This window comes from Spermophilus citellus, assembly GCF_964194105.1.
Source record: "Spermophilus citellus genome assembly, chromosome: 3".
Classification (NCBI taxonomy): Eukaryota; Metazoa; Chordata; class Mammalia; order Rodentia; family Sciuridae; genus Spermophilus; species Spermophilus citellus.
In genome coordinates this window covers 176,114,657-176,675,223 of record NC_138184.1, presented here as the reverse complement: position 1 = coordinate 176,675,223, position 560,567 = coordinate 176,114,657, and the positions used below count along the sequence as shown (strand labels likewise).

Genomic DNA, 560,567 nt, shown 5'->3' with positions numbered 1-560,567 from the left:
TTTGACAAAACATTATATTGTTATTTTGATTGGGCAAAAGCAAGTCTTTGAAACACACACATACTAAAAATGATATAACATGGATCTACATTAATCAGGTAGTAAATCATCAGTGCATTCTGATCAATAAATTGAACACAAAAATATTTCTTGATGACTCCAGAAAATTTAACTCCTAAGATGATTATTGAAAGACAAAATTTAACAAATCTTTTAAAACAAGAACTTTTTCTTTTTGCAGGTACCACTTGAAACAAAATTCTAATCAAAATATAATTCAGAGGGACCCTCATCTGGCTGTCACATAAAGAACAACTTTATACCCAGAAAGTTATTGATAAGTTCATACATTGTATGAAGAATATTTGTATTTGACAGAATTATGTTTCAAACTTTGGAACGAGATTGTTCTAGCATGGTATATTTTTCACATATCTATATAAAATTATGTAAATACTCTTTAATTTTATACCTGTAGATTTATCAAAGGAAAATTATTTTGTATATATGTATTTTTGTAGCACTGTCAGATTTCCATTCAAGTCAGAACTTTCACAACGCTTTGCAGTGTCTTTATACCACTGCTTTGAATCTCATAATTTATACAGGTCATGCTAATATTTCTCCATTTTAAAAAATTCAGTTGTACAGCAAATGTGTTGTTTTATTAAATTTGTTATAAGCTTTCTGATACATGCTTGCTGTGGGTCCTTTTTATAGTGGTCTGAGTAGAAAACTGCTACATGAGAATCTTTTAACAAAACTCCTGTGATGAGACTTCTCTGCACAGATTTTATGACTGCTCCTCCAGCTTTTTAAAATATCTAACCTACTATCCAGATTGACACAATTCTCCTAATGTCATATGTGTAACTATAATTAGCTTTTGAGGCAAATCCTTATTTTCCCCTTCTTACTATGAAAAATGTATAGGCTAATGTGGGCTATAAAATGACAAAGCAAGGTAAAAAGAGAGACCATGATGGATAGATAGCCAATTTTTCCTGGCCTCAATGGGAAGAAAACAAGTGGTAGGAAAAGGGATGACTCTTTTCTTTTTTCACTGCTGGTCATTGCAACTGAAAGGGCAGAATAACATCTTTCCAGCTCAATTTCACTGGAGAATGAGATTCAGTACCCAGGCTTCTTTCTCACTGGCATTGTTCCAAACATCTTGTCAATGGGAAAAGCTGTCTCAACTGTTTTAGATTTATCTTTCAACATTTATTGTCAAAATACTCTTTCATCCTTTGTTAACAGTGTCTTATACTGAGAGGGTTTGTTTACTGGATGTAAGCCCAAATAGAGAAAAGCATAATAAAGGTTATTAACATAGCTGATCTTAAATCAAACTATAATATCAGTACTCTTTACAGTGTTTCTTAAACAGTTTGAATCATGAACATCTCATACAGTTTTATGCACCTTGTGGATTTTAGGGGAAAAAAATATATACACATGTATGTGTGCCCTACAAACCTCAGAATAAGATCTTTTCCTTGATATAAGGTATAGACTAGAAATTGAAAACAGGAGTCTATTTAAGTGATCGTTTGACTTGAGCAGGGGACAAACGCTTTATATAGGGCTGTGGCCGAAGGCTACAGTATCTTCCCAGGAACTGATGCCCTCCACATTCTTGCCAACCAAGATCACAGGGAACAGGCACAGGTGCTTCAGTTGTCAGGCCCACATCACCATACATTCAACCTTTATATCCTGAAATGTTTCTTTTCTTCTAGGTCTCTAAGGTGGATATGCTTTGAGTAGTGGGAACATGTGGGCCTGGGCCTCTACTTAGTAAGCAGTAGAATTTATTTACTAGTACAGAAATCTGATCCCTGATTTAGGATGAGGATAGGAGATCACGATGCAAGATAGAAATAAAATTATGTAAACTAGAGGAAGATTGAAGGAGAAAATACAATTGGGAGAGAGAACCACCTTGAGGAGATACAAATACATTATTGAAATTAAAAAGTTTGAAGCTATACATGTTGAGCAGTTTGTCTTATAATTAATTAAACATTTGATAAATATTTGTAATAAGTTGCCACTTAGAAACATAAATAAAATGCTTTAAACAAAAGTCTGACTATTCACTGTATGAACAAGAATAGAAGAGGAATAATTAATTCACTTTTTTTGGTACTTCCTCCTGGATTTCACCTTGTTGAAACTGATCTGCTCCCCTTATTGTGTTCTACCAGGATATTTTCTGACTCTGTGATTTTACAACTCCACTCTTCAGGCTGCTCAGGCTGACAAATCTGTCAGGAAGTCCTATTGACTATGTAAACATACAATCAATTAATTCTCAAAATAGCCCTTACAGGTAGAGACTATGATTATGCTGACTTTGTAACAAAGTAAAACAAGGCTCAACAAGGATACAAAAACTAGTCTAAGGTATATAGTTGCAGAAACCTGTCCAGAAATCCAACTTCAGAGCCCAGGTTTTTAATTAGGAAATATTACTTCCCAAAGGAAATTAAGACCTGTCTAAAAACTAATCTATTTCAAAGCAGGACATTTTTTAAGGTAAAAAAAAAAAAATCCTTCCACTATAACTTGAAAAATACATAAAAGAAAATCTATTGAGAAAATCTTAGGGATGACTATCAAGGACAATTCCAAGACAAGTTAAATTGTGAGCCCCTAAGGGGCAGGGACTGTATCTTTTTTGTTCATTACTACATACCCACATCTAATACATATTAGGTGCTTAATTTTTATGCATATTTATTTATATACATATATGTATCCTTCCACAAGTCACCCAGTTCTTAATGCCTACAATGCTACCACCATCATCTCTTGTGTAAAGTATTAGAACACCCTTCTGACTGGTCTCTGCCAGATTCTCCACTCTTTTAGTCAGGAGGCTACAATGGCTTCTCAAATCTATCGGAGCAGAGTCAAAGCCTACAAGGCCTATTATTTCCCTATTCCATTATTATCTCTGACTCCCCCCGCCACACACACACACACACACACACACACACAAAACTGGCTATTAAACTCAAGGTCTTTCTTGTACATGCTAAGAAAGTGCTCTACCACTGGCCTAAAACCCCAGTCTTTGACCTCCTAGTATCTCATTTATTCTACTCCAGACTCCTTGCTTCTCCTCAAATATGCAAGGTGCAATCTCATTTCAGGCCTTTACAAACTGCGCACTATGCTTCAAAAACTCTGAACTACATTATCTGACTTTCACTCAATATTTTTCATCAAATGTCACTTTTTCAATGAGTTCTACCTAGTCCATTTTACTTAAAATCACAAACACCTAGTCCAATTACCCTTTTTCTTTTTTGCATAAGATTTTACCACATGGTCTACAATCTCATGTTTATAAATCACTTTGTCTCTTTTAAAGATTGTGCATCCCACCTATCTGGAGCAGGGTCAAATTCTTTATTAAGGCCTTTCCATCACTGAAAAATACTTTGAGAATGCTTAAAATAACACTTGTGTTACAAGTTTAAAACTTTACTTAGTGCTTACTTAGCACTATGTCTAGTGCATAAATATTTGAATGAATCTTCATATTCCACAATAGGAACTCAGTATATAATTATTGAATAGAGGTTATGAAATTTACATTTGGCATGGATTAAGATGCTTACCAGCTGAGCATATCTATTTAAATATCAGATCTATAAAAGATTAGTCATACAAGTCAGTTTTAACAAGACTTATCAGAAGCTCACTGGGCAAGTGATTGAAGGTATCTCTGCCTTTATTTGTAATATTAGTTTGTTTCCCCACAGGATATCATACCTGTGTAACTGAAAGTGACTAAAATTTTTTTAAAAATAAAAGATTTTAAACAAGGAAGTAAAGTAAAATGGAGCAGGAAATTTCCAATCTGAAGGCAAAAGGACAATTTAACAGAAAATGTGCCGCAGTCCAGCTGGGCACAATAACCAGGAGGTGAAAAGCGACTTGAAGGTTGAAACGGGAACTGCTTTATTTCGGGGAAACTCAGCGGGAACTGAGCGGGAACTCAAGGTAGCGGGCACCCAAGGTAGCAGGAGCCACTTTTATTACAAAACAGCAGAGGTACATATACCTGATTACACACAGCTTGACTCAATTAGCATCATCCAGTTACAGCAATCAGCCAATAAGGAATCTCCACCAACTTAATGGCTCAGTGGCGTTGCCTCACAAACCACTCCTCCTGGCAAACTGCCAGGCGCCATCTTGACTTGATTTGTGGTCCCCAACAAAAATGGGCTTAAATTCAATATGACAGGGCTACCTAAAATAGAAATGACAGATATTCTTGGGTCATAGAAAATATTTTGTAATGAGTTATTTTTTTAAAAGATGATCCTGAACAATGTGAGAACCAAACCCATTACTTACTTTTCAATACTATGATTTTTGTAAAGCCTAAAAATTCATAATTTTTAAAGATGGGGAAATTAAGCTTTAACACAAGTGTTATTTTGAGCAATCACCCTTAAAGTATTTTTCGACGATGGAAAATCCAAGGTGTATGAATCAAAACAAGGTGTTTGAAAAGCCAAGAAAATTCTTATTAGTACTACCTAACATTTCATCCGGAATAATTCCCATTCCTCTTTCAGCTTAGTGTATTATCTAAACACTGCTTTACTAGAGTGTGCATTTATTGTAGTAAGTAAATTCTGCTTGGTTTCTAGGCCATACTCATACAATACGGACAAATTACTCACAAAAAGTAAATTCCCTTCAATCCGGCTATAATGTTTGAATATGATTATGTCAAATTTCATTTAATATTGATCTACTGATTTGATGGCTAATCTGAGAAGTATATTTTTTAGATATTTGTGTTTTTTCATGTACTTATAAGACTATTTTTAAAAATTCATGAAAGACAGCAGTGTAGGTCTTTTTCAAAAAGATACTCTCCCAGAATATCATTCAGAACAAAACTTTAAAGCAGTTCTATATATTTCATAAATAGCCACTTATTTTTGAGTTTTTAAATTAGGCTCAAATCTCTTTTCTACTTATATTTTGGCTAGATATGATTAGTAATTATACAATTTTGAATAAAATGGATAGTTTCTTAAGGTCTTTGCAACAGATTGTTCCCCAAATACTATACTGTACAAACATGCACCAAAGAAATATAACAATTTGTTGGTTTTAATCTTTAAAAAAGTGAACCTAATTTTGCTGTGGAAAGTTATAACATAAACATCGAAAATTTTGTATTCTCCCAAGCATGTCATCATTAGGTAAAAACTCATCTAGGCAAAATAGTATTTATGCTTCCATTTTATTGTTTTTAAGAATTAAACTGCCACCTCAGTAGTCTTAAGAGCAATATAATGAAACATACATACATTTAGACTTATGTCCATCATAGCTTCAAAGGCTTCCCTGAAATAAGGCTGGGATTCACATCTTTTTCCTTAAGAAAAGAAACACTAACAGTAATTTTGTTTTCCTTCTACCCACCCACCCTCATTCAAACAATGAACTGATGAATTCAAGTCTAACACCATTTAAAATTTTTGTCCGCTACAAGACATTCATCTGATCTGCCTCCCTGCATATTTATTAAACATAACTGAAAAATAAATCATTTTTAAAAGCCTATAAGAATTATTAATGTGGAATTTCAGCATGATAATATTTTTTTTTATCCAAAACACAAAGTGGTTTCTTGCCACATTCAATGCTAGTGAATTTCAATAAGCGCAGGAGAGCTTTTCATAAATAGTTGAGAAGCTCTAAAGTGAATTTGGCTATTTTTCTAATTACAAGAAACAAAGAACGGTTGGGATTTAAACAGTAATATTTTAACAGCTCCTAAACAGGGGCATGAAAAGGAATCAAGTTTGCACCAGTCCAAGTACCTACAGTAATATGATAGAAGCACTCACCACCATTTCACACTATTTCACTCCCATGCTTCTAATAACAAGAATTTCTCGCTAGAAATAGTGCATTAACAAACTAGACTTTCAAACTGCTAAGTGTGAAAAACCACTTGCTTAAGAAAAAAGTGTATTACTTATTTTCAGCCAAAGTTGAAATGGCCATTTGTATTATTTCTAAATTCTGCTCTAAGTTCAGAAATGATTTTGCATCTGATTATCCAAGAATTGTGTTTTGCCTGTTCCTGACAGAATCAAATGGTAAATTAGCAATCAGTTTATCCTTTGTCAAAAAGAAATGTTCTAAATTTATATACTATACAAACTATCTAATAAATGATATCTGCATTCTACACATCATGTTTATGTTATGCACCATTTTAGGGGGGAGGAAAAACTTCACAGGGTTTATTCAAAGGATATACAATAATATCCTAAGAAGATTGATTTATACATATGAGATCTGTATAAACTGTAAGTGGTCATCTCAGCTGGACTGTACAAGCCCCTATAATGCAAAAGCTGACTCTAAAGGCACCTTATAAAGCACTGAAATTCACAATTTAGTCATTACTTTTCTCTTCTCCAATACAAAATTATCTGGTAGTCTTTACTGTTGACTCCATGCTAACATATTCCAAGTTTAGACTGTTTTACCAACCAAAGGGAAAGAAATAGTTTTTAAATTTCAAGTTAGAGGAAACCCCCTTATTACACAGCAATGAAACCTGAGCAAATGCTAGTTTGTGATTACAAGAAAACATCCTTCATTAATACATTATTTAAATTCCTCTACAACATTCAAATTGTAGTTTAAAATCCAATAAATGAGAATCCACATAAGCACAGAATTAAGCTACCATGAAACGAGGATTTATATAAAGTCTATTTAGCCCTAAATATTTAGCTTAAGACAATGAACAGAGTAGAACACACTTCATCTAAATAACACCATTTAAACAGTTCTATAAAATAATGTTACTTAAGATTAATAAGTGTGGTACATCATGTGATTCCAACCATTCACTAAAAAAGCATTAATAAGTAACAGTATCCCCCCACCAGCTTGGAGCCTACAGTGTTGAATCCTTTGGCCATATCTTTTCAAATAATTAGAATATTTTTTAATATTACAAACATAAATATATCTTAGTATTGGAATTCCAATGTATTTTGGTGCTCCTGAGGCTGCCTAAACATAAAAAGGCATCCAAGTGAAGTGTATTACATACTTATGATATCGCAAAATTTCAGTGCCTAAAATGTGAAATAATTCTCTATCGTTTAACAGTCTGCCCTTATAGCAAATTCTAGCAAATTTTTACTTCTAGGATTTTATTGTAACTTTGGGAAATTAGTGGTAAAACATATGGTTTTATAAAACAGTATGTGGCTGCACTTAAATTCACATAAAAATAGCATTTTTACAACCATATTGAAATTTAATCCTTTTACACAGGTTAACAAAAATGTATCACAAGAAAAACTAAACATTGGGTTTAACAAAAGCAATACTTTTGAAAGTGGAACAGTGAAAATTTTTTTTTCAAAAAAATTTTTTTTCTTACAAATGGTCTCTTCTGGGTCAATTTACCACCTAGGGAACAAAGTTGTTAAAATATAGCTGTGCTCAACTGAGCAACTCATCTGCACTATAGCATAGTACTTGAAATCAATCCTAAGGTCAAGATTTAAAACCATTTTAGAGACAAGACCCTACATGTTTTTTATAGTCACCTCAGAGGTACTTTTCCTTCCCCAAACAGTCAAAGCTTAATTAAAAGATTGACTACACGTTTTTTTTCCTCATCATATCTTCAGTTCAAAATACTATTATCATTGGTAATAAGGTCTGTATCTTGTCTGATCTGGATGATGTGGTCCAGGAAGTGGGGTTTGAGAAGGCGGACCCTGCATTCGTGGAGGAGGAGGTGGCCCTCTTGGTGCAGGCCATATACCAGGACTCATTCCCCCTGGTTGTGTAAATGGAGGGCTCAGAGTTCCTTGATCTTCAGTAAATTGGGGTAAAGAATTTGGATTATAATGGTGAGGAGGGGGAGCAGTTACAGGTGGACCACCATGTTGAGGTGGGGGAGGTCCTGGAGGAGGATGATTCATATAAGGTGGCATCTGGGCAATAATATGTCCAGGGGGAGGGGTTATTGGTGGTGGAGCAGAGGTCATTGGTGGAGGTGGAGCTTGGCTATACACCAAGTGAGGAGTACCTGCAGCCTGGGGAGGATGTGGCATTGGATGGCTTATTGGTGGTGGAGGAGGTGGGGGTGGTGCATAATGTTGTTGTGGAGGCATAATATGATGAGGGTGCGATACCACTGGTTGACCCTGATATTCAGGATGATGGTGAGCAGGTGCTGGGGCAGGAGGTGGTGGTTCTCTAGCACCTGAATTTGAGTCATCCTGAATAGGGACAGTTATTAAATTGCTGTGTTTTCTTGTTGAAATGCGAAAGGTTTCCTGACTGACCGAACGAGGTGGAGGTGGAGCCATGGACAATTCTGCTGGAGGAGCACGAATATCCTCATGTGGCTGATTATAGTGCTCATGAGGCACATGTTGCAAAGGAGGTGGTGGCATCATGATGTGCTGCTTTGGCGGAATATGACTCATATGGTGCTTGTCTGGTGGCATTATAAAACGATCAGGGATGTCGGTTGGTGGTGGGGCAATAGGAGGATGAACATTTTCAAGTGAAGCACGGGTAACAGGTTTTCCAGCTCTCATATGACGATGGTTGATATGAGCCTGTAAGTCTCTCTGAGACAAATACGTTCTCTTGCACCCTTGAACAATGCTACACATGAAGAGAGAACCTCGTGTACACTGTTCAATTCGCTGCACAGGATCACTACAGCTAAATTAGAAGGGAAAAAATTTGATTTACTAAAAAGGTAAATATAATGCACTTATTTTTAAAAATATACCTACTTTTAAAATGTTACATAAACAGCAAAAGTGTACATTAAAAGTTATAGTTATTCTAAGTAACTTTAATCTCCCCTACCTTGTTTCTAATCATTATTTCTGTCAACCCTGAACTCTTCGTGGTATTACCAGAATATATCTTAAAAGGAGACCTTATACTTTCCAACACCCTGAACTGATTTTATAAGTGGCTTTTTATTCATTTGTAAAAATAATAATAATAATAATAATCCAGAAAGAACTAAGCCAAGGACCTGTCACAACCAAAGGAATTCAGACCTTGAATTACTGAGCAGTATTTGCTGAACAAATACTACTAAATGGAGAACAGTAAGTGGAAGATGCTGCAAGGACAATAACAATGGGTAAGATCATCCTAACCATTAGTGTTCTTAACATTAAATATAAAAAACTTAAATTTAAACCTTGACTATCAGGGTCCCTTTAGGAAAGGAATTTTTTTGAATTGGGAAGTCATTGACCTATTTTGAATGTTTCCTCATTTGTCAAGTGAAATTAAATTATGTACTCTAACTCACAATGTTGTTATATCTATTTCACCTTAAAAGAGTGTTCTTAAGATCAAATAATGAAAGTGACAGTATTTAATCACCGGTTAAGTGATATTGTTTAGATACAAGCTGTTAACAATGACTATGTGTGTCAACTGTCATTCTTATTAAATATATATTTTTTTGGTACTAGGGGTTGAACCTGGGGTACTTTACCCACTGAGCTACACCCCCAGACCTTTCTAGTTTTTTGAGATACTAAGATGATGAAGCTGGTCTCAAGTTTGTGATTCTCCTGCCTCAGCCCCCATAATCACTGGGATTACAGGTGTATGCCAATAAGTTAGGTTAAATGGCTCTATACTCTTGAAGTTGAGTTCTATTTCTCCATCCTGCAATAAGGCTGGCAATTCCTGTTGATACTAAAATACTTCCCTTGAGTGACTATATAACATACTTCTAATTTTTCATTATAAACTCAGAAACATCCCTACATTAAGAGGATGTGAGACACTTTCTCTGGGTGATGCCTAACAGCAGTAATATATAATGTTTATATTAACTCTGGTTATCATTTCTTCACTTCCTGATCTGGGTATATTAATCCAGATAGGCTTATGTCCTAAAATAGCTAAGGACAGCACAGGTGAGGTGCTTACTAGAATTATATTTAATGCCTTGAAAACCAAATTTCCTGTTAAACATTATCACTGGAACCCTTATGTAAAAGAGGAAACTTCTTAATGTCCTTTACATACTGTTTTATCACATATGAAACCCTTTATCCAAAGGAAGCAATCTAAATTTACTACATAACTTAATGTACATGGGGTTGAAAAATTAGGCATTAGAGAAAATAACCAAAACAAGCAATATAAGCTTCTAATTTCATAACTCTCTTGAATTACAATTTTACAGAATACTGTTTTAACCCCCAGTACAAATTTTATAATGTTACTTCAAGCCAAGAAAATCAGTTGTCATTGGGTTCTCAATGAATCATTCCTTTCTCAGTAATGCCAATTTCCTACACCAAAAAGGGAATCACCCCATGCAATCATTCATAGCTTTGTTAGCAACCAATACTACAAGCCTTGGAGTGCTTCAAATAGAGGTTATAAGGAATCTAAGAAGCCTAAGGCTGGGACTGGAGTTGTAGCTCAGTTGAGCGCTTGACTAGCATGTGTGACGCACTGGGTTCAATCCGCAGAACCACATAAAAATAAAAATAAATAAAGACGTTGTGCTCCATATACAACTTACAATCAATCAATCAATCACCTAAGGCTGTTCCAAGGAAGTTTCTATTAATCTTTCTCAAGCCTGCCTTATGAGGGGTTCTAAACTGATATAAAAATTCCTACTTTATTCTCAATTCTTTTAAACTATACCAAAATGGACCTACCTCTTCATAACTTGTCTGGGTCTATGTCACAACTGTGTTTAATTCGTTTCCTCATGTGTTAAATGAAGTTATATAATAATCATATTTGAATAGCTTACTATATGTATATAGTGCTTTGTTCTATCAATCAATCAGTCTTTGATGCATCCTAAAAATAATCTAGGAAGGTCAGTATAATTACCAGTCCCATTTTATAGATAAAAAATAGCTTATATCACATAGCCATTAAATGGCCGAACAGGGATTTGAATTTTAAGAATTCTAATACCAGGAGTCTCTGTTCTTAATCACTAACCCATACACTACCTCTCTAGTGAGGAAGAGGGAAAGAACAACCAAAAGAAAACGAAAGACTGACTATCCCAAAATGGACTTAGTTCTTCATAACTTGTTTTGAGACTATGAAAAGCAAACAAAAAAATAATTGCTTCTGGTTTAGAATACTAATTCTCTGATGGCATACAGATTTTATCATGTGGGTCAGTTTAAGTTGACCGATGGTGACTGCCCATCATCTTGAAAAGGCTAAAGCCAACTCTGGGCTCACAAAGATTAGCCATGTCTACATATTTGATATTTTTGCCTGGTTTACATCACACCCTGACCTTTAACCCTTTATAAATCATTACACCACAAACTTTACCAATTAAAAAAGTAAAAATGAAAAAAAAAAAAAGTAAAAATGACCTTATCTTACCCTGGACACATCTTATCTCCTTTTTTTTCATGTAAAATAGCACAGTCATAGCAAAAAACATGCTTGCATGGAATCTGTAAACAAAGACATTATAGTTAAGCACACTGGAACAACTTAAAATATTTCCGTAAAAAAAACAATAAGCATAGTGATCTATATCTAGAAAGCATATGAAAACTGTTCAAATGAACATTTAATAAGTACTAACCATATAAAAGCAATAGTTAACACTCTTTTTAATCACAAAGGCTTTGAGAATGTGTTAAAACTTTGATCCCTTTTTTAATAATGTATATATACACATACATCTGTTTACATTTTCTAGATGTGTAAGTCCTATAAATTTCTAACACAGTCCCTGCTGGTTAAAAGCTCCTGAAAACCACTGTTAACACATTTTATCTTATCTTGTTTCTCCTGAAACTATTCCAAAGTAATAAATAACAATTATATTAAATTTGTTGTATTCCCTTCATTAAAATTTCACTTATGGGGCTGGCATTGTGCCTCAGTGGTACAGCACTTGCCTAGCACACATAAGGCACTGGGTTCAAACCCCAGCACCACATTTAAAAAAAAAAAAAAAAAAAAAAAAGACTAAACAACAAAATAAAGGTATTAAAAAAAAGATTCACTATGATGGAAATATTTCATGCTCTTAAAAATTAAAGAAACAAAACTTTGCTTACATATTTCATACTTAAATGTTACAAACATAGTTATTAAAGAATGAAAAACTCTTGTCTACTTAAATTTTTCAGAATTCTATCTCTACACAAATGCTTACATTCACAAAAACAGAATTTAAGTTAAATTACACTTACCATTCGCCCATAGATTTTAATAGGCAATCCACATTTGTCACAGAAATGAACTGGTGTATCATCCTTTTCACCTAAGATGTTGATCTGTTGAAATGATATAATTAAAATTTTCTTTTTATGAATTCACAGTGGTATGGTTAGAATTTTATAAACACTGTTATAACAATTAGAAATAGAGGTTTCTTAGTTTAATCCTCACATATTACCCACCATTAGTTTGTTTTTCTTCTTAAATAGTGGTTATTGATCTTATTTGACTTCAATGAACATCACCTCAAATTATTTTTGAAAATAACAGAAACCTGGCATTAATAAGCAAGTGATTTGTGTATGATGAAAAAGTCACGGATATTAAAAATTCATAACATTCTTCACATATTATGCATTTCAATTATTTAATACTTAATAATTTATTTTTAATTATACCTTAAAGTCCCAAAAAAGGTGTCCAGGAAATCTTCGCTGATTTCCAAACAGTTCGCCCCCTTTACAGTCATACCGCTCTTCTTCATTATAATCAAATCCTTCTGAGGAAAAAAGAACGTTACCCATTTACTTTTCAAATCTTAAATTTCATTTGGGAACCATATGTATATGACAAAATAGGCCTATTTACTAAAAAGTCCATCTTATGTCTTTCAAAGTTCTTCTAAAAATAAGGTAATTAAGACTAGTTTAAAACACCAGGTAAAAATGATCATATAGTCCATCCTATTACTTTATAATTGACTGCAGAATACTCAATAATTCAACATACAAGATTAGTGGCAGAGCTAGGCATGGTGTAACACACCTGTAATTCCAGCTACCAGGGAGGCTGAAACAGAATAAGTTCAAGGCTAACTCCAACAACCTAGCAAGACCCTGCCTCAAAATAAAAAAAGGACTAAGGATGTAACTAAGTGGTAGAGTGCCCCTGGGTTCCATCTTGTGTATGGGGTGGGGGGGGGGCGCCCACAGGGCAGGGGTGTAATTAACAGCAAAATCAATCTCAACTCCCATTCAAGTGCTCTTATCAAGTATAACCATCATGCTTGCTGCATAATATTTTAAGATATCATATTTATTCTAATATCTACAAAAGTAGATACAAGGCTGCAAGAAACTAATTTTATTGCCAAAAGAACATAATGAAAAAGAGCAAATTCTGAAGATTTTCTATGACAAGATTTTTCTTTGTTTTTTTTATTTTTTATTTTTTTTATTTATTTTAATTAATTACACATGACAGTACAATGATCTTGACATATCACACATTTGAATCAGATGGGATAATTCTCATTTTTCTGAGTGTACAGGTTGCAGAATTATATTGGTCATGCAGTCACATAAGATTTCTCTTCTGAAGATTTTCTTAGGAATCCTTCTTACCCACACACTGGGCATGACTTTAGAATCAACATATTCATACTTCATCCTTTCAATTAAAACCTCTCCCTGGTTAATCACCCAAATAGCAGGAGCTGTATGATTATTATCTATAAACTTGAGATAATAAAAAGATCAAATAGTCTCACCTTCTCTCGCCTAATTTAAAAAGTTGAGATAGCATTCCTCTCAATCCTTTCATCTCATACAAAAGCACAGAAAACCAATGAATAGTCTGATGGAAATTCTAGGTAGAATCCAATTTCCTAAAGTAAAGCTGAGAAGACAAATATATCCCTCCTTCAAAGCTTCTCATGACTCCTTTGGCCCACGAACTGGTAAACAAAGTAGCCAAAACACTTTTAATCTTACCCACATAGCTAAATACCAGCACCTATGGACAGATGGATAGACAGGCGCGCACACACACACACACACACACATGTGCGCGCACACACACAGTGACGCAAGAGTTTTGTGAATACTCCAATATACTATTTAATTACCTCTAACACAAATGTATAGTTCAAAGTCAGGGTTTTCTTATCATTTATACCCAAGCTCTTGTATGGCCACTTACACCTCATAAAAGCTGGGGTCATTTAAAATTCAAAATAAAGAAAATCATTGCTGGAAACCCAGAAAATTACCAAGATGAATGACCAACGAAATGAGAAATATATAATAATTTTTCAGAGTGGCTTAACCAGTAATCCTATCATTAAATTATATATCTGTGCAGATAATATACTAGCACCCAAAACTCACTATTTTGATTAATGCCTTAGGGGGAAAAATAATTTCTTAAGAATACCATATAAGTGAACCTAAATATCCAATAATTACCTTCAACCTAAGTTAATGCTATTAAGAGAGACTTGTAACAGTAATTCCCTCTAGAAAGAGCTGTAGGATTGAGGTTGAGTGAGGCCATACCTAAGAGGAAACATGAGCGCATTTATTTATTTTTTTTTTGCATTGTTTGGATTAGTATTAAGACAGAGCTATTGTACATCATGTTTAGTTTAAAATATTACTTAACAAAAAAAGGGGAGAAGGGGAGCCTATATAGTAGAGTAGCTGCCCTAGGCTGTAACTACTGTGATTTTTCATTGATTTATTGGTGCTAGGATTCCAGCCTAGGACCTTGAATATGCTAAATATGTTCTACCATTTAACCATACCCCAGTTTTAACACCACGATTTACCATGTTTCAACTTCAAGTAGACTTCTTTAGGCAGAAGAGAAACCCTATGGTAAAAGGAACCATTTTATAAGGTAACTAAAGCAGTCTGATACTTTAAAAAATAATAATAATAATATGCAGTCAGATTGCTAGAATACGATAGAAAATCTAGAAATATACCTACTTTAAGAACTTTAACGTATGTTAATGGCAAGATTCCAAGTCAGCAAAAAAAAAAAAAATAGAGAGAGAAGACTAGTAAATGGTTGGCAAAATGGCTAGCTGCTATGGAGAAAAATAAGTAAGACCTCACTTTCTGTTAGGCTTTTCATTTGCTTGTTTTTAATAAACTAACACAGAGAATGGTGACACACATCTATAATCCCAGCAACTTGTGAGGCTTAAGTTTGAGGCTAACCTGAGCCATTTAGCAACGCCCTAAGCAACTTAGTGAGATCCTCTCTCAAAATTAAAAAAAAAAAAAAACACAAGTGGGGGGGCAGCCCCTAGGGATATTGCTTATGGTAAAGTACCCTGGGTTCAATCCTGGTACCAAAAAAATTAAAATATCAACAACCACAACTAAACTCATATCCATAAATGTCCCAAAACAGGGGTTAGCAAACTTTTTCTGTAAAAGCCCAGACAATAAATATTTTAGAGTTTGTAGGCCATATTGTCTCTATCACAAATACTCAGCTCTGCCATTATAGGAGGAAAGCAAAACAGCCACCAATAAAAATTACATGAACAATCATGGTTGTGTTGTAAACTTTATTTATAAAAACAGGGCCAGATTTGGCCCACTGGCCAGTTTACTGACCTCTACTAAATAGTAAAATAGGAAAACTTATATTCATGGAATAAGGAATTCCATTTAAAGAATCTCTTAAAACCCAAAAGTCCTAAGAGCAAGACTAATTATCTGGCTACACAGAGTCTTCAAGATCTTTACAAATAAAAATTTTACTCAAATAAAATTCAAAAGACAAGTGGAGAATACAGACAATATATAACAAATGGCTAATTGCATTAATTTATAAAAATTGGAGAAAAGACTGCCAAACAAAAAAACTGGAAAAGAATATGAATGGGAAAAAAACCTAGGCAAAAGAAATGACCAATACTATGAAAAGATATACTATGAAAAGATATATATAATATATAAAACCTTACATATAATGAAAGAAATATATATGAAAAGAAAAAAAATAAGTTAATAATACCAGGAATCGATGTGTGGGAATATAAGCTAATGTACCTTTCCTGAAAAGCAATTTGACAATATCTGACAAATTCTAAAATGTACATTATCATCAAGTTTTTAAATGTCCAAAGTTTTTGCAAAGTATAAATTTTACAAAATAATCATATTAAGCCATATACACAAGGATATTTGCTGTACTATTATTAGAGGAAAAAAACTAAAAAATTTGCTAAATAAATTATGGTATATCATAAATGAAATATCCAAACCTATTTCTTTTTTCTATTTTTGGTACCAAGAATTGAACCCAGGGGCACTTTACCACTAAGCCATATCCCCAGCCCTTTCATATATTTATTTAGAAACAGGGTCTTGCTGAGTTGCTTAGGGCCTCACTAAATTGCTGAGGCTAGCTTTGAACTTACATTCCTCCTGCCTCTGCCTCCTGAGCCACTGTCCAAACCAATTTTTTTTTAAATTATGTACATCTGAATGTACTGATAAGGCAAAATTTCAAATGCACTTTACATGAAAAACTACCTAGGAAAAAACTGTACTTTTGTACAAAAGTCTTAATAAGATTATCTTTGGAAAGAAGGATTATAGAGGGAGCTATTTTACTTATGCTATGCTTTCTGGAATACCATTTAGGTTTATTTTTAAAGGGGAAACTTATAAAGGGAGAAAAAAATATAAAATACACCAAAATGAAATAAAAAGGCTGAAAAGAGCATGTAAGATTAAAGTAGCCATAAGTAAATAAGATCACAGACGTATGGTGCAATGAGATAAACAAAAAGACTATTGAACATATTAGTTAAACAAATTACCTTCATCACCAGGTGGAGCCTTTGCAGGCATCCTGTTTATAGTCCTTTGAGTTCGAGGTGCAGGTTTGGCTTTGTTTGCTTGTTTGGAGATGAGTTTTATAGGAATTCGTCTGCGAACATCAAGACCACCCAATGATCCAGAACTATTAGTGCCTTGTAACTCATTGTCTATGTTAGAGGAAAAAAAAATTAATTTCTTTTAGTTTTTCTTTTAAGATTATTTCATCTCAGGTATTAAAACAACATAACCAACATTATCAAGGGTTAACAATATTAGTCCTGATTTTAAATATTACACTAACACAAATTTACTGCTAATTTTCTTTATTTTAGATAAACTTTTAAAGCAACGCTTTTTGAGACATGGAACCCTATTAGAAACTGACAAAGCTATAGTACTTTTATCTCTCTTACAGAAGTGAACAATAAAAATTTTCACTAATTCCACAGTTTACAGAAAAATAAAAAACTTCATGAACCCAAGATAAGAACCTCTGTCTTAAACTATAAGAATTTCTTAGAGGTAAATGAGAACACTGATACAACATATCAAAATCTCTGGGACACTATGAAGGCAGTACTAAGAGGAAAGTTCATTGCATGGAGTTCATTCCTTAAAAGAAGAAAAAGTCAACAAATAAATAACATAACATTACACCTCAAAGCCCTAGAAAAAAGAACAACAAATCAACACCAAAAACAGTAGAAAATAGGAAATAATTAAAATTAGAGCTGAAATCAATGAAATTGAAATAATTGAAAAAAACTGACAAAACAAAAACTTGGTTCTTTGAAAAATTAAATAAAATTGATAAACCCTTAGCCATGCTAATGAAGAGAAGGAGAGAGAAAACTCAAATTACTAAAATTTGTGATGAAAAAGGAAATATCACAATAGAAACTACAGAAATACAGAAAATAATTAGAAATTATTTTGAAATTTATACTCCAGTAAAATAGAAAATATCAAAGACAAATTTCTAGAATCATATGATTTTCCTAAACTGAATAAGGACAATATACACAAGTTAAACAGATCAATTTCAAGCAATGAAATAGAAGACGCCATCAGAAGCCTATCAACCAAGAAAAGCCCAGGTCCAGATGGATACACAGCTGAGTTCTACAAGACCTTCAAAGAAGAACTAAAACCAACACTCCTCAAATTATTCTATGACTTAGAAAAAGAGGGAACACTTCTAAACTTATTCGATGAGGCCAGTATCAAAGGCCTGATTCCAAAACCAGACAAAGACACATCAAAAAAAAGAAAATTTCAGACTGATATCTCTAATAAACATAGATGCAAAAATTATTAGTAAAATTCTGGCAAATCAAATACAAAAACATATTAAAAAGATAGTGCACCACAATTAAGTGGGGTTCATCCTAGGGATACAAGGTTGATTCAACACATAGAAATCAATAAATGTAATTCATCACATCAATATATCTAAAGAATCATATGATCATCTCAAGAGATGCAGAAAAAGCATTTGACAAATACAGTACCCCTTTATGTTCAAAACACTAGAAAAACTAGAGGTAAGAGGACCATATCTCAACATTGTAAAAGCTATCTATGCTAAGCCCTAGGCCAACATCATTCTAAATGGAGAAAAATTGAAAGCATTCCTTCTAAAAACTGGAACAAGTCAGGGATGCCCTCTTTCACCACTTCTATTTAACATAGTTCTTGAAAACCTAGCCAGAGCAATTATACAGATGGAAGAAATTAAAGGGATATGGATGGGAAAAGAAGAACTCAAACTATCACTATTTGCTGATGACATGATTCTATACCTAGAGGATCCAAAAAATTCCACCAGAATACTTCTAGAACTAATAAATGAATTCAGCAAAGTAGCAAGATATAAAAATCAACACCAATAAATCAAAGGCATTTCTGTATAGTGACAAAGCCTCTGAAAGAGAAACTAGGAAAATCACCCCATTTACAATAGCCTCAAAAAAAAAAAAAAACCCTAAAATATGTGGGAATCAACTTAACAAAAGAGGTGAAAGGCCTCTACAATGAAAACTACAGAACACTAAAGAAAGAAATTGAAGAAGACCTTAGAAGATAGAAATATCTCCCTTGTTCTTGGATAGGCAGAATTAATATTGTCAAAATGACCATTACCAAAAGTACTATACAGATTTAATGCAATTCCAATTGAAATCCCAATACATTTCTCATAGAAAAAGAAGTCATGAAATTCATCTGGAAAAATAAGAGACCCAGAATAGCCAAACGAATCCTTAGCAAGAAGAATGAAGCAGGTGGCATCACTATACCAGACCTTAAACTATACTACAGAGTAATAGTAACAAAAAAGGCATGGTATTGGCACCAAAATAGACTTGTAGACCAATGGTACAGAATAGAGGACACAGAGACAAACCCACATAAATACAGTTATCTCACACTAGAAAAAGGTGCCAAAAACTTATATTGAAGAAAAGATAGCCTCTTCAACAGATAGTGCTGGGAAAACTGAAAATTCACATGCAGCAAAATGAAAATAAACCCCTCTCACCACACACAAAACTCAACTCAAAATGGATCAAGGACCTAGGAATTAGTCCAGAGACCCTTCGCCTAATAGAAGAAAAAGTAGGCCCAAGTCTTTATCATGTTGGATTAGGCCCCGACTTCCTTAACAAGACTCCTATAGCACAAGAAATAAAATCCAAAAACAATACATGGGCTGAATTCAAATTGAAAAGCTTCCTCTCAGCAAAAGAAACAATCAGTGAGGTGAAGAGAGAGCCTACAAAATGGGAGCAAATTTTTAGCACACACACATCAAATAGAGCACTAATCTCTAGAATATATAAGGAACTCAAAAAACCTAACACCCCAAAAATAATAATAATAATCCAATCAATAAATGGGCTAAGGAGCTGAACAGACACTTCTCAGAAGATGATATGCAATCAATCAACAAATATATGATAAAATGTTCAACATCTCTAGCAATTAGAGAAATGCAAATCAAAACTACTCTAAGATTTCATCTAACTCCAGTCAGAATGGCACCTATTAAGAATTTAAACAACAATAAATGTTGACAAGGATGTGGGAAAAAAGGCATACTCATACATTACTGGTGGGATTGCAAATTGGTCCAACCAATCTGGAAAGCAGTATGGAGACTCCTTAGAAAACTTGGAATGGAACTACCAATTGACCCAGCTATCCCATTCCTTGGTTTATACCCAAAGGACTTAAAAACAGCATACTATAGTGACACAACCACACCAATGTTTATAGCAGCACAATTCACAACTAAATTGTGGAACCAACCTAGATACCCTTCAACAGATGGATAAATAAACTGTGGTATATATACAATGGAATATTACTCAGCATTAAGAGAGAATAAAGTCATGTCATTTGCTGCTAAATGGATGGGGTTGGAGAATATCATGTCAAATGTTTTCTCTGCTATGCGGATGCTGATCCATAATGGGGGTGGGGGGGGAGGATGGAAGGAATAGAGGAACTTTGATTAGGACAAAGGGAGGGAAGGAAAGGGAGGGGGACTGGGGGTAGGAAAGATGATGGAATGAGATGGACATTATTACCCTAAGTACATGTATGAAGACACAAATGGTGTGACTCTACTTTGTGTACAACCAGAGATATGAAAAATTGTGCTCTATGTGTACTATGAATTCAAATGCATTCGGCTGTCATGTAAAACAAATCAAATTTTTTTTTAAAAAAAGTAACTATGAGAATTAAAAAAAAATGAAAAAGGAAAAGAAACAAAACCATCCCTATCTCCTGTCAAGCTTGCCACGTAGACAGTCAATAAAGTTGCTAAGTTTACATTAGGGTAACCAATAAAACTGAAAAAAAAAAAACTAACCCTGATGAAGGCAAAATTAAATAATGCATCTGAAAATGAAGTCAGTTTTAAAGAGATTATTTCCTTCAGCCTAAAATGGTTCTTCTAAAAAGGGTTGAGCGATAAAGTAAAAATTTATTATACCCTGTAATAACAGAAACATGCAATAATTTATACTACAACATTTCTAGAGATACACTGAGTTATTCTTAGCACTGTATTGGAAAATTATAATATAGGAGGATGCAAGGTTTCTAACTCCATCTAAGTTTAAACAAATGACACCTCTGCTTGTTATCATCTATGAAACAAATTAACTTATGTTCCATTATTATTTCATAGAACCAACTCATGTAGAGCTTAAAGAGTTACCTTTGTTCAAGTAAATGAAAAGATATTATAACACAGAAAATAATCAACTTTACCTAGAGTCAAAAAGGAAAATGCTCTAAAATGAGATATACAAAGAAACAAAAATTTTAAATTATGTTTTAAACATAAGCTATTGAACAAAGTTGTATAACTGCCCCTGCAAACAATATTACAATCAAAACAAATAAATAAACTGTCCATATTAATTATGAGTAGACAAAAGTAATAACAGTACCAATGACCTCCAAGGCTGTATTACATGTACACTTTTTGTGTTAAAATAGGTCCTGAATGATTATTTTGAATTTTTTCTGTCTACTTTCTACTTTTTTAACAGGTAATCTTGTAGGGGGATATGAAAAAGGGATTACATGGTTAGCTAAACTCTTGATTAGAATAAATTCAACTTTTCCAACTTTATCAATTTTCAACACTTCACTAAATGAACTAACAAGCTGATTAATGTATTTCATTCATTTTCAATGCATTTGCTTATTTATGTCAATAAATAAAGCAATGCAACAGCCAAAAGGCAGATATTTCTAAATAACATTTTTCTTAAAAAGTATTCCTGACTTTACAATTATTAAAAAAGAGCTAATATTGTCCTTCAGCTATCAAAAGTATTCTTAAGGGTTTTACCTTTGTGAATGAAAATACCAACACTTCATTACAAGTTCTTTTCACACCACCCTGAACACGTGAGGTCTCTTATTGTTGATCACATAGCCAGCTTGCCATGTGCAAGAGCCTGCTGCCCCTTAAAACTTTGCTGTTTGCTTCAAAAATTTCAAGTTACAAAGTAGAACACTTCACAGTGACAACAATCTGGGATTGTTTGAGGAACTTTTTTTTGGTTTGTGTCTTTTTAAAATTAAGGATCAAAACATACAATTTCCTTTTGAATATAATAACTAAACTTATTGTCCATAGTAACAAAGTCCTTGGATATTACTCAAAGAGAAAACTAAGGATAACTGGCCATTTATGGTGAATTCACCTTACAAGAAAGAGCATTTTTTATTATGTAGCTTAAAAAGGTTTAGGATTTTTATCTTGAATAAAAGGAACAAAGAAATATTTTACAAAATTTAGGTTACTTTACAAAGGTGCTAATTCAACAATGCATATGAGTGACCAAAGAATGAATCAAGTGTTAACTGTTTCATGGAAAATTTTTTCTCCTTAAAACACTTCATTTTACATTTCAATTTTACACATGACCATATATACAATGGGTCATTTTTGCACTAATATTCAAGGGTTTCACCAATTTTTCCAAAGAGATCCTTTGATATTAAAATCATTCTCAAGATGCCTATTCTGTCATGATGTCTTCAATTAACTAGCTAACAGCATTTCCTCATTTGTCAATGGCTTATTTGTGATTGTCATCAAATTCATGTTTATGAACTTTGATATCTGAAACTTTCACAAAAGTTTCTTCCTCACAATCAGTGTATAGCAATTGGTACTGTCTTCTGATATGAAACATTAAGGAGAAGGTCTCACAAAGAAATTAACTTTTATTTCCCATGCAAACTTTTAAAAGTTTAAAATTAGGATAATAAAGCCTCTTACACACCCATCCATTTTCAGATTTCCTAATATAACAACTTCTAAACTGTAAAAGGGACTTCACTCCCAGTTCCGATAACAGGATAAAGGAGAAACTAAAATTCCACATTTGTTACCCCTACCCTCAAGATTCCAGAGTTTCAACTCATATATTTTCCAAACTCTGGAATTCCTTAAAGCCTGGTTCTAGGCCCTCTTCTTTTCTATATGCCTCTCACTAAATGATCTCTCCCATGCTCATGCTTTAAAGAGATCAACTATAAGGTATTAACTCCCAAATATATATTTTTGGTTCATATCTTTCCTCTGAGCTCCATTTAGTACCGCCCATCCTATATCAATATACATCTCATACCCAGCAGTCCAAAACCAAATTCTTGTTCCCAAATTCCTAACTTCCACTGAAACCAGAAGCCCAGGCATTTCTCTCCCATACCCCCAAATCAATTCATTAGAAGGTGCTTGAGCTCTACCACCAAAACATTTATTCCATCTGCCCTTTCTCGCCCCTCATCCCACCTCTCTCCACCTTTTGTTGTTGTAGTGGTGGTGGTGCAGGGGATTCAAACCAGAGCCTTGTAAACTGCATGTTAGGCAAGTACTCCATCACTTCATTTTCACTAAACCAAGCCTTCCTTCTGGTCTACTACAATGACCTCCTAAATTGTCTATTTTCTATTATTCTTGACTTCCACAAAACAGTCCATTACATATTTAAGACTATGTTCCTTCTTTTACTTCTATTCAGAGACTTCATATTCACTCAAACAAAAATTAAACTCTTTAATGTACCTTTCAAAGTCCTGAAGGTGGTGACTTAGACTTCCTCTGCAACCTCAACTTAGGGCTCTTTTTCCCTTGCCAACTAGGCCACAACCAACTGGCATTCTCTCCATTTTCCTATCCTGGAGTCTTTGAACTTGCTGAAAATGTTCCTTCTGTTTTATTTCATGGCTAGATTCTTCTTATACATGAGTCTCAACTACTAACCTTTCCCAGAAGACCTTCCCTGCCCATTCTCTCTGAAACTTCCTACTCCACAGCATTTGTTTTCCTTGAAGGCATTCACCAATCTGTAATAATCTGTAAACGAGTTTTATATATATATGGGGGTGGGGGGAATGAGAATGTGTGTGACTGTCTGTCTTCCCCAGCAGTATGTAATGTCCACGAGGAAAAGAACCCAGTTCTATTGTTAACCCTTCCATCATTCCATCTTCAGGCCTGCAAGTATCTAGACATATCCGGCATAAATAAACATGTATGTACACACACTCAATAAATATGTAGCTGATGATTGAGAACATTCAGATCAATGCTTAAGAAAAAGTCTATTCCCCCTACGTGTGCTATGATCGATGTAACTGAAGCACTTACTAACTTCAAGTGCCTCATTCAACATCCAAGAACCACAAGAAAGCAAAGCACATAACACCTAACAAGAGGTGGAGCTACCCTTGGCGAAAGGGATGAGAATGTCTTGATCTTTTGTGTTCCCATATAAGTGGCCTCAACTGATGATGAGAAAAGACCACAGCCGAAGCATAGGCATGCTTTGGGCTTAGGTGGAAATTTCTAGCTGCTCTGTTTATGAATTGGAAAACTATATCCGACTCCCTTCTGTAACCTCTAGTCCATGATGGACCGAAGAGACAAACAAGAAATAACTGCAGCACCCGCCTAAAGCTGAGAGCAGGAAGTCTTCAACTAACTACCAGAGCAAGGAGACTTCAATCACCGCTGGTATCCACCCACCAGTACCCCATAACCTGGGGCAGAGCAACTGTGTTGAGTTTAAATAAATAAAAGATACGGCGCTCTCCCCTTGCCAGGAAGCCTACGCCACCCACTGTCCCAGCTGGGAGCTCAGCAAAACCAGACACAGAAGCGGTTGTTGCCGGCACCGAGGATGGAGGTACCGCACCGGAGGGTAGGCCGAAAAGCAGCAGGCCCTGCGGGGCACGGGAAGAGGGTCTATGAGATTTCTTCCTCACCGCCACACCCCAGTGCTGTGGGGCAAGCGTAACCCCTTTTGCCCGCTGGACGACCAGTCCCAGACTAGCCAAGGGGGCATGAAACTGGGACCCCCACTGCCTCCGCCTCCTTACCAGTGTGATCCATGATTCGGCTCGCAGGGCACAGTGGGAGCGGAAGTCAACCGAGCCGAAGTCGCAACGAGCGCGTGCGCGCTACCTTCCGGAGCCCAGAAGACGGAAGTGTGGCCGGTTTGCCCCACTTTGCCCTGCGAGAGCTCCCTTCTCGCGCCTCCACCACCCTTCTCTGATGAGGGAGTCAGGCATAGTCCAGGCAGAGGCAAGCGGAGCCAGGAGCTTCGGTATTGAGATTGTTAAGGCTTCCCGTTTGCCTCAAGAGGAAGTAGCCTTTAGCGTGGGAAGGGAATAGATGGGGCCAGAGAGTTGGGGGGCGGCGGCGGCCGGAGAGCGGTAGTAGCTAGAGGAATAAGCTTGGGGCAGCTAAGGCAGACGCCCGCCCACGCGGAGCGTTGCCTTGTGGGACTTGTAGTGTCCTGGAACCGGCTGGCTTAGCGCGCATGCTCGGCCGTTGGGATGGCCCCACCCCAGCGGGCGGAGTAACGGTTTGGAATCCCCCCGGGTCCGCGAGGGCTGCTTTCCTCCTCCTGGTCTAGGGAAGGTGTAAACAGCGCGCTCCTGCAAGCGTCCTCCAGTGGGAGGTTGCCCAGGGAATCGCTGAGCTGGGGGAAGCTCCCGGCTAGAGGGAAGCTCTGTGCTTATAGTCTAAATTTCGCTTTGTCCTGACGGGCTGCCTAGACCCACGCAGAGCAGTTCCCGGTTCCCACCTCCGAAGTTCCTCTAACAGTTGAAACACGTTTACAGTGCTTGACTACCATTCATTATCTAGGGAAACTCCGGCGGCGCTTCGAACCCTCCGGACGCTTAAAGGACACAAGGACGAGCGAGGCGCCCTTGCCAACCCTTACAGGGACACCTAGCCGTAACGTGCAGAGTGAGACTGAAGAAGAGAGGATCAAGACCAGTGGGGTGAAGAGAGCACTAGGGCTTGGCCGGAAGAGAGGTTAAAGAGGAAAGGCCTCACTGGAGAAAGAGAGAGTTAAACCACAACAGGCAGTACCTAGTTCCAGTTCTTGGTCCCAGGGGTTTGTGGTTGCTGCTTTCATCTTGCTCAGCCAAAACAAAAGGAAAGTGTCAAATGGCGATTCCTTAGGACTTCCAGTGCAGTCTCCACCTCACAGATTTGGCTTATTTGTGTCCACTCCTTTCCCTAACCCTTTATACTTGATGCTCTCAGATGAGTAGAAAGGAGCACAATTAATGGAAAACACAGCTTGGGAGTCAAGGGATTTGGGTTCTATTCTTGTCCCTTGGTGACGACATCATTACTTTGGGTTATTCACACTTTCAGTGCCAGAATTCCTAGATCGATAAAAGATTATTATATTGACCTCTTATAGAAATGTTTTGACGATACTGAATTCCTAATAAAGTTGTGTAACAATGACCTATATCTGTGTAGTTGTACTGTAACAGCTATGAATAACTATGATGATCAGTACTGTAACTGCACCATGTTATTGGTGATTGTTTTAGTGGGATCTTTTAAAGTCTCACTTTATTTCCCTCTTATATACAAGATTGTACTTATATTCTGGACTAGATGGACATTTATGAACACAAGTCATTATTAATTTTGTTAAAATGTGAAGTTCTTTCTACTAAGTGTTTTTTAGGATGCTTTCAATTGCTGGCATTTTTGCTTGGGGTCTGGAGGAAACTTAAAACACTTCCTCCATACCTTCCTATTTCTCTAAATATGATACTGATGTGGTTGAGTATTATTCACCAATTTAGGGTTTTCTGGGAGATAGTTTCCACCCAGAAAGTGCTCTTTTTTTCTTCCCCTATCAAACTGATCTCTATCGATTAAACTTAAGGTTGATGCAAATCTAGGTTCAGAATGATGTTATCATTAGTGTCCACTGGTGCTAAAGAATTAAATTGTACTTGAGGAGGTGGTACTGGTAATTGAACCCAGAGGTGCTTAACCTCTGAGCCACATCCCCATCCCTTTTAATTTTTTATTTTGAGACAGGGTCTCCCTAAGACATTGCTAAATTACTAAGGCTGGTCTTGAACTTGCAATCCTCAGCCTCCCAAGTTGCTGGGGTTAGAGGCTTGCATCACTGCTTACAACCTAAATTGTATTTTATGTAATTTAATCAGCAAATCAGAAGTTTTGTAAGCCTTTTATAATGTATTAAGTTATGAAATTGGCTGAAGCAAGAGTTACTTATTTTAAATTTGATCAAATATTAAATATTTTATTCAAAATCTGTCATTTTTATGCTTTGGTTTTGAATTATGCTCTATAATCATCCCCCCACCTTAATTGTGGTTGCCTCACTTTACCAATGCAGTAGCACTGTGACAAATTGATAAGTGAGACTGTACAGAGAATTTTATTACTACCCACTAACATCCCTTATTACTGGCCTGTAAGTTGTAATCAGTCACAATTTTTTTCTTAAGAGTTGATGTTAACATTTATTTTTATAGAATGATACTGACGTAAAGTTTATAAAAGTGAAAAGTCAATGTGCAGTGGACAATATGAAGCACTGAGGTGCATATTTTCCTTTTTTTTTTTTTTTTGTTTAGTTTGGTTTGGTACTGGAGATTAAACCCAGGGGTTCATAACTACTGAACCACATCCCCAGCCCTTTTTTATATTTTATTTAGAGACTGTGTCTCATCAAGTTGCTTAGAGCCTTACTAAATTGCTGAGGCTGGCTTTGAACCCACAATCCTGCCTCAGTCTCCTGAGCTGCTGGGATTACAGGTGCCTGGCCCCATTTTCCTCTTATTGACAGACTACTAATCTACAAACTATAAGATAATGGTCTTCAAGATGTCTTGGTAGCCTTCCATTTACCTAGTACTGTTTATGCTATGAGAAAAATAGAGTGAATATCAGAGAGTTACTGAGGAGTAGCTTGTTTCCTCAGTGCCAAGTCAGGACAATAATCTTCATTTCCTACTGCTCTTTCAATTTTTGTACAAAGGCAAGAGCTGTGTAAATAATAGTCCCTACCTTACGGACCACACAGCATAGCATTTATAGAAATTGTTGAAGACCCATATAATTAAATGTTTCAAGGAAATGCAGTGCTGCCCACTTTTAGAGAAAGTAGTAAGCAGTGGGATTGAGAGTATTAAAGTAGATTTATGAAGTAACTTAAGCTGAACCTTGATGAACAGATAAAATTTGGAGAAGAAGAGAGCAGTGACCGGCATATCATTCAGGGAAGAGAATGGGTACAGACGTGAGAATTGTTATGGCTTATATTAAGGGCTGTGATCAGCTTGACTTGTACTTTTGATCCATGTTTGGGAGTAGTAAAAATAAGGTAAGATTGTAGGGAACTTGGAAAAGTGAGATTTCAGAGTAAGATTTAGAAAATAGAATATATAATAAAGCCTAGGATGGTGTGGTCATATAAACAACATAATTCAACAAGATACATTAAAAAACAAAAAGCAAATTTTAAATTTGGGAAGGAGGTAGTAAATCAATACTATTAGACTAAGAGAAAAATAGTTGACCAGGAAACCATGGACAAAATGCTGGCACTTCTTAATGAACAGTTCATAAAAGAACCGATGGAACTCGGTATAATGTCACAAGCCTGTAATACCAGCCACTTAGGCAGCCGAGGCAGAAGGATCACAAGTTTAAGGCTAGCCTGGGTAAATTGGCAAGGCCCTGTCTCAAAATTTTAAAAAGGGCCGAGCATATATTTAGCCTCACGTATGCAAGGCTCTAGGTTCAATCCTCAGTAACACCAAAAAAAAAAAAAAAAGAGAGAGATCAGGATAAATAATATTTACCATATGTTAACATAGTTATTATATGTTTGATTAAAATGGATGAGCAAGGTGCACTGGTTAGATGGATGCCTTATCAATGTATGGCAGTCAGCTTTCTACACACCATCAGATAATGGCCAAAAGACAAATTCAGAGATTAAGATAGAAGGCTGGGGGTGTGGCTCAGCAGTAGCCCTGGGTTTGATCCTCAGCACCACATAAAAATAAACAAACAGATAAATAAAACATTTTAAAAAGAGAGATAGAAATGAAGACTAATAGAAATGAATGCTGATGGTTGAAGGCATTTTCCCATTTATCTCTTTAAGGAGATTACATCCTTTGGGGCTGGAACTGTATGTACCCATTTGGAAAGGATCTTTTTGAATTAGCAAAATCCTGCACCCTGCCTCCTTTTTTGAGAAGAAAAATTTTGCTGTGGATATCCTTTGAACTGGATAGACCTGTACCTCTATAGAGTTTCTCTGCTAAGAGATGATTGCCTTGCTTTTTTTCTACCCATTTCTATTCAGCTCACTCCTGAAAAAAAAAATGCTTAGGGTATTGCTGTGGTTTGAATATGTTTGTCCTCAAAGGTTCATGTACTAGAAGCTTGATCCCCATTGTGAAGGTACTGGAATATGGTGTCTTTCTGAGGGTATTAGGTAATTAAGAGGGATGGATGTTTTTTCTCATAGGAGTGAGCTCTTGATATTGTAGAACTAGATCAGTTACCACAAAAGTGAGTTGTTATAAAGCAAGTTGGGCTTCTTCTTTCTTGCTGCTTCTCTCACCATGTGATATCTCCCCACCATGCCTGTGGCCTGCTCTTTACCATGAGATATTATGTATCATGAGGCCCTTACCAGAAGCCAATGTTGGCACTATGTCCTTGGACCTACAGAGCTATGAACTAAACCTCTTTTCTTCATAAAGTATTTAGTCTCTGATATTTTGGTATAGTAACAAAGCAGGGTAAGACAGGTATTAAACTGCTCTATAGCTATGCCAATTATGCTGTAAATAAATAGTCTTTGATACTGCTTTCTGTATTTGAGAAAATTTTGCCCAAACACTTCCTGACCTTAAACTTAGATGTTACTTCATTCCAGTTGGAAAAACCATGCAGTTTTCTCTAATTATACATTTTGAATATATGTGTTCCTCCAAAATTCATATGTGACACTTAAACCCTAAGATGGTGGTATTAAGAGGTGGTGATCTTTGGAGAAGTGATTAAGTCATGAGATTTATGCTCTTATAAAAGATGCTTCAAAGAACTGCCTGTCCCCTTTGCCCTTCAGCTGTGCAAAGTCACAGTGTTCTCCTTTCTAATTCTTTCTACCATGTGAGGGTGGAGCAACAATGTGCCATCTTAGAAGCAAAGACTTACCAGATACTGAATTTGTTGATCTCTTTACTTTGGACTTCCTAGCCTTCAGAACTGTTGGGTAATATGTTTCTGTTTATAGATTATTCAGTCTCAGATTTTTTTTAGGGTAGCACAAATGGACTAAAACATCTGGTAAATTTGGTTTATAAATAAAACTTTCTCATTATCAGGAGTACATTTTACATTATAGCCCAGTACCATAATCACAAATTCATGTACCTAAATATATTCGTAAGTGTCATGAAATTTCCTTTTATGCAATCGTCTCTGCTCTTTTTATTTTGACATTTTTTTAAAATGTCGATTATACTGCCCTAAGCTAACTATATGGTTGTAATTTAAGTTTAAAAACCAATGATTTACATTGAGAGGGGAGCTATAGATCAGCGGTAGAGCATTTGTAAGAATTATGTGTCTCCATTGAGAATTTCAGGTGTAGATTTATAATTCTTATTCCACCTTAATACCGACCTATCTTTTAAGATATGTGCTCATATGCCACCTCCACCAAGCTTTGTCTGAATAGATAATATAAAGAAAGAGCTTTGTATCCAGGCAGAACTGTATTAAAATCTCAAATCTCCCTGTATGATATTAGGCAGTTACTTAAATTCAATTTGTATCAGTAAAATGGGGGCAGTGACAGCTTTCCTCAGAGTTGTCCTAAAGATCAAAGTAGATGACATCTCTAAAGGTTCTTTATTGCTTACCAAATAACAGGCCTTCAGTAATTGTTCATTTCCTTCATTCCTCTTGAGAATTACTACCCCTTCAGAACACCCAAGCATTGTTTCTTTCCTTTTTTTAAAATTTTTTTTGTAATTGTAGATGGACTTTATTTTATTTGTTATTTTTATGTGGTGCTGAGGATCAAATCCAGTGTCTCACACATGCTAGGCAAGCACTTTGCCACTGAGCTACAGCCCCAGCCCCAAGCATTGTTTCTTTTAAGACACGATTCTCTACTTCTTTGTAGCAGAATATTTATTTTAGCCATTCTACAAGTCAAGCTTGTTGAGGATGGGGTCAGTTGGTTATCCGTATTTGTATACATAGTATTTAGCAGAAGAGACTCACAGAATATTTGTTGACCTACTGCAGAATGTCATCAAAGAGAAAAATGGCCATGTCAAAATTTTAGGAAAAAATGTAACTTTTGCACATGAATGTGACAACTAGCTAAAAGCTTCCAAGAAAAAAAATGTGATAAAAAGCACTAATTAGTAGTGTATCCAGGCAGAACTGTATTAGTAGTTATTATAAATAAACTGTATTAGTAGTTATTATAATAAATTAGTAGTAATTTGTTATACCAATCAATATTTAGCATTCACTCAATAAAATAAGCAAAGAGCATCTAATGTCAGAAGATAATAGCCAATGTGTACAGAGCTTCTGCCGGGGGAATTATGACAAAGAATAGTAGTTTCAGCTTTCAGAACTGTGAGAAAATGAGTTTCTGTTATTTATGCCACCCAGTATATTGTTATGACAACCCAAGCTAATACAGATTTTGATACTGAGATTTGGGGTTGAGAAACTAATGTGACTCCATTTTTGAGAAACCAGCTTCTACCTCAAGGCCTGTCCAGAGGGAGGGGGCAGGACCCTTGTCCTTGGAAAGTGGCTTTCATCAAGGACAGAGTAAACACAGTTCAGATGATGGTTCTGCGTACCCACTATCAAACTCTAGACCCAGAAGAAGAATCTTACAAAGATGTAGGGCCTGCCCAAATAGACCCCCAACTGAGGGAACCATGATTGGTTCCCAAGTTTCCAGACAAAGGGGGGAATGAGAAACTGATGTGATTCCATTTTTGAGAAACCAGCTTCTACCTTAAGGCCTGTCCAGAGGGTTTGAGAAACCAGCTTCTACCTTAAGGCCTGTCCAGAGGGAGGGGGCGTGACCCTTAGCCTTGGAAAAACCCACAGAACGCTCCTAGGCACATACCCACCCTGCTGAGTTGTTTAACCTGAGAGATCTTCCGTGCTAGGTGTCCCTGACTCAGTTATGTTAAGTGAGGATCCATAGCAACTCCCTAGCAACTACCAATTAGGGAAAATATCTGAAATGCCAGGTGACCCTCCCAGTAGTTTTGGTATTGATAACAAGATTTGGCCACCCTGCAGTTCAGCATATACACTCTTGCAACCCCTCGTGGCCTAAACCAATCCGTTCAAATGTATCCGCCCCTTGAACTAACCAATCACGCTTACCCAACTTGTTCCCGCCAGTGAATGTGCTAATCAATGTTAAGAGTTGTTGTTTGATTTTCCCGCAGTATGAAATTATTTGCTGTGTGATGTTGTGACACATAGAGTATCCCCCCCCCAAAAAAAAAACCCCTATAAATCCTCACTGAACTAAGGGCCAGGACTCATTCCCTGGGATCGCTGCGTCCAGCTCGATGAGTCCAGGTTCGAGCTTGCAATAAAGACTCTTGTGTGATTGCATCGGATTCGGCTCCTGGAGATCTATTGGGGTCCCACGAATCTGGCATTAGTAATACTATAAAAAAATATAAGTATATAGAAACATCTCTGAAACTAGGTAACGAGTAAAGAATGGAAGAGTTATTTGTATATTTTTTTTTAAAGATAGAGTGAGAGAGGGGAGAGAGAGAGAATTTTTTAATATTTATTTTTTAGTTATCGGCGGACACAACATCTTTGTATGTGGTGCTGAGTATCGAACCCGGGCTGCACGCATGCCAGGCGAGCGCGCTACCGCTTGAGCCACATCCCCAGCCCAAGAATGAAAGAGTTTTGTGATATTCTAGAAATATGGATGGTAAGGGTATTTCTGGTGAGATCTCAAATGGGAATAAGGAACATATTGATGGAGGAACTTGTTAATTGGAGGAAAGTTGATCTTTGTCATAAAGTGGCAAAGAATTTGGCTCAACAGTGGACTACTGTTTTGTGGGAGGTAAAACATGCGAGACTTGAAATTGGATATGTAGCTGAGTAAGTTTCAAAGGATTCCTCCTGACTGCTTACGGTAAAATGTGACAGAAGAAGGAATTGTTAAGCAAAGGGAACCTGAACTTGAAGATTTGAAAACTTCTTAGCCTATCAATATTACAAAAAGTGATTAAACTTTTTCTGCGAATACTAAAAGTGTGGCCAAACTGTTACCAAAAGCATGGGTTTTTGTTTTTTCCTCACTTCAGGATAGAAATGAAAAGACAAAGTAGAGCTCTTTGATATTACCATCTTATTTGGTATTTCAGCTTTTAGTTTCACCAGCTTATTCGAGGGTTCTTTTGCTCAACTAGAGGCAGACATCAACAAGAAGCAAGCAATACCATATGAACGAGGCTTTATGGGGCTTGTGCTCAAGCACAAGGGAAACAGCACATAGGTTAGAATCCCCACACTGCTCCCCGAGGACACAGTAAAGCTTATATAGACAGAAAAAGGCAGGCTTGCACAGGCACACAATCAGCTGTTGCCCATGATCCCAAGGTTTCTGCACACATCTTGTTAGTTCTTTGCTCTCAGCACTGCACCAGATTTGTTCAACAAGGCAATTTGCATGCAGGTTGGGTTCATCTGCACCTGGCTCCATAAAGATGGGGGAGTGCTCATTATTGCCACTCCAGGAACGTTCATGTATTGTTGAAGTTCAGGCCTAGTCACATGTGGGGCTGCGAATTGTGGTAAGGTTTGGGGGAGTCAGCAGCTCCTGAACCTGGTTGTTGGTGAAAACAATTATTTCAAAGAAGCTTGCATTCACTGGGAAACCTAGATGGGGGAATCAGGAGCCTTCCCTGCTTTGTCTCAAATCAGCCAGTTGATGAAAGGTGTGATATTGGACTTAATCAGCCACTTAAAGAGAAATCAGGAATAGGGATGGTATTATACCAAGAGAGACATTGCCAGTTTGAGCTGAAGGGGACAAAGAAGTCAAGACAAAATGAAAAGCTGGATGTGGTCAAACACACCTGTAATCCTGGCAGTTTGGGAGGCGGAGACAGGAGAATTGTTGAATTCAAAGCCAGCCTCAGCAATTTAGCGAGGCCCTAAGCAACTAAGCAACTCTGTAAATAAAATACAAAAAAATGGCTGGGGACGTGGCTCGGTAGTTAAGTGCCCCTGAGTTCAATCCCTGGTTTAAAAAAAAAAAAAAAAAGCAATAAAGGAATGCTGTCAAGACTTCTTGGATTTTTCTAGAACAAGTCCATACAGCTATTTAGCTATGAACACATTATTTTAATAGAAAAGGGAAGACATATGTTAAAGGTAATTCAGAAATTAGGGCTGCCCTTTCCACCACAGGCCCAAAGTGTTGCTGAAGCCACCCAGTCTGTGGTATTTTATTATGGCAGCCCCAGCTAACTAATATGTCTGGGAATGACTTAATTTTCCTGAGTTACACAGGAAATTCTTAACAATGTCCTGAAGGTCTACTCAGCAGAAAGAAAGAATGTGCACTCAAGTGTGATGAACTTCTCATTTGGAGGCAAGAAAATGACATACTCTCCTTTTATCAAGAGTATGCGCTTCACGTTGTCAGAACAGAGTCTGAACTTTCTTGTTTGCTGTAGGAAGAGAGCATCAGTCTTCACTGTACTTCAGCTCTTCCATTTATTGCTACATTTGTTACTGTTTGCTTATCTGCTACAATAAGAGACAATAAAATTGATAACCTAGTCCACCTTCACCCTTCCCAGAATCACCGGAGGAATTCAGAACAAATCTTATCTACCCAGGATTTAGTGCAGGACATTTCTTGGCTCCTTCTTAATGACCCAGGAGATAGGCAAACTGCTTCCTTGGAACCTGTTAGTACTTAACTCTTCTTCAAGCATCTCCAGGGTACAGAACCACACCATCAACATCCACTTACCTCCCAATATTGTACTGATTTCTCTAATTGAAGAGGTGACCCAGTGTTTTAGTATAGCAGTATAGCAGTGGGCTCTGGAATTTTATCCTTGCCATTTACTTCCTGAGTGACCTTAGATAATTCTTGACTTAGTTTCCATTATCTGTAAAATGGGGATAGTTGTTCCCACCACCATAATGTTGTTTTGGATACTAAATTAGTCAATAAATTTAAATAAATTAATGCTACACCTAACACAATGCCTAACATAAATAAGCGTTTAATGAATTTTGGCTATCTTCATCAACATTGCCAAATAGATAAAAATTCTAGACTCAACACTGTTTAAATGATGCCCACTAGGTGGCACCAGTCACGGGTAAATAAAATCTTACAAATATATTGTACTTCATCAAAAGTTTGGAAATTTTTGAGTTCTTTATAAATCCTAGAGATTAGTGCTCTATCCGACATGTGGGGGAGCAAAAATTTGCTCCCAAAATGTAGACTCTCTGTTCACCTCATTGATTGTTTCTTTTGCTAAGAAGCTTTTTAGTGTGAGTCCATCCCATTTATTAATTCTTGATTTTATTTCTAGTGCTTTAGGAGTCTTGTTAAGGAAGTTGGTACCTAATCCCACATGATGAAAATTTGGGCCTACTTTTTCCTCTATTAGGCATAGGGTCTGGACCAATTCCTAGGTCCTTGATCCACTTTGAGTTGAGTTTTGTGTGTGATAGGGGTTTATTTTCATTTTGCTGCATATGGATTTCCAGTTCTACCAGCACCATTTGTTGAAGAAGCTATCTTTTCTCCAATATATGTTTTTGGTATCTTTGTCTATTATGAGATAACTGTATTTATGTGGGTTTGTCTCTGTGTCCTCTGTTCTGTACCACTGGTCTTCAAGTCTATTTGGGTGCAAATACCATGCCTTTTTTGTTATTATAGCTTTGTAGTGTAGTTTAAGGTCTGGTATTGTGATGCCTCCTGCTTCACTCTTCTTGCTAAGGATTGCTTTGGCTAGTCTAGGTCTTTTATTTTTCCAAGTGAATTTCATGATTGCTTTTTCTATTTCTATAAGAAATGATGTTAGGATTTTAATTGGAATCCCATTGAATCTGTATAGCACTTTGGGTAGTATGGCCATTTTAACAATATTAATTTTGCCCATCCAAGAGCATGGGAGATATTTCCATCTTCTAAGGTCTTCTTCAATTTCTTTCTTTAGTGTTTTGTAGTTTTCATTGTAGAGGTTTTTAACCTATTTTGTTAAGTTGATTCCCAAGTATTTTAGTTTTCTTTTCTTTTCTTTTCTTTTTCTTTTTTTTTTTTTTTTTTGAGGCTATTATGAATGGGGTAGTTTTCCTAATTTCTCTTTCAGAGGATTCATTACTAATGTATAGAAATGCATTTGACTGATGAGTGTTGATTTTATATCCTGCTACTTTGTTGAATTCATTAATTAATTCTAGAAGTTTTCTGGTGGAGTTTTTGGATCCTCTAAGTATAGAATCATGTCATCAGCAAATAATGATAGTTTGAGTTCTTCTTTTCCTATTCGTGTCCCTTTAATTTCTTTCATCTCATTGCTCTGTCTAGAGTTTCAAGGACTATGTTGAATAGAAGTGATGAAAGAAGGCATCCCTGTCTTCTTCCAGTTTTTAGAGGAAATGCTTCCAATTTTTCTCCATTTAGAATGATGTTGGCATTGGATTTAACATGGATAGCTTTTACAATTCTGAGGTTTGTCCCTACTATCCCTAGTTTTTCTAGTGTTTTAAACATGAAAGGGTGCTGTATTTTGTCAAATGCTTTCTCTGTATCAATTGATATAATCATATGGTTTTTATCTTTAAATCTATAACCCAGTCAATGAATGGGCTAAGGAGCTGAACAGACATTTCTCAGAAGATATACATTCGATCAACAAATACATGAAAAAATGTTCAACATCTCCAGTAATTAGAGATATAGAAATCAAAACTACTCTGAGATTTCATCTTAATGCCACTCAAAGTAGCAGTTATCAACAATACAGACAACAACAAATGTGGGTGAATATGTGGGGGAAAAGACATACTCATACATTGCTGGTGGGACTGCAAATTGATGCAACCAATCTGGAAAGCAGTATGAAGATTCCTTAGAAAACTTAGATAGCTTTGACTCAGCTATCCCACTCCTCAGTGTATATCCATAGGACTTAAAATCAGCATACTATAGTTACACAGCCACATCAATGTTCATAGCAGCTCAATTCACAATAGCTAAACTCTGGAAGCAAACTAGATGTCCTCCAATAGATGAATGGATAAAGAAACTGTGATATATGTACACAATGGAATTACTCAGCATTAAAAGAGAATACAATTATGGCATTTGCAGCTAAATGAATGGAATTGGAGAATATCATGCTAAGCAGAGTAAGCCAATTCCAAAAAGCCAAAGGTGGAATTTTCTCTCTGATAGTGGATGCTGATCCACAACGGGGAGAGGGGAGGCATGGGGAAAATGGAGAAATTTTTTTTAATATTTATTTTTTAGTTTTAGGTGGATACAATATCTTTATTTTATTTTTATGTGGTGGTGAGGATCAAACCCAGTGCCTCACACGTTTTAGGCAAGCACTCTACCACTGAGCCACAACCCCAGCCCCATAATGGAGGAATTTTGATTGGGCAAAGGGGAGGGAGAGTACATGGGGGCAGGAAAGATGGTGGAATGAGATGGACATCATTACCCTAGGTACATGTATGATTGCAAATACAGTGCGATGCTACATCATATACAACTATAGAAATGTAAAGTTGTGTTGCACTTGTGTACAATGAATCAAAACACATTCTGCTGTCATATATACTTAATTAAAATAAATAATTTAAAAAATGATTTAAAAATGGGCCACAGGTCTAAATGCAAAACTACAAAACTCCTAGAAGATAACACAAAGCGGTAGGACAGGACAAACAGGTGAGAATAGAGAATGGAGGAATGAACTGGCAAACTACAGAGGATTTTTATAGCAATGAAACTACTCTGTATAAGGGCCAGGGTTGTGGCTCAGTGGTAGAGCACTTGCCTAGCACGTGTGAGGCACTGGGTTCGATCCTCAGCACCACATATAAATAAATGAATAAAATAAACGTCTATCAACAACCAAAAACAAATATTTTTTTTAAAAAAGAAACTATTCTGTATGATACTATAACGGTCAATATATGTCATTTCAAATTTGTCCAAACCCATAGAGTGAATGTACACCACTAATACTGAAACGTAAGGTAAAGCATGGATGGGGGCAATAATAAAGGGTCAATGTAGTTTCATCAGTTGTAATAAATATACCCTTTGGTGGGGATGATGCTAAGGGGTAGGCTGTCCACTTGTGGGGGCAGGGCTTATGTGGGAAGTCTCTGTACCTTCCTTGCAATTTTCCTGTGAACATAAAACTTCTAAAAAAAATGTCTATTTTTTAAAAAAAAAAGTCAAAAAATAAATAAAGTTGGGGAGTCATGATGAGACAAATAATAATAACACAATGTGTTCAAATAAGTATAAATATATTGTGGCCTCCAAACTAAGAACTGAATCCATAATAATTACCCAAAGCACGCCTTACAAGTCAAATATTGTGTTTGTGATTCCCAGACCCTATTTGATGCCGGGGTTAGCAAACTGAGAAACCCTCTGATTCTGTATCCAAGTATGGTGAGACAAACAACTGAGGCTTTCATTTTGTAGAAATCTGTTCCTCCAAATTCTATGGTATGGTATGATTTGGAGAAGACCCTGCTGAATGCCAGAGATTTTTGTACAACCTTTGTCTTCACAGAACTTTATTCAGTAACCATTAAACACTTAACTCAACACTGTTCTGTATACTATGATGTACAGATAAATGAGGTGCTGCCTTAAGGGTGTAGTCAACTTATAACAGCAGGGTTATCTGACCTGGGGCCCAAACAAGTAGGATACTGAGCCTTATAATGTTGGTTGGTAGGTCAAGTACTACCCTTTGGCTACTGTGCTGTCACAACCTGATTTTCTGACTGCTTGCTCAAATGCTATTTCATCATAGTATTAACAATTTTCCTATCAACATATTGTCCTAAAATTGCCGAAAAGGTGACCCTTTGGGAGGAACTAACCACTCTTTATGGTTCCCAACCTTATCTTCCGCCCCAAGTAAGCTTTCCTTATATTCTCTTGGAGCTTGCTCTCTAGTGGGGTGAAACTGATAGTTTACATGTAAACAAATAATGATTTCAGATCATTGTAAATACTGTGAAGTAAATAAAGCAGGGAGATGTGATAGAGCAGGGCGAGTTGGTTTATATAGAATCATCAAAGAATGCCTCTTTACGAAGATGATATATATTAATCTGAGACCTGAAATATGAAAAAGAATTAATCTTCAGTACAACCTGGGTAGGAGGGGAAGCTAGGTGGTGAGAAGAGTTTAGTGCAAAGGTACTGAAGAATATGGAATGTTGAAAGAATTGGAAAAATAGCCATAAACTTTGTGATATAATGGTGGTTAGAACAAGAGGGAAAGGTGACACTCTAATCAGAATGGCAGTTATCAAGAATACAAGCAACAGTAAGTTTGGCAAGGATGCAGGGGAAAAGGTACACTGCTGGTGACACTTTAAATTGGTGCCACCACTCTGGAAAGCAGTATGCAGATTTCCTTAGAAAAGTTGGAATGGAACCACCATTTGACCCCACTATCCCTCAGTCTATACCCAAAGGACTAAAAATCAGCATATTATAGTAATGCAGCCACATCAATGTTTATAGCAGCTCAATTCACAATAGCTAAACTGTGGAAGCAAACTAGATGCCCTTCAAAAGATGAATGGATAAAGAAACTGTAGTATATGTATGTACACAATGGAATATTACTCAGCATTAAAAGAGATTACAATTATGGCATTTGCAGCTAAATGGATGGAGTTGGAGAATATCATACTAAGCGAAATAAGCCAATCCCCCCAAACCAAATGTCAGATATTTTCTCTGATCTGTGGATGTTGATCCACAGTGGGTGGGGGCAGGGAAAGAATGGAGGAACTTTGGATTGGACAGATGGGAGTAGGGGAAGGGAGAAGGTATGGGGGTGGGAAAGATGGTAGAATGAGAAGGTCATCATTACCCTAGGTACATGTATGATTGCACAAATGGTGTGACTCTATCGTGTACAACCAGAGAAGTGAAAAGTTGTGCTCCATTTGTGTACAAGGAATCAAAATGCATTCTGCTATCATGTATAATTAATTAGAACTTCTTTTTTTAAAAAAAGGGAAGAGGTGAGTCTTGCTTTATAAAATGGGAGATGTTAATACACCATGTTTAAGTGCTAGCAGTTATGATTCAGCAGAGAAGGAAGAATCAGGAGGCAGGAGAAGGATCCCTTGCCCAAGTGGAGGAGGCTATTTTGATAAGAGCCAAACACATAGCTTTTAAAGCTCTTTTCCCTTAGTTTTAATGTCAGTCTTTCCTCTCCCACTCTTTTTTACAGTGCTAGGGATTGAACCCACAGCCTTGTGGGATAGGCAAGCACTCCATCACAGAGCCACATACAGCCTTCCACAACTTTCAGTAGTCTTACCCCTAACCACACCAATATATATCACTAGATTTCATACTCCTATCCAACTTCAGATACTTGCTTTAATCTTCCAGGTTTATATCTACAGTCCTTGTCTGTCTTCTGAGCTTTTGATTTAGCTGCTTATTTGACACCTTCACTTGCGCAAAGGCATCTTGAATTTTTTTTAAATTAGTTAATTAATTAATTTGTTCTAGGGCATCTTGAGTTGCACATGTTCAGAATTGGAATTCTCATGTATGCACACACACAACCCAACACTGACCAGCAGGTTGCCATGTCTTCTCATAACCCCTACCCCATTCTTTGATACATAGATAAAATGTCATTGACAAACTTTATTTGTGTTCACAATATTTTTAATTCTCTTTCCCTTCCTAGACATTTGGAAGGATTATATTTATTCACCTCCTTTACTTTGGCCACTGAAATATAAATGAAAGTTACATGTTGCTTCTGGACAGAACTCTTTAAAGCAGCTCCCCACTCTCTCACCTCCCCAACCCCAACCTCTACCCCTCCCCCACTTTCCCACCCACCCCACCTTCTTTTGTACCAAGGAGATTATGTAGATGTCTAAAAGCTAAACAACCTGGAATGTTGAGGCATGCTGTGAAGTAACAGAATATCCCTAAGAGTCACTTGGACCTGCAGAAAAGTTTGAGCAAGAAAAAAAAAATCTTTGTTATATGGATCATTAAGGTTTTTGCTTTTTTTAGTTCGGAAGCATGGTGTACACGTGTGTGTTTTAGGTTACTGCAGTATAATAAATCCTATCCTGCTGATATAAATGCTATTTAAATGGAAATGGAAGGAGACCCTCAGGGTTATACAAAATTACATACAAGAGGAAGTGAGGGGAAAAGGAAAAATAATACAAGGGGGAGAAATGAATTACAGTAGAGGGGGTAGAGAGAGAAGAGGGGAGGGGAGGGGAGGGGAGGGGGGATAGTAGAGGATAGGAAAGGCAGCAGAATACAACAGACACTAGTATGGCAATATGTAAATCAATGGAAGTGTAACTGATGTGATTCTGCAATCTGTATATGGGGTAAAAATGGGAGTTCATAACCCACTTGAATCAAAGTGTGAAATATGATATGTCAAGAACTATGTAATGTTTTGAACAACCAACAATAAAAAAAAGTCACTCAGAAAAAAAATTAAATGCACATTCAATACACATCTCTCTTAGCCTCTACTTCCAACTAGCTAGTCACCCATAAGCCACTCTAAACAGAAATTCCAGAGCTGTGTGTCCCAAACTCCCTTTTCAGCTCTTCCCAATTTCAGTAATTATCATCTCCATTTACTTAGTTGCTCAATCCAGAATCTTCAAGCAAGGAGGGAAGATTTTTTTCCTTTTCCTCAATCCCTCCCCCTTTTCTCTCCTCTTTGATCACTAAATTAGTTCCTGAGTATGTTTCACATACCTTGGACTTCTACCATAGCCTACTTCCTGTTCCTTTTCCCAGCCTTGGAATACATGTGCTTTTCCATGTTACAGAATCAGGAGTTATTAAAGAGTCAACAGTAAAATTCTGCTTCCCACTCTGTCCCCTGCCACCCAGTTTGTTCTGTTCCTTGTATATCCTGTGGGAGATAACATTCTGCACATAGTAACAGACAAGTCTGAATTTCTCTCAGAATAATCTTTTAAAATGCTAATCTAACCATATTTTTCCCAGTGTAAAGCCTCTTACTGCCTTCTGGTTAACAAGCTTTTCGAGGCCAAGGATTCTGCCTTCGCAGCCCCCTCACCTTCCCTTCCTCTCACTACATTCCAGACCTGCTGATCTTTCCTTTCCTATCAACACCCCTCCCAATTGACTTCTTTCCTGTCTCAAAATCCTGTTCAGTTCCCTCTGTTTTAAGAGCTCCGCCCCCACCCCCTCTACACACTAATCCTCCCATAAATACTCTCTCCACTGGGAGTAAGCTTAGTCCTTCCACCCTTGTTATTTTTGATCATTGCCCTCCATGTGTCATCTTCAAAGCCTCTACCACACATGTCATTTATACAGTCAGCCCTCTATATTCACTGGCTCTGCATCCATGGAGTCAACTAATGTTCATTTGATTAAACTAGAGTCCATGTGCCTTGTGTTACATTGTTTATTATATGGTTCAATTGTTGACAACAATTCATTGTATATTTTAAAAGGGGGGGGGGGAGAGAGAGAATATTTTATGTTCCCACCACGAAGAAATGATCAATGTTTGAGGTGATGGGTTATGCCAGTTATCTTGACCTGATAGTTACATATTGTATACATGTGTTAAAATACCACATTGTACCCCATAAATATGTGCAGTTTTGTGTCAAATAAAAATAAAAAATGGTGGGTAAGGTGGTGCACACCTATAATCCCAGCAGCTCTGGAAGCTGAGGCAGGAGGACTTCATGTTCAAAGGCAGCCTCAGTAATTTAGTGAGGCCCTAAACAACTTAGTGAGACCCTGTCTCAAAATAAAGAAAAAAAATGAAAAAATGGGCTGGGGATGTGGCTCAGTGGTTAAGCACCCCTGGGTTCAATACCTAGTACCAAAAGAGGGGGAGGAGGAGGAAGAGGAGGGGGAGGAGGAGGAGGAGAAGGAGGAAGAGGAGGAGGAGGAGGAGGAGGAGGAGGAGGAGGAGGAGGAGAAACTGTGTCTTATGTACAGACTTCTCTTGTAATTATTTCCTAAACAAAATAACAGTAAAACCACTATATTTACATAGCATGTACGTTGTATTAAGTATTATAATTAATATAGAGTTGATTTAAAGTATATAGGAGGATGTGTGTAGGTTATCTGTAAATATTACACCATTTACAGAGGGGACTTGAGCATCTATGGATTTTGATATCTGTGGAAGTCTGGAACTAATCCTCTGTTGTTTACTTCTTTGTTGATCACTTCACATTAAAGTTTCATGAGAAAAGAGACTGGAGAACAGTCTCTTACACAGCCCCTACTTCTGTGCCTGTCATAAAATAGGTGCACAGTAAACATTTGATGAATGAATGAGGAATTGCTGGAAAAACTAGTGTCCTGGGGGTGAGGATGGGTGGAAGCAGATGAAACAAAAAAGAGCAAATACCCTCTATGACTTGAGCAGGCAAATTTGGCCTCTGTCTTTCCTCACTCTGACCCCAGAGATTTTGATACCAAGCTTCCTCACACTGTGTGGCTGGCCATGTGGCCAGCCACCCAGCATGGAGAAGAGGGGCTGAGGAAAGGCAGAGCCGAGTGTCACTCCCAAAGTTTGAAGCTCTTTAATTCCTTGGGATGAGGTGGCAGCAAACACAGAGCCCTCATTTGCCAGAGCTGGTATTCTGTCACAGACATTTAATAACTGGTTTAAACAGAAATATTAAGCAACCATTCTTCCTTTGTTTTAGGGACTGAATGTTCTTTTTTTTTTTTTTTACAAGCAAATAAAACCAGAAGAAGACAGTGACTCCCACATAGAAACAACAACATATTTATAAGGAAATACTAACTCCATCATCTCAAATCAGATTCTGATTTTGCTTTATATATTTTAAATTCTACATATTTATTTTTCTGATCATAAAATAAGGTCTCGTGTAATTATAAATAATGTAATACTGCAATTATCTTAAAAGGATGAACTATAGAAATGAAAATCACCATCATGGAACAAGGCCTTTGTTTCAAAATCACAAAAGCTTTCATCTCTTACTCTGTCCTTGGAAACTAAAACACAAAAGCCCCATTCATTCAGTTTAATTTCACCTTCTGAATTTATTTCTAGGTACCTAGATCAGCTGATTGGATTAGTCAGGTAATGTAACCCAACCATTTTTGCCTTTATCTCTTACCAGAAAAGAGGATAAAATCCAAGCTCCTTAATGTAGTATACAAGACCCCTCATTATCTGGCCCCAGGCCAGTCTCTAGTCTTGTTTCTCACTACTTCCTTCCCTGACCAACTAAATGAGGAGCTTACTGGAGAACGGCCATGTGTTTTAATGATCCAGACCTCTCCTATTCATGATATACTTCTGGGCCAGAGTATAGAAGGATTCCCAGCTCTTTCTTTTGTATATGGTACAAGCTTGGGGGGAATAATTTAAAGGATCCTGCTGTGCTGATTCACAAATTGATGCACTAGAAATGAATCCAACTGGGGAAAGTAGGCTTGGCTATTTTGATCATCATGCAGAGATAAGAACCATCCTCCTTATATCAAAGAAGACATTTGGCATTTGTTTTTTAGGGATTGGCTAGCTTCACTTAGCATAATCTGCTCTGATGCCATCCATTTCCTTGCAAATGCCATGATCTTGTCATTTTTTAGTGCAGAGTAATACTCCATTGTGTATAAATGCCACATTTTTTTTTTTATCCATCCATCTATTGAAGGGCATCTAGGTTGGTTACACAGCTAGCTATTGTGAATTGTGCTGCTATGAACATCGATGTAGCAGTATCCCTATAGTACGCTCTTTTAAGGTCTTCTTTGATATAAAGAGAGCAACTAAGAACAGAGCAGGGAGGAAGAGCATGAGAAGAAGATTAACATTAAACAGGGACGAGAGGTGAGAGGGAAAGGGAGAGAGAAGGGAAATTGCATGGAAATGGAAGGAGACCCTCATTGTTATACAAAATTACATATAAGAGGAAGTGAGGGAAAGGGAAAAAAAACAAGGGAGATAAATGAACTACTGTAGATGGGGTAGAGAGAGAAGATGGGAAGGGAGGAGAGGGGAGGGGAGGGGGGATAGTAGAGGATAGGAAAGGCAGCAGAATACAACAGACACTAGTATGGCAGTATGTAAAAACGTGGATGTGTAACCCATGTGATTCTGCAATCTGTATACGGGGTAAAAATGGGAGTTCATAACCCACTTGAATCAAAGTGTGAAATATGATATGTCAAGAACTATGTAATGTTTTGAACAACTAATAATAATAATAAAAAAGAACCATCCTCAACTGTTGGGGCAGTGCCACCTGGTTCACAGATGCCTTAAAGAAAACCTCTTCTCTGAAGACTCCCCTAGCTTGCAGTACTGTTTGGTCAAGGACTTTTAGCATTTCATCACATGTAAAAAGTGACATTTAGATGTTCCTGCTATATGGCCTAGAGCTCCTCCATGCCTGGGATAGTAGTGGGTAGAAATGAAGTTGCAGAGGAAAAATATTTTCTCATTGGAGGCTCACTAGAAATCATTGCAAACAAGTTTTTAAATTTTTTAAATTAATTTTAGTTATAAATAATATTAGGATTCATTTTGACATAATCATACAAACATGAAATACAATTGGCTTCAATTCAGTCCCCAGTACCTCACCTTTCAGTATAGTACAGTATAATGCAGTAGAGTAGCAGGCATTCAACCTAACCTGGCCACAGGAAGGCTAATACCAGAGGTGCTCTTCCAATTCAAAATGTTCTTGTTCACACCATGGTGGTGTGATGGTGGCAAGGTGTATCTGCACTTAGAAGTGCTTTTTGAAAAGGGCTCTGAGGAAGAACTGGGAATGAATCTGACCTAACTTTCCTATGTCCAGATATGAATATACCACAGTGAACCTCACTTTCATATACATCCACAAGGCACTAATTAAAAAAAAACAACTATAAATAAGTGTATCAGTAGAGGAAAGGGAACAGGGGAGAGAAGAGGGATGGAAAGGGGAAGTACTGGGGACTGAATTGTAGTAAATTATCTTGTATAATTATGTCAAAGTGAACCCTAATATTATTTATAACCAAAATGAACTAATAAAAAAATAAAATATTTTTAAAAAGGGAATCCTCAGAAGAAGTCTTTTGTTGACAGGATAGTTAAGCTTGATTGTTTATATGAAGTTGTGCAAGGGATAACGTTGCATAGAGATACACACATCTGAGTGTATGTGTAACTGATAAAATATGAATAAGCTCTATGGTTTGTACAACACCAATCTCCTGGGTTTATATTATACAGTCACTATGCAAGATGTTAACATGGGGGAGATGGAGAAATGAGTGCCCTTGGAAAGTTTTAAATGAGGACAAAGGAGCTCAATACTGGAGCAAATGATCTTAAAAAAAAATGCACTGGGAATGATCTCGAAGCTAGAAAATCTTATACAAAAAACAATATCTCCATGTCCAGACCCAAAGATGTTCCTGAAGAAAAAGAGAGTGGGCTACCTTGTTCAGCGTATTCAAAATGAGTACAAAGTCTAAAAGACCTTCAACAGCATGCTCTCTGTTAGTAGCTAAATGATTTGCCAGCCCCTTTCCTGGAATCTAGTAAGTAAGCAGCAAGAATGAGTTATTGCCGTAGGCCTCAGAAATAGTCTTGAAAGCTGGCGAAACACTGCATGTTCTTATATATTTTGAAGACTAATATTCTCAAACCATGTTAGCCTGATTCAGCATCACTAACTGCAGCTTAATTCAGCCATTCAGCAATATTTGTTGAGCACCTAATGTGTGACTGGCCCTTCTGACACTTCTAAGTGCTGGTGTTATGTCCAGGAACAAAACAAGAACTCTGCCCTGGAAAAGCTTATGTTCTAGCATAGAGGAGGAAACAGGAAGAGAAAAACAACTAACATAAGTGAATTATAGGGCAAACCAAAAGATGATAACTATATGGGGTGAGGGAACAGACCCAGGTAAAGAGGACCAAGAGAGGGTATGGTGTGTAGGACAAGGAGTGTCACTCACTTCTCTTGAGTTCTTAAAGGATGTTTGTATTGAAATCAACCCTCTATTTGAATTTTCTTTTCCTGCTGCCAAATTCTCTATCTCTTATTCCTTTCCTAATTTTTTTTTTTTTTCAGAACTGGGGATCAAACCCAGGGCCTCACGCATGCTGGGCAAGTGTTGTACCACTGAGCTATAAGCACAGCTCTCTTTATTTTGAGATAAGATCTTAGTAAGTTACTCAGGCTGGCCTTGAATTTGGGATCCTCCTGCCTCAGCCTCCTGGGAAGCTGGAGTTACAAGTATGCACCACTGAGTTCAGCCCTCTAATGACATTTTCTTCATCAGTGACTCTCCCCCTTTTTACTCTTTTACTCCTCTGACCTTCCTTTCCTCTTTCCCTTACATTTGTTTTTCTCTCTCCCCCATTCATTTTGTCCCATTCACTTGTTCTTATGTAGTTTTCTTTTGGAACTAATGTTCATTTGATTAAACTAGAGTCCACGTGCCTTGTGTTACATTGTTTATTATATTGTTCACTTGACAAATGCTTTTTATTCTAACTGATGTAGTCAGAGATTAATCCTACTTCCACTGACTCTCATCTCTTATGGCCACGCCCCATATAGAGGACCCCACCCCAGATATTTCTGGAACCTGGAGGAGCACCTCACAAGAATGTTCAGAGCAGTCCTATTCATGAAAGCCCATGGATAAATAAGTATTTAGATAGTGGGATACTATACAGCAGAACAAATTAATGAATGGTTGCTGCATGCATAAACAGGGATGGAACTGATGATAACATTGAGTAAAAGAAAACACACAAAAGTGAAGGAGGAAAATACTCTTTGCTTCCATTTATTGCCATTTCAAAAAAATAGGTTTTATGACTGAGGACAGTGATTACCCTTGGCTTTACTAGGCAGGAGGAGTTTGGGAGGGCTGCAGGGCACTGATTCTATTCTGCTTGTTGATGTGGGACTGGCTGACTGGTGTGCTTATGAAAATTCTTTAAGAATACACTAGGATTTGTATTCTTTTTATATGTATGTTGAACTAGAATGAAGAGTTTGCTTAAAATAATGAAAACCATTGTACAAAATAAGCTGTAAATATTTGGTTAAGTATTACGGATTTTACTGAGATTTGTGAATAACATTATTTATGCATTGATAAACCTACAAAAAAAATTACCTACAAATGGAATTAGGGCTATGAAGAATAATCAAAATGATGACTGATAAAAGTAATGGCAAGGGCTGGGATTGTGGCTCAGTAGTAGAGTGCTCCCCTGGTATGGGCGGGACCCGGGTTCGATCCTCAGCACCACATAAAAATAAAGGCATTGTGTTGTGTCTATCTACATTTTTTTTTAAGTAATGGCAAACTTGGAATATGGGATTTTAAAATTATATTTTATAGTTTTTCTCAGAAAGGACACACATCAGCAAAAGGCAACTTTGCATTTATTAAATTTATGTGTAAATATTTTCAAATTTATATTATTTAAGGTTTTTCTTTTTTTTTAAGAGAGAGTGAGAGAGGGGGGAGAGAGAGAGAGAGAGAGAGAGAGAGAGAGAGAGAGAGAATTTTTAATATTTATTTTTTAGTTTTCGGCGGACACAACACCTTTGTTTGTATGTGGTGCTGAGGATCGAACCCGGGCCGCACGCATGCCAGGCGAGCACGCTACCGCTTGAGCCACATCCCCAGCCCTAAGGTTTTTCTTAATAACACTCCTTTGGCACACAAATTAAAATCAAGAATCAATAAATGGGATGGACTCAAACTAAAAAGTTTCTTCTCAGCAAAAGAAACAATCTGTGAGGTGAATAGAGAGCCTACATCTTGGGAGCAAATATTTACCCCTCACATATCAGATAGAGCACTAGGGTATATAAAGAACTCAAAAAGCTAAGCACCAAAAAAAAGCAAATAACCCAATCAATAAATGGGCCAAGTACCTGAACAGACACTTTTCAGAAGAGGATATACAATCAATCAACAAATATATTTAAAAATGTTCATCATCACTAGCGATTAGAGAAATGCAAATCAAAACCACTTTAAGATTTCATCTTGCTTCAGTCAGAATGGCAGCTATTATGAAGACAAACAACAATAAGTGTTGGTGAGGACGTGGGGAAAAGGTACACTCATACATTGCTGGTGGGACTGCAAATCGGTGCACCCAATTATGGAAAGCAGTATGGAGATTTCTTGGAAAATTGGGAATGGAACCACCATTTGACCCAGCTATCCCTCTCCTCGGTCTATACCCAAAGGACTTAAAAAGAGCATACTACAGGGACACAGCCACATCAATGTTTATAGCAGCACAATTCACAATAGCTAAACTGTGGAACCAACCTAGATGCCCTTCAATATATGAATGGATAAAAAAAAGTGGCATATATACACAATGGAATATTATTCAGCAATAAAAGAGAATAAAATCATGGCATTTGCAGGTAAATGGATGGAGTTAGAGAAGATAATGCCAAGTGAAGTTAGCCAATCCCAAAACAACAAATGCCAAATGTTTTCTCTGATATAAGGAGGCTGATTCATAATGGGGTAGGGAGGGGGAGCATGGGAAGAATAGACAAACTCTAGATAGGACAGAGGGGTGGGAGGGGAAGGGAGGGGGGGATGGGGTTAGAATAATGGTGGAATGTGATGGTCATTATTATCTAAAATACATGTATGAAGACACAAATTGGTATGAATATACTGTGCATACAACCAGAGATATGAAATATTGTGCTCTACATGTGAAATAAGAATTGTAACGCATTCCACTCTCATATATTAATTTAAATAAATAAATAAATAAAACATGGAAAAAAAGTAATGACAAACTTGGAATATGGGATTTTAAAATTATGTTTAATAGTTTTTCTCAGAAAAGACACACTTCAGCAAAAGGCAACTTTGAAATTATTAAATATATGTGTAAATATTTTCAAATTTACATGATTTAAGGTTTTCACTTGCTATTAAAATTCATATGTAATACTATAATCATCCTATAGGTTAAGAATATGACAGAGACAGTTTTAATTTCAAGTAAAATTTCCATAGACAATGCAGAATTAAGGGTATACTTGCTATTCACAAAATACATAGGAGAGTATTTCTAGAGTGTGCAGGTGAAACAAGTAAGACTGGTCTTCATAGTCGCAAATGGACCCAAGATTTTACAAAAATCTAGCTTATAAAATGGAACTTTGGTATCTCCTTTAAAAAAAAAGAGAAAGAGAGAGAGCAGTGCACATTCCCTCTATTGAACAGAGGTATTCTTTCATTTTCTGCAAGACTATTACATTCACTCTTTAGAGATAATTTTTGCCCTTATAATCAGGTATCACTATGAAAATGAGATAGCATTATAATTCTGGTTTTGCCACAACTAGATATAATCACAATTCAGGATCACCTAATTTTATATTATCACTGATCATCTTCCTTCAGAAGTGGGAACATGGTTTCTGATTTTATTTAAGAAAAAAAAAACAGAGATGACACATTGTACCTTTGGATAACCAAACACATTTGGGAATTTCACACACCTGTGCTAAAGGGAAATATAGCCCTCAATCAAGCAGGACACTGGCTCAACTGAAGACCTGAGTACTTATTTGTTTCTGGAAATGGTGACTTCACTCCAACCTATACATTATACATTAATACCTAGAACTGTGTTTGGAAAAGACTAAGTAAAAATGAAAGATAAAATTTGCTGGCTTAAGATATGGATTTTTTTAAAGTATCTATTTCCAAAGTGTATATTCCAAACCATTTTTTCCTTTTGAGTTAACTCATTTTAAGTACAGACTACTATAGACATTTTATTTGTAGATTTCTTTTGAAAAGTAGTTAGAATTCAATTAAATATTACTTTAAGTACTGATAAGTGGAGAAAAATATAAGCTAATTTTAATCATCATGATCTTATATCAAAATTGGTTTTGCTCATAATAGCAGTTTTCAATATATCATACCTATATAAAGTTTCACACAATGAGCATTTCTATAAGGATAAGTTAAAACTTCATTTTTAAGCTAGTCTGTCTCATATTTTATTTTCTTTGATCTTAATTGTGATCTATGATGTTATCATATCAAAAAATTATTTCTATAAGCCATGAAAATCTCACTTCTCTGGCCCAATATTTTTAAAATATATGAGCCCCATTCTAATAGTTTTTAAGTGAACCATGTCCAGCATTAAAGAGATCCTAAATTCTGGTTATATATCTGGTCACATATAACAACACTTCATTACTAAGTACTAACCAAACTTGCATTTTAAAAACTTTGACTTATTTTGCAAAAAGGCTATTATTGATAAAAGCATGAATAATTGCATTTCAGCATTTTCTGAATGTGCCTTTACTCTGTGATCAGTGCAGCTCATGGATATCAAGGTCAATCAGAAACATCTTTCTTTATGATTAGTCCTTCCTGACTCACCCGCCCACAGAAGCTATTAGGTCAACACTTACTCTGATTGAACAGAGATATGCCAGTAACCTGGTGCACATTGCTAGTTCACCTGCATGACAGATTTGCAGCATCTTACAATGTCAGCAGATCCTGGACATTACCAATTTGCCTGGGCAATTCTCCTTGCCACTTTGCACATTTTAGAGGTAAGCTGCTTATTAAATAAATAAGGCACAGAAATTATCTAAATGTTTTCATCATTTAATGACTAAGAGGTTAAAAAACTCAATGACTTAAAAAAATGCAAAGGAAAAGAATGAAGTGTTTCAAGTCCAAAGAAATAATCAATGCAGAAAATGTTTGCATAGAATGATATTGTTGGGTAAATTATGCCTTGCAGTCCTTGTTTACAGTGAGTGACCTCCTGATCCCACTTTCAGGAAGCAAGTCTACGCATAGCCTGTGGAAACAAAAGGGAAACAGTATTGGTGCAACTTGTGTCTACATCATCCTCTTACAAATAACGTTTTTATGGTATTGGTTGCTTAATTTTATACATCTTAGGTACATATTGTCACAATAAAAGTAGAATAAAACTTAATGACCTTCATCACACTTTAATTGGATTTATATAAAAGCAATAATTACTATTTATTGAGCACTTACTATACATAAGACACTGCTCTTGTTATTTCACATGCATCCTTCAATTTTTAGAACTCTGTGGTATTTTCTATTTTACATGCAGATACCAAAATAAAGACAGGGTAAGTAATTTACCCTGGGCTGTACAGCCAATAAATCGCAGAATCAGGACTAGCCTGCAGATCTGTCTGGTCCTAAAGCCCATGCCATTGAAACTGCTGTGCCAGATTGCTTCACCACCTATAGAAGCCTAAATGAATGATCCTTTTATGTGGTAGTCAAAAAAATCCTATAATATGACAGCTTCTTCTTAAGTTCCAGTTTTGATAGGAGTTTTTACTCAAACTAAGGCTGCCCTATATCCATAGAGTCATAAGTTACTAAAACTGGAAGAAATTCTCAGCTCATAATGACTTTCCTAGGCTTATTAAGCTGGTGGGCTAAGATGCAGGGCCTGTGATTCTCACTCTTTGTCTCTATTGCCTGATTTTATGACAGGGGTTTGGATGTTATTCTTTTTTAAAAATATTATTTATTCTGTGTGGGAGGCCGTCACTCTATGTTACCAGCATTTTCCCTCCCTGATTAGTTGAGGCTCTGTTGGTCACTTCCAAGTGATTTGGCCACATCAAAGTGGCCCTAGATGGCTGCCCCGATCTTGGAAGTCACAAAATGTCACAAAATGTGTTTTCATGTGTAGGCGTGCCTTCTTGCAGCCCCTTGGGTTGAGCTATGCTCAACTGTTTCTTTGTGATATTACCCCTTTGCCCTGTTTGGGATAGAATGTTCCACAGAAATGCCCTTTGTGTGTCCGCTTCTCTTGCTCTGCCTTTGGGTGTGGCTTTCCTAGATGTCAGTCAACCTGCTGACAGCAGACATCATGAAGCTAGACTCAGCCCCTTGAAACTTGACCCTTTGCCTCATTTGAATGGCATCTCCTCAATAAAAGGGGTCAGCACGAGCTCACGCATTCTCTCTCTCTTTCTGCGGACCCTTAAGGTCAGAAGAGCATCACAGGACCCCCAAAGAAAAAGGTATCTCTGTCTCTTGTGTGGTTATTTCCTCAGCCCAGTTCCCCTGGAGTGACCCTGAGTGTTTTTGTCGCCGGGAATGCGACAATTCTAATTTGTTATACATGACAGCAGAATGCATTTCAATTCATAGTACACATATAGAGCACAATTTTTCCCTTCTCTGGTTGTACACAAAATATAGTCACACCATTTGTGTCTTCATACATGTACTTGAGGTAATGATATCCATCTCATTCCACCATCTTTGCTACCTCCTGCCCCCTCCTTTCCTTTCCCTCCCCTTTGCCATATCTAAAGTTCCTGCATCACACCCATGCTCCCCCCCCCTCCAGTCCCCATCTTCATATCAGAGAAAACTATTCTTATCAACAATTTTTATCAAGACCTGGAAAAAGGCAGAGAAGTCATGCTTATCTGATTTGTCTATTTTATAGGTTGAGTTGGGGAGTTGATTGATAGATTCAAGTTGCCAAACTGTTTCAATAAACTGGAACCATAAGGTACAATCTAGCAGAAATATGTCTAATCTTACATTTGGGCCCAAAATCAATGACAAATATACATGAACACCCCCGCTAGACCACAGTTTGTATGAAAATGTCTTTAGTTGACCCTGTTGGGTAGATGCTAAGATTTGCATGCAGCTACAGTGAAAGCAGACATTTTAAAGTTACAGTAATAAAAAGATCTTGATTGGCTGGGGTTGTGGCTCAGTGGTAAAGAGCTCGCCTCACATGTGCAGGGTTCTGGGTTCAATCACCAGCACCACATAAAAATAAATAAATAAAATAAAGGTATTGTGTCCAACTACAACTAAAAAGAGATTTTTTTTAAAAAAGATCTTGATGAGATCAAGTTAAGTAGTGGTTGTATAATGTCCATCTGGGTCTGACCACCTTTAGAACTTTCTGTTCCCATCTTGGACAGTGAAATATTGACAAACTTCATGTCTGTGAGGAACAGTAGAATAAATTGGAGGAGTTTTCCTGGAGGAGAGTCTGGAAGAGACATAAGAGCTATTCTCTGTTAAGTGGGAAGGTTTGTGTTGCTAAGGAAGGCAGATCTCATTCTCACTAGGTGGTTATTATGGAAAAGCCAAATTCAGTTTTGTAAACACAGCTAACATTTAGAAACTTGTATCCATGTAGCAAACTCCATTGAGCATCCCTTGTTGCCTATTTTTGGAAATGTTCACACAAAAGTAAACATCCATCAAGAATGGTGCAGGAGGGACTTCTACATAGGAGGGATTGAACTTAGGGACACTCTACCACTGAACTGACCTACATCCCTAGCCCTTTTTGTTTATTTTGAGCCAGGGTCTTGCTAAACTGCGGAGGTTGGCCTTGAACTTATGTCCCTCCTGCCTCAACTTCCCAAATAGCTGGGATTACAGGCATGTGCCACCATATACCCAGCTAACTTCATTTTTAAGAAATCTTCCAACTTTAAAATTCTCTGATCTTGGGGCTGGGGTTGTAGCTCAGTGGTAGCGTGCTTGCCTAGCAAATGTGAGGCACTGGATTTAATCTTCAGAATCACATAAAAATATAAATAAATAAAATAAAGGTATTGTATCCATATACAACCAAAAAAATTTCTTTTTTTAATTCTATGATCTTCCATTGTTGCTATTTTACTCAGGGGTGGAACCACAAAGCTTATTCAGACATTAGAAGTTCAGGCAAGTTTCCTAGGAATAGTCCGATGCCACAGAGCATCTGAAATTCATAGAATCAGCCTCCAGTGGAGTATCTTTTTTAAGCCCTTATCAGTCAGACGAAGAAAAGTCATAAGGTTTCTATTCCTTATGTACTATCCTGAAAAGTGAAAAGTCATAAGGTTTCTATTTCTTATGTACTATTCCTGAAGCTTATGAAATTCCTGGATTAGGAATTCCTCCATTCACTTTCTCCCTATCCCATGGCCTCAGGTCTCTGAACAATATTTTGTTGGGTTAGGTATAAAATCAAGATGCAGTGCATTAGCTACTGCAAGTTGCTGATCATCTCAATATGCTTGAGACAAAACGTTGTCAAGTATTTCATGTCTTCAAGGGAGAATTCTTGTTTTCTATTTTTCCCTCCTTTAAAGCCATCCTCTTTTTTAAAATCTTTTTTTAATATTTATTTTTTAGTTTTCGGCAGACACAACATCTTTGTTTGTATATGGTGCTGAGGATCGAACCCCTGCCGCACGCATGCCAGGCAAGCATGCTCTGCTTGAGCCACATCTCCAGCCCTCAAGCCATCCTTTTTATATTTTTTGGAACTCTTTTCCCTGAATGGTTCTTTTTTTAAAAATATTTATTTTTTAGTTGTAGATGGACACAATATCTTTATTTTATTTTACTTATTTTTTTTATGTGGTGCCGAGGAGCAAATCCAGGACTTCGCACATGCTAGGTGAGAGCTCTACCACTGAGCCACAATCCCGGTCCCCTGAATGGTTCTTAATCAGACATACTCACTACTTGCCTTATTCGGTTTACTCAAAATTTAATCCAAATTATTTTCTTCAGGAGAAAATAAGTATCATACCTCATCCTGGACATCAAGTTCTTCCTCAGTCAACTCTGCTTCCATTAATTCAAGAGGATCTTTACAATCTTGAATGAGGGTGATCTTGACAAAGAGAACACAAAGTATTTATTGGCAATATAATAGCATTCATCCACCTGATACCACACTGAAAATTTGAAGTTCTGCTGGTGCTTCTCATCTCTAATCCCAGACTTCAGAATCCTCTTCAGATTTCTTCTGCTTTTTTTTTTTTTTTAATTTCCCACCTTACCATTTTTTCACATTCAAGTGTGAAATAGAGAACTGGAGTTCTCTATTGTCCAAATTCCGTTTCAGCAGTCTTCCCCAACATCTGAAGTGCATGCCTCTCAACAGGACAACCCCTGCCTAAAGGACTGAGCAGTCAGTAGCTCTCTTTCAAAAGCTAAGCTAAGAGCACTCCGTGCAGCACTGAGCAAGCAGTGAATGCACTGTGAAGGGCTCGTGACTCAGGTCATTAAATGGTCCCAACTTGAATTGGATGGAAATTAATTTTATTGGAGATGGAAACCAACAATCTATAGACCAAGCTGGCTGTTCCAGAAAGCTCTGCTTTTTAAGGGTAATACATAATTTAATCTGCATAAGGGAGAACAATAATCTAGGCATTAATGCATGAAGGACATTTCCAAAGCAACTCCAAATACATGCCAAGGATAAAATGTCATCTTGTGGTGCTACTTTGCTCTTTTTCATCTCACAAACAACCCAGTTATATTTTTTAGTAGGGAAATCAATTAAAAGATTAAGTTGCTATGGTCATGACAGAATGGGAAAGGTACAGTGAAGTGTAGCTACAAGTTGGGACTGTTCTGGGGGAAGAAAAGGGATAGGAGAGGATCATATTGCTGCTTCTACAGTGTCCTTAATATACAAGTGACTGTTCTTGAAAAAAAGGAAAGTAGCACAGGTGAGGTTTGTCATCATTTACCATTTATCTATCATGGATGGAGCTTTGTGCTAGACCCTAAGGAGACACAGAAGTATAAGGCTCCTGATCTCACCGGCCACAGTAATGCTCAGCCTACTCTTCAGTGAACAAGGAAGTATGTCCTGCAAGCATTCAGTTACACTCAACCTAACATATTCGGGGAAAAAAAAAATTCATCCCAGCCACTCACAGTGTCTCTGTGATTGCAAATAAGATGGATCCTAATACGGTGGGTGTACTCTTTTTTTTTAATATATATATATTTTTTAGTTGTCAATGGATCTTTTTATTTTATCTGTCTATTTGTTTATTTATATGCAGTGCTGAGGATAGAACCCAGGGCCTCACATCTGCTAGGCAAGCGCTCTACCACTGAGCCACAACCCCAGCCCCAGTGGGTGAGTTCTTGGTGAGTGGGTTTTGTGACATTCACTGCCTAGGATTTTAGATCAACTGTGTGTTAACAAAAATAACTATTTTCTTGTTGATAAAGAACTCAATACCTTGGTTTTGCTTTTATCTTTAAAGTGGAATCTTTTTTAGCTATATGATCCTTTTTTCGCTTAGAGAATTTTAAATTGAATAGAAAAAGGTTTATGTGTTTTCAAAGATGAGCAGCTTCCATGTAAATGTTTTAAAAATATATTTATGGTTTTACTACTTTTTCTCTTTTTCATATTTAAAATTAACACTTCAGTATTTAGGGCCTCTCTTTTTTCCCCTGGAACCATTAAGCAGAACAACCTCTCCACTGACAGAAGCTGAAATAGAATATACAATACTTTATAAATTAGTTTACTTCAAACATCAACTTCCAATCTACAATAAAGATCTACTTATCCCAATTTTATAACAATGAGAAGCAATTTAATATTCTTTATGCCCCTAGAATCATCATCATCATATTTTTGTTGGTATTGGTTCTAGTTTCCCAAATTCACTGTGAAAAGGTCAAGGTCAAAGAGAAAGGAGGATCTTGTTCCAGGCCTATCAGTAGCCTCATGCAATGAACTAGACCAGAATGTTCTCCTCTCCTAGATATTTGATAAGAGAACTGACAAAATAAAACCAATAGGAAATTAAGGCCTATTCTGTTTTGTGGGAGAAAATTCACCCTGGGTTTATTTGTGACCTTAGTATTTTTTTTTTTAAAGATCACTTATAAACGAATGGATCCTATTTAAAGATATTTATAATACAAGGATTTCCAGATTGCTAAACTTTATCTTGCATTTATATATACAAATCATGGAAGATCCAGGACTCAGTGCTATCTTATAAAAAGGCATTATAGCTAATGCCCACTTTTATTAGTAAACCGAAACATTGTAGAACTATTACACACTAGGCATCCCAGGTATGTTCGTATAAAATATCTCATTTAGTCCTCATGTCTACTCAGCAAGGTAAATATTTTTACTTCCATTTCACAGATGAGAAACTGAGCCTCTGAGAAGTTATGCAGCTAGCCTAAAATCCAACAATTAGGCTGGATTTCAAACTATATTTGTATAATTTTTGCAGTTTATAGAAAACCTGATAGTTTAGGAAAGATACAGATGCAGAAAAATTAAATACTTACTGTTTCTAAAATGGAATCTTGTCCATCTTGGGATTTAACCTGGTTCTGTATATGGATTATAGCATCATGAACAGTCAGAAAGAATGTGTCCTTTCTAATGTTATCATCAAAGAAGCCACATTGCTCCATCTTCTCTATCACATGATCTACAGAAGAAAGAGATAATGGTTAGTAGTTGATAGGAAAGGTATTTTTATAACATCTACCAATACTGGTTTTGTAGCTCCTTTCTTTTTTTCTTTCTCATTTCCAGAATGTGACCCTTTTCTACACTGACTGAGATTTTTTTTTCCCAGTAGCACACATAATGATTATCCCATAACTGCTTATAGATGGCCTTAGTCCATGTACCTTTTGCCAAATCAGTGTACCAGTTGCTGTGAGCCTGGCTGCTAACGGTTCACAGCTCTGCTCTTCTCTGGGTAATTTTCCTTGGCCAATAGGAGCTGTTTTGCCTGAAGAGGCCTGGAGGCTATACCTGTATCTAAGGGGGATCTGCATCATCGATTAACTATAATGAGAATACAAAGGCGGGCCCCTTGCTCAAGACGGCATAACCTCTGGTGTTCTTCCTGCTGTGGAGCTCCCTATGCAATCAGGAATCTAATGTCAAACTTCTGAAACTACTTCCATGACCAGCCTCTCCTGCCCTGTCCTGCTTTCTTCACTTCTTCAGCTACTAACGCAAGAATCCCTGTCTCAGGCTCTGCTTCTAGAGAACTCAGTCTAAACATTATCACTTTCCTACACACATAAGTTTCTATACATTCCCAGCTCTGTGACACAAATTCAAGGTATTATCTTTGACATAAAAAATGTTCTCAGAATTACTGTGTCATTGGTACAGAGCTTCTGTTTGTGATGATGAAAAATTCTGGAAATAGTGATGTTTATAAACATTGTGAAGATAACGAATGCTAGTGGATTAACTATACACTTAAAAGTGACTAAAATGGCAAATTTTCTTACACATTCTTTATAACAATATTAAAGAGTTTTTTTTTTTTTTAAAAAAAAGACCTTCAGACATTATGTGCCCGTATTCCAAGGTAGGAGAGAAAGGACTTAGGGAAAAGTCTTATAGATTGGCACATAGATGCACTTACCTTGAAGTGATGCAAAGTACACATTCACATCAATTCTTTGGAATTCTTTGACAATCTAAAAGTAAAAACAAATTTGTAACATCAGACAGGTAAGCATCAGAAAGGTAAGCAGACTAAGGCATGACAATCAAATGTAATAATATGAAGCAGATTTCTAACAGAGGTTTAGCTTAGCTGGGGGCTTTGGGCTACATCTGCAAGGACAGGAAATAATTCCAGGGTGTGAGTACTACGTAGGTAAGATAGAGAAGTAATTATGCTTGGCAAAAGTGTGTGAGAATATGCTGAAAGGTTCTGTTCTCTTAGCACATCTGGTTATTAGCTCTCTGGAGAACACACATTTGTTCTTTGTTGTTCATTTCACTCTAAGCATTGGTTTAGATCCATTTTAGATTGTAATGGCCCAAGGGTTTAATGAATTACTTTTAAAGAAAGTCTAACATATTTAATGCCAGAATATTTCCCATACTTTAATAGTTGCTTTCAAATACAATGATGATTATATAGAATATATCGCTCATAGTTCTAGTGCATTGACTTTTTAAGATTAAATGTTTTTTGGGGCTGGGGATGTGGCTCAAGCAGTAGCGCGCTGGCCTGGCATGCGTGCAGCCCCGGTTCGATCCTCAGCACCACATACCAACAAAGATGTTGTGTCCGCCGAGAACTAAAAAATAAATATTAAAAATTCTCTCTCTCTCTCTCCTCTCTCACTCTCTCTTTAAAAAAAATTGAGTTTAAAAAAAAAGATTAAATGTTTTATGATCATTGTAAATGTAGTTGTAAGGAATAGTAGAGAGATTTTATGTACCCTGTTCCCAGTTTCTCCCAATAGTAATATTTCATAAAACTACAATACAAAAATTACTGTCAAGATTCTGACATTGATATATTCATAACAGAGATCTTGATGTCTACCAGAAGTTTCACCTAAACTTGAAACCTAAAGGTGACACTCTCTTTAAAGACTTCTTCGGAGCACTTAATACAGTTGTTAAATTATAAGATTACTTAATGTTTGCCTTCCCTCCTAGACTGCTTAGTCCCATGAGGGTAGAGACCATGGTTACTTCATCACTAGTCTCTTGTGCCTGGAAGAGTGCTTAGCACATATAAGGCATTTAACATCTACTTGAAAGAAGGTGTGAACTTGAGCTTGCATAACTGCTTTCTGAAATCATGGATGTTTTCACCCTGCATGCTTCTCAACTCTTGCCTTGACTTCCTACATGCCTGACTATTCTAACCTCTTAATAATGCCTAGCTTTTCGAGTCCTACCATGTACCTGGTGCTCCTTATACTGCGGCTATTCACATAAAAAGTAGAATAATAATGACACAAACTTTGCCCATTTTCCCTTCTTTTCATATTCCATTTCTTATACATTCTCAGAAAAATAAAACACAATAAATGTTCATAGCTGGGTACAATGGTATTCACCTGTAATCCCAGCACCTTGAGAGGCTGATGCAGGAGGACTGCAAGTTCAAGGCCAGCCTCAGCAATTTAGCAAGGCCCTAAGAAACTTAGCCAGAACCTGTCTCAAAAAGAAACAAAAAAAGGTCTGGAGTTGTGGCTCAGTGGTAGAGAACTTGCCTGGCATGTATTGAAGCACTGGTTTTGATTCTCAGCACCACATATAAATAAATAAAATTAAAGTATTGTACCCATCTACAATTAAAAATATTTATAAAATAAAAAAGGGTCTGAGGATATAGCTCATTGGTAGTAGACCCTTGGGTTCAATTCCCTGTACAAAAAAGAAGTCACTCTTCTAAATATTCATAATTGCTAAGGGGTAGTATGTGCCAGTCACTCTTCTAAATTCTTTGCATTTATTATCTTATTTAATCTTCATAACACTTCAGTGAAGCAGATACAATCTTTACCCACCCCTCTATTACAATGAAGAAATAGAGACACAGACAGATCAAGCAACTTGTTCAAGGTCACACTGCTAGTGCTAGTGATGAAGCCAGAATTCAACTCTGGCTCCAGAGCTTATCCTTTTAAATATCACACTCTTTAGAAGAAGGAGATCAAGGGGGAGGGAGGAGGGAAGGGAAAGGGGAGGAAATGTGGAACGAATTTAACAGAATCACATTATTTGCATATGCAAGTATATCACAGGGAATTTAAACCTTTATGCATATGTAGAAAGCACCAATCAAAAATAAGTGAATGGGGCTGGGGTTGTGGCTCAGTGGTAGAGCGCTGGCCTGGCATGTGTGAGGCACTGGGTTCGATTCTCAGCACCACATATAAATAAATAAATTAAATAAAGGTCTAACAACAACAACGACGACAACAACAAAATATTTTAAACAAATAAGTGAATGAATGTAAGGAAGATCAGTAGAGGAAGGAAAATAGGAAGAGGGTGGAGGGAAAGAGGAAAATAGGAAGAGGGAATCGGGACTGAAATGGAGTAAATCAAATGCATAATTTTGTTAAAATGAACCTAGCTTCTATGTAAAACTATACTGCTCTAATAAAGTAAAAAAAATTGCATTCTATCACAAAAGTATTCACTTGGAAAAATTATAGAGCCCATGCATTAACTCTTTTGCAAAACAGGGTAACCTATTTTACTCTTGTCAAATCTCCAAGTTTATAGTTCAAATAAACAGAATCTTACCAGCCGCAATGACCTCACTCCAACGACATCCAGGAAAGATATAGCTCCACAATCAAGCACAAGGCTATGGATTGGTACCTTGGGAACATTCACTTTGACTGGAAGCTCAGAGTTCCAATCCACTTGAACCTCGATTTCCTTGGTTGGGATATCAAGTTCTTCAGGATCTTCAATATCTTCATCAGGCTCGAAAGCATTATTTGATGAACCAGCATCACTAACGATGCCATTCTAAATAAAGAAAACTCTGCCAACTTAATTGCCATTGATTTGAAATGTCTTTCAACCATTCATTTCAAATTATTTAAAAGTCCTGCATACAGTGTTCCTTGGTAAACAAAAATGTCAAGAGAATGAACTCTTTTTTTGTGGCGGGGGTGGGGGGTAGGGATTGAATCCATGGTGCTTAACCACTGAGCCACATCCCCAGCTTTTTTTATTTTGAGACAGGATCTTGCTAACTTAAGTTACTGAATCTGGTTTCGAACTTGCAATCCTCCTGCCTCAGCCTCCTGAGCTACTGGGATTGCAGGTGTGTGCCACCACACCCAGCAAGGGAATGAGCTTTTAAGGAAAGAATTTTACCTCAGCCCAAACTTTGGTGTTCTCTAGGAAAAAATGGAAAAACAAGGAGTCAAAATATTCTAGATTTCTGGAAGATAACAGAACTTTGTCAAGAGAGATAATGGTAGGAAAATCTAAGCAGAAGTTAATAGCTCTGAAAGTTTATGAACTTACTGCCTTCTATTATAGTTTTCTGGCATTGAATTATTACTTTTGTTCCTTTAAAATTATTTTTGAAGAAAAATCCTTATTTTTAAAATAAGGTTTTAAAATTAATACAGATGATGTTCATGATGAAAAAAAAAATCACACCCTGTGTTTTGAGGGAGCCCTGCTGGTTTCATTTTATTCCTACCCATTCCTCTTGCCTACAAGGACAGCTCAGCTGTTCTCTGACATACATATGTCATCCGTTCCTACACATCTGGATTCTAAAGGGGATAGATTTAATTTTAGACCATCTGACTACTTTCATGGAGAAAGGAAAAAATTTAAGGGAGAGGGCTGGGGTTATGGCTCAGTGGCAGAATGCCTGCCTGGCACATGTGAGGCACTGGGTTTGATCCTCAGCACCATATAAAAATAAATAAATAAATGTTTAAAAAAATAATTTAGGGGGGGGAGAAAGATGGAGCCTCACCTTTGTTGCCCTTAACTGTCCTTTTTTGATGAGTTTCTGTATTCTCCTCAATGCCTTCAGCCTCTTATTATATACTCTAATGGCATCAAATCCAACCTTTGGAGATAAATGTCAGGTTACTTAAAATGTCTGGTTCCCAATGCTCATTAGTGGCAATTGTTATCTGAACAGTTATTTCTCAAAAGATATTGTTTCTTTGAGACACCCTGCCAAAAAAGAAATTGTGCATTCTGATGGAGTAGATCCCCTCTACTACCAGGTCACCCAACCCCCACCAGAGACTTGGGGAAGACAACAGCATATTAAAAGTTCCAAGAGAGTTAAAAAAAAAAAAAAAAGACAAAATGGTAAAAAGTAATCTCTTAGCTTTAAAACTCTCTTTTCCAAATTTCCGTTACATCACAGAGCCCTTTTGTTATTTGCAAATTCTATGAACATTCCTATGAACCAGTTTGCCCTGGAGCTCGCTTAGGAAAACACTGGAGGCAAATTCCAAGTTCAAGTTCGAAGTTTAGAGATGCTCACATGACTCCCAAGCACCTGACATGATCCTCTTTTCCTTATCCCAGCTGTCTAGTTTGTCCAACTATCTTGGACATCTCTCCCTTCTATGAACATTTTTTCACTTTTAAAACTATTTGTTAATTTAAAATAATCAAAATAAACCCAATATGTGTCAACAAAAATACGTTTTATTTTTAATGAAGGAAACTATTTTTCCAAATAAAAATATTTACAGCAGTGGCATTGTTTTGCATAGTTATTTATCTCTTCAATATCTGCCTTCCCTATCTGCTCCTCTGGGCAGTCTGTTGCACAACACAATTTACATCGCCTCTGGAAAACTCCGCAAAAAAACTCTGCAACTGGACCTTCTGCCTGTTGGAATCCCAAAGTCCTAGGCAGCGGCCCAGGGCAGCAGTGCAGGTTCCTGGGGCCACTCCCTGGGCGGCTCCTGGGTGGCTACAGTTCCTTGGTGCCCGCAGCGATTATAACGTCCTGGGAACTTGGCCCAACTTGCCAGTCCTGTCCCGGTAGTGTAGCCAGCAGTCCACAAAGGAGCACTTAACACTTTCTATGCTATTTGTTTAGAATTCACTAAATTCTGACTGGACTCACCTCTAGCGTTTTTTTGCCTGGCAATTGTTGCTAGATTAACATGTGGATTAAAATTCCCAATAGATGGTAAACCACTTATTTTTCCTCCCTATATAGTTTTTGAGGGGAAGGATATTATATAAAATGTCCATCATAAAAGGAATAGTGCATAGGGCCTTATTCCCAGTTGGAGCCCAACAAATAAATGAGTGAAATCTCAAGGTTAGAAACCAGACTTTGAGGGATCAAACACTTACTGTAGACTTGATACATTTTTTAAAACCATCAACGTTGCCATAAAAAATAGGACTCGAAAATCTAAGAATCTTCACTCCTTCAAGTTCTTCAATCTGGAATTTGAGGAAAAAAAAAACTTTTTGAGGTTAAATAATTCTGGCATCAAATCATCCATTAGATTTCTGGTTATTCTGCAAGGAGCCAGGACAGAATTGCTTAGGGGAGCTGGGTGGCAACCCCCAACTATTCTTTTTTTTCTTTTTTTTTTTTTTTTTGAGAGCTATGTAACAGGATTTCCTAGAGTAATAGAAAGAAAGAAAAGAAAGCTCTCAAAGGTGAGGAGTCCCAAGAGATGGATACCCAACACTCAACTTCCCACAAATAGGGACTTGCTTCATCCCATTTGGGAAGTAATAGATGGCCAAAGCTCCGGGACTTCCACAATACCAAAAAAGGTCAAGTCTGAAAGGGCACAAAGAAACTGGGGCTCAAAATGGTGAAATGATTTGTCTCCAGTTCATACCGCTGACCCTCTAGATTTTTCTAAAATTCTTTGAGTAGTTTGGGAGGCAGGGGGGCAAAATCAGGGTTTTGTAGAAACTGAAACCTGTGGTGTCATCTGCTTATTCGTACCCTGACACACAGTGGCCATGCAAAGAGTAGAATCCACAGAATCAGAATCAGGCTTTTCTGTTCTTTAGGAATCATAGCAGTATTAATCTGGCCCTTTTGGGTGAGAAAATTGAGGCCCTGAGAGGCTGAGTGACTTGGACAGTCTCACCAAGATGGAGCCTAGATTTTAGAACTCCCAAAATTCAGGCTAGGGTTCCCTGCTCCAGAGTCCAAAATCATTTTTAGCTCTTGATGCACTTGGTTCAACATAACAAAAAGATTGTGAAAATAAAATAGCAGCTACAGAAATTCCAAGTTCAGTGTCCAGTAATTCTTTAATATTAACATAAAATTAGACTATAACTTCCTAGGGCTCACATTTATGCCTTATATGTTACATATATGCACATATGCATATATACATATACACATATAAATATGCATAAGTATGGTTTTGTTTTATTTGTTTGTTGCTAAATTTCTGTTTTCTTTAATTTACTTTTTCCACTTTTTCATCTGTTTCCTTTAGTGGTCACTAAGAAATTGTATTTGCAGGCAACACAAACCCATTAGCTTGATTTGTTTGTTTTTCATTTCCTGTGTCCCAATATTTCTTCCAATTTCAAGGATAAAGCAACATATCAAATAAGCTCTTGATGACAGAGAACTTGAAAATCTCTTGCTAGAACTGAAAGAAGAACATCTTACAGGGATTTCAGGCATTTTCATAGAGGCTAACAGTTACATAACAGAGAAAAAAATTTTTGATTAAACACCCGGGAATAATCAAATTGCCTATTATTTAAAATTTCTTCCTGCAATGGTTTTTACATTAAAATGACATTCAACTAGCACAGAGTTCAAATAATCCATATGTCAAAAGACACATTGAATCAAAAGTTCTTATGACATTTCCAGTATACTAAGGACTTTCCCAGCAGAAGTCTCCATCTTTGATCACCATGTTATGAACATGATAAGAGAGAACTATGTGACTCCTAGATTGCAGGCTAGCAGACCCATATCTACCAAAAATATCACAAAGGCACTTACATTTTTGTAATGCTTGATACTTTTGTAGATGTCTGTACTAGGGATGCTTCCAAGGCCATTCCATGAAGGACTAAAAGAAGAGAAGTTAACATCAGGGGTTTTTTGGAACAGCCATATTTTGCACTAAGAAGTTGGTTTTTTTTTTTTTTTTTTAAATAACAGCTACTGAAGAGCCCATCATTCTGGTGTTTTGGACTCTGTCTTTATTGCAGGTGACATTTTCCCAAAACTAACTCTGAAATGAACAGCTGGTATTTTCGTTGAACTGGAAAAGGAACTAACTATGACTCTCTTCTGATAGCTCAGAGAAATAATGAGCATCATGCTTTCACGTGCCTAACAATTTATAGGATAAGCAGAGAGCTTTCTCACATGTTAAATCTATTTGAAGCTCTACCATAACCTTGAAAGATCAGTGGTGCAATTCTTACTTTTATTAGTGAGTAAAATGAGGTTTAGAGAAATTAGAAAAGGCCCAGGGGTAAAGAACAGCATAGCCTCTGTCTCTTAACCATGTTTCTTTGGTGTCTGGTACTTATCTGTGACTTATGGCAACTTCCTGATGAAATATGGAGAATCTGCGGGTGATCAAATTAGTCTCTTTTTATAGAAACAGCAGCCTGGGAAGACCAGAAATAAGTCCTTCCTGTCAACCAGACTGTTGATTTCCTGTTCCCAATGCAATCAGATAAATTCCACGTTTCTTCAAGTGTGACTAGGGACATATGCTAAATGCAACTCCTAAAGAAAGACTATCTGTTTGGGGTCCTTTCAGCATTGTGCTTTCTGGATCAGCATTATAATTACTGAAAATTAAATACTGTGGAGTATACTACTTTTTGATGGCTAAAAGTCTAGTTACCAAACCAGCAGCTAAACTGTACCACCAATTTTTATTTGACCTGCTATGTTGTGCTGATCTTTAACATAATACTCATAATGTAGTCTTCTCCAAAACCCTTCTGTCTCAACCTCACTCACATAAGAAAAGAAAAAGACACTGAGGCAGATATAGGAAGAGACATAGCATTCCCACACCCTCTTTTCTTTCTTTTTTCTTTTTCTTTTCTTTTCTTTTTTTTCAGCACTGGGGATGGAACCCATGGGTACTTTACTACTAAGCTACCCTTCAGTTCGTTTTTATTTTTTGTTTTGAGACAGGGTCTTGCTAAGTAGCTGAGGCTAGTCTCAAACCTGCAATTCTTCTGGCTCAGCCTTCCGAGTCCCTGGGATTACAGGTATATCTACTTTGCTTGACTGAAAGGCAGCATCTACTAATGGCAATTTCTGAGATATTTCCTAGCAGCAAATGAGGCACTCTGGAATATCATGTGCCCTTTCAGGTCCCTGGGCTCCTAGGGTGCTGAGGCAGAAAGCCACAGGCCTTTTGAGTAGATGTGAAGTGCTAGGGAAGGGAGGGAGGATAAGAAGAACTGTTGAAGGAATAGGAGATGTGAGCCTTTGCTAAGCTGAAAACATCTATGTTGATGTTTTTCCAGGTTTCTTCTTCCTTCATGGCCCAAACACAGGCAGAGAAGAGGCCAGAAATCTGGAAAGACAATGGGAGAATTGAGGAGAGAGAGAGAAGCTCTGTTTCCCTCAAGGCCCAGGAGGACACATTACCAAACCCTCTCCAGAGTCAAAATAAAACCAAGGACACCTTCAAGCTCCCTGACCTGCCCACACAGATTGTTTTCCTTTATTTAACTTGTCTTTGCTGCTTTTACTCTGTATATGAACTAATTATGTTTACTTCTCAGAATTATGTGACTTTGGGGTTTGTGCCTTATTTGACAGATTTGAATGAATTCTGGCTATAATTAGCTGTTCTAAAGTTCCCCTGTACTGAGTTGCATAAATTTTGGGTTACTAGCTTCAAAAGAGGAAAATGAGCTATAAATTTAGCAGTTGCTTTGCCTGACCTTGGACCCAGTGCCCACCTTGCATCTTATTTAAAGAAAAAAATGACAAAATAACTTGGGACTTTGGCTGAACCATGTTTCTTTTAGTCTGACCATGGCTAAAAGGAGAGCACAGCCGTGGAGCATGTGACTACATGCCTGGACTTTGGGGTGAGGTAATCTGGGTTCAAATCTTAGCTCTGCCAATTGGTAACTGTGTGACCTTAGGAAAGGTCCTTTGGCTTTCTGAGCCTAAATTTTCTAACCTGTAAAATGAGAATAAGCCATCTTATTCATAGGATATTTTTGAAAATTAAGTATGGTAAAGTTTATAAAGCACTAGGTGCTTAATTCATAGAATCTCTCAATATATAATAACTACTATCAAAGGAAGAAGTTTCATGTAAACATAGGAAAGTAGAGGATGTGTTGTCCCATTCATAGAAAATCTGGATTTTAAATACTCACAATTGAACTCGCAAGACCACGGTCAATAGTCCAAATAGAAGGCCAGCTAGTAAGCCCAGGTCCAACCCCAGAATGATGGACATGATGCATGTAAATACCCAGATAACCTACAGGGGAATGGAAATGAAAAGAATTACATTGATTCATAGGGTACTGTCAAATGTTAGGCTACCTATAACAATAAAATCAATCATTCACAATTATACCTTTTAAAAAATATTCTGACATCATTCATTTTATCCATCCATTTATTCATATTTAAGTGAAACTGGAGTTGGCCTTCCCAATACAGACCAACTGTCCCATTTTATTTGTTTTTAAATATTTGAATAGGGCTCAAAAGAGAATTAATTTTAAGAGCTTTACAGTGAAAACTCTTGCTCACAATTTCTCTCCTCTCTCTACCCATTCCCAATCACCCTCCCTACATGTAGTCTCTTCATTTTTGTGTGTATGCACACACACACACACACACACACACACACACACACACACACACTTTTCCCCAGCATTTCTATTCTGGTCTCTTTTTTACACATCAATATATAGGAAGTTTTCTCTGTGCATGTGTGTGTCTAAATTAGAGTAAACTACAGAGGACTCATTTCTGGCTTTTGTAATTCCTCAGAATAGTTGTGAAGGACACTTTAGTCACAAAGTCAGCATGGGGTTTTGTATTTTTTTTTTTTAATTTGTCCTTTAAACTAGGTTTTAAAGAAAATGTGGTGTGTTGTGTTTTGCTTTGTTTTGGCTTGAGAAGGCCCAGGGCCTTATATGGGATTCTTGTTAGAAATCAGTCTTCTCAGAGATAGAGGAGCTTCACTAATACAGTTCACATAGAATACATCAAGGCTTTTGTTTATACACACAATTCTAATTTCTGCTCTGAGGTTTCCAAAGTGCAGGTAAGATTTAGGAAACGGGGAGACTTAGTGATATGACAGGAAGCATACGAAAACCAAATCTTATTTCAGAGAATGGGTGGTGGGTGACTTACAGCATCAGTCTTATTCTGCCTCCACAAACGAGGAACATCACACACCTGCATAAACATCCCTTTCAGGTTGGCAATTACAACAGCTGCCAGGACTGACTGCCAAGAGAGACAGGGAAGGCTGTGTTATTCAGGGGAATAGCTTTCCATGTGATGATTTTTAAATCCTCTGTTATTTCTCTGGTAGCAGAGTGGTGACAGGAAATTATGCAATCAGTATACAGAGAAGCAGGGTTTTACCTTCTGCAAGGGTTCCAGAAGCTTCCCCAGGGCAACAATGGCGATCATCACAATCCCAGCAGAGATGATGCCAGCAATCTGAAAGACATACACCTTGAATGAAGAGGGTTCATCCTCCTCCCTAGTGTCTTTCAGCTCACCACATGATCACGAAAGATCCTGCATACAGGCTTATTTGGTGCTTCTCTGATTCCTCTCCTCCCCCAGCTTCTGCTCAATATTGGGAGAAAAGAGCATCATTTGCTAAATCAATACAAAACTGAAAAAAAAAAGAAAAAACATATATATGTGTGGAAATGTGTGTGTGTGTGTGTGTGTGTGTGTGTGTGTGTGTGTATGCTATTGCAGAGAAATTAAAGAAAATGTGGAAAGTGGGCCTGCTGAAGTAAAGCTACTTTAATGTGGATTTCATCGGATAGATTATACCTATAGTTTTAGTGTCAATTCTGGAGGCCAACCTTCTAGTAGTTGCCAAGCCATGAAACATACCAACTCCCTCCCTAACAACAGAGATTATTATCATGTTCTTGGGAAATAAATCTCACAGCATGTATCTGATTGTTTTACACTGTTGAAGCAGTGACCACAATAGCCACTCTGATAACATGTTGTACTTGTAGCACACGGTTCCCATGAAAGTCTCAGAGAAAATAAGTTTATCCATTTAATTGCCAATTCATAGTGCCACACTGGCATGCTGAGAGGTGGGACCCTGTCTCCTGCTTCCTCTGATATTTGCATAGGTGCAGGCTCCGAATTTGCCCCAAAGCAGCTACAGTGTGGAGCAATAGCAGGGGTAAAGAAGTCCAGAAATTTTACCTTCACTGGAAAATAAAAAAGAGCTCTCCTTAGGTCCACAGATAGGAGAGAGACTGAGGGGGCGGGGGACTATTCTCTGGTTTGATCAGATGATCAATGAATTCTCTCTTGAGACAGCTGGGGCAGGGCCAAGGTGAAGACTAGAAGCTCTGAAACAGAGGAGAAAAGAAGACAGGAAACCAGAAGCAAAGCTGTCAGAGAGGAATCAACAGGGAAGATGATGTTGAGTACAAGCATTGCCTAGTACAAGAAATCTGAGTTAAAGGAGGAGGCAGTCACAGCAAATAGAAAAAGGAAATTAGCATACTTAATTAGAAAGTATTTGCTTCAACTGGCAAATGATATTCAGCTTATGTTCATTTATGTTCGGCTTATGGCTGGGTCAGTCTGGGCATACCTGTGATGTATGAAAATGCTCACTTTGTTTATCGAGCTCCCTACTCTATGCCTTTCCGGGCACCATGCCTCCAGGTTCCCAGCACCTTGGTGAGCTTTCCTCTTTCCTAACTAAGCAAAGAAGTTAGTACCTTTCCAATGACTCATGCACTATTCACTGAGTCACTTGCATCTCATTGTAGATAAAGGCATCTGTGAAACGGTGAGAGAGATGGAGATTTGCAGACAAGAACCATAGCCTGCTGCCCAACTCAGGACAAGAAAGCATCCTCTATTCACCAGTATATATAATAAGCCTCCAAATATGGGGGTCTAGGCTAGTTTTGAACACTGTTAAGATCTGTGAGGGATCAATTACTTGTACTTATGGTATAAAGGCTGGCTTGTGGGAAACTCTGTAGATTTTATATCTATGAGCAGATTCAATTACCAGGGAATTAATTATTCTGTTAAGTGAGAGAGTAATAAGAGCTACAGAGTAGTTTGTAATCAGAATTACTTTTTTATGAATCGATAGGAGTAAGATAGAGTGAAAGAAAGAACACATGGCCAATGTTCAGCTCTTCTACATTGTGGAGATGTGCTGAAAACACCACAAATAACTATGAAAGAGAACAACTGAGAAAACACTTTTCTTCTATTCATTCCTTCAGCTAATATATGCTAGGTGCTTCTTACATGCCAGGAAAAATACATGTATCAGAGATGCTAAGATGCCATTCCTACCTTGAGCCCAGCAATCAGCACTTACTGGTATTTGCTTCACAAACACTTCTGAATCTAATCCTCTCACTATTCCTATAGATGGATACAACTATTTGTCCATTTTATAGGTGCTGAAACTGAGGCTTCAACAGAAGAAAAAAAATATGAGAAGCCACACAACAGAAGACCTGCCAGTTTATTTGGTCACGGTCCAGGCACATTGACATTGAACCCCAGAACTTAGAATACATTTCAGTAATTAAATATCAAGCCATTTCTACACTTGTTTCCTTCTTCAGTGCTGAAATCCTGGCATCCATCATTCCTAAATATAATACACGCCAGTGTGTGGCAGAGGATATTAGCTTACCAGAATGCCATTATCCCCCAAGCCCTTTGCCAAGAAGGTCACTTTACATGGGCATTCTTACTGGGGCAGCCAGCCCATGACTCATTTGAGCTTTTGCACTGTCTGGTGAGCAGCACATCTGCAACTCTCATAAAAAGTTTTTCTGTGTTTGGAGGAAACAGCAGGAGAATGGACACCAGCAGTTCAGGATTTGCCTGCACCCTTTTAGGACCACGTGCCCTGGAGAGCTTATCAATACTCTGTCTTCAATGCAAGCAGCAAGAACTTCTGCTGCTGACAGCTGCGGCATAAAATGGGCACAGCTTTGGAAATTAGCTCTGACCTCTTCCCCTCAACAACAGATCTCTGGCTGGTTATGCCTCCTGGTTTGGACTATATTATTTTACCTGCTCCCTCAGAGGTAGAAATGCTTGCAAAAACAATTTAAGAAAAATTCTGAGAATTAACAATAAATTCTTGTTTCAAAGGAGCCCAGACATTGGAAGAGGTCAATTCTTCCAACTCTGTAATTATCACAATCCATTATAAATAGGAGAGGAACAACCTGTGTACCATGGGGACAATTAAAACTCTCTCTAGGCAAGCCACTGTTGGAGTCTTTTGTTTTCTCAGTTGTTCTCTTTCATAGTTATTTGTGTGTGTGTGTCTCTGCCTTAATAAAATGCTGTAAGAAGATGCTGTGTGTGTTTTACACTATTTAGTTTGGATCTGTTTTACTTTTAGAGTCTGAATGCACTTTTACTTTTAAATAATGCTTCTTCCTGTGTTGGGAGAATAAAACCCTTCAGGCATAAAAGAGGCACAATTCCTAACTCTGTCCCTAGCCCAAGGTCACTGGTTTGGCATATCTGATTCTGTGCCTGGCTTTGAGAACCATTCCTGAGCTTTCTGACTCACTGGGACTGAGGGGTTATCCAAAGATTAAGTGGGATGCTGGTTCTATGGTCATCTCATGAAGACAACTGACAGCCACATTTAAAAAGGCAAGATTAAGTACACATTCAGAACTTCAAGAACAAAAATCATACTCGGGAATAAATGCCAAAATGTGATAATACAAGATATTTTTGGCTATCAAACTCCTATTCTATGGGACCAAAGGCCTCTGGAGGAGGTTCCTGATCCTGGTAAAGGAAATGTGAAGAGAAGTTTTCACTTTCCTGAAAGCATAATAACACAAAGCCATGAAGTGCTTTTACTGGGCCTTCACTTTCCCCAGGTTAGAAATTACTAACAACCAGCATTCTTCATCTCCATCCTTGGCAGTAGCCAATGTCCCTAGAAAATCACTCTAAGTGCAGTGCTACATGAGCATTGACACAAAGGTTTATAAGAATTGCCATCTCAGGAAATCATAAATGTTGCTTTTCAAGAGGTTTTTGATGGGGGTGATTCAAACAGATGAACAGGCCCAAGTTGGATCCAACGAGGAAACACAAGTCCCTCTCTTCTCAAAGGTCAACTATTGCAAGCCTTTCTGAGCTGCCATTCCTTGGCATGTTCTATGTGATTAATGTTATCTGCTGTCATTCCATACCTGTGTCTTTCCCCCAGTGCTCTCTTGGACAGCTGTCCGGGACAAGGCAGTGGTGGCCACAAAACAAGAGAAGAATCCTGAGAAGATGTTGCTGATCCCAAAGGCAATGAATTCCTAAGGGAGAGAATGGATGACGTAATACTACAAATAGACTCTTTGCAAGACCCTCACCTCATGTTCAAAGGAAACTGCTAAATCAATCCTGCCTGGTGGTCCAATTTCATTTTTACCTTTAAAGGTATATGAGGATCTTATAAAACATCTGGGGTTTGGACTCCATAGAATCTAAAAGAAACTTCACAGCTGTTGATTGTACTAAAGGTTGACAAGAAATAGTAACTTGTGATCCTTTGCTAAGATGCTTTTACACTGCCTGGTGAGCAGCACATCTGCAACTCTCATAAAAAGTTTTCTGTGTTTGGATATTTGCTATAAAACATAATATAACTAGCAGAGCTATTATTCTGCTTGATTACTAGTCATTTAGCTGTAATTGCTATGCTGCTTTCAGAAACATCCAACCACAAAACCTGCAGCCACCTGACAATGTATCATATGCTTACAAAAATTGTCCTGTATTTATTAATTGCACTGTGAACTACCACAACATAAAGTGGTCATAACTATTAATTGTATTTTACCTTGTTTTGTCATATTGTGCTGCCATTAAAAAAGAAATGACCAGAAAGAGTTCTCATTCTGATCTAACATGATAACTTTGAGGGTTCGTTGTGTCCTGATTGAATTAGCTCTTTTAAGATTAGGGTTATTTCAACCTGTTTCTTAAAAAGCAAAGTGATTTGGGGGTGGGGTTGTGGCTCAGTGGTAGAGTGCTCACCTAGTATGCTTGAGGCACTGAGTTTGATCCTCAGAACCATATAAATATATTGTGTCCACTTAAAACTAAAAAATAATTTTTTTTAAAAAGCAAAGTGATTCAGCATGCATATTTCAAAATAATTTCTTATTAGGAAGCCCAAGAGAAAACCCAACTCATTAAGGACTGCTGGAAAAATCCAAGTCTTTCTTTAGCAGAGATCAAAGTTATTCCTGTTTATGTGTCTTTCTTATTTTCTGCTCTATAAAAGCAGCTCAGCAAAGGGCTCGCATACCTGGTTCCCATCAATGGTATAGTCGTGCTTGATGGCATAGACTTTTCCTACAGATACCGCAATAGCATAAGCCACCACAGCGATGGAAAATGATGCAGTCAGCATCTTGGAAAACAAGTTCACCGGGGGGAGTGCAGGAGGCAGAAACCTAGGAGTTTTAAAATGAAAAATGCAGTGAAGATTTGACAACAGCTCCTTTTTCCCACCTCACCAAATGCTGCATCCACTCAGGCACATGAAAGAATGAAAGGTCATGATCCAAGAGAATGAAGAGCACATATAATGCATGAATGGCAGCATCCATATCCACACTTTTAAATCAGAAGTCAGTGCTATCTCACTGGCTGCTTTCTTTGAAAGTCTCTCCTAAACCTCTGACATGAATAAATCTGCCTTGACTGATTGATTCTTCAAGGTCATACGGCTCCATCTGTGACACTTCACATGTTAGAATTTCTCCTTTCACAATTTAAGCTTAAAGGTCTTTGAACTTAAAAGATATTCTAACCACAATATGAGATTTACTCATGTGAAGAGATATTATTTTGGTTAAAGAGACTAATGTATGATATTAAAAGAGTTCAGTGGAAAAACTGGGTGTGATGGTGCATGTCTGGAATCCCAGTGATTCAGGCAGCTGAGGCAGGAGGATTGCAAGTTCAAGGCCAGTCTGGGCAATTTAGTGAGTAAAATATCCCAATGAGTGTGTGGTTAAATGACTACTGTTTGACAAAACTAGAAGTGATCTATTAAACTACATAAATAAACCTATAATTTTATAATCAAGAGATTGTCCCCAAATGTGTAAATTTGGGGGATGGCCTTCAAGTACCCATAGCTTGATAACTATCCATATGGTGTAATTTCAGACCCCCAACCATAAAAATATCTCTCCACCTACCTCATTTACGCCTGAATAAAGATAAAGTGGAAAATTAGATTCTTAGAGAAAACCACAGATAAATTTAGAGTTAACAAGCATCCTAGATATTGCTTAATCTACCTCTTTCATTTTGTTGATAAGGGAACTGAGACCCTGAAAGGTCTAGATATGAGAGTTAGATAGTGTGACTTTCTAGGTAACAAGATCTTTCTGGTTCTCTGCTCTCATTAGGCTTTCTCTTCCCAAGGGAAGAGGCTTAGTTTTTAGATGCCTTTTCTTCCCATATCCCATCCTACCTAGGTGTAGGCTCTAGCATGCACCCCATCTGTAGGCAGGCAGACAGGACATTGGAAACCCTGAGTGACTCACCATTATATCATCAGCTAATCTGGATATGACCTTGGACCTCACTTCTTAAAACCAGGCTTCGTGGGGCTGGGATTGTAGTTCAGTGGTAGAGCACTTGCCTAGTATGTGTGAGGCCCTGGGTTTGATCCCCAACACCACATAAAATAAATAAACAAAATAAAGCATTGTTTCCATCTACAACTAAAAAAATATTTTTAAAAAAAAGGTTTCTTTTTTCTGAGACCCAGTCAACCCTACTTCAGGTAACTATGGAGCCTCAGGATAACTTTCCAGCCCCGCAAAGAATTTAGTTTTCATAGTCCCCTAATGTCCATTGCCTACCCACTGCTTCCTTCTCCAAATATTACCTGATCCTTGATTGTTCAGGGTCACAAAGGTAAGGGGAAAACTTGAAATCAAAGGACCTCAATCACTCTGTGAGTAACTTTATGACTTGGGCATGTTGTTTAAACCTGCCAAGTCTCAGTTTTTTGGCCATCTAGTTAGGACTATGCATTGTTCTCATAGAATTAATTGCAATATGACATAGTGAGGAATTAGTTCCTACACACATATTAGGTGCAGTTTAAATGGGGAGAATCTAAATCTGTTATATTTCTGCCACCTTTCATACTGTCTTGTTGGACCTTAGTGTTATCAATTATTTGCCCCAAGTCAACTAAAGCCCTGGCTTCTGATGACCTCTGCGTAAGCCTTTCCTCTAGTACTTGTCCTCCTTCAGTGGATATAACTCTTTACAAGTTGTGTGCTCACTCAGGGGGCTTGTTTGGCCCCAGCCAACCCTGTCTGACCTGATCATGAGATAACACTACCAAGAGCCTGAAGGGGAGAGGGCATATGAAAACCCACTGATTTGAAGATGAGGATGGGAAGGCGTGAGCCCTGAGGTGCCACAGAACCCATGAAGAAAGTCAGGCATGTAAACATGGTGCTACTTCCAGTTGGACCTCAACATTTGACAAAAGTGCCAGTGCTCCAGCTAAAGGAGGAAAATGGCCCTCGGAAATCAGTCAGGAGAAGAACTTCCAGAATTTTGTTGGCCACTCTCCCCACTCTGTGTCCTTCCCTGGACCACACTTCCAAGTACAATCACAAAACATATCACTTAAAAGCAGTGGTAGCAAATAGCATGACAGGGAGGAGCCCTGGTGAGGAGAGGACCAGTCACTGCTGAGAGATGAGGCAGGAATTTACATAGGGATTAAAATTTAGAGAATAGGAGCTGGAATTGTAGCTCAGTGGCAGAGCGCTTGCCTAACAAGTGAGAGGCACTGGGTTCGATCCTTAGCACCATATAAAAATAAATAAAATAAAGGTATAATTTCCATCTATAACTAAAAATATTTTTTAAAAATTAGAGGACAGAGAAGAAAACTGTGTTACAGCTTAAAATACAAGCAGTGACATGTGCCTGTAATCCCAGTGACTCAGGAGGCAGGAGCATTGCAAGTTCAAGGCCAGCCTGGGGAATTTACAGAAACCCTGTCTCAAAATAGAATAAAAAGGGATGGAGATGTAGCTCAGTGGTGGCACATTCCTGAATTCAGTCCCCAGTAACACAAAAACACAGCCCACCACACACAACCATGATGACAGAGGGGTAAATGAAAAGCCCAGGTTGTGATAAGTAAGAGACTGGACACATTAATAGCTATAGGATTGGGCTCAGTTGTATAAGGAGAAAGGCAGGCTGTGATTGCTCTCTTGGAACGGGAGCTCCCAGTTTGAGTGAATCCTCAAAGGCTGACTGGACATAGGCTGGTATCACCACCTATCCTAGCTGGCAACCTAATTCTGGGTTCACAAAATCTGACTATTCCAATAACTTAAGAAAATGGCAAAGAAAGCACACAAACACACAGAAGTACCTTTTCAAAATCCGGGGATAGTTCTGTGACCTTAGAGTTTTGTGGAAAGAGCCACTGGCATTCTTTATTCTTAAATAGGGGACACACAAGGGGAGGTTCCATGGAACATTCTATCCCAGAAAGAGCAAAAGGGTAGGATGACAAAGGAACGGGTGACTGTAACTCAACCCCACCTGGTGACACCTACTCCTGGAGCCATGCCTCATTATCTGAGCGAAGGTAAAGCCCAAGTTATTGCAGGGTGCAATAATTGTTCAGTATCTCTTGCTCAGGACTTAAGGGCGTGTATTTCCGGACTGGCTCCCGACAGGCTTATTTATTTATTTTTTAGTTGTAGATAGATACAATACATATATTTTATTTATTTTTATGTGGTGCTGAGGATTGAACCCAGTACCTTACATGTGCTAGGCAAGTGCTCTACCACTGAGCCCCAGCCCAGACAAGCATATTTTTACCAGGAAGGGAGTGGAGAAAAGGACAAGGAGTCACAGCTTTTGTCAGTCTAGTGTGACATTTTTATTGGGAACCAAGCAATCCTAACATATGGCTCTGACCCTGAATAGGATGAAAGCAAGCTGCCAACAGCAGCCTGATTGGAGGCATGAGGCAGGGAGGAGATGAGAAGGTGGCACACCCCCCTTTCTCCCTCTCTGTTCTTTGGCCTTTCCCAGGACTCACCTCAGCCACTAGAACATTCTCTTTCACTTGCTCTTTTCCAATGTCTCAGTGCTACTCTTTCTTTCTCAGGTTTATTAATATTAGAATTGTTTTTATGCTACCAAGTGACATCAGATAACAAAGGCCTTTCTTGTGGCTTGTGTATAATGACACGGGCCTTGGTATTTTATCCCTTCAACAAATATTTTCTGAGAGTCTTCTGTGAGATAGGTACAGTGCTAGGGAGACAGAGCTGAGCAACACAAATGGGTTTATTGTCCTGTTGGAAGAGCTGATAGTCCTCACAGCCAGCAGGCTGTTAGCTGACCAGGCTGACCAGATGGTCTGTCAGAGGATTCAGCTTGATTAAACCCAAGGTAAGAGGCTCGGGATCCATTCTCAGGAGAAGCCAGTCAGGAAAGCTTAGTAGAAGGCCGGGAAGGACAACTAAGAGCAGCAATCAACTAATAGAATATGGATTTGGGGGGCAGGGCATATGCTGCCCCCCCATAACCACCTATAGTTTGTTACATATTAGGGGGCCCGACAAAAGGGATCTATGAAATACAGTTTTGTATAATTTTTATAACTACCCCCAAAATTGAATATTAGGGTAAAAACTCCATAACTCAAGTAGCCACATTGCAATTTTTTATCATTAAATTCCTCTCAGCTTTAGAATTCACTACTAAAATTCAGATCTTCTAATACAGAGTTTCCCATATTTACCTGATCAGAAGACTCATTTGAGACAGTTTTGAAAAATAATAATTTTCAGTCCCCTATTCTGGGAAGCTTGATTCAATAGTTTCGGGGTGGGAACCAGGAATCTTTGTAAAGAAGGTCTCACATGATTCTTAAATGTGTAAGTTTGAGAAATGCTATTATGGGTAATATGTAACTCAAGTCCCATGTAGCTAGTTGTTTGTTTTGCAGTAATGGGGATTGGACCCAGGGGCTCTCTACCAATGAGCTATACTCCAGTCCTTTTTTTTTTTTTTTTTTTTGGTACCAGGGATTAAACTCAGGGGCACTTGACCACTGAGCCACATCCCCAGCCCTATTTTGTATTTTATTTGGAGACAGGGTCTCACAGAGTTGCTTAGCACCTTGCCACCAAAGGGATCTATGAAATATAGTTTTGTATAATTTTTATAACTAAAAATTGGAGATTGTAGATAGATACAATACATATATTTTATTTATTTTTATGTGGTGTGCCACTGCTGAGGCTGGCTTTAAACTCACGATCCTCCTGCTTCACACTCCCAAGCCGCTGGGATTACAGGCGTGGGACACATGCCTAGCTAACTCTCCCTTATTTATTTATTTATTTTTATTTTGAAATGGGGTCTTGGCCAAATTGCCAAGGCTGACCTTGAAATTGGTGTCCTCCTGCCCCAGCCTACTGAGTCTCTGGGATTACAGCCCTGTGCCACCAGGCCCAGCCATTTTTCAAATATTTTTTGAGGTGGAAGAAAGTTGGAAGAAATTGTGAGATTAATCAAATGGGAAGGTAGCAGTTTCCTGTGGAACAAGCAGTAGGAATTAGCTCGCTTGAGTAGTTTCTATCAGGATCATGGAAAAACAAAGACCAGCACAAGGTGCCTCAGCTAAGATTAAGCGAAGGGAAACCAGTACTTACCAATCAGCAGCAAGTCTAGTCATAAATGCTATAAGTTAATGTTACATATGTGATAAACATCTGGGATTCTTTTTTAACACCATATAACAAATTTATAGTGTAAAACGCTTTTTCCACTCTGCATTTTATGAGAGCTCTCACTGGCATTTCACAAGCTTGAACTGAGGCTTCAGTTGTTGTAATTACCCTTCACATATAACTACACAGTGACAGAGATGGAAACTACCAAACTTATTTAAAACTCCCCTTAAAGGGCTGGGGATGTGGCTCAAGTGGTAGCGCGCTCGCCTGGCATGCGTGCGGCCCGGGTTCTATCCTCAGCACCACATACAAACAAAGCTGTTGTGTCTGCCGAAAACTAAAAAATAAATATTAAAAGTTCTCTCTCTCTAAAAAAAAATGTTCTTTTAAAACTCCCCTTAAAGATAATGCAACTTATGTATAGATACAAAAGATATAATTATTATCTAAGCTAGATTAAATGGTAGAGAATTTATGCCAGATGACCCTGACTTCTCAAGCAAATTGTTCACAGTGCAATAAATGCTACTGATCAAAACTGTGTAATTCTATTGTGTTGTAATTATACATATGAGTTTAAACCAGGATTCTGGTGTTAAATGTACACATCCTGCCGCATTTTAAGAAAATGAAGGGAAAAGAACATATATAGGGACTACTTTTAAACAAATGGCTTGAAATTTATCCATGCATGTGCTGTTTGTCTGATGCTTTGCACAAATAGGTGTTTCTTTAAGACCATACACAAATAGGACTACTGAAAAAGCACCAGTAAAGTAAGGCTTGTAATAAAAGGTTTCATTTAAATAGAAAGTACTGGCTTTATATGTTAGCATTATCTAAGAGGAACGTCATACTCACCCCCTTGGGATGGATTTAACAATACCAGCATTGTAATTTTTTTCTAAGTTGGCTCCATATGAAATGGCAGTGGCAATTATGGTCTGAAATAAAATAAAAGAAGTTATGAAACAAAAAAATCCACAATCCTTCACTTGTCAACATAATTAATGCTGAATTTTCTAACTATATGTTCTACTTACCACAATTACTTCTATAGGAATAGGAACTGGGATTTTGTGTTTAAATCGATCATTTAATTCCTTAACTGCCATACAGATGACAATGGTGAGTAATCCAGCAATGAAATCAGCAAGATTTGTCTCACCGATATTTTGAAAAATCTCTACCAGAGTCTGTAAAGGGAAAATGATTTTATATACTTCCTGTTGCAGAGACATAAACATACATAAAATCAATTCTCCCCTGGATTTTCCCACATGAAAAATCAGATCATCAAACAATATGTGAACATTTTATGTTAAATCATAATAATGTGTTGGTTAATACAGGGACCATTAAGTACATGCTGTCTTCTGCTAAGTGTAGATATATACATGTGTATATGTAAATATAACCAAATATATATATATATGTACATGTATGAGTATACACTAATGACAGTCTACTTGAAGAAGTAAAACTATGGGTGGTTTCTACATTCTTATTTTTTATAATAAAAAGTGAAGAGCTTTTGGGGGGCTGGGATTGTGTAAGAGTGCTTGCCTCGCATACATGAGGCACTGGGTTCGATCCTCAGCCCCACTTAAAAATAAAATAAAGATATTGTGTCCACCTATAACTAAAAAATAAATGCTTTTTTTAAAAAAGTGAAGAGCTTTTTAAAAATGTCATTATATTCTTGTTCTTGCTGACAAGCTTCAAAAGTTTATATCTTAAACTGTTTTTTTCAGGTGTTATTAAGTGGCCTAATTTTCACTAGGTGGATAAGGAATTATTGAGACTAAAAGCTAACAAACAAAAAAGTCCCATTTGTTTTCTTTTGGGGTGGAGGGTGGGGGTCTCAATTAGCCAGCAGCTTAAATAATGCTTTTCCCTAAACCCAAATAATACAGGTAATAAAAATAAATAAATAATCCTAAAATACATCCATATGTAGATACAAGAGCACTGATTTATTCTTTCTTTCTCTTCTTTTTTTCTAACTGGATATCAGACCCCCAGGGGTGCTGTACCAGTGAGCTACATCCTCAGCCCTTTTTATTTTTTATTTTAAGACAGGCTCTCACTAAATTGCCAAGTCGGGCATTAAACTTTCTTTCTTTATTTTCTTCCTTTTTTTTAAGAGAGAGAGAGAATTTTAGTATTTATTATTTTTTTTTTTTAGTTTTTTCGGCGGACACAACATCTTTGTTTGTATGTGGTGCTGAGGATCGAACCCGAGCCGCATGCATGCCAGGCGAGCGCGCTACTGCTTGAGCCACATCCCCAGCCCTGGCATTGAACTTTCAATCCTCCTGCCTCAGCCTCCCAAGTCACTGGGATTACAGGTGTGCACCACAGCATCTGACTGATTCATTCTTCATGGCAAAGGCTATTAAATTGATCTGTAGGCCAAGTATACATATTTTGAAATTAATTTGGTACATAGTTTAAACTTGAACTAAGATAACCACTACAGATAATTCTTTCCAAGTGAGCAGAGAAGCCAGGTCAAGAAATGTAAGTTTATTCCAACATGGTGGCGGGCGCAGAGAGATCAAGTCCCTGACCTCTTCAGCTGTGCAGGCATAGGGAGTCGTAAACAACCTAAATCTGTTTGCTCAGGATCACTAGGCAATGCTGAGCTGACGTGGATCTGGGGTGAACAGTCTGGGCTTCTCAGAACACACACTGAGCCCGGATTGGCTGAATTCAAGCTCCCATTCGCCTGCTTCCCGCAGACAAACAGCTGTGACTCAGCACTAATCCATCCGGCTGAAACAACTGGTCAGCCCTTCTGATCTAACAGAGGTAAATGCCTACCGAGCCTTCATAGGTAGTGGCCACAGGTTTGAAACGGGGCTTAGGAGAGACAGTAAGGACCCACCCGTTGCATTGGTCACCCAGCAAAGGGAAACGAACTGTCGCCATTTACAAGAGACACCACCATGGCAGAGAACTGACGTCATCAGACTGCGGCGGAGGAGATAACTTCATTGAAACCTGCGGCTACAGGTGTGTAATTCCCTAGCCTTCCCTCTCCACACATCGGGGAAAACCTTAAGGGCCCCTCCCAGTTCTCCCGTAAGGGCCCCTCCCAGCTCTCCCGTGAGCGCGATAGCCAGACGGAGGGAATCAGAGGTGGCGCGGGACCCGAGGCGCGGAACTACCACTCCCACCAGTGCTGACAGCTGAGGCCTCTTGCACCAGCTACCAGGGGCGTGGCTACCGGAGGGCAAGTAAAATTCGCTGAGGATTCTCAGCCCCAAGCTCTACAAACTTAGGGTCTGAGGGAATGGCAAACTGGAAGAGTGTGCCCAGTCGTTCATGAAAACAGGGCTCCCGGGAGCAGCAGACCTGGCATGTAGCCAGTATTGTGGTGAGCGGCACCCGTGAGAGGGGCCTGGCTAGAGGAAAAGTGGGAAGTGACTAGACACAAGAGGAGGCCCTAGGCACTCAGGATTGGAGACTCGCCCAGTCTGGGAGGAGCTGCTGCACAGTGATTGGTTCCCGCATATTGACAGGAGAAACTTGGCCTGGTGGGCATAGCGCCACCTACTGGAAGAGAAGTTAATCAAACTCTAAGACTGCATTTATTAGTTTTTTTTTTCTTTTTTTCTTTTCTCTTTTTTTTTTGATTTGGGTTTTTCTTTCATTTTCATTTTTCTTTCTTGTTGTTTTTTTTAAAATTTTTTTACAATTTTTTTTAATTTTTTTTCTTCTAATTTTAATTTTAATTTTTTTAAATTATTTTAAAAAAACATTTTTTTTCTTTTTTTATTTCCTATTTTTTTCTTCTTTTGTCTTTCCTTTCTTTTCAATTATCTTATCCCCCCTTCCTTGAATTCTACCTGCTTACTCTCATTCTCTTTAGTGACTTCTTCCCTTCCCTTCTAATACCTTTCCTCCCAAGCATCAAATAAATTTATAGGAGTAAACAGTAACTCAGCAGTCAAACAGAACAAGAAGTAACATGATCAGCTTCAAAAAGCAAGGAAGAAAAGGAGTACAAACAATGCAGGACAGCCTAAATATTCAGGAGGACCTAGAGTCATCAGAAAAATGGTCATATAAAGAACTCAAGGAACACCTTAGACAGATGGAATGGAACCTTAAAGAGGATACGAGACAGCAAATTCAAGCAGCGAAAGAACACATTGAGAATGAATTACATAAACAGATAAAAGAAGAAGTTAAGCATCTTTATCAGGAGATAGAGATTATAAAAAATAATCAAACAATAATTCTAGAAATGAAGGAAACGATAAACCAAATTAAAAACTCAATTGAGAGTATCACTAACAGAGTGGAGCAAGTAGAAGCCAGAATGTCAGATAATGAAGACAAAATATATCATCTTGAAAAGAGTCTAGCCAACTCAGAAAGGCTGGTAAAAAATCACGAGAAAAACATCCAAGAGTTATGGGATAACATAAAAAAACCAAACTTACGAGTCATCGGGATAGAAGAAGGTACAGAGATTCAAACCAAGGGAATGAGTAACCTGATGAATGAAATAATTACAGAAAACTTTCCAGAAATAAAAAAGGAAACAGATATACAAATTGAAGATGCATACAGGACACCGAGCACAGAAAATCACAGTAGACCAACGCCAAGACACATTGTTATGAAGATATCCAATATACAGAACAAAGAGAAAATATTAAAAGCTACAAGAGAAAGGAGGCAGATTACATTCAGGGGTAAACCAATAAGGTTAACAACGGATTTTTCATCACAGACACTGAAAGCATGAAGGTCATGGAACAATGTATTTCAAACACTGAAAGACAATGGATGCCAACCAAGAATTCTGTATCCAGCAAAATTAAGCTTCAGGTATGACAACGAAATAAAAATCTTTCATGATAAACAAAAGTTAAAAGAATTTGCAGCCAGAAAACCAGCATTGCAAAGCATTTTGAGCAAAACACTACACGAGGAAGAAATGAAAAACAATAACCAAAACCATCAGTGGGAAGTGCCTCAGTAAAGACAGAGGGCGAGGGGGAAGATAATCATGGAGAAACAAACTAAATTTTTTTAAAAAAGGATAAATAGTCAAACATGGATGGAAGTACAAACCATATATCAATAGTAACTCTGAATGTTAATGGCTTAAACTCTCCAATAAAGCGACATAGGCTGGTATCATGGATTAAAAAAACAAATCCAACAATATGCTGCCTCCATGAGACACATCTGATTGGAAAAGACATACACAGGCTGAAGGTGAAAGGATGGGAAAAAATATACCATGCACACGGTCCTCATAAGCAAGCAGGGGTGGCCATCGTCATATCGAATAAAATCGACTTCAAGACTAAGTTAATCAAAAGGGATAAAGAAGGTCATTATATACTGTTAAAAGGATCCATTCACCAGCAAGACATAACAATTATCAATACTTATGCACCAAATAATGGTGCTGCGACATTCATAAAACAAATTCTCCTCAAGTTCAAGAATCAAATAGACCACAACACAATAATTATGGGTGACTTCAACACACCTCTCTCACCATTGGACAGATCCTCCAAACAAAAGTTGAATAAAGAAACTATAGAACTCAATATCACAATCAATAACATAGACTTAACTGACATATATAGAATATATCAACCATCATCAAATGGATATACTTTTTTCTCAGCAGCACATGGATCCTTCTCAAAAATAGACCATATATTATGCCATAGGGCAACCCTCAGTAAATATAAAGGGGTGGAGATAATACCATGCATTTTATCTGATCATAATGGAATGAAACTGGAAATCAATGATAAAAGAAGGAAGGAAAAATCCTACATCACATGGAAAATGAACAATATGTTACTGAATGATCAGTGGGTTACAGAAGACATAAAGGAGGAAATCAAAAAATTCTTAGAGATAAATGAAAATACAGACACAACATATCGGAATCTATGGGACACAATGAAAGCAGTTTTAAGAGGAAAATTCATCGCCTGGTGGTCATTCCTCAAAAAAAGAAAAAACCAACAAATAAATGAGCTCACACTTCATCTCAAAGCCCTAGAAAAGGAAGAGCAAAACAACAGCAAATGTAGCAGAAGGCAAGAAATAATTAAAATCAGAGCGGAAATCAATGAAATTGAAACAAAAGAAACTATTGAAAAAATTAACAAAACTAAAAGTTAGTTCTTCGAAAAAATAAATAAGATCAACAGACCTTTAGCCATGCTAATGAAGAGAAGAAGAGAGAGAACTCAAATTACTAGCATATGGGATGAAAAAGGCAATATCACAACAGACACTTCTGAAATACAGAAGATAATTAGAAATTATTTTGAATCCTTATACTCCAATAAAATAGAAGATAGTGAAGACATCGATAAATTTCTTAAGTCATATGATTTGCCCAGACTGAGTCAGGAGGATACACACAATTTGAACAGACCAATATCAATGGATGAAATTGAAGAAGCCATCAAAAGACTACCAACCAAGAAAAGCCCAGGACCGGATGGGTATACAGCAGAGTTTTACAAAACCATTAAAGAAGAATTAATACCAATACTTTTCAAGTTATTTCAGGAAATAGAAAAAGAGGGAGCTCTTCCAAATTCATTCTATGAGGCCAACATCACCCTGATTCCAAAACCAGACAAAGACACCTCAAAGAAAGAAAACTACAGACCAATATCTCTAATGAACCTTGATGCAAAAATCCTCAATAAAATTCTGGCGAATCGAATACAAAAACACATCAAAAAAATTGTGTACCATGATCAAGTAGGATTCATCCCTGGGATGCAAGGATGGTTCAATATACGGAAATCAATAAATGTTATTCACCACATCAATAGACTTAAAGATAAGAACCATATGATCATCTCGATAGACGCAGAGAAAGCATTCGACAAAGTACAGCATCCCTTTATGTTCAAAACATCAGAAAAACTAGGGATAACAGGAACTTACCTTGACATTGTAAAAGCTATCTATGCTAAGCCTCAGGCTAGCATCATTCTGAATGGACAAAAGTTAAAGGCATTCCCTCTAAAATCTGGAACAAGACAGGGATGCCCTCTATCACCACTTCTATTCAATATAGTTCTCGAAACAATTAGACAGACGAAAGAAATTAAAGGCATAAAAATAGGAAAAGAAGAAATTAAATTATCACTATTTGCAGATGACATGATTCTATACCTAGAAGACCCAAAAGGGTCTACAAAGAAACTACTAGAACTAATAAATGAATTCAGCAAAGTGGCAGGATATAAAATCAACACGCATAAATCAAAGGCATTTCTGTATATCAGCGACAAAACTTCTGAAACGGAAATGAGGAAAAACACTCCATTCACAATATCCTCAAAAAAAAAATACTTGGGAATCAACCTAACAAAAGAGGTGAAAGATTTATACAATGAAAACTACAGAACCCTAAAGAGAGAAGTAGAAGAAGATCTTAGAAGATGGAAAAATATACCCTGTTCATGGATAGGCAGAACTAACATCACCAAAATGGCGATATTACCAAAAGTTCTCTATAGGTTTAATGCAATTTTTGCCAATCAAAATCCCAACGGCATTTCTTGTAGAAATAGATAAAGCAATCATGAAATTCATATGGAAAAATAAAAGACCCAGAATAGCAAAAGCAATTCTAAGCAGGAAGTGTGAATCAGGCGGTATAGCGATACCAGATTTCAAACTATATTACAGAGCAATAGTGACAAAAACAGCATGGTACTGGTACCAAAACAGGCGGGTGGACCAATGGTATAGAATAGAGGACACAGAGACTAATCCACAAAGTTACAACTATCTTATATTTGATAAAGGGGCTTAAAAGCATGTAATGGAGGAAGGATAGCATCTTCAACAAATGGTGTTGGGAAAACTGGAAATCCATATGCAACAAAATGAAACTGAATCCCTTTCTCTCACCATGCACAAAAGTTAACTCAAATGGATCAAGGAGCTTGATATTAAATCAGAGACTCTGCGTCTGATAGAAGAAAAAGTTGGCTCTGATCTACATATTGTGGGGTCGGGCTCCAAATTCCTTAATAGGACACCCATAGCTCAAGAGTTAATAACAAGAATCAACAAATGGGACTTACTTAAACTAAAAAGGTTTTTCTCAGCAAGAGAAACAATAAGAGAGGTAAATAGGGAGCCTACATCATGGGAACAAATTTTTACTCCTCACACTTCAGATAGAGCCCTAATATCCAGAGTATACAAAGAATTCAAAAAATTAAACAATAAGATAACAAATAACCCAATCAACAAATGGGCCAAGGACCTGAACAGACACTTCTCAGAGGAGGACACACAATCAATCAACAAGTACATGAAAAAATGCTCACCATCTCTAGCAGTCAGAGAAATGCAAATCAAAACCACCCTAAGATACCATCTCACTCCAGTAAGATTGGCAGCCACTATGAAGTCAAACAACAACAAGTGCTGGCGAGGATGTGGAGAAAAGGGTACACTTGTACATTGCTGGTGGGACTGCAAATTGGTGCAGCCAATTTGGAAAGCAGTATGGAGATTCCTGGGAAAGCTGGGAATGGAACTACCATTTGACCCAGCTATTGCCCTTCTTAGACTATTCCCTGAAGACCTTAAAAGAGCATGCTACAGGGATACTGCCACATGGATGTTCATAGCAGCACAATTCACAATAGGTAGACTGTGGAACCAACCCAGATGCCCTTCAATAGATGAATGGATAAAAAAATGTGGCATTTGTACACCATGGAGTACTATGCAGCAATAAAAAATGACAAAATCATGGAATTTGCAGGGAAATGGATGGCACTAAAGCAGATTATGCTTAGTGAAGCTAGCCAATCCCTAAAAAACAAATACCAAATGTCTTCTTTGATAATAATGAGAGCAACTATGAACAGAGCAGGGAGGAAGAGCAGGAAGAAAAGATTAACATTAAACAGAGACATGAGATGGGAGGGAAAGGGAGAGAAAAGGGAAATTGCATGGAAATGAAGGGAGACCCTCATTGCTATACAAAATTACATATAAGAGGTTGTGAGGGGAATGGGAAAATAAACAAGGAGAGAAATGAATTACAGTAGATGGGGTAGAGAGAGAAGATGGGAGGGGAGGGGAGGGGGGATAGTAGGGGATAGGAAAGGTAGCAGAATACAACAATTACTAATAGGGCATTATGTAAAATTGTGGATGTGTAACCGACATGATTCTGCAATCTGCATTTGGAGTAAAATTGGGGGTTCATAACCCACTTCAATCTAATGTATGAAATATGATATGTCAAGATCTTTGTAATGTTGTGAACAACCAATAAAAAAAAGAAATGTAAGTTTTGTTTTGTAAATAAGAAGTTTTGGGAACTGAGGGTATTCTTAAAGGAAATTAGCAAAGGAGTCTGCAGGAAAGAACACTAACATCTTTGTTATATTTGTCTTGTGTAAGTCACAACTTAAGAAGACATCCCTTAAATCTTTGAGATTTGTGATCTCTCAGTGAAGCTTACTTTTCTTTGAATAAATCTTTATATAAAGATAAAGGAATGGAACATCTTAGAGTTCACAACAGATACCTTGTTGATTTTTGTAGGTAAGTAAAATTCTTAAAATAATTATAATCTGGTAACCGTTATATAAAGAACACAAAGTCACTTAAGAATCATTTTGCGAGCAACCTCAACTCTGGAACACATTCAAGAGTGAGGGAATGAGGGAGTATTTTGCAAACAGAATACATTCCACCAAGAGCTTGGGTGGGAGTTCAAACATTGAGCTTGTAGGAAGCCTTTTGGACTTTCACTCAAAGAGGATTTTTGTTCTTATTTTAAACCCTGTACTCCTAGCAGGTACTGGGCTGTCTGCTTTCCAGAATCACTGAGAATTGCTGGAGGCAGATAGGCTGACAGAACAAGATTTAGCCAGCAGCCCCACGGTGGAAGAGAAAGGGAACTTTCAGGAGCAGAAGCAACAAGAGTTTTGGCCATCACACACAGGAGCCAACCGCCCTACTCCTTACACAGAGGCTTGAAGGCTGTCATTGCTGTTTGACTTTAGGAAATCAATTTTCTAATGAGGACCTTCATTAATTCATGAGCTAGGTATAATATTTTGATTAACTGTCTATATAATAAAGGTTGACTTTCCAACTCAGCATGGGAAAATTCCAACTTAAAAAACAAAACATTTGGACTAATTATCCTAACCACACAAATATTTTCACATTATAAAAATCAGTACAGAAGAGCTCAGGGGTAGACCCCTTGCTTAGCATGTGCAAGGCCTTGTGTTCAATCCACTACACCACCAAAAAAAAAAAAAAAATCACTATAGGATAGTCCCATTTAATCTAAGAGACACTTAGACCTTTGAATAAAAAGCACTTCTTGCAGGGTACAGTGGTACATGCCTGTAATCCCAGCTATTCGGAATGCAGAGGCAGAAAGATCACAAGTTCCAGGCCAGCCCAGGCAACTTAGCAAGACCCTGTCTCAAAAGAAAAAAAAAGGGGGCTGGGGATGTAGCTCAGTGCTAGAATGCCCCTGAGTTCAAGCCCTAGTACCACCACCAAAAACAAAAGAAAACAAAACAACTCTGTTGTGTCAAAAATGTAATATGAGCGGCAAAAATAAAAATCAGTTTATATTATACAATTGTTTCAGCAAAGCATATATATATTAGGTTTCCTACACACTAAGTAATCATTCAGGATTTCTTATGAAAAGTTCTACAGTAGAAACCTTAGTCTATATAGAAATAAAACTCAGGGCTGGGGTTGTGGCTCAGTGATAGAGCTCTCGCCTAGCACATGAGAGACCCTGGGTTCGATCCTCAGCACCACAAAAAAATAAATAAGTGAAATAAAAGTATTGTGTCCAAGTACAACTAAAATAAATAAATAAATATTTAAACAAACAAAAAAGAAATAAAAGTCAGCCATATAAACTGAAATAGTCAGGAAAAACAGTGGAATGAATCTGACATAACTTCCTATGTACATATATGAATATACCACAATGAATCTCAACATTATGTACATTCACAAGACTGGGATCCTAAATAGAATACGATACATTCCATGCTTGTATAAATATATCGAAATAGATCCTACTGCCATGTATAACTAAAAAGAATAAAATTAAAAATAAACAGAAATAGAATGTACTCAAAGAGAGAAGAGACACTCCAAGGATGTACTGAACAATAATGCTAATTGAGTTTTCTATAAAATACTAAAATTTGGATAAATATATGATCCTGTATTTTAGTCTAGAATTCTAACATAGTTCCAATCATGTTATTGACTTTTCAGTAATGTATAATATTTCACTATATTTCTTATGACTTTGGGGGAATTTTAGGACCATTTCATTTAGATAACTATTCTTGCCCAGCATTACCTAGGTGTAAAGCCATAGGGAAAAAATTACATCTGATCTTGTATATAATGAAATTTACTGGTTAACTTTGAAACTGAATTTATTTTAGTTTACCTTATCTCCATGAATATAACAAACCTTCATAATCACCTCTTGCCTTCAGGAACTTTCTGCTATCAGATATTTTGTGTATATGTATATTACCCTTTAGTATGACTTTATGCTTTATTAAGGGTGTAAATTTAACATACTGAAGTAAGTGACAAGTTTGATCAAGCTAAGCTATGGCTTTCAAAACTCAGCTTTGGACAGAACTTCAGTGCATTCTTCTTCCTCACCTTGAAGCAAGTAGCATGAATTTAGTAAGCAAACAAAGAGACAAATCATTCAAAGTGAATGGAGGAAAACAACCACTTTACTTTAGCTACATGGTAGCATTAGTATTATTAATTAATTAGTATTATTAACTCTGAATTGCTGCCAATATTTGGGTATAGAATGCTCACTTCTGCATTCTATATCCAAGCATCTCTGGCATTTGTGAACTAAAGGTTTTTCTTTCATTCCTAATAGTTCCTCCTTCAAATTTTTGTATTCATTACTTCTAGTTATCAGTACGTCTTTGAAGGACAGGCTGGAACAAACCAAAATACATTCTTACAATAAAAATATTTTAATTTGTACATGATGTTGTAATAAGTTAATCACATTCCAGGCAAAGTATTTTATAATAATCCTATAATCTTTCCTAGAAGAATCCACTATTGCTGAATTTATTGAAGGAGACTCTTATAAATGCTTACAATAGTAATGTCATAAGCATGGGTCCATTCAGGGACCAAGTGGCTCTTTGAACTTCATGCAATAATTTCTAGACCTGTTCATTCTTTTTTTTTCCCCCAGAATAGAATGCTTGCCGGGCATAGTGACACATGCCTGTAATCTCAGCTACTTGGAAAGCTGAGGCAGGAATATCTCAAGTTCAAACCAGCCTGGGCAATTTAGGAGGATCTTGTCTCATAAATACAATTTTTTAAAAGAGATTGGGATGTAGCTCAGTGATACAGCACTTCCATAGCATGCGTGAGGCCCTAGTTCAATTCCTAATACCACAGACTTTTCAGAATAGAAAGTTTATATTTACTATCAAATAGGGGTAATTGAAATCTTTCATCATACTTGACTGGCCTATAAGGAATTTCCTGCAAAATTCTACAACAGTAGGCTCATCAGTTATAAGAAATGTACCACTCCAGTGCAATATATGATGTTAATAGTGGGAAGGTTGGGGATGAACAGTGGGTATATGGGAACTCTATACTTTCTGCTCAATCTTTCTGTGAGCCTAAAGCTTCTCTGAAAAGTAAAGTCCATTAGAAAAAAACCCTATGGCACATGCTAAACTGAAACTTCAGGAATAATATTCAATAGGAAATAAGTGACACAATGATCATGTTTGGTTTTAAAATTATGTTTGACCTTGGTCTTACATGTCCATGTTGCTTTAGTCCCTGTGAAACTGGGACCATTAGCATCAAGTTTCTTCTTAAAATAGTCCTAAAAGATTATATGAATCATTTCTCCTGTTCTCCAGATGTCCAGCAATGGCCAGTATCCCTGGTCAAGGGCTGGCTTATGCCTCCCGTGATCTGAGTGGATGTAGGCCTAGCACTGTTCTCGGAAGGCGGTGAGCATAGTAAGAGATGTCTTGGTGGGTTTGTACTGGGAGTGAACAGTAACTGGCACATTTGGTAGCTATTCAATAAATCTTATTGCATAGGTCAATTGAATGGATGAAAATGAAGGAATAGATGAAGTGTTGATGGAGAAAGTGTGAAAGCAGCCAAAGATATGTGAGGGGCTGCAAAAGTGACAGAGCCTGTCTGAATAAGAAGTCTGAAGTTCTCAAAAAGAACTGAGGACTTAGAAAGGGGAAGAAAATAATTCTGAATCAGAAAGGAGGCTATACTAATAACATTTTCTCATAGGCTGGTTCTCTGGGAGGTAAATAGTAACCTCCATGAGGTCTATTCTTCCATGATAATGAAAATAATAAAAACAATAAACTGAGTTCTTAGTATATGCTAGATATTATTTTTAATGCCTCACCCAAATTTTCTTTTAAAATCCTCTGAGAGATAGATATTACTATACTCTGAGAGATAGATATTACTATCACTCCATTTTATAATTAAGGACATGAAAGTTTAGGGAAGTTAATTTTTTTTTTGTTTTTGTTTTTTTTTTGATTGATGGTATTTTTATTTGTTTGCTTATTTTGCAATACTGGGGATTGGACCCAGGGTAACCTAGCAATGAGATACACCACTGTTCTTGTAAAATTTTTTATTTTGAGACAAAGCCTCATTAAATTGATAGGACTAGCCTTGAACTTGGGGTCCTCTTGCCTCAGCCTCCCGAGTAGCTGGTATTACAGGCATGATCCACTACACCCAGCTAGGGAAATTCGTAGTAACATAACCAGTCTCATAGATAGGTGGTAGAAACAAGACTCCAACTCAGGTTTGTTGAAGTTTAAAGTCCATGATCTTAATCACTATGTTGTTCTCCATGATCTCAACCACTATGTTGTGGGTAATGAAAGGATTCAAACCCCACTGGTACCTTATTTTTGCATGGTATAATTCCCCTCAAGCTAGAGTGACATCATGTTACTATTATCACCCATTTTTTCAAGCATTAGTAACAGGCTTTATATAGAATATATATTTAGATCCAAGAACTTCTTCAAATCTAATTAGTGTGATCTATATCCTTCTTTTGCATCTCTTTTGCATGTTGAGTCATCATGAATTTAATGTTCCTTTTCATTTATAATTGCTGAAACATTTGCATTATGCATTTTATGGACTCTCATAATTAGAAAGGGCTAGAGAAATACATCACCAATCATTTCATTTTTAAAATAAGACAGAAAAGAAGCCTTGAAATAATAATTTCAAAATAACAACTTTTTAGTATTTGCTATGTGTTAGCCCCTGAACCAAGTGCTCCTCATCTGTTCTTTTGTGTGTGAGCCTGTGTAGTACTGGGTTTAACCCAGGGCCTCTGACATGCTAGGCAAGCACTCCACCACTGAGCTATGTCCCCACCCTTCTCTTTTATTCCTATTTAACAATCCAATCAGGTAGATACCATTAACAACCCTATTTTACAGAAAAGGAAACTGAGGCATGGTGAGTTGCTCATGGTAAGTAGCAGAGTCAGAATTTGAATCCAGGTCCATACAATTTTAAACCTGAACTTTCAGCCATTACCTTCCTTGATGTATTCAAGGTCATTTATCTTGTCATAGCAAAGCAGAGACTAGAGTTCCAGTCTATTGCACCCCAGAACTGTCTTTATTTCAGCATATTGCTTTCTTCACGAATGTTTTTAGGTACAGTAACATTTCAGAAACCATTCTGACCAGTTGAGAACAAGGATTTGCAAAATCTGCCTTCTTCGATGTTATTTCTAATTCTATTTCTTCTTTCAGAGAAAAATGTTTTCAGTGGTTACAAAAGTATATATGGGGACTGGGATTGTGGCTCAGTGGCAGAGTGCTTGCCTCATATGTATGAGGCACTGGGATTGATCCTCAGCACCACATACAAATAAATAAATAAATAAGTATGTATGGAAAACAGGTTATCCAGGCTCAAGTTAAATGGAGAAAGAACAGTGACCCATCCCCAGAATAAAAAGCAGCACTTACATAGATAATGGAGAGAACTCCGTTATAGTTTTTTGTTGAAACGTTGAGGACAATCTTTAGCTGCGAGACCAGTACCTGGAAGGCAGCAGCTGTTGTAAATCCTCCAACCAATGGATCTGCCAAGTACCTCACTATGAATCCAATCTGCAAACCTCCAAATACCAGCTAGGATGAGAAGAGAGTAAAAAGTTAAAATGTTTTCCTGAGAAGCTAGGTTTGTGGCACACACCTATAATCTCAGCAACTCAGGAGGCTGAGGCAGGAAGAGAATCATTAAGTTCAGGGCAAGCCTCAGCAACTTAACAAGACCCTATAAAACTTAGTGAGACACTGTCTCAAAATTTTTTAAAAAAGAAAAGGGTTGGGGATATGGCTCAGTGGTTAAGCACCCCTGAGTTCATTCCCCAGTATATAAAAAAAAAAGTCTGAGAAAAGAACCAGTTTTCTGGAAATATTGATAAATTAAGTTTAATATCAATCAAAACACCTTGAAATATAAACCTCAAAGTATTTCTGTGTATGTACTAAGAAAAGCAAACATCATGTAGATTTTTTCTGTGACTTCCAGGTCTCGTGGCTCCGCTCACCAGTATATATACTTTATTTCTCTCATCCTCAACTGAATCAGGCATTTTCATCTGCTTTTTTCCCCCCTTCTATCTCTACTTTTGATAGTAAGTAAATCTTAATAAGTGAGGTCTTGCAAACTATCTCAACATCTGGCTAAGACAATGTACTTGGAAAATAACTTTTGGGTCCCGGAAATTACTTTGTTTTCCTTTTAGATGAAACTTTATGTTCACATGTTTTGAAGTTACTTATTGCAAATAAGAATCACACAGTGGAGTTGGGGCTGGGGCTTAGTGGCAGAGTGCTTGCCTAGCATGTGTGAGGCACTGGGCTGGATCCTTAACACTTCATAAAAATAAATAAATAAAACAATTATTTAAAAAAAAGAGAGGGGTGGGGCGGCTGGGGTTGTGGCTCAGCAGTGGAGTGCTTTCCTAGCATGTGCGAGGCCTTGGGTTTGATCCTCAGCATCACAAATAATTAAATAAATGAAATAAAGGTATTGTGTCAACTACAACTAAAAAAAAATATAAAAAAAAAGAGAGGGAGAGAGAATCACACCAATCTATATTTTACTTGTATGACCATTACCTGTATGATTCCAACCAAAAGGGTAAGGGTGCTTGCAATCATTACTCTTGCAGTATCTCTGGCTGTTGTATCTAGCATGGTAGTATTCAAGGTACTTCCATTATTGCTGGACATGAGAAATTGTTCGTCGGGGGCCATACTTAGAACAACAGATCCCACCATTAAACTGACCACAGGGAAAGGTCCTGGGGAAAAAGTCTCTTATCATTAATCAGTTATTAATCACAAATATTTAGACTCAACACGTCTATGTAGGATTATAAAAATGAAATAATTAGCTGTGGCTAGGAAAATATTGCTTATTCACAAAAGAAGTTGAGAAGTAGATATCTCAAGTCATTCATGATCCAGAAATGGCCACCAGACATGTCAGTAAGTGATCATGATACCCATTCAGGATGCTTTGTGAATACATAGGAAAAGTGTTTAGCTAATTCTGTGTGTGATCCTCTTGTACATGGGGGATGAAAGTTGGGGTGGGAGTTGTCAATTAAAGCTTTCCAGACAAAGGCATCATATAAATTGAATTCTTACTTGTTCCACCTAATTGTTAATCCATAAAATAATATTAACTTCCTCATGTGTCCAGTATCCTGATCTCTGAATCCAAGTGCCTTGATCAATATCACAGGGTCCAAATTGGCAAAGGAAGTATGTAGTTTCTCTTTCTGTCTTTGCAAGATAAATTATTTTTTCATGTCAAATGCCAGTCTGTAAGATTGTAAGTTTAAAAAAGCTCTGATTTCTCAAGGGTTATGTTTTCTCTTATATGTGGAAGCTAGAGAAGAAAAAGGAAAAGAAAGTTGGAGTGGGGATCTAATTAAAATCAAAGGGAGATCAGTAGACTAGAGAAAGGAACTACTGGGAGGAAGAAGGGGAGGAACATGGGAAGTACTGGAAAATGATATTGGCCAAATTATATTGTTACATTGTGTGCATGTACCAATATGTAACAACAAATCCCTCCATTGTGTGCAACTACAATACACCCATTAAAAATGTGGGAGAAAAAACCTGATTTCTTCCAGGACGTGTTCCATTCACTACTGATATTTATACCCAAGATGATCCTATTATTTGACCAACAAAGGGATTTGTTGTTGGGAGAACTCAGTACCTAAACCCAGTAACATGGAATGTCTAAATGTAGAGAACACTGAGGAAAAAATAAACTCTTTTTTAAAAATGTTCCTTGCATTTGACACTGATGGATCTCCAAGATGAGAAAGTTCTTTCATTTAATAACCTCTTTCTGGTATCCTCCAGACAAGGCAATGAACTAGATAATGGAAGAGATACAACTAAACACAGGGACATGGGTGGTAGGTAGAGTAGATGGTTATATTTGTTTCAAGAGGATCATCCAGGTAGACATGTCTAGCCAACAGATGGATACAGGAACAAAACTATCTTTAGTGTAAATGTCAAATTTGCACGAAATAGCATTAAAACATTCATTTACTAGAACATTCTAACAAAAGAGAACTTAAATTTTAGAAATGGCAGGAAAACCTTTTATGAGCCTTGCCAAGAAGAAAAATCAAGCTTGGTTTCTACATTTTTTGGCAAGATTTTGCTAGTCTTCCAATTTTAGTAACTTAAAAATCAGTATGCTCTTTAATTTAATGAATATGTATTTGATGAGTATAATTTAATAAATGCTAAGTTAATCTAGTAAAATACTGATTCAAAGACCTTGCGAAGATTTGTTACCTTGTCATTTTATATTTGGGAGAACAATTTCTAAATATAGAGTCAAATTTATTACATTTTTAAAATCAAAACATACTAAGATCTAAAGGCAGGATTTTTCAGTCTTTCAAATTTATCCTCTTAATTTTAAAAAGGTATGTATACAGTTAACTAATATCATTGACTAGGAAGAGTAGACAAAGCATCAAAGCCTGATTTCCTTGGAAAGTATTAACAAAGATAAAGAAGACTGATGCATATAATATAGCTAAACACTTTGAACATGAATGAAGACAATTATAAAATATGCTTATATTTACCAACTGAGGGGCTGTGGTTGTAACTCAGTGGTAGAGTTCTTGCTTAGCAAGTATGAGGCACTGGGTTTGATCCTCAGCACCACATAAAGATAAATAAATAAAATAAAGGTATTGTGTCCATTATTAAAAAAAAAATTTACCAACTGAAATGTGTCTTGATGTTCCAAAGATGAAGTATGTCAGGATAGGAAAAAAAGCAGAGTAGAGGCCATATCCAATAGGAACTGCAGCCAGCAAAGCATATGCCATTCCTGAAATTACATTCAAAGTGATTAAATTCACAAACAAAAGTTACAGTATATTTAGATATGTAAGACTTTTCATTGATGCTCTCAATTTTGGGGTTCAAAACATCAGCCTGTCCTGAGTGGTTTCTTTACTTGCATATAGACTGTGCCTAGGCTACCATGCAGCATACGATTTAAATCAGAATAATGATTTCATCTATGTGCCTTACCTGCTCAAATGAACAGACTTGATCAGTATTTCCATCATTGACTGATCATATCAAGTCAGATATTGACTAAGAACTTAGTAAATTCAGGGCTGGGGCTGTAGCTCAGTGGTAGAACACTTGCCTAGCACATGTGAGGCACTGGGTTCGGTCCTCAGCACCACATGAAAATAAATAAATCAAATAAAGGCATCTACAACTAAAAAAAAAATTAAGAAAAAAAAATCTTAGTATATTTAATGAAGGATCAGACCAGTTTTTGCATGTGGACAATTTTGTCTGAGTTCATTCACTGTCCCTCCATGTTCAGTCACTGTTGCATTTACCCTTCTCTTTTCTTTTTGGGGAGCAGATGTTAGATACAAAGCAAAACCAAAAAAAAAAAAAAAAGACAATTGTACTTAGCAGCAGGCAAGATAACTCTATCCTGGTAAGGGAAAACAATTCCACCAGTAGGCTATGCCAGCAGCCTGTGGGCCCACAAATGTTAAGCTATAGAGAAATCAACATTTCGGTGTATATGAGGGTTGGAAGAGGATCATGACACATTCTTTTTCTTGGTTAAATACTTAGGCAGTCAGTATAGCTTAATCCATAGTACCTCCCCACCCTTCAGTCTCAACAAGAGAGAGTCAAGTCTTTTGACCCTGAGTTGTTAGTAAAGGACTATAACAATTTTTTTTTTTAACAGTAATAGCAACCCAACCCAAATGATCTGGCCAACAGGCACTCAAACTATTTTCTGAATGAATATCTTCAAATAGGAAATGGCTAGTTAAATTATACTTCATCTATGGTATTTCTAAGTTGTTGATTTTGGGGGTGGGGTGGGCAGGGGGAATGCATGTAATTCCATGAGATGTAATTGATGTGATGTATAGCAGGACATGGAAAACTGTGAAGTAAATTTTTTTATAAAGTGAGAAAAATAAAGATTAAAAACTGATAGTGAAGGCATGTTCCCACTCTTATTAAATTATTTGTTTAAAATATATATTTTAATATAAATTCAGATATGCAAAAAGATAATGAATATTAAAACACTCATGTATCTATAATCTAGCTTAAGAAATGTTATTGACAGTACCACTGAACCTCTCTGTATCCTCTTCCTCAATCACATTCCCTTTTCTCCCTCCATCCTCAAAAGGCAAACATTATCCTGAATCTGGTGCTTATTAGTCCCGGGCATTTTGTATACTCTTATATAGATATGCATTTTTGTGTTTAGTACAATAGTTACTAACATATGAATGGGTTATATGGTAGGATCAGAAAAGACTTCCAGTTTATAGAAGTGATTTTTTTTCATGTTCCTTATATATATATTTTCTAGTTTTCTACATAAGTATTCATTCATTCAACAACTATTGATTATACACATATCAGGTATGGTACTACTGAGGTCTCTGCCTTGTGGAATTTGCATTCTAGAAAAATATGTATTATTGGTGTAATCGTTTTAATAGGTAAATTACAATAAGGAGTTACAACAACCAATAGTTCTAGGAACATGGATTTAGAATAAAAAGATGACTCCTCAAAAGGAAGACAATAAAGGAAGGAGGAGGGAATTAAAGCACAACCTGTTTCTAATGGACATTCTTCAAGTTCTTCTCAAAGTGTTTCATTTCCCTAAACTGGGCTCTGTAGTTTAAAATATATATATATATATATATATTTGTAGTTGGACACAATACCTTTTATTTTATTTATTTATTTATTATGTGGTGCTGAGAATTGAACCCAGCGCCTTGCACATGCTAGGTGAGTGCTCTACCACTGAGCCACAACCCCAGCCCTCTGTAGTTTTTAGTATGCCTGGAAAAATGGGGACTTTTTCAATATCTGTTTAGAAACACCTGCTACTCAAGTATATTGCAATCATCTTTATTACAAAGGAACTTGGTACAATAACTTTTAAAAGTATTCAGTTTGTAAAGAAACCTAAGCCATTAATTTAAATTATGAAATCTCTTTGTTGGTCCTATGATGTGTAGGATGGTGGTATCAACTGCTAAAGCAGGTGCTACTAAACATTTGGAAACACCCAAAAGGCAAGTCCTCCCACTATGTGAGGACACAGTGGTCCCTCACCAGAAACTACAGGGGCCCTCATGTTAGACTTCTTACCTACTACAGGGGCCCTCATGTTAGACTTCTTACCCTCAAGAACTACAAGAAACAAATTCCTACGTTTATTAAATAAGTAAATGTCAAAGATAGAAAGTAGATAGCAAAGGAGGGTCCAAAATTGCATATTAGAAGCACATAGCACAGCTGGACCTGATGGTGCATGCCTATAATCCCAGAACTCAGGAGGTTGGGACAGGAGGATCACAAGTTCAAAGCCATCCTCAGCAAAAAGCTATCCTCAGCAAAAGCAAGGTGCTAAGCAACTCAGTGAGACCCTGTCTCCAAATAAAATGCAAAATAGGGCTGGGGATGTGGCTCAGTGGTCAAGTACCTCCGAGTTCAATCCTCAGTACCCATTCCCCAAAAGAAGCATCTAGCACTTGCCCAATTCACCTGGGTTAAATCTCTAGGAGTGTGTGCGTGCACACACACACACACACACACACACACACACAACAACAACAACAACAACTGAACTGCAAGGCATAAGGGAACAAAAGTTTACCCTTCAAAACTGTGGTTTGGAGAGCCAGCTGTAAGAGTCCAGGGGAATAAGCAGCTATGTGTGATTTCACTTGGGAGCTAAGTCACACTAAGTAGAATCACGAGCAGTACATTGTGAGGGGACTGCCCACCGCTTTCCCCACAATAGATATTTGTGATTATATAGCTTCTTCCTGCACCAGTATACACTACTTATTTCTTGGCTCACCTCCCATGGTCCAGAAGAGGCAGCAGAGGCCATTTACTCTGTCACCTTTGTTTATTCCTAAGCTTTTTGAATTCTGGATATTAATCCTCTGTCAGAAGAACCCCAGATAGACATAACCAGAAAAGAATGTCTCCATAAGATATAGTTAAACAAAGTACAAAACAAATACATAATATTAAAAGCTGCAAAAGAGAAGCATAAAGTCACATTTAAAGGCAGACCCATCAGAATTAATTTCTCTGTAGAAACTCAAAAGTCCAGGAGAGCATGGAATGATGTACCAAGAAGATATAATGATTATAAATATAGAGAGATATATGCTGAATCAGAGAATCCAATGTTATAAAACAAAAACTACTAGACATAAAGGGAGAGATGGGCCACAATGAAATAATAGTTGGTGACTTCAAAACTTCACATCATCAACAGAACATCCAGATTAATAAAAGAAAAAGAAAAAAAATCAACAAAGAAACATTGAGTTACGGATCAAATGGAATTAAGAGATATCTATAGAATATCCCATCCAATAGCTGTGGGATACACATTCTTTTCATAAGCACATGGAACTTTTCCTAGAATAGATTAGATATTAGAACATAAAATAAGTCATAATATTTTTTTAAAAAATTGGAATAACTTCTTGCATATTATCAGATGATAATGGAATGCAACTATAAATCAACAGCAAGACAAACTCCAGAAATTATACAAACACATGAATAATTTAAAATACACTTTGAATGAACAATAGGTTATTGAAGAACTTGGGGAGGGGTGGAATTAAAAATTCCTAGAATAAAATGAAAATGGAAACTCAATCTACCAGAAACTATGGTATACAGTGAAAGCAGTACTAGTAATGAAGTTTATATCTATGATTGCCTACATTAAAGAGAGAGAGAGAGAGAGAGAGAGAGAGAGAGAGAGATATCTCAAATAATAACCTAATGATGTATCTCAAAGTCTTAGAAAAACAAGGGAAAACTAAACCCAAAACTAGAAGAAGGGAAAAATAGTATAGATCAGGCAGAAATAAATGAAAAGAGACTAAAAGAACAATACAAAGAATCAATGAAACAAAGGTGGATTTTTAAAATTTGTTTTTTGTGGTATTGGGGATTGAACTCAGGGTCTCAATGTTAGGCAAGTTCTCTTCCAAAGAGCAACACCCCCAGAAGAACTAATGAACAAATTCAGCAAAGAAGCAGAATGCAAAATCAACATTAAAAAATCAGTAGCTTTTCTATATTCCAATAATGAACTCACTGAGAAACAGGAAAGCAATCTGATTTACAATAGCCTCAAAAGAAAAACAAAAACCCAAAGAGTAGTAAACTTAACCAAAGAGGCAAAAGATCTCTACAAGGAAATGGTACTGGGGAAAGTGGATATCCACATGTAGAAGATTGAAACTTGACCTTTATCTATCAACTTGTACAAAAATCAAATCATAATGGACCAAAGAGACCTCAATGTAAGACCTGAAACTTTGAAACTGCTAGAAGAAAACTTACAGGAAACATTTAAAGATATTGGCACAGGAATAATTTCCTGAATAGAACTCCAATAGCTCAGGTAACAAAAGCAAGAACTGACAAATGGAGATTACATCAAATTAAAAACTTCTTCATTGCAAAGGAAACAATCTACAGAGTAAAAGAGAACCTACGATTGGGCAAACAACTTTGCCAACTATTCTTCTGACAGAGGATTAATATTCAGAACTCAAAATCGTAACAACCTAAGAACAAATAATCCAATAGTAGAAGCGAAGGTGGGAGTGAGGTGAGCCTCTGTAGTCAGGCTGAACGGCCTCTGCTACCTCTGCCAAACCATGGGAGGTGAGCCAAGAAGTCAGACCACTCAGGACACAGAGGTGGTGAGGTGGTGGTGTGGGCAGCCGTCAGGGACTGAGTGTGGGGAGCCTGCTGGCTGCTGGCCTGGCCTGGCCAAACTGGAATTGCTATTCTTGGCCACCGCAGGGCAGTCCACACTGTCTTCTGGAATCCTTATCACACAGGAAGAACATTTTCCTGACATTTAGGTGCTTTTATATTCATCTCAAAACACATCCTGAACTCAGGGCCTGGCAGGTATTCTTACGTTGTCTTCTATAGTAGGTAGTCCTGCTTCTCTCATCCAGCCACTTTCCCTGTTGAAACATGGATATCTTTCTACACATTACCTCCATGGTTTGGAATGGAAAAGACTGCTTTTCTTTTGTTCCACCTTTCAGATTCAATACAGAAAGAAGCCCTTTGGATGCAGTTATCCTTCATCAGGAAGGAAAAAAAAAGTAAGCAACTGATAATGGGTCATCTTCTGCAGTTTGCTAATTATTGAGAAATTATTCTGCAAGCTGAAGGCTGATGTTTAATTTGAAATAGGTGCTTAGGATGTGGTACTGCCTGGAGAGCCAATTCCTCAGGAATTGTGCTTTTCTCTCAGACAACTTCTAAAACCTCCCCTACTTTCCTCAATAAGACCATTTCTCTCTTCACCAGAGTAGAAGAGGCACATCTTACCTTTTCATTGAAAACATGGAATCCAGGAGAGATGCTCCCAGGTTGCTTTTCATCGGAATTTCAAGCCTCTCTGAATCTGTACACTTTGAACCAACTATCTTCCTTTGAAATGGAGGAAATCTCCTCCTTCTCCTTAAAGAGTAATATTCCCACTTCTGTCCAGCAACCTATCCATATTTGCCTCCTTCTCATGAATTTGCTTCTAGAAATTTCTCCTTTACTTCTTGAATCACAGATCTCTTTCTTTCTATGAGGTTATTCCTTCCAATTCACAAATAAATTCTAGTAGCTCTTGTATTAAAAGGAAAGCAGATCTGTCCTTCACTCCACCTGTATTCTTTATCTCCCTCCAATTCACAGCAAAACTTGCTAAAAGCAGTCCTGAATTTCCATGGGAAGCTTTATCCTTTTTTGTTTTAAACTTTTCTCTTTCCTTCTGGTTCCTCATTCCTTTGATTGTATCTTTTTCTCCAGCTTTCTGAGTCCAACTTCCTCAAGTGGTTTCTTATCCCTTCTCATTTTCCTGACCTCTAAGTACACCAGCCCTCTTCTCCCCATCAGCCCTTCTTTCCTAAGTAATTGCAGACATTTCCATTCCTTTAATTCCGCCCCCCCCACCGCCTTTTTTTAAGGTACCAGGAAGTGAACCCAGGGCCTTGTGCATGCTACATAAGTGTTTTACCACTAAGCTACATTCCCAGCCTGTCCTGACACCTGTTCCTTTAAATATCACCTCTAAAGTGATGTCACATTCAGCCCAGGCCTCAACTTTGATCTTTATACTTGTAAGAGTTCCAACTTCTGTTTGGAATCTCTATTTAGATGTCTCGTGTGCATCTCAAACCTAGACCATCCAAAAGGAAACCCTTGGTTTGTCATTCCAAACCTGCTTCACAGCCAGTTTTTGTATGTATTGGTATGTATTCTACCACTGGGCTACATCCCCAGCCCTTTTTAAAATTTCATTGAATCAGAGTCTCCCTAAGTTGCCAAGACTGGCTTTGAAGTTGTGATTCTCCTGAGTAGCTGGGATGACCACCAAGCCTGGCTCAGTCTTTGCCTTTTTGTTTGTTTGTTTGTTTTCTGTACTGAGGATTGAACTCTGGGGCACTCAACCACTGAGCCACATACCCCAGCCCTATTTTGTATTTTTTTTTCTTTTTTTTATTGGTTGTTCAAAACATTACAAAGCTCTTGACACATCATATTTCATACATTAGATTTTATTTAGAGACAGCAACTCATGTTCACTGAGGCTAGCTTTGAATTTGCCATTCTTTGGCCTCAGCCTCCTGAGCCGCAGGGATTATAGGCATGAGCCACTGCTCCTGGCAATCTTTGCCATTTTAATAAATGACATAACCATCCACCCAGTTGCACAAGTCAACAACCAAGGAGTTGTCAGTGGTTTTTATATGCACTTATCAGTTAGACTGGTGAGTTCTTGCTGCAAAAAAATACTTCAGATGTTGCAGATCTCACCATGTTCTGCTTGATCTGGTTCAAGCCGAATCACCTATCCTAAGGGCTGGGTTTGGGGTGAAGCAAGTGAGGAGCCTAGGGCACAATATTTAAGGAGGCTCCCTGGGAGTGAATGACCCTCTTGCCTGGCCCTAAACCCTGGCCTTCCTAACCTTATCTCATCATTACCCACCCTCCCTAGCTGTACTCCACCTAGACCAGAATTTTTCCTGCTCCTCCCAGATCTAGCCCAGGCCCTGGAAAGAACTAAGCACTTTTTGCCTTCATGGATTTTGCATCTTTACCTGGTGCCCTCTTCCTCCTACTCAGCACCTGGCTGCCTCCTTCTCTTCTTCTGGTCTCTGTCTATAATTCTACTTCTTCAACTTGGCCTTTTTTGACCATTGTATCTAAAATAGACCTTTCCTCCCAAATTAATTCCTATTTTTGGCATTTCAACTCCACCAAAATGGTTGTCACAATCTATAAAATATTTTTTATTTATACACTTAATTATTTAATTCCCAGAACTACCACTAGAAAGGAGCTCCATGAGGTCAGTACCCGTACCTGTTAATAAATCACTGAATCTCATGGCTCAATACCTGGCATACAGAATTAGTCTACAAATATTGATTACACAAATGAATAATAAACAAATATATGAATGAGCCAGACTACCCTCCCAGAAAGTTATCTTATAAAGATAATGTTTCTGGAAAAACCACATATAAAGTAAAGAACATACAATGTACAAGTTAAGATCTTAGAAATTAGACTCTGAATTCAAATTCAGCTCTACCACTTGCAGCTCCCTGAACTTGGGGAAGATTTAATAGATTTCTCATCTATTGAAAAAGGAGATGATAATAGTACCTACCTTGCAGGGTTGGTGTGAGGATTAAATGAGATAACTAGGCAAAGTCCTTTGTATAGTTTCTAATACATACTAAATAAAATTAATCCATAGACTAAATACTTGTCTATGAAAACTCAGGAGACCTGGAGCTTGAACTACTATTTTCATATATAAAGACAATTAGTTATCAACAATTCAATCCTCTTCACTAAATATTTATAGGGCCATCTATTATATACCAATTTCTATGCTAGGCAAACATGAACTGCTAACCAACTGCTAAGCAAACATGAACTAGACATGCATGGTTCCTGTTCCCAGGAGCACTGGATGTTGCTTTGTCACAGTCATTAGAGCCAGCTGCATAGAGCAATGCCCCATTCTGTTCTCCCTCCTATGGCTTTGGGAGTGAGACCCCACATTGGGACCAATAGAACATTCTCCCCTGTGGGAATCTACCTGGCCTGCTCTGAATAATCTGGAGTGCTCCATAACCAAATTTTAACTCAACACAATATTGTTTACCATGTATTACTAACTTCAAAGTAGTCTGTTTTCAAGCCACCTTTCTACACACAGCCATACCCTCCACTACTTCCCATCAGCTGAGACTCAGACTTAACCTTCAGGGAAACAGCTTTGAGAACTCAAGTTCCAGGAAGCCATTCCCAATCCCCTGATTGGGTTGTGGGCTCCTCGATGGCACCCCATTAGCAGGCAATGTTGCCTCTGCCACAGCCTTTAGCACACTAAATTGTGAGCCTCCACTTCTCCACTAAACTATGAACCCCTTGAAAACAGGTGGCACATCTTATTCTTGTCAGTGTACATCCTAGGTGATCCATAAAATTATAATAAATAATGAGACTTCTTTTCCATGACTTGGAGGCTTTGAGGGATTGGACAGGGTAGTGGTGCCAGTAGTACTGAAACAAGATCGTGAGGATGAGGGGCAGAGGAGAATATCTATACTGTTACACACAAACTATGCAACAGATTTCTAAAATGCTTATGGAAATATTATGGAATAAATCAAGTTCCAAAATAAAACAAAAAAATCTCACCTGTGTTGGAACATTTTTCCAGAAGATTAAAATAAGAGGATGGATAAAAGGGGGGTGGAATACTCATGTATGTCCAAGCTAAGACACTTTGTTTTTAATTTCCTTTAAACCAATTTTCACACTACAGGTGAACATCCATGTGTAAAATGTATAATAATTTAATGAGCTAAAATAATAATTTTTAAAAACCAGACTAGAATAGGACATATTAGAAGGTATTAATACAGTGAGAATAAACATTGTTTCACAAAAATTTAATGATGTTTATATAGATTCTGATATAATGCATATTTATTACTATAAGTTGTGGTTTATAGGGGCTGGGATGGTGGCTCAGCGGTAGAGTGCTCACCTAGCACATGTGAGGACCTGGGTTTGATCCTCAGTACCACATAAAAATAAATAAACAAAATAAAGATATTGTGTTCAACTACAACTAAAAAAAATAAATAAATATTTTAAAATGTTGTGGTTTATAAATGTGGAAAGCCACTGTTTGGTATATGCTTCTAAGTTGGAGCCACACAACTAGAGAAGCTATAGCATTTCCCAGGAAAAGAACTCAATGGAAGAGGAGAAAAGAGGTGAATCTTCCCACTGAGGGACTCTAGAGGAAAGATGTAGGCCTTGAAGAGGGAGTAAGCATTTGGTACAGAGCCATGGTACAAGGAGTGGGGCCAGGCCATTGTGGACTACAGCAGGAGACAGTATCTCTCAACTACTTGAGACCCAGCCCACCAACATCTTACCTTGCAGTGTACCCACAAGTCCAGTACTAACTCCTGAAATGATATCACTGAGCAGCCATTCCTTGATTCGGTATTTGGGGAGCCAGTCCAAGATGGGCAAGAGAGACTTTAGCACACCAAAAGCTCTCTTTCTTGAACAACTGTCAAAAAATGAGAAAGCTGGATTTCCAATTCAATTTCAGTCATAACCAATTATAAATCCTAGAATTATAGAATGAACTCCTCTGATGTTTATAACCATTTAGAAAAATAATTTATGGAAAATACTAGCACTGGAGAGCTACCACGATTTTGCCAAGAATTGTAGCTATCCTTTTAAGTGCACTGTACTAGGAAACACAGGATTAAATGTCCCCTCCTCTCCTCCACCTTTTTAATCCTGTGAGAAAATATCCCTACACAAGAACCCATTTTCTGGTCCAGCCAAAAAGGGATCAATGTGGAGTCTCTAAGTGGAGATTAATTTTTAGACTTCTAACCTAGGTACCGCCTTCTTTTCTTTAAACAAAAATAAACACACTGAATATTTTGGCAATACAAGCTTGGAGTCAGTTAAGAAAACCTTAACATAATAAATGTATACCTTGTAGCAACTTTAAATTCAACAACCTACACACATAAGAGGAAAAATATCAACAATAATAGGTAAACATTTGACTCATAATAGAAAATTGTGTTTTTAAAAATTATAACATTTATGAAACAATTGGAAATGTTTAATGCTGAGCCAATGTTTTTATGTTAAGGAATTGGTTTTAGGTAGATAACAATATGTGGATATATAGAAAGAATATATATATATATATATATATATATATATTATACATTACATATAAGTTATACATATATATTTTATATATAATTTTATGCATTTTTTTTCATTCTGGAAAATGAACCCAGAGGGGCACAAGCCAAACCCAGACAGGGCCTTCCTAAATTACTGAAGCTGACCTCAAACTTGTGATCTTCCTGTGTCAGACTCCCAAGTCTCTGGGATTACTGGACTGGGACACCACACCTGGCTTGTGGTTATATTTTTAAAGAGTTATTAGAGGTACATACTAAAAGATATATACAGTGGGCCCTCCTTTTCCATGCATTCTGAGTCAACCACAGATCAAAAATCAGGGGGAAAAATTGTGTCTATATTGAACATATGTAGATTCTTACTTCCTAAGTAGCACACTATAACAACCATTTACACAGCATTTACATATGTCGGTATAACAAGTAATTTATATATATTATAGCCATTTTATATAAGGGACTTGAGCATCCTTAGATTTTGGTATCTTCCAGATTCCTGGAGCCAATCTCCTATGGATGTCAGGGTAGAACTGTAACTGAAAAAGATACTACGTGGGATTTCCTTCAAAATATTGGAGGGGTAAGGGAATTGTTGTAGGTAAAATAAGATTAACTGAGTTGGTCATTGTTGAAGCTAGGTGATGAGTAAAAACTTCGCAGGGGGGATTATTATACCTTTCCATATAATTTAAGTGTTGCGTAATAAAAGGGTAAAACAAAAAGAAAAGAAAATTTTGCAATTAGTTGACTGTTTTCTAAGTTCTTCATGTTTGGATTTTCTAATTCTGTGTGGCACATTTGGGCTTAGAGACAAGGTGGTTCTCTGTAGGGGTCCCCCCTGTCTCCTGGTGAAGTAATTGGAGTACACCACTTGGAGCTGTTTTCTTTCATCCAGGTCTCTAACTAAATGGTATCAAGCCCGCATTCTCTTGAGGGTTTCAAGGACTCCTGGCCTGGTGGTGGGTTTATCCACCATTTCCTTTAAATGAGCCGTTTTCTTCCCTTCTTTCCTCATGCTTCCTTCAAAAGAAGGCAACACAGAGACCCACAGTACCTCAAGGTACACTCCAGGTTTCATCAAGAAAAAAGAGATGGGGCTCCGGGAATCCACTCCCTCCGAAGGCGAGTTTCCCCAGGCAAGAGTTACAGTGATTCCTGGCGGGAGACTGATGGAGCCACCGTCGGACAAGGGAAGGTGGCATTGTGGTGGTGAGACTCAGAATCAAGTCTCTCAGAGAAGCGCCGGGCAGTGCCGCGGGTAGGGCGGGAGTCCCCCACCCCGCACACCCAGACGCCCCGCTCCACTTCTCTCCACGCCTCTGGCCAACTACCTGCAGCTCTTGGCCAGGCTCTCCCGCAGAGTCCTGCGCTCCTGCAGGCGCCGCTCGTGCTGTTGCTGGAAGGCGAGCTCGTTGTAGACCGGCCGCGACACCACGTAGCTGCAGCTGTACTCTGGTAGCTGCCGCGGATCCGACCTGCTGCCCGGCGCTGCCATGACCTGCGAACCCGAGGACAACCAAGAGGGAGGAGAAGCGGCAAGGGAGGACAATCGGAGTTGAAGAGCAAGAAACAGGCTGTTAGCATCTGTTAGCTGCCTCTGGGCGCCACCTGTTGTGGCTGACCGTGGCGAGCCTGGTCTGCGTCCTGCAGCCCTCCGCGCCAGTGACACGCAGTTCCACGGCACACACGGCCAACCTGGAGTGGGGCACCTGAGCACCTTCGTGTCCCGTGGCCTGCACCTACTGCCGGGGACTGCCCCACTCTGAAGAGAGGGATCCTTATTCTGAGGGCTTCCAGATTTGGAACAAGTCGCCGCCTCGGGCAGCTGGGGCGCTGTCCGCGTCCTGAAATCTCTACAAACCACCCTTCGGATAGGGGCCTCAAGAGCTTGCCAGGGGAAAAGCGCCCTCCCTTCCTGTACCAGACCCAGGGCACTGTTCCAGGCACGTAGTGGGAGGGCTGCACCAAGCAGGGCGTGGGACCCCCAAGATATGCTCCTGAGGTCCAGAGGTTGCCTACGCTGCAGGCAAATTCCAACGATAGGTCCCAGCTCTCCTGCGGGGTAGAGGAGGAGGACCCCACGTCTTGTTTTCTAATCCCCTTACTCTCAGCTTCTCAGAAAGAAGGCTGTACTGCCCCCTGCCCGCCCGCAGCTGCCCCTAGACTAGTCTCGTCCCAGGGAGTTGTGCGAGGGCGGGGCGGAGTGAGGTAGTCTTCAGCGGTGAACTCACCTGCTTCGCTCCTGCGCTCAGCCCGGAATGCCCGGGGACAGCCGCTCCGCAGCCTTTATAGCACAGACAGAAGTCGGTGAGACGTTTTATTTATGGAGCAACAGAGACACCTTGGTCAAAAGGAAGGACACAAGGACTGCGGCCTTTCCCCACGGACCCTACCGGGAAAGAAATCCTTTCCCTGCCGCGTTCTTTCCCTTTCCCGAACCTGGAGGGCTGAGTGTGTTACTGGCTGTCACACAGGGGCCACCCAGATCTTCACTCACCCCCCAATTACTAAGGCGGGTGGTGAGGTCAGGGGCGGGGCAGCCCCTGTGGTATTCTTTTCCGGAGAGCAGCACCAGCTGGGAGGGCTGACCTTGATTCCTAGGTTGTGTGAATCCACGCTCCACAGTCTAGCACAGGTGCTCTCATGGGGTGTGGGGGGCGGGGAGGAGAGGAGGAGTGGTTGGTTTTGTGTATTAATAAGACTTTGGATTTCTAGAAAGTATTTAGGAGTACTCAGTGGGTGATGGTTAGAGTGTTCATAATTTACTTGTAGATTTAGGTACATGTTCTGTGTACATATTTCACAAAGTCAAGTGTTCAGGTGGCCCCTCTGGTTCTTTATTTTTTCTCATGCACCTGGACAATCAGGGAGGGAATAAGCTGGACTAGACAGGAATCAAGACTCAAGGGTGAGGGGCAGTCAGATCTATTCTACCTCATCAGTGTGTTGTCTTCTGTGGGTAAGTACATGCTGGGATAAATCTTGCAAAAACTAATACATGATTAAGATGAACATCAAAGGAAGGATTATCACCTGAGTTTCAATGTTTTGAGGTAAATGAAGAAGAGGCTTCAAAATATGGACCTTCTGGACACTGTCAGTTACCCATATTGAAAATACAGAATATGACTCATCTTTCGGCTCCTGGAAACAGTACTCCTCAGTGTAAATTCCCTAGTCAACACCATGCAAGCATGCGTGTTTTTCTGAGGTATGACTCAACAGCTTTCAACAGATTTTCAAAGACTTTCTTGACCCAAGGAAGTTAAGAACTAGCTGGGTGTGGTGGCTCTGGCCAGTAGGCCCAGACACTCAGGAGGCTGAGGTGGAAGGATCACTTGAGCTGGTGAGTTCAAGACCAGCTTGGGCAACACAGTGAGCCTCTGTCTCTGAGAGGAAGAAAAAGGCCACTGAAGAAGGAACCTAAAAAACAATTGAGGTCATGAAGTGAATTCTTATCCACTTGCAGAGAAGAGGGAAAGAATCACTTGTGTGTTGTGGTTTCATATACCAGAGTTGCTTAACTAAAGGCTATTTTGCCCCCTCCCACCCATGACAATATTAAGAGACATTCTTGGTTTTCACATCTGGAAGAATGTTACTGAGATCTATTGGGTAGAGGTCAGGGGTGCTTCTAAACATCCAATAGTGGAGTTCATCATCCTGCTAAGGTTTTGTGTATGATTCAACTTTTACATTTACTAATAATTTCCCACCTGTATTAAATATACTCATCTTTCCATATATTTGTATGTGTGTATGTATTTCTTACAAATAGCACGTTGTGGTTGAATATATAACTCAGCTCCACTGAAACAGAGATAAATGTTTATTTTAAAGTAGATTCTGAGTATGCCTACATTATATATCCTTACACATACTTTCAAGGTCCAGTTAAAATGCCATCTTTTCCATCAACATTCCTTGATGCTTTCAGTCAGAATTAATATAACCCTTTTTGTGGTTTCTCTTGGCACCTTATCTGATTCTCAAGATGTCTCTCATAATTACCTTAGTATCATATTTGTATTTACCAATAAGTCTTACCTTCCTCATTAAACAAAAACTTCTTGAGGACAAGCAATATATCTCCCTCCAACAATTATTACCTTCTATCATGTTCTCTTAACAGACTTACTTATAGCCCAAACATGTTTTTTAAAACTAAAAATTATATTACATGTTTGTCTACATTTTGTTTTTCAGGTAAGATTATGATATAGGTAAGTACATGTGGATTTTTCTAGCCTGGGCCAATGGCTATCTAGGATTCCAGAATATCAACTCATATATACAACTTCACAGAAAATCACCTAGATGATTCAAGCCTTTCTTTAATTTAGGGGAATTCTGTACAAACATAAAGACAACCATATATTTATTTTAGTCTGGTCCAGTCAGTCCTCTGAGCCACTTTGCTTCAGGACTTGGCAATGGTTTGGTGGTGATAGTGATTCAGAGGATTAAGGAGTGAGATAGAGATGGCAGAAGGACAGAGGAGAAAACAGACTATCAAATAACACCAGGAGTGAACAGTGTTAATTCTCTTGACGAATAAACAGAATTTTTGGAAAGGCAAATGTATAAGAATTCCATTCAGTAATCACTATATGTCCTGCATGTAAATGGATGAAGATATTGCTTCTTTTTTCTATTAAATACTTTTACTATAGCAGAAATAAATAGTGCATGAACAGAATAGCATTTCCATTACAAAATTCTATAAGAGGATAAAACTTCTTTTCTCATAGGTAAGAGTCTGTGAAGTTGGCTTTATTTTAAAAACAGAGAAGAGTAGGAGGTGATAACAGTTTTCTCTCCTCACACAATTTACTTGTTATATTAAACACATAAGATTACTCACTTGGGCTTTACAAATCAAGCTTCACCTATTTTACATAGAGGTGGGTGGTTCTTATTTATCAGAATTTAATCATATCCAGGATTCTTTCCAAGAGATAGATGTGTCACTTCAAAATAAATGTCAGACAATAATACTGCTACTTTAGATTTTTAATTAGCAGATAATGATGATTTAAAATGTATATTCTGATTTATCATATCATTTTGGGTGTTAGATATACACATTCATTCTTTCGTTCACTCAAGGGTTTATTAAAAATTTTTTTGTTGGTCATGGATAGAATGTTGAACAAAGTCATGCACCTAGCCTCATTTGTGGATGTAGCAGATACTTACCAAATGGTCACAACAAATATATACTATTTCAATGATTTTAAAAATGCATATTTTCTACAATTTATCAGGATTCATCTTACAATTGATGATGTGCAATGGTTCAATTGGCAACATTTTTTTCTCTCTTAGTCAAAAATAATTTTGAGCTTTATAATCAATGGCATCCTAAAACTAATGAAATATATATTTCTATACTTTCATAGTATATCTATGCCTTTAAGTGACTATTTGTGCTACAAGAATGATTAGATTCCTTTGTTTATTTAAGTGCAGCTTAATTTGGTTACATTTTCCTTATCTAAACAGGAATATAGTGAAAATTTTTTTTCATTTTCACAACATAAGAAGTTCTGTAATCAAGAATTGCAGAAGAAACATTCAAATAATGCCCAAAATGCTATTTTAAAAAGCAACCTAGAGATTGATTTTTATTATTTTCTACATTTGAAGTGTGATGTATAAAGCCTATTTATTATTTTTTATGTGAAGTTGAATCATTTTTGCTGGGAGGCAGTGTTTGGAATTCTAGGGATGAAAACCAGGGCCTCCTACATGATAGGCAAGCACTCTACCATTGAGCTATATCCCCAGCCCGTTATCCACACTTAAAACTGAAACCCTGCTCACATTGCAGATTGGCATTCATGGTCAATAGAAAACCCCAAAAATCAGTAGGGAAAGAGGTAATTTTCCCCCAGGAAAATTTAACCCTAATTTTGATCTTTTATTTTTATTATGGTTGTTAAGTTTCTTCTCTCAATTTTCCTGACTTCTCCTGCTCTGAACAATTTTCTGAGCTTATTGTCAATAACCATACAGTTTTGCCCTCAATTGTTTTGTTTCCTGCATGTTACTTTAAAAAAAAACAATATCTTTATTTATTATTTTTATGTGATTGGAGCTGAGGATCGAATCCAGGGCCTCACATGTTCTAGGCGAGTGTTCTACCGCTGAGCCACAACCTCAGCCCAGTGCGTGTTACTGTTTTTTCCTCTCTCCAGTTATAAGATATGCTCCTTAAGGATATAAATAACATATATCTTTTATGGTATGAAAAAATAAGATGTGTCTATAGTAGAAAATTTGGGAGGGCTGGGGTTGTGGCTCAGTGGTAGAGCGCTCATCTAGCATGTGCGAGGCCCTGGGTTCAATCCTCAGCATCAAGTAAAAATAAATAAAGGTATTTAAAAAAAGAAAAGAAAATTTAGGAAATATATTAAATTAAAATTAAAAATGGCAATCACTTCTTATCACATTGCTCACATAATAACAGTTATGAATTTTGCTTATTTCCTTTGTCTTTTTTCCTCTGTGCATACAAAGGTGTTCCCTCCCTCCCTCCCTCCCTCCCTCTTCTTTTCTTTCTCTCTCTCTCTTTCCCTCCTTCCCCCCTTTCTCTCCCTCCCTCCCTCTCTCTTTCCTTCTTTCTTTCCCAGTGGCACTTGACCACTGAGCCACATCCCCAGCCCAATTTTGTATTTTATTTGGAGACAGAGTCTCACCAAGTTGCTTAGTCCCTCACTCCTCCTGCCTCAGCCTCCTGAGGTGCTGGGATTGCAGGCATGCACCACCGCTCCCAGCAAAGGCGTGCATTTTAATTAAGATTATAATGTTAGGGGCTAGGGCTGTGGCTCAGTAGTAGCATGCTTGCCTAGCATGTGTGAGGCACTGGGTTCGATTCTCAGCACCATATATAAATAAATAAATGAATAAAGGTCCATCAATAACTAATAACGATTAAAAAATATTATAATGTTAGCCTGTTTTGTTTCCTACCTTGGCAAATTATGATAATATAATAGGAACTGGATAAATACTTGCTTGATTGATTGGCTGATGATAGAATGTTAAGTAATCACTAGATAGGAATAAAAGTAATTTTATTTTAAATGTTTTTAAGAGACAGAATCTCATTATGTTGTTCCAGCTGATCCTGAACCCCTGATCTCAAGTGATCCTCCTTCCTTAGCCTCCTAGGTAACTGGGAGTAGAGGTGTATGCCACCATGCCCAGATTCAAATTAAACTAACTTTAAAAGGTGAGAATCCACCCTTTGAAAAAAATTCTTTGTAATCCTTATCTGGCAATCTTTGCAGTTTAAAGCAAATTTAGTGTGACTAAAATTACAATTCAATAAATTTCTCAGGCTATAGGGGAGATCCTGCTTTTTGGGGGGAGGGTAATGAAAATTTAACCCCAGGGGCACTTTACTACTGAGCTAAATCCCCAGCCCTTTTTATTTTTTATTTTTAGACAACATTTCCCTAAATCGCCTAGGGCCTCACTAAGTTGCTGAGGCTGGCTTTGAATTTGTGATCCTCCTGCCTCAGCCTCCCGAGTTGCTGGTATTACATTCTTACATTCTTTAATATGAATCCAAACTTAAATTTACTGCTATTAAAAATATTCTAAGATACATTAATAGAAAAAAATAAACAAGTTACAATATAAAAGAAATCTAAATTTAATATGTAGTTTAGTAGATTTGTCTCTTCCTACCATAAAACAATGGGATAGTTATTCCTTTTTTTTTTCAATGTGGTGCTAGGGAGTGAACCCAGAGAGTTCTTCGGTGGTCTTCCTGCACTTAAAACTTACTTTCCAAGTGACCAAAAAGAGTTTTAGAAATGCATATCTGGTCAGGTGCATCTATCCTTAATTTAAAACCTTTCAAAATGGCTCTCCATTGTCATTAGTCTCCTCCTTCTATGAACTCATAGTACTAAGCTCTCTTTTATCTCTGGATTTGGTGACCTGCTTCTTTCTTAGTTTAGTTATCCCTTTTGATAATGGCTTTCATAATAGGCAAAGGTAAAGTTAGATGTTCTTCCTATACATGTCCTTAGCACTCTTACTGTGTGCACTTCCCACACTGAATCCAGTATTTTCTAAAACCAGTATTAGGCCTTAAATTCCTTGAGAGTAAACACTATTTAGAATGTTGTGGAGTCTGACTGAGTTTCAATCTAGGCTCTATAGTTTTTTACCTGTGTGACCTTGAGGAAGTTATTTGGTTTTCCCTGGACTCAATTGCATCAATTTTAAAATAAGACTATGTGAGAATAGTATTATCTCATAATGTTGGAGTATTAAATGCCCATGCCTGGCACATAGTAAGCATTTGATAAATGTTAGCTATTATACTTGAGTTTCAGAGCCCTAGAGAGCCATTTAAGTTAGATCTTGGTGTATTTTGAGCTTCATTCCAGAAAAAGGTACATGGGTGTATGTATACGTTATTTAATGTTGCCAGGAATAGCTAATTTTATCTGTCAAAAATTTCTTTTTAGCACGCTCTTTTGAGTCATGGATTTTGGCTTTTAAGTAAGCTAAAGGTTGTTAATTGGGAAAAGGGCCAGAAGAACTTATCCACAGCTTTGGAATCACATGTTGAACAAATCTGGCATCACAAGCGTCAAGCTGCCTTCTGTTTCTAATCGTTTTTCTTTCTAATTTAGTTTCTCCCACTCAAAGGGATTATAATTTATTTTCATTGCAGAGTCCATGAAGATGTCACAAGATGTGAAGGCAATCATTTTCAAGTAGATGAAACCCATATTTGCTGAACATCATAGTTGGCTTTATCCCAAGTGCTAAGCAGTAGCAATACTTCCCCGGATTGAGAAAACATGTTACTGATCTACAGAGCCTGGCAAGGATCCTTAGCTGACATCTCATCTATACCTCTGAAAAAAAAAATGTATATATACAATATATACATGTATATAAATTTTACATATACAAAGCAAGTGGCAGCATCTAATTTTTGAAAGTGTGTAAGAGTAGGTCAGCAGAGTCTGGGCTACGAAAGCTTTGAACCTGTCATATTTCAAAATCTTCTCCCAGGGAATTTCACTTTTCTTCCCTTTCCTCTCTCCATTTTCCAATAGCTAGCATGCCACCCTTTACTTTAACTTAACAGAACAACCTCCTTCTTCATGTCCCATATTCTGCTCTATCACCCACATGCATTTTCTACACATAGGCTCTGAAATTCCTATAAAACGAGGTGACTGGAAATGCTTTTTGTCAGTCCCAAAGGCCTTAGGTCACAAACTCTTTTTCCCTCCAGGAAGTCCCACCAGCATCTCCTTTGTACTGAACACACTTTCCTTGGAGATCTTTCTGTTTTATTTCTACTACAGATTTGACATCATCTTTTGCCAGTTCCTTCTGTGTTTGTGGAAACCCTCCAGTATAAAGAAATGTTTCTGGAGGGTTTAAAGCTTAATTCTGTGACCTTGAACAAGTTCCCAAACCTCCTTCACAAGTATAATGAAGTAACAGTCATTCATTACATTGTCATGGTAATTAAATACAATGACAAACTTGCTGGACCATAGTAAAATGCTCAATGAAGTTAATCCTCTTCCCTTTTTTCCTAGTTTTTTTGTTTCCTTCATAGTGCCTCACTGGCCAGTGGGAGGTAACCCTGAACGCTGATTCACAGTATGGGTTCTGGGTTTGATTTTCTGCTTAGCCACTCCCTAAGGAATTAAGGAAACATAATCTCTTTATACCTAATTTTCCTTGTCTGCAATTTGGGGATAATACTAGCATTTACTTCGGAGGGTTAGCTGCAATGATTAAATGACAGAGAGAGGTGTAGCACATGGTGAGTACTCAAGGAATGCCTGCTGACACTATCACAATGCGCAGTGATAGTAGGTGCCTAAAAATGCAATGAATTGAGAAAAAAAATCAGAATAGATTAACTGAGATAATATTGGTTGCTGTTCTCTACCCAATGGTTGTCTTCTTTTCTATTTAGTTTGCCCAATGCATTTTATACCTGGATTTTACAAAAGATTTACTGGGCTGGTTCAAACTGTATTCAAGTCATAAAAATCATAAAAATATATATATTTTTTGTACTGGAGATTGAAGCCAGGGGCACTTTACCACTGAGCTATATCCCAATCCTCTTAATTTTTTATTTTGACACAGGGTCTTGCTAAGTTGCTGAGACTGGCCTGGAACTTGTAATCCTCCTTCTTCAGTCTCCTGATTAACTGGGAGTACAGGTATATACCATAGAAAAATAAAAAAAATTGGAAGACAAAAGCCAGAAGGAATCGTTAAGTAGAATCATAACAAAGTAGGAAAGATGTTTTATGAGGGTGAATGAGCAATTTCTAGGGTTATACATGTTATTATTTAAATTTAGCTGATGTAATGTTAATATAATTATATTAGGAACATTAAACTAAGAACATCAGAAGTATAAATAAGCTTTTTATTCCTCCCTCTAACAGGCTAATAATGTATTATAAACATCTCATTAATCTGCAGTGTTTCTAGAAAAGTAAGGTATTTAATTCAGAAATATTGCTTTTTTAAAAAAGTGTTAATTTCATCAGTCTTATAATTTAAGGAATCAACTATTTCTACAAGGACAAATACCAAAAATTACAGTCCTCAGCCTCCTTCTCTCAGTTCCCCTCCCTAAAGTAACCACATTCAAATTCATTACCTGAGTCTTAGATATGTATGTCCCTATCTCTAAATAATATTCATGTATATGTTTTTCTTATTTTGTGAGATAAAGATTTAGCTCTCTTTCCTGTATTCTCACCACCACCAAAGCTCTGTGAATTCGTCATTGCCTCATCCTCCCAATACAGCATCATAAATTTGGTTAGATCAACAGTTAGTATTTATATTGTTAATACTTCTGTTTTCTGTATAGAGTAGAGCTATGTGGAAAATCACTATTAACTTTTTATTTCCTGGACTGCTTGTGTTTCCTTGCATTCTAATTGTCTTGCTTTTTTGTTTCCTCATTTTGTGTTACTTGCTTTGTTTTCTATGACCACTAACACTTATCACTATTTAACCCTAAACTGACTTCCAGCTTCTACATGGCTCAGTATGGTTATTCATACCAGCTATCTGATCAACTTCATCTTCTAGAAAAATTCTTTCTCGGAGTTGTCTGAGCTGCTTTGTAACTAGCTAACAATCTCTCTTAACCAACATCCTGGGGATTTTCTCTGCTTCTTCCCTGTATGGATCTCCTTTTTCCTGGTTACAATCTTCCTTTTTCTTGGTTTACTCATCCTTTAGGTGGAGTATATCCTCCCTCTAGTAGCTTCTTAAGGATAGATGTGTAGGAGGTAAATTTTTTTGGAGAACTTGCAAGCCTAAAAAATGTCCTCACTCATATTTGGCTTATAACGTGACTATAGAGTACTAGGTTGGATATATTTTTTTTAGTCAGAATTTTGAAAACATTGCTCTCTTGTTTTCTATTTTCCTAAGTTTCTTTTGAGAAACCTGAATTTATCCAGATGCATAATCTTTGTGTTTTTCTGGATACCTGTAGAATCTTCTTTTTGTACTCAGTTCACTGGTTTGAATGTTTCCCCACCAAAATTCAGTTGAAATTTGATGGCCAATGTGGTATTAAGGAGTGGAGTCTTTAAGGAGTGATTATGTGATAACCTCTCATGAATGGGATTTGATGCCTTTATATAAGGGCTTAATTGAGGAAATTCATCACTTCTTGCCTGTGTGTCTTCTGCCACATGAGGACACAGACTCTTTCCCCTCTGGAGAATACTGCATGAAGGTCCCATCTTAGAAGCAGACAATAGCCTTCACCAGACCTGAATCTGTTGCTGCCTTGATCTTGAGCATTTCCATCTCCAGGACCATGGGGAATAAATTTTGTTTTTTATATATTAGTCTCAGCTATTTTGCTATGGTAACTCAAACAGAATAAGAGCTGATTTTTAGGCATTGTGTTGATATTTTAAGTGGGCCCCTCATTTTTCTTCCAATAGCTCTTTTTTATTTTCCAAAAAAAATTTTTAAAAAGTTTCCAATTCTGATTTTATGAGTGCATTGAGATAAGAATCCATGGCGTCTCTGAAGACATTGAGAGCTTTGCTGTTATTCTTCCTATACACTTTCTGTTTTCATCACATTAAAAAATTCTTTTCAGGCTTTTCTCAGACCTCTTCATGCTTGATTGCCTGCTCATACTGAGGGCCTCAAGAGCTGCCTGTAAGCTTTAAATGAGTGGGTGAGGTTTGTTCATGAGGAGATTTCCTGTAGGGTGAGTTATTACCCTGTGTCTGTGGTTGGGGAACCTTTGATGTCAACATCCATGTCTCTTTGGGCCCTTCCTCTTGGGTCTGATGAATTCCCACCAAGGAAATACACTTTGGTTTCCTGCAGGTAAAGGACTTGATTGCCATCATTCTGGGGTGAGGAAGAAACTCAGCACTTAGTATGCAGGCATCATTTACCTAATTCTCCCATTTTCTCTGTTTATGAAAACAGACCTCTGTTTTACTTTCTTCAGAGAGGAAACCTGTCTTCTGCTGGTCCGGGGAGGGGAGCCATCCAGCATTCTGGAGAAAGAGGGGCATCCAGGGATCAGATTGTTCAGACAGCTTCCGACCAACATGCTCCTCTTTTCAGGGAGTAGTAGTGTCAACACCTGAGCCTTCATTATTTGGTGGTTTAAATTGACCTGATTCTTGGCTTTCTCTAAGACCTAAGATATTCAATTTGATTTTTCATCAGTACCATTTGTTCATCTGCTTGGTAGCTGTTTCTTTTCATGTTCACTTTATCCTTGTACCTTTATGCCTTAAAAAATCCCTTTATAATTTGGCCAATATCACTATACTGATCTCCTTTTGATTTTCATGAGATCCTTTCCCCCCTCCCAACTTTCTTTTCCTTTTTCCTCTCTAGCTTCCCCATTTAAGAGAAACTGTACAACCCTTGACCTTTTAAGTCTGGCTTATTTCAAGTGCAGTTTAAAAGAAAGTAAAAGTGTATTTTCAATTAGCCATCCTTTGCAAGTTTGCTTTCCCTAGGTGAAAAATCCTACACTGGATATTTTCTAGTGTTTGGAGAGTTTTACAATTGCCTGCACTTAAAAAAAACCACAGGCAGCAGACTCTGGGCATGCTTTGCTGGGAGGAACTCCTCTTTAAACCCAAAATGTAGGAGTTTGTTTGCTTCTCTTACCAGTTAAAAATAAAAATTCTCCAAATCAAGAACCAAGAAAAAGTTATGGGAATCTGATTGCAAAAAGCATTTTCAAAAGTATAAGCATTCTCTCTAGGTGTCCATTGACAGATGAATGGCTAAAGAAAATATGGTATATATATACAATGGAATTTGATTCAGCCATAAAGATGAAAATTATGTCATCTGTAGGAAAACAGAACCAACATTATTCACTTAACATTATGTTAAGTGAAATAAGCCAGACTTAGAAGATCAAGGGTTGTACAGTTTCTCTCAATGGGGAAGCTAGAGAGGAAAAAGTCAAAAGAAAGGTGGGAGTGGGGCAGGAACTGTATGAAAATCAAAAGGAGATCAGTAGGGAAAGGACTAGAGGGTATGAGGTGGGGAGAAAGAGGGGAAGTGTTGGGGAGTGATATTGGCCAAGTTATAATTATATTGTATGTATATATGTAACAACAAATCCCATCATTATGTAACTATAATGCATCAATAAAAACTGTGAAAAGAGAGGAAAAAAAGAAAAAGGTATTTAGCATTATCAAAAAGCTGTGGGATTTTAAAGCTTTTACCAAAGAAGTTTGAGTAAATATGTTTTAACTAATTTAAACATTATACAACGTACACACATATCCATTACAAGGTGTCCCATTAGTATGTACAATTTTATGTTTTTATCAGTTAAAAATAAATTCAATTAAAAAGAAGTGAAGGGGCTGGGGATGTGGCTCAAGTGGTAGTGCACTCACCTAGAATGCGTGAGGCACTGGGTTTGATTCTCAGCACCACATAAAAATAAATAAAGATATTGTGTCCACCTAAAACTAAAAAAATAAATATTAAAAAAAGAAGTGAAGACAAAAGTTAAAAAATAAAAAAACCCAAAGTGCCCTTTTAAAAACATATTTAGTATTCAAATAACTTACTCATTGTGGTAGAAAGAATAATGGCCTCTCAAATATTTCTACATCCTAATTCTTGGAACCTATGACTGTGTTGAGTTACATAGCAAAGGGAAATTAAGGTGGCTAATCAGTTAAATTATATAGATTGTCTACATGAACCTAATGTAATCACGAGGATTCTTAATGTGGAAGAAGGAAGCAGAAGGGTCTGTGTCAGAATATGATGTTAGAAAGATATGACCAACCATTGCTAGCTTAGAAGAGGGAAAGGGCCATAAGCCAATAAATATGGTCAACCTCTAGAAGCTGGAAAAGGAAAGAAAACATTCTCCTCCAGAGCCTCCTGAAGGAGCTCTGCTAGAAAAGGAAAGATTCTCCTTCAGAGCCTCCTGAAAGAGCTGGAATGACATTTTGCCTTTAGCCCAATAAGCCTAATTTTGGACTTCTGACCTTCAGAACAGTAAGATAATAAATTTGTGTTGTTTTGAACCATTAAGCTTTCTCATAATAGGTAACAGCACCAATAGGAAATGAATATACTCACTACAATTTTTTTTAAAGTGAGTCATACTTTAAGGTTTCAGCAAGTTAATTCCATTCCTTACCTAGAGGCAGACTAACTTGGAAGTAATGAAGTTTAAGCTTCAGGGCTCTGGATACAGAGATCCCTTTGAATACTGGAGTTGAAGAGTATCCTAGGTAGAAAGGAGAAACCACGTTGCAACTAGGAAGCATTCCTGATAAAAACGCCCTAAGAGAGCTTAGAAGATAGATCAAAATCTCTACAGCTACATGATTTGTGATTTCTGTTCTTATTCTGAGTAAATTATTGCATTCATACCTAACTTTATTTTGGTATTTTTGTATTTATTTTTATATAGAGAACTCCCTACTCTAGGCCTTCAGAAAAATTAGATCTGCCCACTCTTGCCTTTTAAAAAGTCAAAAATGTTATATATATTGTATAGACATAATTATATGTAATTATTATTTTTAACTATTGGGAAAGGGAAAAAATGCTGTTAAGGCTGAAGTGGCTAATAAATGCCCCCAACCCAGGCCCTTCCACAATATCAAATCTGCCAATGAGATTTTAAGGGAAATACATCAGTTCCTAGAATACATAGGGAATTATTAATATTTTAAGATGGTTAAAATTGTATCTGATCATGTAATAATCTTACTATAAGAGGGCACACTCTAAAGACAGGGAATGGGAAGTCACTTGAAAAGAATCAGATGCACTAGAACTGAACTGAATACAACCCCCAAAATGATTATTTATTGCATATGGAAGCACATTGGGTACTGTGCTTTGTTTGGGGTGGGAAAAGAGGACACCAGAGGGCATTTTTATTACATAGAAATAGGGGGTCCTCCTTCTACCTTTCCCCCCATTGTTTTTGTATTGTGGTAAAATAAGCAAAACAAAATTTTCTATCCTAAATCTTTTATGAGTGTAGTTAATTAGTATTGTCTACATTCACATTGTTGTGCAATCACCACTGACTTATCTCCAGAACATTTTACTTTTCAGACCTATTCATACATTTCTATCAGATTTTTAAACAATGGGGACAATTCACCATTTGAACATTAGTGTATAACAGAGTAACTTACCACCAGATACTACTTTACATGTATTAACTCAATGAATTCTGTTAAGAAGTGCATGGAATAGAGCTCTAACCACCTTGAGGATGAAGAAAGTGAAAGTCATAATATAAATGGGAACTGAACCTAGGTAGTTTATGCATGTAACCACTATGCCCTATGGTTTCCCCAGATCATTTTCTGCCAATAAATATTCTCATGAAAAGTCAACATCAGGGGATAGGTTAAATACACTATGCCATAGGAAGTCTTAGTCCCCTTCTTCGCTCCCAGTGGTGATGGGCTCGGTTTCATTGCTAACGATGGTTACTTGGCTCAGTAATTGTCAATGGGGGCAGTGGTGAATAGGGCTTATGAAAAACTACTGGCCCCTCAGATGATGTTTATATGACCTGTTATAGGTAAGTTGTACACTCTTTTCATAGAATATTTTATTGACATGAGGGGAAAAGCAGGTTATGGTGGAGTATGTATCAAAATGATATTGTTTTTGTAAATATTTGTGTGGATGTATACATATAAGAAAATTAACCAAACTGTTAACTAATTTTTTCTGAAATTTTTACATTCCCTACATATTGATTTGATTGATTGAGTTGGGGGCAGGGGGAGAAACACTTTCATGAAGTAAAGCTTCATGGAAGGTTATGCCAAGAAGCCCTTAGCTAAAAGTGATATTCTATGCCTCTTTGTACTCCAGGAAATTGGCAGTTTTTAGAAGAGAAGGAAATTTTTACCACAGGTGGTGCTTCTCACAGAACAAGGTTTTTAAAGGCACACTAGAGAGAGACCTAGCATAACCAAGAAGACGCCTGGTTTGAGAGTCAAAGCCAAAACTTCAAATACATTTTTTGCTCAAATCTAGGAAGAGGGATGATTACCAAGATCACCACCCTATAAGAAACTTGCTTCTCCTAATTTATTAGGCTTACACATCAAGCTTTTATATGCTACCTTTTAATATGTGATGTAGCTGGATGTTTTTGTGCTTGTAGTGCAGGCTCTCCTTATGGTGTACATCATGCTAATGACAAGACATGGAAGAAGAGACCATGGTCTATTCTCTTGTAAACTCTTATAGTGTGAAATGTATAGGCACTGAATGATGTTGACGGACTCGTAATAGTTAAATATAACATACTTAATATGCAGAGACAGTAGGGATGTAATTTTTAATTTAAGATCCCAACACAGAAGGCAGGGTACAGAGGCTAATGGCTTTGTGCCACGTAGGAGACATTTATGGCTTTTTATTCATGTTTAGGATGTTAAGAGATACAACATATCAAAGATATCTAGTGTCATTCATTTATTCAAGAACTTATGGGAAGTAATTCAGGACAGGAGTGGTACTATGTTATCGGGGGAATAGTTTTCTTCTCTCTTGTTTCTCCACTTTGCATGGCCTCAAACTCTTGATCTAAGAGAACAGTGTCTGCTTCAGGAAGAAGGGAAGAGGAAGAAAAAAATAAATTGCCACCACATGACATTCCTATTTCCACTTATTAGAAGGACGTGGAAAATGTTTTTATGCTTGGTAACTATATGAAATAAAATCTGGGTGTCTGTACCACAGTTAAATAAAATAATTAGAAGATGGCAATTAGTATCCTCTGCCATAAGCACCAATTTAACCTTGGTGATGTGGATGTTTTGGGTCAGACTAATTCTGTTGTGGGTATCCTGTGCATTATAGAGTGGGATTAGCAGCATCCCTGGCTTGTGTCCACTAGTAGCATCCTGATTGTGATTACCAAAAATATCTCTATGTACTGCCAAATATTCTTTGAGGAGGTCCTTTCCACTCCTTGTTGTGAACCATTGATTTACTGTGTGTAGGAACTGTGTTAGTCACTGGGAAGAAGACAAAAACAAACCATAAGTGAGACAGTTTCCAACAGTGGTAAATGTTCAGATGAAAATAAAATAGGGTAAAAAGTCAAGATAAGGTCTTGGCACTGTGATGCATGCCTGTAATCCCAGCGTATCAGGAGGTAGTGAAAGGAGGATCCCAAGTTTGAGGCCAGCCTCTGGAATTTAGTGTGATCCTGTCACAAGATAAAAAAAATTAAAAGGGCTGGGGATATATCTCAGTGGTAGAGAGCCCCTGGGTTCAATGCTCAGTCCTGAGGGGGGAAAAAAAAAACAAAAGCCAGTTGAGTGAGATGTAGGGAAGGTGGACTGACAGGATGCTGGACATTAGGTGGGAGTCTGATGAAATCTTGGGGGTTTCAGGTGATTTCAGGTGCAATTGAAAATATTTGGAAAACTTTAAACAGGGAATGACATAATGACATGATCTTTGATCTTTTTAAAAATTAAAAAAAAATCAGGTAGTTGCTGAGAATGTGTATGAAAGGGTTAGGAGAAGATCCAGGGAGATTAGAAAAAGTTTGTCATAATAGTTCAAGTGAGAGTTGATGGTGGCTTGCAATTTTGAGTGGCAGAGGAATAGAGAAATAAAATTCAAGGAGAAAAAATTAACAAAAACAGGAGATGGCTAAGGCAATCTTTGATTTGTCCAAATGGCTAACAGGCAGCCTAAGTAGTGGTTTTCCACACATTTTGAAATTCAGTCCAGGCCTGTATAGATTAGTCTTGTCTATTTCTGTATTAGCTTCCCCTAGCAGCTGTAACAAGTCACCATAAACTTGGTAGCTTGAATCATCATATTTATTCTCATAGTCCTGGAGGCTAGAAGTTCACTATCAGTTTCACAGAAAGGTATGCAGTGTCATGATCCAGCACAGACTCTAAGGGAGAATTTGCTCCTTGCCTCTTCCAGTTTTTGGTGGCTACTGGCATTCCTTCACTGTGGATATCACTCTAATCACTGCCTCTGTGGTCATACTGCCACTTCCTTTAATGCTTGGTGGTATCTTCCTTTATTGCTCTAATAAGGATAATTGTGATTATAGTTAGGACTTAGCCAGTTCTCAGATTATATAACCTCTCCATCTCAAGAGCCTTCATTTAATCACATATTTTATCTTCTGCCATAGAAGAAAATACTTCCAGAATCCAGGGATTAAGACATGGATATTTCCTGGGAGGCTGGAATTCAGTCTGTCACACACAATTCCTTAAGTATTTGAAATCACTTTTGGCTAGAGAAAGAGGGACTGAAAGTCACATGTTTCTTTAGAGATCAAAGTGAAAAGCAACACTGTGAGACAATAATAAATAAAATGCTCTTCAGTAAACAAACAGAAAAATCTTAAGAAAAATAAATTTTCATAAGTGGATTTTCAAGATTTCTAGGAAACAGGATGAGTGATTTAAAAAAATATAGACATGCTTCATAGACTTTAGACAGTCATTCTAGACTAGACACTAAAAAGCCAATGCTTGAAAGAATTTCTATATTTATACATTTGGTAATGGACACTCAAATGCATGATACATCACATGTCTGGAGGGCTTGGCTGGGCCATTCAGTTGTGGTGGTACCCAGATTAGAGAGACACTGAGAAGGCAATAGACACCAAAAAGAAAATGAGAAGGCAGAACTAGGCTAATCCACAGAGGCAGGGCAAGATAACAGGCACAAATAACTTGGCAGCTGTGGTTGGGAGCTCTAGATTGGGGTTCAGGGACAGGACTTTGTCACTGGAAAGGGATCCTAGTTCCGAACATAGTATAATAAGTAACTAGGAGAGGAATTTAGGCCTTAGGGAACAAGTGATTGGGCTGGGGACTTAGTTCAATGGCAGGGAATTTGCCTAATATATGTGAGGTCTTAGGTTTGAGCCCTAGCACTGCAAAGAAAAAAAAAGGAACAAGGAAATTACAAGTATTGGAGTTCAACATTGAGCTGTATAAGCAACAAAGATGACTCCTGTGGAATTCTAGAATGCTCAGCTAGAAGATAAGTGCTACTTCCTAGAGACCAAAAACTCAGGCAGATGTTTAAGTAGGAAGTCTGACAAACCTATGTAATTCTGATGGAAAAAGGGAAAAATAACAGTCCTGTGTATGAATTTATAATGCCGTTCAAGACATAAAGAAGTCATTACTGATAATGAGAAGAAAAACAATTTAATATGCAGTGTAACTAAATTCATGTAATACATATTTCCTCACATGACAGAAATTGCTAAGTACCTAAAGAGAGTTAGGAAGAACTAACAAATACGATGTGTGAGACAGTTTGGTACAGTGGTAAAGCATACAGATTCTGTAGCCAGACTCCCTGGTTCAAACACTGGCAAAACATGGCAATGTTTTCAATTTAGCAAATTACAGTCAGTTGTGAATGAATATCTAGGGAAACTAGATACATGAATTCTAGACTCAAATCCTTATCCTCAAATCCTTTCCTTGGGACAAAGGATCAAACTTTCAAAGTCTCTAGTTGAAGATCTGCAAAATTGAGTGTTGAGGTTTAAGATCCCCTATATGTAAACATTAAAAAGTTTTGCAAATCCTCATGCTTGTCAAAAAGTACCCAGACTCCTTACTATACAGTTTGAACAACTTTGAGAATCACTGTGTAATCTTAGTTTGTATAGCAATCCTTATCAAATTTTATTATTCCCATTTTGGAGATGAAAATGGAGGCCTAGCAAATTTGAAAAACTTAGAAATCACATGGCTACATACATGATGACGTTGGGATTTTGGTTCTTCCAGTTCTAAAGATGTGTACTTTTCTCCATTTTTTTGCATGTTATTCTGACTTTAGACTTGATTTTTGTAGACTAGGCCAAGATCACACACATTCAATATCTATGTATTTACCCATATAGATCTCACTTTGATATTTCTATGTCTCTACTTTGAGCTGTCATTTGTTCATTTCTCTCCTATTTCAGCACTCCCTTTCCTTGTTATTTATGGTGTTGTTAGACCATATGGGCTAACTCCTATTTCTTACTCCTGTTAAATGTCTCCTTCATATCTGTTTTCTAGCAGTAACACTTGACTTTTACTTGAAATGATATTATACACCTTACAATAAAAAGTCAAATACACACAAAATTAAAATACACATTAAAATTACAATGAACAACAGCTGGGTGCTGTGGTGTACGCCTGTGACCTCAGCAACTTGGGACACTGAGGCAGGAGGACTGCAAATTTGATGCAGCCTGGACAACTTAGTGAGTCCTGTCTAAGATTAAAATTAAAAAGAGTGGGCTAGAGAGTACCTGCTTAGCATGCAAGAAGGCCCTGGGTTCAATCCCAAGTACTAAAAAAAAAAAAAAAAAACAACCAAAAAAAGAGGATGAGGGCTGGGGATGTGGCTCAAGCCACATGTTTGCCTGGGTTCGATCCTCAGCACCACATACAAATAAAATAAAGATGTTGTGTCCGCCGAAAACTAAACAATAAATATTTTTAAAAAATATCTCTCTCTTTTAAAAAAAAAGGGAGTATCATGTATATTCAATAGCAAAATAGTTTCCACAAATAGATACTAATTTAAGCTCTTTTTGAGTTAATGGTTATTCATTTGTTTTAAATGTTCATCAAACATTTAAACAGTTATTTTTCATTTTCTTTTATATTTAGGTCTTTATGAGACAAGGAAATAAATTTTCATGTCTAAACACTGAAACCTAAATCGTTAACTAAATTGTTACTCTTACAATCACTATCTCTAAATGAATATTTGAAAGGAAAGCAGCATTTAATATTTAGCTTCTAGAATACAGAAATGTCTCAGAAACTGTGGACACCAGTGTATGAATATTTGAGGTAATATCTGTGTAATTTGTAGCTCTCACAAACATAAAAACCACTGCTTTTTGGATATGTTATACATTAACTTTTTAAGTCAATAATTCCACATTGTAAAATAAGTTCAGTCCAATGCTATGATAGTTAATGCAAACAGTTGTAATTGTAATCTCTATTAATAGATGATCTTGAAAAGGTAGAATTCTTTTTTTTTTTTTTTTTTTGAACCAGGGATTGAACCTAGGGGCACTTAACCACTGAGCCACAATCCCAGCCCTTTTTTATATTTTATTTAGATACAGGGTCTCACTGAGTTGCTTAGGGCCTTGCTAAATTACTGAGATTGACCTTGAACTCATGCTCCTCTAGCCTCAGCCTCCAGAGCTGGGATTACAGGCGTATGCCATGATGCTGAGTGAAAAGGTGGAATTCGTAACAATTTTTGTGTTACTAACACAAATGTCAATTAAAAAACAGTATGACAGGTGTAAAAGTGCAATAACAAAAATATATCAATAGTCTTATTTGAGTAAACCATAGTAAGATCAAGCTTAAAAAAAAACATTGTCATTGTTTTCACTGTTGTTGGTGACTCTTCTCTATAAATACAGTGGTTAATATTTATCATTTATCCTTATTTAAATTTCCTATGAATAAATTTTCCAATACTGAATACTATTTTCAAACACATCATTATCAGCAACTGATTAAATAGATTATTACTGAAAACTCATCAAAGCTTTCAAGGCTATTAATAGTTTCATGCAACTTTAAAACGTCTAAATTTGGAAGTAACTGGCTAATCAATGAACCTTTTATTGGTAAAGAGCCACCATTGCACCAATGTCTATCAATATGTAAATATGGGTTTTAACATGCTTATATATTTTTTAAAGAGCTGGAATATACTCTTTGTAATATATTTGAAACATTATCAAATATTTTGAAAATTTCACTACTACCTAGTCTATGTGTGGCATTAAAAAACACTATTAGCCAGTCATAGTACATTTTTCTAAATTGAATTTTAAATTTTCTAGTGGCTACCATGATAACAAATTTATTATCTTGACACGGTGTATCAGAATCTTCTTCCATTAAGTTCACAGATCTTTCTTATTGTCTCTTTCTAAACGATTCTATAAGAAAAAAGATAACATATAGTAAAGAGAAACAGATTCACAGACAAAAATATCTAAAAAAACTCTTCTGTGTATAACAATTAATTATACAACTAATCATGTGTGAAAAATGAATTAGGAAAGTCTCAAATTATAAAAACTATAAAATTTGAGTTTTGCTTGAAAAAACCTTACAGGGCCAAAATAATACCCTTGTATAAGTTCATTTTTTTTTCCATTTCTTAATCTATTTTGCTTTTGTTTCACAGGTGATCCAGGAAAACAAAATTTTTAAAATTCCCCTACAGTAAACCCAATTAAGATTTTTTGGCAAGGAAAGAATGAAGGGAAGCAAAAACCCAGTTGGAATGGCTTTTCTTTTTTGTCTTTTTCAAATTAGAACTGGCTTCACAAATTATGCTTTCCTGATCATGTTATAAAGATGACTATAATATGTCACTTAAAACTGAAGGAAAATTGCAGAGAAATTAACCTTAAGAGATCACTTGAACTAAGAAATCTCTTAAGAGGAACTGCAGAGTATTATTACTTGTACACAAAACTCTTGTTCAGTTTGAGCATTAATGCTTTCAGAGCAACTTAAATAACATTAACAATCAAAAAGACAATGGGATTAGAGGAGGTATCTTGAATAATAACATACCACTTTTACACAGTTATTTATACCTAACCAATTTAGGTAAAAAATCACAGCTTTAATGGAACTATTAAGGACAAGTCCTTTAAGCAAATGGTGATTTTTCCAAAATGAAATTTAAAAACTGTCAAGTGCTAATGGGTTTGTGCTGCCAAAAATCCCTAATCAGTTCTTTTTCTTTTCTAAGAAGAAAGTCAGGGCAAATAAGGAAAGTAAAGATTACATGTTTTGAAGGAACTGTATTCTAATATTTACTTAGTGCCTATATAAGGGACAGGAACCAGATGGGAAAATCCAAATGGATTTAAAAGATGCAAAATGAGATTTGACTGTGGAAAAGAAACCAGGTTTCCCTTATTTTTATTTTGTTTCTTTAATATTTTAATTATCCTTTATAATAGCTTGTTTTATTTGAACACCTCAATAATGTAAAATTAAGAAACTCATAAGTTTTCCAGAGAATCTTGGAATATAATTCAATTACTAAGGTTGGTTTTTGACAACAGAAAATATTCATGAGGTTAAACTCATAAGGTATAGTTCTTATTTAAGTAATGGAGTTAGTTGAGGTACATGGATGTCTGATAATTCACCTGAGGGTCATAGAAGCTGGGATTTTTTTTCCCAACCCTTTGAACAGAGATATTTATTATTGGGAGCTGGTTTCACATGTGATGAGAATAGTTGTACCAAATATTGAGGTAAGGCACTTCAAGGATTAGCAACAGCAAAAATCCACCACTACTCCTTGGGCTGAAGAGACAAAGGAGGTTATAGTTAAGGGGCTCAAGACTGAGGGCCAGCAGGTAGAACTGGAACTATTGCCCAGTGGGGAACTAGAACCATGTAGGGAGGGAATTAGAGCCATGAAGGAGATGATACCCAAAGGAAGTGGGTAGGGGGAGGAGTTCTTGGTTTTCTTTTTCCTCTTGCTTTTAGCCTGGGAAATTATGTCTCTGAGACATGGAGTAGAGCAGCAATGGGAAGAGAATGGATCAAGAACACATAGTCTAATCAATGACCAGCAAAGGCCAAAGAACCTGGTTAATAATGAAAGTTCTAGAGAAAGATTTTCTGACTTTGAATCCCAACATTAAATCTATCACCTTCTCGTTTACTTTGGGTGAATTATATAACACTTCTGGTTCTTGTTTGTCCACAAAAATGTGGATATTAATATATTTTAACTTACTGAGTTGCCATGGGGGAGTAAGCATATATGAAGCCAAGTGTTATGTCTATTGCACATTCTCAGTAAATGTAATCTATTAAGAATTTTAAAAAGTAGAAATTAGATTAAGGCCTAAAGATGCTATCAAACAAGGCCCAACTTCCAGACTGGTACTTGGTATATCTAGGAAGGGGTCCTTTTCCAAAGAAATGGATATTAACTATTTTCTGGGGAAAGAATTACTCAGAAAAGCTGTCTACATATTTTGCCAAGAATATAGAAGTTCCAAGCTGAAGGTACTTTTTTTTTTTTGTAGGGGGGGCACGGGGTGGGAAGGGAGGTGGACAGGTTGGGGAAATCTTACTGTTATATATTCTTTAGGGATTAAGAGAGTTGCCCTTTGCTATTGCTGTTACTACAATGGAGACATTGAGCAATGAATGCTGTTTATAAGAAATTGAGGGTATGTCCTGTTTTTCTTTTCTCCATTCAATGGTCTAAGCATTTTTCAGACCCTGGTCAAGTCCACAGATATTGAAATATCCTGGTTGAGGACACCTTGAATTCACAGGAGGAAAAAAAAATGTAGGTACAAGGCCTTTGAAATGACTTCTCCACTTCCCATGGTGGATCTTGATTTCATGGAGTAATTCTTATCATGCCCTGAGGAGGTAAGCAATTTCACAAACTGTACTATACTGAGGGGAAGGGCAGTCTTGATGGAAATCTGTCTACTCCAAACCTATTGGAACTGAGCCCTTAGTGTCCTGGGACTGGGACACATAGGATATCTATCCTTCTCTAGGCTGCCCAGTCTTCTTATTGTTCTTGTCAAAATAGGCTAGTTGAATCAAACATGCAAACCAACTGGGAATGCTGGATTACAAATATGCTTTGGAATGCTTCTTAACTAACCCAAGACCAAAGTGTATGGCTGAGAATAAGATATTCTTCAGTAAAAAGAAAGTGAATCTCAGAGAGATAATATAATCTCCAAAAATCGAAAAGCTAATATAATACTAAGATATTCTAGGTATTATTTTTTATATATACATAAAAATAATATATAGGTATTCCAGGTCTTTGACTCCAAAGTCTATTAAGTATAATGTCTCTGGAGTGGTCTCTTTCACATATGATCAAAGTATGGTTAGGAAATCACTTCAGGTTATTGCATGGCAACTAAAGAGAGGGACAAAGATAAGCCCAATATGGATGAATGTTTGGAAATAACTCTATAAAGGGGCATAATGTCTGCAAGAAGAGTAGAGATGGAAAACCTATGGCTCAGAACTGACTATGACTTTAACAACAGAGAGATGTTTTTTCCTCCTATTTCCATTGTTCGAATCAACTGTACAGGCAAATCATGTTATGTATTTTGAATGCCACAGTCTTTTGTCCTAAGGTATCTAGAATACCTGGGACATTTGGCCTCACTTTGGCACAAATACTGCAAACATTCCACAGTGAAACTCCAGATTTTCCAGAGCCAGTATATTTTCAATGCCGAATTTTTTTTGCCTCAATTCTTTCACCTAACATTTCATCCAAATTGAGATATTAAGTTACATGTCAACATTCTTTATGTGATGACTACCTTGTATTTTGCTGCAATGTCCTAATCTTCACCCTCTAGGTAAATCTGCCTTCTTCAATCATTTAATAAAGCCAGGATTAAGTATCTCATTTTAAATTTAGAAGGACAAATATTGATTACTATTTCAAAAAATTTAGGTGAGGTGTATGTTACCCACCTGAAGTTCTGAGTGCTCTTTCAGGAGTTGATCATATTCTTTTGAAAGTCTCTCTGACTGTGTCTTCATTGTCATCACATCACTCTGTGCCTTATAAAGGGCTAGAAAATATCAAATAGAATTTTATTGTAAAAGAATTTGAAATTTACAGAAGTGCTGCAAGACTTATATAGAATTTGTATAGTCTTTACTCAAATTTACCAATTGTTAATGTTGTACTACATAGGTTATCATTTTCTCTCTTTCTCTTTCTTTTTTTTTTTTTTTTTGATGGTAGTGGGAATTGAATCCAGGGGTGCTTTACTACTAAGCCACAACCCAAGTAGTTTTTTTTTTTTGTTTTTTTTTTTTTGAGCTACGCTCTTGCTACTATGCTGAGGCTGGCTTCAAACTTGAGATCCTCCTGCTTCAGTCAGGATCCCGAGTCTCTGGGATTATAGGTGTGCACCATCATACTAGGTGAGCACACTGTTACACATGATTATTTTCTTCAATCACTTGACAGTAAATTGCAGACATCATGCCTCTTTACTCTTTAAAATTTTACTGTGTATTTCCTAAGAATATTCTCTAACATAATCATAGTATAGTTACTAAATTTAGGAAATTTAACATCAATGCAATACCTTTAATTTACCACCCATATTCTGGCAACTATCCCAATTATCCCAAGTATGCCCCTTTTAGCTTTTTATTTTCTTCCTATTTCTAGTCCAGGATAGTCTTGGATAACATACTACATTTAGTTGTTGGGTGTCTTTAGTTTTCTTTATTCTGGAATAGTTCCTCAATCTTCCTCCAGCCCTTCTATCTCCATCTTTTGTGACACTGGCATTTTAAAAAATATAGCCCACTTTTGGGAGCTCAGTGGTACAGTGTTTGCATGGCATGCATGAGGCCCTTGGATCAATCCCAGCACTGTTTTTTTTAAAAAAGAGTGAGTTTTAAAATAGAACAGTTCATTTTGGTTTGGTTTTAAAATAGAACATTCATTTTGGTTTGGTTTTGACTGACTTTTCTCATGATTAAGTTCAGGTCATGCATCCCACTTACTTATGAACATAAGAAATGTTTAATTTATTAGGATATTTAGAGGCTTATCACATCTAAAGATCCTTTGCCCCTCACTGCTTTTTCCGTTTTAAAGTTGATACTTTTCCCCTTGTAACTAAAGCAGCAATATATGGGAAGATAATTTCAATAATGTAAACATATTGCTCCTCTTAAAATATCTCCCCTATATCCCACTGATAATTCTTGCCTAAATCAATCCTCATTATGTCAGTTGCAAAATGGTGATTTTACCTACTTCACCATCCCATGCACATTAATGTCAGCATTCTACTGTAAGGAAGAATCTTTTTTTTTGCTCTCCACCCATTTATTTGTCAATTCCATCCATCTGTATGAACTTGTAGCTTTATATTTTTTCAATGACTTACAATTAATTTCTATATTTAATTATTTTGATGCTCAAACTTCCCTAGAATTTTTCAGTGTGAACTTCTTCATGCTGGCTCCTAGTTCCATTGACATGTCTCCACTTAATTTATTTATTTAGATTATTTGGGTACTTTCTGGCACAACATGTCTAAGGCTCTCCTAAATCTTCCCTAGCTCAGCATTATAGAAGAAGTATCAGAAGGGTCTGCTTCCAAAAACATGGATAGAAAAACTATTTTATCATTCTTGCTAAGAGATGGACAACTATATCTCACAAAGTTAAAAGTATGGGGTATATAATTAATGCTTAAAAGGTTTTAACTGAAGATAATGACACACAAAATGGCTATATATGGGCCTCTGTTGACCAAGAAACTACAGTTATAAGTCATCACATTAAAGTCCTTAGAAAAAACAAAACAAAACAAAGCAAAAAAACTAAATATATAATAACACAGTTTGGAGAAGATAATGAGCAAAACATACAGAAGAGAAGAGTAGCCTAAATAGGCAATTGACAAATTAAAATTGACATACTTGAAATTTTCTCTTAATGTTTTTAGAAATTAGTTTTCCAAAATCTGGGAATACTGAAGAAGTTCTCTATATAATACTATATAAGTAGTCTTTGGAAGTTCTGCATTTGTTAATCTTTTAGGGTAAGAGTTTTAGGGAAGAATGTGGGATTTATAAGTTTAAAATTACTTTATTGTCACAATGAAATTGTCTTATTATAAACAATCTAAATGCCTTCTTGAGAAATCATTTTGTGGACATTTTTACATAAACATATAAGCCATTATCAATTAAAATGCTTTATGTCTTAGTACTTTGTTAGTTGTCAATACGGAAGTAATTACCTAAAGTAATTACCTATGCACAGCTAGGGTGTGCTTTAAATGCAGCCAGTACAATTAAGGAAGAATTCAATTTTAATTTTATTTTTCATTAAATTTCAATTTATTTATTTATTTTTTTTAAAGAGAGAGTGAGAGAGGGAGAGAGAGAAAGAGAGAATTTTAATATTTATTTTTTAGTTATTGGCGGACACAACATCTTTGTTTGTATGTGGTGCTGAGAATCGAACCCGGGCCGCACGCATGCCAGGCGCTTGAGCCACATCCCCAGCCCCAAATTTCAATTTAAATAGCCAAATGTGCCTAGTGGCTAGCCATATTAAATAGCACAACTCCATAATTTCTTTTTTATTCTTTTATAAAGTCACAATTCCAAATTAGGTATTAAAACTGATTTTGACAAACTTAATGTAATATTACTTGGTAAAGGTAAACAGATTTTTTTGGTGGTAGTTAGATTTCATTAGGACAGCTACAATATAGAGTTACATATTAATTTTCAATTTGGATTCTATCAGAAAGGCATTTCCAGAGGCTACCTGAAAATAAGAAACATGGGGTAGGGAGGGGGAGCATGGGAAGAATAGAAGAATTCTATATAGGGAAGAGGGGTGGGAGGGAAAGGGAGGGGGCAGGAGATTAGCAAAGATGGTGGAATGTGATGGACATCATTATCTAAAGTACATGTATGAAGACACAAATTGGGTGTCAACATACTTTATATACAAATAGATATATGAAAAATTGTGGTATATATGTGTAATAAGAATTGTAATGCAAAAAACCACAAAGTACATGTACAAAGACATGAAATGGCATGAATATACTTATATACAAAGACATGAAAAACTGTGCTCTATATGTGTAATAAAAATTGCAATGCATTTTGCTGTTATTTAAAAAAATAAAATCAATTAAAAAAAAGAAAATAAGAAATATGGTTGGTGTTATCTTTAGGACTTAATAAAAATGCTTAAGAGCCCATATTTCTGGTATTTAAAAAGCAAAGTAGATTTCACAATCTAATAATGCCTGACTAGCCTTCGTAGGTTTTAAGGATGTTGATGTAACAATCTAAATGTTTCTTTGCTCCTAAAAGTCATATGTGAAACTTAACCACAATGTCATGGTATGAAGAGGTGGGGCTGGGAAGTGATTAGGTCATGAAGGTGAAGCCCTCATGAATAAGATTAGTGCCTAAAGGTCATAGAGAGCAGTCGTCTCTCTTCCCTCATTTGAAGACAGGTGAGAGGACTCCATTTATAAACCAAAAAAACAGGAACTCACCAGACACTGAATCTGTACTGCCTTGATCTTGAACTTCCCAGCCCACAGAACTATTCGAAAGAAATTTAAGTTGTTTGTCAGCTAATATGGGTCTTTGTTATAGCATACCAAACAGACTAAGACAGTTGGTCAGGAGCTTGCATTGAACAGGGGGTTTGGTCTTAAGGTTAAAAATAATTTAAATTTCTGACAAGAATAAATTACTTAGGAAATTTAAGACATCTAAGAAGCTATAATCTACTCAAGAGTTTCCTCAGGTTATTACTGGTATAAAGCTATAATAAAACAACAATGTGTAAATGTTGTTTCTCTGCCACGTCAAGCCAAGGTATGAACTGTGTTTTTGTTTTTGTGTTTCAGTGGATATCAATAAGCTTAATGATTACTCTCCTACTGAATTCACTCCAATTAGGGAAGATTATTACTGTCTATAAGCCTCTTGGACTGTTTCCTAGTTCTTTTCTACCTCTAATTTTATAAAAATTACAATACTGTGTTTTGGATGCTTTCCACCCCCTTCTGGAACTGCATCTGTAACTAAGGGATTATATAAACTTGCCATCTGACATGTGAGTATGCTTGTTTTATTTTGAGCCATATTATTTTGGAAACAGCATATATAGGAAAAACATAATTGGACAAGGAGGTTCGAGGTGACAAATCTAAACTGCTGTATCAATTTTTGTATCTGCAAAAATGGATTGCTATCACTTGCCAGTAGCTTTGCAGAAATGCTGAGGTATTTCATGAGAATCTGGCAGATTAAACTAGAGACTAGGTTTGGAGTCACTAGGAACTTAAGGCACATACATCATTTATTAATATAGAAAATAACCACAATAAATATTACAGTGATGTATATTAAGCCAATATTTTGTGCAAAATGACATATAAACAGGTCAAAAATATATGTGGTCTTTCCAAGTGCTAAACTACTACATTTTTGAGGCTACTGGCACAGTGGGAGGAGCTAGTGATACTAACCTACTGTGTAAATGTATTATATTACTATGATTTCTACCAGAGATAACAGAGACAGTTAAGTCTTGCCAGGAAATGAAAGAGAATAATTTTTAGAGGCATTGGCATGGTATATAAAGTTGGGCTACTATACAATAGCTGGAAGGATTGAGCCAGAGGAAAACATATCTTATTTGAAAATTTTCCATATGTCTAGTGTTGTTTTCTTTTCACTTAATTTGGTTCTGTTTTTGAGAACTCAAGAGTGCAATACATTGGAGTTATCCAGTAGTTAGGCTTTGTATGTACTATTCTTTTTCCCTTTATCTATTACTGTACATTAAACCACTGTAATGCTTCCAAGATGCTTAGAGAATAGACACACAAACTTTTGTTCACTAAGGAACATAAACTGTAACTTTAATTATATTAATTTATATATATGCCTATAGTGTCAGATCCATGTATATAAGGTCTATGTTGTATTAACCATTTCATTGATTACCTACTGTCTCTCTTTTGATACTGGGGATTGAATCCAGGGCTTTGCATGTGCTGATAGGCAAGCACTCTACCACTCAGCTACATTCCCAACCCTTTCTAAAACTTATTTTGAGACAGGGTCTTGCTAAGTTGCCAAGGCCGGCTTTGAACTTGAGATCCTCCTGCCTCCCCAGTAGCTGGGGTTACCATGCCCAGTTGGTATTTAGTTCCCTCTTTTTTGGGGAGGAGGGGGAATATCAGGGGCTGAACTCAGGGGCACTCAACCACTGAGCCATATCCCCAGTCCTTTTTTGTATTTTATTAGAGACAGGGTTTCATTGAGTTGCTTAGGGTCTCAGTAAGTTCCTGAGGCTGGCTTTGAATTTGGGATCCTCCTGATTTAGCCTCCCTAGCTGCTGGGATCACAGGCAATGTGCCAGAACCCAGCTCAGATCTCTTAATCTCACATTCATCTGCTAATTAGGTTTGTTGATTGTATTTTATTTATATCCATTCCACCTCTGTACATTCTTTTCATCTCTAACTTAGATTACTCAATCTTAGATTCCTCACCTAGTTGTTCAGCTCCTCTAATTCACTGTCACAATGCTGACAAAGTGATTGCTCTCATGCTTAACAACCACCCTGCAATAGTGTCTCCAAAATGTTAACATATAAACATGACTGACATATGAGGTGATTCAAGATAATTCTTATGCCTGCTGCTCAACTTTCTGCCTTATTTTATGCTGCAGTTGCAATGGGCTTCTTATAGTACCTTCAAAATGCCATACTCATTCAGTTATGTGCTGCTCATTTGGTTAAAACATCTGTCCATCTCCCTTTATCTCCCTGCTTCACTCATTCTCTCACATTTCATTTGGCTCATTAACATCATCCTTCAAAACACTGAGGAATTGTCTTGTTCTCCAGTGTGGGCTTCAAATGCATCTCAAGCTTACCATCATCACAGCACTTGTCATGCTGAAGGACAACTATGTCCTCACTAGACGAGGGACTATTACTCAAGAAACAGAGCTGTGACTTGTGTCTCTCTCTGAACATGCAGCACACTGCCTACCACATGGCAGGTGCTTAAAATATGTTCACTGAAGGAAAGAAAAAAGTTAAATGTAAAGTGTAAGCTTTAAGCATTTGAAAAATTCTGTGAAATCAGTTCATTTTCTACAGATGAGATGTCACTTTAGTTACTTAAAGGGAATCTTAGTTGCAACAAGATAAAAACAACTATCTCTTCAATCAAAAAACAAAATATTCAACATAGCTGGAGAGCCACAAAATAAACATATGAAATATATATTTTATGAAAATATACTCATGTTACAAATATTTCATGCTACTCCAGAATTAAAACAAAATGCAAATAAATAGTATATCAGAATACAATTCAGTTAATTAAAAAAATCTATAATAATGAAAATCCACAATAATGGGGATATATCCAAGGGACACAAGAGCCAACCAAGAGTCCTCAGTGGTTGAAGTTGGGCAACCTGGGCAACAAAACGTAAGTAATATTAAAGCATAACCCAAAGTTTAAGATAAATATTTATGAGTTCATACTGATGTAAAATAAACAAATGGTAGAGAAATGACAAATTTGTGCAGAATAATTCCCAATAATATACACAGATACTCTGTTCTAAGGAGGTAGAGTATGATTCCCCATTTCTTAAGTGTGGACTATGAACATGACTTCCTTCCAAAGATAGAGGGGGAAAAAGTAACTTTACAGTACAGAAACCTGACAAACATAATTTCTTTCAGGTGATCAAGTTATCATCAATAGTGATAATCATGTTAATAGTATATACTAGAAATAATGTGATGAAAATGTCACTTTACCCCTATATTTAAACTGTAGTTATATATTCCAATGATAAGAAAAACAAAAGATAAATCCAATTGAGGCTCGTTTTATAAAATAAAAGATCAGTGCTTTTCAAAAATGTCAAGGTTAAGAATAAGGAAAATCTGAAAAACTATTCTTGTCAAAAGGAGCCTAGGGGTGATAGGATTACTAAATGTAATATGATATCCTCAGTGAGATCGTAGGATAGAAGAAAGACATTAAGTAAAAACTAAATCTGAATAAATCATGGACTTCAGTCAAAAATATTATGTGAATATTGGTTTAATAATTATATGTATGTACCAGATTAATGTAAGGCATTAATAATGGGAAAACTGGGTGTGGGAAATATGGAAATTCTCTATATTATCTTTAACTAACTAGATATTAGTTAAAATATCTGAACTGTTTTAACATAAGAAGTTTATCTGAAAAACACAATGGGAAAAAACCCCCAAAATACTATGTATCTAGGACCAGATACAATAAAATTCACTAAGTCTATCCAAGTTTCTAAGAGTCTATTGAAATGACCTTCAAGGACAAGATATGATTCAAGGGTAAAACAAGGAGATACCCAAGCCAGGGTATCTCCTTAAAATTTTTGTTCTAAAAATGCACATTAATCGCTTCTCGGCCTTTTGGCTAAGATCAAGTGTAAAAATGCACATTAAAATGACAAAAATATGTATATGTTCATATAGATTTACTGTCCACTAAGCAGAACCAAAACTGGACTAAAAACTAAGTATCTCTTGGGTTAAACACTAAAGTCTGGGGTTTATTTGTTCCAGAAATTTTTTTTTATGTAAGTAGTGTACTATGGATATTTTTAGTCATGTTAAAAGCAGCATGCAGAAACATATTCTTTGGAATAAAATTTATAGTAGTGAAACATCAGAAATCATAAGAGTTTAGTAAATAAATATGCATAAAATTGATGTCTTATTACTCATTGAAAATTATAGTTGAAAAATGACATAAAAGGGCTGAGGTTGTAGCTCAGTGGTAGAGCACTTACTTGGCACATGTACGGCATCAAGTTAAATCCTCAGCACCATATGAAATAAATAAAATAAAGGTACTGTGTCCATCTACAACTAAAAATATATTTTTAAAAAATGACATAAAAGGTTTTAATATTAACTGTAACAAATTTAAGAACTAAAAAAATCCCAAATGGCCTTCTAAATTCATTTAAATAGATAAAATGTTAATTAAAAATTGTACAAAATTTTCCGATGTTTTGAAATTATGTGGTATAGTGTTACAGTATATATTTTTAAAAAACTGGAATCAAATGGTAATATTAAGAAAGATCAGTGAGTGGGCAGTGAGAAGATGGACATGAGAAAAGCAGATTGAATGCATTTCAAAAATGTCAAAGTATAGGGAACAACTTCTATGAACACATCTTATATAAGAGAAGGGTTGAGAGGCAATATAGTTATAAATATCTTAAAATATATTTTAAAAAATTCATAAAAAAGTTTTTATGAAATCATACATTATGGTAAAAAAGTGCAACACACATAGAAGGGCTGTGAAAATGAAAATCCTTAGTAAGAGCAATGATAAGTCTTTACTGTTTTAAGAATATGAGAAGGGCAGTTTTTCTCCTGGACTCTAAGAACTGTTACTCCATAAGTACATACCAAAAGTTTCCCTTTCTGTTCAACAACTTCTGAAATGCCTACTTTCATTCATTTTCTAAATGTGGAGCATACTGCGAAAAGATAGCTAGGGTCTTTGCTCTCATTTTCTATGAGGGGAAAGAGATATACAAACAAAGAAACCGAACAGTGATAGTGATAAGTGCCACACAGAAAGGTAAAACAGGGTAAATGGGCTAGAGAATGACTATGTAACTTTCTCAAATAGAGTAGTAACAAAGTTTCTGTACAGAGAAGAAATTTAAGCTAAAATCCTTTTGTCTGTTTAGAGGGCTGAGAAAGAATGATACTCCAGTAGCACTGAGCACATGTAGGATCTGCATCTTATTTTCTAAATGCCATTCTTTACTTAAAGGCCAATTCAAGGACTGGGAAAAGGGGCTGGGGATATGGCTCAAGCGGTAGCGCGCTCGCCTGGCATGCGTGTGGCCCGGGTTCGATCCTCAGCACCACATACAAACAAGGATGTTGTGTCCGCCGAAAACTAAAAAAAAAAAAATATTAAAAAAAAGGACTGGGAAAAGTGCTAAGATGAACCTGGAACATCTTTCTTGCTATACCAGAAAACTTACAATAGAATGACATCTAATAAAAGGGGGAGGAATGAGGGAATTAGAAAATCACCACTGGAAAATATCAAAATAATAAGTGAGAAAAATACGGAGAGAGAAAATGTTAAAATGAAGGGTATAGGAGAAATTGTTTTTTATTATTCTTGTGCCTTTTCTGTGAGATTAATATTATGTCTGAACAAGAATTTAAAAGAAAAAATTAGAAAATTTTCTAAGTAGAGCAGAGAATTGGGGTAGTTGCTGGGCATGGTGGGGGGTGGGATGAAGGAATTTTTTTTTTTTTTTTTTTTGGCATAGGAGATCCCAGAGAATGTTTGTAGGGAAGTAAAGGAGTTTAGGGAGAAATAAAGTCCTTGAGAAGGTTAGTGAGGTTGGGATTCAAAGTACCAGAGAAAAGACTGAAACTTCATTCAAGGGCAGCGAGAGGGTGACACTAGCTATGGGGGATTGAGAGGTGGAATAGTGGTTTTGGTGGTGGGAAGATAAAAGTTGTTTTTGTGTGATTCATTCTGTGTCCAATGAAACAGGGTATATTTAGAAGTTTGAAGTTGACACAAGATCTAAACAGTTTTGGAAAATGAAAAAGTAAAGAGTTAAGAGTTCAATGGGATTATCACACAGTGTTGAGGGCAAATTTAAATGTAATGACTATTTATTTAATATAGCCAGGTCTTTCTGAAACCTATGGAGGGAAGAAGGAGAAGCAAGAGAGCGGGGAAAGAGAGCAGATAATAAGTTTTCAAGAACATAACTATGATGAATCATGAAATCCTAAACTGGATAAGGAGAGAAGAGAAATCAATGTTTGTGGGTGAGATTTATCAATATGTTATTATATGCCAGATCAGGAACAGTAGTGAATGCTGGAGACACACAGATGTCTTAGAAGCAGTATTTGCCTTCATAGCACTTACCGTCTAGTATGAAAGTCAAGGAAATAAAAAAATAATTTCTGTGGCATACTCAATAAGTAAGTAGGGCATTCTAGACAGGCAAACCTGTAGTACTACACAAAGGTGAAAAATAATGAAACACCACTATTACAACTACCAACTATGATAATTAATAAAGTAGGAGTGTAAAATTTAAATTGGACAAGGTTGGAGATGACATTGGGGGCCAGATCACAGAGGGCCACATCTGTAACCTTGGGGAGCTATAAAGGTAACAGAAGCCAATAAAGAATTTTTTAAAAAATATTTTTTTAGTTATACATGGATACAATATGTTTTTTTATTTTTATGTGGTGCTGAGGATTGAACCCAGTGCCTCACATGTACAAGGCAAGCGTTCTGCCACTGAGCCACAACTCCAGCCCCCAATAAAGAATTTTAAATAGTGCAAAGGTATAAGTGTGGTTTTAGAAACTGTTCTAGTCTGGAATGGCAGCACCTGCCTTTAATCAGATTGCAAGTTCAAAGCCAGCCTCAGCAACTTAGTGAGGCCCTGTTTCTTAAAAAAAAAAAAAAAAAAAAAAAAAAAAAAAGTTGGGGATGTTGCTGAGTAGTTAAGGTGCCCCTAGGTTCAATCCCCCAAACTAAAACAAAACAAACAACAACAAAACTACTCTAATGGCAATATGAAGAGGCCAAACTAATGATTAACAGAGATTAAACTGGGACATATATTAGGAGACTGCTTGCTCAGCAAGAGGAGTCAGACATTTTTGGAGTAGAAAATAAAGCTGCATAATTACATTACAGAACAAACATTAATGAATAAAGCCAAATATAATTCTCTTTTTATATGCAAGGAACAAAGGGGACAAGGAACAAAATTCCTTTTATTTTTCTTTCCTTTTTTCCATTGTCTCAATCTCTCAAACTTCTGGACTTTGGAAAATATATAAGGTGCATGGGCAAAGTGGCAAAGTACTTCTGGGTTTTAGAAAAGAAATGAGTTAAGGCATGCTGACACTTAAACTGATGATTGGTACTCTGGGCCAGGGAAATGATAAACAAGCTTTCTAATTTAATAAATAAAATATTCACTATTGGTAAAAGAAACATGATAAACACATGATGAAGACTTCATTAATCTTAGGTTAAAGTAATGTGTTTAAGAAAATAATTCTGTATGTATTACTGAGCAAAAATATTATAAACTGTATTAATGTGCTAGACCTTAAAAATAAAGATGTACTTTTTAGGCAAAGCACTAGGTAATTACAGATTATAGGAGATGCTTTGAAAAGAGAACACTTTTTTTAAAAAATCATTTTTTAGTTGTAGTTGGACACAATGCCTTTATTTTATTTACTTATTTTTACGTGGTGCTGAGGATCAAACCCAGGGCCTTGCACGTGCTAGGTGAGCGCTTTACCCCTGAGCCACGACCCTAGCCCTGAAAAGAGAACACATTTATAAAGCAATTTTATGTGTATACAGAATTGATGTGAAATCTATAATTACCAACCCATCATATATGAAAACTGAAGGTAAATCTGCTTTGTCTATAAGCACATATAATTTCTAAAATTATCTCATCAATATTGATTCGGCAAGCACTTAAGTGCACAGCAGATTTTATAACATTATTAGTGGCAGAAACCAATCTTTTCAGCATATTCTCATTTATAGTAAAAAGATACTTTCTTTATCTGAAGACTCTAATGGCCAATATTTCTGCAAAGGGCCAGAAAGTAGGTATATTTAGTTTTCCAGGTCATATAATCTCTCCAATTACTAAACTCTGCAGCCATAGAAATCATGTAAAAAAATGGGCACAGCTTTGTTCCAATAAAATTTAATTTATAAAAAAAGGCAGCAGGTTGAATTTAGTTCATGGGAAATAATTTGGTAACCCCTGTCCTAAAACAACATTTGCAAGCTTTGTCATTTTATCATAGATTATAAGTTTACTCAAAAGACCCATAAAATAATGTCAGAACATGAGAGAGAATGGTCCAAATTATACTGCAAAATATTAAGAAAACTACTATAAAGTCTTTTTTTTTTAATCTCAATTTTCCTTATAGAAAAAATAAAGGCTACACAGGGGATGTTGTAATGGGATTTACTTTTAGAAAGAAAGTGTTTTTTTACTCCTGTAATTTTTTTCAGCTGAACTTTTTCGTAGCTGATTGTTTCTTTTGACTGAATCAGGAACCAAAAGTGAGGATATTTGAAGGGGAAGGAGAATATAAGTTAATATGAGACTGTGCCTAGATTTTCACATGGTATTGCTCTCATCAGGTGACTCTAATGCCAAAACTCACACTCTAAAATAAAAACTAACTCATTTTATTTGTGTTCATCACTTTTAAATACTGGGTGATTAATACACTGGTGCCTAATTAATCTATTCCCAAGACCCTAATTATACAAAACAGTACTATTATTATTATTTGAGTTTATAAACCAACCCCAGATTTAATTAGCAAATGAACAACTCAAACATCTAACATTGCCTGTTTCATTACTGATCAAGTTTTGAGAGGTCTTCTCTTTCAATGAAGAAAGCCTGTAAAAGATTTTGTATTAAATCCCACTACATCCTCACTAGGCTACAGGAGAAAGGCAATATTAAAAAAATTAACCCTAAACTTGAGAAAAATATTTTAGTTATGATAATTTTTTTTCTAAGTTGACAGTTAAAAGCTAAACTTTTCTTTTTATTTCAGTCATTTCCTATTAACTTGGAAAAGTTTTATAATAGAAATAATAATAATAATGATAATAGTCTTAAGGTTTTTTTTTTAGTTGTAGGTGGACACAATATCTTCATTTTAAAAAATTTATTTTTATGTGGTGCTGAAGATCAATCCCAGTCTCTCACGAGGCAAGCACTCTTGTCACTGAGTCACAATCCCAGCCCAGTTAGTGAGTCTTAACACTGAATTATGTGCTCTGTATTCATGACAACTCCATGAAGAACTACTAACTTCCTCAAGGCCAAAATTCTGTTGCTGTTTCTGTACTTTCACGAGAATACATTTTTGACTCTAAACATGGTACTCAAGCACTCCCACATCTTGTCTGTTTTCTTGCCAGCCTCATCATTCCCATTCTATTCTACCATCAGCTTCAAGCTTTGCCACAATGGCTTTTCATTCTTGGTTTGTGTGTATTCTTAAGACTAGGGGAATACACTCAATGCTCATTTTTGCTTCTGAAAGAAATACCACTGAAGCCTGCAGCTCAGTTGAAATGATACCTCTTCACTAATTTCCCAAGTGTTTCAGTAAGAAAATCATGAGCTCCTTTGTATTATAACTTTACTTTGACTTTTATGACCCCTCACCTTACATTTTTAGTATCAATGAATTTGTCTATCTTCCTCATCATACATTCTTGAAGACTGGGATGACTATGTATTTATTCATCTTGGTGTCCTTATAGAATCCAACAAAATAAGTTGCAGATGGGCAGATACAATTACAAGTTTAAAAACAGAACTGAGCAAAGTTATATATTGCTTATGTTCCTTTACTTGCAATCCTTTGACCATTTGCAGTATTTCAAGTCCCAGGAGCTGATACTACAAAAACTGTTACGGAATACTTGGTTCAAAACAGTTGTAGCCACATTCTACGAAGCAGAAGAATATGCTATTGATTCAGTGTATAAGTCAAAGAAAATCAATTTATGAGAAGGTTTACTGAAATGAAATACCAATTTTCACATACGGTGGGTACAAAAATTTTACCTGACAGCAATATTTTAACATTTAAGAAAGCAAAGCAAGATGGAAAGAGAGGAAATGAGGAAAATGCTGTCAAGCTCTGAAGAAAATACCAAGTCATGGAAGTAGTCCAAGGGAGAGGGGAGGGGGTTCAGAGAGCAATGACATTTGCTTTCCAATTTCAGTTTCTTCATAAATCCTAATCTCTCTTCTCAATTATCTTCTTTGTCAATCCTATCAACATTCTAGGACTACCTTTCTTCTGAATTTTCAAATTTTCATTTCCAATTATTCTTTAGGCATTTTCACTCGAATATCCAAACATAGTATATTTATAACCAAACTCATTATTTCTACCTCCCCCTCATGAATAAAATAAAGCACCCCACTACTCCTCTGGTTCTTATCCCTGTTAAAAGCATTATCTAGTCAACCAAACTAGAAAACTGGAGTCAACTTGAACTTTTATTCTCTCTTATACAAAAAATCCTGTTGAAATCATCTTCTTTATATTTCTCAAGGTGAGATTTTACATCCCCAAGGACAGAAAAAAGATTACACAAGCTTCCTGAAGGCAAAACAAGACAAAGCAGGAGCTCAGGATGTAGCTCAATGGTATAGTATGTGCCTTCCATGCAGAGGCCCTAGGTTTAGTCTCTAGCACTATAAAACAAAAGACAACAACAAACAGACCACATACATACAGAAAGTAAAATGACTCTGACCATGCTCAACAGAAACAATGGATGCCAGAGATAATGGAACATCATCTTCAAATTTCTGAGGTTAAACAGTTTTTAATCAAGTGTAAAAGGAAAGTAATATTTTGAGACATTCAGGCTTTAAATTGTTTATTACTCATCTATATTTTTCCTCCAGGAGCCACTGTATGATATGCTTTACCAAAAAGGAGAATAAACAAAGAGTATAAAACATGGAATCTAAGAAAGGCAAAGGGAACTAGTCAATAACACAATGTAATAAAAATTATGATATGCTTATATTAAAGGATGGAGGGGGATAGATGAGGAAATTGTATAAGGAGTTGGGTGAAATAACAGATGTAAGGCCTTTTCTTTCATATAAGAAAGTCAAAGATAATATTCCACACTGTAAGGCAAATATCAGAATAGTCCAATGAATTGAATATATTTGCTTCTGGGCAGAGGTGCCTCATAAGAACTCCTCAGGAAGAACATCAGGAGACTGTTATTGTTCACTATAAGTCTCATATTACTATTTATCCTTTCAAATTATGTATATGTAAAATTTTGATAGAGTAAAAAAATATAAAGGTACTCTATTCCCTTTACATGGCACTACAGTGACTACTTAGAGTTATATTTCTATAAGTAAAGGCTCTCAGAGCTGGAAAGATCTCTAGAGATTTAGTCTTTTTTTTAAAAATATTTTTTAGTTGCAGATAAACATACAATACCTTTATTTATTTTTATGTGGTGCTGAGGATCAAACCCAGTGTCTCATGCATGTGAGGCAAGTACTTTACCATTGGGCTACAGCCCCAGCCCGTAGAGTCTTATTTTTAATAATGAAAAAAAAAAAAAAACCATGCTGATTTCTTTTTTCAAAATCACTTCTCTTTTCCTGTGAAGGTTTACTATTCCATATCAACAGATCCAAAAGATGTTCTAAACAACCAACCATATTCTTAACACTAATGAGAAATTGTTATGTTAGCACATGCCCTCTTTTTCTTCCCAATGTTCCACCCAAGAGAGTTAAATATTCAAGATTGTGAGCTAACAGATGGATAAAACATGCCAGGTCCTGTCTTAATGACAGCACGAGACATCTTTCTGAAGTGAAGAATATGATTTAATTAACCACCTGCTGAACTTAAGTTTGAGGGAAAGGGAAGTTACTGTGTAAAGTTCTCTCTCATGAAAAATAAACATAATTTAAGAATCAAAAAGCCAACAGTGAAAATAGTTCTTGATGGTCATTTATGCTTCTTGATTATGCTATTGGGGGGTGATATAAAAATTACAACTAGTTATTCCCTTGTTTAATGGAAAACTGTTGCCAAAAATGGTTAATGACTGGACCAAAGTTATTCAGTGTATTCTCACAGACTTTGAAAAGTAAAATTCATATAATAGAAGTTTAACTACTTCTCATATTTAGGGTCCACTCTCAAAGTACAATTGGGAATAGTCCATTAATTAGGTAATTCAAGCAAAACATCTACTGCCTCACAACTACCAGGATATTTGGAAGAGAGGTTAAAAAAAACAATAAAAATCTTTCTCATTATATATATGTATTATACATGTATTATAGAAAACAATTTAAAATCCAGAAAAGTCATTTATTATACATTCCAAAGATGACCATTTGTATATTAATAGTTTGGTGTATGTTTTTCCTAAGTGTTTTTATACTAGATTTGCCCAGTTTAATTTCTGTACCTCATTTGGCAATAAACATAAATTGCTAAAAGCTCATACATTTATTATAAAAGTACTTTATAATAAATGTATATAAAAATGTATATAAAAGGTCTAGTGAACATGCACAGCTAGGCAGGAAACAGGCAGGAAGAAAGAATACCAAGGTATTCAAATTAATCATCCTCCTTTAGGAGATCCATCAATCGACTCCTCAACTTTACAGCATTATCGTTTATTGCTTCCTAGTGTGACCATCAACTTCTAACTGACCAGTCTGCTATATATATTGCTCCTCTTACTCAGAAGAGTAAAGCCATTTCACTCAATTTTCTGCCATTCTAAGTTCATCAAAACATTTAGAGAACTGTGATTTTTATCCTTATTCCCTGGAGCATTCCTATATTCTGTATGCATTTAGCACTCTCCACTCATATTTTTGTGATATACTAATCTATGTATCCTATGTATGTATGTTTAATCCACACATCTGGACTACAAACACTTCAGGAAACAATCTACTTTCTCTTGCTTTAATGTCTACTTTGTAAAGATTATAATAGCTTTTCCTTAGGACAGATTATCAGTTTTGCTTGCTGGGATTGTTAATAACACATAAGGTATCCTTGAATTTCTGTCTTAATATCTTCTCCACAGCTTTTCCTCCCATTCATGGAAGACAAATAGTTTCAGGCTTTGGGAATAGATAAAAAGCTCACAAAAAAGGAAAATAATTACAACTAAATGGTAATGTAATAAGGAACCATATAGAATAAAATATCAACATTGCGTATTCATTTCAGGAAAGTAATTCTATAGAAAGCAAGACTCTTTTTGCTGTTTAACAATAACATTAACTGTAAGAGGAGATAATACAGTTAAGTAATAAAAACTAATAAATCCTTTATTTACTTAACTAAAAGGCTTGGTCATAGATTTTGCTTTAAAAATTAATATACTACAAATTACATATTGCCTACTGCTATATCCATCCAATAAATATACAAAGGCTTCACACACGGTACGCAAGTACTCTACCACTGAGGTATACCTCTAACCCTATGGTATTCCTTTTTTTGTGGGGGTGGATATTGGGGATTGAAATCAGGGGCACTGGACCACTGAGCCACATCCCCAGCCCTATTTTGTATTTTATTTAGAGACAGGGTCTCACTGAATTGCTTAGTGTTTCATTTTTGCTGAGGCTGGCTTTGAACTTAAATTCTCCTGCTTCAGCCTTCCGAGCTGCAGGGAGTGTGGCAAAGCCACAGGTATGTGGCAAAGGATGATTATTTTTAGCTCCAATATATTCAAGGTAGTAAAAGGAAATTTTATTTATTTTCAAGGCAGGTCAAGGTGATATGAAGGTATTTATTTAGGAAGATAGTTGAATTAACAGTATTTCAAATAGGGGACTAAAATATTTTGTTTCTTGGTTCAAATGTAAGGTCCCTGTTATATTCTGCCAATACTTAGGCATACTTAATACACTTTTATATTCACCTTAAATTGTGTTTGCATACAATTTTTTTAGAAAACTGACTTAAAATTTGCTTTTTCCTCAACAGATACACTTTTTAAGGAAAATATTAGTTATGCTTCATGTCCAATTATTTTGTAATGAATGAATTATTGAAAATTTATTTTAAAAATTGTTGATAATTTATTTTGGTTATATATATATATATATATATATATATTTTTTTTTTTTTTTTTTTTTTTTTTTGTGGTGCTGGGGATCAAACCCAGAGCCTTATACATGCAAGGCAAGCACTCTACCAACTGAGCTATATCCCCAGCTCAAGTTCACAATAGCTAAATTGTGGAACCAACCTAGATGCCCTTCAATAGATGAATGGATAAAAAAATGTGGCATATATACACAATGGAAAATTACTCAGCAATAAAAGAGAATAAAAATAATGGCATTTGCAGGTAAATGGATGGAGTTGAGAATATCATGCTAAGCAAAATAAGCCAATCCCAAAAAACCAAATGCCAAATGTTTTCTCTGATATAAGGAGGCTGATTCATAGTGGGATAGGGAGAGGGAGCATGGGAGGAATAGACGGACTCTAGATAGGGCAGAGGGGTTGGAGGGGAAGGGAGGGGACATGGGGTTATTAATGATGGTGGAATGTGATGATCATTATTATCCAAAGTACAGGTATGAAGACACGAATTGGTGTGAAAATACTATATATACAACCAGAGATATGAAAAATTCTGCTCTGTATGTGTAATAAGAGTGGTAATGCATTCTGCTGTCACATATAAATCAAAATAAATAAATAAAAAATTTGTTGATGAAAGAAAGGCAGGAATGCAGGCAGAGTCAAGGAATTTGCCTTAGTCACTTTGCTTTTTGTAGGAGATATACACTACTATACAACCTATACATCCTTTATTATAAGATTGGCAGCCCTAAAAATTCCTTTTTTAAAAAAATATTTATTTTTAGTTGTAGTTGGACACAATGCCTTTATTTACTTATTTTTATGTGGTGCTGAGGATCGAACCCAGGGCCTTACACTTGCTAGGCGAGCACTCTACTGCTGACCCACAACCCCAGGCCAAGAATTCCTTTTTTAACATAGCATGTGATAGATGTATTCCTGTCCCTGAAGGAATGAGGGGCAGATATTTCTATAAGCAGCTCAATCACTATTTAATCATATTTACCCTTTCCTAGATGCATGCAATGATTGAGTGTTGCATGTTTCCTTAAGTTTCAAGAATAAATACTGGGAAAATATTTATTTATAAGAACAAGTAACAACAGTTTTCCTGGATGTGTCCTTTGAAGTCAATCTCCTTGGACGATAGGTTTTTTATAAAGTTCTATTTCTGTTATAAAAGCTTATGAGACAGACTGTAAATTCCTTAAAACTTAGGCTATCATTTTTCATGGCAGTGCTCTTTCTCAAATACTCCACACTCTGGGATATCAGAGTCATTGTTAAATGGATTATTAAAATGACAGACGAGGTCCTTACACATGACTAAGTAGTCCTGAGTATAAATTAGGTGCTTTGGGATATGTATGCTCTCTTTCATATCTCTAGAGTGATATTACTACATTGAAGTACAGGAATAGTTTACTAACTGGTCAAATCTAAGCTGGTAACTAAAAACTGATGAAGTTTGGCACTACGATAGAACATTTTTAATAACTGCCTTCAGAATGCCACTTTTCTAATTTGGAGCTTATCAATTTACATAAAACTTTGTATTTACAATTCCACTAATATACTTGGGAGAAAATGTTTCACTTAAATTTAAGAAACACCAAAGGCAAGAAAATTCATATGGAAAATATCTTTGCCTCTCTCAACATTTGCAAATATAAAAGTCTTTACTGAAAACTTTTCAAACACTTTTCACCTTAATATCCTAAATTTTTAGGAATCAATGAATATTTTTGAGTGATATTATATATAAAATATATTGCTGCATGAATCTAAATCCACAATTCTAATTGACACAATTTCTTTATTCTTGCTTTCATGAATCTTACTGGTTGAAGAGAACATGGTAAAAAAAAATGCCTTCTTTAGAAATGGGACCTTTGAGTTTTTCAAGGTTATTAAGAATATTAAAAAAGTAACTTTGGGTAAATAAGACGTTTTCATAAAATATCACATATCTTGCAGGAACCAAACCAGGCATACTCAAACAGGTAAAATCCGCTTTTATCTCAATACTTTCTCACTTTGAAAGGAGTTATGTAGTCTACATTTCAAACACGGAAGTTGGTGTTTCTTGTTATCAGATTACAAATACAAAAATGCCTATATTATCAAAGAGTTCATTTTCTCCAAACACCAAATTTGTCTTTTAAAGAAATACTCATATAGTGTTAAGTTGATTTTTATGTCAGACTTAGGAAACTAATTAAAGCTTCCTGAGAGGGGTCAAGAGAGGCATACAAAGCCTACAGCTTATTCTTGTCTTATTTTTGTACCACCTGTTTATAAGAAAAGGAATCAATAACCTTCCTATATTCATATATAAATACATGACTATTAGAACTCCACAGCATGTACAATCACAAAAATGGAAAGTCATACTCCATGCACATTTGATATGTCAAAATACATTCTACTGTCATATATAACTAAAAAGAACAAATAAAAAAAGAGATCCTTGGCTGATATAAAAGAAAGTAAGATTTTGAAACAATTTTCTTCCTTCTTTTCCTTTTCTTTTTACTCATTTAAGGTGGCTTGGAAATGGCTCCATGAATTCTCTAAACGTATTAGCAATAACATTTTATGGTAAGTAAAAAAAAATGAATACTACTCTCTTTTCTGAAATGACTACTGCAGAGGGTAGGTGACTACTGAATTTTTATGTAAATGTTAAAATTTTTTTTATCATGTCCAGACTTTTTGTAACTGTAGAATATTTATCACTACCAACTATATGATTCCTCAAATTTGAGCTATACCATACCAACCAAATATTCCACTTTGTCTAGAAGGGTAATTTATTTATTTATTTACTTAAATTTTTTTTTTAAACTTCAGTTTATTTATTTATTTTATGTGGTGCTGAGAATCAAACCTTTACCAATGAGCCACACCACCAGCCTAGGTAATTTATTTTAACTTACTGCCTCTAAACTGTCCTTTTTAAAAAAACTTTAAATAACAGAAAAAAATATGCTTAAAGAATTTTTGCATCATAAAATATCCTGTGAATTTTCATATTATTTATAGAATTAGCTTTTATCTTTGGGCTTTCAATTTAAAATTCAAATTTATCTTGATGCAGTAAATCTCATCCAAAGAATGTAAACAGATGTTTAACAATAACATGTTATATTTCAAGGAACTTTTATTGTACTGAGACCTACTAAAAGGAAACCTAAACTTACAAATGGCAGAAAATAGGTAAATTCAGTCACCAAATATTCTCCAACTTATCTCCAATTTAAAGTAGAAGTGATTTGAAATTGGACATGGTCTATGCATTCATATTACCTTGATCCTGACTGGAAGACAAGTTCCCCAGAATCTAGCTAACAGGTTAGGAACAATTGTTCCTATATGCAGAAATGTGCCAGAGGTTAAGCTATACACTTACAACATGAGTTTTCTATAATGACACTGGATTTGGGATGTCTACTTTTCTGTGCTATGCAGCTGCAGGGAATATTATTTTGTTTTTTGGTTAGGAAGAAAATACTGTTAGAATACTTTTTTTCTTTTAATGTAGAAGAAACAGCTGCCTTCATGGAAATGGAATTGGGGATACTCCAATTCAAGCCTACAGTGCAATGTATTTTGGAATGGAGCACTTGAATTCTCAGCTGCCATCCCAGATTATTGCTTCTGCGTCTATCCATCTCTTTCAAGGAATGCTTTCCTTTTATCTAGTGGGTAGGAAATATTAGAACTTGGGATAAGCAATATATCTTTTTGTAACCAAAACTAACCTTAGTGACTTGTTTCTATGAAATTAGTAATACATGATGATAGAAAAATGGGACTCATTTTACAAAAATGTATTTACAAGCAACTTTTTAGGAACATAGCTCTTCTACTAAGGCACGAACATTTGTATTTACAACACAGATATGAAACACCTACATGTTTCTCTACATAACAGAACATGTTTCTCTTGGCTGATGCAATGTTTTATCTTCATATTTGAGCAGGAATTTATAAATAGGTCATTCTTGGTATTTTGGCCAAAAGGACATTTAGGCATGAGTTTTGTTTTAGGAAAAACATTGAAGTGTAACAGCATAAAATATGCTAGTCTTTTCACTTTTTTACATGCACACAAAGTTACCATCTACAGTCTTCTTTAATTCAGCTTTCAGTTTTTCCTGGTCTTCTACTAGTTTTTTATTTTCTGTTTCCAAAGTGTGTTCTTCATCTGTGGTTTTCAAAATCTATCACAAAAGAGAGGTACAGGAAGAAGTAAGCTTAGATTAAGATAGCTAGATAGATAGCTAGATAGCTTAATTAAAGCTCTACTGAATATATTATATAATCTTAAAATCATGTTTGGGAAATAAGGATTAAAATATATTCTGGAACTAAAGGAGACTCAAAATTTTGAAATTAAAAATAATTTTTTAAAAATCAAGACAAGAGGGGCTGGGGATGTGGCTCAAGCGGTAGCGCGCTCGCCTGGCATGCGTGCAGCCCGGGTTCAATCCTCGGCACCACATACAAACAAAGATGTTGTGTCTGCCGAAAACTAATAAATAAATACATATTTAAAAAAAAAAATCAAGACAAGAAAAAAAATTTATAGGAAGGGAAATAAGTAATCTATCTAAAGCTATTGGTTTTTATTTTATTCTTTGTCCTTTTAGATATTTTATAATTTTCTATAAGGTTACCATTTTCTTTTTTTATAATTTTCTTTTGCTAACAGAAACTTGATAATTGACAAACACAAAAAACATTTCTTTGTATTATGGCTAAAATATCTGAAATGAAAATAAGAATTTCTTGATAAGGTACAATTAGAATTATGTTTTAAAAATTATTCAGGTAAATAACATGAATCTCTCTTCCTCAATTAAGTGCATGGCATAAATCTAAGGAAATAAGAGGTTGATAGTAATTAGAAAACCATTGTGTTCTGGTTGCAAAGCTGTCCACTCAAGACTACTTTTTTATACAGACAAATTTATAAGTATAAAGTTGTCAGGGTGGAGACGGATAAGTGGAAAATGACAGGGCCATATCTATGGCTGGAAAATTCTATCTAATTTTCATTGAGCAGTCCCCAAATTATTTTTACTCAGCAATTAATTCTTTACAATGTTATTTATATTTTGAAATCTATTCTGGCTTTTAGAAAAATTGTAGCTTATCTTTTCTAGGCAGGAAAAATTAAGATCTCAACAGTGAAACAACTGATTAAAATAAAAACATCATGAAGTAAAAAATTCCATAATTTGTATGGATACAAACTATCACTGTTACTAGAACTAGGAAGCTGACTTAAAGAAATATTAAGGAATTTAAGTTACTAATATAAATAAATGAATATTTAAAAACTAAAATATGTAACCTCTAGCATGGGTTAGTGGACTAAATAAAGTGGCAACAACTTAATACTGACAGCTTCCACAGTCTGGTAAAAGAGCAACTCACAAGAATTTTACACAGACTGAGGTTAAGAATTTCAAGGGCAGGGTGATTCATTTTTTAATGTAAGTTGATATGGTCAACAAACAAAACTTACAAATTTCCACTGAGCAATGACTATAGGCAAATATTTTATAATCCAAGGTGCTGTAAGAGAAACATGATTCCTACTCTTAGGTAACTTTAGTAGAAATGAAAAGATGAGCATAAAAACTGTTGCACAAGACCAAATACAGTACTAATGCACTATAACAAAAATTAGGCAGGTCAGAGGAGGAATTAAAGCTCTACTGAATATATCATATAATCTTAAAATCAAGTTTGGGAAATATTCTGGAACTAAAGGAGACTCAAAAGTTTGAAATTAAAAAATAATAATTTAAAAATCAAGACAAGAAAAAAAAATTTCTCCAAACCTTTTAATTTGTTGCTTAGTTCAAGTTCAAAACAATTATAGCTGTTACTTCATTGAATTCAGTTCATAAAATCTCTAGTGATTACTCAAATTGGAAAAGAATCACTGAGTTGCAGGAATGTTTATAGTGACTACTTGAATTATTATGGCAATGATTTGGAAAAGCTGGATTTGTGTTAGTCTTGTAAATAAGCTTTCATTACTGCACCTGTAAAATCATCCAAATTTATTATGTGTAACTTCACCTTGGAGACAGACCAGGGATCCTAGAATCTGAAATTCAATAGCTACCAGCTACATGAACATGAGTATTCTCTGTCCCACTCACCTCATCCCACCTTGGTAAGTGACTGGAACAAAAAGTCTGTGCAAGGTAAAACTCCATTCTGGTTTTTTTTTTTTTTTTTTTAAATTTTAAAGCACTTAAATTAAAAGTGAGTTTTTTTTCTTAGTTTTAGTTTTATTTTTGTAATTATTTCCTTTAACTGAGAGGCAGAACAGAAAAGGCACAAACTTCATTTTTTTAAAACAATTTTTTTTTAGTTGTTGATCAATCTTTATTTTATTCCTTTATTTATATGTGGAGCTGAGAATCGAATCCAGTGCCTCACACATGCAAGGCAAGCACTCTGAGCACAACCTCAGCCCACTACAAGTCATTTTAATAACAGGATAGGAATTGAGGGCAGAAAACAAAGTGGTTTTAAATGTGGATTCTAGTGTCAGGCTGCTTAGTTTCCAATTTTCTGAGTAACAGAAAACTTGATTTTGTGCAAGTTACTTAGCCTTTCTAGGCCTGTTTCTTCATCTATAAAATGCAGATAATAAAATATAAAACTCACAGGATTGTTGTGAGAATTGAGAGAGTTAATACCTTACTGTCTAGCATTTGAAGCAATACTTGACATGTTGTTAACTATTATTTACAGATAAGGAAACTTTAAGACCAGAACACACAGGTAACATCCCAGGTCACATTGCTAATTACTTAATTACTTACTTAATTAATTACTTAATTAATTGCTAATTACTTAATTGCAGGGACTGGTACCCAAGTCTCTTAGATCTCAAGATAATGAGCTTTCTGCTACATAATATGCCTCTGATAGAGAACAAAGAGAAAATTTTATTTTTCCTTAGCTAATATTTCAAAATCCACAAGTACCTGAAATCAAAGCCATCCTTTATATTTTCACCTATGGCTTTTATTTTATTGGTCAATTAGTTACATTCTGAGCACTGAGAGTATTTTGGTCTAGTTCACAGACTTTCGTCCCATTGTATACTAGCCTTAGTCCTGCATTATCTGTGCTTCATCTGATGATCCAGCACCACTGAATAGGTCTCAGCTATGTAGGAAGCAGGGAACCAGGACAGCATGGAACCAAAAGAAAGGAAAATAAAAAAAGAAGAAACTGTGGGAGGTCAAGGAATCAGTGACCATAAAATAGATTTCCTTCCTTTTGGTAACAGACTTGAAAACAATTTCCAAAAGCAAAGCTCCAAAAATATTTTGAGGAAAGTGATTTTTTTTTTTAAATAAGGGAAATTTAAGTACACTAATTATGGTGTACATGGGAAAAGTAACAGTTTCAAAACTTTAAATACTTTACATTTTTGTAGAGTTGAGGAGTAAACAGAAAGACAACTGAAGATGAAAAAGTAAGTGTCCTTACAGTAGTTATAATTCATTACTCTGATATGATGTATATAATTTGCAATCAATATGAGCATCCAAGAAATCTTTTCATAAAAATAAGGCTATGTACTTTTGAATTTAGCCATCATATGTTAATCAAAGCTAAGAGGACTTTGCTTTTGTTTTTTAGTATTGGGAAATGAGATCAAAGGATAAAAAAATGATGCAAGTAACATTAAAGCACAAAATAAAGTGCTTGACTGTGCTGCTGATACATTCCAAAAAAGAAAATGACATATTGCTTGCTTCTGAATACAGAAAATACCAAAGCAAATTTACAAGACTTTGATAGATCAATGACTTTTTGAAATAGAGCAAATCAAAATATAAACTGGTTCTTGTACTCCAAAAGTTTCCTTAAAACATGCTAACAATCTACTCAAAAGAAACACTTTTGAATTCTGTTTCTATGAACAGAGATCTTTCTTTACCTTTTTTGTTACAGTATAAATGATGCAGATATAAAAAATAAAATATGGGCTTTGAAGAGGTGACCATAATAATGGAGAATCATTACAATTTTTTGCAATTAGTTGTTGCCTCATTTAATAGGTTTTAGAAAGCTTTATACTGTATCATGTATAGCTAACTTATTTAGAATTGATGAAAGGGGGTGCTAATTATCCTTTCTGTAAGAGACTGAACATTAGGATTTAGACAAGGACTTTAATTTTCTATTGCTTGACTCAAAATACTTTTTTACCTAACTATAACTTGGTGTAATGATAACGACTGTTTGCATTTCTTTAATTCACAAGAGAAAAATAATTTTGGGATGGGGATGTGGATCAGTGGTAGAGCGCTTGCCTAACATGTGTAAGGCACTGGGTTCCATCCCTGGCACCACAAAAATAAATAAATAAATAAAACAAAGTAAAGGTATTTGTCCATCTACAATTTAAAAAATATTAAAAAAATAATATTATTGCATTATTTTAGGAATGTTTTCTTCAAGAAAATGTGTTTCTCTTCTCTTTTTTCTAAGGAGAATGAGTGACACTAATGGGACTTAATATGAACTGACAACACTGAAGCATTGAAACCTGACTCCTAAATTTTAAATTTCTTTAGAAAAAAAGATATCCAAAGTAATTTTGTATCTTTCATTTTTCCATTTGTTCTTTTTGGTCAGTGGAAAAAACACTAGTACCTAATCCACACTGAATATAAGGGGAAGGATAATATAGGATTCTCAAAGTAGGAATATCAGTAGCATCACCAAAATAAAGATTTAAACTATTATGCACAATCATCAATCTACAATCAATGACCTCTCTCTGCTTTTTATACAACCAATCATACTTTAACTGAAAAAGAAAAGGAAACAGAATCACAAAGATTTAGTTTGGGTAATGAAGTAAGATTAATGGTAATGAAGAAATTAAAATTCATAACCTCAGAATGTTTTCTTTTTGAATCATAAGAAATAGGTCCAAAGATATTAATTTACTATGGACGAGAACGTGAGAACAAGTAAACTAAGAGAATAGTAAAGGTACTTTAGATACAGTCATTCCACAGAACATTATTGTTCAACAACAATATTCATATGAACTGTTACAAAAAAGATTAAATACCCTTTTTAGTTTTTCATTCTCTTCCATGAATCTTTTGGCAGCCTTATTAGTATTTTCTGCTTGACTTTTAAGCACTCCTTTGTTTGATAGTTCTTTTGCCAGCTGAGTTATAAGTGTAACCAGACGTCTCAACACTCTAAGGAAAAAAAATCATAATAATGCATCACTAGATCAATCAGTAACTGTGACTTTAAATCAAAGAGCCATTATCAAATGATTCCCTATAAGGTACACAGGTGTGAGTGGTGGAGAAAGTGATGTTTAAATGGAATATATATATATATATATACACACACACACACACACATACATACATATGTATATTTATTTATATATATATATATTTTTAATATGTATGTATATAAGTACATATATATTTAATCCAAGTCTCTTGGTTAAAACAAGCCTGTGTCTTATTCCTGTGAAATCTCTGTTAGAAGACTAGCATTTAGAAAAGTTTCAGTGGTACTTTTTTCTCTTATTTTGTTTTGCAGTGCTGGAGACAGAACCCAGGGCCTTGTGCATACAGTGATACTTTTCAAATTATTTTTCTAGTACAGCTCTTTAGCATGAATATAAGACAGTACGGCCAGAATGAAAACCCTTTTTTTTCTGACCAGTTCAAAAAATGGTATTTAAAGGCATTGTATACATTTGACAGAGCCTAAAAACTGCTCATTCACATCTGTTCATGGTAACTTCCATTGTTAGAAATTATAATTGATCTCTTCAATTATTCATTCAGTGATATTTACTGAGGAACTGCTAAGTATTAAACACTATGCTAGGCACTCGGGACACAGCAGAAAATGAATTAAGTCCCTGCCTTCAAAGAGTTTAGGTTCTAGTTGGAGGACCAAAATAGTATTTAATTACAATTGTAAATGATACTAGGAACAAAAGTATATACATGTAAGAGAGAATATAACAGAAGACCTACCTACTTTTTGGGGGACTGATGGCCACAGAGGGCTTCTCTGAGAAAGTCTAAAGAATGAGCAAGGGAAAGGAAAACAGGGAAAGGAAAGGGTGTTCTGGTAGAAGAAATAGCTTGTGTGAAGACCCTAACATGGAAAGGAGCTGGCTACACCACAACTCATTTGTTCTAAGAATGAGTGAATAGTGAAGGTGAGTGTGGCTGGAATGTATGGTAAGTATTAGAGAAGAGTAGAAAGAAAGGCTAGACAGAGAGAGACAGGGGCCAGATCAAGCAAGGTCCTATGGAATTAGCAAACCTATAAACAGTAACAATTACTTGCCATTTGGTTATTTCACCTGAGTTCCTTTATGAAGATATTAGTAAAAAAAAAGTCTTCACATATGTGGAAAAAGTGAGAGAGAGAAAGAAACCTAAACAATGTGTTAAAATTGTGATTCAACTTTTTTTTTTTTTTTACTTACAGCCAAAAAAATAATGAAAATCCAGAAATGTAAAGATTTCTTTGAGACCTAAAAAGTTTCATCTGTGTATGTTCATAGGCACCAAGTTTGCTAGTTGAGCTCTTGTCAATGGTATGAATAGAGGAATATTTCCTTACTTCTCTCACAGCATCTATTATAGTAAAAGAGAAAATACTTTGTTTTTAAGAATATAAAATCATTAAAGAAAGAGAAGCAGTTTTAGAGTAACTGATCAAACTTTTTAATAATTGACTTTATGTAGGGGGCTCTCTTTCCTTTTTTAGCACCTGGAGGGTAAGCAAGTAGTGATTGTGATAGATTAGACATTATAGAAATGTCTGTTTAGTTCCTTCATTCATTTTTGAATTGGGTTATCTGGCTTTTCATTTGTCCCCAAGATGTCTTTTGTAGATTTTTTTTTTCAAGCCAAGAATTACATAATGGACATTCATCAAATGATTACATCTCTGTGTTTTGGAATATATAATACTTAAATTGGGTATATTTCTGATTGGATCAGTTCAATAATTTTGGTAGGTTACTATAGCATTAAAAAAAAATCCAGCATGGACTGTCATTGGTCATTGTATTATCTTTCTAGCTATACTACAAACTTTTACCTTTTACTCTATCCTTAAGAATGACGAAAATTTCACCTATTGACAGTAATTTAATGCAATATCCCATTACCATCAACTCCAAGAGACGATCCTATTTTTCTTATAGTATTAGCATTTTTAGTAGCTACTATTACTTTAAATAACGACAATTTTAGAAATATTTAACAGGTTTGTTAAAATGGGATTTGATCTATGGTGGCATATACTATATATCTATATGGTGGCATATACTTCCCTGACCAACAATTGGATTACACCTATTACTGGAAATTTTCAAATAGCTGTTCCTTTGATTTTTTCAGTTCTGACAGGTCTCAGTTCTAGGGGAACTATTTCTTTCTAGTGCAAAATAGATACCAGCACATATGTTTAGTGCATTTTAAAATTAGAATTTCATAGTTATTTAGTTATTCTTTTTTTTAAATTTTTTTTAACACACACACAAACAACTTTATTAAAATATATAAACTGTTATGCAAAGTCTTTAACATATACAAAAAACTCTATTAAAATATATATCTCCTCCAAGAGGTTTTATCAAAAGATGCACCTCACTCACATTGGCTGTTTGTTGATATTTGTCCAAAAAACACTACACTTTGCTCTATAATTATTTTATTTTATTTTTTTTATTGATTGTTCAAAACATTACAGAGCTCATGATATATCATCTTTCATACATTAGACTCAATTGGGTTTTGAACTCCCATTTTTACCCCAAATACAGATTGCAGAATCACAACTGTTACATACTCACATTATTACATAATGGCATATTAGTGACTGTTGTATTCTGCTACCTTTCCTATCCCCTACTATCCCCCCTCCCCTCCCCTTAAAGGGGAGAGAATTTAGTTATTCTTAATCACTGGATTCTTTCGTGTTCTAGAGAAGGCAACCATCTTAAATGTTTTAAAGCCAAAAGAGGTACAAGTTCGAATGCTCCCTTCATGTGACCATTAGCATTCCTGGGGAAGTTGTGCCACATGAGAAAAGAGATTCCAGTTCGAAAATTGAGGCCATTTTGACAATCATTTGAATTTATTTTTTATAACACTTTGAGACAAAATTCACAGTCTGTTTGAACTCAGTTACTTCTAAAAAACATGGTGATTATGAAGACTTACAGAATTTGTTTTGATTAAAAACTTTAAAGCCCTTTTAACTTCTAAAATAAAAATTTCAAACATGATGAAAACTATCACCAGTTAGAGTGTCCTTAATCTGAAATGCTTATATTCAGAAGTATTTGGGATTTACTCATTTTAAATATTTGCATGTACATGTTAAGATATTTTAAAGTCACATGAGATTCATTTAATTTTTATACAAACCTTATGCACATAGCCTGAAGCCAATTACATACAATTTGCTTAGGTTTTAAAATTATTTGTAATAGGCACATTATAATGATACATACTAGTGGGATTTGTTATCTCTCTCTTTATATATGCATATAATTTGATCAATCTCAGTCCTCACCACCTTCCCTTTTCTCTCCTCCCCCAATTTGCTTGCTGTACTGATCTCCCTTCTATTATTATAATGTATTATAATCATATATATAAGTGGGTTCATTGTGGTATATTCGTATGTGAATATAGCATAATTTGACAAATTTCTTCCCCCCCTCTGTCTCCCTCCCTCTGGATCCCCTTCTTATACTCTAATGGTGTTCTTCCTATTTTTGTTTTTCATTTGTGTGTGTGTGTGTGTGTGTGTGTGTGTGTGTGTGTGTGTTTGTGTTTTGACTCCAACACATGAGGTCAGGTGTGGAAGTTTCCACTGTGGTGTCATGTTGGTCTTCAAAGTTCCAGATTTTGGAATGTTTTGGATTTAAAATTTTCAAATTAAGGATGCTCAATCTTTCCAAAAAACATTTATAATCCCATTACATCGATTCAACAATTATTAACAATCTGCCATATCTGTCTTTTAAAAAGTATTTGAAAGTGAAGTTGCAATAATCATGACACTTTACTCCTAAATACTTCAGCATGCATTTCCTCAAATTAAAAACCCATTCCTCCTACATAAATTAGTAATTTTTTAAAATAGAGTTTTGTTTTAGATCTTATCGATACAACTATCCAGCTCTGCAGTTATCTGTGGAAATAGGCATAGATAATATGAGAACAAATAGGAATTGAAATATTTCAATAAAACTTTATTAAGCTGTAAATTGAAATACAAAAATGTTGCTATCATAAATAAAAAAAAAACAAAAAACAAAAACAAAAACAAAACCCCTAACATCTAACAATTACTCTAAGTTCAAATTTTGGCAGTAGTCTCTAAATCTGTGGTGATATCATTTTTTTTTTAAACCGGGATTTAATCAAGATGCACAGTCCACATCTAAGAATCCTTTTGAGAGTTTAAAGATTCTATTTCTTTGTTCCCTAGCAGCTGAGCCCTTGGATGCTTAGGATACCACTTTAACAGAGGAGTGTATAACTGGATGCCATGAGAAACAGTATCTGATAACTCTGAAAAGTGGGATATGCATTATTGCTTTTTAACCTTCAAATAAAGTAAGAGGTTAATAAGAATCCCTGTACTTCCCTGAAATTAATGCCTCTGTATACAGAATATCAAATGTGTATCAAAATATCAATATCTGCTGATCTCCTCTTGATTTTTAGAAATCCACCCCACCTTTTTCTTTTATCCTCTCTAGCTTCCAAATATGAGAAAAATATATGACCCTTGACCTTCTGAGTTTGACTTATTTAGCTTAACAAGTTCCATCCTGCAAATGGCATAATTTCATTTTTCTTTATGGTTGAATAAAATTCCATTGTGTATATATGCCACATTTTCTTTCTTTAGTTATAGATGGACACAATACCTTTATCTTTATTTATTTAATGTGGTGCTGAGAATTGAGCCTGGTGCCTCGCAAATGCCAGGCAATGTCACAATGCCAGGCAATGACCACCAGCCCATGTCACATTTTCTTTAACCACTCATTTGTTGACAGACACCTAGGCTAATTTGGCTATTGTGAATTGTGCTGCTATAAACTTGAGTGTCAAAGAGAGATCAATAGAAGAAAGGGAACAATGGGTGGGAGGAAGTGCTGAGGAGTGACACTGGCCAAATTATATTGTTATACTGTATGTACGAATATGTAACAGCAAATCCCATTATTATGTACAACTGTAGTGGACCAATAAAAATTGTGGCAAAAAATCAATATCTATCAATATAATATATAAATTCAACTACATGCCAATATCAACATCAACATAACTAAAAATCAAGAAATTCATTAAAAAACAACTAGAGTTATGCTTATTCAAAGGAGGGATCAGTACTAGTACTTACCTAGAAACAGAACAATCAATAGGATTATAATGGTAAGAAAAGCCTTGTTCCAAAAAATTGCAATTTTACCCCAAACATTAAATGAAAAAATCTTCTGCCATCTGCAAAGCAATATAATTACATTAGGTATATATTTTTTTTAAAAAAGGCGGTTTTGAAATACTTTCTAAATAAGTAACATTTTATGGTAGTGTGACAAGTAAAAACAAATAGAGGGCTGGGATTGTGGCACAGTGGTACAGTGCTTGCCTAATGTGTGAGGCACTGGGTTCAATCCTCACCACTGCATAGAAATAAATAAATAAAATCAAGGTCCATCAACTGAGTCCAAGGGATACAAATAAAGATAGAAAAAAAGAAATAGAGAAATTTAATATTTATGAAATAGAGAACTCTCTCAAATTTAATAATAATCTGACATTTGATTATCTTCTGTCTGGCAGCTTAAAAAAAAAAGGCTTTGTTTTTTTGGATACAGTAATGCAATGTTGCCCAGGCTGTCCCTAAAATTGAGATCATCTTGCTTCATCCTCCCGAGCAGCTGGGATTATAGGTGTGTACCACCACACCCAATTAAAAAAAGGAATTCTTAACAGTAAAATGTTGTATTGTTGATCAAAGCTATTTATATCATCTTTCCTAGTCAGAGTGATGACTCAGAAATGACAAAAGTCTATTGGTCCAAAAATTAGCACCATTTCAGGAGTAAGAAGTTTCTCTGTATATTTATTTTTATATAGTATACTTTTAATATCTACTCCAAATAAAGATGTTTCTCTATTTTAATCATGAGAGAATTAAAAAAATTGAGGTACTAAATATATAAAAAGTGAAAAAAATCTTATATAGCTTGATAAATTTTTACATATGTTTATATCTATGTAATTTACCTACAACCCAGATCAAGATCTGAACACAGAGGAATGAGATGAGGGAAACAGTCTAGGTGGAATAGGCAGTAGAAGTAAACACAAGAGTTAAGAAGGAATGAGCAATAAATGGCAAAGAGTGACAAAATGATCCATCTTATAATTTGAAAGGTAACAAACTTTGTATAAGAGGATTTTAAATTAAAAAACACATTAACTGAGTCCAAAGGAGACAAATAAAGGTAGGAAGCATTAAATACATTTCAAGCAACTTATAATCTTTAAAAAGAATTTTAATTTAAGATTATGACAAATTATTCACTGGTAAAATTTGTAAACAACTCTAAATATTAATGACTTGAAGTTGATGGGAAAAGGGACTGATAACAGATGGAACAATTTTTGCCTCTATACTTTCTTTTTATTTAATTTTTTATTTGTTCTAAATTAGTTCTAAGAATATACTTCTATACTTAGTTCTATACTTAGAATTAAGTATTTTTATACAGGTGTTATTCAAATTCTATATTACAAAACTTTTATTTTATATTACAAAACTCTTTTAAAACAAGAACATAAGTGGTAATACTTTGATCTATGTCCAAATGTAAATTCACTTAACCTCATCTCAAAGGTCAATACAAGAGGGAATGGAAGTGACTCTCTCTACGGAACAACCAGCAATAGGAAGACTCAATTCAAGAGCACCTAAACCTTGCTATATTATTGGTTCTAAGCAATCCTACACAGCTATCCTACTTAATTAATACAATTACCATATGAGGTATTATCACTTCAGGAGTAAGAGGTCTTATTATATAATATACTTTTATATAATATAATATTATATAATAGACAGTACTATTTCTATTTTATAGAAGGGGAAACTAGCTGGAGAGAGTCAATAACTTACCCAATGTCACACAATTAATAAATAATACCAGAGAACTGGGATACATACCCAGGGAGTGATTTTGAGCCTGTGCCTTTTATGACTGGGTTATATGAGAAAAGACCAAGATTATGAAGATACACATATAAAAGGTCAAAAGATGTGTATACCCAAAGAAAAGGGACATAGTATAAGTTATTTGTGTGTAAATATGCCATATTTTCTTATGTGTATTTGTACATGAGAATATTTATACATCATGTGTCCAAACACCCACATCAATGTAACAGCTTCTTGATCCTGATGGATATAAAAAATATTTGGAAGAAAGAAAAAGGCTGATCTCAAATTATGAATCACTTTGATGGAGACAGATCAACTGAAGCAGCACTGTTTTTTTTTTTTTTTCTTTGCAAATCTTCAAACCTTACTTGTATATTGGATGTTCCTAAACAAGATCTTTCTCTTGTATATATAAATGAAGCAAATTTTGAATATATAGGAATCCATTGCTGCAAATACTAACAAAAATCAAAAGAGGCATTATGGAGGGTTTAAAATGAGAGGCAGTATGATGAAGCAGCAGCACTGGACTGAAAGCAAGATTCTTGTTTGTAATTTACTGCTGACCACGTAGGTGATCTTGGTTAGGTCATTTGCCTTCTCTGGGTCTCAGTATGTGATCTAAGGAATGAGTTGGGTTGGATGAGATAACTGAAGATTCCCTCCCCACTTACGATTTTTCTCTTTAGTAAGGAAAAAAAACCCCAACAATAACAAAACAACAATAGGCAAAGACAGAAGTGAGTTGAACCAGGTAGATAATGAGCAAGTAGAGTTGTGAAAGACTACCTAGATCTCGAGCCATGGTAAAACTTTCTAAAGTTTCATCCAGTCCCATTATTTTACTACAGTGCAGTTTAAGAAGATATTTCTAGGATCTCACTTATGAAATATTTTCTTGTAAGTCATGAGTATAAACAAATATCTTGCAACATTTTATTACAAATCTGTTTTACTATCCATACCATCAAGTTCCTGGACCTAAAACTAACCCCCTAATGAGTAGATTATTAAAGGTAAAGTGTGTTAACGCTTGGGTTGAAATTTCTGTTCTTAAAGATCTTAAAAGGTCCTTTACTAAAGAAATAATGTTAATACATTGTCTGATAGCTTTCACATTTGGCCCTTTTAATACATTGAGTGGAATAAAAAGTAATGAAATGCCATCATTTTACATAGTTTACATAATGCCAAAACTAAAGAACTTACAGGCTTTGGTTTCTAAATTGCCATTCCACTGCCTCAATTTAACATTTTTTAAAATACATGCTGTATTGTAAATATAATTTAAAAAAAATTTTTTTATTCCACTGCTTCAATTCAGGGCAATAAAACAAAGGTTAAAACCTCATGACAAGACAGGGCAAGTATCAAAAGTATGTAATCAACAGAATCACAAGTACTCGCACTCGGCTTGTTTCCTTTGAGAAAGGAGGAAAAAAATTATCATTTGTACACATAATAAAGTTTTATAAATTTTAAATAGATATTGTCATGAAACAGTTCTAACCTGTTAAGTAAGTTTTTAAAAGAATACCCTTTGCACAGCGGGCTCTGAAAACTTTTCAATCTTAAGAAAACCTTTCCGTATCACACTGCAGCCTAAAGGAGCTAATCCAATATTTAGTATTTTTAAGATTTGAAAGTTTCCTACCTCTGAGGAGGAATAAAAGGTAGACAGAAGAGTAAAATGAGTCCTATTTCGGCATAAAGAAAGGTTGCAACTGCCACCCATTGGATTGTCATTTTTTTCTTCACACCTGAACGGAGAAACATTTATTTTACTTCATTTGAAAGAAAACTGGGCTGAAGGCCCCGGGGCACACTGCTTCGTCATAGGGCTGTACCCGCACACACCCCGGAATGGACCGGACAGGAAGAGATGGGACTAGACCGGACGAGACCCGGCCCGGGCGTCTCCACCTCTTTGGCGAGCCGCGCGGAACCCTAGAGGCGGCCAAACGGCGCCAATGACTTCCTCTCTGGCCGGCCGCTGCACCTACAGTCCAACGCCTCTCTCCTCTAACGCTTTGCGGCCCTCCCGCCCCCCGAAAGCCACGGGCCAGCCGGCTCCGCTGGGTTTTTCAGCCCACAGCCTCGCGGCCCGCGGGTCTTGCCCGGCCTTACCGCGCTACGGCCCGCCTGACTCTCCGCGCAGCTCCGCCGCCCCGACGCGCTGGACGTCAGACGCCGCGACGGGGAGGGGGAGGGGGAGAGAAGTGGGGGGCAGGGAAGGGGGAGTGGGGAGCGGCGGGCGAGCCGGCTTCCCCCCGCCTTAGGCTGCCGTCCTGTTAAGGTCACCGGCGGCGAGGCCACGTTTATTGGTAATAATTGTTTCCTAATTGGCGATGCAGTCTAAGACGACTCAGGCTCGGGGCTCGCAAGTGCAACTTCTTCCGGAGGGCGGGCTCGCGTTTCTCCAGCGCGCCACCGCTTTTGGAGGAGCGGCGAAGGCCCAGATCTGGAAACCACTAAAGTGGGCTGCGCAAACCCAGTGTCTGCGGCGAACTCTTTTCCAGTTGGGGCTCTCTCGGAGGTTAAAACTTTCAAGTGTCCAGAATTAAACTGTACAAGAGCCAAGACTGGGTGGTCGTGTAGCATTGTTTTTGAAACCATAGGAGAATCTGTAGCATTACAACATATTCTATCCGTTTTCCCGGTTCTTTTCCATGGTCTAGGAAAAGGCAATACCCTTTGAGGTGTTCTTTGGGGACCCAGAAAAGGTGGCCGTATTTATTCACTATACATTTCCCAGGTTTTCAAGTTGCCTGAAAAACATTCGAGTTATATAAGATTTTTTTTTTCTGTATTGACAACGTATCAGGAATGTAAATAAAGTATCACTTCTCGGAGACAGTTATTTTGGGACCATTAAACAAATGTTGAGAATAATTATACAATGTACAACACATTTAAGTCGGTGCTTCTTCTTAATTACATATAGACTTGACCATATATAAACAGGAAGAAGTGTGTGTGGGGGGAAGGACTTTGAACACAAATTAACCATAGGGAAGTTATTTTTAACCCAATACCTGACTCTTGGAACACTGGTACCTTCCCTATGCTGTGCATCTTAACTCTAGTGGTGCTGCTGTGCTTCAGTTAGTGTAATTCACTCCAAAGTTAATTTACCGACATCAAAATGATATATATCTCCCTGTTTGCTAATATATTATTTCTATTCTATTAAAATTTCAGTAACTGAGAAGTGAAAGCGCAGAAGAAAAAATGTGGCAGTTTAGTGTTCATGTTCAAATTGATTCATTTAATATTCCCAAACTCGAATTAATGAATAAACAGGTTTAGAGAACTCCTTAATTTTTGTGTTGATCATAAAGAATATTTGAGGTATAAATTATTTTCACTGAAATACTTCTGTACTCACATTAACCAATAACAAAATCTATTAGTAACACTCTCAAACCATGGGAATTTAAATTACAATTATCAATTAGAGAGGCATAAAAATAATGTCACTAATAACAAAATATGAAAAGTTGTTTTTAAATTAAAATCTAGCTACTCTTCTCTACTGAATAGTAGAGAAATATATCATTTCTCTGGATAAATACTATTTGGAGATATGTAATCATTAGCTACGAATTCTTTTTTTATAGTTAAGATGTGTGGGGACACAATTACTTTTAATCTTTTTAGATTCAGGTGTGTTTATCGAATTTGCAATCTTCTAAGGATCTAGAAGGCTTAAAATGCACAAAGTCTAATATTAAAGAATTCCATGAAATCTAGGCAAAGGAACTGAACAGGCACTTCACAGAACAAAAAATACGATCAGTCAACAAATATATGAAATAATGTTCAACCTCTCTAGCAATTAGAGAAATACAAATTAAAACTACACTCAGATTTCATCTCACTTCAATCAGAATGGCAATTATCAAGAATATAAGTAACAAAAAATGTTGGCAAGGATATAGGGAAAAAGGTACACTCATATATTGCTGGTAGGACTGAAAATTGGCGCAACCAATCTGGAAAGCAGTATGGAGATTTCCTCAGAAAACTTGGAATGGAACCACCTTTTGACCCAGCTATCCCACTTCTCAGTATAAATCCCAAAAGAATTAAAATCAGCATATTACAGTGAAGCTGCCACATCAATGTTTATAGAAGCTCAATTCACAATAGCTAAGCTACGGAACCAGCTTAGGTGCCTTTGAACAGATGAATGGATTAAAGAAAATGTGGTATATATACATGATGGAATATTACTCAGCCATAAAGAGAAATGAAATTATGACATTTGCCAGTAAATGGATGGAATTGGAGACTATTATGCCAAGTGAAATGAGAGAATCTCAAAAGAACCCAAAGGTCGAATGTTCTGATATGTGGATGCTAACTAACAATGAGGTGGGGGGGAAGAAGGGAAGAATAAAAGTACTTTGGATTAGACAAAGGGAAATGAAGGGAGGGGGAATGAAAAAAGGAAAGCTAGTAGAATGAATTGGACATTACCTTCCAAAGTTCACATCTGACTACATGATCAATTTAATTCCATATCATATACAACCAGAAGAACAGAAGTTGTATGCCACATATGTATATCAAAATACATTCTACTGTCATGTATAACTAAAAATAAAAAATTAGAATTCCATGCAATCTTAGTTCTAAATTCCAGATAACATATCTAATAAATTTTTGTTATGTACAATTTAAAACAAATATCTTGAGGTGTAAAATTCAACTAGGAAGTGTACCAGTTTGACATTCCAATTTTAAGTTTTAATGTTAAGCCCTGAGAATAATTCTATTTAAGAGTTTCTTGTTCATTTTATCTGATGTTAGCTTTTATTCTACCAGAACTCTGCACTTACTTTTATTAAAAATGTACTTCTCGTTAAGGTACAGATATTATATAAGTCATACCTTGTTAGTATTAAAATAAAAAGTTTTTATTTAAAAATGTTAAAAACATTTCCTTTAGAGAAACCCTCCTCCCCCAACCATAACAAGATTCTGAACAGTTTGTCTGTGTTTGGACCTAGAGCCACTGATTTAAAGTAAAAACAAAGATGCAACCTTATATTTTATAAAGATAAAACAGAGTATATATTAATATAATTTAGGAAGTCCAGTCAAATGCCATAATGCTCTGTAAGGTAATCTAAGACTGCTGATGCGCTTGACAGTGCATTAAATACTCTTCTTTCCTGCTTTGAAGTTATCTTTTCCATCATGTACATTAAATGTTGATGGAAACACATGTAAGGAGTTCCAAGTTCAAGAGCGATGTCAACCCAGTCCCAGATGCATTTCAATGGGGTTTTCTCATATCCAGCAAACATGGCTGGGTTTGCTAAGAGTCCTCTTGCAACCATCACACCTACAAATTAAAGCAGACCATGTTTGTCCATACCTTAAGTGCCCATGATTATTAGTTCAAACTCAATGAAACAAACGTAGAATATTAAAAAACAAGTTATGACTAAAGATTTTCACAATGCTCTATTTACATTAGTCTGTTTAATTCAATAATTTAAAATATTTATTTTAGTACCTTTTGAAAATGAATGAAATTAAATGTATTTAACTTCTTCATTTTTTAAGGCTTCTACATTACAAAATTAGTTTTTAGTTTTTCTTTAGGGTAAACCCACAGTGTCATAAATCAGAAGGTTTTCAGTTAAAGTTTATCTGCATTCTCCCCTATGGTAAATTATTACAGTGCTTGGCTTGGTATACCAATAATTTAAAGGATAATGAAACCACATAGGGTTCCTTTGGCTTCTCTGATTACTCCTGAGTTTATTAACTCCATTCTATTCCAGATGCTTTTTTTTTAACTAATAGGTTATTGGGAAATTTCCTAATTAGTCACTAGATATGATGGTGGAAGACAAGTAACTTAATTTATCCCCATTAAAATAATATAGTTTCTAAGCAGGAGAATGAATAGCATTTTAATAGATTGCTTAGCTTAAATCGGTATGATGGGAAAATGTAGCCCAATATTAAAAGAAAATAATGAAAATCAAATTAACATTACTACCTTATCCTTTTTTTTCCTAATTAAAAGATAAACAAAGCACTTTTTTCTTACCATCTGTCCCAGTAATCTGCCACACATTTTCAGCTTCTTTTAAACTCCTGATATCTCCGTTAGCAATTACAGGTATAGACATATTTTCCTTTATTATTTTAATGGCATCATAGTGGACTGGCTGGTGTCTTTCTTCAACAGTTCTTCCATGGACTGTAATCCAGGAAACTCCAGTTGCTTCAGCCTTTCGGCAAAGATCTACGGTTCTGGTAAGGTCATCATGGATCCTATAATTTCAAAATTACACCTATCTGTTCATATCAAACAAATCTTAATACTAAAATTCACTAAAAAATGGTATTTTATATACTACATTGTTTAGTTATGTTATAATGTCATGCCACTATCAGGAAGGATCTTTTCAGGGATTATTCCCAGCCAAGACCTCAAATTTATTTACTTTGCCATTGGCAACAACAGGACAACAAATGAGTTTTATCTTACCTATTGCTTCTCCCTTTTGGCTTTGATAATGAAAGAGTCATCAAAATACTAAGATAGATGAAGTGAAAGATGCTACATTAACCCACTAAGTCCAAAGTTTTCAATTTTATATAGGACTGTGGAACATAATGGGTCAAGATTTGATATGAATGCCCTAATCCCCAAGTGGAAGAACATACTACTTTATCTGTTAAATATGTTTTTAACTTTTCACCAAAAACACATTACTATAGTTTATTTTTATTGTAATATTTTAGTGCAAATATCTTTTCATTTTTATTCTTGGTGCTAGGAATATTTCTTTAGTGTTAATTAAAGAGAACTTGGAAAAAGTTGAGGGAATGGTGAAATCTTTTAATAAAGGGAGGTTTAATTTTTGTTAAAAAAAAGGTGTTCAGGATTATAAACAGAAGGGTATATATTTGTTTACTAAATGTATTGTTTCAAAAATTCCATAAACCAACTACCAATTTATTTAGGACAGATATTCCCAAATCACCAAACAAAAGAAATATTCTTAATCATTAGATTATTTTGTCAACAGACTAAAATATTGACTTTACCTTATTTTAATAGAAACTGAAAATTTGGGGTTTTCCACTTGATTTCTTACTTGTTTCACCATATCTCGAATAAGCTCTGGCTTATTTATTAAGCAAGCTCCATAACCTTCTGCCATTGCCCACCTTCGTAAAACAAAAATAACAACAAATGAATTACAAACAGGTGGAAGAGAAGATAAAAATTTAAAAAGCACTGAAATGTAAATGTATTTGTATATTTCTTTATTTAGTGATCTGGAATGAATCAGATTTTAAAAACTCATAGATCAATAAAATTAGGAAAACAACCTATGGGGAAAAAAAAAGATAATGATAAGGATAAGGAAAACATGTTCCCAGATCAAAACCAAACCAAACAACTCCAGGGAAATAGTTTCCGTTGGCAAATCAGAATACTAAATTAGAATTAGTTCAACCAAAACAGATTAAAATATTTGTAATTAACTGCAATTACTTCAGATATTTTAAATTCCAAATTTGATGCTTATTGTACATAACAAGAGGTTTTATTAAGTTTCAAAATTTTTGGCTTACAGCACTAAATAGCTTCTTTAACTCTTCTAATGAGTATACAATACGTCTAATCTGGTTTGGATTATGATGCACTTAAAAACTTGATTTAATTCTTTGGATGCATTTTGAATTGACAGATAAGCTAGTACAGTAGGGATACTGTTGGCAGCTTACTCAAATCCAGTTACTTAAACCCAACCAAATAACTCTGGCATGAGAAAGGAAAAAAAAAAAAAAGAAAAGAATGATTATAATAAGGTATTTTTTAAAGGAAAATAAGAAGAAAACAGGCAGTTTCTATCAAATCATAGAAACACTTTTTAGAGCAAGAATATATATCACATGATAGTAAAATACATTTTAGGGATTATTGTAGTCGCTACATTTCTCATATAATTTTGGATAAGGTTCAAGCAGACCTACACAAAAATGTTATTGATAAGGGGAGACAAAATACTTTTCAAAGGTCTACACATCATTTCAGTCATCAGATAGATCTTTGAATTTATGTTTCTAAATATTTTTTCCTTCCTTCTTTTGTAGAATCCTGGTAGTTTAATTCTATGTTCTTACTTTTTAATTTTTGGAAAACTAGAAAGAAATTTTACCATGTTCATAAAGTTTTTTCTAATCTTTTTGAAAACTCTTCCAACTTCTTTGAGCTTTACCTCTGAGGGCAACCACAGTTAATGTCTATTCCATTCGCATAAGGACAGACTATACGAGCAGCATCAGATAAAAGTCTTGCATCGTTGGCAGCAAACTGAACAATCAATGGGCAATCACCTGATAAAATGAATAGCTCAACATTAAAATCCATAGGAAAACACACACACACACACACACACAGAGGAAACTCTAATGTTTGTACAGGATAAAATAGCAATAAATATTTTTAGCAGAAGGAACATCTTATTCAAATAAGGTAATATTCAAAAAGATTTATTTAAAATTGAAATAAATTTACACAAATTATTCAAACAGCACAAAATTAGATAAAATTAAAAGTATTCCAGTACTTTTTGACGAAAATACCCACTTCCTAAATATGGGAGTTAGTTTATTATATCTCAGCAATTTTATATGTAAACCTTTTATATGTAAACAAATTAATGTGAACAATTCCACATACGTTGCTATGCCTACCACTCTACTTTTCTTGATCTGGGATATGTACTCAGATGTAATTTCTCTAATATTCCACTGTACAGATGAACCATACACAATTTAGATTGCTTCTTATTTGTGGCTCTTGCAAATACAGCTACAATAGGGATAGTTTTGCATTTATGTTTTTTGTGAAAATATTCATAGAATGGATAAATTACTAGATGTATAACTGCTGAATAGGCATTTAACATTGACAGATATTACAAAATTATCTTGCAAGAGTTTATCAGTACTGATACATAGCAATATGGTTCTTTCTTCACAACTTATCCTACAGTGCATATCTTAACATTTGTATATCTTTGTGAGCTCTTTTCATGTTTGTAAATTTTTCTGTGTAATTTTATTAGTTATTCCTTTTTTACTATCATTTGTAATTTAAAAAATAAATTAGTTTTACTATTAATCAGAGTGTTTTTATTTTTCTAGTTCTTTATCTCTATTTGTATATTTATATATAAAAGTTTAAATTTTAATGTAGCTAAAGATATCATAGCTTTCCTAGGTTTTAAATAACATGATAAACTCTGAATAGATTTAAATTTTTCTGAGGACTACCAATATAAGATTCACTGGGTGTTTATAAAAATTTCTGGACATCGCCATAGTTGTACTGATTCAAGATCTCTAGGGCAATCCACTGACTTGTGATTATGATGGGGTAGAATTTGCTTTTTTATTCATGTGGACATAGGGTGCTATTCCCTTTTCTACTTTGTTATAGAATTTCAACTTAACAACCATTTATTGGGCAAACAGATTTCACATTGTGTTAGTTCTTGAGGACAAACATCAAGCTATGTTTATAGCTTGAGCCCTCAAAGAACCCATCATCTAGTGGGAAAGAGTAGCACAATTAATGAAGATATTATAAAAAATAGGATTAAGTGCAATAAGAGGAGATAGGGCACAAGTGGAGAATGATTAGGAAAGGTTCCCTGGCTACAAACTTTGATTACTGAATTAAGAATCATGAACTGAAATTTGCCTTAGGCTCCCAAGTCACTAACATTACAGGTGCAATATTCTAGGTAGGGAAGTGTGAGAGAACAAGGTATATTCAGACACATAAAATAATGCAGTGTTTTTTTAAAAAAAATATTTTTACTTGTAGATGGACACAATAACTTAAATTGTTTTATTTTTTTATGTGGTGCGGATGATGGAATCCAGTGCCTCATACATATTACACAAGTGCTCTACCAGTGAGTTACAACCCCAACCCTAATGTAGTATTTTTGAAGAATAAAGTTGTGGGCTATGGGAAGAAACTAATGGAAGTTAAGGCTGCAGAAGATTTATTCACAGGCTAGTAGGTCATGAAGGACTTGGCATCTTATCCTCAGGTGCAGAAATTTTAGTCTTTAAGTCAAGGATTCTCAAACTTTGGCAAGTTCAGAATTATTTGAACACTTTTCAAAATAGATTGCAGGACCACATACCCATAGTTTTTGATTCAGTAGGATTGGGGTGAAGCCTAAAAACTTTCATTACCCTTTTTTTTTTTTTTGAGACAAGATCTTACTGTTGTTCATGCTGTCAAATTGACACTTTGACACTTTAGATAGGTCACTTTGAGCAGTATGGAGATAGTTTGGAATGGTACAACACTATAGACTGTAAGACAGAGATCTATTCTGATAGTCCAGGGGAGAGGCTGGACACCTGAAGAAAGGCTGACCATATAATTTGGTAGATCACCAATAATCTATAAAGCTCTCTGTATTATATGTAAAATACTAAAGGCATTTAAAAATGAAAGGATTTTGGGGCTGGGATTGTGGCTTAGTGGTAGAGCACATGCCTAGCATGTGCCAGGTCCTAGGTTCGATCCTCAGCACCACATAAAAATAAGTAAAATAAAGGTATTGTGTCCAAATACAACTAAAAAAAAAAAAAAAAAAAAAAAAAGAAAGGATTTTATCATATAAACTAAGATATGTTGTGTCTGATTAGATAAGTAGCTGAGTTACAAACAAAATTTTTTTTGGTAAGTTTTACAAAGTAAACAAACTATGGGTTTCACATACCTTGGTTTGTGGTAAATTCACTGTCTCTGGCTTTTATAGATCTGACAAAATCAGCGGCAACTATCATTGGTGTATAACACAGATCACAACAGTATTTTCTTACTAGTGTTCTAAAAGCCAACCTGTGAGCATATAAAACTTAAATTATGCATTTAGAAAACACCAATAATCATATCTATTTATAAGTTTAATTTAGTTGATTATTAAATATTTATTAGGGAGAGTTCTGTCCATGAGAAGACAGAGTAGCTGTATTTTTTCCTATTCTTCCTACTAAATATAACTAAAACCCCTTTATATTATATGTAAAATAAACACAGGAAATTCTGAAAAGTTAAAAGAGGCTGCCAGGTTAAAATAAGAGGTGGTAAGCTCCTTCAATTTTATAAACTCAAATACCCCAGCCTTGGGACTGAAGAAGCTGATCTGGAATCACCAGTGGGTGCTGAATAGCCTACGGAAGTCCGTCTAGTTAAAAGACCAGGAAAGGGGAAGCCAAGCATGACACAAAACTTTTTTATGGTAATAGTTCAAATTCAGTCAAACATTACAGAAAAAAGCTATGGCCTCACCTCCACTAGAAAAGGTCAAGCGGGGACTTCTACCCCCCTCCAATGTTGTAACAAGGTGCTCCAACATCCCACAGTGGTGGTGTTCAAGAGGACCTGGTAGGGATCTGAGACTTTCATCCCTATTGACCTGTGAGGGCCCCAATTTTAGTGGTAGTAGTGTAGACCACATGAGGAGCACAGACTTCCATGTTTACTCAGCAGTAATAAGGCACTCTCTTCCTTGGGTGTGTTGTCAGAGACCATGTGGAAAGCCAGGACTTTTAGTATTGCCCAGTAGTTATGAGGCCACCCCCACCAAAAGGAATTGGAACTCTCATGCCTTCCTACAGCAACAAGGAGGCCAAGAACCTAGACTTACTACTGACAGCAAGGAGATGGTGCCCTTCTCCCCACCTTTGCCTGCTAGAGAAGGTTAAATATTCAAAATCCATCAGTATGAACTATCATATTAATATGCTAAAGAAAAAACACATAATTATGAGTTTAGCAGAAAAAGCATTTGACAAGATACACTCATTCGTGATAAAAAAAAATTCTCAGAAAAACAGAAATAGAGGGAAACTCCTTAACTTGAAAAAGAATATTCACAAAAAATTCGATAGAACACTTTCCTCCTAAATAGGAAAAAGGAATGGATGTCTGCTCTCATCACTCACATTCAACATATAGATGGAACTTCTAGATAAGTGCAATGAGTAAGGCATGGGAAAGAAATGAAAGGCACTGACCAAAATAAAGAAATAAAACTAAATCTGTTTGTAGATGACACGGTTGTTTATATAATCCCAAGGAATTTACAAATAGCAAACAAAACAAACTCTCAGAATTAGGAAGAGGGCTCAAGAACTTTGTAGGATATAAGATCAACATACAAAAATTAATTGTATTTCTATATACTACTAGTAATGACCACATGGACACAAAATTAAAAATACAATAATACCATAAACAACAACAATAACAAAACTGGTACCAAGTTTTCCAAAAGATGTACAGAACTTGTATGCTGAAAACCACACAATGCTGATGAAAGAAATCAGAGAAAATCTGTATCAATGAAGAGAAACATCATATTTATGGATTGTGAGATTCAACATAGATAGATGTCAATTCTCTCCAAATTGATATGTAGGTTTCATTCAATTCTTATGGAAATTCCACAAGTTTTTTTTTTTTTTTTTTTTGTAAATACACAAAGATCATTCTAAAATTAAGTGGAAAACAAAGCAACTAGAATCAGGAGGTTATCAGTCCCTTGATTCCAAAACTTATTATATAGCTACAATAAATAATCTACATACTGTGGAAATGGTGAAGGGATAGACACATAAATCAATGAAACAAAATACAAAACACTGATTTTTTTTTTTTTTTAAGTGAAGTAGCAGAAGTAATTCAATCGAGTAAAAATAGACTTCTCAACAAATAGGGCTAGAGTAACTGGACATTTCTAGGAAAAAAAAAGAACTATCTAACTCTCAAACTTACATTAAAATCAATATAATTGAATCATGATCTTAAATGTAAAGCATAAAATTATAAAAAACTTTTAGGAAAAATCTTTGAAGAAAATCTTCAGAATCTGGAGCTACACAAAGATACCTTACACTTGACACCAAAAGCAAAATTTATACAAGGAAAAACTGATAAAATGGACTTCATCATAATAAAAAACTTTTGCTTTGCAAAACACCCTGTAAAGAAAATAAACTATATAATCTGAGAAAATATTTGCAAGCCACATAGTTGACAAAGAAGTCATATCAAGACATCTCAACACTTAATAGTAAACAAAAATATAAATTCGGGGCTGGGATAGTGGCTCAGCGGTGGAGTGCTCGCCTAGCATGGGCGGGGCCTGGGTTCCATCCTGAGCACCACATAAAAATAAAGGCATTGTGTTGTGTCCATCTACACCTAAAAAATAAATATTAAAAAAAAAACCCTATTCAAAAATGGGCAAAACGTTGAATAGATATTTCTACAATGAAGATATACAATTGGCCAATAAGAAAAGATGCTCATGTCACTAACCATTATGGAAATGAAAATCAAAATTACGATGAGATCCACATTATACCCAGTAGGATGGGATAGGATAAGTTTTGAAAATTCCAGAAAATGATGAGTTGGCAAGGGTGTGAAGAAATTAAGGACTCTTGTGTAATGCTGGTGAAAAGGTAACATGGTATGGTTTCTATGGAAAATAGTATGAAGGTTCCTCAAAAAGCATAACACAATTACCATGTGATCCAGCAATTCCACTTCTGAATATATAGTCAAAAAGAATTGAGATATTTGTGCATCCATGTTCATAACAGCATTATTTGCAATAGCTAAAATATGAAAGCAATATTTTATCGATCAATGAATGGACAAAGAAAATGTAGCATTCATGTACAATGGACAGAAGGAGCTGGGCATGGTGACTCATGCCTGTAATCCTAGCAGCTCTAGAGGCTGAGGCAGGAGGATCTTAAATTCAAACCCAGCCTCAGCAAAATCGAGGTGCTAAACAAGTCAGTGAGACCCTGTTTCTAAATAAAATACAAAATAGGGCTGGGGATGTGTCCCAGAATTCAATCCCTGGTATCCTGCGCCCCCCTCCCGTCTTGAAAAAAAAAAAGAAAGGAAAAATCTGGAATCTGGTGTATGTTACAATATGAATGGACATTGAAAATATGCTAAGTAAAAAACAAGTCTCAACCACTATATGATTCCACCTACAGTACTTCAGATAAGTAGAATCATAAGAAAAAGTAGAGAAACAGTAGAATAATGGTTGCCAGGGTTTAGGTGGGGAGAGGAATGGAGTTATTGCTTAAGGGTTTTTTAAGAATAGAGAGTTTCAAAGATCAGATGCATGATATGGAACATAATTAACAGTGCTGAACTTTACACATAAAAATAAATTATAAAAAGATAAATATTAATGTATTTTATAATAATTTAAAAAACCACAAGAGTAAAAGAGCAATATTAGGATATGGGCAAAAAGCATTAAGAAACATTTCCTCAAAACTATACAGTTGCCAAATAAGCATATGAAAAGAAGTTTAACATCACATACAGGACATGTAGAAATTAGAAACACAATGAGATATCACTATATACCATTAAAACAGTTAAGAACAAAAAACCAAAACACTGCCATTATCAAAAGTAGGTTAGAATGAGGAGAAACTGGATTTCTCATATGGTGCTGGGTAGAAGGGTCAAATAGTATTGCTACTCTAGAAAAGTTTGGCAGTTTTTTCAAAAACTAAACATCTTATGATCCAGCAATTACATTCTCATACATTTGTCTCAAGACACATATTCAAACAAAAACCTGTGCATAAATGTTTATATCCATTTAATATCTACTATACCTTATAGATGGGAGTTATAAATGCCACCATTTATAAAAACAAAAAATGTGACACTTGCAGAGATGATTTACTCAGGCACGTGCACACACACATATACTAGGCACCAGGAGTCATTTCTAGATCATGATTCCAAAACTAGGAATTGAAGAGTCCATGTTGTGGTCTTACAGTACTTAAAAAAGGCAGAATGTAAAAGGGAAATTATGCCTCAGTTCATTAACATTTAACAACACTTACTTTGAATATCGAACCATTGGGGCACAGATTTTCACCAGCTGCCCAGAATGAAACATTTCTATTGGATCTTTTTTTCTTTCTTGACATTTTGTAGTTTGTATGGAGTCACACTTCATGAATATAGATTTATTTCAAATCTGAAAAAGACAATCCATTTGCACTTGGAATATCCTTTCTCTAGGTGAATTCTCATCATTCTAAATTTCAATTGCCAATGATATTTATTTTTCATCAGGTTTGTGGGATCAGAATTTGTTTTAGCTTCTTTTCATATTATTAAATAGACTCTCTCTGTCTCTGTCTCTCTCTCTCTCTCTCTCTCTCACACACACACACAATGGGATATTACTCATCCATAAAGAAGAATGAAATTATGGCATTTGTTGGTAAATGGATGGAACTGAAGATGACCATGCTAAACGAAATAAGCCAATCTCCCAAAATCAAAGGTTGAAACTTCTCTCTGATATGCAGAGGCTAACACACAATAAGGTGGTGGTGGTAGGGAAACAAGTTCATTGGATAAGACAGAGGGGAATGAAGGAAAGGGAGGGGGAATGGGAATCGGAAAGAAAGTAGAATGATTCCTAACAACTTTCCTAAATTCACATATGAATACACGAACAGTATAACTCCACATCATGTTCAACCACAAGGATGAGATCCTTAGAAGTAGAAAGTTATATTCCATTATGTATAATATGTCAAAATACATTCTACTGTCATGTATATCTAAAAAGAATAAAAAATAAGATAAATAATAAAAAAGGAATACCACAGAATTCTACTTCTAAGATAAATCAAAGTTGAAAACTACATGACATAGTTGTAGAAAAACAAGATAGAAAAACTACAAGATTTTTTCTAGTATACCATATTTATTATTTTTTTTCCGTTTTATTTTCTTTGGCATTGATAAATCAAGGTATTTGATTTGAATAATTTCCTACAAAATACTGTGTATGTCTGGTACTCTGAAATATCCTGTTTTATTCAGGAAAATTAAATGCCATTATAAGAACAACTCTAAATAGCACGTCAAAACATAACCTGGAATTTTTATTCTTTATGTGCATCATAAGGCAAAAAAAAAAAAAAAAAAAAAAAAGTGCAGTTTGGGACATGCCAAAACACTAGTTTGGTTTTTTATGGATAATGAAACATAATGTGAAACTGAGCACACTGTCCCAGGCAATTCATGGGACCTTCACTCAGAACACTGACCCCATTCGTATAATTGAGATAAAATTATATTAAGGAAAACCCTCTGAAATAAAGTCAAGTCAAAGGATAATGCGCAGTAGCGTGAGACTAGCTCACCTGAGTGGTTACGAGTATTAAATGAATTTAGATTCACAAAATAATTTAGAACACCCTTTAGCAACTTTCGTTCCCAAGCTTTTCCCGCCTGTTTTTATCCCTGGATTGCCAATCAAGGCGTGGGGCAGTTACTAACACCCGCCTGCCTAGAGAGTGCAGTACCAGCGAAGCTCCCAGAAACCTCCACTATTGTCTCTTGCCCTGCGTCGCAAGGCCCGGGTTCTTAGGTTTAATACTTGCTTTATCTTTTCTTTCTAAAGTATGCGCCACGGTCACGTTCCGGCGCCCACCTTCTCCTCAGTCTGAGGAACAACTCCAGCCACTGGGGCAAGGCTCCGAACTGCAAAGCGAGACAGCGAATAAGCCCGGGGCGGACCCGGCTTCCTAGACTGCGTGGCCGAGCACCGGGTCCTCAGCGCACGAGGGCTCCGGTTCCCACACCACTCCCAGCCCGGGTCTGTCAGCCGCGTGAGCAGCGTTGGGATTACCAGGCGGGCCAAGGCCGCGGTCTGTGAAGGCGGGCGGCGCCAGGATTCTGCGTCAACCTGGGCGGGGCCTCCTCTCACTGACGCCATCAACCCGGTACCTGCCAACATGGAAGGTGGCGACAGCGGCGCCACTATGGCTGGTTTTGGGGCTCTGGGTTCTGGAGCGGCTGCAGCGACAGTGCGGGAGCTTTTGCAGGACGGTAAGTAGTCGGGTACTGGCCAGGCTGCAGGGAGGGAGGGAATATCCTGCTCGGTGCCTGGGCCAAGGTGGTGGACTCAACCCTCGCTTTGCCCAAAGTTTTCTGGTCTCGACTTGACCACTCCCCTCCGCCCGGCCCCCTGACGGCCGGGTGCTACCCAAGCCAACTTATTCCCCCTCTTCGTTTCCGGTGTCCTAGGAACTCCTGGTTTTGAGTTGCTCCTCTTCTCAACTCCGACCCCCTTGTGTTTGGGCTTCCCTGAAGTTTTAGGACCTCACACCCAGTGACCCGCCTTGGCAGCCGCGGTACCGCCTGCTGCCGCACTTTTGACGAAAAGATGAAGCATTCTAGCCCATGAAAAGTGTAAGACCTAGAACAGATAACAGACACTTATTGAAAGGAGTTCTTTTTAAAGTAGAGTTGGAAACACCTCCTCCGTTAAATTATTGGGGTATACAGGTGTCCCTTCTTGCAGTCTTGTGTTTCTTTGAGGAGGCAGTTATTCACAATTAGACAAGCAGGAGGGTTTATACTCTTAGTTCAGGCAGGGGTTAGCTATTCGTACAGAAAACAGCAGTCAGATTTATTGGTAGTCAGTTTTGAAGAGAAGTTATCCCCAGTAAGTTTAATATAGTGTAGTTGAAAAGCACATTCAGTTGTAGTCCAGTTAACGTGCTGAGTCTCATCATTCAGAATAAAATTCAGATTTCTGAGGGTAAACATAAGCTTCTTAGTGTTTTCCCTAATGGATATAACGTTCTACCTTGTATTAAAATCATTTGTATACTTACCTTAATCTCTTCTGCTCTATAGTAAACCCCTATGCCCTCTTTTTTTTTTTCTTTCTTTCTTGGTATTGGGGATTGAACCCAGGGGCCCTTTACCACTGAGCACATATACTCAGCCCCCATCCCTTTGTTACTTTTTGAGATGTTGTTTCGCTGAGACTCGAGATCTCTCAAGTCGCCCAGTGTGCACCACCACGCCCTCCGTAAAATCCTTTTTTAACTCCACAATGTTAATAGCCCTATCTTACATACAGTAGGCCCAGAAAGATTTTTTAAAATTGAACATTACTGTAAGTGTATTATAAAAGGTTAAAAGTTTTAAATTGTTTTTTTCTGTTGAGTATTTTTATTGATTTTTCATGACAATCTATATACTTTTTTTTTTTTTGTCAAAATTAAGGGTATTTTCAGGACTAGACTGTTGAATCCTTTAGGTTAGGTTCCCTGTGTAATACATCTTTGTATTTTAATTGAAATTCAATTTAACCAAGTTTTGAACTCTTGTGAGACTGTCTCTATTTTTTTATTCTCAAGTAGCTCACCATCTAGTAGGGGAGAATGGGCTGGGGTTGTGGCTCAGTGGTCCAGCGCTTGCCTAGCACGCATGAGGCACTGGATTCAATCCCCAGCACCACATAAAAAAATGAACAAATAAAATAAAGGTATTGTATCCATCTACAACTAAAAAAAATTTTAAAAAGTTCATAATCTTGTTGAGCTCTAAAAGTAAGTATTATAATAGTGTTGTAATAGTAGCATTAGAACTGTGTACAAAGTAAACCATTAGTTCAGAGGATGATAACTAGAGATTAGGGATTGGTCAGACAGTGTCAAGAAAAACCTTTCTAGGATTAGTTTTTTTTTTTTCCCCAGTGATTACATTTGTTTTATTTTTTAAATCAGACATTGTAATTATACATAGCAGTGAGTTCATTTTGGAAAAAAAACCATACAAGCAAGGAATTTGATTTTAATCCCCATTCTTTCCTCCCTTTGGTCACCCACTTCCTTCCCTATTCTCACTCTTCTACTCAAATGATCTTCCTTTCATTACTTTATTTATTTTTGATTGGTACTTTCTACATATACATAAAGGTGAAATTCCCTTTGGTACATTTAGACATGCATATAACATTATTTTGTTATATTCATTCCTTCTTTTCTATTCCCATAATTTCTCCCTTCTTCTTGTTCTCCTCCTTCTCTTCTAGTGATTTTCCCTATATATTTATGATATCTGAACACCCCCGCCCCCCAATAGCTGTCTTTGCTTTACTTTTTTCTAGTTTCCCTATACCAGAGAAAACATTCCACCTTTGATTTTCTGAGTCTGGCTTATTTCATTTAGTATAATGTTCTCCGTTTCCATCCATTTACTGACAAATGCTATGATTTCATTCTTTTTTATGGATGAGTAAAACTTGATTGTGTGTATATTCCACATTTTCTTCAACAGGCATTTGGGCTGATTCTATAATTTGGCTATTGTGAATGGTGCTGCTATAAATACTGTAGTGACTATATCACTGTAGAATGTTGAATTTAGTTCTTTTGGATAAATATTAAGGAGTGGGTTAGCTGGGTCATATGGTAGTTCCATTCCTGATTTTTTTGAGGAATGTCCATACTACTTTTCAAGTGGTTGTACTAATTTGCAGTCCCACCAGCAATGTATGAGTGTATCTTTCCCCCTACATTTTTGTCAGCTTTTACTATGATTTGTGTTCTTGATCTTTTGTGTTCATGATCCATTCAGATCATTCTTGATCTGAATGGAGTGAGATAAAATCTTTTTGTAGTTTTGGTTTGCATTTCTTTGATTACTACAGATGTTGAACATTTTTTTTTTTTCATATATTGTTGGCCATTTGTGTTTCTTTTGAGAAATTTCTGGCTGGGCATGGTGGTGCATGCCTGTAATCCCATCAACTCAGGAGGCTAGGCAGGAGAATTGCGAGTTTGAGGCCAGTCTCAGCAACTAAGGCCCTGAGCAACTTAGTGAGATGCTGTTTCAAAATAAAAAAGTAAAAAATAAAAATAATGGCCTGGGGATATGGCTTAGTAGTAAAGTGCATCTGGGTTCAAGTCCCGGTACAAAAATTAAAAATAAATAAAAAATAAAAACCAACAAACCCAACCAAACAAACAAAAAGCAAGAGAAAGAGAGTGAGGGAGAGAGAGAATTTCTGTTTAGTTCTTTTGCCCATTTATTGATTGGGTTATTTGGTTTTCTGGAATTGAGTTTTTTTTTTTTTTTTTTTTAGTTCTTTATCTCTTCTGGATATAATCCCCTGTTAGAGGAGTAGCTGGCAAAGATTTTTTCCCATTCCATAGGCTCTCTTTTCTTAATCATTTCCTTTGCTGTGCATAAGCTTTTTAATTTGATGGCATTCTATTTATTGATTCTTGTTTTTATTTCTTGAGCTTTAGGCATCTGGTTAAGGAAGTCAGTGCTTGCCACTTTATGATGGATTGTTGACCCTGTTTTGTTTTTTTTTTTTGAAAAGAGAGAGAGAGAATTTTTTAATATTTATTTTTTCTTTAGTTTTTGGTGGACATAATATCTTTATTTTATTTTTATATGGTGCTGAGGATCCAACCCAGCGACCCATGTATGCCAGGCAAGCGCACTACCGCTTGAGCCACATCCCCAGCCTGACCCTGTGTTTTCATCTAGCAGTTGCATTGTTTCTGGTCTAACTCCTAAGTCTTTGATCTTTCATGTTTCTTTCAAGTCTTTCATGTTTCTCTTCCTTTTTTCCTGAGCATTCTTTAGTCTCTGATTTATATTATTTCCTTTATCCGTCTCTGAATTTTTGGTGCCCCCCCTCCCCTACTGCTTCTAAAGCCTATTTCCCCTATTTCCCTGTTTATTTTTTATTTTTGTGCATTCAAAATTTTTTTCATAAATCATCTACTCTTTTTGTTAGCCATCTTCTGAATTATAGAACTACATTTTCAAATGTGTACTGGAATTTTGTCTTGATATTGAACAAGCAGTACCAGTTCTACATATGAAAACCTACACATAAACAAATAGTACAAATTCTACATACAAAAAAATGAAATAGTTTTTTTTCTTCTACTTCTGTCTCCTAATTTTTTCCTCTGGTAGATTCTGTTTCCATTTATTATATGTAGGTAGGTAAAGCCTGCGTGTTCCTTATGTAGATTATGAATTCCTTGGCGGCTGGTGTTTGTTTATGTTCATCTTTGCATATTTAATACCTAGTGGTCTAGCTTAATGCAAAACTGAATTCCCTATTTCAGTTACTTAATCAAGAAACTTGGAAATCATCCTTGATTTGCTGCAACTAATAGCCCATTTTCAACTTTTCACTAAGTCCTAAACAGTGTGTTTATCTGATTATTTGTTACTCTTATCAATTCCTTGACATTCTTAGTGACACTATCATTCATGCCTTCCTTATGTCACTTGGGCTATTACCATAGTACTGTACTTTACTGTACTTTGTGGCTCTTCTTTATGGGTGGCATATACCGGTTATCTGTTGCAGTAGTAAATCAGCTTTCTGGGAAAATAGAAAAGGTCCTTATTTTATAGTATCTGCCTATTTCCATAGTGTAAATACCCTCCCCCTGGTCAATTTTAAGATATGCACATGTGATGTCAACTGGCTTACAGAATTCCTGAAAATGTAATAGCTTGCTGCCAAAAGGCAACAAGAGCCAATTATAGCAAACTGTTGTGTAACTAATCCCTTTTTAGTCATCCTCCATACCACTGCCAAGATTATTGTTCTAGAACACAAAGCTGACTGTGCTCCTTCTTGTCTTCAAAACCTTAAATGGGATATAATTTGACTATTTTGGGTATCTTAGAGGCCTCTTTTCAAACTGCCTTCCAACTTCATCTCTCATTCTTTACCTTTTCTGCCTAGCAGATACATTCTATGATGTAGACATACCAAAGTTAGTATTTTCCATATTTGTTAAAACATACCATGGTACTTGCTGTTGCTAAGTCTTCCATTTGCTTGAAATGGCCTTTTCCAGTTTGTCTGTCTGACAGGATTATTCTGAGAACCACTGGGCAGATTGGAAGGAAATGTGGTTCTCAGAATTAAGGCCGAAATAGCAGTATTCTTCTTTTACTTCACTTCATTTTGAGAGTAGTCAAGAATATGAGTCTTTGCTTTTAGCAGAATAATACTTTCAGTTGATATACAGATTAATTAACTCAACCAATGCTGCACATGTGACCATGTGTCCCATTTTTTTAGGGCTTGGGGATGTAGTAGGAAACAACACAACGATCTTATCCTCATGGATCATACATTATAGTAGGTGTAAACATGGATCATACATTACAGTAGGTGTAAACAGCTCAAGTGTTATTAAATACTTTGTTTTGCTTGTTGGTTTGTTTTGCTTTATAATGTCTGTCAAGGCAACCCTATCTCTATCTCACATACAGTTAGGAGGCGGTGGTATATATCTACCTTGAGATTATTTTTATGATTTTTTTTTGGTTGGGGGGGTACTGGGAATTAAATTCAGGGGTATTTAACCACTGAGCCACAAGACCTTTTTGTTTTTCATTTTGAGACAGGGTCTAAGTTGCTGAGACTGGCTTCGAACTCACTATCCTGCCTTAGCCTCCCAAGTTGCTGGGATTACAGGCATGTGCTGCTATGCCTAGCTCTGTATATCTACTTTTATCTCTTAATTTTCTCCATTTTTTAATCACTCACAAATTTGTGGGTTCTTTATAGAAAGTTATCTTTTTAACACATAGTATCAGTTCTTTTACCTATTTACTTATTTTGCCTGGAAATCCTAAATTTCAGTAACACTTATAAGTTTCCTTGCCTATTCTCTTAAAATTCAAGATTCACTTTATTATAACAGTATTCATGCACTGATCTAGAAAGATCTGAGGCCATACATATTATATATAAATAGCCAATTTTCCTATTGTGTTCTCCCTGGCAATGACCTTGTTTTCTTGGAAAAAAGACTATGGTTGGTAGTTATGTTTCAATATTTTACTCAGTGTTTTCCTTCCTTTTGATTCATTAAAAAAGTAAGCATTTAACAGTATAGCAGAGCGGTTCAGAACTTGGGCTCTGCACTTAGACTTCCTGGTTTGAAATTGCAGAGAGTAATGTTGGATAAGTTGCAGGCCCTGTCTGTGCTTGTTCCTCATCTGTGAAATGGGGAAAAGGATAGCTCCAACAGGGTAGCGCAAGTATTGAATGAGTTTGTATATGTTAAGTACTTAAATCAGTGCCTGGCATGTAGTGGACTTGAGTATTCTCACTGCTCTTCAGCTGTTGCCTGCTCCACTCCTTCCTCATTATTATAGGGAAGCATTTATTACAGATCCCAGTGTACAGGAAGATGTCAGAATATGTTAGTTATAATTGTTGTGTTTAATAACTGTGCTTTAGGACAGGATATATAAAGAGTTGTCCTGATTTTTTTTCCTCCAGAGTGTTATAGTGACTTTTTAAATGAAGATTTTGATGTGAAGACTTATACTTCCCAATCTATTCATCAAGCTGTAATTGCTGAACAACTAGCAAAACTTGCCCAAGGGATCAGTCAGTTGGATAAAGAACTACACCTACAGGTAATTCAGTTCTATTAGATCATACAGATTATTCAGCCTAATATGATAATTTAGCCTTTTTGTACAATCATTATTGTTAAATTTAAGTGCATGTTTGTATGAATAAATGCATATCTTACCAGTGACTTATTTTTCAAACTACATTTTTGCTTTTTGCAGAGTTTTCCATATATACCTGTCTAAAACATTTTATTTATTCTTACTGTTAACACATAAATTGATGTGCAGTGACTAATGAGCAAAAAAAAAAATTAGAATGTCTTTGATTAAAAATAATAGAAAATGGAATTTTAGAAAGATAATAATGAGAAAAATTGGGATGTTATGTTGTGTTTGTAAACACAAAGGTAAAAAAAAAAAACCTTTACTGAAATTAAAGAAAGTTGATAAATATGATAAATATTGTGGTGGGTAGAATACAACCGGAACAGTTAGGAGATGGGTCTTAATGTCTGATGTGTAGTTAACTGAATTTTATATCATTTATCATCTTTGAGTTTTTTTTTTGTTTGTCTTTTAAATCTATGAAATGGGTTGGAATGACTAAGAGGAGGAGATTGCAGTAGATAATCTTGTAGGTTCCTTCCTCTTGTACAATTCTGTAATTTTTTTTTAGTACCCAGGATTGAACTCAGGGACGCTGGACCATTGAATCACATCCCCAGCCCTATTTTGTATTTTATTTAGAGACGGGGTCTCACTGAGTTGCTTAGTTAGTGCCTCACTTTTGATGAGGCTGGCTTTGAACTTGCGATCCTCCTGCCTCAGCCTCCCGAGCCATTGTGATTACAAGTGTGCACCATTGTACTGGCCAATTCTGTAATTTTCATAGGGTAGTTTTACTATATATTTCTGGTATTGCATTTTGCTTGAATAGGGACTTAATAAATAATTTTTTAGATAATGAAAAAAATATTCAAATAAATGGACCATGTACCATGAGACATGTCTACTTAAACTTTTTGTGTCTTAGTTTCTTAAATAAAATAGCAGGTTAGAGGATTTGTATGACTTTCTAATGTTCCTTTAACTTAAATTTTTTTTATTATATACAGTTCAATATTTATTGTCAAATATTTAGAAGACACTTTTAATTGTCATGTTTTGTGTCAGGCTGTGGGGATAGAGAAACACATTTCCTGACTTTCCAGGGACTCTTAGATCAGTGGCAGACAGACAGAAGTAATGGCGAACAGATGATGCTTATTTTAATTAGAATAGTACAAGGTGTTTGTGAGATAAGGGAGAATGTAGTTAACTATGTATGTAGTTCTAAGGTGTTGGCATTTTGCAAGAGTCATCTGAAATTCTTTCTGCCTGCTTATGCTTATTTTCTCTATTTTTGCACATAATACATTCTCTGTAGGAATCAGTATGAATTTAAAATTTAACATTTCATAGATAGGACAAGTTACACTGTTAAGTTTAGGATGTGAGAGGAAATCTCTGAATTATAGTATGAGATCTGAACATGCTATAAGTGGTGTTTTTACAGAAGCAAAATTGAGATAATACTAATTAATAAAATAAATACAATAAAATTAATTTGTCAGTGAGATGATTAATATTGCAAAAGATTTACTAGTAGTTAGGGCATGAGGAAAATTCAGATGTCTTCTGGTAACCTCAGAGGTTAAATTAGACTAACACTTGGATAAGAGAGGAAGAGACTTGATAGAATGACAGTGATATCTGAAATAGGACAAAGTGGAGGGTGTCAATGAATGAATCTTTGCTGATTAGGAACGTAAGTTTACCAAGATAGCTTTAGTTCTTTGTAGATACGAATAAGAAACTTTTTATTCATTGGAATTAAGTGTAAAAAATGATAAGGATTTTTCATTCTAAAGATTTGCATAATTTCTTAATGTTCTTAGGAATCGCTTGCCAGTGAATTTTAACTTTTTTTTTTTTTTTTTTGGTACCAGGCATTGAATCCAGAGGTGCTCATCCACTGAGCCATGTTCCTCAGCCCTTGTTATATTTTTTTACATTGAGACAGGGCCTCACCACATTGCTTAGGTCCTTGTTAAATTTCCGAGGCTGGCCTTGAACTTGCAATCTTCCTGCTTGAGCCTCCTGAGCTGCTGGGATTATAGGTGTGTGCCACTGTGCCCAGCATGACCTTTAACTCTTAACCTTCTTTACTTTTGTTGTGGTCATCTACACTGCCCTAATTTTCTTATATAAAAATGTCAGTCTTTTGTGAGGAAGAGGATTTGCTGTGACACCAGGAAACTGGAAGCAGGGATATATTTAAGTATAGATAGGCACCAAGCGCCTTATCTGTCCATATTAGGATATAGCTTTGACGGTACTGAATTAAGTTCAAGAACTAAGAAAACCTGATGTTTGAAAACATTCTTTAAAGAGAAAGAAGAATAACCTGTCAAGAACTAGCTGATTTTTCCATTTTTGGTACAACTCCACTTACGTATCTCATTAGGGAAACCAGGGGCTTCCTATGGTCTGAGAGTTCTTATTTCTTTTTCTTTTTTTTTTTTTTTATTTTTGCAAGATTTTCTTTTCTTTTTTTTTTTAAAATTATTTTATTGTTGGTTGTTCAAAACATTACATAGTTCTTAATATACCATATTTCACAGATTGATTCAAGTGGGTTATGAACTCCCATTTTTACCCCGTATACAGATTGCTGTGTCACATCAGTTACATTTCCATTGATTTACAAATTGCCCTTCTGGTGACTGATGTATTCTGCTGTCTATCCCATTCTCCACTGTCCCCCCTCCCCTCCCCTCCCCTCCCCTCCCATCCCCTCCCCTTCTCTCTCTCCATCCCCTCTACTATAAATCGTTTCTTCCACTTATATAATTTTTCTCCTACTCCTCCTTTCCTCTTATATGTAGTTGTGTATAACCCTGAGGCTCACCTTCCAATTCCATGCAATTTCCCTTACCTCTCACTTTCCCTCCCGCCTATCATCCCTGTTTAATGTTAATCTTCTTCTCAAGCTCTTCGTCTCTACCCTGTCCTTGGTTACTCCCCTTATATCAAAGAAGACATTTGGCATTTGTTTTTTAAGGATTGGCTAGCTTCACTTAGCATAATCTGCTCTAATGCCATCCATTTCCCTCCAAATTCTATGATTTTGTCATTTCTTATTGCAGAGTAATACTCCATTGTGTATAAATGCCACATTTTTTTAATCCATTCATCTATTGAGAGTTCTTATTTCTGAAGAATTAATGTAATGTGTTGAAGCTTAATCTCCAATGTAATAACATTAAGAGTTGAGGGAGTTTTGGGAGAGTAGTAGGGCCCTTATTAGTGAGGGCCAGGGGAGCTGTTCAGGTTTCCTACCATTGAAGACACAGAAGGCACTGTTTATAAGGAATGGGTGTTTACTAGACACCCACCACATTTGCCTGCACCTTGATCTTGGACTCAAAGAACTCCAGAACTATGGACAATAAATCTGTGTTTGTGAAATTACCAGTCTGTGGTATTTTGTTTAGCACCCCAAATAGACTAAGACAGAGCTAGTGAAAAGGCAATATCTCCTCCTGTTCTATTAAACTATAAACAGATGTATGTGTTCCCACTAGTAACTCATTTTAAGCACACTTCCACAACCTCATAACCTTTAAGTGTTTGTCCCATTTATACACCAAGAAAGAGCTTCGGTTCTTTATTGTGGTAACCAAGAAAAATACATTATAGAGCAATTGTTGATTATTCATTCTTCATTTTCAGGTTGTTGCAAGACATGAAGATTTACTGGCACAAGCTACAGGGATTGAGTCTTTGGAAGGTACAGTTTATCAGCTACCACAGATTAAGTATGTTCTTGGGGATGTTAAGAACCTTTAAGTGCAGATGGACCTAATATTAGAAATTGAGATGGGATAGAGTGGAGAGGATTATGCTTTTTGATGACGTTGGGGTGGGACAGAAATTAATCTTGGGCATCTTAAATTTAACATAGCAGAGTTCAGGGCTCAAAATTGTATGTGTATGTGTACATAGTTTGCTACAAAGAAAATCAACGTATATATACATATATATGTGCATAATATGTGCATATGTACATAAGTATACACACATATGTATATATCAATATTTTATTGAACAGAGAGTATTTAAACATTGGGATTGAATGAAATCCCCAAAAGATTATAGATGGAATAGAGAAGATTTCTGAGAATCAAGTCTTGGGAGGTACTCCAACATGTAGAGATCTAGCAGAGGAAAGAAGAGTAGGATCGACAAACTCAAGGGTGTGATGACTTGAAGCCTAGAGAAAAATGTATTTTAGGGAGGGAGTGATGAAGTATGTCTGTGACCCTAAAGACAAAATTGACTATTGAATTTGGCAACTTGGAGATTTCAAGTGGCCTTGATAAGATCTATTTCAGTGGAGTATTAATGAAAACTGATTAAGAGTAGATTGTGAAGAGAATAAGATGTAAGGAAATGCTGACAACCAAGACAAGTAGGGGAATGAACCATGAAACCAGCAAAAAGAAAGGAAAAAAAAAAATCCTCAGGTCCTTGTTAGATTCTGTTGGACTGAACTATATTAATGTATCATTGTATGCTGATAGGAATGTTTTATTAGTTCTAATGTTACTTTATTTAGAATATGAAAGGATGTCTATACTTAAATTTATTTAGATTGCTATGTTTTCAAAATGTGACTGTGCCAGTTGAATATAGAAACTGAGTTTTAAGGAGTAGAATTCAAAATAATTGAATCACAATAATGGAAAGCCTAAATAATGAAGTTTAAGTTCTCTCTGAAAACACTAATAATTTTGTAGTTTTTTCATCATGTTGTAAACCTGGATTATAAAGGCAGTAATATACTTGCTGTCCATGTTTATTTGTATAATACATAATTCATTAATTCAAAAAATATTTATCATGGGGCTGGGGATGTGGCTCAAGCGGTAGCATGCTCATCTGGCATGCGTGCGGCCTGGGTTCGATCCTCAGCACCACATACAAACAAAGATGTTGTGTCCGCCAAAAAAAACTAAAAATAAATAAATATTAAAAAAAATTATTTCTCTCCTCTCTCTCTCTCTCTCTCTCTCTCTTAAAAAATATTTATCATGTACCTGCTAATGATTCTGAGTTAGGCTTTGGTTGGAATAAAAAAGATACTTTCCTTAATATCAGGAATTTATATCCTGGCAGGGGAGTAAAACATTAAACATATACAACTAAATATGTAATTACTTAATATAATTGTGCCATAAAGTAAAAATACAATATCTATACAAGTGAATAAAAAAGGGAATCTAAATTAGTAGGGGATCTTGTTAGTAATTGTTTCTGTTAAGCACAAGTCTTGAAGAAATAGTAGGAATTATCTTATAGGAAATTAAGGGCTAGCTAGAGTAAGCACTCTATTTCCAGATAATGTGGGATCTAACAGACCAAGCTATGGACTATAGTTTTAATATAATAGTGAAGAGGAGACCACAGACAGGTTTTAAGCAGAAGAATAGTATGATACAATTTGAACTTTTGAAGATTTCAAGGCTTTGTTTTTATAGTAGTAAAGTACATGTAATAAAATTTACTATTTTAACCATTTTAAAGTATACAAATTAGTGGCATTAAGTACATTTACACTATTCAAGAACTGTACCACTACCTAGTTCAAGAACTGTTTCACCACCCCAAATGAAAACCCAATACTCATTAAGCAGTCATACTCAGGTCCCTCAGATTTCTTTTGTGGGATAAGCATTGAAGGGGGAAGCTAGTTATAGGTTTTCATAACAGTGCAAGTAAAAGATATTGGTTGCTTGGATTAGGGTGGTGGCAGAAAATGTTAAAATTAGATTTGTATATATATTAATTTTATTTAATTAATTTATTTTTACCCAGTGTGAATCCTTGTACTTGTAATGCCAATATAAGTTGTTGTTTTCCCAGGTGTTCTTCAGATGATGCAGACAAGAATTGGGGCTTTACAAGGAGCTGTGGATAGGTACTGTTATTCATTTTATAAATATATGGTATGAAATGATTTGTTTATATTTTGAAAATGATTTTTTTTTTTTTTGTGGTGCTTGGGATTGAACCCAGGTACTTGTGCATGTGAGGCAAGTACTGTACCAACTGAGCTATATTCCCAGCCCTTTGAAGATGATTTTGTTCTTATTTCTCTTTCTCTTTTTTCCTCTCTTAGGATGAAAGCAAAAATTGTGGAGCCATACAATAAAATAGTAGCCCGCACGGCACAATTAGCAAGGCTTCAGGTAGGTTCTCACTTTTATTTTTATAAACTTTATTATTATTATTTATGTTGTTTTTATAAATTTTATTTCTATAAACTTTATTATTATTTATGTTGTTTTTATAAATTTTATTTCTATAAACTTTATTATTATTATTCATGTTGTTTTATAAATGCACTTATTTAAAGAATATATATCCTGCAGAAATAAAAGAATTGGATAGAACATGAGAGAAAAGGGGACGAAGTAATAAATAGCCCTAGAAGATATCCAGTTTAAAAAAACATAAATCCAAATTGTTAAAGTGAATTATTTTAATTCTCATTATTGCTGTTTAATAAATCATTTACTGTTTTATTTTCATCTTCAATTTCTTTCATCATTTTTTATGGTTTTTGTTGTATAGATCTTTTACCTACTTAGTAAATTTGTTCCTAAGTATTTTATTTCATTTTTGTAGCTGTTAAAAATTGGAGTATTTTCTGGATTTATTTTTCATTTTCAGTGTTCAGAAATACTACTGATTTTTTTGAGAATTTTAAAATATTTTTTAGTTTTCGGTGGACACAACATCTTTATTTTATTTTTATGTGGTGCTGAGGATCGAACCCAGCGACCCGCACATGCCAGGCAAGCGCGCTACCGCTTGAGCCACATCCTCAGCCCAGTACTACTTATTTTTGTATGTTGGTTTTTGTATCCTGCAACTTTATCAGATTCATTTTCTGTTTTTGGTGGAATATCAAGGGTTTTCTACATATTAGATCATAGCTGCAAATAGGGATGATTCTTCCTTTTGGGCTTGGATGCTTTTATTTCTCTTTCCTCATATCTCTGGCTAAGACTTTCAGTATTGTGTTGAATAGGAGTGGTAAGAGTAGATATCCTTCCTCTGTTCCTGATCTTAGAGTAAAAGCTTTGAACATTTTACCAGTGAGTACAATGTTACCTTTGGTATTGTATATGTATTATATATGGTGTCTATTGTGTTGAAGCACACTCTTTTGACAGCTAATTTGTTGAGAGTTGTTTTTACATTATGAAAGGATGTTGAATTTTGCCAAATGGCTTTTCTGCACATGTTGACAGGATCATATGTTTTTTTTTCTTCAATGTGTTAATGTGATCAATCACTTTCATTGATTTGTGTATGTTGAACCGTCTTTGTATCCCAAGGATAAATACCCTTTGGTCATTGTAATGATCCTTATAATATGTTGTTGAATTTGATAGTATTTTGTTGAGAATTTTGCATCTATATTGATTAGGGATATTGACCTGTAATTTTCTCTTCTTGTAGTGTCTTTGCTTGGTCTTGGTATCAGGGTATGCTAACCTCAAAAAATGAGTTTAAAAGCATCCCCTCCTCTTCTGTGTTTTGAAAGAGGGAGAACAATTGGTGTTAATCTTTAAATGTTTGTCAGAATTTCATAAGTGAAAGTGTTAAGTTCCTGAACTTTGCTTTGATGGGATACTTTTTATTATAGATTCAATTTTGTTACTTATTATTGGTCTGTTCAGATTTTGTTTCCTCATGATTTAGTCTTGGTAGGTTGTATATGTCTAGGAATTTATTCAATTTGTTGCTCTATAATTTTTCATAAATTATGATCCTTGTATTTCTGAGGTATCAATTGTAATTTGAGCCCTTTTTTTTCCTTAGTCTAATTAAAGTTTTTTTGAATTTGTGTATCTTTTCAAAACATCAGTTCTTAGTTTTGTTGATTTGAGGGGCAGTTCTGGGGATTGAACTCAAGGCCTCATGCATTGCTAGGTGTGAACTGAACTATACCTTAGTTGATCTTTCCTATTCTTTTTTTTTCCTTATACATTTATTTATTTATTTATTTATATTTATTTTTTAGGTGTAGATGGACACAACACAATGTCTTTATTTTTTTTATGAGGTGCTGAGGATCAAACCCGGGTCCTGCCTGTGCTAGGGGGGCGCTCTACTGCTGAGCCACAATCCCAGCACCTATTTATTTATTTTATTGGGTTTATTTTATTTTATTTTAAGGTTTGAACCCAGTGCCTCACACGTGCTAGGCAAGTACTCTACCACTGAGCCACAACCCCAGCGCCTCCTATTATGTTTTTAATCTTTTATTTCTTCTATTTCTGCTTTGATCTGTATTATTTTCTTTCATCTAATAACTTTAGGCTTAGTTTTTTTTTTTTCCTAGTTCTTGAGATTTAATGTTACTAGCTCATTTGAGATTTTCTATTTTGATGTGGGTGTTTATTGCTATAGAATTCCATCTCAGAATTACTTTTGCTTTATCCCATAAGTTTTGGTATGTTGTGTATTGTCCATTTTTGTTTTTCTAGAGATATTTTAAAATTTCCCTTTTAATTTCTTTTTTTGATCCATGGTTGTTTGGGATCATGCTGTTTAATTTCCACATTTGTAAATTTTCCAGAATTTAACCTGTTATTGATTTCTAGTTTCATATCATTGTGATCAGAAGAGATACTTGGTATAATTTTAGTTTTCTTCTATTTTTTAAGACTTGTTTTGTGGCCTAACATATGATCTATCTTGAGGAGTGTTCCTTTGAAGTTGAGAAGAATATATATTCTGCTGCTCTTGGATGGAATGTTCTATAAATGTCTGTTAGATCCATTTGGTGTACAGTGTGGTTCAGGTCTGCTATTTCCTTACTTCTTGGTGATCTGTACATTGCTTAAGGTGGGGTATTGAAGTCCCCTATTATTTGGCATTTCTCTCTCTCTCTTGCTCACTCAATTGATAGATTGGTATTAGCTTTAAATATTAAGGTACCTCTATGTATTGTGCATATATAATTATGGTTTTTATGTCATCTTACTGAATTGACCTCCTTTATCTTTATAAAATGATTTGTCTCTTTTTACGGTTTTTGGCCTATAGCCTGTTTTATCAATGTAGCTGTAGCTAGCTCTTGTCTCTTTAGTTTCCATTTTTATTTTCTACTTCTTCATGTTCCTCACGTTCAGTCTGTGTATATTCCTAAAAGTGAAATGAGTGTCTTAGGGAATGCATAGTTGGGTCTTTTGTTTTTATAAAAAATTTATTCAGTCACTGTGTCTTTTGACTGTGATAGTTGACTGTGATACTGTTGTTACTTTGTTGATTGTTTTCTGTTTCTTTTGTGGGTCCTTTACTCCTTTCTTGCTGTCTTTCTTTATGATAAGGTGATTTTAAAATTTTTGAGATACTTTGATTTCTTTTCATTTATTTTTTGGGACTCTAGGGATTGAACCCAGGGCCTTTTGAATGCTAAACCCATGTTGTACCACCGAGCTACATCCCAAATCCTCTTATTTTTTATTCTTTTAATGTATCTATGAACAGATCTTGATGATTATCATGAGACTTTTTCGTAAAACACCCTATAGTTATAACAAGTTATTTTACACTGATCACAATTGAACTTTGCACAAAACCTTTTTATTTACTCCACCCTGTATTTTATATTTTGATGTACCCATTTATATCTTATTATTGCATATTTCTTAAAAATTATTGTAGCCATGATTTAATTTTTTTTTTCTTTTAACCTTCCTGCTAAAGATACATGTGACTTGCATACCACCATTACAATATTAACGTACAGTAGTTCTCCATCTATTGTTTGGATTTCTGTGGTTTCACTTGTCGGTGATCAACTATGGTCCAAACATATTAATTGGAAATTTTCAGAAATAAACAATTTATGTTTTAAGTTGCACATTGTTTTAAGTAGCAGGATTAAATCTTGTACTATTCTGCTCCATTCTGTGCAGGATATGAATTATCTCTTTGTCTAGTATATCCATAGTGTATATGCTATACACACCTTTTAGTTACTTAGTCTCATCAGATTGACTATTATGACATTGCAGTACTTGTATTTGGGGTACATTTCATCTGTGGATTAAGGCATTCAACAGGAATTCTCAGACTGTATTTCTCATGGATAATGGGACTGACTACGTGTTCTGAATTTGAATGTGTACTTGCTTTTATCAGTGCTTTCTACTTTCATATATTTTCATGTCACTAATTATCATCTTTTGTTGAAAAACTCCCTTTAGCATTTCTTGTAAGGCAGTCTAGTGGTGATGAACTTTCTCAGCTTTTGTTAGGGAAAGCTAATTTTTTTCCTTAATTTCTGAAGGATAGTTTTGCTGATAAAAGTATTTTTAGTTGGCAGTATTTTTCTTTTAGCATGTTGAATTGATCTCTCCTGGCCTGTATGGCTTCTGCTGGAAAATCTGCTTTTTAGTTGTATTGAAATTCCTTTGTATACAATATGCCTCTTTGCTCTTGCTGCTTTCAAGATCTTGGTTTTATCTTTGATTTTTAAAGTTTATTTTGCTCTGGTGAAATTGGGGATCTTTTAGAGATTCCTGTCCTTGGATTTTTGTCTTTCCTAGAATTGGTAAGCTTGTCATCTTTTCTGCCCATTTCTCTGCCTCTTCTGGCCTACATTGGTGTGTTTGATGGTAACTACTATAAGCTTTTTTTGCTTTTTAAAATTCTTTTATCTTTATATTTGTCTGATTCAGTAGTTAAACCTGTCTCTGAGGTCACTGATTCTTTCCTTTGCATGATCAAGTCAGCTGTTGAAATGTATGGATATTTTCTCATTATTGTGTTCTTTTTTATAGTTTCAATTAATTGTTGAAATTCTCATTTTGTTTTTTTGTCCTTTCTCTCATTCCATTTAGCTGTGTTTTTTGGTTGCTTTCTGAGCTGCTTTAAGGTGATTATTTTGAATTCTTTGGAAGTATGTAAATCTCTATTCCTTAATGGTTGGTTATTGGTGCTTTATTTTGTTTTCTTTGATGGTTTCCCTGATTATTAGTGATCCTTGTTGCCTTGTGTTGGTATCTGCACATTTAAAGAATTAGGACTTATTCCTGTCTATGCAGACTATATTTGACTGGGAACGCCTTTCCGCATTGAGCCTGTTCAGAGATTGTGGGTAGAGCATCTGGTGTGGTTCAGGTGCAGGCTTGTTGCTGGGGTCCTTGGGGTAGGCTGTTTTGGTACCTGATCATCAGTTGGACAAGTTTGGCTTCAGGGCCCAAAGCATTGGATCTGGAGCCTATGTCCAATGAGGAAGGTCTTTGAGATCTTTTCAGATTTTGGAGATCTTTGAGATTCCTGTCCTTGGATATTTGTCTTTCCTAGAATTGGCAAGCTGTTGTCATAAATTTTCTGCCCCTGTTTCTCTGCTTTTTCTGGCCTACATTGGTGTGTTTGATGGTGTTTCATTACTACTCTAAGTTTTTTGTTTTTGATGAAAGAACAAACAAGGCTTGTCGTTGGAGCAAATGCCTGTTTATTGAGGAACAGCTCTGCATATTTATAGAGCCAGGGGTGGTTTGACAGTTGGCATGGGGTGCTTTTTGATTGGAGGGTAAGGATCAGGTGAGTCAGCAGGGCTAGTCTGATTGGTGGGTAGGATCAGGTGAGCCAGCAGGGCTCTGATTGGTGGGTAAGGATCATGTGAGCCAGCAGGGCTCACCATTGGACGGCTCTTCTTGGGGGATGGGGGAAGTTAGTCTTTGGAGCCGGTGCAACTCCCAACAGTTTGTAAATTTGTATCAGCTTGGGTCTGCTGGTTTAGGCCTTCATCCTGGGTCCGTAGTGCTAGGTTAGCTCCCACTGTGGTGGATCTGTTGACTTAGCTTTACTCTTACGTGACTGGAGCCTGTATTTGTGAGGGCCAGCCTGAAACCTATTTCCTTGGACACTGATCTGATACTGGGACTGACTCAGAGCCTGAATCTGCAAGATGAAGCTAAGTGCTAGAACATTCTGGTACCCAGATCCTCTGGGACAGATTTGAAACCTGAATCCATGGGTGTGGCCTGGATTTGTGGTGAGTCTGGGTTGTAAGTCTGTGGGTTGGGTCTTTGTCCTGAGTCTACTAGGGGTAGCCTGGGGCATGAATGAATCTATAGGGGAGTTTCTGGACCTCTTTTATATATAGTATTGGCCTGGAATGTAGGTCTGTGAGGGTTGGCCTGGAGCTTGGGTAATAAGGACAGGTCTAAGTTATGGTTTTGTGACTCGGTGTTGTGTTCTACTGGCATGGGCCTAGACACTTGGTCTGCTGGAGCAGACTGGGATGCTGGGTTTGCTGAAAAGTGGGGCCACAGTGGCAGATCTGGAGTTTTTCTCTGGTGTCTGGCTTTGTCTGAGGCTATAGATGCCTATATGGTATTGTGGTGGGCCTGAACTGGGGCCACGTGATCTGGTTTGGGGCATGATGCTGCGGGGGCTTGCCTGATTCTAGTGTCTCTGGGTGCTAAGCTGATGCAGAGGGCAGACTTGAAGCCTAGCTAGGTCTGTGGTGCTGTCTGGTGCTGAATTAGTCCTGGAGATAAGTCTGTAATGCTAACCTGGAGTCTGGGCCACAGGGTTGGCTTATTGCTTGAATAGACCCAAAATATGGGGCTACTCAGAGACTGTGTTTTTGGGGTATTAACCTGGTGGTGGGATGGGTCAGGAGGTCTGGTCTGCAAGTGCTGGCACAGAATGTGGGATATTAGGGTTTGTCTGATACTGGCTTTCACTGTTGAATGCTTGCTGTTAGGGTCCAAGCCAAAATCCAGTGCTCATTTCTTTCTCTGTCCCTCTCCCAGAAGGTATTTTTGTGCCAAGGTGCCTGGGGTGGGGAAAGGGTACATGGCCATTTCTATTAATGTGTCATTTCTTATTTCTGTGCTATACTCAGATTCTGTAATGTCTCACCTGCTTTTCTTTGATCTTGTGAAGGTATTTTTGTGCTTGGAAAAATTATGCAAATTATTGTGGCTGCAAGCAGAAATGCTGGAAATTATGTTATCTTGCTGACATAATTCTTCAACATCTCGTGTTGATTTTTTTTGTTTTTTTATGTTATCTAAAACTGCAGTACCCAACTTTTTGAAAATAGTATGCCTTTAAAAAATGATTCTCCATGTTGATTGTTTAGTTGCTTAATTTTTATTGCTGTAGAATATTCTGCCGATTTCATATAAATGGATCATACATCTGAGGCATTTTATGTTTGGCTTCCTTCATTTGGCATAGTATTTTCAAGATTTATTCATTTTGCAGGATAGATCATTCATCCTTTATTTTAAAGACTAATAGTATTTCATTGTGTGAGTATGCCACTTTTTGTTTATCTATTGGTTGATGGACATTTTTTCTGCTTTTTAGCAATTATAAATTAAGGCTGCTATGAACAAGTTTTGTGTCTAATTTTTTTGTGTGGACATATTTAAACAAATTCTCTTGGATATGTTTATTCCTAAGAATATCTATGACAGGTCATATAACTCTATGTGTAACATTTTGAGGGATGCCAAACTGTTTACAAGGCATCTGTACTATTTTCTATTCCCATCAGGAATGTGTGAAGGTTCTAAGTTTTCTATTTCTTTCCAATGTTTTTCTTTTTAATAGAGCAGTTGTATTGGATGTGGAAAAAGTATCTCAATCCAGGTATAGATATTCATGCCTGTAATCCCAGTGTCTTGGGAGGCTGAGGCAGGAGGATTGTGAGTTCGAGGCCAGTCTCAGTAACTTATAGAGGCTCTAAGCAACTCAGCAAGATCCTGTCTCTAATAGAATACAAAAAGGGGCTAAGGATGTAGCTCAGTGGTAAAGCACCTCTGGGTTCAATCCCCAGTACCTAAAACAAAACAAAACAGAAACTCATTGTCATTTTAATTTACATTTCCCTAATAACTAATGATATTGACTGTGTCTTATTGTGCCTATTGACCACTTATATATGTTCTTTAGAGGAATGTCTATTCAAACCCTTTGCCCATTTTTAAATTGGGTATCTGTCCCTCTTCCCTTTGTGTTAGCTTTCTGTTACTGTAAGAAAACTCTAAGAAGTCAGATTTTAAAGAGAAAAAGTTTATTTTTATATTTGATCATAGTTTTGGGGGTATCACCGTGACTGGTTGGCCTCATTGCTTTGGGCCTGTGGGGACACAGCACATAATGGTGGGAGTGTATGATAGAGGTCATTCACCTCTTGGTGGGGAAGTGAAGAAGGGAGAGAAAGACACCAGAGTTGTATAGCCCCCTTGAAGGCATGTCCCCACTGACTTAAGATCTCCTACGAAGTCCTACCTCTTGAAGTTTTCTACCACCTTTCAATAGCACCAACTTGAGAACTCACTGAACAGGCTCTGGGGGACACTCCACAACCACACTATATCACTCTTCCATTCTTCCTTATAGAATTAATTCTTATTAGTTTTTTTCATGTAGAAGATATCATCCCATTGTATTCTGGCTTCTAAATGAGTTATGAGAAATTGTCAGGACTATGATTTGCTGTTTCCTTTGGCTGCTGCTGCTGCTGCTGCTGCTGCTGCCGCCTTTTTTTTTTTTGGTACTAGGGATTGAATTTAGGGGCACTGTACCACTGAGCTATGGATGTGCTCAGTGTTAAAGCACCTCAGCCTTTTTATTTTGTATTTTTTTTTTTAAAGAGAGAGAGGATTTTTTTTAATATTTATTTTTTAGTTTTAGAGGACACGACATCTTTGTTTGTATGTGATGCTGAGGATTGAACCCGGGCCACACGCATGCCAGGCAAGCGCGCTACCGCTTGAGCCACCTCCCCAGCCCCTTTATTTTGTATTTTGAAATAGGGTCTTGCTAAATTGTTGAAACTGGCCTCAAATTTTCGATCCTCTTGTCCAGCTCTCAAAGTCACTGACATTACAGTCATGTGCCATCGTACTCGGCTCCTTTGGCATCTTTTAAGATTTTCTTCCTTTTTGATTCCTCTCAGTATCAGAAAGCGGTTTCTTTTACTCATCTCATTTGCAATTCGTTTTCTATGTTCATTGTATGAATTTGTCTCCTTTATTTCTTTTTTTTTCAAGAAATGTCAACATTTTAATTTTTTTTCTCTTTTTTATTTATTTATTTATTTATTTTTTAATTGGTTGTTCACAACATTACAAAGCTCTTGACATATCATATTTCATACATTAGATTGAAGTGGGTTATGAACTCCCAATTTTACCCCAAATGCAGATTGCAGAATCACGTCGTGATATAATGAGAGCAACTATGAACAGAGTAGGGAGGAAGAGCAGGAAGAAAAGATTAACTTTAAACAGAGACATGAGATGGGAGGGAAAGAGAGAGAAAAGGGAAATTGCATGGAAATGAAGGGAGACCCTCATTGCTATACAAAATTACATATAAGAGGTTGTGAGGGGAATGGGAAAATAAACAAGGAGAGAAATGAATTACAGCAGATGGGGTAGAGAGAGAAGATATGAGGGAAGGGGAGGGGGATAGTAGAGGATAGGAAAGGTAGCAGAATACAACAATTACTAATAGGGCGTTATGTAAAATTGTGGATGTGTAACCGACGTGATTCTCCTTTATTTCTAACCTGTGATTTCTTCAAGTCTACACTGTTCTGTTTCTTGAGATTGTGATTAAATTTACGCTCAAGGGCTGGGGGTTTGTCTCAAGCAGTAGCACGCTCGCCTGGCATGTGCGGGGCGCTGGGTTCAATCCTCAGCACCACATAAAAATAAAATAAAGATGTTGTGTCCACCGGAAACTAAAAATAAATATTAAAAAATTCTCTCTCTTTTTCTCTCTTTTAAAAAAATTTACACTCAATTATTGTTATAAGTTCTTTACCCCCTTTATTTTATATTTTTGTTTCTCCCTGCTGTTTTCTGAAGTGTTTTTTTTCCTTCCCTCTAAATTAGATGATCTTCCATTCTATTAATTTTTTCTTTAGCAACTGATAGATTGTGGATAAGCTAATCTAAGTAATACTATTTTGCTAAATCTTGGTCATTATTTAATTTTTATTTATTTATTTTTCTTCATTGTGTAATTTTTTAGAAGTTTGATTTTTTTCTTTTCCTAAAATGCTGCATCAACTCTCATATTTCCTGTTTCTTGAACATATTCTATTGAGGTTTTTTGTTATCTGAATTCAGTAGGACAGTGTTATTGGTTTTTACAAATTTATCTTAGTGTTGTTTGTTAGCTCTGTCTACTGTAAGTCCAGTTTCCCTATTTGCCTGGTTGTGTTTTGCTATGGGTTGGATATTTTACTTGAGAGATCTTTTTTTTTTTTTTTTAATATCTGAGTCTTTCAGAGAGGATTTATTTCTCTTAAAATAAGCATTAAACTCAGTTTTAGCCCCTGTCCCCTACTTTGCCTCAGAGGCTATCAAGATTCATCTGGAATTAGCAAGTATTTTAAGATTACAAGTGCATTTGCTTCTTTATTCTTTGGGTTCACTTCTTTTGCTTCACATTTGGTCTGATATTTGTGTTATCATTTCATTGCTCTTTTGAAATGTCTTTATGTTTGAGAAAACATTTTTAGTTGTTTTCCGTGGGAAGCAAATACCTAGCCTGCCTTTACTGAAAATAGGAAAACTGCATACTTCATCTTTCTAAAACCACATCAGGTTGTTTTTTTCCACTTGATATAATTATTCAGTTGTTTCTCATTAAGAAATAGAATGAAGGCCCTTGTCTTTAATGGGCATGAGCCACTTCATGATGTGGCCTCTTTTTAACTTTATCAACTTTGCCTTTTGTCATTCTAAAAATATTTACCATGGATACTATTTAATTCTAAACTACTTATTATTTCTGAGTGTGCAAGAGATTCTCACATTTATTCATTTGCACATTTTCTCTTTCCTAACTCAGAATGTTCTTGATACTTAACATATTTCATTGGGTATGTCAGCTCTTGTGAGTTCTGTTCTCCTTACTCTGGCAAAGCGTAATATTTATTTTTCATTATTTGATTCCTTTAATAGTCACATAAATATTTTCATATAGCTCTTTCTGCATAACTTTGCCTTTCTTTAAACTCTTCCATAAGACTGAATTCCTTGAAGGTTATGATAATACATTAATATTTGAATCACAACCTTAGCAGAGTATTATGTACCAAGCACTTATACTTATTAAAAAAATGAATAAAATGGCTGGGTGCAGTTGTGCATCCCTGTAATCTGAGAGACTCAGAAAACTGAGGCAGGAGGATCACAAGTTCAAGGCCATCCACAGCAACTTAGTAAGACCTTCAGCAGCTTAGTGAGAACTGTCTTAAAGCAAAAAATAAAATAAAGTGGTGATGCAGTTCAGTGGTTACTGGGTTCAATCCCTATTACCAAAAAAAAAAAAAAAAAAAAAAGGACTACAATAATTTTTTTCCATAGCACATTTGTGTTTTTTTCAAACATGTGGCATGTGATTAAAACAAAACATGTTATTTTTAATGTATTTGTACTTGTCTCGTATTACAGTTTGAGAAATAGAGCATGCAAGAAGAGTTTGAATGTCTTTTTCAGATGGTGGAGATGAGATATTTTCAAATTATTTTGGGGACAGCCAGCCAGCAATAGATACATTTTTGGTCAGTGAGAATGCAGAGGAACCTTTCTCATAGGTATAATGGAGAGTGGAACATTGTTCAATCTGTAATATCAACCTAGCACCTGTTCTTAAACCTCAGTTCCTGAATTTTTGCTTCTTTTTCTGTTACTGTGGGCTTTTTCTTACTTGTGCTGTGGATTAAGCGTCAGTCTTTTCACTTGCTCATTTTTCTGTTTACTCATTCTTGTATCTCAAAGCTTCTGCTTATTGCTGCCTCAGGCTCTACCTTTTCTTGTATTCATACTTTTATAAAAAGAATAGCATGTACAATCAATTCACAGTCTGGGAGGTTCTTATGGTAGGTAATGGAATTGGTAACTAGTGACAGACTTTGTATGGCTTCCTTTAAGCTAGCATTGTTTCCCTGATTTAATCAATTTTGGCTTGGGTTGCAAGGTCATATGGCTTGGAATATGGTGAACCTCTAAAGAAATGCTCAAACTATTTTTCTGATAAGGTTCATGCACTCTTAAGTGCTCAGAGCATTGGAAGAGTTCTCTCTAGGGAGCTAGTGTTTTACTTTTATGTTAAAATACATATCAAAACAATACTCCCCGTAGTTAAACTGAAATGTAAATGTTGCTTTTTAGGATTTTTTGGATACCTTTCTCATTTTATTTTAAAAACATGGCATTAAATTTCATTGGAAGTCATTTTCTTACTGAAAGAATGGATTAACATGCAAATATGGTGTTTTTAATTAAGAAAAATTATTGTGTTTATGTGTTTACAAACTTGCCCTAATAAAGTTAATTTTTCTTTCTTTCTTTTTTTTTTTTTTTGATATTGGGGATTAAACCTAGATCTTCATACATTCTAACCATGCACTTTATTGCTGAGATGTACAGTAGCCCTAAAATGAAATTCTGTTCTTTTGGAAAAAGAATGGAAGTTAACTTTGACTTAGTATACTTTAAAATATTTTTTGCATATGAAGACATAGGCCTATTTTTTTTTTTTAGTGCACTTGTCCGAGACTTGTCTTCATTATATTATATTGTTATTTTGATTTGCAGCTCATTGTTTAATTTTGGTGAAACAGTTGAAATTAATTTAATTAAAATTTAATTTCAATTAACTTCTTTGCACTCTAACACCAGATCTTAAACATGCTAGAACCATGCATTTATTTTTTCTCTCCTTTGTTGAATCTTTTGAAAGTAATTTTCAAGAATCTTCCTTATTATTGTAACTATTATTATTTTTTTGGTACCAGGGATTAAACCCAGAGTTGCCTTACCACTGAGCCACATCCCCATTCCTTTTTAAAATTTTAAATTTTGTTTTAAATTTTGAGACAGGATCTTGCTTAGTAGCTTAGGGCCTCACTAAGTTGCTGTAGCTGGCCTTGAACTTGCAATCCTCCTGCCTCAGCCTCAGTTGCTGGGATTACAAGTATACACCATGTCTGGCTAAGAATCTTTCTTATTTTTGCCACCTATCTGGTTATTAGTGATTTAAAAAAAAATCATGGTTATTTAGGACTTAGCAGTTTATAAGACATTTCAAAATGTTCTAAATCACTAAACTTTTATAATTATATTTGAAAATTACTTTATGGGTGAGTCATCTTTTATGGGTCAACAAGTGGAAATTCTGAAAGTTATGTGCTGAAGTTCATATAGCTGCTCTGCAGCAGAGTTAAGACTGTGCTCTGCAGCAGAGTTAAGACTGTGAGAGTGTTTCTTTCTTTGTTTTGATTCAGTGAAATATATTTTTAAAAGGGAAAAAAAGCAGAAAATATGATTCCTGTTATTTTTTTCCAAAGTTTGCTGTACTTAAAGAAAGCAAAACCAGGGGCCTGGGTTGTAGCTCAGTGGTAAAGTACTTGCCTAGCACATGTGAGGCACTGGGTTCAATCCTCAGCACCACATAAAAATAAATAAATAAAACAAAGGCATTGTGTTCATCTATAACTTTAAAAAAAAGAAGAAGAAAGAAAAAAGAAAAGCAAAAATCAAAAGCAGGTTCACAAAGAAAAGATGAAGCATTGTATCTTCAAAGAGCACTACAGCTCTCAATCCCTCTAACTAGCTGCATGAAAAGGAACAAACTTGAGTATCATTTTTTATAGTGAAAGTTCAAACTGGATCTGTGTTCTTTTCTAGCTGTAAAATGCTATGATTCTATGAAGTTGTGATAGCTTATTTTATTAATTTTTGAAGATGTTTATGCAAGAATGAGAGGTCAGGATTGTTCATTTTAAGATTAACATTTTATTTATTTTTTATTGTTTTTTCTTAGTTATACATGACAGAATCCATTTTGATAGAATTATACAAGCATAGATTATATCTTATTCTAATTGGGACCACATTCTTGTTGGTGGGCATGATGGTAGGATTCATTTAGGTATTTTCATATGTGTACATAATAGGTAAATTATGTTAGATTTATTCTACTCTTTTCTATTCCTATCCCCCTCCTTCCTTTCGTTCCCTTTTGTCTAATCTACTGAACTTCTCTTCTTCCCTTGTCCTCCTTTATTGTGATTTAGCTTCTACATATCAGTGAAAACATTTGACCTTTGTTTTTTTGGGATTGGCTCATTTCACTTAGAACAATATTCTCCAGATCTATCCATTTACTGGCAAATATCATAAAGTCATTCTTCTTTCATGGCTGAATAATATTCCATTTGTGTGTGTGTGTGTGTGTGTGTGTGTGTGTGTATGTATCACAATTTCTTTATCCATTCATCTGATGACCATCTAGGTTGGTTCCATAGCTTAGCTATTGTGAATTGTGCTGCTATGTGTGTAATGTGGTTGTGTCACTGTAGTATGCTGATTTTTAAATCCTTTGGATATATGCCTAGGAGTTAAATGGTGGTTCCATTTTTAGTGAGTGAGATTTGCATTTCCCTGATAGCTAGAGATGTTGAACATTTTTTCTTATATTTGTTGATCATTCATAGTTATTCTTTTGAGAAGAGTTTGTTCAGTTTCTTTGCCCATTTATTGATTGGGTTATTACTATTATTATTGGCATTACGCTTTTTGAGTTATTTGTATATCCTGGAAATTAACACCCTGAGTTGTGGGGGTGGCACAGATTTTCTCTCCTCCTGTAGGTTCTCTCTTCATGTTCTTGATTGTTTCTTTCTTTTTAAAAAAATGTTTTTGGAGTTGTAATTGGACAGTGTGCCTTTATTTTATTTGTTTATTTTTATGTTTTTTTAAAGATTTTTTTATTCTAATTTGTTATATATGACAGCAGAATGCTGCCTCACACATGCTAGGCACATGCTCTGCCACTGAGCTACAATTCCATCCCTCTTGATTGTTTCTTTTGGTGTAAGAAACAATTATTTTTATTGTTAAATATTAATCCTCATTTTCTATACTACTTTGTTGTTTAAAAAAAAGAAGACACCATAAAGATAGCTGAGTAGAGGGGCTGGGGTTGTAGCTCAGTGGTTGAGTGCTTGCCTCACATGTGTGAGGCACTGAGTTCAATCCTCAGCACCACATACTTAAATAAAATAAAGATATTTAAAAAAAAGATAGCTGAGTTGAATAAATTTGGTCAAGTTATTCCAAAGTTAAGAAAGAAAGGAAGGAAGAGAAAAGAAAAATGTACTCAGGTACATTTTAATATCTTTATTTCCAGTACAGTATTTAAATTTTCCTGGTTCAACTTATACTCAGTTTTAACTTAGAAGGAAGTTTGTTTTAGAAACTTGTTGCCTTTCGAACAGGTCCTACAGCTCTTTGGAATCTCACTTGTGTTTCAGTCTCTGGTTTTCTGTTCACTTTGTCAGCCATTTCCATTATAAACATTGAGGAATTTTAATGTTTTTGTTTAATCTATTTCTTATTTGAGCTCCTGATTAATGATAGATAAAGGCAAGAAAGAAATAGTTATGAAGGATGTTTTTTCCTTGAACATAAACTTGCTAAGATACTATCTCCAATTAGAAGAAAGGATTTTTATACCTATTCTTCTTCTTTTTTTTTAATCCCCATTTTACTCTCTTCTCCGAAAGCCTTTTCTTCCTGAAGCAGAAGCTTCTGGCTTCATTTATATCCATCACCCCAAAGATTATGTCTGTCTTCATTCATTTTAGTAATATTGTTTGCTTATGAATTGTGTTTTCCAGAAAAAATTTTGAAAAGCTTATTTTCCTTTAAACAGAACATTTACATTTAAAAAATTTTAAACGATCAAAGAATAATTGAGTTAACTTTCAAGTTCTATAAGTTTTTAACTCTTAATTATGTTTTAAATATATAATCAATTTATTGAGATGTAATTCACATAAGTTTTCTTTTTATCTTTAAAGTCATAAGTAATAGGGCTGGGGTTGTGGCTCGGTGGTAGAATGCTCACCTAGCATGCGTGGGGTACTGGGTTTGATTCTCAGCACCACATAAAAATAAAGATATTGTGTCCACCTAAAACTAAAAAAATAAATATAAAAAAATCATAAGTAAGAGAGTTTGTGAAAGTTTGGAATGAAAGAAGAAATCATCCATGAAACCTTTTCTCATTTTTATACATATAATTATATATATATGTTTTTCATTATGTAACTTTGTAGGGTTTTAAAAAATTTTTCGGTTGTTGTATCAAATAATTTAATGTACCTTTTAATGAAATACAAACCTATTTTACTTGCTTTATAATTATCCTTTGAACAAGTAAATGTATCAGGAAGGAAAGAAGAAGCAAGATGGTAACAGTAACATAAAAATGCCAGTGAATTTAAACCCTATAAAAACAGAGCAACTAGGATAGCAAAACACTAAAAACCCATACTGATGGAAGTGATGCTGCTTTAGTTTGAGGCCTAGCCTTTAAGGAACTTTTATTTCTCCTCTGCAAAAACCTGTGTCCATGTAAGAAGTCCAGCTACCTATTACCACCATGCTATGAAGAAAGCTATATGAATCTGATGAGTGAGAAGCACCCAGTGAAGCCTTCTTGGTCCAGATCAGCTTAGTTGTTAGCCGAATGAAGCACAGCGAGTAGTTCCAAGTGAGACCACCTGGAGTACTGGGACCCTTCCTAAACTTTTAACCCATGGAGTATGAAATAGTTTTCAGCCACGAAATTTTAGGCTGGTTTCTTGTGCAGCAGCAGAGAATTGATAGACCAACCAAAGTGATTTTCATTTATAGACTCCTATCAACCTATGTCAATGCAGGGAATATTGTTTTTATAAACTTTTCTTAGGAAACTAGTAGTGTTTTTCAGATACCAAAATGATTAGAGAAATACCAGTGTAAAGACTTTCGGTGAGCATTAGAACTAAGATAAATAGGGCCGGAAAGGAATGTATAGTAGGTGATAACTGTATGCTTTGATAAAGAAATAGAATCCAGAAAAAATTTAGATCATTTTCAACAATCATAGTTTTATTATGGTGTTGGTTTTGTTAGATACTGTTTTCTGTGTATTGTGCAGTTAAGCAAATAAATTATTTTAAGTTATCACCCGTATCCTTAAGAAACAAGAGTCTCAGCATGGAAATAATGATATACTGATATAATATAGAAGGTTAAATAAATAAATAGCCTGTTCTTTTGATCTTTAATTGGAAGTTATCCTTAGGAACTTGAGATATTTTAATTTTATTTTAAAAGAGTGCAAAATTATATATTTCTCTGTATATATTTATACATATGTATATGTATAATGTTAATCTGAGAAGTCTATATTGTAGATTAAAGCAAATGAATATTTATGCTATATTTTAATCATGACATTTCCTAGCTATATCTATGGAAAATTCTCAGAAATGAACAAAACTAGTTCCGAGAATGTGGTCTTGAAATGCTATTTCTTCCTAAAAGAAACAAGGGCTTCTTTGAGAACTCTTTGATTCCAGGTCTGGGACATGAAATATATAAAATGATTTTGAAACATTTTTTATACCAGATACCAAAGAAGATATTGGTGACTACTATGTCTATGACAAAAGAAATCAGAAGCCAATTTAAAGATGCCCGAGGTTGCTCAACTATCTCACTTTCAGCCCTAAAAATCCTAAATTTGGGAGATTTTAGTCTCAGACAGTGTGGTACAGTTGATCACTCTGAGGCTCCCACTAGCCACAATGGGTCAATTTGAGTACCAATAAGGATAATAGCTCACAACAAATTGACATATTATGTTTACATTTATGAATTCATTTATAATGGAAATAAAAACAAACTAAGAACAAATTCTTGTTGTTTGTTCATCATTAGTGGATATTAGGAAACCCTTCCTTTTGGAAATACAAGCTGAGAGGAAGATAAGTATTTATGCTTACTTTCCCGTATGAGCTGTACCCTTAAGGATAGACAAATATACTTAAGGTAAAAAAATTTTCATAGAGAAATTTTTATGTGCTAGCAAACAAAGATTAAATAATTATACATCATTTTGCATTTACTCAGGTTTTAATGAATTTTGATGTTTAATATCAGTGGTTGCTAATAATAAAAGAAAATCGAACGTATGACTTTATTATTGGTTGCTAATAACACAAGAGAAAATCATACATGTGATTTATTACCACTTAATGATAACTTGCCAGAAATGATAAACCTAAATCTGAAGAACCTGTCTACATCCTGTTTGTAGGAAATGTAGAAGATTGAGGAATTTCTTAAACTACACTATGGGAATAGAGTCAACAAAACCCATTCTGTGGAAACTGTAGTTGAGATGATCCAATATATTCAATATATTACAAAGAATAAAAGGTGGTGAGGAAACCCACAGATCAAAAAAGGGTGACATTGCAACACTTTAGGTATATATGTTTCTGTAATAAAAATATGGAAGTGATTCCCATAGAAGTGAGAATAGTAATTTCTCTTGGGCGGGGTGATAGACAGTGACATGATTGGGAGGGAGCGTAAGAGGGGCTTCTGTGCTAGCTCACACAATTCTGTTTCCTTTCTGTGGGTGGTTCCCAGTTCATTGTACTAATGCAAGTAAAATAGCAATAGTCATGCAGTAGGACAGTCAGTAAAACTTGGTGACAGATTAAGTATGATTGTGAAAAATAAAAACATTAAAAATAAACTCAAAGATGTTATTATTTTTCACAATCATACTTAATCTGTCACCTGTGGTTATTAAATAAACTGATGCTTGATTATCACCCCTAGAGATGTCCAGATCTTTAATTTCTGGAGAGAAATTCTGATTTTGTAATCTTTATTGTTTTAAGTACCTCATACTGTAGTTAACTCTGAGAACCAGTCAAGTAAACATGTTTAATACTCCGGTGTCTATGACTTGCGTATGTTTGTAAACATTATATGTTTTTGTGCATGTATGTGTAGCTTGTGGGTGCATGAATATGGCTGAGTGTGGCTCTTATATATTATGTGTTTCATCCATGAAAGAAAACTTACAGCTGGAGGCTCAGGATTCTCATTTTCCTGGATCTTTTAATTCTTTACTGCCACCATTTAGGATTTTCTTCTTTAGGCAGAGATCATGTCTTTGCTTTTCAACTAGCTTTGGCACTGCTCAAAGATTGTGGTGATGAGCAGCATAGACTGTTTCTTTTTTCTTTGTTATTACTAAGGCTAAAGATCACTATATATTCTTTATTTCTATGGACTCCCTTCATCTCACTCTGGCAACTGTTCTGGATCCAATTTCTGTAACAGAGTGTCCTGAAATATACGAATCTTTCTTAATTAGCCTGATGGTAGGAGATAGACATGAGCAGTGGGGACATGGAGATTAAGTGGTTACATCTATGCAATCCTTTGGATAGGTAATAAGCCTTTAGATAGGTTAAGACTTACTATTAGATCTAGGAGAGAAAAGGGAATAGGAGGTGATGAGAAATTATGTGAGAGTTTTTCTTTCTTTTTTTTTAGGTAACTATTTTTTTTTTTTTTTTTTTAGTGATAAAAACCATTAGGGAAATCCAAGTGGGGTATATTTATTCTTTATGGCTGGTGAAATTGGGAGAAGTTTGAAGACTGTTCAGATAGGCACCTAGAAAAGAGAAACCAGGGTTGGAGAGAGTTAAGCAGTAGGAAGCCTAGCACAGTGGCTGTCCACTTTGGCTGCTGTGGGTATTAAATAAACCTATGGATAGTAAATAAACTGATGCTTGATTATCACCCCTAGAGATTCTGATGTAATTGTCAGGGATACCACCTGTCAGTGTTGAATATCATTGATTTAGAGCAGAAAACTGGTCTAAGACTACAAAAAATCTTTGGCTTGCACAGTGTCTCAATCCCAGATTAATTCTATCTGGGATAAATTGGAGTTTATTGTGAAGGGTAACTATGGTACAGTGGGTTGCTCCCTAGAAGATTTGATATTTTTTTAAGATTTGTATTTATTTAGAGAAGTAAGGCATGAATGAGTCTTTAGCATCTGGAAAGAATGGACAGATTAAGGGCTGGGGTTGTGGCTCAGTGGTAAAGCGCTTGCCTAGCATGTGTGAGGCACTGGGTTTGATTCTCAGCACCGCATATAAAGAAATAAAATAAAGGTCCATTGACATTAAAAAAAAAAGAATGGACAAATAACATATTATTAGTAATTACAATGAAACTTGATTGGATCTGCTACACATATTTAACATTGTGATATTTGCACAGGTTGCCTGTGATTTGCTTCGGAGAATTATTCGCATCTTGTATCTCAGTAAGAGACTCCAAGGACAACTGCAAGGGGGAAGTAGAGAGATAACAAAAGCTGCTCAGAGTCTCAATGAACTTGGTAAGTCCTTTTCTGATTATTTAAATAGAGGTTTAAAGATTTTAAGTTTTAGATTTATTGATATTTATTATTACCGTTAACAAATATTATTGAGCAAGTTTTTGAAAAGTTGGCTGTAGATAGCATTGTCACATTTTTCAGAATTGGTTAGTAAAATAATTTGCTTTCTTGAATGTCTGTTACTTTTAAAATTATATCATAAATTGGTCCTTTTTCATATATAGATCTGTAGATTTTGACATTTGTGGATTCATGTAACCACCACCACAGTCATGATATAGAATAGTTCCTTTATTGCCCCAAATTTGCTCATCAACACTTGATAATCACATACAGACCATCTGCCTCTAATGCAGGCAACCACTGATCTTTATTGTTGTGTTTCATCTTTTTAAGAAAGTCAAGTAAATGAAATTATAAAGTATGTAATCTTTTGAGGTTGGCTTCTTTTACTTGGCATAACACCTCTGAGATTTATCCAAGTTGTTGTGTGTACCACTGGTTTGTTACTTTATATTTGTTGGACTATCATTCTGTGGATGTGCTGTGGGTTGTTTATTGATTCACTAATTGGACATTTGTGTTCTTTCCAGTTTTTGGTGATTATAAGTAGAACTGCCATAAATCCTTGTGTTTTCATGAGAGCTTAATTTTTCATTTCTCTAGGGGAAATGTCAAAGAGAAATGCTGTTTCTAGGTGACAATTCCTATGTTCATATTTTGCCTACATTCCTTATTTGTTCATTCTATACTCAGACATTTATAGCAGGCCCTTAGCATTCAGGGGTTTAGTGTTCATGGTTCTGACTGCTAACAAGCTTTAAGGTCCATTATATAGCAATTCATAATTTTTCTGGGAAAATTTTTTAATAGTGAATACACATAGAAATGCTCACACCTGTGGTTTATTTTTATTTTTATTTTTGTTTATTTATGACAGTGGAACACATTACAATTCTTATTACACATATATATGGTTGTATATAAAGTATGTTGACACCCAATTTGAGTCTTCATATATGTACTTTGGATAATAATGATCATCACATTTCCACCATCCTTGTTAATCCCCTGCCCCCTCCTTTTCCCTCCCATCCCTCTTCCCTATCTAGAATTCAACTAATACTCCCATGCTTTCCCTCCCTACCCCACTATGAATCAGCCTTCTTGTATCAGAGAAAACATTCGGCATTTGTTTTTTTGGGATTGGCTAACTTCACTTAGCATTATCTTCTCTAACTCCATCCATTTACCTGCAAATGACATGATTTTATTCTCTTTTAATGCTGAGTAAAATTCCATTGTGTGTATATGCCACATTTATTTTATTCATTCATCCACTGAAGGGCATGTAGGTTGGCTCCACTAAACTATAGTTTAGCTATTGTGAATTGTGCTGCTATATACATTGATGTGGCTGTGTCCCTGTAGTATGCTGTTTTTAAGTCCTTTGGGTATAGGAGAGGGATAGCTGGGTCAAATGGTAGTTCCTTTCCCAGATTTCCAAGGAATCTCCATACTGCTTTCCATATTGGCTGTGCTAATTTGCAGTCCTACCAGCAGTGTATGAGTGTACCTGTTCCCCCACATTCTCGCCCAAACTTGTTGTTTGTCTTCACCATAGCTGCCATTCTGACTGGAGTGAGATGATATCTTAAAGTAGTTTTGATTTGCATTTCTCTGATTGCTAGAGATGATGAGCATTTTTTTAAAATATATTTGTTGATTGATTGTATATCCTTTCCTGAGAAGTGTTTGTTCAGGTCCTTGGCTCATTTATTGATTGGTTATTTGTTTTTTTGGTGCTTAGCTTTTTGAGTTCTTTATATATCCTAGAGATTAGTGCTCTATCTGATGTGTAAGGGATAAAAATTTGCTCCCAGGATGTAGGCTCTCTGTTCACCTGACATATTTTTTTTTTTTTCTGAGAAGAAACTTTTTTGTTTGATTCCATCCCATTTATTGATTCTTGGTTTTAATTCTTGTGCTATAGAAGTCTTATTAAGGTAATTAGGGCCTAATTCCATATGATGAGATTAGGGACTACTTTTTATTCTATTAGATGCAGAGTCTCTGTTTTAATTCCTAGGTCCTTGATCCATTTTGAGTTAAGTTTTGTCCATGGTGAGAGATAGGGGTTGGTTTAATTTCATTTTGTTGCATATGAATTTCCAGTTTTCCCAGGACCATTTGTTGAAGATATTATCTTTTCTCTGTGCATGTTTTTGGCAACTTTGTCTAATATAAGATAATTGTAATTTTGTAGGTTAGTCTCTGTGTCCTCTATTCTGTACCAGTTTGTTTTGGTCTACCAGTCTGTTTTGGTTACTATTTGGTTACTATGCTGTTTTTGTTATTATTGCTCTATAATATAGTTTAAGGTCTGGTATCGTGATGCTACCTGCTTCACTCTTCCTTCTAAGGATTGCTTTAGCTATTCTGGGTCTCTTATTTTTCCAGATGAATTTCATGATTTCTTTTTCTCTTTCTATGAGGAATGCCATTGGGATTTTGATCAGAATTGCATTAAATCTTTATAGTGCTTTTGGTAGTATGGTCATTTTGATACTATTAATTCTGCCTATCCAAGAGCAAGGTAGATCTTTCCATCTTCTAAAGACGGTTTTCTTTGATTTCTCTCTTTAGGGTTCTATAGTTTTTATTGTATAGATCTTTCACCTTTTTAGTTGGTTTAAGTGGTACCTTGTGGTTTTCTTTGGAGCACTCATGTAAAAGAAACAAACAAAATAACACTTGAAGGGATGTTAGCAGTCATTTAAAGGGGTAGCAGATTATTTCCTTGCAAGCATGTGTGGTTGTTCTTAAAAGTTTTTGCCTAGCAGCTAATACTTAGAGTAAAACAAGTACAGTAGTAATACCTATATTATAATTCACACTCCTAAAATTAAGTTAAAAGTGATCTGCCAACCATATGACGTTTTGAATTAGTGTGACTAGACAAAATACATTGACAAATAGAAATGAAGTATATTCTGAGGGATTAAGGATGTGTCAAGTGATTACTGTTGGATACAACTTTCTTTTTTGGGGTTATGAAAATGTTCTGAAATTAGTATTGTATAGAGTTGTCTATGTACTATAAACTGTTGATGTGAACACTTTGAAGGAATGAATTTTAAGTTATATAAGATATATATGTACTTTGAGCATCCATAATTGAAAAACCCAGAATTCAAAATGCTTCAAAATCAAACTTTTGAACACTGATATAACACTACAAGTGGAAAATGGCACATTTGACCTCTTGTGATGGGTCACAGTCAAAATGTAGGTATACCACATACATTTGTATAAAATTGTCTATAGGCTATGTGTATAAATGATATATGAAATATGAACAAATTTTGTGTTAGACTTGGTCACATGACCAAGATATCTCATTACATAAGTTAAAATGTTCCAAAATCCTAAACCCAAAACACTTCTGGTTTCAAGCATTTTGGATAAGCAATTCAGCTGTATTAATTTAAAACACATATTTTGAATATCTAGTGATAATTATACTCTCCCTTTCTTTCATCTTTCCTTCCTTCCTTCTGTGACATAATAAACTCATATATTGAAAATACGTAATTTTGACATGTGGCATCACGAATAACAAGACAGTGAACATAGTATCACTCTCCAGAGTTTCCTCTTGACTCCTGGTATTCTCTCTTCAAGTGTTTACTGATTTATTTTCTGTATATAGATTAGTTTCCACTTGTATGCTTTGTATGTGTTTTTTCCAAGCTTCTTTCGGTTGTCATAATTATTGTGAAATGCATCAGTATTATGTGTATCAATATATTATTTTATTTATTTGTTTTTTGGAACTGGGGCTTGAATTCAGGGGCACTTAACCACTAAGCCACATCCTCAGCCCTTTTTGTATTTTATTTAGAGCAGGGTCTCCCTGAGTTGCTTAGGGCCTTGCTAAGTTGCTGAGGATGGAATTGAACTGACAATCCTCCTGCCTTAGCCTCCCAGCTGCTGGGATTACGGGCTTGCCCCACGATTCCAGGCTAATAATTTATCTCTTTTTATTGCAAAGTAATGTTCCTTTGATAGATCCCAGTTGTTTTTATCCATTCATCTGTTGGTGGACATTTGGGTTATTCCTAATTTTTGGATATTAAAAATCAAGTGTTATGAACTTTTATGTACAGATCTTTGTATCTTCATTTCTTGTTAATTACCTAGGAGCGGAGGGTTTGCATCATTTGGTAGGTGTGTGTTTAACTTTTAAAAAAATTATTGAAGTGTTTTCAAAGTAGTTGTAATACTTTACATTCTTATCATTACTGTGTTTATATTCTACTTCCCCTACATCCTTGCCAACATTTATTGTTTTCTTAAATTGAGCCTTTCAAATTAGTTATATTTGAAAACACATTTCACCAGAGAATATTTTAAATGGCACATATGTATATGAAAATATGCTCAACATTTTTATAATTTAGGAAAATTAAGATTAAAATTAAAATCATACCATTATCAAATTGACAAGAATTATTTTAGTGTAGACTTGTACTTTTTTAATCAGGTTGTTATTGTGTATTGATTTAAAAAAATAAAACTACATAGTGTGTTTTGCAAAATTACATTTTATCATTTTTTATTTCTAATTTTTCTTTAAAAACAGCCCCTTTTAGGGGAGGGTTCTTGGATTGAGCTCAAGGTCTTGTGCATGCTAGACAAGCACTCTATCCTTGAGCCTGATCTCTAGCTCAAGAAGTTTTGAGACTAGACAAAATGTATGTGGCTCATACTACAAAACAATAACATTTTTAAAACACTAGTAAGATAAAATACTTGGGAAAATGTTTATTTTATCATACTACTACTTTTTCCAGCTATTATTAACCCATTTGAGCAGAATTTCTACATAATTTTAAATTTAAAAGTTTTCAGAATATTTTTGAATAGCTGGATAAACTATCATTGTAAGCCCAGAGGATGGCAACTTTTTAAATTCAATGAGTGTCTCAAAACACTTAACATGAGGGCTGGGGATGTGGCTCAAGGGGTAGCGTACTCGCCTGGCATGCGTGCGGCCCGGGTTCGATCCTCAACACCACATACAAAAAAACAAAGATGTTGTGTCCGCTGATAACTAAAAAATAAATATTTAAATTCTCTCTCTCTCTCTCTCTCTCTCTCTCTCTCTCTCTCTCTCTCTCTCTGTCTCACACTCTCTCTTAAAAACAAAACAAAAAAAATGAAAAAAAAAAACACTTAACATGATTCTGGGTCAGGTTGAGTAACAGATTTGCTTGTTCCATGAAATGCATTCCTGCTTTATCCATGTTGAATTGAAGAAGCTGCATTGTTAAAAGGAGAATGTGCTATATTTCTATAATCAACATTAGCACTTTCTGATTTTTCCTTTGTGGTGTTATTAGGTATTCCACCTATAATACAGCCATTGGTGAACAATTGGATGTAGTCTTTGGTTCAGTATTATCAATGCTAAATTTGGCTGGGTATTGTTGATCTGAATATTTAAATATAGAGAAAATGAAAGATATAAATCTACTATTTGGAATTTGGCCAGATGATTCTTTTCTTGTATACTGATTGCCATGAATTTTAGAGAAATTCATTTTGTACTTAGTTCTTCACTATCTGTGACTTCTTTCTTTTGATTAATTGTACATGTTTATGGGATATTTGTTATAATTTGGTACATGTGTACAGTGTAATGAGATCTAATTGTGGTAATTAGCATTTCAGTCTCTCTAAATATTTATTATTTCTTTATGTTGGGAACCTCTGAACCCAACTCTTCTAATTCTTTATAAAAATATTATTAGTTGTAAACCATAGGCACCCTACTGTGCTGTACAAAGTACTAGAACCCTGAACTTTTTATTCCTCCTCACTATGTTTCAGTATCCATTTTCTGACCTTTCTGTATATCCTTTCTCCCCTACTCTTCTAGTTTCTAGTGATTACTATTTCACTTTCTACTTCTGTGAAATTAACTTTTTTGGCTTCCATATATGAGTAAGACTATGTCTATTTGCCTTTCTGTGTCTGACTTCCTTCATTTATGTCCTATAGTTTCATCTGTATTGCCACAAATGACAGGATTTTATTCTTTTTATGGCTGACTAATATTTTATTGTGTGTATGTGTATATATACATATATATATATATATATATATATATATGTATATATACACATATCAATCACAATTTCTTTATTCGGTCCTTCATCAGTGGACACCGCTTAATTCCATATCGTGGCTTATTGTGGATAGTGCTGCAATAAGCCTCATTGTGCAAGTATCTGATAAACTGATTTAATTTTCTTTGGATATATACCTCGTAGTGCAATAGCTGTATCATATTTTACTTTTTTGAATGTTTTCCATAATGGTTGTACATTGCCTCCAACAGTGTATAAGTGTTCCTTTTTCTCCATAGCCTTACTAGCATTTGGGGTGTGTGTCTGAGTGTGTGAGTGTGTGTGTGTGTGTGTGTGTGTGTGATTTTTGATCATAGCACTTGTTAAGTGGGGTGAGATAATCTCTCATTGTGATTTTGATTTACATTTCCCTGATGATGAGTGTTGCTGAACATTTTCCATATAGTTGCCATTTATAGATCTTCTTTTGAGAAATGTCTCTTCAAATCATTCATTCATTTTAAAAATCAGATTATTAATTTCTTTTTTGGTTGTTGAATTTTGAGTTTATAATATATTCTGAAAATTAATCCCTTGCCTGATGAATAGTTTCCACGTTTCCTCCCATTCCTTAGATTGTCTCTTCACTTTGTTTGTTGTTTCTGTTGCTGGTGAGAAGGTTTGTGTTTTATATCTCATTTGTCTGTTTTTGTTCCTGTTGCTTGTGCTTCTGAAGTCTTATTAAAAAAAAAAAAATTGTGTGCTGGGGTTGTGGCTCAGCGGTAGAGCCCTCGCCTAGCACAAGTGAGGCCCTGGGTTCAATCTTCAGGACCACATAAAAATAAATATAATAAAAGCATTGTGTTCAACTACAACTTAAAAATAAATTAAAAAAATTGCCTATACCAATGATTTAAAATGTTTGTTTCTCCTATATTTCCTTCCAATAGTTTCAGGTTTTACATTAAAATCTGTATCCATTTCAAATTGATTTTTATGTATGATGAGAGAGACAGGTCTAGTTTCAGTCTTTACTATGGATATCCAGTTTTCCCAACACCATTTATGGAAGAGATTGTCCTTTTTCCAATGTACGTTTTGGGTACCTTTGTTGAAGATCAGGTAGCTGTAGATGGGTGTATTTATTTCTGGGTTCTTCATTCTTATTTATTGGTCTATGTGTCTGTTTTTATGCCAGTATCAAGTGTTTTGGGTAACTATAGTTTAGTAGTATATTTTGAAATCAGATATTGTGATGTCTGCCTATGATATTTTTCAATTACTTTCCTTTTATTTCTCCATATTTATATTAGAAAGATATTTAAAAAGTTAATCTTTTTATTAGTGTCTTAACATTTAGAAGATATTTTTGAAATTCATGACTGTGTGTTCATCATAACTGAGGATCTGTTTCTGGTTCAGAAGTTTTATTTTACTGACACCAAAACTTAATTTAATAGATGTTTATGGATATTTTATTGCCTTGTTCTAAAGAAGGCATTAATTTGACTCAGTTATTCATAAGAACTAACAACATATCAAAAAGAATGGAAAAGCCTAGCAACAAAAGCAAATGAGGGATTGTTTGCAGGGGATTCACATAAGCAGCCCATCTTTTAGATTGAAGTCCTTAATTGAGGTAGGAGGATTCATTTATTGTCCTTTCTCCCTCCTTTTAGTGGGTATTATTTTCACTCTACTTTTGAGGGGAAATAGAATATGGGATTAATAGACAGGATGGCTGGTTCTCCATATACTATAAAGATAACTCATTCTTCTAAAATTTTCCCAATTCTGTACAAACCAATTTCATAAGAGAAGGATTTATAATCTAGAGCACTAATAATTCATTAACTTGCATTGAGGCGCATGCTATCCTTTGACTGAAAACAGTATGATTTTTCTTTCTGCACAGATGAAATGGAAACATATTCATAATTAGCAACTTGTTTGGTAAAATTTGAGTTAAAGCTGGGGAAGATCATTGTGTGATGTCATGTGATTAACAATATATATACTTTACCTGGAATACTAAATAAAAATCTTGGGTCATGGAGAGCTCTCTGATTATTGCTAATCTCTTTATATGTAGTTTTTATTTATTCTTAATGCTGTTGACTATCCTCTTTTGGTCTACAGTTTTCTCCAATTAGAATAGAACAAAATTGATTAGGTTTCTGCTTCTGGTTAAAATTATATTTCAGAGCTTATATTCCTGACATGAATTGGAATTTTGAATGTTTCCTAAATTTCAGTCATGCATTTTATCTCTTGACTGTTAAACTGAGTGATTTGCTATTAATACCACTTGCTAAAACAAATGTTAGTATTTGAAATTTACAGATCAATGTGATAAACTTTGGATCTTTTTATAATATTGATGCTTTTGCAACTGAAATGTCTTTTCACTTTTAAAATATCCTTTTATATCTTTAAAGGTTTTCATTTAAAGTTTCTTTTTTATTAAAAATAATATATTGGGAGCTGGGGCTTGGGCTGTGGTAGAGCGCTTGCCTAGCATGCCTGAGGCACTGGGTTCGATCCTCAGCACTACATAAAAAACTAAATAAACAAAATGAAGGTATTAAAAATTAATTAAAAAAACCCCAGATCATACTTTTTGCTTCTGATACTCTGATCTGTTTATGAAAATCATGATTTATAATTTATTTATCAAATATTAGGTTTCAACATCTGTAATCCCTGTACATTGTTAGGAACCTGATATAAAATGAATGAATACTTGTAACTTTATTTGAACAGAGAAGTTCAGGCTCTGTTCTTTTATTTCTTTAAGCATAAAACTCACACAACAGCAACAATAACAATAATAATGATGATATCCATGGGGAAAAACCCTGTCCTCCAGTTTTTGCATTGGGACTCATCTGTATTTTCCTTGAAGTAATATGAAAAGAACTTCCTTGAGTCCTCTTACTGTATGACTTAGATAAATTTATTCATTTATTCTGCAAGTAATATATTGAATACCTACTGTGTGTGCCATGTACTGTCCTGGACATTGAAGCTACATTACTGAACAAAACAAAATCCCCTACTCTTTTTATAGCTTATATTTCCATAGATCTTAAGGTCACATATCTAATGTATCTGTAAAAATCTGATTGTAGATATCTTAAACCACTAATGCTGTATTCTTTCCTTAAATTCTGTGGCAGCATTTAATTGGTTTGCAAAGGAGATTGTTGCCATTGTTAGAAGTCCCAATATCTCTTTTTTTAAAGGAGAAAATTCACATATTCTACTGTATATGTATACCTTGAATATAAAAGTAGTATAAAATTAGATGAAAATGATAAAATGACCTCTAAGTATGATAGCCTCATATTTAAAGCCAAAAATAAAATATTTTAATATTTATATGAATGATATAAAGATATTATATAATAAAGATATCTAATGAAGCAACTGTGGATTGACTTAATATTCTATATTAAAGATACTGAATTAAAGATCCTTTTTTTTAAATATAATTAAGCAGTAAAAAATAATGAAGTAATTGCATATATTGGAAAGTATTCCCTCCAATAATTTTTATTACTTATGTTCTATCTTCTGAGTTTTACATTTTTTATTCCTAATCTATGATATATTATTATGAGAGAATATTCTTTGCCGCAGTCTGGCTGGGCACAAAATCACGAGCCACTCACACCTTGTAGATTCAAACAGCAACTCTTTATTCTCGAACTGTCACCGGCACTTTACACACACGTTCTGGGCAAAATCCATGTTCTGGGCAAAATTCATGTACTCCACCATGTTCTGGGCAAAATTCACTACTCCACCAGGCTCTGAATCCCAAATACTTTCTGAATCCCGTGAGAACTCAACGGGAACTCAAGGAGCAGGCGGGGCTTCAGGCAGCAGGATACGCCCTATTCCCAGCAGGGTACACCTTAAACCTGGAATCACCCTAAACCCAAGGAGCAGGATACTCCCTAATCCCAGCAGGATACACCCTAAACCTGGATCTGCCCTGGTCCTTGAGCAAGGTCACCTTACTCAAGCATACATGCAATGTCACTGCAAATGACCTGGGTCCAAAGGCAAGCCCATTTCCACAATGGAGAGTCCTTCCTCTAAGCAACATGGAGTAGACTGACAAAGAAATTGCCATGCGTCATTCCTACTTGGCAATGGCTCTCAGCAATTCTTAAAATATTCTCTTATATTTTTAAAATATTCTTTTATATTCATAAAAGTATTTATGATATATACAGTCTCATCCATTAGTGCTCTTATTGTAGCTGTGGTATTTTCTTAATTTGATAAAATAATGCATTTATTGGCAAACATTTCTGATTCATGCACAGGTGAGAAAAGTAAGATTTATATTATTTTTGGTATCCAATAGTTACTACACAAATTAATGTTATAAGATATTTTAGTTGGTGAAAATTTTAGAAACTTTTATTTCAGGCCTATTAAAAATTGTGTATTGATAGATTATAAATATGCCATGAAACTGTTTCTAGTATTAAATTAGTTTCTTTCTTATAGGTCTTAGGTGATTTGTTTCTTAAATGCATTGAATAGTGTGTGTGTGTGTGTGTGTGTGTGTGTGTGTGTGTGATAGAGAGAGAGAGAGAGAGAGAGAGAGAGAGAGAGAGAGAGAACTTTGTTATAAGGAATTCAATTTGCATTTAAAAATCTACAATGTAATGACATATAGACATTTGCAGTAAGTATGTTTGAATTAGATTTTTATGTCTCTAAATTATTTACTTATGTGACTGGGTTTAGCTACCACCAGGTGGGGGTGATGTTGTGCTCAGATCCAAATGGTCAGAAAGGTCTACCTTTAGATGTGAGTTTGCCTGTTAGAGGTAAATATGCAATTACACACTCACACAAAATTCTCTTCTTTTTTTAAACTTACTGAATTTATTGTTACTAAAATTTATATTGGATAGATAATACCCATGTAGCATTAATCATATTTTATTAGTTTTATCTTTCCTCATACAGTGTCAAAAATTCAGGATAATGTTTATACAACAACAAGTGGAGTACTTATTAGAAACTTTAGTCCGTTGTTTTTCATACATTTAAAAGTTATGGTAGCATTTCTATGTTTTATTCCATATGGTTGGTTAGGAATGCTAATGGAAAGCTATATATTTTACCTACTGTCACCCATTGCTGGAACATTTATCACTGTTTAATTTATTTAGTGAAGGTTTTTGTTTTGTGTGTGTGTGTATGAGTGTGTAGTGGTGGGTATTGAACCCAGGTGCTCTACCATTGAACTATGTCCCCCACTCCTAGTGTAAGGTTCTTTAAACTAGTAATTATAAAACTATTTCAGTTTGCTGGTTCTAAAGGATTTTCTATTTGAACGCTGAAGCCAGTAGTGTTCAACGTCTTTTCCATTTTAGCATATATCATTATAATATTAATTTTTGAAAATTAAAATGTGTCTTAAATATACACAAACATTGCCTCTGACTCTAGGCTTATTTTGTTGACTGTTCCTTTTAAAATGGTGTTAGTTTTCTTCTTAATGAAATGCAACTTAGAGTCTCTAAGTCAAATATTGTACAGGAACCCTAGGAAAGTTGTTGTACTTTTTATTGCCACAATTATAATTCATTACTCTGTGAATAGAAAATCTAAGAACAATAGGAAATAATTTAAAAATACTCTTTGGTCTGATAATTTTAAATTAGCAATGGGTTAAGTTAGAAAGACTCAATGTAAATTTGTAATTATAGATATATTTACAGAATTCTACATTTTAGTACTGGGTAAACAATAGGGTAGGCAGGTATGACCTTCTGAGAGACATATTCAGTAAGATTGAATCTAGTTTTATTCATTCGTTTTAATTTCTGTGTTAGAGACTTGACCTTTTGATTGTTGGAAATATGTTCTTTTGTTATATATAAATGGAAAATAATGCTGATAATATAGTTTAGGGTTAGTGTTAGGTTTAGGGTTAGGGTTAGGGTTAGTGTTAGGGTTAGAGTTAATAATGCTGATAATATAGTTTTATCATCACAACTAGGAATATATTCAGTGGTTGGGGTGATGATCTAGATTGATGTTTCTGTATTGATTATGGTAAAATAAACATAAACACTTCACTTTGAAAAATAATTTCTCAAACTCATTATATCTGACAAACCATTTTCTAACATCTGAAGTTTGTACCATGTTAGCTCAAAATGGCCAAATTAGTTATCTAGGGATATAAATCTTGTGGCTAATTTATTCTAGTGGGTACATCAAGAAGGCATGATGCTCAGAATGAGGTAGTTCATAAAAATTTATGAAGGTTTTTCTGTGGTAGTTGCTTTGAAGTATCTGTATCTAAATTAAATGGTTTGTATCTTGGGTAATTTAATTGTTTACTTCTCAGGTTTATCCAGAGCTACTTCTTGAGGAAAATGCTGACATTGCCAGCCAGTATTCTTGAATACCTTCTTCATATGTTCTAGAACATAGTACATTTGGTAGTATTTTTATTTTTCAATATAGAGTGCTCTCACATTCTCAATGGGTTTCCAAAACATATTCATCTATACTTATTGTGGATCTACACACTGATTGGCTTCTGCAGTGTTTTGAATATGGATTGTTCCATTCTGAAATTCATGTAGGAATTTTATTTCCATTATGGCAGAGTTGGGAGGTTAGGTTTCTAAGAGGTAATTAGGTCATTAAGAGGATTAAGGCAGTTCTTGGGAGCCTGAGTTAGTGTTGCCTTTTTTTTTTTTTTTTTTTTTTTTGCATATACCCACATGTCTTTCTGCCTTTCCATTAAGAGTTTCCATTAAAAGTTGAAGCAGCCTAAGTTTCTTACTAGATGCTATTGCCATGTTCTTGCCCATTCCAAGGGCAATATCTGTTGACTATCTATTTTTTTTTGTCCCCATGAATCTGATCACATTTTTTGCATATAAAGTAAAGTTTGGTTGAAAACTAAACATTATATAGATAGTACATTCTAGTGATTTTAAATTCTGTTTTGAGAATTGTTCTGTTGTTTTTGTTCTAACTTGTGGGTAACCTGGTCTCAAACTGTATATTTTTTCCTTTGCCTTGTGCAGTTGCTGTTTTTGCTCAGTTCTTTTTTAAGTTATAAATGCTATATTTGTAGTGTGGTACTCTATGGATTCCCCCATACCCAAATAGTTTGCTATTACTAAGAATTTTGGCAGAATTGATAAATGATTATGGCTTTCACCTGTTTTTTTTTTTTTCTTTTCCCTTTTCAGTGTTTCTGCTTAGTTTTCCAACTGTACTGATAGCTATGAGTTATCTTCTGATATCTCAACTTAGTAAGAACCAAGCTTTCTGCTACGTGAGCTGTGTGTTATCACTCAGGGAAAATTGTCACTTTGTAAAAGGAGCAAATTCACCTTCTTTCAAGGGTAGGCTTTTCTCTGACTTTTGCTTGCTTTTTTCCTCCTGAATCAACCCTACCCTTCTTGTCTCTTCTCAACTTTTTCTTCTTTTCCTTTCTCTTCTTCCTTCCATACTAGGGATGGCACCCAGGGGTGTTCTACCATTGAGCTATATCCTCAGCCCTTTTTAATTTTGAGACAGGGTCTTAGTTGCTAAAGCTGACCTCAAACTTGGAATTCTTCTACTAGGTTGCTGGGATTATAGGTGTGCACCACTGACTGTAAACCTGTATGTGTGTGTGTGTATGTATATTTGATATATAAAATATACTTATATTACATATATGTATATTTTTTTTTCTGTAAAATCTGTGGGGATTAAGATGGAACTGTTGGTAGGAGTTATGGTAGTAAATGCCATAAGGCAAAAAGACACTAATCTTGGAATTCTTATCCATTGAAACTTCTCTAATTCAAAGGTAAATCTTCCTCTAGTATATTCTTGCCTGTGTTTATTTTCCAGTTCCTTCAAATAGTGTATTTTTAAAAAGCTTTATCTAGATTTGAAATTATCTGCAGGAAACTATACCTGACTAGTTCACTGTGCCATTAATGGAATTTCCACTAACTTAATTTTTATTTGCCTGTTTCTTATGTACACTCAAAGTCTGTGAAATTGAATGAGTGTTGTAAATTTGAATCACTATCTGTATATATTGAGAATTCATGCATTGCTTTGTAAATACAATTAGAAGTAATACTTAATGGAGACTGACATTTTTTGCATATAAAAGTTCTGTATTCCCAAAGAATGAATAGATATAAGAATGTTTCATATAGCCTAAGTACCTTTCAAACTTAGGACAGTAAAGTTGCCAAGTCATTTTACTTTGACTTTCAGAGTCTGGTACTATTAAAAGGTTTGAAAATATGAAATGCTTAATGGAAATATTTAAAAAATCTGAAAATAGTTTCATGTGATCATTTTCCTCCTATTTAATAACAGCCTGTTTTTCTATGGCAGAGAAGAGCAGCAGAAACATTATACCCATAGAAGTTATTCTTTTTGTCAAAACTAATTTGAAGTAGTAACACTTTCCATTGTTTTCAGACATTTAATATGGGGATTCTAAAAGATCTGGATATTGTGAATTATACTCATGAATCTTGTTATCATTTGACTAAATTTGCTTTCTATCACATGAAGCATAGTGTTGTTTTTCCAGATCCCATTAAACCTGTGTATCTTCTATTATGACTTGGTGGGAAGATTATTTCAGAGTAAAGATTTGTGGGTTGTAGAGACAGTGAAGCAGAGAGAGAGAGGAGTCTAAAGGTAGAAACAAGTGCTATTTTATAGTAAGAAGTTTAATTTATTCAGCTTTGAATAAGTTATGTTTAGATGTGTTTTAGTTAACTTTTTTATCACTGTGACCAAAATACCTAATAAGAACAATTTAAAGGAAGAAAATTTCTTTGGGGTTGATAGTTTCAGAGGCTTCCATTCGTAGATGGCTGACTCCATTGCTGTGATGAGCTCAAGGTGAGGTACCACATCATGGGGGAAAGGCACAGCAGAGGAAAACTGCTCAGCTCATGGCAGAGTTAGGAAGGAAAGTGAGCGAGTGAGGGGAGGTGGAAGAAGGGGCCACAGGGAAATTGTACCCTTTTAGGGCATACCCTCAGTGACCTACCTTTTCTAGCCTTGCTCCACCTGCCTGAAGTTACCACCCAGTCAGTCCATTCAAACCTGTATGGACTAATTAGGGTACAGCTCTCCTAATCTAATCATTTTACCTCTGAATATTTCTACATGAAGAGGAACTTTTGGGGGATACCTCATATCTAAATCATATTGGATATTTAAAAAGAAGTAAAAATGTAGTGATAATATCAATCAAAAAGACGGAATTTTTAAAGGTAGTATTTAATGAAGCAATTACTCAGCATTTTGAATGCCAATGCTTCTGATACTAACAACTTTTGCGGCTAAAATAGTGTTGTATTAGCCAGTTTTTAATTGCTGTGACCCAAGTACTGGGCATAAACAATGTAGAGGAGGAAACATTTCTTTTGGCTCATCAGAGTGGTTTCAGTCCATGATCGGATAATTTCATTTCTTTTGCCTAAGATGAGATAGACTATCATGGAGAAAGATAGCTAGCTACTCAGCTCATGGCAGCCAGAAAGGTGTGGGAGAGGGAGAAGTTGGAGGGATAGGGACAAGATATGATCCTAAGCACATGCCCCCAGTGACATACTTCCTCCATACATAACCCATCGGCCTACAGTTTCCTCTTCCTTCTCCCAGTAGTCCATTTAAATTATTAATCCACTAATGGATTAATCCACTGTCATTAGACCACTCATAATCCAATCATTTCCTAAAAGCCCTGCTTCTGGACATTGCTGCATTGGGGACCAAGTCTTCAACAGCTGAGCCTTTACAGAGCCATTCCAGATCCAAACTGTAACAAGTGTTTTAGTTCATTTTGTGCTGCTATCATAGAATACAACAGAGTGAATGATTTATAAAGAACTCACAGTTCTGGAGGCTGCAAAATCAAAGATCAAGGCACTGGCATATGATGAGGGCTACTTGCTGAGTCATCACATGCTTTAAGGGTCAGTAAGATGAACTCTTTGTCTTCACATGGTGGAAGAACAAAAGAGAGAGAACCCACTCCCAGAGTCTTTTTTATAGTATTATTAATCCATTCACAAGGGCACAGCCCTCATAACCTAACCATCTTCCAAGAGACTTTACCTCCCAACACTGTTTAATTGGAGAGTAAGTTTCCAATATATACATTTTGAGGGACATATTTTACCATAGGAGATAGTGACATGCTTTGTGGTTTTGTTCCAGACTTCAAATCAGTGTAACTCAATAAGTATGGCATGACAGCAGAATAATGTTCCCCCCAAAGATGTTCATGTTCTAACCCACAGAACCAATGAATTTGTTACTTTGCATGACAAAAAGGACTTTGCTGTTTTGATTAAGGCTGTAAGTTTTAAGATTGGACCCATTCTCAATACATCAGTTCTTTTTTTTTCCTGTATTTTTTTAGTGATTTTATTTTTTAAATACATGACAGTGGAATGCATTACAATTCTTATTACACATACAGAGCACAATTTTTCATATCTGTTTGTTTATAAAGTATATTCACACCAATTCATACATGTACTTTGGATAATGATGTCCATCACATTCCACCATCTTTGCTAACCCCTTGACCCCTCCCTTCCCACCCCTCTGCCCTATCTAGAATTCATCTATTCCTCCCATGCTCCCCCTCCCTACCCCATTATGGGTCAGTCACCTTATATCAGAGAAAACATCAGTTCTTGAAAGTGGAAGAGGAAGGTAACAAAATGAGTCAGAGGATAGAAGCGGAGACTGGGATCTGAAGAATGAGAAGTGCCCTATCTGCCATTGTTGGTTTTCAAGATTAAGGAAAAGGTTTATGATTCACAGCATGGAGATGTCCTTTAGAAGCTGGGAACTGCCTTCAGCTCATAGCCAGAAAGGAAATGGGATCTCAATCCTAAAACCACAGGGAACTCTGAATTCTGTAAATGAGCAAGGAAAGATTCTGCCTTAGAGCTTCCAGAAGGGAACTCAGCCACATTGATTTTAGCCCATTGATACCTATTTAGTCCTCATGGAATAAGAAAGTGCCAGAGTTAATATGACTTTTACTGACAGAACTAGACATTTTTTAAATTTAAAGATATGAAACATTAACTGACAATCAACAAGTAAACAAATGCAATGTTTTAGTCAGCTTTCTTCGCTGCTGTGACTAAAGGACCCAGCTGGAACAAGGAAAAGTTTATTTGAGTGTTCACAGGTTCAGAGGTCTTAGTCCATAGAAGACTGGCTCCATTCCTTGGGGCTCACAGTGAGGCTGAACAATCATGGTGGAAGAGCATGGCAGATAGAAGCAGCTCACATCTGATCAAGAACCAGAGAGAGAATTCACTTTCCAGATACAAGTATATACCATAAAGCCATGCCCAATTCCCACCTCCTCCAGTCACACCCTACCACTTTAGTTAGTACTTGGTTAATCCCTCTCAGGGGATTAAATCACTGATTGGGTTAAGGCTCTCGTAACCCAATCATTTCTTCTGTACCTTCTTGCATTGTCTTGCTTTGGGGGGACACCTCACATCCAAACCACAACATAATGAGATATTGCTTATGAAACATATTCTTTTGGTATCTTGGCAAGTATTGCACAATAATACCCCACCCCCATTACTCTTAAAGAACAGAAGCAAAAACAAATAATGACACATTAAAGATTTTTAGAAAAAATTGAAGAAATTGAAAATTGAAGAAAATGGCTTTTTATTCTAACCAGACTTACACGTTCAATTCTATGCTGATCATATGTTTTAAATCCAGTCTTTTTTAATGTGCTCATCTGTTTATGTGTCTGTTTGTTTTATAGTTTACATAAATAAATTAATAAAGCCCATTCTTGATCTTTGGGACATCTGTAGGATATTATCTCAGGTATGGATACTGGTATAGAGTGAGTCTGGTTATGAGTCATAGTTACTTAATAATACAAATAAAATATTTAGTCAGGATTTCATTACAGTGAGTGGGAAATTTTTCATGAAGTTTCCTTTATAGGCTACTAATTTAAAATCATGTTTGTTTCACACTGTGTTCTGCAGAATCCTTGTGATTTGAAGAGAATGTTGAGGTATTTAACTCTGGTCCCCTAATTTTATTTCATTGAAAGTACTGTGCTTCAAAAAAGAAAGAAAAAAAGAAAGAAGTCTGCTTTTATTTTGCTTATAAATTTGGCTGTTTTATTTGAAAGTTCTCTTACTAGAAAAAGTTTGAAAATGAAAGTCATTGTTTCTTAAAAATATAGTAAAACATTGAGGCCATTACAGGATCTAAGTCTTCATTAAGGAAGAAAGAGTCTTGGGGAACTTGAATTTTTGGACAAGTTACTCTTCAAGGATAGAAGAGTACCTAGAGATTGCCCTGTCATTTTCCATTTATCCATCTCCACTTGAAAACTTTGTATTCTTCAAAATTCGTCTGTATAAAAAATAGAATAGAGGACACAGAGACTAATCCACAAAGTTACAACTATCTTATATTTGATAAAGGGGCTAAAAGCATGCAATGGAGGAAGGACAGCATCTTCAACAAATGGTGTTGGGAAAACTGGAAATCCATATGCAACAAAATGAAACTGAATCCCTTTCTCTCGCCATGCACAAAAGTTAACTCAAAATGGATCAAGGAGCTTGATATCAAATCAGAGACTCTGCGTCTGATAGAAGAAAAAGTTGGCTCTGATCTACATATTGTGGGGTCGGGCTCCAAATTCCTTAATAGGACACCCATAGCACAAGAGTTAATAACAAGAATCAACAAATGGGACTTACTTAAACTAAAAAGTTTTTTCTCAGCAAGAGAAACAATAAGAGAGGTAAATAGGGAGCCTACATCCTGGGAACAAATTTTTACTCCTCACACTTCAGATAGAGCCCTAATATCCAGAGTATACAAAGAACTCAAAAAATTAGACAATAAGATAACAAATAACCCAATCAACAAATGGGCCAAGGACCTGAACAGACACTTCTCAGAGGAGGACATACAATCAATCAACAAGTACATGAAAAAATGCTCACCATCTCTAGCAGTCAGAGAAATGCAAATCAAAACCACCCTAAGATACCATCTCACTCCAGTGAGATTGGCAGCCACTATGAAGTCAAACAACAACAAGTGCTGGCGAGGATGTGGAGAAAAGGGTACACTTGTACATTGCTGGTGGGACTGCAAATTGGTGCGGCCAATTTGGAAAGCAGTTTGGAGATTCCTGGGAAAGCTGGGAATGGAATCACCATTTGACCCTGCTATTGCCCTTCTCGGACTATTCCCTGAAGACCTTAAAAGAGCATGCTACAGGGATACTGCCACATGGATGTTCATAGCAGCACAATTCACAATAGCTAGACTGTGGAACCAACCCAGATGCCCTTCAATAGATGAATGGATAAAAAAAAATGTGGCATCTATACACAATGGAGTACTATGCAGCAATAAAAAATGACAAAATCATAGAATTTGCAGGGAAATGGATGGCACTAGAGCAGATTATGTTTAGTGAAGCTAGCCAATCCCTAAAAAATAAATACCAAATGTCTTCTTTGATATAATGAGAGCAACTATGAACAGAGCAGGGAGGAAGAGTAGGAAGAAAAGTTTAACATTAAACAGAGACATGAGATGGGAGGGAAAGGGAGAGAAAAGGGAAATTGCATGGAAATGAAGGGAGACCCTCATTGCTATACAAAATTACATATAAGAGGTTGTGAGGGAGAGAAATGAATTACAGTAGATGGGGTAGAGAGAGAAGATGGGAGGGGAGGGGAGGGGGGATAGTAGGGGATAGGAAAGGTAGCAGAATACAACAATTACCAATAGGGCATTATGTAAAATTGTGGATGTGTAACCGACATGATTCTGCAATATGCATTTGGGGTAAAATTGGGGGTTCATAACCCACTTCAATCTAATGTATGAAATATGATATGTCAAGAGCTTTGTAACGTTGTGAACAACCAATAAAAAAAATAAAATAAAAAAAGAAAATTATTAGACTCAAATGAAAATAGTGGTACAACATACTGGATCCTCTGGGACACTATGAAGCTAATTCTAAGAGGCGAGTTTATAGCTATGAGTGCCTAAATAAGAAAATCAGAAAAAAAGTCCCAATAAACAATCTAATGTTGCATCTCAAGGTCTTTGAAAAAGAAGAACAAATCAGTCCTAAAACCAGAAGACAGAAGTAAATAATTAATATCAGAGACAAAGTAAATGAAATTGAGAATAAAAAAATACAAAGATCAAATATGGCAGGGAATGAGTATTTTGTACAGAAATAAAAAACATAAAACTAAAGATGAGAGCAGAGAAGACCTGGATATTGATAACTCAGACTAAAGTTTGACAGTACCTTTGTGATAAAAATCTTTTTTTTCTAAATATTATATCCATGTGACTGATTAACTTGACCTTCATAGGCTCAATTTTTCTTATATATATTTCTTTAATAATATGACTTTATACTCATATTTGGTGAGCATGAGGAAGATCCTAAATGTAGCTGAGAAAGGGATTTTTATAAGGCCTGCTATATGCTGTGTATCTTTTTTTATTAAATGAATTCAGAATAGTTATCTCATTTCTGTTATTTACAGAATTAAATATGATATTCTTCTCAGTGGTTTAATAAAATGTTTTTATAAGCCTTTTAAATTTGTAGCTATATTAAAAATATGTGTTCATTGTGAAAGTTAGAAAATTGATGTATATTGCTAAAAACTAAAAAATCAGGTGTTACCTAGAATCACTATCAGTATTTTGGTTATATAAACTCCCAGTGTTTGGCTTATACATTGCTGTTTATTGTACATATTATTTTGTGTTTAATATTACATTATGGACATGTTTCTATGTTAATAAACATAAATCTGTCTACATTTTAGTGGCTGGTGCTATGGTTTGAATATGGTTTGTCCCTTACTAAATTTGTTGAAATTTAATTGCCATTGTGGCTATGTTGTGAAGTGGGACCTTTAAGAATTGATTATTCTTTCTTAAGAGTAATTAATGTCTTCATTGTGAGAGTGTTTTTCATAAAGTGAGGCCATGCCTCATGTTTGATCCGTTTTCTACAAGTTCTCTTCCTCTTTCACCTTTTTGCCGTGTATGTGATGCAGTACAAGGCTCTCATCAGTTGTAGCCACTTGATCTTGGACTTGTAGCCTCTGCAACTGTGGGCAAATAAACTTCCTTGCTTTGTAAATTATCCATCTCAGGTATTCTGTTATAACAATAGAAAATGGACCATGTGAATTGGCTAATATTTAGTTGAAAATGATCCAATAATTTATATAAATAATCTATTATTACCTATTTTGGTCATTTATCTTTTTTTACTGGTGTAATCAGTGTTTTGATAACCATAAAAATTCAAGCTATCCTTGAATATGGATCCTTGCACAACTGTTTTATTGCTTTCTTAGAATACATTTTATAAGTTAATTCTTGGTCATTGGTTGGTTTAATGTTTCAAAATGAAAAATATTACTAATAGTAATGTGAAATAGTATAACCAAATTAGTAGTTACCGTCATTTAAAAATTATTTGTCAGTCTTATATGTGAAAATTGGTATGGTTGTTTTAAAATTTATTCTAATTTGCATGCTTTTGCTGTCTGTCTTAAACAGTCTTATGCTTGTCATTTGATTTTCATCGGTGAGTTACCTGTTTGTGTCCTTTTGCCATGTTGGCTTGTAACTATTCTTTACGAAACAAAGGTGCATTTGCTTTATTTTGTAGGCTGGAAATATGTTCTGAGTTTTATTTCATTCTTTGATTCTTTTAAATGTCTAATTTAAAAAGTTTCTAATCTCACGTGTTAATCTTATACTTAATAAGTTACTTTAGTTCTTTACCCATAATATTAGAAGTATTCACCTCTATAATATTCTTCAAATATTTTAGTTTTATTTTTATTAGTATGTAATTTATTTCGATATAACTTGTGTACATAGCAACCACATCTCACATCTTCCAGGCAGTACCATTTATTGTCACCTAGAATATAATGTGAAGTACATACAACCCAAACATTTTATGAAATGTTCAAATTAGGCGTGAGGGCTAAGTGCAGCCGAAATGAATCATTTAGAAGTACTTTTATAATTTTTTTTTTGTTTTTAGTGCTTACAAGATAACAGACCTGTATGTTCTAGTAACTAGGATTTATGATTGATGATACAATTTTGTTAGTGCTTACAAGATAATAGACTTGTATACTATAGTAACTAGGATTTATGATTACTGCTGTTTGACAGTACTGAGCATTTTATGAATCTGCCTACCAGATCCTGTGACATGTGTTATTAAGAAACATTCATGTTGAGACATTATGTTGTAAAACCAATAAGCATTTTTGTTAATGTAGATGGTACTGATAAAGGAATGCTCTATTTAAAAATAAGAGTGTCTTATATCTTATTAACTGTATTTAAACAGTGATAAAATATTTATATGGTGTCATTATGTAGCTGAGAACATGGTTCTTTTTTTTCCCTCTTTTTTTTAGGTCTTATTGTATCTACTGTAATTGTATCTTTGAATCATCAGTAGAATGATATTTTAATGAGAACCAGAAGTGTCAAGCAAAATAGATTTTTCTTTTAAGTTAATGAAAATTGAATTTTTTAACTTGTCATTTCAGAATTTGGTAACAGCCAGCTTTGCCAAAGAACAAGGTGGCTTTCTAGGGGTTTTAATCTTTCTCTAAACTCAGGTGGCTATTCTGATTTATAGTGTGTGCTTAATCATTTCTCTGCTGATCAATTTCTTCAAAGTTTTGTTGTAAAAGCATATTTCTGGGCAGTTTTTCTGAAGGCTCATCTGTCATGCATTTCTCCTAGTGAATTTCTGAAGTTGGTAGGTGTAAGGGAGAGAGAAAGGAGGAGTATGTACATTAGAATCACCTGTAGACCATTTTTGTTTTAAAAATACCTGTCTTCTTTTTAGTTGAAAGTACTGTTGTTCCTTTTCTCTCAGGTTTGATTGACCCCTTAAACGTGTTACAAAATGGTTGAGATTCACTACTTTAATATTGTACAATGTATCCTTGGATTAAACTAGCATTACTGGAAAAAAAAAAACTAGCATTACTGAAGGTTTTATATCTGGACAACATAATATTTATTCCCATGTAATTATTTTTATCAGTTTTTTCTGTAGTTGATATTATTAAACAAAGATGAAAATTATAATCATCAGTCTTAGGAAACTTCTCTTTACTTTTTCTGTAAGAGTGTTTGGGCCATTTGAATACATTGAGGGATATAAGAAATAATCATATAAGACTTACATTATCTTTATAGTTTTAGAAAACATTCTTTTTTTTTTTAAAGAGAGAGTGAGAGAGGAGAGAGAGAGAGTTCTCGGCGGACACAACATCTTTGTTGGTATGTGGTGCTGAGGATCCAACCCGGGCCGCACGCATGCCAGGCGAGCGCACTACCACTTGAGCCACATCCCCAGCCCCAGAAAACATTCTTTACACATTATGTATTTTAAAAAAATTTGGGGGGGGTTGTGTATAGACACAATACCTTTATTTATTTATATGTGGTGCTGAGGATTGGACCCAGTGCCCCACACGTGCAAGGCGAGTGCTCTACCACTAAGCCAAAATCCCACCCCCTACATCATGTATTTTTGGAGAAGACCAGTGAGAAGACAGTGCTCTCTGGTCTTAGTACCAATAGTTTGCATTTCTACTGAGCAGCTAGATGATTTTTATCTTTCAATTCTGAGCCATGTAATCAGTTCCTTTTTCCTCCTTAAATGACCTAGTATTAAGCACAGGGAACAATTTATGGCTCACCTCTTGCAGAACTTAATAAGTTATCATAAGTGAAGTTCATTTCATAAAGGTTTTTTAAATTTTTTTTTAATTTTTGTCATCTTCTTTGCTCTGATTTTATTAATTATTATCCCACTTTGTTGAACTGTATCTAATATTCTTTTTTTTAAATGTATATATTGTTTTACAGTGCTGATAACGTCAAGGTCGCGGGTTCGTTCCCCATATGGGCACCAAATGCTGCAGTCTGTCTGGGCACAATTCAGGAGCCACTTGTCAAAAGAAACGAACTTTATTTTTAGAACCACACATGCCAAACCACACAGCTCCTCAGGAAAAACCTTCAGAGCCCAACTGCCACCACAGGCTTCCCACAAGCCTCTCAACCTCCTCCACTCCTGCTGCTCTTGAGGCTGATTGGCTGGGTTGCCTGGGCAGAGCCAAAAAAAGTCCCCCAATGAGCAGCTCCCTGGTCTGAAAGGGCGGGGAAACAGCCCAATGAACATCACCACAGAGGAGCCAATCAGTTGGCAGCTAGAAGTTTGCTGGGGCTGCTGTGAGCCAATCATCAGCTGGCAGCTGGAAGTTTGCTGGCAGGTGGAAGTTTGCTGGGGCCCCTTGGGCTGTGGCTCTCAACATCTTGTAGAGGGACACACAATATCGTTGTTTATTAATTTATTTTTTAGTGGTGCTGAGGATCAAACCAGTGCCTTCACACATTCTAGGCAAGCACCCTGCCATTGAGCTACAACCCCAGTCCCTGTATCTAATAACTTTTTGAAGTTGTCTTATGTAGATGCTTCTCAACCTAAAATGATGTTACATTCTGGTTACCCATTTTAAGTTTAAAATATCTTAAGTCAAACATGAATTTAATCCACCTAACCTACTGAATATTTTAGCTTAGCCTAGCCTACTTGAAACATGTTCAGAATGTTAACATTAGCCTCCAATTAGGCAAAGTCATCTAACAAAAAGCCTACTTTATAATTGTGTGGGGTATCTCATGTCATTTATTGAATACCTGTATTTGGCAACAGAGTACAGTGTAGAGTGTCAGTTGTTGTGTATAACATTTATCAATTTTGTTTACCTACTTTCTTCCTAATAGCTATGATAAAATTTGTTTTAGTTTTGGATTATACAGCTAGTTTTGTATTGTATTATATTGACTGAATTTGTAAATCTTTTCTCCAATATACATATACAAATCTATGTCATTTTGATTCCAGTTGCAGGGGATTTACAGACCTCCAGGAAATCCTGTAGCAGTCATTGTTTATCAAGGATATATTATTTGGCAAATGCTTTTCTATAAGGTAGCCATATCCAATGCCTGAACTCTTGTCTTTTTATTTTTAAATTATATTCCCTAGAAGCACATTTTCAACAATAGTAAGCTGTTATAGATTGGTTCTATGCTTCAGTTAATGAAAATGTTAAAAATCAAAAGAATTATAACAGAAGATAATGTCAGTGTTAGAAAAAAATTCAGCAAAAGAGTTAATGAGAAGTGTTCATAGGGTAGTGTTTCTGTAACATTTCATATATTATCAAGTATCAGTGTTACTTAAACTATTTTGAAAGAATAGAAAATTCAGGAATGTCACAAAATTATCATTGAATATGTGATGAATACTTTGTAAATTTTGTTGAGGCTACAAAGGAAATAATAACAAAGGAAAACTGTTTAATTTCAGACTTCCTAACTTGAGTGACAGCTGTTTAAAATATACACATTTTATAGTTTTTCAATATTTTCATTGCAGATTTATTTTAGAAGTAATTCTTATCCTCTGTGTCCAGTATTATATTTTAATATATGTTTGTATTGAAATGAACAGATATACACAAGATAGTACTTAACGTATGGTCAGAAAAAGAAAATATAATGACAAACATTAGCCATGAAATTATATGAGTAACTATTTTGGTTGAGTGAAATAAAAGTGTATAGTAGTTTATGGTATCATGTTTCATTTTTTGTACAATTTTGTCTTCTGAGAGTATATGGTTTTTAAAGTAAAACTTTTGGGTTGGGAGTATAGATAAGAGGCACATGCACTAGGTGCTGGGTTTCATCCCCAACACTGGAGGTGGGGAAATGAGGGAACCAACTAGAAGATTTTTTGATAATTTCTTAAAAACAACTACAACATTGTTTTCATCTTTAGGAATCTTATGACCTACTAGATTATAGTATGTATAATCCAATGAAAATTTAATTAGTTAAAATGAATTGTTAAATTTTTTTTCTCTTTTGAAAGGCACTATGATTTGAATTATTTTCAGTGCTGTGTGTGTATAATTTTATTTATTAGCTGCCTGAATGTACGTAGTCTATCTATCCAAAGTATTGCTTCTTTTGGAGTTGGGTCTTGCTGTGTTTCCTAGGAGGACCTTGAACTCATGGGTTCAAGTGATATTCCTGCCTCCGCTTCCTGACTGGGAGGTAGCTGGAACTACAAGTATGAGCCACAAAGACTGGCTTTTAAAGAAGTGGTTCTTAAACTGTAGCATGAAAATCACCAGAAAGTACTATTTAACACAGATTTTTCAGGGTTGCAACTCTAGAGATTCTAATTCAGTAAGTTAGAGATAGGGCCTTTGTGATTGGTATTTTAAACAAGCTCTATAGAGGGCTCTGATATAGGTGAATTGCATTTTGAAAACACCATTCTAAACAAGATGCAACAGTAAGTTGAGAAACTTAAAATTTATTTACTTTCAATTCTACTAATACTTACTCTGATCAGTTAGTGTGAATCAGGGACTTTTGGGGGAAAGCACTACATCATAGTTAGTATAGCTGTTATTATAGTGTATGGAATAGACAGTTTTATAGTGTTAGGTAGCCTATAGTTTATTAATATTTTTTTCAATAGCAAAAGAAAAGACAATTTTTTTTTTAAGAATTGGGATGAAAACACTGTAGAGTATGTAAGTTTGATTTTCTTTACATTTTTCATTTGATCTAAGGTATTATCAATATTATAGTGAAATACATATCTTTTAGTTGTTCTCTCTTTAATCTATGTACAACACCACATACCCAATCAAAATAACCGGTCTATAGTAAAAGATATGGATCATGTGTAATATTACTGACTTGAATATATGTATCTAATCTCATGACAGTCCCAAGTGTATTTCTTATTCCTGCAGTCTATATTTAATGTGGCCAAAGCCCTCATTTGTTAGCATAAACATTGAAACATTTTTATATTAAATTAAAAAAATTAATTTTCTATCTGTTGCATTATACATCCACAGCTGTCTGAAGGGAAAACAGTTTCTTTATATCCTGTCATCCTGTCTGCTGCTTTTTGTTTTCATCCTGAAAAACTGGTGGAGGTGCTTTGGTAGTTTGCCTTGTTTAATACCTCTTAGAAAAATATGACATATCACTTTCATGGAAACAGAGTAAGGAAAATGACCTTAATTCCAGACAGACTCAGCTCTCCTGCTTTATCGTACTTGATGCTTCAGGGTTTGATAGTGGCAGAGAGCTGATGTTGGTGGCAGTGACAGGAATGACAGCCCTTTTTACCACTTGCTGGTGGAAGTACAAAGCTGTCATGCTTGAAAGCCATGGATACAGCTTATTGGGATCTGTAAACAATGTGTGGCTAGAATGGTAGAGATATGGGTATTGTCACATGTTATTTTATCATGAGCAAGAGGAGAAATATTATTGTAGTTTGCTTAACTCTTTTTCTTCTGCAAAATGGATATTCCTTATATGATGATAGCTTTTATATTAGTACTAAGCCCATTTTCTATTTCTATATCTCAGTACCACTGTGTTCCAAACACCTACGAATTGTTTGGTAATATTTTTATATTTATTCTGTTTATGAGGTAGTATGTGTTATTAGATTTTTAATATGTACAGACTGTCAACTGGAGTGTCTTTGCATTATTTTTAATTGAATTTTGAATTATTGCTCTTTAGCAAAAAAAAAAAAAAAAAAGAAAAAGAAAGAAAAAGAAATAAAAAGCCCAGAAGAAAACTTAATTTGAAGACTAACCTATGATTCTGTGTTCTATTTGTATTTTTCTAGTAGCTGAACACCTATTTTTACGTCTTTTTCAGTTTTATCTGGGTTTTATTATCTCCTGAATTTTCTCTTATATGATTCTATCTGTGATCCCTTTTTTCTCCCTAATATTTACACAAGTCAACTCATCTTTAATTTCCTTGAAGTTCATGTGCTTCCTGAGGGGACTTGCTTTCAAAGAATGTACAGAGAGTACAAAGAAGTGTCCATCTCTAAAATGTAAAGAAAATAGTCTCCAAAAATTACCATATTTCTCATTTTATTTGGAGGAAAGGAACACAGTATTTTGTACCTTTTCCTTGCTTTTTTGCCTCCATCCAAAAAAAATGACCTGCTTTATTTGCAAAGAAATATAAACCTTCCTTATATTTTCTAAGGAATCTTGAAGTATAGTTTGAAGCCACTGATTATAATATAAACAGGTTGCATTACTATCTTTTAGATATTATTTATGTATTTAAACTTTTTAAATTTAGAAATTATCTTTTTCTCACCTTTAACAAAGAATTTGGAAGATATGTTTATAATAAAGTAAGTGGATGTTCATAATTAATTATTAGGGGGGAATACAAAGGATAATATTTGTATTTTTCCCTGTGTATATGTTGGCATTTTTTCACTGTTTATAATTTCTTTAAAATTAAAATTACTGAAAAAGATATGTTTAATGGGAAAATGGAATAAACCAATTGCACAATGTTAAGTATACAACTTAAAATATTCATTTTAAAATTTCATTTTGAAATGAAATCTAGTAACTAAGAACATTCTTTAACAATATTATTTGTTTTACTTTATTACATTTTTCTTCTTTTAAGTTTTCTTCTGAGCTTCTTTATTAAATTTTCTTCTTTTTTTTTTGGCCCTGTTATGTACTTTATGCAAAGCATAATTAAATAGTTCTTCCATCATTGAGGATAATCTAGTTTCTTATGATCTTCCTTGTGGCTATTATTTTCAGTTTCTTATACCACTTGGCTTTCTAGTCAGTTGGCACACCTTGTTGATTCTGTCTTCATTTGTCTCTCACACAACTAACTGTACACTTGTTTGCCAGTTTGCCATCATTAGTTTTTCTTCTTCTTTTTCTTTTCTTTCTTTCTTTTTTTTTTTTTTTTTTTTTTTTTTTTTAGTACTAGAGATTTAAATCAGGAGTGCTTTACCACTGAACCATGTTCCCAGCCTTTTTGTTTTTTATTTTGAAATAGGATCTCACTAAGTTGCTTAGGCTGCAGTTCTCCTCTCAGCCTCCAGAGTTGCTAGGATTACAGATGTATGCCAAGAGGTCTGGCTATTGTCATCATTTTTTAGCCTACATATCCAGGTGATGGCAATAACTTTCTGTCTTCTGTGTCTTACATAATCAGCTGTCTCTACATATTGCATTCAAGTTCTTTTGGAAGCTCATTCTCATTTTGTTATATCTCCTGTTCAGATATCTCTGCTGGCATTTTGGGCCTATGCTTATGGCCCCAAGTTAACATTTTAGATAACTTCTCACTTCTGCTTTACTTTCCTTCCAAACAACATTTTGCTCTTATCAAAATATGCTTTAGTAGTTTTTCTCAACAATACTTTTGTTTATATTTTTCTTAAATTCAGTACAATCCTCTTCTTATTAAGAAATTGAATATTCTTTTTATAGCATTTACCACATTCTGTTTCTTCTTTCAGGTGTTTTTATACTTTATAATATGGCTTTGAGCTTCCCCAGCCTAAAATTCCAAAATGCTCCAAAATCCAAAGCTTGTTGACCATAAACATGACACTTCAAGGGAAAAATTCTGCTACTTGCTCTCATGTGATGGATTTTAGTTGAAATGCAAGTGGACCGAAAGTATTGTGTAAAATTATCGTAAGGCTATGTGTGTAAAATTTATATGAAACATAAATGAATTTTGTGTTTAGGCTTGGGTTCCTCCCACAAGATATGTCTTATACATATACAAATATTACAAATCTGATAAAAATCTGAAGTTTGCATTTCATGTAAGGGATACTTGACCTGAACTTTGATTATAGATTTCAAGCTTTTGAGGGTAATAACTCTATTTATGTAATCCAATATTCTGTCATAATACTGCCTTCTATATGTAAGAATTCAAAGTTTAGTTGGATTACAATGCTTACTTAAATTTATAATTATAAAATGTAATAAAATAAAAATATTATTGACTTTGGAAAATAGTCTTGAAATTATTGTAGTTAAATAAAGCCTTACCTTATAAAGGGTCTATTACTTATAATTTTAGATTTTCATCCTTAAGTCTAACAGCATTTAAATGAGGAATCTGATTTTTAATGCCTAGAGAAGTGAGATTTTGCTATAATATTTAGGGAATGAAAAAACAGACCACATGTGTAAAAAATTGACTTACCATGGTTGCAAAACCAAAATGATTGTGAATGGCATTTTTTTAAAAAAAGCATAATTGTAAATAATTTAATTATCATAATAAGTTTGAACATCATTTCTAGGTAGTAGTTGGTAGAATAATAACCTCCTTAAATGAGCAAACAGAACTAAGAAGGCAGTGAAATTTTCCAAACCTCTTGGAACTCAGGTTAGTTTTTAAGGAAAGAATTCCAATTCTTATCTTTTTGAAAAATTGACTCAATTTGCATATGGAAATTCATATTTGTGTTTCTGATTTATAGCACATGGATATAAAATTAGTTTTAAGAAGTGTATCAAGTTTACTGTTGTCTATATTGCATTTGCTTTTAGAACTTATATTCTAACAGGAAAAAGTTAGCAAAACAAAAAAATGCTTTTTTGGGGGGTAAAATTATTAGTAATAAGGTGAAATTTTTACATACTGGTACAGTGGCCATCCTCAAGAAAGTGAAGTTTCATCTTTTCATAGAATTAACATTTAATAAAAAATAAAAGTTGTCTAAGCTTATTTTCTCATTTATCTCTGTATTTGAAAACATTTGTGACTTGTTTTTGAAAGCTGAATTTTTGATACGTAAGTATTATCTACATTCACATATTATGGACTCTTTATTACGTTAAAAAGCTATTAGCGGTTGTCTGATAGGTATGACTTTTCTTTGTTGTAAATCAGTGGGTGCACTTTGTATATTTGAAACATCTCTACAGGTGGGCAAAATGCTTGTGAACTGTTTACTCCAATGTCAAGTGCAGAAATAGTAGCTTTTAGGGCAAAGCTATAACATCGTCATTTATTTTTTATTTTGTTATTACAGAAGATGAGAATGCATGAAAGCTATTAGGCTAATATATTAGAAATCTGTTTTTATACTTTTTTTTGGCATGCTTATAAACATGAAGATTAAAAGTATTTAAAACACAAAGAGTTTTTTCTTAACATGAAGACTTTAAATATAGTTTTAATTTTTATTAAAAGTATAAAATTAAATATTAAAAGTTTTATTTATACTTGGAAGTTTAAGTATAAAATGCATTTTACATTTACAAATGAAGATATCAGGAGATATTGTGGCAAATATATTTATTGAATAAAGCTTTCCTTAATACTTGTGTCCACGATGTTAGTTTCTCTTCAGGGTTTCAAAAAATAAGTCTTACTTGCTTATGCTACATTTCATCAAATTGAAGCATTTCTTTAATTCCATAAAACGGTAGAAAATACAGCAGAAGGAAACTGGGCCTTTGCCAAGATTTGACATTATGTTAGCATTATTATCAGAAATAAATTGCTATTTAATTTGCTAGTAATCTCAGTGAATTCAAACTATTGCATGGTTCTCATTTCCCAGGGATTAGGGTATTTAGTAAACTAGATTGAATGAACCCCATTTATTTATATAAAAGTGATATATTATTGAATCTATATTTTTAAATGTAAAAATGAATTATTACTTGATTTAGTGGATACAGTGTTAAAAAATAGAATAACCATTGTTTAGCTAACCAATTACAGTATAGCAGGTACTTGCCTATTTTGTATAACCTATTGCTAACTTTCTCATAGTGATATTACTTCTCATTGCCAGATTATTACATTACACCAGTTGGAAAATATGTTTGATATGAAATTTCCAATCCTTATCATCTGTAGTTAGAATTGGTAATTTCATATCTTCCTTACATGAATTCAGGATTGGAGAGAAAAATTCATAAAGTTAAATTATGTGTGATGGAGTAGAAAAAGTGAGATTTGTTGTTCCTTAACGATTTTCATTGTGGAAACAATGATATTTTGAAGAGCTAGGAGCTATGATTGTTTAAGAACATTGTGTAAATTTGTATTGCTCTAAAGTTGCTATGTATCTAAAGTTAGAAACAGGTGGCTTTGTTAGGCTTTCCTACAATGATATAAAAGTCTTTTTTTCTCTTCCTAATAGTTAGATTTGTATAATTAACTTGTTATGCAAACAGAATTGAGTTGAATAAAGTTCAAAAGTAACTTTATTTTAATGCACTGTTTTTCACCAGTATTCTGTGTTTACCTAGAACATTTGGCTTAGAATCAAGCAAAGTGAAGAAGGAAGCTTTGTAGCTTTTTCTTCCTTCCCTTTGTTGTCAGTTCATTTGTACTTTATAGGTATAGTATCCTTGATCTAGGAAATCAGTCTTTTCTTTTTAATAGTAAACTTGAATTTTAAAATTTCCATATGTTGGTGTGCATATATGGGGATGTTTGGTTTTTGGTGTATGAATTTTAAAATACTAATAAATCCTATGATTTTCTACATTCAAAAGAAAGAATGAAGTTTTAACCACACTTCATTATTTTGGATGCATCAAACATTATAGCAAGTATACTCTATCAGGAAATATAACCTAGAAAATCTTGAATTGTTTTGAGCCTATAATTTTTGTTTTTATGTTAAATGCTATTCCAGTTGTCATCATATAAATATATCTTTATAGTTTGTGGCTTAGAAACAATACGCTTCATATATTTTTTTAAAAAGTAAATACCTGTGTCAGTTACTTTTTAAAGTTATACACTGTTTTAAGGCTATGTATTTATTCTTTAGAAAATATGACTTACATGAATATCTTCTGATGGACATAATATTGACAAAATATACACATGATATTTACTTTAACAAACTGCCATGCAACAAATACATTAAGTAATGAAGAAATTGAATATATATGAGCTAATCTAATTGACATTCACATTGAAAATTTACAACATAACCGTTACTTAAAATGTTTTTTTTTTTTATATTTGGCAGTAAGATCATTTTTTTTTTTTTAACAATTCAAATCTAAAACTCCTCTGAATGTGGATTTGGTGAAAATTAGACTTTTCCCTAGTCTGTGACAACCTGAGGTACTAAACATTTCTCTCTTATTTCACTATCTTCATATGTAATCTTTCTATTTCTTTTAGGATCTATCCAAGAGTTGTGTATTACAGCATTATTAGGCATGGGATCAGCTTCCACAATGGAAACAACTCTTTTTTTCATTTTACTTTTCAAGACTTTTTGAAATTTTTGTCTAGTGAATGCATATAGTAGAGGATGAAATATAGTAGTTCCATAAGCCATGACTAGAAAACACAATCTTAATTTTACTAAAAGGTCACTTGGGCCTAAACATAAAATAGTGGTATTTAAAACAGAAATTGGTGTCCAACAGAGAAGAAATGTAGAAATAATCAGTAATGACATTCTGAAGACTCTTTTCTGCCTTTCTCGCCGTTCACGGTGTCGTTTCACAGCTCGCCGGAGGGCAATTATTACAGAAACTGAAGTTCTTACACCAAAGACTACATTTCTCCCACCACTGCTTTGTGACATGTCTGTAGTCTCATGTTGTGTTGTTAGAGAAATCGTCTTTTTCTTTCTTGCTTTCTTCTTCTGCCCTGTTGAAAATCTTGTGCCTATTCGAATATTAAGAGCCTGAAGTATCTTGGTGTATGTGATTAACATTACTATAACTGTGAAAAAGAATATTGGGATCTGTACTAGAAGGTGATAATACATTCCAAGTTCAGTGTAGTATTCATTTGTACTGACACACAAAAGTGTCTTGTTTTCCCATGTATTTCCACTTTGAAGACTGAAAAAATTTACTTCCATAAAGGGAATTAAGAATGAGAAAAAAGAAAAAATCCAAATGGATATCATTAACATTACAGCTCTGCCCATCGTCAGAATTCGGTTTGCAGGTTTTACAGAGATGTCATATCTGTCCAAGGTGATAGCAAAAACGTTGATTGCTGTTGAGACACTTGCAAAAGAAACACAAGCCTCATGGAAACAGCAGATGAGAGCTGTGTTACTCTCCAGTGAAAGCAGAAGGATAACTATAGTTAGAGGAATACATCCCACACAAATTATTACATCAAGTACATGAAGATTCATTGTAATAATGTTACTGACAGAGTTGATTAAGTTGGATTTCATGCAGTAAAGTACCAATACGGTGAGGTTGCTGCCAAGTCCCAGCACAATTTCTAACATAAGAAATCCTGTGAGAGACACTTGAAAGCTTAGTGGATATGATAGTGCTTGGTACATATTGGTATTGATGTCATCAATGTCATCTCGCACTGTAATGTTAGATTCAGACTGCATGTTGATTTCCAGAATGGGAGAAAAACACATTCTTTTGGAGCAGTTGGCTTTTTCCCTAGAAAGTGAAATAAAATAAACTCTTTGATATTTGGCAACTTAAATGACGTATAAAACATGTATTCTTTGTAATCAAAAAACCTTTATTGTGTATTTAGTTTAATTTTTATGTTTGTATGCTATTAATGGAAAATGTACAATTAAGAAACCATCAAGACTGCATTGCTTTGTTATAAAAGGAAATTGTATTCTCCTTTCAGAGGAATACTTTATGGGGATTATTCCCCTATAGTGCAAAATTACTTAATGTACTAAAAGGGTTTTCCTCCTTTGGAAATAAATGAGACATTTATTCTTGAGAGAAGGCATATTTTTTGTATATTAAACTATCCAGTATGCAAAACTAAGTTTAGCCTATTTTAAAATTTCATTTTAAAATGTTTTGAATAGATAGAAAATATATGCTATTTTAATATGCTCTAGCATGATTAGTGTTGTGTAATTATTCCTGTGAGATTTTAAACGAACAGGGAAAGTGTTCATTTAAAAGGGCTAATGGTACAGAGCACTGATTTGTTTCAAACTGTCATATCTATTGCTTTTGATAGTCAAAAGTTAACAGTGTGCTAGGGGATATTCGGAGTAATTTACCACAAAAATAGGCAAGTGGCAAGTATTTTACATATCACGGTGAATATGCTCACTGAATTTTTTCAGTATGCAAACTTAAAAAATTAGAAGACAAGGGAGATTAGCCAAAGCAAAAAGCCACAAAGCTTGATAAAAGAGTACTAATCATTCCTATGAATGATTTATTTTGTGACCACACCCTCTTGTATCTTATAGAAAGAGAAAATTGAAATTTAATACATATTAAGAAATAGCCATTTTTGAAGTGGTTTAAAAGAATATATTAGTTGAGTTTATTTGTTTAAACAGCTTTTAAAGTAAAAAATTAAATTCTAAGGAAAAGGAGTATGTAAAACCCATTTTTTGAGGAAGCTTTTAAAGTTGCACATTACCTCTGAAACCTTTTTTTATGTATCACCCAGTGTTTAATTTTGAAGAAAATTTTGAAAATAAACAAGTTCTTTTGCTAAAATTCATGCAGATCTATATTTTAATATATAGGGGTTTAGAGTAATTTATAAAAATAATACCTGATTTTTCTAGGCTGAAAAGTCTAATCAACGTATTCAAATTGTTATTAAAGTTAAAATTGGATATCATAAAACCACTTATAACATTTCAGGTACATCCCTAAAATTACATTTCAAACATAAAATTATAAAAGTTATTTTCAGAATTTATGTTACCCTTTTACTTGGTTTACTTTGACAAGTTTTAGAATATAATTTTATTTCTGCATGTTATTTTGGGATAATGTTCCAGAAACAAATGATAATATTAATTTCTTTTGAGTGGTATGAGTATTAATAGAAGCATATTCACGTAAATGAAGATCTTCGCTAACACTGAAATCTTATGAAAATGGAAAATTCTAAGTGTGCCAAGTTTTTTGAACTGACAAATTAAACATCAGGTCTTTGTCACATGAGTTATGTTTACAATTAAATAAAACAGAAATGTTAAAGTTTGATGATAATTAAGAAAAATTATCTAATTTCTTTTGTAAATGTTAACCAGTGTGGTGGGGTGCATGCATTTTCTGACCTACCTGTTTGCTGATGCCTTATGGGCCTTTTGGTTCACTATGGCAAATTTTCACAATTTGATACATGATATCATTGACAGATTTTGACATGAATTTTTACCTGACAGCAGTGAAGTAGCTGTGTTTTATTTCATGTCTTGTAGGAATTCTTTCATTTTCTCTCCAGTACTTCAACTGCATAAATTATGAAATTTAGTTAGCTGATGGATTTCTAAAGAACAGTACATAATATTTGTGTTAGTTTTGCCTTAGAAAGTCACGACCAAGAGAAACTTCCTCAAATGATAGAAATTTTCCTTTGAGGGAATATATGATAGTGTCCCTTTATTTTCCAGAATATGTGAAAACAAAAAAGGAAATGTAAGTTTTCTAGCTTCTAAAATGTATTTAGACATCCTTTTGTTACATTTGTAAATCTTTTTATATACCAGTCCTCATGGTTTTGAAATTACTTCTTGATCACATAATTTCTTTATATTAAAATCCAGTCCAGGTTGTTTTGATGAAAACCATGTGCTATTTAATTTGGTTTGTTTTCATTAGAAGAGGATACATAATTGGTCATAAAGCTCAGATGGAAAAATCCATTAGTCACATCAATTGATATGAATAGCTGAATAGTGTAGAAAACATAAGGTTCATTTTGCTTGTTGGTGAAATTAGTCATTCTGTTTTTTGAAACTCATGTTTCATTGTTTCTTCAGGAATCCATAGCTTCCACAATTCTGGTGTGTTAAACTCCCCCTTTAAAAATGCTCACCATTTTCACCCCAGGCTTTTGTAATCATATTGTGTTTCCTTTTGTGGTTATTATTTGTAGCATCTTCTTAGTATACTGTAGATTTGTTATATTCCAGCAGTAATATAGAGCTATTCCCTGGTTTTAACTCCTTAGTTTCTTAGGAGAAATATCTTGTAGTTTGCGGTTCAGAGAGCTAGGGAGATTCTCAGTCAGTTGCAATCTTCAGATTGTTGGTTGTAAATACTGAATTAGCTGCTATGGGCCCTTGTGAAAAGGAAAACAAATGGTTAAGAAATAGGGTTCTTAACAATTTCTAATTACTTGAAAGTTACTTCAGTTTTTTTTTAAATTTAAAGCCATATAGTATTTGTTCTCTAAGTAAGGAAACTGTATTGCTAGAGCCATAGCTATATGCATACAATTAAATTTCTTGAAATAAAATACTCCCTTGTCCTGGCAGAAATTGTATTACTTAATGGTAGAGTTAAGCATTATAAATATAACCTGAGAGAAAGGCTGTATTTTAAAAGTATTTCTGCTCTCTTCTTAGACGTTAACTAGTATTTTCAGATTATAAACAGTTGTATACTCTAAACATACTGCCATTCCCTTGTCTTTATAATAAATTTAACATATACAGCTGTAAAAAGGTAGCTTGCTTAATTATTAGCACATGGTGTGAATTATAACTCATTAAGATAGATTCTATGATAAGACACTCTAAATTTCCATTGATAAATTACTCATGTGGTTGAAATATAAAAGGCAATACCAAAATGTAACTGCAAATTAGATAATTTTCAATGTCCATGCCCAATAATAATGTTAACATAAAATTGAGTAATAAATAACAATTAAATGGTAAACATGGTTCTTATAAGAAATATAAGCACTTTTTGGACACTTAAGAGAAACTGTACTGATCACATTAAGAATATTTAGTATGTCTGAGGTGATTTAAAAGCTGATGTCTTTGTAGGTAATTAACAGACCATTCTTCAATTTAACAGTACATCCTAAAAATTGCATTTAAATATATATCATGTCTTAAATGAAATAGATCTAAAAATTACAAATCTAGCATTGAGTAGAAATAAACACATAAACTTTAAATTTAGACTGAAAAATTTCAAAACAATTTTACCCCACTATGCCAATTTCAAAAGCAGCTGTATATTATAAGAAGGAACACATCTTACCTTTGCTAAGGATTTGATAAATTCTTGATGTAGTTGAAGCATTTCCAGTTTTGATTGATTCATTTTGTTCACTTGTTTGTAGAGAACTGGGGGAAGAGGGTTATAAACACCTCTTCAGAAATGACCTTAATGAAAATATGTGTCTGTACTGTGCCATTGTTTCAGCAGTACTGCTAATGTATGGAACGTGTAAGGCTGCTTAGAGGCTGCTGCAGTCTCTCACTCTTCCTACTGTGGAATCAATAAGCATCCGAAAATACATAATAAAGTCATTTAACATACTGAAGGCTTCTTGTCTCCAGAGACAACGTTTAGATTCAGTCTTTATAAAAAGGAACCGCACTGCTTTTCAGAGGAAAGCCTGTTCTGAGCAGCTTTTGCAGAATGACAGCCTACCTTGTCGCTTCTCTTCACTGCAGAGAGATGCAGTGCATTCACTAATTTTGATTGGTCAGTTGTATCGAGCTTAAACTGTGCTTCATATGTATAGCCGGGATTCCCTCCCCCCCCCCACTGTTTTATGTAAGGATGTTTTTTAAAAAGACTGAATTTATAAGTGATTGCATGTTGTTCTTAAATAGAACATGAGTAAATTAGTCTTTTAAAATCTGTATTCTATTCTGGTTTGTTGGTCACTTATGCCAAACATTAGAAAATGCAGGGAGGCGTGGGTGGATGGGTAGAGGGGAGATTTACATAGTAAAAAAATATTGTATTCTTTTTAAAGCCTTGATAATTGTACTTGTGAATATTTTAGTAGTTATATATGTTTTTGGTTGAGGTTCTTTGTTCTACAAATAGAAACCCACTGCATCTCGACACTGAACCACATTGAATTTCAACTAGTTTGTATTTAAGTCGTCTCTGTATATTCCAAATTGTTGTGAACATCTCAAGGTGTTATATGTTGTCACAATTTCAGTATTCATTCAGCTATTTCTTCGTTTCATTCATTCAAAATATTAATTGGGTTGATCTAGGGTGATTTTCCCCTAAGATTTTTTTTAAACATTCCATTGCTAATGGCACAGTTTTAGTGATTAAAACTTGAGTTATTTACTTTCACCTTTCATAACTCTTTTACTTAGTAGATATATACTGATCATTTGTTATTAATATTTTATTTCAGTTGGCTAGTTTTTATTTTTTGATGGGGGTATATTTATTAGTGGATTGCAGTTTTGTAAATATTTTATGTAGCTATATGTTAATGTTGGTAAATATATGGGCAAAGGAAGGAGGAAGCTACATGTCCTCATAAATTATAAAACGAAATTATTTTTAGATATGCTTTCAAAATAATAAAACAGTGGTATGAGTATTGAACCAAAATACTAAAATTAAATTTTTATTAATTTTAGAATACATTTCTATTCTCAGTCATGTGGAGGATAAGTATTCTTTTAGACATGAGTTTATATAGAAGCTGGATTCTATATTGACAAAATTGAAGGCATTGCCAATGGTTGAGTTATTGGAATATTAATTGTTACCTATTTCCTTCATTTTAAGAATATTATTATTATTATTTTTTTGTTGGTCATTCAAAACATTACATAGTTCTTGATATATCATATTTCACATTCTGCTGTCGTGTATTTAAAAAATAAAAGCAATTTAAAAAAAAAGAATATTAGTGATCTTTACCTTTCAAAATATTTTATCCTAAGTTTTTAATTTGTCATTAGAATTATGCTCTTACAGTTTTGAAAAGCAATGTGCATTTTTATAATTGTTCAGACTGTGGTTTTTAAAGGGGAATAGCTGATGAGCACATGAATTTTACATTGCATTCCTACAGAAATTGAGAATAATGTGAAAAATTTTGTTGTGAGTTTCTAAAATTTTCCCCACCCAAAGCTTTGGGTGACAAGGCTTTGGTAATAATAAAAATGAAAATGTTGTATTACTGTTTATGCATTTTGAAAGTTGGGGAAAAGGATCTTTCTACAATGCCAGCCACATTAAAAGATAGCTGATAATCACAAAATATTATTTTAAGCTTAAAACTAAAATCATAGAAAGCATGATAGTATAAGGTGTAGTATAAGGTGAAATTTGTATTGGGAACAAAGAAATTTATTAGTATAATGAAAATATAGATATTTTTCTGCCAGAGTTAAGTATTTGGTTAGGTTTATTGTCAGAATATCCCCGTGAAATAGAAGAAAATAAGGTACAGAGAAATTTGTTGACTTGAAAAAGTCTAGATAAGTTAACTATTAGAGTCAGTGTTAGAACTCTGCAAACCCCACCCTACTAGGTAGCTAGCTCTCTCTTTGGAAAATTATGAAAGTATTGGACTTAAAATTGGATAATCTAGGTTCAGTCACTGATTATTCGTTATATAACATTTGGTGAATCAAGCTTTCTTTGGATCATAGAGTAGCTTTGATTCTTTTTGTTGGAAACATATTTCTTTGCTTTGCTTATCTCTTTGTGAGACAGTGTTTCCACATTATATTCAAATTATTTCTAAGAAACAAAATCTGAGGTTTCTGTAAGCAGTAATGGTAGCAAAAAATGCTAAGGCCCGGATATTGCTGTTTATCCTGTGTATAGGTGACTGTGGCTAAAGATGCATAAGATTTCACAAACAATAATTTTAAAAAATGAATTCAATGCTTAGTCTTATTTTATTTCTTTTCAAAAATCAGAAATTTATTTGGTGCTTACAAGTTACTCATATGTTCACAGAATATTCCTAACATTCCCTGTTTTTAACAAATATGCTATTAGATTGAGAATCAGATTATGTTACTTTCATGAAGAAATTATTCAAATTACATATCAGAATTTATAGATTCTTGTTTCCATAGTAACACATTTTCCAAACTTGTGCATTTAGTATGTTTTATATTCATATAGGTAACTGATTTTGAAGAATGCTACAATTGGTTATTTGAATGAAATCTTATATTATAAATAATTTTGTAGATTAATTTTTTACTTAATAAGCTGGGAAAGCACTTTGGCTTTCCCAGTGATAATTGAAAAAAAAAAACAACAAATGTGTATCTAATCTCAAAACATAGCTCACTTAAATCCTTTTTCAAAAGTTATGCTTTTAGTTTTAAATATTTTGATTGCTTATCTCTTTTAATTCTAAAAAGTCCTGATATAGGGTCTTTGACTTTTAATTTTATACATTTGTCTTCTTAAATTTGGACAACTGCCACTGTTTATATTGCATTATTCATATCAAAACATTCTTGTCCAGCTTGTGGGTCATTCTGATTCTCTTGAGTGTCTAAGTAAAAAACTCAACTTGATGATATATTGGAATTAACTAAAAGTGCTTTCAAACTGTTTACAAAGTATATAAACAAAAGTAGGGTTTAATTGTGGAAAATCAGTTTTTAAACTGTATTGTTTTAGAAAGGGTGCTTTTTCAATGAATACTTAATATAGTTAACTCTGAACTCTCTGATACTGGAACCTAGGGAAAATCAATTTAAAAATTTCATTTGGCTTCTCAACTTTAAATTTCTTTCACAATGAATGTTTTATCAGAAAGATAGAAATGGACCATCTGCTGAAACCTTCTTCAAGTGGGGCAAAGCCAAGGTAGTAGAGAGTCAATAACAGTGATGATTCATTATCTATAAGAGAATAATTGAAAACTAATCAAATTGGATAAAGTGCATGCATCAGAATTGAATATTTTTAGGAGATAGAAAATGCCACAAGCTTTTCTTTCCTCTTCTTCCTTACCCCAACTAAGTGGAACAATTAAAATTTTTAATTTTTATTTTTACAATATTTATTTGTAGTTGTGTCTTTTGCTAGCATGGCATACATTACAAAAATAAATATCTGGCATTTCTTTCTGTTTTTTTCATTTGAACCTAGATTTTGGATACTGTGACTATTACTATAGTCTATCCTCCCTCTGTTATATTACTGTTGGCATGTCTGGGGCTTTGTCCAAATTATTACTTCACCCCCAATTTTATGGATTACTGTTTTGACTGCTTTTTATCTGTCTTTGCATCCTCTAAATATTAAGCATTTTGCTGAAGTTTCTCCTCTTTTATTTTAATCAAAGAATTATACAAACAGCCATGTTTGTGCTTCTGCTCCCACTGTTTTTTTTCTGTTGTTTCCTTTTCTTTGCATAATTCTTCTCTTAATTTCTTTGTTTTGAGGCCAAATCATTTATGAGCTGGATTATATATTTAACAAAGCTATGTCAATTCCCCTCTTCTGGGCTGAGTCTTATGCTTGATGAGAGACACAGTTGAATGGCTGACTGTAATCTTGTGGATTCAGTAACATCCGTTGTACAACTTGGTTATTCATTTGGGAGAATGAATGTATTTTAAGAGTTTACTATTAACCTCTAATGAATGTCATCCCAGGTGACTTTCTGCTAGTTATATTCAGCAATATATCTTCAGTTACTACTACCTTCTAGTTTCCATTTTAGGGCCATGCTACCTACAAAAAATCATGTTATTTTGATTTTACAGAATTTAGCTACAGATGGATTTTGGGAAAACTGTCAACATTATTGAGTCTTCCAACTTATGGACACAATCTCTTTCTTTTTTTTAATGTTATATATTTGATTTCTTTTATCCATGTTATTTAGGTCTTTTGCTATACATCTTGCATATATTTTGTTAGATTTGTTTCTACTTAATTTCTTTATTGAAAATAACACCTAACTTTAAAAATCCAATTGTTTGTTGTTAGTAAATATAATTTCAATTGGTTTTTGTATGTTGACCTTGTAGCCTGCAACTTTGCTAAATTTTTTTTATTAATCTAAAAACTTTTAATAATGAATTCCAGAGGGTGCGATTGGTGTACACCTGTAATCCCAATGGCTTAGGAGGTTGAGATAGGAGGATTTAGAGTTCAAAGCCAGCCTCAGCAAAAGTGAGGCACTAAGCAACTCAGTGAGCCCCCCCCCCCCATCTCTATAAAATATAAAATAGGGGTAGGGATGTGGCTCAGTGGTCATATGAACTCTGAGTTCAATCTCTGGTACCAAAAAAAAAAAAAAAAAAGAATTCTACGATCTTTTTGATGTAAATAATTAATGTTGTGTGTAAATAAAGGTAGTTTGCTTCTTGAAATGTAACACATTATATTTTTGCTCTGGGGTTAGATTGAATAGGATTGTGTTGGGTGATTTAGTCTTCCATGAGCCCTAAGCATCCCTGAAAAAGTTTGTACTGGGTATGCCAGGAATGCAGACCTGGCTACTATGTTTGTTGTTAGCACCTTTGAGAGATGATGTAATAACTCCTCAGAAAAAAGAGCAGATAAAAAACCTTCTTCTGTTTATTATAAAAAATGATAATTTCCCCAAGCTTATTGTTCTTCAGCTGTGATGGAAACCCACCTAGTAATAGAGTGTCCACTAATGCATGCATCTCTGTCAGGAGAACTTAAAGAGGAAGGTGAACTGTCACTGACATGATGCTCATAACTGTTTGCTATATTATGGATAATAAAGTCTTTTGACCCAGCATCTTATATCTTCTATTTTTGTCCATGAAACAGTAACAGGCTAACTAGCTTCATAGCTTGTAAGTAGGGTAAAATCCCAGACCCTTAGCAATTTTTGATATTTTTGGTGACAAGGATGTGATGTTGAAGACATGGGGCTTCCTGCAAGAAAAAGTATAGGGCTCCTGAGGGCTGGTCTAGGGGATAAGAGATAAATAGTAGCAAATGTTCTTTTTTAATTTGGTGGAGCAGTATTAAGAATTAAATGAAATAGCTGGATTGATGCTTTGTCTGTTGCTCACTTTCTAGGCTGGAGGAGGAAGGAATATTATCACATCAATGAGGCAGCAAGCTTCAGGGCAATAGGCAAAAGGCAGTGTTGTAGCTATTGAATCAGGGGTTTCCAAGAGCTAACATAAAAGCTGTCAGCAATGAGGATGCTGAACTTTGGATAGACTAAACACATTATAGGTTCATTTGTTGAGTCTGAGTGGGCTACCACTTGAAATTGAATGTAAATGCAGAGCCTTTTTGATACAGTGCTACTGTACTGATTCTTTCTCTCTCCCCTTTGTCTAATCTCAAGTGCTTAAGATAAAACCCAAGTAAGGTAGAGAACCTCAAGGAGGAAAAAGAACATAACTTTTCTAGTTCTGTTGGACAGAGCTGCTCAAGTCATCATCCTACCAGTCCTGTGGTGAAAAGCACAGTAGGTAGAAAGGGAGGCTGAAGGCACTGAGCACTGTAGGGTGGAGCTGCAGTGGCATGCACAGGGGCAAACTAGAGATTCTGAGGCTCAGGCCCTTGCAGGAACTTGGGGTAGAAGAGGGAGGAAGTGAGGAACCCTGGAGTGAGGAGCCAAATCAAAACAAAACCCTTCTCACTGCCACAGATCTTCCCTGCAGGCTGGCTCCCCCTTCTCCATCATGCCCCACACTTCTGAACAGGAAATAATGTAGTCTCCTGACAGCTATGCCTGGAGTTGCTTTTGTGTGTCTGTTAAGTTCTTTGATTTCTGTTCCTGCAGGTGGTGGGTAAACACTCAAATACAAAGAGTTGAAGTGTGGGTGGAGACCCTGGGCCTATTCACTGTACTGTTCTGGCTTCCTTTGCTAAATGTCTTATTGGTATTGATGTTTTCACGTTTTTATACTAAGAATGCTTATAGATTTAAAACAGATTCTCCCATTCACTGCATTCGTTGCTCTATGTAGCCAGGTGATCCAACAAAAACAATAATATATCATACTAGAAGGAAAGAAAAGAAATCACAGTTTTAGTTAGGGCTTGGTGGCTGCTGGAGGACTTAGACCATTTCCCAGTACAGCAGTGCCACCTGCCTGACCCAGTTACCAAATGCACCCTTAATCTTGAGGCAGGGTCTTCCTCTATTGCCCAGATTGGCCTCAAACACCTAGCATGCCTGGCTAAAGGTGTGTGTGTGTATGTGTGTGTGTGTGTGTGTGTGTGTGTGTGTGTGTGTGTGTTTTGCTGGAGATTAAACTCAGGCCTCAGGAATGCTGGACAAACCCTTTACTGTTGATCCCTACTACATCCCTACCAAGTGTACTTTTTTTGAAAAGTGGATAGTTCTTTGCCAATTACCAATAACTTTGCTCTTGTTAAGACCCAAGGATGCTTTGAGTTGTCTGGTGTAATGTTTCTTTTAGAGCATAAGTTAATGTGGTCTTCATGGTTAACAAAGAAAAAGCCCAGTGGATCTTATTTATCGAATGAAAATAGTTTTTGCAAGGATACACTGGTCTGGACTTAATGTCATTTTGGCTTTTCATGAAGGGGTGGAAGCTACCCCTTTTGGAGAAAAACTTACCTTTCACTTCAACATTTGAAGCAAAGCCACTGGCCCATTGGGACTGGGCCAGGTTACTGATGGTTCAGCTAAGTTGAGAGCTGATGCCATTGTGCTGTGTCAATGCCAGCTACAGAAAACAGACTGGATGGGATCACTCTATTCTCATAGTTCTTTTGAGTATTTCCTTTGTTTGATTTTGTTATTGACTTCTGATCTATTGGCAATAACTTAACTTCAGGTCTGTGTGTTAGAAGATGGGCAGACAAAACTTCTTTCTTTGGGACTTAAAACTATGAAAACAAATTATATCTGCCACTTATTCACTCTGGCTTACTCATGCTTGCACTTCACAGATTTCCATTTCTACCCAGATCCATTATTGTACTGGATATTGCAACATTACTAATAGATAGGTAACCACTATGTGCTAGGTTTTGGAAATGGATACTTCTCAGTGTTCCTGTCAGCTTCCATGTATAAGAATTCCTTTTCCATAGTCAGGGCTAGAGGATTTTCCCCCTCTTGTTTCTTTTCCTAGCTCAAATGGATTTTCAGCAATGTCCAGAGTGAGAGGAATTCTTACCCTTTCCTCATTGGTTTTAAGACCACGCCCACCTCTCCTGGTCCCTTGCCTTATTAATGTTGGTAGAAAGGATCCAGGCTGGACTCCATGCTTTTCTCTTAGTGGCTGCTCTGTCAAGTCTGTACTATGACGGAGGTTTTCTTGGGCTTTTCACTTTATATGTTTTCTTAGTGAACTTTTAGTGAGGTTTGTGAAGAAGAACCCTTGAATGGACATGAATTCCCTTTGTTCATGTTCTCTCCATGGGTTCTGTATTATCTTGCTAGTGCACACTTGGCCTTCAGCAATTCATTAACAATTTTAGTTAGTCTTCTGGGTGTCCTGTAGACTTTCTCCAGTACTCAAGTGTTCATGCCCAACATGTTCTTCTAGACAACCATCTTTCCTCAGAGTTTGGGTTTCCTTAGCTTTCTGATGATTTCAAATAAAGTTTATATTTGTAGATTTTTTTTTCTTGTTCTTTTGTTGTCAGAGTGTAAACTATGTTCTTTAGAGCTTTCCACATTCCATGTGGAAACCAGAAAAATAACCTGCTGAGATATTGTTTGGCATTGCATTGAATCTATAGATCTGTTGGTGAATATTCACATCTTTATGTTGAGTCTTCTGATCTACAAGCATGGTATATCTGCATTTGCTGAGATTGTCTTTAATTTCTCTAATGTAATAAATGTAGCTTTCAGCGTAGTAATCTCATGCATGTTGTGTCAAATTTGACAGTGCTGGACTCATAATATTTTTTGATGCTATTATAAACATTACTATTTTAAAGTATTTAATATTTTTGATTTGAACTGTATGCAAATACTGTTGAATTTTTAAAAAATTGTTTTTAGTTGTAGATGAACACACAGTATCTTTATTTATTTTTATGTGGTGCTGAGGATCAAACCCAGTGCCTCACACATGCAAGGCAAGCACTTTACCACTGATCTCTAGCTCCAGCCCACTGTTGAATTTTTTTTTTTTTATATTGGACTTAAACCTCATGATCTTGCCAGCCTATTTATTAGTTTATTTTATTGATTTCTTATGCTTTTCTTCTTCCCAGTAATTAAATTTGAATAAATAGAGGTTTATAACATCCTTTTCAATCTTTACACTTTGTTTTTTTTTTTTTTGGCTTGTTTTATTGCCATAGTTAAGATCACAAGTAAAGTGTTTGGTGAGAATGGGCATCATTGTTTTTCTCAAGATCTTTGGGTAAAAAGCATTCAATCTTTCTCTGTTAGAGTTGACTTTATATACAGATTTTTCATAGATGTCATATTTCATGAGAAGTTTCCCCTTTTTTTCTTAATTTGTTGAGAATTTTTATCAGGACTGCTTATTTAAAATGTTAAATGATTTTTTTTTGCATTTACTGGAAGTTCATATGGTTTTTCTTATTTAATCCACTAATTTAGCAAATTATGTTGGTTTGGGGATGTTAAATTAGCTTTGCATTTTGGAAGTAAACTCCATTTGGTCATAACAAATTACCCTTTTAAATATTGCATAATTTCATTTGAAATTATTCTGATAAAATTTTTTTTGCCTATGTGTTCATGATGGCTATTGGTATATCATTTTTCTTTTATTGTAAGGTTTTTGATCTGTATTTAGAAAATGAGTTGAAAAATGTTCCTCTTTCCCTAACTCCTGAAAAAGTTTGTGGAAGAGTAGCATAAGTCCTTCTTTAAATGTTTCATAGAATTCTTGAAAGAAGACATTTGAGCCAGGAGGTTTTATATTGGTGCAAGTTTATAATTTCCACTGGTTCCTTCCATCTTTTGTGCTGATTTTTCTTTTACTTACATACTTCATAATACATTGTTGTTATGTTAGTTTTAAATATCCAATTCTCTTTTATTTTATTTATATATATATTTATTTTTAAAATATTATTATTATTATTATTATTTTAGTTTTAGGTGGACACAATATCTTTATTTTATTTTTATGTGGTGCTGAGGATCGAACCCAGTGCCTTGCACATGCCAGGCGAGTGCACAACTACTTGAGCCACATCCCCAGCCCCTCCAATTCTCTTTTAAATAAGCCTTAAATATAAAAACTTATTTATTTATTTACTGAGTGCCGGGTTTCAGTTCTTGGGACTAAAAGGCTCAGGGGTCACTCCAGGTAAACTGGGTTAACTGGGCTGTGCAAAATAACCACACAAGAGACACAAATACCTTTTTCTTTGGGGTCGCTGTGACGGCTCCTCTGACCTTAAGGGTCCACAGGAAGAGAGAAGAGAGAGAGAGAGAGAGAGAGAGAGAGAGAGAGAGAGAGAGAGAGCCCATGCCAGCATGTACTGACCCTTTTTATTGAGGAGAAGCTATTCAAATGAGGCAAGGGGTCAAGTTTCAGGGTCTTGAGTCTATCTTCATGATGTCCACTGTCAGCAGGTTGACTGACATCTGGGTAGGCTACACCCAAGGGCACAGGGCAAGGGGTTATATTACAAAGGAACAGGTGAGCATAGTTCCACCCATGGTGCTGTAGCAAGACACACCCATGCAGGAGACACTGACCCTCAAACCCAAGAAGGATGGGGAAATCTCTGCCACATTTCTGTAACTGAGCGCCTCAGCACCCAGCCAGGGAGTGTGACTCAGTCACGTGTAAAGTTGGTCTCCCACAACTGGGCACCAGGGATTGAACTCAGGGGTACACTCCTGAGCCACATCCCTATCTCTTTTTAATATTTTATTTGGAGACAGGCTCTCTCTGAGTTGCTTAGGGCCTCGCTAAGTTGCTGAGGCTGGCTTTAAACTCGAGATCCTCATGCCTCAGTCGCCTGAAGCACTGGGATTACAGGCATGTTCCACTGTACCTGGCTTTCTTATGCATTTATTTGTAATTTCTTGTCCTTTCATTTCTTCTTGTACATCAGATTTATCCTGGTATTATTTTCTGTCAGTCTGAATAATTTCCTGTGACTGTTTTTTCTATGAAGGATTGTTGGGAACAAATTCTTTCTGCTTTTGTTATCAGAAATGTACTCATAGGTTCTTCATTTTTTATGCACTTTCACTTGATGTAGAGTTACTTATTATTTCTCTTTAAAATATTTTGTTATTTTCTGCCATTTGTAGTTTCTGACAAGGAATCTAGTCATTATTCTTTATTCCTCAGCTATATATTATGTCTTTTTTTTTCTTTGACTCCTTTTAAGAGTTCCTTTTTGTTTCATTGTTTCATTGTGTTGTGATTTGCTATGACCTCTTTGTTTTTTTTTTTTTTTAAAGAGAGAGTGAGAGAGGAGAGAGAGAGAGAGAGAATTTTTAATATTTATTTTTTAGTTCTCGGCGGACACAACATCTTTTGTTGGTATGTGGTGCTGAGGATCGAACCTGGGCCGCACGCATGCCAGGCGAGCGCGCTACCGCTTGAGCCACATCCCCAGCTATGACCTCTTTGTATTTGTTATCTTTCCTTGCTGGGGGTTCACTAATATTCTTGAATCTGAGTTTTTGTTTTGGTTATTCTTGCTGATGCTCCTGCTGTTTGTATTTGAAAAAATTCCATCGTATATTCAAATGTTTTTTTTTGTTTTCTTTTGCATTTACTTATATTTGCTATTTCCCTAATTTTATATATTATTTAGAAATAAAGGTAAGACATCTTATTATTTCACTCATAAATAGAAAAGTAGGACAATATTATTATCGTGCAAATAACAGTGAATTTTTTTTTTCAGTATTGGCATCAAATGTATTTTCTTTATCACAACTTTCATCTCCTTTTTGGACTGTTAACATATATTTTGGTATTATCTCACATGTCATTAAGATTTAGTCTGGGTGGTTTTACTTGCTCTGATTCTAAGTTAACCAGTCTTTTCTTTCATTGTGTTTAAGGTGGTCTTAAATCCTTCTAAAAATTATTTAATTTTAATTGTGTTTCATTCCTAGAAATTTTATTTGCTCAGTTTTTAAAATTTTAATTTGTTATACATGACAGCAGAATGCATTTCAATTCATATTACACATATAGAGCACAACTTTTAATGTCTCTGTACACAAAGTAGAGTCATCATACCATTTGTGTCTTCATAAATGTACTTAGGGTAATGATGTCCATCTTATTTGCTCAATTTTTATAGTATGATTTCTCCCTTAATTGTGTTCATGTTTTTCTTTAAATCTGTGAATATAGTTGTAATAGACATTTTGATATCTTTGTCTCCTAATTCCATTATCCTTTTGCATCTTGTTACTTCTAATAATTTTTTTCTATTGGATACTGGCCTTTGTATTTGAACATTGTGAGTGAATTTTTATCTTCCTTTATTAACTGTTGCACTTTGTTTTGTCAGTCAAGTTACTTGTGGATCAACTTAATACCCTCATGCTTGTTTTTAAGCTGTATTAGGCAGCTTTAGAGGAAGCTTTATTAAGACTGGTTAGCCTGGTTATTAAAATAAAACTTTTTATAAATCATATAAAATATTCCTGAGTTCTGTGACATCTCCCCATTTGGCTTTCAAAGCTAGAATACTTTGCAGCATACTGTGAGTACAAGAATTTATCAGTATGCAGGCTTTCTGGTGTTAGTTCTTTCTGTAGCCTTTCTGAGTCTCGTTGTACTCATTTATAACTTAGTATTCCTTTGAATATTCAATGGACCCTGTATAGAAATTGATGAAACTATTTTTCTGTTCAACCTTTTTCTGCAAAAGGGCCTATATAGAATTTTGTGGAAATTTCTCTGTTTAGCTTTCTCTTTTTTTCTTCCTCTTCTTCTGTTATTCTGGCCTGAGAATTCTTCTTCAGTCTTCTCTAACTCAAATTTGTTGCTTCAACCCATTGAATTCTGCTGTTTTTTTTTTCTTTTCTTTTTTTTTTTTAAGGTTTATTTTATTTTATTTTTTAAAGAGAGAGTGAGAGAGGAGAGAGAGAGAGAGAGAGAGAGAGAGAGAGAGAGAGAATTTTTAACATTTATTTTATTTTTTAGTTCTCGGCGGACACAACATCTTTGTTGGTATGTGGTGCTGAGGATCGAACCCGGGACGCACGCATGCCAGGCGAGCGCGCTACCGCTTGAGCCACATCCCCAGCCCTTTTTTTTCTTTTCTTACACAGTAGGAAAAGATATACTTAGCTCACTTTATTTATAGGGATTACAGTGCTGCATTGCCTATTGTCCAGTGTCGGAAAATAGTAGTTCCATAAATTTTGTTCAGTTTTCTAGTTGCTAGGGTAAATCCAATATCAGTCACTGTTAGGTTGGAAGCAGAAGTTCCAAATCTATACTTAAAACTTAATTATCATGGATCTTATTTTAGTAGTTAATTATGATCTATCTGGTGGCATTTCTTACACTGCTATCTTAAAGTTAATTCTTAAAGTCATTAAAATCTTTGTTGTTTTACTTCTTATGCTTTTATTTCTTATGTTAGAGCCTAATAAATAGACTAATAATCTGTATCATATAATTCAAACTCTTGGTCTTTAAAATACCTTCTGTGGACAATTTTCTTTCATAAATGTTTTCATTATTTTTTCCTTTTGGAAAAAAGATCACACTAACAGAGAAAAGATCATACTGCTCAATACATTGATGACTTTTCAGATTTATTTCTTCAGATCTCTAGTAATTTTTCTCTGCTTCACAGGTGATATTATTTAGACCCAGGGTCATCAAATTTTTTCTTTAAAGGAGCAGATAGTAAATATTTTACACTTTGTGGGCCATATATAGTCTGTATCATATTCTTCTCTTGTTTTTCCCCCCAAACCCTTAAAAACGTTGGCTTGAGATGCAATTATCCCTTTTTAATCATATATACTGTAGCTTGACAGTTGCTTTGTATCTTGAATATTAATCGCTTGTTTTTGTCTTATTTGATTCTATATAGGCCCTTTTGCAGAAAAAGGTTAAACATTTGACCCATAGGTCTTAAGTTTGGTGACTCTTGATGTATTATATCACTACTTCATTAAAAGACCCCCCCCCTTCCCATTTTTACTAAAAGATTTCACTTTTTACTTATTTGAAAAAACTGGAGGATTGAATTTTATGAATTTCTTGCTTCCTATGTGTTTTTCCCTAAAAATGTATTTATATCTTTAGTTATTTGTTCATTTTTCATTCTTGTGTGAAGCAAAAATGTATGCGTTTCCTTTCATTTAAGGCTACTATGTGCATTTGTGCTTTGGTTCTCTTCCAAATGCATTCACACTTTGTTCCATTTTGCTCTCATATGTATTACCTTCCCTGACTCTTCCAATTGTATTCTTTCAACCTGTATAGTTCTCACTACTCCTGCTTCTTTTTATTTTGTACCTATGCCATCTCAAACTGTTGATTTTCAGGAAGAAGCAAAACCAGCACAACAGTTTATCTGAAGTATTTTTATATGAGTTTAAATTGCGAATGGAAAGAAAATGTTTTTAAGCTGTAATAACATACACAGGTGTAAGGTGGTTTTATGATGAATACTCATTTCTGAGTCATTCTTGGCCATGTTTTTCTTTTTCATAAATTAATGCCTCCCTACACCATATTAAAGCCAATTAATTAGAGCATCTAAAGCAAAAATATTTTTTTGGTGGGGAGGGAATACAGCACTCTAAAAGTCAAAACATCAAGAACAGAATTTTTTTTCTTTAATTTTAGGAATTAGATCAGATCTAGGCATTTTTGTGTCGCAGGCATCACCTCACAAATCTACCATTGTATGTGCTTTATGAGTTCCAACACAGCTGCTATCCTAACCACTCTCTTTTCCTTTTCTCCTTGGTACTGGTTTATATTGGTGTTTTGGTTTAGGTTGGGGAAGAAAGCAAACATTAAAAAATCCCTTCCTCATTATTTTTATAATATTAAGGGTTTAAAAGAAACTGTAAATGGGTTAAGTAGCAGAGGATTTTGAAGAATAATTCTTATCCTAAGAAACATGATGGGCATTAGGTCTTTTAAATATAGATGAATCTATTTATATTAAAAAAACTCTAAAGAATAAGATTACTTGTAAAGAATAAAGATACATAAAAAAAACTACATGTTCTTACAACAATTTGTTCTATTCTCTTTTTCCTATAACACAGTTATTCCACCCCCGCTCCCCACACAACAGATTTGTAGTGTAAGAATAGAATCATGGTGCAGCCTGTAACTCCCAGAGGTAAAACACACAGTACTAAATTTCCATCTGTAGATTTTACTTTTCAGATTTCATGTCTTTTTCTTTTTTCAGAGTTAAACTCAAATTGAAATAATTTTTTAAGCTTTCAAGAACCGAATTTATGTTAGGTTGTTTTCTTAAATGGTTTCATCATATGCTAGTTATTTATATTCTGTATTTAGATTAAATATTTTGTTAGGTGCAATTATTCCTTTTTAATCATACATACTGTAGCTTGGCAGTTGCTTTGTATCTTGAATTTTAATCGCTTGTTTTTGTCTTATTTGATTAGTTTTGAAATGGTCTTTTCTCTTGAATTTTGCATATTTTGGGACAGACTTACAATAGCATCATTAAAGGGTATCTAATCTATTTGAGAAAATTTCTAAAATTAGTTTTGATTTGGATATTTTAGATATGTCAGTATAACTAAATTGAATAAAATAGTTTGAATGACCTGGATGAATTACTAATACAGTTATATAATATTTTTAAACACATGCCACTTATTAAACTTGGATGTGAGAGTATTTAGCCCAGAGTAATGAAAAGTTATTACTGATATCAAAATAGCTGTGTCAATTATTTGAATCTGTTGAATCACAGAGGAAGTCTGATACTAGTAGAATCAAAATTGCCATATTGCCCTCTCTTTTTGAACATGTGATGTAATGAAGATATTTCAGATAAGTTAAAAATACAAGTGTATTATTAGCTTTACAAAGGAGAATATGTATTATTACATTCATTTGTTATCTGGTATTTTATTCCATGAAACATGAGGTGATTTAACATTTGAAGTTTAGTTTCTTATTTGTTTGGAAGATCCTTGGTTTGTAGTAATTTATTTGCTGAGGCAAGAGTACAAAACACATGTTGGTGTAGCTGATGTTCAGGAAGGGAGTCACTGAGCTAATGTGTCAGCTTAATCTGATATCTCAATCTCTTAGTTTTCTATATTCCGCAGATGATGATGATGATGATGATGATTCTTATTATTATTATTTAGTTGTTGAGGGTCTTTAATTTAATTTAATTTAATTTATATATGGTGTGAGAATTGAATCCAAAGCCCCATACATGCTTGGCCAATATTCTACCCCTGAGCTACAATCTTAGCCGAGATTCCCATTATTGCATATGTAGTAACTCTGAAGAGTCATATTTAAAAACTGGGAAATTCTTGAAGTTCCTATCATTTATATGTACTGACATATTACTATGAGAGATTTGACTCTTGTACTTAGATCTGTAATTCTTTTATGTTGTGGTGATGTGACTTGTTCAGGATATGGATATCAAAATCACTATGGTAATGTTTGATTGCTTGGTTAGACATTTAAGAGCTATTTAGTACATTCTTTGAGACACATGCTTTCTGTCACAAATAAATGTGCCATAACAGTATACAGTAAGCGCAATATTAAGGGTTAAGTATAAGATGCTAAGAAATCGCATAGGAAAGGCACTAATTTAGAGGGACGTGAGGGATATGACCAAGAAAATTCTTTCAGAGGAAATAGATAGGCTGAGATATGAATTATATACAAGTATTAGGTAGATCAAGGAGATAGGTGTTAGTTGAGATTGGTAAAAGTGTACCAGGCATCCTTTCTCTGAAGAAATTTGAGGTGGGGAAGATAAGAGAAGTGCAGAGAAGTATTGATAGGAAGAGAAGACAGATAGGAAATGGTTGTGCAAGCCATTTTAGAAAATTACAGGAGAGCTGTAATGACTCCATTAATGAGAGTAATGAAATCAGGCTTAAATTTTAGAAAGATGACTCTGATAGCAATGTCAAATGGATTGGAATATGGGAGCATAATTAGAGATAGGGAATCTCAGTTTGCTACTTAGCATTTGATGCTGGTAAGAATTAAAGGAGAAGCATCGAGGATGGAAAAAGTAGTGGATTCATTTTAAGAGGATATGGAAGCAGTGAGGTTTGAGAGAAGCAGGATTGACTTGTCAAATTAAGTGGCTGGAGGAGCTTCTCACTGAGTGACAGCTTTTAGGAGGAATGGTTTTGTGACAGATATTTGTAAGTAATAGAACATGTTGAATTTGAGGTCTTCTTGGACTCCCAAGTATAGATACTCCAGATGTGGATTTGGAGTCCAGGAGAAAGAAAGGAACAGAAGATACAGATTTGAGAGCTGCCACATACAAAAGGCAATTGAATATGAAAAAGTATGGAGTTGTATCCGCCCTAAAATGGTGAAAATAAAGCCCTTGAGTTACTCTAATATAGAGCAGATGAGCATAGGAGAAGACGATGATAAAAGTGGCTAAGAGGCAGTGGCAAGTGAGGTGGGATGATATGAGTAGATGGAAGCCAAGAAAAGATGGTAGTCAATCTGCTATCTGTTCTGAGACTTCAGATAAGATGAATTGAAAAGTGGGCTTAGGATTTAGGAAAAAGGAATTGATAACCTCAGGAAAATAGCATTGGGAATATGCTACTCATCTAAGCATTGGGATGAAGGTGAATACTAGTGTAATTGCATTTTCCATATGACCCTTTCAGTGAACAAGTGATTTCAGTTTTCAAGTTCAGCAATAAAATATTTCATGTTTATTTGAAGACAAAGGTATCAATAAGAATAAAATAAATTTGTGGAAACCTACTTTTGAAGACATTAAAATTAGAATAAAAATCTAATTCTTAAAATGTCATAACTTGAAACTTTATAAGAGAAAAAGAGAAGTAGGTGTTGAGAGCCACAGTCGAAGGGGCCCCAGCAAACTTCCAGCTGCCGCCTGATGATTGGCTCACAGCGGCCCCAGCAACATCTAGCTGATTGGCTCCTCTGTGGTGATGCTCATTGGAGATGCTCATTGAGCTGTTTCCCCGCCCTTTCAGACTGCCAGCTGATGATTGGCTCACAGCGGCCCCAGCAACATCTTGTTGATTGGCTCCTCTGCGGTGATGCTCATTGGGCTGTTTCCCTGCCCTTTCAGACCACGGAGCTGCTCATTGGGGGACTTTTTTGGCTCCGCCCACGTGACCCAGCCAATCGGCCTCAAGAGCAGGAGGATTGTGGGAGGGGGAGAGACTTGTGGGAAGCCGGTGGTGGCAGTTGGGCTCTGAAGGTTTTCCTGAGGAGCTGTTTTGTTTGGCGTGTGTGGTTCTAAAAATAAAGTTCGTTTCTTTTGACAAGTGGCTCCTAAATTGTGCCCAGCCAGACTGTGGCATTTGGTGGCTCGCATGGGGAAGACTGAGGGTAAGTGATAAGGTAAACTGCTCGCCCCTGAGGGCAGGGCGAGAGGATGGGTAGCCATTTTAAGATTCCTCTTTTGTTTTGCTTCACTTTTGTTTTAAGTTGCCTGTCCCTGGAGATGTGTAAGATGGAAGAAAAACCGCTCACATCTGAGGAACAGATAGAGAGAAAGGACCGATGGACATTTCAGGAGGATAGAAAGGCTATAATGATTTTCTGTTGTTCCAATTTTGTTTCACTCTGTTTCAGTTTTGTTTGGCGTTATCTTCTTGGGTTGTATTATAGTTATAGTAGAAATATTCAAGTAAAAGAGAAGGTTTCTCGAGCTAGTTAGACAGAGAAAAAATTCAAGTAAAAAAGAAGGTCTCTCGAGCTAGTCAGATAGAGAAAGAAAGTGTAAAGCAGAAAAAGCCATCAGGGGGAAAGTTACAACAGGAGACTACTACTAACACCTTTCTATCACCAGAGGGTGTAAGTGTCCAACCAACAGCACCACCTCTGCAGGATACTGCTACTAACACCTTTCTATCACCAGAGGACGTAAGTGTCCAACTAACAAGGCCACCTCCATATGCTGGGAGGCTCCCAACCCCCGCAGTTGATAGTTGGGATCCTGAGACAGGATCTCAAATATTAACATGCCCTGTATTTGAGGCAGGAGGGCAGCGAATTCACCATGCTTTAAATTTCAAAACAGTGAAGCAGCTAAAAGAGGCTGTAACAACCTATGGTCCTCAAGCACCCTTCACTGTAAGCTTGGTCAAATCCATTAACAACTTGAACATGACGCCAGCAGATTGGGCTAATATGTGTAAAGCTGTGCGAAATGGAGGTCAATACCTGTTATGGAAGGTTGCCAATGAGGAATTTTGCAAGGAGATGGCTAGGCGAAATGCAGCAGCTGGTTATCCTCAGAGAAATCTAGATATGTTGTTAGGAAAGGGACCTTATGAGGATCAGCAGCAACAAATTGCATATGATCCTGGCGTATACGCACAAATTGCTGCAGAGGCGGTTAGGGCATGGAAGACTTTGCAAGGACATGGAGGTTTACAAGGTCAATTATCTAAGATAATACAAGGAGCTAATGAATCTTACGCTGAATTTGTAGATAGGCTTATTCAAACAGCTGTTTGGCGTGTGTGGTTCTAAAAATAAAGTTCGTTTCTTTTGACAAGTGGCTCCTTAATTGTGCCCAGCCAGACTGCGGCAAGTAGGTATCATAAATGTAGCTTCAATTTGAAATAACTGGGATTTACTCTAAACTCTACCAATGACTAGGAGTTTTATCTTGTAAATAATAATATATGGTTATTGATAAAATTTACAAGATACCATATAAGAAAATGCTTAGCATAATACCTGTCAGGTATGTGTATGTATGTATGAAATATGTGACATTTTGTACACCTTATATGTAACTCTATGTGTTTATAATTTAAGGTATTTTTCTCTTGGTATGTGTATTAGTATCTGTTACTGTGTAACAAATGAAAAAGTTTAAAGCAACAAGGATTTATTAAATCACGCTGTTCCTTAAGGTATGGTAGGGAGAATAATGTCCTTCTAAAATGTTCATGTCCTATTTCCCAAAACCTGTGGGCAAAGAGACTTTAAAAATATTATTATGATGATTATAGACCCTGAGATGAGGAGATGATCCTGGATCATCTGTGTGGGTGCAGTCTAGTATGTAAGACCTTAAATATGGGGAATTTTTCCTAGTAGAAATCAGAGAGATGAAGCATTTGACGTTCAAAGTGTGAAATGTGAAATGGAGGTAGGGGGCAATGCACCAAGGAATGTGAGTGGTCACTGGAAGCTGAGAATATCCCTAGTTGACAGCTAGTCAAGAAAGTTTTTTTCCTTACAACTACATGGGATGAATTCTGCCAGAACCCTGAATGAACAGATTTTCTCTCCCAGGGCCTCAAGTAAGTAAAGGAGTTAGCCAACACCTTGATTTTAGGCTGTGACACCCAGAGCAGAGAAAGCAAGTTGAGCCTACTGGACTTCTACAGAACTGTGAGATAGTAAATTATATTGTTTAAAACCACTAGTTACAATTTGTCATGGCAGGAATAGTTAGAGGTTAGGGATCCAGAAGCATTGACTGGGTGGTTATGGCTCAGGGTTTCTCATGAGGTTGCAGTGAAGCTAGAAGCCAAGGTTTTAATCACCTGGAGGCTTGACTGGAGCTAGAGGATATACTTTCAAGCTCATTCATGTGGTTATTGGTAAGCCTCAGTTCCTTATCATGAGGGCTCACAACATGGCAGATGACTTCTCCCACTTTGAGGTGGGCAGGTAGAGAATAAATGGGTACCTAGTATAGAAGCCATGATGCCCTTTATAGTCAAATCTCAAATGTTATGTACTATCATGTGTGCCGTATTCTGTTATACCAATTCTAGTTTGAGTTACAAAGAAAAATGTGATTACCTGGAGGCAGGAATTATTAGGGGATCATGTTGGAGGTAGACTATCATAGGTTATATGTCTAAGATGACAAACTTTTAGTTCCATATTATCTCATTAGATGTATATTGTTTCGGGTCTGCAGTATAACTTTAAGCAACTTATTTGGCCTTTTTAAAACTGAAATTATTCATTCAGAATTGAAATTAGCTTGATATATCAGCATTAGAAATCAACTTAAGCAAGTTTAAGCAAGTAAAGTTTATCATATAGGCCCTAGCATTTACCATTTTTGAATGTGCTGTTTTATTTCTTTATTTTTTATTTTTATATGACAGTGGAATGCATTACAACTCTTATTACACATATAGAGTACAATTTTTCATATCTCCGGTTGTATACATAGTATATTTATACCAATTCCTTTCCTCATATATGTACTTTGGATAATAATGATCATCCCATTTTCACCATCATTAATAACCCCATGCTCCCTCCCTTCCCCTCCAACCCCTCTGCCCTATCTAGAGTTCGTCTATTCCTCCCACGCTCCCGTCCCTATCCCTCTATGAATCATCCTCCTTATATCAAAGAAAACATTTGGCATTTAGTTTTTTGGGATTGGCTAACTTCACTTAGCATTATGTTCTCCAACTCCATCCATTTACCTGAAAATGCCATGATTTTGTTCTCTTTTATTGCTGAGTAATATTCCATTGTTTATATATGCCACTTTTTTTTATCCATTCATCTATTGAAGGGCATCTAGGTTGGTTCCACAGTTTAGCTATTGTGAATTGTGCTGCTATAAACATTGGTGTGGCTGTGTCCCTGTAGTATGCTGTTTTTAAGTCCTTTGGGTATAGTCCGAGGAGAGGGATAGCTGGGTCAAATGGTGGTTTCATTCTCAATTTTCCAAGAAGTCTCCATACTGCTTTCCATAATGTCTGCACCATTGCAGTCCCACCAGAATGTATAAGTGAACCTTTTCCTCCATATCCTCGCCAACACTTATTGTTGTTTGTCTTCATAATAGCTGCCATTCTGACTGGAGTGAGATGAAATATTAGGGTGGTTTTGATTTGCATTTCTCTAGTGATGATGAACATTTTTTTTTTAAAAAGAGAGAGAGAGAGAGAGAGAGAGAGAGAGAGAGAGAGAGAGAGAATTTTTTTTAATATTTATTTTTTAGTTATTGGCGGACACAACATCTTTGTTGGTATGTGGTGCTGAGGATCGAACCCGGGCCGCACGCGTGCCAGGCGAGCGTGCTACCGCTTGAGCCACATCCCCAGCCCGATGATGAACATTTTTTCATGTATTTGTTGATTGATTGTATATCATCTTCTGAGAAGTGTCTGTTCAGGTCCTTGGCCCATTTATTGATTGGGCTATTTATTTATTTATTTTTTGGTGTTTAACTTTTTTAGTTCTTTATATACCCTACAGATTAGTGCTCTATCTGATGTGTGAGAGGTAAAGATTTGCTCCCAGAATGTTGGCTCTCTATTCACCTCACAGATTGTTTCTTTTGCTGAGAAGAAACTTTTTAGTTTGAGTCGATCCCATTTATTGATTTTTGATTTTAATTCTTGCGCCACAGGAGTCTTATTAAGGAAGTTGGGGCCTAATGGCTTATGATGGAGATTAGGGCCTATTTTTTCTTCTATTAGACACAGGGTTTCTGGTTGTATTCCTAAGTCCTTGATCCATTTTGAGTTGAGTTTTGTGCATGGTGAGAGATAGGGCTTTAATCTCATTCTGTTGCATATGGATTTCCAGTTTTCCCAGCACCATTTGTTGAAGAGGCTATCTTTTCTCCAGTGCATGTTCTTGACACTTTTGTCTAATATAAGATAATTGTAGTTTTGTGGGTTAGTCTCTATATCCTCTATTCTGTACCATTGGTCTGCCAGTCTGTTTTGGTGCCAATACTATACTGTTTTTGTTACTATTGCTCAGTAGTACCGTTTAAGTTCTGGTATAGTGATGAATTTATTTACTAGTTTTAGAAGTTTTCTTATGGAATTTTTGGGTCTTCTAGGTATAGAGTCGTATCGTCCTCAAATAGTGCTAATTTGAGTTCTTATTTACCTACCCATATCCCTTTAATTTCTTTCATCTAATTGTTCTGGTCAGTGTTTCAAGAACCATGTTAAATAGAAGTGGTGAAAGAAGGCATCCTGTCTTGCTTCAGTTTTTAGAGGGAATGCCTGTAATTTTTTCTCCATTTAGAATGATGTTGGCCTGGGCTTAGCATAGAAACCCTTTATGATGTTGAACTATGTTCCTGTTATCCCTAGTTTTTCTAGTGTTTTGAACATAATGGGGTGCTATATGTTGTCAAATGCTTTTTCTGCGTCTATTGAGATGATCATATGATTCTTATGTTTAAGTCTATTGATGTGAATGTGCTGTTTTAAATAAGAGTCTTTAGTTACTTTTTTCTTTCTTGTTTTTCTTTTTCTTTTTCTGTGTGTGTGTATGTGCGTCCTCGCGCGCGTGCATGCATGCATGCTCGTGCGCTGGGGATTGAACTCATGACCTTGTGCATTTGAGATTTTTTTCTGACAAATTAAAGAAGTGTTTGAAGATAGAACACTATCACTTAGATGATAATTTGTTGCTCCTTGCAACAAAGGCAAGTGGGAGACATGCAGGACCAGCCTGTTGTCTCTGAGGGGCTGAGCGAGAGGGTAAGTGTGTGACCCGGCCCGCCACCCAGCCTGGCCAAGAATCACACTGAGTCTGGAGTTGAGTCAACCATAGAGGTGCAGCAATCTCAACTTTATTGTGTCAGGGACAAGATTATATAGTGATAGGAGGGGGTAAGAAGAGACAGTATCGAGAACCAATAAGGGGCAGTTAAGTCACTATCACTAAGGGGCCTAGGCAGATTTCAGATTAAACCATTAGGCAGGGCTTCGGTCAAAAAAGCCTGCATGTGCCAATCCAGCCAGGTCACATATATATGGAAAATGCTCTGGAAGAACCCTTTAGGCCACCTCAGCCAACACCCAATAATGGCTGCGGTCCCAAAGGAGGTAAAAGGTTCCAACAATAATTCTTGAAGTAGTACAGTTTGATCCTATTTTATGATCATGTCATTGCCCTTTGAATTATATGGATTGCAGGGCAGTTTCCTAGAAGGGTTCCTCAATGGTGCCACTATTGTAAGGGCCCTATTTTCAATGTTATGCATATGAGCAACACATGTAAAGTTGTGCAGTGGAGTCTGTATTGGAATCTGTAGATATACATGGTGGTTCTGTCGTCATGTACTTTTTAGTTTTAGGACTTGAGCCAATGGATACAAGCATCTCTATTTTCATTTTTGTGTGTTGTAGCATGGTGCCTTATACAATATTGCACAGTAAACATTTTTAGGTGTATGAATGAGTGAATGGTTGATTTAGCAGTATAACCACCATTCTAGTATTTAAATGTTTATTAGCATATACTGTAATGATAATATTGTAGTGATAGTATTGTTGATTTATACCCTATGTAATGATATGGAGAAGATTTTCTTTGTTATTAAAAAATTGATGGAAACAATCAAAATTATAAAGAGACAGCCTATAGAATACAAGAAAATATTTATAAACTACTTCTGACCAGGGGTTAATGTCCAGAGTATATAAAGAACTCAATAGTAAAAACACAGAAACAAAAACAAAACAAAATCTATTAATAACCGGTAATAGACCCAAACAGACATTTCTCAAAAAAAGATATACTATGGCCAACAGGTACATGAAAAAAAAGCTCAATGTCACTAATATCAGGGAAATGCATATCAAACAACAATGAGATATCATCTTACTCCAGTTAGAATGGCTGTTATAAGAAAGACAAAATGTAAAAAGTATTGCTGAGAATACAGAAAAGGAAACTCTGTACACAGTTGGTTGAAATGTAATTTAATTAAAACTTTTTGGAAAACAATATGGTGTTTTTTCAAAAAATTAAGAATATATAGAATTGCAATGTGATACTGAAGTGCCACTGTTGGGTATATATCCAAAGGAAATAAAATTATATGTTGAAGAGACAACTGCAGCTGTATGTTTATTTTAGCACTACACCCAATAGCCAAGAAATATAATTACCTCATGTATCCATCAATTGATGAATAAATAGAGAAGCTGTGGAACATAATTAATACAATGGAATACCATTTGGCCATAAAAAAGAATGAAATCCTTTGTTGTAGCAACATGAATGGACTGGAGGTCATCATGTTACATGAAATAAGCCAGACACAGAAAGAAAAATACTGCATGATCTTATACAGAATCTAAGAGTGTGAAATAGTGGTCACCAGAAGCTGGGCAAAGGAGGGTGGCCAGGGTAAGCAAACATTGATTAATTATTACTAACTTAACATTAGATAGGAGAAAGAAATTCTGCTGGTATCTTGCATAGTAGGGTAGCTATACATAATGATAATGATAATGTCATATATTTTTTATAAACTAGAAGGATTTTTTAAGTTTCAATATAAAGAAATGATAAGGGTTGGAGGAGATTGGTATGTTTGCCTTGATTTAAACATTACATACTGTAGATAGGTAACTCCATAAATATATATAATTTTTATCTATTAGTTGAAAACAAAATAATATAGATAGGTAACTCCATAAAAAACAAAATAATATAAATAGGTAACTCCATAAATATATATAATTTTTATCTATTAGTTGAAAACAAAATAATACAGTATTTTTAAATTACAAAAAGGATGGAACAGTTTATGAAATATTTAAATTAGTGAAGGTATAATTTTGACTAAAGGAAATCTTCCAATTTATCTTTCAACATTCAAGTTCAAAATGGAGTTAGCAGTAAACCCATTTTCAAATAGCTGTGTATATAAGCTCATCATAAATTCTGAAAAGTTTAATAATCTTAAATATTTTATTTTTAGCATGTAAACAAGTAAGTTTTATCTTAAGGAATAATGCTATTGTCTCACAGCTACATTTTTGGTAGTATATATGGTTTAAACAGTAATTTAACAAAAACTTACCAAGCATTTTATGGTTTTTGTTTTGTTTTTTGATTTAATCTCACAGATATTTATTAGTTTTATTTCTACTGATTAGTGTCAGAGTTCTAAGTATGAATGTCAGAAGTCAAAGAAAGTTTAAGTATTGGTTACTGGTACTCTTTTAAATTGTATTTTTAGTTGTCCAGGAGAGTCATTTTATTCTATTCAGTTCAGTATAATATCGATATGTTCTCTATGTGGAAATTGTTATCCCACTATTATAGTTTTAAAACTATTATGCTATTATATGTAATATAATATATGCTATATGTTCTGTTACAGATTATATTATATATTATACTATGATGATGATGATGATATGTTCTGTTACAGATTATATTATATATTATACTATGATGATGATGATGATGATACAGATTATATTATATATTATACTATGATGATGATGATGATGATGATAATAATAATAATAAGCAGCTGTGGAAAGAGACCATCTGGTTTGAAAGTTCTAAATAGGTTTTATTAAATAGGAAGGAGGTAAGAAAGAACAGGCACAATTTTGAAAAATATAATTGGGGTAAATGGAGAAAATTTAGGTAAAGTGCAGATACTTTGAGCTTGTGGTATTAAAATCCTGAACTGTTTGGGCTGTGTTACTTTACCTGGATGATTTCTTTTAATTGCTAAGAATGAATGATGATGAGATGAACTTGAATAATTTATACTTTGGAAAAATAAACCTGAATAATTTAGACTCTATTTTAAAAATAAATTTTATTATTAATGTACTGCCATAGCATGCAACCAACTAGTTAATTAAGAAAAGGAGAATTGTTTGCAGTGTTGACTAGACTGGAGGATGGCGTAAAATACACAAACTAATATAATTGGAAAGGACAAAAGAGACAACTTAGTTTACGTCATTTTGAAAATACAGAACCAGGAACAGAAAGATGAAAAGGCCGGGTTTTCTACACACTTTTACCATGATTGAGTTGGTCCCATATAGGTTCATGTCTTGTAACAGTAGTCCATTAGGATTGTTTGAAACAGGCCTCTAATTTATTTGTTGAGGTAACTGAACATGAAATATTTAATTTGTAGGAATCTGTAGAGCCCACAAACAAATTGGTCCAGATCTCCCCCTGCTTTCTGCCTCTCTTTTCTAGAGGCCTTAATTTTCTTTTTCTTAGAAGACAGTAAAGGATATGTGAAATAGTGTTAATTTGTCAGTAAAAGAGACTGTGAATAAGATGGGTAGGAATATAATAATGCCAGTTGGCATATGTTCTTTATGATACATAAATATAGGGGAAATCCTAGACTTCCCTGAAATAGGAAGATATGGAATCTACCATAAACTAAAACTAGGATTTCTAACAAAACAAAACAAAAAGTTGAGGAATATCAGTAAAGTCATTCAGATTTTAAGGTTTTTTTTTCTTTATTGGCATGATACTTTTAGATCTTTTCCCCACATTCTTGCTAACATTTATTATTTTCTGTATTCTTGGTAACTGCCATTCTGACTAGTGTGAGATGAAATCTTAAGAATAGTTTTGATTTGCATTTATCTAATTACTAGAGATGGTGAACATTTTTTCATATATTTCTTAATCAAATGTATAGCTTCTTCTGAGAAATGTCTGTTCAGCTCCTTAGCCCATTTTTTAAAAATTTATTTTTTATTCTAATTTGTTATATATGACAGCAGAATGCATTACAATTCATATTCATATTGAACACAAATTTTTATCTCTGGTTTTACACAAAGTATAGTCACACCATTCATGTCTTTATACATGTATTTAGGCCACTGATGTCTATCTCATTCCAGAGTCTTTTGTACCCCATGCCTTCTCCCTTCTCCTCCTACCCCTTTACCATATCTAGAGTTTATCTAATCCTCTCATGCTCCACCCCCCAATCCCATTATGAATCAGCATTCTTATTTCAAAGCAAACATTTGGCATTTGGTTTTTGGGGATTGGCTAACTTCACTTAGCATTATATTCTCCAACACAAGCCATTTACCTGCAAATGCTGTGATTTTATTCTTTTTTATTGCTGAGTAATATTCCATTGTGTATATATGCCACATGGGCCTCTATCTTGGTTCCACAGTTTAGCTATTGTGAATTGTGCTGCTATAAACATGTGGCTGTGTCCCTGTAGTATGCTGTTTTTAAGACCTTTGTGTATAGAGGAGTGGGATAGCTGGGTCAAATACTTAGTCCATTTATTGATAAAATGGTTTGGATTTTTTTGGTGTTAAGTTTTTTGAGTTCTTTTATATCCTGGAAATCTGATGTGTGCATGGCAAAAATTTGCTCCCAAAATGTAGGCTCTCTATTCACCTCATTGATTGTTTCTTTTGCTGAGAGGAAACTTTTCAATTTGAATCCATCCATTTATTGATTCTTGATTTTATTTCTTGCACTATAGGAGTCTTGTTAAGGAAGTTGGGGCCTAATCCGACATGATGAAGATTTTGGCCTGCTTTTTCCTCTATTAGGCACAGGGTGTCTGGACTAATTCCTAGATCCTTGATCCACTTTGAGTTGAGTTTTGTGCATGGTGAGAGTTAGGGGTTTATTTTCGTTTTGCTGCAAATGGATTTCCAGTTCTCCCAGCATTTGTTAAAGAGGCTTACTTTTCTCCATTGTATGTTTTTGGCACCTTTGTCTAGTATGTATAATTGTATTTATGTGGGTTTGTCTCTGTGTCCTCTATTTTGTACCATTGGTCTCCATGTCTATTTTGGTGCCAATACCATGCCATTTTTGTTCCTATAACTTTGTAGTATCGTTTAACGTCTGGTGTTGTATTGCCTCCTGCTTCACTCTTCTTGCTAAGGATAATCTATGTCTCTTATTTTTCCAAATGAATTTCATGATTGCCTTTTCTATTTGTATAAGGAATGACATTGGGATTTTAATTGGAATCACATTGAATCTCTATAGTGCTTTGGGTAGTATGGCCATTTTGAGAATATTAATTTTGCCTTTCCAAGAGCATGGGAGATCTTTCCATCTTCAATTTCTTTGTTTAGTGTTTTGTAGTTTTCATTGTGGAAGTCTTTGATCTCTTTTGTTGATTCCCAAGTACTTTATTTTATTTTTTGAGGCTATTTTGAATGGGGTAATTTTCCACTGATTTTTAATCCTTTACGTATATACCAAGGAGTGGGATAGCTGGGTCATATGGTGGATCCATTCCTAGTTTTTTGGAATCGCCATACCAAGTGGTTATCAAGTGGTTACACTAATTTGCAGTCCTACCAACAATGTGCCTTTCCCCCTATATCCTCACCAACATTTGTTATTTGTATTCTTGATAATTGTTATTCTGACTGGAATGAAATCTCAATGTAGTTTTAATTTGCATTTTCCTAATTGCTAGAGACATGGAAAATTTTTCCATATATTTGTTGACCATTTGTATTTTTTGAGAACTGTCTTTTTAGTTCCTTAGCCCATTTATTGATTGGATTGTTTTTTGGTATTAAGTTTTTAAGAAATGTTCTTTGCATATCCTGGATATTAATGCTATATCTGAGGATTAGTTGGCAAAGGTTTTCTCACATTCTGGTATCTCTTCGTGCTCCTGTTCTCCCCCCCCCCCATAGATGCTTTTTAATTTGATGCCATAAAATCACTACTTAGTGATTTTATCTCTTGTGCTTTAGGAGTCTTGTTAAGGAAGTTATTTCCTGAGCCAATATGTTGGATGGAGTTTTGGGCTTAATTTTCTTCTAGTAGGTTCAGGGTTTCTGGTATAATTCTCAGGTCTTTGATCCACTTTGAGTTTTGTGCAAGGTGAGAGATGGGGTTAAATTTTACACATGGATTTCCATTTTACCCATCACCATTTTTTAAAATGGCTCTTTTTTTTTTCAGTGTGTGTTTTTGGCTTCTTTGTATTAGTATGAAGTAATTTTGTTTATGTGGATTATTCTCTGTGTCCTCTGTTTTCTTCCATTGGTCTTCATATTTGTTTTGGTGCTACCATGCTGTTTTTGTTTCCATAACTCTGTAAGATAATTTGAGTTCCAGTATTGTGATGTCTCCTGCTTCTCTTTTCTTCCTAAGGGTTGCTTTGGCTATTCTGGGCCTCTTATTTGTCCTAATGAATTTTATAACTCCTTTTTCTAGTTCTGTGAAGAACATCATTGAAATTTTGATGGGAATTGCATTGAATTTGTATAGTACTTTTGGTGTTATGGTCATTTTGACAATGTAAATTCTGTCTATCCAAGAACATGGGAGGTCTTCCCATCTTCTAAGGCTTTTTCAATTTCTTTCTTTATTGTTGTGTAGTTTTCACTGTAGAGATCTTTCACCTCTTGTTAGATTGATTTCCAAATATCTTATTTTTTTAGGATATTATGAATAGGATAATTCTCCTAATTTCTCCTGTAGTTGATTCATCACTGATATGTAGGAATGCAGTTGATTTATGGGTGTTAATTTTATGTCCTCAACTTTGCTGAATTCACTTATGAGTTCTAGAAGTTTTCTAGTGTAGTTTTTTTTTTTTTTTTTTGGTCTTCTAAATTTAGAATCATGTTGTTCCCAAAGAGGGATAGTTTGAGCTCTTCTTTTCTTATTCGTTTCCCTTTAGTTTCTTTTGTCTGTCTAATTTCATTGGCTAGAGTTTACAGTACTATGTTGAATAGAAGTGGTAAAAAGTGGCATCCGTGTCTTATTCCAGTATTTAGAGGGAATGTTTTTAATTTTTCTCCTTTTAGAATGATGGTGACCTTGAATTTAACATAGATAGCTTTTACAATGTTAAGGTATATTTCTACTTTCCCTAGTTTTTCTAGTGTTTTGAACATGAATGGATGCTGTATTTTGTCAAATGTGTTTTCTACATGTATTGAGATAATCATGTGATTTTTGTCTCTTAGTCTCTTGACATGATGATGAATTATGTTTATTGATTTTCAAGTGTTGAACCAGCTTTACATCAATAGGATGAACCCCACTTGATCATGATGCACTATCTTTTTCGTATGTTTTTATAAATGATTGCCGAACTTTTCTTGAGGATTTTTGCATTTGCGTTCATCAAGGATATTGGCCTGAAGTTTTCTTTGTTTTATGTGTCTTTGTGTGGTTGTGGTATGAGGGTGAATACTAGCTCCATAGAATGAGTATGAAAGGGTTTCCTCCTTTTCTGTTTCATGGAATAATTTGAGGAGTATTAATTCTCTAAAGGTCTTGTGGAATTCAGCTTAGAATCCATCTGGTCCTGGGCTTTTCTTAGTTGGTAGGCTTTTCATGGCATCTTCAGTTTCATTGCTTGAAATTGATCTGTTTAAATTTTCTGTGTCCTGATTCAATTTGGGTAGGCTGTATGTCTCTAGAATTTTGTCGATGTCTTCAAGATTTTTTATTGTGTTAGAATATAAATTTTTAAAATAGTCTCTGTTTATGTTCTGTATTTCAGTAGTATCTGTTGTGATATTTTTTTTTCATCATGAATTTTAGTAATTTGTGTTTTCTCTCTCTTTGTTAATGTGGCTAAGGCTTTATCAATTTATTTATTTATTTTTTCAAAAAACAACTTTTTTTTTCATCTTGCTTTGAATTTTTTTGTTCTTGTTTCAATTTCATTGATTTCAGCTCTGATTCTAATTATTTTCTGTCTGTACTGCTTTTGGTGTTAACTTGTTTTTCTTTTTCTCAGGCTTTGGGATGTAAACTTAGGATATTTATTTGTTGACTTTCTATTCTTTTAGTGAATAAACTCAGTGGAGTGAACTTTCTTCTTAGAACTGCCTTTATAGTGTCTCAGTGGTTTTGATATGTTGTATCACTATTCTCATTTACCTCTAAGTGTTTTTTTTTGTTTTATCCTGATTTCTTCTGCTATTCATTAGTCATTCAATAGCATATTATTTAGTAGCTTCTATTTTTAATTTTCTCATTGATTTTAGATTTCATTACAGTATGATTTGATTGAATGCAAGGTATTATAGCTATTTTTTCTTTTGTATTTGCTAGGAGTTGCTTTGTGGCCTAAGGTATGGTTTATTTTAGAGAAGAATCCGTGTGCTGCTGAGAAGAAAGCATATTCAGTTATTGATTGATGAAATATTCTATATATGTCTTTAAAATCTAAAGTCTAAAAGTAAATTGTATTTTTTATTTTTATAGCTTCTTTATTTAGTCTTTGTTTGGAGCATCTATTCAGTGGTGAGAGAGAGAGAGATGTTAAAATCATCCAGTATTATTATTATTGTTGTAGTTTGTTTGACTCTTTTTTTTTTGTTTGACTCTTGAAATTGAGAAGGGTATGTTTGATGTATGTAAATGCTCCATTGTTTGGGGCACAAATATTTATGATTGTTATGTCTTGTTGATGTACAGTTACCTTAAGCAGTATGAAATGTCCTTCTTTTTCCCTTTTTATTAATTTTGGCTTGAAGTCCACTTTATCTGATATGAGGCTAGAAACCCCTGCTCTTTTACAGAATCTGAATGAATGATAAGTTTTTTTCCCCCCAGTCTGTGGATTTCTTTGCCTATGAGTCAAGTCTCTTGGAGATAGCACATTATTGGCTCTTGTTTTTTAATCCAATCTGGCAGTCTGTGTTTTGATTGATGAGTTCAGGCCATTTACATTCAGTGTTGTTACTGAGAAATGATTTTTATTCCCTGAAATTTTGATTTATTTCTGATTTTTATTTGAATTAATTTCTCCTTTCATTGACTATTCTTGCAATGTAGTTCCTCCCTTTGCTGGTTTTCACTTTTATTTTTCATTACTTCTTCATGAAATATTTTATTGAGTATTTTTTGCAGTGCAGGCTTTCTAGTTATGAATTCCTTTTTTAAATGTTTTTATTTAGTTGTAGATGGACACAACACTTTTATTTTTATGTGATACTAAGGATTGAACCCAGTGCCTCACATGTGCTAAGCAAGTACTCTACCACTGCACCACAGCCCCAGTCTAGTTGTGAATTCTTTTTTTTTAAAATTTGTTTTAATTAGTTACACATGACAGTACAATGATCTTGACATATCATACATATGAATCAGATGGGATATAATTTCTCATTTTTCTGAGTGTTCAGGTTGCAGAATTACATTGGTCATGCAGTCACATATAGACCCACAGCACCTTTTTTTAAATTTATTTTTTACTTGTAGATGGACACAATATCTTTATTTAATTATTTTTATGTGGTTTTGAGGATTGAACCCAGTGTCTCATGCTTGTGAGGCAAGCGCTCTACCACTAAGCTTAAAATCACAGCCCAAGTTGTGAATTCTTTTAACTTTTGTTCATCAGGGAAACTTTTCATTTCATTATCAGTTCTGAAGCTTAATTTTGCTGGGTATATTATTCTTGGCTGGCATCTATTGACTTTCAAAGCTTGGTATATAATATTCTAAGACTTAGCTTTGAGGGTCTGACTTGAGTAATCAGCTGAGATCCAGATGGATTCCCTCTGTATGTGACCTAATGTTTTGCCTGGCAGCCTTTTTCTGTATGTTAGTCATTTTCATAATAATGTGCCTTCATCTATGCCTGTTGTAATAATTTTGTATATTTGGGGTCCTGTAAGCTTCCTGTATCTGACTTTTTGTCTCATTCTTTATTTTTGGGAACTTTCTGATATGATTTCATTGAAAAGATTGTGCATTCCTTTGGTTTGTTTCTTGATCCTTTGTCTATCTTGATAAATCTAATATTTGGTCTTTTCACGTTATCCCATATTCAAGTTCTGTTCACGGTTTCTTAACATCTTTTATGTATGGTCGACTTTATTTTCAAAATTATATTCTTTGTCTTTGAGGATTGAAAATCATCTTTAGAGTGGTGTAATCTATTAATAATGCTTGCCACTGAATTTTTCATTTGGTTTATTGATTCTTTCATTCCAAGGATTTCTGTTTGTTTCTTTTTCAGATTTATATCTCTTTATTGAAATAATTTTTCATTTTCTGTATTTGCTCTCTGATTTTACTCTTTCCATCTTCTTTTCATTCATAGAAAAATTTAACTATGAACTTTCTAAATCCTTCTCTGACATTGCCTCAACTGTAGTTTCAATTAAGTCTGTTGTTGTAGCATGATGGCCTGTTTAGGATAGTTTGTTTTCTTGCTTTTTCACATTGTCTGTATGTCTACCCATGTATAGGTATAGCCTGTCTTCTTATTTTAAGCAAAGGACTATTTTGTGAACTTCTTTCTCTTAAGACCCCTGGGTTGGGTGAATCTCCAGATAATAATATTTTAAGTCAGTGTGGGACCTCTTCATCAGCACTACTTGAAGAGAGATACCACTGAACCCTATTTACTATAATCACTTTACAACCAAGCCTTGTTCTTCATCATAATAAAAAATAAAAACGTGGGCTGGGGTTATAGCTCAGTGGAAGAGCACTTGCCTAGTACGTGACACATCTGGTTCGATGCTCAGCACCACATGTAAATAAATAAATAAAAAATAAAGGTCCATAAACAACTAAAAAAAATATTTAAAAAATATTTATATTTTAGCTGTAGTTGGATACAATACCTTTATTTTATTTATTTATTTTCATGTGGTGCTAAGGATTGAACCTAGGGCCTCAAATGTGAGGCAAGCAGTCTACCGCTGAGCCACAACTCCAGCCCACTAAGAAATATTTTAATAAAAGAAATAAAAATGTGTTAGTATTGTTCTTCATGGTTTCTCAAATCTAGTTATAAATATGTAATAAGGTTCTGAAATAGGTTAAAAATTGGTTATTAAGTTCAGTAATCTTACTATAAACTTATATGAGGGCTAAAAGTGGGGACAGGAAGAGAGATTGGGAAAAAAGAGGAAAAAAGAGAGTCTGAAAGAAGAAACGAAACAAAAAGGAGTAAAAGACTAATTCATACCAAGGTAAAAAGGAGAAATAGATGAATGCATGGTATTTGAGGTAGTAGCTGATAATGGAAGAGGTTGAGTAGCAGACAAGAGGAGGGGAAAACAAGGATTATTGATTCCAATTAGTGCTTTATGTCATTAGATGACATGCATTCAAATCAGTGAAGGTACTGTGTTTGCTGTTGGGGTAACAATTATTATTCAAGTTAAAGAGTTATTGATATGATCAAAGTTGATGTTAGAGTTTATAGTAAACCATGTCAAGGTGAAAATAATTCTGTTGAATCTTGGGTTTGGGTTTCATTGGGGGTTGGACATATAGCAGATATCCATTAGTCTTTGGCTTTGGATCTCTCCAGTTACAGGGATAAAGGAGCCAGTTCCTAATTACTATGAATCTCCTACCAGCTGCTTCTGGTTTGTCAGCTCAGGGGCCTGCAACTGATTGTTTGGAGGGTGCTCTGTTGTCCTTTGGTTGTTTCTATTGTGTGCTGTAGTTCAGGATGCAGGCTCTGCATTGTCCCTGTGATTTCTGTGGGTCACCATATATATGCTCCCCTCTATAAGATCCTTTTCATTGTGGTGTAGATCCTGGTAGCTGTCTGTGAGCATAGGATCTCTGGTTGTGGATTTTCTGCAGGTGTTCTGTGATGCAAAAGTATTTCCCTGGCTGATGCCACTCTCAGGAGTACCTATTGAAGGTGGTTCACCTAGACTGTAGTTTCTCTTACATGAGGTTTTTAATAGCTGGCATTGATTCCACGTGTTTACTATGTCTGATGTGACGTCTTGTCAATATCCAAACTGTTCTTTCTTTACTTGCCAGTTGTGATCACAAGTCAGGCTGGGCTCAGTTAAGGCTGGGAGCAGCCACTTCCTATTATCTTCACTCTTGTAATTTTCTTTCTTTGCCTTCAGCTGGGGTATTCAAGGAACTTATTCTTGCAGCCCTCTGTGGGCAACTGCCATCATGCTGGACCTGGTACTCCATGTAAGTGGCTATTCAGGCAGCTTCCCTCTGGTATGGCCCTGTGATCCCTGGACTTTCCATGGTACCCCCTCCCCCTCTGTGTCAGTGGATGGGGCCTGGTGAATCTACTCTCCTCTTTTAGGGGCCAAAGCTGCTTTGTTGCTAGCTCTGTCTGATCTAGCCAATGACCTGCATAGAGCTCTCCACCCTTATCCTAGTCACAGATTCTGGTTAGGCACCATTCCCGGCACAGGTCCCTAGCACCCCAATCCCCTTGTTCGCACTGAGGGGAAGGGAGAAGGAGCTTCAGTGATTGTTGGTTAGTAGTGATCTTTCTAGAAGTTCTTTTTGACTGGATTCTTAAGAGGTCTTACAGTGGGGGACTTCCTTCTGTTTAAATTTCTAGCTGTCATGGAATCATGCTGGTGTTGATTTAAGGGGGTGACTGAGTGACTGAGGGCTCCACCAGATGGCTCATTCTTATTTTGATCAACTGTACTGTTGATGCTTTCTATTGCATTTTTAATATTGGTCTGTATTTTTTATCTCTAGAACTTCTGTTTAATCTTTAAAACTTATTCAACTTCTCTAATTTTTGAATTGTTTCTCTGTATTTTCTTGAAGTTCACTGAACTTTCTGAACACAGGTATTTTTAATTCCTTATCTGACAGATCAAGCAGCTCAATTTGTTTGGGGTCTATTACTGGCATCTTATTTTGTCAGTTTGGCAAGAACATGATTTCCTGATTGTTCTTGATGCTTGTAGACAAACTTTAGTGTCTGGATGTTGAAAAATTATATATTTATTCCAGTGTAGCTTTTTATACTCTCCTTCTTCAATAAGCCTATCTAGAAATCTCAGCAGACTTTTGTTAGTACCTATGACTGCTATAGCCATTTTAGTCCTGGAAGATTCCCTAAACCTAGGTTTGCCACAGGTCTCATGAGGGTGCCAAGGTTGGTGCAAAGTCTTGGCCTGGATGAACTTAGGGGAGATTCAAGAGGCTACCCAGGTTATAAGAAAATGTTGCCAGTCACCCGAGTCCAGAAGTCTGTCATGTATACCCAAATGAGCATGTTCCCTAAAAGTACCCTGCATGGGTGCAGTAGTTCTCTAAATGCAGTTGGAGGTGAGACTGGGCACCCTCTGGCTCTGCTGTGGAAAGGAGGCTGGCAAACCTGCCCTGTTTGCTCACATATGTGCATATTTCACAGTTATTTCCTGCACAGGCAAAATAGTACCCCTGGTACTGTGACAGGGCTGAAATGAGAATGGGCTCCTCAGGATCTAGTGTGGAATATAGGCTAGCAAGTCATTCATGGAAACTTGGATAAACAGGTAATCCCCAGCCTTCAAGATATGGATGGTTCTCCCTCTAGGTCCTTTTTTTCTTTTGTTGGTGGATAAGTAACTAGGTATTGAACTCAGTGGTGCTTGGCCACTAAGCTACATCCCCAGCTATATTTTATTTTGTCTTTTATTTAGAGATAGGGTCTCACTAAGTTGCCAAGCACCTAGCTTTTGCTGAGGCTGGCTTTGAACTCAAGATCCTCCTGCCTCAGCCTCCCGCTGGGATTACAGGCCTGAGCCACAGGCCCTTTAGGTCTTTTTGTGAACAGTTCTACATTGGGACCTCAGCTAAGGGGAGCGGAAGCTGAGTCACAGGGTAACCTTCAGATTCATTGTTGGGATCACTGTCGGTAGGCAGATAGACCTTTCTGCCAAGAGACTGCCAAGAATCTGCATGATTCTTCCTGAACCCTTTGGCAGATAGCTTTGGTTCTGGCTCAGGGCCAAATAGGCTGTAGCCAAGCTCTTTGGAGAAAAAGAGTTATTTCTGTGGTTTTGTGGTTAGAATTCAGGAGCATAGTTGGCAGGTCTGCTACCTGGGTGCTGGTCTGTACTCTCAAAATACTCTTCCTTTGTTTTGGGCTCTTCTGTGATTTTATAGCCTCCTACCTGAATTCTAAGGCTCCTTCAGAGAGCCTTTTTTGTATGTGAACAGGCACCAAATTCTTATTGTTTGGGGAAGATAAGAGTGGGGACTTCATATTCCTCTATCTTGCTGGCTAGAGTATTTGTACTTTTAAAAGTTAACTTGTTTCACTAAATAAATCGCTGATTGATGGAATTTAAAGTGTTTTGATAAAGTGAATAACTTTGGGCAGTGGGGGAGATTTTTGAGCATTAGTCATTAAAATTTAGCACATATGGTCTAATTAAATGCCAGAAGACATGCAAGAAATGTGTTGTGAAAATTTAGAAGATAGATAAATTGTTTACAGTTTGGGAGATTCGAAAGGAAAAAAGAAAGGATGTTGTGTGTAAGTAGCACTTGAACTGAGTATTGAAAGATAAGGTTTTATTGGGATGTTTGGAGCTTGAGAAGGTGCAAATGTTTGAAGAGGAGCAGTTTGTATTGTAGTTTGACCAAAATAAATATAAGTTCTGGATTAATGGTCAAATATATTTGAATACATGAGCACCTTTATATCTACTTCCTCCTTAGAGTTTACTAAAATGACCAAAGAGGGTTAAATGTTCTAATTCTACAAGGAGAGAAAACGCATGAAGAGACCCAGCAGATGAGAGATAATTTATTAGAACAACTCATGGAACCCAGGAAAGTGTTTACCTTACTATTATTATAGTTTGATATATAGGATACTATAAGTGCATGGTGCACAAATGACAGAGGCAGGACACAGGAAGCAAACCTAGGATCAGCAAGGTTTCTTGTATTCTGCCGCAAAGTCAATTGATTAGGCATGGAGAGCTCATTTTCTTGGTATGGAGATGGGAGTTACAGAAGGAGTCTGGGTTTTATAGTTTACGATGAGGGTGAATTAATCATTGGAGACTGAGGATGTGCTGTTTGGACAGTCAGGGACCTAGCTGTGCAGGTTAACTCAGAAGGCAATTGTAAAAGTTTGAAACTCACAATTCGATGTTCACTGCTTATCTTCTTTTTTTCTGGAACCCGTTGTTGTTACCTAGGGCTTCACATTTTGCTTTTCTCCTTCCAAGACTCATCTGCAATGGGAAAGGGTAAAAGTACAGGGCTCAGCTTTTCAGTATTGCCTCCTCCTTTCAGGACCTATTGTGATGGGAAGGGTTAAATGCTTGCTTTTGGTGGAGAAGCTGGGGATGAACCCGGGCAGGGATGAAAGTTTGCTTTTTCTCTCGGGCCCATTATTACTGGGAAAGGATGTACTGGGAGAGGTTTAATGTCTAGCTAATTTCCCCTCCCAATCACATGTCTCTCAGTTTTTCTGGGGGAACTATCTTGTAGGAATATTATTTTCTATAACCCTTCAGATACAACTTGGGAATGGTAAAAGAGAAGAGATGTAAGGGTTACATTTGGGGGAAGAACCAAATGTAACTGCCTTCTTTGATGGGTCATTGTCTAAACACTTTGATATAGTCATAAACTCAGATGCTTTTTGAACCCTGTTAGAGGTTTTTATGGGAATTCCATTACATAGGCAGTCGATTAAATCATAACCATTGGTAATTAATTTCATCTCCAGTCTCTCTCCACTCACCTGAAAGGGATGAGGTTGAAAGTTCCAATCTTCCAATCTTTTTGGTGATCAGCACCTGAAGCTTCTGGTGGTTTCAGCCACTGGTTATTTCCTTAGCATACAAAAGATTCTTGTTTTTCCTCTGTTTATTTTTTTTGGGTGCTGACAATTGAACCCGGGACCTTATACATGCTAAGCATCCATGTGCACACACATACATATGTTACCCATAAGCCATACATTTTTTATAATTCTGTAGATTCTAAAAGTTTGAGAGGCATAGAACAATACCTAGGATACTTGTTTTTTCTTTTTTTCTGGTAACTACTATACTCCTTTCAACTTCTTTTACCAGGAGGGAAAACCAAAAATAGGCTATTTTATAGCTGCTGGAAGTTCTTTTTTTTTAATATTTATTTTTTAGTTGTAGTTGGTTGGACACAATACCTTTATTTTATTTATTTTTATGTGGTGCTGAGGATCAAACCCAGGGCCTCGAATATGATAGGTGAGCGCTGTACCAGTAAGCCACAACCCCAGCCCCTGGAAGTTCTTATTCTTTTACTGATTCTGTTGTGTTCAGAATTAAGACTACTAGAATTAGTCTTCTGATAATTCATCCAGATAAGTATTTATTTAAGTGCTCCTATATCCTAGATATTGCTCTAAGCACTAGAGATATAATAGCCAAATTTCTGCTTTCAGGAAGGTTATGGAGAATATTTTATGGGAATGTTAGACAATTCATTTGTGATATCATTTACTAAATGAAGAGCAGTTTTATGGGGGAAATAATGATGCTAAGTTGCTTTTTAGGTAACCCAGAAATCATATATGAATTAGAAATTCATGGAGGAAATAGGACATTAGGTTATAAATTCAGATTCTATAGTGTGTAAATGATAATTACCTTAGAAGCTAAGGTCCTTATTACCAAAAACATAGGCCCGCCTCCTGGCCCCCTCATCCATAGCCTTTCCCCTTTACAGTTCACGTTCCCCAAACTAGATACTTGCTCCACCATCCAGTTTGTTCCATTATTGAAATATCATTTTGGCATAGAAATTCTCTTTCTTTTGCCTAAGCTTTCTGTTCCTGATAAAGTATAATCCATTCTCAGAATCAGGGATAGTCTCTCAGAAGTTTCAATTTGTTATCACCATGGTGATTTTTACTAATTTGTAATTGTTCAGAATAGTATTTTCTCTCTTTTTTTAAATAGAATTTTATTTTTATTTTATTTATTTTTTAGGTGTAGGTGGACACAACACAATGCCTTTATTTTTATGTGGTGCTGAGGATCAAACCTGGGTCCCACCTGTGCTAGGCGAGTGCTCTACCGCTGAGCCACAATCCCAGCTAATATTTTCTCTTGACCTACCAGTATAAACTTCTACTCTCTGAAAACTGAATAAATGAAGGAACAACTTTTTGCCTGTGTTGAATGATCTGCTTATAGATATTGAGTTTGAGAACTCAGACTAACTCTAGCCTTTGGGTATAAATTTTGGAAAATGCGGCTTTATTTATTTATTTATTGATTGATTGATTCTTTTAGCTGGACACAACACCTTTATCTGTCTATCTATCTATCTATCTATCTATCTATCTATCTATCTATCTATCTATTTTTATATGGTACTGAGGATCGAACCCAGTGCCTCATGCATGGGAGGCAACCGTTCTGCCCCTGAGCCAGAATCTGAGCCTGGAAAATGTGGTTTTAGGGGTTATAAAAGAATAATGTAGTATCTGGAAATGTTTAAGAATGGTACAATATAAGGAGAAAGTTGGGTTTATTTGAGGATGCAAATTTAATTCAAGATAATACATTAATTAAATTAACAGTTTAAAGGCAAATTATTATATCAGTAGAGAAAAAAATATTTGCTATGTTTGACTTTTTTTAAATAAAAAGTTATCATATGGAAAGAATTAAGTGAAGAGCAATTTTATGGGAGATTAAGAAATAGTAGGGGCATCCTTAATCAGATTGTGGGTTTCTATGAAGTAAGTATCATATTCATTATTGCAATTTTTTTCATACTAGAAATCTAAGGTTAGTAGGATAAGGAAAAGAAAAAAATAGTAGAAAAATGGAGAAGAAAGGAGCAATATTGTCTTTATTTGCAGATGATAGTCTACATAGAAAAATTAAAATAATTTATTCTAAATTAGAATCTCATTATTATAATTAATCATAATAAATATATTTAATAATTATAATTACTGACATATATAGTTATATATGTGATATTATAATTAATAGAATTTAGCCAAATTGATGGAAATAATATATTTATGTTTTTCTAAATATAACACATACAGTTAGAAATATAATTTTTAATGAAAATATATTGAAATAGCAACAAAAAGGTAATTTTAAGAAAAGAGCGGTTAATGTGGTATGGGAGGAGTGAATGACTGTTTTCAGTAGGTGCAAGACAGAATGTGAGGAAAAAAAATATTAGATTCCTTATTGGTGGAATTTTGCTTTGAAGTACAGTAGAGAAACTATTAGTAATTGGAAAAGGACATATAGTCAAAAATTTTTTTAAGCAAGAGAAATTTGTGTTATGATTATATGTGGATGGGAATGAGTGACTCAATAGAGAAGGGAAAAATTATAGGAAATGTCCTGGAAGACTGTCTTTGGGCTGGAGAGTGTAGCTCAGTGGTAGAGCACTTGCCTAGCATGCATGAGGCCCTGAGTTCAATCCCCAAGACCACAAGAAAAGAAAAGAAAAGTTCTTGACAAGGCAGGAAGGGATTCTAGCATACAGAATGGAGAGGTTGCCCTGAAGGTATGACCATAGACTTGGGTAGCAGAGAATAGGTGAAATATAAGCTCATTATGCATTATGGGAGAGAAGTTCATGGAGTAGTAATGAATGGCATAATTTGATGACTTGAAATTCACAATTGGGGTTCTTTGGGATGGAGGGAGAATGTTGAGAAGTTTTAAGAAGCAAAGTGGACTACCATTAATCTCCAGGCCAGATTACAGAAGGGATCAGGAGAAAACAGTTACTACTTGAGAATTGCAGGAAGAGAAACAGATTTATTTTTGACTTTCTGATCTAAATTATATTCCTTCTCATAGTCTTTCAAGCAATTAACTCACAGGTTATATTTATTAACAAGTACCATTTACTAGTACTTTGGCTCTGTCATGCAGTGACTTAAAAGTAACATGCATCTTTCTCATGTAACAGTCAAGAGGTGTTGTATTTGCTTACAAATGATGTTAAGAAACTAAGTTTTTTTCTCTCTTTCTACTCCACCATTCTTATTTTCATCTGGAGGGCCTCAGTAAGATTGCTGCACCTTTGAGCATTGAATATACTTACTTGGTAGGAAAAAGTTACAAGTGCAAGAAAGAAGAGGAGTTGATTACCTGGGGAAGTGAAACTTTCCCAGATATTCTTGATGGACAGAAATGTACATTTCATTGGCCACCTTTAGAAAGCTAACTGTGGCCAGTAGATGTATTTTGCCTTAAAAGTTTATTTAGGTGGAACTTTGTTACCTACAACAAAACTGGATTTTGATTAATGATGAAGGAAACATGATATTGATTTGACAAGTTGGAGTGACTGCAATGGGAAAACCCTTGGTATACTACTGTTATGGCAAGCAAGAATTTCTGTTTTTATGTGGAATGTGTGATTGTATTATTGTTTAAAAATGCATATTAAAATGCACATTAAAATGTTTAATTAATGTATAACAGTAGAAATAAATAAAACATGGAATGTAAAATGTATATTAAAATCTTATAGTTTCTCTCTTGGCACTGGGACTTTACATATCTTAAGAGAGCACATGTCACAAAGTGACCATTCTTTCGCAGGCACTAGCACTTTGTATCTTCAGCTGAAAATATCACAGAAGCAAAAATAAGATGCCCAGGTTTCTGTTCATTCTAAAAGTGATATAATAGATTGATATCAAACAGAATGTATTAAGGCTAGATATTTGCCTTTCTTTTTTTTATTTTTTAAAACTTTATTTGTGCATAATAATTATACAGATTAATAGAGATCACTGTGACATATTTGTTCATGCTCATAATTTGATCAGATTCATTCCCCAATACCTCCATTTGTCCTCCTCTCCTGCCTCCCCCGGATTGCCTTTCTCTACCATATTAATCTTGATTTTCATGAGAACCTTTTTTATCTTTCTCTCTCAAGCTTCCATATGTATTGTTTATGCCAGTATCCTGCTAGTTTTGTTAGTGTATATTTTGAAGCCAGGTACTGTGATGCCTCCAGTATTGTTTTTTTTTTTTAACCACTGAGTCATATCCCCAGCATTTTATTTTATTTATTTACTATTTAATTTTTTTGAGACAAGAGTCTCACTAACTTGCCTTGCTAAGTTGCTGAGGCTGGCCTTGAACTTATAATCTTTTTTAAAAATAAATTAATTTATTTTAACTAGGTATATATGAAAGCACAATGCATTTTGATTTATTATACACAATTGCAACACAACTTTTCATTTTTCTGATTGTACATGATGTAGCATTGTACCATATGTGCAGTCATACGTGTACGATATTTGCCTTTCTTGAAATTGAGTAGGCGGAGGAGAATGTACTTGGGGATATAAAATAGGAAAGAAGTCAGAATGTGGTAATATTTCATTGTTTCCCATGTTTGCTTAATACAGTTTCTGATTATAATACCTTGCATTTGTGTACAACACTGATATTTTGTAGGAGATTTCACAAATGAAACACATTTCTCATATGAAACTCATACTAATCCGTAGAGGAGCAAAATGAGGCTCAGAAAGTTCCTTTTCTGAAATTTGATGGCCTATAAATGAAGCTGAATTTAGATCTCCACTTCTTAACTTAAGGTCTAATTTTTGAGTAATATGTGGCTATTTGACCTTAATGTCATTGGACTTTCTTTTATTAATCAGTTCAGATATTACTGGAAATGGACATTCATTCCCTTGAGGACAGTTCAATGTTTGCCTTAAAAATACAGTCATATTATTTGCTTTAATTATTACATAATACACTTCTTCTTATCTTTAGGACACATACTGAGTCTTGGGGCATTTGCTGAGCACCCTCAATCCAACAGTGCTTTAATTCTCTATTGCTTTGGGATTTTCATTATATTTCTTTTCTCCACCTTTTAAGTCAGTTTTCTGTCAGTTGCAAGCAAAAATAAACATTTTAACAACTCGACCAACAAAAGTTTAAAAGTAATTCTATATTCCAAATAGAAAGTTTTGTGGCAAAATATACAGAATGAAAATTTCTATTTTAAATAATTTTAAGTGTATGGTTCTAACACAGTAGGGATATACACATAGTTGTGTAACCATCATAACCATACATCTTCAGAACTTTTTCATCTGTATGAAACTGAAACTTTGTGTTCATGAAACACTAACTACCCTTTCCCTCCTCCTCCTGGCCACTGGCAAACACCATTCTTTTTATTTCGATAATTTTGACTGCTTCAGCTACCTCATATAAGAGGAATCTCATATTATTTGTGACCAATTCATTTCATTTAATTGTCTTTAAGTTTCATCTGTATTGAAACATGTCAGAACTTCTTTCTGTTTAAAGACTGGATAATATTCCATTATGTCTGTCTGTATACCACATTTTCTATATTCATTCATCCAGTCAGTGAACACTTGAGTTGGTCCCACCTTATGGGTATTGTGAATAATGCTGGTGTGATCATGGTTTTAAAAATATCTGTTCATGTTGCTACTTGAAATCTTATGGGGTGTGTGTAATATATATATATATATATATATATGTGTGTGTGTGTGTGTGTGTGTATAAATGTAAAATGGGTAGACCATATGGTAATTCTGTGTTTACTTTTTGGAGAAACTGTCATATTGTTTTTCACTCTGTACCATTTTATTTACCTAACAGCGATTTGTGAAGGGTCCCCCAGCACTTTAAGATTTTGTTGTTTTTTTATATTGTGACAAAAAGCACATAAAATTTAACCACTTTGACCATTTTTGAATGTATTATAGTTTGGTGGTGTTAACTATATTCACATTATTATGCAAGAAATCTCTAGAACTTTTTCATCATGTAAAATGGAAATGCTGTACACATTGAACAACTCCTCATCTTCCTTTCCACTAACCTCTGGCACCCTGTTTTCTACTCTCTAAGAGTTTGACTATGTCATTGTCAGGATTTGGATCTTAAATGCCATCCAAAGGCCCATATGCTAAAGATTTCATCATCAGTCTGTGGTATTAGGAGGTGGTAGAGCCTTTAGGAGGTGGGGCCTAATGGAAGAAAGTTAGGTTATGGGGAATGCCCTTAATAGGGATCTCGGGATACTCCTTTTTCCCTCTGTCACTTCCTGGATGCCATGAGATAAATAGCCTACTCTACCTCCATAAATCTAAAGCAACAGGCCAAAGTGACCATGGACTGAAACCTCTGAATTCATGAGCCCAAATAAAGTTTTTTTTTCTTTTAAGTTGATTATCTGAAGTATTTTGTCACAGTAATGGAAAGCTGATATAACACAGTTGATAGTTTGTGTAAGTGGAATCATACAGTGTATCTTTTTGTGACTGACTTTACTGAGCATTTCTCAAGGTTCATTTATGTCAGACTGGGATAGGATTTTATTCTTTTTTTCAAGGTGGAGTAATCTTCCATTTTGTATATATGCCACATTTTCTTTATGTGTTCATTTGTCAAAGGGTATTTGGTGTTCTTGTGAATAATGCTGCAGTGAACATGGATGTGCAAGTATTTCTTTGAGATCCTGCTTTAAGTTCTTTTGGGTATATTTCCCAAACTACATCATATTGTGATTTAGTTTTTAATTTTTTTTGGTGGGGAGAGGGGCAGGGTACAGGGAATTGAACCCAGGGCCTCAAACATTCTAAACATACACTGCATCACCAAGCTACCCGTCCCCCATCTTCCTAGTTTTAATTTTTTTTTTTTTAGGAACCTCTATGGCTTTTATGAAAGCTGTGCAATTTTATATTTTCTGCAATAGTGCACAAGGGTTCTAGTTTCTCTACATCGTTTTCAACAGGTATTACTTTTTTTGTTTTGTCTTGATAGTGACCATTTTAGTGGGCATGAGATGATAAATGATTGTTATGGATCTGCATTTCTCTAATGATTATTGATGATGAACATCTTTTCATGTGTTTGTTGACCATCCATTTGTCTTCTTTGAGAAATGTCTATTCAAGTTTCTTGCCTATTTTTAAATCAAGCATTTTGTTGTTCTTTTGTTGTATGATTTCTAAAATATGTTCTAACTTCTTATCAGATTTATGATTTGCAAATATTATCTAATTTTATAGGTTGCCTTTTTGCTGTATTGTGTTGTTTAATGCCCCAAAGATTTTAATTTTGATGTATTACAGTTTAGCTATTTTTCTTTAGTTATTTCTGCTTTTGGCATCATGTTCAAAAAAATCTTTGCCAGATGCAGTTCCATGAAGTATTTCCCTTATTTTTTTAAAGAATTTTATAGCTCTAACCTGTATTTTTAAGTCTTTGATTGATTTTGAGTTAAATTTTGTATATTCTGAAAGATACACATACAGTTTCATCACTTTGCATGTGAATATTTAGTTTTCTCAGCACCATTTATTGAATAGATTGTTCTTCCTCACCTTGATTTGTCTTGGCATTCTTGCCAAAAAAAAATTTGACCATATATGCAATAGTTTATTTCTGAGTTCTTTTTTTCTGTTCCATTAATCTAAATGTCTGTCACCATGCCAATACTGCACAGTTTGGTACTGCAGCTTTGAAATATGTTTTGAAATCAGGAAGTATGAGACCTTCAACTTTGTTCTTTTTAGAGTTTGTTTTCTCTATTCAGAGTCCATTGAGATTCCATTTAATTTTAGGATAACTTTGCTCATTTCTGCAAAAAATATTTTTGGGATTTTTATAGGGATTCCACTAAATCTGTAGATCACTTTGGATAGTATTGACATCTTAATGATATTAAGTATTCCAGTCTGTGAACAGGAAATATTTGGTTCTCTCTTGTAAACATTTTTTTTTAGTATGTGTTATTCTTAAATTCCTGAAATGTTTTTCAGCCTGATATCTTTTATCACCTTGAATTTTATTTTAATGTAACTGTTAAACCTCCTTGTGTTTAGTAGTTTACTATAAAGCAGTTTTTGTTATTATTATTATTCTGTGGTTTTTGGGGATTGGGCTAACACAACTGGGTAAGTGCTCTACCACTGAGCTACACCCATAATCTTTCTTAAAAATTTGATCTTGAGAGAGGGTCTTACTACATTGCCCGATTTGGGCCTTGAAGTTACGATCCTCTCCCTCACCCTTATGAGTAACTGGGATTATAGGTATGCATCACTGTGCTGGCCTAAAGCACTTAGTTTTTCACTTGACATATTCTTCCTGATGATGCTTTCTGTTTTTAAGATTTAATGATTATTTTGGAATATATGTGCAAAAAGAATCTGAGGCTTACCTTAAATATTCCAGCAAAAGGCTGGTGATATGACTCAGTGGTAGAGTGCTTGCCTAGCATGCATGCGGTCCTCATTGGATCCCTAGCACCAAAACAAAACAAAACAAAAAAACTCCAGCAAAACAAACCAAAGTGTTGGGGGTATAGACAAAATAAGATTTGTAAAATGATAAAATTGTTGATGCTCACAAGGTAGAACAGATTACCATTCTCTCTTCTTTTTATAGTGCTTAAAAAACCCACAAAATTCCAGAATAACAATTTTCTACACTGTGTTTGGAGAATGACTTTTATTTAAAAAGCAGTGCAGTGATAACATTTTTTATAGTAAAACTTTCTTTATGGTAAGATAATCAAGTTTGATGATGTTCCAGATAAAAATATATACATTTTATGTATTTGTGTGTATACATCAATATATATATATTAATGTATGTATATATCAGTGATTTTTCCCCAGTTTTTTAAAAAAATAGATATTAGACTAAAAAAAGTTGGAAGACTAACAAAATGAACACTTTTAGTCATAATGTAAATATGACTGTAAAAGTTTTGCCACATTAGTGTTTTATCTCTCTATAGATACCAGTACTGATTTTCTGTCTGCCTGTTCTATCAATTATTCAGAGAAGTATATATAAATATTTGACTCATCATATGTTTTTCTGGTTCTTTCATTTTTATTAGTTTTTTTCCCACATATATATTGAACTCTGTTGTGTGCAAAAATCTACTAGGAATGCTTGAAGTGTATTAGATTACTATGGTGATTATAACAAATTATCACAAATTTGGTGGCTTAAAATACCACAAATTTGTTCTTTAACAGACTCTGAAATTAATTGGGAAACTATAATCAAAATGTCATAAGAGTAGTTTCCTTCTGGAGGCTCTAGAGGAGAATTCATTTCCTTGCTTTCCCTATCTTCTGGGAAGTTGTCCTCATTCCTTGGCTCATGGCCCTGTGTCATATTTCCCTTTCTCCCCCTGCTTCCATTCTTAAACAGCTTCTTTCTTTACTAAATGTACTGCTGCTTCCATCTTATAAGGGCACTAGTGATTTCACTGGACCATACCCACGTAATTCAGGATAATTTCACAACCTCAAGATCCCTAATCATACCTGCACTATCCTTTTGGCCACGTAAGGTAAGATTTCACAAATTCTGAGGATTAGGATGTGGGGTGCCTTTACTCTGCCTACTGCAGATGGCAACACTGCCCAAATTGATTTATAGATTCTTTGCCTTCCCCAGAATCCAAATTGGCAATGTGTGCAGAAATTCTAAGGCATTCCTAAAATTCATTTGAAATAAAAGCAATGTAGGATAGCTAAAACAAATTTGAAAGGTATTAGCCAACTAAACTTGAAAAAAAAAAAACAAAGCTAGAGGAATCGTACTTACTCATTTCAAAACTTATTACAGAATTGTAGTAATTAAGACAGTCTGGCACTGGCATAAGGATAGATATATAGATCCAATGGAATGGACTTAAGAATCCAGAAATATACTGTCATGTTTACATTCAGTTGATATTTAACAAGGGTATGAGGACAATTCAGTTGATAATGACTAGTCTTTTCAACAAATGGTACTGGGACAATTGGTATACATATATAAAAAGTATGAATATATATCATAACATGTTAAAAAGGAACTCATAGGTGTAAGATCTAAACCTATACTTTTAGAAGAAAGCTTAAGAGTACATTGTTATGAACTTAGTTTCTCAGATATAACACCAAAAGGATAACCAACAAAAGAAAAAAATAAATTATGATTCATCAAAATTAAAATCTTTAGTATATCCAAGGACACCATCAGCAGTGTGAAAAGACTACTCACAGAATGAGAAAAGATATTTGCCATTTATCTGACACAAGGTACTTATGTGCAGAATATAAAGAACTCTTAGATCTCAAAATGAAAAAGACAAGTAATTCAACTTAAAAATAGGTAAAGGACTTGAATAGATTTTTTTCCCCTAAAGAAGATAAAAAAAATAGTGGATAAACACACAAAAAGATGGTCAGTATTATTAGTCACTATGGAAATACAAATCAAAAACAATAGTAACATACTACTTCACAACCCCAGAAAGGATTAAAAAACTCACACACACTAACATTCCATTACTTCAAAGTATTACATTCATATTGTGCTATCAGAGATTGACTAAGATCATAGCTTAGTTGTTTTGAAAAATTGACTAAAATAATGTTCCTTGAAGATCCTTTATAGTAAGGGACAGCCAAAGTAGTTTAGGTAAAATTTTGAATTGTACTCTTAGTAATATTTATTTTACTTGGTTTATTTCATTATAGAGTTGGTTTGATATGCACACATTCTCACATTTTTTTTAAATGATGAGCAGATAGACAAGAAATGCTAATGATAGAATTGACAAGGTGACGTCCATTATATTTTACAAATTATCTGGTGCCTGTGCTTCAAGCCCAAAGAGTTCTTTGTTCTACTTTCCTAACTCCTCTTTTAGAAGCATATATATTCATTGTGCAAATTCTGTTCAGTAGTTCAAGAGCTCTGGAGCTAAGAGAACATGGGAACTTGCTGGTAATGTGCCAGTGAATATTGTATAGAAGATTAAATGGTTCATCTTGCAGCTGCTCTGCATGTGGAACTTTCATTGACTTTAATTCTCTATTATCTCATTTGTTCTATAGCTTCAGGCCTGAATTGGAGATTGACTGTAGTTGGAAAAAGTGGACGTATCAGAGAGAATATGTTTTAGTTTCCTGAGGTCCCTGTAACAAATTACCACAAACAAAGTGATCAAAAAAAAAAAAAAAAGGAACTTAATCTTACACAGTTCTGGAGACTAGAATTCTGAAATTAAGGGGTTGGCCAAGGTCATGCTCTGTCTGAAGGTTCTATAGGGAGAATACTTCCTTGCCTCTCCTAGCTTTTTGGTGGCTGTGGCAGTCTTTGGTGTTCCTTGACTTATAGGTGAATAATATTATTTTGCCTCTGTCTTCACATGTCCTTCTCTCCTGTGGATCTTTATCTTCATATGGTATTCTCCTCTTTATGTGTCTCTGTCAAGATTTTCTTCATTGTCTTAGGGCCCATTCTAATTCAGAATGACCTCATTTTACCTCAATTAATGGAAAGACTCTACTTCCAAATAAGATCCCATTTGTAGGTACTAAGAGTTTAAGACTATAACACATCTTTTTTTCCAGGGTATAAATTCATCCCATAACAAAACAGTGTTTTTTGTTTTAAAATATATGTCACTTTCCAAATCCTGCTTTACCACTTAATAAATAATTGGGAAATTGGGCAAATTAATTAACTACATGGTGCCTCAGTTTCATCATCTCTAAAGTGGAACAGATACAAATGTACCTAACTAAAAGGTGGTTGTATTTAATGAGTATATATAGTTTCTTATAAAGGTGCCTAGATACATAGAGTATTAGTTTGCTAGGGCTGCTGTAACAAAATATCATACACTGGGTAGCTTAAAGAACAGAAATTTGTTGTCTCTGAATTCTGGAAGCTAGAAATCCAAAATCAAGGGGCCAGTAGGTTTGTTTCCTTTGAGGTCCATGAAAAAGAATCTATTCCATACCTCTCTCCTAGTTTTGAGGATTAATTCACTGATTGGGTTAAGGGCTCACAACCCAATCATTTCCCCTCTGAACTATCTCTCATTGTCTCATACATGAGCTTTTGGGAGACACCTCACATCCAAATCATAAATTCTGCTCCTGGCCTTCAAAAGCTTATACACATGTCAACACAAAATACATGTTGTCCATTTCCAAGAGTCCTCATAGTCTCAACAGTTTAAGGTTTCCCCAAAAGTTCAAGTCTAAAATCTCCTCTGAGACTTATGGCAAACTTGGAACATGAGTTCCTGTAAAAATCAAAACCCTTCATCAGATAGAGCTCTTATCTCTAGAGTATACAAAGAACTCAAAAAGTTAAATAACAACAACAACAACAAAAAACAACCCAATCAACAAATGGGCCAAGGACCTGAACAGGAGGATATACAATCAATCTACAAATACATGAAAAAATGCTCGCCATCTCTAGCAATCAGAGAAATGCAATTAAACTACTCTAAGATACCATCTCACAACTTGTTGTCAAACAACAACAAGTGCTAGAGAGGATGGGGGGGGAGGGGAGGTACACTCATACATTGCTGGTGGGACTGCAAATTGGTGCAGCCAATTTGGAAAGCAGTACGGAGATTCCTTGGAAAGCTGGGAATGGAACCACCATTTGACCCAGCTATTCCCCTTCTCGGACTATACCCAAAAGACCTAAAAAGAGCATACTACAGGGACACAGCCACATCAATGTTTATAGCAGCATAATTCACAATAGCTAGGCTGTGGAACCAACCTAGATGCCCTTCAATAGATGAGGGGATTAAAAAAATGTGGCATTTATACACAATGGAATATTACTCAGCATTAGAAAATAACAAGATCATGGCATTTGCAGGGAAATGGATGGCATTAGAGCAGATTATGCTAAGTGAAGTTAGCCAATCCCTAAAAAACAAATGCTGAATGTCTTCTCTGATATAAGGGGGGTGACTCAAAATGAGATCTGGAGGAAGAGCATGAGAAGAAGATTACCACTAAATAGGGAAGAGAAGTGGGATGGAAAGGGAGGGAGGGAGAAGTGAATTGCATGGAAGATGGAAAGAGACCCCAAAATACATATATGATGGTGTGAGGGGGAAAAAAAAGAAGCGTGTCACATTAGATTGGGTAGAAAGAAGTGATGGGAGGGGAGAGGAGTGGAAGGGGGGATAGGAAGGGCAGCAGAAAAAAATAGACACTAGTATTGCTGTATATATATATATATATATATATATATATATATATGTGAATGTATAACCAATGTGATTCTGCAACCTGTACACTCAGAAAAATGAGAAATTATGCCCCATTTGATTCAAATGTATGATATGTCAAGATCATTGTACTGTCATGTGTAACTAATAAAAAATTAGCAAAAATAAATAAATAAATAAAAAGCTATTTACAAGTATCCAGTATATAAAGGTGCAGAATAAACATTTCAATTTACAAAAATAGGGGCATAGAAAGAAGGGATGGGACCAAATGAAGACTGAAATCCATCTGCGCAAACAAGTCCTGTAGCTCCATGTCTAACATATGGGCACATGGCATGGTAATGTTCTGTACAAAGGGTTTGTGTAGCTCTGCCCCTGTAGCCTTCTTTGCTTCAGCCCAAGTTGGCTTGTGTCAGCTCAATCCCTGCAGCTTTTAAAGGATGATATCCCATATTACTGGCATTTCTTAATCTCAGGAGTCTCCATTGCAGCTTTGGCTTCTTCCTCACATCTCCACACTTTGCCCTCTCAGGAGGTTCCCACAGGGCCTCCAACCTTGCTGTACTTTGCCTGGCTTCTCAGGTGTTCCTTTGAAATCAGGGTGGAATCTTCCATGACCCCCTAACTCCAGCATCCTGCAATCCTGCAGAACCAGCAACAAGTAGTTGACATCAAGTTCTGTTGCCATCCTGAGCAGTAGCCAAGCCTCCAGGGACCCTGGCTGCGGCAGCCTTAGAGACTTCCTAGGCCCCCTTGTGCAAGAAGGGTGCCCCACTGGTCTCTTCCAAAGAGAACTTTTAATCCTGTTCTGTAAAATTCTTACAGTAAAAATGAATATGGTTGGAAGTTTTTAGGGTATCATATATGGTATCATATCTATATATGTATATGAAATTCTATAGTCATACATTTTTATATGCTGAGTGTCATTTTTATGTGAATAAGAAACAGATATGTATCTTCTTCATCTTGTATATTATTGTTTGTGAGTACTTTATACTACTTAAATAAGATCTTTTATTGACCCAAATTTTGAAGAGGTAAACAAATCACTTTTCACAGTTGGTTGATGTGGATTTTGTTTCTTTTATTATTTCAAGTGAACCAATATGATATACTCACTGTGTTTTTCTAAGTGTGTTCATTCCATGGATGATGTCCTATTAGGTGTTTTGAAATCTGAGGGGGAAATTGTGGGGTGTGGATGGTATCCTGTGGATAATTAAAGTTTGGGAAATTTTATGTATTTATAACATTCTGAAGAGAATTATAGTAAAGAAATTTACATTATTTTGTGTTTAGCCCAGCATTTCCTAAAGTTGTTCATTGTAAACCAACCTATTGATATAATTAGAGTCAGTGTGCACTAAGTATTTAATCCTTTGGTGTGCCTGCACCTAAATAAGAGAAAACAGTCCCTCCAGTATTAATGATTAAGAATTAAGTCTGTCAGATGCCTATAGCACCATCCACTTGGGAGAATTGCTTGAGGCAAGGAATTTGATGTTAGCCTGGGCGATACAGTGAGACCTTATCTGAATGAGAGAATGAATAGAAAAAAGGAGAGAGAAAGTGGTGGAGGAAGGAATAAAAGAAGAAAGAAATCATTGTTTTTAGCTCTTAGTGAAGAAATCTTTTTAATGTATATGTTTCTTGTCTTGACTTTTTGGATAAAGAACTACCTTGCTTAGAATTCTCTTTTCTAGTTTGGTGACCAAGTCTGATGTAAATGTAGGATTGGTGTTACTTATGTATGTTTGGATGGTACCTAGCAGATAAGCATATTTAAATGGCTGTTTGAAAGAGGAAATCGAAGTCATACAGATCATTCTTGATGTCTTTCATAATTATAGTGAAGAGGGAAAATGATTTTTTCTTGTTTTTGAATAAGCCCTGAAATTCTTTTTGATGTATTTCTGTCGTAGATTTTCTCCTCCTCCTCCTCCTCCTCCTTCTCTTCCTCCTCCTCCTCCTCCTCCTCCTCCTCCTCCTCCTCCTCACAGTTTTACCAAGTGTAACTGATATATAGTAACCTCACTTAAAGTGTTTCTTTTTTTGGGGGGAATGGTGGAGTTTGAACTTAGGGGTACTCAACCACTGAGCCATATCCCCCTTTTTTGTATTTTATTTAGAGGCAGGGTCTCATTGAGTTGCTTCATGCCCTGCCATTGCTGAGGCAGGCTTTGAGCTTGCAATCCTTCTTCTTCAGTCTCCCGAACCGTTGAGATTATAGGTAGAGCCACTGTGTCCAGCTAAGGTGTACACTTGATAAATTTTGGCATATTTATATGCCTGAAAAACAAACCATCAGCAAAATCAAGATAAACATTCATTATTCCTATAAGTTTCTGTGTGAGATCTCTCTGCTACCTATTTCCCAAATCTCCTGCCATCCTCAGGGAATTACTGACCTACATTCTAGCTTGCATTTTCTGGAGTTTTTCTATCTGTATCATGTGTTTATTGTTTTTCTTTTTCTCTTTTTCTGTATTCCTTTGTATTGAGTATTTTTTATGATTGTGTTTTTTTTCCTCATTTGTTGGCTTGTTAGTTATAAAGTCTGTGTCTTTATTTGTTGTTTAAGAGCCCATAGTAAACGTTTAAATTATCAATGTTTATTTTCCACTGCATTCCAAGTAGAAACCCCCATGGTCATGGCATATTATTATTTTCATATGTTGAAAGATTCCATTTGCCTTTCATTTTATTAATGATTTTGTATCTGTGCTCAGGAGGTATATTTTCTCCAGGTTTTTGTTTTGTTTTTTAATCTTTGTTGGGCTTTCCTACTAGTGCAATCACTTTAGTATTTTGAAGAATTTCATGTCTAGGTCTAGAGGAATATTCATGTTTTTTGGCAGTCTTTCTTTCTTTTTCTTTTTTCTTTTCTTCTCTACTTTAAGAAGTTACTGCTTCCTTGATTGTATGGAATTTGTTTCTTTTTCCGTGATAGTGAAAATACCTAGGCCTGTAGATTTCTTACTCAGAATGTTTTAAACTACAAGTTTAGTTTCTTTCATAGTTTAGATCTATTCAGTTTACTTGTATGAATTCTGATAGTTTCTTCTGTTATTCCAGTATGAATTCTATTCCATTATCTTTTTAGTACCCATGAAATCTACAATGATAATCTCTTTTTATTTCCTGATATTAGCAATTTTGTTTTCATCTTTTTTTCTTTGTTGCTTTTACTCTAAGAATTTTGGAATTTTATTGATGCTCTCAAAGAATCAACTTTCAGTTTTTCCCTTTTTCTGTTTTCAGTTTCTTGTATTTATTAATTCTCTTCCAATTGATTTGGGTTTATTTTCCTTAGATTTTTTTAGTTTCCTTTTGTTTTTTATTTGCTTGTTTGGGGAGAGGAGGCACTGGGGATTGGACCCAGAGGTGCACTTTACCACTGAGCTGTACCCACAGTTTTTTTTTATATATTTTTTTATTTTAAGACAGTCTCAGTAAGTTGTGTAGGGCCTTGCTAAATATCTGAGGCTGTCTCCTTGAACTTGTGATCCTCCTGCTTCAGCCACTGGGATTATAAGCATGTACTGGATTTTTCTAGTTTCTTGTTGCTTGCATTGTTGATTTGGTGCTTATTTATTGATTAGGTGCTTGCATTATTGATTTGTGACCTTTTTTATAATAATATATTTTTTTAAGAAAAAGATTTATTACATTCTCTAGTTGTTTCTTTAGTTGCATCCAAAGACTTTTTTTTTTTTTTAAATACAGGGAATTGAACCCAAGATTGCTTAACCACTAAGTCACATCCCCAGCCTTTTGTTCGTTTGTTTAATTTTGAGACAGAGTCTTAATAAGTTCTTAGGGTCTTGCTAAATTGCTAAAGCTGGTCTTGAGCTTGAAATGATCCTACCTCAGCCTCCTGCATTGTTGGGATTATAGGCGTGTGCCACTATAACCGGGGTATCCCAAAGATTTTGATGTTTTATTTTAATTTTCTTGCAGTTCAGTATTTAAATTTTTTTCTGAGATCCTTTGTGAGCCATTTATTATTTAGAAATATGTTGGTTAATTTTCAAAGTTTGGTGGAAAATTCCTTGGTTTGATCTATTATGATCAAAGAACATACTTTGTATGATTATAGTTCTTTTAAATATAAAAAGTTTGTTTTGTAACTCAGGTCATGGTGATCTATCCTGGTTAATGTTCCATGTGTAGTTGAGCAGAAATTGTATTCTGTCTTTGTTAAGTGTTCTGTGGTTTTCAGATGCCTTTGGTTTATGATATTGTTCATTTGTTTTGTTTTTGCTGATTTTATCTAGGACATCTGACTTTTAGGAATTTGTGGCTAGGTGTAAATTGGAAGGTAGCTCTAAATTAAGCACCCAAGATACCTTTCTGTGGAGAAAAAAAGAAGGTTTTGTATAAATTCATCTTCTAAAATTGTAATGTCATATGAATATTATCATAGTTAGAAAATCAGGAGAAAAAGAAAATTCTGCCCAGAGGAACAGATGGACAGTACACTGTCTGTTGGCCCTGGCCATTTTTTTTTTCTTTTTTTAAGCTGGAACAGACACAGAATAAGACTTAGGAAAGGAAACCTCCTCCTCCCTACTTTTAATGCTAAGATTTGTTCCTTTGCCCTGTAGTAAGTCAGAGAGAAAAAAAGAAGTAAGACTTTTGATGCTAAATTTCCCTGAAGCTTTGAAAGAATACAGAAGAGCAAATATGCCCCTAGAAAGTGCTTAGGACTTGAAATATAAAGACTCAGTCAAGGGAGTTTACTTAGGCCTAAGGCTATTCTGTGCATAATTTAGGTGGTAATAACAATTAATGTACAAAAATTTAACCTATGTTTATCTGTTCTTCAGGATCTTTTTTCTCCTTACCCCCTTCAAAAGGACAGGGGTTAGCAAGGAATATCTCAGTATGAAGCTAATAGCTTACTTATATGTAATGGATTTGTGTGTGTATGTGTGTGGTTAAAAAACATACTTCATGCATATTACCTCATTTATCTATACAACTGTTCTTGGTTTGAACATAGGTATTTTAATGTTTCCTTTGGAGGCTCAGTGATTTTTCTCAGATTGTACAATTGAGTGGAATTAAAGTATAGGTATTTTCATTACTAGTTCAACATTGTTTTGATGATACTCTGCTTCTGAAAAGAGGTACCTCTTTTTTTGGTAAAATTTAGTAAGAATTAACTTTTAAGTAAGATATTTTTGGTGTTGGGAATGTAGCTCAGTGTAGAGTGCTTGCCTAGTATATGCAAGGCCCTGGATTCTTGAAAACAACAACAACAAAAAGTTAAAGGTGTTTTAAAGATTTTAAAGGTGCTTCAGTGAATATCTACTATTCAGTCTTACATAAAAATAAGCTTCAAAGATTATAAAAAAGTTTAATAGGTTTTTGCACATTAACGTATTAGTTTTTATATGAACTTATTGTTTTTTGGTTATTTACCCACTGGAAACAATAAATTATTTATATGGTTTTGATAATAATTTACCTGTTTCATTTATGCAAATATTCCCTCCATTCTTTTTTTCCTTAGGATGTTCAATGGGTTATCCTAGACATTAGTAACTCCGTCCTAATTTTGGAATTCCATCTTAAACCAAAACCGAAACTTATAAACTGCTAAGAAAAACTTAAGATACCCTGTTCCCATACCCCCCCGCCCCACCCCCAGTCCCTAAATACAAAAATCTGTTGTTATTGTGTGGTTGACCTGCACTCAAGGTCAATTCTACCTTGCTGCATCCAAGACCATTTCCACCTTGCTAAAAGATACATGAACCTCTATTCCATTATCTGGCTGCTACACCACTCAACTGGGTAGCATGGCAGGCCTTCCCTGTCAATAAACTTTGCTTTCTGAGCATGAGATCCTGTCTGGAGAGATTATCTTTGAGCCTTCTGTCCTAACAACGTTATTACTGTTTTTTATTGGTAAAAGTCAGAAATTTGTCAAATATTTCTTATAATCCAGTCATTCTTATGAAAGGGTAAAGTTATTTTTCTCTATTAGTTGGAATAAGTATTCTATTTTGCTTTTTAACTTTTTATATGATTGGTTTAACATCTTCAGAGCTTTTGTTTGTCAACATTTTTCTATTTTAGGTTTAGGTTATCTATCATTAAAATCTTCCACATTTTAAGTTCGTGCTTTTATGTTCTGTGTTCTGTGTAAGTAATTATATATTCTTTTGTGCAAGTATCACAAGACTTTAAAAACTTAGCTTTATAATTTCATTATGTTTTCCATTCATTGCATATTACTAGAATTATTCTGCAATTATATATAAGATTTTTTCTTTAAAATATTTTTTTCTCTGGGACGGGAAATGTGGCATAGTAATAAGGTGCTTACCTAGCATGCACAAGGCACTGTGTTCAATTCCCAATACCATGAAAAAAAAAATCATTGCAGGTATGTTTTCTCATAAGAGTCAAAATATGCACTTCAATATATTTAAAAGAAACCAAATATAAAAAATAAGACACTATTTACACCCATAATAAGAAATAAAAATCAATGTGTATATAACTGTTGTTGTTGGAATTTTGGATGGCTTTTAACTTTTTTCTAGCTTTACATGTTCTCTGAGGTTTCCTTAGTGAAAATGATTGTTTAAAATTGAGTCGTGACTGTGTGTCTATATATCTTTAAAATAAAAATTGGGACCGGTGCTCTAGCTCATTGGTAGAGTGCTCGCCTTGCACGTGTGAGGCACTGGGTTTGATCCTCAGCACCACATAAAAATAAATAAAGATATTGTGTCCAACTACAACTAAAAAAATATTAAAATAAAATAAAAAATATTGGAGTAACTTTAGGTAGAACTCCTTGGCTTCTGGAATATTATTTTTATTTTTGTTGTTGTTGTTTGGGTAAGTGAAAGCTCAGATTTTATTTTTGATTGGACACATTAGTTATGTCAGTTTTTTACAGTATACCATCCATGTTGCTTTGTGTTATTTTATAGTTGTTTGTTTTGTCCTATTTTAAAGTTGTTATTTAGCCCAGTATTTTCTTCCTTATAAAATTTTTAAAATTTATTCTAATTAGTTATACATGACATTAGAATGCATTTTTTTAAAGAGAGAGAGAATTTTTAAAATATTTGTTTTTAGTTTTCGGTGGACACAACATCTTTTTTTTTTTTGTATTGTGGTGCTGAGGATTGAACCCGGCTGCAAGCAAGCATGCCAGGCAAGCTCGCTACTGCTTGAGCCACATCCCCAGCCCTAGAATACATTTTGACACATTGTACACAAATGGAGCAAAACTTCTCATTCCTCTGGCTGTATATGGTACAGAGTCACACCAGTATTGTAATTATGCATGTATATAGGGGAATAATGTCTATCTCATTCTACTGTTCTTTCTATCCCCACAGCTCCACTCCTTCCCTCACTCCCCTCTGCACAATCCAACTTCCTTCATTCTTTCCTATCCCTGCGTTATGGATCAGCATCTGCTTATCAGAGGAAACATTTGGCCTTTGCTTTTTTTGGGTTTTGGCTTATTTTACTTAGCATAATATTCTCTAGTTCCATCCATTTACCTGCAAATGTCATAACTTCATTCTTTTTTAAGGATGAATAATATTCCATTGTGTATGTGTACCACATTTTCTTTATCCATTCATCTGTTGAAGGGCATAAGTTGGTTCTATAGCTTAGCTATTGTGAATTGAGCTGCTATAAACCTTGATATGGCTACATAACTATAGTATGATGATTTTAGTTTTAAGTCCTTTGGGTATAAACTGAGGAGTAGGATAGCTGAGTCAAATGGTGGATCCATTCCAAGTTTTCTGAGGAATCTCTGTACTGCTTTCCATAGTGGTTGTACCACTTTGCATTCCTACCAGCAATGTATGAGTGTACCTTTCCCCCTATATCCTCGCCAACACTTATTATTGCTTATATTCTTTTTTTTTTAAAGATAGAGTGAGAAAGGAGAGAGAGAGAGAGAGAGAGAGAGAGAGAGAGAAAATTTTTTAATATTTATTTTTTAGTTATCGGCGGACACAACATCTTTGTTTGTATGTGGTGCTGAGGATCGAACCCGGGCCGCACGCATGCCAGGCGAGCGCGCTACCGCTTGAGCCACATCCTCAGCCCCTTGCTTATATTCTTGATAATTTTGACTGGATAAAATCTTAGAGTACTTTTGATTTGCATTTCTCTAATTGCTAGAGATGATGAACATTTTTCATGTTTATTGATTGATTGTATTTCTTCTTCTGTGAAGTATCTATTCATTTCCTTAGCTCATTTATTGATTGGGTTATTATTATTATTTTTTGGTGTTGAGTTTTTTGAGTTCTTTATATATCTTGGAGATTAGTGCTGAACCTGAGATGCATGTTGTAAACATTTTTCCCCATTCTGTAGGCTCTCTCTTCATGATATTGATTTTTTTTTTCTGAGAAGAAGCTTTTTAGTTTGAATTCATCCCATTTATTGATTCTTGATTTTACTTCTTGGAATTTAGGAATCTTGTTAAGAAAGTTAGGTCCTTAAGCTGACATTATAAAGATTCAGGTCTACATTTTCTTCTATTAGGCATAAGGTCTCTGTTCTAGCGCCTCCGTCTTTGATCCACTTTGAGTTGATTTTTGTGCAGGGTGAAAGAGGTTTAATTTCATTTTGCTTCATATGGATTTCCAGTTTTCCCACCACCATTTATTTAGGCTTTTAGACAATGTTTGTTTAATAGGCTTTTCTTCAGTGTATGTATTTTGTGCCTTTGTCTAGTATAACAGTATTTATGTGGGTTTATATCTGTGTCTTCTGTTCTGTACCATTGATCTACATATCTATTTTGATACCAATACCATGCCGTTTTTGTTGTTTTTGTTACTGTTGCTCAGTAGTATAGTTTATGGTCTGGTATTGTGATGCCTCTTGCTTTGCTCTTTTTGCAAAGGATTGCTTTGGCTATTCTGGGTCTCTTAGTTTTTCCAGTGGATTTCATAATTGCTTTTTCTAATTCTATGAATAATGTCATTGGGATTTTAATAAGAATTTCATTAGTGTGTATAATAATTTTGATAGTATAGCTCAGTATTTTCTAGTAAATGTATCCTTTATGTAATGTCTAAGATGGTAGCAAAGAAGACTGATGTCCAGAATAGCTTAAAGTGTGTTCGCGATAAGTCCCAATTGTTATAATACAATGTATTGTAAATTCAAAGATAAAATTTTTGTTGAAGGGTTCTAAACGGCGGGTTTCCATGTTATATTTATCAGTCTTTTAGGTAACCCTTTGTAAAGCACAGTTTTTTTTTTTTTTTAAACATTGTTGATACTTGTTTTTGTACTGACAGGTCTTAAGTCTAAATTCCTGAATTGGGACACAGGTATATGGAAAAATCAAATATGGGACTTAAAAAAAAAAGTTTTAGTTGTAGATGGACACTATACCTTCATTTTGTTTATTTAGGTTTTTTGTTTGTTTGTTTGTTTGTTTGTTTTGTTTTAATGTGGTGCTAGGGATCAAACCTAGTATCTCACATGTGCTAGGCATAAACTCTACCACTGAGCCATAACCCCAGCCCTCAAATGTGGAACTTTTTAAAGTTAGTTTCAGCATTATGTTCCAAGAATGATCTGAAGAAATAATATATAAATATAACTAAAGAGTAAATATTGAACAGACTGTAAAAATGCTCATAGCAAATATTATTAGAAAAAACATAAATATAACTAATATAATTAATGCAAGATGATGTAAGAGAAAGATGAGGAAGGAAAAAATATGTAGATTTTCTTGAAAGGAGTGTCATCACTTAAAAATTCATATTAGACCATCAGTAAGAACATATATCTTATATCATCCTGTAGTATGTTGAAATCTTATAGTAATAAGCAGTGCTTCCTGTGGTTAGATGACTCCCATGGATGATCAAGAAAAAAATGTATGAAATGGGATATTCTTTTTGAAAAGTGTTTTAATAATTTGTATCAAGAAACTTATGAGTATTTCTTTGATCCAATGTTTATGCCTTTGATTCTTTCTCGAGGAAATAATTCTAGATATTCATAACCTGCATAAAGATATTTAATTATTAGTGATAACAAACATCCTGTCTGAAGGAGTAGGCCAAGTAGTAGTTGTAAGTAAGTAAGTTGTATTTCACTTACATGATAGTTGTCAAAAATTGGTATTTATAGAGACAGCAATAGGGTGGGTCAGTGCTTATAAACAAAAATATATTGTAGGGCTGGGAGGTGTTCATAGATAACATGAGTGAGACCCTGTGTTCAGTATCCAACACACACACACACACACACGTACACACACGTACACACACGTACACACACATACACACACACAAAGGAAAAAAAATATAAATAAAAAGAACAAAATAATTAATGGATGAGTTAAAAAAGAAGATAGATTTTTTTAAAGAATATTGTAGATATTTACCTTAATGCTAAATCAAGATTTTATGTATTTTAGAAACAAGTGAATGATATTTGTTATTTTGCTGAACCATATACATGAATGGACCTCTTTGCAAAGTCATGTATAGGATGCAGTCACTTTTGTTGATAAGTGACTGTTCAGTTCCTGTATGTTGGGTTTTGCTTCCCCTCTTTCTCACATAAACATCCAGGGATGGGACATGTGCTAATTTTTGGCTGGTTGAGAATTTGGGTGATTCATTAATTTCTCAGACTCATGAAAATTTCACTTTATAGTGAGTAGATGCCTCTATGTTGTGGGGTTTACCTCTCTTTTAAGTGTTTTTTTTTTTTTTTTAATTTCCCCAAGTCTTTGATAAACATGGAATTTTAAAAGTTTTTATCTAGTTGCCAGCTAATAATCTTTATATCAAAGTATTTTTTTCTGAGATATAATGTATTCCACTTTTCTTAAAATCTCTCACCTGCTGATAATCCCATCCAGGCACTATGTATTTCACCTTTAAAAGTTCTTTGTATGTCTTAATTAATGGCCCATTACTTAGCATGTTCAGTCTTGTCTTCTTTTCTTCTCTTTTCTCGTCCCTCCCTTCCTCCCTTTCTTTCTCAAATAGAGTCATAATAATTTTTGAGAGGTCCTTATCTAATAATACCAATACCATAATTTGTGCCATAAATTTATACTCAGTCTTGGAAGTGAAAATATAAAAATACATTTTAAATATAAAATGTAAGCTGCAGTTAGTCTCCACCAAACTTAAGAATTGATTATTTAAAACACAATGTATCACCTTTCTCTATTAACTTCTAGTTTTTTGTTATTTTTTAAATGTGTTTCATATAATGTTTAGTTTTATATTTCTTTTTTTTGAAAGAGAGAGAGAGAGAGAGAGAGAGAGAGAGAGAGAGAGAGAGAATTTTTTAATATTTATTGTTGAGAGTCACAGCGGAAGGGGCCCCAGCACACTTCCAGCTGATTGGCTCACAGTGGCCCCAGCAAACTTCCAGCTGATTGGCTCACAGTGGCCCCAACAAACTTCTAGCTGCCAGTTGATTGGCTCCTCTGCGGTGATGCTCATTGGGCTGTTTCCCCGCCCTTTCAGACCACGGAGCTGCTCATTGGGGGACTCTTTTGGCCCCGCCCACGTGACCCAGCCAATCGCCCTCAAGAGCAGGAGGAGTGGGGGGTTGAGAGGCTCATGGGAAGCCGGTGGTGGCAGTTGGGCTCTGAGGAAATTCCTGAAGAGCTCCTGTGGTGTGGCTCTTGTGTGTGTGTGTGTGTGTGTGTGTGTGTGTGTGTGTGTGTGTATTTTCTAAAAATAAAGTTTGTTTCTGCTTGATAAGTGGCTTGTGAATTGTGCCCAGCCAGACTGCGGCAATTTATTTTTTAGTTTTCCGTGGACACAACATCTTTATTTTTATGTGGTGCTGAGGATCGAATCCAGCACCTTGCCCATGCGCTACTGCTTGAGCCACATCCCCAGCCCAGTCTTATATTTCTTAAAACTTCATATGAATTGTCCCTTGCTGTGTATATTCTTCTAAAAAAAAACTTGTTTTTTTTCCCTTCACATTATGTTATTCAGTATTGATATGTATATACCTGTTATTTGTTTTTACTCTTCCATAGTAGTTATTTAAAGTTTTGGTTGTTTTATTTGTTTGATTTTTTTTTTTTTTTTGAGATGTGTTTTTACCATGTTACCCAGGCTGATCTTCAACTTGTGAGTTCAATCTTGTCTCAGCTTCCCAAGTAGCTGGGGCTGTTGACTTGTGCCACCATGCTCAGCCTATAGTAGCAATTTGAATGTACTATTATATTAATCTCTTCTTTAGTTGATGGTCATTTGAGTTTTCACCTTTGTTTTTTAACAATGTTACTCGGAATATTCTTGTGCATGTTTTCTGATATCTACATGTATGTGTTTCTCTGTGTATCATGTAAGTGAACTTCTCAGTTATATTCCCAGAAATGTATTTTGCTAAAAGGGATACTCACATGGAACCTTATTAGATAATTTCAAATTGTTTTCCAGAGTAGATTTACTAGTTTATATATAATATTCATATTTATTCCCAGATGCAGAATCATTGTTTTAGAAGATATGATTTTTAAAAAAATTAAGCTAGTAACTGTATTTTGTTTTCATGACTTCTCATTTACTTTTTAAATTTGCTGTTATGAAAATTATACATGTATAATATTCTTAAATAGTTTAAGGTTTGCTATCTAAAATGGTATTCCCACAACCTCTTCTACTTTCCATTTACTGTTCCCCAGAGGCAATCATTATTAGCATTTTTAAGATGACTCTTTTATTATTTTCTCTCATATGTGTATATAACCTGCTTGTATTCTGCCTTTTAATTTTTAACTGTTTTGACTTGTCATTATAGAGCATGAAGACTTATCCTCCTTTATTTCTTCCAACTTCTAGTACATCCCAACTTCACATATACACTCTAATCTCTTTTTTTCAAACTATAATTGTACTTCTTTTATTTTTTTTTAAACAAGGAAGGAGGCTAGTATAGGAAGAGAGAATGAGGATTTTGGAATCACTTAAGATTTTATATTGCAAAATAGAACAAGATGGTCAACAGGAGGCAATAGCTTCATCAGTGGTAAAGAAGATGATATTTGAATAGTAGTCATGTGTAGTACTGATTAGAATAATGAAGGCTTGGTAAATGACTGGCATGTATTTTAGTGGGAAATAATTTTTATGTCACCCAAGTATTGGTTTAGCTTGAAATCTAAAGAGACAAAAATAAGTTGAAAATCAAGGAAATAATACAAGTACCAATTATTGAGACCAAGTAACTCCTTAGAAAAGGGGAATGAAGAGAAGGGAGAGGGTACAGGAATAGAAAAGACAGTGGAATGAATCTCATATAGCTTTCCTGTGTACATATATGAATACACCACAGTGAATCTCCACATCATGTACAACACAAGAATGAGTTCTTAATTAGAATAAGATATACTCCATGTTTGTATAAATACGTCAAAATATACTCTACTATCATGGATAACTGATTTAAAAAAAAAAAAGATTTAGTCCTGTGAGACCAGGACATTGATAATAGGGGAAGACAGAGTTCACTTTGTGATATCTTAAATTTCAAAGAATTGAGTATATTTGACAAAAAATATTTTTATGCCCATTGTTATCTATCCTATTCATATCTGTGTCCAGTCCTTTAGTTGAGTTTCTTTTTGTCTAATGGATTAATTTTTCTGCAGTTTAAATAACGATGATTAATGACATTTCTTTTCCAGTAAAACCACCAGCTTTATTATTTTCTCACTTCTAAGTAGAAGTTGATAAATACATAAAATCCAAATAGATCAATTTAATTTGCTTACATTTAAAAAATGTTTTTGTTGGTTTATTATTATACATATATAATACTAGGATGCATTATGACATATTTATGCATGTAGAAAACATAATTTGATGAATTTCAATCCCGAGTATTCACTGCTCCCCTCCCTTTCACCTTCCCTCTGACTCTCTGATCCCATCCCATTCCTATATTCTACTGGTCTTGATTTTTTTTTTTTTAAATACATGAAGAGATTTAACAGGTACTGACATTGAGTAGCTTGAAAGTTAATTCTGGCCATGTACTCCACATTTATTAAGGTTTAATTGTCATAATAAAGCACATTTAAAAATTGGCATTTTATGTTTTTAGATGTTCACTTATTGAGATTAAATTCAGAATATTTATTTAATATTACCAGTGTTCTAAACTGGCTAAATTTAATTCTCTGATAATGATTTTGATATTTTATACTTTCAACAAGCAAATTTGAAGATATAGGAAGAATATCTGTCCTTTGATTTGATTCTGATAATAGTCTGAAGAGTATGAAGGGAATGAATTATAAATTGTTACGATTTTATAGGTGAGAAAAACCTGAAGCTCATAGAGACTTTGACAAGATCACTTGTCTATGATCACATCAAAGTTGAAATGGTTTGCTGGCATTTTCAGTGAACGTTTCACTGAATAAATCTTTTATCCTTTTGGATATACACATTTAAAAAAATGCTTGTGGTTGTAATATAATTAAAAATAACTATAGTATTTAACTGTAGTTTAACACAGTATTGCTACTTTTGTATTCTTTTGTCCTTGTGTGTAAAACTAAACTTATGTAGTGTTCAAATATCAAATATATTTGAGTGCTGATATGTGTTAACATTGTATTGCCTATTCTAATGTCATTTAACCTATGTCCCATGTTGTGACCAACTGAATTTAAACCATGATACTATGTAATTACTAGACATATATTTTAATAAGACCAAAGATAAACAGAAATTCTAATTAAGAATATGTATGAAATACATTTGATATTCTAATAACTGGCAAAATTAAGTCTTCCATCTAAGTAAATTTTACTTTTTAGAAATAATTTGTCCTGTTAAAATAGAAAGCATGAGTTATAGAACTCTGTCTAAACTCAAATTAAACTTTGATCTTTGTTACTTGCATTTTAATTACCTTCAATATGTTTAAGAGTAAGAAAAAAAAAAGGAAGAAAGAAAAATTTCCCCAATTCTAAGCATGCAGACACTGTTAAGGTCTTAGTAGAATGTTTTTACAGTTCTTACCGTGCGAATTTGTCCTATAGAAATAGTTAATTCACCAATATAGTTTTTTTTTCATTCATTAATATGAAAATTCTAAAATTAAACAGTTAGGTTTACTTGATGATGTAAACTGGCAAAATGCTAAGTTTTACATAATTTATGAATCTTGTTACATAATTCATTAATCTTATTCTCCAAATGCTGAACATTTATTTCAGATGTTTTAATCTTATAGAATAACTTTTATTTTTTTTTATTTTTTTTGATATTTTTTTATTGATTATTTAAAGCATTACATAGCTCATGATATATCATCTTTCATGCATTTGACTCAAATTGTGTTTTGAACTCCCATTTTCACCCCAAATACAGATTGCAGAATCACATCTGTTACATATTCACATTTTTACATAATGCCATATTAGTGACTGTTGTATTCTGCCACCTTTCCTATCCCCTACTATCCCCCCTCCCCTCCCCTCCCCTCCCATCTTCCCTCTCTACCTCCCCTGCTGTTGTTCAATTCTCTCCTTTTTTTTTCCCTCCCCCTTGCCCCTCATGACCTCTTATAATTTTATGTATCATTGAAGGTCTCCTACCATTTCCATATGCTTTCCCTTCTCTCTCCGTTTCTCTCCCCCCATTCGTCTTTGTTTACTGTAGTCTCTTCCTCATGCTCTTCCTTCCTGTTCTGTTCTTAGTTGCTCTCTTTATATCAAAGCAGACATTTGGCATTTGTTTTTTAGGGCTTGGCTAGCTTCGCTTAGCATAATCTGCTCTAATGCCATCCATTTCCCTGCAAATTCTATGATTTTGTCATTTCTTAGTGCTGCATAATACTCCATTGTGTATAGATGCCACATTTTTTTTTTATCCATTCATCTATTGAGGGGCATCTAGGTTGGTTCCACAGTCTAGCTATTGTGAATTGTGCCGCTATAATCATTGATGTGGCCATATCCCTATAGTGCGCTCTTTTAAAGTCCTCAGGGAATAGTCCGAGAAGTGCGATAGCTGGGTCAAATGGTGGATCCATTCCCAGCTTTCCCAGAAATCTCCATACTGCTTTCCAAATTGGCCTCACCATTTTGCAGCCCCACCAGCAGTGTACAAGTGTACCCTTTTCCCCACATCCCCGCCAACACTTATTGTTGTTTGACTTCATAATGGCTTCCAATCTTACTGGCGTGAGATGGTATCTTAGGGTGGTTTTGATTTGCATTTCTCTGATTGCTAGAGATGGTGAGCATTTTTTCATGTACTTGTTGATTGATTGTATGTCCTCCTCTGAGAAGTGTCTGTTCAGGTCCTTGGCCCATTTGTTCATTGGGTTATTTGTTATCTTATTGTTTAATTTTTTAAGTTCTTTGTACATTCTGGATATTAGGGCTCTATCTGAGGTGTGGGGGGTAAAAATTTGTTCCCAGGATGTAGGCTCTCTATTTACCTCTTTTATTGTTTCTCTTGCTGAGAAAAAACTTTTTAGTTTAAGTAAGTCCCATTTGTTTATTCTTGTTATTAACTCTTGGGCTATGGGTGTCCTATTAAGGAATTTGGAGCCCGACCCCACAATATGTAGATAGTAGCCAACTTTTTCTTCTATCAGACGCAGTGTCTCTGATTTGATATCTAGCTCCTTGATCCATTTTGAGTTAACTTTTGTGGATGGCGAGAGAAAGGGATTCAATTTCATTTTGTTGCATATGGATTTCCAATTTTCCCAGCACCATTTGTTGAAGATGCTATCCTTCCTTCATTGCATGCTTTTAGCCCCTTTATCAAATATAAGATAGTTGTAACTTTGTGGATTAGTCTCTGTGTCCTCTATTCTGTACCATTGGTCCACATGCCTGTTTTGGTACCAGTACCATGCTGTTTTTGTTACTATTGCTTTGTAGTACAGTTTGACCTCTGGTATCGCTATACCTCCAGATTCACACTTCCTGCTTAGAATTGCTTTTGCTATTCTGGGTCTTTTGTTTTTCCATATGAATTTCATGATTGCTTTGTCTATTTCTACAAGAAATGCCGTTGGGATTTTGATTGGCATCACATTAAACCTGTAGAGAACTTTGGGTAATATCGCCATTTTGATGATATTAGTTCTGCCTATCCATGAACAGGGTACATTTTTCCATCTTCTAAGATCTTCTTCTATCTCTCTCTTTAGGGTTCTGTAGTTTTCATTGTATAAATCTTTCACCTCTTTTGTTAGGTTGATTCCCAAGTATCTTATTTTCTTTGAGGATATTGTGAATGGAGTGGTTTTCCTTATTTCCATTTCAGAGGTTTTGTTGCTGATATACAGGAATGCCTTTGATTTATGCGTGTTGATTTTATAACCTGCCACTTTGCTGAGTTCATTTATTAACTGTAGCAGCTTCTTTGTAGACTCTTTTGGTTCTGTTAAGTACATTATCATGTCATCCGCAAATAGCGATAATTTAATTTCTTCTTTTCCTATTTTTATGCCTTTAATTTCTTTTGTCTGTCTAATTGCTCTGGCTAGTACTTCGAGAACTAAATTGAATAGAAGTGGTGATAGAGGGCATCCCTGTCTTGTTCCAGATTTTAGAGGGAGTGCCTTCAGTTTTTCTCCGTTTAGGATGATGCTAGCCTGAGGTTTAGCATATATAGCTTTTACAATGTTGAGGTAAGTTCCTGTTATCCCTAGTTTTTCTAGTGTTTTGAACATAAAGGGATGCTGTACTTTGTCAAATGCTTTTTCTGCATCCATCGAGATGATCATATGGTTCTTGTTTTAAGTCTATTGATGTGGTGAATAGCATTTATTGATTTCCGTATATTGAACCAGCCTTGCATCCCAGGAATGAATCCTACTTGATCATGGTGCACAAGTTTTTTGATATGTTTTTGTATTCGATTCGCCAGAATTTTATTGAGAATTTTTGCATCCAAGTTCATTAGAGATATTGGTCTGTAGTTTTCTTTCTTTGAAGTATCTTTGTCTGGTTTTGGGATCAAAGTGATGTTGGCCTCATAGAATGAATTTGGAAGAGCTCCTTCTTTTTCTATTTCTTGAAATAGCTTGAAAAGTATTGGTATTAATTCTTTTTTGAAGGTTTTGTAGAACTCCGCTGTATACCCATCCGGTCCAGGGCTTTTCTTGGTTGGTAGTCTTTTGATGGCTTCTTCTATTTCTTCTTTTGTTATTGGTCTGTTTAAATTGTGTGTGTCTTCCTGTCTCAATCTGGGCAAATCATATGCCTTAAGAAATTTATCGATATCTTCACTATCTTCTATTTTATTGGAATATAGGGTTTCAAAATACTTTCTAATTATCTTCTGTATTTCTGTAGTGTCTGTTGTGATGTTGCCTTTTTCATCCCGTATGTTAGTAATTTGAGTTCTCTCTCTTCTTCTTTTCGTTAGCATGGCTAAGGGCTTGTCTATCTTATTTATTTTTTCAAAGAACCAACTTTTAGTTTTATCAATTTTTTCAATGGTTTCTTTTGTTTCAATTTCGTTGATTTCTGCTCTAATTTTAATTATTTCTTGTCTTCTACTACATTTGCTGTTGTTTTGCTCTTCCTTTTCTAGGTTATTGAGGTGTTGTGTGAGTTCATTTATTTGTTGGTTTTTTTCTTTTTTTGAGGTAAGAACTCCAAGAAATGAATTTCCCTCTTAAAACTGCTTTCATTGTGTCCCATAGATTCTGGTATGTTGTGTCTGTATTATCATTTGACTGTAAGAATTTTTTCATCTCCTCCTTTATGTCTTCTATAACCCATTGATCATTCAATAACATATTGTTCATTTTCCATGTGATGTAGGATTTTTCCTTCCTTCTTTTATCATTGATTTCCAATTTCATTCCATTGTGATCAGATATGGTGTATGGTATTATCTCCACGCCTTTATATTTACTAAGCGTTGCCTTATGGCATAATATATGGTCTATCTTTGAGTAGGATCCATGTGCTGCTGAGAAGAACGTGTATCCACTTGATGATGGTTGATATATTCTATATATGTCGGTTAAGTCTAGGTTATTGATTGTGCTGTTGAGTTCTATAGTTTCTTTATTCAGTTTTTGTCTGGAGGATCTGTCTAATGGCGAGAGCGGTGTGTTGAAGTCACCCATAATTATTGTGTTGTGGTCTATTTGACTCTTGAACTGGAGGAGAGTTTGTTTTATGAACGTTGCAGCTCCATTGTTTGGTGCATACAAATTGATGATTGTTATGTCTTGTTGGTGGATGGTTCCTTTTAACAGTATATAGTGTCCTTCTTTATCCTTCTTGATTAACTTAGGTTTGAAGTTGATTTTATTCCATATGAATATGGCCACTCCTGCTTGCTTCCGAGGGCCATGTGAGTGGTCTGATTTTTCCCAACCTTTTACCTTCAGCCTGTGTATGTCTTTTCCTATCATATGAGTCTCCTGAAGGCAGCATATTGTTGGATTTGTTTTTTTGATCCAGGTTACTAGCCTATGTCTCTTGATTGGTGAGTTTAGGCCATTAACATTTAAGGTTACAATTGAGATATGATTTGTACTTCCAGTCATGCTTCTTTATTTATTTATTTTAGTTTGGCTAGTTTTACTTTTTGGTTACTTTCCTCTCCCTTTACTGAGATACCTCCTGCTGTTAGTTTTGGGCACTATTTTTCAATTCTTCTTCTTGTAGTGTTTTGCTCAAAATGCTTTGCCGAGCTGGTTTTCTTGCTGCAAATTATTTTAGCTTTTGTTTATCATGAAAGGTTTTAATTTCATTGTCAAATTTGAAGCTCAGTTTTGCTGGATACAGTATTCTTGGTTGGAATCCATTATTTTTCAGCATTTGAAATACATTGTTCTAGGATCTTCTCGCTTTCAAAGTCTGTGATGAGAAATCGGTCGTTCACCTAATTGGTTTACCCCTGAATGTAATCTGCCTCTTTTCTCTCTTAGCTTTTAATATTCTCTCCTTGTTCTGTACGTTGGCTATCTTCATAATTATATGTCTTGGAGTTGGTCTATTATGGTTTTGAATGTTTGGGGTCCTGTAGGCTTCCAGGATTTGGCAATCCATTCCATCTTTCATCTCTGGGAAGTTTTCTAGAATTTTTTCATTTAATATGCTGTCCATTCCTTTGGTTTGAATCTCTGTGCCTTCTTCTATCCCTATGACTCTCAAATTTGTTTTTTTTTTGACATCCCATAATTCTTGAATAGATTGCTCGTGGGATTTAAGCAACTTTTCTGTGTTGACTATATTCTTTTCAAGTTGATAAACCTTGTCTTCATTATCTGATATTCTGACTTCTACTTGATCAAGTCTATTTGTAATATCCTCGTTTGAGTTTTTAATTTGGTTTATAGTTTCCTGCAATTCTAGGATTATTGTTTGATTTTTTTTTAAGATCTCTATCTCCTGGTAGAGCTCGTTCTTTGCCATTTGAATTTGTTTGTTTAATTCATTTTCAAAATATACTTTTATTTCTTGGACTTGGTGTCTCATGTCTTCTCTAATATTCCTTTCCATTCGAGTTAGGTATGCCTTGAGTTCTTTCCCTATCCCTGTTTCTGATGTTTCTATGTCCTCCTGTAGAACTGAGTTGTCTTGCATTGTTTGTAATCCTTTTTTCCCTTGTTTTCTCATGTTGTCCACGTTACTTTCCAGCTCTATTTGATTGTCGTGTTTCTGCTCTCTTCTATAGATTTTTTTTGTTTCTGTATTACTCTGATGTCTCTCCTTTGTGTTGTTAGACTATGCCTGCTAACGTGGATTCCGCTGGGAAGGAATTCCGACGTCCGAGCTCCAGTGACGACACTACTCTGCTATGATGGGCCCCAGTCTCCTTGCCGGGGTGTCCTAATGGGGATGTGTGACTGGACTGTCTCTGTTTGGTTTCAGCTCCCGGTCGTGGCAGGTGGGCGGTCTCCAGCCGCCCAGTATCACAGGCCGCGGGCAGGTGATCAGTCGCCAGCGGGCGGGCGTTCTCCTACCGCCCAGTTACGCGGGCAGTGGGTGAACTGTCACCGGCGGGCCTGCAGTTTCCAGCCGCCCAGTCGTGAGGGCCTTGCCTCTAGTCCCCTGGTTTCTCCTGCTAGACCAGATTTCCCCTGAGTGATGGTTCTCGGCAGTTCAAACTGTACTCTGGGCCTGCCATTTGTTGGGTGTGGAGGGTGGCTATTGGGAACCCCGCCACTCTATTGTTTTGTTTCCCTTGTGGAGGATAGAACTGTACCGCTTCCTTCCCCGTCAGAAATCCCAAACTCAGCCCGGGGGTCAGTGCGGGCTTGGCTGGCGGGATTCCACTGTGTCGCAGCCACTTATCTTCCTGCTTGCTAGTTAATCCCTTCTCTGCAGCGCCACGCCTTCTGTAGCCATGGGGCAGGCCACGCGAATCAGACAGCCTGGATCTCCGGGGTCACACAGTTGGATTTTGGGATCCCCGGCACTCTATGGTTTTGATTTTTTCTGCTTGCCCCTCCCCCAGCGCTGGCTAGACAGGTTTTGTTTTGGCTGCTGATGGGAGGGGGGGTTGAAGGTCCGGTGCCTCTAGTTTCCCCTTAGTCTTTATGCAGGCTCACTCTGATACTCCCTCCCCCGGAAAGTCTAGGAGAGATTTTATGCGAAATCCCCCTATGTATGGGGGCTGAGCTGAGTGACACACACCTGTTTTGTTGTTGCAATCTGTCGGAGAGTGGCGGTGGATACTTCAGCTCTCCAAGATGGTGGCCGCTTATTGCCTTAGTGGAGTGTCCCTTGTGGGGGATGGGACTGTACCGCTTCCTTCCCCGTCCGAAATCCCGAACTCAGCCCTGGGGTCAGTGCGGGCTTGGCACTTATCTCCCTGCTTACTAGTTAGTCCCTTCTCTGCGACGCCACGCCTTCTGTAGCCGCGGGGCAGGCCGCGCGAATCAGACAGCCTGGATCTCCGGGGTCACACAGTTGGCTTTTGGGATCGAGAATAACTTTTAAATCTGCATTGCAACTTGAGAAATTTCTGGAAGTACCAAGATACTTATTTATATTAAAACAAATTTGAAACTTTTTAATGTAATCTAATGACTTTGCTTGAACTTGAAGTAATCATAATTTAAGTTTTCATTTTACCAACTGTTTCTTATTTGGGACATTTGCCTCCAAAGTGAAATGTGTTTATTAAGTAAAAAAAAAAAACTTGGGAAACTCTTACTTTTTAAAATATGGATTTTTGAATAGTTAATTTATAATATTTTTGAAAAACTTATTCATGATATGTTGATGCCTTGATATTTGATATTGAAATATTTTAAATGTGTTTTTTTCCAATAGATTATCTTTCTCAAGGAATAGATCTTTCTGGAATAGAAGTAATAGAAAATGATCTACTTTTTATTGCAAGAGCTCGACTTGAAGTGGAAAATCAAGCTAAGCGCCTGCTGGAGCAGGGTGTAGAGACTCAGGTAATAGAAATGTTATTTTTTATGTGAAATATGTCATAATATTGACAGATTTTGACTTTGCATCCAAAATAGTAATTATTATCTTTATTACTGAGGAACTATGCCTACAATTAAACTGGATAGTAGGACACATATAAATACAGGTAAATTTTAATATGTTTTGATATATTTAATTCTAAATTAGGCCTAAGTTTTCTATGTATATAATATGAAATCATTTTATATGATGTACATTTTATGTATGATAGATAATAGTTATATCTGTAAAATGTGTCTGCTTTGTTCAAGGTATCCTTTCAACCACAGTATAGTTGGTATTATTGTTATTTCCGTCTTACAGATGATGAAACACAGCTTAAATAATTTGTTGAAGATATATAGCTAGTAAATTAAATGGTTTGGATCCAAATTTTAATTTCTAGTCCCCATGCCTTATACCATTGCTGTTTCATAATTTTTAAAAAAGGATTTGAAATTTTTCCCTAACGTATCTCATTCTTATGCTTAATTTTCTTGATTAAACTTATAAAATCGAATATTGTGTACATTTTGAAAAATGAACAAGTCAAAAATGTACCTATAGAATGAAATACTACAGTGTGAACATATGTGTGAAATCAAAACTCACATCATGACATAGAACATTCCTGCTGTCTTAGAGTCTGTGTTTCTCACAATTATTACTTTGTCCTTTTTTCCCGGTGGTAAGGGTTATCATAACTTCTAACTCTAGAGATCAATTTTGTCTGTCTATGAGGACAAAATATGTATATTATTTTGAAAAATAATATTTTTGTTTCTACATTACATGTGAGAGATACCTTTTTAGATCCTTAAAAGGTAAGGATTTAAAACACAACTTTGTTAATCTGATTGTCTGCCCTGAATGAAACATGAAAGGGGTGTTGCCTTTCTACAGAATAGCTTCTGGGTTTGATTTTGTAATCTTCTAGTCTATATAAATTATACCTTGGGTTTTAGACTGGGGATATACTTCCTTTGTCTAATGTCCTATTCTTTACGTGGTTGATTGTATCTAATAACACCTTTATCTTTCCCATGTATTCATTCAGGATTTAGGTGGAACTGTTTTCTCTTTATCTTAAAATCCCATAATTCCATGTTGTTAGTGATTGTGAATATTTTTATACATTGGCTATACAGCTTTTTGATGTTTACTTGCTCAAACATGAAATCTGGTACCCTTCCTTTCTCTTCTACTTTTGCATCTTTTTCCCATTAATAATCTTGGTCTGTCATCTTTTGCACATATCCAATGTCTCAGTCTTTGGCCATGGGCTCCTTATTTTTTTTCTGCCTTTTCCCTGTTCCTATTATAAAACAGAATTCTTTTATTCATTGAGAACACCAGTCTTTTCATGTATTTAGAACATCAGTTGTCTTCACTACTTGGTTTTCTACTCTGTCAATCATGTCTGTCCTCTTCTCTGTCTCTACAATTTTTCTATATTACGTTGATCTGAGATTTGTATTTTATCTGTTCCTCTGACTTCATCTGTTCTAAAACTTTAGCATGCATCAAAGTTGCTGGGAGGCCTTTTAAAAACAGAGAGCTGAGCCTAATGCCCGAAGTTTCTGATTCAGTAGGACTTGAAAGAACTGTTGCTCTTGATGATACTGTCAAATTCTTTTACTCCTGCCTTTATACTCAGCTTTCATGTCACAGTGCCATTTGTGGGTCATTGAACATCTAGCTTTATTTATTACTCCATGCTAGCCTTTTCAGTGCCAAGTAAAAATCAAATAATTATAAGATTGATGTAATTAAATTTTTGATTTTTAAATATATCTGGGATCTCATTATTTTTTAGTGTATACAGTTCCCTTTCATTTCACAAATGACTGTTTACAATCTTTATTTCCTGTGAATCTTTAATCCAATCCCTTCTTTTCTATTGTAATAACAGAATCTTGTCTCATTCCTCATTAAGAAAATCAAGACCAATGAAACTGAGGTTTTTTTCAACTTCTGTCAACATCAGTCTTAAATGTCCATCTCTATTAAATATTTTACCTTCCTGTTAAAGGCTAATTTCCCATCTCCCTGGCTGCCTTGCTTTTGTACTTTGCTCTTTTCCTTTTCTGAATCTTCAGCCTTCTCTGTTCTACTAGCAGCATACAAAGATAGTCAAGTTTTTCCTACATGATAGGAAAAAGGAATCTTCAGTTTTAAATATTCTTTATGGCTACAAACAACATGTAGATATTTCCTTGTTTCTTTACTTCACAACCAAACTATTTGGAAGAATAGACTATTCTTACTACTGCCTCCTTTTCTTGATTTTTCATGTAGTCCCTAGATTATTCTGGCTTCTAATATACCCTCTTCAGTAAATCTTCATTTATGTCTCCAAATTTCCCCAAAGTCTTTCACCTTTTTGCTCCTCTCATTTTTTTTTTTTTTTTTTTTTTTACTTTGGTGATCATTTCAACTTCTTGATACCCCCTTTCTTTCAGTTTCTCTAACCCCAAATTTCCCCTGGTTTCTTTTTCTTTTTCTTTTTTTTTCTCTTGACCTTGGTTGTGATTTTTTCCTCATTCTTAACAACTTCAGCCACTTCATTGATGTTTGTCTTTCCTTTATCTGTTTGACTTATTTTTACTTCACATGTTTTTTCATTGGTGGTCTCATATATTTCTGTTTGCTGATAACTTTCAAATTTCAATCTGAATCCTAGAACCTTTTTTTTTCTAATTCTTGATCTGTATATGTATGCATCAGGATTGTTAGTGTTTGCTTGAAAATAGAATCTACTTCTAGCTAATTTTAACAAACGGATTTATTATAAGATATCATAGGGAAGGCTCAAGAAAAAGGCTGTAAGTTGAGCTTACTCTTTTCATTGGCTGTTACAGAGTAGCCTTATTTACCTGGGAAACTTGGGAATCAGGAACTATGTAGTATGCAAAATTAGGCAACTTGGTATGGTATTGATCCCTGTATGTTGGAAACTGCCTGCTGTTTTGGTTATTGTTCAGTTCAGTTGATAGTTTTAGAAGCATATGGCCTCTGACATGATCTGGATCAACAAAGTCAGTGCCAGTGTTTTACTTATCAACATTCATGAAGCTAGGACCCAGGCATTAGAGCCTTTTAGAGACAACAGAGAAAAATGTTTACACATGTATGATCAAACTTGCCAGGAAAAACAGTAAATGTCGGAAAAGTACAGTCTCTGCCTTCTAAATTTTATACAGGTGCTACAGTTTACAAAACCTAAGTCATATCTGAAACCTTTTACACAATGGGGTCTCTCACTGCTTCCACAGAAAAAGCATACTTAAAAGTAAGCCAGAATGTATGTTAAGTAAGTTCATTTATGGAATCATTTACATTATTCCAAGTGGATATTACAATGACCTTGTAACTCAAAAAATTAAAAAAGAAATGTCATATGTATCTCCTGTAAACTGTTTGTGCACTGTTAGAGAACTGCACCTTTCACCTGGGAAACTTGGGAATGAGCTATTCAAAAGATCAGGACATTTTCTGCAAAAAGCCAGACAGCAATTAGTTTAGACTTTGTGGGCTATTCTGTTTTAGTCATACTACTGAATTCTGTTGTGGTCAGAAAGCAGCCACAGGCAATATGTAAATGAATATTCCAGTAAAATTTTATTTGTAAAAATAGCATGTGGGTTAGACCCTAGGCAAACATATTTACTTATTTTTAAAGGATAACTTTTTTTAAAAAAAACTTTATTTTATTTATTTATTTTTATGTGGTGCTGAGGATCAAACCCAGAGCCTCACACTTGCAAGGCAAGCACTCTACCACTGAGCCACAAGCTCAGCCCAAACCCATTTATTTTTATTTTCACATTTTATGCTTTTAGCTTTCTCTCCTAGATTACTATAGTTGTTAGTGGCCCTAATTTTAATTTGATATTCATACTGCTTTCAAAATGATCTTAATGAAAGGGAATTTAAGCATATCCATGCATGACATAGACTCTTTCAACAGCTTGGTTCATTATAAATCTTATATTCCTTGTGCTGCTTGCAATCTCACCACATCCCCAGAGGACACTTAGGTGTGATTGCCTTTGGTTCTCTGATCAGGACCAGGGTTTGTTTAGTCTCTGTGTTTGCATTCAATATTAACTATTTCTTGAACATATTTAATGGTCTAATTCTTCTGCTTATTTGTTTTGTATTGATTCTTCAATACTCAACTTTTTGGTAATTTCTTCACAAAGCCCTTCCTTCTGGGTTTGTTTAGAACCTTTATTTAGGGTTGTAATAACATCCTTAAGACGAAATTGATTAATTAAGGTTATATAATTATTTGGGTATTTTATTTATTATAGATATAATACATATATTTCTGATGAACTCATTGGATTGAGTTTCATTAAGAACTAGAACTATATATTTTTTCTCCTTCCTCTTATTGCTCAGTAAAATACTTATTAAATAAGTAATTGCATTAAATAATTGAGTACAACACCATATTACAATCTTGGTGTTTCTTTTGAAGGATAATTTCACAGTCCTTATCTTCTCAAAGAAATTATTAAGAAATTCCAAATCAAATGTAAATAAGAACAGGTATTTCTGTAGAACATTGAAAAGAGGTGGCAATTAACATTTCAGAAAATATTATTATAAAATATAATATTTTATATGAATAGTCTAATAGGCATATTATCACCTCATGAATGAGTTAAAATTTTATTGCATATCTATTTTTATTCTTCTAACTTTTGAAGTGTTTATCCCCCTTCTACACATACATAAGTTAACCAAACATATCTGCGGTTCCATGTCTGCAGATTCAATCAACTGCTGATCAAAGGTAATTTTTTTAAAATTCCAACAAATTCCAAAAAGCAAAACTTGAATTTGTTACATGCTGACCATAACACTGTATCAATGCAAATGAAGTGATGTGTAGGCCTCACTTACTGTGGCCTCCCACCACTTTATACATCTTTAGCCTTCCAAACACAATTGTATGAGTATCGTTTGCCTCGTGTCTTAGTCTTATGTACTCTGTAGTTAAGCCTATAGTTGAATGTGTGCAGACTTTTTTTTTCATTGTTTCCTAAATTGTAAAGTATGACAATTATGTGCCTAGTATTTACATTTTATAAGTAATCATAACATGATAACTGGAAGGATGTGTGTAAGCTATATGCAAATGCTATACCATTTTATATAAGGAACTTGAGCATCCACTGATTTTGGCATCTTTGAGTGGGAGGTATACTGGAGCCAATTCCCTGTGAATACCAAGGGATGACAATATGTCTGTATAGAACTTTAATTTACACAGTTCTTAATATTTCACTATATTTTAGAGTAATGGGACTCAAACCAAATAGTTGTTTTTACAAAATGCCAAAGTTTGTAAAAACAAATACTATTTTCAGTAAGTAGAAGTGATTTTAACATGTCATAAAGGAATGATGATTTTAAAATGATTTTCCTCATATAGTTAAAGTAAGAAGGCATTTTCAAGGGTACTAAGTATGTTTAGATATTGTTTTGTACATATTTAAGCAGTTGTTACATTTGATTTTGTTTCAATTTTTAAATTCATATAAAAATTCAAAGGAAATTTTATTTGTGAAATTAATATTCCTCAAATGTTGATTGATTATATGTCCAGACTATGTAAATTTATCAAAAGATGATTGAAGTAGATGATCTTCTTTTATAGCCAAAGTCTTCTTCTTAACCAATGAGATTAAGTTAGAAAGATAAAAAGGAAAAAACATGTAAAAGTAATTTGTGTCTGTACGGGTAGATATGGAATGATATGCATAATCTTAGAAATACATAAGTCAGAGAGCTTTAATTTTGCTTTAGGTTTCAGGATGGTTCAGAGAAAGGTAGATACTGTCCAGTAGATAGGAATATTATCTTTTTGTAAGGCAGTATATGTCATATTATCATAGTTTGTTGACCTTAGTCATTACTATCCAAATCACTTGTCTGAGTTAGATGTAGAAAGTAACCTTTTGAGTATAATTTGGTTTCTGTCTCAGTCTCTTTGGCCTGCTATAACAAAATGCTGTAAACTGGGTTGCCACAGTCTGGATGGGCACAATCAGGAGCCACTTGTCAAAAGAAACTAACTTTATTTTTTGAACCACACACGCCAAACAAAACAGCTCCTCAGGAAAAACCCTCAGAGCGCAACTGCCACCACAGGCTTCCCACAAGCCTCTCCCAAAACCACAAGCCTCTCCCAAAACCTCAAGCCTCTCCCACTCCCACAATCCTCCTGCTCTTGAGGCCGATTGGCTGGGTCGTGTGGGCGGAGCCAAAAAAGTCCCCCAATGAGCAGCTCCGTAGTCTGAAAGGGCAGGGAAACAGCCCAATGAGCATCACTGCAGAGGAGCCAATGAGCTAGAAGTTGGTGGGGCCGCTGTGAGCCAATCATCAGCTGGCAGTCTGAAAGGGCAGGGAAACAGCCCAATGAGCATCACCACAGAGGAGCCAATCAGCTAGAAGTTGCTGGTGCCATTGTGAGCTAATCATCAGCTGGCAGTCTGAAAGTTTGCTGGGGCCCCTTTGGCTGTGGCTCTCAACATCTCCCCCTCTCTGTTTAAAAAACAAGCATGTGGCTTAGGGGACCGTGCCTGCCTTAGGCTGTCCAATAGTACATATGGTCCTTACTCGTTATCGGATGAGCTGACCTCAAGGCATCAGCCTCCTGTCTTAGGTTGGTACCATTGCAATTGCATCTTACCCGTCACAGACTACCGGTCCAGTGTACAGCTACACCTGTGGATAGGTCTTTGTACCAGCGGGGGGGTGGGGTGAGGTTCTTTGCCTCACCTCTGTTGGCCCCCAAATTTTAGCTGAACGACCATGACAAGCAGAAGGGAGGAAGATTTACCAAGCCAATTGACGGCTCCTTTTGGAAAAATTGTGCCACCGATGACATCATCAGCAAAAATACCCCAACACTACCACAAGTCGCTGCACCAACAGATAGTTCACAATGCATACAAGTGATACATAGTCCAGGCAAGTTCTACAAGCAGTTCAGTGATGGCTATTTCAGAAGCTGTAGATTGGTTTTATCTTTGTCTTCACCAGCACTGGGATGAAGATAGGAATTCTGGCAATAATGGCTAAAGAAAAAATTATGTAATATTCCAGAAGGCACTAAAAGAAAACAATTTAACAATTTACAATATCTTGAAGAGAATTATTAAATATAATGATCTGTTAACCTCCTTTTTTGTTCACATATTAAAACAATCCTCAAAAGCTATTTACCCAATTTAAATTAAACCATTTAAATCACCTGAATAAAAAAAAATATTTGGATCCAGTTTTTCATGAGTGCTCATCATATATGATATATGGACATATGTACATTCAAACATATAACAGAAAACACAAGTGTGCACACATAATATAATACATACAACACATAACATAATAGTAAAGGCCTTATAACTTTTTACAGGTGAAATCTCCATTGCAATGTTTAAAAACTCTATAGTCAAAAAATAGAACTGATCAGCAAAACATTAACCTAAGTCTGTATGAGCTCAAGAAAACAAAATAGAACTTCATGATGTGGGAAAAAGCAATAATAAAATAGATACTGAAAAAAGCATCCTGGTTCTGTCTCAGATGTAAGGATAGCCAAACTGGAGTTTTGGATATCAGCTGTTATGGATTTGAGCCAAATCATCTTCTTTTTGGTCTTTAGTTAATCTCTCTGGAATTCAAATCGGCTGCTGTTCTCCCTGTGGAAACACACAAACAGACCCCCGACTCCAGACAATTACTGGGTCAGGATCTTTCCATTGTCCTGTTAGAATATCCTTCCAAAGTACCTTGGGCTTATGCACATTTTTTGGACACATATGCCTTTCCGCAGCACTAAGTCCTGATGAATCCAAATTTAAAAAGTTCAGAGTAAAAAGGGTTATTTTAAGTTTATCTTTGGGGAATATATACCCTTTCCCAATTCCTTCTTTTTGCTTTAATAAGTACATTTTAATAGTTTGATGAGCTCTTTCAACTATGCCTTGTCCCTGTGGATTGTATGGGATTTCTGTTATATGAGTAATGCCAAATGTTGAACAAAATTGTTTAAAAGAGTAGAAGTATAACCAGGGGCATTATCTGTTTTTAACTGTTTTGGAATGCCCACAGTGGCAAAGTTTTGTAAGCAATGAGCTATAACATCTTTAGTTTTTTCTCCGGCGTGAAGGGAGCCCATCAAAAATCCAGAAGAAGTATCCACTGTAACATGCAAAGATTTTAATTTTCCAAATTCTGGCAAGTGTGTGACGTCCATCTGCCAAATATGGTTAGGTATCAGTCCTCTAGGATTGACTCCAAGATTAAGTTGTGGTAAAAATGTCACACAATTTTGACATTGTTTTATTATTTGTCTAGCTTGTTCCTTAGTTATTTTAAAACACTTTTGTAAAGTATTAGCATTAACATGGAACTTTTTATGAAAATTTATAGCTTCTTCTAGTGTAGACAAAATATGTAAGTCATGTGTAGTTTTATCTGCTAAATCATTGCCCAAACTAAGAGCTCCAGGCAATCCTGTATGTGCCCTGATATGTCCTATAAAGAATGGATATTTTCTGTCCCAGATTAGACTTTGTATAGTGGAAAGCAAAGAGAAAACAGTAGAGGAAGGGGAAATCCTACCAACATCTTCAAGGGATACTATAGCATTAACTATATACTGACTATTGGAAAATAAATTAAATACAGAATCTTTAAACATCACAAAAGATTGTAATACTGCATTAAGCTCTACCTTTTGAGCTGATTGTTTGGGTACTAAAAATGTAAAGGTTTGATCAGGTGTAACTACTGCTGCTGTACCATTATTTGACCCATCAGTGAATATATTTGGGGCGTTCATGATAGGTATTTTTCTTGTCATTTTTGGAAAAATTACAGGATGCGATGACCAAAAAGACAATAAAGGATTAGATGGTAAGTGGTTATCAAATGAAACATTAGATTTGCACATGATTATTGCCCAAGTATTTAACTCATTAGCTAACTCATCAATTTGATTCATAGTATATGGAGTAATAATTTTATTGGGAGAAATTCCAAACACTCCCTTTGCTGCTTTTATTCCTTTGAGTATTAATTGTCCTACAGCCTCAGGATACCTAGTAAGAATAGTGTTAGGAGAATAAGATAAATGTATCCACAATAATGGACCTTCTTGCCAAAATACTCCTGTAGGAATATTTTTTGTTGGTAGTACAATAAATAATAAAGGCAAACTTATATCAATTCTATCCAAATGCATATTTTCCATATATGTTTCAATGATTTTTAATGCCTTTCTTGCTTCAAGCGTTAACATTCGGGGTGAATTTGGATCTGATGGACCTTTTAGGATATCAAATAAAGGTTCCAACTTTCCTGTTGGTATACCTAGATAAGGCCTTATCCAATTTCTGTCTCCTGATAACTTTTGAAAGTCGTTTAGTGATTTGAGTTGATCTACTCGTATTTGAATTTTTGGTGGACGGACCATGGTTGAAGATAATAGAACTCCTAAATAATTAATTGGAAAATTTAATTGTACCTTATCTATTGCTATCTCTAGATTATAATTTTTTAATAAGTTTGTGTGGCATAACATTCTAGCAAATGTGTTTTTATCTTTGTGTGCTAATAATACATCATCCATATAATGAAATATTGTAGTTCAGGATTTTGATTTCTAAGTGGCTGGATTACTTTGTTAACATAAATTTGACACATAGTCTGGCTGTTAGTCATCCCTTGAGGGAGTACTTTCCACTCATATCTCTGTTCAGGACCTTCATGATTCAGTGCAGGGATGGTAAATGCAAAACGTGGACTATCCTCAGGATGAATTGAAATTGAAAAAAAAAACAATCTTTAATATCTATAACTAAAACATACCAAGTTTTTGGCAAAGCAGCCAATTGAGGAATCCCCGATTGAGCAGGTCTCATAATAACCATCTCATTATTAATGGCTCTTAAATCTTGCAATAATCTCCATTTACCAGATTTCTTTTTGATGACAAAAATGGGAGTATTATGGGGAGATACGGAAGGTTGTATATGTCCTTCCGCTAATTGTTGTTTGACCAGGTCATGGGCTGCTTGTATCTTTTCTTTAGTCAGGGGCCACTGAGGAACCCATACTGGTCTTTTTGATTTCCACGTAATTTTTATTGTCTCAGTGGCCCTTTCTGAAAATCCAACCCATGTCTGTCTGTTCCTTGATCTATTTGTATTGGTGCTGCTATACCTTGTTCTTGTTTTTCTAATCTTTTTCCTTTCCTAAAACCTTGTCTAGTCATAATAGTGGGTGCATTTTGGTTGATGTTATTTGTTAATGTCAAACCTAATTGATATAGGACATCTCGTCCCCATAAATTTACGGGAAGATGATCCAATACATATGGCTGTATAGTTCCTTCACATCCTTCAGGATCCTTCCAATCTAATACCATTGCACTTCTATGGGGATTAGTCGCCACTCCTAGGCCTCGAAGTGTTTGAGTGGCTTGTTGTAATGGCCAATGTTTTGGCCATTCTTGATGAGGGATGATGCAAAGGTCTGCACCTGTATCCAGTAGCCCATTAAATTCATGTCCTTGAATATTTAGTTTTAACATGGGGCGAGAATCTAAATTTAAAGAAAGCATAGCCCAATCTACACCTGTGGAGCCTAATCCCTTGGAACCTCTTTCTACAGTACAACTGGAAAATTTATCATGTAGGCTGGGTATTATTAGTAACTGTGCTATTCTATCTCCTGGTGAAATTACTGATATACCCTTTGGAGAACTGGCTATAATTTTTATTTCACCTTCATAATCGGGATCAATTTCCCCAGGACTTATCATAAGTCCTTTTAGAGTAGAAGAGCTGCATCCCAGTAATAAGCATACTGTTCCATTGGGAAGAGGTCCTTTTACCCCTGTGGGAATGATTTGAACTCCCATCTCTAGAGTTAGTACTGCTCTGGCGGAGGTGCAGATGTCCAACCCTGCGCTCCCTCTGGTTTGTCTGATGAGGGATCTGATGGACAATTTGTCCTGGGCACTACCCTGATGGGGTTGCTGGGTTCCTCCAGTACTCCGTATATTTGTGGTGTTGGGCCGCGGAGCATTGGGCCCCCCGTCCATTTTTTGGAAACGGAGCCCAATGCCTTTCTCCACGATATCGTGGATAAACACCTGGTCCTTGTTCGTTTTTTGATAATGGAGTACCCTCTATGGTGGTTTGAGAATGGCATTCATTAGCCCAATGTCTCCCTGTACGGCATCATGGGCAAATACCTGGTATTCTACTGTTTTCATACCTAGTTTTGTTAAACCCTCCTCCTATGGGGCAATTCCTTTTAAAATGTTCTGTTTGTTCACAATTGTAGCATGTTCTTGGCCTGGCATCTAAAGCCTGTTTTACTGCAGCTGCTACGATTTGCCGTTGTTCATTAATGTCTCTGGCATGTAAAGCCTGTTTTACTGCAGCTGCTACGATTTGCCCTTGTTCATTAATGTCTCTGGCATCTAAAGCCTGTTTTACTGCAGCTGCGACAATTTGCCCTTGTTCAATAATGTCTCTGGCATCTAAAGCCTGTTTTACTGCAGCTGCCACGACTTGCTCTTGTTCATTAATGTCTCTACATAATTTAATATATGTGTTTAAATCTTCATGTTTCCATGGTCTAATGATTTCTCTGCACCAATTATTCGCTTGGTCATAAGCCAGTTGTTTTATTAATGGCATTGGTTGTTCTGTATTCCCAAAAACTCTGGTAGCTGTTTGAATAAGCCTATCTACAAATTCAGTGTAAGATTCATTAGTTCCTTGTATTACCTTAGATAATTGACCTTGTAAATCTCCATACCCCTGTAAAGTTTTCCATGCCCTAACTGCATCTACAGCAATTTGTGCGTATACGCCAGGATCATATGTAATTTGTTGCTGCTGATCCTCATAAGGTCCCTTTCCTAACAACATATCTAGATTTCTCTGAGGATAACCAGCTGCTGCATTTCGCCTAGCCATCTCCTTGCAAAATTCCTCATTGGCAACCTTCCATAACAGGTATTGTCCTCCATTTCGCACAGCTTTACACATATTGGCCCAATCTGCTGGTGTCATGTTCAAGTTGTTAATGGATTCCACCAAGCTTACAGTGAAGGGTGCTTGAGGACCATAGGTTGTTACAGCTTCTTTTAGCTGCTTCACTGTTTTGAAATTTAAAGCATGGTGAACTCGCTGCCCTCCTGCCTCAAATACAGGGCATGTTAATATTTGAGATCCTGTCTCAGGATCCCAACTATCAACTGCGGGGGTTGGGAGCCTCCCAGCATATGGAGGTGGTGCTGTTGGTTGGACATTTATGCCCTCTGGTGATAGAAAGGTGTAGTCTCCTGTAGAGGTGGTGCTGTTGGTTGGACACTTATGCTCTCTGTTGATAGAAAGGTGTTAGTAGCAGTCTCCTGATGGCTTTTTCTGCTCTAAACTTCCTTCCTCTGACTTGCTCGAAAGACCTTCTCTTTTACTTGAATCTTTTCCTCTTTCTGACTAACTTGAGAGACCTTCTCTTTTACTTGAATCAATATGTCTTCTTCTTCCTCTATCTTTGTCTGAACTGAAGGCTTTGGACTAAGCAAACAAGATATAAACGTCCACAATGGCAATGTGCCAACTGGCAGAGTCCCTGGGCTTTTCTTTTCTATTCTTTTTAAATCTTCACCATTATGGTTCCATTGTGATATATTCAACAACTCCTCCTTAAAAAGCCACGGGCTACATTTTTGTATTGTATCAACGTATGCCCTGACTGCTCTTGATTTTACTGGGATGCCTCCTTCCTCTAACAATTTACTTAACACTCTTTTGGTTTGTTTTTTATTAATTTCTGATCTCATATTTCTAATATAGTACAACCCAACAAGATGATGCCAAACAAAACCGAGACATAATGAAATAAAAATGGAACAAAAAATCATTATAGTCTTTCTATCCTCCTGAAATGTGCATCCGTCCTTTCTCCCTATCTGTTCTTCAGACGTAAATAGTTTTTCCTCAGATGTGAGCGGTTTTTCTTCTGTCTCACTCATCTCCAGGGACAGGCAACTTAAAACAAAAGTGAAGCAAAACAAAAGAGGAATCTTAAAATGGCTACCCATCCTCTCGCCCTGTCCTCAGGGGCGAGCAGTTTACCTTATCACTTACCCTCAGTTGCTCCCCATGCGAGCCACCAAATGCCACATTCTGGCTGGGCACAATCAGGAGCCACTTGTCAAAAGAAACTAACTTTATTTTTTGAACCACACACGCCAAACAAAACAGCTCCTCAGGAAAAACCCTCAGAGCGCAACTGCCACCACAGGCTTCCCACAATCCTCTCCCAAAACCACAAGCCTCTCCCACTCCCACAATCCTCCTGCTCTTGTGGCCGATTGGCTGGGTCGCGTTGGCGGTGCCAAAAAAAGTCCCCCAGTGAGCAGCTCCATAGTCTGAAAGGGCAGGGAAACAGCCCAATGAGCATCACTGCAGAGGAGCCAATGAGCTAGAAGTTGCTGGGGCCGCTGTGAGCCAATCATCAGCTGGCAGTCTGAAAGTTTGCTGGGTTCCCTTCGGCTGTGGCTCTCAACACTGGGTAACTTACAAACAACAGAAATTTGTTTCAAGTCCAAGATCAAGATCAGCAGATTGGGTGTCTGGTGATACCCCACTTTCTGTTTCACAGAAGGCACCTTCTCCTTATTTCCTCACATGGTTCAAGGAGTGAAGGAGCACTGTGGAATTTCTCTTACTACAGAAACTTATGACCTAATCTGCCCCCAAATACCCCACCTCCTAATAGTATCATCTTAAAGGTTAGGATTTCAACATATGAATTTGGGGAGGGACACAAACATTTAGACCATAGCAGCTTCTTACATAATTTTCCTAAAGGGAGAAAAATGTACTGATTTATAAGTATTAACATTCTGGTTTGATTCAGAGTTTACTATATTTCTTGTCTGTAAATTAATATTTATGTTTATAAACTTACTTATTTCTGAATTTAATTTTGTGTGTATTTTTTTCTCAGTCTGGGTCCTCTGGCTTATTTTCATGAAGTCTGGTTTCTGGCTGTGCAGAGCTAAGAGGGTTAAGCCCTTAATAATGATGCCACTGGGATCATTATTGGGCAGGAGAGTGTCTTTTGGAGAGAGCCTGTGTTTTGGAGCTAATGCCTCTTCTTCTTGGAGAGCAATACCTTGTCAGCAGGCAGTTTAGGGATTAAGAATGAAACTTTTATTAAATGTTCTTACTTGCCAGGCTTTGTTAGTAACTTTGTGTTGATTATAAATCATAATAACAAATATGTAAGGAAGAAATAATTACCAACTTTCTACATAGGTAAGTATGGAAGATATGGAAGTATGGAAGATATAGGAAAGATATGGAAAGCCTAGAAAATTAACTGATAAGTATATAGCTGGCAAGTGGCAGAATCATGATCAGGAGCTCCTACTTTTCCCCTTTCTTTATTAAGCCAAGCACTTTCTTCTGATTTTGTTAAATAATTACATTGAAGACTATTAGATAATTTGTGTCGTAGTTCATATTGTAAAATAAATTTTTATGGCATTTTTTTCATTTTTAATGTAAAAATGAGTTTAGGAAGTCTCCATATGATGTCTGATCCTAACTGGTCACTCAGTATTCCTCAGAATTTTTGTTCTCTGGCTTTTTATATTTTCATGATCTGAAATTACTTCTTTAGACTTTTCGATCTTCTATCAGCCTTCCCCCTCTTACTTCTACCCTCTGAGCAGATGCCCTTAATTTCTACTTCATAGAGAAGACTTCCACATCTAGATCTATTTTATTTTGTTAGAACCTTATGTTGTTGATATTTCTATTTCTTATTTATATCATCATCTCATCCTTTCGCTTTTACTAGCTCCGTATCAGCATTTAAACATGTTTGTTTTATACCACTCTCTCCTTTTCAGCCCTACAGCTTTCTTTTAGTTTTCCTTTCTCCATTAAGGACTTTGTGTTTTTTTTGGTTGTTGATGTTGTTTTATTTTTTGGGTTTTTTTTTGTCCTTGAAATACTCTCTTCACTTCTTATTACAACATATACTGCAGCATTTATCTATCTATCTATCTATCTATCTGTCTGTCTATTTATTTACTTATTTTTGGTACTGGGGATTGAACTCAAGGACACTTAACCACTGAACCACATCTCCAGGCCCTTTTTGTATTTTATTTACAGACAGGGTCTCAGTGAGTTGCTTATTAGCTCCTTGCTAAATTGATGAGGCTGGCTTTGAACTTGTGAAACTCCTGTATCAGCCTCTGGAGCCACAGGGATTACAGGCATGCACCACTGCGCCCGTCTTATTTATCTTTTTTTTTTCTTTTATATATATATAAATGTATATTTGGTAGTTGTAGATGGACAGAATGCCTTTAATTTTTTTATTTGTTTATTTATTTTTTTATGTGGTGCTAAGGATTGAACTCAGTGCCTCACACATGCTATTGCTCTGCTATTGAGCTATAGCCCCAGCCCTATTTATCTTTCTTAAATTATATTCTCTCACTTATCCGAGATCATTGATATAATTAACTATATAATTAATATTTAGTATATATAGCTACTAAAAGAAATAATTTTGAGATACTATTACAGTCATAAAATATTGTACTCTTAAGTACTTTATGAGCTCATAGTATGAAGAGATGCTCAGTAAAGAAAGATTATATCCTGTCATCACTTGCATTTAATAATCAATTTCTGATACTAATTTGATTTCTCAAAATTATTGGTGATCCTCTTTATTGAGTATGTAGTTGATGGCCATCATTTTTATTATCAATTTTTTTGTATGTTTCTGGGGGAATATCAATTAATTGTAAAACTACAATTGTGGAAGAAACTTTTTTCTTTTTTATTCTTTTTAGATATATATGATAGTAGAGTATATTTTGACATATTATAGTATAACTTATTCTAATTAGGATCCCAGTCTTGTGGTTGTACATTATGTAGAGTTTTACTGGTAGTGTATTCATAGATGAATATAGGAAAGTTTTAGCATAAGAATCATTGTTATCTTTACCAGTTGTTGAATTCACAGTAGTTAAGAGCAACAAAAATGTTCATCTTCCTTGTTGTCAGTGATTTTGGATGATTTGGCAGTTGACTGATAAGTCAAATAGATTTTTTTCACAAAATCAAATTGTGGAGGTGGGGTTATAGCTCAGCAGTGGAGCACTTGCATCACCCATGCGAGGCACTGGGTTAATCCTCATCATCACATTAAAAAAATAAATAATATAAATAAAGGAAAGATATAAAAAATCAAATTGTTGTTGTCTGATAGAATCACTTTCAAGAAACAGATGCTGTTTCTACCACTTCTTTGTATTCCACCCTTAATAAAATAACAGTAATAATGATGATAATTACCAAACTGTAATTTGCAGATAAGTTGTCACTTCTGTTGAATGGCTGCTGTGCTATGCATAAATTTGTGCCTTCCTCCCAGTTTATATGTTGAAATCCTAACATCTGTGGTTATGATATTAAGAGGTTGGGTCATTGGGAAGTGTAAATTAGCTCATGAAGGTGGAGGAGTCCTGATAAGTGGGATTAGTGCCCTTACAGGAGACATTCTCAACTTTTCATCAACCATATCCTCTTATCCCACTTCTCATTTTACTGAGAGAACTCTCTTTTTACTTGACTGAGAGAACTCCCATTCTTTTTGCCATATAAGATTATAACTAGGGGTTGGGGTTATAGCTCAGTGGTAGGGTGCTTGCTTGCCTTGCACATGTGAGGCACTGGGTTCGATCCTCAGTAGTACCACATTTAAAAAATGAATAAAATAAATAAAGATATTATGTCCATTAAAAAAATAAAAAGAAAAGGTTACAGCTGAAAGATATTCTTGTATGAATTCAAAGGCATGCCCTCACTGAGTACCCCATCTTTTGGCACTTTGATTTGGACTTCCCAATTCCAAAATTGTGAGAAATAAATCTCTTTTGTTTCATAAGTCATCCAGCTTATGGTATTTTGTTATAGCAGTCCAAAGAGTCTAAGACAGTAGCCAGTCTTTCATTATCTGAAACAGCTGTTTAATAAAAGAAAGTTAGTGTAATTTATTTAGCATTCCTTTTCATACCTCATTTTTTTTTTTTTTAGTTAATGCAGGTATCTGTTCAATAGTTACCCTCTTTTTTCCTTGTTAATTGACTAAGTGTGTTTCATTAACATTTGTAAGTGTTAAATTGTTATGTAGTATTACAAAATCCCTACTGCACTGATATAAAATTTCAGTTTTCAAACTTACACACTAAATGACTACTTATATACAGAGAAACTGTTACTTCTTCCTACATAATGTATATAAATAAATTTCCAACTTCAATCTTGTTATTTCTATATGGAAAAGCCTTTTAGAAAGGCTTATTATTATTTCTATGTGGAAAAAATTTATAGTAGTACCACTGCCACTTTTCAGATATTTGGAAGGACCGATGGTTTAGAGCAAGCACATCTTCTGGGCAATTGTAGTATATTACCTTTTTGGAAAGACATTCCATAGGCAGGTATTGTCACTGTAAGGGCTATCACTGTATGAAGCACCTGCTTCCCTGACTCCTGTTTCTTTCTGTTTTGTAATAACCCTTGGAATCTTTCACTGACAGGAGATTTTATATATATATATATATATATATATATATATATATATATATGTATATATATATATATACATATATATATATATATATATATATATATATATTAAAGGATAGAAGTGGACTCCATTACTTCAAGCTTTAACCAGCTTTCAAAAATAGGTGATAGATTTTGATCTGGATGAGTTCCTGCATCACCATAGATACGAGGCCCCCACAGTGAAATTGTGACATTTTAATTAGTAGGATGGTTTTAACTTGTGAATTATAAGATTTCCTAGTAAACAGTACAGAATTTTGTGGAGATTCAAAGTGGAGGATGATGATGTACTTACTTATCTTGAGAGGTCATCATGAAAGAGGGTCTTTGCATTTAGTTCTTTTAAAGATTAGTATATGGCTTTACTCTGTTCTGTGGTAACTGTTGCTAACAAAGTAACTACATATCCATGAATTTGCTTTTTCCTAAAGCAGAAACCTCCTCAAATGAAGCCTATGGTCCTGGTGCTTATTATTTGTCAGCCAATAGTACCTACCATGACAATATAATCTAGATGGGGTTCTCTTAGATGACAGAGTAGAATTGAAGTTTATTAGATAAATGCCTACATAGCATACCATATGTGATTATGATATTATGAACTCTTTTTGTGATTAAAAATTCTGAGTGTGTTAAATGGAGTATTAGATGTTAAGCATTTACTTGAGCTTTAAAGAGAAGTTCCTGGCCATGTTGAATACATAAACTATGTAGTTCATACAACATCATTTCTTTTGTTCTCTCTCTCTCTTATGGATCCAACAAACATCAATAGCATTTGTCAGTTGATTTTTCAAGCTTAAGAAGACTTTCTATTGCTATATACTAGAATTTTTTTCTGACTCATCTCATAAATTCTAGAATAATTTTGAGTTTACAGAAACTCCTCTTGTCTGTTCTATTTCAATATTTTTTTTCAATAGTTTTTAGGTTTTTCCCTTTTTAGAGACATAATATTTGTATATCTTTATAGGGTACACTGTAGCAATTTGACACATGTATATAATGTACAATAATCAAATTGGGGTAATAAGCATTTTCATCTCCTTAAAAAATAATTTTTAATGTGTTGGGAGTTTTGTACTTTTCTAGAAATTTTGAAATAATATAGATTGTTTTAAAAAATAGTGCTATAGAAAAACCCTCCTCTTAACAGTGTTTTGGAGCAGCCCCTTTTAAACTTCTTGGGCTGGGGATGTGGCTCAAGTGGTAACATGGTCGCTTGGCATGCGATGGGCGCTGGGTTCGATCCTCAGCATTCTGTCCTCCCTCCTTGTACCCTTTCTAGTTTCTAGTGACCAGTATTTCATTCTGTGCTTCTAAGAGATCACTTTTTTTTTTTTTTTGGTTTATAAAAAAGAGTGAAATATATAGTTTTTATGTTTGTCTGTTTGGCTATTTCAAAGATTTAGAAAATGACTTTATTTTATCCACATTCCTGAATTGACAGGTTTTCATTCTTTTCTGTGGCCGAGTACTATTATTCCCTTTTGCATATATACTGCATTTTCTTTATTCATTCATCCACTGATGGGCAACTAAGTAGATTTCCAAATTTTAGCTGTTGTGAATAGTATTGCAGAAAACATGGGAGTGCAAGTATTTTTTGGGGGGGTGGGTATAATGAGTTTATCTCCTTTGGATATATACACAGTATTGGAATAGGTAGATCTTGTGGTAGTTCCATTTGTAGGTTTTTTTTTTTTTTTGGCAGAATCTCCATACTATTTTCCATAGTGTACTAATTTAGTTTTCTACCAATAGTATATAAGAGTTCTGCTTTCACCACATCCTCACCAGCATTTGTTACTTTTTGCCTTTTTTGATGATAGCCATTCAGATTGGGTTGAGATAATATCTGATTGTGCTTCTGAGATACATTTTCCTGATATTCCCTGATGATTAGTGAGACTGAGAATTTTTTCCACATACTTGTCATTTGTATATCATCCTTTGAGAAGTGTCTGTTCAGTTCTTTAGGCTATTTTTAATTAACTTTTTTTTGGTGGGGGTGGTAATCAGCTTTTTGAGTTTCTTATATATTCGGGTTAACCCCTTATTGGATAACTAGTTTGCAGATATTTTCTCCTATTCTGTAGCTTGTCTCTTAACCATGTTGATTTATTGTTGATTTATGATATGTAGAAGCTTCTTAGTTTGATATAATCCCATTTGTTGACAATGGGGATATGGCTCAGTGGTACACCACTAGCTTAGTATGTACAACCCTGGGTTTGATTCCCACTACCCTCTTTTCCTCCCCCAAATGGATAATCCCATTTATCTAATTTTACTTTTGTTGCATGTGCCTTTGGAAATCTACCCCCCCCCAAAAAAAAAAAAAATTTCATACCCAAATGTCTTAGTGTTTCCCTGTTTTCTTGCAGTAATTTTGTAATTTCAATATTTTAGGTTTTGCATTTAGGTCTTTGATTCAGAGTGTGTGTGTGTGTGTGTGTGTGTGTGTGTGTGTGTGTGTGTGTTTTGCTTAGTGTTTGTTTTGGTACCAAGGATGGAACCCAGGGGTGCTTAACCACTGAGTCACATCCCAGTACCCCACCTCCATCCACCACCCTTTTTGAGACTAGGTCTCACTAGGTTGCTTATGGTCTCACTAAATTGCCAAGGCTGGCTTCAAATCTGTAATACTCCTTCCTCAGCCTCCTGAGCTGCTGGGATTACAGGCATGCGCCACCATGCCTGGCTCAGTTTGTGTTTATTTTTGTATGACCTGTGAGAGAAGGGATCTAGTTTTGTTCTTCTGAATATGTATATACAATTTTGCCAGCATCATATTATTGAAGAGACTATTTTTTCCTTCACTGATTTTCAGCACCTTTGTCAAAAATCAGTTCTGTGAACATGCTTTAAATTTCTGGGTTTTTTATTCTGTTCCATTGGTCTATGTGTCTGTTTTTATGACAGTACCATGCTGTTTTGATTATTATAGCTTTGTTATATGTTTTGAAGTCATTTATTGTGATGTTCCCAGCATGATTTTTGCCCCCTGAAGATTGCTTTGGCTATTTTGGATCCTTTGTAGTTCCATTTGAATTTTAGGATTGTATTTTGTCTACCTGTGAAAAAAGTCATTAATATTTTGATGGGAATTTCATTGACTCTGTAGGTTGCTTTGGATAGTATGGTCATTTAATAATATTCATTCTTATAATCTATAAACACAGGATGTTTTTCCATTTTTGTGTGTCCTATATAATTTTTTCTTCATTGTTTTATAATTTTTATTGTACGGATCTTTCACTTCCTTGGTTAATTTATTCCTAAATTTTTTGCAGTTGTTTTAAATAGGATTACTTTCTTAATTTCTTTTACATTAGCAAAAGTTTCTTTTTTCTTTTTTTTAGAAAAAAAATGAAATGCTGCTTTTTTTGTATGTTGATTTTGTACTCTATAACTTTACTGAATTTGTTTATCAGTTCCAACAATTTTTTCATGAAATATTTAGGATTTCTGTGTATAAAATCATGTTATCTGCAAAACATGGATAATTTAACTTCTTCCTTTCCAATTCAAATACCCTTTATTTCTTTCTATTGCCCAGTTGGTCTTACTCAGATTTTCAGTACTCTATAAATAAGTATGGTGAAAGTGGGCATCCTTGTCATGTTCCTGATCTTACAGGAAATACTTGGTTTCCTCTAAGTACCATATTTACTGTGGGCTCTTCATACATAGCCTTTAGTATTTTCAGATACATTTCTTCTATACCTAATTTGTTGTGAATTTTTATCATGAATGGATGTTGAATCATGTTTTGTTTATTTGTTCACTGAACAGATATCTATTTAACATTAAATAATAGCCCCACTTTTCTAGATACTTGGAATACTTTAATGAACAAAATCGAGCAATTCTATGCCCTCTTTAGCCTTACATTTTAGTGATGTTAGATAGTAAACAGAGAAAGCTTGACGAGAATTTATGTATATATTCTCAATGGATAAATACAATGGAAATGTACATATATGTTTATATAAATTATATAGGAGCAGTAGCTAAGGTGCTGAGAGCCATAGCCAAGTAGGAATGACACAAGGCATTTTTGGTTGAAAAGGTGAGGCCAGCAAGCCATTGAGATGATAATGGTTATGTTAAGATGTGTATTCAATTGGATATTAGACCCCTGCTGTCTGCCTTGGCCTGCTACTTTGGAGCTCTCTGGGATTCTGGGAGAGTTCCCATTGGTTGGGGAAGTGGGGTAGGAGGGATTTCCGGTTGGTGTGGTGTGTCCCAGGAGAAGGCCCTGTGCATGGCGTTCGTGGGAGTTTCAGAAATAAAGTTTTTTCCTGCTTGAGTGGCTAGTGATTTTGTGCCTAGCCAGACTGCGGCACTAAGGAAGCTTCTGGTATGGAAAGAATATGTTTCAGTCTGATTTTCTGGTGACAGGATGGGTGGTAGCTTCTCTGGCAAAAGGAATATGTATAGGACTTCTTTTGTGTGAATTCTGTCAGAAGCCTCAGGTTGGTTTTGTGGATAAAGGTCTTTACACATGAAAAATCTTTTTACTCTGCACATGAAAGGCTTTTCCTTTGTGTGACTCATCTGATGTACATGCAAGTCTGATGTCTGGAAGAAGCTGTTTTGACACTTAGTATGAACAAATGACCTAAAAACCTTGGGACATTTCTCTCACTTGTATGATTTTGGGGCTTCATGGAATTTCTCTTGATGTCCCTCACATGTGGAAGTTCCCTCCTTGCTCAGGTAGGTAGGGACAGGCTTAGAGGAGGACTGTCTGGCTTAGAGAGAAGTGTAGGTTGCACCTCCACAGTGATGTTTTGATAAGAAGATCATTTCAGGGACCCTTTCTGGGAATTAGAGGTACCTACCCTTGCTCTTCTGGAGTTGTGTGAGTATCTCACAACAAACATCTTTCTCTTTAGACCTAGGATAGTCCTCTTCCTGGAAATTGAACAGGGAAAATATGTGAGTCCCTTAACTATTAACAGTGTCATTTACTTGAGCATTTTTCCAGGAATTGTTATACCCATCTTCTTTATCTCCTTGTCTTTTTTCCAAGTAAGTATCTGGAGATTTCTCAAAGGGTATTGGTATTTCTCTGCTGTTGTGTTCTGCTGACAAAGGGTTTTTGAGATGAATAAGGACTTCTCTTAAGGGCATAGTCTCAGAACAAAAGGGTTTCCTGTCCCTGCATGGGAACATGGACTATGACAAGTGGCTTCACACAATCATAGATCAGTTCTTCCATTAAATCTCCAGATTCTGCCATTGATTCCTATTTCCCTTTCAAAGTGAATTTGTCCCCGCAGTTTCCATTAATCATAAACTGCTCCAGGACCAGTTGAGAAATAATTTAATCCTTACTATGCTTTTCTGGTTGCACCCATGAATGAAAAATCTCATGGAATCTTTGCAGTTTTTGCCTTGCACATGAGTTATTGCTTATTAAAATGAGTTGAGCTGAGAGCTTGAGAACTCAAGAAATCTCCTCTCCCTTCTGAACAGCAGATCCTTGGGTTGGTCTAAATTTTATATTTTCTAATCAACATCATATTGGGGTGTTTCACATTGAAATGAATTTCTGAGATGTAATGTCATTCTTAGCAAAAGTTCTCAGAAAAACTCAGCTTTGGTGATTTAGTCTGAGGATCTGTTTTAAATATTGGTGGATGTTTAAATGTTGTAAGTTCCTTCTCTGTTGAACTTCAAATGGAGTAATCTTGGCCTGCACACTGAACTGAGATGTGACTTAGCTTTCTGCTGAGTTAATCTGGTATGTTGAATCTTACCAAATGCTTTTTGTATGCGTATATTTATTGAGATGATCACCAGGTTTTTGTCCTTCATTCTCTTGATATATTGATTTGGGTATGTTGAATCATTCTTGAATCTTAGGAGGAAGCCTGTTTGTTCATGGTGTATGATATTTTTTTATGTGCTGTTAAATTTGTTTTGCTAGTATTTAATTGAGAATTTTTGCATGTATGTTTATCAGCAATATGATTTATAGTTCTTTCTGTTGTAACTTTGTCAGGTTTTTGTATCAGGGTAATGCTAGCCTCATAAAAACAGTTTGTCAGAGTGCCTTCTATTTCAGTTTTTTTGAAATGGTTTAAGAAGAATTGGAATTAGTTATCCTTCAGATGTTTTGTAAAATTAAGCAAGTAAGGCCATCAGATCCTGGACTATTTTTGGGATTGTGAGGGAGGCTTCTAATTACTGCTTCAGTCTGATTACTCATTATTGGTCTGTTTAGATTTTTTTATTTCTTCAATTTTGGTAAGTTGTGTGTGATCAGGAATTTATCCATTTCTTCTAGGTTTCCCAGTTTTTTTTTTTTAGTATATAATTGTTCATCGTAGTTTCTTGTGAGACTTTGTATTTCTGTGGAATCAGTTTAAACATCTCTTTTTTCATCTGTGATTTCATTTATAATTTTTAAACTGTTGGAGAAATAAACAAGCAATATATATATCAGTCACTGTATGTAGCATGCAAAACCTTTACTATCATGCACTTTTTAATGTATGCTGATCTTGTCTTAAGTAACTGTATTTTTTTTTTTTGGTGAGCTCTTTAATCCTTTCCTCCTTCCCTCTCCACTCTTATTTGCAATATTTTAATTACCATATGTTCTGTGTCTATATTTTGTTTTATACCAAATGTAAAGTAGTATTGTTATTCTAGGGTTTTCACAGTCATGTTATTGTCTTGTTCTTTGCCAGATTCTCTTATCATGGACCGACCACAGGAACATTTGTTATTGTATTATTTTTTTGCCATCTTGCAGTATAGATTCACATCTAATTAACTTTCTGCTTTTAGCCGTAGGGTCTTTTGGATTATTGCTTTCCATAATTTCCAGTTCACTGAATGACATTTTATTTTCATTTTGCTCTGTGAATAATTTTTCAGTAGTTGACTAAATTTTTATTGTATTTTTTACAGAATTCTATCACTGTTCTTTGATTAAAATTTTGTGATTACTCTTTAGTCTAGGTATAATTGTTCTCTTTCTCAAAAATTTCACCAAAATGTGTTTGCATTTGGGTAATTCTAAGAGATTTTATTTATACAGTGTTGTGATAGACTTTTATTTTAGTAAATACTAAGATTTTTATTTTGTAATTCAGAGAAAATGAAAACCTAGGTAAATACTTTGGGCCATTATAGATTAATTTGTATTTTCCAAAGTTTTATATAATTGTCTCTGGATTAATTTACTCAACATAATTGATATTCATCTGTATTATATGTTTGGTATTTTGTTCCTATCTTATTGTTTTTATTTATTAATTGTTTTTCATTCATTCATTCATTCATTCATTTGTTCATTCATTCATTCTCTTGGCACTGGGGATTGGACCTAGGGTGCTTAACCTCTGAGCTACATCCCCCTTTCCCTCATTTTTATTTTTTATTTTGTGGTCTTGCTAAATTGCTTAGGGCTTTGCTAAGTTGCTGCAGCTGGTCTTGAACCTGTGATCTTCCTGCCTCAGCCTCCTGAGTTGCTGGGATTACACCAGCACCCACTTCTTATTACTTTTAATATTTTATTTTATGAAAGTAATCTTTATTCATTCACCTATTGATAGCCTTTTAGGTTATTTTGAGTTTAGCCCTGTGGTAAAAAAAAAAGCTACATGAACACTCAAGTGTAAGTCTTAGTGTCAGTAGGTGTTTAAATCTCTGATGGATAAATATCTAACGCAAAATGGCTAGGTTATTGCAAAGAATATTATGGTTTCTTTTTTGCATCCCTCCACCTCCTCACCTCAATTTTTGGTTCTGAGGATTGAACCCAGGGCCTCACACATGTATAGTATATAGGTAATTTTACCTCTACCCCATGGACTATGTACTCTCAGCATTATTATAGTTACTTTTTTAATTTTAATTTTTGTGGTTGGTACTAGGGATTGAACCCAGGGGCCCCTTACAGCTTAGCTATAGCACTGGCATATTTTATTGATTATTTTGTGATGGCCTTGCAAAGTTGCTTAGGATCTCACTAAGCTGCGGAAGCTGACCTAGAACTTTTGAGCTTCCTGTCCCAGCCTTCAGAGTTTCTGGGATCACAGGCATGTGCCTACGTGGCTATGATTACTTTTTAAAGAGACTGTAAGTTGTGGAAAGTGGCTCTGTTGTTTTACATCCCCATGTCATAAGCTTAGAATTCTAGTTTCTCTAAATCCTTGCCACAGTTTGATTTTGGCAGTCTTTTTCATTTTTACCTTTGTAGTAAGTGTGTTGAAGATTCTCATGTGCAATTGTAATTTGCTGTTTTAATATCTGAAGATGTGAACAATTTTTCAAATACATATTGTGAAGGGTCTTTGTCCAAGTTTTAAAGGGTATATTGTCTTCTCATTATTGAATTGAAAGAATTCTTAATAAATTCTGCATGCAAGTCTTTTGTCATATCTATGTATTATAGATGTTTTTTCATTTGTGGTTTCTCTTTTCCCCTTAGTGTTGTTATTGAGGTGTAACATACATTTCATAATATTCATGCCATTAAGTTTATAGTTTTGATGAGTTTTAGTAAATTTATATAGTTGATAACTCAGGTTAGAATACTGTTATCACCCCCAAAAAGATTCCCTCATGCCTATTTGTACTCACTTTGTCCTTCTGCCTCTAAGGCTTGGTAATTACTAATTCTTCATTGCTTCTATAGATTTTCATATAAATACAATCAAAAGACAGATAATCTTATGGTTCCAGTTTCTGTCACTTAGCACAGTGTTTTATTTAGGTTCCTCCATCTTGCAGTAGTATATGTAAGTAGTCCTTTGTGGAGTAATATTCCATTCTATGGATATTCTGTTTGTTTATGTCTTGATAGGTTGATGATTATTAATTTAGTTATAATTCTTTGTCTGTTAAGAATGATACTACCTTTTCCCCTTTGTTTTTATTTTTTATTTTTTGGGTACTGGGGATTGAACTCAGGGACACTTAAGCACTGAGCAACATCTCTAGCCAATATTTTGTATTTTATTTAGATATAGGGTCTCACTGAGTTGTTTAGTGCATTGTTGTTCCTGAGACTGGCTTTGAACTTGCGATTTTCCTGCTTCAGCCTCCTGAGCCTCTGGGATTACAGATGTGTGCCACCCACCGCACCCAGCTGGTATTATCTTTTTGAAAAGCAAAGAAATTTTTTAGTTTTGATAAAATCCAGTTTTATTCATTCTTTCTTTTGTATATGATTTTAAAAGTTATACATACTAAAGTTATAAAGATTCTTCATATATATTCTCTTAGAAGTTTTATCTTTCAGGTCTTTTTTTTTTTAAAGTACCTGGGATTGAACCAATGGTGTTCTACCATTGAGTTACATCCCTATCCCTTTTTATTTTTTTTTTATTTTGTTTATTTTTAATTGGTTCTTTTTAGTTACATATGATGGTAGAATTCGTTTTGAAAAAAAATTATACAAGCATAGATTTTATCTTATTTTAACTAGTACAGCATTCTTATGGATATACACAATAGTGAGATTCACTTAGGTATTTTCACATATCTATATAGGAAAATTATGTCCTATTCATTCCACTGTCTTTCCTATTCCCATATTCTATTCCCTTCCCTTCATTCCCCTTTGTCTGATTTGAGACAAGCTCTTGCTAAATTGCTGAGTTTTTATGTGCAGTATGAATTTCATTTGTTTCTGTGGATTTAGTTATTTGAGCACCTTTTGTTGAAAATGACTTTTCCCTTCCCTCAGTTATTAATACATTACGAATTTGTGCATACTTTGACATGTCAGGGTTTTTAGCCCACCACCCTCCCACCCCCATTTCCTCCTGACCTGCCTGAGAGATGGGGAAAGCATGCCCCAATCAGGACAAGCCAAGAAAGGCAAAGGTCAACTGGCCATCTGCACCCAGCCCTCCCCGGCAGGAGGACAATCAGATGTGTCAGGGAGACCAGTCAAAGCAGGATCTTGTTTATTGAGAAAACACACACAGCTAATATAATGTACAGGAGTCAATCAGGATAAAGGTCAGCAGGGTGGGGAGAGTTCACATGTACACCCATCCTACAGGCAGTAGTGGGAGACACAACCTGTCCATGAGGGCAGAAGAGTCCTGGACCTATCCTAGAGGTGGTCTTTTTTTTCCATCACCACCCACAGCACCACCTCCTGGCTGATCGCCAGGTGCCATCCTAGCCAGGTGCCATCCTAGCCATGTGTGGCCCCAAGACTAGGAAGTGGGCAGCAAGTCAGCAAGCTAGGTTTCCTCCTAGCAACATGCCTCACATGCCACATCATGCCCTACATGGACATCTTGAGAATATTTAATTCTTTGTCAGTCTTTCTCCTAATGATTTTAACATGCTTAATAATTTTTCAATTTTTAACTAAATCTTTCTCCCCCCACCCCGCTCTCTCTCTCTGGTGCTGGGGATTAAACTGGCTTCTTGTGCACGCTAAGCCTGTCTTCTATTACTCTGTTGACTCTGCCTAAATCTTTAAATGTCTTTCATCAGAAATTGTGAAAAGGTTATTTTCTACTTTGTTATTTCTCTGTATTTATTAGTTGTGATTCTTTTGTAAAAAGGGCTTTAACTCAGCAACTATAGGTATTTGGTTACTCTGAACAGCAGTATCTTTTGAAAATGAATAGTCAACAGATACATTTAAAAATGTTCACCATCTCTAGCAATTAGAGAAACACCAATTAAAACTACACTGAGATTCTATTTCACTCCAATCAGAATGGCAATTATCAAGAATATAAGTGACATCAGGAGACAGAGGCAGGAGGATCACAAGTTCAAAGCCAGCTTCAGCAACAGTGAGGCACTAAATCACTCAGTGAGATCCTGTCTCTAAGTAATTTTACAAAATAGGGCTGGGGAATGTGGCTTAGTGGTCAAGTGCCCCTGAGTTCAATCCCAGGTACCCCTCCACCCCTCAAAAAAAGGATACAAGTGCCATAAATGTTGGTGAGGATGTGGGGGAAAAGATTCACTTATACATTGCTGGTGGGACTTGCAATACTCTGGAAAGCAATATGGAGATTCCTCAGAAAAGTTGAAATGGAACCACCATTTGACCCAGATGTCCCACTCCTTGGTGTATACCCACAGGACTTACAGTCAGCATAATAACAGTGACACAGCTACCCCAATGTTTATAGCAGCTCAGTTTACAATAGCTTAGCTGTGGAACCAACCTAGGTACCCTTCAAAAGATGATTGGAAAAAGAACATGTGGTACATATACAAAAAGGAATACTATCCATGCATAAAGAAGAATGAAATATTGGCATTTGGCTGTGAATGGATGGAACTAGAGATTATCATGTTAAGTGAAATAAGCCAAACCCCAGAAACCAAAGGCCAAATGTCCTCTTTGATATGCAGATGTTGACTCATATTAAGAGAGGGTATAGAAGTTCACTGGCTTAGACAAAGGGGGATGAAGGAAGGGAGGGGGAATAGGAATAGGGAAGACAGTGGAATGAATAGGACATAACTTTCCAGTGTTCTTATATGAATATACAATCAGTGTAACTTCACCTCATATATCACCACAAACATGGGAAGTTATACTCCATGTATGTATGATATATCAAAATACATTCTACTGTCATGTATAACTACAAAGAACAAATAAAAATTGAAAAGAAAGAAAGTGATTTTCGTCCTTCACTGCCTATGTTCATAGTAACCAGTTAATGTAATAGTTACTACCAATGGTAGCAGATGATTTTGTTCTTTTTCTCCTTTTTTAAAAAAAGTATTATTATGGGCTCATATATTTTTGCATATTGTTTGATGTGACAGCTAGAACTCTAACAATAAGCTAGGTTAACAATGACTTATACAGACATTTGTCTGGATATATACCATGCTAGCATTGTTTCAGCTATCCAGGATCTTTTTTTTTCTTTAACATTTTATTATTTTCTTAGACAATTATTATTTTTATTCATTTGCTTGTTCCATTATGGTTACAAGGTAGCTGTCACATCCCTAGGCATTAGGTCTGTGTTGAAGGTAGGCTAGTGCCAGTTGCCAGCCAAAAAGGCAGTTTTATAAAATCCTTTTCCAAAATTGCCTCAGCAAACCTGTCCTTATGTCTCCTTGGCAACACCCCAGCTGTCAGCAGGACTGTGCAAGCAAATATCTGGCAAAGAGGAACAGAACTGCCAACAATGGCTTAGGCTTCTCATGAGGTATATACCTTGCCACTCGTAAAGGATTTTACTTATAAGAAGGAAAGGAGAATTTGTAGGGGTACATAGCTAATAAATCTTGCCACAAATATCTTTGATAAAGCATAGAATGACTAGAATTATTCCATTATATAGTTGTTGGGAATTGGTTCCCAGACCTCTATACTGAAATGGTAGCACACTTATACTTTGAACTGTCTCTATATTACGTATAACACCTAACAGTGTAAGTGCTATGTAAGCAGTTGTTATCCTGTATTATTTGGTTTAGAGAATAACAAGAAGAAAATAATCTGTATGTATTCAATAACAGACGTGTGTGTGTGTGTGTGTGTATGCATTCATATATATATATATATATATATATATATAATATATTATTATATATATATATAAAAACACCTTTTTTTTTCTTGTATAAGGATTTAATCCAGGGGTGCTTTACTACTGAGCTCTATCCCCAGTCCTTTTTTTATTTTTTATTTTGAGACAGGGTCTAACTAACTTGCTGAAGGTATTGCTAAATTGCTGAGGCTGGCCTTCAACTTGTGAACCTCCTGCCTGTGCCTCTCAACACACTGGGATAACAGGCAGGTGTCTCTGTGTCCAGCTACAGACACAATTTAAACAAATATGGATCTGTGGTTGATTGAGTTTATAAATATGGAATTCATGCATATAGAGGGCTAACTATATTATTTTATTTAAAAGTAAGATCTATTTATATATTTACTTAAAACATTTACATTCAAGCATTAAAGTTTTGGGGCTTGCCACATCAATTTGTCATGATTATTTTTCCTATAAATTTCATCTTGTTGAAGGCATATGTAGTATCCTTGAAATACTAGTTATTGTTTTCTAATATCATGGGAATGCTATTCCAAATATAGATATCATTTGAAAACTTCAGTGCCAAACTATGGATTTTTATATATGTGTTCTTCAGATTAATTTTATAAAAATATTTGGAAGCTAAAATAGCCCTTTTTCTCCATATTGATAATTGCTGTCTTCTTTTCCTCTTTTTCTTAGATTCTTTTATGTGCTATCACTTTTCCTATAGAACTTTCCTTTTCTTATCCATGGTCATCTTCAATTTCCCCTCTCCTTTTTCTTTTTGTTCTCATTCTTTCACTTGCCTTTTTATATATTTTCTTCCTTTTTTTTCCTGCCTATCTTCAGAATAAGGGCTAGAATAAAGTCAGTTTTTGGTTGATAAGTTCTTAGTGTGTATTAAATGTTCTTCTTAGTATCTTAATTTCATTTATGTTGTGCACTGTTGACTGTTGATTGTTAACAGATTCTGGAATAATCCTATTATATTAGTTGAAAAATACATATTAAGTATTAATGGGCTGCATGTTACTGAATCAGAAAAGCTCCTGGTAAGCTCTGAATCACAACCAAGGTAGCTAATATAATTCTTGCTTTTAAATTACTTTATTTAATGAGATTTTCTCCTCCTTTAGTATTTGTAATCTCTCATGGAGCTCCATTATAAGTATTCACTATTGTGGGCAAGTGGTTACTCCAAAAAAGCATCAGCTCTGTATATCATGTTAGGGCATATGCACACAGATATCATAAGCTGTCTTAAATATTTTGACTTAATGTACAGTTGTTAGGTATAGGTATTATGAATATATTAACAGTGTTTTTCTCAAATAAGATATTATATTAGAATTTTTATGATTTCTTAATTTTGTATGATGATGGTACTGTGGTTTTTGTTATCTTAGCTTTACCTGAATATCTGCCTAATTAAATATTCTTTCCAGAATATTGAAAGAATTATCTGCTTTGTGTTTAAGATTCTTATATTTGTATTTTTTCATTAAAAAATATCAACAGTACTTCATAGTTTTTTCCATAGTAATAATTGTCTGTATAGTGAAAGATAGCTACTCTGAATTTTTTATTGACTTTGCATTTTTTTTTAACTTTGCATCTTTTTAACTATGGCCTTTATGTCTTTGGTGAAGTCAGATAAGCTGGGAACACATGGATCATTTATCTTTCTTCCCCTTTTGCACATCACCCCTCTGTCTTTCCCCTCTCCCCTTTTCCTTCTTTTTCTTATGTTCCCCTTCTTCCATCTCCTCCCTGCCCTCTTTGTAGTTGGACACAATACCTTTATTTTATTGATTTATATGTGGTGCTGAGGATCAAACCCAGGGCCCTGCATGTGCCAGGCAAGTGTTCTACCACTGAGCTACAACCCCAGCCCCTCCCGTCTCTTTTTAAGGTGATTTTGGATTCCTAACTTTTTGTTTCAGTTGAATGTGAAATGAGGTGTTAATCAGTATTGAATAAATTTTGTAGTTCTGCAATTTCTTACTAATAAATTATTGTGCTTAATCCATGCTTGTTTTTCAATTAAAGATTAGTTGAAAATCAACTAAGACTATCAGAGGACATAAACTTTTGTGAATGGAGTCATATCGTTGAGTGGACATGGACTTTGTCAGCATAACATCAGCAAAGTTTATATTTTGTGTTTGTAGTTTTCCTTTTCTTATGTGGTTGCCCTTCTTGAATATAAAGATGGAAGAAAAAGAATGTAATGTCTAAAGAATTATTGTATTTGAGGAGCAAGTAGAATGTGATTGATTATCTTCATGATACTTATCAGAGTTTTAATATACGGCTGTCATCCATAGTGGACTCATGGACTTCTATATGGTATTTTTACATTTTATTTCTAATCAGATCCTGTCATTCTTTTCATTTCTAATTTCAATTATGTAAAGCTTTAAAATTCTGTTGAACTTGGTTTAAAGCTATATTTATGCTCATAAAGGTTATTTCATACTAGCCTGTGGCTTCATAAACACTAGAATATTGCTTCTGTTTCATGGAATACTCTTTATGGCAGTCTTGCTGTATCTCTGTTGCATTTGCTGTGTGCCAGCTGTTGCTTTGGATACAGTGTTCCTATTTTGGCAAGCTTTTTAGAGATCTCAACTATGATTTCTTTTCTCCCTTGTGATCCTATAGAGATTTAGAAAGAGAAAAATATATTGCATCATATTATTTCCCAAGCAGAAAAACAAAAGTAATTTAAATTTAGTAAAGAAAATAATTGTGCCATATTCTGAAATGCTTCTGAGGCGATCGTAGTCTGTTTTTCTTTTTTTTCTTACAAAAATTATCATTTTGCTCATCACATTATATCTTTTTGTCTAATTTTATATAATAATTTACAAAATTTGAGATTTCATTTAAGATTGATTTATTGAAAGTCATAGTGACCATTTATAGAGGAATTATTTTTAGAATATTGAATATTTCATTTAAAGTGAAAGCATTGTCTAGAAAATATCACTACTTTATAGGTAGAAATTTCATTCTTAATACCGTAGTATTTTAAAATTTTTTTTAGTTTTTCTGTTTTGGGATCTCTTATAGTTGTCAGATTCTGTTTCTCACCTGCAAAATTGGTACACCTGGAGAACTTCTAAAGACAAATGGTGGACAGGATGGCCAGCTACAGAAAGTATAAATAGGCAGTGAAGGGCCCAAGATCTAAACCTGGCCTGCCACTAAGCAGCTGTGGGGGGGTTTACCCTCTTGCTATCTTTGTTTCCTTAACTCAAAAGAACATTGCAGTTTTTAACCTACCTTACCTGTTTGGTGATGACAAAATGCAATTAGTGGATGTGCAGGCTCCTTTTAACAGCTAGAAGCAATATTCATTTATAAAGCATTGTTATCTTGGGAAGAGCATCTTCTTGGCCATGTACTATTTTCAGCAGATCAGGATGGGGCATTTTAATGAATCTAGACCACCCAAGAGTTTACCAATAATAGGTGTGGTTTTGTAAAGAGATGGATTTGGTAGGGAATGTAAAAGAACAAAAAGTGGAGGTTCTAGACCTGTTCCTGGAACACTGAGAAAATAGGTCCACAAAATAGACAGTTTAAAGATGAGCAGTGAATTGAAGTACTTACATTGTGTTTCTCAGGATTACTTGTGGGATGAGGTGGAGGCTACTCCTATTAAGGACAGTGTCTAATTTTAGTGATTCAAACTATATAAAGTTGTGATTTGCAGCAGAGTGTGGGGAGTCAGGTAAGTGAGGGAAGAAGTTGATTAATTGTCCTATGCCGATTTAAATCATCAACTCCCCAGAGATGACAGCGATCTGGAGTACTAGGGAAGAGAAAGTTTCTTCATGGACAGTTTTCTTTGGAACTTTAAACTTGAGGAAAATTTGTGGTGTGCAGGTAGGTACTTTTTAGCAGGATGGAACTAAATTGTTTATTTGTTCAGAAAGGTAACACAGTACTGGTTTCCCAACAGTGAGTTGAGATTCTTATCAGCCATGCTGATATTTCATCAGTCCCAGTAAAATTAGAAGTAAGAACTTGGTCATAGTATTTAAAGAGTATCTCTGGTTCTGAGAATTTCTCATCTAATTTTATTTACTTATTTTTTGGTATTTCAATATTTTATGAGTAATGATAGTAGAGGGGTTTTTTTCCCCTTAACAAAATAAAAAGATATTATTACTTTCTGGTCATTCTCTTTACAGACTTTTCTTTAATTGTTATTTTCAAGAAAACATTGTTATTTGGAAGGGGCTTTAATATGAAATGCATACTTGAATCCCTGTTTTGCCTTCTGTTCTTTGTTGCCTAATTCTCTTAATTCCTCAATGCCCTACCTTTCCCATCCTTAATTAGGAAATAATAATAACTACCTTGAACATTTATTGGAGAAGGTATCATGTATATCAAGAGCCTAAAATAATACCTTGTTCATAATAGAGCTTACTAGGTGATTACAGCAGAAATACTTATTCAAGACCATAAACTTCCTCACTGTTAAATTGGGGTTTCTGTCTTTGAATAGAGACAATATTTTTGAATTCTGTACAAAGGACACTTAGAGAGCTCTAAAACTATGGAGAATGTCCAAAATGGCATTTCTGAAGAAAATAGGGTCTTTAAATTTGGTTGCCAAGGATGATATAAGCAGTGGTTCTCAAACTTGGGAGTTTATAAGTCACTTCGGGTCCTTGTTTTGAAATGCACATTTGTTACACATGCAAAAGAATGAAGTTGGATTTTTACCTTGTACTATATACAAAAAATTAACTCAAAATGGATCAAAGACCTAAATGTAAGACCTAAAAATATAAAACTCCTCAACGAAACCAGAGAAAAAGCTTCATAATATCAGATTTGGCAGTGATTTCTGGGATATGGTACCCAAAGCACAGGCAATGAGAAGAAAAATAGACGGATGAATCTGCATCCCACTTGAAAACTTCTGAACAAGGAAGGAAACAGAATAGTGAATAAAGGCAACTTTCAGAATAGGAGAAGATCCTTGCAAAACATATACCTGAGAAGGGGTTAATATTTAGAATATATAAAGGCCTCCTACAACTCAACAACAAAAATCCCAGTCAATAAATGGAAAAAAGACTTGAATAGACAGAAAAGACATAAAAGTTACCAACAAGCATATGAAAACATGCATAATATCACACATTTTTAGGGAAATGCAAATCAAAACCACAATGAGATATTACCTGCTCCTGTATGTTGGCCACTATCAAAACAACATAAGATCATAGGTGTTGGTGAGTATGTGAAGAAATTGGAATCTTTGTGCCCTGTTATTAGGAACTCCATGCAATTTAACAACTTCCTATGCTGTATTCTTCCAACCCTCGACAACCTCCATTCTACTATCTCTCTGAATTTGAGTACTCTGGGTACCTCACATGAGTGGAACCATATTGTTTTTGTCTTTTTGTGACTAGCTTTTTCACTTAGCATAGTGTCCTCACAGTTTATCCATGTGTAATATGTTAGAACCTCCAACGTTTTAAAGCCTGAACAATATTTCATTATATGCATGTACTACATTTTGTTTATTCATTAGTGAACACTGGGTTTCAAGCGTATGTGTCTTTTTGTTGCCCTAATCCTATGTATTGGTTTCCTAATATGCAATTAAAAATTTCCACAGACTAGGTGACTTAAAACAATAGAAACATGTTCTTTTATATTTGTGGAGGCTAGAAGTAAAATCAAGGTGCTGACAGAAGCACCCTCCCTCTCCCCAAAAACAAAAGGCTCTAGGGAAGACTCCTTTCTTGCTTATTCCTCACTTTTGGAAGATCCCATCATTCATTTGCCCTTGAAGATTTATAACTGTATTATTCCAATGTGTGGCTCTGGCCTCTGTTGCCACATGGTATTTTTCACTGTGTGTGTTTCGGTATATATTCTTTTCATACAGGGGCAATCATTATCCAGTATGACCTTATCTCAACTAATTACATCTGTTTCTAGATTAGATCACATCCTGAGATTATGATAGTGCATAAATTTTGTGGTGACAGTTTTTACCTCACTCTGTCTTTTAAAATTTAATCCATTTGTTAAGTATGTAAATATTTGTTAGTCAGCTGTGGCTGCCATAACAAAATGAAACAGACTAATGGCTGAAACAACAGGTATTTATTTCCTCAGTGTTCTGGAAGCTGGAAAAGCTAAGACTAGGGTCCTGAAGGATTTGATTTCTGGCAAGGACCCTCCATGTCTCCTAACATGGCAGAGTGTGAGAGCAAGCGAGGGAGATATGAGAGCAGGACATAAGCTCAAATTCCCTATTATCTCTGGTAAGGGCCTTAATCCCTTAAGACCAGCCCCATCCCACCCCTTGTCACTATCACATCCACTTTAATCTCCCAAGAGCCAGTCCTCCAAACACCAACTCTGAAGATACAGTGGGAAAACCAAACTCAGACTCAAACCTGGTTTCTCTTGCTGTAATAACACAGATCTCTTCTGTGGCTCCAAAAGATGTGAGGGGATTTCTTCCCACCACCAAGCCAGCATTCAGTTCTATAGTAGTCTGGGTAATCTAGCTGGGTAATCCTGTAATCTAATTCAAGGTTCAGTCTTCCAGACAATTCCCCAGTCTCACCCACTTCAGATGCCAGTTGCAAGTCTCAGGTTATTTGCCTATTCTTTTGACTGTGAACCTGGGTTTCTACAATCCCCTTCTTGCCTTCCATTAATTTGCTTGAGCAGCTCATAGAACTCAGGGAATCATACTTACTGGTTAATTTTAAAGGACATTACAAAAGATAGAGATGAAGAAGAGATGCATAAGGCAAGGAATGTGGGAAGGGGTGTGGAGATTTCATGCCTACTCTGTGCACACCCTCCCAGGAACCTCCATGTACTCAGCTCTCTAGAAGCTCTCCAAACCCTGTTCTTTTGGGGTTTTGTGGAGTCTTCGTTACATAGGCATGATTGATGAAATCTTTGGCCATTGGTGATCAACTTAACTTTTGGCCCTTCTCTCCTACCTTATCCTGTCTTAATCTTTGTAATGACCAATCCCCATTCTGAAGCTAGTACCGCCAGCCATCAGTCAACTCACTAAAAAGACACATCACTTTGAAGATGCCAAGGATTTTAGGAATTATACACCAGGAAAGGGGACTAAGACCAAATATATATTTTGAAATATCACTCTAGTAAATTGTGGGATAGACTATAAGAATTTTGGGAGACATAGACATTCAGTCCATAACAGTCTTTAAAATTAAAATAGAAATTTCATATTAGGTATTATTTGGGGAGTGAGTTATGTATTTATTTTGAGATAGAGTCCTGTGATATTGCCAGACTGGCTTCAAAATACTGAGTTTAAGCAATCCTGCCTCATCCTCTAGAGTAGCTGGGAATAAAGGTGTGCATCCACATGCCTGGTGTGGGAGTTGCTTATTTTAAAAAACAATCATATACAAGTTTAATAGTGTATACATGCAAGCATAATTCTTGCTTGTATTGTTTTGGGAAAAAGTTAGGTAACATTCATATTTAATAAGTTAAATATATATATATATATTTTTAGAGAGAGAGGAGAGAGAATTTTTTTAATATTTATTTTTCAGTTTTCGGTGGACGCAACATCTTTATTTTATTTTATGTGGTATTGAGGATTGAACACAGTGCCCCGTGCATGCCAGGCGAGCGCGTTACGGCTTAAGCCACATCCCCAGCCCCTATATATTTTCTTATTCTATATATTTGCCCTAAAATAAACTATAAATTATTGATAATTTTTAGGTATTTAATAAGAAGTCTTGCCTGATATATATATATATCTATATATCGTTATTATACTACCTCTTTCACTTCCTGTTATTTCTTTCAGAGTTTTAAAAATTAAAATCATAACAGAAAAGTGCACTCATCATGGGAATGTAGCTCAGTTGATTTTTCACAAAGTGAACAAGCATGTATGACTAGCATTTAAATTAAAAAAAATACTATAAGCATTCCACAAGTCCTTTCTTAATTAGCAAGTGCCCTCAAGTAATTCTTACAGTTATACCAAAATTAGAGAGCCATTTTCGTAGGCACCTGGGCTTGCAGAAGGTATTTCTTTAGATTTTTATCTATCAGGGATCAGGTTGGTGTATTTATTTTCTAAAATGTTCAGTGTCATTCACAGACTTTTGTATATGCTGTTTCTCTGCTTTGATATGCTTTTATATGCTTTACTTCTCCTTCTCTGTGTCTTCCATACCTATTTACCTCAAGTTCTTACATCTTCCCATGGACTTTTTCATTTCAGGTCTTAGCTGAGACTCCTTTTTTAAAGAGTGTTTCTTTATTCCTCCATCTTTCTTCCCTCTCAGAGTTTGAGCAATTGCTCCTTCTGCATATTTTCTTTAATCCTTCTTTTTCCTTTTCCCACATTCTAATTGCCAGTTGACTTTATTCTCCATTAGACCATAAATATTGAAAGGTCAGACAGTAGAATATTTTTATTATTATTATTAGTAGTAGTACCTCAGAAAGTGTCAGCACATGCACAATATCAATCATACACATAGATGATAAAATTATTATGTTTTAGTATTGGAAAGTGCATTTAGTTCATCTAGTTCAGTCTTCTCTGCTATTAAATAGTAAATTAAAAGCCTTAATTTTATTAATAAGGACTCAGAAAGAGCCAGTGGTTAAAGTATATGGTATATGTGTGTAATGAGACAGAATAGTGGGGAAAGGACACTAATGTATCTCTAGGATATTAAACACTGAAGAATCTGTTATTCTTCACTTGAATCATACCTAGAAGCAATTATTTTGTCTTCAGTTCTTCTAATATTTCAGTTCCATTTCTTACTATTCTATCTCCCAATTTCTATTCTCTTACTCCCACTGATTTTGTTATTTATTTACCCCTTTGTGATTTTTGGTTTCCAATACCTGTTTTCATTCTTTATTACTTCAATCTAGTTTGCTACCTAGACTAGTTTTCTATGATTATACATTTCAAAAATTTTCACATTTCCAACAAAGAATTACCCATTAGTATCTTAGACTAATCCATAATAATTAAGTAGTTCATTAACAGCAGCTTTACATTTTCCCACCCCTGCGGTCTCCCAGACACTCCCTCAAATGATCTTCTTTTGATTTGTATATTTCTATACTCAGTTCTCCAAGTGAGATATGGTTCTTTCTTCAAAAATATAGTACGCTTTTTTCTCTGTCTTGTTCATTGTAGTTAGTCAGCATCGAGTTTCTTTTTAGTGTTTCAAAATCTCTTCTATCTATCCTGTTTATTATATTCTTGTATTAGTTGGCTTTATCTTACTGCAACAAAATATCTGATATAGGCTACTTATAAAGAGAGATTTTCATACATGGTTCTAGAGGTTCAAATCCAAGATTGAGCATCCCTGTTTGACTGTCTGGTGAGGTTGAGCATAGTGGGAATACCTGTCAAGAGTGAATTCTCGTGTCTTGAAACAGGAAGCAGAAGGAAAGGAAGAGATTGGGGCCCTCAATCCCTTTGGAGGGCACATTTCCTGTGACCTAAGGACTTCTCACTTGCCCTACCTCTTCAAGGTCCACAGCACCTTTCAGTTACCACTCTGGGAACCAAGCCAACTGTCTTTGGGGACAGTTGTCCAAACTAGAGTAATTCTCATTGCAGTTCACTAGTGCATGCTGTTTTTTTTTCTATTGTTTTTTAATTACTAATTGGCAAAGCCAATTTAATTTATCTCCTTAAACAACCTAGGATATGGTATTTAGAACATCAATAATTTTTCTGTTACTAACCAAACAAAATAAGAATTTCACAGAATGCCACTTAATTCTGTCAATGACTAGACTCTTTTCATTTCATAGTTATCTTTTATTATCATTCTTTTTTCATGTATACAACACTCCAGACAATAAAATCTATTTACTGTTCCTTAGGTATAAACTGTAGTTTTCTGTAGTCATTTCTTTGTATACTGTGTTCTTTTGTTTTTAACCAGAAAATATTTATCTCTATGAATAAATGATTCTCTTCTTTCAAAGTATGGCAAAGACATCTAATCCAGTGGTTCCAAAATGCTTATTTTCAGGTAGCTGCTCGGTGGACTGTGTTAGAATCATCTAAATAGCTTTGAAAAATATTAATAACTAGGTCTTAATCTGGTCTAGCTGAATCAAAAATTTTAGAATTGAGATCTTATCAGCTCCTTCTCCCCTCCCCCCAAAACATATCTCCAGCTGGGGTTGGGATTCCATTCTTTTATTTGTTCTCATCGTTTTGAAGTTTACAAGATGGAGACACAGAGAAATGAAGTGATTTCCTCAGGGTTGCCCAAACAGTATTTGTTTTGTAACTTTACTTATTTCAACAATTAAAGTTGGAGTGACAAAAAATTTCTTAGGAACAGGAATAGACACTATTCTTAGAATTCTTACATCTTTTGGAACATTAGAAAATGGTCTGAGTGCAAATGTATGATATGTCAAGATCATTGTACTGTCATGTGTAACTAAGTAAAACAAATTAAAAAAAAAGAAAAGGCAATTTCATATATTTCAAATCCCTAAATGTAGTTTTAGATTTTTGAATGAAGAAAATATACTGAAAACTCCATTTGAACTAGAGTTGGCTTATGTTTGCTAGTTTTTTGTTTGTTTAATTTCTACGTTGCTTTAAAGAGAGAAGGTTTTGTTTGCAGTTGAATTTGGTGTAGTATAGTGAGGAGTATATCTCCTTTCTCCTTTGATTATTCCAATCAAAATAAAATAATACAAGAACAACAACAACAACAACAAAAAGAAAGAATGAAAATGGTCTGAGGACCAATATTTTCTATTAGTAGTGTACTGAATACCAAATATTGTAAATGTGTTATCTCAGTAGTCTTTCCAACAGTTTCATGAAAAATATATTTAAAAACCAAAAAATAGAAATTTACTTACTCATTCACTTATCCTAAGACTAATTTTAAAAGTCTCAAGTTTTTCCCACTATAGCATGTTGCTAACAGATCAAGGTGGGGGTAGCTAATGTTTTATTGAGCTTCTCTTCTCTATTACAAATGCTAATTAGTTATGAGAATTACTGTGGGCCAGCATGGTGGTACATGCCTGTAATCAGGCTTGAATGTAGGAGTTTGAGGCCAGCCTAGGCAACATAGTAAGACCTTATCCTCCAAAATATATTTTTTGATTTTACTATTAGGTGAGTACCATTATTTTTTGCCATCATACAGATGAGGAGACTAAGTATTAAATAAGTTAAGTCATTTGGTTTTGGTGACTAAGTGCTAGAGCTTGGATTGTATGCTAGGTCTGAGTCCAAAGTCTGTGAAGTAGAAATAACAAAAGCAAATAATAGAATTAATGAAGCCTAACATTTTTTATTTTATAAGATTAATAAATTGAAATAAATTATTAAATGCCCCCAAAGACTGTGAGACAGAAAACAAACAAATTAAAAAGACACAGGATGAAGAGATGATCTAATAAGACATCCAACAAAAACTAAAAAGAGAGTAAGAGGGCATTAGGTATAACTTTATAATAACAGATTTGAAAGTTTAGGTAAAATTGACAAAATCCTAGGAAAACAACCTGCCAAAAGGAACATAAGGAAAATTAGAAAGTCTGAATAGTTTTATGTCCATTAACAAAATTGAACATCATTCAAAACCTTCCCTGTGACAAAACTCCAAGGGCAGATAGTTTCAGGGATGAATTCTTCCAAACATTAAAGGAAAAAATAAACCAATGTTATGTAAACTTTATCCAGTAATTGAGAAGAGGAAACACACACACCTCTGCTTATTTTATGAGGCCAGAATAACCTTGATATCAAAACAAAGACATTATAAGAAAGGAAAATTACTAGCTGTCTTTCCAAAATTGATGCAAAAATGCTAAGAAAAAGTATTAGCAAATATAAGCCAGGAAAATCTAAAAATGATAATTTATCATGACCAAGATGGCTTTAGTCCAGAAGTACAATGTAATTACTTAAATACAGGGGGGGAAATGATCATCTCAGCAGGTGCAGCAACGTAAATCAACGTCAGTCTGATTAAAAATACTCTCAGCATACCAAGAATAAACTTCTTTAATATGATAAAGGAGTTATCAAAAGCCTCAGTGATGAAATATTTAAGACTTTTCACCTGATAACACTCAAGGATAATACTCTATTTTTTTTTTTTTTTTTGGTCAACATTCCACTGGAGATCCTATCCACAGTAATAAGGAAAAACAATAAAATAAAGGAAGATTGGAAAGAAAGAAAGAAAAAATATTCTTAGATAACATGGTTATACATATATAGCAAAACAAAACAGTCTACAGATGAAATATTAAAATTAATAACTGAATTTTGTACATTTATTAGGCTAAAATTCAATATATAAAAATCAATTGTATTTTTTAATATGCTTGCAACAGACAAAATTTTTTAAAGTTACCATTTACAGTCTCCAAAAATGCATAGATTAATTCAAATGAAAAAATATATAAGAACTCTTAACAGAAAGCTATCAAACATTATTAAGAGAGATTAAAGAAAACAAGAATAAAAGAAGAGAGAGAACCATATTCATGAGTTGCAGAGCCAGTAACATAAAAATACCAATTCTAAATTTATTTATTGTTATAACTTAGTTACAAATAAAATTCCATATTTTTAAAAATTGAAATTGTCAAGTTAATTCTTAAATTAAAATGAAAATATTATGAACCAAGAATATTTCATAATCAGTTGAAGAACAGATAAACCAATTGTGAATGATTAAATGGAGTTTCTGGAGGATAACTTTATGAATGAAAGACATCTTTATGAATGTGAGTCAGGGACTACTTTTTAAATAAGACACTGAAAGTGTTTACATAAGGAGTAAGGTTGATAAAAAGGATAACATTGAAATTGTGAATTTCTTTCCCTTAAAAGACTTTATTAAAAGAGGGAGAAGGGGCTGGAGTTGTGGCTCAGTGGTACAGCACTTGCCTAGCATGTGTGAGGCACTGGGTTCGATTCTCAGCACCACATACAAATATATGAATAAAATAAAAGCCCACTGATGTTTAAAAACAACAACAACAACAAAACTGTGTTTAAAAAAAAGAGAGAGAGAATATATTTACAATACAGTCATCAAAGTCATAAAATCCAATATATATATATAAACAAATATTACAAATACGTAAGTAAAAAAATGGGCAAAAATGATAAGCATGAATTTCACAAATGATAATCCAAATAGATAATTAACATTGCAAGAAGGAGTAACTTGCTCAGTCATCATAGAACTGCAGTGTTCACTCAAAAGAATAGCTGAAATCAAAGGGGCTGATTGTTTTAATTTTGTGTAAGTTTGTTGAGCATCCACAATTGTCATATATTGTTGGTGATGTTATAAAGTATTATAGTAGCTTTGGAAAAATGGCCGAATCTATAAACACTTAAACATAGAAATACCTGGTAATTCAGCAGTTCACCCACACAGCAGAAATTCATGTGCATATCTGTTTACTGCAGTGTTCATTGCAGCATTAATTAAAATATCTAAAACTGGAAATAACCCAAGTATTTATCAATACTTGGATGGATAATCTAAATTTCTACAGTGGAATTCTACACATCAATAAAAAGAATCAACTACTGCTACATGCAATATGGTGGAAAGATTCCACAAATAATGTTAAACAAACAAAGTCAGACACAGAAAAATACGAACTCTAAAATTCAGTGTATGTCAAGTTCACAAACAGGCAAATCTAATCTATCATGTTTCAGAAGTTATGGTAGTGATGATATTTAGAGAGGTGCAGCTTGGGAGCCATACAGGTTTTCGAGGTGCTGACACCATTGTGTTTCGTGATCTAGTTGGTAGTTTAGTCTGTTTATTTTATTATAGTTCATAAAGTTGTGCTTATATAATGTGCACAATCCTCTGTATGTTACTTTAAGAATTTTATTTCAAATAATTATTTTGTAGCACCTTTGCTAACAATGCATATATCTGTATTAAACCATATTCATCTATATATATCTTAATATATCTTAATTGGTATTAATTGGAAAAGTAGCTGTTAATTGGAAAATTTTAAATTATGTCTAGAATTATATGTGTTATAAATTATAAATATTTCTTTAATATATGCTTTAGTAATGAGCTATATACATTTATTTTTTGAAAAGATTTTGGAAGTTAATTTTTGAAGCAGAGAATCATGAAAACTGTTTTATTTTAACTAGGCCTTTAAAGTTGAATAAAACAAAATGTTTTTCAGTTAATGTACGCAAAAATTTTACAGTATACTTTCACTGGTACCTGATAATAAAACTACTGTATGTGGAGTGTTATGCTTTTCAGATCCTTTCAAAATTGTCAAGGCAATAAGTATAATTTAAAATATCTATCTGTATTCTGGTTTTATAAGATGTAAGTATTCTTTGGAAGATGCTTTCTTGGATTGTGATGATATATGAAATTTCTTTACAGTTGTCTTATTTTGATTTCTTGATCTCTACTAAAATGTAAAAAAAATGTGTATATTGCTTTTATGCACACGCACATATATGTCTCTTTTGGGAGAAATGGAATAACAACAATAAAAAACAAATGTTGTACCCTGTTTTTAGTTTATAATTTTATATGAAGTTGCTTACTTTATCTCCTGTGTCCTTTGTTGGTGTACTAGTACAAAATTGAAAGTGTATACTAGAGGTAAATTCTATTATAATCATATTAAATTAAGCTTTTTATTAGACCATACCTTAATTTGAATGATATTCATTTGCTTCTTTTTCTCGTTTAATGAAAATCTCCAATGGGTATTGTTATTCTCCAGCTCAGTTTCCTGTTACTGTCTTTAAGCTGACTATGCTTTATCTTTCTGTGTGTGAGCTTGTGTATTTGCATTGCATACTATTATTTTAAATAGTAAATACAGTAGATTTCAGAAAATACCTTTTGTCTTATTCTTAAATTTAATCATGTAAACAATGAAATAATTCAACTTTTTAATTATGTCTCTAATAATAGACAGTAAATTATAAATGGAAAAAGAGTTTCAGCTCTTTGGGCCTAGAAGTATATGTTGTATTAACAGCTTCTAGCTGATAATTAAGTCATTTACTTACCAAACAAATCCAATAATTTGTATTACTCTGGACTAAATCTACTCATTGACCATGTTTCAACTTCCTGTCTTATCTGCTGCCTCTCTCTTTTTTACTTTGCTCTGCATACCATCATGGCCTTCTTGCTGTTTCATTAGCATGCCAAGTACATTTCTTAATACTTTCATTGATAACACTGCCCAGGTCTATAGTTCCTCAAATCTTCTTTAGACTACCTCTATTAGGATAATCAGGTCTGTTTAAATATCCAATCAGAGATGTGTTTTTTTTTGTGTGTGTGTGTTTACTCCTCTCTCTATAGTAATCCTAATCATTCTCTGTTTTTATTTTCTGCTATATTTTTTTTCTTATAGCATTCATCATTACCTGATATCTTTTTTTCTGTTTTGTACATTTCATAGTAAATATATAAGCTTCCTGTGAGCGGGATTTGTTTTACTACTGCATTTCCAACACAGAATTTTAACAGATGCACAGTAGTCATTGTATAAATATTTGTAGTTAGAGTGAGTGAATGGAAGAATTAAATATAAAGAAAAGTTATCAGTTCTCATGGCTAAGCCCTTGGCTAACTCTTCAGGATTCTTTTTTTTTTTTTTTTTTTTAAATTCTCTTATATATCTAGCATTTCTGTTCCAGCATGGCTCCTTTGTTGGGATTTGTGGTGAATTTTAAATAAGCTCTATTATTGTACAAAAAGCTTCTAAACTTGTTATTATCCTTTAAAGGTAGAGAAAGAGGGAAAGGGGAAAAATGATATACATGGTATTTAAATTTGTCTTTTATGATGTATAACTAAATTTAATATTTGTTTCAAATTGTTTTTATCTTCAATAATTTAAAAATGTGGTAGCAATTGTTCAAGGTTGTAGATTTACATTGATCTTATTTGTTTCTATTTATATCTGTTTCTACCCTACCTCAACTTTATTTAAGAATCCAACTCAAGTTGGAACAGCTCTTCAGGTTTTCCATAATCTTGGGACTTTGAAGGATACTATTACCAGTGTTGTGGATGGATATTGTGCTGCTTTGGAAGAAAATATCAACAGTGCATTAGACATCAAAGTTTTGACTCAGCCTTCACAGTCAGCTGTGAGAGGTATGGATATACTTTATATTTAGCTTCTTTATTTATTTATAACTGAGAAGTCCTTTGAATAGTATGTGAAACATTCATGTTTCAAAGCAATCTAATGACTCATTTTTTTAGTAGACAGAAAATGAGAGAGAAATTATGTTTCAGAATTTATTTATAAATTTTTTTGTCTAATCAGTGAGTTGTGGCCAATTGGTACATTCAGAACTAGATAAAGATCTCTAAACTATGGCATCATTTAGTTGAGAGGAAACAGATGCAAAAAAAAAAAAAAAGAACATATTTTTCTTCTGAAGTCCTTATCCTTATCCTCATATGTACTTCTTATTGAGTAAGAAAATATTTTTAAAAAATCTGCTATCTCTACTTTAGCGTTCTGGACTTTTCCTTATTGTAATTCTTATACTCAGGAGCAATAATGGATGATGGAATAGAAACTGATAAAATTCTGGGGGAAATTATAACCATAGCAAAGTCTAAAGGAAACTGCTGAAAGAAGGTGCATTCAAGGTGGAGAGAAGTCTGCACCTCTTCCTGCCAAGGTGAATGGATAGCATTCATACTTCTCCTCAAAGGGAAGAAAAGAGCATATATTATGTGCCCCTCTCATTTACTTCCTCCATCTCTCTTCTTACATTTTTTTTTTCTTTCTGTCCTGTTAGTATGGATGAGATATACCTTGCTTCTAGCAAAGGCCACTCTGCTTTTACATTAAATTCCATAATTCCAGGATATTGCTTTAGCACATACCTTCTCCCTATCTTGTCTCTATTTTCTTCTCTTCATCTCTTTTTCATCACACACAGTTATCCTGCCATATCTCCTTCTACTTAAACATAGTCATATCTATCATGACTGCATTTCTTTCTTCAGCTGAACTATCCTGTTTTATTTCATTAGCCTACAGAAAAACTTTCAAAATTTTTATGTGTACTTACTGTTTGCAGTTTTTCTCTTCCCATTTTCTAAGTGAAGGCATGCTAATCATCACAGAGTTATCCTCAAGAATAAATAAAATAATCTATGCAGAATTAATAACAGTTCCTGATTCCTGGCTAATATTAAAAACTTGCAAGCATTTATTGTTTTTTATATATTTGGTATATAATATGACCTCATAAATATGTTGCACTGGATAAAAAGAGATAAAATAATTGTAGGTCTCAGAGATTTATAAAGGTTAGCTTGTGAGTAGGTCGTATTAAGACTATTCCAGAATATCCTTGAAAATAAATTGCCATAGGAGATTTTACTCTCAACTTTTTCTAGCAATTATTATCAGAAAATTTGATCTAACATTTAAATTTCTAGGAGCAGTTTTATCTCATTCCCTCTTATGTTGTCAAGAAAAGGGAAAAAAATTAAAGCAGTTATTTACATCTGTCAATCTTAATGTAGGCCTTTTTTAGAATAAAGAGTCTTAAAACTGCCTTCCTATCATCTGTTAAGGAGTGGATTCCTGAATTTCATGTAGAAATCTTAAGCTTCAATTCTTTGTTTCAATATGTTTTAAAAGGAATAATCCTTATTACTTATAATTTTTAATGCCACATAGACAGTATTAATGTTAGTTTTCTCTTGTAGATTAGATTAAGGTTAGGTGAGAACATATTCATTAAAATGTTCAAGGATGATGGGGCCACCATATCAATAAATTTACTTGCAAATGGTTCAGGGAATTTTTCTCTCTTTTCTTTTCTTTCTTTCTTTCTTTCTTTTTTTTTTTTTGCAATACTTGTACATTTTCTACAAATTTAAGATTGTTTTAAAGTTTAAAAATATGTAAAATACAATTTTAAGGAAAATAATGTGAACTTGAACGTATAAAAATCTATAATTCAATAAGAAAAAGCTAACTCAATGAAAAGTTGATAAAGACTATGAATGGGCAGTTCATGTCAGAATATATCCATTAAACATATGAAAAATGGTTAACCTTTTTTGAAGCATATGATCTCGTTGTAAGGCAAATAAAGATACAGAAGCAGGGCAGAGACTGTCACGCAAAGACTCTTGCCATAATTAAACTTTGCCATAATTAAGCTTCTCCTCTTGTCAGAAAGATTTTTACAAAGAGTATCAGCAAGATGTCTATAGAGAGAATTGTGGTTTGCATCTTCCTCTTTCTTGTAAATGCCAGCTTTGCACACAAACAGTGTGATAGAGGGGCTGGGGCAGCGCAATTGCTTGGCATGTCTGGGGCACTGGGTTTGATTCTCAGCACCACATATAAATAAATAAAGGTCTATCAACAAGGTAAAAATAACCTTTTCTTTCCTTTTGCATATATATTTAACTAAAGTTTTTAAAAATTTTTTTTAAAAAAGGTGTGGTAGAGTTAGACTCTACAGTCAAGCTTGTTGTACAAAAAGATATTATCCCTGTTTTCTTGGTAAAAAAAAATTATAAAACCGGGCTGGGGATGTGGCTCAAGCGGTAATGTGCTCGCCTGACATGCACGGGGCGCTGGGTTTGATCCTCAGCACCACATAAAATAAAATAAAGATGTTGTGTCCACCGAAAACTGAAAAATAAATATTAAAAAATTCTCTCTCTCTTTAAAAAAAAAATATATATATATATATATAATCTCCTGTCTGGCCTAAAATGCACTTTCTGAGAACACAAAGAAAAAAATCAATTACTTTAATGTAAAACCTCCATGTCCTTCCTTCCAATGAGTATAAAGGTCAAAGAATTTTAAAAATCTTCGTTTAGAGGAAGAATTTTTTAGGCTGTAGCCCCCTCTGGACTCTGCAGTCTATAAACTTGCTTCGTGAAAATTTCTTGGGTGTCCAGCCCTTTCTGTCCTACTTTAATACTATTTCCCAATCTTCTGATTGTCAAAATCTAAGACAGCTATGTTATCTGACTGCAGAAACTCATACCTTTATTGTAACAAATGTTTCAACCAGTTAATATGAGGTTAAAAATTGTGTATTCTTCATGACCTTTTAATTTCTTTTATAAGCCTGTATCTAAGACAAATTTTCATATATGTATAAGGATTTTTATTGTACTATTGCATATAGTGGTAACAAGGTAAATATAATCTTTCCTTTCATGGAAAAATGAGCAAATAATTTATTAAATGATTTTGTAGCCAGCACTTAAATATAAAATTATAATTCTCAAAAACAGAACAGGTAAAAGTAAGTTTCAGAATTATATATATGTATATAATATATGATACCATATCTAAAGCTTAAGAAGAATACAACAGACTATAATATATATTGTTTTGCATGTGTAATACAAATATAAATACATCTAATGATGATCACCAATTTTAAGATTTACTTTGGAGAGAGAGCAAGGAAAGTGGGACCAGGAACGGAGAGAACCAGGAAGCGTCACTTCATATGATCTTGTATTTCTTGAGCTTGGTGACTAATATTTGTAAAATTATTCTGTATTTTTTTCTTTCTTTTTTGTACCATGGATTGAACCCAGGGGTGCTTTACCATTGAACTATATGTCTAGCTCTTTTTTATTTTTTATTTGAGACAGGGTGTCTCTGGGGCTGGTTTTGAAATTGTGATCCTCCTGCCTCAGCCTCCTGAGCTGCTGGGATTATAGGCATACACTACTGTGCCCGGCTCTATATACTTTTTTGTATGCATGAAATATTTATTAGTTTTGAATGATTGGTGCCTTTTTCATTTCCTTCTTTGTGCTTTTAAATGATTTGATTTTCATCTCATTCTTGTTAGTATTACTTTTCCATTTCTACATTTATCATTCCCTTGCCTGGATTTTATAATAAATTGGTCCCCCCCCAAATTTTTATGCGTTCTTTGATTTCTCAGTTCTTGCATAGAAGATGGAGTCTTTTGCCTTTATATTTAACTAATTTGGGCAAGTATAGATTCTTATTTTCACTTTTACTTAGAATTTTGTAGCTGTTTGTGGACCCCAAAATAATGTTTCTCTTTCCTATTGAATTTGAAAACAACTAAAATACAGATGTAGGGAACAAAAGGATGATAATTAAAATGTTGGCTTTATTACTGATTTAAAAAACAAAAACATGATGACAACAATAAAAAACAAACAACCTTGAATTGAAGGGCATAGCTTAGCTTTGAAACAAAATGAATTTCTTAATATAGCAACTCCAAATGAAACTTACTCCCCAATATTAGCCTGCCCTGGTGTACTTACCACTGATGGAGTGCAAGTCAGAATGCACCATTTATGCACAACAAGAGAGAAAGGAAGGGAATGAGTCAATTAGGTTCCATTTTATTAATCAGGTAAGTGGCTCCTTTTTACATGGGAATGGTGGAATAAGAGGTAGGAAAAGAAGGCAAGAATGTTCTTTTAATTGAAGTTCCCCCATATGAAAGACAAGGCCAGGGAAATGGAGGGTTCCCTCAAATATTAGACATGGCTCTACGGACTGCTAGGTTCAGGTGTTCATATTAGAGAATTTTCAGGCTAATCAGATTATTATACCACACATAGTATAACTTGCTTCTTCATGGATGTTCAGTGTTTTTTTTTCCCCCTTTGTCTTTGAATTTTAGTAACATTTTATGAATATATTTTAGGGTTAAATACCCTGTATCAGTTTTTTTTTTCTGAGAGTATATATTCCCTTTTATAGAGAAGTTTATCCTATTAAATATTGTTTGTTGTTGTTGTTGTTCCATTTGTTTTTCCCCAGGAACTTTAATTATGCATGTATTAGATCTTTGGTTTTTATGTCTGGTATCTTCTCTATAGTTGCTTTTGTGTCTTCATATTTCATTTTGAATGATTTCCTCTTTTCTGTTTCCCATGGTTTACTGTGTTTCCACCTTTGTTCATTATGTTTGTTTGTTTCTTTTGTTTGTTTTATTTTATTTTTAGTATTATCTTAATCTCTATGGTATTTTTCCAGTCATGATATTTCCTGTAATCACTTTGAAATAGCAGAAAACGGAGTAGCCCTTCCGGTTGTGTCTTGGGGGAATTCCTTTGGTGACCTATGTGTATCATTTCCTTTAGCTTATATCCTTTCCTCCTCTTTCCTCCTTTATCTACCTTAAGTCCAGTGTCCCTTTATTTCTGATTGCTTTTAGAGCACATCTTTCCTCAAATTTTGGACCTATCAAGAGTTTAATGTGACACATAGTGAGACTCTTTAAGCCATTCCTTTGTTAAAACCTAGCATTCTCAGCTTCCTCTACCAACTTTCATCTCACTTTACCTCCAGTGAACTCCCTATGTTAGAGGGCTAATTCTTATACAGTGATATCACTTTATAAGGGCTTCTTTTTCAGCTCTTCTCTGTCATTCTATAGTGTTTAACATTTTACTAGCTTTCCCCCTGGCCTGTCCATGTCTGTGGGTCTTATCTCCAATCAAAGAATCATTGGACAGCTTGTCCAGATTCTTACAGTTGATTTGAAAAGCAATGTGTTTCCTAATAATAGGTTAAGGTGTCAGCTATGTGGTCCCTTCCTTCCTTGTTTGTTTTTTTGTTGTTGTTGTTTTTTCCAGTACTGGGGATCATAATCAGGGCCTCTTGCATGCTAGGCAAGTCTCACTAAGTTACTTAGGCTGATTTTGAACTCCTCTTTAGCCTCCCAAGGAGCTGGGTTTTAGACAGGTGCCTCCATGCATGGCTTTATTTCTTCTTCATTTTGATTCATCTACTTCATTTGTTTCTTTGAAAATTTTTCCTACTTATTATTTGTTCTTATTTTTATTGACTTTAGAAGAGAGTAGTAAATTTAATTTTACACTGTCACCAGAAAATATTATATTTTGAGGAATTGTCAGTTTTTTTCTCATTTTAATAAAATTTAGTTTATGACACAATCTTGTTTCTTGAGTCTATTAAAACTTATACTGGCATCAGTTTTTCTGTTTTAATTATACTTTCTCTCCCTTTATATAGCTGTTCTCTATTTAGCCAATTATTTCTATAATGTTTTTATCTTCAGAAAGGTGTATTTAGCTTATGAGTATAAAAAAATCTTTATGTTTGAGTGGCTCAGGAGACTAAAGCTGGCGGATCATGAGTTCAAAGCCAGCCTCAGCAACCTTTTGAGGCCCTAAACAACTTAGCTAGTCCCTATCTCTAAATAAAATACAAAAAGGGCTGAAGGTATGACTCATTGGTTAAGCACCTCTAGTACCAAAAACAAAAACAAAAAATCTTTTGTTTTGTCAGAAAGAAAAATTGGTCCTCTAGAAATATTTGAAGCAGAGATCAATGATTGTGATCTTGTCTCTCAGTTTCTTCAAAGTAAATACAGAGAGATAATAATAGCTTATATTTCTGTTTGTATTTACTTTCAGAGCAATAGGTTAATGGGTGCCATAATTCTTTTTTTTAACCTATCATTTATTTTCCAGAAATTTAATATTCTTTAAATTCTGTCTCTCCCTCCCTCCCTCTCCCTCTCTGTCTGCCCCCCCCCCCGCCTTCTCTCCCCCCCTCTTTTTCTCTCTCTTTGTACCAGGCATTGAATCCAGGGACACTTAACCACTGAGCCACATCCACAGACATTTTAATTTTTTATTTTGATACAGGGTCTTGCTAAGTTGCTTAGGGCCTTTTTAAATTGTTGAGGCTGGCTTTGAATATTATATCATCCTCTTGCCTCAGCCTCCTGAGCTACTGGGATTACAGGCGTGTACCACCACACCTGGCAATATTCCTTAATATTCACAAAGGTATTCCATATCTTTTTCTCATTCTTATGGGTTTTTTTTAAAGTATTTTTATTAGCACATGGAGTTTGTTCTTGATGAGACAAGTTCAGATTGTTTAAGTATTATGTCTTTATTTCTTCCCTTACCAGTATGTGTACAGCGCTGCAAATAATTTTTCAAACAAGTTAGATCTATATTTTCAACAGGAATTATTAATACTTTTAAAGCCCAAAACGTCCTAGCTTTCTCTTTTCCATTATTTTCTACTATAATCCCACTTAAAACATAGCATTTATGTGCTAAAGGTACATATAATTATTTTTTAAATTAAGATTTGTTAAAAACTAGAGTGAGCCAGTTCATATGCATAGTAGTTCTGGTTTTCTTAATCTCATCCTTTTTAAAACCAGGAGTAGACTATTTAACCACAAAGGTGTCTTCGACTGCCTTAGTGTGGACTGATACTTATGTCTTTCAATTTGGGTTTATTTTTTTTTCATATTGAAACATTTCAATCTGTACTTATAGCTTTGTCTGTATTACATACAAAGAACGTTGTTAGACATTCTTACCCTCCAGAAATTTAACATTGATATGTTAATATTATTTAATATCAGTCTATATTCAGAAACTTTCAGATATCCCCCCCCAAGTTTTTTGATACTAGGGATTGAACCCAGGCACCACTGAGTTGTATCCCCAGCCCCTTTTATTTTTTTTGAGACAGGGTATCGTGATATTTCATAATGTTACTAAGTTGTCCAGGGTGGCCTTCAACTTGCCATCATCTTGTCTCAGCCTACTTTGGCTTCAGTGACCATGTGTGGCACAGTACGTAGATCTAAAATGTTCTTCATAGATGTTTTTTCTTCTTAGTAGAACAAGGATCACATTTTAAAACTGTTGGTTATGTTGTCTTTGTACTGTCCTTTAATAGAAAACAGTGCTTTTTTTGTTTTTTTTTTTATGGCATTAACATATTTGGAGAGCCCCTCATTTGAATTTGTCTGAATATTTTCTTCATGATTCAGTTCAGGATAAACATACTGGTAGTAAAGTAATGTCCATTTATTTTTACTGTACTTCTCACTTAATCCATGCTATGCATTGCAAAATCCCAGTGTATACTTGAAACTGCATTTAGTAGTGAACTCTCTATATACTATTTTTTATCCTACAAATTCATACCTATGTTAAAATTTAGTTTATACAGTAGGCATAGTAAGGGATTAACAACAATTAATAATAAAATAAAACATTTATGACAATATACTATAATAAAATCGTCAGTATCACTACTCTTGCTTTTGGGAGCCATTATTAAGTAAGTCACTTGAATACTAGCAATATGATACTTCAGTGGTTGATATGATAACCAAGGTGGCTATTAAGTGACAATGGGCAGATAGTATATATAGTATGGATTTTCTGGAAAATGGGTGATGCAGTTCCTGAGTAGAATGGAACCATGATATCATGATATTTCATAATGTTACTCAGAATCATATGTAATCAAACTTATGAATTTTTTGTTGCTGGAATTTTCCATTTGGTATTTTTGGATCACAGTTCACTGTGGGTAATTGAAACCACGCAAAGTGAAACCAAAGATAAGGGAGACTACAGTACATTATATCAGAAAACAACAAAATTATGTCAGTTTGTCTCATTATGCTGGTGTTAAATAACTTCACTAAAATGGTATATACCAGCTTGTCCCTTGTAAGAAAGTTCTCTTTATAATTACTAACTTAATATTGCATAGTTTGAAATTTATTTATTGACAACTATACATATTCTTTTTAATATAAATTGTAAACATGTTTGTATTATAGTAGATGCTAGCAGCAGTGCTATTTATGGATTAATTTCTGAAATGCACTACTAATTTCCCATTTTCTGTCATGTAAAAAATTGCTTATAATGTTTTTTCAAGTTTCTCTAGAGGATAAGATGAAAATTTTTGGTAAATAAGACATTTAAATAATGGTCATTAAAATATGTTAATTTTAGGCTCTAGAACTCATTTCATTTGTTCATTTTTTCCATAAATATCTTGTTTCCTATAATATATCACCTTATGTTTTGTATTTATTGGTAATCTTTCTCTCAGTTAACTCTTATACCAGTTGTTACAACCAAGTATTTTTTCAGTCATTCTTTCTGCACTTATTAACTGACAAATTTTGTGTAAAGATCAGTTTTTTTCCTTTTTTAAATATTTGATTTTCTCTGTGAACTCATGAATTATTTTTTATCAGTATTATAATTCATCATCATCAGTATTATTTTGGATGGCCAGATTGTCCCCAATTTGTTTTGTGGAAGTTTTCTCTAGTCACATTCATGCATCCTTTCAATAAGTTTTCTTTTATCTTTTAACACTTCTTTGCTCTTTGGAACAATATGTACCAGGTTCACCTTGTATTTTCATTAGTCTGTTAACGCTGAGGATCTTCATTTGCTCTATTCTAAGGTAAACACTTGTTGTAGAATTACTCCATGGATACCACATTTAGCAAAAAACCCATCAAGTTCATTATTTCTGGGTTGGGGTTGTGGCTCAGCGGTAGAGTGCTTGCCTAGCACATGCGAGATGCTGGGTTCGATCCTCAGCACCACGTAAAAATAAATAAGTAAAATAAAGATATTATGTTCAACTACAACCAAAAAAAATATTCAAAAAAGTGTTTATTTCTGATGATGTGCACCATCTTTTTGTCCAATGTATCCTCACTGTATAGTCTGTGCTCCCATTTGTCACTTTCTATCTATCAGATATCTCACTGAAGTCACTGTTCTGTGATTAAAAATTACTTGAATTATTTTCCCTCATGTTGGTTATATTATTAATTTTATGTACAGATAGTTTGTTTCTATATTTGTTTATATTCACTTTTCGAGTTTGCCTTTTTCATTCCTTTTATATTTAAATTTGCTTTTGGAATATTTGAAATATTTGTACAGATACAAAATATATTTTGGAATATGTTAACACAGTTGTGTTAGTCACAAAGATCCATTTCTATCTCTGTAACTTTCATCTTGTTCCATTTCCCACCACCCTCATCTCTCTTTTAGAAAGCCATTTTCATTAATATCTTTGTGTTCCTCCCTCATTGTGTGTGTGTGTGTGTGTGTGTGTTTGATTTCTTTCTTAAACACAAAAGGTTTTCTTAAAGAAGGAGCTTCTTGTGTTTTTTTTTTTTTTTTTTTTTTTTTTTAGCTTTTGTATGCTTTTAAAATAGCATTCATTTTGTTGTATCCTGAAAGTTTTATTTTTTATATTTCTTTATCCTTTATAACTAGGAGGTCCTGGACGATCAACCATGCCAACTCCAGGAAATACTGCAGCTTTTCGTGCTTCGCTCTGGACCAATATGGAGAAACTTATGGATCATATCTGTGCTATATGTGTACAGGTAAATATTTCACGGGATGCAAAGAACATTGATTATTAACTCACTCCTGGTTATTCAAAATTGTATCATTTGGAGCAGGTTTTTTAAAATCTGAGCATTCAGCCAGATCTTCTGTTCCACTCTTGGAATCCCACCCATTTGGGAGGCTGAGTTGGGAAGATCACAAAAGACCAGCCTGGTCAACTTAGTGAGATACTGTCTTAAAATAAAAAATAATTTTAAGCAAATACTCTCTAGCAGAGCAGCCCTGAATTTAATACTACCCCCCACAATCTCTTAGCATTCAAACACCTCCATTAACTGATTGTAATATGTGTAGCATAATGCCATTTCCTTTCCCTTATAAGTGTAATTGTTTGTCATAGATGTCAGCAGCAATACTATTTACAGAGTAGTTTCTGAAATGTACCTTGTTTTACTTTGTTTGTTTGTTTTTAAGTACCCTAGCTTTACATTTGTTTTATTTAAAAATACCCAATTATATATACTCTTACTTCTCCCTCCCTTACAACCTTTTTTAGGTGCAGCATCTACAAAAAGTATTAACTAAGAAGAGGGATCCTGTTTCACACATTTGTTTCATTGAAGAAATAGTCAAGGTATATTTAAACAAAGCTGTTTTTACATCTTCCTTTTAGAAGGTAGAAAGATATGTACCAGGATCATTTGTGTTACTCCCTTACAGCACCTGCATATCCATTGACAGTAGGGAAACTTATTTATTGACAACTATACATATTCTTTTTAATATAAATGTGAACATGTTTGTATTATAGTAGATGCTAGTAGTAGTCCTATTTATGGATTAATTTCTGAAATGCACTACTAATTTCCCATTTTCTGTCATGTAAAAAATTACTTACAATGTTTTTTCAAGTTTCTCTGGAGGACAAGATGAAAATTTTTGGTAAATAAGACATTTAAATAATGGTCATTATAATATGTTCATTTTAGGCTCTAGAACTCATTTCATTTGTTCATTTTTTCATAAAGCACATTGCTTTATTCATTTTCCATGTTCTGAAATTTCCCTTCTGTCATTTGCAAATCTGCTAGCCTCATAGACTATAAGAATATATTCCAAGCATAGGAATCCTTAATCCTACATCTCATTCATTAATTTTTATGTTTTTTTATTATTAAAAGAATAATTAATCTGTATTTTATTTATTATTAAGTCCTAATGTCTAGTACCCCCCACCCTCCAAAAAAAAAAAAAAAAAGTTTTTTCAGGTTTCCAGCATCATAGTATAGGTAGTTTCACACGTAAGTTCACAGTTTTTAAATATTTTATATACTGTAGTGAGGTAATTTGTCACACCAAGTTTGGTGATTTACTGAAAACAGTTACAGGATCCAACCTATATTTGTACTCAGGCCTATGATTTATTCCAGTGAAAGGATATGAAGCATAATGAGCAAAGAGGAAAGGTATATGGAGCAAGGTCCAAAGGAAACCAGGTACAAGCTTCCAGGAGTCCTTGGGCTCTGGAGTTACATGAAGCTGGTTTAATTCCTGCAATAGGAATTAATGTTATGATAGCATGATAGGATGTTTCCACTAAGGAAGCCCTCCTTAAGGGAACTGTCCTGGGTTTTTCTCAGGGACTAGTGACTGCCTAAGATGGACCAAAATTCTAGACTCACTGAAGAAAAGCAGATGTTCAGCACAAACCACATTTTTTATACAGCTTAGGTAAAGTGAGCAACTTTTATCAGTTTGAGAATCATGGTGTCCCTTTCAAAACCAAGGACTGAGCTTGCAAGTTGGCCTTTCTATGGCCATTTCAGATCTACGATGTTAGTTATTTTCTGCACAATTTACTGAACATTACTGTACATGTTTATTTACTTCACCCTTATTTCTACTTGACTTTCAATTGTATAAAAGAAGGAATAAGGTATTTTTGTCCATTTGTAAAGTCACTAACTTTTTTGCATTTGCTAATGGATAGGATAATTAATATCAGACCTTCATTTTTATAGGCAAACAACTATATATGTGCTGTTTTCACCCATTTGTTGTGATTTGGCCATCTTTACACATAAACTCATTCACTTGTCTCTATGTGCAGTGGCCACATTTAAAGCTTTTACTATTTAATTATTTTGTATTTTTAATTCCTTTTTAACAGCTAATAGTCTACAGTCAACATAAGAATAATTTTAATGAAACTATTTCTATAAAGGAAAGATTTTCTTTCATGTACAAGCTAGAGTCAAAAGGAAGAGAAAAGTTGGGGGAATCTCATTGAATTGAAAGAGAGATCAGTAGAATAGAGGAAAGGAGCCAGGGAAAGAGAGGGAAGGGGGAAGGAACAGGAAAAATGCTGGAGAATGATGTTGACCAAATTATATTGCCATATTGTGTGTATATATGAATATATAATGAATCCAACCATTATGTACAGCTATAATGCACCAATAAAAATGGAGAGGAAAAGATTAAAGAAGTAATAGTGGTACTAAAGAGGCTTATATTTGTCATACTATTATATTGTGCAATTTTTTTTACATAAAAACTCAGATCAGTGCTTGTCAACAATAAATTATTATAGTAAATGAAAATTGGCAATTTGTGTAGGCCAGATTTTATATGCATTTAATTCAATGAGTTCGTAATTTATAGTTTGCAAACTATGATGGAATTTCTATTTTTAATGTCTACTTGCTAGCTTGTTTCATTTATACATAAAGTTTTATTTTATATTTTCCTTTGTTAAATAATTTTTCTAATATCCTTTTGCTGTAGTTTAATATCTGTAGATTTTTAAAAATATATATTTGTTTTTGTTTTTTTAGAGCAGCTTTAAGTTATAAAAATGCTGAGCACAAAGTATGGATGTTATGCATTATGTAAATCTCATGTACCATACAAGGCTAACTAAGACTAAGAGCAAATTCTCAAGTAAATGTGAACCTTAATATAAGTTAATAAGAATAGTTGTTCATCATTTGTAACAAGGGCATCACACCAAAGCAAGATACATAATGTGTTATGCAAATGTATAATGTCTTGCATCTGACATGAGAGTATTACACAGAGTAGCCTTCCCAGTTTCCATTCCCCTAAAATTTCCTTACCCTCTACCTATTTACACCTTTCCAACATCCTTCCCCACCCTCTGATGACCACTGATTCATATCTCTAGATTGTCTTTTTCAGAATGTTATATATCGTAGTCATACAGTACGTAGCCTTTTCATACTGGCTTCTTTCACTTAGAAATATGCATGTAAGGGGCTGGAGTTCTGGCTCAGTGGTACAGCGATTCCCTAGCATGGGTGAGGCATTGGGTTCAATTCTCACCACCACATATAAATAAATAAAAGTCCATAAACAACTAATTTATATACACACACACACAAACACACACACACACACATATACATATACATACACACACACACATACATATACATACACACACACACACACACACACACACACACATATATATATCGAAATATGCATTAAGGGTTCTGTACATGCTTGCATGGCTTGGTAGCTTATTTCTTTTTATCATTAAGCAGAATCTTTCTGTATGCATATACCTCTCTTATTCATCCATTTACCTATTGAATGGCATTTTGATTGCTTCTGAATTTTGCAATTTTAAGTAAAGCTGCTATAAATATTATTGTGTAGTTTTCAATCAATTTTTAAGTCTATGAGATTTTTAATTCATTTGGATAAATGAGAGCACTTGCTAGATCATATAGTTAGACTTCATTTAGCTTAAGAAGAAATTGCCAAATTGTTAGAAGTAGCTTTCTCATTTTTGATTCCCACCAGAAACGAAAGTGAGTTCTTGATGCTACACTTATCATCATCATTTGGTATTGTCACTGTTTTGGATTTTAGATAATTCAGTTGTTATGTTGTGGTATCTCATAACATTAATTTGCATTTCCCTATGAATTTTATAAAATTATGTTCATGGAAAATTTTTTCCTTAAGTTCTAAGACGTTTTTATATAGGGAAAAAAAAAACTGGCCTGCCACACTAGTTATTTAGTGTGTGTGTGTGTGTGTGTGTGTGTGTGTGTGTGTGTATATATATACACACACATACATATATTATAATCTGGACTATAGTTATGGTGGAGATTCTTTTTCAGTATTTTAAAATAACTACAATAATTATCTTAAAAGTAATATAGATTTTTAGCTTTTGGAAAACTGAATCTTAAAGATCTTCTTTCTTTATACCTGTTCAAGCAAAGTCAAAGGCAAGATAGTATAGTGAATAAGAACTTAAGCTAAGCTTTGTCAATACTGATTACGCAAAGGTTATATAATCATTTAGAATCTCAGATATCAAATGGAGATGGTAATACTTATCATAAAACTGTAGTATTATGAGAGAAAATGAAGCGAAATGTAGCCAGAGACTGGCTATTATAATATTATTTCAGTATTTTTAATCTGAAATTTATATTTAGGGTTCATAAACTAACTAAATGTTAGGTACAAAAAGAACCCTGCCATGATGAAAATCACATTTTAAAAAAGTTTTAATAACATAATTTGCCTGTATATTAATTCATGAAAAATATCAAAAATTTAAATCATTGATCTCATTCTAAAACAAGTCAATATCAGATACTTATTTTAAATATATCAAGATTTGTGTCATTTAAATAAAGTGGATTATGATCTAACATGGTAATTTTGTAGATATAAAAATAGTGAAAATAAGGGGCTGTGGCTGTGGCTGGGCAGTAGAGCACTTGCCTAGCATGTATGAGGCACTGGGCTCAATCTTCGGCACCACATAAAAATAAATAAATAAAATAAAGGTATTGTGTCCATCTACAACTAAAAAAATTAAAAATTGTGAAAATAACTGTCCTTATTTGTGTGTTATCAAGTCTTGTGAGAATTATTAATTTGTTTATATTCTTTTTTTTTTAATCAGGGAAAGATAAACATTTGGACTTATTTAAAAGGTTTTAGTTGTCAGCTTAATGTCACCAAATCTGCCTTGGTGTTTGCTAAGCTGTTGATTTTTAAATAACAGAAAAAAACTGTGTGTGCTAGTATTCACTGTTTCTATACTTGATTAGTTGAGAAGGATTTGTTTTAGATGTCTATCATGTCTAAGAATATAAAGCAATCATAATTGGGTCAAATATAAAGATGAACAAATTGTATCAAATATAATAAAATCTTAGGGATTTTTAAGTGTAGAGCCTTTTGAAATTGAGGTAACTTAAATTGAAGTAACTATTTCATTTTCTGCTTAATTTAATAAAAGCCTGGATGACTTGTAAAATTAGACTGCTGTCTTCAGTTCAGATGATCATTAGAAAACATACCTATCTGTTCATATAATTCATAACATTTTTATGCTTAATGTTCTTTTTCTGTTACTCTGTTGTATTTTCTAAACTTTGCACAAATGGATAGATCATTTATTTTTTAAGTGAGAATTTTTGCCCTATTTTCAGACATTTAGAAGATTAATTTTGATATCTTTTAAAACCAGTTAAGAGTTCACTGTATAATCATTAATGCTGCGTATAACACTTTGCTTGAAATGAATGTAGCAAATTATTGACAAATTATTCAGAAATACATAGTGGAATACAGGTTGTAGATTCTCATCTGCAGAATTAAAACACTTTAGCTGTGTGTAGGAGTATAGATATGATACTTTTCATTTTCTAAGCCAGCAATTTTTATTGTCTAACAGAATCTTTAATCTGTGTGTAGGATGCATTAGGCTAAATTTGGAATGTGTTCAGAATTTTGTGCAGCTATGGTACTAATGAGAATTTTAACTATGAAAAAGATTGTGTTTTCTTTTACCCTTTTAGACATATCAAATGATTTTATAATAGCATTAAAGACTCTACTTAGAAAACTTTAAGGGCACCTAAATTTGAAATTGTTTATTATTGTAAGTAAAATCTTCAACTTTTCTATCTGTGGCTTTTCAATTTGAAATATTGAATAGTGATGAGGCAGTAAGCTATTTTAAGTCAAATATTATCAGTAAATATTCATTACATTAGGAGATTTCTACTCTTACTAGTCTGGGGTCCAGATATTCTTAAAGACCCTGTTGCTACAGTACAAACTGATTCACTGTATGTTAGAAAGTTTCAAAGAGTAAAGAATTTGTGGAGCAGGAGCACCGCACAAATATATATACATATACAGAAAATAGTTGAGACTACAATGAGAATTTGTGAGCTCAAAGGCAATGCAAAAGATGGGATTGCACTGGGGTCAAATGTCCATAATTAGCGATGGGATGTGCACCCCAGGCTTTAGGGTTATAGCATATTAGAAGAATGACTTAATCTATTTGTGTATAATGAATTGAAGTGCATTCTGCTACCATGTATACATAATTAGAACAAATAAAAAAAGAAAAAAATGAACTTAAGAATTTTACATTAATGAGTGAGTTCTCAGAAAGGCTTTTTGGAACATATACTTTTATTAAGTTGTATTTTTGTGAGGGAGTGTGTTCTGGGGCTTCCTGTTCTATCCTGTGGATATCATTCAATCTTTTTAAAAACAAATTTTAAAAATTATTTTACTTTTTTATTCCTGCCTATTTTCTAAAAAAGAAACAATGGGCAAATTTGTACTTACTGTTTGGTTGATAAATAGTTGGGAAAGAAAGAAAACAATACATAGGTAGTTTAAAACTTAATTTCATGCTGGGTGCTGAGGTGCATGCCTGTAATCCCAGCAGCTCTCGGGCCTGAGGCAGGTGGATCAGGAGTTCAAAGCCAGCCTCACAGATGCTAAGCAACTTAGTGAACCCTGTTTCTAAATAAAATACAAAACAGGGCTGGGGAATGTGCCTCAGTGTTTAAATGCCCCTAAGTTATTCCCAGTTCCCACCTCCCCCCATCCCTGGAAAAATTAATTTAGTTTTTATTAGTTCATTATTTAGTATGTCAGTTTTATTAACTAGAGGGAGTTTTATCAAAGAATGCTAATATATTGATGTTATAAAGCAAGCATTATAGTGTTTCGTTTTAATCAACTTAACTTGACTTCTTTAACATATTAACTGCAGATCCTTAAGAATTTAAACTTGAATTTTAATCAATTTGTAAATATATGTTAAAATGGATGCTTTTTATGCATCCCTTATGATGTGTATAAATCCATCTTTATAATCCCATCAAACCCATCATAAGGTGAAAATATCGTTAAGTTTTCCAAATGTATTTTGCATATCTCACCTGTAAAATATCATAGCTTATCAACGCAGAACTCCACAGAATATTGGTTATTTACCTTTATAATTATATGGCTAACTTTGAGCTGTGACTTGCTGGTGCTGCTCACTATCTTGAGAGAATCATTGTAGATATTGCTAGCCTGGGAAAAGATCAAAATTCAAAATTGCGAAATAGTTTTCGTGGAATGTGTATCAATTTTGCACCATTGCAAAATCAAAATGTCATAATTAGAACCATTGTCAATTGGGGCCATCTGTGTATTAATGATTATTTATAATTTTAATAGTTTATGAAGACTTTCAGGGTCTATGAAAATATGTTTTGACTTCATATGGTGAATATTAAAAAGCTTTTATGCAAATGATGACTGGAGGTAGCTTGATTAAAGTGAGAAGTATACAAAAAGGATGAAACATTATTCTTTTGATAAACTGAAGGGGAAAGAACAGTATAATATGTGGTTTGAGAGGCCAAGAGAGTTATATGTTATATGTATTTTGAACTTTTTCTTAAGCACAAGTGATATGATCATATTTATAATTTGTAAACATGATATTAACTGCACCATAGTCTATAGATTGGGGGGTGCCAACCATAGAGAAAAGTAAACTGTAACAGTGATTCAGAAAAAGATAACATGATCATATTAATTTGTGAGGGCTGCTGCAACAAAGTACCAGAGATTGAGTGGAATAAACAACAAAAATTTATCTTTTTACATCCTAGAGCCTGGAGATCTTAGATGAAGGTTTCAGCAGGGTAGGTTCCTGTGTGGTGTATGAGTGAAGGATTTGTTCTAGGCTTCTTTCTTTGGTGTGTAGATTATTATCCTCTTTTGTCTTCCTTCTGTATGCATGTGTCCAAATTACCTCTTTTTCTAAAGGTACCATTTTTATTGTATCAGGGACTCTCCTAATGACCTAATTTTCACTTAATTAATTTAAACACCTTGTGTCCAATGCATCCATATTCTGAGGTACAAGGTATTATGACTTCAACAGAAAAATTTTAAGGGAATTCAATTTAGCTTAAACAGTTGAATGAAATTGGAGTGAATCAATTTGAGAATTACTCAGAAGCTAAAGCTGGCAGAAGTGGTGAGATGGAGAATAAAGTTTCAAGGATGATAAGACTTCTGGTAGGTAGCAGTGACTTCATTGTGAGTGCAAATTGAGAAGCACATTTAGAGGAATAATGATGAGCTCTGTATGGCATGTGCTTGCTTTTAGTTGCTCAGATATCCATATCTCACCTGTAAAATATAATAGATGTCATTTAGGCAGTTTATTTGAATCTGGAGCTCAGAAGAGGCCTGGGATAGAGACATAAATTTGGGAGATCTCAGTTATTGAGGGCAAGGGTGGGGATATAGCTCAGTGATGTAGAACTTCCCTAGTATGTGGGAAACACTGTGTTCAATCTCCAGCACTGAGTGGGGGAAAAAGAAAGAAAGAAAGAGAAAAAGACAGTTATAGATGTCATTAGAAGCTTGCCTAGCATGTGTGATACCATGAGTTTAATCTCCAATACTGGGAAAAATAGTAAAAAAAAAAATTCACAATATTTATATAGAAGCCCATTTTCTTAAGTCAAGTATACATTTTGAGATGGGGAAAGATAGTATAATTTCTACCTATAAATTTTTTCAAGTATTTTAAACTATTTCTGTGTATTTTATATTATACATATTTTATGTCATGCTTATAATTTATAAACAATAAGTAAAAATGTTAGCATGTGAATGTGGTGAGGGAAGCTAACGAAACAATGTTTTGAGGAGAACATGGTTCTAAATTGAATTTCAGCAACAATTCAAAAACATGAATTTTGCTTATTGAATTTTTAAAATACTAATTAACCATGCATTCTAACAGGTGCAATTTTAACCCCAAGAGGGAGAAAATAGTTCTAATTTTTTATGTTGGGGAAGGTATAGGCACAAAATTCAGACATTATGGTAGTTCATTGCCTCCAAAATTGAACCCTGTTTTATAAAATCTTATTCCTTAGTATTTATCTTCTCTTTTTAAGGAATTCCTCCTCTCATGCCCCCTGTCTCAGAGGTAAAGGTAGATTGTATCTTCTTTCTCATGCTCATCCCTCTTGTTTCTACATCTACTCATCTCTTATAATACATGTGTTATATATAAGCATAATTTATGCTATCCATAGGGATTATATACTATAGCTATATGTAATTTATATAAAATTTCATTTCTCCTTCAGAAACATGTATTATAAGTATATAACTATAGTTAATTCTTTAATTTTATCTTTAGGGGGAGTGATGATAAAGAAAAAATGACTGATACTGCAGTAAACTATTTGGAAAGAGTTTTAAAATCCTTTAACACTGTAGCTTAACAGTGATCTCTAGGGAAGGGCATGTGATCAGGAATTTGAGTATGAAATTTACTTTTGGGTTTACTTTTTAACCCACATATTGCAGTGTCAAATATTTTTACATTGAGAATTGACTATTCTATTTAAAATTAAGACTTAAATGTCTATATTACTCTGAAATAGTCAAAAGAAAAAAGAAACCATCACTTTGATCCTTTCATTCAGAGATAACTCTGTTAACATTCTGGAAAAGAATCTACTGAATGGTATACAAAATGGTATTTTGTTTTGTTTGTTTTGTGATGCTGGGGATCAACCCAGGGCTCTTTTCATGTTAGGCAAGCATTATACCACTAAACTATATGCATAACACCCTTGCCATCATTTTTACAGTTTTTATTTGTTCTATTTCAGGATGTATTGATAATGTGACTACTCTTAGTGTTTTATAAAACTCAGTATATGATAACTTGTATTTTTGTTTTCTCTGTGAACAAAATATATAAAAATTCAATATTTTGATTTTTATCTGAAATTCTTTTGATTGTATAAAGTTTTTCATTTTGCTTTGTGGTATTGAAGTCCATATTTAATTTCTATATCGTCTTTCTTTTGTAATCAAACACAGCAAAACATTTTCCCCTGAAGGGTACTTTTCAGCAAAGGGAATCTTTTGTCTTATTGCTAGGATTCCTCTCCTTTAACTAAGATGATTAAGAACTAACTCAAAATTCCAGTGTACTTGGTGTCTTTGATCAAATCTGCAGGCTTCCTTATCCACTACATGATCTCTCCACAGGGATCTCTGGCAAAGACTTTTTGCTAAGTATTTTACATCTTTTTTGTAAATTTTAGTTTTGCTTCCTTGGCTTTCCTCTAACCTCTTCTCAATAAGCATGCTTAGAAATACTTCATCAAGGACCAAAGAGTGATACTGTTGATTCCTCCTCTCCCCTGCCTGTGTCTTGAAGGGAGAAGGTAGAGGTAGTTTGTATGTTCTTTCTCAGGCTCATCTCTCTTCTTTATTTTCTACATCTACTCATTTCTTTCTTTTCCTCCACTGACAGGAAGACCTCTTAGTGGTTTACCATCTGAGAACAAACAGACAACAGCAACAACAAGAAAAATAAAAACCTGGGTTCTTTAACACACCCACACCCACACACACACATACACACGCATTCATATTCATATTCTCTCTCTCTCTCTCTCTCTCTCTCTCTCTCTCTCTCTCTCTGTCTCTCTCTCTCTCTCTCTCTCTCTCTCGTTCATGGTAAGCTGCCTTATATTTCTACTTCCCTGTTTCTGTTTTGTCCCAAACTGCTAAATTAAGCTTTCACTCTACCCAAATAATTCTTAATGCAGTCCAATGATCCAGTCACTAAATCCTGCTGCCTACTTCTTAAGCCCTGTTTAACTTGACTCTTGAGGTGATTGACCATTTCTTCTGCCTTAAATTTCTCCTCCCTTAGCTACTCTCACTCTTCAGAAATTTTCACTGATTCTTCTTTCTCCTTCTACCCCCACTTTTAAAGTGTTTTACTTATAAAATTTGAAAAACATAGCAAACTATAAAATTAGAGTATAGGACAGTGGTACATGGGCAAGCTCACATATGCTAACAGTTTCTACCACCTCCAGTTGTTGATTTCATGTAAATCTGTTTCTATAGTCTCAATCTTGCTCTTGTGCAAGCAATTTCCACATGGATGCCTGACAGGTTCCAGAGGCCCAAGTTTACATGAACTCATCTCTTGATCTACCTAATACTCATCCTGAAGTTTCATTTTAATTGAATAATCTCTGTGCTTCTGGTCCTTCACAAACATATCTAGTCCCAGACCTTCTTAAATACATATAAATCTTCTTATGGCCTACTCTTGGTACTCCTCTGTTCCTATGACCAGATAAAAGTCCCTTTCACCTAGATTTTTTTTTCCAGTGAATTTCTAACTGATCTCATTACCTACAGGCTCACCACCACCCCATTATACTAGTATTCATCTTCCATGTTACTAGCAGAGTGATTTTTCCTAAACCATAAACTTGGTCATAATATTCATTCATGAAAATCCTTAGTAGTTGACTGGTATCTGTGATGAATTCAAGTGTGTCTTTAATCTGATCCTTGTCTTTGTCTAACCCTAATCCCTTTCTCCTGAATGTTCACTGTTTACTCATGGAATGAATTACTTTTTCATATCTCTGTATGTTCATCTCTCTGTCTGGAATGCTCTCTACTTGCTCTTTACCATGAAAGATTGAATAGAATAACAATCTTATAATTATTCCTGTTGCTTACATGAGGAAACCAAATCTGAGAAAATAAAGTCATCTATCTACCCAAGGACACAGAGCCAATATATAGTGGCAGAACTGAATATAAGTCAGGGTTTTCTGACGTCATAGTTAGTTTGAAGGTTTTGGACCTTATTCTATGTGCAACAAGAAGCCATCAAATATATTTGAGCAAGGAAATTCATCATATGTTCTGGATTATAAAGGTATAGAAACCAAATATCTACTTTGAAAACCAAATTCTGTTTAAGTATTATTATTCAAAAGTTTCTTTGTGTACATTTAATTTTGTTACAAATCAATGAGAAAAGCAAAGGCTGACTTTTAATTCTAAATAATAGATTCATCTAAACAGAAAACTTTTGCTATTCCTCATATTCTATATTTATTCTACGTATATGAATAATATGTATCTGATTTTGGTTTTGTGGTACTGGGAATTGAGCCCAGGTTGCTTTACCACGAAGCTACATCTCCAGCCCTTTTTATTTTTTATTTTGAATCAGGGTCTCACTTTGTTGCTGCCTAAGCCTTCCAGGTAGTGGGGATCATGAGTATATGCCACCATGCCCAGCTTCTACTTGTTTAAATAGCAAACTTTTCCCTGAATTGATCTAATAACATAATTGCATTGTACTTCTTGAAAGTAAGACAGTATTTCGTATTAATTATAAATAGATTAATGTCAAATATTAGTTGACATCTAATTGGATTAAAATTTAGTTAAATTAATTATGTTTCAAAATACATAGAACAAGTATGTAACTGACTAATTTTACTTGAAATAATGAAATGATTTTATTTATTTTTATTTTTTCTTATTCTAAGAAATTATATTTGTATAATGTATTGTAGTTTTGACCATAACATTTTTGATAATATTTTGATAATTAAAATGAATATATTTTATTTTTCAGATTTTGGCACAGTATATATATACTGTATATTTATTATCTATGCCAAATGGACACTTTATAAACCTATATATCATATACCTACATGTGTATATATTTAATATATATGTATGTTTTATATTAACATAATGTCCTACTTACAAATCTGTTTTTTTCTTATTATTTCCCACACCTTTCACAACCCTCTGAATCTGCTTCTTCTGTTTTCATCTAAGAACATTTCATACCCATTCTTTTTCCAATAACTATCTGTCCTCTTGCATCTTTGATATGTATCTTTGGTAACTGGCTCTAGCTCTTAATATATTTTATTTTTTCATTTATTTGTTTTGGTACTGGGAATTGAACCCAGGGGTGCTTTACCATGGAGCAGCATACTTAGTGTTTTTTATCTTTTTAGTTTGAAAAAGGGTCTCACTGACTTGCTGAGACCCTTTTTCAAATTTGACAAATTGCTGAGATTGACCTAGAACTAGTGATTTTCCTGCCTCAGCTTCCTTTGTTGCTGGGATTATAGGCATGCACCATTGTGCCCAATCTCTAGGTTTTAAGTTATAACCCATCCTTAGGACTGACTGATTGGTAGATTATTGATTCATTCATTTATTCAACAATTGTTTTAGGGTTCCTCAGAGAAACAAAACTAATAAGATATAGGTAGGTGGACACATAGCTAGAATGATTGATTGATTGCAAGTAATTGACTCGCCAGATCAGGAAAACTGATAATCTCCAAGATCTAAATTCAGCAAGAGATAGAGCCAGGGGAGGTGATGGTGTAGTTGAGTTCAAGGACTAGTAGACTGGATATCCAGAAAAAGCCAAAAGAGCCAATGTTGTTCAAGTTGGGAGGCAAGAAAAAGTCAAATGTTCCAACCCAAAGGCAGTTAGGAGAATTTTCTTTTACTCCAGCCCTTTTATTCTACTTAAGGTCTTCAACTAATGTCATATAGCCCACTCACATTGAGGAAGGCAATCACTTTTACTCAGTTTGCTGATTCAAATGTTAATTTCAACCCTACCCACTTTGTTTTAAAAAAACCTTTTTTTATTTTTTTTTTTTTGCTTGCATACACACACACACACACGTTGTAGATGGAGAGGCTTTATTTTGTTTATTTATTTTTATGCACTACTGAGGGTGGAACCCAGTGCCTTACATGTGCCAGGCAAGCACTCTACTGCTGAGCCACAATGCCAGCCCATCCCTACCCACCTTTACAGACACACCCAGAATAATTTTTGACCAAATATCTGGGCATCCTATAGCCCAGTAAAGTTAATGCATAAAATATATCAACACAGAATAATTTATTAGTTATAAGATTATGTTCACTGAAGATACAAGGATAATCAAGATAAATTACTTATTAAAAATAGTAGCAATGTTGACAAATGTTGATAATAGTGCTTACTGTGCCAGGCACTTTTTAAAGTACTTCATAAGTATTAACTCCATATAGAGATGGTTTACCATTTTACAGATAAAGAAGCTGAGGTATAGCAAAAGTATCTTATTCAAAGTCACACAACAAGTAAATGAATCTGAACCTTTGTATTACAGGTTCCTTAGTAAATTATGCCTATGGTGTACATTCTCTTGCTCTTCCAGTTGTTAACTGGTATTTTCACTCTGTATTATAATGTTACACAAACACTGGTAATCTGGTGGTTGCTTGAGTTTAACCTAAATTTTTAACCTAAAGGTTTAACCTACATTAACTAGTACTTATTTAGGAAATAATTATATAATATTATGTTTAGATCTTGATATTGATATTTAACTTATAAATTCTTAAAGTTCAGAATTCTAAATTATTTTTTTAACAGGAGCCTCAGAAAATATATTTGAATTTTGGTCTTTGAAAAGTGAGAAATATGAGATCATATAAGGTTAAGCTGTTTTTGGAAAAAACAACGAATGTAACCTTTGATAAACTTGAAATCAGAATCTCTAGTACTCAAGCCACTAGGGAAGATAAAAGCAAACAAAGATTCTGCAGAACACAGAAAAAAAAGGAACCAGAAAGACAGCATAATATGAAATGATGAAAGCAAGAACAACCTATTAGCTAAATATATTTGAGTTATAATTTCTTACTAAATGACAACATTTGTGATTTAAATAGAATTAAAATATTACTTTTAAGAGTCACATCAAAAGGCAAATAATAGAATAAATGGATTAATAAACATTTTTCAAAGGAAAGCAGAAGAGTTAATAATAATTTTGGATAAACAAGACAAATAATAACGTATTTGAATAAAGTGAGTATCACAAACTTTCACTTTGAAATTTGAAATAACAGATAATTGTTGAGGAAAATGTAATTAATTGAAGAAGTAGAATGCATGAATAAATCAACTCCATTTACATTTTCTTCAGTTACCAACAAATTATCTTGAAAACATTTTTTATTCTTTTAACTAGTGAAATTCCTTCACATTTTTGTGGAAGGAAAATATCACAGTGTTAGACCAGGACTCAAGAAAAGACCACTGACTCCAATTAAAATCAAATTAAACCAAGCTTATTATTTCGACTGGCTGGGCTGCCTCTCCCTCCCAAAACGGCGGGAACAAGACAGCACCCCAGCTTTCCTGCAGCCCAGCTTCATAGCCCAGAAAGTTACACAAAGGGGGGTTACAGATAACAGAACTCTGACAAGCATCACACTAATGGTAGTTTACATTTTTTGCTGGCCTCAACATCAGAATTTATGAGGGTCATTAGAGCCTCAGAGAGGGTCGTTGTCTGGCTAGGGAAGGCCAAGATTTGTGAGGCATCACTAAAGTTTCAGAGAGGGCTGCTATCTGGTCAGAGAGCCAGACATGGGTGAGTTCAAGGCATGGGCAGGCATTCCAAGCAGGTTCAGAATTTGCAGTAATTTATAGTAAAGCCGAAATTATCTTTTCATGGCTTTGTGGCGAGATGCCCAATTTAAAGAAAAGATCAGGTTGGGTCTATCAACAGCCTATGATAGTTATCTGAAATATATATTAAAATAACCTTTTTGAAATAAGGAAAGTAATTCATTTCATGAGTCATGTTTAATTCTCCCTCCAAAGTAAATGACTAGGAGCCTTGGAGATGTAGTTCAGTGGTAGAGCACTTGCCTTTTCTTATGTAAGACCTTGGGTTTTATCCCTAACACCACAGAAACAAACAAACAAAACAAACTAAACAGCTAGGGTACTTCTATGAACACACATGCATATACTCAAAAAGGAAAATTGGATCAATTGTTGCTTAAGAATGTAAATGCAGAATTTTCAGATGAAAGAAAATTATTATTGTTAAAATTATTATCTACATTATGAAACTAAATAGGTAGGACTAATGTCAGTAATAGAGGGGTCCTATAATTTTAGGAAATCTGCAAAATTAATAAACCAGTGTTTCTAATCAGGAAATCCACATAAATGTGCATTTACCTTAGTGCATAAAAACAAATAAAAATAACCTTAATACCCAGTTCATTTCTACTTTTTAAAATAAATAGAAAATAATCGTAAAATACATTTTTTTAAAATTGTGGCACAGCACAACATGAAACCATTCTAACCATTTGTAATTGTGCATTACAATAGCGCCAAAAATATATATGTGTATATATATATCTTCTTGTGCAAAAGATCTCTAGAACTTTTTCATCTTCTAAAACCAAAATTCTATCTATTGAACAACTCTTTTTCCCCCTCCCCAACTTCTGTCAATCACTGTTCTCTACTTCTAAAAGTGGAATTATTCAGTATTTCTTTTTGTGACTGATGTAGTTCACTTAGTATAATGCTTGCAAGGTTAATTCATGTTTTAGCATATGAAAGTATTTTCTTTTTAATGTGAAATAATATTCCACTATATATATAAAAGATACATAGCATAGGAAACATTTTCTTTATACACTCATCCACAGATAGACTTTTGGGTTGCTTTTACCTCTTGACTTTTATGGATAATACTACAGTGATATTGAGTGTGCAAATATCCTGCTTTTAGATGTTTACTTGGAAGTGGGATTGCTGAAATACAGTAATTCTATCTTTAATTTTTTGAGGAACCTCCCTACTGTTTTTTTTTTTTTTTAAATAATGACTGCACCATTTTACTTTCTTTCCCACAGTGCCTAAGATTTTTAGTTTTTCCACTTTCTTGCCAACGTTTATTATTTTCAGCTTGTTTTTGGTGGGGGGAGGGGATAGTGGGATCCATTTCTCTGATAACTAAAGATGTTGAGCATCTTAATTTGTTGGCTCTGTTTTTCTTTTGGAAAAATGTCTGTTCAATTATTTTACCCATTTTTAATTGGGTTATTTGTTTTTTGTTGTTAATAGATTTTCTTTATATATTCTGGATATTAACCCCATTAGTGTGAGTATGATTAAGGAATATTTCTCCCATTCTTTAGATTTCCTTTTCTTTCTATTGTTTTCTGTGCTGTGCCGATGTTTTCAATTTGTGTATTTTTTCTTTTCTTGGTGCCTTTGGTGTCATATTCAGTAATCATTGGAAAATCCAGTGACTTGGGAATCTTTATTTGTATATTTGAAGCCCTTAACATTCCCTACAAGTTTTAGGATGTGTTTTCCTACATTTGCAAAAATTGTCATTGTAATTTTGATTGGGATTGCTTTCAGACAGTAGATTACTTTCATTTATAAGCACATTTTAACAATATTAAATCTTCTAATTTGTGAATAGGAAATGTCTTTGCATTTATTTGTGTCTTCTTTATTTCTTTCAGTAATATTTTGTGATTTTCACTGTAAAAGTCTTGCCTTTTTGGTGAAGTTTATTTTTAAGTGTTTTATTATGGATGCTATTATATGTGATAGTTTTCTTCCTTTTCAGATTGTTCATTGTTGGTTTATAAAATGCAACTGATTATTGTGTGTTGATTTTGTATCCTACTGACTTCAAGTATTCGTGTGTGTGTGTGTGTGTGTGTGTGTGTGTGTGGTGGTGGTGGTGGTGGTGGTGGTGGTTTAATTAGTTTTCTACATACTGAGTCATATAATCTTTGAAAGTATGATTTTACTTCTTTGTCACTTTGGATGCCTTTTCTTTCTTTTTCTTGCCTGATAGCTCTGATATGACTTCTAGAATTATGATGAATAGAAGCAGTGAGAATTGGCATGCTGGCCTCATTCTGATCTTAGTGGGAAAGTTTCACATTTGAGTATGATATAGTAAAAGTGGCCTTAATTATATCGACATAATTTACTTCTAGACGTTGTTTGGTGTGTGTGTGTGTGTGTGTGTGTGTGTGTGTGTGTGTGTGTTCTTTTGTTTTTTGTTTGGGTACCAGGGATAGAACTCAGGGGCACTCAACCACATCCTCAGCCCTATTTTGTATGTTATTTAGAGACAGGGTCTCCCTGAGTTGCTTAGTGCCTCACTTTTGCTGTGGTTGGCTTTGAACTCACGATCCTCCTGCTTCAGCTTCCCAGCCACTGGGATTATAGATGTACAACACCGCTCCCAGATGTGTTTTTGAAAGAATTTTTGTCAGAACATGTTTTATGTGCATCAATTGAAGGTGTTTTTTTCCCCTCCAGTTTGTGTGTGTGTGTGTGTATTTCTTTGATATGATGAAAAACATCTTTAAGATACTTGACAGATTGCATTATGTTTAAAATCTTGGCAATCTGAATATATTTTGTGGTTATTCATAAGGAATCAGCAATTATTTGTACAGTTCCCACGTGATTAAATTTAAAGCCATAAGATGTATGAAACAAATTTGTGAGAAACAAATAACATTGAAAATAGAAGTTTGCATGTGTATAAAAATCATAAATTGGGCTGGAGCTCTATGTAACTCAGTGGTAGAGTGTTTGCCTAGCATGCATGAGGCACTGGGTTCAATCCTCAGCACCACATAAAAATAAACAAATAAAAAATAGGCATTCTGTCAAACTATCAAAAAAAAAAAAGATAAAATGGGCCTGTCGAGTTTGCTCTTTAAAAAAAAAAATCATAAATCAACATTTTTTATTTGTTATTTTGTTCACTTACAATAGTCAAAATTAGAACTTTCTTTTTATGACACTAATAATTTTTGAAATGTTAGACATTTATTTATATTATACTCTTTATTTATATTATATTTAAAAGTGATTTCATTGTAACAATATTGAAATATCTTTTTTTAACAAATGATACTTGGTCTACAATTTTTTTGGGGATGAATGCTTTGTAAACTTGTTGAAAGTTATAGTAGTAATTTCTATGGTTTTTGCATTTTGTTTTATCAAATTGTATCTAGGCTTCTACCATTTTCTTATTAATCATCCTTGATCTAAACATGCTTTGTCTGTAATTTTTTATGGCCTCACAAAATGTCTTCAAAAGATGATGCTGATAATAATAATAATAATAATTATAATAATAATAATAGCTACCATTGATTGAAGATTTATTTTTGTTAAACACTGGCTCAAGACTTTTATTAGTCCTTATAAAAGTTCTGCAGGGTAGGTACTCTTGCAGTTTCTGTTTTACAGATGAGAATATAAGGGAAGGAAATTGTTAGCAACTTTGCTGAAGATCATGCAACTAGTCAGTGGCAGAGCAGGACAGCAACAGATGATTTTAGCATAAGACATAATTTAAATCATCTATATATTCCCATTTAGTCACTTAATAATTTCATTGTTTGATAGTTCAATGACTAAATTTTTTCTTTTAAATAAATTTTCAATATTACTTTTTATGTGTTCAAGATTCTTCTTCTTCTCCCTCCCCCACCCAGGATGGGCAACCTGAAATTTTGTATACATTCTGGAATTCAGTTACTCAGAAACTTTCTACTCAGTTTCATACAGCAACAAATTGTAAGTTTACTCAAATCCACTTCAAGTTTTTTAGTTACTTTAAAATTTGATGTGAATAAGTTTTGCTTTATTTTATTGTTACTTTAAATCCTCTGGGTAATTGCTGTTTCTTCTAGATGTTTAGTCCAGAATACTTAGTCATATAAAACAGTTTTATAATTAGTATTTAGAATAAAATTCTCTGAAAGAATAAGTTCATTCTACATAATTCAAACATTGGAAGAACTCTGGATTTTTCCTATATAGAGAATATAAAGCAGTTGATGTTGATGAATTAGTTCATGCTTTGGGATTAATTTAGTTCTGAATTAAATGATTTTAAAATTTAGAGATTTCACAGCTGTTTCCTTAATGTTAACAATGAAAATTTAATTATAAACATGTAGATAAAATACCTGCCCCATGAATTAAAAGTTGACCACTCAAATTTGATCTGAAAAACTTAATATTAATTCACTATGTCTTGAAATAATAGCACAGGAGTGGTTTCAAAGAGTGAAATGTGAAAATTGGCTAATATAATTGTGTTTGTTTAATTATTGATGATTAAAGCATTGAACGTCCCAAGGCTTTTACAAAAAACTTTGAAGAGTTTGTGTGTAGTAAAATTTTGTTCACATACATTTACTAAAAGGATCAATTGTTAAGCATTAGTCACTGGGAACTCAGAGTTGAATAGACTATACCACCTGACTTCTTACTTCTGTTTTTAATTAAATATGTAGCAAAGCAGCAACTACAGAGATGGCCTTCATTCTTGTGTGGCCAGACAACCTAAGCAGTGGATTTAATTGGAACTGATTTACTTGCACAAATCCCTCTATTCATCTTGGAAGAGAATACTGTGCATCTCCTTATATTTGGTTAGCTTTGGTTAGCTTCATTGACCTAAAATTTATATGGAGGAAAAATTCACCAATTTTAGACATAAAATTCTAGGGGTCTTGACAGATGCTCACATTTATATAACTGTCATCGCCATTAAGATGTAGAATATTGTCATCAGCCAGGTACATGCCTATAATCCCAAGGTTTTGATTAGGATTGCACTGAGTCTGTGTGTCAATTTGTAATGAATTTACATGTCAAAATTGCATTCTCTCATCCACAGCATGATATATCTCCCTGTTTATTTAGGTTTTTTATATTTTCATTTATTATTGCTATATGGTTTTTAGTGTCTAGCAAATGATATCATAAATTTAAAACTATTTCTTACATTTTGATGCTATTATAAATCATGTTGTTTTAAAATTTCACTTTATAAGTAATCATTATTAAATTATATAAACTTTTATTTTGATCTTCTGTACTGGGAGTTTGCTAATCTTGCTTATTATTTCTAGTAGTTGTTGGAGATTTCTTAGGAATATTCTATACAGATGATCATGTTGCCTGCAAATCAAAAGTTGTGTTTTTTGTTTTTTTTTTTTCAGTCTGGTTAGCCAGCTTTCTTCCTTTTGTTTCCTTCTTCCCATTCGTCAGCTTTTTCACCACTGCGACCAAAAGAACAATTAGAGGAGGAAAGGTTTATTTGGGCCTCATGGTTTTAGAAATCATAGACCATAGATGGTCAGCTCCATTGCTTTCAGACTGAGGTGAGGCAGAACATCATAGCAGAAGGATGTGGAGGAAAGAAGCACCTTGGATATGATTGCCAGGAAATGGAGACAGTTCCACTCACCAGGGACAAAATGAATACCCCAAAGGCATGGATGGCCCCAATGACATACCTCTTCCATCCACACCCTACATTCCTGCTACCCTTTTAATTCATTCAAGTAAATTAAGACATTGATTAAGTTAAGACTATTATAACCCTATCATTTCACTTTTAGATATTTTTGCATTGTTTCACACATGAGCTTTTGGTGAAAACTTCATATTCAAATCATAACACTCCCTTTCTGGATTTCTTCCCCTTCCCTTCTTTTTCTTTGTATTATTGTAGTGTGTTGAGCTGCTCTGGACAGGAGCTTTGAATGTGGTGAGCCCAGCCATGGGCTGTGTGTGTGTGAATTGTAAGCATTGAGCACACAAAGTGGACTGGACTGACTTTGCCCCTTTGGGCTGGTGATGTATGTGTCCTTTTTGCTTGCTCTGCCTATGATCCCCACACAGCACATGGGATGGACATGGCCTTCCAAGATGTCATTCTGCTGACAACATGACATCTGGAAGCTAGACTCAACCCCCTGAAACTTGACTCCTTGTCTCATTTGAATAGCTTCTCTGCAATAAAAGGGTTCAGAATGTGCTTGCTCCTTGCTCTCTTTCTTGCCTGCCTTGCCTCCTTTGTGGGAGCTGGGTCAGAGGAGCCATCACAGAACCCCAAGAAAAAGTATTTCTCTGTGTGTCATTATTTCGTGCCAGCACAGTTCACCTGGAGTAACCCTTACTGGTTTAGTCATATGTTGCAACAGTAGTGCATTATATCTCTGGTACTGTATAGATATAAATAGGGTTGGCATTTTTGCCTTGTTTACCATCTTAGAAAACATTTAGCCAACATTCATTATGATGCTAATTGCAGGTTTTTCAGTGATGTCCATTATCAAATTGAGGGGGTTTCTAATTTGTTGAGAGTTTTTATTTTAAATCATTGATATGGGGATGGTGGTAGTGGCATGTAACCAGAGGATTACCCTTTAGTTACTGTCTCCCCCCACCCCCACCCCCACCCCCAATCCCCTTCCCCATCTGTCTCTTTAATCTCTTTCTCTTTTTATCCATATTTCTCAAAAGTCTAGTTTACAAATTTTTATCTTTATTTTCAAACTGTTGATTTCTCCACTAGGTGTAATCTGGCTACTTCCCACTATCCTGATAAAATTGTTTTTATTAAGATAAACACTGACTTACTTCTTAATTGTCTAATACAGTGTAAGTTTTTAGTTCTTACTTAGAGTATGATGGTTTTTTAGGCAGAGATCCTCATTAATATTTCACTTTCAGAGTAGTCTGTTACTTCTGATTACATTGTTATTTTAATAATTTCCTTTGGGAGGACTCCAAAGTAAGTTATTTTTTAAGTGCCTTCCATTTTTATAGGATGTAAAGTCCCTGAAGTGTACTGTAGTACTTAAAATTAGACAGGCTGTGTTAAAGAATGTAACCACCAGCAAATTTGATTATTATTCAAAATGTAAATGACTGTCTAAATAATATTTTGGCAGAATGTATCTAAAAAGGAATTTTCATAGTTAGGAACATATCTTTCCCATTATACATGTGCATGCTTAGTAAAAAGAAGTTCTACTAGAAGTTACAATCAGGAATTTGACAAAGAATAAATTCAAATTTGATAAAGAATAAATTCAAATTTCAAATTCAAATTCAAAAAGTAAAAGACCTGGGGCTGGGTTGTAGCTCAGTGATAGAATGCTCACCTTGCATATGGAGGGCACTGGGTTCAATCCTAAGCACCACATAAAAAAACAAAATAAAAGCATTAAAATAAATATGTCCATCTACAATTAAAAAGATTTTTTTTTTAATTAAAAGACCTGAACTTGTTACCACAAAGTTTCGAAATAGCTCTTATATGAAATCTGCCATTTTAATTATGTATAGGTCATGGTTATTTCCAAAATGACTTCTCAGCCTTTTTTTGTGTTACTTTGCTGTTGTATTTTCCGGCGAATAATATTAACTCAGGAACTTGTTGGGTTATAATGCATATTTTCAAGTCTCAATAGAAACAAGCAAATCACATTTTTTGAAATTTTGAAATGAAAACACAATTTCCTTTGTAATCGGATGACTTCCACAGAATGTCTCATCATAAATAAATATGCTTTATTTTTCTCCATAGCTCTTATCAATTTCTAACATATCCTTATATGCCTGTTATTTATTTATCTATCCTGTCTGATCACCCCCTCCCACTGCTTTGGTCCTGGAAACATCCTTGATGGCTAGAAGAGTACCTGACATGCAATAGGGTTTAAGTAAGTGGTAATTGTCAGGAAGTAAAGAAAAGAAAAACAATAAAAGAAGAAAGGTTGCAGTGCTATTTTATGAAAACTTAAGTATTGAAAAACTTTTTTGGGACTGAGAGTGTAACTCAGCAAAAGAGCATTTGCTTAGCATGCGTAATGGCCCTGGGTTCCATCCCCAAGAACACATAAAACAAAAAATTGTTTTATAAATATGCTTGAAAAATTTTTCAAGTAAAACTTTCTTAGTTTTTTTGTTTGTTTGTTTTAAATGTTTATAACTTCTTGTGCAATGTTAGTCTCTCAAAACTCTTGAGCAACTCAAGGAAATTGTTTATACAGTTAAGAAAACAAATATGGTATATATCTGTAATACTTTGGAAAATCAAGTGTGAACAAAAGAAATAATTAGGTGATTAATATGTTTTAAGCTATAGAATTTTGTGCCGGGCCTTGTGGAACACACCTGTAATCCCAGCAACTAAGGAGGCTGAGGCAGGAGGGTCATAAGTTCCAGGACAGCCTCAGCAATTTAGTAAGCCCCTTACCTGTGTCACAAAATACAGAAAGAGAACTGTAGGAGAGAGAAGATGGTGGATTAGAGGAAGTTCTCAGTAGTTCCTTAGCAACAGACTTACAAATTAAAAGATAGCTTCTCAGTGGCATGGGTAACTAAGGGAACTCACTGAAACTTAATGCTGGACTGTAAAAGAAACCATAGAAACACAGAAAGTCAGAAACTTCCAACATGATGTAAGAATATGTTAGAAATTTTCTAGCTTGACTGTAGTGGTAGCTGCTGATGGGAGGGGGAGCAGAGGCAGAGTGAGAAGACAGAGTGGCCGCAGATAAAGAAATTTAAAAAATAAAATAAAATTGTGTTGGAGAGACCTGTGGATTAGAGAGGAAGGCTGAAGTTAATGGACAGAGTGATGGGGTAACAGTATAATGAAGACAAACCAAAAATAATTCACCCTATATCGGATGGTTCAAATACTTAAGTGGGAACCAGGATTACTGGCAGAAAGCAGTCACAGGAGGAAAATGCTCCTGGATACAGAAACCAGTGGCCACCTGGTGCTGGAATCAGGTATAAGGGGTGTGCAGCAGTGAGCAGAGCTAGGAGATAGTGAATTCATCAAGGAAATTATCAGTAGTTGTCTATTATAATCCCATAGTGTTCCTGAATCGGTGACTGAAAGAGGCATAAAGAAAATTGTAACTGGACCATATAGGCTATGGATACAAAGGAGAGAAAGCTCCCTTTGTTGCTGGCCCCCATAAGAGCTGTTGGGATGACACCTATAGCAGCTACACAAGACCATCCACACTCCAAGGCTGATATCAGGTAATTCATATTTATAGCAGTAAAGGTGAAACCTGTGGAGGTTTATTCCCTAGGCTCTAAATGTGGATTTTACCTGAGGTCCTAGAGATCCGGATGTCCTGCAGAGACTGGCCTTTCCTTAGCAATAAGGGGTGTGTATCGAATCTCACCTACTGACAGACTTCTAAAGTTCAGCCAAGACTAAAGCCCAATTGCTGGAACTCCCAATCTAGAACTATAGAAATACATAATTTGTTAGCACTCCACAGTCTATCCCACCCTATACTAGGAGAGTAAATACTGAGATCTACTACAATCAACTTTGCCTCCTAGCCACAATGGCTAACAGCTGAGGGATACAACCCTTGACTCAATGGTTACAAAGCCAATTATAAATATAAAGAATGAAATCCCCTCCCTACCAACAGTCTTGACCACCTTTGTGGAAATAAGTCTTTATTTCTCATTAAGATTCTTTCTCGTTTTTCTTATCTTTTTTCCCATTTTTGCCATATTCCCATTTTTTAATGTATTTTTTAAATTTTTAACTTAAAATTTTTTCAAATATCATTTCACTATATTTTGTAATTTTTAAATTCTTTTCATTTTACAAGATTTTTGGTGTGTATGTGGGTGTGTATGTTCTCATCATGCGGATAAGTTTGAAAATGTGTTTATTTTTATGTATGTAATGTATATATTCATATGATTTAACTTTTACTTTAACAACTATCTTCTGCACCTGTTTATTATTTTGCCTTGGTTTGACATAGGTGGGGTATAATTATACATGGGTTTGTATTCTAATTTTTTGCTTATGAAACTATGATTGAATTAATATTAAAATTTCACATCATAAAATTTTGAAAATATACACAATAAAAATTGGTATGCATTAATTCAGGAAAAACCACAGAAAACTATAAAAATGATGGAATTTCTTAACATGATAAAGGACATTGAAAACTCCCTAGAGTAAACAGAAATGTTTAAATCCCTTTCAGAGCAGAATGATAACAAGGTAGTCCACTTTCATTGCCCCTGTTTCTCTCTGTCTGGAGGTGCTTACCATTGCACTAACAAAAGAAAATGAAATGAAACTCACTATTTGTAGACAAGATAATACTATTTATAGAAAGTCTCAAAAAATCTACAAATATTTTCTTAGATTAATAGTTTAGCAAATATCCTGAACATAAAAATAACTAGTTAGCATAGTTTATTTCAACAGCATTTCACTGATGCTTGATAAGTCTGATTTTATGAAAAATTTATTTTTCTTCTTCACATCTTTTTCTCCTCCCAAGGACCCCTTAGACTCTCTTCCATCTTTTGCTCTTTCTTTGTTTTGGGTCAACAGACCACACACAAATCCAGATGCTACCCCTATGAGATTCCAAGTAACCCAGACTTCTAAATGTTGAAGTGGTTTCTATAATATATTAGGGTTCTCTAGAGGAACAGAATCAACAGGAAGTATGATTATAAAAAGGGGATTAGAATGGCTTGCATAACCAGAAGCTACATAGTTGACAATGGCCATGTTTAGGCTGGAAAGCTGGAGAAACCAGTAGCTGCACAGTCCAAGATACTGATGCTTCAGAACAAGAGGGATCAATGATGCTACCCCAGTCTGAAACTGAAGGCTTCTTGAGAAACACCCTGGAGTGAAGGAGCAAGAGTCTGATATCCTCAGGCAAACGAAGCAATAATCAAGAACCTTTGAGAAGTTTCTTTATAAAATCAGTACACTGATATTTTCTTTTGGAATGAACATTTTATTCCCTGCTTTGGTGAAAATTCTTGGGTTTGATGAGAAGATACAGCCAGAAAGACCAGGTTTCTGTAGTTCTTTGTTTGCCTGTTTCTTCATGTTTTCAGAGGTCTTTGGGAAACAGGCAAACAAAGCCTCCCTGCAAAAACTCACAATCCCCCAATAAATGAGCCCACAGGTATGGAAGTGGGTGAAATTACAAAGAAGGGTTATAAAAAAATGATTATTAAAATGTCAGTGAACTAAAAATAGATCTAATTAAGAATGAATTAAGACAGCAAATGCAGGAGATGAAAGACCATTTTAATAGAGAAATAGCTATTGAAAAAAATCATAACTCTAAGAAATGAAAAACAGTGACTCAAATTAAAAATTCATTTGAAACCATCACCAACAGATTTGATTGCATAGAAATCTTCACCTTGAAGATATATGATCTTAAATACTCAGTTTGTAATAAAGGGGGAAAAAAACACCATGATCAAAATATAGAAGAATGCATTAAGAGAATAAACCTGAGAGTCATCAGGATATACAGGCTAAAGGCATCAAGAACATTTTCAGTGAGATAGTAACAGAAAACTTTTCCATATCAGAAATCAAATAGACATTAGCATACAGAATGCATACAGGATCCTAAGAAGACAAGATCAGAAGAGAAACTTTCCAAGACACTTCATAATTAAAATACCTAACATAGAAAATAAGGACAGAATATTTCAAAAGGTGAGACAAAAATGTCAGTTCACGTTTAGAGGCAAACCCAGAAGACTCACCACAGACTTCTCAGCTCAGGCTCTAAAGTCAAGAAGGGCCTGGAAGAGATATTACAAGCTCTACAAAGAAAAGAATTGCTAGCTAAGATAGCTATATCCAGCAAAGGTCTCTTTCAAAATCAGGGAGGAAATAAAAACTTTCCATGACAAGGATAGAAATCATGACCTCCAAACCAGCACTGCAAAGAATACTCAAAGATAAATTGTACATAGAGGAACCAAAACAAACCCCAAAGCTACCCAATAAATGAGGATCACTAGAAGTGAAACCAACCAAGTGACAATCAAGACAGACTTAATACAGGGAACAAATCAAAATGTCAGGAAACTGCAAACATATATCCATAATAATAATGAATGTAAATGATCTCAACTGCCCAATTAAAAAATACAGGTTAGCAGAAAGCAACAGAAAGTAAGATCCAACGACATACTGTTTGCAAGAGACTCGTTTCATAGGCAAAGAGATCCAAGCTGATGAGGAAAAATCTTTCATGTCAATTGAGTCTTAAACAGGAATAGCTGTTCTCATATCTGACAAAACAGATTTCATGTAAAAATTAATCAGAATAGACAAATAAGGGAATAATTTAGTAAAAAAGATATAGCGGTAGTGAATATATATGCCCAAAATGTCAGTGCAACTAATTACATTAAAAAATACTTCTTGGGGCTGGGGATGTGGCTCAAGTGGTAGCTCGCTCACCTGGCATGCGTGCGGCCCGGGTTCAATCCTCAGCACCACATACAAACAAAGCTGTTGTGTCCGCCGAAAACTAAAAAATAAATATTAAAAATTCTCTCTCTCTCTCTCTCTCTCTCTCTCTCTCTCTCTCTTTAAAAAAATACTTCTTGACATTGAATTCCAAATTGACACTAAATACAATAAAATGGAGTTATTTGAATACACTTTTTATCACCAATAGACAGGCCATCCAAATATGACATCAATAAGGATATTGGGGTGCATTGGTGCACATCCGGAATCCTAGTTACTCTGGAGTCTGAAGCAGAATGATTGGAAGTTCAAGGCCAGCCTCAGCAACTTAGTGGGCCCTAAACAATGTAGCAAGACCATGTCTCAGAATTTTAAAAGAGCTGGAGATGTAGCTCAGTGATAAATCGCCCCAAGTTTAATCCCCAGTGCCAAAAAAAGCTTAAATATGTAAATCAAATGGACGTTGTGTACATATATGGAATATTTTATTCCAAAACAGCTGAATTTACCCTTTTTTCAGCAGCTCATGGAACTTTTTCCAAAATATATTGGTAACAACATGCTAGCAAATACAAAAACATATAAACCCATGCATCTATCAATTTGAAATAGAATGAAATAGAAATCAACAGCAAAATAATAATCACAACCACATAAATAAATGGAGATGGAATAATACTCTTCCAAAATCAGTAAAGACAGGAAACAAAGATTAAAGCCAAAATCAATGAAATGGAAAATAAAAAAATAACACACGGCATCAATGTTGGTTCTTTGAAAAGATAAATAATGTTGGTTCTTTGAAAAGATAACTAAGGATTGATAACAAAGAGAGAGAAAAAGGCCCAAATAAAATTAAAGATGAAAAAGGAAATATCCCACAGACATTTCTGAAATCCACAGGATCATTAGAAACTATGTTGAAAATTTATATTCCAGTAAACTGGAAAATACAGAAGACATTGACAAATTCCTAGTTAACATGTGGCCTGACCAAATTGAACCAGGAAGATAAAGAAAACCCAAAAAGATCATTATCAAGTAATGAAATTGAAATAGCAATTAAAAGCCTTCCAACAAAGAAAAAACCTAAGACTGGATAGATTCTCAGTAGAGTTTTACCAGACCTTTGTAGAAGAACTAACATAATCTTTCTCAAATTATTCCATGGAACTGAAGGGGATGGGACACTTCCAAAATAAATTCTATGAAGCCATATAACCCTAATACCAAAACCAAACAAGGACACATCAAGGAAATAAAACTACAAACCAATATCACTGATGAACATGGATGCAAAAATTCTTTAATAAATTTTGGCTAGTTATATTCAGAAGCACATTAAAGGGGTTGTGTTTATGGTGGAACACTTACTTAGCACATATGATCCACTGGGTTTGATCCTCAGCACCACATGAAAAATAAACAAAATAAAGATATTGTGTCCATCTATAACTAAAGAAATTTTTTAAAAATACATCAAGAAGGGGCTGGGGATGTGGCTCAAGCAGTAGCGCGCTCGCCTGGCATGCGTGCGACCCGGGTTCGATCCTCAGCACCACATACCAACAAAGATGTTGTGTCCGCTGAGAACTAAAAAATAAATATTAAAAATTCTCTCTCTCTCCTCTCTCACTCTCTCTTTCAAAAAAAATACATCAAGAAGATAATACATCATGATGAATCCCAAGAATGTAAAATTTGTTCAACATATGCAAATCAATAAATGTAATTCATTACTTAAATAGAATTAAGGATAGGAATCATTTGGTGATCTCAATAGATGCAGAAAAAGGCCTTTGATAAAATCCAGCAAAAAAAAAAATAAAGAAGGGGAGAAGATTGGATATCATAAATATATAGGGAAGGTCAGTGGAATAAAAAAAAGATTGAGAGGGAGGTATGAGGGATGGGAAAGAGGAGGAAATAATTTAATGAATTCAGCAAAATTGCATAATATGCATATATAAATATACCACAGAAAATATCACCTTTATGTATATGTAGAAAATGCCAATCAAAAATAAATCAACGCATGAAAGGAATGTCAATAGAGTAGAGTGAAGGAAATATGGGGATGAAGTAGGGCGGGGAAGGGGGATTGGAATCAAATCCCATGCACTATGATTTTGTCAATATGAACTCATCTACTACATACAATGATAGTGCTCTAGAAAACAAAATAAAACTAAGGATGTATTAGAGTGGCTAAGTGCCTCTGGGTTTGACTCATAGTACCCATCCCCCAAATTAGAACTTTTTAAGACATGAAATATTTTATGCTAAAACTGATTACCTTTTAAAAAAGATTGTGATAATTAAGAGTCCAATCTCCTTAAGAATAAGGAGGACATGCAGTTGAACAATTATGAGTATACAGACTTATTTTTAAAAGTTAGAATGGTTCTAGTATTTTTGTTAGCTTTTTCGCTGCTGTGACCAAAAGATCTGACAAGACCAACTTTAGAAGAGGAAAAGTTTGAGGGCTCACAGTTTAGAGGTCTCAATCCTTAGACAGCTGGTTCCATTCCTTGGGGCTCTATTTGAGGCTGAACCTCATGACAGATGGGTGTGGTGGAGGGAAGCAGTTCACATGATCAGGAAGCAGAGAGAGCCTAAACTCAGCTCAAGAAATGTATAAAGGTACACCCTCAATGACCCACCTCTTCCAGCCACACGCAGGAGCCTACAGTTACTACTCAGTTAATCCCAGTCAGGAGATTAATTCACTGATTGGATTAAGGCTGCCATGACCCCAAGACATTTTACCTCTGAATGTTCTTGCACTGTCTCACACATGAACTTTGGGGTCGGGGGGAATACCTAGAATCTAAACCATAAGAGCAAGTTACATGATACATTTCTTAAAACTTAATTACAACCTAAACACATGCACACTTTTAGGAGAATAACCTCACACCCTCATTTGGAGTACCATTAGTATTTTCATCCCTGCAATTGAAGTCTTTTAATTCAGTGATAATGAGCTTGTAAGGCACCATCCTAAGTATTCTGTAGAATATGTGGAAGAGAACTTGCAGTTTGAAGTACTAAAAGTTTATATAACTATAGGAGAGTAAGGAAGTGTACACTTATTTAGCAGGATGCACTTTATTATGTTATTTTCTAATTAAAATTCTTCACTGACTCCCCATTACTCTTTTAAAAAGATCATTTGAGTATCATTGACCTAATTGAATTAGCAACATCAATATCTAGACACAGCATATTACCTCTACTTCAAAAGTGAAAAGGGCAAGAAGAAACCTCTTGCCATAGATCTGTGGATTCCTTATTCTTTGCTGTTTTATAGGCTACATAACCATTATGCATGCCATGGACAAATATCTTTAAGGTCCATCAACTATCCTCCTACATACTGATTTTATTTCACAGATAAATGACAGCTATTCTTCCCACCTCTTCTCGCCATTATTCCTGTTCAAAATGGCAAATTGAACAAGACAATAATTCTATAGAACTTTGCAACAAAGCAATTAGCTGATAACAAAAGAAAGAATGGGGGAAAAAAACTATAGAAATGTATCAGCATTTGGTTTGGAGAGAAAGCATAACATATATTAATGAATTGATAAAGTTATTTCAGGTATTTTCTTGAGGAAGATAAAGTGAACACAAACTAATAACTTCTTAACTGCATTCAGTGTTAGAAAGAAAATAAACTTAGGTACTAAAATAGAGGAGGTAATGAAAGAGAAACAGAACACATGGATTCATGTCTCTGTGGAATTAGCTCAAGGTTTAAGATGGGCCTGAACCCATGAATTTTTGAAACTACAGGAGTTCTCAATTGCAATGAATTAAAGAAGATAGAGGAAAGGAAATCATCTCAGGGCAGACTTTCTTAATCAGAGGTTGTTTTTCACCAGACCTATTACTTAGGAACAAAATTTTAATAGTAATTACACTGATATTAATATGAGTTTCATCTTCTTGTTAGTACTTGTATTTAATCACTAGTAAATAATAAAAATTGCAATAGTTTATAAGGATGGAATCTGAATAATAAATTCCCAAGAAATTGGTAATAGATAACCTATCATTTTCTGTCTATAATTTATGTGGTATTAAGATAAATGGCTGGGCATGGTGGCATATACCTGTAATTTCAGCAATTCAGAAGGCTGAGACAGGAGGATTGCAAATGTGAGGCCAGCCCCCAACAATTTAGCAAGACCCTGATTTAAAATAAAAAATAAAAAGGACTGGTCTTGTGGCTAGAGTACCCCTGGATTTAATCCTTAGTACTGAAAGGAGATAGGGGAAGGGAGAGAAGTGAACACAGTGTCCAATTTAAAAAAAAGTTATCATTCAATAAATGTTTACTTTATTTCTACTATTCCAGGTGTTGTGCTAGATAACAAATTGTAGATTGAAGAAAACAAGCATTGTCTTTGTCTTCATGGACTTTGTAGGCAAGGAGGAAATACAACATACTTTAAATGAATATGGTCAGAAATGGTAGTTAATGCAAAGATGGCAGAGAACAGATTATTACAAGAGAATAACTAAGGAATATTATTTATTTTGGGGAGTTCAGGACTGTAAAGGATTTGAGATTTTTATCTGACTTTAAAAGTCTAATCTGCCATGGGTTTACTAAATGTTGTCAGAAGGCAAGAGTTTCCTGGGTTAGGGAAAAACAACTTCATTATTCACAGTACAGCATACATCATGAGCATTAGCTTATTGTTTTGTTGCTTTCCCATGCCTCCAAATGTTATGGAAAAACATGATATGGACTCACAGGGATGGTATGTGTCTTGTGAGGTTGCATTGCTTGTAAAGAACCTTGAGCTTGGAGAAACTACCCCTTTTGTACTGAGTAGTAAGCAAGCCAGCTTGCAGTCTACAGGAAGATATTACCTTATTTCTCAAGATTTCTTGCTGCAAATAATAGAGTCACAATGGACTTGCTTTATGGGCATGCCATGCAAGAACATATTCAGGGACCACGTCCCTGCTTCTGCTTCTGTTCACGTCTTCTGCTTCTTCAGCGGAAAAGGAAGGCCAAAGAAGTTATCTCTAAGATAATTTCTTTTTTATATAATTTCAATAGGATAAAATTGGCATACAATAAACTGCATATAAAGTGTACAGTTTGATAAGCTTTGCCATGTATATAGCTCATCAAACCATCAAAACAGACCAGATCAATGAATATATCCACATTCTGCCCAATTTTTTTTTGTCTCCCTTTGTAATTCCTGCCCCCATCTCTGCGTCTCCCTCTACCTCCCCAGGCAAACATTCATCTGCTTTTCTTCATTGTGTATTTTTATCTCCTAGAATTCTGTACAAACTGAATGATACAGCTTATATTATATATGTTATTTGTCTATACTCTTACATGCACTTGTTTTTATTGAGGTTCATCTATATTGTAGTTGTTCTTACTGCTTGATCGTATTCCATTATGTGGTAATGGTACATTGTCTTTATACATTCCTCTGTGGATAACATTAGATTATTTGTGATTCTTTTCTCTTAAAAATTCTTTGAATGTTCATGTATTTGCTTTATGTGGACATATACTGTTACTTCTATTGGATAAATATCTGGGGATGGGATGGTATAACTATATGGTAGGTATATATTTAACATTTGAAGGAAATACCAAACTGTTGCAAAATGATTATACAGTTTGTCCTTTCCACCAAAAGTGTATTCTCTGATATTGTCATTGGATTTTTCTTTGGTCTTTTTAATTTTAGCCATTTGAACAGTTACGCAGTTCTATCCCATTTTAATTTTAATTCGCATTTTCATTTTGGTGAAAGATATTGAGTTGTTTTTTTTTTTTCATGCTCTTATTTGCCAGTCATATACTTTCTTCAATGAAAGTCCCATTTAAAAAATTAGGTTGTCTTATTATTGAGATATGAGAGATATTTATATATTCTAGATACAAATGCTCTGTATACTTGTTATTGAGGAAGTTTAGTAGTTTGTGTCTTTCAAGGAAACATTTCATGAAAGTTTTCTAATTTACTGCCATAGTTCTTCAAAATTTCCTTAATATCCTCTTATTGTCTGCAGAATATATAATGAGGTCACCTCTCTTATGGCTCATATGGTTTACTTTTTTCCTCTCTTCTTAATCCATAAGGCTAGAAGTTTGCCAATGTTACTTATCTTCTTCAGATCCAGTTTTGGGTTTCAGTGTTTTTCTCTTTTATTGAAGTCTATGCAAATATGCAGATATTTATTTTCTTTCTTCTGTTTTTCTTTGGGTTTTTTTGCCCCCCTTTTTTCTAAAATGTTCTTAAAATGGAAGCATAAGTTATTGATTTGAGACATTTCTTCTTTTCAAATGTAAATGCCTATATAAACTATCCCCCAAGTATTCCTTACAACTGTTAGCCTACGGATTTTGCTCTTTTATTATAATTTTAATTCAGTTCAAAATAAATTCTAAGTTATTTATCCCTCTCCCTCCCACCTTCCTTTCCTCCTTCCTATGTCTTATGTCTCAAATATGTGAGAATTTGGGGGTATGTTTTTGTTATTCATTTCTAATCTAACACTATTTTGTTTAAAGAAGGTATACAAGATATACTTTGTTTTAAAGCTTTGTCAATCTCAGCATATATTTCACATATATATAAGAAAATATGTTTTTGATGTTTTGGATGAAGTATTGTATAAATGCATAGTCAGTCAATTGGGTTTTAGTTTTGTTCAATTTTCTGTATCCTGATTTTTTATGTACTTGTTTTATCAGTTATCAAGAGAAGAAATTGAAACCTTCAACTATAATTTGAGTTTGTCTATTTTTAATATAGATTAAGATTCAGCATATATGTTCCATACAACAAATTTAATGCATTATCTGAGAGGAAAGTTACTGTTACTAGCATTATTTTATGAAGTATAATTAAAACATGTCTTTGATTATTTGGTGGTATTGTGCTATTTATAACATCAGCTTCATATTCAAAAGAAATAATTCATTTACCACATTTTATTGTTTTATCATTTATCTAACCCATGCTGTTGTTTTTCTTGGCAGCTTCCATGTTTTTGAAACAAGCCTTCGAAGGAGAATATCCCAAATTATTATGTCTTTATAATGACTTATGGAAGCGTCTTCAACAATACAGTCCAAACATCCAAGGAAATTTTAATGCAAGTGGAACTCCAGACCTTTATGTTGACCTACAACATATGGAAGATGATACACAGGATATATTCATACCAAAAAAGTCAGACTATGAGTATGTTTCTTTAATTTAATCTGTTTGTTGGCATGTAAAGGATTTCTGTTTCTTATTTTTATTAATCAAAAATCGTGCATACACTAAGCTGCTAAATATTTGTAATGATTGATATTTATTAATGTACTTTAACTTAAGACTTTTATCTGAAGAAATCAAACTTCACCCTTAGGTGACCTTTCTAAGGTCAGTTTTAAAATACAATAATAAATAGGATAATTGGAAATTATAAGTGAACGTATGTGGTCATTGTTTTTTGTTTTAAATTTTTATTTGTTTGTTTTTTTATAGTTGTAGATGGACAGCATGCCTTTATTTTATTTGCTTATTTTTGTATGCCGTGCTAAAGATTGAACCCAGTGCCTCACATGTGCTAGGCAAGCCCTCTGCTACTGAGCCCCAGCCCCCCCCATTGTTTATTAATTGATATTTTAATATATCTTAATTATATCAGATTGCATTATTATGAAGAGTTAATGTTTGACCTGAGATCTAGATAATCTGAATAAGTGAATCATGAGATACTTGGAGTAAGATTTTTGCAGGCAGATCAAACTTAGAGGTCTCAAATACACTAAAATGGAGAGGTTTAAGGAAGAGAAAGCAGCCAATACAGCTGAAGCACAGTGAATGAAGAAGAGAAGGGTGTAATACTAGGCCAGAGTAGAAGGGAAATAGGAGATCATGTGGGGCTTTGTAGGCCATGCTAATGAGGTTGGGTTTTATTCCAAAAAGTTACAAATCACTGATTTTAAACAGAGGAATGATATAAACTGATAAGTGGTTTAAAATTAGCATATTGGCTTTTTTGTGGACAAGTAAGGGGGTGGTTAACACACAGGAGGAATAATGTTTCCCATTGAAACTATTTTGTTTTTCCAGAGAAAAGATGACAATGACTTTAAGTGACTTTAAATAGGATGAGCAGATAAGATGGTAAGAATTGATCAGATTGATCCAAGATGGGTTTTAAATCAAGATATAGTTTAGAGGACAAACCAATAGAATTTCCTGTTAGGTTAGATTTGAGAGGAAAGGAGGAATTGAAGATATGACTAGATAAGTTGGTAGAAGACTAGGATTGGAAAACTGGTTGTGTTGAATTTAGGTTTTGTTAGCAATTGCTGAACTGAAAATGCAAATAGTGTTATTGAAAATAATTAAGTATGAGTTAGGGCTAGAAATATGTACTGTCATGCATTGCTTAATGATGAGGCAAGTTCTGAGAACAGAATTATTAGGTGATTTCATTACTATGAAATCATAGAGTGTGCTTACACAAACCTAGATGGCATGAGTAAATCACACCACATGGCCTTTTGATAGTCAAGAAACAACATAAACCCAACATGTGTGTGGCTGCTGGTGATATAACATAGGATACTGTTTTATAGTAAACTTTGTTTTCTTTTTTTAAGTAGAAGAAGTATACTCTAAAATATACATACAATATATATGATAAATATAATCAATACATAACCAGTAATGTAGTCATTTATTATTATTAGTTATACACTGTACATAATTGTATGTGCTGAGCTTTTATAGCACCGGTAGTACAATAGTTTTGTTTATACCAGAATCACTACAGACACATTCCACTGTGACAGTATGATAGCTATGGTGTCACTAGGTAGTAGGAATTTTTCAGCTTCATTATAATTATATGTGACCACTGTCATATATGTGGTACACTGTTAAGCAAAATGTCTTCATGCAGCATGTGGTTATATTGGGGAGTTATAATCATAAGGATCTTTTTTAACATAACTGGAAAAGATTACATAGGGAAGATATATATAAAGAGCAAAGAGAATCCTTGCCTCATAAAGGCACTCCAGCATTTATAGATTGGGCAATGCAATGGCCCCTACAAAGGAGACTGAGAAAAAAAAAAGAGATAGAAGGACATATCAAAGTAGTTTATAACCCCAAAGGGAGTTGGGTAGTCACCTGTGTGATGCTACTGAGAAGCTGAAGAATTTAAAGACTCAGAATAGACCCTTGCTATAGCAAGATTAAGGCCTTTGGAAACCTAAATATGAAATAGTATTATTATTAATAATTAAAAAAGCATTATTAGAATTGATTGTAAGAGAAAGGAAGATGGACATCTAGAATGAGAACACAAAGGGCTCTGCTGAACTAGCCCTCTTTAAAGCTGGTGAAAAGTATAAGAAAGGAACCTAACCACAATAGCAAATAGCATCTATTAAGCAAAAGTCTTAAGAAAATTTGTTAAGAAAGGCTACAGTCCATAATATTTGAACCAAAGACTGTTCCCTCATTTCCCTTTCCAATTCAGTGAGATAAAGCCTACTCTAGACTGCAGCCACCAAGAACATTGGGCTCCCTCTCTTCCCAGCTGCCAGCTGCAGGCTTTCTTCCTAGGAGGAGCAGGACCTCAGTGTTTATTCTCATGCCCTTAACTGCCTGTCACATAGGCTTACTCCAAGCTGAGTATGGTTAAAAAGTAGAAGTCCCTTGTTTTGCCCAGTCCCCATTCAAGGAATGGCTCCCTGCACACATAGTGAGCTGAAAATACAGGGGCCCCATTAACCTATGCCTGGGCCTTTGAAGTTGTGATTTCCTGCCAGTAAATGCACAGTAAGAGCCACCGCTGCTTCCCCCGCCCCCCTTCCATCAAGTGTTCAGTTCCTGGATTGAGAAGGTTTCACTCAAAATTTAGCTTCCACTCTCTGCCTGGTCACCCTCAGAGCTTGGCATAGAGATTTTGCCTGGGGGAGAAGCAGGCAGTAAAACAGCTCCTGATCTTTTCCCAAAGTAACTGTCTATATTTATAACAGCCTGGAAAAGTATAAGCCTAATAGCACTCTCTAAAACCTGGGCAGTTGTAAAAGGCAATGGGGAGGTGATTTGTAGATCTAGTGAAGATACAGACTAGATTATAGATTAGCTAGTCTTCAGGAGAGTTCCAGGGAACAGGACAACTAGGAGTCCTCCTGGAATTAGAATGAATGTCAACTATGACCTTAGAAACTATTCTGTCAAAAGAGCTACAGTTAAATTGTATTCATTTGTAGAGGAGTTTATGCCTACTGCATTGTTGAAAACTTAAGACAATCAATTAGTAGAGTTTAACATGAAGGTGTGTTCAGGAAAAGCAAGGTGAAGTCCCAGGGTGACTTCTCATACCCAAACCTATATCTCACTGAGGAAAAGTATCACAGGCTTAACACTATGGGAAAGAGAATTAAAATAATCCAGCAAGTCACTAAATAAATAAGCAAGTAGCACTAACAAGCCCCAAACCAGGAGATCAGTACCCAGAGTTGCTATAATATATTATCTAAATTGTCCAGTTTCCAATAAAAGATTATGGAACATAAAGAAACATGAAAATTAACCTGCATATGAAAAATAAAACAAAAAACAAAACTCAAGGACACTATCTGTGAGAGCAACTGGATGTTAGATTTAACAGAAAAAGATTTTGAAGTAGCTATTATTAAAGTGTTCAGAACTCAAGGAAAGCATGATTTAAAAATGAGGAATATATGAGGACTACGTTGTATCACATAGAGGCTGCCAGTAAGGAGAAATTATTTTTAAAAAATAATGGAAATTATGGCATTGAAAAGCACAATAACTGAAATAAGAAACTGACCAGAGGAAGTCAACAATAGATTTGAACAGGCAGGAAAAAGAATTAGCTAACTCAAAGCTAGATCAATAGATATTATGCAAACCACAAAAACAGAAAAAGAATGAAAAATAATAATAAACAGAACCTCAACAAAAGTGGGATACCTATAGCGATCTATGTGTAATGAGATTACCACAGGAGAGGAGAGAGAAAGGAGAAAGAAAAATATTCAAATAAATAATGACTGAAATCTTCCAAAATTTAATGAGAAGCAATAACCTACAATGTTCAGAAAGCTCAACAAACTCCAAGTTGGATTAATGAAAAAGATCTACAAACATCAGTGTAAAAATGTCTCTTGATATTAAGGGGTTTGCAAGAATGCTTAATAGGAGCAACTTACTTTTTTTTTTTTGATACTTTCACAGCTTAAGGGCAGATTCAGAGACTATTTTACTAAGAGCTTTGAAATGAAGGTGAATTGGAAAAATCAGGATGCCTATTGAGAGCATCTTTGAGTGGATGGTAAAATTCATAAGACCTATTAGGCTGATGAAAAATCTGGTAGGAAAAAGTCACATATCTCCAATCACAATAAGGTCAAAGAATGTGTTCTTTAGAGTAAAATCTACCCTTATGGGAAAGCAAAGCCTGACTCTTCTCTTTTTGAGTCATCTACTTTTTTTTTCTCTCTCTTTTTTTTTTTTTTTTTTTAAAGAGAGAGTGAGAGAGTAGAGAGAGAGAGAGAGAATTTTTTTAATATTTATTTTTTTTTAGTTCTCAGCGGACACAACATCTTTGTTGGTATGTGGTGCTGAGGATCGAACCCGGGCCGCACGCATGCCAGGCGAGCGCGCCACCGCTTGAGCCACATCCCCAGCCCCCTTTTTTTTTTCTCTTTGATGTCATTTTGTACTATTCACTTGTCATCTACTTGTTCTGCTCCTCTGTTTGGCAGACATGGCCAGGTATGGATTGACCTTTGTCAGGACTTTGCACTTGCTGTTCTCTCATAGAAAGCTCTTCCCCCGAAAAATCTGAGTAACTTGCTACCTCTTTTCCTTTAGGTCTTTGCAGTAAACTTTTCCTTGCCACATCCTATCGAAAATTGAATGGGGGAGTGGGGGGAGAAAACAAATCTATTCTCTGTCTTCCTTGCTTTATTTTTCCTGTAGCACTTATCACTATCATATTCCATATTGAACTCATTAAATTTATTTGTTTTTGTGTCTCTTTCTTGTGTAGAGGTATTCATACTTAATAAAAACTGTGCTCACTGCTATATTTACTGTACCTATTAAATAAAGCTAAATATTATTAAGTAGAGACAATAATATTTGTGGGAAGAAGAGAGAAAAGGTGGGCTATATGAAAAGTTGTCCTCAGACTGGGACACCTTAAAAATAGAACAGTTCAAAATTTGGAAGTTCTTTAGTAAATCTAAAATAAAGATCATTATAAATGTAAACTTTCACATACAAAACAGGTAATTCTTTCAAATACAGAACAGATTTTAGGAAAGTTACCTGTGTTGACATTGTAGTCAACAGGGATTCTGCAGCAGATTTGGAGAACAAGAGTGTTAATACTGTATTCAGGGGTCAGAATTTCTGCAGAATTGGAAAGAGGCTTCTTAAGGACAATAGATAATAGGAGAAGACATTTTTTGTTGTTGTTGTTGGTTGTTCAAAACATTACAAAGCTCTTGACATATCATATTTCATACATTTGATTCAAGTGGGTTGTGTACTCCCATTTTTACCCCAAATACAGATTGCAGAATCACATCGGTTACACATCCACGTTTTTACATAATGCCATATTAATGTCTGTTGTATTCTGCTACCTTTCCTATCCTCTGATGACATGTAATTCAGTAAGAGGAGTGAGTGCCTTGAACAGATTTAGATACTAGCTCAACCCTGCTTCTGAGTGATCTTTGCATCTTTATCTGTTAGAGAAATTATAAAATTTGCACTTCACCTGTCCATTTTTCCACTAGACTATAAAACATTCTTTCATATATTTCTTCCCAGCACTTGTCAAAGTGCCTGGTGCATAGTATTCTCATTAAATATGTGTTGAGTGAAATACTTACTGAATGAGAACGTATTAAGAGATAACTATGGAATTATGATGCAGGAGCCAAGAGCATTCTGACCTCTAGGCCTGTCAGTGGACCAGAGGGTGAGAAAGAGAGAAAGCCAGGTTTCATATACATGAAGAACAGGTCAGATATTGTCACTGTTAACATTTAAGATAAAGAGGAATTTGCCCTTTAAAAAATTTTTTTTGAAGAGCTGTTAGAAGGATCACAAATAGGAGATTTGAAAGTATCTTCAGTTTTCAATGAAAATATAATAGACTTGGATATTGTCAAAGGAAAGCTAACATCCAGTCATTTGGCTGCTAAATGAGAATGTAGAAATTGTTGGAGACTGAAATGTAAGGAGGAAAGAAAAGTGTGTAGTAGATTAATTTTATTTTGTGAAGAATTTTGTAAAACAAATTAGCTTAGAACTGCAGTTGAGGTTATTTGTGTAATCATAGGACTTTCGCAAATACTTTGCAGTTTGTCTTTGTTCTTTTCAGTAACACAAGAAGGGAAAACTGATAATAGTCTAGATATGTACCTTTTCCTCTCAGTGAACTTTATGGAAGATGATGACAGCTGTGAGTGAAAAGGGTTGAGCTAATGAGCAGGTCTCTGGAGGTTTGCGTCTCTTGTGTATGCTTGATACTCTATAAATAGGGTTTGGTAAGTAAAGGCATATTCTTCATTAGAATTAATAGATTCTTAAATATTATTATCTTAGTTTCAAGTGATAGATAATAGTAGGTACTTCTACATATTATATTACATTTATAGCTGGGTCTAATGCATAAATTAAAATACTTATGTGATCCTTAGTAAACATTTAATCACGAAATATATTTATACAATTATGTATTTATTTGTTTGTTTATTTATTAGTATCAAGGATTGAACCCAGAGGTACTTAACCACTAAGCCACATCCCCAGCCCTTTTTACTTAATTTTTTATTCTGAAACAGGGTCTCTCTAAGTTGCTTAGAGCCTCACTAAGTTGCTGACGCTGTCTTTGATTTTGGGATCCTCTAGACCTCAGCCTCCTCGGACACTGGCATGGGCCACCATACCTGGCTATTTATATATATTAAAAAAATATATTTTCTTTCTTTTTGCTAATATAGCTATCTTATAGTAGATATATTTAAAAGGTATTTATTGCCTGATAACACTAGCATTTAGTATTGCAAATTTAAACTAATTTTTTAAAAATTTCATTTTCTACAGTCCAGAAAAGGCTTTGAAAGACTCACTACAACCCTATGAGGCTGCTTATCTCTCAAAATCCTTATCTCGACTCTTTGATCCTATCAACTTGGTTTTTCCTCCGAGTGGGCGTAATCCACCTTCCTCTGATGAACTTGATGGTATCATTAAAACTATAGCAAGGTATGTATTTTTTGTATAATATCCTGCCTTTAGATGCCTGCCACATTTGTTATTGATGTAACATGGCAGTGCATTTTGAATTTACCTCAAATTATTCAAGTAATTAGGTCTATAATTAAGAAGTCCTGCAGTGAATGAGTGTACACATAGTAAGTAGAGATTCCAATTAATGAAATTTATTCTAAAAATAGTCTATTATAATCTGTATCTTGCCAAAGTTGGAAAGTAGACCTAGCTTTTCCTATCATAGTAAATTCCTAATATCTCATAGCAAAGTAAGAATAAAAATAATTTTACAAATTGAGAAACTAAAACATAACAGTTAGTGTTTTTTATCCTAAACCCAGAAGTGCTTCATCGCAAAAACAGGGTTCTAATCCTCATTAGCCTACTTGTGTTTGCTATTTTAAGCTTTCTAAGTGAATGTGACAGCTTTTACAACTCTAAAAAGGGAATGTATCCTAAGTGAGTTGCCACCTGAATGCTGGAAGGCAGTGTAATTATCCCTTAGCCTTTAGATGTGTGCATTTTAAAGTGATCCAGATTAGTTTGCAGTTGAAACTATCAGTTCCTGTCACTGCTGCCAGGTTGTTTTGAGAATAATCCTGTACATTTGAAATGGACATTTTAAGAAGGAAAACTAGTGGCTGGTTATTATTGGACCCAAGTGTAGAACTGTCTCAGTTATTTTAGACTATAAATTTGAAGATGGTGATTCTGAGGAATGGAAGAGTAAAACTAAAAAGCCACAGGTATTATACACATATCATCAGCTGCAAACACACTTATAAAGAGTCTAGATTGCCCAGCATCTTGGTCCTAAACCTCTTTGCTGTTATCTTAACTTGCTGGAGATTTGACTCTGTATTTTTTTTTATTCTAAGGTCTGTTACCTGTTTAACATGCAGGTGATAAAAATACAGTCCTGGATTCAACTTGAGCTCATAAACCTATTTATGTAAACATTAAAGCAGCATCTCTCCTATGCCAGTTACATCTTGACAGTGGTGGTATAATAAAAATATAATCAGGACCTTGAAGAAGCATACTGATGCCAGTGTTTAATACAATTTTAAAGTGAACATTAATAAAATTATGTGTCAGTACTATATGAGAGAGCACTTTTTGTCACACATAATATGCACTAATATTGTTCCAAACTCCTTCTGTTTCTTTAAGAAGATAATCTGGGAAGTATCAACATTCGGTCTACTTCAGAGATAATTGCTTTTTTAGCTTGCTTGTATATGGGTTTTCATGCAGTTTTTAACTTTTAGTATTCTTTTCATGGTCTTTGTAAAAATTTCACTATTTTTGGTTAGTCATGTTAGATGTCAAATTAATTAATTGTTAAAGATGAAAATAAGCACAACAAGGAAATACTTAAAAGAATCCAAGTTTATAAAATTTCTAATTATAGCCATTATGCTTTTGATATGTTTTAAAAGGTGGTCTTTACGAAACAGCATCCATTGATATAATTTCTACAAAAACTGAATATCTTTATGTATCATGTGTAATTTATATTTTTAGACTATGTCCTTCCAAGGTCATCATTTCCATTCAAAAGCTGTCATTTCCTTGCAGATGTCTGTGATATGCAGTGCCTCTAATTGCACTGATCAGTATTTGCAAGAGTGCTGCTTTTAAAATCTGTACACAATTCACTCTGTTAATCACAGACTGAACCCACACATGATGTGCTTTTATTAATGGGAAACTGGTCATTAACAAAGCTATATCTCAAAGCTCTTTTTCCTAATGCTGAATTTAGGCGAGGTGGAGGATAAAACAATGTACCACTTCTTGGAAACAATCAGCAAAATGTATAAAAAGAAACACTGCATTGCGTATTGGGCTTACTAGGCTTATATGTTGTGCTTTACTTTGTTGATGAACATATTTTGCTAATATTAAAAATTGTTTTTGTTTTCTGCAGTGAACTAAATGTTGCTGCTGTTGATGCAAACCTCACATTAGCTGTGGCAAAAAATGTGGCAAAGACCATTCAGTTATATGGTGTAAAATCAGAGCAGCTTGTAAGTAGTTCCCTTTTCTGTAAGCTTTAATGATTTTGTTTAAAAGTACTAATTACGTAATACTTGACTAAACATAACTAACATCGTAAAAAATGAAGTAATCTATTTTTACCAATATATGAGTTGTTTAATTTGGTTCTGTAATAATTTTTAGGATAGCTTGTTGACAAGTTGACTGAAATAATATGCATAAAATGATACTTGGTGGTAACTGTACTTAGAGCCTTCCTACTTGTAGTTCCAACAGAATGCCAAATTTTGTTTGCTATAACACAGTACTGTTTTCTATTAAATTCTTCTTGTTGTCTTGACAAATAATTTAGAGGCATTTTTTAAAAACTTTGTTTATTAAAAACCAGCCATACAAAGAAATGGAAGTTCTTTGTAAGCAATTAGATGACTAATTTTTCTCTCAAACTTTGTTTATAGATGCCTTATAATAATATTCATTGCTTTAAAAAACATGTTTTTTTTGTTATAAATAAAATTCAGTATTATATCTAGAAAAATTTAATCTGGTTACTGAAAATGTCAGGGAAAAATGCCCTTATGAGATGGTTTCACTAGAGGAAAGAATCAGCATATGTATAGGAAATATCTTGCATTTTGGTGGTGGCAGGGGTGGGATAGAGGTTAGGCGGTAGTAATGGCAATATATTTGGTAGAATTATTGCAAAAGACTTTGAAAACAATCAAAATAATCTGAGAACAGTGGCGCATGCCTATAATCCCAACAACTCAGGAGGCTGAGGCAAAGGATTACAAAATTAAAGCCAGCCTCAGGAATTTAGAACTTGCCTTACAATAAAATTAAAAAGGAACGTGTTGTATCTCAGTGGTAGAATACTCCTGAGTTCAGTCCTCAGTACCAAGAAGAAAAGAAGAAAAAAAAATCAAAACACATCAACTAACACACTTGAATTGATATTTTTGCTTAAATAGTCTGTGGCTCTAGGTTGTTTAGGCATATTTAACCTACAGTGATGAAGGTTGATGAAAAATCATTAAGTTTTTCATTTTTTTTAATAGAATTCTTACCCCCCCCCAATTTTACTTTTCAACTTTCATTTTATTATATAAGGAAAGTCTTCATTGAATAAGATTACAAAAACAAACAAACATGTGCTTTATTTATTTATTTAGGTACTGGGGATTGAACCCAGGGATGGCTTGCCTCTGACCTACATCCTTAGCCCTTTTTTTAAAAATTATTTTTTATTTTGAGAGAGGGTTTTGCTAAGTTGCTATGCCTTCACTAAGTTGCTGAGGCTGGCCTCAAACTTGAGATCCTCCTGTCTCAGTCTCAAGTGGCTGGGATGGAGCTGGGTGGCTGGGATTGAGCTAGGAATATGGCTCAGTGGTAGAACACTTGCCTATCATGTATGAGGCCCTGTATTGGGGCCCAGCACTGCAAAAAAGAAAGGATCAAGTGGCTGGAATTATACGTGTGTACCATCATAGCTGGTATAATTTCAATAACATTTTGTGTTATTTAGTTCTTGGCTGTTAATAACACCATTCCTGCTACTTCTCTATGTTTTTAAATTTGACATGTTTTGTTCTTTGATCTTTCCATATTCTTACTCTTAAATATTTTTTTGGTGGTACTGGGAATTGAATCCAGGGTGCAGAGCCTCCCCCATGCTAGGCAAGCATTCTTCAACTGAGTTACATCCCAGCCTTCATTATTCTTATTCTTTTAGAATAGTTTCACTAAAAACAGTTAGAGGAAATAGTCAAATACTAAGTATTTGGTTGAAGAAAGAAAGAAAACAAATTTTTAAGTAGAATAACAACTTGTATATAAATGGAAATGTTGACTCGAGATTTGGAATGAAAGCTAAATCTTTAAATAGGGTATTCCTTTTACAGTTGAAAAATTAAAGTCTCAAATATACCAGATTGAAAAGTGACAGAAATCAGATTATTAATGGGACATTTAGATGCTAAGATAAAGGAAATCTAGAAATTTAAAGATAGGTATGCTTTCGAAGAGGGTGACTTGAAAATACAAGCTGAAATTAATTAATTGATTAATTTTTAGAGTTTTAAGGATATCAGGGAGATGGAGAAATACTATATAACATTAAGTGGGAAAAGTATGATACAAAACTGTGTGTGTTTTAGTCAGCTTTGCGTTGTAACACCTGAAATTTAGAATGCCCAGCTATTCAGGCTCCAAAATTTATTTTCCTAAAAATTAGAAGTTTCCTGCTGCCAAATACTTTAAAATACTTAATTATAGCTTTAATATGTATCAGGAGAAAGGCTCATGAGAGGATTTTCAAACTGCTTTTAACATTGTGGGTATAGTAGAGTATAACAAATAAATCACCTGTAAAGTACATTTATATTCTTATAATAACAGATCAGAAATTATTTTTATCATTACATATATATTTTTCCCAAAACCTTTTCTGTTATTAATCATCAAAGACCAGTGTCATACAAACATAAATTTCTGTAAGAAGAAATCTTTAAATCCTTTCCTCCCTTCCTTCTTTATCCCTCCCTCCTTCCTTCCCTCCTTCCCTCCTTCCTTCCTTCCTTCCTTCCTTCCTTCCTTCCTTCCTTCCTTCCTTCCTTCCTTCCTTCCTTCCGTAGTGAATCTGAAGTGGTATCAGAGGCTAGGATAGACTCATTCCCCCCCCCCCCCCCCCCCCCGGTACCAGGGATTGAACTTAGGGGCACTTTAACCACTGAGCCACATCCCCAGCCCTATTTTGTATTTTATTTAGACACAAGATCTTACTGAGTTGCTTAGCGCCTCACTTTTACTAAAGCTGGCTTTGAACTCAACAATCCTCCTGCCTCAGCCTCCAAGCCGCAGAGATAGATTTATTATTAAACACTGTATTCACTATAAGTCAGTCATGGATTGTGCAAATCCACATTAACATATATTATCTACATATTTTGTGATTTGCTTATTCACTCTACAAAATAACAGAGATCTGTAACTACTATTTCAATACATGCATAATATATATTAATATATCATAGTTTATTAACTTTTGTGCTCTTAATATATAGATGATAATTTAGTAGTTTAATTTTGAGATAAGAAGGGTTTAACACTGAATTCTCATGTGTGAATTCTAAGCAATAGGATATACATCCTCTAGTATGTATTTTTTAGAATGTGTCATGAATGTCAGCTTTCTAGGTGAATTTTTGTAAAAATTAAGAGCACTGGTTTTTGGACTCTCTCCATTTAAAAATTCTTATTCATTTGCCTTGACAGCAATTGGGAAGTTATAATCAATATACTAAGTAGAATTTTGTGTTCAGAACACATAGTTATAGACATGTAAACCATAGTGTTTTATGATTGAACTGAACAAATTATTTAATAGCAATGTATTGCTTATTTGTTTCTATAGTCTGAAATGTGCCTTACAGAAGAAAATAACACTAGACTTTATAATGGAAAGTTCAAATTTATGTTTTTCCTTGTCCTCAGTGTGTTAAAATGAAATTAAAATTTCACTATATAAGGGAACTGTTAGTGCACCTTTATAATTTATGGGAATGTAAGCTTTTTTGATAACAAAATTGTAGGTAAATAATAATAAGTATTCCTTTAAAAAGTGAATTATTACATATTTTTCAGCAGTAACTATTACCTTGTGATTTTAAGGAATCTAGAATCAGTGTAAATATCAAATGTTATGAACTATGAGAAAGTAAAATTGATATATAATTAGGTTGCAGACTGAAACAATAATAGGAGTGTCTTTTTACAGAAGATTTCCATTTCAATACAAGTCAGTAGTTGTAGACACTAGGATTTTGTTTTAAGGCCTTGTAAATATATGTGTTGACCCCTTATCACATTCCTTAATTTTTGTTATTCCTAACTTGTTTCATTACCACAACTAAATAATATTCAAAAAATATTTTCCATCATCTATTTTCCCTGCCTTTCTTATTAAAAATATTTCTATTAATTTTTTCCATTTTTCCAAAATTTGTAGTTTCTTTAGTCTATGAGTGAAATAAATCTTCCATACCCATCCTAGGAAATATAAGTGTTAGTTAAAGGCTTGGAAAAGAATTGAACAATTGGATCTTGCCCTGTAATTTTTCACTGCCATGTTAGCACTTGATGCAATCAAGATAATTTTTTTTTTTTTTTTTTTTTTTAAAGAGAGAGTGGGGAGAGAGAGAGAGAGAGAGAGAGAGAGAGAGAGAGAGAGAGAGAATTTTTAATATTTATTTTTTAGTTCTCGGCGGACACAACATCTTTGTTGGTATGTGGTGCTGGGGATCGAACCCGGGCCGCACGCATGCCAGGCGAGCGCGCTACCGCTTGAGCCACATCCCCAGCCCTCAAGATAATTTGATAAATAAGTTATTCAATTTTTCCAAGTGTTCTCATTGAGGCAATTTGTCTGAATTACCTAGTCAATTTTTCACAGGAAGTGGAAATCTTAACATTGTAGAGCTGTTACATCCCCCCCCCCCCCCCCGCTTTCTTTCTTTCTTTCTTTGTGTGCTTATTTTTTCATTTATTTGTTTGTTTTTGCACCAGAGATTTAACCCAGGGGTCTTAACCACTGAGCCATCTCCCTAGCCCTTTTTATTTTTCATTTTGAGGCAGAGTCTAGTTAAGTTAGTTCCTCACTAAGTTGCTGAGGAAGGCCTTGAACTTGGATCTTCCTGCCTCAGTCTTTCAAGTCTTACTGAGGGCTGGGGATGTGGTTCAAGCGGTAGCGTGCTTGCCTGGCATGCGTGCGGCCCGGGTTTGATCCTCAGCGCCACATACAAACAAAGATGTTGTATCTGCCGAAAACTAAAAAAAAATAAATATTTAAAATTCTCTCTCTCTCTCTCTCTCTCTCTCTCTCTCTCTCTCTCTCTCTCTTCCTCTTTGAAAACAAAACAAAAAAAAAGTCTTACTGAGATTACAGGCATGTATCATCATACCTGGCTGTTACATCTTTTCAAGGATATTAGTGATCAAATAGGGCTTTTAATACTACCCGTTCCCAAGTATGGAATATGATTTAATTCTCTCAAAGTTATAACAAAGTATATTTCTGGAAGAAAAAGTTGTCAGCAGTTAGCCAAGATTAGGCTGTGCTTCACTATGAGTAGCCTCTACTACCCTAGCATAGCTGACACATAGATGCATGTAACAATAAAGGTGTAGCCATACTCACAAATAAGGTCTAAAGAAAACCTGCATTTACTAGATAAGGCTGCTATAGGTATGGACTTGCTACATGAGGCAAGATTGCCTTGCAAATGGAGCCAAGGCCTAACATGTTTTGGTTGGGCCTGCAGTGTACCAGTGTGACTAGATATCTCTGTTGCTAGCATTACATAAGGCTCTGAATTGAGAATTACAATAGGAATGATGGGGAGGGATATATGAGTAAAGATGCCTCTATAAACCCCAGATATTAAGGACAAACTGACAGAGAACACAAGAAATACTAGCTTTGAAGAAATATTAGGATACAAAGTTAAATTCAGTATATTCAAATTTAAAAGAGGTTATTTACATCTTAAAAGATATTAATTGTCTTAGATTATAATTAACTTCATCAGACATAGCGTACTTTTGGGCAACTGACTTTTATTCAGCTCACTAGTATGAAGTTGTGCCTATTTAGAGTTTTCTCAGATATAGCTGAACGATAATAAAATGGTGACATATAGAAAAATTCTCTCTATGATAAGAACCAAGAAAATAATTTCTCCCTCTCTGGGAACATCTTTTTATCATTTTTCAATGTGTTAGGATATGAAGTGTTAGTCTAGCAGATCAGTGCATAGGTTTTATGGGATCTTTGAATCCCAGGAATTATATGATGTGTAAATTTTTACCTGGGAAATTGCTGCAACAGATTTCAAAGAAGCCTGTGATGCCTACTCTCACAATACCTGAAAAATATCTGGAAAATCCTCCTAAATATTTAGAAACTGAACAGCGTACTTCTAAATGACTCATGGGTCAAAGAGAGGATTGGAAAAAAAAAACTTTGTTAAGATACAATTTTGCATACCATAAAATTCACGCATTTGAAAAAAAAAATTAATTATGATAAAATGCACATGTTACAGTTTACCACCTAGCCAGGTGTAGTAATACACATCAAATACACATCAGTCCCAGATTCTCTGGAGACTGAGGTAGGAGGATTGCTGGAGCCCTAAAGTTTGTGGCCAGTCTGGGAAATATGGACCCTACTTAAAAAAAAAAAAAAATCCCCATCTCAATTGGTTTTAAGTGGACAATATATTCACATTGTTATGTAACTTATGTGTTCTGGTTACCAACTTGTCTGAGTCCAGTGAGACAGAACATACTCATATGCAATATATTGTGTAGAATGAATTAATTACTTAGAGATAAACAGCAAGGGACAACAGAAGCTTAGGATTCTTGGTAAACCAGTCCTCCAAGGATGAAGTCTCAATTGCATGTGTCCTACTTGCACCATGGATAAGGGACTCTAAAGCATTTTATTCTTCAGGGTCACTTGAAAAGATGGAAAATTTTAAAAAAATATTTCGAACTACCTAAAAATGAAACATACCAACATTGATAGAATCTAGTTAACTCAGTAAGGTTCAGAACATTAATTCTCATATTGGGAAGAAAAAGGTCTTAACTTAATGATCTTATAATTTTTCACATAATGAATTAGAAAGGAAAGTAGTCGGGAATGTAGCACAGTATAGCACTTGCCTAGCATGCATGGAGACCCTGAATTCAATTCCCAGGCCTTCCCCCACCAAAGAGAGCAAATTAAAGAGAGAGAGCAAATTAAACCCGTAACAGGTCGAAGGAGGGAAGTAATAAAATGAGAATAGAAATCAATCAAATTGAAAACACAAAACCAATAGAGAAGATCAATGAAACAAAAATCTTATTTTAGAATTATAAATTAACTTCAGTGAAATTATTGTACTTAAAGTGTATAACCCCCCACACTATTTCTATTTATCATCTACAAACAGAAAATACAATTTGTTTTTGAAAATGCTTTAATGGCAGCAAAACATCAAAGTCTTAGGAATAATTTGACAAAATATGGGCGGGCTTCTACACTGAAAACTATACAATATTACTGAGAAAAATAAAAATTAGATAAGTGATGGTGTATATCCTATTCATGCCTTAGATGATTCAATATTACAAGGATAACAATTCTTGTGAAATTAATATGTAGATTTGATGTAATTTCCATAAAAATCCTAACAGATTTTCTTTTACAGAAATTGATAAGGTGATTCTAAGTTTACTATGGAAATGCAAAATGTCAAGAATAACAAAGACGTTTTAAGAGGAACATTGTAGGAAGATTTGATATTCTAGCTAATAAACTTTATTTAAAGTATTAGTGCCAGTGTAGACACATAGAACATTGAACGAGAAAGTAGCCCCACACATAAGTAGTTACTTACTGTGTGACAATAATGGTACTGAAGAATAGTGGAGAAAAGGTATCTAGAAAGTCTCCTAGATATAATAAACTAATCTTAGGATAAAAAACTGAAAAAGGACACAAATTAGAAATTAAAATGTGGGAATGCCTTTTGTATTCTTCCTTAGTTTCTTCAAACAACCACCTTTCCACAGTTTAAATAGCCAAAAACTTCTAAAATAAATTTTGTAAAACTAAATATGTTATATGTCCTGGAAGTCTGGGGAAAATAAAGGAATAAAATGTGTATGTAGAAGGGTATATGTGCCAGAAGAAATTCTTTTCTGTTTCCTAGGTTCTTTTGTTAATTCCAAACATATGTTAGAACTATCTTTGCTAAGAATTTGATTTAGTTGGGAGATTGAATTTCTAACTGTAATCATTCTAGTTGAACTTCGGAGATTAACAATAATGACAAGTTTTGTGCTCTGAGAAATTCAGATCCCCTTACTTCATCTCTTATGCATCCAAATAACTTTTGAAAATTAGCAGGAGAAATATTTGTATGTACTGATTTGGAAAAGTCCAAGATGTATTATTAGGTTAGAAAAAAAAAAAAAAGATCAGAATAAACAGTAGTCCCACTTGTAAGTAAATTAAATATATAAATAAATGCTGTTTTATGCTTTTCCTTTTTTACCCCCTTCAGAAGGTTACATAAGAAACTATTAGTATATGGCACTGTGGAGAATGAGACTTATGATATGGAGATTTTTGTGTGTGTGTGCCTTTTAGTTTTGTTTCAGTTTTAAACTAGATGTAGGTTTTAGAGGAAGAAATAGCCAGGCGTGGTGGGCTACTTGGGATGCCGAGGCCAGGAAGATGCAAATTCTAATCAAGTTTTGGCAACTTAGCAAGACTGTGTTTCAAATGAAACAAATAAAAAAATGAAAAGGACTAGGGATGTAGCTCAGTGGTAAAGTGCCCTGGGTTCAATCCCCTTCCCCCTCAATACCACCAAAAAAAGAAAAGAAAAAGAAGAAATACTTTAATTAGTACCCAGAGAGGTTGATCATACTGAATGGGACTGAGAAATTAAGTACCAGTGGCTTACAAGCCAACAGGAGTCTGGTAGCTGATGAATTAATTTGCTTGGACTTTGGTTGTATCACCAGATCTTCCAGATTTGGGGACTACTTCTTCACCTTTCCCTACATGTCTGGATTCTTAGAAACTGACAGACTAAATACTAACTGTTCTTGCTTTCCCAGAGTTCCTTGTGACCCAGTCTGTATTCCTGAAACTATGTGACTTTAACCCTCAATCATGCTAGCCCTTGCCTTTATTCTGAACAATAGGGAAAACTTTAATGATTGGAATTAGAAGAAGAAATATAACTCAAAGAGGAAGTATTGAATGGAAGAATTAATATTCAAAAAAATTGATCAACATGTAGGTAAATCTAAGCTTTAATTTCTTAAAACAAAAACTAATAATGGCTGATATGGAACATAGAAATAGGGTTGAAATAAAATACAAGTCCACATTAAGGTGTCATGAATTTTAAAACTTCCTAAAATACTTTCAAAAACTTTTTTTCAAAAAGTTTATGTATATTATGTTAAAATACATAACAGTAGAATGTATTTTAACATATTATACATACATGGAGTATAACGTCCCATTCTTGTGGCTGTACATGATATGCAGTTACACTGGTTCTGTATTTATATATGAACATAGGAAAGTTATGTCCAATTTATTCTATTGACTACCCTTTCCTTCATTCCCCTTTGTCTAAAATATTTGTATTATTTAGAAGGATTATGAAGTCATAAGTACTTGAACTTAGGTTGATTGTTAATTTTTAACAATTTAATTATGACCTGAGATAATAAAAATAGAATGTATAACTTCTAACTAGTTTGGTGGCAAAAGGGATAAAAAGAAAACTATCAGTACAATAAAAGGCTGAAAAGAAGGCAGAATAAAAGAATAAAAGTAAAATGATATATAGAAAGTTCATAATAAGGTGGTAAAATAAGTCTAAATGCATCATGCATCGTATTAAATATAAAAAACTTGCCACTGACATTCAGATAGAAAATATGAATAAATTTAGCTTTGTGGAACATACCTAAAATATAAGGACAAATAGGGGATGAAAGTAAATAAATGGAGAAATATATTTCAGACAAATATTAATCAGAAAAAGACTGACATAACTATATTACCATCAGATAAAACTGACCTTAAGGCAAAGACATTAGGAATTGGAGAAGGTCGCATGCTGAGAAAAGAAATAGTGTACTGAGAAGGCATAAGAATTATCATTGATATCAAAACCTCAAATTAATAATGCAAAAGTGGATACAATTACAGAGAGAAATTTACAAATCCTCCATAAAAATGGGAGGTTGTGATAGTGAGTGGGGTCATTCAGGCCACAATAGAATGATAAATCTTTAGACCTATCCTCTTGAGACTTTCTTAGGCAGTTATAGTAATTTATGGCAACCACAAACAAATATAATAGTGACATAGTTTGAAAAATAGATTTTTTATATTTTTAGAGAAACAGTTGCTCTCAGGTAATTAACTTTTTAATTTTTTTTCTAAACATTGCTATTAAGATTGGTTTCTGGATAAAACTTAAATAACTTGGAGTTCAGTAATATGCTTTATTAGTTTTGACTTAAATTGAAATTTATTTATATATAAAGAAAGTAATAATTGCTGGATGTGATTGTACATACATGAAATCCCAGCTACTCAACAGGCTACACAGGAGTATTGCTTAAGCCTAGAAGTTTGAGACTGACTGAGCAACATAGGGTGATCTCCATCGCACACATGAACTTGCGCGCACGCTTTCTCTCTCTCTTTCTCTCTCTCTCTCTCTCTTTCTCCCCCACCCCCAGAGATTGAACGCAGAAGTACCTAACCATTTAGCCATAGTCCCAGACCCTTTTTTTTTTTTTTTTTTTGAGACAAGGTCTTGCTAAATTGCTTAGGACCTTGCTTAGTTGCTGAGGCTGACCTCAAACTTATAATCCTCCTGCCTCAGCCTCCCAAGCCACTGGGGTTATAGGTGTACACTGCCACACCCAGCCCCATCTCTTTATAAAAAAGGAATAATGCATGCTACAAAATTGTGTTGATTAACGTAGGCCTTAATAATAAGATATAATGATTTTAATTGTTTAGTAGCAATGAGAGTAACAAACTTTTTTATCCTTTGAAAGTTCTATAGTTTGAAATTTAACCTGTATTATACTCAAGTTACTATAAACCACAGGTCTTATTCTCTGTATTTTTTGTTGATTTATAAATTAATAGCCTTCATTATTCAAAAATGGGGGAAACTCTTTATATGTCTCATGGTAAATAGTTCTTATTCAAAGAAATAAAAATATGCAGACTTGTGACTGTAATTAACAAGGCCAACATTAAAAAGCCTGTGATTGGTCATGAGTAGGTGGTAAATCCATGGGCTGTATCAAAACTTAAGGGTATTGGAAGGAAAATAAAGTCAAAGCTTTTGGGGAGTATCATATTAAATGATCTGTTTTTAGGAAGTTGTTTGCTTCCCCACCCAGCATTAGTGCCAGGTGGAAATTTTCACTTGAATGACAGGAACCTGGAGATGTAAAGGAAGTTAAAGAGAAAGATAGGTTGTTAGAATATCTCATAGCAGCAGGTTGTCTGAGCAGAAAGCTGTATTTCATTCCTGTGTGCTATTCTTGCTCATCTCTTATGTAAAAACAAGATTTAATTTTGCTTCCTGCTGCTTTTTTATATGTTAACTGTTCAGAAGGGAAATGTTTCAAGTGTTTTCTTTTTGAAAATGGATTTATTAAGGGTTTAGTCCAACATCAGGATATAACATTAATGCTGAATCTGTTCTATGCCTGTCTTTACTTTTTAAATAGCTGTGTCATAACACTTTTTTTTAATCTAGTAGTCAAATATTTGATAAATTTAGCAGTCTATAATATAGCTAAGAACTAGGAAGGAAAGGAAAATATCTTTTGAATGGCTAGACTTGATATCATAATGTCTGTATACAAAAGCACACACTTAACTCACAGGAAAGTCTCCTCGCTTTAACATGGTTAGTTCTCTAGTTGTATACTTTAAGACATATTAGACTAAGATGAAGGGAGAGTATCAACAAGAGGTCAATAAAGAAAAGGCTTACAACTTAGAAATAGGAGAAGGAGAAGCAAGCTTTAAAAGATTGTTACCTGTAGCCATTAAATGATTGAAAGGGCAAGCAGCTATACATACTCTACTCAGTTCTAGTAAGTCATTTTTAAACAGAAGAGGTGTAATGCTCAAAAGTACTGCTCACTCTAACAGTAGTCAACATCTACAATGGTTAACTTAAGTAGAATTTGCCTTTATAAGATACAGTGAAACATAAATTATCGTGTGACATAATTGTAGAAAGGTTTCCTTGAAAATAGTTTCTGATGGTTTTAGCACCCAAGCAAATTAGTTTCATTCAAGGTGGGTTAAGTCGATTTCCCAGGGAAATGAGGAATTGCTATGTAAATCTATGAAATTGTCCCTTGCTGTCCATCTCCAGAAACACATTCTAAATCTGGACTCCAAATGTAATACAATTTCTGATGTTTTACCAGTTATGTTTAATATTAGAAATATTTGATAATTTAATTGTAAGTACATGTATCTAAACATTATTTCTATTTTTATAGGATAATTGACATTATAATAAATCAAGTTATATTTAATAATAATTCTTATCTTATATTCTAATCTAAACTGGAAATCTATTAAGAAAACATTTGATGCATAAACATAAATAAAAATCAGTTATTTTCATCAGTGTCACGGATGATTGATTGAAACGTACCTTAAAGAGATTTACTTTTTCCTAACAGTTTTGGAGTAACCAAAGCATTTTTTGCTTGTTTGTTTTAAATCTTTATGGGATGGAAATTGTATACTTTAGAATTTTATAACCGACAAAATTATCTTGTATAATATTTTCTAAGTCTCTGAAACAACTGAACTTTTAGGTACTTGGTGGAATTCTGAAGTGCCTTTTACTGCTATTTTACTATTTTCTTCTTTACTGTTTCTCAACATTTTTACTTTATTTCTTTTCACTCTTTTTGTGAGAGCAGATTACAACATAGATAAATCCTTTTTTTTTTTTTTTTACTATTAACACTATAACATCTACCACTCTTCTTTGTTCTATCAGGTGAATTGCCTAATATACCCAATGATTCCCTTATTCTAAGGTTTTCTTTATGCATATAATTTTCTGTATTATTTTCTTAGGATACATTTACAATGGAGGAATATATAAAGAAACAGCAGTTTTGAAGTGCTTGGAATTTATTCCCCTTAAGATTTCCTGATCTAGAATAACCATAGACTATGCCTGCCTTCTACCAAATTTGGGATACACACATATACAATGTACACACAAAAATGTGATGTATTATTATTGTTGTTCTTTTAAAGAAAAGCAGAAAGAGTAATACATGGCTCTCATGTTATCATTCCCATGCATGTTGAAGAGAACTATGAGTTGTGGCCTGCTATGCCTTCTCACCACAACAATCTGGGAAGTGACTAAAGATCTCTTGGATTTGGAATCTATGAGTAATCCCAGATTTACCTCATATCAGTACTTTGGACATATGCTATATGTCTAAAAGTTTAATGTAGGGGAAGTAAAGCTAGAATAAGAATTGACAACACTAGGGCTAGTAATCCACCTAGTAGGAATAGATTATAAAATTGCATAGGCAAATAGGAAATATTATTCTGGTTTAATGTGTTGCATTGTGCTTACGGGATTTATAGGCATATAGTTGTCTGAGTCTTCTAATAGGTCTGAGGAGAATAAAACTAAGGCTAATATAAAAATAAGGAGTATCAAGCCTAGGTATCTTCAATTGTATAGTAGGGGTGAAAAGGGATTTTTTTAAAAAAATATTTTTTTAGTTGTAGATGGACACAACACCTTATTTGTTTATTTTTATGTGGTGCTAGGAACGAACCCAGTAGTGAGAAGGTATTTTAATGAGATGCTGTAGATCAGGGATTACTAATAGTGTTAATGGGCCAAGCTATATGGGCAATGACCAAACAGACTTTATTTAGCCCAGGTTATGTAAGAAATGCTTCTCCCATGGGAAAGCCTCTGTACTCCTCAATAGTTGCTTAGCATAGCATGTTTGGCAACACAAAATGGCAATTTTTATACAATGTAAAAGTGTTCTCCCTCTGGTCCCCATTTTTCTTGGACAGTGTACCCTTTCAGAGATTGATTGTCTAGATGTTAGTAACCATTCTTTTTTTATTTTTAAGTTATAGGTGGACACAATAACCTTTATTTTATTTATTTACATGTGGTGTTGAGGATCAAACCCAGGGCCTCACACATGCTAGGTGAGCACTGCTATCACTGAGCCACAACCCCAGCCCACTATTCTTTAACTTGTGCTCAACTAGGGACGTTTTGGCTGATTCCTCTTTCCGCTTATGATTTTAGATCTCATGACATTGTTTTTGAATCATAGCGACAACCACTTCTGATTAATATGGTTTGGACTATAAAAGGTGTACTCAAACCCCACAAGGGGGTTAAAGGGTGTAGACTTGCCTTGCCCCTTGGCCTACCAGCTGGTGGATCTGGACCACTGGCTAGTGAATAAAGGTTCTGTCTCCTCCTCTAAGATTAACTTGGTGATTTATTGCAATTTCACCTTACCAATAGAAGTCATCTTCTGGGTCAAATCTAAGAGATCTTTAGTCACATTTTGAAGTGCTGTGTTAAGATACCATGGCACAGTTGATTTTTGATGTTTTCTGCATCTTTGAGAGGGGGGAGTGATAATTTAGGAGTCATGCATTTTCTCTTTCTGCTTTTCATTAAAAGTATAACAGCAACATAGTGGCAGGGGTGTGGCTCAGCGGTAGAGTGCTTGCTTCCCATGTGGGAGGCACTGGGTTCAATCCTCAGCACCACATAAAAGTAAATAAACAAAATAAAGATACTGCGTCCATGTATAACTAAAAAAATAGTTTTTAAAAAAGAATAACAGCAACAATAATAGCCTTTCTCTGTGTACATTTTTTTTGCTGTCAATCCCAAAATTGGATAAAAAGCATATATTAGATCAAAAGAATTCATCTTAATAGAAGTTTCAAATTAAAATTTAATTTGGCAGTTATAAAAACATGTTCGCTACTTTTGGAAAAATAAGCATAAAAATTCATCAGAACTTTATTTAAAATTTTTCGTAATATCTGATTTGAGTATAAAAATGTTTACTTATTTTTATTCAGAAAAGCATTGTAGATTTGTATACATTTCACATTGTTCTGCTTCTCTAAATCTATGAAATTCTAATAGATTTTTTTTCTTGAGTATTTTATGTGTACTTGCAGGGAAATAATCAGGATTATGAATAAATTCATGTGAAAAGGAGTTATCCTGTAGTCTTGCCATTCCCTTAACAGTAATGGAAATAAAAGATATATAGACCACCAGAAGTATTTCCATAATATCTGGAAAGTAGGTTACACTTTTGTAATTCAAAACTGATCTATGATGTGTTTTCTTGTTTTTGTTCTTAGACATTTTTATGAGTCAGCTTTATAACATCCCAGAAGTAGTTTTCAGGAGATTTTTTTTGTATAGAAACTTAGAGCTATCATCCAACTCATTCCATGTATTATCAGTTTTCTTGTACCTTGAGACTTCAAGGTTGATGATTAGAGAGAGATAGTGGTCATTAGTCTGCAAAATAACAATTATATAAAAACATTATTCATATTAACTATGTGGCTTTTCATTGTTTCAGGAATTCAGGCTCATCACTTGTTTCTCAAACATCAGATTTATCTGCTATTCCTAGTGAGCAGTTGTACAGAATTTGAATTTCTAGAAAATATTTTATTCAGATACATAAATTTAAAAGGGAATAATATATTTTTATTTGTATGTAGGAACCATTTTAATTGTTATTAATGGATTTGTTTAGCTTTTGGATTCCCTCTCATTCTGTGTGTGTGTGTGTGAGAGAGAGAGCGAGCGAGCACGTGCACGCACACGCGTGCACTTTAAAACTCAAATACAATTCTTCTGATTTCTGACATCCTTCCAGGCTGTATTGGAATTATATAATGTGATTTAATCATACATACATTTATCCTGTTTTAGAATATGGAATCTCCCACTTTTCCAGTCTCCCATTTCCCAGTGCTTTATAGCCAAAGCTGTATGCACTTTGGTGTAATTTCATTCATCTCAAATAAATTTAACTTTGAAAAAGCAACTGTTACTCTGGTCCTCCATGCATTCAGCAGATATATAAAGAATATTTGCTACTGTACAACACTTTGCAAAACATGTCTGTGAACTGGGAAAAAGTGAATTTTAAGGAATTCAAATGCAGGAAATGGCTGGAGACAATAAAAGTTAAAATTACTGAAGATGAGTGGAAGATTCTAAAATAGTGAAAGTGCTTATTCTGTGCAAGATGCTTTGTTACCACAGCTCAAATGGAGCAAAACCCACTGTAACTTCAGGGACAACTTCACCCTCATTTGATTCTGATCCCCACTCCTAGTTTATACCTATGGTATAAACACAAAATTGTCCTGCAGATAAAAATTATAATACATTATATTGCTAAGGCATTTTGTACTTTGCACAGTATACTCTTATTTAAACTTTATCATCAGTTCCATGTTATAGTTAAATAAATTGAAGGTACAATACACTTGGCTAGCAAGCAACAGAAACAAGTCTCTTTAAACTTCTGAGTATGGTATTCCTTTTATTGTAGGACAATAGGAAAACTCCATCCAGTGGAATACCAATAGCATAAAAGAGAGAAAATGTATAAATACCAGAAACATTATGCTGAGTGAAAGAAGTTTTACATGCACATTAACAAGAACTTGATATGAAGTTATAGAATCACCAAACTAACAGTGGGGTGAAGTCAAGGGGAACATTTATGGTGGTATTTGCAAGTTATTTTGAGATGAATGAAAAATATAAAACAGAGCCAAGTGTGGTGGTACATGCCTATAATCCCAGTAACCGGGGGCTGAAACAAGAGGATTACAAGTTAGGCCAACCTGGGCAATTTACCAAGATCTTGTTTCAAAATTAAAAATAGAAGGGAGTATAGTTTGGTGGTAGAATTTCCCTGTGTTCAAAAACCTCTGTACCCTAGAAATAAATAAAAATAAAACTTATAAAGTAAGTTTTATAAAAGATTAATTGTGAAATCTGGATTTTCAATGAATGTTCATTTTGTACTTTTTTAAACCTTTATTTATTTGAGTGTGTTCACAATAAAAATATTAGAAAAATAAATTATATATTTTATTGTTTATAAAAACACATGAGAGCTAGATGCAGTGGTACATGCCTGTAATTCCAGCAGCTGGGGAGGCTAAGGCAGGAGGATTGCAAGTTCAAAGCCAGCCTCAGCAATTTGTGAGGTCCTAATCAATTTAAAATACCCTGTCTCAAAATAAAAAATTAAAAAAGGTCTAGAAATGGGGCTCAGTGGTTGAGTGCCCCTGGGATCAATCCTTGTTACCAAAATAAATAAATAAAACCACATGAGAAAAAATTTTTACTTTTCAAGAAGGAAAACAATGACAACCAGATTGTCTGTGAAACTTTGCCTCTGGAATGCTTTAAAAGTTTTGTTGTTATTGTTATTGTTTTTCCTGTATTGACTCTGAATGCAGCCCCACCTCAAGCCAAGGTTATTTTATATTTTCAGTATTCTTTCCATCCTGTTTACAAAGCACTAGGACTTTAACTTTTTTTGAAATAATAGAACATGCTGTATTAACTTTGTTTCCTTTTTGATGGGGTTCCTAGAATGGTATAGAATGGGAGTGTTGTAGAGATGGTATATCTAGATTTCAGCAAAATAATTGAATATTTCATATTAGCTTGTGGACAGGAGGGAAATCTGCAAACAAGACTAGTATAGTTAAGTGGCTTTGCCAAGTGATTTACTCACTGTGTAAAAGGACGGATGAATGGTTGATTTTCATCATGAAATGAAAAGAAGTGTGTCTTCAGCTTTGTCTTATGCACTAATTTTATCAGTGAACTTGATAGAAAGGTAAATGCTTTGTTTAAAACACTTGCAGATTACAAAACTGGATAGGGCATAGAATATAGTTATTGATAGAATATGTATCATTAAAAGTAATGCCAGGATGAATTAAAGCCAAAACAAAAGGTTGCCTATGTGAAACAGTATAAATTTGTATACCTACTATCAGAAAACTGAACTATTTAAACTCAAATGGAGTAAATATTGCACTTGATGTAAATTCATATGGGATTATTGTCTGACTCTAACCCTCATTTTAAATAGTAACTCTTAAGTACAAAATTACCAAAATAGCTGTAGGCTTTAATAATAAAAGCCTAGGGTCTGAAATGTGGGATTTGCTGATAAATTACATATGGCATGTAAGGAAAAAAAGTCAAGGATGAATACACTATCATTGGCCCAAGATGCTGAGAGTAGCAGATGCCATTTACTGAAATAGATAAAACTGTGTTGGATGAATCTGGAGGATGAAGGAAGTTAGGAATCAAGAGCTGGGCTTTGGGCAACTGTGAAGTATCAGTAAAGGGTTTCAGTAAGCACTGAGATGTGTGCATCTGGGATTCACAGGAGAAGTGAATACTAAATCTTCAGTATATTCCATTGGTTCTCCAGCAGGGGTGTTTTTCTGTCCATTTCCCCTTCTCCCCAAGGATATTCTCCAGTTTCTGTAAACATTCTTGATTGTCACCGGTGTGTGTGTGTAGGTGCTACTGGGATCTAGTGGCTAAATGCCAAGGATTTGCTACATATCCTACAATGCTTAACATCCCTTCACAACAAATAATTATCAAGTCTAGAATGTCAGCAGTGCTCAATTTTGTGTATTTAAAGCAATCATTTTGGGAGAAGATTTAGATAGAAAAGAAAACAGATAGGGTCAATGAGGAGGAACCAGTAAAGAGAAGTAAACATGTAAGGAATGGCCCAGTGGGTAGGAAGAACTGTAAGTTTGATAATCGGTTAGCCAACTGAAAAATGTTTGAAGAAGAGAAACTGATCAGTTGTGTCAGGCTGCTGATAGGTATATATGGAAGAACACCAACTTTTTCATTGTGAAAGTCTTTTGATTTTGACAGGAGCTGCTTTGGAAAGTGAAGACAGTAGCCTGAATGGAATAATTTTAAGAGATGATGGGAGGAAAGGGAATGGAAACAACTTTTGAGTTTTTCTAGAAAGAACAACTGCTAAATGCTGATGGGATTTTTTATTGGGAAAAGAGAAAATGATGATCCAGTAGAGGGAGGACATAATTTTAGGAGCAATAATTGTTTTGAGGGATGCGTCTGGTATAATGTAAAATTATTGACTATAAATGGACAGTTCATTTATAATAAGACACATTTTAAAGATAAAAATGTAAGTGATACTATGATAAAGAAAGTTTCCAATTGCTCCTACTTTTTCAGAAAAGTAGACAGCCAAGTCATCAGCTGAGAGTAAGAAGGAGTGAGGTTTTGGAGATTACAGAAAAGGGGAGAGAAAAGGAGACAGTGACTGGGATATATCACTGGATTGACAGGAATCTCCAAGGACCCATCTTAGTTTCATAGTCATGGAAACTAAAAATTTGCTCCTAAGATGTGGGTAAAAATTTACTCCTAAGATGTAGGCTCTTTATTCACCCTACTGATTGTTTCTTTTGCTGAGAAGAAGCTTTTCAGTTTGAATCCATCCCACTTGTTGATTCCTGATTTTAATTCTTGTGCTATAGGAGTCTTATTAAGGAAGTCAAGGCCTAATCCAACATGATGGAGATTTGGGCCTACTTTTTCTTCTTTTAGGCGCAGTGTCTCTGGTTTAATTCTTAGGTCCTTGATCCACTTTGAGTTGAGTTTTGTGCATGGTGAGGGATAAGGGTTTAATTTCATTTTGTTGCATATGAATTTCCATTTTTCTCAGCACCATTTGTTGAAGAGGCTATTTTTCTCCAATGTATGTTTTTAGCGCTTTTGTCTAACATAAGATAACCATAATTATGTGGGTTTATTCAACATTAAAAGAGACTAAAATCATGGCATTTGCAGATAAATGGATGGAGTTGGAGAATATAATGCTAAGTGAAGTTATCCAATCCCAAAAAACCAAATGCCAAATGTTTTCTTTGATAAAACGATGCTGATTCATAGTGGGATAGGGAGAGGGAGCATGGGAAGATTAGATGAACTCTAGATAGGGAAAAGGGGTGGGAGGGTAAGAAGGGTTATGGGGGTAGGAAAGACCCAGGTGGAATGAGATAGGTATCATTACCCTAAGTGCATGTATGAAGACACAAATGGTATGACTCTACTTTGTGTATAAACAGAGATATTAAAAATTATGCTCTATATGTGTAATATGAATTGTAATGCATTCTGCTGTCTTATATAACAAATTAGAATAAATTTTTAAAATGCTTTAAAAAAAATGGGACCAGTGAAACGTTCAGCTTCTCACATCAAGTGTGGCCTTAACTAGGACTGGAGTTTTGCTAAGCGAGTATAATGTTTATATACTGAACTCCCTTACCCGACTATCTCTAATAAAGACTCTACAGGCCCCAGTTTAAAGCCAGTCACTTCACAGGTGCACGGGATTCCATCCCGTCACAAGACATCTTTACTGAAATTCATTATGATGAATCATGAAATCTAAGCCAGAAAGTAGGGAAGTAAAGAAATGAGGGTTTGGGACAGCTGTGAGATTGAAAAGTCAGTAGAGTTGGGAGGTCTCAAGAGGCCAAGGTATCATTGGAGGGAGAACAAATGAAAAAATAGGAGTAGGGTGCTTGAAATTCTGATTCAGTCATTCTAATGGTAAGATGTGGGATGTGATCAGGTAAATGAATTTGAGTGGAAAATAAGATCAATGAAGGAGGATAAAAAGAAAAACAAATGAAAGTCTATCTCTTTGAATATTAAATTAATTAAGAATTATTATTGGAGTTAGTAACAATGACCATACTTAGTGACTAAAAGGAACCAGCACTCCTTCAAGACTTAGCAGATTCCAGATGAAAGTACTATATTAGTGTAAATTTATGAGGTTGATAACAGAACTGTTATTGTAAAAAAAAAAAATACCCTGTTTTCTTTTTTGTACTACGGATTGAACACAAGTTCACTTTACCTTTTTTATTTTTTAGTTTGGGACAGGGTCTCACTAAGTCATTGAAGTTCGACTCGAATTTGTGATCCTCTTACCTCAGCTTTCTAAATTACTGGGATTACAAGCATACAAAAATGTCTCTCTTCTTGGGAAAGACATACTCTGAAATATTTAGGGGTACAGGGCTGTAATGTATGAATATTCAGAAAACAAATTACGCATATGCATGAGTGGGAGAGGGAGGGAAAAATAATAAAGCAAACACATAAAATGTTAACAAAATAGGTAAATCTGGATAAAGAGTACATAGTGTTCCTTGCATTCTTTTTTTATTTTTTAACTTCCTATAAGCTTGAGGTTATCTCCCAAGAAAAAGTTTTGATAGGAGTGATGTTGAGAGAGACACAGGGTGATCATGTTAGCTAAGATGTTGGACAATTATATCCTCTGCAGATTATATACATTTTCATTCTTTCAAAAACTTGTATTTTTGCATCAATTTGGTTATTTTGTACCTTATTTTTGACACAGTTATGTTTCATTTTTAATTCTTTTATGTTATCACTATTGGTTCCCATAGCTATATTATTTTATTCATATAACTTTGTGGGTCTGTGGAACTTAGCCATCATTAGTTTTTGCAAGGCTCTTATGGCACCAGTCAGATAACCTGAAAGTCTGGAATTATTCTTTCTTTGTATTTTTTTCAAATTAAAACCAGATTTATTAAGATATAACTAACATGTCATTTAACTCACCCATTCAGGTATACAGTTGAATGGTTTTTAGTGTGTTCCCATTCACTTTCATAGCATTTCATCATCCTGCAAGAAACCTGGTATCCACTTGCCCCTCCTACTTTCACTCCAACAACAAATCTGTTTGTATTTACAGATTTGGCTATTGGGGATATTTCATATAAATTCAGTCATTTGATACATGGACTTTTATTACTGGTGTCTTTCTCCTAGAGTAATGTTTTCAAGATTCATCCATGTTGTAGTGTGCATCAGAACTTCATCTTTTTTATTGCCAAGTAATGTTAGTTATGTGGATAGTCTATATTTTATTTAGCTTTTTATCAGTCAGATAACATTTAGATTATTTCCATTTTTTGTTATTATGAACAATGCTATGAACATTTGTGTGCAAGCTTTTGGGTGAACATATATTTTTATTTCTCTTGTTTATATATCTAGGAGTTTAATTGCTGGGTCATATGGTCACTCTGTATTTACTCTGAGGGAACTATTAGACTATTTCTGTACATTGCCACCAGTAATGGATGAGGGTTTATTTTTTCTGCATCCTGGTCAAACATTTGATATTACCTATTCTGTTTATAGCATCTTAAAGGATGTGAATTCAGCTTTTGTTTTATAAATCCCCAAAATATGTTCAGTTCTCACTAATAAAATGATTACTACCCTTTTCTAGCAGTAAGCCTGTCTCCTCATTAAATGTGGAACATATAAATTCAAATAAAATTATTTTATAAATATATTACAAATCAAAATAAAATAAGAAAATGTCTTTCCTTTTTCCATTTCTTTGTTTGTTCTTCAAAATTGTTTTGAGAATATCAAGAGAACCAACAGATGTTGAACTTTAAAGTTTATAACTTTTGTTTTCCTTGAGTTGGGGGGTCTCACTATTTTGAGCAGGCTGGCCTCCAATTCCTGGGCTCACACAATCCTGGCTCAGCTTCCCAAGTAGCTAGAACTATAGGCATGCACCACTGTGCTCATTAAGCTCATGACTTTTAAGTACCTAGTCATATATATGTTCCCTATCTGGTCCCCACCCCCAAAGTCATCTGTAAGAACTGATGCCATTGACTGTTGCCACTTTAGTCTTCCAGAGTACCTTGTTCAGGAACCTTTCTTCACCCTCACCCTTGCACAGAGCCCATTATTTGCCTTCTCTTGGGGAGTTCAGAGCTTCTGTTAGTATTAGTTTACCACTAATGGATTATATTAGATTTGTAGACTCTGCTGAGTATCTTATTCTTTTTTGTTTTTGTTGTTTTTATTTTATTTGCTTATTTTTTTATTATGTATGTCAAGGAGTGAACCCAATGCCTCTCATGTGCTAGGCAAGCACTCTTCCACTAAGCTACAACCCCAGCCCTCTTTTATTCTTTATCATACTTTCTACAGGAAAATGTTTTATTTTTTTTTCACATCACCAACGCACAAATTGACTACTTTAAAATATAATGTGATTACAAGTTGGTGACTATGTCCATGAGGAATGTTATTTAACCTGGTATCAAAAAAAGTTTTATGTTGACTTAATAACCACCAGCATGGGTTGCAACTTTAACAAAGGATTGTTTCCTTTTTTATAAACCACAATTTTAATATTTTAAAATTGTTTTATTACATTTGGAAAACTAGAGATTGAATTTAATTTTGAAAATGTATCTATATATATGTAATATGAATTGAAATGCATTCTGCTGTCATATATAACAAATTAGAATAAATTTTTTAAAAGAAAATTTACATATATTTTTAAAGGAAAGTAGAAAGAAAGAAATAGTATTTATTATTTGGTTTTCTGTAATAATCGGGAGATGATCTTAGTTTCAGTTCTCCTAAAAAGCCAATTTTTTATATGTTTGAAATCTGCATCCACATTTCTGGAGTGAGTTATGTCATTTCTATGTCCTGATTGAGTTTAATTTACCTTTAAGTAATAATCATGATAGAGGATTGGATTAAAATCAATCAATCTGAGAGAATGATTAATATGTGGATTTTTAAACCCCAATTACAGCAGATACAGATTAACTCAAAGTATTTCATGCACTATTCCCTCAAATTCATGTCATTAGAAATAAATCAAAGGTCAGAAAGATGAACCATTTAATGGTATCTTAGACAACTTCCTTTGGGGAAAAAAAATCCTACAAAAGTAAGCATAATATCTTTTCTTACCACCATTTCATTGGAGTTTAGGAAAAATTTCAAGATTTAGGTTTATTTTTCTCCTTTCGTTTTCCTTTTTAATGGCTTATTTCTGAGTTTTCAGATAGGAAGAAAAAAAAAAAACCTATTGGCAGTTGCCAGAAGGTATTCCTTAGGGTTACTTTGCTAATGTATCAACATGACACCACAGACTGGGAATTTGGGTCACACCTGCCTCAGAGGCCCATCAGCCAGGAAGTGTTATAATAGGTATTCTTTCTGCACAAAACTAATTGTGCTTTCATGTCCATGGTATTATCTTTATAGAGATTTCTTGTGCCTAAGTCCAAAGTTTTAACTTGACCTGAATATTTCCAGTTGACATTCTCTTTGCTGGTTGGCATTCTCTTTGTCAAGGGGATATGAATTTCTCCCTGGTTAAAGAAAAAATACACACTGTAATTTTGATATCTTTTTGTGTTGAATTCTTACAGCTCTCTACTCAAGGAGATGCAAGTCAAGTGATTGGGCCTCTTACTGAAGGTCAGAAAAGAAATGTGGCAGTGGTGAATTCACTGTATAAGTTGCACCAATCTGTAACAAAGGTAACCTTTCTTTTTTTGTTTTAATTGATTATTTTGACTTAATTTCAGGTTCTTCTGTTCTTGTCTAAATGTATACAACTTACAAAATATTATTTTATTTTTTTGGAAAAGAATACAATGAAAATGTCATGATTATAAAATAAAATGAGACATTAACTCCTTTTAAACACTTTGATTATGACCTATATTATTTACATACATTTTATCTCTAATAGTGAGTTTAAAACACATGAAATTCAGTCCCTCAAGTTAATAAAATTTATTGAACAAATTATTTAAGGGCAAATCATATGCGTTTCATACTTTATTGAAAACCATAATTTGATACAGGTGGTAATAAGTACATAGCAAAACTAATAACAGAATAAAAACTCTCAAGCCCTCCAACATGTCAGAAAGTTCTGATATGGCTCAAAAAGCCAGGAAAGATCTGTATTAAAAATAGCAAATTTTTAAATATTATCACAGTTGACTACTTGCAAGTAGATATAATTTCTGTTATTTTTCTACTAAAGCATTTAAAATAGTCAGCTAAATTTTACCTTGTTTGCCTCCATGTACAGTCCTTCCTCAATATCCATTGAGGATTGGGTCAGGAATTCCCATCCTACCTTACATGGATACCAAAATACATAGATGTTCAAGTCCATATATAAAATGGTGTAGTATTTGCATATAACCTATGTACATCTTCCTATGTATGTTAATGAGTTCTAGATTATTCATAATGCCTAATACAGTGTAAGTGCTACGGAAATAGCTGTATGGTATAGTTTAGGGAATAGTGTCAATAAAAAGCCTGTGCATGTTCAAAACAGATGCAGAATTTTTTCCCTAATATTTTTGATCCATGATTTATTGATTTCATGAATGTGGAACCCAAGGGTATGGAGAGCCAACTCTATTATGATTAAAGTGAACTATATTCTTTGTTACTAGAAAAACAGTGTTTTTTACATCAACCATGATTTTCCAGTAGCTTGAGTTTAATTATTCTCTGTAGACCATTTCAAAATACTTTGTAAATAGAATGATAAATATTTAGAAGACTTGAAGAAAGCTAAAGGTTAGGTGTTCTTAAAAATTTGAACTGCTACTAGACATGGTGACACTTGCCTGTAATGCCAACTACTTGAGAAGCTGAGGCAGGAGAATCACAAGTTGAAGGTCAGCCTGGAAACTTGGTGAGGCTCTTGTCTCAAAAGAAATTTTAAAAGACCTGGAGATATGATTCAGTGTGGCCCTGGATTCAACTCCCAGTACTGAAAAGAAAAAAAAAAAAAAAAGAAAGAAAAATCTTAAATTCTTAAATTGAGCTTTAATATGCTAGATTATATTTTAGAATAGCCATGTGACATTATTCATTTGTTTAAAAAATTTAACATTCTCTAATCAGCTAAGCATTTCTAAGAATATGAATTTCAACATACTAAACAAAATAATTTAAAAACGTTAACAGGTAAATCTCAGAAAAGTAAAATTATCAAAAACATTCAATGATGTATAATTCTGTTTCCTTACTCATTTCTCTAAAACACCACAAATAAATGAATGATTATTCTGTTTAGCCTAATTTAAATGTATTTATTGATATTTTGTGTTGATTTGTAAAAACGAAATATTTTATATTTATGTTTTAAAGACTTGATCAAGAGTCAGCCTAAAGGAAAGTGAATATTTTAAAAGAGATAAGTAAATATGGCTTTATTCTGACCTTTTCAAGTTAAAACTTTATAATGAAACCTTTTTAAGGCAAACAAAGGAAACTAGCTGATGATATTCTTAATATTTCTATTATTTGAAGTATGTCTTTGCTTTATGTATGTCAAAACATTTTTCAATTGAGTTTTAAAATCATGTGTGAGGTAGTACTATGAAGTAGTGATGATATTTTAATGTAGCTTGTGGAAACAGCTTTGTTTTGTTATGATCAAAATTAGTATTTGCAAAAATAAATGACATAAGCAAAACTGTAACTGGATCAAAAAACCTCATTCTAGGTGGTTTCCAGTCAGAACTCATTCCCCGATGTAGCTGAGCAAACTATAATGTCAGCCTTAAAGGTAAATGAATTTAATTTAATATTTGACTTTATATAGCAAAGTGATTTTAGAATTGTTTGGCTGAGTAGGAGAATGCTGTGTTCTTAAAATAATCAGAATTATATATATGTAAATATATTTAAAGTAATATGGTGGATGATTATCCTAAAAACAGAGGATACAGGTGTTTGTATTTTCTAGAATTTAAAAATAGATCCTTTTGTTATCTGCAGATAGAGTTCTGCTTATGACAATTGTATATACAGATGCAAGAGTTTTACAGGTATTTACTGTACTTATGGTAGATATTATCCTAGTTCTTCACCAGGGTTACATTGATATATCTGGGAGATCTTTAGGGTTGTCATAACTAGGGTTGGAGTGCTACTGGCATCTATCAGTGGCGACCAAGGATGATGCTAAATACTGTGTAATGCAAAGGACATTCACCCCAACAACAAAGAATTATCTTTCCCAAAATGTCGGTAATGCCAAGATTGAGAAAACCTACTTTAAAGTGTAGAGCATAACATCATGGTACATGCCCATTTTTAATATAATTTAATATAATTTTTAATAATGAATATATTCCTATTCAAATAATTAGGAAGTTTACTAAAAGGAAATGTTGGTATGAGATTCAAAGCATTTGGTAACACTTTTAAAAACAAGTTCACTAGGCACTGTGGTGCACAGATATAATCACAGTTATTGAGGCTACTGAGACAAGAGGATCTCAAGTTCAAAGCCAGCCTCATCAACTTAAGGAGACCCTGTCTGGGGAATCCAACATGGCCGCCGGCGAGGAAGCAGCGATTCCAATGTCTCCACATTAACGGGATCAGAAAGACCCATTGGAACAGCTGCAGTCTACCTACTGAGGAACTTCTAGCAAAATTCCATTAAGAGAGGACCTGCCGGGAGTTGGTAGGTTTATTAGAAGTGTCAGTTTGTCCCAGACAAGTGGATCTTGGCCGGCCACGCGGGCACAGAGGTCCAGTCCCGCAGCCACTAGCCGGTTCTGCAAGCGGCCGATGGCCCAGAGCAGCGCAGCCCGCCCGAACCTGCAGATGGCACCCGCCATCCCACCGTCCCGGGGAGGCCCTGCTCTCGCTCTGCGAACAGCCACCCCGCCCGCCCGGATCTTAGCCACGCGGCCGCAGCTGCCCGGCTCTACAGGCAGCCCCCGGCGGCCCGGCGCAGCGAGAAGTGTCCCCGCCTGGCCCAGCAGACAGCCCGTGCCCTCCCGGCTCTACTAACAGCCCCGCCCACCCGGCGAACGGCTCCCCCCCCCCCCCCGAGACAGCGTGAAGGGAATCTAACCAACCCTTTACGAAATAGCGAACTGGGAACTAAAACCAGAGATTGTGTCAGACCAGAGACAAGCCAGTTCCACCCCTCCCTTCGGACACTCCGGCAAGGAGCCAGGGGCCCACCATAGCAGAGAGGGGAAGTCACCAAAGTTCGGCCAAAGAGATTCCTTCCCAGCGGAATCTACTTTAGCAGGTGTGTGACTCCCACCCACATCAGATACAAACAACCGGGAAACTTCAAAATCTCTCCATGGGCGTGACCGTAAGGGCCAAAGGACTCTCAACCCCCAACTCCCCCTACTGCCAGTGACGTGGGCGTGACTGCAGGGGCAGAGGGAAGCAGAGAAGACTCCCCACCCCCAACTCCCCCAACCGCGAACTGAGAGGGTGTGACGGTAGGGGCGGAGGGAAACAGAGGACACTCCAGACCCCCAACTCCTCCTACGGCCAGCAGAGTGGTTGTGACAGTAGGGGCTGAGGGAAGTAGAGGGGATCTTCGACCCCCAACTCCTATTACCACCAGCAGCGATACCAATGGTCTTATCTGCCAGATTCCGAAGGTGTGCCCACCAAAGGGGTCCGGAAAAATTAAACAATTGACTCCCAGAACGCAGCTCCACAGCACTGGGGCTTAGATGAATGACAGAGAGAGTGCTCAGTAGTTAGGGAAATAGAGCACTCGGTGGGGCTGAAAGTGTAACCAAATCCTTGGGGAACTGCCTCCGGTGAGCAGGACCTGGCTGGCTGGCAGGAGGAAGGGGAGGAGGGGCCGTAGAAGTGAAACGGCTCTGGACCAACAGGATTGAGAGACTCCCAGGAACCGCCTTACAGGGATTGCTGTTGACACATTGAGGGCAAAACTCAGCCCGGAGGGCACAGCTTTGCCTACGGGAAGAGAAGAAAATGGATCTCTAAGACCTAATTTTATTTCCTATTTCATTTTATTTTTTTCTCTCCCTTTTCCCTCTCTCTCTCCCCTTCCAAGTTTTACTGCTCTTTCCATTCTCCTCTATGCTATCTATCTCCCTCTCCTTCTTTCTTTTCAAGAGCACCTACCTTCCCCTTCCCCCCAACTTTCATCCCAAGCATTACGTCCTCCATTTCGCGTAACTGTCTAAATGCAAATAGGTGTGCGCCCTCCCCCCGCGCCTGCAAGGTAGGCGGACCTGCAACCCACCAGCAGGTCAGGCCCAGCAACCTGGGAGTGGCAGAGCCGCCCCACGCGCCTGCAAGGTAGACGGACCTGCGACCCACCAGCAGACCAGGCCCAGCGGCCTGCGGAGGGGCAGAGCTGCCCCCTCCCCCCGCGCCAGCAAGGTAGGCGGAACTGTGACCACCAACAGAACAGACTCAGTGGCCTGCGGAGGGGCAGAGCTACCAACCACGCCTGTAAAGTAGGCGGACCTGTGACCCACCAGCAGAATAGGCCCAGCAGATCAGGCCCAGTGGCCTGCTGAGGGGCAGAGCCGCGCCCTCCACCCGCGCCTGCAAGGTAGGCGGACCTGCGACCCACCGGCAGGTCAGGCCCAGCAACCTGTGGAGTGGCAGAGCCACCCCACGCGCCTGTAAGGTAGGCAGACCTGCGAGCCACCAGCAGACCAGGCCCAGCGGCCTGCTGAGGGGCAGAGCTACCCCCTCCCCCCGCGCCAGCAAGGTAGGCGGAACTGTGACCACCAACAGAACAGGCTCAGTGGCCTGCGGAGGGGCAGAGCTGCCAACAACGCCTGCAAATTAGGCAGACCTGCGACCCACCAGCAGAGTAGGCCCAGCAACCCGCAGAGGGACAGAGCCGCCCCACACGCCTGCAAGGTAGGTGGACCTACGACCCACCAGCAGATCAGGCCCAGCGGCCTGCTGAGGGGCAGAGCCGCGCCCTCCCCCCGTGCCTGCAAGGTAGGCGGATCTGCGACCCACCAGCAGAGCAGGCCCAGCGGCCTGCTGAGGGGCAGAGCTACCCCCTCCCCCCTCGCCAGCAAGGTAAGTGGAACTGTGACCATCAACAGAACAGGCCCAGTGGCCCACGGAGGGGCAGAGCTGCCAACCACGCCTGCAAGGTAGGCGGACCTGCGACCCACCGGCAGAATAAACCCAGGAACCCGCAGAGGGGCAGAGCCACCCCACTTGCCTGCAAGGTAGGCGGACCTGCGACCCACCAACAGAACAGTCCCAGTGGCCTGCTGAAGGGCAGAGCCGCCTCCCGCGCCTGCAAGGTAGGCGGACCTGTGACCCACCAGCAGAGCAGGCCCAGCGGCGTGCGGAGGGGCAGAGCTGCCCCCCCACCCGCGCCTGCAAGGTAGGTGGACCTGCGACCCACCGGCAGAACAGGCCCAGTGGCCTTCAGAGGGGCAGAGCCGCTGCCCGCAACTGCAAAGGAGGCGTAACTGCGACCACCGACAGGACAGGCCTAGCGGCCCGCAGAGAGGCAGAGCCACCGCCCGCGCCTGCAAGGTAGGCGCACCTGCTACCAACCAGCAGAAAAGGCCCAGCGGCCTGCCAATGTGGTAGGCACATTGCCCCAATTGGAGGAGGAGCAGAGCCCCTGCCCGCGCCTGCGCGGGAGACTTTGCAACTATACAAGAGTAATACAAATATATAGGGGGAAATTCAATAACACAACAGTCTCACTAAGCAGAAAGAAACGCGAACAGTATGAAGAGACAAGGAAAGAAAGGACCACAAGCAATGCAGGTCAACTCAACATTAGAAGAGGTAATATCTGCAGCAGATGGAATGTCAGATAAAGAATTCAGGAGATACATGCTTCAGATGATCTGGAGTCTCAAGGAAGACATTAGACAGCAAAATCAGACAATGAAAGATCTCTTCAACAATGAATTACATAAACAAATCGAGGAAGCAAAAGATCAACTATACAGGGAGATAGAGGTTATAAAAAACAAACAGAAATCCTAGAAAGGCAGGAAGCAATAAACCAACTTAAAAACTCAATTGAGAATACTACCAGCAGAGTAGAACACTTAGAAGATAGAACATCAGACAATGAAGGCAAAGTATTTCAACTTGAAAAGAACATAGACAGCTCAGCAAGACTGTTAAGAAACCATGAGCAGAACATCCAAGAAATATGGGATAACATTAAAAGACCAAACTTAAGAGTCATTGGGATACAGGAAGGCACAGAGCTCCAAACCAAAGAAATGAGCAAAGTATTCAATGAAATAATTTGAGAAAACTTCCCAGACTTGAAGAACGAGACAGATTCCCAAATCCTAGAAACCTACAGGACGCCGAATGTGCAAAATCATAAGAGATCCACACCTAGACACATTATAATGAAGATGCCCAACATACAGAATAAGGAGAGAATTTTAAAAGCTACAAGAGAAAGGAAGCAGATTACATTTAAGGGTAAACCAATCAGGATAACAGCTGATCTCTCAACACAGAAAGCTAGAAGATCCTGGAATAACATATTTCAAACACTGAAAGAAAATGGGTTCCAACCAAGAATTGTGTATCCAGCAAAATTAAGCTTCAAAATGGAAGATGAAATTAAAACCTTCCACAATAAACAAAAGTTAAAAGAATTTGCAGCTAGAAAACCATCTCTCCAAAAAATCCTCGGCAAAACATTACAGGAAGAGGAAATGGAAAATAACAATGAAAACCAACAGTGGGAGGTAGGACAGTAAAGGGGGGGAAATAATCAAAGAGGAAAACAAACCATATTCAGTAACATAAATAAACAAATATGGCTGGAAGGATAACCCATATCTAAATAATAACCCTAAATGTTAATGGCTTAAACTCACCAATTAAGAGACACAGGCTAGTAGAATGGATCACAAAACATGACCCAACAATATGCTGCCTACAGGAGACGCATTTGATAGGAAAAGACATACATAGACTGAAGGTGAAAGGTTGGGAAAAATCATATCACTCGTATGGAGTTCGGAAACAAGCAGGAGTGTCCATACTCATATCAAATAAAATAGATTTCAAGCCAAAGTTAATCAAAAGGGATAAAGAGGGACACTACATACTGCTCAAGGGAACCATACACCAACAAGACATAACAATCATAAATATATATGCCCCAAACAATGATGCAGCTATGTTCATCAAACAAACTCTTCTCAAGTTCAAGAGTCTAATAGACCACCATACAATAATCATGGGAGACTTCAACACACCTCTCTCACCACTGGACAGATCTTCCAAACAAAAGTTGAATAAGGAAACTATAGAACTCAATAACACAATTAACAACCTAGACTTAATTGACATATATAGAATATACCACCCAACATCAAGCAGTTACACTTTTTTCTCAGCAGCACATGGATCCTTCTCAAAAATAGATCATATATTATATCACAGGGCAACTCTTAGGCAATATAAAGGAGTAGAGATAATACCATGCATCTTATCTGACCATAATGGAATGAAACTGAAAATGAACGATAAAAGAAGGAAGGAAAAATCATGCATCACTTGGAGAATGAACAATAGGTTACTGAATGATCAATGGGTTATAGAAAACATTAAGGAGGAAATTAAAAAATTCTTAGAGATAAATGAAAACACAGACACAACATATCAGAATCTATGGGACACATTGAAAGCAGTTCTAAGAGGAAAATTCATTGCATGGAGTTCATTCCTTAAAAAAAGAAAAAACCAACAAATAAATGATCTCATACTTCATCTCAAAATCCTAGAAAAAGAAGAGCAAAACAACAGCAAAAGAAGTAGAAGGCAAGAAATAATTAAAATCAGAGCTGAAATTAATGAAATCGAAACAAAAGAAACAATTGAAAAAATTGATAAAACTAAAAGTTGGTTCTTTGAAAAAGTAAATAAGATCGACAGACCCTTAGCCATGCTAATGAAGAGAAGAAGAGAGAGAACTCAAATTACTAGCATACAGGATGAAAAAGGCAATATCACAACAGACACTTCAGAAATACAGAAGATAATCAGAAATTATTTTGAATCCTTATACTCCAATAAAATAGAAGATAGTGAAGGCATCGATAAATTTCTTAAGTCATATGATCTGCCCAGATTGAGACAGGAGGATATAGACAACCTAAACAGACCAATATCAATTGAGGAAATAGAAGAAACCATCAAAAGATTACCAACTAAGAAAAGCCCAGGACCGGATGGGTATACAGCAGAGTTTTACAAAACCTTTAAAGAGGAACTAATACCAATACTTTTCAAGCTATTTCAGGAAATAGAAAAAGAGGGAGAACTTCCAAATTCATTCTACAAGGCCAACATCACCCTGATTCCTAAACCAGACAAAGACACTTCAAAGAAAGAAAACTGCAGACCTATATCTCTAATGAACCTAGACGCAAAAATCCTCAATAAAATTCTGGTGAATCGGATACAAAATCATATCAAAAAAATTGATCGAGTAGGATTCATCCCTGGGATGCAAGGCTGGTTCAATATACGGAAATCAATAAATGTTATTCACCACATCAATAGACTTAAAAATAAGAACCATATGATCATCTCGATAGATGCGGAAAAAAGCATTCGACAAAGTACAGCATCCCTTTATGTTCAAAACTCTAGAAAAACTAGGGATAACAGGAACATACCTCAACATTGTAAAAGCAATCTATGCTAAGCCTCAGGCTAGCATCATTCTGAATGGACAAAAATTGAAGGCATTCCCTCTAAAATCTGGAACAAGACAGGGATGCCCTCTCTCACCACTTCTGTTCAACTAGTTCTCGAAACACTGGCCAGAGCAATTAGACGAAAGAAATTAAAGGCACAAAAATAGGAAAAGAAGAACTTACATTATCACTATTTGCAGATGACATGATTCTATACCTAACAGACCCAAAAGGGTCTACAAAGAAACTATTAGAGCTAATAAATGAATTCAGCAAAGTGGCAGGATATAAAATCAACACGCATAAATCAAAGGCATTCCTGTATATCAGCAACAAATCCTCTGAAATGGAAATGAGGAAAAACACTCCATTCACAATATCCTCAAAAATAATAAAATACTTGGGAATCAACCTTACAAAAGAGGTAAAAGACTTATACAATGAAAACTACAGAACCCTAAAGAGACAAATTGAAGAAGATCTTAGAAGATGGAAAAATATACCCTGTTCATGGATAGGCAGAACTAACATCATCAAAATGGCGATATTACCCAAAGTTCTCTATAGGTTTAATGCAATGCCAATCAAAATCCCAATGGCATTTCTTGTAGAAATAGAGAAAGCAATCATGAAATTCATATGGAAAAACAAAAGACCCAGAATAGCAAAAACAATGCTAAGCAGGAAGTGTGAATCAGGTGGTATAGCGATACCAGACTTCAATCTATACTACAGAGCAATAGTAACAAAAACAGCATGGTATTGGTACCAAAACAGGCGGGTGGACCAATGGTACAGAATAGAGGACACAGAAACCAACCCACAAAACTACAACTTTCTTATATTTGATAAAGGGGCTAAAAGCATGCAATGGAGGAAGGATAGCATCTTCAACAAATGGTGTTGGGAAAACTGGAAATCCATATGCAACAAAATGAAACTGAATCCCTTTCTCTCGCCATGCACAAAAGTTAACTCAAAATGGATCAAGGAGCTTGATATCAAATCAGAGACAAGGCATCTGATAGAAGAAAAAGTTGGTTACGACCTACATTCTGTGGGGTCGGGCTCCAAATTCCTCAATAGGACACCCATAGCACAAGAGTTAATATCTAGAATCAACAAATGGGACTTGCTCAAACTAAAAAGTTTTTTCTCAGCAAGAGAAACAATAAGAGAGGTAAATAGGGAGCCTACATCATGGGAACAAATCTTTACTCCTCACACTTCAGATAGAGCCCTAATATCCAGAGTATATAAAGAACTCAAAAAATTAGACAATAAGATAACAAATAACCCAATCAAGAAATGGGCCAAGGACCTAAACAGACACTTCTCAGAGGAGGACATACAATCAATCAACAAGTACATGAAAAAATGCTCACCATTTCTAGCAGTCAGAGAAATGCAAATCAAAACCACCCTAAGATATCATCTCACTCCAGTAAGATTGACAGCCATTATGAAGTCAAACAACAACAAGTGCTGGAGAGGATGTGGGGAAAAGGGTACACTTGTACATTGTTGGTGGGACTGCAAATTGGTGCGGCCAATTTGGAAAGCAGTATGGAGATTTCTTGGAAAGCTGGGAATGGAACCACCATTTGACCCAGCTATTCCCCTTCTGGGTCTATTCCTTAAAGACCTAAAAACAGCGTGCTACAGGGACACTGCTACATCGATGTTCATAGCAGCACAATTCACAATAGCAAGACTGTGGAAGCAACCTAGATGCCCTTCAATAGATGAATGGATAAAAAAAATGTGGCATTTATACACAATGGAGTATTACTCTGCATTAAAAAAATGACAAAATTATAGAATTTGGAGGGAAATGGATGGCATTAGAGCAGATTATGCTAAGTGAAGCTAGCCAATCCCTAAAAAACAAATGCCAAATGTCTTCTTTGATATAAGGAGAGTAACTAAGAACAGAGTAGGGAAGAAGAGCATGAGAAGATGACTAATATTACACAGGGATGAGAGGTGGGAGGGAAAGGGAGAGAGAAGGGAAATCGCTTGGAAATGGAAGAAGACCCTCAGGGTTATACAAAATTACATACAAGAGGAAGTGAGGGGAAAGGGGAAAATAATACAAGGGGGAGAAATGAATTACAGTAGAGGGGGTAGAGAGAGAAGAGGGGAGGGGAGGTTAGGGGAGGGGGGATAGTAGAGGATAGGAAAGGCAGCAGAATACAACAGACATGAGTATGTCAATATGTAAATCAGTGGAAGTGTAACTGATGTGATTCTGCAATCTGTATACAGGGTAAAAATGGGCGTTCATAACCCACTTGAATCAAAGTGTGAAATATGATATATCAAGAACTATGTAATGTTTTGAACAACCAATAAAAAAAAAGAAATTTCGGGCTGGGGATGTGGCTCAAGCAGTAGCGCGCTCACCTGGCATGTGTGTCACCCGGGTTCAATCCTCAGCACCACATTGTGTCCGCCGAAAAACTAAAAAATAATAATAATAATAAATATTAAAAAAAAAGGAGACCCTGTCTGAAAATAAAAAGGGCTGGGGATATAGCATAGTGGTGAAGGACCCTGGGTTTAATCCCTAGTACCACTATGCGCCCCCCCAGAAAAATAATAAAACAAGTTACTCATTCTTTTTTCAATTAATTTTTTAAATTTATATATGACAGAAGAATGTATTACAATTCTTATTACATATATAGAGTACAATTTTTAATATCTGGTTGTATACAAAGTATATTCATACCAATTCAATTCTTATTATACATCTAGAGCTCAGTTTTTAATATATCTGGTTGTAGCCAAAATATATTTACACCAATTCACATCTTCATACATGTACTTTGGATAATAATGTCCGTCACCTTCCACCATCATTTCTAGCCCCATGCCCGCCCCGTTCCACTCCCACCCCTCTGCCCTATCTAAATTTCGTCTACTCCTCCCATGCTCCCTCTCCCTACCCCACTATGAATCAACCTCTTTATATCAGAGAAAACATTTGGCATTTGGTTTTGGGGGATTGGCTAACTTCACTTAGCATTATCTTCTCGAACTCCATCAATTTATGTGTTTTATACTTTATTGAAAACCATAGTTTGATACAGGTGGTAGTAGTTATATAGCTAATAACAGAATAAAAACTCTTCAAGCCCTCCAGATGCCAGAAAGTTCTGGTATGGCTCAAAAAAAGGAAGAAACTGTATGAAAAATAGCAAATTTTTAAATATTATCACAGTTGACTACTTGCAAGTAGATATACTTGATTTCATTCTATTTTATTGCTGAGTAATATTCCATTGTGTATATATGCCACCTTTTTTTATCCATTTATCTATTGAAGGGCATCTAGGATAGTTCCACAGTTTAGCTATTGTGAATTGTCCTGCTATAAACATTGATGTGGCTGTGTCCCTGTAGTATGCTCTTTTTAAGTCCTTTGGGTATAGACTGAGAGAGGGATAGCTGGGTCAATTGATGGTTCCATTCCCAATTTTCGAAGAAATCTCCATAATGCTGCACCAATTTGCAGTCCCACCAGCAGTGTCTGAGTGTACCTTTTTCCCCACATCCTTGCCAGTACTTATTGTTGTTTGACTTCATAATAGCTGCCATGCTGACTGGTTTTGAATTGCATTTCTCTAATTGCTAGCAATGATTAACATTTTTTCATAAATTTGTCGATTGAGTGTATATCATCTTCTGAGAAGTGTCTGATCAGGTCCTTGGCCCACTTATTGATTGGGTTGTTTGTTTTTTCGGTGTTTAGCTTTTTGAGTTCTTTATATACCCTAGAGGTTAGTGCTTTATCTGATGTGTGAGGGGTAAAGATTTGCTCCCAACATGTAGGCTCTCTATTCACTTCACAGAATGTTTCTTTTGCTGAAAAGAAACTTTTTAGTTTGAGTCCATCGAATTTATTGATTCTTGATTTTAATTCTTGCGCCAAAGGACTCTTATTAAGGAAGTTGGGGCCTAATCCCACATGATGGAGATTACTTTTTCTTCTATTAGACGCAGGTTTAATTCCTAGGTCCTTGATCCATTTTGAGTTGAGTTTTGTGCATGGTGAGAGATAGAAGTTTAATTTCATTTTGTTGCATATGGTTTTCCAGTTTGTCTCCACACCATTTGTTGAAGATGCTATCTTTTCTCCAGTGCATGCTTTTGAAACCTTTGTATAATATAAGATAATTGGATTATGTGGGTTAGTCTATTCTGTACCATTGGTCTGCCAGTCTGTTTTGGTGCCAAAACCATGCCATTTTTGTTACTATTGCTCTGTAGTATAGTTTAAGGTCTGGTATAGCGATACCACCTGCTTCACTTTTCCTGCTAAGGATTGCTTTAGCTATTCTGGGTCTCTTATTTTTCCAGATGAATTTCATGACCACCTTTTCTATTTCTTTGAGGAATGCCATTGAGATTTTGATCAGAGTTGCATTAAATCTGTATAATGGTTTTGGTAGTATGGTCATTTTGATAATATTAATTCTGCCTATCCAAGAGCAAGGTAGATCTTTTCATCTTCTAAGGACTTCTTTGACTTCTTTCTTTAGGGTTCTGTAATTTTCATTATATAGATCTTTCACCTCTTTTGTTAAGTTGATTCCCAAGAATTTTATTTATTTATTATTTTTTTTAAGCTATTGAAAATGGGATAGTTTTCCTCATTTCAAAGGATTTGTCACTGATATACAGAAATGCCTTTGATTTATGGGTGTTGATTTTTTTATTCTGCTACTTTTCTGAATTCATTTACTAGTTTCTGGTGGAACTTTTAGAGTCTTCTAGGTGTATAATCATATCATCAGCAAATAGTGCCAATTTGAATTCTTCTTTTCCTATGTGTATCCCTTTAATTTCTTTCATCTGCTAATTGCTCTGGCCAGAGTTTCAAGAACTATGTTAAAAAGAAATGGTGAAAGAGGGCATCCCTGTCTTGTTCCAGTTTTTAGAGTGAATGCTTTTAATTTTTCTTCATGTAGAATGGTTGGCCTGGGGTTTAGCATCAATAGCCTTTATGTTGTTGAGATATGTTCCTGTTATACCTAGTTTTTCTAGAGTTTTGAACATAAAGGGGTGCTATGTTTTGTCAAATGCTTTTTCTGTATCTATCGAGATGATCATATGATTCTTATCTTTAAGTCTGCTGATGTGATGAATTACATTATTGATTTCCATATGTTTAACCAACCTTTCATCCCTGGGATGAATCCCACTTGATCATGGTGCATGATCTTTTTGTATTTGATTTGCCAGAATTTTATTGAGAAGTTTTGCATCTATGTTCATTAGATATATGGTCTGAAGTTTTCTTTTCTTTTATTCTTCTTTTTTTTTTTTTTTTTTTTTTTTGATGTGTCTTACCCTGGTTTTGGAATCAGGGTGATATTGACCTCATAGAATGAGTTTGAAAATGCTCCCTCTTTTTCTATTTTCTGAAATAAACTGAATAATGTTGGTATTAGTTCTTCTTTAAAGGTGTTGTAGAACTCAGTTATGTATCTGTCCGGTCCTGGGCTTTTCTTGGTTGGTAGACTTTTGATGGCATCTTGTATTTTGTCACTTGAAGTTGATCTGTTTAAACTGTGTATATCATCCTGATTCAATTTGGGCAAATTATACAACTCTAGAAATTTGTTGATGCCTTTGATATTTTCTACTTAACTGGAGTACAAGTTTTCAAAATAATTTCTAATTTTCTTCTGTATTTCTGTAAGGTCTGTTGTGATATTTCCTTTTTCATCCCGTATGTTAGTAATTTGAGTTTTCTCTCTCCTTCTTTTCATTAGCATGGCTAAGGGTCTGTCAATTTTATTTATTATTTCAAAGAACCAACTTTTTGTTCTGTCATTTTTTTTTAGTTGTTTCTTTTGTTTCAATTTCATTCATTTCATCTCTGAATTTAATTCCTGACTTCTACTGGAAGTAGAAGTGTTGGGTATTGATTTGTTCTTCTTTTTGTAGGGCTTTGAGATGTAATGTTAAGTCATTTATTTGTTGACTTTTTCTTTTTTTAAGGAATGAACTCCATGCAATGAACTTTCCTCTTAGAACTGCCTTTATAGAGATTTTGATATGTTGTATCTGTGTCCTCATTCACCTCTAAAAAGTTTTTAATCTCTTTGATGTCTTCTGCAACCCATTGTTCATTCAATAGCATATTATTTAGTCTCCACATGTTGCAGTGGCTTTTATTTCTCATTTTATCATTGATTTCTGATTTCTTCTATTATGATCTGATAGAACACAGGGTAGTATCTCTACTTTTTTATATTTTAAGAGTTGCTTTGTGGCATAGTATATGGTCTGTTTTAGGGAAGGAACCATGTGCTGCTGAGAAGAAAGTATATGCTCTTGTTGAAGGATGAAATATTCTATATATGTCAGTTAAGTCTAAGTTATTGATTGTATTATTGAGTTCTATAGTTTCTTTGTTCAGCTTTTGTTTGGAATATCTATCTAGTGGTGAAAAAGGTGTGTTAAAGTCAGTCACTCAGAATTAGTATTATTAAGTTGACTCTCGAACTTGAGAAGAGTTTGTTTGATGGACGTAGATATACTCTGTTGTTTGGGGCATATATATTTATAATTGTTAAGTCTTGTTGATGTATGTTTCCCTTGAGCAGTATGTAGTATCCTTCTTTATCCTTTTTGCTTGAAGTTTACTTTATTTGATATGAGGATGCGAACCCCTGTCTGCTTCCTCAGTCCATGTGAGTGGTATGATTGTCTCCAGCCCTTCACCTTCAGTCTTTGGATGACTTTTTCTATGAGATGAGTCTCTTGGAGGCAGCAGATTGTTGGGTCTTTTCTTTTTTAATCCAGTCTGCTAGTATATGTCTTTTGATTGGTGAGTTTAGGCCATTAACATTCAGGGTTATCATTGAGACATGATTTGTATTCCCAGCCATTTTTGTTTATTTTTGGTATTTAATGAATTTGTTTTTTCCTCTGATTAGATTTTCCTTTAGTGTAATCCCTCCCTCTGCTGATTTTCATTTCCTCTTCTTGGAATATTTTGCTGAGGATGTTCTGTAGTGCAGGCTTTCTAGTTGTAAATTCTTTTAACTTTTGTTTATCATGGAAGGTTTTTATTTCATTGTCAAACCTAAAGCTTAGTTTTGCTGGATACGAGATTCTTGGTTGGAATCCATTTTCTTTCAGAGCTTGATATATGTTGTTCCACGATCTCCTGGCTTTGAGGGTCTGGGTTGAAAATCTGCTGTTATATGAATTAGTCTCCCCTGATATGTAATCTGATTGCTCTCTCATGTGGCTTTTAAGATTCTATCCTTATTCTGTATGCTAGGCATATAATGTGCCTTGGTGTAGATCTGTTGTAATTTTGTACATTTGGTGTCCTATAAGCCTCTTGTATTTGGTTTTCCAGTTCATTGTTCATGCTTGGGAAATTTTCTGATATTATCTCATTGAAAAGATTGTGCATGTCTTCCTCTATCCCAATAACTCTTATATTTGGTCTTTTGATGCTGTCCTATAATTCTAGATGTTCTTTTCATGGTTTCTTACTATCTTCACCATGTGGTCAACTTTATTTTCCAGATTGTATACTTTGTCTTCATTATCTGACGTTCTTTCTTCCAAGTGATCTAGTCTGTTCATTATGCTTCCTATTGAGTTTTTTATTTGATTTATTGTATCTCTCATTTCAAGGATTTATGGATGGTTTGTTTTCAGAATCTCTGTCTCTCTCTTAAAGTAATATTTTGTTACCTGCATTTGCTCTCTTATCTCTTTGTTGGAGAGATCAATTTTTTCCTGTATTTGCTCATTTAGGCCATTCTTTAATTCACAGATCATTTTAACTATGAAACTTCTGAACTCCTTCTCTGACCTTTCATCAACTTCGCTGTCCATGGCTTCTATTATTATAGTGTCCTGGATTGTTTGAGACACTTTCTTTCCTTGTTTTTTTTTCATATTGTCTATGTGTCTTCCTTTCTTGCAATGTTGTTCTGAAATATTACAGTTTCTACTCTGTATTCTTGTAGTACCCATCCAGATTGTCTGTACCTCACCTTGATTTTGGGCTTCCAGACCCTGCTGGTGTCCCTCAGTCTGTACTACTGCATCTAAAGGTGGTGGCGGCAATACCTGAGATAACTCAAGATAATATAGTTAAGATGCCCCAAGATGGAAGGAGTGTCTTTCAGAGATTGGGCTGAAAGGGTGGGCCTCACACTTCCTTTGGGATGCCTCCTCTGAGATGCAGCTGCTTCTAGGCCCTGTCTGCCGTCAAAAAGTTTGGGGGCTATTACATAGGGAAGGCTATGGTAATGACTGCAGTGTCCCAAGATGGAAGTGGGTTAGGCTTAGGCTCCCAGGTTTGGTGTGTTGTCGGGGGCAAACTTGGATCCATCCTGGATGTGGGTCCTATGCAAGTCAATGTGGACAGATCTGGACTGTGCCTAGGCTCCTGCCATAGTCTACTGGTCAGAAGAGGTGATCATGTGCCTGCTATAGAAGGGTGGCCCCTACTGTGAGCCTGGGTCCCCTACAGGCTGTTATGGGTGGATCTGGGCCGCTGGGCTTGACCTCCCGTGGTAGTCTGCTGTTTGAAAGGGGCGGTCCTGTGCCTGTGGCTAGCCTCCAGCAGTTGTCTACCCCAGAGGTGGAGGGGTGAACCCAGGCTACTGTGAGCCTGGGTCCCATGCAGGCTGGTGTGGCGGTTCTGGGCTGGACCTGAGCTCCAGTGGTAGTCTGCTGGTTGGAAGAGGCAGTCCTGTACTGGAGGCTGGGCTCAGGTGGGTGTCTGCCCCACCGGTGGAGGGGTTTGTCATGGGCGTACTGTGAGCCTGGGTCCTGCACAGGCCAGTGAGGGTGGATCTGGGTCGCTGGGCTTGACCTCCCCAAGTTATTCATTCTTATAACACTACTACTGCCAGATATATACACAGGCAATAATTGAAATATTATGACAACCGTTCAAGTTATGTATTATTGTTCCCATTTTATAGATCTTGAAAATAACAACTTGCCCAGTTTATCATAGAACTGATAAACTCAGATCTCAGTGACTCAAAAGAGGTGTGCCTACTGTATTTTGCCACTATTATTCATTCCTTCATTTACTAAATATTTATTTAGTACTAAATATAACAGACTTTCTGGAGCCAAACTATGTGTTTATGAATCCTACCTCAGCTATTTCACCAGCTATTTTCTCAGACAAGTTAATAAACTCTCTTATTTTTGTTACTGCATCTATAAAATGGTACAATGTGCCTACTCAAGATAATAAATGTAAACTGTTAGATTGGATTTCGATCACTGATAAAAAAAGGGGAAGGAGATAAAGGTCTACAAGTAAATCTCAAGGAGAACCACATTTAGAGAGTAAAAATAATATAAGGAAAGAATAGAGAGGCTAATTAAACTGGAGAAGTATCCCAGATTTTAAAGGAGAAAGGAATTTCTGAGGCTAAATACCATTCCTATATTATATGAATGGGAACTTCACAGGCAGCAAAATAGAACCCTACACTCATATATGAGTGAATTTGATTCATTGAGAATAAGAGAAGGAGACAGTTTTCTGCCAGTATAGAAGTATATTTGGCTATTTTTCTGTAGCTTTTTCTTATCCCCAGTGTGTTCATCTCATTATGATTAAATAGTATGAAAGCTGCCATAATAAAATAATTGTTTTTAGTAAAAGTTGTCAACTTTATTAATTATTATAATCATACTATAAAATTGGGTCAATGTGACAAACTTAAAAGGTTTTTAAAATCTCGATTGTATATAGGGAACAGATAGTTTTCTTTCCTGTGATTCCCCATGTTTCCCTATTTTCAAGCAGGAGATATAAAATGTTTTTTGATTACAGTCCAAAATAAGAAATATGTTTTCCTTTGTGACCACATACATAATTAATAAGGATTTATAAATATACACATATATGTAGTAGTATAGAGGCTACCTCCAAAAATATCTCTGTAATTGACATGAAAGTTTTATATAAGTTTCACAAAATGATACTCATCCTTATTTTGTATGATGTGCTCTAATACTTTTACACTAATATTAAAACCATTTTGATAGTGACCCACTCACTACATGGCTTTTTTTTTTTTTTTTTTTTTTTTGAGGGACAGAGGAGTCCCTTACTGGTCACAACCAATGGTTTGAAAAAGTCCATTCTCTAGGTTAAGACAGAGGGCCTCTCACTTGCCTGATGGTAAAAATTACCTGGAAAAGTTAAAAATAGAAATTCCTCAGAGACTATAGTTCAATTTAGGATGAATTCTCTGAATCTGTGTTTTTAACATACAACAAAGATTATTCTCAATTTTATCTCTTCAGACTGAGAGTTGGCACCAGTATAGGGAAAGTCCCTGATCGTTGGCTGCATCCTTCACCCTGAGGTTTGCTCAGAGAACAATGCCACACATAGCTAAGTGCTACAGTTTGTGAGAGGCATTTGCCAATTTTGCTTTTGAGAACTGGGTAAAGAGTAGTAGCAATAATTATAACGTCCTCCTGCAGCAGCCCTGCTAGTTAGACACTTAATTGCTTATGTTAATATAGTCAATGAAACAGTTTTATTTTTTATTTTAGTTAATTCTTATAAAAACCATAATGGCTTATTAAGTAATAAGCAAAAGTTTCTGACTTGAAAAAAAAGGCAACTTTAAATTTCATAAAATTGTAGGAAACATTAAATCATTTTAAATTAGGGATAGAATGTTATGATGCACAGACTAACTCTTAAGAAACAAAAATCTGTATACTTTTATTATTTTATAAAGAAGACTTAAACATACTTTTTAGGGGGTAGGGGTGCTGGGTGTTGAACTCAGGGACACTGGACCACTGAGCCACATCCCTGGCCCTGTTTTGTATTTTATTTAGAGACAAGGTCTCACTGAGTTGCTTAGTGCCTGACTTTTGTCAAGGCTGGCTTTGAACTTGTGATCCTCCTGCCTCAGCCTCCTGAGCCTCTAGAATAACAGGCATGTGCCACTGTGCCCAGCTTAAATATACTATTTTATTTACTGGAAAAAAATATATATATTTTTAAAGAAATGTTTCTATCAGAATAGGGTCTCCCTGCTCCCATCCCAGTCCCCAACCCACCCAGACTAGAGACTACTTAAAATAGGAAACACTTCCCAGCGACTGAAGACTACTTAAAATAAGAAAACAAGAAATTAAGCAGTAAAATCAGAACACACACACACATACACACACACATGTGTGTATGTATGTACATGCATATACTAGTCTTTGCCTTGTTGAAATTTTATCCAAAATTAAATATTATTTTAGGCTTGAGATCCATCATTATACCTGTCACAAGATGTCATTTATAATTGAATATACATTTACACTCATTTCATTATAACTTCCATGACTCTTATGTGGCATTTAAATATCTTGGGCTCAGTAATTGTGATCCATTTTGTACTGAGATTATCTTATACAAATAGTGATTGTATTGCTAAATTTATATATGGCAACGTCTCCTTTCTTCCTTATTGTGTGGGTTTGATATTCTATATGAAGGAATTTTCTAGATTGCTGAAGCTCCAATATTTTTGTAATCTTGACTATTTTAGGAAAATCTCTTTTAAACATGTGTGACAGACTTTCCTGCTTTACAAAGAGTATATGAAACACAATCTCCTCTCCTTTTTCCATTTCCTTTGGTAGTTACTTATTTCTTCCCTTCCTTGGTATGAAGGCATTCCCCAAGATACTCTCTTCTCTTCCAGTTTAATATTTCCCTAAATGGGAAACCAACTAAAAAGTTTTCTGTGTGAATCATTATATGTTATGCAAATTGAGAAAGTTTTCTTTCTTTCTTTTTGGCCTTGATACCTGCTTTCCATGCCTTGTTTCACTGACAGAACCTATATATAGCTCAATCCTTCCTTCCTTCCTTCCTTCCTTCCTTCCTTCCTTCCTTCCTTCCTTCCCTCCTTCCTTCCTTCCTTCCTTCCTTCCTTCCTTCCTTCCTTCATTTCTGTTGTAGATGGGCACAATATCTTTATTTTTTTCATGTGATGCTGAGGCTTGAACCCAGGGCCTCACAATATGCTAGGCAAGCGCTCTCTCACTGAGCCCCTGTGTTTTTATTTTTAAAGTGCATCTCTTAATAGACACTATGTAGTTGGGCCTTCCTCTTTTGTCTATTCTGATAATCTCTGCCCTTTAATTGTTGCACTTAGTCTATTAACACAATAAAAGTATTATCAACAAGATTTTATTTAGTTTTATAGTTTTATTTGCTTTTTCTTTCTCCATTTTTTTTTAATTTCTCCCTCTCTTTTCCTCCTTTTCTGCCTTCTTTTGGTGACTGATTTTTTTAAAGAATTCTGTTTTTATTTATTGAAGTTTCACTTATACTTCTTTGTATGATTTTTCTATATTTAGTATTTCCTCTGTGGATCACCATATACACCCTTAACTCTTTACAATTTTTTTAGAGTTACTATTGTACTATGTCATGTAAAAATCATAGAAATACATTTATATTTATGTGCATTATAAACCCCTTAAGGCATAGTGTAATTTTTGCTTTTAAAAATTATACATTATTGGTGGTGGTGGTGGTGGTGGTGGTGGTGATGGTGGTGGTGGGTGGGTGTGTCTGTGTGTGTGTGTGTGTGTGTGTGTGTGTGTGTGTGTGTTTGATGATACTGGGAATGAGCCCAGGGATCTCAAATTCTGAGCTATATCTCCAATTCTTTTTATTTTTTGAGACAGGGTCTCACTAAATTGCCCTGGCCAGCCTCAAACTTGGTGATCCTCCTGCCACAGCCTCCCAAGTAGCTGGAATTATAGGCATAAACCCCAAGACTGGCAAAATTATATGTATTTTTAATATGAAAGGAAAAATGTTTATAATCTATATTTTACATTTACTTAATGCTCTGCATTCATTTTTAAAGATTTGAAGTTTCTTTCTAGTATCATTTTTCTTCAACTTGTTTTTATTGTTTCCAACAAATCCCCTTTATTTTCTCTTGCAGAAATATTTTTATTTCACTTTCAGTTTCAGAGGATATTTTTACAGGTATGAGAGTTGTTTTTCTTTCAAGACCTTTAATATGTTGTTCCGTTGTTCCACTGTTTTCTGGAGCTTTCAGAGGAGAAGTCATCAGTCCTTAAAATTGTTTTGTTTATGATCTGTCAACTCCTTTTTGTCAGCTCCTTTTTCTCCCCTTGTTTTAAGATTTCACCTTTCTCTCTGCAGAGGTTTTTTTTTTTTTTTTTTTTTTTTTTTTTTTTTCCTGTTATGCTGGGGATTGAACCCAGGGCCTTGTGCATGTGAGGCAAGCACTCTGCCAATTGAGCTATATCACCAGCCCTCCCCTTTCTCTTTGACTTTCAGTGGTTTTATTTATGATATGCTTAGGCATAGTCCTCTTCAAAATCATTCTGTTTGGTATTTACTGATTTTCTCAAATCTACAAATTCATGCTTTTTATTATTTTGGGAAATCTGGGGCCCTTTTTTCCCCTCCAAATAATTTTTCTGCCTCAAGTTTCTCTCTCCTTATGTGACTCTAGTTTTCAATATATTAGACCTTCTGCAATTACTTTACAAGTTTAATTATTTTTCAGTTGTTTTTTCTCCAGATTTCTTTTGATTCTATCTTTAGGTTCATTGACTTTTTTTTTCCTATTATCTCATTTCTTCTATTAAGCCTTCTCAGTGAACATTTGTGTTTCAGAGAGTACAATTTTATAGTTGAAAATTCCCATTTGGATCTTTCATGAAACATTTTGAATCACTGAAATTTTCTATTATTTTGCTTACTTACAGTGAGCATGTTTTTTTTTTTTTTTTTACTCACTGAAGTTCTTGCCTGACGATCTAGAGTCTGGGTCATGTCAGGTTTGGCATCTGTTGATTATCTTTTTTCCCCTTGAGAATTGATTTTTTTAAAAATCCTATCTTTTTATATATGTAGTAAATTTTGATTGATATATCCTGGAAATTTTGGATGTTAGGTTGTATAGATTAAGAGGGTTTTTTAAAAATATATTTCTTCTAAAAGAGTGTTGCTGATTTTTACTTTAGCAATAAACTTGATTGTAATCAAATTGTAAACTGTCATACCTGTTGCTGGCCAGGGCTCAAATCTCAGTTCACTTCTTTAAATCTTAGTTGCAAGCTACATTTGGTTCCCTCTGAACACGCATGGTTGTTGAGTCAGCTAAAGACAAGTGCTAAGTTTAAACATAGAATCAGGCATTTTTCTCCTGGCTTTTTCCTTTTCAAGATTTCTCTGATTTCTGCAGCCCTGATTGACCTAGATTTCCTTCCCCTGTTCCTTTGGCTAAAAAAATAGTGTGGAGTCCCCACCCCCCATGTTTTAGCCACTCAGCCCTACTCCACCATGACTGTAGTCACTGTAAGAACAAAGACACAAAATATGGAGAACTCACTCTGTACTGGTTGCTTGCCTCATCCCATGCTTTTCTAAAACTACCTGCATTTTCCTCTCTCCAAAGCGTTCCAGGAGGTTTTTGTTTTGTTTTGGGCATTTTCTCCAGTAGTTATTTGTAGAAGGATCTATAGTTAGACACTCCTTCATACCATAAATAGATTTCCTTCTTGAAATCTTTTCATCTTTTTATTTCTACCATACCCCAGGGTCTCTTCTCATCTCTGCTCAGGTACATAATAGTAACCAGAAGCTCAAAAAAGTCTGATATAGCTAGATAATCTTGCTCACTTATGCCTTAATAATCTCCTTAGCTTGACTTTAGTTTTCCTATCTATTTTGGATTCCTCGTCTATAAGTTGGACATTTTAATAATTTTTGATACAGGAATAATTTAGTTATAAGTAATATTATTTTACATGAAGCATATATATACTCAATAAATGTTTTACCCTTAGTAATCCTTTAAGGGCTCCTCTTCCTCTGCATGACCTTAAAGTGGAATTTGGCCTTAATCTCTGCAGCATCTCATTGACTTGTTTGGGTCCCTCTCACATCTTAAAAACCAGTGACTACCAAATCCAATCAAAATGTATCAAAAAGTACAAATTTAAATATCTCAGTACCTACCTGACAGCTCATGTAGATTTCCCATAGACACTTCAAATTTATGTTCCAAACTGAACTCTTCATCTTTTTCTCTCTCTGCTGCTTCTGCATTTACACATTTAGTTAATAATATTGCTGAACAGTTAAAGAAAAAATTGTATACTCTCTAATATTTTCACTCCTTGTCTTCCAGATCTATTTACCAAGTTCTGTTGTCTTCTCATCTCTATTCCTGCTACTACTCACTTATTGCAAGCATTCACTACTGTGGCCTCATAACTGTTCTGTCTGTAGTCTCATTTATCTATGCTACTGCTTAAAGTGTTTTTTACTAAATTAAAATCTTTAGCCACATTTTTTCATTGAAAACTCATTATTGGCCTCCTGATTCTTTTGTAATGAATCCCTAACTCCGGAGCAGCCTACTCAGAGAACCTCTGTTATTGCTTCTTTCTCCTGTAAATAGGTTGAAACTGATAGTCTCTGTGTATTAACTGCTTTGCAGTTTGCCTAAAGCGTCAGCTTTCTCTGGGTTTCTATGCCTTTTAATAGATGAGCTACCAGTATTATCCTTCTTTGAAATTCAGTTCAAAGAACACTTTTTATTTTTCATATCTTGTCAGCATAAGTTGAAGGTCCTTCTGTGATCCCACAGTACCAAGTGTTTATATCACTATAATTTTTTTTATATGTGGTTACTAGACTGTAGATCCTTGAGGGCAAACGGTATTTCACTCACTCCTATACATAGTGTGTTAATTTTCACCAGGGATAAAAAGCTACAGATGCCACTTAGAACTTAATAAAGAAGAGTACTTTTTTAAAAACTTTTTTTCATTGATTTCAATCATATGTATATATGAGCCAGAGCCTTTATTTAACTTCAGTATATGCAATCATCATTAAAGCATGTAAAGTGTACTTCAGTGTTCTATTTACTGAGTGTTTACTAGGTCCCAGTCAGTATTTCCTCACCAAAACCCCATAATTAACTTAGTATACAGAGACTAAGGCCTGGGGTCTTTCATTAATTAACCAGCAATTATGCCTCTCTATGGAATTTTTTCACCCTTCACCACATGTACATTTCAGGCAAGGTAATTCTTTGTTGTGATCTGTCCTGTAGGATATTCAGCAATATCTCTGACCTCTCCCACTAGATGCTAATGGCACATTTCTCTCCGCTTCCTGGTTGTGACAACCAAAAATGTCTTCAAGCATATCCAAATGTTCCCTGGGGGAGCAAATTTGCCCACAGATGAGAATCACTGCTAAAGAACTCTGAGCAGAAACCAAATTGTGAAATGCCTAAGTGTTCTTCCCTGTGAGAATTACCAGTGTATTTATTATAGTCATTCTGGTTAAAAACATATGATGATGTTTCAGTTTTTAAAGAATTACTTTTGGTTTTACCTCTTTTGAGAAAAAAAAAGTGTTCATTTTTTCTTTGCTTCATAAGTGGAACCATTTTTCCCTTCTTTCATGTGTTACTTTCTCCAGGGGCTCATTTACCCACACAGCCTTTTGAAAAAAAAATGAGAAGAGTGGAGGAGTTGAAATTTTTCAGTGCCATGTTCCACATATTTTAAGCCTTAAAAATTGTTACTGACAGGATTAGGAAGAGGAGCAGACTTCTGTTGAGTTAAACTATGTATAGTCTAAATTCGATAGAATATGAAAACTGTTAGTCAAAATGTTTCTCACATCTCAGTTTCTTTGTGTTGATTTCTTTAATTTCGCCTCTTCTTTCTTTTTTCTCTTTTCAGACAATTCATGCTCTTATGGGGAATGCAGTGCAGCCTTTACTGACTTCTGTGGGAGATGCAATAGAAGCCATAATCATCACCATGCATCAAGAAGATTTTTCTGGGTAAAACTGTTAATTAAAAATTTAACTAGATGCTACTGCCTTTGGTTTCATCCCCTCTTTCACTCACTCCACCCCTTCCAGCTAGGCCTCATTCTTAGAATTCTATTAGCTCCCAACCTCCATTGTATTATTAACAGATTAAAATTTTTCTTCTTATTTTCATATCTCTCCTCCTGTTGAAAAATAGGATGGGTTTATCTGATTGACTTGGCACTTCAGGATTTTTGTGGTTTGTACCACCTTCCCTTTTCACTCTTGCCATTTTCCTTTCTTCTGACAAATACCCTCTACTTCAGCCTCTTTATTACCTCCTGGCCCAGCCATAATATTCCTTGTACAAAATGTCCTCCCTGTGCTACTGTGCTCATCTGAATCCTGCTTTAGCTTTGCGGGCAGGTTCTTGCCAGCCCATTCAAGATTGATTTCCCTTCCTCAGACTTTCTAGTCACATTTAATGTAAAATGACACTTGCCAGATTTACAGTTTGAGTGGAGGAAGGAAGGCCGGAAGAGGAGGAACCTAGGTCCTTGAAGTGACGGATGAGCCCCTTTCAGGAGGGAAGAACATACACACAAGGCATCACATAAAGATAACAATCTGCTGCTTCTCAGTTATGCATATGTTTAATTCTTGTACCATCAACTTCTGTATGTAAGCTATCTTTATAAAGGTGCTTAGCTGGGTGAAGTGGTACATACTTGAAACCAGCTACTTTGGAGACTCAGTCAGGAGGATCATAAGTTCAAGGTCAGCTTTAGTAACTTAGACCACCTCAACATAAACACTAAAAAGGTCTAGGATGTCCCTAGACCTTTTTAATGGCCACTAGTAAGAGTGCCCCTAGATTCAATCCCCAGTGCCACAAACATAACAAAAACAAGCAAAAAAGATACTTAAGCTTCTATACAATTCATTACTATATTTTATCAGTGGAGAACCTCTAGCAATAGCCAAGCAAGTTTGTATTCTAGTAAATTTAAATCAAGCATCTAATCCACAATGAGACTTTATAATATGTATTTTACTTGTATTGACACATGGGTGTGAAATTCTTAATATTTTATTTGCTACTGCTCAAGGAAATAATTGCAACTGACTAAACCAGAACTCTTGAGAAAGTCCTTCAGAATAGAAGATTTAGCTTAAGAAGATTTGAGCCAGGCACAGTGGCACACACCTGTAATCCCAGCAGCTTGGGAGGCTAATGCAGGAGGATTGTGTGTTCAAAGCCTGCCTTAGCAACTTAGCAAGGCACTTAGCAATTCAGCAAGAATTTTTTTATATTTTAATATATAAAATATTTAAATTTTTTTATATTTAATATATAAAATATTTAAACATTTTATATTTAATATATAAAACATTAAAAAGGGCTGGGGATGTGGCTCAGTGGTTGAGCACCCCTGGGTTCAATCCTCAGTACCAAAAAAAAAAAAAAAAAAGAAGAAGAAGAAGATATGAAAGACCAATTCTGTGTCACCTAAATAGGAGAATCATGTCACCTTTAAGGTCACACATAACTTGAGAGTGAAGGGATAGAAACCAAAAAAGAGCAGGGGTAGCTGTATTTATAACAGACAAAGTGGATTTTAAATAAAAAAACTATAAAATAAAGCAAGACCATTATGTACTGACAAAGGAGTCAGTTCATCAAGTATATATAGTATTTAAAACATATATAAACCCAATATCAGAGTACCTAAATATATAAAATAAATACTAAATGATCTGAAGAGAAAGATTAAAATACAATAGTAGTAAAAGACTTAAATACCCCACCTTCAACAATGAACATATAATTCAGACAGAAAATGAATAAGGAAACCGTGGCCTTGAACTATACTTCAGACCAAATAGATCTTGTAGACATATAGAACAGTCTATCCAACACCCACAGAAAACTAATTCTTCTCAAGCATAAATGGACCAATCTTCCTGGACAGATCCTATGTTATTCACAAAGCAGGTCTGAACAAGTTTAAGAGGATCAAAGACATAAGAAATACCTTTTCTGATCCTAGTTTTGTGAAACTAAAAATCAGTAATAGTGAAAATATTCACAGATATGTGTAAATTAAACAATCTGCCTCTGAATAAACCAGGGGTCAAAGTGGAAATCAAAAGGAAAACAAAAAATCTTTTAAGACAAAAGAAAATGGAAACACAACATACCAGAATATACAAGATGTGGCAAAGGAATTAAATAACTTAATGTTACACCTCAAGGAACTAGGAAAAGAAGAATAAATCAAGCCTAAGTTAACAGAAGGAAGAAAATAAGCATTGGAACAGAAATTACATGGAATAGAGACTTGAAAAAGAAAAAATCAAGCCATGCACGGTGGTACACACCTGTAATCCCAGGGACCCAAGAGGCTGAGGCAGGAGGATCATGCGTTCAAAGCCAGCCTCAGCAAAAATGAGGTGCTCAGCAACTCAGTAAAACCCTGTCTCTAAATAAAATGAGGTGCTTAGCAACTCAGTGAGACCGTGTCTCTAAATAAAAATAGAGCTGAGGATGTGGCTCAGTGGTCAAGTATCCCTGAGTTTAATCCCCAGTGCTCCCCCCAAAAAAATAAATAAAATGAAATAAAAAAATAAAAAGAAAAATCAACACAACCAAGAATTTTTTTTATAAAGATAAAATCAACAGGCCCTTAGCTAGATTAAGGGGAAAAAAAGAAGGCTCTCAAAATCAGAAATGAGAGGAGACAACTAAAACTCTCATAGCAGAGAAATACAAAAGATCATAGGAAATTATGTGAACAATTAATTAAATCCCAAAAGATTTGATAATCTAGAAAAAGACACATATGTCTTAACGGCTGTTAGTAAAAACACAAATATTAAATAATGGCAATGGGGCTGGAGATGTGACTCAAACAGTAGCTCGCTCTCATGGCATGCGTGGAGCGCTGAGTTCGATCCTCAGCACCACAAACAAATAAAATAAAGATGTTGTGTCCACCGAAAACTAAAAAATAAATATTAAAAAATTCATTCTCATTCTCTCTCTCTCTCTCTCTCTCTCTCTCTCTCTCTCTCTCTCTCTCTCTCTCTCCCCCTTCCCTCCCTCCCTCCCTCTTTAAAGAAATAAATAATGGCAATGGTGTATGAAAAACGGAACCTCTATAGACTGTTGGTGGGAGATTCCTAGGCTCATATAACCTCTGAATCAAGAAGAAATAGCCAGGTGCAGTGTCACATGCCTATAATAACTATTCAGGAGGCTAAGGCAAGAGGATTGAAAGCTCTAGGCCAGCCAGGGAAACTTATTGAGATGCTGTTTCAAAATAAAGTTAAGAAGGGGCCTGAGAGTGTAGTTCGGTGATAGGTCATTTGCCTAGGGAGACCCTGAGTTCAGTCCCCAATACAACAATAAGAAATAGAAAATCTAAGAATCATAATGAACAAATAATAAATTGAATAAGTAATAAAAAGTCTCCTGTCAAAGAAAATCTTAGAAACTAATGACTTCATGGATGAATTCTACCAAACATTTAAAAAGGAACTAATACCAGTCCTTCTCATACTCTTCCAAAAAATTAAAGAGCGAATACTTCCTAATTCTTTTTATTTTTTTAAGTTTTCTTTTTCTTTTAATAATCTGTCTCCATGAGATCAAAATAAAGACATACAAACCAGCAGACATGACATTTAGTTATACACATAATACGTTCAAAATCATACCCCAAGTACAACTAATGTAAGCTTATCTTAGCTTGCTGATCAGGCTTTTTCTAGGACACCATTTCCATATTTTTTATTAAAATTAAGATAAACAACGAGGAAAACAGGCTAACCATCACGTATGTAAGGAGGAATAGGTGATGGGTACCAAATCTGACTCAAAGAAAAAAGTCACACAAAAAAATATGGGATAGAATAACAATGAAATAGACTTCATTTCTCCTGAAAAACAAACAAGTAACTATTAGATTGGGGAAAAGGTTAGCATACAAACAATTTTTATTAAAAAAAAAAATTAGTCATTGACAAAGGCATGGTAATGCTCTAAATACAAAAAGTAGTATTAGTAATGTTAAAACTTTTGCATACAGGGAGATTATTATTTGGCGGGAATTTTTAATCTAGATGATATATGCAGAGTAAACAAAACATTTATGAGTGGGTCCAGAGGAGAGACTCAGGGATCATCATCAAATACATGGAGGCTATGAGGAACAGAAAGGAACAGTTGGTGGGACTTCCAGAATGAACTTTTCTGTGTGAGCTCAGCATTCTCCACTTTTCCTTGTAGGACCATCCAAAACCATCAAGGAAAACTCTTCTAGCCTCCGCCTCTGTTCTTTCTGCTGCTTGATATGTTTCTGCCTCTCTGCCAGCAGCTGCCTTTTATACTCTTCCTGCTTCCAGAGCTGTTGCTACTGCAATAGTTGCTGTCTCTGGAGAGCCTCAGAACGTTCCTTGTTCTCCTGCTGCAGTCTCAGGAAATCCGATGGAGAGTAGACTCACCAGGCACGTTGACAATGGAACTTGGCTCTCCTCCCTGTTCAGGCACTTCCTCCTCTTATTCCTCACTCCTAACTCTTTTTATGAGGCCAGCATTACCTTGATGTCAAAGCCAGACAAGGACACTACAAGAAAAGGAAATTATAGGCCAATATCCCTGATGAATATAGATGCAGAAATTCCCAACAAAGTACTAGTAAATCAAATTCAACAGCACTTTAAAAGGATTATTCACCATAATTAAATGACATTTATGCCTCAGATGCAAGGGTGTATTAACATACAAATCAATAAATGTGACATATCACATCAATAGAATGGAGGACAAAAGTCATATGATCATCTCAAAAGCATTTGTCAAAAATGAACATCCTTTCATGATAAAAACTCTCTTAATAAATTAGCAATAAAAAGAATGTACCTCAGCACTAAAGACCGTGTGTTACAAGCCTACAGCTAGTATCAGACTTGATAGTAAAAAGCTAAAAGCTTTTTCTTTATATCAAGAACAAGATAAGGATGTCCACTCTCACCACTAATATTCAGTTTAGTACTGGAGTTCCTAGCTGGAGCTTAGTCAAGAAAAAGAAAAAGAAGACAACCAAGTAGGAAAAGAAGTAATTCAAATTATCACTATTCACTGATGGTATCATCTTAAATGCAGAAAACTATAGAGGCTCCATCAAAAAACTTGTAGACCTAATAAACAAATATACTAAAGTTGCAGGTTACAAAGTAAGAATTAAGAAAATAAAAAAGGAGCATTTCTACACACTAACAAGGAGCTCTCCACAAAAACAAAGAAAGGAAATTACATTCTCAATAGCTACCAAAAATAAAAAATAAAAAAACTAAGGAGTTAATTTAAGCAAAAATTTGAAAGATCTGTATTCTGCAATTGAAGAAGACACAATAAATGAAAACATTCTGTGTTGATAGTTTAAAGAATTAATATTAAAATATTAGTACTACTCAAAGCAATGTACAGGTTCACTGCAATCCCTATCAGAATTCCAATGTCATTTTTCACAGAAATGAAAATATTCTAAAATTCATATGGAATGACAATCCTGAATAGTCAGAGCTGTCTTTAACAAAACAAAACCAGAACCATCATACTTCCTAATGTCAAGCTGCATTTTAAAGCTATTGAAACAGAATGGTACTGTTATAAAAATAGACACAATGGGACAGAATAAAGGGCCCAGAAATGAACCCACACACTGAGGGCCAAATGATTTTTTAACCAAAGTGCCAAGAATGCACAATGAGAAATCAATAGTATCTTCAAGAAAGAGTATTGGGAACACTGGTTATTCACATACAGAAGAATAAAATATCTGTTTTTCATCTCTAATTCATCACCAATTTTTTATGTCATTCTCAGAATATGGAAACACTTAACTTGCATTTTGAAAAATCATATATAGCCAGTGATCTCATCTATTAGCTAGTATCAGGTGATTTTTAATTTTGATATAATTCTTTTCTCCTATATTTCATATTCTTTTAATATATTCTTTAAAGGGCAGTTGTAAACATTTATAAGTTATAAATAGTATATCATGGAGCATCAGCTGGCATCGTCTGTTGATCCAAATTAAAGCCTTTCCAAGCCTCATCATCTGGAGGAAGAAATTGCATACCATGTGTATTGTTACATAACCAGTTCCGCAGTCAGAATTCTGCTGTTGGACTGATCTGATTAAATAGCGCAAGAGCAGAGATATGATTGCCAAGAATTTATTTAGAGAGGACAGTGTTTTCTGCCATTGCATCATGTAAAATGCTATTTCAGGATTCATTATTGATGCATTCACTTACCAGGCAAAACATGGGCATGGGTGGAGAATTGTGAGACTGGGAGGGTCCTTGTGAAGCCAGAGAGTAAGAATGGCCCTGTGTGATTCATCTAAGAAAGATGGCTGTCTTCGTCATTTTTAATGATCTTTTAGGTAAATGGATTCTAAAATTCCTTCAATAGTCCTTCTAGCATCTAAACACATTCTTTAGAATATAATTTTTTTAATTTTTTAAATTTGTAGATGAACACAATATCTTTATTTTTATTTGTTTGTTTTTTAATGTGGTGCTGAGGATCAAACCCACAGCCTCATGCGTGCGAGGCAAGTGCTCTACCATTGTGCTATACAACCCCAGCCCTTTAGAATATAATTTAAATATTGTTCTATGATCTTTTACACTTAGCAAAAAAATACATGCCTTTTACCATTAAGAGGGAAAATTGTGCAGACTTGAAATAGCAGCCAAAAGTAGGGAAATCAAGGAATGCAGCTTAGTGTATTGGTGCTGAAAATGGTTGTGTTTTATTATTTTACAGGTCATTATCCAGCTCAGGAAAACCTGATGTTCCTTGTTCTTTGTACATGAAGGAACTACAAGGTTTCATTACTAGAGTTATGAGTGATTACTTTAAACACTTTGATTGCTTGGATTTTGTCTTTGACAACACTGAAGCTATTGCCCAAAGAGCGATTGAACTGTTTATCCGCAATGCCAGTCTCATAAGACCTCTTGGTGAAGGTGGGAAAATGCGACTTGCTGCTGATTTTGCACAGGTAAATTGATACATAACTTAAGATACAAAGGGAGAAGATGTTTTAGTCTCAATATTATCTAGTCAGTAAAGAGCTATTAATTGTGGTTTTTAAAAAGTTACAGCATAAAGAAGGCTGGGGCTGGGGCTCAGCGGTATTGCACTTTTGCATGGCATGTTTGAGGCTCTGGGTTTGGTTCTCAGCACCACATATAAATAAATAAAATAAAGGTCTATCAACAACTAAAAAAAAATTTTTTTTTAAAAAAAAGTTACAGCATGAAGAAAAAATAAATCCACTTTAAACTAATTGATTAAATGAAAAAGTTTAAAAATATTTTTATATTTTGTTGTTTGTATTTAATGAAATAATTATCCCTTATCTTTGATCTTTCAAGGTTAAGGTAAAGTAACTTATTCCATAATAAAATAGCATTTCCCATTTTTTTGTGTAAAATGGGGCTTTCTCATTGTTTTAACATCCTAATAGGTCAATACTGATAAGAGTAATTGATTGATTTAAAAAGTGATATGAGCTGTGAAATACCCTTTCAAATAATGGAAAGGGGCTGCTCGTCATGAGAAGAGAAAGAATTCTAGAGGCCAGCTCAGCACTTCATCATGGTGTTTCTGATTCGTTGAGATGTACAGTGAACCCGGTAGATATGGAGTCTGATTGTTTGGTCTTCCTCTCTTAAGTTAACTACCTTTCTTAGTTATGGCTAGCCTTGACATCTGATGTTTGTGAGATAAAATGAAACTAAAATAGCAGAAACATAATGAGCTCTAATGGAAAGGATTATTTACATAGATTTTAAAAACCTTTCAGTACTTAGGAGAGGCAAAGAAGAAATACCCCAAATATATACTTTCATTAAAAGATTCAGAAACAAAGATGATTCTTCTTTGTATAGCATGATGAGAGTGAAATCATTTTTTAAATTTTTCAAAGCTATTAGCTTTCCTAATCTAGTTATTCAAATTGAGACTTCATAGTGATTTGCCAGATCCTCCCTGCTTATAAAGACAAAAGGTTAATGTCGATATTTATTCTTGCCTGTATCTGGGAATGTGTCTTGGTTCATTACTCTTGCATGGTGGAAAGAATCTAGCCTGACCGTTTATGTTAGGTGATGGCTGTCAGTTGCTCCCTCAGACCAGACAGAACGTAAAAGATGAAGAGGTAACACAAACCCGCTTCAGATTTCAAGAAGCAGGCTTTTTACCTAATAATTGATCCAGCTATTAGTCATTTTCATCCCCAAATGATAGTCCTATGTCTACTAGACCACACACACAAAAAGCTTCCTTTGGGAAATGTGCCTTTAGTAGCCACATATGAAAACAAATTAATCAAATGTTCCCATTAAAAGGCTTTTTTTAACCTTGTTTATTTTTGTCAGTTTCATTTTTGGGCATCTGTACATTTTGCTTTGTTTTACCAGTAAACTCAGTTTAAAGAGAATTATTATGAACTTTTCTCTTACTGGGTTTATAGGCTGCTTATTGAAATGAAAACACATTGAGTCCTCGGCCTGCCTGCTCTTTTTTGTTAAAACATAGCTGTACTCAGGTCTCTTTTTCCCTTTTCCTCCTTAATTTTGTTTTACTTTGCCTGTCTTCTTCCCTCCCTGGGGCTCCCTCCCCCACCAGCTTATTTGCATTCTGCTCCAGCTGGTTCTTGAGTCACTTTCCTGGAGGCAGCACTTCAAGTCCAATTAGAGTGGTAGCCGAGCAGGAGATGGCCAAAATGAGAAGGCTGTTGGAGAGAGGCTTGTTGTTTGGGGGTTTTATTTTAATGGTATGTTTCTTTATGAGTCTTGAAAGATGGGAACTGTTGTCCTTGAAACCTTACCACTGCAACTAGTACCTGCTCAAAGTGTAGGGTCCTTTGTGGCAGGAGTGAGCTGCTTCTAGCCCAAATTGCATTATTCAGAATTTTATTTGCATTTATTTTTCCTTAAGACACATTACTCAGTAAACCAGATTTTTCCCTTCCATGACAATAAATGAAATTCATCACTGATTATTACTAATTTATGTTCAAAGGCGCTATTCTCTGTTTCTTAAATGTAGAAAAGGCATCTACTTATACGGCATTTGCTCAGTGAGTCTGCTTTCCAACCCCTCGGTGGCCTTTGGTTGCCTCAGTCTGTATAGTATTGAGAGGCAGATGCCTTAACTCACTGCTATACAGTGTATCCCAATTTCGAAACGTCCCAACACTTTCCTTGGGCATGGCTCCAGTCCTATGGATCATGGGCACAGACAGGAAAGTCAGGTGGAAGCACCATTATATATAATCATACTTAAGACTAGTAGCTTTGGCAAATGTTGTCCAACAAGGGGGATGATTTTATGATCCCCATTCCCACTTTTTTTAAAAATTAAATTTTGAATTTGGGGTTTTCATTTCATTGGTTTGTTTTCTTGCCACCACACAATTATGTGTTGTGCCTCATTTTTCTGAATTGTGCATAATTGGAAGTTTTTTTTTCCAGGCTTAGTCAAAACACTTAAATAGCATTACCCCGACATTTATATTCATGACAAGCATCAACTGTCTACTAGAAACCCTTTTAACACCCTCGTTATTGAAAGTTCTATCAATTTGTATTCAAAATTAAACAAAGCCACTGAGGTCACTGGAATCAAGAATACACAAATACTCTATGGGTTTGAAAAGTGTTCTTGTGATAAAAGTGCCTGGTATTCTGGCATAAATAACAGAAAGAGCTTAAGAAGGGCCTGGTAAAGTGGGTTTGGGAATGCAGGTATTTGGCATAATGTCCTATAGCAAAGACAAATATTGGTATATTTGAGGACTTTTTAAAGAATCCTAACCTCTCACTGGCACCAATGCAGAAAAGAGAAAGTAGTTGGAGGGTGCCATCTGGAGGGCTCATGGTGAGGGAAGTACACAGCATATCACCCCCTTAGGAATCCAGGTCATGGGCATGAGGTGGCTTCCTACAGGTAATTAATTCCCTGCTGTGACCACATGGTCTCTGTGTCTATACTAATCACACAGCAGTTCTGAAAGCATTAAGCTTGTCCAAGGCCCTGGGGCTCTGCTGATTCTGAATCTTTGTAGACTTGCCCATAGTGCCCTCTGAAGCGCACAGTCCCCCTCCACTGTTCTTTTCTTCCCTGAGGGAGAGGACATCCATTGAAGTTAGCATTAAATTATTTAGTGGTATTCCTAGCAGTTTCTATTTATAGTCTTCTGGTGCCCTTTAAGTATATATACATTTTTATCTCTCTCACTTTTCCCAAAGATATAAATTGAGAAAAGAAAACAAAGATGCTCTAAATTCTAATATCTGTTCTAATTCCTATTGCCTTTTCTTCTCATGAACTGTGTCAGGGCAGGAGAGCTCTAGGAGTATCCAGAGATGCCCTGTGGTTAACCAAATGTCTGTGATGGATAAGGAACAGCTAGTAATTAGTTCATCTACCTGCAGCTGACTGCTCATTCCTCCCGAATAGGAGGGCTAGAGAGTAGCAGTTGTACATGCCATTTTTGTTTCCATAGCTAATTGCAGAGTCACCTCCTCTAAAATAAACACTCTTGCCCTTTTAAACATGGCCTTTATTTAATGGAACTTGTTTAATGGAAATTCTGGCAGAAGAAAATGATTTTCAGTATTCTTGAGGCCTTTTATAATGCAAAATGTATTTTAAACATGTAACATTTTGAAATTGTCCTATGACAGAGATCTTCTGTATCATCATAGACTTCACAGCCATTTGAGGTCGTATTTTCCTCATATAGTAACTTTTTCTTAGCCATTTAATTGTTTTAACATTTAGTCCTGCTCAAGGGCTAGGCCAAAGATTGATTGGTTTGATCTTTGAAGACAGTGACCCACTAGGGTAATTGGGGGGAAAAATGACCAAGTATCACATGAAAAATAAATCACATAGCCTGTCCTTTAAAAAACAAACAAAAAAAAAGCGTTTCACACACACACACACACACACACACACACACACAGGTTTATGAATGGAATTAGCAAATCAAAGATAAATAATGATCTTTTTTTTTTAATTTGTCCTCATAGTAAAGTAAATGATGGATTCTGAAGAAAACAAGTAAATTCAAGAATGCTGGCTCACATCTATTCTGTTTTGTGTTTTTGGCAAGAAGCAAGAATTCTGGCTTTTTCTTCCTTATATTTTTCTTTTTTTTCACTTTTTTTTGTATTTTAGAGTTTTCCAACCATGTACAATATACATTGTACACATGGAGTATACAATGTATACTCCATGACTTCTATATGGTAACAGAGAAATTAACTTGGCCACTGTTCATCTCCAGTCAAACTGCCCTCCAATTCTCCTTGACATTCAGTTTATATATTTCACTTTAACTTAGCCTAAAATAATGGTTGTGTGCACATGTATATATATATATATATATATATATATATATTCAAACAGTAATTATTCAATAGAATCATAAGACTGTGTATGTGTGTGTGTTATGTGCCTACATACACCCACCTTTCTTTCGATTTTATTAAATGGTCATTATATTGTTTGAATAATTAAATATCACCTTTTTCACAAAATTTGAAAGTTCCTTAAGGCAAATAATCTCATTAAATTCATCATTTTATTCCTATGTGTAGCTCAGTACCTAGCAATTAATAGGGAGTCAAATATGCTTCTCAAAGGAATGATTGATTACAAATAGCAAGAAGATTTTGAACAGTTTTTCATAAGAATGACCAGAAGAACAGAGAGCTCACTTTCTTCCATGTGTTTCTTGAATAAAGATGCTGTTCTACCAGGGAACAGCTTATTCTCAGCCATTTTCTAAACTGTTCTTTGCCAGGGTACAAATTTATAGCAAGAGGGAAGAAGCAGTTTATCACCTGAATGTCACATCTGCAAAAACTTTGCATGTGCACTTGGTAGATAAAGAACAGATAGCCCAGGTAATGATAAGTAGAATTTCCACTTAATGGAAGAAAATAAAGAGAAGTGAAACCAATATTTACTAAATTTTTATGTCAGGGAGCAGATGAATTTACCAATAATTTAAGAGAGGAAAAATGTTTTAAATAGTGATAATTGCTGACATTTAACGTGCACTCAGATGCCACGCACACAGACCTTTGTGGAATTGTATGTTTAATTTGCATAATTCTGTTAAGTAGTTGGTATTATCTCATTTTGTAGGAGACAGACCTGAGACTGAGAGAGGTTAAGAAAGTTGTTAATAGTCATGCTACTAAAACCTATAGTTTTGGAATTCTGACACAGATGTACTATAGAAAGTTTTAAAGTTAAAGCTTGTAATGACTTGGGCCACTCTCATAAAAGTTCTCTTTGTTGACTATAAAAAAGATTTGACATACCTACTTAAAATATAGGCACACAGTCTTGAAAACTTTCTTTCCCAGTATTTCAATGGAGAAAATGATCTTAACTTTCTTCCCTTATTTAACAACCACACACACCCAAAAAGGTTTTCTATTCGTGTGAAGGGATTGTCTTGTCTTGGACCCCTTTAGTAATGTAAAATTTATCTAAGTTCTTATCTTTTTAGTAATTTTAATCATCTTTTAAAACTGGCTTCATGGACCAGGTAATTAAGTTTACTACAAGCTACAACTTTGTGTGATTCAGCTATGTCCCAAATTCACCTAAGGATTCTACATAAAAAGCTATGGAGTATCTTTTAATATTCCAGATGGAGTTGGCCGTGGGTCCATTTTGCAGACGAGTATCTGATTTAGGGAAGTCCTATCGAATGCTGAGATCATTCAGGTGAGAACCAATTCTTTGTTACTACAGTCATATCCTATTAGCAAATAAATCCTTTCCTCTTATTCAGGTTGAACTATGTAAATTTTTCATCATTCAGTCATTTTTGACCTATAATAATTGCAATTTGATATGAATCATCTTAGAAGTTTTGTTCAAATCAGAACCCCATATATAATTATATGAAATGACTAATAAGTTAGTGGGTGTGTTTTTTCTTTTTGAGGTACAATTCACAAGATTGAGCTGGCAAATTTTCTTATGCTCTTCGTAGGTTGTTTTAATTGTTTTGTTTTTGTTTCCTATTGTTGAAAAATGTATTTAGTAGTAAAGCCAGGCAGTGCATAATAATATAGACATCTCTTTTTGAAATTTTCATTTGTTCATTTATTACTTTTAATCCAGTCTACTTTTTAAAAGATTATAGATTATATTTCATGGTATGGATATAACCAAAACTATTGAAGAAGTATTAAGAGAACTGAACTCAGTGATAGACTGCAGGGAATGGTTGTAAGTGTACTAGATAACTTAGGTTATTATAGTGAGCACCAATCTTTGGAAGCTTCCTAGAAACCAGTTAAAAAAAAAAAACAAGTTAATTCATAGTCATAATCTAAGAATATGCCAGTTCAAAGGGAAAAAACTCTTTTTGGTGCTGATCACTTAGGCTTTTATTAGTTTAGATTTTATGTAACAGACTAACTTAATGACTGAGGTCTTCAATAGCAGATTTTAGAAGATGAGGAGATGTTGTTTTTATGGCTATTTATGTAATTTCCCAGAAAATATTTACACTCAAAAATTTGACCAACTCTGAAGGTTCAGAGTATCAACGTAATATATATTTATAATTTTGTGAGCACAGCATGTCACATGGGAAGCCTTGATACAAACAACCATTATATCTAAGACCACAATGATCTCTGAATATAGTTTTATAAAGGTAATAGAGTGCAGCATGCAGCTCTCTAAAGATTGACTTAGTATTGGAGACTAATCAAAAAGTAGTGTTTCCTTTAAATGATCTCTTTGTTCTCTTATGTCATCAAAATATTACAGTAGAAAATTCAAGCGTAATGTAAGAAATACAGGAATTCAAGATTGTTGATCAAGAGGGGAACCTGATGCTTCACTTTACCTGTTGGTAATTGACAGAGATACTTTTTCTTAAATGTCAAAACAAGCCTGAATTTTACTTTTCCCTCAATGAAGAAATCACTGCCCATCTGTACAGAGGTAGACAACTTGAAGTCAGGACAACTTGAAGTAGATAGCAAATATTTTTATATATCTTCTTTTGATCAGCTCATATTTTTATAAAAAATATTTAAATTGTTTTGTTGAAGTTACAGAGTTCTGCACTATAAATATGAGTGAGTTAAAAGATCAGGAGGTCCCAAGGTTACCACTCCATCAGTCATCTGTACCATAAAAGTAACTTTAATAAAACTCCTGTGGGGGCTGGGGTTGTAGCTCAATGGTAGAGTGCTTGCCTAGCATGTGTGAGGCACTGGGTTCAGTTCTTGGCACCACATATAAATAAAATAAAGGTCCATCAACATCTAAAACAGAAATTTAACAAAATAAAATAAAATTCCTGTGAAGTCATTTACTTTGAGTAAGATGGTAACACAGCAATCCCAGCTGGGTAATAAAATGTTGCCCTGGCTGAGTTGGTTAATATACTAGAAGTATGGTTAACATATTAGCCAAGTAGTTATTGAAAAAAGTATGAAAAAGCTGTTGATTTTTTGCTGTATTAAGGTTAGGCTATTATTTTTTATAATCCTATGTTTAGTTGTTTATTTCATGTGTGGATATTAAAAGAGTATTAATTTTTCTATCAGCCCTCTCAACTCTTACACGAGAGAAATGATTCTTAAATTCTTCAAGTCTGGGTGACATCTTCTAGTACCTATTTATGGAATAAAAAATTATTCATTGATCAATGTATAAATTTAAAAGTTGTCCATTTTTTATATCTACTTTTTCCTGAAGTAATGGTCAGTCTAGATGGGTTTCAAACTTGTGACCATAACTCATGGTAAGAAGCTTTTTAAATTGTAATTTGGCATATACTCACATATAAACCTGCAAACACATTCAGACCTATTGTACATACATGTGCATACCCACATGTATGTTTTCATGAACCAGTAATTGCCCTTGCTTAATTTTTCAATATTCTCTGACCTTTCTTTTTCATTTGATTATTTTAACTCACAAAATTAGCTTCATGGCTCACTAATAGTTTTCATCTAGGAGTTACTCAACTTTTTCATAGGGCCCTTAATTCTTGAACTGTAATTGTTCTACTGACAGGGAACAGAATTTTTTTTTCTTTCTGTAGACTATGAAGTTGCATGCCCATTTCTCCTGGGATTATGGTACCTCTGCATTTCCCCTGCAGGTAGCCCTTTGGATCCTAAAGACTCAGGAACACAAAGATAATTGTATCCTACCTGTGGAGTATCTTCCATAACTTGAATTAATTGAAAAATTTCAACAAAGATTAGTCTGTACCAAAATATTCCTGCAGACCTATTGAATCTGCAGAAATCTACTGAATTGCTCCTAGCACTTTCTCAGTTATTTAATGGGACTGGGACAACTATTTTATCAACTTGATAAAGAAAAAGTGAAAGCATAGTTTATTAGGGTGTTCAAAGAGCCCTTACACTATAAGTCCCATTGCTTGAGAAGAGGAAAGCTGTGGACATATGTCCCTTCCTTGTGTTGTCATTGGGCAAGCTGTGGCTCTACCAGATTTTCTGAGTTGCCTTTAGAAGAGAATTGACTTGGGAAAGCTTACCCATGTGTGGGGTCTACCAGATCCCTTTCAGAAAGGAGGAAATCAGTACAGAACACCCTTTGTTCTAATAATCTAATTAAGCCTCTATTCTGCATATCCACAAAAACTTATTAGAGATCTAACTCTTCCAAAATTAGTCCTAAGTAGTTCAGTGGAAGAGCCCTCTCTTATTAATTAGTGCTTTTCTTCCATCGATTCTGTGGGCTATGGAGGAGGCATAGGCATCATCCACTGACCACATGCATATTACACTTTGGCTCTCATTCATGAATCCCTGTCAAAGGCTTTGAATGACACCAAAAACAACTTCATGGAAGACAGTAGGAGATTGGCTAAATAAAATATGTACCATTAATAAGATCAGATATATGCAGCAATTAACAATTATGTTGTCTTTTAATATCAGTAATATGAAAATAATCTCTAATGCATCACTAAATGAGAAACAGAGTACTAAGTGTGATATGTGATATGATCCCTACTATATTTTAAATAATAGTGTATATTGTATGGAGAATAAAAGCCAAAAGGAATAAAATATCAAAATATTATCTTTGGATAGTAAGATTGTCATTAGTGATTTTTCTTTATTTCTCAAATTTTCTGCCTCGGTTGTTTTACTTTTTGTACTCAGAAAAGTTGACACATTTTATTTTGAAATTCTTCTTCCATTGTTTCTACCATTTAAAAATAACAAAGGGACTTAAGAATAATATAAAATATACTAAATCATTACCCAATAAGGCTAGGGCAAGCCAAACAGCAAAACCCAGCATGTTATGGGAACACAGAAGACCTCAGTCTGAATTAGATGCAGTGGCTGCAAGGGAAGGCAAGGGGCTTCTGCAGAGGAGGGAGGTGTGCTGGCCACAGCACCTGCCTCTAGCTGTACCCCACACATACTCCTTAACAGGCTCCCTTCCTTCACCATGCAGCTATTTACCTCAGGGCCCTCTGTTTTTGACTGTAATATCAGTGGACTTTTTAATTAAGCTGGCAAATTTATTGTATATATTTATATTTTGTTAGTTTACATTAGAGTTCCTCAGGCAACAAGAACCTTTTCATACTAAGGACAGAATGCTGCCTCAGAAAAGTGCTGACATTAGTGATTTGCCTTTGGGTAATTTGTATTCTACACAAGATACCCAAGTCAGAGCTGCAGAGATTGCCTCCTTGCTATCTGTCTACAGCATGATGATCCTTGAGCAGATGTCATGTGGCTGGTACCTTCACTCACCCTTTCCACAAGCCTTAAAGCTCTGACTTTTGACATTGTCAGTGCAGATCTGTGTGATGCTGAAGACACATAAGTCCAAGTGTCCTTCACCAGCTTAGAGACACAGATTCTGCCTTCAGGCAGGCCCTACCACCTTTGCTCCTGAAGGGGCAATTTGTCCTGAAGATGTCCACAGCCTGCTCAGCTAAAAGCCTCATTACCATCCAGGTTAATGACAGAGTGACAAAAATTGTCAGGACAGGGGCTCTGTTAAGATAGAGCTTTTAGCTGGTCATGGTGGCACACTCCTGTAATCCCAGCAGCTAAGGAAGCTGAGACTGCAGAATCACGAGTTCAAACCAGCCTCAGCAAAAGCAAGGTACTAAGCAACTCAGTGAGACCCTGTCTCTAGATAAAATACAAAATAGGGCTGGGGATGTGGCTCAGTGGTCTGGTGCCCCTGAGTTCAGTGCCCAGTACAAAAAAAAAGAAAAGATGGAGCTTTTAACATGAAGAGCAGTAGAAAAAAGAAGCCAGTAACCTGATTAGTAACCAGATGGGGATGTTCATGTCAGTTGCTTTTCATTGTAGGAGAGGTGAGGGTTTTCCAGGTCTACAGTTTGTGTCGATGATACAGATGCTCCTTGAAATTCCAGACCTCTGTGTTTGAATTTTGATAGAACTGGAAAAAAAGGCCATCTTCTTAATGGTCTGTTCCTTTTTTCCACCTGTGTATACAGACCCCTTAATCTATTCTCTGAAATAACCACTGCCCTGAGGTTTCTGGATTCCTAACTCCATGTTTTAGATTTCAGCTCAGCCACCACCTCAGATTTAGGTTGTTTTCGTTATCCTCTGCTGCTGCTTTTATACTGCAGGTGGTGCTTAGCTAAACATGAAGGGGTGAATATTGAGTTTATTATCATGTTTATTATTTCTCACAACCATAATTTAATTATTGACTATACGCCAAGCCTATACTGGGTGTTTTGCTGAAATTCCTTGTGTATCCTCATTGTACTTATGAATCAGGAGCAATCTGTGTGAGGCAGTTGAAACTTAAGATGGGGAAGTAGCCAGTACTGCACAGCCAAAAAGCAGGAGTGTCCCAAAGTCCCATTTCAGGCTTAAAACTGCCTGATTTCAAAACCTGTGTTTGTGACCTTACATTTTATTCCAGAAATTCCCATTTGTTTTCACTTGCATTTGTCATGGAACAATATTTGAAAGTTTATAATCAACTAGGAAAATGTGGAAAAAATTTTAAGAGAATCTATGGCAATTCCTGCTGCTGAGATGCCTCATCTCACTCTTCACTACGACGTGCAAACTCCAGGACAGTGCACAGGAACGTTCAGTCAAGTGTGGTTTTTATTTTTTTTTATGTTTTTATTTTTTATTGGTTGTTCACAACATTACAAAGCTCTTGACATATCATATTTCATACATTAGAATCAAGTGGGTTATGAACTCCCATTTTTACCCCAAATACAGATTGCAGAATCACATCGGTTATACATCCACAGTTTTACATACTGCCATATTAGTGACTGTTGTATTCTGCTACCTTTCCTAAGCTCTACTATCCCCCTTCCCCTCCCCTCCCATCTTCTCTCTCTACCCCATCTACTGTAATTCATTTCCCTCCATGTTTGTTATCCCATTCCCCCCATAACCTCTTATATGTAATTTTGTATAACAATGAGGGGCTCCCTCCATTTCCATGTGATTTCCCTTTTTTTCTCCCTTTCCCTCCCACCTCATGACTCTGTTTAATGTTAGTCTTTTCTTCCTGCTCTTCCTCCCTGTTCTGTTCTTAGTTGCTCTCATTATATCAAAGAAGACATTTGGTATTTGTTTTTTAGGGATTGGCTAGCTTCACTAAGCATAATCTGCTCTAGTACCATCCATTTCCCTGCAAATTCCGTGATTTTGTCATTTTTTAGTGCTGCGTAATACTCCATGGTGTATAAATGCCACATTTTTTTATCCATTCATCTATTGAAGGGCATCTGGGTTGATTCCACAGTCTAGCAATTGTGAATTGTGCAGCTATGAACATCGATGTGGCAGTATCCCTGTAGTGTACTCTTTTAAGGTCTTCAGGAAATAGTCCGAGAAGGGCAATAGCTGGGTCAAATGGTGGTTCCATTCCCAGCTTTCCCAGGAATCTCCATACTGTTTTCCAAATTGGCCGCACCAGTTTGCAGTCCCACCAGCAGTGTACAAGAGTACCCTTTTCCCCACATCCTCACCAGCACTTGTTGTTGTTTGACTTCATCATGGCTGCCAATCTTACCGGGGTGAGGTGGTATCTTAGGGTGGTTTTGATTTGCATTTCCTTGACTGCTAGAGATGGTGAGCATTTTTTCATGTATTTGTTGATTGATTGTATGTCCTCCTCTGTGAAGTGTTTGTTCATGTCCTTGGCCCATTTGTTGATTGGGTTATTTGTTTTCTTATTGTCTAATTTTTTGAGTTCTTTGTATACTCTGGATAATAGGGCTCTATCTGAAGTGTGAGGAGTAAAGATTTGTTCCCAGGATGTAGGCTCCCTATTTACCTCTCTTATTGTTTCTCTTGCTGAGAAAAAACTTTTCAGTTTAAGAAAGTCCCATTTGTTGATTCTTGTTATTAACTCTTGTGCTATGGGTGTCCTACTAAGGAATTTTGAGCCCGACCCCACAATCTATAGATCGGAGCCTACTTTTTCTTCTATCAGACGCAGAGTCTCTGGTTTGATATCTAGCTCCTTGATCCACTTTGAGTTGACTTTTGTGCATGGCGAGAGGAGGGGATTCAGTTTCATTTTGTTGCATATGGATTTCCAGTTTTCCCAACACCATTTGTTGAAGATGCTATCCTTTCTCCATTGCATGCTTTTAGCTCCTTTATCAAATATAAGATAGTTGTAGCTTTGTGGATTAGTCTCTGTGTCCTCTATTCTGTACCATTGGTCCACCCCCCTGTTCTGGTACCAGTACCATGCTGTTTTTATTACTATTGCTCTGTAATATAATTTGAAATCTGGTATTGCTATACCACCTGATTCACACTTCCTGCTTAGAATTGTTTTTGCTATTCTGGGTCTTTTATTTTTCCATATGAATTTCACGATTGCTTTATCTATTTCTACAAGAAATGCCATTGGGATTTTGATTGGCATTGCATTAAACCTATAGAGAACTTTTGGTAATATCGCCATTTTGATGATGTTAGTTCTGCCTATCCATGAACAAGGTATATTTTTCCATCTTCTAAGATCCTCTTCTATTTCTCTCTTTAGGGTTCTGTAGTTTTCATTGTATAGGTCTTTCACCTCTTTTGTTAGGTTGATTCCCAAGTATTTTATTTTATTTTTTTTTTGAGGATATTGTGAATGGAGTGTTTTTCCTCATTTCCGTTTCAGAAGTTTTGTCGCTGGTATACAGAAATGCCTTTGATTTATGTGTGTTGATTTTATATCCTGCCACTTTGCTGAATTCATTTATTAGTTCTAGTAGTTTTTTTGTAGACCCTTTTGGGTCTTCTAGGTATAGAATCATGTCATCCGCAAATAGTGATAATTTAAGTTCTTCTTTTCCTATTTTTATGCCTTTAATTTCTTTCGTCTGTCTAATTGCTCTGGCCAGTGTTTCGAGAACTATATTGAATAGAAGTGGTGATAGGGGGCATCCCTGTCTTGTTCCAGATTTTAGAGGGAATGCCTTCAATTTTTCTCCATTCAGAATGATGCTAGCCTGAGGCTTAGCATAGATAGCTTTTACAATGTCGAGGTAAGTTCCTGTTATCCCTAGTTTTTCTAATGTTTTGAACATAAAGGGATGCTGTACTTTGTCAAATGCTTTTTCTGCGTCTATCGAGATGATCATATGGTTCTTATCTTTAAGTCTATTGATGTGGTGAATAACATTTATTGATTTCCGTATATTGAACCATCCTTGCATCCCAGGGATGAATCCTACTTGATCATGGTGCACAATTTTTTTGATGTGCCTTTGTATCCGATTCGCCAGAAATTTATTGAGGATTTTTGCATCAAGGTTCATTAGAGATATTGGTCTGTAGTTTTCTTTCTTTGAGATGTCTTTGTCTGGTTTCAGAATCATGGTGATGTTGGCCTCATAGAATGAATTTGGCAGCGCTCCCTCTTTTTCTATTTCCTGAAATAACTTGAAAAGTATTGGCATTAATTCTTCTTTAATGGTTTTGTAAAACCCCGCTGTATACCCATCTGGTCCTGGGCTTTTCTTGGTTGGAAGTCTTTTGATTGCTTCTTCTATTTCATCTATTGATATTGGTCTGTTTAAGTTGTGAGTATCCTCCTGACTCAGTCTGGGCAAATCATATGACTTAAGGAATTTATCGATGTCTTCACTATCTTCTATTTTATTGGAATATAGGTTTTCAAAATAATTTCTAATTGTCTTCTGTATTTCTGAAGCGTCTGTTGTAATATTGCCTTTTTCATCCCGTATGTTAGTAATTTGAGTTCTCTCTCTTCTTCTCTTCGTTAGCATGGCTAGGGGTCTGTCGATCTTATTTATTTTTTCAAAGAACCAACTTTTTGTTTTGTTAATTTTTTCAGTAGTTTCTTTTGATTCAATTTCATTGATTTCTGCTCTGATTTTAATTAATTCTTGCCTTCTGCTACATTTGCTGTTGTTTTGCTCTTCCTTTTCTAGGGCTTTGAGATGAAGTGTGAGCTCATTTATTTGTTGGTTTTTCCTTTTTTTGAGGAGTGACCTCCAGGCGATGAATTTCCCTCTTAAAACTGCTTTCATTGTGTCCCGTAGATTCCGATATGTTGTGTCTGTATTTTCATTTATCTCTAAGAATTTTTTGATTTCCTCCTTTTGTTTTCTGTAACCCATTGATCATTCAGTAACGTATTGTTCATTGTCCATGTGATGTAGGATTTTTCCTTCCTTCTTTTATCATTGATTTCCAGTTTCATTCCATTATGATCTGATAAATTGCATGGTATTATCTCTACCCCTTTATATTTACTGAGGGTTGCCCTATGGCATAATATATGATCTATTTTTGAGAAGGTTCCATGTGCTGCTGAGAAAAAAGTATATCCACTTGATGATGGTTGATATATTCTATATATGTCAGTTAAGTCTAGGTTACTGATTGTGATATTGAGGTCAATAGTTTCTTTATTCAACTTTTGTTTGTAGGATCTGTCCAATGGTGAGAGAGGTGTGTTGAAGTCACCCATGATTATTGTGGTCTATTTGATTCTTGAACTTGAGGAGAGTTTGTTTTATGAACGTCGCAGCGCCATTATTTGGTGCATAAATATTGATAATTGTTATGTCTTGTTGGTGAATTGTTCCTTTTAACAGTATATAATGTTCTTCCTTATCCCTTTTGATTAACTTAGTCTTGAAGTCGATTTTATTCGATATGAGAATGGCCACCCCTGCTTGCTTACGAGGACCGTGTGCGTGGTATATTTTTTCCCAACCTTTTACCTTGAGCCTGTGTATGTCTTTTCCAATCAGATGTGTCTCTGGAGGCAGCATATTGTTGGATTTGTTTTTTTAATCCATGTTACCAGCCTATGTCGCTTTATTGGAGAGTTTAAGCCATTAACGTTTAGAGTTACTATTGATATATGGTTTGTACTTCCTGCCATGTTTGATTATTTATCTCTTTTTTTTTTTCTAATTTAGTTTGTTTCTCCATGATTAGCTTTCCCCCCATCCTCTGTCTTTACCGAGGCTCTTCCCGCTGATGGTTTTGGTTATTGTTTTTCATTTCTTCCTCATGTAGAGTTTTGCTCAAGACGCTTTGCAATGCTGGTTTTCTAGCTACAAATTCTTTTAGCTTTTGTTTATCATGAAAGATTTTTATTTCGTTGTCATATCTGAAGCTTAATTTTGCTGGATACAGAATTCTTGGTTGGCATCCATTGTCTTTCAGTGTTTGAAATACGTTGTTCCAGGATCTTCTCGCTTTCAGCGTCTGTGATGAAAAATCCGTTGTTAACCTTATTGGTTTACCCCTAAATGTAATCTGCCTCTTTTCTCTTGTAGCTTTTAATATTTTCTCTTTGTTCTGTATATTGGATATCTTCATAACAATGTGTCTTGGCGTTGGTCTACTGTGATTTTGTGTGCTCGGTGTCCTGTATGCATCTACATTTGTATATCTGTTTCCTTTTTTATTTCTGGAAAGTTTTCTGTAATTATTTCATTCAGCAAGTTACTCATTCCCTTGGCATGAATCTCAGTGCCTTCCTCTATCCCGATGACTCGTAAGTTTGGTTTTTTTAAGTTATCTCAATTCTCTTGGATGTTTTTCTCGTGATTTTTCACCAGCCTATCTGAGTTGGCTAGATTCTTTTCAAGATGATATATTTTGTCTTCATTATATGACGTTCTGGCTTCTACTTGCTCCACTCTGTTAGTGATACTCTCGATTGAGTTTTTAATTTGGTTTATCGTTTCCTTCATTTCTAGAATTATTTTTATAATCTCTATCTCCTGATAAAGATGCTTAACTTCTTCTTTTATCTGTTTATGTAATTCATTTTCAATGTGATCTTTAAGGTTCCTTTCCATCTGTCTAAGGTGTTCCTTGAGTTCTTTATATGGCCATTTTTCTGATGACTCCAGGTCCTCCTGAATATTTAGGCTGTCCTTCATTGTTTGTACTCCTTTTCTTCCTTGCTTTTTTATGCTCATGATACTTCTTGTTCTGTTTGACTGCTGAGTTACTGTTTACTCTTATAAATTTATTTGATGCTTGGGAGGAGAGGTATTAGAAGGGAAGGGAAGAAGTCACTAAAGAGAGTGAGTTTAAGCAGGTAGAATTCAAGAAAGGGGGAATAAGAAAAGAAATGAAAAGACAAAAGAAAAAAAGTGAAAAGAAAGAAAGAGAAAACGAAAAAATAAAAATTTAAAACCAAAAAAAAAAATTATAATGATAATAAACAAATGGAAATTAAAGTTTAAAAAAATAATAGTAATAATAATAGAATAAAAAGAATTAAAAAAATTGAAACCATTAATAAGAAAGTTGAAGAGCAACAACAACATCAACAAAAAGTGAAAATAAAATTTTAAAAAATACCAATAATAATCATTAAAAAAAGAATAATAATAATAAATGCAGTCATAGAGCTCAATTAACTTCTCTTCCAGTAGGTGGGAACTGGGCCAGGCTTCTCTTCTTGATGGGTGGGAACCAATCACTGTTCCTCAGCTCTTCTTCCCAGACTGTGAGGGTCTCCATTCCTGAGTGCCTAGGGCCTTCTCTTGTGGTTCCTCAAGCCAGGCCCTGCTCACCTGTGAAGCTCGCCACAATACTGGCTACACGCCGTGTCTGCTGCTCCTGGGAGCCCTGTTTCCATAGATGCCTGGGCACACCCTTTCTGTTTGCCTCCCTCAGACCCTAAGTTTGTAGGGCTTGGGGCTGAGGACCCCCAGCGAATTTGTTTGCCCTCAGGTAGCAACTCCCCTGGTAGCTGGTGCAAGGGACCTCTGTTGTCAGCAGAGGGATACCCTGGGTCTGACTATCGTGTTCAGTTGGCTTTTACCTCTGTGAGTTCAGGCGGGCCGACTAGTTATTTCAGCAGGATCATTAGTGCTGAGTCACTAGAAGCAGGGGAACCAGAACTACAATGCAGCCCAATCCGGGCTCGGTGTGTTCTGAGAGGGGCAGACTGTTCGCCCGGGATCCCCTTCAGCTCAACAGTGCCTAGTGGTCCTGAGCAAACAGTATTTTGACAGTTTACTTCTCCCTATGCTCGCGCAGCTGAAGGGGTTAGAGACTTGATCTCTCCGCGTCTGCCGCCATGTTGGATCACTTAGATTTTAAATTGTCACTCATCTTATCAGCTGTTTCATTTAACTCGGCTGCTCACTCGCGCGGTGAAGAGTCTGCTCTATGGTGCTCCGCGGGAGGCAGCGGCGGCGCCGCCGCGGTGGCGGCTCAGCTGTGGCCTTCGGGACCCCCGGGGAGGGGGTGCGGGCTGGGGGACGGGAGGCAGCGCCTCGGGGCCACGCGGGCCGGGTACCGGACACGCGGGAGAGCGGGCGGGGTGGGGGAAAGAAATTGAGATCTAGATTTAGGGACTGAGCTTGGGAGGAGAGACAGCTGGGGAGAAGCAAAGCGGAAAGGCGGAGAGGAGAAGGAGAAGGGGCCGAGGGAGCCGGGCAGCTGGGGCTGCAGCCTTACTGCTCGCGCTGAAGTCGTGATGGACTCACTCCACCTTGGCTGGAGTCGTGGCGGATTCACTCCACCTAGGCCCCTTTCTTGACACGGCGCTGGGTTTTTGTCGACAGATCTCCTTTAATGATCTTTACCTCATCTTTTCAGACGCGGCGGCGTGGAGCACGGAGCGGCTTACTCACTTCCCGCCGCCATCTTCCACATTCCCCCCAAGTGTGTTTTTTATTGCTAGAGAGCATCTGTCTAAAAACCTTTCTTTCTGGTCTGCTGGGATAGAGAACGAGACTCCAAAAAAGGAACCATTCTCACCTCTCTGCATCAAGTCCTTGTTTACCCCAAAGCATTAGTCTATATCATTCTCTCCTAGGGTCCACAAAGCACCTCAAGTCCCAAAACAGGCCTCCCTAAAGTTTGTGTTCTATGGAGGGAAGATGGCCAACTGTCCCCCAAGTGGAATCATGTTTCCTTCCCCTACCTTTCCTTCTGTACTATTTATAGAGCTCAATGCACATGTTCAGTGGTTTTATTGCTTTATTGGGCCCCTCACCAAGAAGTTATGAAGGCACCGCAGGTAGTATGAAAGGGGCCACCAATGATGTTGGGTGTTGTGGATGTAGGAGTAGCAGGACTTTTGTCTTACTTCACTTTATGATTGACCTTAACCAACTGTCAGAAAACTGATGACTACACAGTTGTCAGTCACTTAAACGTGAATTTTCCTGACAGAAATACAGTTTTTCTAAGGGACCTAATACTCTACTTAATTAATACTACTTTCTGAGTATAAAATTTAACCTTGATAGTGATGCTATAATTATAATATTATTTTCTAAGAATGATATCGTGGCATTTGGGATAACTGCTTTTTAGATTACCGTAATTTTCTTTTACTTCATAAGGCACTTCAAATGATGATTTATTTTTTAACTTGCTGGTTTTAAAATCCTATCTGGAATCAGGGAGAAGGGTGGGTGCGAGTTGTATTCTTTCAGCCTCTTAAAACCAACACCAGGAATAAAATGTCTACATTAGATGTTTACTAGTAATTATATCAGCAGTGTGTAATTCAGAATCAAGTTCTGTTTTGCTTTCATGGTTTTTTTGGCAGTTCTGTTAGGGTGGCCAGTGGGAAAGATTTAGTATTGTCTAAATAGCTTCTGTCTCAGAACTCCAAAGGGACTGATGATTAAGCATAAGGTCACATTTTAAAATGAGCTGAATTTTACCAGCCTAGGCTTATGCAGATGTTTTTATGAGACAGCTTCTGTATGTGCCAGGCTCCTAGACAGGGCATGTTCCATGCATATGTGTCCAGCTTGTTCCTCTCTCCCTGTCTTTTGTCCTCTTTCCCTTTTTGCCCTTCTTTCCTTACTTGCCTTTCTTTCCATTTGCAGTTTATATTAAGAAAATACTGGAAGAAAGGAAAGAAAAACATGAATATTAAAACCATAAAACTAACTTCATTGAAACATAAGTGTCAAATTTGGCTTTAAAATTCCTAAAGCCAAAGATAAAAAAGAAACAAATTGAGCTGTCAGTATCAAAAAGGAAGATATATATCAGCTCTTAAGCGAAAGTTAAATGTTAATAGTCCTGGTGGGATCCTCTTGTGTGTGATGTTTCTTATCTCTTGCTGCTTCTAGAAACCCCCCACACCCTCCGAATTGAATTCAGGGATCATGCTCACTAGGCAAGCACTCTACCACAGAGCCACATCTCCAGTCCCTAGAAATTTTGTCTTTAAATAGTTTGATATGTGGTTTTGTAAACTCTTCTTTGGGTTGAATTTGATTGCAGATCTGTTTGCTTTCTGTACCTAGATGTTGACATATTTTCCCAGATTTGGGAAATTTGGCACTGTTGTTTCCTTATTATTTCTGACTACCTTCCTCTTCGTCCTCCTCCTCCTCCTCCCCCCCTCCCTCTTCTTCTTCTTCTTTCTTTTTTTATTGAATTATGCAGATCTTAGTTCTCTGGATAGTGTCCTATAATTCCTCTAAAATTTTATTTATTCTTTTTCTTTCTTATTGCTTTTTGCTCCTCCAACTGGAATTAAAATATTCTGTCTTTAAGCTCTGATTTTATGCTTGATTATACCTGCTATTGAAGCTGTCGAATTTTTCAGCTTAGTCATTGTATTTTTCATATCTAGTTTTTAAATTTTTTATTATTTTTCTTTGTCAAAATTTTATCTTGTATATGTATTGTTTTCCAAATTTCATTTAATTTTTCATGTATATATTATTAGAGTTTGCTGAACTTCCTCAACGAGATTGTTCTGAATGCTTTGTCAGTTATTTCCATTTCTTTAGGATCCCTTATTAGAGCTTTCTTAGTTTCTTTTGGTTGTATCATGATTCCCTGATCTTTAGTAACCCTTGTATCCTTGAACTGATATCTGCATGAAGAGACAGCCACCTCTTCTGGCTTTCATAGCTATTCTTTTGGCATAGGTAGAACTTTACTATTTAGTACAGCCTGTTATTCTGGGTGGGCCAGCTGATACTGACCCTGAGAACAAGCAGAGTTGCTGCTGGGCTCTGTTGTCTGGTAGTACTAATGGCGTGGCCCTGCGGTTAGGAAGAACCATTGGCTGGGTACTGCAATCACCTCTGATCTGGCAGAGGGTATATTTCCTGGTTAGACAGTATTGTTATTTGAATTGTGCGCACTTGAGTAGGGCTGTAGGCAGAGATCTGAGTTTAAGCAGAATCATTGCCCTAAATGAGTGGACTCTGAGGTTGGGTGGAGCCAGTTCAGACAAGTCTAGCCCCTGTACCGCATAGATATGCACTCTCTGCCTAGGTGGGGTCTTGAGGTGAGTTCTGAAGCTGGGCAGTCCCGCTCCAGCTCCTATGTACTCAAGCCAGCTTGAACTTTTCAGTGGGATTCTAGGAGCAATTTGCTCAGCTTTGTAAGTAAACTGTCATGGAGTGGTTTCACTCATCTGGCACCACTTCTGCTCCAGATCTGCATGCTGGTTGCTGTGTGCCCTCCCCTACCATTCTTTGTTTCTACTTGACACCAGGGAATCCTGTCCCATTGTTCCCTATGAGGAAGATTGAAGTAGGCTTCTGCAAAGCATCTCAGAATTCTGGGGAAGCTGGATGTCTACTTCTGGGTCTTTTCCAACCCAGAAACTGTGGGCCAGGGAATCTTCTATTTTGCTGTGCCAGGGCAGGGAGGAGTGAGGCATTCAGAGTTGAACTGTACCTCTTAACTTTCTAGCATAGTTTATATATGATTCTGTAATCCACATGGGTATATCAGTCTTATTCCTGAGTTTGGGGGTTTTCACAAAAGTGTTCTCTTCTGAGGATAGTTGCTAGGTGGACTTTGTGAGAGGAACATAGTGAAGCCTGGGACCTATTCTGCTATCTTGCTTTCTGTCTAACCCTCTACACAGCTTTTAATCTGTGTTTGACATGTTGTAAGTGCTACCTACGTGTGTTAGCTATTTCTGCTGCTGCTGATACTGATGATGATGATGGAATCTTTCCCCTACATGAAGACAGTGTCATCCACACAGAGAAAGACTTAAAGGGATGTCTGCGGTTGAAACCGGAAATCCCTCAGTAACATTTTCATACCTAATTAGGTGCTTGATGATGACCGAAAGCTCCACATCATGGAACACTGAAATGATTTGACAGATGTGACCACAGGAAGACCTTGATCACATTCCCATAGAACTTGGATCATTCTGGCTTTCTGGTGAGAGCCAGTATAAGTGAACTGAAATATTTTCTCGGTAACTAAAGAGAATAAATGATGAAACGATGTTACTTGATAAAGCAGTTGAAATTAGAAAAATCCTTATCAGAGATAGATTATATTTACAGAATAGTTAACATAAAGACATTTTTTCCTAATAATATTCTGGATCCAATAAGAAGTAACTGTTGAGAGCACTCCTGACATAAACCTTATTAGTGTAAAAAAAGGAAGAAATGTTAAGATATATTGCTGCCAGCAACTTTTGAGCTTCCAAAGCTCAGCTTGTAGTCATTAGCTCTTGTCCAAGAGAGCTCAAAGCCAGGGAGGGAACAATAACAGTTTCAAATAATTCTTTATAGCCTTTTTTTGTTATTTTATTTTTCATACTTTGAGACAGGAGATCACTAATTTGCCCAGGCTGGTCTCAAAACTGGTGGGCTCAAGTGATCCTCCCTCCTCAGTGCTGCATGGCTGTAATGTGCATCACTGCAGTGGATCAGCTGCACACTTCTATAAAATCATAATGGTGAGACCCAGAGCTATAGTGTATGAGAAAGGAGCTGCAGTTGTTTGGCAAGGTAATAACTTGGTATATGCAAAACATAGTTACCATTTTGAGATGTGTAGAAATAAACATGTATACTTAATGGATTATAGTCCAAAGAAGTATTCTACGGGAAATGAAAGCTGAAAGTGTTGTCCAAGGTAAGAATATGTTAGTTATCACGAATTGGGGTGAATATACTTTGTATACATCCAGAGATATGAAAAATTGGGCTCTATATGTGTAATAAAAATTGTAATGCATTCTGCGGTCATATATAAATTTTAAAAATAATGTTATAATTTAAAGACTTGACTTGGTGCTTTATTTGATTTCAGCCTATTAATTAAATGAACTTTAGGAGGGGATTTTGCTGAGTCAACTGGAAGTTACTTCAGATCCATTAATCAAGGAATCAAGAATCAAGGAAGGAAAGATTTGAAAGATGTATCAGCCACCCTAGAGTGTGTGCATGTGTATGTGTGGTGGGTCTTAGGGTTGAATGGGGCATTACAAAATTGGATAATCATCCTTCAATAGCCAGTTTAGGAAGAATATTGATATTTAAGTATAATGATTTTTCTACCGAATTACCTGTTTTGATGTGGAATGGCATGAATTAACTTGTGGCTTTTCGTCTTCTAGACCATTGCTCTTCCAGACAAGTGAACATGTAGCTAATAGTCCTGCACTGGGGGACATCATTCCATTCAGCATCATTATTCAGTTTTTGTTCACAAGAGCACCTGCTGAGCTGAAATCTCCTTTCCAGGTAATACAGCAAAGCCAAAACCCTCTTGTGAGTCTTCCCTGTTAATTTGTGAATATTGAGCAACTTAACAACCTAGAAAATATTTTTTTTAAATTATCAATTGAATCCAGAATTAGCCCTTTAAATAATGATGTCACAAGTAGTTTATGTTCATAAATTTTTTTTGATGGAGGCCCCATTTTCTTTGCTCTCCCACCATCAAGTGGGAAGTTCTGAAGGCTCTCAGGAGTTAGGAAGGTGCCTAAAGCCTGTGGCACCTTTTACAAGCTTCCATCAGGCAGATATGTGAGGGAATTTCACCTTGAAAATCCCCAAGAGTGCTTTATTTATTTATTTATTGTTTTAATTTTTGATTTTTTTAAAGTTATAGATGGACACAATACCTTTATTTATTTTTATGTGGTGCTGAGGATTGAACCCTGTGCCTCACACGTGCTAGGCAAGCACACTGTCATTGAGCTATAAGTCCAGCCCCTAAGAGTGATTTTTGAACCAGCATTTACTACCATTTGCTGAAGAATGTATTCATACTCTTCTCTAATTGTGTTTTGATCCTGCAGAGGGCAGAATGGTCCCATGCACGCTTCTCCCAGTGGCTGGATGACCATCCATCTGAAAAGGACAGGCTTCTCCTCATCAGGTAACTCCCTGTGTTTTAGGGTACCCACCTGGGATAGAAGCCCAAGGTAGGTGGGGGACACAGTGGGGATGAAGGGCAGTGCCTAGATAGACATGGACACAGGATTGCACCTTCTTAAGGCAGGCCACCTCATTGCAGAGACCACTCACGCTAGAGCGCCCAGCTGTGAACCTTTGGGTATGGTAGTTTTGCCCTCAATATCTAATACTTTCAGTCCTTTGCATCCTATTTTGTGCCATTGCATACCCCATGCAGGAATGGCACTATGCACTTCCAACTCTAAAAACCAACCTGCACTCTTTGGCTTAACTACACATTTTCTGTGTTATTTTCATGTGTTGCAGCTATTGAATTGGTGGAGCACAAATTTGAATGAACTTTAAACTCTACCCAGATATGAAATAATTGTTAGAAGGAGACAAGGACAACTTAACTATTTAGATTCTATGTGTCCTCCCATAGTGCCCTATGAGTTCACTGTGTATATACGTGTGTATGACAGCATGTGCACATGTTCAAACACACATACTGTATACTTCAGTTGTGCCGAGGTTGGGATGCTTTAACTGTTATCCTTCTTCCAACAATACTTTTTTCTGAAATTGCCCTCGCCAAGTTATCAAAGGCCTCCTACCCATCAGAAATCTTCATTCCTAAAGTGAGATGTGGCCCTTTCCTCTTGGAGCCTCCATGACCCCATGGACATGTTCATCTGTTTCTGTTATAACATCTCTGCCATTTTCCCCTTCTACCTCATTTGCTGAATTCTCTCCTTCCATCCATACTTTGAATAATATCACTTCCCATATTTTGTTCTTGGCTCTTTTTTGACTCATTCTTTCCAAATGTTGGTTCCCGGGTGAGTTCATCCAGACCTATGCCTGTTGTGGCCTCTTCTGTACTTCATGGCATCTGATATGTGACTTACTTGATTGCACAGGCCCTCAGGTACGTAAACTTGCTTTCATGTCACCACTTGAATGCCCCAAAGAAATCTCAGCACCAAAGTGTTCCAAATTGATCTTTTCTTACAAACCTTGTTCTACCATATTTCCTGTCTTGGTTGGGAGGTCACCATCACCTAACCAACCAAACTAGAAAACCTTTAAATCATCATTTGACTCCTCCATCACCTTTGTCCTCCAATCCAGTCAGTTGTCTCTGTCAAAGGGTTCTTGAAGCCATTCTCATCTCTGTCTAGGGTCTAGGGCCATGCCAGTTAGCCTGTGTTTAAGCCACAGTGTGGGTGATGAGCTGAGTACCCTACAGCCAGAATGGGGCTCATGGTGCTAAGGTGATTCTCAGTCCTGTTTGCTGAGAAGCATTTACAAAGCTTTGAAATGTCCTACTGCCTAGGTTACACTCTTGACTGCCTCAGAATTGCTGGTGCTATGGCCTCAGGATCTCTGTTTTTGTTTGTTTGTTTAATTGATTTTATTTTTTTAAATACAGGACAGCGGAATGCATTACAATTCTTATTAACATATAGAGCACAATTTCTCATATCTTTGTATACAAAGTATGTTCATACCAATTCATGTCTTTATGCATGTACTTTATGTTTTTTGCATTACAATTCTTATTACACATATATACCACAATTTTTCATATCTCTGTTTGTATATAAAATAGGTTGATATCCAGTTCGTGTCTTCATACATTTGGATAATGAGTCCATCACATTCCACCATCCTTGCTAATCCCCTGCCTCCTCCCTGTCCCTCCCTCCCTTCTTCCCTATCTAGAATTCATTTATTCCTCCCATGTTCCCCCTCCCTACCCCACTATGAGTTATCCTCCTTATATCAGAGAAAACATTCAGCATTTGTTTTGGGGGGTATTGGCTAACTTCACTTAACATTATCTTCTCCAGCACCATCCATTTACCTGAAAATGCCATGATTTTATTCTCTTTTATTGCTAAGTAAAACTCCATTGTGTATATATGCCACATTTTTTTTTTATCCATTCATCCACTGAAGGGCATCTAGGTTGGCTCCATAGTTTAGCTATTGTGAATTGTGCTGCTATAGACATTGATGTGGCTGTGTCTCTATAAGTATACTGTTTTTAAGTCCTTTGGGTATAGTCTGAGGAGAGGGATAGCTGGGTCAAATGAGTTCTTTATATACCCTAGAGATTAGTGCTCTATCTGATGTGTAAGGGGTAAAAATTTGCTCCCAAGATGTAGGCTCTCTGTTCACCTCACAGATTGTTTCTTTTACTGAGAAGAATTTTTTTAGTTTGAATCCCATTTATTGATTCTTGGTTTTAATTCTTGCACTATAGGAGTCTTATTATGGAAGTCGAGGCCTAATCCCACATGATGAAGATTAGGGCCTACTTTTTCTTCTATTAGACGGAGAGTCTCTGGTTTAATTCCTAGGTTCTTGGTCCATTTTGAGTTGAATTTTGTGCCTGGTGAGAGATATAGGTTTAATTTCATTTTGTTGCATATGAATTTCCAGTTTTCCCAACACCATTTGTTAAAGATGCTATCTTTTCTCCGTGCATGTTTTTGGCACTTTTGTCTAATACAAGATAATTGTAATTTTGTGGATTAGTCTCTGTGTCTTCTATTCTGTACCATTGGTCTACCAGTCTGTTTTCGTGCCAATACCATGCTGTTTTTGTTACTATTGCTCTGTAGTATAGTTTAAGGTCTGGTATAGCAATGCCACCTGCTTCGCTCTTCCTCCTAAGGATTGCTTTAGCTATTCTGAGTCTCTTATTTTTCCAGATAAATTTCATGATTGCTTTTTCTCTTTCTATGAGGAATGCCATTGGGATTTTGATCAGAATTGCATTAAATCTTATAGTGCTTTTGGTAGTATGGTCATTTTGATAATATTAATTCTGTCTATCCAAGGTCATCTTTGATTTCTTTCTTTAGGGTTCTGTAGTTTTCATTGTATAGATCTTTCACCTCTTTTGCTAAGTTGGTTCCCAAGTATCTTATTTTTTTTTTTTTTTGAGGTTATTGTGAAATGGGGTAGTTTTCCTCATTTCCTTCTCAGAGGCTTTGTCACTGATATACAGAAATGCCTTTGATTTATGGGTGTTGATTTTATATCCTGCTACTTTGCTGAATTCATTTACTAGTTCTAGAAGTTTTCTGGTGGAGTTTTTTGGGTCTTCTAGGTATAGAATCATATTGTCAGCAAATAGTGCTAATTTAAGTTCTTCTTTCCCTATACATATCCCTTTGGTTTCTTTCATCTTTCTGATTGCTCTGGGCCTCAGGATCTCTTAAGAGCTCATCAGACAGGTCCATTGTGCAGTCCAGACTATCACCCCCTGCCACAGCGAAACATTCCAGTTACCAAGTGAAAGACTCCACTAAGGAAGCTATAAGTGATCATTCATAAACATCAGCTCATCAGCTTCGGAGAGTGGCACTGAGCCCTTGGGTATGGTGTCCAGGACTGTGGCTACTGTGTAAGCAAAGTTGATTAGCCCAGACCCCTGCCCTTCTTTCTTGCCCTTCTGAACTCAGCTGTGAGCAGTGGGAAAGGTTGCAAGGGGAGCTTCCCATCAGTTCCCATGACTGGTTTCAACTGCCCTCTGAAAAGGCTTTGGGTGTGTGAGGGAGTCTGGGTCTAGCCTAACTCAGGCATTTGCAGGGTCTCTGTGAATTTTTTCCTTGTCCCAGTGATTCACTCAGCTGCAACACACTTGATAATAGACAAGAATTCAGTGAATTGAGCAGGGCTCATTTTGTCTTCTTAACGAGTTGGAATGAGTTCATCCACAACAGTTGTCCTGCTGTGGGTACATCACAAATCTGTTTTCTTTTGCTTCTCTTTAAAAATGTTCCTGAGTGATTTCATCAGCAGTGCTGTTGCTAAGCCTGTTTTTAGCAACTGAAAATCATGCTCAGAAATACTGTCATGCCTTTTAAATAAGGACTAACCAGGCTTCTACAGTTGACTGATACCAGAACCTTCTTGCCCTGAGCAGAAAATTTAGCCTTCCCTGGGGAATTCAGAAAAACTGCACTCTTGTAACCCAGATTGTTGGCAAGAAAAGGACCTTTGTTTCAGACGATATGCTTTTTAATGTATTACCACAAAACTAATTTCATTCCTGCATACCAAAGCATCACTGGGTGAATTTCTTTCCCCTGTAGATAAACCCAGGGTGACAATTGCCCTTTAAATGTCAGCACATTCCTTTTAGCTTCTGGGGTAAACCTTGTTGTATATTTATTCTGTTTCTCCCAGCATAATCTGTTACTTGTCATAAAGTAGGGCAAAATGAGGCAAGTATAAGTACTGCTGCCAAATAAATGGCAAATAGTGAACTCTCCTGCCTTTGTTTCCTTTTGACACCAAATGTTTTTCTGAATCTTCAATGAATAATAGTCAAGTTATTTCTAAAGTCAGAGTAATCACTGACTCATGAGGCCAGGTGGGGTAAGTGGGGCAGATTGCACCTACTCAGACCCACCAGGCAGGTGCTGCAGATGTGTGTGCACCCAGTTCAGAGATGACTGCCTCGCTCATACCCGTGAGTCTTCCTGTGTTGAATGTGTTTTAGTAAAGATGCTGTAGGAGGTTTTGATGAAAACATTTCTCAGGATATGCAGAATCAGAAAAACTGGCCTCAAACCCATCTACTTTTTTGTAATTTTTTTTTTTTTAGTTGTAAATGGACAGAATACCTTTATTTATTTTTATGTGGTGCTGAGGATCAAACCCCATGCCTCATATGTGCTGGGCAAGCTCTCTACCACTGAGCTACAACCCCAGCCCTCCATTTACTTTTAGTATTGGTAGTGCAGCAGCAGTCCTTCTTACTGCAGTCCTCTCTGAGAACACTGAGGTCAGAATTGTTCAGACTTTATTAACATAATGGTACTTTATCTATACAGTTATCAGAAAATGCTTGATACCACATGCATTGGACTGCTTGCCCTTTACCCTCTTATCATGGGCAAGGAGCCATAATAAGTATTTTTGCAAAATTCCCAAATCCCTGTTGAGGGTCGGTGAAGTTTGGTCTCCCCTTCTTGTATTGTTATGTCACTGTATTCAAATTCTGGGAACTGTGCCTGAGTTGGAACCTAGAGGAAAAAGCCTGGGGTTTAAACTGCCTTTTTAGACACTTAGTATATCCTTAAATCATGTATGTACGTCAGTACTAATCACACTGAATGTTTAATGCCTGACAAAGATCAACTTTATTTTCTATGAAAACCTCTACAGGGTTTGTGTATGTCACATTGAGCAGTGTTGCCATGTTACACAAGCCATTCCTCTAGTAATAATTTGTGTTTTGTTTTTTTCCCATTAAGGATAACTTCAGTAATCATCTTATTTTGGTTACAAACCAGAGTTGAAACTAACTCTTACATAATTCTTGGCCTGACTTCCAAGAAAGCTAATGTTTTGCTGAAGCAAATGAAGTAATTTAATAAGTGCTTGAAAATCTTGCTCTGATTTTATGTGGGAGGGCAGCTTCATCTGTTTTTCTCCCGGTAGTTCTGGTAGTGTTTTTGATGAATATAAAATAAAAAATAACTAATTTCTGAGCTGCAGAATTTTACATATTGTGTAATTTATATAATGTCTTATTCTTTTAAATGCAAATGAAACTGCCAAGTTGATTTGTGTGTATTAAACAGAATAGATATAATTCATTCACTCTGGCAGTTTCTATGAATTTCAACACACTTATTTCTTAGATCAATATATACATACACATATATACCATTTCTCAAAGATAATTTAGTCCTTGGGGGTGTCTATTATATATGAGTCTTCAGGACTTCACTTGTGGAATAGAGGCAGTTGCCCAGAACAGCATAGCAACTAGCAAAGTATTAAAAGTAACAGGTTTTTTAGAGAAATAGCTCCATTAATGGTTGGCTTTGACATGAACTGAAGCATCTCACAAAACATTGTGCTCTAAGAGCATTAAATTCCATGTATATGCCAGTTAAGAATTATGTATTAGTGGGACTCAGGCTTAAGCATGTGAGCCAAGTAATGACATTACATCTTATTCAAGCAGCTGGTTTCAGAGGCCTGCCCATTCCTCCACATGTTGATTTAAAGGACTCATGCCCTGAACAGAGCATGGATCCAGCCTTCAGGAATCCCAAAATGCTGAGTCCTGCAGAGTCAAGGCTGTCGATACAGAAGTCAGATCTTTCCACAAATTTATGTGACTCCAAGATGATTTCCATTCTTTTGTGCTTCTAGGATTTAGGAGAGGCTCTACTAAAAGGGAGCATTTGAAGCTGAGTTTAAGAGAAAAAGAGCTCTGCAATGATGAAAACAAGGAAGGACATTGCAAGGATAAGGATAATGAATGCACAAAGGCCTAAGAGATTATCCTTATCTCATTTACCATGAGATGGTCGAAGATGAACAGGCCCTCTCCCAGCTGCTAACCTAATAGGGAAATATTTCATTTTCAGCAATGTATGAACAAATACCCTTGGTCTCTCTCTGAGTGGATAAGGGTTCAGACTAATAATCACAAGTGCAGTTTAGCTGCATTGCACATTATTTGGTGATAAAAAAGAAAAATACCAAGTGATGTGAGGTCTTTTTAGGCCACATCAAACTGTCAGGAAGCCAGCAAGTGCGTGGAAAAGGGCCGGGTGGAGGTCTATGAAAAAGCTGGTACTCAGCTGGATGTGACTCAGGCATAGCAAATGTTATGATGCTTCAGGAGGAGAGCTCTTGTTGTAATGTAGGGAAGACTGACCAGGAGGGGGAAAGCCAGCACCAGGATGACCACCTAAGAGGTGACAGCATTCTTCAGGACACAAGACAGCAGGGGTTCAAATAAGCAAAGTGAAGATCAGGGACTCTATGTGTAAATATGTGAGGTGAATTTATAGGAGTGAAAGAGAACTGATAGAAACCTTAAGATGCTGGTGTCCTCTGTTAAAATAAGGGAAGGCAGGCAGAACACTGCCCTAAGTGTTTGGTACGTGAGTTTGAGGGATACCTGGAAGCAGATGTGTTAACGATGTCCAAAAGACAGTAAACAGAAATCAGGAGGGTGGTCAGGGCTGGAAGAATGAGATATATGAGAATTATTGCTGTATGAAGGTGATTGATGGTAGAAGACACTGCAGATTGAATGATTTCAGTGTTTGGGAGAAAAAGAAAAAGAAAAGCCAGTTCAGAGTTATATATTAAATGGGACTTGAGACTGAGTATGTGAGTTAAATAATGGAATTAACATCTTTATAGAAATGCTCTACTTCAAAGTATGAAATTTTGAAGAAAACAGTGTCACAAAAATTGATTTGTATACCTTGCACTTAAGTAGGCCAAAATGAACAGTCTTAGAACTATTCTTTTTAGCTTCCACTTAACCAGATGATGTAGTTCTGGGAATGGCAAATTTTCCAAAAAGGGTCAGATACATTTTAGATTTTGGAGGCTCTATAATCTCTTCCTGAACCATTAATTTAGCCATGGTGATGTAAAAGCAGCCCTAAACCATAGATAGAACGAGCAGAGAGTGACATTTTGTCTACAGGCATTTGCTGACCCTGATATAATTCATGAAAAAATACCATCATGAATTTACATGGAACCACGTACCCTTGACTAAATTCAGACTGCTTCTCATCACATAACTTATAAAAAGAGAGTCCTATAACATTCTAGTTGTGGATTGTGTGTAGTCCATAAAATATTGTGAATATCATGTACCTACTAGTGGTTAGCATACATGCCAAAGGACCCCACCCCCAGCACTCCTAAACATGTCTTTCCAAGGTGTCATCTCCTTCGTTCTGTGAATACACACAAACTATGTGCAGTTTTCAGAGGTGTCTTCAGTAGGGAAGCAGGGGGGAGGGAAACAACACATATTTAGAAGCCAGAGAGCCTATGACTAGATCACTACATAAAATGCAGATTGACAAAGTTTGCAGTTTTGCATTTTACTTTGTAGTTACATAGTAACACTATCATTAAATGTTTGAGGCTGTGGGTTACTTCCTGTGTGGTATAGCGTTCCAGAAATGGATTTATTTCTATTTTTTTTAAATACTATTTACCCCCCAAACTGTTTAATGTGGGTAATGTTATGATACTGTTTTCAATTTGGTTTCAGGGGAGCCCTGGAAGCTTATGTTCAATCAGTGAGAAGTAGAGAAGGCAAAGAATTTGCACCAGTGTATCCCATAATGGTTCAGCTGCTTCAGAAAGCTATGTCTGCTCAATAATAATGTGAAACCTTCGTTAATCTACATACTGCACTAACCCAAAATATGCAGTTACTGTGCACTCTTTAACATTTTGACTTTAGATGTCAAACTTGATCTTCAGCACAACCTCACGGACCTGACTTTTCCAGAAATAATCCAACTTTTTTCCTTCTGATTTCAGATTTTTGTAATAGACTAGCTGAAGTTTCTTTCCCATCACATTCCCCTATGGTTACAGTCTTTACTGTTTTTAAAGGGATATGATCAAGTGATAATACTGCTTCCCCCAACCTGCCTGCTTCTGCATTAAGTGTGTAGGCCAGTGGTTCCCAAATAGGACTGCATATTCACATCGTCAGGGAAATTTTTAAAATCATGAGGCCCAAGTTTCACCCTAGTTGATACATTTTGGAGTGGTGGAAACTAGGCATCAATATTTCTAAAAGCATGTCCCTAAAGTGATTCTAATGTGCAGCAAAGTTTGTTAACCAGTGGCACATCCCAAAGCTCAGACCACTAAATGTTCTCTAAATGTCAAACTAATAAAGCAAGGTTTTCTTTATACTTTGTTATTTTATTAAAAGCAGACATTGGTGGTTCAACCTTGTGACAAAGATGACAAGTTAAAAATAAATTTTCTTCTACCAGAGTCTCTATAAAGTCCTTATCTGTCTATTGCTCTTGCCCCATTAATTTTAAAAATGTGTCAATACCCTCATAATTATAAAACTAATAAAGTCTGTTTTCCATCTCCTGATCATGTTATTTTGACAATTCATATATAAAATTTAGTCCAGATCAATCAGAAGTCAGAGATAAACTTTTTTCATTTTATTTGAAATAATATACAAGAATATAGTGTGCAAAATTGAGGGGCAACATCATGAAGAAGTGTAAATGAACTGAAATCAATTTTACAGTTGTGATTCCTAACCAGAAACACCACTTGGTAAGTAACATGAAAAGCCATGATTGTAGCTCAGAGCAAAAGCAGCTGTATTGCCAATGTATTTGCTCTAATTTTAGACAGTTGGAGGAAAAGTAAAGTGCAAGTGTTGCACTGCAATAAGTGCAAAGTCTGCCCCCACCATAAAGATATGATGACAAAATATATTTAAGATACGTGGCTGAGGAGATATAGAACACAAAGTTAAAAAATACAATGGTGTCGGACTGTTAATAGCACCATTACAGTGACTATATCCCAATGCTATTAACTATTATAACTTTACCTTGGCCCAGGCTAGGTCTCCACTGCAATAATGGATTAGTGCTGCCACCTGCTGCATGAACTCAGCATGCCTGTGGTAACTGCAGCAGGTGGCATTTTTTGCTGGGACAGCCATACCATCCACTTTCCACATGTTACACAGTCTCTTGGCACTGGCCAGACTAAGAGCGCCTGTTTGGCACAGATGCTGGGCCACATGGTGGGTGCTCACAGAAAGGCCAACCCCAGCTTCTGCTTCATTTCATCTTGTTTACAATACAGATTAATAAGCAGTAAGGAGCCAATGTATAGACAGCAGTTACATATTTTTTAATTCCCCTTTGATACGATTTAAAATAAAACAAGTATACACTTCTCCTCTCTTTCTACTATACTTTAGCACCACAGGATATCAATTTTCAAGCCTATATTACCTGATAGACATATATGAAGTTTGGAAGGAAAATAAGGCAATTTGGTTTACAATGTTGATAGTTTTAGCATACTTAATGCTCTAATGGAGAAAGCAAATCCTCACTCATATTATTAAATCATTTCAAGACTCAATGCTATCAGTATCTTATGGTCACACGAATTCAGGACAAATGGTGAGACCTGGATCTTCTTAAGTCTTTCCATCAAGAGTCAATGTTTATGCAACTATAGACTTAAGAACATAAGCATCCTGGTTTAATGTTGTTGTGAGCCCTGTGGAAATAAAATTAAACTCAGTGAATGTTTAAAAATCAATACATAATAATTCTATATATGAAAGCTCAGATGTGTAAGATAATGTTTATAAATTTACTATTTAAAAAAGATTGCTTTCTCAAAGATCATTTTAAATTTTGTTAATACTTTATAAAAGATGAGATGGATTAGGACAAACATAAGAGAGATACAGGTCAAGTCCTACCACATGAAATTCTAAACTAATGAAGTTTAACTTCCAAAATCAAGTTCAGCCACCTTCTCACCTATTACTTTAAAACTTTATGCAGATGTGACCTGCATGTTACTATAGAAATAGGCATAAATATATAGAATGAATTTAAAATGTCCTTTTAACCAGCCCTCCTGTTAACTACTGACCTCTCTTCCCTTTTTTAGTGAAGAGTCCAATCTGCCCTATCGTGTGACATTTTCTTGTAATTGATCTAAAAACAGTAAACATAAAAAATGCTAGTCTAGTAATAGAAAATTTCTAAGAAACAAGTCTATCTAAGATAGCATTATCATGATACAAAATTGTTTACCACCATTTCTGGGCCTATATCCTCTTTTGAGGTTTTTAATCTAAAAATTCTGTGCCTATGGCAGAAGTGACCCCTGGATGTCAGTAAACATATACCCACACCAGCATCCTCATTAGTTTCTCACCAATTAAGGACAGAAAGGCTGGTGAGACCTGCCACCAAAATTAGGCAAAATTTCTACTGTGGTATTCATAGGTTAATAATGCTCATCTTTCAACCCAGCTAGAAATAAAAGCTATCTTTCTACCTCAACATTTAAGACAAACATTCTTTATAAATTAGCTTCAGATTTCTATTTGCATACTAAGGGAGTGAATGCACAGAAAGTGTTTCCTCATATGATATGAAAATATTATTAGATTATAAAGTATAAAAATGCTAAGAAATAGCATCAATACAACCTTGAAAGGTTGTAACAACTGCTCCATCACTGCAGCACAACTATGGGGATAAATCAAGATCATTTTAAACAACTACTTGCTGAAACGTACTGAATTGGTTCTTTTCCTTTTCCAACAATCAGGATTTAAACGTTTTTGTTCTTCAGCCAAAGCCTTTGCTTCTAATGTATACATCCTTCTCTCTTCATTCTTCATTTTCTTCCACCTGTCACCAAGGATCACACTTATGGCTCTGTAAAATAAATATTTACACAATGTTGAAGACAAGAATTTTTCACGAAATTCACATCAAGTGCTGCTACTTGAGGCAGAATTATAGTTAAAGACAAAAATCTTGTCCAACATAAAGAAGGGAAAAGGTCAAGGCTGTCAGTCATTTCCAGCAAACTCCCAAGTCATATGGTCTATTTATCATAATCTTGACATTTAAAGCCTCCTTGGAATCATGCCAATATTCTCAATTGCAGAAAGACATCTAAAAGGGCCAGAAATCAGGTATTTTAAAAAGGATCAATTACCACTGGATCTATCCTGGTATACCAGCTTTTAAAAGATGTTTAAGACATAAAAGCAGACAGTATGCAGTATCAGTATAAAGCATTCAACTTGTATTAAAAACTGGCTGTACTTCTAACTTATCAGTTATGATCAATGTCATTTTTTAATCCATGCAACCATAGTGATTAACTATGCTTGCCTTAATGTTTATCTTATGATGTTCTTATCATTTAAACTGAATTAAAATCAAAAGGTTAAGAAGTCAAATTAATAGGATGTATCGTGATAGAAATTTGTAACTATTTTCCTATTCATACTTGTCACTCTGCTACCAAGCCTATTAAAAGTCTCACCCCAGGTCACACAGACATAACTCTTCTTCTTTTCTAAGAGTGCCTAACCATTCCATGACACTCTCACAAGACAGAAAACCTTGGAATGACTACACAAGTACAAACAAGTGATTTTATACTGATAAGGAAGGTAGACTGCCATCTATGCTTTAGAAGATTGTAACCACAGATTCTCACAAAGAAATACATAGTAAGTATATTTGTCTTTTGTCAACTATGTCAAGGTGGTTAAACCTTGCACTATCTTCTTTTATTAAAAAAAAATTTCAATAGTTTTAATGGACATAGGTACCATGTAACAGTTGATTTATTTGCCACTTAAACCAATAAAAACTATTCACATACATACCCTTATCTCAATTTTACAAAATATATGAGATGTTTTTGAATGGGGTGGTTATGTAATCTTGGGAAACAATTTACTCCTAAGTTAAAACACCACATAGATAATGAAATGTGCACAACGTTACAGACTATTATCTATATTCCCTTTCTTTTTTTAAATGTCTTTATTATATTTACTTATTTTTATGTGGTGCTGAGGATCGAATCCAATGCCTCACGTTTGAGGCAAGTGCTCTGCCACTGAGCCACAACCCCAGCCCCTATATTCCCTTTCTTTATAATTATAAAATAAACACACTGTCTAAATATTCAGTTTTGTAGTGAATTTTTCATCCAGGTTGATGTTTATACCAATTTAAAATAAACTATATATCTCTCTGAACTATCTGTTTTCATGTCCACTCCCTCAGTTTGCCAAATAAGAATCTCTTTATTCACTGACTTAGAACATCTCTCTATTGGAGAAAGGGAAAATAATCCTTTTTTCTGTGTGTGTGATATTGGAGATTGACTGCAGACCTCAAACATGCTAGGCAAGTACTCTGTCACTGAGCTACATCCCTAGCCCATAAGTTCACAAATATGTGATTTTCCCCCTTCAATTTAAAGACAGATAACCTCTGATATCCTTTGATGTTCCTTTGATGTTAGATGATGAATAATAGATCACATGGATGCAATGCTAAAATGCAAAGAAAAATAAGACCTATGAGCAATAAAGGGAATAATCTGACACACAGCCCCTAAAAAACAGAAAAAAAATATATATGTAAGTAAAAATGAGATTTATACTCTTAATCAAAACAGTTCATTTATCCAGAATCATAAATAAATTTAGAAAGCATCCCTGCTGACACTCAGGGGTGTTAGGGGATAAGACCGATTAATGTGGTATAGGCACAAGAATCTAGTAGCTACATGTCAAAGGACACTAACAATTCAGTACCAGATATGTGCAACAAGAATGCAACCCTGCACCTGTTACTAACACTCTGGATAGTTTCTCAGATAAAAAATTACTTAAAAAAACAAGAAAAGGTAAAAGTTGTTCTTACAAGGTCTTTAAAATTTTAAGTGTATTTCAATATTACATATTACTCACCAGAGAAAAGACTTCCAAACTGAATTTTTAAAAAGCACTATAGTTAAACCCACTTTTTTTTAAAACTGATGAAGAAATGGAAGACTAGAACTTTAATGTCCAAAGTCACACAAATGACAGACTCAAGAGTTCAAAAACTGCACTGAAAAGGCCCTTAGAATGCTTTACTCAATAATTCTATCCTACAGATTGTAAAGAAGTAACCAGATGCTAAGCCAAAGCTATTCATGTTACTTATAATATTTTGTAAGGGAAACTGTGTATTAATCCAAAGATGCATGTAGGATGAGAAGCTTTTCTTCTAAAATGTAAATACTACTTAAGATCTCAAAACACTCAAATCTGAATTTACAACTGAATTGTGTTGTGTGATTAATCACTTATGGTACCAAAGGTAAATGAAATGGCTGTTTTGACCATTAGAGAAATAGGAAGACTGGAAGAAGAGAGCTTTAACATAAGAGAGAATATGATTGGTTTGAGAGTGACAAAGGACTCAGATGAAGTAAGGCTACAGGAAACAGTAGGCAAGATTTGAGTTCATTTTTATTTCTGGGCTCTACTGAAGACGACTCAAAACTCAGTCTTTTGACAAATCTGGCAGCTTAGACAAATTGCCAATGGTTGCACATTCCATATTAAGACTCAGTTATAAAATCCTTGAAATATGACACAAGATAGTGCTAGATTTCTTCGATAAAGATACAATCTACCAGGTAAATGATATTCTTATTTTAAAAGGTAGATCCTCGCCACTGAAAGAGCCCAATGTATTATCGGTCCATTTATTGTAAAGTAAAACCTGACCCAAAAAATTCCACTTAAACTTACTTTAAGGTCAACCTAATAGGAAGAATTCAATTAAAGCTATTGAAAAATAAAATTTACGTAATATCCCAGTTACCGTGAAGTGTTCTGAAATATTAATAATTATAATCAGAATTATTACTATGTTTACCTGTTATCTTTCCCTGGATACATCTGAGTATATTCAACTCTGTATTTTTTGGCAAAAAGCATGAAGGCATTCATTGGTCTTTTGCACTTATTAGGAGAAGTGGCACTCACAGTCCCTGAGCTGTGGTTTTTGACAGCTTTAGCATACAAAGAATTGGAAGAGAGCTGTGATGATCCAGGTGAGCCACAGTTTTTACTGAATCCAGATCCTGCAAAGTCTTGACCACCAGGTCCTCCACAAGACAAAGATGCACGACGCTGACGAGCCATACTACTTAACACATAAACTGCAGAAGAATCCATAGGTGTGAAGTCATAGCTAGAAAATTTAAGAAATTTTATTAACATGGTTTTAATTCAATTTGGATTATCCAAATTCTAAAAAAACAGGATAAAAAATATCCTTAACATCTGATTAGAGAGTTAACACATCTTTCCTTATATAGTTTTTCTAACACTACTTTTAACTTTTGCCATCAATAGTTGCTTGTATAATAAAACCTTATGTATACATTGACTAAAATAATTCATTTTTAAAAACTCTGCAAATCATGAAAAAGTCCAAAACAAAAAAGACTCCAAATCACCCAAAAGAATCTAATTGATTTATTTTATTCATAGTAACTCCTTCAGATTCCACAAAACCCATTTATCCTTTAGATTCATTTTTTGATAAATTTGACAATCTGATTTTGTAACCTATGGAAACCTAAATCTAGAAAAATTAAAAATGGGATAGCAGACAGATACCAGGCCTAAGGACTAACTACTACAGAGGACAAAAGGTTATATAAGAGCAGCCAAAAGCTGTTAATGTGGCTAAAGGAACTTAAAGAGCACTATAATCTGGTAATCTGAATAGGTACAGAGTCCCCAAACAGGCCCTTTCAAGAATTATAACATAGCCTAGTATATTAAAAGTTCATAGTAAAAATACACCTTCAATCAGGAAAGGTCCTATTTTCTTTTGTGAATTCAGTTTTACATAATCATGGAAATAAGCTGTCCATATTCTGTTTCCTTTCTTCACTAAGTCTGCTTAGAGAATACCATTACCCCCTCCTTTTATATGAAGAAAACCCTGAGACATAAAGTATTATTCACCCAATGCCACACTACTAGGATCCAAATCCAAGAACTGTCCCTCTCCAAAGCCCCAGGTCTCTTCACCAATACATGGGGCATTGCCATTGACTATAAACTCAAGGTAAACAAACATTGAGAATATTAGCTGAAAATACGAGTAAATGTAGACTAAAACCTAATGATATACCAGTCAAAAGAATTAATTTTGCTTCAACAGTGTTAACTCTTCCTATACATTCTACTTTCTTGTCAGAAAACCTTTTTATTCAGTGTTTATTCAGAACACAGCTGTTCCTTTCCCTGAAACAGAAATTCTGGCAATACATCAAAACAAGCTGATATTAGCTATACGAATAGCATCTGCCCAATGATGCTCAATCACAAACTGTGTTTACAAGTTTATCAATTTATTGTTGACTTCTGGCTCTTACCAAGCTAGAAACAAATATCCTTTTCTGAAAATCATGATCCAAAACCCTGCCCTGAATCCCTCCTTGTACCTGAGAATTTATTCCATGTTTCTCCTGGACTGTTTGTTCTACCTCTCTTTCCTTTCTGCCCTCCCTATACCAGGCATCATCTCCCTAAGCACCCACAAATCATAATCTAATCACGATGAAATACTCTTGAACAGATTGGAAGAGTTAAATGAAGCAGAGGCATACCATTTACTATAGTGAAAATGATCTCTACCAATTTTCAGCCATGCAATCAATGTCTTTGTTCTTAAAGGTACTACATGAAATAAACGTACCTATGACTCCAATATTAATAAATGTTGGGGAAAACTTATGTCTCCAACATTAATAATGTTGGAAAATCTGTATTATTTTCCATAGATAAAAGAGCTTAAGCCCCTCCCATATAAAGTTTAGAAAAATAGCAAACTTAGGCACTGTAAATGAATAGGACACAAAATTACTCATCTATACTAAAGAAAATTATAATTTAAAAAACCAAAGACATAGAGTAAGATAATTACTAAAATTTGAAAACTCCACCATCTACTGACACAAATCTACCCTCTATTTCCATTATGGATACAAATAAAATATTAAAGAACTAGACTGGAAGCTAAGAAGCATGTTCATGTCTTAGTTCATTTTTAAATTAATTCTAGAGAATGTAATTGGGTTCAAATCCCAGCTCTGCCACTTACTAGTAATAGGACCTTGGGCAAGTAAAATAAAACATCTAGCCTCAGTTTATTAACTGTAAAAAAGATTAATAGAAACTATAGCAATATTGCTGAGAAAAAAATAAATGTAAAACACTTAAGGCAGATGCTGGCACCTAGTGTACTCAGTTAAGAGTTATCTATCATTATCATAGAAGTAACTTAGATTAGTAGGTAAGAGTACTAAATTCTTTACAAGGTCAATGCCTGAACTGGGCATGTTACCTTAAGATCCTCCCGCCCCCCCATCCCCACACAAAGAGAGTGATGAAGTGTGAGTAAATTAACATATAGTAGAATCTCAGTAAGTTATCACATTGCCTGAAAAAAAAAGCTTTACAAGGTCCAACGTGATTGTTATAGCCCTGCCTGGTACTTCAAAGATTGGCCTCAATTATCAATTTCTCAGAATGGGCTTCTTCAAATTCTGCTCTCACTTCTACAGCACAATCATAAATTGTGTTTAAAAGCTTATCAATTTATTGTTGACTTCTGGCTCTTTCCAAGCTAGAAACAAATATCCTTTTCTGAAAATCATGATCCAAAATCCTGCCCTGAATCCCTCCATGTACCTGAGAATTTATTCTAGGTTTCTCCTGGACTGTTTGTTCTGCCCTCCCTATACCAGGCATCATCTCCCTAAGCACCCAAATCATAATCTAATCACAATAAAAGTTCAGTCAGCTTCATACTCCTTTTTCATGGCTTCTCATAAATGAAACTGCCAGCTTCCACTCCTTTCAGGGAGAGGGAAGAAGGCATTGCTTTTATATTGCAGACACTCAACAGTAAAATAAGACCATTGGCTATGGTCATCTTAACGGTATTATTCAAAAGGAAGAGGGATAAAAACTTGGGACTCTAAGAAAAACAAGAGGTAGATAGCCAAGTTTTCCTTTTTGCTTTAAAAGTTTTGCATCATGCAATACTTGATATATTAAAATGTATGTAACAAAAGTTATGAAGCATAAAAAGAAATACTAGTGAATCCAAAATCTAAATTAAATTGAGTATTTCTAATATCACTAAAATTACAAATTTACTATCCCCAAATAACGACTCTCCTTAGTGGTTTACCATTCCTTCATTCTCTCAGTAATTTTATTATAAAAATAATATACTGGTTATAAACAGTATAGTAGCACCTTTATTTTATTTATTTGATTTTATGTGGTGCTGAGGATCAAACCCAGTGCCTCATATGTGTGAGGCAAGTGCTCTAACACTGAGCCACAACCCCAACCCAAGCTGTTCATTTTATTAACATAATAATGTTTTGTGTAAAAGACTTAATAGGACTGGCTGGGCAGGTGACTCATGCTACTACTGGGGAGCCTGAGGCAGGAGGATCACAAGTTCAAAGCCAGCCTCAGCAGCTTAGCGAGTTCCTGTCTCAAAACAAAAAACAGGCTGGGGATATGGCTCAGTGGTAAAATACCCCTGGGTTCAATCCCTGACACAATATATATATATATATATATATATATATATATATATATATATATATATATATATATATTTATTTATTTATTTTATAGGCCTGACAACTATCCTTTCAAAATCTACTTACTGGGTTGGCCTTTGACTGCCACCTAGAACTTGAATTTTAAGAGAATTCTCATCATTTCTACAAATAATAATACTTTACTATGCTTAAATTGTGTACAAATAATACTCTGAACACCAGATTTCCTTTTGAAAGTTTGGAATCTGGGTACATGCCAAACACAGACAGCCTATGTGACCAGCTCCCAAAATTCTGGGTCCTGAGTGTCCAATAAACTACCCTGGTAGAAAACATAAATAATGTCATAATTCACTGCTAGGGGAACAAAGAGTTCCCTGAATGACTCCATTGGGAGAGGTTCCCTGGAAGGCTAGCTTCATCCAGACTTTACTCCTTATTTTTTCCCTTTCTTTATTTTGTACTGTACTCTTTTGTCTTAATAAATCATACTCATAAGCACAAGTATATGCTAAGTCTTGTGAGATCCAATCTGACCAGCAAATCACTGAACATGGGGATGGTTTGGGAAACCTGACATGATTATATAATGTGTACCATATATAATATATAAAGCTTATATAATAAAACATAATTACATATATGTTATCAGATACATTTCTAAAGAACAGGATTCCATAAAAATGAATTATACTGTATATGTTTCTAAGACTAATTTTTTATTTAACATTGTTTTTAAAATAGATCCATGTTTTAAAACGCGTAGCTAAGGTTCATTCATTTTTCCACAGATAGAAAGAATTCCACTCTTTTTGTATCACAATTTATATGGTAAAATCCAATTAATTGTTATTAATATTGTTTCCACATTTTTGTTGTCATGAGCAATATAGCTATGAACTTCTTTATGTATCTCCTTTCACGAGCCTACAAAAATTTATTTCTCTAGGGTGTATATTATAGGAATAGAACTGCTGATATTCACTATTACAATATAAAGTCAAACTATCTCCCCATACTTTTCTATCTGGTTACATTCTTACCAAAATATAGGAATAATCATTGATATACACACTTTAAATAATAGCCTCAATTTTTCTTATAATAAACGTAATAACCTTACATTAAATAGAATAAAATGAAATCTATATGCTAAGAAACTTTTGAGAATTCTCTACTTTGGGCCCATACCTACCTATGGGTTTGATAACTATCATAATGAAAGAATAATTCTTAAAATCCCTAATATCTACATATATGCTTTCTTTGGATAACTTGTGGGAACAGATGATCAACTATCCCATCTCGCCTAGGACTGAGGAGTTTTCAGGAATGGTGAGCTTTTAGTGCTAAAACCAAAGTCCCATATAATGGGGAGAGTTGATCAGCCTTTCTGAGTTTTAGGACTTGTGGGGTTTTGTCCTATTCTGCCACTTACTAGCAAGATGATCTTAGGAAGAACAGTGTCCCTCTCTTAAGTCTTTCCCAATGTCAATTTTTATTTGGTGTCAGTTTTATTATTTGTTAAGCCATGTAACTAATGCTCTTGGTCAAAATGAATATTAAACCAAGATGTAGTTAAGAATCGCACCCGCTAAAAAAAGAGGAAAAAAAAAAAAAAGGACACGGTTGTGGTCTGGTTCAAAACAACTACTTTTCTTTTCTTGTTTTGTTTTTGTTTTTGTTTCCGGGACTGAACCCAGGGCCTTGTGTACTCAGTTACATCCCAGTGCTTTTTAAATTTTGAGATATGGTCTTGCTAAGTTACCAAGGCAGGCCTCCACTTGCAATCTTCCTGCCTCAAAGTGGCTGGTATTTCAGAAGTGTGCCAATGCACCCAGCTGCAGTTTTTTGATCTATTTTTTTTAATATACCTATGAAAGTTGATCTATTAACTAGTTCATCATATAACATGTGATATTCTTCCTAATCTAATCCTAAACATCTTATAAACTCACTTTCCTATATGAGCACTTTATACAAAATTCATTAGCTTATATTTTTAATTGCCTGATTTTTTTTGTTGTTGCTGTTTAATAGTGTGTGTGTTTATATACTTTTCTCTACATCATTCTTTCAATTTTGAAATCATTAAGGTTTTAATTTCCTAAATGTTTGATGTAGCAATTGCTAGGGATATTAAGGATAAGCTTTACTAGAAAACAAATGAAAAAAATCCAATATTACCTTTTAAATGTATCAAAAACACCTGAATCATCAAAATTAATGGCATCAGGGTGTCCAGGAGGTAGACATACATCGCCAATATGAATTTCACAACATGGAATGCCATGCTGTACCACAGTCAAGCTTGGATAAAATGATGACCAACCTAAAGTTAAACAAGAGTTGCATAAAGAATGAGAATTGACAGAAAGAACCTAAAGTATGTTATAAGATATATTTCTATATCTTAAAAATAAATTTACTATTTAAAATCGCAAAAGATATCATCGCAATAAAGCAAATACTTTCAGCAATGTAAAAGCCCTCGATGCTAATTTAATTCAGCATTTTATTTATATAAAGATCTCTATCAATTAGCCCTTCTATTCAGTCTACAAGACTGTAAATGATAAACAGTGATGAGACCATGAAATAGTCCATGAATTATTAAAGTATGCTTAACGTGGTGTAATTGTAATAAGGCTCTTAAGAGTGACTCAGGTTTATAGCATATTTGTAGCTCTAAACCAAAATTGTGGTTATCGAATACTCCATTCTCCAAACTATACTAAAATTGTTATTTTTAAGCTTCATGAATCTGAAATTTCCGATATTCACAGAAAGTAAGAGTTCTGCCCAATTATTGCTAAGATACTTAAGCACTATTAAGTACTATTAGAAGAATTTCCTATAGTAGTTTAGTTTGGAATAAATTTTCTCTTCAATTTGTTTTTTTAATCATCAAAGCCATAAGATAATATTAAGAAGCATTCTTTAAAAAGTTACTACACATTTGGGCTAGGGTTGGGGCTCAATGGTAGAGCACTTGCCTAGCATGTGTGAGGCACTGAGTTCGATTCTCAGCACCACATATAAATAAATGAAAAAAATAAAGGTACATCAATATCTTAAAAAAAAAAGTTACTACAAATTCAAATGAAGCCCTACCTTTATTTTTAACATAGAAAGGGTGGTCCAGTTTACACTCTACAGTAAGTAAGCCATCTTCTACTGTACCAGGATCAAAAGTCAACTTCAGTACAGACTCACCAAATGATACACTTTCTTCATGTGATAACAACTTTAGACCATCAGAACCATAACCCTGAAAACATATGCATAGAGTGAATGAATTGGAAATGCTCAACACACAGTGATGTTTCCATTATGTGTAAGACTTCGTGGAAAAGGTAAAAAGAGCTTTTGACTGAGCAGTGAAGAAAGACACATATGTGAGTAAAACATAGAAGGTAGCATGGAATAAGCATTTTTAACTCGTATAAATAATGCTGGTGGAGTTTAGTAAAGGAAGATATTGATTCCAAGAGAGAATAAAAAAAGGTTCTAATTCTACTAGAACTAAGATTTAAAAGATAATGGGCTGGGAATGTGGCTCAAGCGGTAGCGCACTGGCCTGGCATGCGTGAGGCCTGGGTTCGATCCTCAGCACCACATACAAAGATGTTGTGTCTGCCAAAAACTAAAAAATAAATATTAAAATTCTCTCTCTCTTTCAAAAACTAGATGAATGAAATTTAGGTAAAAGGGCATGCCTTGCACCAGGAACAGTTGCATTTAGCAACTTCTTTGAGGAGTGCTAAGTATTTGCTAAAAATACAGTGAAGTCCAGATTTGGGGCAAATGTGACTGAAAAGGAGAGGTCAATTAGCAGAGGGATCTTAAAGACAGTCAAGTGCTTAAACTTTTCATTTAGAAGGTACTGGGAAGTCAATGGAAGTATTTTATTAATATGACTGTGTGTGTGTGTGTATGTGTGTGTGTGTGTGTATTTATTTTAGTTATACGTGGACACAATATCTTTATTTTTTTTAAATTTATTTTTAGGTGGTACTGAGGATTGAACCCAGTGCCTCACACGTGCATGGCAAGCACTCTGCCACTGAGCCACAACCCCAGCCAAAGACTGTAAATTTTAAGATGATAGTGACTATAAAATACAAAGGATATGCTCATATTCAATTATTTGAGGATACAATGAGAGATACACATGACAGTCCTGAACTGTCAAGTGCACTGGTAGCAGAAACAGACTAAATTTCAATTTAATGAATATTTGTTGAGCATTTAGTACACTCCAGGTGGTGGGCCCTGAAAATACAAACATTAACAAGACACAGAAAATTCACAGAAAAATAAATACACTGATAGCTAGATTATAGTACCTAATCACTATTACAACAGGGCATGAACAAAGTAATGAACTGACAGAGAATGACTATTGAAAATCTTTATGGAAACAGAATCAACTGAGTACAAAGGGAGAATAGGGAACAGTAAAAGACAATTTCATGATTTTGAATATGATCTTCAAGAAGATAATAACTTTTTTTAAAAAGGAAGAAAGTAAGCCAGAAAGGTGAAGAACAAGGTATGTTATGGTCATTCTAAGCTGAGTTTGAAGAACTAAATGCTGTTCATGTAGAGATGTCTTAACATGTAGTTGGAAATGTATAGCTATAGGTTTGAGACATATTTGTAAAAAATCAAATTATATAATCTTCTCTTACTAGAGCTACATGATACTTTAAAAATAGTCCAATTCCATTTTACAGGTCAGAAAGCCAAGGCCCAGAGGGATTAACCATATGCTTAAGCTCAGTCACAAAGTTTCTAGAAGAGCTAGAGAGAAGGCCCAGGTTCCCTGACGCCAAGTCCACAGTGTTTTCCACTGCATATATGGAGGTGCTGCTGACATATAATCAACAGTGGTGAAGAGGAACAGAGCCTTGTATTAGGTACGCTTGCCACTATAGGCAGACAGGCAGTAGTCAAAAAGACTGAGAACTATGGCAGTGTTATGCTACTTAAATCACAGGAAAACAATGTCAGGAATTAACCTGGTGTGTCAACTGTTGCAGAATAAGCAAAAGTTTCTACTCCTAGAAATTAAAATAAAACCAGTAAACTCTGAGACAATTTTAGTAGAGTAGTAGAAACCACAGTCAGAATACTATGTACTTTATTAGAAGGAAGAGTAACAGCAAAATGCGAACAACAAAGGCAGCCAAGTTGAGACTATTTTTCTACTAATTTTCTAAGTTGAATGGTTGAGACTACTCAACAGCAAAAGAAAACAGAATCAAAAAAGGAAATTTTAAACAAGCACATTTCACATCCCTATTTTCTTTGCCTACAGTGAAGACAGAAAAATTTAAAGATTTCAAAGTAAAAGGAGTCAACAGATATTTACCCTAATGTTGATCACTACTGCTTTTGCTTTCAATTTAGAAAATGATAGTATTTTATGGACTCATTTAAAAAGTAACAAAATAATCAACTGTTAATTACCTATAGAGGAATTAACCACTTTGTAGACTATCTAAGACAAGGCTTTGATTAGATTATTTATTATTTATTTTTAATGCCAGGTTAGTTTGCCCCAATGTAAAATATACAAAGTATAAAAAAGTGCTAAGACATATACTCTTCATCCTATTTTGAGAAAGTATAATTAATTTAGGTAAGTCTAAAGTCATCACTACTGTCCATCAAGCTAGCAACAATGCGTGGTCATAAAACCTCTACCTAAAATATAAGATGCCATTGAAACATAAATAGAAATATTTGAAAGATCAAAAATTTGTAAACAATTTTAAATCAACCTTGTGAGTGCCCATTTGGAGTTCCTCCTCATTATCACAGCCTTCAGCTCTAGCAAAATCTTCAACATCTTGCCATTCCTTATTGCTTCCCTTATGAAAGCACAGTCGTGTGCCTAAAGTTTAATTAGAAAACAAATATTAGACATGTGATTAGTGAGGAGCACAAGTAAGCTGTAAAAACTGACACATTTCTTTACCTTTCAAAAAACAGTGCCAAACAGTTGAAGGCCAGGAATTGCACCATCCCAAATCATCATCATCTGACAGGGAGGACATACAGAAGATGCCAGATTCTGACTCACTATTTGCCTATGGAGAAAAATATTATAAACTTGTTTATTTTTGTTTTTCTAATATATCTTTTTTTTTTTTTTTGGTACTGGGGATTGAACCCAGGGCCTTATTATGCAAGGCAAGCATTCTAACAACTGAGCTATATCCCCATTCCTCTAATATATCTTTTAATACCCATTTTCCTCCCAAGCTTCCAAATAACTTCATCATTCTAAACTAAGGGGGGAAACACTTTCAAAAACTGAAGTTTCTGTACCTTTTGGTTTAATGTGCATTCCCATATGTAACATACTTTCCTATCCGTAGAGCTGTATATAAAATCCAATCCATATCACTAATAGAACAATGAAACAATATTTCCCATCTATACAGTCTTCAAAAGAATTTCTTAAATGTTTTGTTAATGTATTTCAACTGTTTGAATAAATTTAATAAAAGTTTAACCTCATGAATAGACTCACCCTTTCATGTCTTACTGGTGTTTCCTCCTTCCAGTGATGGTGAGGGAAGGCTGGCTCACTCTTTGAAGAAGAGGACATTGGTGGAGGTCGTGCATAGGAATGTAAACTTTTGCTTGTTGCTATGATGTGTACAGGAGATGATCTAAAACAAAGCAGCAAGTTTTACTATAAACCAGTTTCTTAAAGTAGATCCTCTTTTTGATGAAAAGAACATCACATTCTAAGTGCTGATTACATTTAAGATAGCTATGCTAACATCAATAAAGAGCAAGATGTTATTTATAAAAATGTTATTGCTTAACTTCTTACCCAAACCCACTTCACATAGCAGATTTAACAATTTTTATTTACTTATTTTTTGCAGTGCTAGGGATTGAACCTAAGACCTCACACACTCTAGGGAAGCACTCTATTACTGAGCTATAACCCCAGGCCTTAACAGTAAATTTTAAATTACCACTGTTTCATTTATTTATCCCATTCATTTTTATCTCAATACAAATAAATGTGTGTATTTTTATTCATAAATGATAATACCCCACTGCAGCTTCCCATTCATTTCCTTTTACTTTCATGTATTCAATAAATCTCAATATGTTTACAGCATCTTAAGCTTAACATGAGCAACACTCAACTGCTTATCTAGCAACCATTTTATCATTGGGCAGACACTACAAACTGCCTTAAGCAAAAATGCTTAGACTTATCATAGCAGAAAGCAGTCTACTTGCCATTCCTTGCAACCGGACACTACATTATATTTTTTAATATAAACCCGTTGAAAAGCAACTACACATTATAAGGTCTAGTTATTTCTCTCCTAGGACCACCTTTAAAAAACCTGACCCCTTCTCATCAAGTCTCTTTACCAGGCAGTTCTCCCTTTAAAGAAGCTTCCAAGAATATACTTTCACAAACAGACCCAATTTTAATGAGAGAGTGACAGTAAGAAACAAACCTACAAGAAATTAGAATCATATGTAAACACTGAGAAGTTTGAAAAGAAGTAGAGCAGAAATGCCAAATAAGAATGTAGTCCTTGGGGCTGAGGTTGTATCTCAGGGGTGGCGTGCTTGTCTAGCACCTGTGAGGCACTGGTTTAGATCCTCGGCACCACATATAAATATAAAATAATGGTATTGTGTCCACCTATAACTAAAAATTATTTTTAAAAATGCAGTCCTTAAAAGAAATTTTATTAGTCCCTCAATTTTCATTTTATCCCCATTAACATTATTATTTATATCTATGTAAAAATGCTCTTTTAAAGAGAAACTATGAAACTACATTTTGTTTTCATGTTTATATCACTCCTTAAATTAAAAAGCCCCTAAAGTTTCCATGCATTTTAGCATACTCTCCAATCACTTTTAGACTGCAAGAAACATGCTAACATCTGCCCACCTTCTTTATTACACATTTAGATATGCATGAAGTATTAGAGAATGGCCAAATGGCTTTAAATTCCTTTTGTTCATCCTTGACTTCATGAAAAATGGATTTTTCCAGTTCTTCTATTTAACAATTTAAAACAGAAATTGTGATATTCTAAAAAAAGGTATGGGGACAGTACTGGGGTTGTAGCTGAGTGGTAGAGCACTTGTTTAGAATGTTTAAGGCCCTGGGTTCAATCCCTCGCACCATCAAAAATGGAATAATAAAATATAATGTATGGAGCCTAAATATTCTATCAGTATACTCTATCATTTTTTACTAACAGTAATGTAAATCTGGGCATTTCTCTATTATAAACTGCCTAATTTAATCCATGTGTTTTTAGAGATAAATAATGAAATGTTATCCACTTAGGTCTCCTGAGGAATGATAGTGGGAAGCTTTCATAATTTCACAGTACAGCAACACATTTTCTTCAACACTGGTCTAGATATATAAAACAGTAATTTTATCAAGAGAAGTCCATTTTTTTTTAATATTAAAATGATTTGGGAGGGGGTTTCTGGGGATTGAACCTAGGAGCACTATACTACTGAACTACAACTCCAGCCTTTTTTATGTTTTTATTTTGAAACAGGGTCTCACTCAGTTGCTTAGGGCCTCATTAAGTTGCTGAAGCAGGCCTCAAACTTGTAATCTTCCTCCCTCAGCCACCCAAGTTACTGGGATTACAGGCATGCAATCAGCAAAAGGACAGGTAAGACTACATAGATTGAAAAAAATAAACCTAGACCAAAAGGAGCCAAATTCAAAGTTTACAAATACTTACAATACAATGCTCATTCTAACTATGGTTCTTCAGACAAATTAATTTCTATCTTTGATCATGAAATGTATAGTAATAGTATTTCTCAGTCTAATATATTTTTGATAACTTTTTGATGACATTTACCAAATTTTTAAACTTTTTTCATAGCACCTTGATCCAGTTCTTAAACATATGAAATGATGATATTGAGTGAACTAAGTCTTTGATCATTATGAAACAAAGAGCTTATTTCTAATGACTTTATTTAAATTTTAGTTTATGTTAAACATCCACAAGATAGTTAATTTAAAATTTTAATTTAAAATGTTCTTATAACATAGCTTTTTAGAATTATAGAAGTTTTAAATGAAAATACAATAAATGCTCCTACCTGTTATAAAATGAGCACTGCATAAGTGGACTTTGTGGACTCGTGGCAATATTTGCTAATTCTGTTAGCCAATCCACCTCATTTTCACCGTAAGTATTTTCCGATATGTCTGAGGTATTCTGGTTCCAAGATGGTCTTGGATATTCTTGATGAGAAACATCTGAATTTAGCTGGTATATGGCAGATTGGGTAGAATCACTTTGAACAGCCTGAAGTTCAGGAAGATCATCTGCAAATACACACATTCAATATTTCAAAAAGCAAATTAATAATACAATGAATAATATTAATATTTCAGCTAAAAGTCACCAAATTTAGCTAGTTCATTTTATGAGAGGAAAATCATAAATTCAAAATTAAATTCAATGTATTTTCTTGAACAAATTATTTTTAAAAAATGACATTTTGCTATTTAAGGGTTAATAGAGTCTGATCAAGAAGTAAACCCAACAAATGTGATGTGAAAATGGTTCATCACCTAAACCATGTAATTACCACAAGTGTTTTCACACTAACAGGGCTCACTCTGTGCTTTCTGCTCTTCCTCTCATTTTTTTTTTTTTTTTTTTTGTACCTTACCTGGAAGTAATTACACAAAGACTTTTTTTTAACATTAAAAAGTTACTGAGGAAAAACACATCTTATGTGTGTACATATATGTAGTTATTACTTACACACTGATTGACTTGCAATACAGATAACTGCAACATTGAAAACAACAATTTCCAAAGATGAGAATGTAGATCGTATTTATTTTTCAGTGTTGCTTACACAAATCTGTGTTAAAGCTTTAAAATGTAGCTGAGGATTGAAACCAGGGCATCACACATGCTACATAGGCAAGTGCTCTACTACTGAGTTACATCCCTAGCCCCAAAAGTATTTCTTTTCATTAAGAAATTCTGAACTCAGTAATACTTTCTGGCTATTTTTTTTCTATAAATATATTCCCCAAAAGTGTATCATGATAAACTTTATACTCTCCAAAAGAAAAAAATAGCACTACTACCCAAATAACACTACAAAGAACAATGAGTTTGGAAAAGAAAAAAAAAAAGAATTCAAGAAGGAAAAAAAAAGGAGATAGAAAAAGAAAGATCATCTGACAGGCCTTAAACAAACAAACAAACAAACAAACAAACAAAAAGCCTTCTCTAGTAAACACATCTAAACTGAAAACTATATAATCTATTGGGTCTCTCAAACATAAGAAAACTCTTCAAGTTGTCTAAAATGTCATCCGAAAAAGTAGGTACAGTTCCTATTCAAGCAAATATTTCAGAATATCTTACAAAACTCAAAATGCTTAATTAAAATTAGTAATTCAGTGTATCAATACTTAAAACTGACTAGAAGTTATACCGTTTCATGAAGCAGCCAAGGAGTTCTAAAACATCACATCAATTTAAGATAATTTCACCTCCAAATTCTCACACTGGTGTAGCTACTTCCCTCCCCTCATTGCCAACACTCTTTGACCATTTCTTTATTATAAAGGGTTCCTTTCTGTCTTTCAAGTACACAAAATTAACTACTTTCTGAAGTCATGGATGGAAGGGCTAAGTTTTTGACTCCCTGAGCCTGATTTCCTCCTGAAACCTAAAACAAGATAGTGCTCCTTGTACAACAGGAACTATTACTCAATGATATTCAGGTTCTGAAAATCCTTGGCATTCAAACAGGTCCCAAGACCTTCAAGATCTCCAAATTCCCAAACATTACTATAGTATATAATCTCTTCCTTTTATTTCAGCATTTGTAAAATAAGGACAGTCCTCCTCTTCAGAATTGTTAATGAACATTAAAGGCAACTACATATTAAATGGAGACAAAGCTGAATTGAAAAGCTGGGCTGCAAGCCAAGGGCACTCATTTTCTCCTGAACACCAGCCTCAAAGCAATACAATTCAAATCACCCCTCAACAAATCTACACAATTCTACAGGTCACATATTTCCAGAGTAACTCAGCAAGAATGATCACTTTAAGGTACAAGGGTCCACAGTCATTTCCCTATTATACCAACAAATCAGCCCTGAAAAGCTCACTGGGAGGATGTTTCAAAATTGACATCTTTAAAAAAAAAAAAAATAGACTATTTCTAAGGTATTTAGTAGTCTAATCTTTATACACAAAACAAAGCATTCAGTTTAATAACTTAAATGAGTCTATGATAACTATAAATAGCTCAGTCACTTTGATTTTTAAGTAATATTTTAAAAGCAAGAATCGAAAATGTTGTGTATTCCTAATACACAAAAATAAACTTTTTTAGCCAGTTGAAGGTTAAGCAGAGAAGCTGACTAAATGTGAAAATTAATTTGAATCTTAGTAAGATTCCTAGATAATTTTAATTTTAAATTTTGTTTACCAAGCTCCATGTGCTCATCACAGGAGTTATAGCCAGGTGAAGATGGCAAATTCTCATTACACTGTAGCAACTCCAATGAGTCATTCATTCCTGAAGCTCTCTTGTCCATCACCAGCAGGAGTTTCTGTACTGCATTAGGCATCTGATTTGTCTTCACTTCCCACACCATGTTACGGTGCTCCGACTTAAAAATAATAAAGAGGAAAAAATTATCAAGTTATGTGATTTGATTATCACATAAGTATAAGATCAAAGACACATCACTATGTTACATTTTTAACTTAAATCACATATTGCCATTTATACCTTCCTCAATTCCTCTGGACCATGACAAATCCCTGTCTTGGCCTACAGCTGTGTATTCTGTACTAAATTACACCTAATTACTAAAGGATTAACATCTTGAATTAAGCTTTTAGTTTTAAATAATAGCTATTATACATATTTATTTCTTCAAGCTTGTAACTCTTTCAGATGCAAATATTAAGACTAATGAAACTTTTTTTTCCATATGTATCTTCAAATTCAAAAGAAAATTAAACTCTCCTCAGTTAAATAAAAAATAAAGACTGGAGGACGATTCTGATTTTTTTCTTTTTTTAAAAGACTATTCCATTCTATTTATCAACTGTGTTCAATATTTTGTTTCCTCATATTCTGAAAGTGAACAACTTTAACACACTTAAAGATAATTATAATCTCTAAAAAGTTTCTTTAAATGGCCATGCTACACGTATCATATTTTTAAAGAGAATCTGGGATCTAGCCATAATAAAAAGATACCTTTGATTCAGAATAGGCTGGTACTTCTAGAAAGATGAATAATAATCATAGTGAATTTGGCTAAACCACCAGTAAAACTACCTTCAAATCAAGCCTACAACTTATGGCAAAGAAGAGAATAATATAGGCTAATACACTTAAATTCTGAGCAAAGTCCATTCAATGTCTTATGAAAGGAGAATGTGGTTAATACCCTTTACACTGGTCTCTGGACAATAATCAATTAGCTACTTAGTATGAGTGATAACAGCAAGAAGATTTCTTGATTCCTCAGGCTATCCTCCAAATTTCATTAAAAAAATTCAAATAGGTTAATAAGAAATACACAATGGAGTGGGGTATAGCTTGATGGCATAGTATTTGCCTATGATGTATAAGACCAACCTCTTCCCCTGGGTCACAAAAAATCCTTACTTTTTCAACAATACATAGCTTTTTCTCAAAGCAAAACAATAAAATATACTGCTCTTGAAAGCTATTAACAGTTAAAAATCAACTATGCTAGTCCAGTCTGATCAAAAATACAAAGATCTTCAATACTTAGTATTTATACCATAGCTTTCTAAACCATGATGTAATCACTGAGCTCTTTTTCTACCAAATGCGTTTTCATGATTGTGTTGATTATGAAATGTTTCCCAACTATAAAATATACAATATCACTGTAAAAATCTGGGAAAAAAAGAAAGAAATATAATGATAACTTCTAACCCCATCAAACAGATTTAGATACTGCTAACATTTTGGTGTATTAAAATCTAATCTCTTTATCATGCACACATACTCACACTTACTTTTTCATACTTCATATTAGAGTTGATAACTTAAGATATGTTCATAAACTTTTTCCTATGTCATATGGAAGAATCTAGAAGTTAAATAGTATACCTAGTGAGGATATCCCAAAATTCACTTATCCCTCCTATAGCTGTTACTCCCAATTTTCTCATTCTTCTAAACAATACTTTATTATAATGAAAAAGTATTTACTTACAGTATAGGATTATTTTAGATTCCTAGATAAAAATTAATAAGTGGATGGTGATCAAACATCTTAATGTTCTCTTTTTTAAAAGATGCTATTTTTATAATCATTTTATTTCATTTTGATTATCATGTATTAATTGTATATATTAAAGGTTTTCAGTATATTAGTATGATATTTCCATACATGCATGCAACAAACAGTGTTCAATTATAACTTCCCTTTATTTAACTTTCCTGAACCACATATACCCTGCCCACTCTCTGATTATTACTATTGCATATTTGGGTTGGCATTTTTTAGCTTCCACATATAGAAAGAACTTGTGGTACTTGTCTTAGTATTCTGGCATATTTTGCAACATAATGTCCTCCAGATCCATCCATTTGCTGCCAATGATGGAATTTCATTCTTTATGGCTGAATATTATTCCACTGTGTGTATGTATATGTATGTGTGTGTGTGTACATGTACACACACACACACACACACACACACACACACAAACACACCACATTTTCTTTATCCACCAAACAGTTGATGGACTTAGGCTGATCGTTTATATTAGATATCATGGACAGTGCCACAATAAACATGTGCATGCATGTATCTCTAACATATATATCTCTAAAGTGAATATTGCCTTATGTTGTTTCTAACATTCTATTTTGTATGCTTTTTGCCTGTACCCCTCAAAAATGACCTTATCCGAGCATGGGAGGAATAGATGAATTCTAGATAGGGCAGAGGGGTGGGAGGGAAAGGGAAGGGGCAGAGGATTAGCAAGGATGGTAGAATGTGATAGACATCATTATCCAAAGTACATGTATGAAGACACAAATTGGTGTCAACATACTTTATATACAACCAGAGAGATGAAAAATTGTGTGGTATATGTGTAATAAGAATTACAATGCATTCCGCTGTCATTTTTTTAACTCAATTTAAAAAAATGACCCTTATCCTCAGATTATAGAGTACTATTATACTATGGTTTTTGTTTGTTTTCCTTTCATACTACAGATTCTTTTTTTAATCATTTATTTATTTATTTATTTTTAGTCATACATGACAGCAGAATGAATTTTGACATATAATACATATATGGAATGTACATACATCAATCATATTGTCAATTCTGTTCTGCTGCCCTTCCTATCCTCCTTACTCCTCCCCTCCTCTCCCATCCCCTCTCTCTATCCAATTTAATGTAACACACTTTTTCTTCTTTTTCTCATTACAACATCATATATGTATTCTGTATAACAATGAGGTTCTCCTTCCATCTTCCGTGCAACCCCCCTTCTCCCTTTTTCTCTCCCACCTCTCTTCCCTATTTAGTGGTAGTCTTCTTCTCATGCTCTTCTTCCCTATCCCATTTTGAGTCACCCCCCCTTATATCAGAGAAGACATTCGGCATTTGTTTTTTAGGGATTGGCTAACTTCACTTAGCATAATCTGCTCTCATGCCATCCATTTCCCTGCAAATGCCATGATCTTGTTATTTTTTAGTGCTGAGTAATATTCCATTGTGTATAAATGCCACATTTTTTTAATCCATTCATCTATTGAAGGGCATCTAGCTTAGTTCCACATTCTAGCTATTGTGAATTGTGCTACTATAAACATTGATGTGGCTGTGTCCCTGTAGTATGCTCTTTTTAGGTCTTTTGGGTATAGTCCAAGAAGGGGAATTGCTGGGTCAAATGGTGGTTCCATTCCCAGCTTTCCAAGGAATCTCCATACTGCTTTCCAAATTGGCTGCACCAATTTGCAGTCCCACCAGCAATGTATGAGTGTACCTTCCCCCCACCATCCTCGCCAGCACTTATTGTTGTTTGACTTCATAATGGCTGCCATTCTTATTGGAGTGAGATGGTATCTTAGGGTAGTTTTAATTTGCATTTCTCTGATTGCTTGAGATGGTGAGCATTTTTTCATGTATTTGTTGACTGATTGTATATCCTCTTCTGAGAAGTTTCTGTTCAAGTCCTTGGCCCATTTGTTGATTGGGTTATTTGCTTTTTTGTTGTTTAACTTTTTGAGTTCTTTGTATACTCTAGAGATTAGAGCTCTATCTGATGTTTGAGGGGTAAAAATTTGTTCCCAGGATGTAGGCTCCCTATTCACCTCACATATTATTTCTCTGGCTGTCATACTACAGATTCTTAATGTGGTAAATACAACAGCATTTGAAATGGATAACAGTAAACAACCAGACAGCTATTCAGTTTCAGCTGCTTCTTTCCTGGGAAATATGACAAGTCATCCAACACATCTCAGTACCAATCATGTATTATGCCATTACTTCAAGCAAATAACAGTTTGTCTATCTAAAAGATGTTTAAGGCATTTAAAAGGTTAATACATAGGCATAAAAAAGAAAATTCATTTTTCCTAAATACAAAAGGTTAATACAATGTACTGATTAATCAGTCTTAATGTACAGTTATAGCAAATCTGCTGAGGTACAGTAATTTCCTACAAAATGGATGGTTAAAAGAAACGGGATTTTTCAAGTTTCAAATCATATTTCTGAGTCTCCACCTAATCTTTAAATTAAAAAAAAAAATATTGAGTGAATTAAGTTTAACCAGTGATTCTCAATTCAACTCTTGTGGCATAAAGAATCATGTATGCTTTAAACAAATGATACCCAAGCCCAATCCCCAGAGGATATGATTTGTTCTGAGGTCCAACACTGTGCACTGGTTTTCATTTGTTTGCTTTCAAAGGAATTCCAAGCATAGTGTGTTAACAACTACTGAGCTAAAAATAATTGCTAATTTTTTTTCATTAAGAAAAATGTCCATTTATTTAATACATATTATGTATATGGCATATTAATTGTAACGTTAGATCTCAATGGTAATAAATGAAGACTCTCAAGGAATCTATACATTCATGAAAAAATCCAAGTAAATGACCCCCTTTCTACAGAGCAGGGTGGTTTCCCAGTGAGAACAAAACTACAATAGAAAGCTCAAACAGCTGGCCAGTACTGGGTAAGACCAGAAATATGCAGAATCTAGCATCACCAGAAAGTGGGATGGCCTTATGTGTTATGTGGTCATAGATACTAAGCTCATAGGTTATTATGTGGAAAGGTAGACCAAGATGTGAATCTCTGATCTTAGTTTAGGAAAAATGAATTTTCTTTTTTCCTTCTTTTTTACCCCTAAGACAAGAGTAAGGACTCTGAAATCAGGCTGAGTTTATGTACCAGATTTTCCACTTACTAGCTACGTTCCCCTTAATTATTTAAGATCTTCGTGCCTTTTTGTAAAAAACATTATTATACATTATTATAAAACTCAGTAAGAAGGTAAAATGCTAAGAAACACCCAACACAAAGCAAACGTAATGTGGCTAGTATTGTCATCAATTATGAGACAATGGGGAATCACTAAAGATTTTTGGATAGGGTTTTGACATGATCAGTACTACACTTGAAACTCTTTTTGGAATCTATGCAAAATCATACTAAAACACTACATGAATATGTAGAAACATATTCATATATTTAAGGTAGGGTGCAGTTAAGAAAAAGAAATACACTCACATTCTTAATTTCTATGTAAGCCACCTGCCTCCAGCTTCTTTTGCAAGAATTCTCATAAAAGAAAGGGTAATTGGTAGTATCAATGCAGATTCCTTATTTAGTAACTCCTAAGACAAGAGAGGAACTAGTCATTCTGTGCGAGTTCTTTTAGCAACTAATATTAACAGTTGAGATAGCACATAGATAACTCTTTGCATAGAAATCTATCCAACATCTTAAACATACAGGACATAATTAAACCTATCTTGACTAAAAAACTTTCTGAACAACTGTACCATGCTTTATATATATATTTGAGCTGTGTAAGTCAACCCCAAATGAAATCTTACAGTTTAAAATTTTCCCATTTTTTTCAACTTTTGTTATGAAATTCAGAGGCTGTACCACATCTCTCTCTCTCTTCAGTTATCCTTTATGTATAAACAGTACTGTTCCTGGGGTTCACAAAATAGATGCAATCTGTCTTGTCTTCCCCCCTCCCTCTCCAGAACTCTTCCCAGCTAGATTTTTTTCTTCCCTAAAAGCAGGTCAGCCAATCATCATTTACAGTACACTAACATCTCCTTTTAACTTTATCATTTCTTCAACACCTTGTCTTAGTTATTTACGACCATCCCAACACTCTTTGAATGAAGTTGGAAAAAAAGCATTAATTTCAAAACACAGCTACCTATAAATAACAAAAGGGATAAAATACTTATTGAACTTAAGTTCTATGTATTTGCACCTCTCCCTGCTCAAGGTAATCAAAATTTGGCCATCAGCTGAAGTTTTGCTACTACAGACCTACTATACCCTAAAAGAAAGCCTAGACTTAAAGACAGAAGACTTGAATTTCACTCTTGCTGGCTGTGGACCAGGGGCAGGTAACTTAACCTTAGCCTCACAGTACCTCTACTTATCTCACAAGGGTATTGGAGAATTAAATAAAATACATGAAAACAAAATATAAAAACCATATACAAATGTAAGTTGTCTCACTTTTCTGTCAAACTATTTTTCCCTGTCAAACTATTCTTGGGAAAGAAAACAAGGACTCTGACTTGGGAAAAGAATATGGAAAGAGTTCTTATTCAAAAATACTCCCCACCATACATTACACTAACTAGACATTCATTTTGAAAAACAGTTGCTCTTTCAAATATCTCCTGGTAGAGCTAACCCTATTGTTTATTTATGATTTTGTATTCTGCTTTGGGATTAAAAGATTCAACAGAACTTGCCTTGTATTTTACTTAACTCTGTATGTGTCATTTCTTCACAAGATCAGTGATTTTTAAAGGAAAGAATAAAATTCTCCTATAGTTGTTGTGCTTTGAAAGGTCATGTTCAATATTTCAAATTTTACTGGATAGGGGATAGGGGCTGGGAGGCCCTATTGTTTTTGGTGTGCAAATTTTCAGAAGCAAATATCCACAGTCTTACAAAGGAGAGGAAGACTACAAACAGCTAAGTCAATGAATGAAAACGGGAAACAGGGGTTTACAAATGCCTACCTACCTATAGAATATTTCCACATAAGTATTTATGAATTATACTTTTAAAAAATTTATTTAAAATTCAAAACAGTTCTGTGAACAATATATTATTATGGAGGAAAAAAACCACAGGACTCTGACCACTGAATGGGACCATTTGCTTTTTGGAGAACCAAGGGAAAAAAGATAAAAGATATAGATCAACATAGGTTAGACTCCTGCTTCTGAAGTGCCTGTTCTTTCTGAATCCTTATTTTTTCATGATTATGCTATGATCTTCTATATGTTCTCCTCTAATCCTGAAGACTTTCATACCAATTCTAGACTATTTGCTCAAATTATTTTGAAAGAGTGAGTGAAGAGAAGGTAATGTGCAATTACTATACATCTCAAATGTATAGTACCTCTGAATTAAGGTATTTAGAATGTATTACAAGATAAAACATGACACAGCAGACAAACTTACATAAACTATTCCAAATGTAACTTTCTAAACAAAAGCAGTTGGGTGGCCTTAATACAATTCCTTAATATTTTCACTGAAACTTCACTTCTTTTACAGAACTATTTCTACAACTCGTTTGCCACTGTGTAAAAACAATAAAATCCCACAAATAGCAGGTTGTTTCCTATACTACGGTAGAATAACACTTAACACCTTTATGGCCCTGAACATTTTAATTTCTATGCCTGAATTTTATTTGTAAAAGAACTAGTCCCTATCTAGACATCAGAATTTTAAGTAGAAAAGATACTACATGCCACATCCTTGACTTAGCTGTACATTGCTCAATCACATCTATACAAGTTATGAGTAGTTTTCACATCTATACAAGTTATCAGTGGTTTTCATGCTTATTCAACATGAAATGTTAATATTGATGAATGTACACAGAACTCATAATACCATTAAGCAGTCACAGGACTCTATAAAAAACTTGAAATCTAAAAATTCATATTATGTAAACCTGTTTTCCTATATTTGTTATCCTATTTATTTTCACATTACTAATAACTTGAGAAAAGCTTTTCTAAGCTACTGTCAATAACTTTTAATAATTCAATTAATCAATATAAGAATTATTTTTCTAATTTCAGAAGAAAATACTATTAAATTATGACTGGAAGCACAAAATAAAGGCATATCAAAATATGAAGGAATATTAATTGTCAGGCAATTAATAAACAAGAAAAAATATGTCCATCTTCCTGAGTTTTGTAATGGGTGTCAGTTTAAAATATTTTGTAATTTCTTGTCATTTATTTTCCCATTTGAATAGTCCTTTTCTTAGTTAAAACACAAAAAATATTTGGTCTTGTCTCATTGACATGGTAGTAACTTCTTTTTGATAAGGTATGCCTGATATTTTCATTTCAAACAGATATAAAAGAAACCAGCTTGCAATTCACTGCAGAAGAACCTTCAGGGCACAGCAGTTTATTCATTCACGAAGTACATGTCATATGCTTTCTTTTAGAGGGCACTTGGATAGGGAGGAGAGTCCAAATAAGTTAAAATACAGTGAAGACAATAGGATGCTATCATGTTTGAATTCTGAAAGGTTCAAACCTTGACGCTGGTGAGTGAATGCATTCGGAAAACTTTTAAATAAAAAAGCAATTTGGTTCATAAAATTAAGATGAAAACTACAAAGTGAAATAAATTCCTTCTACAAACTGGCTGTAGCTCAGTGGCAGGGCACTTTCCTAGCATGTGTGAGGCACTGGGTTCCGGTTCCATACAACTATAAATAAATAAATAAATAGCATTTTGTTAAATTATACCTTCCTCAAAAGTATAAAGTAGCTCAAAAACTTGAGCGGCTTTCTTTTGAAAGTACTCAAATTTCTTTGAAACTTTATCAAATATTGCCAACCCAGCAAGAACTTAGTGTAGAAGAAAAAAAAAAAACAGATCGTCCTAACACTCTTCTTAGCAAATAAACAACGGCGGGGGGGAAAAAAAAAAAAGACCAAAACATAAGTAGTTGGTGTTAAAATTATTATTAGCTCCCAAAAGGCAATTTTAATTTCAAAACCACTGTGTTGAGTCATCGTTACTGTTATTTATTAGAAAATAAATACAAAGAACTTCGCCAGAATTGTTGATAGGACTCCATAGCTTCTCAATAGGTAAAACTTCCTTTTTAAAAAGCCACCTTCCGTTCTAGCGTCAGCGGCATCCTGAGTCAATAAACTTTGTGTACTGCCGTGCTGTCAGTACTTCTTTTGAAATGGACTCTAGCTGAAAACTCCCTACGAAAGACATCCAGAGAACTTGGAGCACACAGCGGAGAGTAAAATCCCCTAGACAGCAAGCAGCGTTTAAAGCTACAAAAACCCGGCTGCTGACTCCGCCAGGATTCTTTCTTGTTTTGTTTTAATCTGCCTGCGGCAGCAGCATAAATTAAAAGGCGGAGTCTGGAATCGCCTGCCAAGCCTCCTCTCTGGGTCACAAGGAGCAGCGCCTCCCAGTTCACGCCAAGTCCACCCCCACCCTCTTTCGCCATTCATAGCGCTCCCCTCCCATCCCCCCATCATGTGATCGCAGCCTGGACGCCAAGCTTGTTTTTCCCCTCCGCTCAGCCCCACCGCGCAGGCGCCTCGGAGCCCATTCATTCGAACTGCGTAACAATGAGCCCCGGGGCCCAGCGGCTACCCTCGCTTCCCACCTCCGCCTGAACCCCTCTTGGCCCAGAACAAGACCGCACTTCACTAGGGTCATCTACCCCGGTTCTGCCCCTCACTTGTGGCTAGCCTCCGACCCTCTGCCAACAAGAAGGGAGTTGAAATCAAACTTTTCCGGGGCAACCCAAGTGCCGCGCCGACCCCTTACCCCGCCCAGGCCCGCCCGTTCTCTGGGCCGGGCCCGACCACCCACCGCGAACGCGGCCCAGACCGCGGTTTTCGCCCAGCCTCTTCCTACCCTCCGCCCCGAGACCCCGAACGCCGGCGCCGCGAAGCCCAGGTGAGCTCGCGGAAACCGCCGGTCCGATAGACTCGCCGCGCGCGGGCAGTAGTCTGACAGTTAATTGCCCCCACCCTGGGGGCAGCCCTGGAGAAAGAGGAACCCGGACCCGAGGTCGCCTAGCCGCCCAATCCCCTCGGGCTTCTGCCCCTCCCTTCCCCACCCCCACCCCTTCGGAACAGAAAGACAACAAACCCGCCGCAGAGTGCGGGCAGCCTAGTCGCGGGCAGCTGTGGCGGCGACACCCCCACCAGAAGCTCGCGTACCCCCTCTCAGGCTGATGACGCCTTCTCCGGCGCGCGTTACTGCTCCCGTCGCGGCTCTTACTCCTCAACCGAAACTTTCCTACTTACCAAACCCGTCGCCATTACCAAGTCTTTCAAGCTTCGTCTTCCCCCTCCCCTCAACCCCCTGGGGGTTGAGCCTTCGTGCAGCTCTTTCGCCCTCTTATTGGTCTACAAAACTGCCATTCTCTCTTTCCACTTTCCCATTGGGTGATACCGTGGTCCGTCTCGGAGGGCGGGCATGTATTGACTTTTGTGTTGTGTTTACTGGAGGAGATGGCCTGTCAATCACTGGAGTAAGCGCTTCGGATTGGACTATTGCCGAGACTCTGGGGACCTGGGCCAAACTTTGCCCCCGACATGGATTGTGGGTTCGTAGTTTCAGCCTCATTTGTTAGGGGAGAAAACTGAAGGCGGGGGGAACCGGTTGGACTACACATCCCAGAAGTATGTGCACAGCACAGTCTTGATAGTAAACAAGAGTCATAGGGACACGTGTATCAGCTCGTTTGTTTTGGTGTCTGAGACAAAAGGGAGGGGGCGGAGGAAGGGAGTGTTTTAAAGCTTGGGCCTCTTTTCCTCTGGGCCTCCTCCTCTAGCACTCGGAGAAACTCCAGCCTTTCTCAGCACCCAGTCCAGGCCATAACAGCCAGAGTTGTTCGCTGCTCACAGTTTGGCAAGAGGCCAAGGTATTGTTTTAGTGCGAGGGGAAGGAGATGACTGCACAAGCGGAAGCAGGGCAGGTTCTCGAGGGACGTGGTCACTCACAAATCAAGGCCCCTGGCACCAAGGGTATGATGAAGGTGATGCTGGACTCATCGCAGTAGGAAGAACTAAATCCCTTTATTCCGAGGAGAGAAACTTCGAGAAGATTCGTCAACTCTGTTCAATTCATCTAGGATTTGTTGAGGGCCAAATAAGTGCCAGGCACCGTGAGGCTGGGGATAGACAATGAGAGAGAAGTTCAGTCTATGGAATTTACAAAGCTGTGGAGAGGGGTGAACGATTACATTGAAATTGAGGCAAATCGCTGTTTTCATATTGACCTGCTTGCTTGTTGTTTAAGGCCATACAAAGGAGTATGGGGTATGAGTTAAATTGATTTGAATTGTGAATCTGTAAGTTTCTCTGCTAAGTTTCTGTTAACCATTTTTCCCCTCCCAGAGACTTCCAATTGATGAAAGAAAGAAAGCTGTCTTTTTACTTGGTTTCCACTAGGAGTTCCCCTTAAGTTCTAATTCTCTGACGCACCCCGGAGGATGGCTTCTCTGCTTTATAATTACCTTTACTTTAAAAGGGGCTCTTCATCACAGTTAGGTGCATCTAGTCTATAATTGGTATTTTTACTATTCACATTACAAAGGCATTATTAAGCTTTTTTTTCTTTGAACCTTTAGTATTTAATAATTTAAGCTATGCTTTAGGTGTTATTTAGATCAATGGACTGTCTAGTTAAAAATTAAGTTGAGGAAAACACATTAGTAAGAAGTCTGTAAAAGCAAACTTTTGAAATTACCCTAAAATTACACCTAATTGTTTCTTTAAAACTAAGTACATTACTTGAATTTTTAAATCAACTTGAAATCCACATAACAATCCAAAGAAATCCAAACTAGCTGGTCACCATGGCACACACGTGTAAATCCCAGCTACTCAGGAGGCTGAGGCAAGAGGATCGCAAGTTAGAGGTCAGCCTGGGCCTTTTAATCAGATCCTATCTCAAAGTAATTTTTTAAAATGGGCTGGCAATATAACTCAGAGGTAGCATTCCTGACAAAAACAAGGAAATCCAAAATAACCTTTGTATGTTGAAACGAGTTTTAAATTCCTTTAGGAGTCCCCATTTAAATTCTTGAAAGTATTTATAAAATATGTCTTCCCTACCATGTGATTTTTCTTTCTATGTTCTCAAATAGTAATTACCATGTGATTTTTCTTTCTATGTTCTCAAATAGTAATCAAACATTTTTCTTAAAATAATTCAGAAGAGAAACAATAAAATGTTTATTTGTCCCCTAAGAAAAGAACAGGATTTGAATTTACATCTTTCAGAGATAAATAGAGAAACCCAAAGAAAAGAATGACCATTTTTGCTGAATGCTATATATGCTGGTTGTATCTTTTTTGTTTGTTTGTTTGTTTTAACAATAAAGTCGTCTTACTCCATAATTTTAAAAAATATAAATTTCAACATTTAATTTAGTGACAAAAAGAAAACCCCTGGAGTTCAGCTAATCATTTTAAATTAAGACCTGGGGTATTTATGCCTAGCTCACTTCTCCCAGTAAACTAAAAAAATCTTTTCTCTGTAAAAATGAGATCTCAAAAACTTAAGCCACTGTTTTATCCCTTCTGAGCACACACTATGAGATCTGCTTTCAGCTGTTACTTTGAAAAGTTAAAATATTTGAAAATTTTTACCACAGCCTTAGTTAGTGGTGTTTATTTTTAATTGGAGGACACCAGGATGGGAAGAATTAATTTAACTTTAGATCTAGATATTATACATTATTATAAATTTATAATAATTTATCCTTTAATAGCATTGTAAAGCTTTACCATTCATTTTTTTAGTTCTATTTGTTGACCATTGTGCTAAATGATATGAATACAAAGATAAAAAACATATATATATATAAATTTTCTCTTTTTTGTTCAAGTTTTTAAATATATGTTAAATTCAGATAGTTTAGTCACAACTTAATAAAACTATTAGAATTCTCTATACCTTTCAGTAGAAATTTGTTCATTAGACTTTCCTGGAAGCTAAGTATTTAATAGGAACATCATCATTAGTTCTTGAGTAATCAACAAAACCAGCAATCCATAAGCCAGAACAAAGATCAAAGGAAAAAACTAGTAAGATCTCCTTAGAAATTTTTACATATGCTAAGTTATATTCTTAGGCTAAAACAGATACACAAACTTTTATATCTGCCCTTTAGATGATTCCATGATAAAATTGATATTAAAAATTCAGTTTCTTTAACACCTTCTCTTGGCTAGTGTTGTCATTTTATTTTACATAAATATTATATATATATATATGTATATATGCACATAATGTATGCTAAAATGTCAAAAAATGTCATCTCAAATCAAAATGTCTTTCCAGCAACTTATAAAATTACTTGTGATAAAGAAACATCAAGTTCTAATAAATTAAAGATCATTTTCTTAAAAACAGATAAATCCTATTTAGGATTTATTTCACCTCCTATTTAGAGGTGAAATTAAGCAATTTACCATATCTGGTATACCAGTAACTACTTGGATTGACTAAGAAGTACAAGCATATGACATTTGTCTGAATATTGAGTATATCACTGTTCAAATTGCAAAAAGATAAACAAATGAAATCACCCAACAAGTACAAAATTAGGACATAGAACACACATTTGATCTGAAATAGTACTCAAACACTTTTTCAGCAGATTATTTGAATTTATATATATATATATATATACACATATATATGTATATATATATCCTACTATACTTGAAAATGAGTTAATTAGTTCAAAGTGTTTAGATAAACTCAATGAAATATAATGAAATGCCTGGGAGCTAATAAGTGCGTAGTAGTAGTACATGTCTTGTTCTTAAATTCTTGACCAACTACAAGTTTCTGATTTTGAACCATAAAGCAAGACCTTTCTTCACTGGCTGATATGTGGTATCTAACTTAATAACCATTAAGAAGAGGAGTCAATGGGAAAGCAAAGAATCAAGAATGATTGCTGGGTTTCAGGTTTAGGTAATTGAGGTATGTTGATTCCACTGCGGTAGGGAATATTGAAGAAAACAGATTCACCATATTGGAGGGAGGGGGAAAGGATGGGTTCAACTGAAGATGCTAAGCTTGCTATGAAGCAAGAAATTTGAATACAGGAGTCCTATAGGCAGCTGAATATATTCATCTGTACTTTAAGAGATCCAAGTACACAGAAATAAATTTGGATGACTATCAAGAAGACTATCCTTTTTGGCTGCCATTGCCCTCAAAAAGTTTTTGTCAAGTTGTCCAGTTTGGTATAAATGAAAATGTGAGTATTTAGAAAAGGCAACAAGTAATTCTACTTTATCTCATTTCCAGTTTATAAAATCCAGCTCAAATGACTCATATCTTTTAATCCAAAGTTTTCTAGAATAGATAATTCCTGTTATCTGGCTTGCTTAACACAAATTCTCACATAATAATTTTCCACTTATGTCTATTTGGTGTCTTAGACTGCTTTCTATGTATTTTCTATTATTTGCTAGTCAAAAGTACCTCATATTGGGAGCAATGAAGTCTGATAAAGTACAATTAAAGTCATAATATGTAGTTTCCTTCCCACATTTTAATTGGTGCATTATAGTCGTGCCTAATGGTGAAATTTCTTGTTATATATTTGTATATGCACCCAATATGATGATATAATTTGGCCACAATCACTCCCCAGCACTTTCCTCTCCCATAGTTTTCATCACACTGTAGTAAAAACTTGGCATTTTTGTTTATATCTGCCTCTTCCCATATTTACATATTTCATCCTTCTCTCTCATTCACCATCTGATAACATCTTTTTTTTCTGGTCCACAATAAGCAATTAATAAATAGGTGCCTACTAAACAAATAAATGAAAAGTTACAGGTAAATAAAACAGCTTAAACTTTCTAATATACAATAATATCATATGCTATCTTGAACACTGAGTTTGTCAAACACCTTCCATGTGCTTTAAGGTTCACTTCCTCCATATAGTCATTATAAGGTTAAGCATCTCTAATCTGAAAATCTGAAATCCTTAATACTCTGAAATTTGAAACTTTTTGAGCATCATGTTGGTATTCAAAAAGCTTCAGATTTCAAAGCACTTTGGATTTCAGATTTTCAGATCAGGGATGCTCAACGGGTATGCAAATATTTAAAAATTCACAAAACTCTGAAACCTGAAAACATTGGATCCCAGTCATTTCAGATGATACACAACTTGTACTATCATCTGAAAACAGTTCTCATCTTTCAGCTACATTACATAAGCACTGTTCATTTTGTGTCCCTCACAGTGCCAGTCACGTGAAGGCAAACATATTTTTTATAGTTCAGCTCTTCCAAGTTACATAGCAAATCATAATGCTCTATAGTAATAAAATGCTGAGGTCATTCACTTAATTTTTCTGTTGAGTTTTAAAGAGAAGGTAAGAGGAAAAAAAATTTACCAAAGATGTCCTCAAAATGAGCATCAGTCTGACAATATTTCACTTTTAAAAACATCATTTTTGTACACTTCATGAATATAGTCATTACATAAAGAGAAGCACACTTGTATTAAGTGTCAGCCTTTGGCCTAAAAGAAGCAATGAAATTGCAGTGTTACACAGTTGGTTCTCTTGTTGCTCAGCAAGACCTAGGTAGGTTTCCAATTAGGACAAAGATGGAAAACAAGAAATTAGAAGTAACTTTATCCAAGATTTTGATTGGTCATATTTGCTGCTCATAAACTCATTCAAGGGTTCTACTTTATAAACTTTTGAAGATAAATAGAAAAAAGAATGTTTCCTATCTAGGTTGTTGCAGTAATGAGCCGTGGCTGCTTTTGTTATTTCAGAGTCCATTTCCAATTCAACTTTCTCTTGCTCCTGGAAGAAAAGTCATTTTTTGTCTTTCTAATTGAGAGTAAAAAAATGCCCTAATGTGCTATAAGGAAACCATTACAGTTGATGCTAACCAAATATCATTTCATGTGCATGCAGTTTGCACAGTATCAAGTTTTATATTTGGGAAAATGGCAAGATTCTGGCTATGGTTAAATCAAAATGTAAGAAAACCACCTCCCCAATTGGTGGAATTTTTTTTAATTTATACATATATTTTAGTTGTTGATATACCTTCATTTATTTATATGCAGTGCTGAGAATCGAACTCAGTGTCTCACACATGCCAGGCAAGTGCGATACCACTGAGCCCCAGCCCCGCGTTTTATTATTATTTTTTTTTGTAATATTTTTTTTTAGGTGTAGATGGACACAACACAATGCCTTTATTTTAATGTGGTGCTGAGAATTGAACCCAGGTCCCACCCGTGATAGGTGAGTGCTCTACCACTAAGCCACAATCCCAGCCCTATTCTTAAGGTATAGACCAATTATTTCATATCATAGCATCATCACACCTTCCCACATGTAGATGATCTGTGCAACTTCAGGTTTTGAAAGGGATTTTTAAAAAACATTTTTAGTTGTAGATGGACACAATACCTTTATTTTGTTTATTTCTATATAGCACTGAGAATTGAACCCAGTGCCTCACATGTGCTAGGCAAGCACTCTACCACAGAGCTGCAACTCCAGCCCCTTTAAAAGGATTTTTATTTACAAACTTAAGAGCATACAAAGTTAAAAACCCACGTATTGGTCAAATAAAAAGTTTTTTTTCTCAAAATTATATGAATCTGTACTGGAAATGTTATATAATTTTCTCTATATACCAGGCTCGTGATTAACATTAGTTGGAAAACAGGATAAGAATTAGATATGAGATCTGAATTCTTCATGAGTTCTGCTATCAACTCACAAATTAAATCTTAGTTGAAATCACTGATTCTTTGTGGTAAATTGAACTGATTTAAACTCACATGGTTATTGTTGGGCACACAAGTCCTCTGCAAATAATGGTTATACTTTGCTGCTTGGATTTTCATAAATCATTCACTTGTAAGACTTTTTTAATACCTGTGAAGATGAACAACTATATATTTTCAGTTGCTCAGCCAGTCTTGCTGCCTTAGAAATATCCTGGAACAGGTGAGGTTGTCTCAACTCCTATTCCAATTTCTTCCCTTTTGTCAAAATTCTTTGGTATTCAACATCAGCCTGTGTCTCACACTTTTAATTTTAGAATCCAACATTCTTTACAACTGTTAATTTTTTTATTTAGATATTAGAATCCCCTTTTTAGCTATTTAACAAAGCCTCGGCTTAATCCAGATGTAATACCTCTAAGCGTAAGTATTAAGAATGCTGAAGGTCATCTAATCCTTATAAGAAATATAAGATTTCTTAAGAAGATAAATATTTCAGAAATTTAAAAGATGCTTTAGAAAGGAACTCAGCACCTTAATCTTATAGTTTTTAATGTCCTTGTTTCATACCCTGCTTCTTTAGAAGCATTTTGAACACTTTAAGTTGTCTTCTAGCTTATAATAGTAACCCAAATATATTCACCCAACTTGTGTTGTAGAATATA

At 35.3% G+C, this 560,567-nt stretch overlaps 7 protein-coding genes across 18 annotated transcripts; 1 reads left to right on the top strand and 6 right to left on the bottom strand.

Annotated features, from left to right (window-relative positions):
- Nucleotides 1-3,549: 3,549 nt before the first annotated feature.
- Nucleotides 3,550-24,935, bottom strand: CBLL1 (Cbl proto-oncogene like 1). Of its 3 annotated transcripts, none has more exons than XM_081284048.1 (6): nucleotides 24,774-24,935; nucleotides 16,859-17,026; nucleotides 12,693-12,790; nucleotides 12,267-12,350; nucleotides 11,443-11,516; nucleotides 3,550-8,757 (listed from the first exon to the last, which is right to left on the bottom strand). In XM_081284048.1, exons 1-6 carry the CDS (start codon nucleotides 24,784-24,786, stop codon nucleotides 7,722-7,724), a joined length of 1,473 nt encoding a protein of 490 aa, XP_081140174.1. In that variant the 5' UTR covers nucleotides 24,787-24,935; the 3' UTR covers nucleotides 3,550-7,721. The 3 variants fall into 3 exon arrangements, with proteins under 3 accessions (XP_081140174.1, XP_081140175.1, XP_081140173.1); XM_081284049.1 differs by having other exon boundaries at nucleotides 3,556-8,757; nucleotides 12,693-12,793; nucleotides 24,660-24,794; XM_081284047.1 differs by having other exon boundaries at nucleotides 3,561-8,757; nucleotides 12,693-12,793.
- Nucleotides 24,936-51,908: 26,973 nt separating this feature from the next.
- SLC26A4 (solute carrier family 26 member 4) lies at nucleotides 51,909-110,689 on the bottom strand (the record flags this gene model as incomplete). The annotated part of the gene is made up of 20 exons (XM_081287295.1): nucleotides 51,909-51,932; nucleotides 55,692-55,775; nucleotides 58,226-58,371; nucleotides 59,332-59,386; nucleotides 61,971-62,201; nucleotides 63,175-63,270; nucleotides 64,530-64,622; nucleotides 66,175-66,244; nucleotides 68,544-68,650; nucleotides 69,541-69,636; nucleotides 69,778-69,855; nucleotides 73,605-73,718; nucleotides 74,717-74,864; nucleotides 81,024-81,106; nucleotides 81,206-81,358; nucleotides 95,252-95,416; nucleotides 96,413-96,597; nucleotides 98,565-98,675; nucleotides 108,388-108,527; nucleotides 110,526-110,689. The coding sequence occupies 20 exons, from the start codon at nucleotides 110,687-110,689 to the stop codon at nucleotides 51,909-51,911; spliced, it is 2,343 nt and encodes a 780-aa protein (XP_081143421.1).
- Nucleotides 110,690-128,919: 18,230 nt separating this feature from the next.
- Nucleotides 128,920-171,819, bottom strand: BCAP29 (B cell receptor associated protein 29). 4 transcript variants are annotated; one of them, XM_081282906.1, is made up of 8 exons: nucleotides 171,575-171,819; nucleotides 171,102-171,207; nucleotides 167,624-167,724; nucleotides 163,674-163,824; nucleotides 162,273-162,408; nucleotides 157,266-157,368; nucleotides 135,288-135,388; nucleotides 128,920-131,719 (listed from the first exon to the last, which is right to left on the bottom strand). In XM_081282906.1, the coding sequence occupies exons 2-8, from the start codon at nucleotides 171,191-171,193 to the stop codon at nucleotides 131,684-131,686; spliced, it is 720 nt and encodes a 239-aa protein (XP_081139032.1). In that variant the 5' UTR covers nucleotides 171,194-171,207; nucleotides 171,575-171,819; the 3' UTR covers nucleotides 128,920-131,683. The 4 variants fall into 4 exon arrangements, with proteins under 4 accessions (XP_081139032.1, XP_081139033.1, XP_081139034.1 ...); XM_081282907.1 differs by lacking the exon at nucleotides 171,575-171,819 and adding an exon at nucleotides 171,305-171,568; XM_081282908.1 differs by lacking the exon at nucleotides 171,575-171,819 and adding an exon at nucleotides 171,371-171,568.
- An 879-nt stretch (nucleotides 171,820-172,698) lies between these two features.
- Nucleotides 172,699-186,165, bottom strand: DUS4L (dihydrouridine synthase 4 like). 2 transcript variants are annotated; one of them, XM_081282904.1, is made up of 7 exons: nucleotides 185,978-186,107; nucleotides 184,418-184,554; nucleotides 180,238-180,359; nucleotides 177,706-177,823; nucleotides 176,525-176,647; nucleotides 175,518-175,744; nucleotides 172,699-174,800 (listed from the first exon to the last, which is right to left on the bottom strand). In XM_081282904.1, exons 2-7 carry the CDS (start codon nucleotides 184,531-184,533, stop codon nucleotides 174,553-174,555), a joined length of 954 nt encoding a protein of 317 aa, XP_081139030.1. In that variant the 5' UTR covers nucleotides 184,534-184,554; nucleotides 185,978-186,107; the 3' UTR covers nucleotides 172,699-174,552. The 2 variants fall into 2 exon arrangements, with proteins under 2 accessions (XP_081139030.1, XP_081139029.1); XM_081282903.1 differs by having other exon boundaries at nucleotides 172,701-174,800; nucleotides 186,028-186,165.
- A 76-nt stretch (nucleotides 186,166-186,241) lies between these two features.
- On the top strand, nucleotides 186,242-522,631 carry COG5 (component of oligomeric golgi complex 5). Its single transcript, XM_081282899.1, has 22 exons — nucleotides 186,242-186,425; nucleotides 192,670-192,809; nucleotides 196,524-196,581; nucleotides 198,717-198,771; nucleotides 198,973-199,042; nucleotides 219,014-219,134; nucleotides 331,915-332,045; nucleotides 378,336-378,501; nucleotides 388,456-388,568; nucleotides 389,090-389,167; nucleotides 408,091-408,172; nucleotides 423,739-423,943; nucleotides 430,868-431,029; nucleotides 432,969-433,068; nucleotides 457,080-457,190; nucleotides 459,191-459,253; nucleotides 482,937-483,040; nucleotides 489,855-490,092; nucleotides 495,772-495,848; nucleotides 512,973-513,099; nucleotides 513,660-513,739; nucleotides 521,825-522,631. The coding sequence occupies exons 1-22, from the start codon at nucleotides 186,332-186,334 to the stop codon at nucleotides 521,934-521,936; spliced, it is 2,487 nt and encodes an 828-aa protein (XP_081139025.1). The 5' UTR covers nucleotides 186,242-186,331; the 3' UTR covers nucleotides 521,937-522,631.
- On the bottom strand, nucleotides 252,408-257,387 carry GPR22 (G protein-coupled receptor 22; the record flags this gene model as incomplete). 2 transcript variants are annotated; one of them, XM_081287770.1, is made up of 2 exons in its annotated part: nucleotides 252,408-253,734; nucleotides 257,286-257,387. In XM_081287770.1, coding segments are annotated over 2 exons (1,329 nt in total). The 2 variants fall into 2 exon arrangements, with proteins under 2 accessions (XP_081143896.1, XP_081143895.1); XM_081287769.1 differs by lacking the exon at nucleotides 257,286-257,387 and adding an exon at nucleotides 255,452-255,531.
- Nucleotides 522,632-522,727: 96 nt separating the features above from the next.
- On the bottom strand, nucleotides 522,728-553,541 carry HBP1 (HMG-box transcription factor 1). 5 transcript variants are annotated; one of them, XM_081288523.1, is made up of 12 exons: nucleotides 553,406-553,424; nucleotides 544,854-544,927; nucleotides 543,277-543,460; nucleotides 540,907-541,135; nucleotides 538,313-538,454; nucleotides 537,755-537,866; nucleotides 537,558-537,670; nucleotides 534,883-535,039; nucleotides 533,956-534,100; nucleotides 528,042-528,359; nucleotides 524,876-525,017; nucleotides 523,879-524,285 (listed from the first exon to the last, which is right to left on the bottom strand). In XM_081288523.1, exons 2-12 carry the CDS (start codon nucleotides 544,866-544,868, stop codon nucleotides 524,235-524,237), a joined length of 1,608 nt encoding a protein of 535 aa, XP_081144649.1. In that variant the 5' UTR covers nucleotides 544,869-544,927; nucleotides 553,406-553,424; the 3' UTR covers nucleotides 523,879-524,234. The 5 variants fall into 5 exon arrangements, with proteins under 5 accessions (XP_081144651.1, XP_081144649.1, XP_081144648.1 ...); XM_081288522.1 differs by lacking the exon at nucleotides 553,406-553,424 and adding an exon at nucleotides 553,319-553,400; XM_081288525.1 differs by lacking the exons at nucleotides 523,879-524,285; nucleotides 544,854-544,927 and adding an exon at nucleotides 522,728-523,836 and having other exon boundaries at nucleotides 553,406-553,541.
- Nucleotides 553,542-560,567: the final 7,026 nt, after the last annotated feature.

Coding starts and splice junctions, on each gene's coding strand:
- CBLL1 (XM_081284047.1), bottom strand. Junction 12,794..16,858: donor GGCTCCACCTGGTGATGAAG/GTAATTTGTTTA, acceptor TTTTTTCCTCAG/AAGGATTTGATTATAATGAA. Junction 11,517..12,266: donor TTAAAATCTATGGGCGAATG/GTAAGTGTAATT, acceptor CTTTGTTTACAG/ATTCCATGCAAGCATGTTTT.
- BCAP29 (XM_081282905.1), bottom strand. CDS start 171,223: ATGTTTCTCCGTTCAGGTGTGAAGAAAAAAATGACAATCCAATGGGTG. Junction 157,369..162,272: donor AGAATGAAAAACTAAAAAGG/GTATTTAATCTT, acceptor CTTTTGTGATAG/ATTTTGAAAACCACAGATGA. Junction 131,720..135,287: donor AAGAGCACTCAGAACTTCAG/GTGGGTAACATA, acceptor TTTTTCTTATAG/AATCGTTTAGAAAGAGACAA.
- DUS4L (XM_081282903.1), bottom strand. CDS start 184,533: ATGAAGTGTGACTCCATACAAACTACAAAATGTCAAGAAAGAAAAAAA. Junction 176,648..177,705: donor AACTGTGGTTGCCCTCAGAG/GTAAAGCTCAAA, acceptor TGTTTTACGAAG/GTGGGCAATGGCAGAAGGTT. Junction 175,745..176,524: donor TCAGTTTCTATTAAAATAAG/GTAAAGTCAATA, acceptor TTGAAATTATAG/GATCCATGATGACCTTACCA.
- COG5 (XM_081282899.1), top strand. CDS start 186,332: ATGGAAGGTGGCGACAGCGGCGCCACTATGGCTGGTTTTGGGGCTCTG. Junction 186,426..192,669: donor GCGGGAGCTTTTGCAGGACG/GTAAGTAGTCGG, acceptor TTTTTCCTCCAG/AGTGTTATAGTGACTTTTTA. Junction 423,944..430,867: donor CCAAAAAAGTCAGACTATGA/GTATGTTTCTTT, acceptor CATTTTCTACAG/TCCAGAAAAGGCTTTGAAAG.
- HBP1 (XM_081288521.1), bottom strand. Junction 538,455..540,906: donor CAGTGCTCATTTTATAACAG/GTAGGAGCATTT, acceptor GCTTTGTTTTAG/ATCATCTCCTGTACACATCA. Junction 537,867..538,312: donor CACCAGTAAGACATGAAAGG/GTGAGTCTATTC, acceptor TTTTCTCCATAG/GCAAATAGTGAGTCAGAATC.